At 52.5% G+C, this 536467-nt stretch overlaps 27 protein-coding genes and 5 long non-coding RNA genes across 70 annotated transcripts in view; 22 read left to right on the top strand and 10 right to left on the bottom strand.

Moving 5' to 3' along the window:
* Positions 1-5787: 5787 nt before the first annotated feature.
* Positions 5788-23941, top strand: SLC22A7 (solute carrier family 22 member 7). Of its 2 annotated transcripts, none has more exons than XM_083828571.1 (10): positions 5788-6287; positions 9053-9156; positions 14007-14161; positions 15792-15960; positions 17825-17942; positions 21237-21346; positions 21434-21648; positions 22154-22262; positions 23055-23261; positions 23449-23941. In XM_083828571.1, the coding sequence occupies exons 1-10, from the start codon at positions 5910-5912 to the stop codon at positions 23510-23512; spliced, it is 1629 nt and encodes a 542-aa protein (XP_083684697.1). In that variant the 5' UTR covers positions 5788-5909; the 3' UTR covers positions 23513-23941. The 2 variants fall into 2 exon arrangements, with proteins under 2 accessions (XP_083684697.1, XP_083684696.1); XM_083828570.1 differs by having other exon boundaries at positions 5808-6287; positions 14091-14161.
* Positions 23942-28222: 4281 nt separating this feature from the next.
* Positions 28223-45271, top strand: TTL (tubulin tyrosine ligase). The gene is made up of 7 exons (XM_083828572.1): positions 28223-28692; positions 32483-32561; positions 34306-34538; positions 37571-37706; positions 37804-38073; positions 39041-39184; positions 40832-45271. Exons 1-7 carry the CDS (start codon positions 28536-28538, stop codon positions 40947-40949), a joined length of 1137 nt encoding a protein of 378 aa, XP_083684698.1. The 5' UTR covers positions 28223-28535; the 3' UTR covers positions 40950-45271.
* A 737-nt stretch (positions 45272-46008) lies between these two features.
* On the top strand, positions 46009-64565 carry POLR1B (RNA polymerase I subunit B). The gene is made up of 15 exons (XM_083828567.1): positions 46009-46393; positions 46486-46653; positions 48486-48632; positions 49602-49734; positions 50770-50906; positions 52848-53071; positions 54638-54809; positions 55912-56083; positions 56869-57150; positions 57768-57901; positions 58333-58503; positions 59106-59262; positions 60512-60708; positions 61106-61359; positions 62972-64565. The coding sequence occupies exons 1-15, from the start codon at positions 46244-46246 to the stop codon at positions 63852-63854; spliced, it is 3381 nt and encodes a 1126-aa protein (XP_083684693.1). The 5' UTR covers positions 46009-46243; the 3' UTR covers positions 63855-64565.
* LOC310896380 lies at positions 62309-64451 on the bottom strand. Its single transcript, XR_014581443.1, has 2 exons — positions 64310-64451; positions 62309-64155 (listed from the first exon to the last, which is right to left on the bottom strand). It is a non-coding gene; the product is annotated as an uncharacterized lncRNA (long non-coding RNA).
* A 358-nt stretch (positions 64566-64923) lies between the features above and the next one.
* Positions 64924-66518, top strand: PTCRA (pre T cell antigen receptor alpha). 2 transcript variants are annotated; one of them, XM_083828577.1, is made up of 3 exons: positions 64924-65128; positions 65299-65604; positions 65787-66518. In XM_083828577.1, the coding sequence occupies exons 1-3, from the start codon at positions 65077-65079 to the stop codon at positions 66029-66031; spliced, it is 603 nt and encodes a 200-aa protein (XP_083684703.1). In that variant the 5' UTR covers positions 64924-65076; the 3' UTR covers positions 66032-66518. The 2 variants fall into 2 exon arrangements, with proteins under 2 accessions (XP_083684703.1, XP_083684702.1); XM_083828576.1 differs by having other exon boundaries at positions 65299-66518.
* Positions 66519-66853: 335 nt separating this feature from the next.
* CNPY3 (canopy FGF signaling regulator 3) lies at positions 66854-69547 on the top strand. Its single transcript, XM_083828574.1, has 6 exons — positions 66854-67015; positions 67712-67835; positions 68061-68157; positions 68559-68681; positions 68811-68928; positions 69041-69547. Exons 1-6 carry the CDS (start codon positions 66913-66915, stop codon positions 69250-69252), a joined length of 777 nt encoding a protein of 258 aa, XP_083684700.1. The 5' UTR covers positions 66854-66912; the 3' UTR covers positions 69253-69547.
* Positions 69548-72519: 2972 nt separating this feature from the next.
* On the top strand, positions 72520-74557 carry GNMT (glycine N-methyltransferase). The gene is made up of 6 exons (XM_083828573.1): positions 72520-72832; positions 72921-73048; positions 73147-73260; positions 73753-73895; positions 74057-74178; positions 74253-74557. The coding sequence occupies exons 1-6, from the start codon at positions 72627-72629 to the stop codon at positions 74422-74424; spliced, it is 885 nt and encodes a 294-aa protein (XP_083684699.1). The 5' UTR covers positions 72520-72626; the 3' UTR covers positions 74425-74557.
* A 1167-nt stretch (positions 74558-75724) lies between these two features.
* On the bottom strand, positions 75725-90847 carry PEX6 (peroxisomal biogenesis factor 6). Of its 2 annotated transcripts, none has more exons than XM_083828569.1 (17): positions 89860-90847; positions 89608-89771; positions 88799-88882; positions 88092-88194; positions 87774-87910; positions 87578-87689; positions 84078-84286; positions 83420-83612; positions 82927-83003; positions 82687-82819; positions 80331-80536; positions 80189-80250; positions 79774-79882; positions 78511-78627; positions 77815-77892; positions 76598-76765; positions 75725-76292 (listed from the first exon to the last, which is right to left on the bottom strand). In XM_083828569.1, the coding sequence occupies exons 1-17, from the start codon at positions 90781-90783 to the stop codon at positions 76208-76210; spliced, it is 2961 nt and encodes a 986-aa protein (XP_083684695.1). In that variant the 5' UTR covers positions 90784-90847; the 3' UTR covers positions 75725-76207. The 2 variants fall into 2 exon arrangements, with proteins under 2 accessions (XP_083684695.1, XP_083684694.1); XM_083828568.1 differs by having other exon boundaries at positions 76626-76765; positions 89860-90826.
* Positions 90848-96731: 5884 nt separating this feature from the next.
* On the bottom strand, positions 96732-100938 carry VSX1 (visual system homeobox 1). Of its 2 annotated transcripts, none has more exons than XM_083827885.1 (5): positions 100495-100938; positions 100214-100292; positions 99874-99997; positions 98821-98989; positions 96732-98272 (listed from the first exon to the last, which is right to left on the bottom strand). In XM_083827885.1, exons 1-5 carry the CDS (start codon positions 100901-100903, stop codon positions 98007-98009), a joined length of 1047 nt encoding a protein of 348 aa, XP_083684011.1. In that variant the 5' UTR covers positions 100904-100938; the 3' UTR covers positions 96732-98006. The 2 variants fall into 2 exon arrangements, with proteins under 2 accessions (XP_083684011.1, XP_083684010.1); XM_083827884.1 differs by having other exon boundaries at positions 98821-99001.
* A 25025-nt stretch (positions 100939-125963) lies between these two features.
* On the top strand, positions 125964-141936 carry ENTPD6 (ectonucleoside triphosphate diphosphohydrolase 6). Its single transcript, XM_083831027.1, has 14 exons — positions 125964-126168; positions 128349-128689; positions 130029-130105; positions 130893-131036; positions 131969-132044; positions 133656-133691; positions 134828-134916; positions 136273-136352; positions 136970-137034; positions 137382-137483; positions 137971-138111; positions 139008-139064; positions 140150-140262; positions 140502-141936. The coding sequence occupies exons 2-14, from the start codon at positions 128431-128433 to the stop codon at positions 140589-140591; spliced, it is 1329 nt and encodes a 442-aa protein (XP_083687153.1). The 5' UTR covers positions 125964-126168; positions 128349-128430; the 3' UTR covers positions 140592-141936.
* Positions 141937-142836: 900 nt separating this feature from the next.
* Positions 142837-159869, top strand: PYGB (glycogen phosphorylase B). Its single transcript, XM_083828578.1, has 20 exons — positions 142837-143231; positions 145255-145356; positions 147096-147174; positions 148152-148255; positions 149315-149446; positions 151813-151924; positions 152974-153056; positions 153947-154090; positions 154433-154525; positions 154652-154798; positions 154915-155078; positions 155455-155569; positions 156309-156410; positions 156532-156679; positions 157229-157287; positions 157614-157755; positions 158083-158290; positions 158409-158543; positions 158653-158719; positions 158860-159869. The coding sequence occupies exons 1-20, from the start codon at positions 142989-142991 to the stop codon at positions 159010-159012; spliced, it is 2532 nt and encodes an 843-aa protein (XP_083684704.1). The 5' UTR covers positions 142837-142988; the 3' UTR covers positions 159013-159869.
* Positions 159870-160365: 496 nt separating this feature from the next.
* ABHD12 (abhydrolase domain containing 12, lysophospholipase) lies at positions 160366-200744 on the bottom strand. Its single transcript, XM_083828579.1, has 13 exons — positions 200466-200744; positions 182101-182225; positions 179000-179105; positions 176747-176866; positions 174275-174305; positions 167926-167971; positions 166597-166726; positions 165020-165057; positions 164803-164882; positions 163937-164019; positions 163004-163082; positions 162535-162662; positions 160366-162182 (listed from the first exon to the last, which is right to left on the bottom strand). The coding sequence occupies exons 1-13, from the start codon at positions 200606-200608 to the stop codon at positions 162143-162145; spliced, it is 1149 nt and encodes a 382-aa protein (XP_083684705.1). The 5' UTR covers positions 200609-200744; the 3' UTR covers positions 160366-162142.
* A 6847-nt stretch (positions 200745-207591) lies between these two features.
* Positions 207592-239573, top strand: PPP2R5D (protein phosphatase 2 regulatory subunit B'delta). Of its 4 annotated transcripts, none has more exons than XM_083828604.1 (16): positions 207592-207749; positions 208148-208228; positions 214173-214380; positions 215517-215716; positions 216052-216162; positions 217751-217843; positions 218341-218471; positions 218889-218948; positions 219632-219740; positions 220613-220666; positions 223373-223543; positions 225621-225748; positions 227891-227992; positions 235511-235583; positions 235999-236115; positions 236485-239573. In XM_083828604.1, exons 1-16 carry the CDS (start codon positions 207723-207725, stop codon positions 236620-236622), a joined length of 1803 nt encoding a protein of 600 aa, XP_083684730.1. In that variant the 5' UTR covers positions 207592-207722; the 3' UTR covers positions 236623-239573. The 4 variants fall into 4 exon arrangements, with proteins under 4 accessions (XP_083684730.1, XP_083684731.1, XP_083684732.1 ...); XM_083828606.1 differs by lacking the exons at positions 207592-207749; positions 208148-208228 and adding exons at positions 209980-209997; positions 210215-211284; XM_083828605.1 differs by lacking the exons at positions 207592-207749; positions 208148-208228 and adding an exon at positions 209887-211284.
* On the bottom strand, positions 239452-240732 carry MEA1 (male-enhanced antigen 1). The gene is made up of 3 exons (XM_083828624.1): positions 240451-240732; positions 240254-240359; positions 239452-240091 (listed from the first exon to the last, which is right to left on the bottom strand). Exons 1-3 carry the CDS (start codon positions 240691-240693, stop codon positions 239928-239930), a joined length of 513 nt encoding a protein of 170 aa, XP_083684750.1. The 5' UTR covers positions 240694-240732; the 3' UTR covers positions 239452-239927.
* Positions 240733-240798: 66 nt separating this feature from the next.
* Positions 240799-258308, top strand: KLHDC3 (kelch domain containing 3). Of its 7 annotated transcripts, none has more exons than XM_083828611.1 (12): positions 240799-240941; positions 244884-245037; positions 245692-245944; positions 248329-248505; positions 250757-250872; positions 252211-252282; positions 252497-252710; positions 252978-253064; positions 254193-254301; positions 257310-257383; positions 257530-257608; positions 257724-258308. In XM_083828611.1, the coding sequence occupies exons 3-12, from the start codon at positions 245791-245793 to the stop codon at positions 257788-257790; spliced, it is 1149 nt and encodes a 382-aa protein (XP_083684737.1). In that variant the 5' UTR covers positions 240799-240941; positions 244884-245037; positions 245692-245790; the 3' UTR covers positions 257791-258308. The 7 variants fall into 7 exon arrangements, with proteins under 7 accessions (XP_083684737.1, XP_083684743.1, XP_083684741.1 ...); XM_083828617.1 differs by lacking the exon at positions 240799-240941 and adding an exon at positions 241093-241328; XM_083828615.1 differs by lacking the exon at positions 240799-240941 and adding an exon at positions 241363-241706.
* A 111-nt stretch (positions 258309-258419) lies between these two features.
* On the top strand, positions 258420-261802 carry LOC310896392 (neuronal PAS domain-containing protein 4-like; the record flags this gene model as incomplete). Of its 3 annotated transcripts, none has more annotated exons than XM_083828610.1 (7): positions 258420-259547; positions 259680-260082; positions 260222-260327; positions 260460-260703; positions 260825-260934; positions 261228-261357; positions 261466-261802. In XM_083828610.1, exons 1-7 carry the CDS (start codon positions 259447-259449, stop codon positions 261800-261802), a joined length of 1431 nt encoding a protein of 476 aa, XP_083684736.1. In that variant the 5' UTR covers positions 258420-259446. The 3 variants fall into 3 exon arrangements, with proteins under 3 accessions (XP_083684736.1, XP_083684735.1, XP_083684734.1); XM_083828609.1 differs by having other exon boundaries at positions 259680-259846; positions 259946-260082; positions 260222-260703; XM_083828608.1 differs by having other exon boundaries at positions 260222-260703.
* Positions 261803-261870: 68 nt separating this feature from the next.
* On the top strand, positions 261871-268348 carry RRP36 (ribosomal RNA processing 36). 2 transcript variants are annotated; one of them, XM_083828623.1, is made up of 8 exons: positions 261871-262082; positions 263963-264092; positions 266101-266167; positions 266604-266708; positions 266831-266905; positions 267012-267129; positions 267342-267512; positions 267882-268348. In XM_083828623.1, exons 1-7 carry the CDS (start codon positions 261905-261907, stop codon positions 267479-267481), a joined length of 813 nt encoding a protein of 270 aa, XP_083684749.1. In that variant the 5' UTR covers positions 261871-261904; the 3' UTR covers positions 267482-267512; positions 267882-268348. The 2 variants fall into 2 exon arrangements, with proteins under 2 accessions (XP_083684749.1, XP_083684748.1); XM_083828622.1 differs by having other exon boundaries at positions 267342-268348.
* Positions 268349-269233: 885 nt separating this feature from the next.
* LOC310896395 (transmembrane protein 121-like) lies at positions 269234-272847 on the bottom strand. The gene is made up of 2 exons (XM_083828618.1): positions 271944-272847; positions 269234-270534 (listed from the first exon to the last, which is right to left on the bottom strand). The coding sequence occupies exons 1-2, from the start codon at positions 272141-272143 to the stop codon at positions 269595-269597; spliced, it is 1140 nt and encodes a 379-aa protein (XP_083684744.1). The 5' UTR covers positions 272144-272847; the 3' UTR covers positions 269234-269594.
* Positions 272848-273227: 380 nt separating this feature from the next.
* On the top strand, positions 273228-325629 carry LOC310896387 (phosphofurin acidic cluster sorting protein 2-like). The gene is made up of 24 exons (XM_083828589.1): positions 273228-273496; positions 305828-305915; positions 310782-310871; positions 311240-311365; positions 311477-311639; positions 311798-311889; positions 314536-314616; positions 315404-315463; positions 315822-315973; positions 319765-319858; positions 320189-320260; positions 320507-320637; positions 320766-320898; positions 321023-321127; positions 322115-322221; positions 322434-322588; positions 322677-322787; positions 322875-322977; positions 323628-323670; positions 323758-323800; positions 323888-324029; positions 324149-324372; positions 324581-324694; positions 324779-325629. Exons 1-24 carry the CDS (start codon positions 273243-273245, stop codon positions 324892-324894), a joined length of 2799 nt encoding a protein of 932 aa, XP_083684715.1. The 5' UTR covers positions 273228-273242; the 3' UTR covers positions 324895-325629.
* Positions 273514-293764, top strand: LOC310896402. Its single transcript, XR_014581453.1, has 2 exons — positions 273514-278368; positions 278466-293764. It is a non-coding gene; the product is annotated as an uncharacterized lncRNA (long non-coding RNA).
* Positions 325630-325817: 188 nt separating the features above from the next.
* On the bottom strand, positions 325818-336149 carry LOC310896384 (cullin-9-like). 6 transcript variants are annotated; one of them, XM_083828585.1, is made up of 29 exons: positions 335369-336149; positions 334876-335030; positions 334303-334791; positions 334041-334176; positions 333515-333705; positions 333027-333381; positions 332712-332907; positions 332379-332586; positions 332078-332271; positions 331783-332000; positions 331475-331688; positions 331215-331320; positions 330730-330957; positions 330504-330594; positions 330255-330426; positions 329981-330086; positions 329756-329851; positions 329494-329669; positions 329158-329291; positions 328900-329076; positions 328595-328704; positions 328327-328509; positions 327946-328094; positions 327615-327837; positions 327368-327533; positions 327131-327276; positions 326892-327009; positions 326286-326482; positions 325818-326193 (listed from the first exon to the last, which is right to left on the bottom strand). In XM_083828585.1, exons 1-29 carry the CDS (start codon positions 336009-336011, stop codon positions 325909-325911), a joined length of 5862 nt encoding a protein of 1953 aa, XP_083684711.1. In that variant the 5' UTR covers positions 336012-336149; the 3' UTR covers positions 325818-325908. The 6 variants fall into 6 exon arrangements, 5 of the variants coding, with proteins under 5 accessions (XP_083684711.1, XP_083684710.1, XP_083684713.1 ...); XM_083828584.1 differs by having other exon boundaries at positions 326286-326488; XM_083828587.1 differs by having other exon boundaries at positions 327368-327837.
* A 61-nt stretch (positions 336150-336210) lies between these two features.
* MRPL2 (mitochondrial ribosomal protein L2) lies at positions 336211-338172 on the bottom strand. The gene is made up of 6 exons (XM_083828619.1): positions 337866-338172; positions 337240-337363; positions 337031-337146; positions 336837-336947; positions 336532-336605; positions 336211-336446 (listed from the first exon to the last, which is right to left on the bottom strand). The coding sequence occupies exons 1-6, from the start codon at positions 338110-338112 to the stop codon at positions 336228-336230; spliced, it is 891 nt and encodes a 296-aa protein (XP_083684745.1). The 5' UTR covers positions 338113-338172; the 3' UTR covers positions 336211-336227.
* Positions 338173-338399: 227 nt separating this feature from the next.
* KLC4 (kinesin light chain 4) lies at positions 338400-359595 on the top strand. Of its 11 annotated transcripts, none has more exons than XM_083828590.1 (17): positions 338419-338500; positions 339421-339571; positions 347670-347936; positions 348118-348348; positions 348683-348761; positions 348851-349076; positions 349393-349480; positions 349715-349816; positions 349930-350103; positions 350214-350313; positions 350857-350909; positions 351648-351715; positions 351797-351905; positions 352671-352820; positions 358627-358751; positions 358831-358888; positions 358968-359595. In XM_083828590.1, exons 3-17 carry the CDS (start codon positions 347688-347690, stop codon positions 359055-359057), a joined length of 1902 nt encoding a protein of 633 aa, XP_083684716.1. In that variant the 5' UTR covers positions 338419-338500; positions 339421-339571; positions 347670-347687; the 3' UTR covers positions 359058-359595. The 11 variants fall into 11 exon arrangements, with proteins under 11 accessions (XP_083684719.1, XP_083684722.1, XP_083684726.1 ...); XM_083828595.1 differs by having other exon boundaries at positions 338425-338500; positions 352671-352793; XM_083828593.1 differs by lacking the exon at positions 339421-339571 and having other exon boundaries at positions 338400-338500.
* Positions 359596-359745: 150 nt separating this feature from the next.
* Positions 359746-364093, top strand: LOC310896397 (heme-binding protein 1-like). 2 transcript variants are annotated; one of them, XM_083828620.1, is made up of 5 exons: positions 359746-359975; positions 360055-360140; positions 362584-362725; positions 362841-363024; positions 363168-364093. In XM_083828620.1, exons 1-5 carry the CDS (start codon positions 359792-359794, stop codon positions 363340-363342), a joined length of 771 nt encoding a protein of 256 aa, XP_083684746.1. In that variant the 5' UTR covers positions 359746-359791; the 3' UTR covers positions 363343-364093. The 2 variants fall into 2 exon arrangements, with proteins under 2 accessions (XP_083684746.1, XP_083684747.1); XM_083828621.1 differs by lacking the exons at positions 362841-363024; positions 363168-364093 and adding exons at positions 361275-361507; positions 362240-362398 and having other exon boundaries at positions 359767-359975; positions 362584-362718.
* Positions 364094-365542: 1449 nt separating this feature from the next.
* On the top strand, positions 365543-389425 carry PTK7 (protein tyrosine kinase 7 (inactive)). The gene is made up of 20 exons (XM_083828588.1): positions 365543-365695; positions 377326-377619; positions 378279-378381; positions 378847-379037; positions 379261-379408; positions 380109-380239; positions 380483-380749; positions 380922-381055; positions 381387-381522; positions 381648-381767; positions 381978-382127; positions 382390-382540; positions 382825-382952; positions 383111-383314; positions 386796-386951; positions 387119-387351; positions 387863-387943; positions 388024-388175; positions 388264-388442; positions 388591-389425. The coding sequence occupies exons 1-20, from the start codon at positions 365665-365667 to the stop codon at positions 388749-388751; spliced, it is 3150 nt and encodes a 1049-aa protein (XP_083684714.1). The 5' UTR covers positions 365543-365664; the 3' UTR covers positions 388752-389425.
* Positions 365825-371757, top strand: LOC310896400. The gene is made up of 2 exons (XR_014581451.1): positions 365825-370673; positions 370952-371757. It is a non-coding gene; the product is annotated as an uncharacterized lncRNA (long non-coding RNA).
* A 2537-nt stretch (positions 389426-391962) lies between the features above and the next one.
* Positions 391963-403752, top strand: SRF (serum response factor). 3 transcript variants are annotated; one of them, XM_083828602.1, is made up of 8 exons: positions 391963-392542; positions 393424-393690; positions 397075-397336; positions 397667-397846; positions 399256-399375; positions 400050-400241; positions 400664-400740; positions 402545-403752. In XM_083828602.1, exons 1-8 carry the CDS (start codon positions 392048-392050, stop codon positions 402548-402550), a joined length of 1599 nt encoding a protein of 532 aa, XP_083684728.1. In that variant the 5' UTR covers positions 391963-392047; the 3' UTR covers positions 402551-403752. The 3 variants fall into 3 exon arrangements, with proteins under 3 accessions (XP_083684728.1, XP_083684727.1, XP_083684729.1); XM_083828601.1 differs by having other exon boundaries at positions 391965-392542; positions 401030-403752; XM_083828603.1 differs by lacking the exon at positions 397667-397846 and having other exon boundaries at positions 391970-392542; positions 401030-403752.
* Positions 401953-406553, bottom strand: LOC310896403. Its single transcript, XR_014581454.1, has 2 exons — positions 404867-406553; positions 401953-404262 (listed from the first exon to the last, which is right to left on the bottom strand). It is a non-coding gene; the product is annotated as an uncharacterized lncRNA (long non-coding RNA).
* Positions 406554-406715: 162 nt separating this feature from the next.
* Positions 406716-434177, top strand: CUL9 (cullin 9). 3 transcript variants are annotated; one of them, XM_083828581.1, is made up of 41 exons: positions 406716-406878; positions 408025-408681; positions 409692-409846; positions 410015-410518; positions 414270-414408; positions 416071-416261; positions 416395-416749; positions 416899-417094; positions 417212-417419; positions 417527-417720; positions 417798-418015; positions 418110-418323; positions 418478-418583; positions 418838-419065; positions 419201-419291; positions 419369-419540; positions 419709-419814; positions 419946-420041; positions 420128-420303; positions 420513-420646; positions 420728-420904; positions 421100-421209; positions 421295-421477; positions 421709-421857; positions 421966-422188; positions 422270-422435; positions 422527-422672; positions 422794-422911; positions 423323-423519; positions 423612-423871; positions 423950-424313; positions 424625-424765; positions 427554-427718; positions 427803-427966; positions 428871-428964; positions 429188-429262; positions 429767-429877; positions 431161-431278; positions 431850-431983; positions 432181-432272; positions 433236-434177. In XM_083828581.1, exons 2-41 carry the CDS (start codon positions 408039-408041, stop codon positions 433435-433437), a joined length of 7515 nt encoding a protein of 2504 aa, XP_083684707.1. In that variant the 5' UTR covers positions 406716-406878; positions 408025-408038; the 3' UTR covers positions 433438-434177. The 3 variants fall into 3 exon arrangements, with proteins under 3 accessions (XP_083684707.1, XP_083684706.1, XP_083684708.1); XM_083828580.1 differs by having other exon boundaries at positions 406717-406878; positions 423317-423519; XM_083828582.1 differs by lacking the exon at positions 417212-417419 and having other exon boundaries at positions 406717-406878; positions 416899-417020; positions 423317-423519.
* A 6513-nt stretch (positions 434178-440690) lies between these two features.
* On the top strand, positions 440691-445859 carry MAL (mal, T cell differentiation protein (MAL blood group)). Its single transcript, XM_083830386.1, has 4 exons — positions 440691-440959; positions 444307-444474; positions 444665-444802; positions 445018-445859. Exons 1-4 carry the CDS (start codon positions 440873-440875, stop codon positions 445090-445092), a joined length of 468 nt encoding a protein of 155 aa, XP_083686512.1. The 5' UTR covers positions 440691-440872; the 3' UTR covers positions 445093-445859.
* Positions 445860-451087: 5228 nt separating this feature from the next.
* Positions 451088-498821, bottom strand: MRPS5 (mitochondrial ribosomal protein S5). The gene is made up of 11 exons (XM_083830385.1): positions 498692-498821; positions 493348-493485; positions 482459-482584; positions 481913-482146; positions 477157-477191; positions 463503-463593; positions 459867-459913; positions 459203-459260; positions 457792-457854; positions 453226-453362; positions 451088-451666 (listed from the first exon to the last, which is right to left on the bottom strand). Exons 1-11 carry the CDS (start codon positions 498759-498761, stop codon positions 451442-451444), a joined length of 1224 nt encoding a protein of 407 aa, XP_083686511.1. The 5' UTR covers positions 498762-498821; the 3' UTR covers positions 451088-451441.
* Positions 498822-535163: 36342 nt separating this feature from the next.
* The window catches only part of LOC310897886, a 5444-nt gene continuing 4140 nt past the window's right edge, over positions 535164-536467 (top strand). For 2 of the 3 annotated variants that reach the window (XR_014582661.1, XR_014582662.1), the window contains exon 1: positions 535164-535841. This is a non-coding gene — a long non-coding RNA (uncharacterized lncRNA). The other variant, XR_014582663.1, reaches the window with a different exon arrangement.

Consider the following 536467-nt stretch of genomic DNA (forward strand, 5'->3'; position numbering starts at 1 on the left):
CTAAGCCAAGGTGGGATAAAGCAGCCCTTCATAATCCAAATAAAGAACAACGAGGAGCAGCAGCAAGGTTAGTGTCCTTTGAACACACTGTGTTTTCTGACAGGAGAACACCTGCAGTTCTTCTCAGCTTTAAAGAACTGTGAAAAATTGGTTAGATCACAGAAAAGAAGAAAAAGTAAGTGCTGCCTCAGAAAGATGATCTTATGATAACAGGTTTTATTCTTTCTGCTACAGCCAAAAGAAAACACAGTTTGTTTGAGTAATGAATCTAAATCCATAGAAAGAAACATTGAGATCTACAAAGCTCCTTAAAGTCCTTTTCAGGAACAGGCATATGAAAATTAAAGTTGGGCAGGATCAACCAGGAAATTGAAGAATATTTTGGAATCTCTTGCATCAGCTGCCAGCAGGACAGGTTGAGGAAGGGTTTCAGGGGGCTAATGCAGCCACACGGAGATATTTCAAGATAAGAAAAGCCCCAGTGTAGATAAGGTGAGCTCACCCCAGGTTGAGGGGAAGCCTTCCCTGCAATGAAACTGAGGGAGCTGAGGTTGTTTAGGCTGGAGAAAAGTAGATTGAGGGAAGACCTCATCCCTCCCCACAACCACCCAAGTAGAGGCTGCAGTGAGGGGGGTGTCTGTCTCTTTTCTCAGGTGGCAAGTGATAGGACATGAGGAAAAGGCCTCAAGTTGTGCCAGAAGGTATTTAGATTGAATATCAGGAAGAATTTCTTCATGGTCTGGCTGGTCAATCATCGGAATGGGCTGCCCAGGGCAGTGGTGGAGTCTCCATCCTTGGAGGTATTCAAGAGATGCATGGACGTGGCACTAACAAACATGGTTTAGTGATGGGACTTGGTAGGTCAGGTTGATGGTTGGACTTGATGATCTTGAAGGTCTTTTCCAACCTAGATCATTCCATGATTCTATGAAATGCAGGTTCTGCCTGTTGTTCCTGGCCCTGCCCTCATCTACCCTCTGATTTCAAACAGTAGCTACAACAGGGAAGAGACTCTCAGGCTGGGCCTCTGGACTTGGCTGGACACCAGAACAGCTGACACAAGAAAGGGTCGTCTAGGCCAACAGCTTCAAGGAAATTGCTAAAATGTGTCTGGGTGGGATATTACAAGAAATCTCAGTGGCCCCTTGGAGGATGATGAAGAGCTGGGGATTATCATCTGTGTGGGTATGGCTGGTGGAGGAAGGGGTAGGCGGCAACATTTAAGATGTTAGGCAGGAGGTTAAAGATCAGCATCCCTACAGCCACATTCTCTGAAGTACTGTCAATGCTACAGGCAGGACAGATGAACTGGCAGACCAACGGGGGGTACAAAGTTTTAATGAAAGGCTCAGAAGATTGGGTGTGAAAAGAAATTAATTAGGAACTCAGATACTTGTGTTCAGGGGTGAACAGACGTAAAGACATGCACTGCATCTAAACCACAATACAACCTGTCTGCAGGCATGTAGAATTATTTAAAAATAAAATTGTGTTAGAATTTTAATGTAAAGCCTAGATGTAATTTGAAAACTAAACATCGAGCATCCCGTTTGGGATGACAGCATCCAATAAGAGCTGTCACAGAGCCTGAATCCTCAAACAAGGAATAGGCTGGAGGCAAGAAAATCATCTGCAAAGTACCACTTGATAATTGCCTTGTTCTTACAGTCTTTCCCAGACTTCTGCCTGCTGCTAGAGTATGGAGTGTGATTCTCATTGATTAAAGAAGTCAAAGCCTGGGTCAGAACGACTGTTGCTGTATTGATTAAATTTCAAAAGGAGAGGATCCCTACTCAAACACAGGGCAGAAAAATCAAAACTGAAGTCTCAGTCACCCCAGATAGGAGCTAGGGGATGCTTAAATTTAAATAAGACAGTTGGTAGGAAGGAAGATAATTGGTGGAACACTAATATCCATGCACAAAATATGCAGGAAATAGGAGTAGTTCCTATTGCTGGAGGTCTGGTGCTGTGTGGTAAAGGATGCTCCCCTGGACACTTTTTTTTTTTTTTTTTTTAGCTCCTTTGGGGGAATGGCCAGCTGGGAATGGTCTAGGACAAGAAGAGGGGGCTGATCAGAGCTGTGGAGTTACTGGGATGTGATGAGCAAACAGCCACATGGGCAAAGAAACACCAGCAGGTCAGGCGTTAGACCTAGCTTCACCCACTCCGTGATCACATACAAATCACTCTCAGCAGCCACTCACCCCAGCTCCTGCTTCAGTGGAAGAAAACGTATGACTACATATACTTTCACACCCACACCTTTACTGTCTGCACAGGATTTCCAAAAAAAGCTTTCCAGCCAGTGCTATATTCTGCTCCAAGATCCCCAGAGAGCATTACATGTCTTTTTGAGGTAAAACCCTGCCATTGGGACATGAGAGCACTAATGTGCCTTAATTGCACTGCACAGCTTCATCTGCCACCCACATCTCCTGTGCCCATGGGCCAGGAGCCCAGTTAAGCTCAGGCCTGCATCCCCATCCCCGTTTGAGCCTCATTAGATGCATCCCTGTCTCCAGCCCTGGCCCTTGGACCTGCCTTGTAGCCTTGTCTCCAGACCCTTGTGCTCCAGACTGGGCTCTCTGAATGGACGCAGGTTCCTGCTGGCTGTGCTGAGACCATAGGGGACTGGGCCCTGTTGGTGAGGATATGGCCAGTGCTGGGGTCCCCTCGGCTCCTGGCTCATCCCCTTCTTGTGCTGCTATCTGAACCAGTAGGTGTGTATCTTGAGCTCTGTCAATGTGTTACTTCACACAAGATTATCCTCTGCAAATGGCAATGGATTTCCCTTTCCTAATGTGTCTTTCCCTGTTTGAAGGAATAGTTCAGGTTCGTCCTTCTGTCCTTAAAACCCTGCCTAATAATTCAGTCTGCATTTCTGCCCTGCTACAGTTTCTCAACAGCACTGGTGAGATGGGAGCACAAAGAAAATAGTTCCACAAAATGGCTGTGGGAAGGGTCACAAAGCAGCGCTGCTGGGTCTGGCTGGGGAACAGGCAGGACGCAAGCTCTGGCTGTGGAATGGACCCAGATGGTCACACATGGCAGAAGATGAGGAAGTGGCTCATGTGGCTTCACATTAAAGCTTTTGAGCAAGAAAGGATTTCCCCCTTTGACAGAATTATATCCCATCAGGCACCAGCAGGCCTGGTGTTGTGTAGACCATCCCATGATCATAAATAAATAAATAAATAAATAATACCAAGTGATATCAGCCTTGCAACCAGGTATTGATAAGCTGGTTCCGTTTCTCCCAATATCATTCCATGCAACTGGAAGGATAGAGGTAAACACTACCTGTGTCTCTGATTCCTTAACCAAATGTGACACCAAATCAGAATGGCCAAAAGCCACTTTCTTCCAACAAAAAGCAAAGATTATCAGGAGGCCTCTGTTGGCCTAGCCTCAGCTTTCTCCAGCTGAGCTAGAAAATCTGGTGCACACACCTCCTGCCAAGAGCATCCAGATACACCACTGCTCTTTAGCCTGACAATGCCAGTGTCATGAGGAGAGTCCATCTCAGCTGACTTTGGCCAGCTCCACAGGATCTCACTGTCCAAAGAGCAAATCATAGAAAAAGTAGACTCCCAGCCTGCAATGAGCTGCAGTCAGATGGGGACACCTCTGCCCTCTGAGGCTGAGAGGAGTCTTGGTCATTGCCTCTGGTGGAAGCACTATCTTGCTATTGCAATCTTGCATGTATCATGTATTTTCAAGGCAGTGAGGCATAATTTTGGGGAGGCAGCACTTCAGAATCTTCAGGTTTCCCACAGGAGAAAAATGCCATTTAAATGCCAACCCACAACAACTGTTCAGACATCCAGTTATTATGCAGCAATTGACTTACCCATGGTGTGGCCCTAACTGCTAAAGGAGCAAACCAACTCCCTTGCTGCATTTCAAAAGTGCAACCGGAAAAAAAAAAAAAATAATAAGCCAACTCATTAATGACTGGGCTATTTAAAAATCTTCCCTCTCTACCAATAGTTGGCCTTCTAAAAAGGAGAATAAAGACTGCTGAAAAATATATATATAGAGAGAGAGAGAGATGTGAAGTAAAAAGCAAACTCTTCTTTCCAGTTTCTTATGTGAGCAGTCAGTCTGCTCTCACTGCTGCCAGGCAGGTCCAAGCCATTTGAGGCAGGTCCTGGGTCTAATCAACCAAGTGGTAGGGCATAGTCATGGCGTTTGTACACATGGTGATCATTAACTGTATCTGGTGACTGGTTAAATGAACGTGTTTGGGTTGCAGAAAAACAGCACTCAAATAATGTATGTTTTTAGCAATTGCACTATGAATAGGAGAGCCCCAGGAGTTGCAGCGCAACGAACTGTAACCTCATTTCTGACGAGGAGGCTAGACCTGCTTTGTAGTTTAAATATGCAAGAGCATATCGACGAGAGTTCCTGTTCCTTGCTCTTAGAAGACCAGTGGTGAAGAAAAACAATTTGCCCTTTAGTTCCTTCAGCTTAAACTGTAACTCTGGAGGGACGGTGTTGTTGGGTGCCCCGGCTCCGTTCCTGCTTGCTTCCCCCACGCTCATCCCAGGATAAGCACTGAAATGCTTTGTAGCAAAGACTGGGTCAGCATGTTAGTTAAACATGGATGGCCAGGAATGCTGCTGAGACAACCAAAGATCTCCTGAGGTCACAGCGTGGTGTCCTTTGCCTTGTAATCCTGGAGGGAAGGGTCCTGCAGGCTCCTCAAGAGAGAGTCAGGGTAAAGCCCCCTCTCCCACTGATCCCAGCTTAACCTGTCCTGATCTCACCCCTTTTCCAAAGCCTGCCCAGTTGTGGGGCAGGGAGCTGCATCTGTCTTGTCTTTAAGTGCCAGTGATCCTCCATCCAGGTCTCTGCTGGCCATGCAAGAGATTGTGCAGCTCCTTGCAATTTTGGCAGGCCTGGGCTACCTGGAGCTGCTGGATTTTTTTTGTTTCTGGCTCATGAATCATGTTGTTTGTGTGAAGCAAGCTGTGCCAGCTGTTACTGCATCTTCCCAGTTGCTGCATTTTCTAGGCATTGTTTCTATAACTCAAAACAAACAAAAAAAATCGTCTCTGGCTGAGTAAAGAGCCCCTGCTCCTGGTTAAGAACGTATGAGGAGTGGAAAATTCAAATTAAAGACCCATCTCTTCAAGAAACCTATTTCTGGTGGTGATGAAAGAAACATGGTGCAAGGCCTGTGTAGTGGTGGCAGCAGTACCTCTGGTCCTGTCAAGGGCTGTAGGTCCCTCACTCTTGGGCTGTTGTATTGGTTCCCATCCAATTGGTCTCTATCTGGAGACCAATCTTTCATCTCTTATCTCTTCTGGATATCCTCTCACCTCTCCATACTCCCTGCTCCCATGAGGTCATGACTTAAGACAAGCCATGCTAAAAACACACAGCTGATGCACGGCAAGCAGGCTTCGGTGCCCATGGACACAGTGAGTCACCCCTGATCTCCTGGGGACCTATTTCATGTCCAGCTGGGCCAGCTGGTGATCAGCTCACATGAGACAGAGCTTGTTGCAGTGCCTCAGAGGCAGGCAGTGTGTGGTACCCCCACACCATAAATCATGGTGCTTCCATGGGGCTATTCCCACAGCCTCCTTTCCTAATGTGGATCTCCCTCTCAAAAACCACAACGGGAAGAAAGGGCTCTAAAAAGAGAAGGTGCCTTGTGCTGGGTCCACTTGAAATGGATGTGCTGTGTGCACACGGGATGATTTCTTTGGCTCTACCCCAAATGGACAGTTTTACTGTGACTTTTGACAACTTTTCAGTGACGTCTCAAAGTCCAAGGGAGTGGCTGTATGAAAAGCCATGGGAAGCTGAGCTCCAGAGACAGAGACCGCTTCTCAAGCTCATGTTGCTGCTCCTTGGTACATAGCTGCTCTGAATGAGCAAACTCCATAGAAAAGATGAAATTTGAAGATCTCTTGCTGGAAATTGGTGGCTTTGGCAGATTCCAGATTTTGATTTTGTTTGTACTTTGCCTCGCAAGAATCAACCTTCCCATGCATTTTCTGCTGCACAGCTTTCTTGCTGCTACCCCCTCTCATCACTGTGCAATTCCACACCAAGAGGCGTTTGTGAACCTCACCATGGAGGAAATTCTGCTCATCAGCATCCCCCGGGAGCCTGATGGCACCTTCAGGTCCTGTGAAATGTTCTCACAGCCTCAGTTTCACCTACTGCTCAATTCTTCTCTGCAACCAGAAAACGACTCCGTCATCCAGAACTGCCAGCATGGATGGGTCTATGACCACTCACAGTTCACCTCCACCATCTCTACCCAGGTAACCCCTGGTCCATGATCTAGGTGAAAATGAAATCAGCTCAGTGCTTTGAGAAGCAGATGGAGAGATGTTAGGTGCACAGAATCAAAGGGGAATCTTTGCATTTTAACCTGTGGAAGTTGTTCAGTGAAGATGACCTGGGATGGGGAAGCTCTCTGAAGTTCAGTTAGTCATCAACATTTCTCATAACGAGCATCTTGATTTCTCTGGGCGATTGAGAAACTGGTGTTGTGGGGAGGAGAGATACATCAGATTTTCTCTGCTTGGGCCACGTGGAATTTGCACAAGATTACAACTATAAGGATTTCATTTTAGCCCGTGACTTACTTTCCTGATTCTCCTAACACTTCATTACTTCTCTTCCTCTGTCTGCCTCTCCTCCCTGATCTCCTGTTTCCCCCTCTTCTCCCAGAGATCATACTGCCTCTCTTACTGCCCCCCCTTGTTTTATCTCTGCCCCCTTGGCATAGCTTTGGTGTTTCACATTTGTTGAGCATGTAGCCTAGCTGGGAAGATGAGCAGGACAGAGGGAGAAATGAGGCAGAGGAGGGCATTCACTCCCCATGCCACCCAGCCACTGATTGGGAAGTGCTTGAGCTCACGGGGCACCCTGGGAATGGGGCAGCCAGCAGGCATGGGGTGGTAGGGATGGATGGGCCAAGTGAAAAGGGAGGAGGTGGTACAGAGCACAAAATGGTGGGACAGCAGCAGCAAGGAGGGTGGGCACAGATCATAGGATACAGGGAACAAAATTCAAAACTCTCCCAGATCAGAGCCCAAAAGAAGTAGGGTTTGTGGTGAGGCAAGGACGATGCTTCAGGAGCAAGGTGGTGATCAGCTCACAGCAAGCACTCAGCAGAGCAGGGACAAGGCCCCTGGAGACACTGAGGACATCACCCAGCTCAGTACCAGCTCCAACCTCATGCCAGCAGAGGGGTTCAGCAGCCATAGAGTGGAGACCCCATGGCAAGAGGCTGGATGAACCTGGCCTCGATGGGAAGGCAGGGAATCCTGGTAGCAGGAGCCCATCATCCCCAGCAGTGCCACTCAGGGAAACAGCAGAGCGAGGACTTGGCTGCATCACCCCCTCTGAAAAGCTGTAGACTCGCAGTGTACTCATCCCCCTGGAAAACATTTCACAGGTTTAGGAGTCCATCAGTCCAACTACCAGCAGTGCCTCTTGCCATCAGCCAAGAAATGTGCTCTCAAAGGGCCTCCTGCTGAGGTGCAGCATTCTGGCCAGACATAACCTTGAGCCTGCCCAAGGTCCCTGCCCATCAAACATTAACCACCAGCCTTCTGAAATGCTCTGCTAGGGCTGACAGTGATGCCTCTGGGTGTTAATACTTTACATGCAGGCTGTAGTTTTCTTTCCTTGAAAGGCAACCCAAAGCATGGTAGATCTGAGGGAAGGGGACAATTTGGTCAGACAGAAGGCTGATGGATCCTAACCTAGAGCCAATGCCTCCTCCCTACCACCCACCACCTCTAGTTCTGGCAGGCACTGAGGTGAGATGGGCACCAGATCTGCACCTGATTTCTACACTGTTTCAGGGAGAAAGGTGTAAAGCACCCTTGGAGGAAAGGCAGGAAAGGTGCTCTGCAGCAGAGGTGCTGGGCTCAGAGCCTCGTGACGCCACATTCAAAGTGCAGTGGCCTCGGGACATGTTCAAGGGGACACGGCCTCCTCTGGAGTCTTTTGTGCTTGCAGGCAGAAAGGTTGCTCAAGGTCTGGCCAGCCTTTTCAGAGAGACTGCAAGGCTGGGTTGATGATTAATTTTAGTTTTATCAAGTTACACTCATATGGAAAATTAACTCTGCAGCTTGGCCACAGCATTCTGTAATGATTAGCGACATTTGCACCTCCAAGAAAGTAAAATGATGCTCATTAACTGAGTTAAAAAGAATGCCTAGACCACTCTCTTTGTAAGAACTCAGTAAGTTAGCCTCAGGAGCTAGTGTTTAGTCTGACTCCTCTGCCTTCTTTCTACCCTGCACAGACAACTTTGAGGAAATTGGCCAGGGCAACAGTAACTGGATATCAGCACACATAGAATCATAGAATGATTTAGGTTGGAAAAGACCTTCAAGATCACCAAGTCCAACCATCAGCATGGCCTACCGCGTCCCATCACTAAACCATGTTTGTTAGTGCCATGTCCACACTTCTCTTAAAATACCTCCAGGCTATGGACTCCACCACTGCCCTGGGCAGCCTGTTATAATGCTTGAACACCCTCTCCATGAAGAAATTCTTAATGTCCAATCTAAACTTCCCCTGGTGCAACTTGAGACCATTTCCTTGCATCCCAACACACCCTGAGGTCACTGCAGTGCGGCACCCTGCAGATGCCCATCTGGTCAGGTCAGTCCCCAGAGCATCAGGATCTTGATGAGGAAGCTAGCAGAGAAGTGCACCAAGGCAGGTTGAGAACAGTTATCACAGGGGTCAGGAGAGGAAAAAGGGATCTCTTCATGATGGAGTGGTACCCAGGGAAGCTTTCTCCTGCTCAGCAAGTGTCCACAGAGAGGTTGTCACAGTGGGGCTTAACAGCTGGAAGCCTCTGAGCTTTGTAGGTTGCCATTTTACATTTTTCAGGACTCTGGCACTGTCCTGTCTGCAGCTCCATGCACAATTCTACATCTCAAACAGATTTGGCTAATATGAATTGGAACACGAGATAGCTGATCACTGGAAGGAAGGGGTGAGAATGGAGACAGAGTTTGAATTGGGCACTAAGTGTCATTTTGGACTTGTGTTTCAGTGGGACCTCGTGTGTGAGCAGCGTGGACTGAACCAGGCAACTGCCACCTTCTTCTTCATTGGCGTCACAATCGGGGCCGTGGTGTTTGGATACCTTTCAGACAGGTTTGACACCTTGATTTGGAGGCTGTTCCTCCAGGGCTTCAGTTTCAATGACAAGGCCTTCACAAACCTGTGACGTGCAAAAGGCAGTCAGAGGGGCAGAGAAAGGAGAAAACACAATCATAAAGGGAGAATTCAGCCTTTCACATGAAAATTGGATTAAAGTCATAACTGAGGAGCAATGCAGGGGCTAAATGCTGAGTGGTGGCCACCGACTGGTTCATGGGGCAGCCAGTTAGGAGCCCACCAGGGAAGCAGTTCTCTGGCCATGGTTAGGAGCAAGATGCACTGCAACAATAACACTGACCCACTGCATTGGGGTCAGCACTGCTGTAGGAACAGTAAAAACTAAAAATATCCGCTGTTTATGGGACCTATTTCAGGAAAGATAACCGTCTATAAAGGAGAAAGCTGGTTAAAACAAACAAACAAACAAAAAGTTAAATCCTTGCAAGTTATCTGGAAATTGGTTAAGGACACACAAGTGAGGGGTCAAAGCAAATGCATGCCATGTCTGAAACAGAGTTTCAAGAAAGAAAAGATTGACTCTGCTATTACTAGAGAAGCAGGGTAAAGGAGGTTGGTATAAGCAGGGAGGCTTTCCTTGAGGAAGAGCTAGGGCAATGCCTTGATGAGGAAAATAGGAACAAATCTGCTCTCCCTGGTTAAATGTTAGAATGTGATAATGTAAACTTGAAAAAAGTCTGAGTGACAACCCAGAAAGGTCATAAATTAAGAAATTAAGTATTTTTGCAAATAGCAGAAACAGGAAACCTACCAGAGAATACACAGAGCAAGCAAGCAAGCAGGATGTGCCATTCACTCTACACTATTCAATATTTAATGTCTGAGCTTCCTGTGCAGGAAACTATTTGATTCCTTCCCAACTTCCTTCCTCTGGGAGTAAACAAGCATTAGGGTAAAGTAGGCTACAAGATCACTGCATAGCATAGGGAAACCAGCTTCCCAGTACGATGCTCCCAGTTACTTCTGTATCTTTGATATCTTTGCTTATATCTGTATATTTCTGTGAGTCTCAAACAGTGTGTCTCAACTTTGTGTCTAAAAAGGTTTAATAGCACTTTTGTAGGGGGAAAAATGAGAATCAGGAAAAGGAGATAGACAAATTAAGGCAGAGAAAAGCTTTATGTTAGAGAAAAATGAAAAATAAACTGTTTTTTAAAGTGAATTGTAAGGGGAAAGAGCCCATAGATGATTAAGCAATAAAAGGAGCAACAATAGGGCTGTGGTGTGAGACATAACTGAGTTCATGCTCACAGCGAGGGAACATGTAGGGGCAGGTGCCGGAGCTGGAGCCTTCTCAAGAGAAGACCTGCCTTGAAATGAGCTGGTAGAAGAAGGCGTGGAGAAAATTCACAAAATGAATGATGATAAACTGCCAGGACCAGGGAGTGGTCATCCCACAGTCCTACAGGAACTTTAGGATGGAAAAAATGAAATATTGTTGGCATTGTGTGACCTCCACAGCAGAGGACTGGGAAGGTATGAGGTATCAAATCAGTTTTTACACCAGTTCCCAAGAAAGATCTTGGGAACTACCAGCCAGGCAGCCTGGCATCTAGCTATATTGGGCAAATTGGCTCAGAAACTATTCTGAACAATTGAGCCAGTGGCCACATGACTTTTTCCTCTTTTGCACAAGATTCATACTTTACAAGCAGTCTGTATTTCTTTGAAGATGTTAACAGATATGTGAACAAAGAAGATATCATCTACTTGGATTTCAATAAGTTTCCTTACAAAAAGCTTCTAAAGAAACTGAGCTGCCCTGCAGTAAGGAAGAAGGTCCCTGCTTGGCTAAATAATTGATCAAAAGCTGGGAAAGAGAAGAGAGGTGTAAGTGTTCAGTTGTTACAATGTAGGAACACCTCTGGGGACCTGATAATTGGATATGTGTGCTTTTCAGCATTTTTCTAAATGATCTGGAAAAGAAGTAAGCAGGGAGGTGAGGCTGAGTGACAAAGCTGGACAAGACAAACTCTGAGCGTGGAGAACTGCAGAAGGATCTTACAAAGCTCTGTGAGTGGATGGAAGCATTAGAAGACACAATGTCAGGGTAGATAAATATAAAATAAATAAAGAAACAATTAAAATTTCACATGTAAAATAGAGGCCTCTGAGCTGACCATAGCTGCTCAGGAGCAAGACTTCAGGGATATGATAGAAAGCTTCAGGCAAACATCCTCTCAGCAATGTGTAGTGGCTGGGGAAGCGAATTTAAAAGTAAGAATTATTAGGAAAGGAAAAGAAAGTTAAAGAGAACGTCACCATGCAGAAACATGCATATGTAGTGACCCCACATCTTGAATACCATGTGCAGTTTTGATTTCCTCCTCCCCGTCTCTAAAGGTTAGAGTAGAAGTGGAGAAAATTTGAAGAAGGCAACAAAAAAGACTAAGTTTTGGCTTGACTTCCAGTTAGAGAGACCGGACCCTTCAGTCTGCTAAAGTTACAGGTAAAGAGGGTTTGACGTACTCTTGTGAGCAGCCCGGAGCAGAGCTGACTGCACTGCCCTGCTGAGCTACGTGGGCACAGGCCCTGCAGGAGAGCAGGTCACATCAGGGGATGGTGCTGGGGATGGTGCTGGGAGCAGGGCATCCAGTAAATTTGCAGGAAATTTGGCAGATCCTTTTTCCTGATTCAAGTGGGAAGGGTCCTTACCTTGCTCAGCTTTTCTTCTGTTTGTCTCTTCACATGATCTTGATGTGGGATCGAGCCAAAACGCCTAAGCAAGCCCAGCATTTAAGCATATTTGTGCCCTGATTTGCCTCCCCTGAAGATGGTGTGCCAGGAGCTGCTGGTGGAAGGACAAGTGCAGTATTTGCTCCAAAAGCACTAGGAAAGGGGCCTGGGACTGACAGAGTGGGGATGGGAAAGAAGAGGTAAAGTTATGAAAGGGCAGGTCATGCCACATCCCTTAAAACACAGCAAATGTATTGAGCACTTTGTGTTGGTTCCCCACGACACTCCAGATACAGCAACCAGTCTCCAGTCGCTCAGACTATTTTTGGAAATCCAGCTGTTCTGAATCAGTCAGAACTTTCTTGTCATCCATTTGACCACCCCCAGTGAACTTCCACAGGTTATGAGTATTATCTTTACAAAAGCCATGCTGATTCTTGCACTGTTTACCTATCTGTGTGTCTAAGAATTCTTTTAACATTATTTTTATCCATTTTATCAGTATCGATGCTAGATCTGTTAAACCCCAGAAGTCATGCCCCACACCTTTGTAAGACACCAAAGCTGATGTCCCCTTAGCAAACTTCCTTCTCTCTAACAGAGAAGAGGTCTCACTTCCTTGTGCTAATCGTAATGCAGATATTTCATCTCTAGTGCTTTGGGGTGAAAACCATCTGGACCTGGCATTTTGCTACACTCATGGTTCACTTTGTTCTAAGATCCTACAGACACGCGTTTGAGAACACCTCTGCTGACAATTTTTACCCTGGTAAACCCTCCAAGCACCTTTACTGTGAACATATATATGCGAAAAAATAAATAAATCTGTTATTGCCTGCTCTTTTCCAAGCACCCCTTTTATGCCTTTTCCTTGTACCTCACTGGTTGTGCGATGCTTTGGCAGACCTCCAGACTGGGATATTTGTGAAAATGGCTTTTTTATTCTTTTTTATGCTTGCGCAGTTTGCTCCTTTTATTATATTTTCCACATTTAATCATTCAGAGGTTGGTCTTTTCCAAATCTTTCTCTCTGAAGACAGTTTTAACCGCATTATTTCTAGCAGCCTTCCTGTAGCCTGCAATTCAATCCTGCCAGCTTCCCTCTGGTTTCCTTAGCAGGTGGCATGCATTTGCTGAGAGAGTCTAGTAATGGATCCATAAATAGCTGCCTTGTGCCCTGCAGGGAATTTTATGTTTTGATATGCTTCTTGCTGTATTTTTGAGATATACCTTAATTTCAAAAATGTACCTTTTTTTCCTAAGCAGTTACACTTTTGGAAGCTGGATGCAGTTTAGGTGGTTTTCTGGATGTTTGCTGCTCTGATCCAGCTGCATTACAATGACTTTTGCAGACTGGGTCTGCTTAAATTTCAAAGCAGATCCAGCAAACTGCCTAGGCCAATGCCATGACTCATTTCTTCTACAGTAGATTCATTAACTAGCTGCTGCACGAAGTCACTTGTGATAACTCTTAAGAACGTTATTGTGGCATCGTGTCCCAGCACATAATTTGACCCCACCAGGGTAATGGTCTTTGCCATCATCCTTATCAGGTGGCCACTAGGAGAACGTCAGAATCAGGCCAGGGTTTCAGTCCCTATAGACCGAATGTTACCCATTGACAGAGTTAATTTAATTTAATTTTAAGTTTTTTAATTTTATTTTTTTTTAATTTTTTAAATTTTCACAGTGCTCTCTCCTCCTTCTCCTTTGGAGCAGGGGCAGCATCTGGTTCCAAGGGGACGATGGAAGGAGGAGGAGTGGGGACAGCTATTGGAAGGTGCAGGCTGTGCCAGCAACACAGATTTTCAAGCTGGCATCTCTCCTTTTCAAGGTGGTGTTGAATGGGGAGCCCATTATTATTATTATTATTATTATTATTATTATTATTATTTTGATAATTGCTGCTCTTTCCATTTGGGAGATTTGTGCCTGGTGCTCACGGGGCAGGCTGACCGTCTGTAGTGGATCACATCACTGCAGCACTGGCTATATCCAGAGCAGTTTCCCCCCTCTGAGGCATCATGTAGTCTTTGCAGAGTAGGCAATATTTTCACTGACCTCCTTGAGTCTCTCATTTCACCATTTGAAACCCTTCTCCTGGACCAGGCTTCCAGCCTGTAAGTAACCCACGACTGTGATTGTGGCAGGTTCGGTCGGAAATCCATGCTCCTGCTGTCGCTTGTGTTCTCTGTCGTATTCGGGATGCTGAGTGCCGCCTCCGTCTCCTACAGCATGCTGGCCATCACGCGGACCCTCACCGGGATGGCTCTGAGTGGTCTCTCCCTGATTGTGTTGCCTCTGGGTAAGTGTGAGGTGTTTGTGGGTGCCTGGCTGTGAGGGGGTGCTCCTGGCAGGCACTGGGTAAGCAGGGACTCGTGCAGCACGCAGGCGTGATTTCAGTATGGGCAGCCAAAAGAACAACCCTCTTGGGAAGATCCAAGCATTACAATTTAGTCCAGTTAATGCTTTAGCAGTCTCATCAAAATATAACAACCACTTATTAGTGCTTCTGTTCCAGCATTAACACTTATCATCCATGCTGCCCAATTCCTGTTAAGCATCATTAACCGTGCAGTAAAAGCCATAGACAAATTATTGTCCCTTTTCTTCTGATACAGGGTTCTCACTCTTCAACCACAATTACAAAAATTCATCAGCGTGTCATGTCCTCAGCAGGAGCAGGATGGTGTGTCATTTGCAGGGTGTTTCTTCCTCCCCAGTCTTGACTTTGCAGCAGTTGTTTTCATTATGTTCCTGACCCGTATTTTTAGAAAGGCCAGGAGAAAGAAACAAAAAATAAAATAAAATAAAATAAAATAAAATAAAATAAAATAAAATAAAATAAAATAAAATAAAATAAAATAAAATAAAATAAAATAATAAAATAAAATAAAATAAAATAATATAATATAAATTAATAAAATAAAATAAAATAAAATAAAATAAAATAAAATAAAATAAAATAATAAAATAAAATAAAATAAAATAAAATAAAATAAAATAAAATAAAATAAAATAAAATAAAATAAAATAAAATAAATTTTTTTAAATCACTCAAAGCTAGGCAAAACTCAAGCTGAAGACTTTAATTACTTAGATAATTAAAACAAGCTCCAAACTCCAAGCTACCCAGCAGAGCATAGGATGACTTTATAGATGCAGTTAGGACATACTAGGCAAGAGTCACTCTACTGTAGAGCAAGCTATAGGTGCAGCAAAAATTTCCAGAATTTTTGCAGATACAACCAAAATCAAGCTAAACACACTTCAGGAGTGGACAAGTCCTCACAAGACATTACACGTCCCAAGGCCTGCTATGGCTCATTCCTGTTATAAAGTCTGATGCCTACAAGACAAAGTAGAGCCTGGGAAGGACATTTATGATTGTTAGATGCTGTAGCAAGATGTCAGGATCTTTAGAGGAAAATTGACTTTTAGTTCACACACAGAAACAAGCAGACCACCGTTTGTTCTGGTTTTACATGTGCATTAGTATCTGTTCTCCATGAACACCTGTTCAGCTTAATATATTTCTTTAATGTGGAATAATGAGTGGGCAGAGAAATAGGAAACTATGCAGACAAGGTACAACTGGATAGTAAGAAAAAAAATGAGTTTAATGAAAAAGACCTCTTGAATGCTGCTGAACAGGGTAAAAATGTATCATCTAAGGGGTTTTAGCACCATTTTTTTATTACTGTATGTCCAGCATTTCTTCTTTTAAGGCTTTACTTTAATTGCTTACAGCTTTGCGGGAGGTTAAGCATTGTGGATGAACGTTTAAAATGTGCAAAATGTCAGCCAAACAGCAGAATTCTGCTGGAGGAAAAGACCAGGGATGTTGCCTCACTTTGCACTTCTTACAAAGTCCCGCAGACCCTTCCCTGGAGAAGTCCTGTGTGTCCCCGCTGAACGCTGCCTCCCTCTTGCAGGGATGGAGTGGGTGGACATAGAGCACCGCACCTTCTCTGGGGTCCTGACCAGCATCTTCTGGAGCATCGGGAACATGCTGCTGGCCCTGATAGCCTACCTGGTGAGGGAATGGCACTGGCTCTTAGTCGCCGTAACAGGACCTTGTCTTCTGAGCATTATCTACCTGTGGTGAGTGCTGCGCCCCGCAGCCTGCTGGCTGGTGGGGATGGCGGCGGGCTGTGATTTGCCTCCCCTGCCCTGTGAGCGTGGCAAATATCACAGTGCTGGTCCTGGGATGGCAGGCCTTGAAAACTGGAGGGGCCTGGGTTTCATCTCTCCTCACCTCTGCTGAGGTCGGGAGCCAAGGGTGCACCACGGCTTTGGGAACATGGAGGAGGCAGGAATGAGGCTGAGGCCAGGCACAGATCTTTGCATTTTCCATGGCCTTTCTCAGCTGTGTGAACATCCTAACTGGTCGAATACATCAGCTTTCTGTGGGCTATTTCCCACCTGTAACTTTATTTAAGGAATATCTAACATCTCTGAAACTTCACAATGGAGAGGTGGTCTATTTAATCAAAGAAATTATTTTTCCTTTTTTTTTCTTTAATATAGCAAGAGAGACTAAAATATAGGGTTGATTCACTGATACTGTCACTGTAGTGTGAAGTATGTTGGATTAGTTTATTCAAAGACACAAAACAGTTCTTTGCATGAGCAACTCCATTTCCTAGGTGGACAGATGTCCCTTGTTGTAATCAGCAGAGATATTCCCACAACTGCATAGATCTACCAACAAAATCTCAAATAATACTCATGAAAAAGGGGATAGAAACTGATGCTGTTGTTAAACAATGGCTCAAAAATAGATGTATCCTTTCCCCAGTGATTAATGCTTTCTGGCAAAGTGTATCATCTGATATTTTGCTGATCAAGTACAACACAAAAATATGTGTTCCGCTGGCTTTTTAATCTGAGGTTTTTTGCTTTTTTCCAAGGACAACTAGCTGTAAAAAATTGAATCATGGGAAATGTTGAAATTCATATAAATACATTTTGACCCATCCTTTGAAGGATAACTTTCCTTTTTTTCTCTCTCTCTTACATTAATGCCTTTTATGGAGATGAGTTCTCCAACAAATTATACTGTAGTCTGATCAAAATTCAGGCACCCAAGAAGTCCGTGATTGCTGGATAATTAAAAGTCCATGAAGTATGGGATCAAAATCAAATTTAGCACATTCCATGGATATTGTTGACATGGCACCACAACTCAGTTGAGACATTAGACAACCAAATGACATAATATACTCTGGAGATGGTGACAAGGTGTGCAAAATGTCATTTTTTTATTCTTTATGTTTTCCAAAGTATTAAAAGGTTATGGGAAGGAGTTGAAAACTTTCCAGAAGTCCAGTTCTGCAAATGTTTTTGCTCCATGCATCCTTTTTCATCTACTGATTGACTAGATTGAATAGTTTATTAGCTTTACTGTGGTCTGACTTGGGGCACGTAAATCACCAACAGCTTATAGGGAGCTGGTCTCAGATCACTCCTCTGGAAGACCCCATTGAGAGATTTTGACAAATATGTGATCTCAGTAGACCTCTTACCTACATATTCCTTCAAGCTTCTAAATTCTGTGTTTAGAGACACCCACCTGTCATTGCCCAGAAGCTGCAAAAGAGCAAGCAGAGGAGCAGTGGCAGATTAGGGAATGAGTATTGCTTTAATGCTCACCACCCCTCCTGATGGTGAAGCAGGAGAAGTTGGGTCTCTCTTCTGCAAGGAATACGTGGCCCGTATTACCAAAATCTCTATGACACACTGCCAGGAAAGGATAAGCGCTTAAATTATTTCTTTAAGGGCAGAACAGCATGCGTGTGTAAAGACAGTGTCCTATTAGTCTTATTATTTTCATGCACCACAGTTTCTATTTTTAGCTGAGGTTGAAGTCTCACAGAGAAGATCCCCTCTCTTTGGCCAGGGCCATGTATGTGGGGTGGAAAACACGGAGCGCCAACAGGAATGCTGTCTTCTCTCCTCGCACCAGGTGGGTCCCAGAGTCTGCCCGGTGGCTCATAGCCAACGGCAAAGTGAAACAAGCTCACAAGCATCTGCTTAGATGTGCAAGAATGAACGGGATGAAAGACTTCGCTCTCTCACCAGAGGTGAGAAACTGAAGATCCAGACACATATCCTTCCTCTTCCATTTCCTCTTTCTCTCTGTTTTAATTCTATTTTATACCTGAAGCAATGCTCACAGCCTGCAATGTGATCCACAGGGTGCCATAGTCCATTTTACTCTAGAAAGCACTTATACCCACTGCTAAAGAGAAAACATCAGCTCAGCTCACATAAAGACATATTAATAGCATGTACTTAGTGTATTCATTGCACTCAAGGTACTGTATGCAGTGATATCCCAAAATATGAAGGCTACTCCACCTTAGTCTGGAGAAATAATCTTGTATTTACTGTACATATGCAATGGAAGATTGTTGGCTGTGGTGAAGTCAGCACTCATGAAAATCCTTCACAGCCAGGCTTGGATGGCTGCACATCTGTCACCTCTGAATTATTAGATCCACATGATTTAAGTCCTGACCTCCTCAAGAGTGACAAAGCTCAGCAGTAAAATCCAGTGGGTACAGAAGTTTGTGGCTCATTAAACGCTGATATTTTCTTTAATGTCCTCTGCTTTATCTCTTACCAAAGGAGGAAGATGGGAAAACCCAGCACAAGCACACAAGCCTTGTGCTTTGCCACCACGGTCCAGATGTGCACACAGTGCTCCAGCATCCCCACCACTCTCTTATCCTGGCCACTATGCCATTTTTAAAAAGCAGTTCCTTAATATTTTTTAAGAGGTGGTTAGCCTCTTTGATTTACAATAGAAACGTGTTGTTTAATCATGTGAGGAATTATGAGTTTAGGTTGTGGCAGGCGGGAGCTAACTGTGACTCTTCCTTGCCTTTAATCAAGCCAGTAGCTCTGACTAAATGTGTAAAAATAACAGGTTAAAACCCCATTCATTCAGCTTTGGCTTATGACTCTGTATTTCAGAGTGCAGCATCACCAGAAAGGACATGGGATTGTACCATCAACCTACTCTTATGGTTAGGAAGTGTAGCTGGGGCTTCCCCACTTGTGTGGCCTTGCACCAGGTCACACTGGACCATAACCACTGGACCTTGATCAAGAAAGGTTTGCAGTTGTGACACCTTGCTGGATTTATGAGGTTTATAGAGACATGCCTGTTTTCTCATCTGTATCCAAACATGCAGCCAACAGATGACTGCCTGATTTAAGGTTGCTTGATTGATTTGACCATGCTTCAGTGTGTTTTGATGGCTTATTAAGATAACAACTGATTTTCCTTATTCAGAAGACTTTGATTCTGCGAGACATATAAATCTCCTGATAATTGCACATTACGTTACTGATGTGCTCTCAGATTTAATAGCACTGTCTTATAGAACTCATTAAGTAATTTCCCAGTGTGATTTTTTTTTCAGTACGAAAAGTTTTGTCACTCTTCCAAAAACTGCAAAGAATGAAAGTCTCATAGTATGCAATTAAACATAAAAATCTTAGCTCTTCCCTAGCTGAACATGCTGTTACTTACAACTATCCTCCTCCTTTTCCTAACATTATTTCATTTTGTACAGTTCTTTTAAACCAGAGAGCTCTCTGAGCTAGGATTTCTCTTTTATTAGATATTTCCAAGCCCCCAGCCTCCATAACCGTTCAGCACTGTGTTAACTGTAGGTAATGCTAAAAGCCTGCAGACTCCCTCACCCTCCTTCCTCCCCAGCTATCACTGAACCATGTGCTTTTAAAATTCTTTGGGGATTCTTGTTGTTCTGGCTCTCCCAGTTGTCCTTCCACATGCTAGGAAATCTGGCCAACAATATGTAGTAGATGTCTTCCATGTTAATGTCTTATATTACCCAGTTAAATAGCAAATCATGCAACTTAAAGAGAGGACTAACTGCCATCAGGGTTGCTTGAATCTCACATTGAAATTCTCAGCATTGCAGAAGTGGTCTACTATCAGTGCTATAATTCATCCTTCGTATCTGGATGAAAAGACTTATTATTTGCCTCTGAAAAAGGCAAAAATAGAGCAAAAAAGTAGAAAAAGGAAAGAAAGAAAATGGGTATACTGAAATAAAAGAAAAGCATGGGTTCAGCAAACCACTAGACAATGTGTGAAAGGATCATCCAACAGGCAGACAGCTCATCTGGTCCAGAGTCCCTGAACTGCTGGAGGTGGTGGCATTTTGGGTGGAATATCTCTGTGTGCTTGCCCTGCTCTCCGTGGGCTCCACTGCAGGATGCTGTTGGAGACAAGGCACTGGAAATGACCCTCAGACCCAAGACGCTGCAGCTCTTCTTCATACATCCAGCCAAGTTGCAGGCTCACAGCATAGCTCTGTGGTTGTGATTAAGTCTTTATGCAAAAACTTTGTTGTAGGCTTTGCTTTCTCTGAAGAGAATATTAATCTGAGAATACGTCACTAGTTAACCAGACTCTCTCCTCAAGGTTTCCTTAAAATTTTTCAGTTTTAACAGTCCTACCCCACATTTGCTGATGATTCTTGGGCATGGCGAAGCAAAGCCACGTTGACATCTCTCCCAAGGTTAGGTGTCCACATCATAGCTGTCTCCAGTCTCCTTTAGAGCCTTGCAATCTAATGAACAGAGTTGATGGAGTTTAGCATGCAGTTCTTCTGACCAAATGCAGCTATTTGCTCTGGGATGAAGTGACTCCATCACTCCCATTGGAGCTCCCCATTAACCACACAGTGAGACTATGCCAACTAGCTTAGGTACCTCTGCCTGCACTGCAGACCTGCAGTTGTATGAATCTCTCACATCTTAGCCAGTGAGCACAAATTGTGAACTCTCCTGGTACTTGTCCCTAAATCAATCACAAAAATAATTTGTCAATAAACAATCTATTCTTCCTTATTGGCAAGGCTCACTTCTCAGTGTTTAGCTTCTTTATATATTCAGGTGGACATATTTTAAATATATAGATGTATAAATAATCATACTTACATAAATGTGAGAATAAAGCATGCAGTTCACCGTTAGCTCCTGCCTGAGACCTGACTCCATGGCAGGCAACTACTTGGGGAAGAGGGTGGAAATGGCCAATGCTGACTTTGCTAACATCACAATCTGCTGCAAGCCTTGTTGCCACGTAGGGTATGCAGGTAAGAAGGGGTGAATAGATGAAAAAGGGGTCTAAAATGGCAGACAATCTATTAAATATTGTATGAAGACATGCCTCTGATAACGTATGTCCAGAGAATTGTTCTGCTATAGGAAAGTATGGAAAACCCAATGTGATGATGGAGCTGGGAAGGATGACAGGCCCCAACCTCTCTAGGGTTTCATGTCTGGATCTTGAACGTACAGCAGCTGAGCTATTTCCTTCTTTCCACCTCTCCCAGGCCCTCAGAATGATCACAACAGACAAAAAGCCAGGAGAGAGTTACTCCTACATCAGCTTGTTCAGGACACCAGTCCTACGGAAGATCTCTCTGTGTTCTGGGGCAGTGTGGTAAGCAGTGTCACTTTGCAGAGGGGATTTATCCTGCACTTGCCCAACTGTTTTTCCCTAATTACCATCTTCACACACTCCTTGCAGGTTTGGTGTTGCCTTCTCTTACTACGGCATGAGCATGAAACTAACTGGCTTTGGGCTCAACATGTATCTCTCCCAATTTGTCTTTGGCATCATTGAGATTCCAGCCAAGATGATCGTGTACGTGCTGGTGAATCGAATTGGACGACGGCAGAGTCAGGCATGGTCACTCATCCTGACTGGACTATGCATAGGAGCCAACATCATCATTCCCAAATGTGAGATGCTCTTCTGCTATATGCAGCACTTGCTAAAGGGGAGGTTTCCATTCCACGCAGTGCTAGAGAAGGAGAACCATAGATCTTGTCCACAGGCAACTGTGTACAGAGGTGTCTTTCATCTTCAAGGGTGACAGTGGGACAAGGCTGCTAATGTGGGCTAGCCCATATATCTGGTGGCAAAAGCTGGTCTCCAGTCACTGTGAAGTGGCTAGTGAGGGTCCAGTTATGACCAGGTTAAGCGTCTTTAGTACAGACAATGTCCAGTGGGAAACGTTGGGACCTATCCTTTCGTCAGTTCAGCTTCCACTCAGGATAACAGTCACCAAATTTTCAGACTTGGATTCAGACCTTGGATGCACTAGCTCTAGGGCTATTAGGCTTTCTCTTTATTTAATTATTTATTTTTGTAAGAGCATTGAACATTCGTTCCTTTTGCACAAGAAGCCTTTTCCTAGCTGTTGCTCTTCGACCATTGTCATAAATGTCTTTTCTTTCCTCCCAGCCTTCACTTCCTTACGCTCTGTAGTAGCCATTACGGGCAAAGGTCTCTCAGAAGCTGCATTCACCACTGTCTTCTTGTACACCTCTGAGCTCTACCCCACCGTACTGAGGTAAGAGATGCCACCGCCTGAGTGCACAACCAGACCCTCAGTGGGATGTCACCCCCTGGTCTTTGGCATCAACACAGCAAAAGATGCTGTTGGCTAGACTGCAGGACTGGTCCCTTGCCTCTAGAAGCAGCAGGTTCTAGGGATTATATATCGTACTCATGAGAAAGGGGCAGTGCGGGTGGGCTATGTGGATAGGGAAATCTATTGAAAGGTGAGGACTATTCTGTATGGGCACATTTTTGAACTCAAGGGATCTGTGCTCAATAAAGTCTTAGTACCCTGCGATAATCTGTTAGTAACTGCGAAAAGACCCAGGAAATAATCATTCGAAATATCAATTTTTATAAGGGACGCATATTACCACATGAGTTTGACAGCCTTCTGGACATCAGATGATACTAAAGCAGGGATTAACTAGCCTTTCAGGAGGAAAAAGCCAGTTTATATGAAATATCCAGGTACTGGAAACATAAAATTAGGTGCAGTACCAGCATGGTTTGGGCTATAGCAAAGACTGGTGGAGGAAATCTGTTTCTTGTGGAGTTTTTTGTTTGTTTTGTGAAAATCTGGAGGAAAACAAACAAAAAAATCAACTCATGGATTACTGCATGGATCATGGTTTACTTCACCTCTGTTTCTCCCTACCCAGAGTACCTACAGTCCTCTATCTTTCACCGGTCTGTTTTATGTGGGAATGGTGCATACTTAAACCAGAGTTTGCAAGGTCTGGTATGAAAGAAGTACCCATATCTTTCTTGTGGTCTACTCCACCATGGTCCCCTACCTTTCCAGGCAGAATGGGATGGGATACACCTCCTTCACGGCACGGATTGGTGGGGCTTTGGCTCCACTCGTCTTCCTGCTGGATGACGTGTGGAGGTCTCTGCCCGAGGTGACGTACTGTGGCGTGGCAGTGTGCTGCGGCTCGGTGGCCTTCTTGCTCCCAGAGACACTCAACGTGCGCCTGCCTGAAGGCATCGAGGACATCGAGAAGACACAGTGAGTCAGCTCCATCCTGCCCTGCATGTGGAGTCTGATGAGAAGGGCACAGAGACGTCCCACTCTGCTGCCTGTAATTCCCCATCCATGGGCGGCAGCAGATCAAGGGACAGCCCGGTAGGGATCAGGACTGTCAGATTTCTTGGTCTTCTGTCCATCAGCCTAAATATGCCTTCTTTTCTTCCAGGGTGAAAGAGCCATTACAAACCGGCGGTCCTGAGGGCATGCCGTTACAGTCTCTTCTGAAGTGAGCGACTCCGTGGGACAGGCACAGACACTGTGTAGGACTGCAAAACTGAGCCACCCTCTGACCTGCCAACAAAAGAGCCTTTACCATCCTCCTCGTCTCTCGCTGCAGGAAAGTGGGGCTGAGGGCATATAAGGAAGGGTGTGGATCATGAAACCAGCTGGAGGGAGCTAACCCCTCTCTGTAGTGTGGCCAGGAGCAAGAACACTCAGGTCTAATAGGGTCTGGAAATGCAAGGACCCTGTGCTTAGCTCTTCCAGTCTTTGGCCTTGATGGACTAGCAGCACCTTTCAGATTACTGCACAGCCTTCCAGAAACTACAGTCCATTGGTTTACAAACCACAAAAAAAAAAAACAGCAATAAAAAACAGAGTGTGAATTGTACAAAAAAACGTCTGAAATAAATCTAACTGGATGGTGGATAAACCATAAACTGTAGCTACAAATATTTCTTGAATTCGGAAGTGGTCTGGAGATTTTCCACACTGAGGGTCAAAGCTAGCAAAAAGTACATGCAGTAATTCCACTGAGAATGGGATATCTCCAAGCATTTGTCCCAAATACACAAAGAAGATGTATTTTTTTTTTCAGATTATTTAAATCTAGTTTATATGTGATATCCTTTAAGAAAAAAAAAAATCATTACAGGAACTTTTGAATGTAATATTGAGTAATTCAGTAATGGATTTCATTCTGCTTATTGATCTAACACATTGATCTTAAGTTTAGGAAATGCCTTTGCATCTTGTACTTACTTCTGCAAATAACGGAGACAAGGCACCAACTATAAATCTGGAACCCTGACAAAGAGCAGCTTTCTAAATTGGGAAGAGAGAATGACCTCAGCATCTGAGTCCCAGACACACCATGATTCCCGGGGCTTTGATGAATTTTAAGCTAAACCATGCACAGGTCTATTAGGATAACACAAACCAACAACGCATCCGAAAACAGATGAGGAGCCCCATCAAATTCTAGGTCGAAGAGCGCCTCCTAGTAGAAATGAGCTGCATGGCGAAATTTTGCCCGCATTTTTGCTTTAAGCAAACAAAAGGAAAGCAGATTCCTCATCCTGAGACTGAGACATATAATTTTGTGTATTATTTCTGTCTCAAAGATTGGGTCAAATAGCCATTCAAAATCCCTGAAAAAAAAAAAAAAAGACCAATTCCCTGTGTGCTACCTTGTGTTCACTGGAGGCAGATCATCGCTCTTATATCAGCAAGTTGCAACACGCTGAGATTAATAACAGACCATAGTATTATTTCAGAAGCGCCCTATGCAGAACACTTGATTGGGATCCTTTTCAGAGTATTGCCCTAGCTACAGCAAATACCTGAAGGAGACACCCCAGGGTGCTTTTGCAATGAAGGAGCATGCAACCTTTGATAAAAGAATGTGTTTATTAGTGGTAATTTATTATTTTGGACAAGCTTGACATCTCTCACTAGGTCACATTTTGCAGTTGTAGGTTTTCATATCTTTTCTATATACCTGTGAGTATAGTAAGTTATATCTGTAGTGCTGTCATCAGTTTTGGAACTGCATATATCCATCATGCATTTTATCCATCCTGGTAGCTGCCATCGAAGCTGGAAAGGAAGTTTCTCCTGTGTTACCAGATCAGCGTTAGCAAAATAATGTTGCAGCACTTTCTTCTGAGCCATCCAGGACCACGTGAAAAGAAAAGCTGCAAAACTCACTTTATCACAACCTGGAAAGTGTCAGTTCAGAAAAACTTTCAATAAAGAAGGTTAATTTTTTCTCCAGAGTGGGAGAAGGATGGGATTTAACGTCCTGATGTATTCCCCACCTCTACAGCCTTGTCAAAAGGAAGACAAGTGGGGTCCCAAATGACTGGGGTTGATGGTTCCCATTCTCACTCTGCCCATGCAGGAGCATACCCACAGGCCATTCCTCACATACAAGAGGTGTACATACACACACACACACAAAAAATTAAAATGTTTACTTCTAAATGGCACAGCTGAGATAATATTGCTTTAAAACCCTTTTATTTTTTCTTGGGGGGGGAGGGGAGGTAAATTAAGTTCTGATCCCATTTTATATTCAGGAAAAAAGAAGACCCTAGCAATTACAGGCCTGTCAGTCTCACGTCAGTGCCTGGTAAAATCATGGAGAAGATGGTTCTCGAACTTATTGAGGCTCACCTGGGGGACAAAGCAGTCATTGGTCCCAGCCAGCATGGGTTTGTGAAGGGCAGGTCCTGCCTAACTAACCTGATTTCCTTTTATGATAAGATCACCCGTATGATGGACCAAGGGAAACCAGCTGATGTGATTTTTTTGGACTTCAGCAAGGCTTTTGACACGGTTTCCCATAGGATCCTACTGGACAAAATGTCCACCATACAGCTAAATAAAAACATCATACGATGGGTGAGCAATTGGCTAACGGGCAGGGCCCAAAGGGTTATGGTAAATGGGGCTGCGTCAGGCTGGCGGGCGGTCACCAGTGGTGTCCCTCAAGGCTCCATTTTAGGGCCGGTACTTTTCAATATTTTTATAAACAATCTGGATGTAGGAATAGAAGGTATTTTGAGCAAGTTTGCTGATGACACCAAACTTGGAGGAGTTGTGGACTCGAATGAGGGTGGAAAGGCCTTGCAGAGGGATCTGGATAGGTTAGAGAGCTGGGCGATCACCAACCGCATGAAGTTCAATAAGAGCAAGTGCCGGGTCCTGCACTTGGGACGGGGAAACCCTGGCTGCACGTACAGACTGGGCGATGAGACGCTAGAGAGCAGCCTAGAAGAGAGGGATCTGGGGGTCGTGGTTGACAGCAAGTTGAATATGAGCCAGCAGTGTGCCCTGGCGGCCAGGAGGGCCAACCGTGTCCTGGGGTGCATCAAGCACGGCATCGCTAGTAGGTCAAGGGAGGTGATTGTCCAGCTCTACTCTGCGCTGGTGCGGCCTCACCTCGAGTACTGTGTGCAGTTCTGGGCACCACAGTATAAAAAGGACATGAAACTGTTGGAGAGTGTCCAGAGGAGGGCTACGAAGATGGTGAAAGGCCTGGAGGGGAAGACGTACGAGGAACGGCTGAGGTCACTGGGCCTGTTCAGCCTGGAGAAGAGGAGGCTGAGGGGAGACCTCATCACAGTCTACAACTTCCTCGTAAGGGGGTGTCGAGAGGCAGGAGACCTTTTCTCCATTAACACCAGTGACAGGACCCGTGGGAACGGGGTTAAGCTGAGGCAGGGGAAATTTAGGCTCGACATCAGGAGGGGGTTCTTCACAGAGAGGGTGGTTGCACACTGGAACAGGCTCCCCAGGGAAGTGGTCACTGCACCAAGCCTGTCTGAATTTAAGAAGAGATTGGACTGTGCACTTAGTCACATGGTCTGAACTTTTGGGTAGACCTGTGCGGTGTCAAGAGTTGGACTTGATGATCCTTAAGGGTCCCTTCCAACTCAGGATATTCTATGATTCTATGATTCTATGAAAAACCTTTTAGCTTCAAAAAGACTAGATTCAGTATCCCAAGATTCATGTCAGTAACAATTAGCATCACATTTAAACAACCTGCACGTCAGCATCCAGTCAAAGATGATAAAAAATAATCGGACAGTTCTTCTTCATTCGAATCTTGTTATCATCCATTTGGCCTACAGTTGGGTGTTTTCTATTTTCTTTAGATTATTAATAAAATTGGTCTTTTACCATAACAACTTGGAAACACTAATTGTTGTCACCGTCCATAAGGTGGAAAACATTTCATTAAGAACTTTTTGATCAATTTAGCAGAAGAAAATGAGGTAGGTAAGGAGCCATTTTTAAAATGAGATTTCCCTGTCCTTGAGCCACGTATCATCTCATGTTGTCAAAAAAGAAAAAGCATGCTGGTCATCACCAATCTACCACACATTTCAGTTCTCTTCAGGAAAATGCTCTTGATTTGTTGGAAATGCGTCGTGTTTTATAGCAACCAACACAAGCATGCAGTGCTGATGGCATTTCTCATACAGGGTCTGCAAGGAAACCAGGGCATTAACCAAATCAAGAACTCTGTTGCCATTACTGACAGGTTTGTTAAGAGATCTAAACTCTCCAGGTTGTGAATTTGTGAAACGAGATGGGTGCGGTTGGCTGCAGCCTCGTTTAAGAGGAAGACAGGAGCAACGGTTACAGGGAAAAGGCATTTTCAATGAACAGAAAAACCTAACTCGGTAACAATGCTTGAGAAGATAAGCACAGGAAAACCGAAAGATGTCAAGAAGAAAAACAGGATTTGGTGAGTGTGGTGGACCAAGGACAAGTGTCGGTGTACCAGCTCCCAGGCCTCGCTGTCTCTCAGCTTGGGGCCAGCATCACCCCCAGGGGCCGCCTGGCCCTTTCCTCGCCTGCCACCCTCATCTGCCATCTGTTTTTCACTCCATTTCACCAAGACCATCCTCGAACTACCCGCAGCATCCCGATGCGGGCCAAGGAGCGCTGAGCAGAGGGGACGACCCCTTCCCTCTCCCCCATAGCTGTACCCCACAGGGGCCCTTGCAATGTCGGGGCTCAGGGCAGAGCCACACGGGCAGACCTTTACGATCCCCCCATCCTTCTCCCATCCCCTTCTCCCACCCCCTGCTGTCACACAGGGCCGGGGCGCACCACCACCCCCCACGGCGCCATCTTCTACAATCGTGAAAACCCGCTCTGCTTCCGGGTCGCCGTGGGGAAGGCGGTGCAGGGGCAGGGCCAGCACCCCCCCCGTGTGCCCCCCTGTCCCTCCCTGTCCCCCCCCCGAGCCGGGGGTAGACCCGAGCCGGGGCCTCCCCGCCCCGCAGCCGCGGGGCCCGGCGCGGTCCCTCCCCGCGATGAGCTCAGCCCGGCGGCGCGCAGGGGCGGGCGGCCCCGGCCATGCGGAGCCAGGACGGGAGGAGGCGGCGGTGCCGGTGCCGGTGGCCGAGCAGGGCCCTGCCTAGGCTGCGGCGGGGCCCCATGGGCCTGGGGAGGCCGGCGGGCCCCCGGGGTAGGGTAGGGTAAGGGTCCGGGGGTGCTCCCCGCCCCGCCGCCATGTACACCTTCGTGGTGCGGGACGAGAACAGCAGCGTCTACGCCGAGGTCTCCCGGCTCCTCTTGGCCAGCGGGCAGTGGAGGCGGCTCAGGAAGGACAACCCCCGCTTCAACCTGATGCTGGGCGAGAGGAACCGGCTCCCCTTCGGCAGGCTGGGTAAGGGCTGGCTCGGCGCCGCCGTGCATGAGCAGGGCGCGGTGCTGTCGGGGTGTCCCCCCCCCCCCCCCCCCGGGCAGGGTGCGGCCACCGGGGTTCGGCAGCCCCCTGGCACCTCTGCGGGCAGGGTGTGCCCCATAGGGTCCCCCATAGCCTGGGAGGCATCGCCCGGCTGTCCCCTGGTGTCTCCTGGTCCCCTTGGCAGTGGCAGCAGCCCCTCGGTGAGAGCTGGCCCCCAGCCGTCTGTCTGCCGCCGGGCTCCTTGCCGCAGGGACCCCGTGGCCGCCCCAGCCCGCATCGCCAAGAACAAAGGGGCAGCACCGGGGGTCTCCCTGCGGCCGCTTCCATCCCTGGAACGGGCTCTGTCCCAAAACCTGAAAACAGGCAGTCCCTGCTGGGGGCTGCTGCCCCTCGCCAGGCCTCGAAGGATCGCCCTCCCCAAACTCCTGGAGGACAGCGTCTGCGATGCCCCCCAAAATACCCAGCCCAGCCTGGGGGCTGTGGGGTGGAGGAGTGGGATGCTGGCAGCCGGGACTCGCACCCCACAGTGGGACACTCCCTTTGTTTGGCTCCCCGCGTGTAGAGGACAGTGGTCTCAGGGTCCCCGCCATCCCCAGGGCTGTCTGGGGGGGTCACGTCACCCCTACTTCTGAGCCTGCGTGCAGAAAAAACACTTGAGGCTTTTTTTTTTTTGCTGTTCCTTGGGGGTTCTGTCTCTTGGTGCAGGATCATGGGGGACACAGCGGTGCCAGTGACATCCCTGTGCCTAGCACAGGGCAGGGAGGTTGCAGCGCTGAGCTCACGCGTTAGGGGAGTGTTTCTGGGGTTTGAGCTCCTGGGGAAACGTGTCACAGCCAGGTGCACTGAAACCATCATCCGAGGATGTGCCTCTGCAGGGTCTTGGCGAGGGTGACAGCACGACTGGTCCCTGCTTGGGGCAGGGGGAGAGTTATTGTGGAGGCCGTGTGCATGTAAGGCCAGGGCACCCCCTCTTCTTCTCCACTGCTGCTTGTCCCCTTCTGCCAGCATGCATGGCCGTGGGTGAGCAAGCTCTGGGAGCTTCCCTACGCGGGTTTGTCCCCTGCCAGCCCTGCTGCCTGTCCCCGGCCCTACCAGACAGGGAAGAGCCCAGCAGCAGGGAAGGAGAGGCTGCCCACGAGCAGGGAGAGCCACGCCAGGCGCTGGCAGCGTTGTGGGGTGCGGCGGGGAGCAGAGATGCACCGTCATTGCCCGTGGCTGGTGGCGAGCTGCGAGGCTGGTGGGTGTCTGTGCAGAGTGCCAGCTGCTGGGCTGGCCCCGTGCTGGTTCCTCTCCCCAGCGTGTCGGAGCAGGTTTGTGGTGAGGACGCCGCTAACCCCAACACCGCAGGGTGTCTCCCTTCTGCAGTCCCAGCAGCCTGGGGGCAGGACTGCTTTTGCAGCCCCTTTCATGCAGTTCAAGCCCAGCACCACTTGGTCACCCCTGCTCTGTCAGATCGGTAAGTCAGCAGCTCCAGCACCACTCTCCCTGTCTCCACAGGCGCTTGTGACTGGAAAGTCCCCGCCACATGGCAGTGCCATCTGGTCACCTCCCAGTGTCAGGGTGTTTGCAGGAGGCAGGGGAACCCTGGGAGAGGCTTGAGCAGTGAGGATGCTCACACGTGCTGCAGCCAGCCACCGCAAGCAAAGCTGGGCCCTAGTGTGGAGGTTTGCATGCAGGGCCTGGGAGCAGCAGGCTTCGTCACAGAACCGGTGCGGGCCTTTCATGTGACCAGAACAGCATGCCCAGCTCAGGTCAACCTCTTACTAACCTCTTCCACCCTAGAGAAGAGCCCTGGGATGATGGAAGGGCTTCAGCAGGTCCCTCGGTATGTCTTATGACAGGATACCTAAAAATGTTTTTCTTAGAGAGGGGCCAACCTTTGGCACTGACTTCTTTAACCCATCCTCTTATAGCAGGAGCTGGTTGCCTGAAATCGGTAGATTAAGACAAAAAAAAACAAACATGGTTATTTCGGTACATCTTCCAAAAATCTGTACCTTCTCTGGAATCTCTTCCTAAAGCTGTCCCTCTGAGCAGCTGTTGCACGCAGGCTGGCTGGGTTGGGTTCTCCTAAAGGCTCTGCTTGAAACAGACACTGCTTCAGGGAGTTGTAAGGCCCTGTCTTCCAAAGGGCTAAGCTTAGATCGTGTGTCACGGGGGAGTGGTGGGAGTGCCACTGCTGCTGGCTGGCCACAAGCACTTCTGCTGCACTCGCTGGTTTCCTACTCCTTGGGCTGATGGTGCCCTTACGCGGTGAGTGTCCGCATCTAAGCCTGTATCTTGCATAAAAACAGCTTGTGCTAAGGGGAGACAAAGGAGGAGCAGGCTGCAGAGGCCTGACAGAGCAGAAGATGCTGGGCTCTGCTGGCCGCTGGAGGATCGCCGGTTCACTCAGTGCCTTGACAGCTTTTTAGCCCTGTTAAACTCACTGAGCAGACCTCGGTGTGCACAAGAACCTGTTCCCTTTCCCTCCTTGCTGGCCACCACACTGCACGTCACAGGCCACTGCTCCAGAGATGCTCAGCAAACCAACAGGGGCACTACCTCAGGTGCCCTGGGAAGCAAGCAAAATCAGTAAGCTGGAAACAGGAAGAAATTTGAGAGTTTTTACTAATTGCTTTCTGTAAATTAGTGCGTGGCAGTGCTGACTGTACCTGGCTTTACAGATCTTTCAGCTGTTTTTCGTACTTAAAGATCTGTGATTAAAATAATGAGCCAGGTCGGGGCCATGGTTTTGGGGTTGAAATAGATATTCACTGTCTGTGATCTCGCAGCTGCCTGGTCTTTAGGTTAATGTTTGCTCTGGGCCGTTTTTTCCAGGCAATTACCGCAGAGGGTAACTAAAACTCTGAATGCTGTTTCAGGGTCTAAATAACTCCCACAAGCATTTGTTTGAAAAGAGAAGGCAAAGATGCAAGTAACTTGTCATGCTTGGGGGTCCCTCTGGTCCTAGGTCTCGCTTCAGACCAGAGTGGTTTTCTGTCATATTTTCCCTATGGATGTCAGTTGTCACCAGGGCGCCAGGTATTGCCTCTGGCATCGTTCACCTGTTGCACATCCGTGTTCTGGGGAAGGCTGTGCGCTGCTGCCCAGATCTGCATTACCCCTTGGGCCGTCAGTCTCTCGGAGTGACCATGGGAGGGACATTTGCAGTGGGATCTTCAACCTCAGAGCTGTTTGGACTTCGACTGGGCAGGAGGTTGGGGTGTGAGGCCTCCAGGGGTCCCTTCCCACTGCAGCTGTCCCAGGGGCATTCCTGCATGCTGCCAGAGGGAAGCGAGGCTTTAGATCGTCTTTTAACATTTCCCAGCCCTTTATCTGAGCCTAAAGGGAATCCTGCTGTAAATGACAAAAAAAAAAAAAAAGGTTTTTTCCTAAGCTGTGATCTTTGTGTCATGGTGTACTTCCCTGCATCTTCCTACTGCTCTTAAGAGTAACTGAAAGCCTGGCTCTTAAAAAGTGCCACCAGCAAATGGAGAACATTTTTGGATGGCTCTGCCCGTTCCCGGTGTGAATTAGGAAATGGTTACTTTCTTTCTTTTGGAAAATGGAAGCAGCATGTTCAAAACAGACTTGAATAAAAGCATGTTTTTTCTTCCCTGATAGGAGGAAAATGCTGGAGCTGGTACCAGCTGAGAGTCTGTTTCTTTGGTGGAGGGCAAGGAAACAGCTTCTTTTTCTTCTCTACTGCACAGATCCTTTGCACTAAGCAGGTGTTTTTCCTCCACTAATTGAGAAGTTTGCCTGACTTTTCTATTTTCTGTTGTAGGCCACGAACCCGGACTTGTGCAGCTGGTGAATTACTACAGGGGAGCAGACAAGCTGTGCCGCAAAGCATCCCTGGTGAAGTAAGGAATTCACTGAAATGTTTCACAGCGTTGGTAGAAAATTTTCTTCTAACTGTTGGCAACTGCTGAACCTGTTCTAAGGGTATTTCACAGAACAGCTGCATTGGGGCGTCCTCGCACGTGGTGTCTTCAGACTTCTGTGCTGGTCTAGGCAGATATCTGGGTGCACAATGACCTCTTTGTAACTTCAGGGGAAATGACATTTCCATTGAATTACATCTTCTTGAAACCATACAGTGTATTGAATCAGACAGACAGGAGCTACAGATTAGAGCCAAATCAAAGAAAAAAAACAACAAACCGTATCTGCTCTTTCTCCTTGTAGCTACTTAATTAAAACCTACTCCTCTCGTCCTCTGATTCATACAGCGATGAGGCACTAACATGTGTTTAGCTAATCAGATTTGTTGGTCAAGCAAATGTCTGGAGACATCTCAAGGAAGACCAGGCTCTGGGAGTTATTTCTGCATGACCAGCTGTGCCATGGTCTCCTGGGGAAATGGGGGTGAGGTTTCATTGTAGATAACCCCGCTCCCTGCGCAAACTCTGCAGTCGTCAGGGCATCTTCATGTCAGAGCTCTTGGCCTCCTCCAAGTGTCTGATTACAAGTTAGTGTCTGTCCTGCCTCTTGCTGATGCAGTCTGTGTGCTGATCTGAGGCCAATCCTTCTCCTGCAAAGAACCTGGTCCCAAATGCTTTCTCTACAGTAGTGATGCTGTTTGTCAGGACATTTTAAACAAGCATTCAGCGTGCTCCCCAGCTGGATTTCTCTGCAGCCCATGGTCTGGAGACAGTCTTGAAAGTGCTTGCAGTTGTTTTTCTCTCCTGAAGCTTGGCTGACTTGTTGTACTCTGGGGTCAACCGTGTATCAAGCCACTTATGAAACCAAGGGACCAGAAGTGACGTTCCTCTGACAGGGGAATCCCAGGGTGTCACTGACAGACTGCCATTTCAACAGAGGATGCACACAGAAAGTCAGCACATGGTTAGCTCTGCTTTTGGCTTTCAGCAAAACGCTGAATGAGCATTCAAAGAGGCAGGCACCTCCCTGGACTCTGAAAGAAAACAGGCCTCAGCTCCACTGACAGGAGTTTGCTGGCATCTCTAGGCGTAACTGGTGGTAGGAGGGAGTATCTGCCAGAGGGAACAGAGACTGAATAATGCAAAGGGGATCCCAGGCACCTCAGAACAGGAAAAGTGTAGCTGTGTTCTTGCCTTCAGCCTGTTCCCAATGGTCTCCATCCCCATCTGGGACGCCTGATCTGATCTCAGGGGGAATGGGGTCACGAGCTGAGCTGCAGCCCGAGAGCATTACTGCTCTGGCTTCGCCTTTGCCTGCTGTTATCACAGCTTCCTTCCTGCCCTGTTTCGCAGTAGCAATCACGCCTCCTCAGTGGCCTCGTGCAGAGATGGTGTAGGGAACTCACTACAAGCTCTAATTACATGGAAACTTCTCTACTGATTGCTTCGTGATATCTAAAGCACAAAATATTTAACAAAAGCTTGCAGGTCTGGTTCAAAGAGAAGTGCATTGTTGCAGCTTGGGATTGCCATGATCTCTTTAAAAAAGACCCTAATTTCGATGGTCTAAAGAGAATATAATTATTTAGTACAGGCTGTCTGTAAGATGCTATTCATCACCAGAGCCCAGTTAATTATGACTTGTACTCAGGAAATTATGTCCTCGCGGGTCACTCTGGAGATTAACAATGTGGAGATTAACAGCCTCTATCTCTTCACCCAGGCTAATCAAGACAAGCCCTGAGCTATCAGAGTCCTGCACGTGGTTCCCCGAGTCCTATGTGATTTACCCAACAAACCTGAAGACCCCCGTGGCCCCAGCACAGAATGGAATTCGCCATCTCATAAACAACACAAGGACAGATGAGAGAGAAGTCTTTTTGGCAGCTTACAACAGGCGGCAGGAAGGCAAAGAAGGCAACGTGTGGATCGCCAAGTCCTCAGCTGGTGCCAAAGGTTCGGTTTTCAGCAAAATGAGCCACCTTCTCATTATTCCTTACCCCTTACTTGATCAATAGAGTCCTGGGGCTTGGCTGAGCCCAGCTAAAATTTAGCCCATCTGTGAATGGCTTCGCCTACCTAATCCATGCCAGTCATGCCACCATAGGGCTCTCCTTTTTTGGTGGCATCAGGCTCCTGACAGGAATTAGGACATGGATGGCAGTGAAATAACTCCCCTTTTTTCTAGTCATGCACCTCAAAATACAAGAATGTTTGGTGCTGGGGGAAGGCAGCAGGGACCAGCAGGCCAGGGGAATGTGGACTGCAAGAGATGGGGAGCATAACAGGATGTGGGGAGGAGGGCAGTGGAGAGGAGAGCAGTCCTCCAGGACAGTGGCAAGCATTTCCATGCTGCAGCCAAGCCTGATTTCAGCTGATTTCAGACCATTGTTTGTCTTCCACCCAAACCTAAATACCTGGTGCCAATGTCCCTCCCATGGTCACACTGAGAGCTGTGAGCGCAGTGTATCCAAACTACATCCAAGCCTGGGCAGCCCCAAGCAGAGCAATGCAGTACCTGTATTTCTCTTTCATTTGAATAAGGCAATAGATACCTAGGTGATAACATGCCCTTCCTTTTTCCAGGGTCGTTGCACAGCTTGCTGTACAGAAATAATGAGCTATTAGGAAGATAGAGCTGGACACAGCTATGGATGTAATGCTTTGGTAATCATCCTATCTGCCAGTTACAGCAGTATCACTGGCATGCTATCAGAATTTCATTATGAAAACGCGCCTTGCTGTGTGCGCAGACCCCAAGTAGCAGAGCCCTGCCCATGGAAAGACCTGGTCTTTTCAAACAGAACAGGCCCTGAAATACTACTCATATTTGCAGAGTCACTTTTGAAGCAGTTTTACAAAAATCATCAGGAAACGTGAAAGCCAGAGGAGGCTGCAGGGAGGCTGGGTGATACAACTCATTCGTGCAGGCTTTCCTCGCTGCTCTGCTTTCATGGCTCCATTACTGAGAAGCATCAGAAGAGTACATGTATTTTCACCAGGGAGGAAGGGAGATGAGTACTTTCGTCATGCCACTGATGGGAAATGTGTCTGTGCAGTGTAACTGTCTGGCAAAGAATCAGTCTGGAAAACTGAAAAGGCCATGGCAGTTATTCACTGCAGCATGGGGAGGTTTAAACTCTCCGCATACTTTATTCAAGTGGGATCCTGTCTTCTTTTCTGCATTAAAGCAAAGTAACTTTTTGTATTCATCACTGTGCTGCAGAACTCAAGATGGGAATTAAAGTGAAAAGAGAGCCTCATGCTAATCTTCTAGAGAGAAGTTCAAATGTCTGGGGATTACTTCTGATGAAGCAGAAAGCTTGTCGGCATTAATTGCCGAGGCAGCTTCAGTTCAGAGACAGCCCCTGATTCAAGAGAGTTCTAGGAGAAGCTTGGTTGTCCATCATTAGAAGGAAAACTACAGGTTTAGGATGTCCTGACGTAAAAGTTAAGAAACGTTCATCTGTTGCCAGAGATTTTGGTGTCGTCTTTGAGAACAGAGACAGTGGCCCCACATAAGCTGCTTTGCTGGTTGCTGACTAGGTGCACAGTTGAGCTAACCACCCGCTCAGTTCACCGGCTGTCCAGCACAGAACTGATGCCTGCTGACTTTCCCACTGCAGCAGCTTTACTGGCTTAAAGAGATGTTGTTTCCTTCCTTTCCCGTGTGATGTACAGCACTGTGATACACCACAGGTACACCAACACAAGTGTCTGACTGGCTCTGCTGTGACCAGGGGACTAAAAATCTTGTTTCACTCTTCCCCCCCCCCCCCCGATAAAATGGGGGAGAAAAATATTTGATGAAAGCACTTCCATTTGGTTTGAGGACACTAAGAAGGGTAGGGCATTGGTGGGGCTGGGAAGCTGGTGATTCACAGGTGTGCTCTAAACCAGTGTTGTCCTACTGGTGCCCCACTGAAGAGAGTTTGTTTCTTTTCACTCAGTATTTCCTAAAAAAAATCAGCACAAAATTAAGAGTAAATTATCAGCTTTAGTCTAAAAGGTTAATTAAATGCTTAACAACAGGCCATAGTGCCAGAGAAATGTTAGATAATTTTACCTGAGCTGGTTTATCCTTCAGTGGCACTGTGCCATCCCTTTATCAAATCCCAGAAGGGATCTGTTCTCTCTTCGTTGTTCTGCAACAGTGATTTCATGTCTGGACTCTTGCAAGAAATGAACAGCGACAGCTTCAGCCAAAATGTGGCAGTATTTAAAAGACACATCTGAATTCTTTAATGAAGAGTTTCCAAAGAAGGGGAAAACACTGACTACATGGATGAGCATTTTGAAACAGTTCTTTTCCTAATTCAGCAGTGATTTCAATAGTAACTTAAATGGACTCAGTGAGCAGGGGAACACTGTTTGCATGTCTGCTTCTGGCAGACAGAAAAGCCAGGCGGGGGAAGAAAGTCTTAGTATAGAATGAAAACAAACCTCTCTCCCCAAAGAAACAAAATAAAGAAAAATCTCACAAACTGCCAAAGCCCCTTCTCTCCAAACTGCTGAAAAACAGGGAAAAGCAAAAGAAAATTTAAAAAGTGCTAAATGCCCCTCCCTGCCAAGCCCAGCTGGAAAAAAAACCTGCCAGAAAAGAAAATCTAATCCTCCAAACAAAGCAGCTGCCTCACTTCTTGCCAAGGTCCCTGATTGCTCTGCATCTACTCACACCTAAATAGCCATCCCCTGCAGACAGACCCCAGGCAGACCGTGCCATCTCAGTACCCTTGGTTTCCATTTGCGTTAGCTCCAGCTGGAGGGGAACCAAATGTCCTATGGCATGGAAAAGGGGAGATACCTCTGCCAATTTATTGCATGACACTGAGCTAACATGACATAGCTCAGGCACCAGGCAGCCCTGGGGCCATGGGTTCTCATGTGATGCTTGGTTTTCCATGGGAATGATCCACGGCCCACTTGGGCCCGGAAAGAGCTCCAGCAAAGATCCTCCACCTGATTTTTTCTTTATCTTTCTGTGTCAGGGGAAGGGATCATGATTTCTTCAGAGGCTGGAGAGCTCTTGGACTTTATCGATGAGCAGGGACAAGTGCACGTGATCCAGAAATACCTGGAGAAGCCTCTTCTTTTGGAGCCAGGGCATCGCAAGTTTGACATCAGGTAACCTTTTCTGCCTGGCTTTTGTAATACCGGTTTGCATTTCTGCGTAGTTTCTTTTTAAGCCACTGAGACTTGAGTTTGTTCTCTTGCCCCCTAGGAGCTGGGTTCTCGTGGATCATCAATATAATATCTACCTCTACAGAGAGGGTGTCCTGCGGACCTCTTCCGAACCATATAACAGTGCTAATTTCCAGGACAAAACCTGCCACTTGACCAATCACTGCATTCAGAAGGAATATTCCAAAAACTACGGGCGGTATGAGGAAGGGAATGAAATGTTCTTTGAGGAGTTCAACCAGTATCTGATGGATGCCCTAAACACAACGCTTGAGAATAGCATCTTACTGCAAATCAAACACATAATAAGGTAACCAGCTGCCAGTTGTACAGGGGTACCCAACCCTTCAGTGACAGGGAATCTGTATGAACACAACTGAGCAGACAGATGGACAAGAGAAGGGGTTGATTTGCGTGAATCGGGGGTTGTGACCCAGTGGTAAATTAAAGATAAATCCAGAAACACCCCAATGTCATTGCTTAGTGAAAAAGCAGATAAGGGACTCTATAGATGAGGTTCTTTGAAGGGTAGGTGTCAGTGTGTGTGCATTTTGCTGGCTGTTTTTAGAGGAGAATGGAGTGAGCTTTAGCCCAAGCAGAGCCAGCTAGCACTATCAGCTACTTCCTGGGCACTGAGGAAATTGCCTGGAGAGATCGTGGCACTGCAGAGAAACCAGGTCTTGAAGAAGTGATCCTCCATGGCAGAGTTTTCTTTGCAAATCCCCCATTGCTGTTACACCAAAATGACATGACACGATCTTTGAGGGTCTCAGTGGCAAATGAGCTCTGAGTGGCAGTTCCCTGGGGGCCCTGGGTGCAGCTCTTTGTGGCTCTGCCTTCTACTTCAAGCTCTAACTGCAGATTCTCTTTTTCCACTTGCCTAATCTAGTGGTGAGGGCGGATGCTGCTCTCCTGCTCTTTGGGTGTTAACTCAGCGCTGTCTTAGGAATTTTGGACTGTCCACGTATGTTTTGATGTTTGCAGGGACCTGGTTGCCATGACGTTTGTTGGATATAACTTGTAATTTAGGGGCTGGTAAAATGACACCCAGATACCAGGCACAAGGCAGGCCTGATGGGGCTGCAGGGGGGCACTGCCTGCTTGTTTGCTTGTCAGAGTCAGAAAGCGTTGCCCCATCCACTTGATGCCCGAAGCGGTCCCAAGGCAATGGGGGAGCCCTCCGCTTACCTGCACCATGCACGTGCCTTCAGAAGCTGCAGTGCAACCAGTGTGCCCGCAGGGCTTTTAATCTCATGTTTCTGTTTTTCCCATCGCAGAAGCTGCCTTATGTGTATAGAGCCTGCAATCAGCACAAAGCATCTTCACTACCAGAGCTTCCAGCTCTTTGGCTTTGACTTCATGGTGGATGAGGAGCTGAAAGTCTGGCTCATAGAAGTCAACGGGGCTCCAGCTTGTGCCCAGTGAGTAGTCAGTTTCTGTAACACATTTGTGGTGCCACCGTTCACATGGCTCACACAAAACTTGGATGTATCCCAACTCCAAGTGAAAAAGGTGGAAGAAAGTGAATGGAAGGGGGCTTTCGCATGCAAATCCATACCAGATACTCGATTTCTGGACAACTGGATTTGAATGTAACTTGGGATGTTTTTATTGACACTGTGGGGTACGTTGCGGAATTAATGCCTTGGGGCTCAGGTGATTTCTCAGCCTCTCTTGTGGAGCCAGTGGTGGATGGTCTTCACCTGAACACAGAATAAATGAGTAGCATTAAAGGCAGCAGCTGGAAGTGGGTGACTGAATTTGCAGGCAGTAGGACCCCAGCGCGCAGTGTAGATGCCACAGAAATTGGATCAAAGCTCCTGCCAGCCAAGGGGAAGCTGGGACAGCCAGGCAACCCTGGCCATGAACATCTCTGCATAGGCACAGTGGGAGGCGCTGTATTATGCGATTGAGACGACTGGAAGACTAGAAATCTTTGCTAAATAGGCATCTTTATTATATACAAACACAGCAGAACAGAAAAGGCTGTTCTACATTATCTGCATTACTGTAGCTATCATATTATTTTTACACGTACATATCAATGTGTTATATATTATAATAATATCTATATTATTATGTATGTTATAGTATGTCAACTAATCTGCATTAAATGTAGATTAGATTAGGTCATCACTAATACTAGAGAAGAAATACAGGGCCAACCTACCAGGCAGCCCAGTCATCACCCTTTTCAGGGCTATTCTAATTTATAGCACCCATATCACACAATTCAGATTTAAAAGTCAAAAATTGTCTGCTGAAAGCAGTAACATACTCAGGAGCTGAAAAAGCATCTTACTGTTAAGTAGCCCCAGCTGCAAGGGTGGCATTATTAATTCTAGCAAAGACAGCTTTGGTACTAGAAGTGTCCCATATGCCAGCACATTCAATGAGGTTACACGTGTATTTCCTTCAGCAGAAAACAAAGCTGTTGTTAACTCATTTCTCAAACACCTTGTCTCTCTTCTGCCTAATCCTGCTTTTTGTGAACCTTGCCATGATGAAACCCTTCCAGCCCTTCTGGGGGAGTCCTGTGAAATCTCTGTGCCTAGCTCACAAGTTAATATACACGCTTGCACCCCATTGCAACATTTCATCAAACCATGCATACATCAAAGAAATCCCTCTGGGGTGCATCCCCACTTGTACAGGGTCTGTTGTGATAATCACGACTCCCAGAGCTGGGAGACTGGTACAGGGGGTGCTTAGCTGTTGTCTGCCCCCATGCATCTTGCGGTGACTCAAGTCTGGGTCCTGAGGATGTGGAGACGCTGCTGAGGAACTTGATCTGACAGTAAACTGAGAGAAATGGGTCTTATGGTCCCATGCAGCAAAGAGCAATGTTGGGAATGGGAGCATCGTTGAGAAAGAAGACGGTTGCTGGGGTAGGAGGGGAGGATACCAGGACATGCCATCCTCACCTGATTTGCCTCCCTGGAGCTACCTGTAACAGCAGCAGGATCTTGTAGCTCCCACTGGGAAAACACATGCCTATGTATGAGGAGGTTGGGGGCCCACTGGTTTGGCCTGCTCGGGCGTCTTACTCTGTCTCTCTTGTCTCTTAGGAAGCTGTATGCAGAACTCTGCCAAGGAATTGTGGATGTAGCCATCTCTAGCGTTTTCCCGCTCGCTGACACTGGGCAGAAGATGAGCCAGCCACCATCAATCTTTATCAAGCTGTGATGACCACAGGAATGCGTCTGCTGTGCATAGGGAGAGACTGCACCCACTGGGTCAGCACTGTTCTATGGCTTATCTCAGTATCATGCCAAAAAGTGATAGGGACAGACTTCTTTTTTTGTTCTGGAAAATCATGGGGAAAAACAACAAAACAGGCACCCACACAGAGCAGCGATGAGCCAGAGCTGCTGAGACAACTCTGCCTGCATTCACCAAAATCCACTTTAGAAACAGCTCTTGTGACTTTGATATCTGAAACAAATCTCTCTGGGAGAACGGCAAAGTAACCTTAAGATGAAACCCCAACAGGGATACTATAATACTGTATTAGCTCCTCCTTTTCTATAGAGATAACATTGTGGGTTTTTTTTAAGGCGATTGAGTGAAGAGTACGATGGTCTTCTGGGACATCGTAGTTGGAAAGTTTTCCTCCTCCCGCTGTGTTTCTTCTTTCCTCACCCACTGCATAATTAGTGCCTTAGCTCAGTTCCAAATAGGTGACTCCTTTCCCTTGTTCCTGCTCTTTTCCATAGAAAGGAACAAGATCTCTTGCGTCACAGGATGCATAAAACCAGGAACACTGAGAATTCAGTTTCCTGAGGTCATTTCAAAGCTGGCTGGCTGAACACCCAGGCAACGACTGGCAAGGACGCTGTCAGAAAGGGTGCTGAACTGCAGGCGGTGAATTAACCCAAGCAGGGAAGGCAGTTTGTTTGTTTATAGTTATCCCTTTTCCTAATGAGATTTGAATCAGTTTCAATCCAAGTCTGATGCAGTTGGATTCTGTTTGAAACAGGTAGAGAGACTCCCCTTGGGACTCACCTGCAGGCTATAGGATTTCTAGCACCATTTCTGTGCTAGGAGTGTTTTGAATAGCTGAAACCCAATCTACTCAGCTTCTTCTGAGACAATGCAGTGAATTTAGGCTCTTCTCTCAGCTTTCACCTTACTGCCTTTGAGGCTTGAATCTGAAACCTTTCAACCCAAATGATTTTTATCCTGTTTGATCCAGCCAATTTGATTCTCCTCCATTTTACAAATATTGTAATTTTCTACCCTGAACACAGTCGACAGCTCAGTCGCAGCAAGGAGGAAGTTGGGTGAGATGTTCTAGACCAGGAGAGAGATTCCTTGTGTATAGGTTTGCCACACAGCTGGGGCAGGCTGATATTTTTGTGGGGAAGTTAAATTCCTTGAGGTCCCTGAATTTCAGAGCTAACATCTACTTTGAGTATAACCTAAATCCCTGGCATGCTACCCATCTTGTGAAGTTCATCTGAATTTTCAGCGTAAGCCAGCACACCCCTCCTAAAGTAAAGCTCTGCAGAGCACAGCAGCATTTCTAGCAGCAGCTGGCTTTGTGAGTGGTGTCTGGCCTGTGCCGTGTCCCAGATTTCTATACAGAGAAGCAAAGTTCAACCGTTAGATCTCTGTTCAAGAGGCTACTGTGGTGTCTGCAAAGAACTGAGTGCTGACAGAGTGCATGTTAAAGCTCATTTGTACAATGGTGGTACTGGGTTTGGGGATTCTTTCCATGTTGCACACGATGTGTGGATGTACCTTAGCTCTGAGGTTACGTGGTTCAAAATATGGTTCAGGGCAGATTGTGCCTGCATGAGCAGCACAGAACCAGTTCCTGGCAAGGAGGAAGGGAGATAGATTGCCTGATTGAGATCCTCACATACTGCATAGGAAACCGTCATGGAAAACTGCAGCTCTGGGGATTTGAATTGATTGCAGCAGGAGAGCAGACTGTGCAGCTGAGGTCAGAGCTCTGTTCTGCTGCCTCTGGCAGGGAGAGATGGTTGGCACAGAAATAAACTGGTTCCTGTTACCCAAAATAAACAAACAAGAAGAGATCATGGAGGTTACAAGTTTCTTGCTGCCTGTGCGTAAATGGGACGTGAGTCAAGCAGTGGGATTTCTCCCTCAAAAGATCCTGGAGTCGTGATGGACTCATCTCTGCTCATGACCGAGATTTGAAAGGTCTTCCTGCCAGCCTAGAGCTCTGTAAGGAGACGATCCTGCCACTTTTCTGGAGACAGAACTGAAGTGTCCAGGCCTCCCTAGAAGAAGATATTTTGAACATGGTGTAATGGGACGGATATTCTTTGCAACATGCTGTGAATCCACACGTGGCACTACTTCACACAAGGATGCTTGAATCCAAGAGGGAACAGAGTGCTTAGCAAAACCCAGCAGAAGCATTGCAGAGAGGAAGCATCCCAAAAAGCCACACAAACACCTCTGGAGCTGTAAACACGCTGAAGTGCTGCGTGGATCAGCATCTGCACAGCATGTGACAGGCACAAGGTGCACTGGTACACTCAGAAGTGACAAGGAGCAGGAACATTTTAATATGTGAAAACAGGACTTTTTTTTTTCTTCTGCTGCGTGCAGAAGAGGCCTGGACTGTGAGTGCTAGTGGGTGGGTTTGTTTCTAGAGAGATCCCAAATGCCAGGTCTGGTCTCTGACTTTGGACCTTGGGTGTATTCCGAAGAGGTGCTGTGAACTCTTCAGTTCATGAGTCAGGAGGCAGTGGGGAAGTAGTGAATCATAAGCTGCTAGAGAGAGGGGTATAGGAGGAGGACTGGTTGGGTTTTAGTAACCTTATGATGGCACATAGGTGTCAAAACTTCCATGCAGACCAGGCAAAGCATAGTGGTAGCACTCCAAAGTAAAAAAGTAGGCCCTGATGGCTGTTTAACTCAGCTTGCAAAGCTGACAGTTCAGCACGTCTCCATTGGCATTTCCAGGGTATCTTTAAATTAGCTTAACCTAACATGAGCTTAAAAATACTTCCCCCCACCCCCCAGCAAAGGCAAGATCAAATAGCAATCACCCTGGTCCAGGATGTACATGAGGTGACAGGACACACTGCACTCTCTCAAGCTCTAGAGCAGCCCAGAGCACAGCTGCTAAGTGCATGAAGTGAGAAAAAAAATTCCCCATCATAAAGAAATGAAAAACGCACCAGCCCTGGGGCACCAGACCCATCTTTCTTTTCCACTCAAAAGGGAAATTCAAAAATCAGATCGTTCCCTTTCTTAGTGTACAGCTCCGTGCTGAAGTAGTGGCAAGAGGCCAGGAAAGCAGCCTGGATGCAGGAGAAAGCAGCGGCCTTCACTGGAGCAGCTGATAAAGCCAGAAGTACTGACTCAGGAACCTCTGCCAAACTCCAAGGCCTTTTCTTCCCCCCCGTTGCATCTCGGGTTGCGTTGTGGTACGTCACCAACTGGGTATTAGTGCTGCTCAGCTAAAAGCAGGGCTTCGACTTGATGGTAGAGCCGTGACCACAGGTGATGCAGCTGTTTATAAACTGCCCTATCAACTGGGTTTCGGGGAGATAGCGATTCAGGGACACTAATCATCGGTAGGTTTGCTGAATTCTTAAAAGTAAGCTACAGCCTCAGGAGGAAAACAGCAGGTACTGTTTGTGACTACCACCTGCCCTCAAAGCATTCCTCGAGGTAGAGCACAGAGGTGAATGACAGAGGACAGACAGCATAGTGCCTAAGGTCTTGTCCAATATATTAGCCAAGCATATATTAGATGTGTGTACGGCTGAGGCCTGAGTGTTGCAGCCGTGGGTGCATCTTGCAAGTGATGCTCACAAACCCTCGTGAGACTTTCTTTTTTTAGAAAAATGCAAAAAAAAATGTTTTCTACCTTATTCCAGCTAAAAGGTCAATAGAAAAGGTCTTGCCCTCTTTCCTAAGCTTTTATAAAGGATGGTGCTGGGTTTCAAGAAGATACCTGCCATACTGCAGAATGTCTCTAGTCTTAGCTCTGTCCCTTCCTGTGGGCCACGAAGGATTTCAGACCCAGGTGCTCTGGTGGGTTTCCAGCAGGGTCTGGTCCAGCTGGGCCCTGGGTTTCAGTTAATTCCCCAATCACTTGTCTCATGCCAGGTTAGTTGTGACTACCATGCAACTGCTGTTGTGCTCCCATGAAATCCAGCGGCCAGCTGCAACCCACAAAAAAAACTCTGGAGAAGCATAAGAAGGAATCAGCAGCCATTTCACCCGGCTTCTGCACCCCGTTGTGATCGACGCCCTTCAGGACTGCTTGCATGTCCCTGGTCCCAGCATTTCATGTTCTCCACGTGCAGCTGTCCCCTCGGGGAGCCCCGCTGTGCCGTCCGTGGGTTAGTAACCATGTCTCATTACCCATGTCAGCTCCCACAGGCCACGGAGAGCGGCGGCGGTGCTGGCCGCTCCCACGTCAGCATGCGCGTGTGGGGCCGGCGGGGCTCCCTGTCCCACGCTTCTCCAGCAGCTGCGTCCACGTCTGTCCTCGGCCACCATTAAATGAGCTGATCTCATGGGCTGGCGTCTTTCCTTGGGGTGGCCTGCCCTCCATCATGGGTGGGCACGGGGAATCATAGAATCATATAATATCCTGATTTGGAAGGGGCCTACAAGGATTGTGAAGTCCAACTGGCTCCACACAGGCCTACCTAAAATTATCACACAGAGTCACAGAATGGTTGAGGTTGGAAGGGACCTCTGAAGATCACCTAGTCCAACCCCTCTGCTGAGCAAGATCACCTAGAGCACATTGCGCAGGATGGCATCTAGGCAGGTTTTGAATATCTCCAGAGAAGGAGACTCCACAGCCTCTCTGGGCAACCTGTTCCAGTGCTCTGTCACCCTCACAGTAAAGAAGTGCCCCCTCATATTGAGCCAGAACATCCTGTACTTCAGTTTGTGCCCATTGCCTCTCGTCCTGTCACTGGACACAACTGAAAAGAGGCCGACTCCATCCTCTCGCCGCCCTCCCCTCAGATATTTATACACATTGATGAGGTCTCAGGTAGTTTGGGTTGGAAGGGGCGTTAAAGACCACCCATTTCCAAGTGGGGCACCTCGCACTGCACCAACTCCCCCAAACGGGAAGCAACGCAGGGGGGCCAAACAGCGCTGAGGCAGCGGCGTGTGGGGCACGTGTGTGTGTCATGGTGGCCTGATGGCACCCGTGGCGTGGGCAGGGCGTGCCGCCCGCACGCCTGCACCTCACAGATAAGCACCTCACAACTCCTCCAGCACCCACACGCGGGGGGTGTCGGGGAGCCCAATTTTTTTGTGTGGTTGGAGGGGGGCATGGCTTGAGGCTTGAGGCTTGGGGGGGGGGGGGCAAGCGCGCGTGGGGCCAGCACGTGGCGGTGGCTGCCGCAGCGCCCCCTGCTGCTGCTGCTGCTGCTGCTGCTGCTGCTGCTGCTGCTACTACTGCTTCCAGTGCTGCCGCTGCCCGCCCCGCCCCGCGGCATCCCGGCAGGCGGCGCGGTGCGGGCGGCATGGAGGGCGGCCCGGTGCCGGTCGGCGGCCAGCAGCGCCGCTTGAAGCGGCGGCCGCGGCCCCGCGGCGGGGTGCAGCGCGACCTGCCCGCCGCCCACATCGACTCCTTCAACTACGCCATCAGCGAGGGGGTGTACCAAGCCCTGCAGGTCGGGGGGAGCCCGGGGGGGGGGGGGGGGCTCGGGGAGGGTGCGGGTGGCGGTGCGGGTCCCGCTGAGGCGTGCGTCCCCTTCCTCCGCAGGACATCTCCCCGCTGGAGTTCGCCCTGAGGGACAGCCGCGTGTCGCTGACCATCGCCGGCGCCGCCATCTCGCCGCCCATGGTGCCGAAGGGGGCCGTGTGCCGGGAGGTGAAGGTGTACCCCGCCGAGTGCCGGGGGCTGCGCAGCACCTACCGCGGCAAGATCACGGTGAGCACGCCGAGCCGCGGTATATTCCTGGTTTTGTTTCAGCTAAACGCCTTTTGCAAGGCTCACCGGCTTCTGGGGGTGTTCCTGAGAGTCGTGTCCCGTGTGCGGTGCCGGTGAGCTGGCAGCGAAAGGTTTTCTTTAAACTGAGCTCTGAAGAGACCCCATCTGCTCTGTCCTTCCCCCCCCCCTCCCCCCCAAGGACCTTAATCATGTTCCTCCCTCTGCTGTCGAGTTTGTGATGGAATCCGTCAGTTAAGAAAATCCTAGGAGGAGACACGTTTAAACTCACAATGTTGTAATTAAAATCATTTTTTTGCCTGGATCTAGGTTTCAAATAAGCCCAGAATTATAAATTCTTCTTCGTATCATCTGCTCGTTAGTTTTTTGGATTGCTCTGACATGTGACTGGAGAAGAAGCATCCCTAGCAAATACCTTGCTCTGCCCTGTGGATGGCCACTGTGTTTTCTCTCCCAGTTCTGTAACTGGGACCGTACTGCACATTTCCATGTGTCCACTGCAAGGGAATGCTTGCTTGCAGTTTCAGCTTTTTTTTTTTTTTTTTCCTTTTTCTGAAGCATTACAACAAGTAGGTAAAACCTTTTGCAATTGAAACATCCTGTATGAACATAAAAGTGGGGCATTCACACATTGTTCACAGCAGTTTTCCCAATGACTCCTGGATTTTGCTGAGCTAGAAATGCTTTCATTCTTCTAAACTATATTGTTTCCCTTCTTTTTTTTCCTATGCATATTTAATTGTTTTTTAATTGTTTTTTCAATCTGTGTAAATGTTGGAACAAAACATTTTTCTGTGCCTTGTGTGAGAAAGTCTGGCTTGTTCTTGTCCACTCCGCACTCTTGCGCAGGAAGAAGCAGTGTCTGATCATTCCCTGTCTTCACCGCACTGCTTTTAACTGCATGTAGCACTATCAAATTATTCTTAGTTCTCCACAGTAAGTGCCATAGTATGCTGAGCAGCTTGTCGCACAGAAGCCAGTTTATGCCCTTGGTCATCGTTTAAGCTGGAGCCCAGAACTGTGCAGAAGTTTCAATGTAAGGCTGCATCGCAGATTCAGAGGGGGGAGCATTAACAGTTTCAGCTCCATTTCCTAATAATGCCTAAGAAGTGTTGCCAGGTGTTGAACCAATGATTTTGTATTATAATGCCAATGTTTCCTTTCTGAGCGTCAGTAGATCTTTGAAAGCTCATTCGCTATTCTGCCTATAAAATCAGGATCATTTGCCTCCGCTGGGCGTTTTATCACTTTGTTTCTTATGGTCAAGGCATCATCCCTCTCCAAACCCATTGCCAGATCTTACTGTTGTAAATAAATTTTCTTTAGCAGGACACTTTTTTTTCCTCACTTTTCAACTCACTTATGAACACATTAAGTGGACAGAATTAAGGAAAGGCTTGTAATCTGGATGGCCTTTCATTGAACACTTTTTCTTCTACTTTTTCTTTTAACTGTGTGTTAACTTCTGAGGCCTCCTTTTATATCCTGTGGCTTTCATGTCCTTTTCTATTTTGGCTGCTTTTTTGAGAGGTCTGAAAGGCAAAGAAAACTCTAGTCAACTTCATACACCTTACTAGCAGCTTCTTTACTTAGTTCTATACTTGTATGATTTTCTTCTGGAAACTCCTGTTGACTGTTTACCAGAGTGTATTATCTATGTTTGTACTAGTTGTGCTTTTTATTATGATTACTACCATTTTACAGTGGCAAAAGTTGATGAAACAGATTGGTGATTATGTTAAATGTGCAGTTAATATGTGAGGAAAGTAAAAGGGCAGCTTACTTTGCTCACTGTTTTTGTTGTATCATTTTAGGTTGACATCAGCTGGTCAGTGAATGGCATTCCACAAGGGACTATTAAACATCCTGTGGGGTATATTCCAATTATGGTGAAGTCTAAATTGTGCAGCCTCTATAATCTTTCTCCCCAAGAGCTCATCCAGCACCACGAGGAGGAAGAGGTAATGAGGATTTTGCAGGTCAAGAAAATCTGCATTTTACATGAGCAGTACATTAGGCCAACAACTGACAGGACTTGAGCATTTGTATTTTAAGTTTGGCTTACATTCTCTGAATGTTTGCTCTTTACGACGGTTCTGTACAATGTCTTGAAAAATGTTAAGTCTCAGCTGTGTTTGAATACAGGGATCTGTTTGGTGCCACTGCCTGTGGTTGCGGTATGCGACTTCTCAACTGCTAACCAGCAATTGAGGCTATGTAGCTGAGTGGGCCGCTGTGGAGGCAGACTTGGAGAGCAGGCATTGAAAGAGTTTTTCTTATTTTTGGTTGTCTTCTACAACAGTTTCCTTACCTCCTCAGTAGCACGTCATCTATGGGTAGTTAAATACAGAAGAACTTACTGCTGATGTTTGCTTGCTGTTTTGTGAGCACAAAACAATGAAAGAAAATCTACAGTGGCGAGCTATTGCTGGCCCCTCTACTAAGCCACTTGTACCCTTACTCCTAGTATTAATTACTAGAACACTTTTTTTCTAATGACACACAAGTTGGGGAGCTATAAAATTTATTGGCGTTAAGCTTATATGTGACCACAGAGAGGTTTTCTGCACCAAAGTTTCTTTTTGTCTAAAAATTCAAATTTAGAACTTAAAAGTATTTATTAAAAAAAAATAACATCAACTCTTCAGAGCTGTTTACGTGGCCACATAGATTTGGTTTTTTTTCTTCCTTGAAATGAAGGAACCATGCATCCATTTCCTTGCACTGTATGCTAGAATTAGACTTAAAGGTCACTGACAAAGAGTGCAGCCTTTTCAAGTATAGTGCTGAAATGTGTGTCTTGCTGTTTCATAGCTGAAATATTAAATGTTTGCTTTCACAAAATAACGTGAGCATTTTTTTCTTTTACTTAAAATGTTATGTTATGAATTTTTAAGCACATTAAAAGCATTATTCTTTTTTTCTGGCAGGAAATGGGAGGCTACTTCATAATTAATGGCTTAGAAAAAGTTATTAGAATGCTGATTATGCCCAGGCGAAATTTCCCTCTTGCAATGACAAGACACAAGTGGAAAAACAGAGGCCCTGGCTTCACAGAGTATGGTAAGCTAAGGAGCTTCCTGCAGCATCCCTCCAGTAAATACACGTGAACAAACAGAAACGACCAACTATAGCTGATTTTTTTAAATTGCATAATGTTTATATTTTGAGACAAATTTTACTACAAAACCAAGGTGGTTGAGAACACCGTAATGATGAAAGTATGAAACAGGTACTTGCCTTGTGGGGTTGTCTGAGCTGCCCATGCTAAGCAAGGAGATTGTATTCCAGGCTGTGGAGTACATGAAGTACTTGTTATGTGGAAGGACTAACTGGAACCCTACGTTCTGTAGAAGTCAGTGTAAAATGTTGAAGTTGTTTCAGTAAATTTGGTTTTCTGTACTCCAAGATGCCATTTGTAATTTACATAAAACAGATTAACTAGATTCTTGGCTGTTCCATAGCTTTGTCATGTGTACTCAGGTAAACGAGTTGGCATTAAACCAGAGAAGTCAGGGTTTTGCACTCAAAGCATTACCATCTGCTGATTTGAGTGAACCATGGTGCTTCAGAACACACTGCAGTTCCCCGTGAATTTATTTTGAAGGAGGGCCGGTTTAGACAGTCGCATTTGTTCTATTTTAATTTCTCCTGCAGTGGACATCATAGAACAGGACCAGGAAACACTGCTTTGAAGATACTGCACTACTACAGAGATGTGAAAATTTGAACCACAGTGCAATTAGGAGGAGTACTTGTGTTGCTGTATCTTTTGACCTACAGTTCCAGATAGGAGAGATTAGTCTTGGGGCTTTCCATGTCTTAAAAGCTTTATGCATCTTGTGAACCTCTCAGCAAATGCAGTGGCTGCCTGGAGACGTTTGTCATTAAGAACTAAACTAAGCTAGTATCTTTATTTGAAATGGGATCCTGATGGCTGAAATCAGTGATCTGTCCGCCTTGTGTTCTCAGCCACGAAGTACCAAAACTTCGCTAAAGACCTAATGAATTGTCTCACCTCTTTGGACTTGTCACAGAAATGCAGTCAGTTGGTTTTGCACAGCTCACGTTGGTCTTTGCTTGTGTTAATTTTTGCAGGAGTAGTGATGCACTGTGTTAAGGAGGAGCACACTGCAATAAATATGAACCTTCACTACTTGGAAAACGGTTGCGTCATGTTGAACTTCATTTTTCAGAAAGAGTTGTTCTTCCTTCCCTTGGGATTTGCTCTTAAGGTAAATAGTTCTTGTGCTTTCTCTGTTGAATAAAGGCAAGTTTTGCTAAACATTTTTCATTTTTGAATAACAAGAATCAGCTAATTCCAGAAGAAATATTTTCAGTCGTACTTCCTATATTGGCTGAAGAACTGTAGACCAGACTGAGCCTGTACATGTAATGCAATGCACAGTTGCAGTAGAGGAAGTGCATGCAGGGTAAAGAGAGGAGGGAGGAGTTTTGAAAGGTTTTAGGGCTTCTTACCAATGAATGCTGTGGATGAATGGAGAGTGTAAGGGTTTGGCACCTAGTGTGAAAGGTCTTGGGAATCTTTTTAAAACAGAATGACCTTACAAGGAAAGGTTCAGTTCTCAGCTATATTAGTATTAACCATTAAAATCAAGTAGTCTCATGTAAAAGTAAACCAGTAAACTGGCTTGATTTTTGAGGAGAAAAATAAAATGCTGTTTCTGATTGGAACTGAAAACAGGTAAGAACTGGAAGACAAAAAACAGTAGTGTCTGAGCGCATTGGGTGGGTTAAACTGTTCTTCAGATAGCAGGCAAAAGTTTGACTTCAGTCAAGCTCTCCAAATTTCTCCTAAAGCATGCTTTCTCTGGTAACAGAGTCCAGGGCATGTCAGCTGTGTATTTTAGGTACAGCAGCAAAGTGTTGGAGCAAATCAGAGGCCTGTGTGAAGAGCTTGTCTTCCACTGCATAAATCAGTCTCAGGGAATTTGTGTGTACTTACAACCTGCTGTATTTGTGTTGCTGTTGCATGGTACATTTCACTTTTTCTCCAGTCCGCTGTCTCAACAAAAGTAGTTACCAAAAATGGGTAATTACTCTTAGTTTTAATAAGCAAGGGAATTATACTGACTTTGTTAGCTCATGAGATCTCAGGTTAAGCAGGCTGTGTTGTCTGAAGTTTGAGTTCTTCTTTCAAGAGTAGGCACTCCCTGGACTTTCATCCCCTCCAGCATCAGTTGAGCTTAGTTCTGCACTGGTTTTCTGTGGTCTGTCCAGGTCCTGCTGTGGCAGCCTGGTTCTTCTGTTCTGGCTGCAATTCCAGTTCCTCCTTGCTGCGTAACCACCTCACGTCCTGGCTGAGAGGCAGCGTGTGCTGTGGCTGGTTCTAGATTGTTCATATCACAAGGTTCTAGATTGTTCATATCACCACATACCAAGCGGCAGAATACGTAACTGCTGAGGTTGCATTGCCCCCTTTGAGAAAGAAATCTGCCTGGGTGTGTTTTTCGTGCAGCCTCCATTTCTAATGAGCTTCTTGAAGGCTTCTTAAGTGTTGTGGACAAACAGTTTGCTTAAAGATGAGGGAGGTTTGTTGGCAAATTGAGAGGTCATTGGCGGGCAATGTATTTGCTTAACCCTGACTTAAAGAAACAATTAGGCAACCGTTATAACACCTAGACCTAAGAACATTGGATTTAAGTATGAGCTTTAGAACATGAAATGCTGAAGCTAAAGTGAATTGTAATGGCCTTCTAAAGAGGCTTTAGAGACTAAATTGTCTTTTGATTTCTGTGGTGATAAGAAGTAGCTTGAGACAACAGTGAATTAAATTCATGTTTCTAAGTGAGCTTATTAAGTAAAGAAAAAAAGTGTATATATATATATATATATATGTGTGTTTGTATAATATATAAAAATACAAGTAAATCTAACCTAAACAAAAGAAGCCTGTTAATTTAGAAGGTGTCAGTCTGTTTGTTTGTTTTCCAAGGGTTTCATTAGATTGGGGCTACTTGTGATCATCAGTTTAATATCCTCAGTGCTACCCTTAATCCCACAGTATTTTTCAGTTTGCATGGTGGAAGGGTGTTTCCAGAGAACTGAAGAACCTAAATCATTGGGGTGCCCTGCTTCTTCAGTGTTTTATGGCCCAGCATTGTCATGGCTGTTTGTTTTTTTGTTTTCTGATCTGACACCCTTTTGTCTTTCAGGCATTAGTTAATTTCACGGACTACCAGATTTTTAAAGAGCTGGTCAAAGATAAGGAAAACGACACCTTTTATGTGAACTGTGTTACTGAGATGATAAGAGCAGTAGCAGATGCAGGCTGTTACACGCAGCAAAACGTCCTCGAATACCTTGGAAAGAGCTTCAGAGTAAAACTGAACCTCCCAGAGTGGTACAGCAATGAACAGGCTGCGGATTTCATTTTCAAGTATGTATTTATGCATTTAGGAGTGTGTGATTCAGCGTGATTGCACTGAAATTACAAGCAACTTTAAGAATACTCTGCCATCACACTGCCTTTGTTAAGATTTTCATGCACACATAAAATGATAGCCAGTGGCCAGTTCTTGGTGGGACTGGAGGATATTCTGTTAATCTGTAGTTGTGTTCTAAAATACCAATTTTACAGATTGACACAAACATCTACAAAATGGTTTCAGGAGAAGGGCATTCATTGTTATTTAGATGTAATTTTCTGATGTATTTGATGAAAAACTGGAATGTTCACCTAAAGAAAAGAAGGTTCCAGGTACGTATGTGGACTGCTCGAAGTTAATCTTGTTGGCCAGCAGTACTGGCAATTCCTCAGCTGTTTCACAAAGTAATGGGCAACTGTTTTGAGAATTGCATTTATCTATTAAAATGATAGGAATTACATGTTTAGAAGCCAGATTAGCTTCCAGATGTTTTAAAATTTAACTTCTTTCATGGAATAAGTTAGGTTTGAGATGTCAATGTGATGAGCATTGAACCAAATCATTTATTTTTCAAGTAAGTGTTAGTTCTATTAGAGGTATTTTAGCATTTGAAAAGGATCATTTGGGATGGCCATGCCCTTGAGTACTTGTAAATAGGGGGTGCTGGTTAGGTTGCTGGAAACATTAAGGCAGTCTTCAGGTGCCTCAGAGGGGCACTTATAGTGCTGGAAGTACAGCACTTTGTACTGAGAAACAGGTGGATAATTTCAAGAAAGTTATATATTCTCTTCGTTCTAAATACTCTTATGTGTTTTTTCCCCTCTGATATGTTCTATATACCTTGTCTGTCTAAGCTGGGGAGATAGAAGAGTGGGAATAGTGGAAAGCATTAATTGGGATGTACCTTGTATCATAACTTCTGCCTGGCCAGAACTTACCTCAGAATCGGCCTTTGGAGATTTGTCTTTACAGTGAAGTTGTAAAGGCTTCAGCGGGGGGCAATATAGAGCAGCAGCAGAAAGGGACAGGTCCTTGTGTGCTGACATGCTGAAAGATGATTGCACTTGTGTCTTGGAAGGCAAGTTATTTCATTTGTCTAATTGGAAAGCGGTTTGTCAGCTTAATTGGGAATTAGGAGTAACCTTCCTTTCTGCTTGCGCTAGAATGTTGTTCAGCCCACTTTTTTCCATGCAAGGGTTTGATAGCAATAGAGGTTCGGATTTTCTGTGGCCAGACAGAAATGTTTTGTGATCTGTTACTAGAATCCAGCTCAGATTCAGAGAGTGGTTTGGTTGCGTGTATGTGGATAAGCACAGGCATGTAGTTGGTGTCATACCTGCTGTGAAATAATGTGCAAAACTCATCTGTTGGGTGGTTCTTACTCAAATAGCTTAGAACATGAACTGAACATCTAACATGGGAGTTTTTAAAGTCAGTTTTTCCCAAGGTTCACCTTCATCTAATCAACCAGGTATATCTTTTTAGCTAAAAAAATGTTTTGAGATAATTTAGGAAGAATGTGAAGAGCAGCTAGCATGAAGAGATGGTGTTAGTTGTCCTTCTTTCTGTTCCTTCAGCAAGTGTATCTGCATACACCTAACAGACAGAACTGAAAAGTTCTACCTGCTTTGTATGATGACCCGAAAGCTGTATGCTTTTGCCAAAGGGGAGTGCATGGAGGATAATCCTGACAGTCTGATGAATCAAGAAGTGCTTACGCCAGGACAGCTTTACCTTATGTTCTTAAAGGTAAGATCATATCCGTTATCTCCCCCCATACCCCCTGCTCCTGCGTGGGCTCCTCTCCACGGGCTGCAGCTCCGGCCCGGGGCCTGCTCCTGCGGGGGCTCTCCATGGGCCGCAGCCTCCTCCAGGCCACATCCACCTGCTCCACCGGGGGCTCCTCCACGGGCTGCAGCGTGGAGATCTGCTCCGTGTGGGACCCATGGGCTGCAGGGGGACAGCCTGCTCCACCAGGGGCCTCTCCACAGGCCGCAGGGGAACTTTTCTCCCAGCAACTTGAGCACCTCCTGCCCTTGTTCTTCAGTGACCTTGGTGTCTGCGGGGCTGTTTTTGCTCATATTCTTTGATTCCTCTCTCCCAGCTGCTGTTAGACAGTGTTTATCCTTTTCGTAAATCTGCCTCTCCCAGAGGCCCAACCAGTGTCACTCACTGACTCAGCTCCGGCCAGCAGCAGACATGGGGCAGCTGCTGGGAGCTTCTTACAGAGGCCACCAAAGCAGCGCCCCCACTACCAAAACCTTGCCACGTAAGCTCAATACACTGTTTTGTTTTTTTTAATAAGAATTCAAAGTGGTCATGGGTATGTTGTTCTGTCTCCTTTTCCCTGTTTTTATGTAGTATCCAAGACTACATTATAAAAATCTAATCCCCTGTCTCACAATTTTGTGTGACCATGGCCTTCAAGTTTTGGTGCCTAAATTTGCTTCATGACATGGTTTTAATTCATCACTGTATTTAGTAGGCTAAACAACGGAGTTGGTCTTGTGGTCAGATTATACGTATGCTTTCAGCTTTGGGGCTCGTTTGCTTTTTATGAAATTCTGTTACAGGACTTTATTTACTAGAGTCACCACCAGTCTGGGTGGAAGTGATTGCTAAGATGTCGGATGGGCTATTTGTTGCGGGTCTGCACTGGCATGATAATGCAAGCACTTAGATAAAATAAAGTCAGTGTAGGAAATCCAGTCGGAAGGCTTTCACTTTGCTGAAAGTTGTCCATCCTGCTGATTTCAGAAGACTTCTGTAGTACGCATAACCAGTGAGGCACTCATAATTTGAGTCTCCATTTTCCAGTTTTCAATTTAAACCTCTCACTTTTAAACCATAGGAGAGGCTTGAGAACTGGCTGCAATCTGTTAGATTTGTTTTGGAGAAGAGAACAGAAAAGGCAGATATCAACATAAATGCTGACAGCTTGATGAAGGCATTCAGCCTGACAGCAGATGTTACCAAGGCATTTGAGTATCTTCTTGCAACTGGCAACCTGCGATCTAAAACTGGTAAGTCTTAAGGCTTAAAAAGCCTTTTTTCCTGTTACATAGTATGAGAAACAATATAAAACTGAGCTTTTAACTGAAAGCAACTTGAATGCAGAAATGATATACTGTGAGTTAATGAAGACTGGTTTGGAAAGGGATAGTTGAATAAAAGGGGGGATTTGTCTTCAAATATAGATTCTTCTTATGCATGGTATAAAACATGTTAGTTATTAAAGCAAAGCCTCTACACAGATAAATAGTAGAAACTGAGTTTAGCATTGTCCAAACGAGCAGCCATATTTTTGTTTTCCCAAAGACTATTTCTTAAAAGATACTACGTAAGACAGAGAAGGGGTGTTTGTTTATCAGGACTGCCCCATTAGTAACGTGAGTTTCAACAGAGAGAAACTGCTTCAGTTTAATAATGTATATTTCAAATTTTCTTTCTGTTTTTCTGGCATATGGAGTGTGCTGGTGTGGTTACTTAACGCTCGCTAGAAAATGAAGTGAGATTAGAAGGCCGCAGAATTTTGTTAAGAAGTACCAGGTGCAAATCCCCAAGTCACTTCACTAGGAACAATTTCCAGTTGTTTCTAAAAGAAGTTGTGTCTTAAGCCATGGCTTGGAATTTAAAGTCTCTAGGTCTTCTACAAGTCGCTTAAATGCCTGTGTACCTTCTGTTGTTGGGATCCTGTGTGAGCATCTTTAGGTCTTACCAGTGAGAAATAGGAAACAGCCTTGTAACATTATGCTTTATGCGTCAAAGCTGGGCGACGTCCTGGCATAAATCTCATTTTTGTTCCTAGGCCTGGGCATGTTACAGGACAGCGGTCTGTGTGTGGTGGGAGACAAGCTGAATTTCGTTCGCTACCTTTCCCACTTCCGCTGCATACACAGAGGCTCAGCGTTTGCCCAGATGAGAACCACAACTGTACGCAAGCTGCTGCCCGAATCCTGGGGGTTCCTGTGCCCGGTGGACACCCCTGATGGAGAGCCCTGCGGTCTGATGAACCACATGACAGCTGTGTGTGAAATAGTGACAGAGATGGTGCCTGTGAGAGACCTTCCACCTTTGTTATGTGCCCTAGGTACGTTTTACTGGCTTGAACATTTAATAAAGCAGTTCCTTTTTACTTCTTACTTCCTTTTTACTCTTCTGCCCTACAAACCCATATCTGGGAAATGTTCTCCAGATACCATTATTGTAAATTCTTAAACTTGAGAAGATGAAATCAAGCTAAACTTGTTCTTACTGTGCTTCTGCTTAATGGCAAGTAGCATGTTGCTTATATAGGCTTGTCAGCCTTCTGGAGAATAGAAAGTTCAAAATAAATGTCTTAGCCATGTACCGTCAAGTCAAGATGTTCACTTGAATGCAAGGAATTGCACAGTACGAGCTGTGTGAAGTTGAATGAAACTCTGCCTTCCTAACGCTGGCAGTGACTTTAATTAAACTGCAGCTCTTCCAGTGATCGCTGCAATAGCGGGAGTCCTGTGTCATTCCGAAAATTGTTGGGGAGTGGGTGGGGAATGGCATTCTCAGTTGTGCACATCTTACATTTTCCATCAAGTCATCGACAGCTTTGCACTCTACAGATGGTCTAAATTTTCTGATGTCTCATGAAGCTTTTCGGTGTGGATTTGAGGCTTCCTGCAGAAGTAACGTGTGCTTTGTGTGGTTTTTTTTGGCTGTTCCTTCTCACAGGTGTTGTCCCCATTGATGCGACTCCAAGCAGGCCTTACGCTGAGTGTTACAGAGTGGTATTGGATGGCGCTGTGGTGGGCTGGGTGGAGTGTGACCTGGCTCCTCAGGTTGCAGAAGCCCTCCGGCGTTTCAAGGTTGTCTTGTTTAAAATGTTACTTAGTTAAACGTCCTCAGTATGCAGTGGTCAAAAATAGGCATGTTTAGAACGTTTTTCATAACTTCCATTTATTTTTTTAAATATAACGTAGTAAGATATTTTGTCAGCATGTTAGTGCTGGAGTGGGTTCATCAGGTTTTTCTTGTTTACATTCATAAGTTTAGTCTGTTGGTTTATGAACTTGTCATTATTACAGATCTATTTATTTTTTTAAAAAAATAAGTATTCTGTCCTTTTCTTGGTGGAGAATTTTCTAGAAATATTTTTTAAATCTGTCTTCATCTTATATTACGAGCTGCATCTGTGGTTGGTATTTTTCATTGTGGGCATAACCTAATCTGTTGGATGCAACTTAACTAAAGCAGTCTTGGTTTGTATTTCTAAATTGTTATTTCATTGCACAAACAGATAACTCAAGAGAAAAGATTTCCTGCACGGGCAGAAGTGGTCCTTATCCCAATGACAGGAAAACCCAGTCTGTATCCTGGGTTGTTCATTTTTACTACCCCTTGCCGGATGGTGCGGCCTGTCAAAAACCTGCTGTATGGAAGGAAAGAATGGATTGGCACTCTGGAACAGGTGGGTTATGCATATTTCCTGTATAGTGCCAGAATAACAGAATAATAGTATTACAGAGGTATCCTGCATCAAAAGCGCTATTTTGTGAAGTATTTGTCGAAGGAGCTGAGAATGGGACATAGGGAGATAGTGCTGAAGAGCTAGAATAGGTGGCAAAAGGGTTTTATCACTTCTAGCTGGTAAGTTTCTGATACGTTTCTTACTGGTGGACTGTAGGGGTCTTTGAGATACTTAAGTCTGCTTTCAGTATTAACATAGTCAAGGTTTTTTTAGGTGAAGGATTGCTGTCTTGTGTGTACTGTCTCATCTTGGTTTATATCATGGCTGCCCAGGGCAGTCTGCAGAAACAGGTAGCGGCTTGCTTGGGAACTTGGTGATTTGGAACAAGGAAAGGAAAGGTGACGTCTTACTGCAGTTTTATATTTTCAGACTTGCTTTCCTTGCAGTTAGCTGTGATTGTAGTAGTAGCTTAGCAGTTGTCTGATGTTTTTCTTGCCTGCACTAAGGTGCAGACAACAACCACAGCTAAAACTGAAATGAAAAGTCATCAGAGGCAGCTTTATTTTGCTTTCTTCCTGACCTGTCTGATTTGATTCTTGCAGATCTTCATGAACGTGGCCACCGTGGAGTCAGAGGTGGTTCCTGGAGTGACCACTCACCTGGAGCTCTTCCCTCACGGCATTCTGAGTGTGGTGGCCAACCTCATCCCCTTCTCCGATCACAACCAAAGTCCACGAAACATGTACCAGTGCCAGATGGGTAAGTACTGTCGTACCTAATGCTGTGAGTCCCCAGGCAAGGGGAGGTGAAGGGTGGAGGAACCTCTTGTTTCTATTCCAGTGTGCATCCCTACACTCCCAAATAGCAGCTCTTCCCAGCAGTTGTTTCAAACTCGAGGTTTATTGCCGTGAAAGAAATGACTGTCGGAGAAGTCAGGTTTATCACGCTGGCAGCCTTCCAGTGGGCAGTTCTAAATAGCAGCACTCATATTGACTGTCTTAAGTCTTCAGTAAGTTGTTGGCATTTTCTTTCTGTTTTTTAATTAGAGGTTGTTGATCATAGAGACAAGCATGGGGCACTGCACCAGCTGCTTAGGGGAGTTAATATCTGACAACTGTGCTGCCATCCCCGCAGCTGCCAGGTTGACCTGCTTCTTTCTGACTGGTAACTAGAGCAGAGGCTGTGCAGTAGTGCAGGTTTCTTTGCCACCTGTTTTCAGTCACTGTGATGTCTCGACACTCAGTTTTCAGAGGACAGTTACTAGGCATCTGTTGTGGGATAGTAATATAGTGCTGTGGCAACAGGGTGTTTTTTTTCTCTGTCAACGATTTAAATTGATTTATTTGGTTGTCTGAAGGCAGTTGGGATAGGGTATGTACATGGGGTTTCAATCGTCTGATGTGCAAGTGACCTGCAAGAAGCTTATTTAAAACAAAAAAAAAAAAAAAAAGCAGGCTAAGAGAAGCATGTGGGCAGGAACTGAGAGCAGCTCTCATTACCTCCACAGCATATTACATTTCTGACAATATTATCAGAAAGATTTCCTTAAAATGCTACCAGGTTTTCATACTTTTCTGAAAGTACCCATGTAACTCTGTAAAAAAAAAAAAAAAAACAAAAAAAAAAAAAACTTCTTTTTCCTGCCAGTATATTTATCCTGGCAGTAGCAAATGCTTCATGACCTGGAAATATGTCAAGTATGCCTCACTATGGGAAACTTCAAAGGGGGGGAAAAAAAAAAAACACATTATCGGAGATTCTGAAATTGCAGAAAAGACAATAAATTACAAATATTTCTTATGTAGTGCTATGAAGGGAAATAAATATTGTGCGTGGCTCAGAGAAACTTTTATAACTGGACTTAAAGCAATTATTAAATTCTACAGTTTTTAAAATTGATAATTTCTCTAACTCATTTCCAGCCTTGTTCTTAGCAAGATACCTGGAGGATGAAACATGGCTTAACTTTGAATTGATCCTGAATAAATCCACCTTTCTTTCTTTATAGGAAAGCAAACCATGGGGTTTCCAGTTTATAACTACAGGGACCGCTCGGATAACAAGCTGTACCTCCTTCATACTCCCCAGAGCCCTCTGGTGAGGCCCAGAATGTATGACTACTACAGCATGGACAGCTACCCAGTCGGTACCAACTCAATTGTGGCTGTCATCTCCTACAGTGGCTATGACATGGAAGATGCAATGGTAAGCCACCGAAAGAAGGAATTACGCCGTCCTATAAAGGAATCTGGTGTGGGCAGTGGTGGAGAAGGGTGGTACGCAGCTGAGAAGAGCCCAATTTCTGCTTCTGCTAGTCCATAGACTCCATTAGGGCAGATACAGGAGCTCAGCTGTTAAGGATCTTCTGCAGATCGTGTTTGAGGTACTGAGAGTAAAGCAGAGCTCCCTTGCGAAAGGCAGCGGGCTTCCAGCACTGATGACAAAATGGGGGTGGAGGAAGCTTGGGCCTGTTGGGATGGTGACTTGCTGGGAGGTTTTGTTTAGGAGGGCAATGTTAAAAAGATGAGTATCGGATCAGAATGGAAATGCTTTCTTTGAAGTTACTAGCGAATCTCTAACAGGCCTTTTTTCTTCCTCTTAGATTGTGAACAAGTCTTCCTGGGAGAGAGGGTTTGCTTACGGAAGCGTTATCAAGATGGAGAGCATTGACCTTTCCCTTAAAGCCAACAGGGGAGACGATAATTTAGTATTTGGTGTCAGGCCTGGTGATCCGAATGTTGCAGAGAAGTTAGATGCTGATGGACTGCCTTTTATTGGCTCCATCCTACAGCCTGGGGACCCGTTCTACAGCTACATGAACCTCAGCACGGGGGAGGCCTTCACTGTGTACTATCAGTAAGTTCAGCTTGTCTCTCCTGGCCCCAAACATGCAGTTGTGAGCAGTCTGATAGCAGTGGCCCCTGATGAGCTCTATGATCTTCCCGGGGTTTCTTTTCCTCCTCACATGGCCACAAAACATGCACGTGTTGATGGAACATGAAATTCATGGTACAGGTGACTTAGGTGCATGTTTTGTGGCTTTTCTCTAAGCCAGTGTATGCTGAAGAGCTGCAAAGCCTGATTTACCCAGGAGACAAATCTGAGACTGGTGAAAAGATTGCTTCCAGAAATGTTTTGCTGTCTCCCTAGGACTGTTCCTCTGTCATTTTCTGCAGCATTTTGTTAATTGAATAGGAAATAGTGTTCTGTCCAAAAAAAACCACGAACACCACACCACCAACGCACAAAACAACAACAACAACAAAACACAATCCAACAACAACAAAATACAAGAAAGTGCTTGGTCACCAAAGACTGCACTCATATGTATGGAGTTATCCGTACAGCTTGAGGTCCTCTCTGTGTCTCTCTACAACATTTATAGTGTGAGGATTATGCTATTTATTATTCATGTTGAGAAGGCAAATCAGATCAGATCCAGATCAGATCATTTTTTTGGTTCCTATGGAGAGGTGTAGTTCCCTGCCCTCAGTGTTGGCTCCTGCCCCCAGTTTCCCCAGGGACCCTGCACCCTGAAGTTCTCCTTAGTGTCAGAAGTGTGCTGCATAAACTGCCAGGGCTTAAGCACAGCTAGGAAGAGATGAACAGAGGCTTTGACTTAAAACTTTGAACAAGCTTGCAGTTCTCTCTTTTTTTTTTTTTTCCCTTGCGATGGCCTGTACTTTGGTTGCATTCGGCACAGGAAAAGAACAGCTCTAAAACAGAAGTTAATCTTAGGTTTGTGCCTTCTGCAAGTAGTGTTCATTAGGATTTCAAAGGACAAAGGGGAAAAAAAATAACCCTGTTTGTAACATGGACAAAATGTATTTATTCTAAAGCTGTTGCCTCCAAAATACGTTGAGAGTTTGGGCTGTGTAACGCAAGTTAAGCCTGCAGCAGGCACCCACCATGTGAAACATCAGGCTGAGGGTACACGTGGAGAAGTAGCACACCCCTGAACTTGTTGGCAAAGGCCGTGTCAGCTCACACCGTGCCTTCACTCTCTGTTCCTGAGTCTTCCTCTCTGCTTTGCTCTAAACATATTTATTTATTTTACTATCCCACCAAGGCAGTGAGAATTTACTGGGGAGGCAGGGCTGCTGCTGCCTTAAAACAAAACAAATGTTTTCTCATATTGCGTGTGACATCGATGAACCTGGTTTAAATGATTTTTATTTGAAGTCGTGGATGGCACACTACCTGATGGCATGGCAGCTTGCAGCTGTGCTTCTAGCATTAGAAACAACAAATGGATGGCACTTGTGTGATGCTTTTGTATTGTTTTTTTTTTTTTGCTCTAATTCTTACACAGTCTGATTTCCCTGAACGGTGTTTCCCAAGAAATGCAGTGATCCCCAGCATTTTATTAGACTAAAAAAGTGGTTTGGTTTCCTTCCTCTGCTTCCCTTTCCTAAAAATCACGAGTACGTCTGACACCTTTGCTGTGAATGTTTGTCTACCCACACAGGAATAAGGAGGTGGGCATTGTAGACAACATCAAGTTATGCAGTAACGACCGTGGCACCGGGAAATTGAAGAAGGCTTGCATCACCGTGAGAGTTCCCCGAAATCCAACTGTCGGCGACAAATTCGCCAGCCGTCACGGGCAGAAAGGCATCCTGAGCCAGCTCTGGCCGGTTGAAGACATGCCGTTCACGGAGAACGGGATGGTTCCAGACATCCTCTTCAACCCCCACGGGTTCCCCTCCCGTATGACCATCGGGATGCTAATCGAGAGCATGGCGGGGAAGTCGGCAGCGCTGCACGGTGTCTGCTACGATGCCACTCCCTTCACCTTCTCGGAGGAGGACTCGGCTCTGAAATACTTCGGCGAGACTTTAGTGAGCGCGGGTTACAACTTCTTTGGGACGGAGAAGATGTACAGCGGGATCAGCGGCCTGGAGCTGGAGGCAGAGATCTTCGTGGGAGTCGTGTACTACCAGCGCCTGCGCCACATGGTCTCGGACAAGTTCCAGGTGAGGACAACGGGCCCTCGGGACTCTGTCACCAACCAGCCCATCAAGGGAAGGAACGTGGAAGGTGGGATTCGCTTCGGCGAGATGGAGCGTGACGCGCTGCTGGCCCACGGCACGTCCTTCTTGCTGCACGACCGCCTCTTCAGCTGCTCCGATGGCTCCGAAGCCTACGTCTGCACGAGCTGCGGCAGTATGCTCTCTCCTCTGCTGCAGCGGCCGCCACCTTCCTCTGTGGCGAGCAACAGGAGGTATTCCTGCTTGCTGTGCGGCAGGGTGGACACCATCCAGGTTATCCCGGTGCCCCACGTCTTCCGTTACTTTGTGGCAGAGCTGGCAGCCATGAACATCAAGCTAAGGCTGACGCTGGAGCAGTGAATTGTGCTGCGGGGAGGGAGGAAGCACGCGCTAGTCCTGCGTTTGCCCCCGGTGGGTTTCACGCTTTATGTCAGTTCTCAAGTTCTTGAAACGGTTGCAAGGTTAATTTGAGGTTTGTATTGAGATGGGGCTGTCTTAGCAACTCCTGAAGCTGCATCGAGAAGAAATGCAGCTCCGCCGACATTTGTTTACCCTTCATAAAGGATCACTAGCTGTCGAGATACGGTGTGTGGAAATCAAGCAATATCAGTGCTCCCACCAGGAAAGTGTGTGGGGGGGTTCCTCGTTCTCTGAGCGCTGGCTGCAGCCACAAAGACAAAGAGGTCACAGAACAGCATGAAGTGAATGCTGGGACTAGACAGTGCGTTGCACTGTTTTGTAATTCTTTATTTTTATTTTATTTTTTTGCATTTGGCTGAAGAACAAAGTAGATGGCTTTGCAGCCTGGCACCTACCTTGGCTCCAGCAGCTCTGCGGTGCCGGGGGAGCAGGCACAAGGCACAGGCTCCCCGTCTCGAGTCCCTGGAGGCAGCAGCAGCACAAGTTTGATGCCAGCCGTGTCTCCCTTGTGTTCGGGGAGAGCCGGGGTGGCGCGGGGACCTGCTCAGCCCCGCTGCTTGCGGTGAGGGCACAAAGGAGAATTTTTCACTTGTTAAGAGTTCTTTATATGTTTCTTAAAAAAAAAAATAAATAAACAATAATTCTTTCGGAGCTGGTGCCTGCTTTCTGGGAAGGGAAGGGAAGGGAAGGGAAGGGTTTCCCCCGCTTCCTGCGCTCAGGGCCGGCCGGGGCGGCTCTCCCAGGGCTTGCTCGGCCGCGGCAGGCTGGAGGCCGTGGGGGTGTCCCCCGTGGGCTCGGCCCGTGGGCTGCGCACCCCCGGCGGGCTCTGGCCGCTCCGCACCAGCCGCAGGAGCTCGGCGAACGAGGAGGGGGCGGCCGGGGCCGGCGGCTCCGCGTCCCCCCCCGCGGGCCGCGGGGAGGGCGCAGTGGTGCGGGCCGGCTCCATGGCGCTGCCCGGGGCCGTACCACGGCGGTGGGGCGGGGAGGGGGGGAGGCGGGAGGGCAGTACCACCGCGAAGGACGGGGAGGCTGTCCCGGCCTCGCAGCCTCCTCCCCCGGGGGCCTCCCGGGCTCCACGCCCGCCCCGGGGCTGGGAGATGCGCAGAGCAGGTGGAGGTGGTGAAGGGCTGAGCCCTGCCCTGCTGCTGCTGCTGCCGCTGCCATGGAGGTGCTCTGCGTGCTGCTGGCCTCCGCCCTGCTCCCGCTCCTGCCCCGTGAGTACCGGGGGGACGAGGCACAAGGGTGGTGGGTCCTCGACCCGTAGCACCGGGGCGGGACGGCGCCCATCCCGGCCAAGGTGCGAAGGTCGAGCGGATCCCAGCGCTCAGCCGGGGAGGTTGGGGCGCACAGCCTCCGTACGAGGTCCTAACCCGCGTCCTCGCAGCCTCCGGGGCCTCCGTGCCCACGCTGGCGCCGCCGTTGACCATGGTGGTGGACGGGCAACACCGGCAGCTGGTGGTGTGCGTGGTGAGCGACGTGCCGCCCGGCTCCGGCGACGCCGTGTGGATCTCCAGCGGGAACGGCAGCGCCCTGCAGTCCTTCACCTACGGGGCCTCGCCGGAGGACGGCGGCACCGTCTGCGCCGTCTCCATCCTCCCCGAAAGCCCCCCGGAGGGTGGGCTTCTGGCTTGCCACGTGGGGCCCAACAGCACCGCTCCGGCCCGCAGCTCCAGCCCCGTCCCCGTCGCAGGTATGGTGTCCCCTCTGCCCAGCTCAGTGGGAACGGGGCCGACGGAGGCTCCCATGATGGTGGGGAGCAGGTGTGAGGTCCCGCGGGCGAACGTTGCCCCTCGGTCGGGGTGCAGGAAGGGGTTTGTGGCTGGCCCCGATGTGCACCTGCCACCACCTCCCCAGCTGCTCTCCATCCTGCAGGCAGCGGCGAGGAGGCAGAGCTGTGCCCCAGCGCCACGATCGGTGAGTGCCCGGCCCCTGCGGCGGCCCGAAAACACACCGCCAGGGGGGAAACCCCGCTGGGAGGCTGGAGGCCGGGGTGGGGACGGACCATAGAGGGCGAGGGGGTGTTAAACTGTGTTCTGGTGGGGATGGTGAACATTTTGGGGGATGGAGGCTGGGGGTGGAAGCTGGAGATGAAGGCTGGGGGTGGAAGCTGGAGATGAAGGCTGGGAGTGGAGGCTGGGGTTGGAAGCTGGGGATGGAGGCCAGGAATAGAGGCTGGAGATGGAGGCCCAGGATAGAGACTTTGGTTGGAAACCAGGGCTTGGGATGGAGGCTGGGGTTGGAGGCTGGAGATGGAGGCTCAGGATAGAGGCTGGGGTTGGAGGCTGGAGAGGAAGGCTGGGGTTGGAGGATGGAGATGGAGGCTGGGGTTGAAAGCCGTGGATGGAGGCTGGAGATGGAGGCCAGGTCAGACCCCAAGGAGCCCACAGACTGGAGCCTCGAGGCCACCCGCCCAGCCTCGCCGCACTTTTGGAGGCCGTGTGGGGACGGTGAGGCCCCCCCGGCCTCGCATGGGAGCTACGTTGACGTCCCCTCTTCCAGGGCCTCATGCCTGCGCCTCCGCCATCCTGCTGGCGGCCGCCCGCGTGGTGCTGCTGAAGGTGGCGCTCCTCGACGCCCTCCTCACCTCCGCCCTCATGGCCCAGCGGTGAGTGCCTGGGGGGGGGAGGCAGCACCCCACTGGGCCTGGGGGCACCCCCAGGGGACGGGCAGCGAGGAGCCCCCCCGGTGCTGCAAGCACGGAGAGCCCCCTTCTAGGCTGGGGGGGGCGGGAGGGGAGCGGGGTCCCTGCTGCTGCGGGGGGGACCCCCAAAATCTGGGGATGGGGAGGGGAATGGCGGAGGCGGGCGGGGGGGGGAGGGAGGTAAGGGCACTGCCCACACTTGGGCCCCTCCATCCCGGGGGCAGGCGGTGGGCGGGGCTTCGTGAGGCGCGCGGGCTGGGATTGGCCGGGCGCGCCACGCAGCCCGCTCCGATTGGCCGTTGCCGTGGTTACCGGGGCGAGGCGCGGCCGGCTGCGTGGCCCCCCGGAAGCGGAGCCATGGCGGCGGTGGGCCCCGCCGTGCTGCTGCCGCTGCTGCTGCTGCTGGCGGCGGCGGGCGGCGACGACTCGGACTGGGTGCGGCTGCCCAGCAAGTGCGAGGGTGAGCGGGGACGGGGGGGGCCCGGGGGGCTCCGCGGGCCTGGGCGGGCCCCCCCCCTCCGGTGCGTGATGGGGGGGGGGAGCCGGGGCTGGCGCGGCGGTGCGGCGGTTGTTGCTGAGGAAATAAAGCGCTGCGGCCCTCTGATCGTGTCCTGAGAGACAGTGCGGCGGGCGGGGGGCGGTGCGGTGGGGTGAGGTAAAGCCGGGGTGCTGGCGGGCCCTGCCCTCACACGGCGCCCCCTGAGGTGCCCAGCACCAGGGAGCTGGGAGCTGTCACAGGGCGGGAGGCCTCGGTGCTGCGGGGAGGGGTCGGGATGTGCCGTGGGGCTGCTGGGGTGCACGAGGAGCCCTCCTCATCCTCATCCTCATCATCATCCTCCTCCTCCTCCTCAAAGATGAGCCTGTGGGTGGCTGCCAAGTGCAGCTCTGAAGGGACCCCGCAGGTGAAACTCTGCCTCCCGGCCTCCCTGTGCCAACACACTGACGTCGGAGCACTCATTTGGGTCTTCCCCCCGCTTCAGGGCGCCTCAGCAGAACCAGCTGAGACACTGCTGTTTAGTCCTTTGGACACCGATGTGGTGTCTGCTCTGCACACAACAGCTCCGTCCAGCCCGACTCCCGGCACTCATTTCCGAAGCAGTCCTGTTCCCCAGGAGCGGCAAAAGCCACTAACTCGCCTGTGCTTTCCGTCCCGCAGTGTGCAAGTACGTGGCGCTGGAGCTGAAGTCTGCTTTTGAGGAGACCGGCAAGACCAAGGAGGTGATCGACACGAAGTATGGCTTCCTGGACGGGAAGGGCTCTGCCGTCAAGTATACGCAGTCGTAAGTGAGAGCGGGACGGGGGCTCCTGCTGCATTTGGTGCCTGCGGAGCCGGGGCCTTGATGAGCCTGCAGGTGGGCTGCACAGGCCTAAAATGCACCAGTGCTTGGCAGCGTGGGCAGCGCAGCCCGGGGTACATGCCTCCTGCTCCAGAAGGGCTCGGCCCCACACCCTGGCTGTTCCTGGGGAGCAGCACCGAGCCTTTCCCCTCCCTCCTGTCTGCACAGGGACATCCGGCTCATCGAGGTGACGGAGAACATCTGCAAGAGGCTGCTGGATTACAACCTGCACAAGGAGAGGAGCGGCAGCAACAGATTTGCAAAGGTGGGGGTTGCCTTTCACTACCTCGCCTCCCTGCACGCTACTGGGGCACTGAACTGTGGTTTGTTCTTCCTGTCCCCTGGGTCCCTGGCCTGCCATCTGCATGCAAGGCCTTGGAAATTGGGTCCGGGGGGGCTGTCTTTAGGGAGAGGTGGTCATTGTGTGTGCAGGAGGGAGATATGTGCCCTCTTACGTGGCATGTGCCTTCCTGTCGTGTTGGGGATCGGGTGCTAGTTGCAGAGAGGGACTTGCCATCACTTATACTTTCCCCCAGTGTCACCGATGCGGTGTGGCCCCTGATTTCAGCTGTCTTGTGCCCGTCTGCATCCCCGGCAGCACTGTGGGGACAGAGCAGGGGCTGGGCAGGGAGCGTCACCTCACGAGGCAGCTCTCTTCTCCCACAGGGCATGTCGGAAACCTTTGAGACCCTGCACAACCTGGTGCACAAGGGCGTCAAGGTGGTGATGGACATCCCCTACGAGCTGTGGAACGAGACCTCCGCCGAGGTGGCCGACCTCAAAAAGCAGGTACCTGCCCGCCGGGGTCAGCCCGCAGCGGCTGTGCAGGCTGGGGGAGGATCTGCGGGTGCCGGCAGGACCCAGCACCCCGCTCCCACCCCCCGCGTGCTGGGAGCTAGGCTCTCCTCTCTCCGCTAGTGCGACGTGCTGGTGGAGGAGTATGAAGACGTGATCGAGGACTGGTACAGGCACCACCAGACAGAGGATCTCTCCCAGTTTCTCTGTGCTGACCACGTGCTAAAAGGGAAGGACGCGAGTAAGTCTTTGCTGCTCCCAGGGGCGACGGGCATGTGTGGGGTGGAGCGGGGCGGCCCGGTGAGGGTGCGGGGAACCCCGCTTCTCCCTCAGGGCTTTGCTTCTCTCCGCAGGCTGCCTGGCGGAGAAGTGGACCGGCAAGAAGGGCGACTTGGCGAGCATGGGGGAGAAGCCGAGCAAGAAAAAGAGCGGGAAGAAGAAGAAGAAAACCGTGAAGGAGCAGAGTGAGGGCATCGAGAGCCTCCCCGATGCAGGGGCCACCCTGGAGGAGCACGGTGTCCAGGAGGAGGCCCCGCTCCCCCACAGCCCTGCCGACGAGCTGTAGGCAGGGGCCGGGAGCCCCGAGGCACGGTGCTCACCCCAAAAGTACTGAAGGGGAAGGGGTTCGCTCCACGCTGCGGGGCCACAGACCCCGGCCAGCCCCGGCACGGACTCACCAGCCCCTGTAGGCTCCAGCGAGCCGGGGCAGGGGGAAGTTGTGGCAGGTTGAAAGGCACGGACTCCGATGTGCAGGATCGAAATGAAACTTTATTAGGCGAGTGTGCTTCTTTATATACCCTAGGTACAGAGGCCGGTAACTTTCCGGTACACGTATTAAAATACATGAGAAAATCAACAAACATACTGTGAGTAGCTTCAACAGGTGCATAACCCAGCTTCCCAACCCAAAACCACCAGGAAAATTGTTAAGCCATCCCCCCTCATCGTCCTGCCTGTGTTTACCGACCCTGTCCCTGAGTTTCTGGATGCTTTCATGAATGGACACGGAATGGTCCGAAAAGTTCACACAGCACATCCCGTCGAACTCTTCACATCCATGACTGTGGGCTAACAGTAAAAAAGTCTATTGCTGCGCGATTCTGCGACGTAGCCTGTCTAACAGAGTCCACATCCATCAGTAGATGAGGTAAGGCTAAAGACATGGTGTTGCCCTGTTTGGCAAGCCAACAACCTAGTTTATTCAGTGCGGCTGAAGCTTTTGATGCCACTACTCCTGGTGCAAATAGAGGCCAGAATTGTCTCTTTGCTGCTCCAAAATCCCACATCATCCCCGCGGTCCATCTGGAAAGCACGGGTCAATGGCTTAGTGCGCCGATGGTAATTCAGAATCGTTGACGTATTTGGTGTCAGCAAGGTAAGTCTTCCCAGGCCACAAGGTCTTCCCCTCATGTGTGAGGGCATTCCTCCCCACGTGTGATCTCCGCAGGTAAAGAAGATCCCCGAGGGGAGCGCTAAGGGCACGTCGGTGGAGCGGGAGATGTTCGGGCTGGCATAGTTGCACCAGGCTGTGCTATTTCTATATAACGATAGAGAGGAATTAACATTTTGTGCTACAGATTGTTTTTTACCAGTGTGATTAAAATACAAACAACTGTCCATTTTGATTGAACCTAAAAGTTCAAGCTCCTGCGGTTCACGTGGTAGCAGGGGCAAGTAAGCACCCCACCCATCCCAGTTATCAGCACAGTTTCTTACGGTGCTACACAAACCCTGTGCAGTAGGTGCAGGTCAGGTGTCTGCTGGATGCCAGGCACATAGAAAAAGGGTTCCTCAGGGTAGACAAGGCGAGGCACGTGGCATCTTGGCCAGTCTTATTTGCTAGTTACCCAAATGTTCTTGGGTTGTGGTGGGATCCACACTCCGTCCACAGGTACTGTCATCGTCAGGATGGCAATGGCTGACGTAATGATGACTGGACCCATCTCGCCGGGACCCATCTCGGCCCCGCATCTCATTTCGCTGAGCAGAACGTCGGAGTTTACGGCAGCAGGAAGGGCGCTGCGCAGAGACCTTTTGGGCCCACATAATTCGTGCAGGTCCTGTGGAGCCAAAACCGCCTTCTCCATGAGCTTTGGTCAAGCATCGTGGCACCTGGGCATCCGTCGCCCAGCGGTCCCCTGGCTCCCATTGGGATCAGGATAATGGCAGTATCAGAAAGTGCTACTGTGACTCTGTTCCAGCACTTCCACTGGTGCAGGCATACAAGCTGGGGCTGCCAGTGCCAGGGGTGGCTTGTGTCGGCATGTGTCCTCTTGTTGCGTTGGCTCGGCGTTTTTTTGGGGCATTTCCTTTCAAAGTGACCAGTTCCCCCCCAGTAAAAGCATTTGGAGGATCTGGCATGGAAAGCCGCAAAAGCCTACGTTAAAAGGTTAACCTGATGCTCTTGGGTGTCCACCTTCTGACACGCGTCTATCGTGTCCGTAAGTGCAGGATTTCGCGGGGTTTTTAAGATCCGTTGGCAATCCGCAGTAGCATTTTCAACCGCCAGCTGTTCCAACAAAACTTCCCGAGCTGCAGCAAGATCTACTTACCTGTAAAGGGCACCTATCAGCCGGTCCAGAAATTGCATAAAAGAATCCTGCGGCCCTTGCTTCATGGTGACAGAAGACTGTGTAGGCTTTCCAGCATCTCCACATAACAGATCACGGGCTGGTCAGCCTAGGTTTTCGACTGCTTGTTGGCCCGCTAGCCGGCGCCGTTGGCTAGACCGCACCATGAATCGAGTGGCTGTTGGCAGTGTTCATGCTGTAGTCTGACAGTTGTGTGGCGCCGGGACGTGCGTTTAAGACACCAACTGCAAGAAGCTCACGGTGTATGGAGATCATACGGTCACAGGAGCCCCTGCCTGTCCCCAGGTGTCTGGGTATGTTGTTTTAGGGTATCAGACATCGTTCGCCATGCTGTGAGCAGCCCACCACTGTTCTGTCACCTCACCTGGCTGAGTCCTGGAGTTTAACCCCGATTTGGTGTCAGGTCTCAGGCTTGTAGATTGAACTAGTCAATCCCCCACGCAAACAGCATTCTGAGATCTAGGACCGGTATAATTTTCCCATGCTTTTATCAAAATGTTTTGCATTAGAGTTAACACTGTTTTCTGTTCCTGGGATGTTTCGCTCCCCGTAGTCCTCGGCTGCTTACCTCCATCCCACAGAAGGCGATGAGTCATGCACGAACTCGCTCCCTTTCAGCAACCCAAGTTCGCCACCGGTGAGCGAAGTGCTCCGGGCGCCTTTTGGGGCAGGGGGAGAGGCACAGCCTCCAACGTGCCGGATCGAAATCAGACTTTACTAGGCCACGTGTGCTCTTTATGCACCCTAGGCGCAGAGGCCCGGAAACTTTCCACTTGTGCCCGCAGGAGATTTTTCACGGTGCTTTCCGCAGGACCTCGTGCGTGTCACGTACACCCTCAGCGGTGCTGTTTTCGCACCAGCACTCCCTCACCCCGTACTCCTCCTTCTCCCTTGCTCCTCCTGGCTCTCCCCACGGCTTCCGGCCCCTCGGTTCACCCACAGTTAGCCCCCCGCACGCTTCAGCCCCCCCCAGCCGCTGGCAGCCCGGGGACGGAGCCCCCGCCCCGCTTGGCTGCAACGAAGGCGCCGACCCCGACCCCCTCCGCCGCCGCCGGGCCGTGGCGCGCAGCCGGAGGGCGGGAAGAGGGCGGGCGGCGCCGATTGGCCGAGAGGGGCGGCGGGGGGCGTGGCGCGGGAAGGGGCGCGGCAGGGGATTGGCGGGCGGCGGGGGGAGTGCGGGGGGCGTGGCGAGGGAGTGGCGCGCCGGGAGGAGTGGCGCGCCCGGGGGAGTGGCGCGCCGGGAGCGGGGCCGAGGCCGGAGCGGGGCCGGGGCCAGAGCGGGGCCGGGTTCGGAGCCGGAGCCGGGGCCGGAGCCGGGGTCGGGGTCGGGGCCGGAGCGGGCGGCGGGATGGTGGACAGCGTGTACCGGACGCGGTCGCTGGGGGTGGCGGCGGAGGGGCTGCCGGACCAGTACGCGGACGGTCAGGCGGCCCGCGTGTGGCAGCTGTACATCGGGGACACGCGGAGCCGCACGGCCGAGTACCGCAGCTGGCTCCTGGCGCTGCTCCGCCAGCACCGCTGCCGCTCCGTGCTCGACGTGGCCTGCGGCACCGGGTGAGGCACCGCGCACCGGTGAGCTCCCTCCCTCCCCAGCCCCCTCCCCCCGAGCCCTCCTCAGCACCCCTGACAGCCGTGTCCCCAGGGTGGACTCCATCATGCTGCTGGAGGAGGGCTTCCAGGTGACCAGCGTGGACGCCAGCGACAAGATGCTCAAGTACGCGCTGAAGGAGCGCTGGGAGCGGCGCAAGGAGGAGCCCTTCGACCGATGGGGTGCGGGGCTTGCTGGGGCGAGGGGGGGGGAAGCTTGCGGGCAGGGGGTGTTGGGGGAGGGGGGGGGCGCTGCCCTCATGCCTTCCCCTGCGCTGCAGTCATCGAGGAGGCCAACTGGCTCACGCTGGAGAAGGACCTGGAGAAGCCAGGGGACGGGTTCGACGCCGTCATCTGCCTGGGCAACTCCTTCGCGCACCTGCCTGACTTCAAAGGTGAGGCCAGGGAGGGTTGGGAGGGCTCGGGGAGGGTGTCACATACCCACATATACCCCTACACAGAGCCTCCCAGGAGGCTGAGAACTTTCCCTAACTCATGCCACGAGTGGATTACCCGAGGTGGCATTGCTGCGTTGCAGCGTGTCGCCAGGGAACGTGCCCCAGTTCGTGGCACGAGCGGGGCCACCGGGCCCCGGGGGTGCTGGGGCTGCGTGCGTCTGTGTCGCGTCCCTGGCAAGGCTGAAGGCACACCCAGACTCGTGCCACAAGTGGGGCTGTGGGTTCCCTGCGCTGCCCCAGCGAGGCTGAGAACGTGCCTGAGCTCATACCGTGGGTGGGGCTGTGGGTTCCCTGAGCTAACAGCTGGGGGGGGGGGGGGGGGGGGTGCAGTGATTTGTATATGGGTGAAATTAGGGGGGTGGTGGTGGTGGTCCTGTGGATACGAGGGCACAGCCTCTGCCTGGGGACGCTGCGGTTCCCTCCCCGCAGGGGACCAGAGCGACCACAAGCTGGCCCTGAGGAACATCGCCAGCATGGTGCGGCCCGGGGGCGTCCTGGTCATCGACCACCGCAACTACGACCATATCCTGGCCACGGGCTGCGCGCCGCCTGGCAAGAACATCTACTACAAGGTGGGCGGCTGCCGGACCCTGCCCTACGCCAGTCCCCTCTGCCCCAACCCCATTCCCCAGCCCCTTCGCCAGGTCCCCGAGGGGCCCGGGGAGCTGGGCTGTGCCTGGTCTGGGGGCAGCCGAGTCCCCGCAGGACACAGCCGGCCTCCTGCGCTCCCCAGAGCGACTTGACCAAGGACATCACCACCTCGGTGCTGCTGGTGAACAACAAGGCCCACATGGTGACCCTGGACTACACCGTGCAGGTCCCCCCCACGGAGGCGGGGGCCTCCCCGGAGCTGAGGTGAGAGGGGGCCGCGAGGGCGGTTCCTGGGCGGCGCCGAGCCCCCCGGCCTCACCGCTGTTGCCTCCTTGCAGCAAGTTTCGGCTCTCGTACTACCCGCACCGGCTGGAGGCCTTCACGGCGCTGCTGAAGGGTGCCTTCCAGGGGAAGTGCCAGCACAGCGTCCTGGGTGACTTCCAGCCCTACACGCCGGGGCAGGCCCACATCCCCTGCTACTTCATCCATGTCGTGAAGAAGACGGCATGAGGGGGCTGCGGAGACGGGACTGTGGTGGTGGAGAGCTCCGAGCAGCTCTGGGGACAAGCAGGGGGCTGGGGACATCGCCGTGAGCTGCCTGGGAGCCCCCTCCTGTTAATTAAGAGCACCTGTGAGAGCTACCGGAGCCCGTGGTCCGTGTGTCCGTGTATGGGGCGAGTCACCTTCTGCTACGGGGGGACCTGGGTGCCCAAGGAAAGGAGTGCCAGACCTTGGGGGGAGTACAGGGGGGTCACGGGCACAGCCTCACCCCATCTCTCTGCTGCCAGTCGCCAGGAGGCCCGCGTGGGCTGGCTCCTGGGTGGCTGCGCATCCCCACCGCTGCACGCCTGCTGCAGCACCACTCGCGGGGGAGGCCAGCAGACACCCTTCTCCCTCGCACCTCCACCCCCCTTTTCCTGACGCTGCTCTCAGCCCTGGTCCCTTGGCACGGCTGCAGCCCCCTCCTTGCCCGCCCTGGGGAAGAGGTGGCGGCCACATCCAGCAGCACGTCGCGGTCACGGCCGGCTCTGCCTGAACACGCTCAGGAGCCGGAGCAGCAGCAGCGCTCGAGGCAGTCGGCTGGGCTGTCACGCACCAAGTGCCCGCGGCTGCGGGAGGACCAGCCTGTCAGGGAGGAGCGCGCTGGGGTCCTCACCAGGCGCAGGTGGTGCAGCGATGCAGTTGGAAGCAGTCCTGGGGCAGGCAGCACCAACCCCCTGCGGGGGCTCCCTGGTTTACCCTGGGACTGCCCCTGAGCTGCGGGAGCAGCTGCAGGGACCCGGCAGCTGACTGACACGCACAGCTCCAGTGGGGGATTTATTTGGCACCCTTGGCAAAGGCCAGGAAGCAGCGCACGTGCAGCAGCAGCGCCAGCTGCGGAGCGAGGCGAGACAGGGCCTCGGGGGTGGCTGGTCCAGCTCACGCTCAGCGCAGGTTGGCTTAGGTGGGGCAGCTCCGGGCTGCTCCAGCCAAGGGTTGGGTTGAGTATTTCCAAGGCTGTGACGAGCTTTTCCTGGTATCTAGTGCGAATCGCCCTTGCTGCCACTTGTCCCCAGTGCAGCTCACCCCGGCACCGAGCTCCTCCAGGAAGAACGGGGCTCCCTCTGCAGGCAGCAGCGAGATTTTCCTTCATCTTCTGGGTGCCAGATGCAAGCACCCACAAGGGTGGGTGGCCCCAGCCACATGCCTGCACTCCCCGCTGCTCCCTGCCAGACACGGGTTCCCCTCTGGAACACCCAGTCCTCCCAGGGGCTGGCAGGGCCTGTCCTGAGCACAGCGGACAAAGATCTGAGGCCAGGCAGTGCCGCAATGGAGCAGAAACCTCTATTTATTTACGGAGACCACGTCAAGGCCAGGCCTGCGGCAGCAGCATTGCCCCACGTCCCACAAGTGACTGCCCCCAGCCTGCTGCCAAACTGGGTCGAGTTTTGGCCTCGCTTTCCTGTCCTGAGACACCCCTGAGCTGCCCACAGCCACCAGACTCAGCTTCCCCCCTGCCTGGGGTCACCCTGGCATGTCCCTGGCAGCGCCGTGGTGCTCCTCTACAGCTGAGGGACTGCTACAGAACCCACCACCCAGGGCGGCTGAGCAGAACAGCGCCTGCACACGGAACTGCATGGCCACTTTTTCAGCCCAGCTCAAAAAAGGGGTCCACCAGCAGGGCGACTGTTTTTGCCCCAGTTCTCTCGCACCTTCAGCGCATCCTTCCCTTTGTTCCTTCGGGCCCACCTCCGCCGAGCGTTAGCAGGCAGCAAACTTCTGCTGGATGTGTCTGTACCTGAGCAGCTCCTGCTCAGAGACCGATGGCTGCAGCCTCGCGGCAGCCTGCAGGAAGTCCTCCATGGTCAGGATGAGAGCAGAGCTCTCTGTGTCCAGCCCTGCATGAGACAGAGAATGGGAAAAGACTGAGAGCAAGGCGCTAGGGCGGCTGGCGAGATCCAACACCCCTCTCTCCTGCCAAGGGAGGGGAATTGGCCTGGAAAGAAAACCCATGCTTCTCTTTCCCCCCTGGGGCCAAGCACTGGAGGTGGAGATGCTCACACACGTCGAAACTGCCTGCCAGTCACCCGCAGCCTAGCACGCAGAGACAGCCCCAGAGCCACCGAGGCTCTTCTCCCGAAGCCCAGTTACTGCCAGCAGCGGTAACCGCCCTCTCTGCCCCTGAGCGGGGCAGCCACAACACCTGGGATGGGCTGGGGTCGGGCTCCCACCTTCCTCGATCCATTCCACCTTGCGTTTGACAGCGCACATCATGGCGTCCGAGCACAGCGCGTAGATGTCTGCTCCTGTCAGTTGAGCCGGGCATTTTTCTAGGATGCTGCTGAGATTCACCGAAGGATCCAGTTTAAACCTGCCAAGAAATGAAGCCACAGTTGTAAGAGCCACAGGACAAAAATAAAAAGTCTGGTAGATATGCAGCAGCCAGAGTGACTGGGCAGGAGGAATCAGAGGCCACAGAGTCACACCCCATGTTTAGCAACTTTTGGACTATGCTCTGCACGCTCCAAAAAATCAAAGGGCTTTGTTTGTTTGTTTATGTTTGTTTGGTTATTTTGTTTTTTTAACCACAGTCATTTCGCTTTGAAACATCCCCACAGCAAGGTCCTCTCTCCTGCGAAGCAGGATCAAAGGCAACTTCGAGTTCTCACTCAGGGAAATTAAATGCTCTGCACACCTGGGAACAGCCTGCAGCCAGGGCTGAATAAGAACACGCTTAATTACAGACAGCACGAACCACTGGAACACCAAACCACCCCATCAGAGCCACACGGCAGACAGCAGCGAGCCTCCTACGGCACGAACGAGAGCACAGCACTGGAGGGCACGACTGCCAAGCTGCACGGCGTGAAATGATGCTCACAGCCCGCCCGCGCTCTCACGTCTCCTACCAGCTCGTCCTCGAAAGGAGCAGCGATGACAGCTACCCATTACACAAAGTCCCTGCAAAGGCAGATGCAGAGCAGATGCTCTGCTGCTCGCCCAGCTGTTGAGGTGTTAAGTCCACGCCCAAACTGCACAGCCTGCTCTTCTGCTTCCAGAGATGCTCTCGGGAGCCCAGAGAAGCTGGAGAAGCAGCCAAACCCTGCTGCTCGGTGACCCCACACAACCAGTGTTTTCTCTGGGAAGACGCACAGAGCACAGGCTGAACAGCACCCCTCAACATCCCAAGACAAGAGGCAGTACGACGAACAGAGCTGCCTTCACCCTCGGTTCTGGAAAGAGCAGCAGATGTGCTTATGGAAGTCTTGCAGAAAGCAAGTGGGAGCTTCCTGCCGTGTTGGTGCACTGCAGCCTCACCACACGGCCAGGATCCTCAGGCAAGGGGTGGCTTGCTCCTAGGAAGGCTGCCACCCGCTGCAAGGCGGTGGAAGGGTGCTGCAAGGGGACAGGGTCACTCACTTCCTGGTGACTGCGCTCAGCACCTGCAGGTGGGACTCCCGGTCTTCATTTATGCCCACATACACCAGCTTGTCAAACCTGTCAGCAGAGAAAAAGAGAAAAGGGACGGTCAAGAAGAGGCCCAGAAACACCTGGCACTGGTGCTCAGCCCCGTGCACCGAAAACTGAAAGGTGGCTCTGGGGCAGCTCCTTCTGCTGTCAAGTCCACGGACAACAGAAGACTCTGAGGGTGGCACAGATGCTGGAGGTCAAGGCTGCTCTTCAGAGGGACCTTGGCAGGCTGGGGAAATGGTCTGACAGGAACCACACGGGGTCCAGCAAGGGCAGATACAAAGCCCTGCCCCACGACAGGCAAACTGCAGGCACAAGGACAGGCTGGGAGGCAGATCTCCAGAAAAAACCCTGGGAGACCAAGTCCTACCGCCAGTTTGGTGCCACGGCAGGACTCCTACTGCCTTGCTCTGCTGCTGGGGCAATAACCAGAGTAGGGGGGAACATAACAAGCATGGTATCTTGTGCTGCTGCTCCAGCTATAGGCTCTGGCCTCGTGTCAGCTGCCTGTCTTCCCCAGAAGCCAGGGCGGGCTTTAGGAAGAGTCCCTGTGGGGGGAACGTGGCAGAGACCCAGCTCAGCTCATCACCAGCTGAGGTGCTCTACAGCCCTGCCCTGAAGCGAGGCAGGTAGGAGGCGACACACCTGCCCGGCCGGAGCAGCGCTGGGTCCAGGAGGTCAGGCCTGTTCGTGGCTCCAATGACAAACACCTCTCGGCTGGAATGAAGGCCGTCGAGCTCAGCCAGGAGCTGCGAGACAACTCTGCAGGGAGCAAGATGGGACATTCACAACTGGGCCCTGAAAGGAGGAACAGGCGAGGCCACTAAGGGTCCACATCCTGGGCTTCGGCTCCTACTTCCCTGGAACAGCCCGGACACAGCCGCCCAGACCTCTCTGGGCACAGCCAGCGATTGCGTGGGCTCATTGCCAAGTCAGCACAAACCCCTGGTACCACGACAGTCCTTCATACTTGTGCTTGGCTCTGAACCCTTCCAGGCTGGCTGCACGTGCTTACAACTTGCTATCAGACGCTGGCAACACGGACCAAACATAGGCAGGCACGCATGGCTAGGGATCAGATTCCCCACACAGACGTGCTGGTCAATCCCAACTCTCCCTGCTATGCGGTGCTGCCTAGCAAGTTCAGCTGCAAGACTGCCCCGTCAGTCAGTGCCGGGGACGCCCCGGTGGGCCTGCGATGCTGCCGGCCAGTCCTCAGGGCAGCCAACAGCACACGGTGCAGATCTAGTTCTGCAAACCACGGGGCTCGAGGACGTCTGGCAGCAGAGAACTTCAGCGCTGAACTTCTTCCCGGCATGAGGAAACCTCAACTGGTTTCTGGCGTTGCCTGAGCCAACCAACACAAACCATACCCAGCCCCTTCCAGAGCTGTTGGCCTGTGTATGTGAAGATGGGCGCTGTGGGCACATGGTGGCACTGCAAAACTCTGCACAACCCCTCACGGATGGAGAGAAGACTGGAGAGTGACTATCAGCTCAGGATAAGAGCCCTGGGGGAAGTCACCCTGTTTCTGCGTATCGCCAAGCTGTACGTGCTTTGCTTCTACCAGAGGCAGCTGAAAGGTTTCCCACCGCAAGGCAGGGGTGTGAAGGATGGCCTTGGAAGAGGCCAAAGGGAACAGTTGGCAGCCACAGAAGCAGTTGGAGGAGGCTCAGTTTTAACCAAATGTTTGCACAACAAGCTTGGGCAATCAGGAATCTGCTGCAATGCAAACAGCAGTACTACGAGCCTGAGAGGGGAGACAGGCCATGCAGAGGGTTTGAAGGGAGCAGGAAGGGAAAAGGGAGATAAAGAGCTGGGATGGACTCTGCCTCGCCGCGCCATCCCGTGCACCCCTAGCTGAGGCAGGCATGCCCGCTCTGCCAAGGACACGCTACGCTCACTCACCTGTCCATGACACCCCCCGAGTCTCCGCTCCGCCCACGATTTGGGGCCAGGGAATCCAGTTCGTCAAAGAAGATGATGCAGGGAGCAGCTGCCCGGGCTCTGGCAAACACTGGGAGGAGACAGAGAGCACACGAGATGAGGAAGCAGGAGGAGCAACCGACGGACCCCGAGTGGAGTCACCAGCAGAGAAGAGCTGAAGATGGAAGTGAGCTGCCTGCTGCCTCACCACCGCTCTCTACTCCAGCCAGAGGGGCTCAGAGAGAGCCAGACTGGCTGTAAGAGACTGCTGGATATATGCCCTTGCTGCCTGCTGTGGATGGGAGTTTGGAAAAGCGGTTTAAGCCCTCCCACCTTCCCCCCGGCACCACAGAGCAGCCCCTCTTGCCACACGCAGGCTCAGGACGCTTCCGCTCACCGTTGCGCACGTTCTCCTCGCTCTGCCCCACGTACATGTTGATGAGCTCTGGCCCCTTCACGCTGCAGGGGGAGAAGGGAGCTGGTTAGAGCACGGCCAGCCACCGCTAGGAGAAAGTCAGTCCTCCCGCAAGGTTCTTCACCTAAGGAAGGTCATGGTGCACGTGGTTGCCACGGCTTTTGCCAGCAAGGTCTTCCCTGTCCCAGGAGGCCCGTACAGCAGCAGACCAGAGCGGCACAGACCCAGCGACAGCAGTTCTGGGTGCTCCAGGGGCAACTGGATTGTGTCCAGGATCTCCTTCTTCACCTCATGGAGCCCACCAACATCCTGCCAGGACACGGAGGGGATCTGCACGAGAGGGAGAGTCCCTGTCAGCACTTCTTCCTGAGCCTGCCCGTTCAGCCCTTGCTCCAGTCGTCAGCCTCTCGTGCTGCGGGGCAGCAAGTCAGCCCCTCACCACACTGCCCAGCCACGTGAGATCCCCTAGGGACACATGGGGGAAGGCTGAAAAAAGGAAAAATGGACCTAGCAACTTGTGTTTAGGGCACTTTGTTCCCCACGGTGCTGAGACTGAGCAAGGGCTTCACAACAGAGTGACAAAACCTGGGCTACTGAGACCTCTGTCGTGTGAGGGAGGATGTGAAAGACAGACATCCTGGAGGACACCACAAAAAAACTAGCTGCTTTTGAAAAGGAAAATGCAGGAACAAAATCCATGGGTTTACAAGTAGGTAGGGATGGGGCCAGCTGCAAGCATGCAAGGGAGGATTGCTAAGCGAGGAAAGACAGCAAACTTGAGAGGGGGAAGCCTTGCCACTTGTATTATTTTATGGTAAAAGAACCTTGGAGGAGGAGGGTGCTCTGTGCAAAGCCTTCGAAATCGCAGGCACGCCAGAGCCTGGGTGACAGATCCCCCCGAGCCAGAGCAGCTCTCGTGGGAACACACAGAGAAAACAAAGCCCCAGCACACTTCCCCCAGCTGCTGGCTGGGTGGTGAACAGGTGCCAGTACAAACGGGGAGTTTAAAAATAGGCCAAAGCTAAATTCTTTCCCCCTCCTTCGGCTCCCTCCCCTCTTTCGACTCTCCTTCCTTTGCTACTCGAGATGATGTTATCACGCTTTTACTCCAGCTGTCCAGCAACTCCGCCGGAAAATCAGGTCTGACAAGATAAGGATTTCTAGAAAAAAACCTTCTAAAGCAAGAGATCGCAGGCACTCTTCCTTCACTGCTGATGAATAGAAGAGCTGCCTTCTCCCCCACACTCCTGCTTATGCTGCCTCTCCCTAGAAAAAGCTCTGCAGACATCAGCACAAGAGCTGGAACACTGCAAGGTTGTTTTCAAAGGAGAACATTGTAACTGCAGGACATGCCGTAGATGCTGCTAGCAACTGAAGTTTGAAATCGTTTTTTCCTCAGAGGCTCAAGCTGGCATCCCATTAACTGCAAGGAAAAATGTGTGACTAACCAGAAACAGTAAGCACGGAATTGAGAGTTACGTACGTTGAAAGTATCCATGCCTGCTAATGGGCTTTTTGAACCCTAGCCAGTAACTAAGAAATCGATAAAGGATTGCAAAATACAAGCAGAATTAGCTTCCATTCACACAGCTCGCTGCCGAGCATGCTCTGTGGTTAGTATTTGTCTTAGAGTGAACTTGGTAAATACACCTCAAAGCAGAGCTCGTTTGGTTAATTCACTAATTTATTCGATACCGAACAGCCCCAGAGCAGCTCCCAGCTGACAAGAGCAGCAAGGCGATACCTTGCTCAGGCAGGACTGCAAACGGGCAGCCGGGGAAGGTGCCGGAACAACTGCTCTGAGGACTGTTTCCAGCCCTGCGCTGAGCGCAGTCATTTGCAGGTGGGGGCGGGGAGAAGAGGCTCTGATCGTCGTGCTTGGCCCTGACACTGCGCTGCCCAGCAGAAGCGGTCACCCCAAATGCTGTTTCCCTGGTCACGAGCCACCAGAGGCAGGGCATGCCCCTCCCAAGAAGCTGACCCTGCTGGTTTTCTCTCACCCCCCACGGCCCTCTCCCTGAAGGATCCCCAACTTTTCAAACTGCCCCGCTCTCAGAAAAGCCTGTGCCAGCTCGAGCCATGATCAAGGCCATGGATCAAGTTTGAAGCTTCTCACACGAGAGGAAATTCCCTCTCCGGCTTGTGCCACAGGCTCTCTGTTCCTGTATGCCAGGCAGCTGGAGAGACCTGAGCGAGGCAGCAGCCTCTTGAGAGGCTGAGCGGTGCAGCCTGGCACCCCTACTGATGAAGCAGTCTCCAGTTAGAGCTGCAAGGGCTTCCCCGAGCAAATCCAAAGCCAACAGGGTCCAAAAAACACACCTGGACTGTTTTTCATGGCTTGGGGAGTATGTGGAATGAGACAGCAGGAAGCAACATGCTCGGGCACAGCACGGGTCTGGCAAAGTCTGTGAGAAGTATCTCGAGCCACAGAGAGAGAATCTTTAGGGAAACAATCCCCCTCCTCTGCCCCAGCATCCTACCTTTGGGGCTCCCACTGCCTGCGAATGGGCGTCGTGCAGCTGGTCCAGAGCAACACTGAAATCCTCCTCAAGCACTGGGAAGCCAGCAGTGCAAAAATCTCTCTCCACTTCCTCACTCAGTCCCCCCGGGAAACTGGCAAGGAAAGAGAAGGCAAGGGCTCAGGCACTGCCCCGCTCCCAGCACGGCCAGGCTCGCTGCACCCCCACCCTCCCCGCCTCCTGCCACATCGCCCGGGCTACCTCGAGGCCTGGATGCGGGTACAAGCAGCCCGGCTGCTGTGGGACAGCAAGGCACAGAAATCCCCCAGCACAAAACCCTGTGAATGCGGAAACAAACAGCATCAGTTCAGTCCCTGACCACAGCTCCAGCCAGGCCATACAAGGTGTATGGGGAAAGAGTCCTTGCAGAGTTGTACTCTGAGCTTCTGTGCTTTGATTAAAGGCTCTAGTTTGTCTTGTTGTTTTTTTTTTTTTTTCCTTTCCATTTTTCAAATTGCCTTCTTGCAGAGCAGAGCATCAACCAGCCCTCTGCAAAAAGCGTAGGGTCCTTAGGCACTAGAAATCCGCTCTTAAAACTGATGTCTGAGGACCAGGGTTAACCACTGAAGATACTGACTGGGCTACGGGAGTTGTCCCTTTCCTCCACGGCCAGACATGGGAGGCTGGCCCAGCGCCCCCGTCCTGCCATATCACGGGGCTGCCCCTTGCCGCGTGTCGCTGTGGTTTCACTCACTGCAGTCCTGCGGGCCAGCTTGGCTAGGTTCACTTCTTTGCCCAGAGGAAGACTGGCAGTCAGCACGCTCAGCATCGACCTCCTCTGCTCCTCGGAAAGGGCTTCGATTTTCACCTCATGAAGGAAAGCAGTCTGCACGTCTGCAGGAACATCCTGGGGTCTGCAGGTTGTGCCGATCACCAGGACAGGGTGGCTGTTGAGAAAGGGGGACAGGGAACGGCTGCAGTTTTGTGGAAACCTCCCTCTCCCCACTGCTAACACCTCCGCCCCTCAAGTGACATCTCATCTCTTCACCTGGTGTCTCCCTCCCTGTTCCCTGGTATTTGTCACCTGCCGCAGGATTCTCCCGGGGTCTAGCTCTGCAATCCCAGCGGAACAGCTCCGCAGACCCTGCGACCCTTGGCATACCTCACACCTATGCCAGCTTTGCTCATCTGAATAAACTCAGAAGCCAGCCCAAACTTGGACAATAAGGCCCCCTGATCTCCCCAGCCACTAAGAGCAAGGGCCCAGTGAGGTAAACAAAGTAAATCAGGGAGAATCTCCACTGGATTAACAACAAAACTGGGCACGCTAGCAACGAAAGCCTCGATGCGACAGCGGCTGCAGCCCTAGGCAGAAGCAAACAATCGTCCTGGGTGCCCAACAAGGTCCATACCTCAGTGCTGGGTCTCTATCCAGAAGCAGCTGGCGCAGAGTAGCGATGACCCTGGCGTCCTCTCCCAGCATGTCCCGGTCCCTGCCCAGCAGCTCTATGTCCTTCAGCAGAAGCACGCAGGGACGGTACTGCTGGGCCTGGGTGAAGGCCATCTGTATTTTCTCCTCTGCGGCTCCACTGGTGTCAAAGCACAAACTAACGCAATCGACCTGCAAGACAGGCCACACAACGCACGGACTGCAGGGGCTGCTACGTGGACAGCTCGGGGACTGGGAGCAATGCTCGCTTCCACGGAGCCTGCCGTGGGCAATCCGCAGCTGAAAGGGGTCTCAGGATTATCTGACATGCAGAAATGGCGGTTTCCTGCTTCTCCGCAGGAGGACAGGGGAGCAGGAGGGTCTTGTCTGAAAGGGCTGAGGACAAGGGACTGGAGAAGTCAGTGGAGGAGATGTCACGGCTCAGCCAACCTATGCTGGAAGGGATGGGAGAGCTGTGGAAGAGAACAAGACAGGGAGAACAAGGTGCCTCAAAGGAACAGAGCGAAGAGCAGAGGGAAAGGCTCGGGGCACTATTCAGCTCAGTGCCACACAGGCTCAGAGTGCAAGAGGGAGGTAGAAGGTAAGAGGAGGAAAAAAAAGTTATGGGTGGCTGGAAACCTAGACACTGTTTACTAAGCAAACACTGCATGAAGTCATCCAAAAAGGAGAGGCTGCTGGTGAGCCCTTGAACAGCAGCTTGAACACTGCTGGAAACACACACTGCTGCCTCCTGGTGCTGAGAGGTTTTACACAGAGAGAAGAGGAAATCCACTGGTTGTTCTGCGGGGTTGCCAGAAGTCTCCAGATACGGCTGCTACACACTGAGAAGCCGGAGGTTTAGCAGCAGATCCGTGACAAAGACTCCCTACAGGACATATTGCTTGGAACAAGAGATGGTGCTGGGCAACGGCCAGGGCTTTATCTGCCTCCCCCACTGACCCACTGTTACGGATTTACTCTCTTAACCGTTCTTCTCTATCCAAGCAGTGACACGATGTAACAGGACCCAACTTCTAAGCAAAAGAAGAAAACCCAAATATCCAAAATGCTTGGCTTGTTTTCTGTGAATTTAACAAGACCCACGCAAAAGGAGTAAGCTTATGTTTTCCTTCCACAAAAAGGAACCTTCGAGCTCTCTTCTACTCTAGCTTTCTTCTTCTTCCAAGTCCTTTTAGAGTTTGTGAAGCTCTTAGAAAAGTCAGCCTGCAACTTCCAAACTCCTTGCAAACATAAATCTATAGATTCAAGGAGATTAAAGAATTTGAGGAATACATCCAGACTCTCAGAGTGAACAAAAGGACCGCACAGAAGGAAAAACAGCATTTTTAACAAGCCACTGAAAACTCTGTTTGTGTTCAGAACCTCAAGTGCTGTTTAGAGACATGGGCTAGACCTCATTTTGGCCATAAAGCTTACCCAGTGTAGCTGCAGCTGTGAAAACGTAACAATGGCTGTACTGGCTCAGACCAAGAGTCCACTTAGCCCACTATCTTGTCGCCATGCATGGCCACAAGTGGCTGTTTAAGAAAGAATAAGATCAGCGTAAGCATTTACAGCCCTCTGCCCTCAGTCCTCTTCCGAGCAACTACCATTCTCTGGGGATTTTCCCAGTCAAACGTGATTTCACGATAAAAGTAAGACGCAGTAGATTTCTCCTCCAAATATTCTTACCTACCATAAGAAACCATCTCCTTCAGCTTGCCCATAACCTGCCTCCCACTGCTTTCACCTGTCGGCACCAAGCATCGTCCTGGCACCGAGAGAGAAATCAAACACTTTCCACTCTGTGCTGACCACTCAAGATCTTGCAACACTCTACCAAACTCTCCCTGAGTATTCTCTTCCAAGCTGAAGAGCCTGTTCAGCTGTTTGCTGCAAAGAAACTGTTCTAGACCCCTGATCTTCTTCACTGTCCTCCTCTGAATTTTTCTAGTTCGGCTTTATGCTTTTGATACGGGGAGACCAGAACTGTGGACGATATTAGAGCTGTGGCAAGACACGGATCTGTGCAGCAGCAGCAGCAGCACCAACTCTCCAGTTTATTTCCTGAAGTATGATCTGATTTTTGACGTGGAGAGCAAAGCTGAAGTTTTCATGAAGCCACTGACATAGAACAAAAGTATTGATCCTGACTGGTGACAGTCAGCTTGAAATCCAACACGTTTTGTGTAAAGTGTTGTTGTTTTCCAGTAAATTTTATCCGGCATTTTACTGCTCAGTCACTTCGTCTCATTAAACCTCTCCTCTAGTCCAAGGACAGTCTGTCCATCTGTCTCCTCGTACCTTTAATAGTTTTGTTATGAGGAACCATCAGATCTCAATTCATCCTCTTTCCCACATCATTTCGCAATATGCTGAACAGCACAGCTCCCAGTCCAGATACCTGCAGAGCTCCCCTGCTGACTGTGAAGACTCACCAGCTATCATCAGCTAAGCCCCATCAGACCATCATGTCCCAAACCTTTAACCAGCGTTATATCCAAGCCGGGATCTTCACTCGCATCTCACCACCACGCAGTTTCCCAAACAGCCTTTTCAAATCCCAAGCAGACCGTATCAGTCAAGTTCCCCTCACCACATGCTTGATGTAACACCTTCAAGTAACCTTCCAAAGGCTCCCTGGGCAGGACTTGGCTCTTCAGGAACTACAGGGATTCTTTCCCAGTAGCTCACACTCATCCTAGTCTTTGCTAATGCCATCCTTCACTCTAACCTCACAGTTCTGTGTCCTTTGAAGGATGTTTCTTGTTTCCGGTGAATGACCTTTCCCTGCTGTTCATCTGCTCTGGCTTCAAATTACTTTTCCCAAGCCCATCCCTATATGATCTATGCAGTCGCCCTGTGTTACAGCACGCTGCCCTTCATTTGCTTCCATAGCAGATGTAAGGACTCCCTTACCTCAGCCAACTCTCTTTTTCTAAACAAACCCCATTTTGAGGCCATTCCCCTTTCCAAAGCCAAGCACAGCTATGGAAGACGCGGGGGCTTTTTTGCTCTCGTGAATGGATTCTTGGTGAATGGAAGGAAGCACACTTACAGCGCAGCTCTTCTAAAGGCAGTGAGATTTTGAAGCAGATCAGGCACACGCATTGCTATCAAACCACCGGCCACCTTTCTTTTGTAGGACTCCTGCCCAGCTGGGGAAGATCTCAGTGTTATCTCTGCTTCACCCTGCAACACGCCTTTTGTCAGGGACAACCGAAAACACCCGGTGCCACTGCAGTTCCTGCCCTCATCACCTCCTCAGCTTCTCTCAGCGTGTTCAGCTGGTGCCGCCCTCTGGGGTACGGTTCCAGCTCAATCCCCTACCCGATGATGTGAAATCCCCTAAAACACTACTGTGTGCTGCGGTACCTGTAAAGTCAGTCAGACTCACCAAAATAACAGTTACTAAAGAAAGGTACAAAGGCAACCTCTGGGCCAAGAATCATAGAATCGTCAACCAGCCACAGGAGGAATTACCTTGAAGAGGTGGAGGTTGAGGCAGCTACACACAGCTCTGACAGCCATCACCTTCCCGCTGCCGCTTGGTCCTGAGAGGAGGACGCTGCCCACCCTGCTCAGCGTGGTTGCCCTGTAACACAGAGGCAGTTCTCCCAGTGACTGGGGAGCAGGGCCCCAGCTCTCCCGAGGTGTGACGGAAGGGAATTTAACTCACTGACTGTTCAGGTGAGGCCGAAGCGCATCGCAGAGGTCCTTCACAACATCAGAAAGTCCGGCAGGAGACAAACTGCTCCAGAACTCGTGACTGTTATAGGCTGGGGCAGACGGGACAGCACTGTTTGTTGAGCCCACCTGTGAGGAAAACAGCACTCTGTAGAACAGCAGCTGAGAAAAGACAGCTACCAAGTGACACTCTGTCCTGAAACGCCATTCTGCAAAAGCAGGGGAAGCACAAGCTTCCACAGGCACATTTGGCATCCATAGTGCACCCTCAGGCTCAGTACACCCTCCCTGCCCTCCTCTAACATCTTACCAGATACAAAGAGGTGTTCTGCGTGTCCGCCAGGTAACCCTCGGACTGCTCGCCTTCCACCATGCCTAAAATCTTCCTCACTTTGAAGTAAAGCTCTGGCCACCTAAAGGAAAAACAGGCAGTCTCAGTCATGGAGCCAAGATCTTGAAGACAGGAACATCCATCAGCTGGGAGCCAACTGAGAGGCAAGGGTAGGCAGAGAGACCCTTGCTCCCTGGCTGGCTGGCTAGGCAGACCAACAGGACTGTCAACAGCTACAGCTTCTCCTGGTGGCTTCAGCCCACGGGTGCTGCTGTACTAACTTCTAACTTCTCATTTTGCCTTCTTCTCAGAAAGAGCAGTCAGGCATTGGCAGTCGGGCACTGGGACGGGTTGCCCAGGGAAATAAGTGGTGGAGTCACCGTCCCTGGGGGTGTTCAAGGAAAGGCTGGACGTGGTGCTTGGGGACATGGTTTAGTGGGTGACAGTGGTGGTAGGTGAACGGTTGGACCAGATGGTCTTAGAGGTCTTTTCCAACCTTAAAAAAAATCAGTGATAATCCAAGAAAAACTTTTCCTTCCTCCCCTAAAATAAGAGGCAGAAAAACCGTCAGCTCCAGAGACAGATGAGAAGGGAATCTACTGTCTTGTTTCAAGAGAACCAGGAGTGGAGAAGTACCTTTTCTCTTTAGTATCTATGTGATAGCACCATAGTTTACTGCCACCTACCTAAGGAATTTGTCTGCATTTACATCTAAAAACTCAGCATGCCCAAATGTTGGAACACACAGGATGTCTCCCTCCTGGACAAGCCTACAGGAAACAACAAAACACAGCTTCAACACTGAAAAACAGTAAGGTCTTCTTGCATGCCCTCCCCATACCACATCTGTTTTTTACAGAAAAGAATGTAGCTACTTGCACCAATTCATTCCTTTCTTGTACTCTAAAACCGTAAATAACCACCTAAAGATTTAGCACGCATGGGATGAGAGTAGCTGCAACCAGGCTACTAAAGGGAAGATACAGAAGATGAACACTATCAAAGAGTGTCACTTCCCGACAAAGTCACCTTCTTGCGCCTGGCTAATTGCAACAGCAGAAAGCCTCATAACGAGGCTCCTGAAAAGGCTTGGGGGCAGGTTTCACAAGCGAAGACTGCAGTGCGTCCAGCTTCCCCGTCACTGATCTCCACTCAAAGCTGAAAACTGGGTTTATGGACACGCCCCAGAAGGGAGGTTTGCGGGCAGTACTTGGGAGCCTTCACCACTGGATGGTAAATTACAAGGAAGGAGATTTGAGGGTGACTTTTGAGGGACAGGACAAGAGATACTGCTTGGAATTGAACCTGTGTGAACTCATGGGGAGCACATGTTGCAAACAGACATTTAGGAAATACTCCGCGTAAGCATTCTGCTATTGGTTACGCGTGTAATCAACACGTATTGGATCAGGATGCCACAAACATGCAGCGAGGGTGCAGCTCGCAAACAAGGCCCCCCAGGAACAGAAACGTGTGGCTTTTCTGTGTGGCTCACCGGGGCGTTTCAAAGTGCTTGTAGAGAATACGGTCATAGACTCCTCTGGCACTGTAGGCTGGCGAGCAGACGATCTCTACGTACAGTTCCTTGGCAAAGGGCGGCACGGACAGCAAGGACCGGCTTCCTTTCCCCTCCGCAGCCCCCGCCTTTCCTTCGTACCTCTGTGGCGGGACGAGGTGCACCGTGAGCCACACCTGGCTCCCTCCTCTGCTGCCCCCCAGCCCACCACCCGCTCCCCGCGGCACTCACCTGCAGACAGAGGAGCTCACCGCCGGCAGGGTCGCAGCCCAGGTTGAAGGCGAGGGCTGGCGCCAGCAGCGCGGTGCCATCGGGGGGCTTTCTGCGGGCGGCCCGCGGGTACTCCCAGGCGGGTGGGCGAGCCAGCAGCGCCGCCAGGTGCTGCCGGGCCTCCCCCTCTGCTCGCACCCGCACCCACTCCCCGTGGAACAGCCCCAGGGCCAGCAGCCCGCGCCGGCTCACCCACACCTCCGCCCCGCCGCCGGCCCCGCCACCGGGGGGCACAGCCCTCAGCCGCGGCCCCTCGGCAGCCCGGGGGCCGGCGGCGAAGCGGGAGACGAGGGGCGGCGCTGCGGGGCGACGCCAGGAGGCGCCGCCGCCACCGGGAGGCGGCGGCGGGGGGGGGGCCGCGAGCGCTACGCGGGTGCCGCTGCCCAGCAGCCCCTGCAGCGCCGGCCGCGCCTCCAGCACCAGCGGGCCCGGCCCGGGGCCGGCTCCCGGCAAGGCCTCGCCCCTCCTCGCCAGCACCGCGCCCCCCGCCGGCCTCCCCCCTCCCCCGCCGCCGCCCCCCGCCGCCGCCGCCAGCAGCACCCAGGCGAGCGGCGGGGGGCGGCGCAGCGGCCACACGGCCACCCTGCGGCCCGCCGCCAGCCCCAGGCGGCGCAGCAGCGCCCCGCGGAGCCACAGCTCGGCCCCGCGGCGGCCCGCCGCCTCCAGCGCCACGGCGCTCAGCAGCACGGCCTGCGCCCCGCCGCGCCCCGCCGGCCGCACCGCCAGCACCAGCCCTCCCCCGCCGCCGCCGCCTCCGCCGCCGCTCCCCCCGCCGGCCCGGCCCCGCAGCGCCGCGCACAGCGGCTCCGGGGCCAGCAGCAGCGCCGTCACCGGCGCCAGCTCGGCCGGAGGGGCGTCCAGCGGCCGCAGCACCGCCACCGCCATGGGCGCCGCCACGACACCATAGAGACGGGAGGGTAGAGCGGGCGCGGCGCGCAGGCGCACGGGGGGTCCTGCCCGCCTCAGGGCGTAGAGGGGAGGGGCAGAGCGGCTCGCCCGCGCACCTCCCGGGTCATAGAGTGCCGGCCGGTACCATAGAGAGGGAGGCTCCTCTCAGCCCCCGCCGTGTAAAAGCTCAGAAATGCAGTAAAAGCTCGCAAATTCACTAAAATAAACTCATCGCCTTCCCTCGTCCCTTCTCCCACAGACTCATCTAGGTTGGAATGCCACCTCCAAGATCACCCAGTCCAAGCTCTGACCTAACGCTACCATGTCCTCCACTAAACCGTTATCACTCGTATTGAAGCCAGGGACAGAAGAATGGGGGCTTGCTTAATCGTATTAATGATTTCTAAATAAAACAATCGTAATTATTAAAGCCAGGAATGAAAGAATGGGAGCTTGCTTAATCGCTTTAAAACAGATATTGCTGAGTGTCTTTGCTTATTACTGTGCAAATTAACCGAAACAAGGAGTCTCGGGGCTCCTCACAGAAGATGTTTCCTGACAAAAACGAGGAACCTGTCACAGAAACCAGCTGAGACCGACCTTGTGGTTTGGACAAGAGCCAAGGAGCAGCTGAGTCTGTACAACGGCAGGGGGTCAACTAGTGGTGATGAAGAGGAGTTAATCGGACTTCATCCCCACGACCCCCCGACGACCGCCACCAGAAGGCACTGCAGAGGCGCAGATGGGAGGAGTTTATGGAAATGACTTCTGGGAGCTAATCTGAATACAAAGCGGGGATATGTTATGAATATGTATAGGCGTATTGGAAAACTTCCCGCATATGTAACTTTTTACTGCATATAACCAAAGCAAGTTGCCGTGTTAAGGTACACATGCCTTTGGGATCTATCCCGCATCTGCCCAGCACCGAAATAAACCATATAGAGTTCTTCTATGAATCAGTATCACTAAGCTCTACATCTAAACGTCTTTTTCTGACCAGCTCCTCACACCCGAGCCGTGCCCCAGCAGTCTCCTGGCTCTGCAAACACGGCTCCTGTGGCTGATGAGCCCACCTAGGCCCTCAGGAGGGCCCTGAGGTGGCTGCGGGGTCTCACGTGAGCTGCCCCACCACAGCCCAGAGACACGAGCGAGGTGCAGCTGTTGCCACACTTAAGGGCTCTTCAGTCCTGACTTCACAGGGTTGGGAGAGGTTTGGGTTGGAAGGGGCCTTAAAAATCATCTGTTTACAACCCCTTCCCATGGGCAAGGACACCTCCCACCAGACTAGGTTGCTCAAAGCCCCAACCAGCCCAGCCTTAAACACTTCCAGGGATGGGGCATCCACATGCAGGGGTCAGCTCATGCTGACACCCACTCCATGGGAGCTGAATGTTGGAGATCTCATTGTCCCCCCCCCATGGGCTTTTCTCAGGGCAGAGCTGTAGAGCAGAGCTCAGCTCTGGCTCCAAATGTACCCCATCCAAGTGGGTTGTGTTTGGCACATTCTTCCTAACCCTTCATCTCTCTCTCTTACCAGCTACACTCAGACAACGTGCTCATGTGCATTAAAGTTGTTGAAAGAATAACCTTCACATAGATGAGCTAGAAGAGGCTTCATATGTAAAGCTGGCAGCCCCAGCTTTATTAACTTCAATTAAGGTTTCTTCTTGCTCTTCTTGGGGCTGGTGAACATCATGAGGGAACAGACAATAGTGCTGATGTTTTGCAGGGTCTTTACTGGCCCTGCAGATGTGGTTTTGGCCATGCTAGTGTCCAGAAAGTCTCAGGCGGGTCTTTCGGACAAGTACTATGCCCCAGCTGTTGAGCCAGACAACTGGAGTTCAGTTTTCATCTCTTTTCATCTACCTGAGCCATTGCATATTCTGTAACGTCTCTTGTTTAATAACTGCATTCTCTTGGCAGTCAGTTTATCTCCCAATGAACGGGAGACAAGATCAGCAGCTCTAGCTTTGCAGAAGAAAGAGCCTCAAGCTCAGACATTTCCTTTTCCACAAGCTGTGCTGGTTTTGAACAACCTGTCGTGTGTACACAGTGTAGCCAAGTGTCACGCAGAGATACCAGTAGAGCCCCCTGAGCAGAGTTGGCATAGCAGCATGCTGGTGCCGCTGTTCTTAACTCTGGACACAACTACCCTGCTTCCAGTCCTACAGGGTAGTAGTCCTACAGCTGACTTAAAGTCGGCTCAAATGTTCCTGAATAATGTTGTACTTTTTGTTATGTGCCAAAACACCTCTTCGCTTTCAGCCCAAAACAACCAAGAAAAAAAGATTTGGTTAATGTAGAGTTAAATTTCTTTTACTGGTGATCACAAGAGGTAGCTACCATTTCATAGCACTAACTCCAGATATCACAAATGTTTAATACTTATTCTGTTGATTTCAGTGGAAGCAAATTTAGGCTCTTTATTACTATTATTATTATCATTATTAATATTACTAAATAGTAATATTAATGAATTGCTATTATTATTATTAATAATAGTAATAATAATTAAAGCCATTTATAAACAAATCAACTGCATGTAAAAAGTATGCAAATACTTGCTCTCCAGAAGTCTGACAATTACAGATTGTCAGGCTAGTGTTACCTCCTATAATAGCTTTCTTTTCTCTTTTTCTTTTAGGGAAGCAGACACCAGTCTTGTTTCACAAGCTTCTTCATCAGTGAACCAGATGTTAGGTTAGAGTGCACCCTCAGCAAGTTTGCAGATGACACAAAACTGGGAGAAATGGCTGACACACCAAAAGGCTCTGCTCCCGTTCAGAGGAGGCTGGAAAGCTAGAGAGTTGGGCTGAGAGGAACGTCATGAAGTTCAACACAGCCAAACGCAGGGTCCTGCACCTAGGGAGGAATGATCCCCTGCACCAGTACAGGTTGGGGGCTGAGCTACTGGAAAGCAGCTCTGCGCAGAAGGACCTGCGAGTCCTGGTGAACACCAGATAAACCATGAGCCAGCAATGTGACCAAGAATGTGACCATGCCTGCACAATGTGCTCTAGGTGACCGTGCTTGGCAGAGGGGTGGGAGCAGATGATCTCCAGAGGTCCCTTCCAACCTCAGCAGCCATTCTGTGATTCTGTGAGCAGACTCTTAAGAATCTCCTAGCAGAATGTGGCTGGCGGTGCCTCGTTTCACAGTTTCAGCACAGAACAGCTCCTGCAAGCTTTGGCCTTGACAGAGCATCGTGTTTTTTTATTTGCTTGGTTTGGTTAGGTTTCGTACTGACTCATTTGACCAAGAAGGCAACAGTCAGCATCCAGGCTCCACCTCCACATAATGGAAGCAGCCTCTTCATGAGGTTTCTGGTTTCCACTGCCTCTTCCAAACATGTCACGGCAGGGAGTTCCGTTGGTCTTCCTTTTGCAGTCTCCCAACCGGAGGGGAGAGCTCTTTCTCCGAACGAGGAAGCAAGAAGGCACAGAAGAGGTGAGAAGGTTTCTCCTTAACACTAGAGGTGAGAGCAAGGGGGGGCCTCAGAGTGACCCCTTCTCTTCCCCCCACCTCCAGGCCTCCTTCCACACGAGGGCCTCCTCTTTCAGGCCGCAGAAACCCACTCCCAACACGGCCATGTTTGGCCTCGGGCGTGGCACGCCATCACAGGGGCCGTCAGTGAGGCCCCATGATGTCACAGAGGCATCGGCCCTATAAAACCCCCTGCGCCTGGCCCACCACTCGCTGAGCTTCTTGGCCCTCTTGCGATTACCAGCCATGGCTGGAAATAAGAGGTCCTGGAGGAATTGCTGCCCACAACTGCGTGGGTCAGAGCGGTTCATTGAACCCAAGAAGAAGTGGTGGCGGAGGAGTGCCAGCGGAAGCGGAGGAACCGTGGCTGCTGAGGTGGAGCCCATGGAGGTGGATCCAGCTCCAACCCTTGTGGTTTGGCACAGCGTCACCGTGCCAGGGCTCCCACCTGCAAGACGTCACCATTGCAGGAGCGCCCGGAAAGCTCCGTATCCCCAGCACAGCCTCCGCCGCCACCATTAGCTGGGAGAGGCCATCCAGGAAACATCTAGCAGGCTTGCCTGCGGGATGGCCTCCTTCCACATCCCTCATGCCCCATCCCCACCTCTCGGGCAGAGGTGTCATCTCTTCTGCACAGAGTCCCAAGGAGTGGGCAAGAGTGGACTCGGCTTCCTTTGGGCTGCTGCACCGGGGTGGCAGGAGGCCCCCTCAGAAGCCGGCGCTGGGCCTTGGCTATCTCAGCCTGAGGACGAAAGGCTGCCGAACGAGGAGGTGCTTGAAGACGAAGCCGGGCCCTCCATGGCGGCGCACAGAGAACAGCAGCGGATCAGACAAAGCAGTGACGCAGACAGCTGTTCCTCTGGAGAAGCACAAGTCCTCAGGCGTGCCAGGAAGAAGCGCCGGAGTGCAGCGTTGAGTCCATTCAAGATGCGTCATCCCCAGTTCTTCCCCAGACTGGGACTCAAAGTGCAACAATAATAATAACAATGAAAAAAAAAATCAGTAAAACAACTTTGCTCTCTTATTTGGTGGCATTTTTGTAATGGCGTCTGAACTCCTGCATCCCCTCCTGGTCTCCCCAGTACAGGAAAGGTACTGATGTGTGTAGTGCGGGCCCAGCCCAGGGCATTTGTGGGGGTGAGGGACCAGGGCACACGGCACACAAGGGCAGGCTGAGGGGTCTCCTTTGGTCAGCATTAAGGAGAGAAGACTCCCAGGGTGGGCCTGACTGCTGACCATCAGCCCCCAGCAGAGCAATTTTCTCAGTGCAAGTCCTTATTTCTAAGTAGCTAAACCCCTGTGTGTGGCACCAGTCCGGTAACCCTCTCTCGATGCCCCATTCCTGGATGTTTTCAAGACCAGGTTGAATGAGGTTTTGAAGCTTTGGTCTAGCTGTAGGTGTCCCTTCCCCTGGCAGGGGGCTTGGAACATGGTGATCTTTAAGGTCCCTTCCAGCCTACGCCATCCTATCCCTCTGTGAACCATGCCTCAGGCCAGTAGTCCTCTCTGTGAAGCAGCACCCCTCGCAGCACAAAATGAGAGCTGGGAGTCCACCAGGCCCTGCCAGGAGAGCTGTGTGCCCCACATGGGGAGGGGACCATGGTGTTCCCCTTGTTGCAGTGACGATGTGGTCGCAGCTCACAGTGCTCAGCCCAGTTAGAGATGGAAAGCCAGGCCATCTGCACACGGGCAGGGCAGAAAAAAAAAATGATTGCAGGCACCCAGTGCCAGCATGGCACAGCCCAAATAAAGGGTTTGCAGATGCTGCTCAGGCAGGATTAGGCCTCCAATGTGCTAAGTCTCGGCTCTCACAGAGCCTAATTGCTGCTGCAGTAAGCCCTGGCTGGTCCTTTCCTGAACTGTGCTCCCCCCACTCCATCATATGGGTGTGGTTTTTTTTCCTGCAAAGCTTGTATGTGCCATGCATATGTTCCTCCCACCCCCCCCGCAGACCTGACTGAGCAGAGGGGGGGGTTGAAGGAGGAATATTTGCAGATGATGGCGCTGCTCTTCCCAGCCAACCGTCTCCCCACGTGCCCCCCAGACCCCTGCACAGCGCCAAGTCTGCGGAGAGCTGCCACCAGGCTCAGCGGCAGGGACAGGGACAGGTGATAGCATCATTACACAGCCATGCTCCCATTGAGCTGCATTAGGAAACTTTCCAAATTGGGATTACTCAGATTGTAATAAAACCTTCTGATAATTTTCAGTTGGATTTTGGCCAGCAGATAGAGCTGGAGGTGTTCCAGGATAGCCGTCACAGTGCACACACAGGCCAACTCAGCACGGCGGTGAGAGGAGGAGCCCAAATTTGAACAGCTGGATGGCCACAGCACCCTTGCACATGCCATCATGGCTGGGGATGCTCATGGGGCTGCCGGAGCTGTCCTGCTCCATGTACTTGCTAGGGAGGCTGAGGTACCCTACCGGTTCCTGCAGCGCTGGTTCACCTAGCCCAAAATGAGCTCCTTGTGTTTAATCATGAAACATGGGGACACGGGGCCCAGCTCTGTGCCCTCCGGGGCAGCAGATGTTTCTGGATCAGCTCAGATCTTTGGTGAAAATCGATCACCTTTGGGCATGTGGAGGCCACTGAACTGGACCTCAGCTCTGGAGAGACAAATGAGGGCTTCACTCTGCTCCCCTGTGTGACTACACAGCACTCAAGCCCCATTTAGGCATGGGTCTGCCCAGGATCTTCTCTAAGCTAGCAACTACCACAACACCTGCCGAAGTAAAATAAAAGAAATCAAAACGCAGAGCGTGAAAACCAAAGATACACCACAATTTTACTTACGGATGCGTAATAAATAAACGGACAAAACAGGAACAGCCACATTCAAAAATCCAGATCACTAAAGTGCTTTTAGACATAAATATAGGACAACCAAGAAACACCTCTCACATTACGCTATTTACAGATAATTACAAAATATTTTCTTATGTCAGTTCACAAAACTGTTTAATTGTTCCAGGGTACTATGGCTTGGTTTTCAAAAAGGTCTGTTCTAGTATGCATAGCATGGCAGGTAACATTCAAGAATGTACAAAATTGTTGCATAACAAAAACGTCTTTACCCCCTTCTCCCAAACGTGAGTTAAGGAAGCTACACAGTGTAAATCCAGTGGTAAGGCTGCATTGGCAGGCCAGATCCTCACGAGGTATAAACTGGCAGGCCTGTCAGGTTACACCAGCTTGAGGAGGGACCCTACCATGTTTAAAAACCCCGCTGCTGGTTGAGGTGGAAGAATTGTGTGCTTGAAGCAGAGGGACTTGCCACAGGGGTGCTGTGCAGGGGTGGCAGTGCTCAGAGAAGGCGTCTGTAAACTCCTGCACCATCTCTGCACCCATGTGTTTGGGAAGGAAGCGATTTCCATTGCATTGCTGCTCTTTGTGCTCCTGGATGGCCCAGGACACATTCACATCCCAGAGGAGAAGGGAGGCTCTTCCCGAGCAGCCGTCCATGCTGCCCGAAACACGGTCCCGTCTTCGCATTGCTCTTGGCCGTGTTGGGACACCTCTCCCACCCTCCACCCTGGCTGCATCTGTGCTCTGCTGAGAAGTGAACAGCTTAAAAGTGAAGGGACAGAGGCAGGGGGAAGGTGTCCAGTGTTAGAACGCCCTGAATTCAGATAAAAGTTCAATGACTTAAGAAAATATATATATGTGTTAATAAATATTCTTATCTCCCCAGGAAGCTGTGAGGTCTGGCCTCCTGCAGGGCAGCCCAAGCTCAGTGGTCCCTGTCCTTCTGCTCCGCAGCAGGGTCCCCATTGATGCACTGCCTCGCTATGCTCCTCTTCTCATGCTTGGCTGTCCTGGAGAGGTCAATGGCTGTGTCCTCAGGATTTTTTGCCAGGTTAAGTTTGTCGGAGCTCCTCTGGGAGCTGGCCTGCTTCCCTTGGAGTTCCTCCTCATCCGGCTCCACTCGCCAGCCATCTGCCAGCTTCTCTTGGCTCTCCGCCTTCCTGCTCACCTCCATCGACTTTTTGTGCATGCCTGGCAGAGGGGAGAGAGCAAAGCCAAGGGTGCCGGTTGCTTATTTCTGCCCAGAACTGCTCAGCATCATCTCCTCAGTCGAGGGGAGCGTGCTGCTCTGCCCTCCTGCTGCTTCCTTCAACTCTCACATCCGAAGAAAACTCATGTTTCCTACCCCATGCCCAGACCCCAGGTCTCCCTGGAGCCTCTCTTCTCCAGGCTGAACAACCCCAGCACCCTCAGCCTGTCTTCACAGTGCTCCAGCCCTCTGATCATCCTTGTGGTCCTCCTCTGGACCTGCTCCAAAGGTCCCTGCCCTTCCTGTGCTGGGGGCCCCAGGGTAGCTCTGACAGAGCATTAACATTGTCTTCAGCGAGGGGCGTGATGACTCCCCAGACCCCCAGCCACTCCCACAATGACTGCTAACACAATGAAGCAACACACAGCGAAGTGCAGATGCTCGTCTGACACAGCGGAAAAAGGCTTTCCCCTTCCTGGCTGTTCGGTACAAGGAGAGAGGGAAAAACCCCAGACCTGCAGCTCCTGCCCCATTCTGCCCTGATGCTTACCCAGCAGCCAGGGGGCGCAGGACCCCACCAGCCCGCTCTTGGCGGAGTTGATGATGGACTCGGGCAGAGGGATGGAGTGCCGCACCATGGCGCCGTAGAGGCCGTACTCGGCCATCACGCTGCTCCGGCCCCAGCACTTCTCCCGCTTCCGCCACTTGGCTCTTCGGTTCTGAAACCAAACCTTCAGGGGTAACAGCCAGGAGAGCACGGAGGGGGTGGGATGTGGGGAGGAGATGGCCCCACGGTTGGGCGTTCAGGCCAATCGTGCACGGGGGAGCGCATCCAGGGCAGAGGGGCAGCCGCGTGCGCGGGGTGCAGGTACACACAGGCACAGGGGAGGCAGCGGGAGGGTGGCCGGGGCAGAGCCACGGAGGAGGATTTGGGGAGGGCACACACGTGGGTGTCAGCGAGAGAGGAGAGGAAGGGGGGGAGAAGGAGCACACGTTACACGAGGCTGGCCCTGACCCAGGAAGATGCCCCCAGCCCAAGACACCAAGGGCGGCCCCTGCTCGCCGCCTGCCCGCAGAGCCTTGCACTGGCTCTGCACAAAGCCACCGACGTCTCCAGAAGGGGTCCACGTCGCACTTATGGGTGATGGCAGAGGGTGCTCAGGTCCCTCTCCCCACACCCTTCCTGTATTTAATGGCTAAAGCGGTGTAGGTACAACCCGACCACCATCCAAACTCCCAACCTGTCCTTAAGCCAATGAGCTGCTCCACAAGGGGGCAGGATCGGGCCCTAAAATATCACCTCAAAGGCTACGTGAGCAAGCTGGGGAGAGCTTTGACCCAGCACCTCTGCATCACTCCTGCCTGAGTTGTGTCCCTAGAGGAAAGAGCTGAAGAGCCAGTGATGAAGGGCAGCTGCCTGGGCCAGCACTGTGTCTCCCCATCCCTGCATTCCCACTTGGAGCCCAGGGAGCAGGAAGCCGAGGAGCCACCCCAGAGACTTCGGCGCTTCCTCCACCTCCACCCACTCGCCCTACAGCAGAGGACCGGCGGGTGCCAGCAGCCCCCCAGACTCCGTGGGGAGAGAGGAGCCGCGCAGCCCTACCTGTATCCTATCCTCCGGCAGCTCCGTCTTCACCGCCAGCATCTCCCTGGCGTAGACGTCGGGGTAGTGAGCTTCGTTGAAAGCCTTTTCCAGCTCCTCCAGCTGTTGGGCTGTGAACACCGTCCTGCGGAGAGGAGCCAGCACCCTGTGACAGGGTCCAGACCCTCCCGATAACATCACCCCCTCCCCGCTGGGGTTATGCCTTGAAAATCCTCCCCCCGCCGCTTCAGCTCCTGTAGATCCCCTTCTCCTTGCTGTCGTGGGGACACCCACCCACCCTAGGGGACCCGGGGGGACAGCAGCGGGGTGTCCGGGGCTCAGCCCAGCCCTCGGGCCCTACCTGTGCCGCCGTTTCTTCCTCTTGATCTGCGAGGCCGGCATCTTCAGGTCGCTGGCATCCCCGGACAGGCTGTCCTCATCTGGTGGCAGCACGGGGAAGGAGGGGACACGGTCACATCCAGACCCTTCCCATCCAGACCCTTCCCTGGCCCCACGATGAGCGGCTCCCCCCCAGTGCCACCCCATGGGTGCCCCTTCCCCTTCTCCCCGGTGCCCAGAGGCGGACAGCGGGGGACACGGCCATCCCGGACGGGTGGCCCGGCCGTGGGGCCAGCAGCTCACCGGACGCGCTCTCCTTGTGGCGACGGGGGGCCGGCGGCGGCCCGGGGGGACCCGCTCGGGGTCCGCGGGCCGGGAGCAGCGGCAGGGGGGCGGGCAGCAAGCAGGGGGCTCCGGGCCCGGCCAAGCCACACAGCAACCCCAGCCCCAAGCCCAGCGCCCCGCCGCCCTCGTAGCCTCCGGCGGGCCCGGGGGCGGCCCCGGGGGGCGGCTGCAGCTCGGCCTCCAGCCCCAGCAGGTCGGTGATGGCGAAGCCCTTGGCCCGCAGCCCCCCTTGGCCCGGCCGCGCCGCCCGCTCGGGGAGGGCGCTGCGCACCGCCGCCGGGCCCGGGGCCGCCGCTACGGGGACCGCAACGGGAACCGGCACCGCCGCCGCCGCCCGGCCCCCCGACGGCTCCCCCCGGCCCGGCATCGCCGCCGCCTCCCGGCCCGGCCCGCAGCGGGCACCGCCGCCCGCCGCCGCTTTTATGGGGCCGCCGCCGGGCCCGGCCCCGGGCACACCCCGGGGCGGCGGGGGGGGCGATCCCCAGCCACGGATTAGCGGCCACCGGGCCCCGCGCCCCTCCCTCGGGTCCCCCCCCGGTCCCTCCCCCCCGGGTCCCCCTCTCCGGACCCTCCCCTTGGTCCTCCCCATCCCTTCCATGCCGGTCCTCCCCATCCATCCCCTCCCGGTCCTCCCCATCCCTTCCCCACCGCTCCTCTCCATCCCAAATCCCTCCGCTCCCTCCCGTTTCCCCACCCCGACGCCCTTCGGGTCCCCTCGGTGCCGTCCCCACGTCCCCTCTCCTCGTCACTCCAGCCCCACATCCCGGACGGGGCGTCCCCGCCCGGCTGCTGTCCCCCCACCGTCCCCCCGGGTGGCAGGGGGCTGTGGGGCAGGACCCTCTCAGGCCGGGGCCGTTTCGAGGTGCCTGGCCTCCTGGCTCCTTTTGGCTCCCAGATTCTTGCACCTGAGCTGCAATTTCTTTCTTTGCTTTCCCCCCCTCCCCTCTCCTTCATCTGTTTATGGAAACGATTTACAACCGGCTTACACGGGCGGCCTGATCCAGGCCTTCCCGCTGGACGGTCAGATTAACCGAGGGTCCTTCTGATAAAGATAATTACAAGGGGACTCCGCATTAACTTTGCATTATTAAAGAAAGACCCAAATCTCCCCTCGCAAGCTGTTCCTGGGATTAGCAGAACAATAACTTTCATTTAGGATAATTGCCGTGGCCGGCGCTGGGGGCTGGCGAGGGGGGGGGGTTGCCTTCGGGTGATCGCGCTTCACACCACAAACGGGAGGTGGGAAGCGGGGGACATCGCGCCCCCAAAGCCACCAAGGTCCCCATGGGCTGGGTGTGCAGGGATATTTGGGGCATGCCCACCCAGGGCTGCCCCCCACCCGCCCGGGGACGGGTCACCCAACATCCCCTCGGGCACCTTCACTTCTCCGGAGTGTTTTTGCTGCAGGTTTGCTGGAAGCGGAGACTTTCACTGCTAGGCAGGGAGGATCTGCCACAGTAATTAGAAGCCCTAATCCGGCCACCACCCACAACAAATTTCCTGTCCCAGCAGATATTAGTGGATAAAACCCTAATTTTTGACGTTGCCCCAGAATCAGCTTGATTTCAGCAGTTTACGTTAAGGCCGAGCTGTTGGGAGAGATGATGAAGCCTTAAATATGCATATGGCCTAGTCATTTGGAAAGTTTGGGGATAAAGCACGTATAATTGCTCCTAATCAGTTTATGAAACATAAAAGCTCAAACCCAAGAGAAAGCCGATAGACGCAGAAATGGAAATAGCGATTAAATCTCCCCACGCCGGCGAGGTGGCCTGGATACGGCGGCGGTGCCGCGGGGTACCAGGGATGCGCCCGCTCCGGGCACACGGCTCCGGGACGGGGCAGGGGGGGACACGGGTGGTGCCAGGTCCCCAAGCCACGGTGGAGAGGGGCATCTCCGAGGGGCATCTCCACTGGTCCTTTGGACAATAAATCAGTTAAAGGATATCTTGATATACGCTCATCAGATAGGATTATCTGGGATTAGACTAATCAGTAAATGTTTCTCTGCTCATTATTTTCCAGGGAAGATTTTCAGCTGATTCTCCGACGCCGAAAGATTATTAATCGCTTAAAGAGCAGAACATCAAACATCGCTCTTGCTCTAATTTCCCTGCGGTTCTGCCCCCCCTGCAGGCAGGGCGCATGTGCCAACCAGACCGGGAGCCCGAGGGTGCCCCAGCACCTGGGACGCACACCCTGCAGCACCTTGGGATGGCACCGCAGGGGCACCGGTGGGATGGGTGCCCAGGGCTGGCCCTTCCAGACCCTGGAGTGAGCCTTGCCAAGTCCTTGCGGGATTACAGTATGCGCTGAGTCCCAAGCCAGCAGCCAGCGGGGTTTAGGGGCACCTGTCTTTGCAGGGATGTGAAGGGAAACCTCAGAAGGGTGCGCGCTCACCACAGATCCACCTTCTGTAGCGATGAGGAAGGGGAATCAAGGAGGAGGCATTGAAGGGACTGGTTTAGGGGATTAGTAATGGGATAAGGCAGCTTTCACCTCCCTGGTTTAGATATGAATCAGGTCAATAATAAAGGAGAGTCTGCACCATCTGACAGTTCGTGGCTGCTCGGGGTGGAAGAGCCTCCTGTGCTCCATGGACAGGGAGCGCACAGCCATCATCAGACCTGAGCTGGCAGCCTCGGCCAGGCGGTCCCTGCTGGCCCCATGCCATGCACCCCACATCCAGCTCCTGCCTGGGTAAACGGGATGGGAACACCAGCAATTTGGCAAGGGGGAGAGTCTGGGGAGAGGTTACTGCCTCAGCAAGCTCAGACAGAAGGAAAAGGGCTTTTCTTCCACCTCCTCCACGTCCTGCTGGGAAAGCGATGGCCAAATAGTCTCCATTTTGGGGTGATGGATCTGTGGGGGCAGGTGGCACGGCCAGGTTAAATAAATGGCGATATCTGTGGTCACAGCGCTGCTGTGCTGCAGGGAGCGGTTCCTTTCTGCCCCGCGCTGATGTTGGTGAAAGGCAGCATTTGCAGGATGCAGGCAGCCACATCTGGCCACGCACTCCGCCTGCTGTGCCAGAGTGCAGCAAGCTGGGCTTACGGCGAGCGCCTCAGCAGCCCTAATTTGGCACTGGAGGGGGTCCCTTTCCACGTCCCAGAGACATGCCCTACTAATTCCTCCTCACAGCTTTCTGTCTTAAGACATTTGCCTTTGATTAAAAACAGAAGAGCAGTCACGGTTTAAGTGGAGTTTAAGAGCAAACCACGTGCCGGGGAACAGGGCTCTCACATCTGGAGTGCCGCAGATTTAATCAAACTGCTGGGAAGTGCCACGCGCAGACAGCTGTCACAGCAGCCTGGAGCCGATCCTCTAATTAATTCCTGGCCAAACACAGGGCAAACAAATGACCATCCAGGTGGTACACCTACAACCGCGTGGTCGGCAAGCAGCAAGCAAGCGGAGTTGGGGATGCTCTCCCTTGGTGGTACCCATGCCCACTCCACTTGTTTCTGCAACCTTCGGAGCAGCGTCCTACAAAACGTGGGTTATGGCAAAACAGGGCAGGTCTGGGTGCTCCTCGGTGCTCCGTCACGGCTCATTAAAGCTAATTGAAATGGCTGCCGGAGCTGGGTCTGCGTGGGTGCTTGGGAGTCCTGGGCACACGGCAGAGCTGGACTGGGAATACCCGACTGTGAGGAGCCCCAAACTAGCCGATGGACTGTCCTCTCCAATTAGCCCCACAAAGGAGCTCTTATTCCTCCGCACTATGCTTGTCCGATTACTTTATCTTATTATTTCTTGATCATTCCTCCAAAATGTGCTAATTAAACAGAAATCATCAAGTCAATTAGAGAAACACTCATTAAAGCAGAAAATAAAAGAAAATATAAGCAGAAGAAAAGCGGCTGCAAGGCTCCCAAGCACGCACAATAGCTGCCACATTCATTACATCAGCATCTCCCCAAAGAGGGGTATACATTGTCAGACTCTGGTTCAGGCCCTGGAAATTAAACTTCCCAAGCAATGGAGTCAAACTTCTTTTTGTTTTAATGGAAAAAGCTGTGCATTACACCACCTTTTTAGGTTTCTTTTGTATTTGAGAGAGCAGAGAGATGTTTGGTCCCATGAAGGTCTCAGGTCAAGGACAATGAAAGCTGCTGGAAGAGCTTTACTGACCTTAGTGAGTTTGGAACTGAACCTAAGTTCTTAACACCCTTCTGGTCTGGAAGATTTTTCAGCCAGTTTCTTCATTCAGAAGGTTAGCTTTCGATGGGAAACCTGCTCTGTGCTCAACGTAAAACCATGCGGGAGGGACCTGCCTGTGGCCGTTCAGCAGGACAGTGGCAGAGCTGGTGGACAGATCCTGCTGGACCCTAGTGCAGGCATCGCATCCAGGTGCCACAGCTGTTACTGCTGCTCATCACGGGAATGGTTTTAAACTGAAATAGAGTAGGGTTAGGTTAAATATTAGGAGAAAATTCTTCACCATGAGGGTGGTGAGGCACTAGCACAGGTTGCCCAGAGAAGCTGTGGATGCCCCATCCCTGGAGGTGTTTAAGGCCAGGTTGGATGGGGCTTTGAGAAACCTGGTCTAGTGGAAGGCATCCCAGTCGGTGGCAGGGGGTTGGAACCAGATGGTCCTCGAGGTCCCTTCCAACCTAAACCATCCTTTGATTCTATGACCCTAGACTCCACGGCAGACACACCGGATGCTTCCATGGGAATCCTTGACTTGGCCTCAGGACTCCATTCTCCTGCCTTGGCTACCTCAAGCAACACACAGGGCAATAGGGCATGCCCACCCCCAGTGAGAGCCACAGTTACAGCTTGGAAAAGGTGGGTTGGTTTGGAGGCACTGGTCCCAGGACGTGGAGGAGTGATGGAGAAGTGCCCAGGGGCTGGCTGGAAGAGGTCCTGGTGAGAACCAGCTGCTCTGCTGGTGCCTTGAAGGTTGCTTTTCCCCTCCTCCACCTCCCAGCCTCCTTTCTCCCCCAGCCACCTCAATCCACCCGGTCACCAAGCCACCCTCTCTTTCCATGAATGCCATGGTGAAATCCAGTCAAACACGTGAAATGGCAATTCCACTGTTTCTAATGTCTCTTCTGGGGGCAGGGAAAGGCAGATTTCACTTTATTCTGCCACAATATGGTGGAGAGCCCAGCTCAGATCTGGGTGAAGGTGTCACCCAGTCCCTTGCTTTTCCAAACCAGTTCAGCCATGCCTAATTGTAGGCACTGCGCTATGAGACCTGACAGGGTTCCTTCTCCTTTAATTAAGCTCCAAGTTCGCTATCTGAGTGCCGTGCCATATGGTATTGATTTTTCGGCTCCGTGTGACAGCACTTGCCATGAAAGCAGCTAACCTAATTAAAGACAGGGACCCCGCGCACGCAGGCGGCTACTCTCACTCTTCCCTTTAGTGCCGCGTTCTGGAGTCGCTCTCCTGGGCGCAAACAGGTGCCAAAACGTGGGACCTGCCTGGGCTCCGAGGACAAAATCCTCCGGCCATCACCACCCAAAGTCCTGGCGCTTGAAGGCGAATCCAAAGGCTGAGAGGCATTACACAGGCAGCATGGCTTTTTACCAAAAAAAAAAAAAAAAAAGAAAAAAAAAGAAAAGAAAAGAAACCAGCTGGAGGACCTATAGGAATAACAGAAAAATAACATCAATTGTAATCCCAAATATGGATCCTCCTTCTCATATGAGTAGAGGCATATGGGCTTCTTCAGCTCCTTCATTGGAAGCACCCAGTTGTAAAATGTGCACCAAGCAAAGCACAGCCATTATTTTGTGTGTGCACTTCATTTTCCCTATAATAAAGGACATAGAGCATGAAGGACTTCCCAGCTTTCCTACCAAATTCTGCTTTTTGCTTTGATGCGATTTCTGCAACATCATCAAGGTGGACCTCAATGCCAAAGGGGACTGTATTGTCCAAAATGAACAGATTGAGTGCTGCTGACAATGAACCCAATCACCTCAAACAGGGACTTGTACTATGGGTATTGTCACGCTCCAGGAAAAAGGAGAAAAAGGATTAAGAGGAAGAAATAAGCATCCCCCTTGTGGGATCATTGTCTGCAAGTCTCTGAGTTTTTGCTGTATTTTGAAGGTGAAAAAAAAAAAAAGTATTTTCTTCCAATTTGAAAACGGCAGCAGGCACTCTCATTTCCTTCTGCTTCATGCCTCAGATGGCTCCAGTGACAATGCAGGAGGGACGCCTGGCCATCAGGTTTCTTCAGCACCCCTTCCTTTGCTGTTCCTGCAGTGCTTAGCCAGCCAAAGGTGAAGGAGCTGAGGAGGCTGCAGAAGACCTGGGAGATGCTTTTTCTCTGCAGGAGCAGTTCAAGGAGAAAGAAAAGCTGAGCCCTGGTGGTAATGACATTTTTCCACATGGGTAAATACATTGATCTGGGACAAAAAACACCCGGCTGTGCCTCTGCCCGTGTTGCAGAGGAGGAGGAGGGACGGGAGATGTACAAGATGCTGGAGGCAGAAGTTGTAAGCTGTGGTGTCTCTCCCAGGGCAATTCCTCTGGGGAAAGCTCAAAACTCAGCAGACCTGGATCTCTGCTGTGCCTGGAGCGGTTCCTCCCACCTCTGCCCTTCCGAAAACAGCTGGGTGGCCATACATAAATACCACAATATGGTATTTATTTATTGCACAGAAGTGATGGGATGCCCCCAGGAATGTCATACACCCATAAAACAACTTATAGGGGTGTGTTATTAGTGTCTTGCCACTGGGTGGACAAAGTGGTTTAGGAGAGCACAGGGCAAGGCACGCAGTCCTGCCCAAAGAGCTTAACTTCTAAGCTTTAATCAGAAGAATTAGGGCTTTACTTTGGCTCTAATTTAATCAGAAAGAATAGCGGAGGTGGTCGTGCCATTTCGTTGGCAGGGTGCTATCTGCTCGGGGTGTTTTCCCTCTCGCTTTGCCTTCCCCCAGCAGCACCCCCAGGTGGCCAAGGTCCTACCACTGGTGGCAGGCAGCATCCTGGTGGCCAGTGGTCACCTGGGGGAGCTGCCCGGGCTGGCTTCGCCCTCCTGCTGGAGGCTTTGCTCTCGGTGGGCTCCCACAAGGCTGTCAGAGGTCTCAGCTACCTGCAACCATGCGATGGATGTGATGGAAACATGCGACACATCTGATGGAGGCTCCACCAGGTCCCTACAACTCTGCTCGCTCAGCGCTCTCCTTTGGGCCATTTCGTTGCCAGCAGAACTGCAGCCTGGCGCTTCTTTAGCCCAACTTCTGTACCTGTGGAGTGCTGAGGCTGAACCCATTGCTTTTCTCCCCAGCCCCACACCCATCTTACCCGCCACAGCAACATCAGACTGCGCCCTGGACATGAGCCTCCTCCCAGCAGCTCTCGATCCTCCTTGCTGTACCCACAGAAGCACAGAAGTGGCTCTGATGGTACCGAGCAAAATCTAATCAGGCCTGTACATAAAACAGAGGGCGAAAGAAAAGCCCCGACTGTATTTTTAAATAATACCAAAAAGCTGTAAGTATTTGGTCGGCCTGCTTGTTCTTACTGCCTGGGATCAGCCCGATTATTCAGGGATTCATTTTTATTTCTGAGTTTTATTTTTTTTTCTCATTTAACAGCTGCACATTAATAAAAACTCCATTTATTGGGGGATTTGGCTGGGATTGCTATAATAAAATAGAAGGATTTGTGCCGGGCACTAAAAGAACTCTCTGCAAAAAGTAGTGTTTTTCCAGTGATTAGGAGCGCCAGAACATATTGTTTTGCCGTGTAGCCCCGTCACTGCCGGGGATGGTGACAGATGTCTTGTGTTAATGTTGAATGATTAAATGCCATTTCTGAAGCCACTCCCTAGCTGCGGAGCACGGTGCTGCTTCACCCACACAATCTGCCTTCAATCTGTTCCCCTTGCTGAGAGCATCCTGCCTTCGTGCTCGTCGAGAAACCCCAGGCCATCGTGGTGTCCCTCACACATACCACTAACGTGGTCACTTTGGTGGGACCACCCCAGGATTTTACTGCACCCAGCTCCTTCCACACGCCCAGCTGTGTTCCCCTGTCCCCAGCTGTTTCTTTCCCTCCCTTATCCCACCAAATCTCTGCAGCCCACGAGCCGCATCCTGCTCTGCCCCCAACCAGGTAAGTGACCCAGCTGGGGAGGAAAGCCCTCTGACCAGGAGGAGAACACGGGCAGGCCAGCAGCGAGGTGGAAGTGGTGGCTCACTGTTGTCCACCCAAAATTTCGCAAGCAGCAATGCTCCTCTTCTAAAAGCCAGCTCCAGCCTCCGAAAACACGCAGAGTGATACCCAGAGAGACGCGCGTAGATCCTTGATCAGAACATCTGTATCCTCTGCGAGTATATTGTCTTTGCAAAACTATTATCTGTTTGGCATCTGTTGCAATGACCTACTCCAACAGCACAGCGCTTGGGACCCCCGCTCGTGCGACATCTAAGGCCAAAGTCAGCGCGGAGGACAAATCAGGTTGTTTCTCCAAATAGAGCTGATGCGGTGGGGGGGAGGGAGGAGCAGGCTGGTGAAGATCTGGCGGTTCACGTGCATTTACACATGCCACCGCCAGGCCCGCCAGCCAAGGGGAGAGCTTGGGCAGGGGCTCTTGGGCCAGCCCAGAGGTGCAGAAAGATGCTGAGGAGGGGGAAGACCGCAGCCGTCCATACCATCCATACCATTTTCCGTGGTGGGTTGGCTCCATGCACCCTGTGGATTCAGGGGCAAGGTCCCCACGTGGTGCCGCTGAAGGCACCTGGTGCCACTGAAGGCACCTGCTCTGGGCTGCAGCGACCTGGCTGTGCAAAGCCGAGCAGCGAGGGGTCCAAATGGATGAATTTCCACCACCTCTGCTTTAAAAAAGCACAAAACCTGCCACCGCCCCCCTAATCCATCGGCCGACAGGTCAAGTAAAAGCAGGTTGCCCACTCGCTTTCACTTCTCCCCCAACTTAATCTGAGTGCTAAATTACAAGTTGATAATGGGTTCCCATTAATTATTGATTTTTCAGATAATACTTGTTAAAGTAGAATTAACGCTATTGTTTCTGAACAAATACTGCCCAAATACTGTGTTTAGCGGGCTTGTAATCAGCTTTACCCACTTCTCCTCTAATCTGATTGAAACAGATTTCCTACCAAATCTTTTTTATCATTTTGTTGATATTAAAAGGTCACATATTTGTGCCTGCCCAAAAGTTTAATTTAAGTTACTGCAATCGATTATCATTACATGTTCGCACACGAGCGGCAGAGTGCTGATGGAGGAAACTTTAATTTAGATTGGAAATAAAGAAGAGAGAAAACCAAAGATGTACATGTTTCATGGTGTTCATTGAGTGATGTTAGGCATTGTACATTTTAGCTTATTTTCCCAAGCTCTATATTATGATTCTGTTCATCATAATGCCTTTTGACCCGCTGCATTTACTCCATCATAATTATCCTTTAATACTCTTATAAATGAACTTTTAGCTTATCTTCTGTTAATTCTCAGAACAAGCAAAGCACTAACGTAACAAGCAAAGCCATCTAAATAAAGTGTTTAACCCTTCTGGTGTCTTCCCCTGTTTATTTGAAGGTGGGCCGTGATTTTAGGAGGTAGACGGCTTCATTACACCTCCTCTCGGGCAGTGCAGAGCCTGTGAAGGAATTTCAGCCCCTCTTCAAGCAAAGTCACATTGAACAAATCTGCAGAAAGGAAAACCAATGAATTAAAACCAAAGCAAAACTAGTTGGCAAGAGTATTGCGGATCAGTCTGGGATTTCCGCAGTGTTGGGCAGCCGCCCAAGCCGAATGGCACACAGGACCTCAGGTGAGCGAGTTAGCAAGGGAAGGTGGAGGCAAGTTGTCTCAAGCACTCAAGAGGCTTCGGTTCAACTTGCAGTCTGACCAAAAGCACTCAACAAGCCCTTGGGCGACTCAAATCTCTACAGGAGGTGGAGAGGACATCCCTGCTGGGTCTGTCCTGCACACCCACACCTCAGAGCTGAGACCATCTTCCACAGTGCAGCTGTAAAAAAGCTTACAAGCACCACGGTCCTAAAAACTATGCTATCTTCCACCTTGTTCCTCCTCCACAGCTGTGCTCAAGCCATGATGAGAAATGGGGACACACCAGCTTGTTCCACTTACGGTGTTTCAGAGTTTGGCACATAACCACATCTCAGCTATGAGCACAAGAAAGGCTTCTATAAATACAAATATTCCAGCAATACGATATCTCAGGAACACAAACACCAGGGTTTGCAGCTGTATATGGGTGCAGGCGAGACACCACAGGCCACACCGGAGACGCCATCTGCCAGAAGAGTCCTCCTTGTCCTTTGTAACCCAGGAGGGACGAGAGCCTCCGGTACCCCCAGCGCCTTGGATACCTGCCACCGACCCTGCGTGTCGGACTCTCTCAAACTCTTCTGCAGATGGCAAAGCTGCAGCCCATCTCTGCTGTGACCTGATTTCCCTGATCCACCTCGCGACAAAGTGTGAGGTAGCTGGCACTGGTCAGCGCCTGGGGGACAGGTGCCCAGGTACCCCAGGGCCCAGAGAACCCTGCTTCCCACAGATTCCTCAACGTTGCAGACGGGGACAAGACCATTATGGGATCTGTGGTGCAAAGAGGGGTCACGTCCTTGGCAGGAGAAGCCTGCTGCTGCTAGCGATGCAACTCCTCTTGCCACAGGCACTCCGGTCTCCTTGCTGTAGTTATTTATTATTGGCATGACAGGCAAAGCAAGAGAGGGCCCTTTTCCTGCAGAGTTTGCTAAACCTGGAGCATTATTTTCCCTGAGGGAGCTGAGACACAGAGGTTAAAGACCAGATCCAACACAGGCTTTAGGCTTGGTCTCAGACTTTAGGTGTCACCACCAGGCTGCTGTCACAAAATGGCTCCGTCTTCTCCTCCAGGCCAGCAACCTGAGATCTGCATCCAGCAGGGACTCAGCTCCTTCAGGATTTCCTTCTCCACACATATCCCTCATCTGCCTGTTTTAAAGGAGAACTGCTTCCTTTTTTCATCAGTTCATTGGAGAGTATCTCACATGCATAATTCCTGAAAAAAAAGAGGTTGCTAGAGGACAACTCATTTGAGACAATTCTTTTAACAACTGGGTAAACTTTGCAACTTGCTAGTGAATGTCAAACAGATTTTCATGGAAATTTGGTGATATTCAGTGAAAAGATATTAGCATGCATAATGAGAAAATACCTAATTCTCCCAAAGAAGGTTTTATGTCTATAAGTGCATTGACAATAACCTGGAAGGGTGAGATTATAGCTAGTAATGCCACGCAGACCTCCAAAGGAGATTAACTCAGGAGTTTTGTTATTAAAGGTGTACTGTAACTCCACTGCAGTGAGAGATACTATATAGTACTAAAAAAAAAGGTTAACAGCCTTGAGCAGCACTGGGAGACAACTTGCCTGCATTAGTGCATGTTCCAATAAAAAAGGTCTCAGTGAATGGCAAATGAAACAGCCTTCCTCTTTGGTCCCCAGCCCATCTTATTTTCTCTCTAATATTATTTGCCCTCACAAAATCCTGTTATAGTCTTTCCCCTGGTTTTGACAGCAAGATGATTCCTTCCAAGCCACAGGGCTGGATCTTCAGCTGCTGCGAGCTGACCCAGCTTTGCCAGCTAATGGGACTATGCTGACTTACATCAGCTGGGAATCTGGTTGCTCCCCTGCTTCACGTAGAACGGCCTCACAAAGATTATCACTGAGCTTTAAGACTATCATGTTTTTGTTGTAAAGAAATCACCCTAAAAGCATTTTTTCCTATTCGTTTTTTAAGAATCCAATCCTCTGTTGTAGCTTAAGGAGAAGCAATTTCCTGATTACCACCAGCAGAGCCAAGGGCAACTTGAGAAATTTGTGTTTATTTTCTGATAACATAATCCATATTCCACAGAATTTACCATGTGAAATATACTCCTGTGTAATACCAAAGTGTTAATGGCATGGAGTAAAACCACAAGCTGGTTTGAAATGCAGAGATTTTGAAGGAAAAGATATGAAATCACATAATGCAGCTCCATAATCGTTTGACAATAAATGATCCTTTTATCCGATTATTATTTTGGTTGCGTGTCTTTAATAAAATGCAGCAGTTACCCATTCCCCAAAGCATTTGGATCACAGCTGTGACCAAAGGACTGTGGCCTGTACCGAGAAAGGTGGGTCCTGGTTCTTCATTACCCCATGCACAACCTGAGCTCCTCAAATTTTAGGACCGTCAACGGTATGAAACATAGGATCACATGTTTAATTGCTTTAAACGAAATCATTGTACCAAGAGTTACAACCTGACAGGCAGGGAACGAAGAGTACTGACACAGGAGTATAAAGACAGCACTGAAAAAGACTGTGACCAACAGAGTCAAGGAAATTAAGAAGGAGGCATCCACATTTACCAAGAGCAAACATATCTCCTGTTCATTAGCTAGATATCCTACAGTAGGCTGACTGTTAAGTTCCCATTTATGGTTCAGAATATGTTTTTTTTTCAGTCAATATATGTTTGCAGTTTTAAACAAGGAAAGAAGCACTAGTCACATCTTTTGGTGATAAGTGCAGGAAACTACCAGCTCCTTAACTTTCCAAGGGGAAATCCTAGAATGCTCATATAAGACTTAATTTGTAAAGAATTCAGGAAATAGCACGAGGGAAGTATGTTTTTACTGTTTCAGAAAATATAAATGATCCTTTTTCATCAGATTAGGAGTTGGCTTAAAGAATGTAACCATATTGATAAAATAATGCTACAGCTTCTCGAAGGAATTTGATTTCATTCTTTTTTTTTTTTTTTTTTAAAAAAAGAGTGTTACACAACATTAGTTGTGTCCTTATTAACCAAATTTTAAACTTGGCAACTGTTAAATCCCTAAATCAATGCCAAATAATTCAGCTGCTCCAGCCTTATCTCAACCCAGCAGTGTTGGGTTAACCAACGGGCTGCAAAATAATATTAAATGTTACTAGATTTTTGTAACATTTGCAGAGTATTCAAAAATGAATTGAGCACTAAATAGCATGTGGTCAGATCAGATATGTGAGCAAAATTTAACCACCTGCAGAACTGCATTATCATTTTTAAGAAAGCTACACCCAAATGCAAATCTACATCTCCTTGGAAGAATATGGAGCCTGGAGATGGTCCTTTGGGATGTTGCTTGAAACAGCTTAAGAAATGGTTGAACCATGGTTGGAATGCATTCTCTCTCTAAATTAAGAAAGAAAGGAGATATTTTTCACCATGTATTTCCTAATGCTACCTACAGCCAAAATAATGGTCTGTTCTTGCTATACCAACTGGGAACTTGGTTGTTGATATATGGTGTCACATACATGTTGTATGGCAAAATAATTCACCCCACAGAAAGGATATTATGGGAAATCAGGGCACAAAGATATGAGGCAGAGAGAGATTTTTCTCTTTCTCTTCTCTTTCTCTTCTCTTTCTCTTTCTCGTTTGTTTGTTTGTTTTTTGGCCCCTGGGCACTGAGTGACAGAGATGTAGAGAGGGATTTGTCAAAGGCAACTCATCTAATCAGTGTGCAATATAATACGTGTGAAAATGTGGAGGAGAAGGTCAGGAAAGATGCACCTTCTTTTGCCTTCAAAAGAGTTCTGCAACTGAAGAGGAAGAGTCCATGCATTTTACCTTACAACTAGTATGACGAAGAAAAAAAAAGAAAGGGTCCTATGAAACTGCAAAAGCTTGGGAATCCTATTGCCTTGGTCATACCTTGCCAGCCTCATGCAGCAAGATGCTGGCTGTCCGGGGAGTGACACAGGATGCTTCACTGCTTACCTCAGACCAGTTACATGGGTATCTGACATGGGTCTGATTCTCATATCTGCCTTGCTCTACCCAATTCCTTCTGGAAGCTATGAATGCTGAAGGCTCACAGCACCCCAGAAAATCGGGCATGGTGTATCTGTCCGGCAACACTTGTGGGCTCTTTATATCTTTTTTTTTTTTTTCCTTGTAATAAATAGGCATAGCAATGCTGAGCACAGCAAAGGAAGATGTGCAGAAGCAAAATTATGTCAGAGAACAGGTCAGCAGAGCCAGGCATGAAGGGGACAAAGCAGATGACCTGCTAGTGCAAATGCACAGACCTTCACTTAAAGTCAGACACCATGACAACTATTTCAAGAGTAAATTGTTGTAATAAAAGTATTTTTAGAAACCTTTGCAGCTGTCAAATATACTTGCAGACCAGTAAGTTTTCTTTCTTTACTCATTCAACTACTTGAAGTTAAAATTACTCCTACAGAGCATCTACAATAGCAGCCTCTGAGATTTCCCAGATGAGATGCAGATGTCCATGTAGCCCATTCATATCTCCTGACCACAACTTGTTTTTCCGTAACTTAACACAAACCCAGCAGCATCCCTGGGACTTCCAAGGGTCTGGACTTCTGGCTGAAATCCTACGGTGCAGAAGGCCATGATATATATAGCAGGAGCTGAATAGTTACATTGGGGACTGCAAGGCTGCAAGACAGGCAGCTGAGCTAAAACCCAGCTCAGGAGGGCTTTTCTCCTTCCAAGTGCTGCGGTTGTGGGGAGAAACACCAGTAGGTTCAAAGACAGATAATCAAACCCTTAGACAACTGTGGAGATTATCAGTGGTGGCGAGAACACAAATTCTTTATTAAGTGTTTACAGATTCATTGAAACTTCTGACCAAAATCCAAAGTATGATGGACTGAGTCACATTTCATTTATATTTTTCTTCTACTGATTCAGTAGCAGTGATCTGCAGTTTGGGTTTGTGCATTGGAGAACTAATTGTGGCATGAAGACCGAGCAGGACAGTCCAGTCAGTCAGGTTGCTTTCGTTCTGACGTGACTCCACCAGCTCCAGCAAAAGCAGACCAGAATAAAACTGACCTCTTCAAATCAGGCTGGATATATTCTGCCTGGCACTTGGATGGCACAGATTGGTGTTTGGCACTTCTCTGGCTGTTGAAACCCCAACAGGATTTCTTCACGAATGAGGGAGCAGTTCGGTTGCAGGACCGGGGTTGCATCTCAAAGCACAAAGCGTGTGCACCAGCAATGGCAGTACAAGCTGACAGCTCTAATATATTTTCTCTCACTGGAAACAAAAATTTTAAAAAAAGCTATTAAACTGACAAAAAACTTTGCACAACACATGTTGCCAGTACTCTGGCATCAGCCTAGAGGCTTAGAAACACACAGGCCCTGGGAACTGCTCTTTTCCACCCAGGGATCCCACCCACGGCCTTTACTCTCCATGGAAGAGGCAGGAGCCGTATGTGTGCGGGGAGAAAGGCGTTTGGCCAAATTACCTTATTTATTCATGGGCCTTCCTTAATAATCATGATAATAATAATAAATCCTGTGGGAGCAACCCAACCAATTCATGCGCGGGTGTGCAAACGGGCAATTTGCAAACTAATTGCCCCCACACAATGCGCCGCGCAGACAGGTTGCCCGAGCGCCGGCTCTGCATGCTTTTTGTACGCGGCGGCTGCCCGACAAGAGGCGGTTGAAATGCTTTCTGGGCAGACAATGGGCTTGCTCAAGTGTGCAACTATTTCGGAGGGAAGCTATCCGCCCACCCCGGGTGGCGAAGGTTTGTTCTGCCCGTGTCCAGCTGCTGTGTCCTGCCAGGAAAATACAGGGGCCATGTGTGGGACACAACAGTTTTGCCTTATTGCCTCTCCCGGCTTGGGAGGACACAGAGAATATCGGCAGCATATGGGTCTCAGGGGATCTCAGTCATTTAACAAACATTATATGCTCCATAACAAAACAACAATATTTTGGTGCTTAGATCAACCAAACAACTAAATGAAATTCCCTAGAGGGTGAGGGCTGGTATGCTAATTGGCTTGCCTTGTGGATTTTTCTATGCGGCTCCCCAAGAAACAGATTGGCCCATTTTTCAGGCAACTGATTGTTAATTGGAGTAATGAATAGCGGGCTGGAGGGGCCGGCCACTTCACTTGGTAAATTCAAACCCCTGTTATTCATGAGGATGAGATGGAGGTGAAGTGGTTTCCACAGAAGACGAGCAGCCGGGCTGGTGCCAGGTCAACCCCAAAGCATTTTCCTTTCCCTTGTGTTGGGAACCTTCCATCCATCCTCTGTCCCTCTGGGATGCCGTGACCTTCGAACAGCTGAATCACTGGCGGGAAGGGCTCCCCGCGTTGACTGCAGGAGGCCAGCCAGTACCCTCACCGACAGACCTCCCTCCACCAGCCTCATTCTCTGGCTTTCTGGTCTCTAGCACAGACAATCTTTAACACCTCTGGGAAAGTCCTGGGTCTTGCTTCATTTCCAGGTAGCTCTGATGGGCTGCACAGAAGGTCTCAAGGAGTAGGGGAGTCTGCTGGCACAGCTCCCATGTCTTCCTCTTCATCTTCCCAGCTCCTGCATCCACTACGTGCCCACACAGCCTCTGCTCTCTCCCCTTCATCCGTTCACCAGCAGCGGTTCTGGTTCCCCTTCATCCCAGTTTGTCAGACTGGTTAGAGGAAAGCAACTGGGGTGTGGGGAAGGTGAAGATTGTGATCTTGTCTGCTCTTTGATCCAGAATTTCAGAAACACCCTGAGGTTATTTCCAGTACTTCTGCAAGAAGTACCAAAATAATTTCTCATTTCACAGAACTATCCAAAACTTTTCTAGCTTTGCATTAGTTTAGCAAACAAAATATTTAAACTTTTTAATAGGCCACATTTCCAGTCAATCACAATTCCAATTCTAATATTCTAAAATGTAGAAACTGCTCAGTTGCATATTTCCAAAAAAAAAAAGAAGAGTTTCAATTTCATGTTGAGCACTAAGGTGGTTCAAACCAGCACACAGGTGCCTCATGTCAAAAGTCACTTCTGAAAATCTCACAGCATAATTTTTATTCTTCATTATATCAAAGTAACCAAGCTCATCAGAAATTAAGATTATACTCCGCAAGAATAGACTTATTTTTATCTCGGGGTAATAAATGATGTTAGAAGACAGGTAAGTAACTCCATTTCCTGAGAATTAAATAAATAATAATAATAAAAAAGTGGCACAGAAGAGAAATAACTGTATTCAAATGCAATTAATGACGTTTGGGGCCTGCTTTTTTGGGTACCCAAGCTGGGTGCTCCAAAAGGCCTCAAAGGGCAGGGAGGCTGCTTTTGGACAAAGCTCTTCTTAAAGTGCCTCAGGTTGGGCAAGCAGAGATTCCCTGTGTTTGCTTCCCCTAACAGACCGTAAGTATTCACCCAGGTACTTCTGCATTCACCCAGGCACTTCTGCATTCACCTTGGAAATAAGCACTTTATAACCAACAGTGAACTCATCACCGGGACACTAGAAAGTACATTCATTTTGTAGGAACTAAAACAGTGAACATTAGTTTACTTTTTCAAGGAAGTTTAGAAATATTGGAGGCATAAGGGATGGAAGGCTAACAACATGCTGCCACTAACATTTATTCAGCAGTAGTTGGTCCAAGACATGAAACAAATAATTAAAAAGACTTCCTTTCTTCCAAGGACCACTCTGTGTGATTATTTCATATATAAGACTTTAGTACCTTCTAGCAAATGAGGGGTTCACAGTGTTTCAGAGAAGAAAAGTGACTCATAGAGGACTCTAAGCGTTCCTTGCTGGTGTACAGGGTCAGGCAACAGGGCATGGATAATTTAAAGAGTTGACCCCTTGGTTTATAAATTAGAGGGGAGTTCGCAACTAGTTTAATTTCCATGCTTTCTTTTCTATACACATCCAGCAACGGAATAGTACCGATATTGAGGAAAGACAGACACCTGCATTTTTTTGCTCTTCATAATTTTAAAGTACTTTATATAAATCACTGAAAATATCAAAAGACACAAAAAAATCATCATGAAATTAAATAGTTGGAAAAAAAGAAATCACACAAAAGTACAAATAACCACACAAAACCCACAACTACTATCTATAGTCAGTAGTCTAACTGGCAGCTGGTTACTGAGGGAATTTTTCAGGTGTTGATACTGCCCAGGTCTTCCTTAATGACCTGGAAGACAGGGTGCAGCGCTGTCTGGGCAAGTCTGCAATCTATGCCAAGCTGGAGAGTCACAGTCAATGTGCCGGAGGTCAGGAGCTTGGCAGACTGGAAAAATAGGCTGAGAGGAGCTTCATGAGGTCCAAGAAAGGCAAATGCTCAGTCCTGCCCCAGGACAGACAGATGCCATGCAAGGGGACAGGCTTGGGGCCTGCTCCACCAACAAGGCCCTGGGGCCCAAGCTGGCCAGCAATCAGCAGGATGCCCCTGTAGGGCAAAAAACCAGCCTTGTCCTAGGCTGTTGTAAGCAAAATGTTAGCCAGCAGGACTGGGAGGTGATCCTACCCCTCCACTCAGCACTGGTTTCTTCAACCGTCAGAAGTGAAGGCAAAGAGGAGACCTTATTGCTACCTAAAGAAACGAACATGGAGCTGGGCTCTTCCCAAAGATCTTCGGTGACAGCACAAGTCCCTGTTAGATATCAGGAAACAAACGTTAACCTACAGGTAGTTGAGTCTGGGACAGGGCTTGGAGAGTCTCTTGGAGATACTAGACGCCCATATGGACAAGGCTTTGATCAACCTGACTAAACTTCAGTTCTGATCCTAGTTTTAGAAGGGGAATTTCAAGATGTCAGTAAATCATTTTAGGATTCAAATATCATGCACAAAATGTTTTTTTTTTTAAACCAGGGCATTTTTACAAAAAAACTTCATTTCTGAACATTGTTGTCATACATCATGCCAAAATAGGTCCCGAAAGCTTTACAGAAGAGGCTGAGATCAATTTTCTGCAGGTGGAGCTGTCCCACAAGGTGAGCAAGGACTTTCCTCTAACTCAAAATATTCAAAACTGACTCCAAGATTATGACGAGTTCATAAAAATCTTTATTAACGAAAGCCTGGTCAAGGTGCAGGCTGTCTCTTCAGTTAGACAAACCTGTGCCACTAGACAACCAGTTGAGCTAATGAATAACATACCTTTTTGAACACATGCTTTGTCCACACACTCACAGGCAAAACATACATTTTCAACTGCCATCCTCCGCATAAGACACAGGCAACAATTCCCAAAAACATGAACAGTTAAAAATGGTAGCAGTTTGTTTTCACTTCTCCTCTCCACCCAACTCAATTGTTCTTTAAAATAAGCACGTAGAAGGAATTATAGATAATATGTAGCACAGTGCTATGTGACAGCCCACAGATGGATGCATTTCTAATGAATGTGAAGAAGTTAAAAATGCACTGATAACAGACATGAAAAAAATCTGGGGAATTTTCCTTAATTAGATTACACTCTGTGCACCCTGTCTGAATGAATGAGGACACAGCAGTGGAAACCGCCTGACAGCACTGTTAATATAACTGGTAGGGTTTGTAGTAGCGGACATCTGTTTAAAAGCTGTGATCCAAATATGCCCCTAGAGGCCAATCAGATGGGTTTTCTTCTAAAACATTAAAAGCTGAATTCATACTTGCTGGGAGCAGGTGCAATTCCATTGAACTCAAAGGTATTATCACTCACCGAATTGCAACGTCAGTCCAGACTTTAAACGACTCCTACCGGTCTGCAAGTGAGGCAGAAGTGCAAGAAAAAATAATCCCATTCATGACAAAATGTTCAAATAACAGCAGGGTGCAGCAATGCTGTTTGCCAGTCCTGGGCCCTAGTGGTGTGCCCTAAAAAAGTGACTGAAGTGCAAAACATGTTTTGCTCCTACTCACTGATCTCCAAGTCAAAGACTTGAAAATTTTGCTTTATTTCCTCCCTCATGTTTAGCTGCCTTGCTTACAGACATACATACGGATGTAGCTCCTTGCCTAGAAAAGCAATAAAAATAATAATATGGTTTTTATTGTTGTTTTCTTTGAGAACAGAATCAATTCCAGTTTTATTCCAATCATACAAGCACAGGTTATGTATAGAAGGGGTCCAGAAGGGGAAAATCTGGGCATGATCCCCACACACATCACTGCACAAAACAGACGCGCACCCCTGTATAAATAAATAACCACTAAGCCATTCCCATTCATGTTTCTAGCTAGCGCAAGCTATTTAACAAATAATATAGGTCAATTATGTAGGTCGTGATAAATTTGTGAAGAACTTCAGCCTGTAGGGCACCAAAAAGACCACGCTGAGGCAGCATTTTCAAAGTTACTGCTCGCTTCTGCATGTGGCTCGCAAAGAGCAGGGAGAAACAACAGAGACATGCTTGGATGTTCATATTTGCTGGTAGTGCAGCCACAGCTGAAAAAGTCATTGACGTCCCCTGGGAGACACCCTCTGTGATACAATTGCAGAATGGTGGAGCCCGTCCCGCATTTATTGCAGACAAATCCAGTGCACAGCCACAAATATAATCTGTTATACCGTACTACACCCAGCCTGCAGAGCCAGAGAAAAATATACCAATTTGGCCTGATACTAGAGGTCTTCAGAGTTTGAGTTTATTGCCACACGATTATGTACAGCTTGAAAAAAAAAAAAAAAGCCTGGAAGAAAAAATACATATTACTTCAAACCACAAAAAAACATCGGCACATCACTAGATAAACAAAGAGAGAGAGAGAAGTGCAAAACAGTCAGTGAAGGAATAACGTTAGCATGTCAAAGGCGCGCTTTAATCCTGAGCTCTAAGAATACGAGGCTTGTACACATGCTGCTCCTCCAAAACTTTTCAGCCAGGTACTAGTCCCAGCCACATTTGCCAGAAACGTAAGTGTTTCAGGGAGATTTAATTTTTATGAGTTTGTCAAAAATTGGCGCGTTCCCAGAGGAAAGAGAGAAAAATCTTACTTATGCTTTCTCTGTGGGAAAGGAAATGGCCACTCAGCATTTATCTAGTATGTCTGACAGCAGCCCTCTGACCAGGGATGGGCACAGCTCTGGAGAAGCCACAAGATAGGCTAAGCCCTGCCTTTTTAGAAATGTTGGGGAGGAATGATGGGGAATCATGGAGGCAGACATCAGAGGAATAGTGGGTGCCACCTGGGGTTTCAGGTAGGCGATTGGATGGCAGAGGTACCTGTAGGGTCAGTGGGAGCTCAGGGTAAAGGGGAGGATGTGGGGACTCTGCAGAGTGTCTCAGCAAATGCTACAGATATGTGTTTTGTAGTGGAGAGATACAGGGGCTGTGGGACTCAAATCCACAGGGAAATAAGCTTAGTTTTCACTGCTGAAGGAACACAGCATTTTTCTGCTGCAGGACAGCACTAATAAAATTTGTTCTTTGAGATAAAGGGGGAAAATTGATCTTGGATGGCAATCTGAGCTGTAGGTTTAGTTGCTGTTACCCGTTCTTAATATTTCAGGCAATCCCAGCTCCGTCTGCCACGGGACATGAGTTCTGACTTCTGCACTGCCGTTAGAGAGGATGTGTACCTGGTGTGCTTGCAGATGAACTCCAATATCTTTAAACAAAACATCTCAGGGAGTCATCTGAGTTACTCTATTGCACCTTAAATGTGCAACTGTTTTTGACATTCCCACACCTGCACTGCTGCAAAAGAGCCATTCCCCAGGCAGAGCGGGGAGGGGGGGGGGCAGCACTGAAGGAAACACCAGTGGATACAGGGGGTCTTCATTATTTAAATAACTCTTCAGGTCTCAGAGGGCAGATGTTCGAAGCCACACTTGTGCATCCAGGTCCACATCATGCAGCCTGAACTCATTTGTTGGCCACGAATCAACTGGTGGCAGAGATCCCTTCTCAAACAACTGGTCCCCAGTAACCTGCATTCTAGCTAAGGTATGGCGTATATAACACACAAAGTATGAATGCACATTTATGTAATATATGTAATATGTAGGCACCATACTGGAAAATCTGTTACAAACCTCATAGTATATGGCTTGAGTTAATTATGGGAATGACCACAGTACTATACGTAAGAAAACTTCAGAACAAATGCAGAACCTTTTAAACTATCCATACTTCCACCCAGGGCCCCAGATGAGGTGAGGGGGCGGTTTCCAAGAGCAGACCAAGAACTGTTCCCTGTGCACATAAATGATTCTTTCACAGGAGGAATAAATAAATAAACAAATAATAAAAAACAGCATTACAGTTTTACAGTTTTCTGGGTTCTCTGCAGCACAGCTAAAACATTACAAGCTGCATTTACAAATATATGTGCAGGATGTTTAACATACAAGAGACAAATACTATACTGTTTCCCCCTGTCCCTAGGGAAATGGTGTTGCTGATAAAATACTGCTCTCTGCTGGCCTGGCCTGCTTTTCCAAGAGGACCTCACTTTCCACAGTCTTCTCTTCCCCCTACTTAGCGAAAAGGGGAAAGTTCAACATGTTTTGCTGGATCTTTGATTGTATCTTGCAGCAATTGGTAACAGGAGCACTTTTCATTTAGGACTGAAAATAAAAATCATATTGCTAAGTAAAACAATCTTGATGTCACAGAAATCTTTAGTCTTGAAGAAAAACATAAGTAGTACTTGAGCTCTCCAGAAGCATTTCTGTTTTCTTACAACGTGAAAAAAGAAATAGGCTGCTCATGTAGCAGGCTACCCGATGCAATGAGCTCAGGTAGGGGTGTATTTTTAAAGGCAAGGGCCTGAAGTTCTGTTCTGGGTATTGGGAAACTTGGTCCTAGGTGGGAATTTTCACTGCAGCCCAAAATCCTAGAGACAACAACAGGATTTGACACAGCTCCTCGGTCCCCAGGTCCTTGAGAGGACAGCCCTAGGCCTGGGAAGCTCCTTGCCCAGAAACCTGTGGACTTGTAGTACTCACTATGCACATTTTTTGTTGTCTTACCAAAAAGCGATCAATCAAATTGAAAAACAGCTTATTTGCAAAGAATTTACCTTCCCACTGCACCACACTGCCTGCCACTAGGCATCTGTGTGCTACAGCTTATTAGCAAAAACTGTAAAACTTGACCTTTTTAACGTCAGCGTATCATCTTCAGGGGCAGAGTGCCTGTCCCAGGAATAAAGGGTATTTAACCAGCAGGTTGCTGAGTTTCTCCTGTTCACCTTTTTCCTTATGGACCTGCAGCACCAAAGTGCTACAGGGGCAATTTTGGGATTAGTACCTATAGGAATTACTAGAGCACACTCATCTGTTTTTCTCAAGCTACCTGCAGACTCAGAGAGGTTTCTATAAGGTTTCTTGTATTTTCAGGGTCTCTCTTGCAAACTAGGAGGGCTCGAAACTAAATAAAGTGTGAATTCTGTTGCAACCACACCACTGGGGAGCCTCAGATCTTAAAGACTTTAAGTCTTTGTGCCTTAATCTTTCTATGTACGATTTTCCCATTAAGAGCAAAACTCCTTTTAAATATAGTTAAGCAACATTAAAGCAAGTTAGAAAACAGTTGGAAAGTTCAGTTTTCCTTACATGAGCAAAACAGAGAGTTTCACGTGAACAGTAATGATCATTTGAAATTCCTCCATGCCTGCTATGCATAGGGCTTGGAAAAAAAATAATTTAATGCCCAAACAGTGCTACAAGGAAGCAATTTACTGGAATAAATAGTACCCAGCAAGACTCAGCGCTCTTTCCAACAGTGGGATCTTTCAGCACAGATGCCTGCACCTGCACAGCACTGTAGGAGAAACAGCAGAGCTCAGTGGAAGATAGGAGCCTCTCGCACACAGCAAACAGCATTGTGGCATGAATGGCTGCTCTGCATCTGATTTCCAAACATCAGTTTTCTCTTTTTTTCATGTCTGTGTTTCCTGCTGAACCTTCACGTATCCTTGCTCCAAAAACAATGCTCTTAATTCTTCCAGATTGGGTGGATTGGCAAGCTGCTGCAGAAGTAATTTTAGCTGGTGAAAGACAAAGTGACTTATGTGGAAGAAAGCCACTAAGAAACTTACTCAAGCAGAAAAAATTAAAACCTCTAGAGGAAAAAATAAAGCAATCTTCTGATGGAGTCATTTGCTTACTCTCTGCCTAGAACACAGCTGGATAAAACTTGCAAGCGACGAGTTCTCATCATGACAGGATCTAACAAGAAAAGCTGAGGGTTTGTAGCCATCCTATCAGTCATCTCTTTGATGACCTTATTCTGCGGGAACTGAGAGTCAACAGAGCTACTTGCTGGACTTGAATAGGTTGCAGTCCATAGTTACTTTCCATACATATTTTCCTTCCGTATAAGAATTCTTTCCCTACGCTTGTAGGGATTTCTGTGAATACATATACATTATGTGCACCAAAAACATGGGGATGGGAACTGGAGAGCTGTACCTGAGCTTCTGATCAGGAAGCAAAAAGGGCCCGGTGTTTACTGGGAATGACTCACCATTTGCAAACGTTGCTAAAGGACTTATTTGCAAAACCAACCATTGTGTCAGCTTGATCAACATATTGGCACATAGGACATGAAAACTGTCTGCAAATTATCTCAGAAGAACTTCCTCAAGTTAATCAGTCGCCTCCAGCTGCCCACTTGACACATAGGCCTGAATCCCTGTCATGGGCTGTCCTGGGCTGGCTGCCAGACACCCAGCCAGCGACTGCCTCGCTCTCCCTCCTCAACAGGACAGGGAGAGGAAATAAGAAAAAGCTTCTGGGTTGAGATAAAGATGGGGAGATCACTTACCAATTATCATCACAGACAAAACAGTCTTGACTCGTGGGAAATCAATTTATTGCCAATTACAATAGATGTGGATGGTAAGAAACAAAGATGACATTAAAACAAGATTTTCCCCTCACCCCTCTGCCCAAGGCTCAGCTTTACCCCTTCATTCCTGACTCCTCATCCTCCCTCCCACCTTGAGTGGGACGATGGAGAACAGGACATTGAGGTCAGTCCATAACAGCTCCTCTCTGCCCGTTCCTTCCTCCTCACATTTTTCCTCCACTTGAGAGTGGGTCTTCTCCATGGTCTGCAGTCCTTCAGGAAAAATCTGTCCCAGTGTGGGCTCTCCACTGGCTGCAGTCCCTTCAGAAAACAGTCAACTACTCCAGGATGGAGTCCTCCATGGTTACACAGTGGATACCAGCTCCACAGATCATGGGATGGCTGAGGTGGGAAGGGACCTCTGGGGCCATCTGGCCCAACCCCTGCTCAAGCAGGGCCACCCAGAGCTGCTTGCCCAGGACCACGTCCAGGTGGTTCTGAAGATCTCCAAGGAGGAGACCCCACAGCCTCTGTGGGCAGCCTGTGCCAGGGCTCTGTGACTTGCACAGCGAAGGGAGCGTTTCCTGATGGTCAGGGGGAACCTCCTGCGCTCCAGTTTGTGCCCACTGCCTCTTGTCCCGGCACTGGGCACCGCTGCACAGAGCCTGGCTCTGTCCTCCTTGCCTTCAGGGATTTATACACGCTGATGGATCCCCTTTGGCTCCCTCCACGCTGACCAGCCCCAGCTCGCTCAGCCTCCCCCACAGGCGAGGCGCTCCAGCACTGCAGGCGTGCTGAGCAGGGAAGGACCAGCCCCATCCCCCTGCCGGCAGCACGCTGCCTAACGCCCCCCAGGCCACCATTAGCCTTTTCAGTGGCCAGGGCGCGCCTCAGGCTCGTGTCCAGCCGGGTGCCCGCCACCCCCCCAGACGCCCTGTGCCCACCCAGCCGCCCCCTGGCAGCAGCCCCCCGCTGCCCTCAGCCGCCACCACAGCCAGCAGGGCGCGCAGGCGCAGTGGCGGCGGTGTCGCCATGGCGGAGCCGGCGGTGGCGGCGGTGTGAGTGCGGCCGGGCGGGCAGCGCGGGGCGGGGGGAGCAGCGGGCCGGGCCGGGGCGGAGGGGCCGCCGGTGCCACCGGGCCCTGCCGGGCCACCTGCGGGTGGTGGCGGCGGGTCGGGGCCCTCCGGCCTCTCGGGGCTCTGTAGGCAGCGGCGGGAGAAGGCTTTCCCCTGAGAGCGGGGTTAATGGTCCCCCTGCCCGTCAGGGAGACGCGAGGGGGCTGCTGCTTCCTCTCCGGTTACTGCCTCATCCTCCCTTCTCCTCACACAGACCGCGTTCTGCACAGCGGGCCGGGATCCTGCTGCTTTCCTTTCAGGACATGCTTGTAGCCCTCTGGCACTTAGAGCCAGCGGAGGCCTTTCTTGGACCGGGAGGGTTGGAATAATCGCCCGGATATGTGCAAGGGTTGTCACCCACATCTGCTAGTGCAAGCCAGAAAGAGCTTTCTCTTCTTTCTTTTCTTCCTTCCTTCCTTCCTTCCTTCCTTCCTTCCTTCCTTCCTTCCTTCCTTCCTTCCTTCCTTCCTTCCTTCCTTCCTTCCTTCCTTCCTTCCTTCCTTCCTTTTTCTCTTTCTTTTTCTTTCTTTCTTTCTTTCTTTCTTTCTTTCTTTCTTTCTTTCTTTCTTTCTTTCTTTCTTTCTTTCTTTCTTTTTCTTTCTTTCTTTCTTTCTTTCTTTCTTTCTTTCTTTCTTTCTTTCTTTCTTTCTTTCTTTCTTTCTTTCTTTCTCTTTCTTTCTCTCTTTCTCTATTTCTTTCTCTTTCTTTCTTTCTTTTTCTTTCCTTTCTTTCTTTTTCAACACCGTTTCCCCAGTTTCTCTTCTGCAGCACCCCACGGTTCCTCTTCCCCTCTACCTGCTCTTTACCCATATTTGTGCCTTTGGTCTTGCCTCCCTCCATTTTTATAAAATCCTCTCCTAGCTGTTTTTGACAATGTACCGTGATCACCTTGAATTTAATTCCTCCCTCTCACGCCCTCTGTATATCTCCTGAATTCCTGTCATCAGCAGATTACATCTGTCAAAACCATGTTTAAGTCAACTTCGTCAACTAGTTTGCTTTCTCTTCTTGATTACACTGTCAAAAAATTAATAATGGAATTTTCTCCCCATAAATCACTGATGACTTTGTTTTAATCATCTGATTGCCTACATGGGCACTTGTGTATTTGTTGCGTTGTGCTTTCCTGCTGGGTCTTTCCTGGTGTTGGAGCTGGGGGTCCAGGCTGATTCCCCGGATCTTCCTCCTTGCCTGTTAAACACCAAATTAAAATTGTCCTTGTCTGGTCTCGTGGGACCTCCTTCACCATCCAGGAACTAACAAAGATAACTGCAAACGATTCAGGTTGCCCACAGAGGCTGTGGGATCTCCATCCTTGGAGGTTTTCAAGATCCGATGGGATAAAGCCCTGAGCAACCGGTGGGTCCCCATAGCTGCCTGTGCTTTGAGCAGGAGGTTGGACACGAGACCTCTGGAGGTTCCTTCCCACCTCAGTTACTGTGTGTAGCTTCTCTGAACTCTCCTTCCTCTATTCTTTCTTAGGCCTCAGCAGCAATGGAAAAAATTATATATTTATGCTGTTTCGTGTCGTAAAATTAGCTGTAGATCTCAGCGACCTGCTGAAGGAGGATGGACATGTTCCTTCTGAACTATTAGGAAAGTGGTGTGTGATGTTGGCACCCAGCTGCCACGGAGGCATTCGATGGCTGGAACGGGCGACGTGAGAGAAGAGGGATTTTGCTGCTAGGTTCAGTTTTACAAGCGATTCGTAGGGTAATCCCAGCTCTTTGAATGCAGCATTCTGCATCGTCCTGCTGGGGTAATTTTGCACATCTAACTGCAAGTTGCCCTGGATTAATCAAGCTAGATTAGAGCACTGAAGACAGCAGCTGTCTCACGCTAGATGCTGAAGGAGCTGAAGGCATAAATCCTTTTATGTGCAAGCAGTAGTCTGTCACTCTGCATGTAAGGTTTTTCACCAGGCTCTTTGTTGCAGTGGATAATTGCTTGCTCTGACAGTCATTCCCAACTTTATCACTAACAGTTAAGTATTTAACTAACTCTCAAGTCAAGTTTATTCCTGTAAGTCCCTTATCAAATAACCATCATGCTCTTAGATCTTTTTATAATACCTTCTATAGCTTTAGAAAGTAAAACGCAGCTTTCTTTTCTGTTGGATGTAGGAGTGATGTGGAAACCACCTGTTCTGTGTGAGACAGAAGAAATAGAACATTTGGTAACAGGAAGAAACAAAAGACCTGATAAATGGAAGCCATGAAGATATCAAAGCGGTTCTTTGCTTTTGGGATTTTGGCATGCATCGCTATTTATGTCGCATACATGAAATGGCACTTGGATTCCAAACCGGTTGTGGGAGCAACAGAAGGAGTTGCTGAAAGCAGGAGAGAGAAACTGAGCCATCAAGCACTGACCACAGACCTCTCGGTCTTTTATGGAATCATGTTTGACGCAGGAAGCACAGGAACCCGCATCCATATTTTTAAATTTACACAGCAGCCTAAAGGTATGGCCTGCACACTGCACAATAGACAAATTCTTCTATAAATTATGGAGCAGCTTATTGATGATTCTGTTCGTGGGAGTACTTGAACAAATGCACTTCAGCTCTTTCCGGAGAGCCATCAGGAAGTGCATTATGATTTATGCATGTGGGTCTGGATGAAATTTATTGTGAAAATGTTCAACAAGGGGGAAAACGCAGTAATGTCAGAATGGTAACTAAATAGCTGCTGTACCTTTGGAACACATCTTAAAGAAAAGCAGTTTTTATCACGATATTTGTGGGCGAGAGGAGCAAGTTCAAAGTGCCTCATTCCCCCAGATTTTCAGCATGAGGTTGTTGGCTCTCTCTAGTTCCTAGCAGTGAGCTGCTTCTCTCTGCGTTGTCTGGCTTAGTGGCACTAAACTTTGTCTTGGCTTCAGTGGCACTTCCCTGTTGGATTAAAATCGCTGTGTATTGCATTTAGACAAAATTTTTGCTGAGAACCAAGACAGAAGTTGGCTGTAAAGCTCCAGTTTTCCTCTGGAGTTGTAAGCTTCATTTGTTTATGTGTTGTCAGCTCCTGTTTGTGAAACTTGTAAAGATGAAAGAAACAATGTGAACGCTTAAGTAGGTGATGTGGAGGATTTTTTTAACAGGTAGTAGTGTGGTATATGGTGTGTTTGGCCTTTGGGGAGCACCGTAGGTTTGCAGGATGGACTAGTGTAAGGCCTAGCCACCAAAGGTGTTAAACAACAGTCCACACATGGACTGTGTTTGTTCTTCTTTCAGTGTACTCCCAAACCTCTGCTTCTCTCTAAACAGAATTCCAGAATATATTGCAGGAAACTTCATGGAGTGTAGTTGGGTACGAGAGGGGGATGCTGTCAAGTTCATGGTGTTTTGCTTGCAGATTTCCAAAATACGTAGGGCTGGCTTCCTCTGCCGCCATTGAAAATGGTGGGAAAACTTCCACTGACTTCTGCTGGAGTCAAGTTTAGGCAGAACAGAGCATGCTGGAATGTGTGGCCTTTGTTACCCGTGTAGTTTGGAAAGCTGCACATGGCAGGGGTAAGGGCTTGAAGAGAACGTGTACCCATCTGATACATTTGTCTGATGTGCATAAAGAATATGTGCGTGGTGGGCACCAGCACGATCGTGGCTTTAACTAATGGTTTTGTGGAGAGCTAATTCCACAGCAGGGGCTGTGTTCAAAGGTCGGGCGGCCTTTGATCGTTCATTAGGCAGAGGCTTCAGTTGACTCTCGTTAGCACATAATGATGTAATTTGTAAAGTGGTTTTGGCTTTGTGCATGCAAAATGATTTGTACTAGTACTTATTTTGGAACACTGCTTTTGAACAGAGACTCCCAAATTAACCCATGAGACGTTTAAAGCGCTGAAGCCGGGCCTGTCTGCATATGCTGATGATGTCGAAAAGGTAATTTTGTTTCTATTACTGTAAAAGCACGTGCACCAAAGCGTGCTGCTCTTGATATGAACAGCAATTCACACCTTGCCGTGGTACAATATGCTGAACTGTCTCAGTTCAGTCTCCAAATGGTACAAACTCACAGCAGAAGTTGGTCGATGCTCAGAAGATCAAGGAGCAGAACACATCTAGTTCTGCTTGGTGATGTTAATTAAACACAGCAGATGTTTCTTACCGTCTTAAGATTTCCTGTGTGCTTAAGAATATGACAAAAGAGCCATGTTGGATTGGAGCGGAGCCTTCTCCAAAAGTGACCAGAAGTGGATTCTCAGGGAAAGAGTCAAAAAAACAGGCCGAGTATTAAGTGACTTCTCTCCTGTCTTCCTTACCTTCTGGCTCACAGGGATTTAAGGAATTCCTGAGCCAGACATGCACCCGGCTCATATTGTTTTGCTGGCTCCGAAGGGCTTTTTCCCCAGGGATTTGTCGCATTGCTTTTTAAACCTTCTGTAGCCCGAACATTCAATTTTGGTACTGCTTGGCACATGGCACAGTTTGAGAAAGTGACTTTTCCTGTTTGTCTTTGACCTGTTGCTGGATAATCCCAGTTATATCCGCCAGTTCTTACTCCGTGAGTCATCCGCTTTCTCCTGATCCCTTGTGATGTTTACTTGTCCCTGTTCCGCATTTACAGTGAATCATATCTCTGATCACCCTTTTGCCCTTCAGAGAAAGGCAAATCTTAAGGGTTTCTAAGATGGGCTTTGGTTGGGGGTTGTTCTTTCTCTGCTCACAGAGTGGCCAGGGAATAAAAGAGCTCCTGGAGGTGGCAAAGAAGGAAGTTCCTACGGAGCTGTGGAAGTTTACTCCACTGGTCCTGAAAGCGACAGCTGGCCTACGGCTGCTGCCGGGAGAAAAGGCTCAGAAATTGCTGGATAAGGTACTGTTTCTTATCTTTCGGTTTGCTTTCCAGAAATTTTATGACAAAAATTGGTCCCTTCAGTGTAAAGTATATACTCCTTTATCCTTATGTACATTAGTCACTCCTATCACTTTACTCTGAAAGCAGTATATAGTCACCTGATCTCGGATGAGTCCGGAGTGAGAAATGCTATGAGTACAAACACAGAGGAATGATGACAGCTCCAAATATGCATGGAGATGACATGAAACATAATAAGTGTAATGAGATACTTCTAACAGTCATCACAGGCTTGTTCTTAGTGCGTGGGTTTGTTGGTGGTTTTGACCAGAATCCTGCTTTTCTGAGAAGATCTTTCTCATTTTGCCATGTTATCTGCTGTGTTATCAGCCTGCTGCTGCAAGATTCCTCTGCTTTATGTTGATTAGAATAGTGTATATTGTATTTAAAGGCATATAAAATGTTTAGTATTTTAAAATATTATAAAAATAAACAAAATATTATGTCCTAGACCTTACAGCTGCTGGAGAAGTTATTGCTTGTACCCTAATTGTACTCTTTTTTCTAAGCAATGATTGGAGGGAAGAAATGTGGTGTGGTTGAAACCAATGTCTAGATTGTTCTCTGCTGCTTACAAGCTGCTCTGTTCTTTTTCCACACTGAATTTCATCTGGAACTGCTGCAATTGTTGCTTTAGAAGACCCCAGAAATGCAGGGCTTTGCTGCCTCATGTAGGGTGCAGTACAGAAAGCCTCTAACAGCCAACATGCTCGTGTTAAAAAAGCCATTCCCTGGTGTAGTCCCAAAGTTATTGTCCCTAGTAGTTGTTGGCTGTGATTTCTGGCCCAAGAAAAGGAACAGTTGTGTAAAGCCAGGTTTGTTTTTTTTTAAATTGCTTTTCAACTGAAAAAAAAAGCTTTCTCTGAGCATAACTTTTCTTTGAACTACAGGTGAAGGAGATTTTTCAGGCTTCCCCCTTCTTTGTGAGGGACAACTGTGTGTCGATAATGAACGGAACTGATGAAGGTAGGTTAACTTCTGAAGAACCTTTTTGCAATCCTGGAGATTCCTGCTGCGCTGTGGCAAGTCCCCACTGACCATACTAGGAACCCGTATGTAGGAGATTTGATACAATTTTTATACTGCCTCAGACAGTGCCTGCCAAAGAGATTTTGTGCTATATTTTCCAATGTGAAGTCCTTCACTGCATCCTGATTTTCAAAGCTCTGATTACCAGGCAATTCCTGTGGGAATTGCAGTAAGCACTTCTGGAAGGTTCTCTGTGTATCTGCTTGTTGAGGTGGTCTTCAACACCTCCTGTTTTTGTACGCCCTGCTTTTGACAATGCTCATCTGAGCTTTCTGGAAGTATTTGGTCTTAATGTTAATTAAAACTGATCTTATGAGTGTGATTGTGAATTGAACCTGAAAAAAAAACCACGTTACATAGAGAAAATATATATTGAAGTAAGTGGATGTTCATCAAAAAAGGCTGAGCACAGAACCCAGAATCAGTCTTGACTTAAAGTAATTCAAAGAAACATGTCTACATTCTGGGTAACTTAGTGTTGAAGTGTGTTTTTAATCTGCTTAGAAACCAGACTTTAAAGTAGTTGCTGCTCCAGAGCTGTTTATGAGTTTCTTTTTTACTGCTTAATGGAAGAAAGACATTGTAATTCTTTTCATTTTAAGTTCATTAATAGCTCTGACAGCCTTGGTTCAGCCAAGGGTTGAAGTGGACCTCGTTCCCTAGCGTGCCTTAGTTTTAACCAAATGGATAAATATTTTAATTTGTTAACATAAGGGCCATTAGTTCACCTAATTCATGGAGAAAAAGTTTAGAAAACAAGAAAAGGACAGCAACAGTGCAGTTCACGAAAATGCTTTGAGGGAATAGGAAAAAATAAAGCACTGAAAAGATAAAAATTCTTAGTATTCAAAAGGAAAATTGTATGCCTAACATCACACAAAAGCCTACTGGTGGGTATTTTCCTAGCAAATGAACAATGTGAGAGTTTGTCATTTCCTTATTTTTTAGCTAAGAACTGAAGCCACTCTAATAGAGCCTTTGGGACTTCTCACCTAAGTGTTTGGCCTGTGAAGTACAGAGTTCTCCAGACATTTCATATATGGGGCTTCTCTTCCTATTACCACATAAACTCTGGTATGGAAGGCCACTCTCCTTGCTCAAGGCTGTAATCTTGGTTTATGACAGCCATTGACAGTTGCGGAAACACTGGCTTTGGGGCGGGCTGGGTCAGGGTAGCCCAGCAGAGCCAGTCCTGTTTGCCTCTCTCGAAGGTCCTTCTTTCTAGGTGTCCTTTGGAGTCTTTGCATTAGAAATCCTCCTTTTGTCAAAGGGGGCAAGGGAGCTTGTGGTAGATGCTTCTCTGATGTCTCTTTCTATGGTTGCATGACAAGCTCTGGTTTGCTGATTATTTTGTTTAGACGGTGGAGTGAAACTGAGAAAACTTTAAAATACCTCCAAGTGAAACAGATACTAAAGCCGGAAGACCTAGTAATATGGCTCATCTTAATGGTTACTGTTGTCATATAAAATGAAGTTACATGCTGTAACAGTGCATCTTCTGATATTATGTGATCTAACCGTGCCTCTTCTGAATCTTTTCCTTGTTAGGTATTTCAGCCTGGATCACAATAAATTTTTTAACAGGTATGTTTTCATGAGTATGTGTCTAAAAATATGACTGATGCTGTGAAATTCATACTGTTTACTGCCCCTGTATAATATTTGCTCATTCGTTGGAAGGGTCTGGAAATAAGTCACCAGTTGTTTTTGGCCTGCCCCATTTAAGTAATTAAGATTTTGGCCATTTGCTTGATAGAATGAGGAATTTAATCCCTTTTCCTAGACGTTCATGTAGCCTTTCTTTTAATTCCCTGTAAGGTACCAGAGCATTTTATTCCTTTTTATAGTCTGCCACTAGCTCTGCATAAATTTTTGATGTGGATATTGTAGATCTGCCTGGCAGCTGCACAGTGTGAAAGTAAGTGCTGTTGGTGCTTCCTTACGTATTTATAACAGAAATACAGTTAAGTGTTTACACTGGTGAGATAGAAAAGGGTAGCTGAAGAAAAAAATTAAACTGAAGCCCTCTCTGACAATAAGCAAACCAGTCTGCCACCCAAGCACTCTGTTCAGCACAGTGTGCAGAGCATTATGACAAGTGCTGTAAATCTTTTTATGCTCAAAGGAAGTATCAGAAAGGTCAGAGATCTTCAAACATTAGCTCTCATGAGGTGTATACTGTGGTACTTGGCACAAACTGATCTTGTCAGGAAGGTGTATTTGAAGGATCTGAGAAGAACTGGATTTAAAAGGGAAGAAAGGTCTGGGACGGCAGCAGGAAGAATCCTGAGAGAGCTAGTCTATTAAGCCAGCTCTTTTCAGTCTGTTCTCCCCTTGGCCGTAGGAATCTGCAAAATACTGCTGTGGGATCGGGGAGAGATGGCCAGGAAAACCACATTCCTTTGTATTTCAAAGTGGTTACCAGAGTAAAGTTTGCAAAAAGGTGCTTGCATCCAGTGAAGAATGTTTAGGAATCCAATAACCAAAGCTGCTGGAATTAGGGCATGAGCAGCCACCAGAGAAATAATAGTCACTTGGAAGATTTTCAGGTCACCCTGATAAAGCACAATTAAGTGACGATGTTATAATCTAGTGCTGGCTGGAAGCTGACAGATGGAGTTGGATTGCCGTCTTTCTTTACAGCTGTACTTCTGGTTTTATTCCTTGCCAGTTTCTCACAGCGCCCACTGTGCCTTTCTCTGTTCTGTCACGCATTTTAGGTAGCTTAGATGACCCGCAGAGGAGAAGTGTAGGAATGCTGGATTTGGGTGGCGGATCAACACAGATCACCTTCCTCCCACACGCCGAGGTAATGGGAACGTGCAGCACGCTGTAGGGAAATGGTGGTGCACAAATCAGTAACTGCTCGGTTTTATTTCCCTTGGACACATGCCAAGGAGTTGTCAGTGTAACATAAAGCCATGCTTCTGACAGAAAAACCTGTATCGGTTGGTCACGTATGCCTTGTTACAGTCGGTGACAGAGACACGCGCAACTCTCTGTCAGTCCTCTTGCTCCAGCTCCGTGGGTCCGTGCATGTGGTGAATGCCAGGGCTGCTTTATATAGGAGAAAATGCAATGTCCTGAGCATCTTAATCCTTCACACTCAGTTTGTGCTGCTTATAGTGACCTCAAAGGCAATGCTGTTAGTGAATCCAAGTCCATTTGGCTTATATTGTGTTCTAAGAACAGAATTAGATGCATTAGATGTTTGTTTGTGGCTTTCCTGAGTTTACTCAGTTGCAAATGAATGCTTTATAAAGAGGAGCATGAATTATGCAGTTAGAAGCACATGCTGATGTTTTTCATCTCAGCTTCCTCTTACGGCATTAGTATAGGTGTTCTGTGAGCAGGAAGTCCTGTGGATATGGAATAGCAAGGTCCTGGCCCGATCAGAGATCCTGTTTGTAGTAAAGCTGCACAGAAGCAGAGGATAAGGCTGCTGTTTCTAGTGTGCCGGCCCGGGCTGATCAGGACATTGTGCTCTCACAGAAGAATGCCAGGGAATGTGAAGAGTCCTGGGTGTGGAAATTCTGGAGTTAGACATGGTGTTAAGATATGAGCAGCTAGGCATGAGCTGCCTGAGCTGTGTTCCCCATAAATGCACTGGTGGCGGTGGTGCACTTGGGGAACAGGCTGCACAGTGCTTTAGACAATCGTCCTTTCATTTCTTCAGACCACAGGCTGGTCCTCACTCTGTTCCTTGGCAAGAACAGTGATGTGCTTTTCCTCCGGCCTGTGGAAGTTCACAGCTGAATTCACTGGAGTAGGAAGTTAACGCGTGCCTGGTTTACTTATTATTTTGCACAGTTTCCCCTAGTAGTGATCCTGTGAAGAGGCAGTTTCTGTAGCATCTTGACAAAACCAGTTAAGAGCTGTAATAAGGACTCCTTATAATTAAAATAATTCTTTTACAGATGAGTTTGGTGTAGACACACCTAGAAATGTAACCAGTTTGGACTGTCACGTAAAGTCACTATTTTAGCTCCAGTTTTTTGGTTATCTCATGTATCAAAGGTCAAATGGAGATACATGCAAATTCTTCGTTTCTCTGTGAACCATGCTAGGATTGTTTCGTGTATTTCCTAAGGTTTTGGAAGATTGTCTTGTTGATGTCTGCTGTTGCTGGCTGAAACCTTGCTGTGACATCTTTTTTTCCCTCCAGGCAACTCTCCAGACATCACCAGCTGGCCATACAACTTCATTTCAGATGTTTAACAGCACCTACAAGCTGTATTCATACAGGTTAGTCGTGGTAAGAAGAGGTACTGTAAAAGTAGGAGCTTTCTTTGAAGCCAGCGAGATCTAGGTGTTTTGCTGAAGTGCACTTGAGTCCTGAGAAGTGGGTGAGCCTGAGCCAAGTCACTGTCCACACAAGCTGACTAGGGGGCGGTTATGCAGAACAACAGGCAGATAAGCAGTCTGATGGCTGAGAAAGTGATGGGCTCTAATTCTGCTCCTGGCTTTGAAGCTGCCTGTCCGCCCAAAGCTTTGGGCAGAGGGAAGCAGATTCTTCCCACCTACATTTGCTGTGGGATGTGTTGGGGCTTGGAAAGTGTCCATGCTGGAGGTTGTGTGGCCTTTGAGGAGTGCAGGAGAAAGGTTAGGGGAAGCATTCGCAGCCTTTAAAGAGACATTATAGTTGACAGCTATTCCCTGTGCTTTTTCAAGGAGAGGTTATCCCTCTGGGTAAGGATAATATCACAGTGGGTTGTCACACTGTTCCCCTTATGCATTAGCTGCTGACTTGAGCCTTTTTGCTGGGACCGCATAGAGGAGGCAGGCATGTCCCGGCCAAGTTGTCGGTGGAGTATCAGAGGAAGGGTGTTTGTTGTTCACAGAGGCTTTTTTTCCCTTTGCAGTTACCTGGGACTCGGGCTGATGTCAGCAAGGCTCGCCATTTTAGGAGGAGTTGAGGGAAAACCCTGTAAGTTCCGGGCACTCTTCAAGTCTTGGCTCTGAGCACAGCGTGCATTGCACTATTGTGGGGGAAAAGGGTTGTCTGTCCTCTTCCTACTGGGCTGAAGGTGCCCGAGTGCTATGTGCATTCCTGTCACAGTAGCTGAGTGTGTTTGAGACGAATGCAGGAGGTGATGCTGCTAGATCCCAGGAGACGTGGATGTTTGCCAGCCTTAAGGGGGCGTGGGACACTTGAGCCATGGCTGGGGCTTAGAGGTGCATTGCTGAGGATGTGGGACAGTATGAAGCAGGACTGGGGATCTAACATTAACTCCGTGCGTTTTTCTCTAACGTGGCTTTGTTTTACTTCTGCAGTAGGGGAAGGTGAGGAATTGATCAGCCCTTGTTTACCACCCGGTTTCAAATCTGAATGGCAACATGCTGAGATAGTGTACAAAATTAAAGGACAGAAGGCAGGTATAGTAATTTATTGCTCTCTCTTCCTATCTAGGCCAGCATGCTAGTAGAAGAGTATTTAAAATCGTATGCCCTCAGCTTCTTGGAAAGATACTAAATTCTCCGTCTCTGTCTGGCTTTCTCTTGACATGCTGTTAAAGAGATTCTGCAGCTCTTGCCTCTCGCGCTGTGGTATGTCTGCTCAGTCAGTAAATCTGTTAGTAGTACTGCAGATGGAGCTGAGCGCTCCCTGAATTCTTTTCAAAGTCCTTCTGCCTCAAATGGTGTTGTTCGTCTCTGATCTATCACATACTTGGTCCCGGCCTGAGGATGGTCAGTTACCGCTTGGAGAAAATGCAGGTGTGTCGTTTCAGTCCTCTGTGAAGAGCCTGTAAGAAATGAAGAAGCGCTGTTGTGCGAAAGGGAGCCTGTCTCCTTGCAGATCCTGAAGAAATTTTGCGTTTAAGTGTCTACCTGTGCTATGCTGGGTGTCTTTGCATTCTTTCAGGTGAGCCTCTGTATGAGTCTTGTTCTAACAAAGTGGCGAAGATGCTCTACAAGAAGGTGCATAAAGCTGAGGAAGTGAAGGACTTGGATTTTTATGCTTTCTCCTACTACTATGACCGTGCAGCAGAGGTTGGTCTCATAGGTATGTTTGCTCCTGTTTTCATTTCATTTTAAATGACAGATCTTGGAAGAAATGGTAGCACTGATACACATCACAACGCTGTGGTAAGCTCTCATGGCTACCACAGTGCATTGGTCTCGAGTGAATATTGAACGTTGTTGCATTTCTTTACAGAAGGGACTGGAGATGTGATATAGGACCTCCAACTTTTTGTAGTTTTTCAAATAAGCTGTCTGCATTTCAGAAATGATTGGTGTCTGATTACAGTCCAAAATAGAAAAAAGACTTCACGATGATATGAAAAAACTCGCTAGCTTTTTTCTTGGGCAGTAGAGGAGACCGGACTTGCTCTCTTGGGCTGACCTTTTTAGATGGAGTAAATATTTTCAGATAGTTCAACGTGTATTCAGAATGAATCCCATCTCTTTTCCAGTGGTACACTGGTGTGCACAAGGCTGTCACATTTAGTAGTAGAAAGCAGGCGGTGGGATCTCAAGCTAGTATGGACAAACTTACTCCCTCCTCAGCCACCTTGTTTTATGAATAATTTCACATTTAATATGTTGCAGAGCACCACTGCCCTGTCAGATCTGGTCAAAGCTGTTAGCTGGGTTCAGGCATTACAGGACAGGGCAGCATAGACATGGGGCAATGTGAGGAGGTCTTTAAACTCTGTTTTTATATGAAAATAGTTTTAGGAAAGAAAGTTCCACATAGAATTAGGTTTTCAAGCTATACTAAGAATCTTGAATAAATGTTTCTATACCTTTAAAGCAAATGCGAGTTTTGTCATTGATTTCAGTTGGCTCAAGGCTTACTTCCAAACAGTCTGTACAAATGTCTTTTACAACTTGAGTCTACTACTGCCTTTATACAAAAAAACATTAAACATACCATGATTTTTTTTTCTCTATTAGATAAAGAAAAAGGAGGAAGCTTAACTGTCAATGACTTTGAAATTGCAGCTAAGTATGGTGAGTAAATGATGCAATCAAACAAGACTGGTAATTGTGTGTAAATTCATACCCAGGTGGCAAATGCGTGACATGCTAAGAAGACTGATTTTTTGTTTCAAGTAAATATTCAGCACCTCTCTCCATAGCACCTCTGCTGATTTGTGTGTATTTCTGAAAATATCAACCTTTTTTTTTTGAGATTTAGTTTTCTTGTAATACATTTAAAAACCCTCTTGAGAATTACTAATAAACTTGTCAGTTAACAGTTATCCTGAAACCATGCTTGCAGAATAAATATGGCGGTTCTCGTCATGTTAGCATAATCCATTCTAATTTTGTTTATTTTTTCAATTTTTCTCATGATTTGTTCGTATATTTGATTGTTAATTGAAAAGGGGAGGAAAATGATTCATAGCCTTTTTTGCTTCACCAGCTGCAGAGAGAACTGCCTCCTCAGATTTGCAAATGTAATCATGTTTTTGTTTGTTTGTTTGTTTTTAATAGTACAGACTCGGGCCTTGATCAAACTGACTTGTGACTTTTCAGTAAACTTTCTGAGTGACTGAACAATTGTTGCAGTTCTTATTTCTGGACTATCTTCTGAGAAAGGAAGTGGTTTTTATTTTATTTATTTATTTATTTATTTATAAACAGTTGAATGCTTACGCTCAAGAAATTTTTTAGTAGGAGAAGCACAACTATCTGTTAAGCATTTAAGCTTTATTGAGATAGGGATGAAATTTTTCACAACGCTTGTTTTTCCAAGCTGCTGACATCTTTTTTTTTCAGTAAAAAGCGGATGTGATCACACTTGAGGTTGCTGATATTTAAGAGATTTAAAGTAGGTAGGATGAAAGTGGGAGGCCCTTTTTGTCCTTGCCCTGATAAGTACAAGAAACTCAAATGTCTTTGTGGAGACAGAATGCCTTGCTCTTCCTTCCTGTGTGCCAAAACTCTTGGGCTTCTGCAAACACGTGCATGCTATTTTAATGTCATTTTAATGGGTTCCATTACTGTGGAACACAAATTACAAGAGGTGTTTTTTAAGGATTTGTTTGAGGTTTTTCAAAGCTAGGTTGATACACTGCTTTCTTTGTCTTCAGTGTGTAAAACCATGGAAATCAGCCCTGGAAGCAGCCCTTTTCTCTGCATGGACCTGACATACATCACCTTCCTCCTGCAAGAACTGGGCTTCCCGAAGACCCAAGTCTTTAAGGTAATGCACAAAAACAGATTGCTGGGAAGAGTGGGCAGAAGATGCCAAGGCGTTAGTCATCATGCCAGTAGCTTGGTCCCTGGTTTCCCTTCTTGCTACAACGCATGCTCTGTGACTGAGGTGGGGCAACACTGCCCCCACAACTGTGATAACCAGTTGTGATAACCTTCAGCACTATATTCATCTTGCATACTTCTGTCAGAGAATTGTGTTTAAACAACTTTTTTTTTTTCCTTCAGCTTGCCCGGAAAATCAACAACGTTGAAACAAGCTGGGCATTGGGAGCCACTTTCCATTACATCGACTCACTCAATAGACTGCAGTACTAAAGCTCTTGAAGGCAATTTTGGGAACCTCAGGTTCTGGAAAACCAACACAGGAGGATCTGTAGAACGGGTCTGGTTTTGCCTTCCGGAGTCCTTTGGGACGTTACCATAAGCTAGGCCCCTTCCCTCCCACCCCCTGCGAGGTCCCCTCCATCACTTGCTCTTTTTTACAGTGCACAGTGCAGTATCTAAAGAAGCCTTGATTGTACAGCATCTGCAGTCAACTTGATGCAAAACTGCATCATCATTGAAGGAAAACCAGGACACCTGCAGGACATCTATGATCTCTATGAGAAAACCACACCTTTTTGGAATATGCCTGTACTATTTGCTTGTACTGTGCTGGTCAGTGTAGGAAATAGTCACTCCAGAGGGAACTCTTTACTGTCCTGATTTCAGGGTGTTTTTTTCCTGTTTGTCAGCAGTTTCCAGTGATAATTATTTTTATTTTACTACTTACATGTTTGAAAATGAACTCATCCGTATGTGTGAAGACAATGCATTTACATGGCTGTGCTGCTGACAGGCTGCAGCTGAGAAACGCTGTGTGGAAGTTTCAGCTCTGCTTTTCACTTGCTGGACTAGCAAAGCTCAGGAGTACTATTGAAGCTGCATACAAACAGGCACGAATCAGAGCCTGTATGCCCTGTAGGGTTAATGCCTACAGCCTCAAGTTGGTGTGTTGGCTGTTGGGAGATTGGTGGTGGAAGACAACACCAGATGTGCTGGATCAAGATGAGCACCGTCTGGAAGTTTGGTACGGGGCTGAGGATGGAATTGACAGTTTTGGAGTAGGTCAGCATAAGATCCATAAACAAGATGCAGCCACAAAAAAGAAACCCTGAGCACAGCTTATTGGACCTCACAGGCATTTGTGCCTTGGCAAGGCTTATGCAGGGCCCAGGATAAATGGTGTTTTGGGTGCCACTTCCTGCAGACGCATCTCACTTTGATAAATGAATGTATTGTCGTTGCACTGAGCTGTGGCAGGGTAGCTGCAATGCACCACTCCAGCAGTGTCCTGGACACAGGCTGGAAGTGATCTCAGAGGCAGCACGAGCTGGAGAGCACATGCTGCGCTGCTTGTAATCCGACCGTGGAATTGTGTTGTATTTGTATGGATGTTTAGGCAGACCTGAGTGGTCGTTAGGGGCTGTAAAAGAGCCCAGCCTGCAGGAGAGCCAGCAGCGTGTGCCCTGGTGCGTGGGCTCTCATGGACTTAGCCCTGTCCTTTTCCCGGGGCAGCGAGACACAATATAGGTGTGCATGGCTGCTGGCTCTGCAGCTGAGCCTGTGGGGGACATTTGAACCCCCCCCTACTGACAATAAACCTCCAATTAAAAATGAAGACCTGGTGCTGGTGGTGTGACTTTTAGTGCCAAAACCTGGCAGACCCCACAAGGTGGGGGGGTTGAAAAACACATGCCCTCACACCTTTCCATCCCCTGCGTGCCATTCCCATCCCCTTGGGGAATTCCAGTCCCCTCAGGCCATCCCTGCTGTCTCACACCATCCCCATTACCCTCACACCATCCCTGTCCCCTCACGCTATCCCTTCCTTCATGACACCCATGTCCCTTCATACCACCCCTGTCTCTCATGCCACCTCTGTCCCCCTCACACCACAGAATCACAGAATCATCTGGGTTGGAAGAGACGTCCAAGGTCACCGAGTCCAACCTCTGACCTAACACTAACAAGTCCTCCACTAAACCATATCACTAAGCTCTACATCTAAACGTCTTTTAAAGACCTCCAGGGATGGTGACTCAACCACCTCCCTGGGCAGCCCATTCCAGTGCCTAACAACCCTTTCAGTAAAGAAGTTCTTCCTAATATCCAACCTAAACCTCCCCTGGCGCAACTTTAGCCCATTCCCCCTCGTCCTGTCACCAGGCACGTGGGAGAACAGACCAACCCTCGCTACAGCCTCCTTTAAGGTACCTCCCAGTCCCCCTCACACCATCCCTGTCCTTCGTGCCATCCCCATCCCTTCATGTCACCCCTGTCCCCCTCAAGCCATACATGACCCCCCACACCATCCATGTCCTGTCATACCATCCCTGTCACCTCACTTCATCCCCATCCCCTCACACCGTCCCTTGTCCCCTCGCACCGTCCCCATCCCTTCACTCCATCCCCTCACACCGTCCCCTCGCACCGTCCCCGTCCCCTCAGCCCAACCGGGAGCCCGGGGCAGGGCCGGGGGCGGTGCGGCCGCTTCCCCTCACCGGGGGCCGGCCCGGTCGGGCCCCGCCTCGCCGCGGCGGGCGGAGGAGGCGCAGGCGCGGCGGCCCCGGCTGCGGCAGAGGCAGGGACGGGGACGGGAAGAGGGACGGGGACGGGGACGGGGACGGGGACGGGGGGGGGAAAGGGACGGATCCCGGCGGAGGTGCCGCGATGGCGGCGCCGCTGAGCGACGGGGAGAAGCGCAAGCAGATCAGCGTGCGGGGCATCGCGGGGCTGGGCGACGTGGCGGAGGTGCGCAAGAGCTTCAACCGGCACCTCCACTTCACCCTGGTCAAGGACCGCAACGTCGCCACCCCCCGCGACTACTTCTTCGCCCTGGCGCACACGGTGCGCGACCACCTGGTGGGGCGCTGGATCCGCACCCAGCAGCACTACTACGAGCGGGACCCCAAGGTGAGCCGCCATGCCCTGCCCTGCCCTGCCCTGCCCTGCCCTGCCCTGCGCGGCTCGCCTGCGGCAGGCGACCCCAGCCCCACCTTCACACCTCGCCCCGGCTGCGTCCCCAGTCCCCTTTCTGGCCTCAGATCCCCCCCTCGCGCTCCTGTGAGCGTGGTCCCACGAAGGCCGCCGTGGGCATCGCCGTGGGCACGGTCACGTCCACGCCTCGGCGGGCTCCTCGCTGGCTTCGCGCCTGCTCCCACGTCTCTGCCACGCGGGCTGGGGGCACTGGGGGCTGCAGGGCGTCCTTCAGCCCTGACCCTTCTGAATTAAGAAGCCCCAGCGCTGAACCGGGGAGCCCCGGGGGGCAGGTGTGTGCTGCAGGAGGCACGGCCCTTCCCAGCCTGCCGGCGGTGGCGGCACCGAGTCAGCTCTTTTCTCGGGGTTATGGATATTGCCTTGACGCACCGAGCTGCGCTCAACTAATGTGCTCGCATGCCAGCGTAGCCCTACGTGCTCTAGGAGTTACGCCTGGGTGTGGAGCCTTCCCTGTTATCCTTGCTCACCCAAACATACCATAGTCAATATTATTGCACCACCAAGGGGCTGTGTAAGTCCCATCAAGGGTAAGAGGAGCCCGGAGAGGGGTTGCTCTCTGTCCCAGGCACTTAGATTTTCGCTAGAACCACGTCCCTGTGGGAGGCTGAAGTGAGCAGAGTGTTTATGCCTCCGTGTGATGCTTTCACTCGTTCTGTTGAGTCCCGAGGAGAGGACGGGAAGAGCAGAAGGACCCTTTCATACTCCCAGAGCAGGTAATCCTGCCGCTTAGTGCTCCAAAACTGGCCTGGAAAGATCCCGGCTACCAAGGAAAGGGATTCAAGGGGAAGCATGATTCAAAGTCAGGCTATTGCTCTGTTAAAACTCCTGTTTACGTATAAAAATATCTGTGGGGATGGAAAAATCTGAGTAAGGGCAAAAGCGTGCGTAGCCTGCTTCCCCGCTGCGCATCCTAGAAACAGGCTTTCATTAGCATTCACCACACGGGCAGTAGTTCCTCCGAAACTTGGGAGGTCACCGCAGACCCGGCCTTCGTGTGCAGTTGTGCCAGGAGCTCTGCCACCCGTGGGACAGTTCATTCCTTCAGCAGAGTGAAACGTGCATGTCAGTGTGGGGAGGACACAAGGAAGGGAGAGCCCGTATTGTTTCAGCCCCCGACAGCCTCAGGTGGCTTTGAAGCATGTGTCTAAAGCTGTCAACACCTGGAACATCTGATTTGTCACCGTCTTGCTCAGAGATTGCCTAAAATCCAGCACGCCGGGCTGATCCTTTCTTGCAGAGCTCCCCAGCAGAGAGAGGGTGCCCCAGCCAGGACAGAAAAGCGATGGGAAACGCTCTCAGCGCCGAAAACAGGCTGGGGAAGGTTGAGCTTGCGCGCCCAAGTGCCCTCTCCCTTCCCTCCCGCTGTCCTGCCGCGGGTGACCTGGCTGGCTTATCTTTTCCCAGCTCAAAAAGCGCGAGAGGAGAGCTGGAAAATCACTGGCAGGAAGGGGGTTGGCCTGAAGCCGGGCCAAGTATGCGAGGGGCGGGGGGCTCCCTGCTTGCTGCAGGCTCTGGATCTGCTTCAGCGGAGCATGAGAAAACTTTTAAGAGCCCGGTGCAGGCATCACCTCGGGCGAGCTTGGCTGAGCGTAAAGATACAATTCAGCATCCTAGATAATTCCTGCCTGAAGTTAATTAGGGAAACACTCTTAACAGGCAACGGGATTTTTCTATAGAAGGCTGTTGGCAGGGAGATGTGCAGCAGGGAGTTGGCTAGCATCCCGTGCAAGGCTCCTTCTGACAAACAAACTGTGGTGCATGTTGTTCAGAAGCGGGCGCCAAGAGCCGCTTTGGGAGGCTGTCCCTTGCTCTGAAAAACAGTTGGGCCTGATCTTAATTTTAAGTGACTTCGGTGAAATCCTTTGGGTGCAGCAAGTGATGGGCAGGCCTCCCAAGGTGGGGTGAAACGTGCTGTAAGTGTCTTGCTTTGCCTCCCCAGCGTATTTATTACCTGTCCCTGGAGTTCTACATGGGCCGCACCCTGCAGAACACGATGGTGAACCTGGGCTTGCAGAACGCCTGCGATGAAGCCATTTACCAGGTGAAGTCCTGGGGTACGGGGGGGTCCCCTGAAGAACTGGCCAGACTTTTCCATGTGGATGGCTGGGTATCTTTATTTCTCAAGGCCTCCTCCTGAGGATGTTTTATTTTGACTAAATGAAGGCTTGGCCCTCTGCTCGTGTTCCGCCACCCCCAAAGAAGGCAGTGGTGGCACCTTGGGGTGCCTCGAGAGCTGGGCTTACAGATTCCTCAGACCACTCTTTTCCTGTAGTGGCCGGGCTCTGCATGCAGAAAGCAGCTCCAAGAGTCCCCAAAGACTAGGGAATCCCAAGGGGCAAACAACTTCCCACCACTGGGAGAGGTGACGGCTCATCACGGGTCATGTAGTCTGCTGAGGGAGGCTGGGCCAAAAAGGAAAGCGCAAAACCACCAAACCACAGTTCATACGTGCATGCACATACATAGAAAGCCCTACAGCAACACTGGCAGACGAAAGTAAATCGCCAGGAAGGATGGGGGTGGGGAAATGGCTTGATTTTTCAAATGTCACTGGATGGGTTTGAACTGGAAAAAATACAGCCACTGCTGAGTACCACCGAGTCGATCACAGATGCCAGGCCATATTTACTTAGGCTCACTGCCATCTGCAGCAGGACAGTGACCTTTTTGACAGAACAGGAGTTTGGGGGCTTCCTCACCCGAAAGCTTTATTTCCCTACCCCTCAGACTGTAACTCCACGTTACAGCTTCTAGCAGAAGTTGGGCTCTGTCACTCACTGTCCCTCCAAATGAGGTGCTAAGCTTGCTGACGAAATGCCCTGGCCAGCACCTTCCCTGCTGAGGGATGGGAAGGGATTCCCAGAGAGGCACCCAGCACTTTCTGTCTGAGCCTCAGAGCACAGGCTGGTTTTATTCAGGCAGGATCCTCGAGTCTCTTTGCGAGGCATTTTCCACGGGCTGATTCGGCCAGCTGTGCAGCCAAGGCTCCCCGTGCTGTAGCCTCCAGTTCCTGGAGCTCGTGATGGCCAGCTGGGACGGGAGGTCTCGTATCCAGCATGGCTTTGTCACAAAGAGAGACTGTATTAGTGCCCCCTGTCACGCCGTGGAGATAGCTGAAGCTCTGGGAGGGCGGTCTGGGGAGGAACTGTAGCATCTTCCTGGCTCCCCAAGTGTCCTTGCTGCTGGCAGGCTTCCCCTTGAACCAGGCACAACCCCTGGAGAGGCAGCCAGCCCTTGGGTTAGAGGAGAAAAAACCCTGCGAGCTGCAGAAGACGAGACAGCCACTTCCACCCGCGGGCCCCGGCCAAGCAGCTTGGCAGCGGGGTGCTCAGGATGTGGGACGGTGCAGAGCGTAACGGCGGAAACCGCGGCCACGGGCTGCAGAAATGGCCGTAACCTTCCTCGAGGCACCGGGCTGGGCTCCGCAGCCCTTTGCGCGCCGCCTGGCCGCCTGTTGGCCTCCTCCTCGGTGGGAGGGCCTTGCGGCCGGAGGGGCTGCCAGGAGGCCGGTGTTTTGTTGGGTGTCTCTAAGGAAACCTGCTTCGTGGGAAAGCGGTGCTTGATGAGGGATTGTTTTCCAGTTAATTAGGCTGCCCCCGGGGGCCAGAAGCCGGTGAGGTGCTTTGGGGGGTGAGGGAAGGGCTACGGGGAGAGCCCCACGCGGTTTGTGTGAGGTGTAATCATGTTGGTTTGGGATTTGTGTGTGCCCTCCTCAGAGAGCACCCTCAGAGCACGGGGTCTGGGTACTGACGTGTTCTCCTGTGGCTGTTTCCCCAACAGCTGGGTCTGGACTTGGAGGAACTGGAGGAAATCGAAGAGGATGCCGGGCTGGGAAACGGAGGCCTGGGCCGCCTGGCAGGTAACGCGGGGAGAGGGGAGCCCCGTCCTCGCTCCGAGGGTGGCCCGAGAGGAAGGGCACGGAGTTTACCTTCCTCGTGAGCACGTCACGTCTTCATCTCAGCCTCCCAAGGGCTCTCTGCTTTGTGTCACCTCCTGCACCTGGGGCTGCCTGCCACAGCAGGGCCTCAACCACACACGGCCAGCATCCAGGAGATGCCTTGGTGCCTGACCGGAGCACAGCAAGCTGGGCTGTGGCTGAAAGAGGCTGTCTGAAGCCTTTCTCCTCACCTCCCTGTAAAAGCTTTTGTTTTTTTTTCTGAGGCACACAAGCAGCCCTCACGTAGGCGAATTGTTGGCTGCTATTTTGATCTGCCCGTCACAAAGGACTGCTGGAGTCAAGAGCTGCCTGACAGAGGGAGTGCCAGGGCTGAGCTTTACCAGAGCTGCCCTGGACCGATGGTCAGAAAGCTTTGCTTTGACAGAGCTCGTAGTAAAGCAGCTGGTGAGTCAGGATCAGAAGCCCCGCAGGCAGGCGGGCTTCGAGCCAGGCGTGGGTTTCTCAGGCAGGTTCGGAAGAGCTCTCGCTGCAACAATGCTGCATTTAGGTGCATTTCACTCACACCTGGCTTGAGCTGCTGCTGCCCCCGATGACCACTGGTCTCTGCTCTGTGCACATCTGCTCACATGGGGAAGGTTGCTGCACCTGCACCTTCATCACGCGAGGCTGCAGGCGCTCCCGGTGTCGGCACCATTGCTCCCAAATCTCCCCTGGCATTGGCCTGATGCTAAGGGCCTCGCTCCTGGGGGAGTCCTGCCCTTCTCACTAACAACTTTGTGGGGCCCTGGTGCAGGCTGTCCCCTCCTGTCCCTTCTGCACGGGGATTCCTGAGCAATCAACGTTCCCAGCAGCACCGGTTGTGGCAGACCCTCAGCCCCGCACCCAGCGCGCCGCCGGGGCGAGGTTGGTGGCAGTGTGATCATGCTCTGCTCTTCCAGCTTGCTTCCTGGACTCCATGGCCACGCTGGGGCTGGCAGCGTACGGTTACGGCATCCGCTACGAGTTCGGGATCTTCAACCAGAAGATCGTCGACGGCTGGCAGGTACGTTGTTGGCACACGCGGGTCGCCCCATCCCCTTCTATTTCGTGCTGCGATGGCCGGCTCTGCCTGTGGGTGTGACCCGGCCACACAAACAGCACGTGGGGCCCTGGGCTGCCCAAAACCTCAGTATTTTAACCTGGGGTGCTGCTGCTCATGTGGGGTCCCTTGGAGACTGGCAGCAGGGCCTTAAACGGGGACTCTCCCCTGTAGCATTAATAATCATAATGGTTTGCAAGTGAAAGTAGACTAAAAAACTGCCCCAAGTGGTGGTTATTCCTCATGTATGTCTGGAAATGATTTCTCTTAGGAGACTTGTATTGCTTCTGTGCATAAAGGACCCTATTTTCCCCTTAAAACAGCTCTCCATAGGTCAGGTAGGGTAAGAGGTGTGAGGGTTGTTTTTTCTTCCTCCTCCACAAAGAAGCTGTGCTGCTAGGCCCTGTAAATGGTGGAAAAGAGGCCAAAAAAAAGAAGCAAAAAGCAACTGTAGTTGGTTCAATGTTACTTGAAAAAGAACAGGGGCAGTGGTGGCTCAGACCAAGCTCCCTCCTGGCAGAGAAGCGCCTGCAGACGCAGTGTCTGCAGGTGCCTCAGCCCCTCTTGTTCATGGTGCACATCAGCGTGGGTTGCTCTGCTGAATTCACTTCTCTCCTGTTGGTGCTGTCAGGAGCAGAGCAGAAAAATCCTCTCTGGCAGAGGGCAGAGCAGTTAGCAAGAGCTGGATTACAGGGGGTAGTTTGGACTCCTAGGGGACCACAAACTGCACCATCAAGCTGGATGCAAAGCCCTCAAGGCACTGGGCGCAGGAGTCTGTGTGGTTTGTATGGATGGTTTAAACCAGCACAGCTCAGCAAAGGCAATAGAGAGTGATTTATATCAGCTGGGTTTTAGTCATCCAAGTTTTGGAAAGCCCAGCTGTCTTCTAGAGACCTCTGTGTATCCATTTTTAAAGCCACCTTACCAAAGCTTTGCTTTTCAAACCGTCTCCCTTTGGAGAGCCGAGTTTAGCCTCCCCTTGGAGACACGAGCCCCGTCTTGAGCCACGTTTGCCCCTTGCAGGTGGAGGAGGCCGATGACTGGCTACGCTACGGCAATCCCTGGGAGAAAGCTCGCCCCGAGTACATGCTCCCCGTGCACTTCTACGGCCGCGTGGAGCACACCCCTGAGGGCGTGAAGTGGGTCGACACCCAGGTACGCGCTGGGCTTGGGGAGGGTGGCGTGGAGGGGGAGAGTCTGCCCCCGTGCTAACCGAGGTCAGGCTTTGCTTCTCTCCCGCCCTGGTAAAGCGCTTTCTGCTACGTTTGCAGTTTCATTTTTATCGGCTCCGAAGTTGGCAGGGAAAAGGGGGACGATGTTCAGTCGCAGCTGTAACTTCAGGAGGAGTTGGTGCCTGAATCTGTAGCAATTTCCAGGGTGAAACCTCTCATCCATTCTTGCAGGGATTTCTGTCAGGGGAGGATTGCAGCCCTGGCTCGTTCTGCGCTGCTCCCGGCCACGGCTTGCTCAAACCCAGTGATTTTGCAGGTGGTTCTGGCACCGCTGCTGTGGGTGGAGATCCATCTCTTGGGGCAGCCGCGCAGCAATCCAGCGGGTGTTCAACTCCTGTGGTCAGAGCAAGTGCCTCTTTCCCAGGCCAACCTGGTGGGTAGACGAGGTTTCAAGTCTCCAGTCTGCCCGGAGGCCTTGTTCTGCACCGCTGTGGAGAGCAAATGCTTCTCCAGCTCCCGCATTCCCCTGCCTCGGGTTGAGGCGAGGCAGTGTCGCAATTACAGGGGTAACGCTGTGCTTCGGGAGCACATGCCTGCCAGGGGCACGTGCAGCTGCAGCATAAATGTGTTCCAGTTTTACAGCTGAGGGAGGCAAACTCTGAAAAAGCGTGGATTTATTAAGGGGATTGAAGAAGTTTCAGCCTCTGCGCCCCAAGCCCTAAGGAGGAAAGGCCTGTGAATTTCTCGGGGATTTATGGACACGGCCTAGCCTTGTTCCCACTTTGGTCGAGGGTCTGTCTGAGGAGCGTACAGCCACAAAGCTGTTGAAGGCAGCGAGGTGCGGGCAGGTTGGCAGGGCTCAATAACCACACACCTGTGAACAGCACGGGGCACCGTGCCAGAGCTCCCCGGGGAAGCAGACACCCACCTGGGGACTGAATGCCTTTGCCTCTGCGTGCTTTCCTCTTCCAACCCCAGCGTTGCTCTGGGGTTTTCAGGGATCCCAAGCTGCGTGATGGGAAACACTGCTTCTGACAAGGAAGTGAGGTTTCAGCCAGTGCTATTGAAGGAACAGAGTGGAAAGGCTTAAAAAAAAAGTCAAAGATGCAGTTTCTAAATATAGCATCGTGCAGTTAATGGGATGCATGCCCCGGTCCCGTGGCTCGGACAGGGCAGGCTTTCTGCCTGCCTGCTTCCATGTTCGGAGCTGGTAATACCAGCTTGGAGAGCCCGAGCTCTTGCTGGTTTTCTCCAGAGGGGAGGTGTTGCTGACGCCAGCACAAAGAGGCTGTTTGGGGCCGATGTGCCGATCCGCCTGGCTTTTCCCTGCCCTGTGAGCACAGCTCCATCCATTCTCTGCTGCCCTTTGTGTCTGTGCTTGGGGAAAGCCTGTGGCTGCAGGGCTGTCGCAGCACTGCATGCTGATGTGTTTAGGAGGCTGTAAGCTCCTTCTGACAGAGGTGGCCAGGCCCCGTGCTGCAGGATCAGGGCTTTCCTCCGCAAGCACTGCTCAGCTCTGCTGGCGTAAGCCCTTAGGGGCTTTGTTCTGGGGCACGGTGCCTTGCCTCCCTGCTCAGCTGGTTTGGAGGCACGGAGACATTGGTACAGCAGTGAGCTGGAGCATGCAAGCTTGGAAGCACACCTGTGCCTTGCCTGGCTAGTGTAAGCTCAACTGGAAGCCCCGGTGGTGTTCTCTGTAGCACGAAGCCACCTGGGCAGCATCCCAGTGCTTAAGCACGGCTGAAAGGCTGCACAAGTTGCTCACGCGTGTTCAGTTCTGGTGCTGGAGATCTCGGTGTATTTACCCAGGTGGCTTCAACGTATGTTTAATGGAGTTTTTGGAGGAAGCGCTATGGCAGTGGTGCTTTGGTGGTCGGGTTTGGTCCTGGGAGGCTGCAGAGGGCTTCTGGGCAGGATTCAGGCTGTGCAGTTTATCCCAGATGGAAACACCCAGGTGCCCCAGCACTGTGCCAGCGCAGGCAGAAGAGCAGTGGCCAGCTGAGGATGCTTGCAGGGCTTTGGTGAATAGTTAATAGGCACTCCGGTTGGTATGGGAAGGTCAGCGGGTTGCTTGCAAGCCTGTTGTTTCATTAATGAGCATGAAACTCCTGTTTGCCAGTGAAGCTCCAAACAACTCTTCCTCTCCTATTAATGCTTTCCTAGCGGGTGCTGAAAGTGCCCGTGACAACAAGCAGGTTTGTGAACCTCAGCAGCTGTGTTTTAGTGCACGTGGGATCTTTACCACAGCCAGAAGTTGTCTGTGTCCTCTGGATTCTTTCTGGAGACGTTTTGAACCTTCTTCTGAGGATGTCATGCTGCTAAACAGAGGGAAATGCTGTCCTTTTGCAGGTTGTCCTCGCCATGCCGTATGACACACCAGTGCCAGGATACAAGAACAACACTGTGAACACCATGAGGCTGTGGTCTGCAAAAGCACCCAATGACTTCAACCTCCAGGAGTGTAAGTGCTATCCCTCCACTGCCTATCTTCTGGCCAGCGGGCTCTGGGGCTGGGACATCGTTATTCCTCTGTGTGTTGCACCTGGCACAGCACTCCACATCTGCCCTGCTTTATCCATACCTCCTGGCTGCCTCAAAAACACAGTGCTGAGTGCACACCCATGGTCTCCAACTGCTTCCAGAACCCTTGTGCACCCATCCTCGTTTCACCCCCCTCATGCTTGCCTCACTCTCAAAACCTGCCCTGTGCATTCCCCAAGTGATAAACCATGTGCCAGTGTGTTCTGCACATCACCAGGTGAGCTGCAAGCACCCAGGTGCCATGGAGAGCCATTTCCATGCAGCAGCATCCTCTAGTGCTGAAGGAAAATGGCAGCATTTTCCTTCCTTACTGCTGGTTTCCTCTGAGTCCACGTGTGACCCCTACTGTATTTTTCAGGCTCTAACTGTAGTGCTGAAGGACACGTACTGGGCAACTAACAGTTGCTAGGCTGTACAGAAGGGGAATGTTTTAGACAAGACTGATTGGATTCATTCTTCCGTACTTGGAAGGACCCAGACGTGCGTGTCCAAGCAGCCCCATCAGGGGAACTTATGTGGGACGCAGAGAACTGAGTTCTTGATCAGTTCTTGATCGGCAGCTGTGAGCTGGGTTTCAGGCGGGCCTTTTGTGCCCTGTAGGAGTTAGCTGTGGTTGTGGTCTTCGTGCTTCTTTGCCCTGCACCACTTCTCCTTAGTCCTGAAGCAAGATGGCTGCTTCACTCGCTTCCTTTTTTTTGCCTTCTCTGTCTGCTGTCCGTCTTCACTTTCTGTCTTCTGTCCTTTCCAGTCTGTGTGTCTTGAGAAACTGTGTGGGTATGTACCTTTCTCTCGTCTCCTCCTGTCTCTATGGGTGCATTCACACACGTCCATTCCCTTTCATATTTCATTAATACCAGCCGTCATGTTCCTGCTAGAAATCTCCACAAAAGAGGGAAAAGCACGGTGTTGGGGACCTGTCTGAATCTCTGCAGCTGTGGCAGTGCTGTGTGTATTTCTCTCTCACTGCAGTCAATGTGGGTGACTACATCGAGGCAGTGCTGGACAGAAACCTGGCAGAGAACATATCCAGAGTCCTGTACCCAAACGACAACGTGAGTGACTCTTGCTTCTCTTTCCTGCTGCTTGGGTTCATCCTTCCTGTAGTTTTATTGCCTTGTTTGCAGGCAGTGGAAGGTCACGGCCACCTGATGGTTATTGTTCTGGTTTGAGGATTTTTAATACAACGTGTTAGCTCTGTAATTCTCAATGAACAGATGCAGCTCTGCTGGCCCCAGAGCATCACTGCTGCCTGATGGCACCTGGGAGCCTGGCCCGTATCATATAGTTGCTGTCTGCCTTCATACTCAAGGCAGTTGCCAACTTACATGGTTTACTGTTTGCAAAAGTAAGTCCTTATTTTAGAGGTGTCTATGAGGGGGCACTCATTTCCAGCCCCAGTTCAAGGGGTTTCTCACGCAGGAATTGTCCCAGGCCATGCAGTCATTGTGCACCCAGTCACGGATTAGCATCTGTGCTGGAAAAGCTCATCTCCTGGGCTTTACCCCACCCACTCATTTCTCTTGGTGTTTTAAAACAGAACAGCGTGTTGTGTGGTGTGCACAGGAGGCAGCTGGTGTGTCCATAAATGACACTGGCTCCTGGCTATTGCAGGGAGTCCAAAATCCTTGCTCCAAAAACCCTGTAGAGGGCCTTGCAGCGAGGGAGGGAGCTGCACTTGGTTTGTGGGAGCAGCACCGATGTGTCAGGTTCTGTTGCCCTCTGGAGGCAGCTGAAACAGCAGCCTGTAGCATGGCTGGAGCTGTAACATGGCTGGCCTCCTGAGAGGCAGGATGAGTAACACCTAGGTTTGGCCTGACAAAGTGCAGAGCACGTAAGGGCTGTTGGGAAGCCCATCGGATTGGACAGGAGCATCTCCAGGGGCTGGGCTGCCAACTGGGGATGGCAGCTGCAGCACTGACACCTGCGTGTCCCCCACATGCAGTTCTTCGAAGGCAAGGAGCTGCGGCTGAAACAGGAGTACTTCGTGGTGGCCGCGACCCTCCAAGACATCATCCGCCGCTTTAAGTCCTCCAAATTTGGCTGTCGAGACCCTGTCAGGACAAGCTTTGAAACGTTCCCGGACAAGGTGAGTTTGTGGGCAGGGAGGGCCCGGGGGTGTTTCAGCCAGACCTGCCCACCGTGTGGGAGAGCAGGATGCTTTGCTGTATACAAAGACCCTGGCAGTTTGGGTTGGAACACAGAAGTGATCTCGGGGCCCATTCTCCAGGGGAAAAAATACATTTTGGAGCAAATCTGTTGAAGGTTGAACAGCTCCATGGGAGCTCTGTCTGTTTCTGGGATGTGTGGTTCTGTGAGCCATAAGAAGAGACCTGAGTCTTCCCCCAACCCTGACCCCACGGGGGCTGTGCTGGGACACAGACAGAGCCCTGTCACTGCCACATCTGAGCCCGGCGAGTCTGTGTTGCAGGTGGCTATTCAGCTAAATGACACCCACCCTGCCCTGTCCATCCCAGAGCTCATGCGGATCCTGGTGGACGTGGAGAAGGTGGACTGGGACAAGGTGAGCAGAGCTGGAAGGTGCATACCACACCTCACAGGGGCAAGAGCTGCTGTCCTCCCCTTAAATAAGGTTTTCTTCCCCCTCCTGGCCCCGGCATGTGTGTGTTAACCCGCTGTCTGCGTGCAGGCCTGGGAGATCACGAAACGGACCTGTGCGTACACCAACCACACCGTGCTGCCCGAGGCCCTGGAGCGCTGGCCAGTCTCCATGTTTGAAAAGCTGCTGCCCCGTCACCTGGAGATCATCTACGCCCTCAACCAAATGCATCTGGATGTAAGGGACTCGGCTGGTCACGGGCTGTGGGTTTCGCTCCAGCTGTCTTTTAGGATGGGAATGTTGCCAGGCCCTACAGCTGGGTTGCTAATGCCCCTCTTCCTGCCTGCCCGCAGCGCGTGGCAGCTCTCTACCCAGGGGACGTTGACCGTCTCCGGAGGATGTCGGTGATCGAAGAAGGGGACTGCAAGCGCATCAACATGGCACACCTCTGTGTGATCGGCTCCCATGCCGTCAACGGCGTGGCCCGCATCCACTCCGACATTGTGAAGAACTCAGTGTGAGTTGGGGGACACCCACAGTGTGCACAAACCTCCCCTCTCCTCTCTGCTCACTGAGCTTCGCCTGCAAACCTGGGGGGCTGGCTGGGGCAAACAGGTATCAAGGCCCGCTTCGGTTGTCCTGCTGGGCACAGCGGGCTGGAGAGACAGTCTTATTTGAGAGTGTACAGGGTCCAACTCATCTCCCTTCGGAGCTGGTGAAATCCTAGGCATTAGAGCCGAGGAAGGGGTTTGAGAGGCAGTGCAGAGAGTTCACGATGGTACAACGAGATCAGTAGAGGTTGTCCTGAGTCAGGAGCATGTCAGGAGCACCCAGCTGAAGCTCTGGGTGGTGGCAGAGTGGTTCAGTGTGGCCCCTACTCCCTGATGTTCCAGGTTCAAGGATTTCTACGAGCTGGAGCCGGAGAAATTTCAGAACAAGACAAACGGGATCACGCCAAGGCGCTGGCTTCTGCTGTGCAACCCAGGACTGGCCGATGTTATCGCCGAGGTGAGTCGCAAGCAGCTGGAGTGAGGGGCTGAGCTGCGATCCCTGCTGTTTGCTTCTGGGCACTTCACAAAGTCTCAACAGAGCCTGAGGGAAAGGTCTGGCAGGTGTGAGCGAGGACAGCCTGGTAGGAGCATGCCTGTTGCACGTGTAGGTGTGAGGTTGGCTGAGCTTTGAAGTCTCTGAGGAAGAGCTGGCCAAGGAGTTGCAGAAATTTGGATCTGGCTCCCTCCCCTCGCAGTGGTTGCAGATAACCTGTCAGGCAGCACCACGGTGTGTAGAAGTGGGGTGTCGGCAAAAGCATCCAAGCTTCATGGCCACAAAGGAGCTCCCTCAGAGCCCCAGCCCCAGTTTTGTCTCCTCTGTTTAGCAGGCCCTTGAGGTTTGTTTATTTTTGCTTCACACTGGGGTATGTAATAGCCGAAAACCTTTGTGCAGTTATTTTTTATGTCCTGCCCTTCAGTTTCTCCAGCTGCCAGGAGGCCCTGGTACACATGCACATACCCTTCCTCTCAAGCTCTTTGAGGGAAAAGGACTTGTTTGGATTTTTGCAAGTACCCATTTTCCCCTGTACCTTCGAGCTCCCTGAAAAATCAATTTGCCATAGGAAACTGTGCCCCTTTTCCTGTCCAGAGCATCTCTTCTTCCTCTTCCCAACAGGGCTGTGGTTGGGGAAGTGCACTTGTGGACGGGGTGAGATGTCCCACAGGTGAAACATCCCTATTTTGATTCCTTCCTTTAGAAAATCGGGGAAGGCTTTGTCACAGACCTGAGCCAGCTGAAGAAGCTCCTGGATTTCATCGATAATGAGATGTTTATCAGGGATGTGGCAAAAGTCAAGCAGGTAACGAGCGCTGGAGGTGAGGGGGGAAGAAGGGTAGAGGCAGCATGCTCCCAGGGAACATCCCAGCAGCCAGCCCTCACTTCTGGCACAAGGCCTGCTCCTCATCAGATTTTCTTGCCAGGAGAACAAGCTGAAGTTCTCAGCCTACTTGGAGGAGCAGTACAAGGTCAAGATCAACCCTTCATCCATGTTTGATGTTCAAGTCAAGCGAATCCACGAGTACAAGCGGCAGCTGCTGAACTGCCTGCATGCTATCACCCTCTACAACCGTAAGTCCTGCCTGGTAGGGGCTGGTAGTCCAGGGGCGCCCCCCAGCAGCCCCTTGCTGCCAGCGTTCCTATGAAAATGCACGCCAGCTGGTGGCCAAGGACTCCTGAGCCTGGCTGTGCCCTCCTGTCACGAGGGGCTTCTCCTCCAGGAGGAGGACAGAGTACCTGAAGGGTCCTGCAGAGCTCTGGAGAAAAGCTCACAGCCCAAATCTCCATCGCGGCGTGGTCCCAGGGCCCAAGTCACCCCCGCACCCGTACTGCTGGTGTTAGGACTGGCCTGGTGCAAGCTAAAACCCCGCTCCCAAGTGTCTGCCTCATCCCCCTGCCCCTTCCCAAGGGGAGGCAAGTCATTACAGCTCTGACTCGTGGCTGTCTGGAGTGGCTTTCCAAGTACTTTGCAGCCCGATTTTGCCCAGCACAGCTTTGGCAGATGTCTGGTTGGGCTTTGGGGTTCTGCAGGTGTGCTGGGCTCACAGCCCATCTCTGATGTGAACGATGAGCTCTGCCCGGTTTGTCTTTGCTTCAGTTGTTTATGCCCTGCTCTTTCAGGCATCAGAAGTGACCCATCCAAATCCTTTGTTCCTAGGACGATTATGATCGGAGGAAAGGTAAAGTGCTTCCCAGCCTCAGTGCACGCGCGGTATTGGGATGCGGGGAAGGTGCTGGTCCCTTCTGGGGGCTTTGCTGGGTTTGCTGTGGGTTAGCCAGCGTAGGTCTGTGCTGGTGGGCTCTTCAGGAAGCGCTGTCATGGACTAGTGGGGCCCCATCGCTCCCCTCCTGGGGCTCAGGGCTTCTCCCAGTAGGGTTTTGGCTGAGCCATGTGAAGAGCAGAGGTGAGGCCCAGGTTCTCCCCACAGCAAGGACCCCGCATTGGCACCTCTCATGCTCTGCCTTCCTTAAAAGCCTTCACTCTCTCTGGTCTGCTCTTCTTCAGGCAGCCCCCGGCTACCACATGGCCAAGATGATCATCAAACTCATCACATCCATCGGCGAGGTCGTCAACAACGATCCCTACGTGGGGGACAAGCTCAAGGTCATCTTCCTGGAGAACTACCGCGTGTCCCTGGCGGAGAAAGGTACGTCTGTGGCGCATGGAGGCACAGGGCAGGAGCTGGCCGTGTCCCAGCTGAGCCCAGAAGCTGGTTTGACAGAAGGCTGTCACAGCAGGCCACCTGGGCACCTTCAGGAAGGGCCTGAGGGCTGCAGGGCTCTACATGGGGCAGGAGCAGCAGCAGCTGCATGGGGTCCTGGCAGAGCTGGGCCTTTGTGCCTGGGTCCGGCCTCTGGGCTGAGCTGGAAGGGTCAGCAGGCCACTGCCCAGAGTCGTTCTGCTGTCCTGGGCCCAGGCCGGGGGGAGCTGCAGCAAGCCGAGGGCTAACTCCCACCTCTCTTGCACCCGGCAGTGATCCCAGCAGCGGATCTCTCCCAGCAGATCTCCACAGCTGGCACGGAGGCCTCGGGCACCGGCAACATGAAGTTCATGTTGAACGGGGCCCTCACCATCGGCACCATGGATGGAGCCAACGTGGAGATGGCCGAGGAGGCAGGCGAAGAAAACCTCTTCATCTTCGGCATGCGGGTGGAGGACGTGGAGGCCCTGGATCGCAAAGGGTTGGTGCTGGGGAGCGTGCTGCCCTCTCTGCCCGAGACACGTGCCAGCTCTCTGGGTGCTGGGCCCCGGGGGAGAGCGCCAGCCCCTACAGCCCGTCCGTGCCTCCTCCCTGCGCAGGTACAACGCGCTGGAGTATTACGAGCGCCTACCGGAGCTGCGGCAGGCCATTGACCAGATCAGCAGTGGGTTTTTCTCCCCGAGAGACCCCGGGTGCTTCAGGGACGTTGTCAACATGCTCATGCACCACGACAGGTGAGGCCTGGCACGCATCCCAGCCCCTTCGTGGGAAGATGACTGGGCTGCCCCGCCTGGGACCCTGCAGCAGGCAAACCCCGGCCTTACTCTGCGTTCTGGCTTTCAGGTTTAAGGTGTTTGCCGACTACGAAGCCTACATTAAATGCCAAGGCCAAGTGGACCAGCTGTTCATGGTAAGAGCTGCCCACAGCCTCAGCAGGGGCAGGGGGTCCTTGGCCATGGAAAAGGGGAAGCTGGGCTGTAGCGGTGCCCCAAGCCTGAGCCGTGCGGGGGTGGGATGAGTGACCGCTGCCCTTGCCTCCCCTCTTTCCAGGACCCCCGGGAGTGGACTAAGAAAGTCATCAGGAACATCGCCTGCTCGGGCAAGTTCTCCAGTGACAGGACCATCACCGAGTACGCCCAGGAGATCTGGGGGGTGGAGCCCTCCTCCACAAAAATCCCCCCACCCAACCTCCCCCGGGACTGACGCAAGCACAGAGGGAAGGAAGGAGGGATGGGTGCCCAGCCCCGGAGCCCTCACCCGCATTTCACCGCCAGCTGGCCGGGCTTGGCTCTGCAGGAGCGAGGCCTTTCCTTCGGGGGGGTAGAACGGTGCTCTGAGGAGGAGCCCTGACTGAGGAAGGGGAGCGGGGGGAGAGGCGAAAGGCCCCCGTGTTTGTACCCAGCCTGCACGTGCTGCGTATCGCTTTTAGTGAGACAGCCACGGATCAGTCTTCCGCAACCGCACTCCACGCTTAACAAGGGATCTCCAGCTAAATCCTTCCCTCCCTCTGCACGTGGCCTGGCCTCCCTGCCCCACAAACGGGTTTAGACCACACCGAGTGTCCGGTCCTCCTCCAGGGGCTGTGCCAGCCCAACAGCAAGGGGAAGGAGAGGCTGCTGCCTGCCCTCCCTGCCGCCCCCTTCCCCCAGCGATGCCTGGAGAAGGGGCTGGGTGTTAGATCAGCTGCCTCCAGTGCAGGTGCCACTTCCGTACACTGTGGTGCAGGAGGAGAGGGATCAGCAGCTGGGATCACAGAGCTTGCTGTAGCCTCCTCCCCACCTAGTAATTAAAAACCCAGTAGCCGAACCACTCCAGGGATATTTTTTTTTTGATTTTTTTTTTTTTTAAAGCATCTATAGCTGTGTGGAACAGGTTCTGCTTGCCCCTGCCAGCTGGGTGGTGACCCAGCCCGGTGCATGACAGCTCCTCTGTCCCTCCCCAGCTGGGCCCTGCTGCTCCGTGCATCCCTCGTGGGGCTGGGGTCAGTTTAACACCTGTAGCGCGATGTAGAGCACCAGTACTCCCGTGTGACACCCACTCATTAAAGCAACCCGAACATGCGTTGGTTTGACTTCGGTGTGACTGCCCGCTGCGTGGGGTTCCAGCCTGGTGCCACGACACTACAGATGCGGACACGGTGCCGGCACTGTCATGGGGACAGCATACCCATGCAGAACGGGCTCTTTGGCCAGCACCCAGGGTGGACAGGAAGGAGACGGGGCCAGAGGCTGCTCTGGGCCACTACCATGTCCGAGTACCCTGGCATGGTGGCTACATGCACTGGGATGGGGGTTACGGTCTTGGATTTAGCCTGGAAATGGCACAGGGGGGTGCTCTGCTTGAAATCCCACGGGCAGCTCCTGGTTTCCCTAGAGCCTCAGCCGGGCTCCAGGAGAGCTGCTCCCCCAGAGCTGGCAGCAGTACCACCCCCAAAGAATCGTCCAGTCCCAGTTGCAAGCCCTTTCTCCCATCCCCTAGCCCTACTGCAGCACTGCTGCACACCCAGCTGGCCTGCCCGAGCAGGGAAAAGGTCCCAAAAACAGGTGAAAGCTGAAGTGATCAGCAGTCAATGCCTTTATTAAAACTACACCACTTTTAGATAAACATTTCAGTTTAAGTTTCCAAGCATCTCACTGGCCTACTGCAGGGACCGGCAGCATTGGGGTCACCGCCAGCCGCCGTCCCCGTGCCGGACCCTCAGCTCTGCCCCCGGAGGAAGGCAGCCAGCCTCCGGCTCTTCCTCGCTCTGAGCCAGCTGCCGGCAGCAGCGTTAGCTGGAACGTGCAGGTCACTCTCTACAGAGCCACTTAAGTGTTCCTCTTCTGTCAGTGCAATAAATACAAGTGTATCGAACATAATTTAAGTGGCACAGTTAGCTTATGAGTATCATGGGTCAGAAACCTCAGGGATAACCACGCTAATGGCAGAAGAATCTCAGTACAAGAACAAGCTACTGTCTGCTTTGCAACTAGTATGGTCCTGCAGGTATAACTGGGATGCATGCCGAGCAGTTTATACTACGCTGTACACCCCTGAATGGACCCTTCAGGCAGCACGATTCACTTCTGAGCACTAGTGACTAAACCTACAGCACCACTCCTTTCTCCTGGACAGCGTGCTCCCAACACAGCAGTGAGATGGGCTGAGAAAGCTGCTGCTGGAAGTGCCTGTGGTGCCCAGAGCACAGCAGGGAGGCAGAGGGAGAAAGGTGGAAGAACCCCAGACTTGTTTTTGCATCAAGAACTGCGTTGTCACTGCCTGCTTGTAACTACAGAGGAACAGCGTAGCCACCAGGAACAGGAAATCAAAAGGAAGTAAAAAGTAGATGAGGGGAAATCAAAATACAAGAGTTCTTCCCACCCAAAGGAAGCACATAGCTGGCTGGCTGTGTACAGGGAAAATGGAAGACACCCATTCCCACATCCTGGGCCCATGCTGACCGCAGAAGGGGGAAGTCAGGCAAAACACGATCTTATGCTTTCCAGCTTAAACTCCCAACTCTGTAATTTATCTGTATAAGCCACTTCAGTCCTAGTAAGAAGTGCGTGTGAGGAAGGGGAGGAGCTCCACTGAGGGTAACAGGGATGGGAGCAGAAGTGATGTCCAGAAGGGAAACCGTATGGAACAGAAAAAAGGGTATTCATCTTTTCCCCTTAAATAGATGTTGGAAAAGGAAGAACAAAAAAAAAATCTCACTTTATTTCCAAATGTGTGCAATTAGCCCAACACTTGCAGCACATTGTGACTGAAGAGCTAAACAAAAATACCTCTCACCACCTGGATCTTCAGTGTATTTGTAATTACAGCCACTTAGCGGAAAAAAAGGGCAGGCAAAACGTGTATTTCCTAGAGAGGGAACACCTCAAACTCAAGCAAGACAACTGTGGTATGGAGACACGGCAAAAGCCATTCACCTACAAATGAGTCTGTACGTGATCCAAAAAATAGCAGCAGTGTTTGGAAGTGAAAGAAACACCCTTGGTCATGACATACGTGTCCTAGGAATGTCTGTCCTCGGTGGTACCGCGCTGGATTGGCCAGGCTCTGTTGTGCTTACTTTTTTCACCATTTGGTACAAGCTCCTGGGTTGTTGTCACCCCTCCGTCCACATCGAAAAAGAAGCCATCAACTTCTTTCTTCTACCATCACAGACGCTGATGCTGGGAGCTGGAGTTGCCAAGGGTACACATCAGGACTGGAGTGGGAATCCCTGACCTCCTTTCGTGCCAGGGATGGAAGAATGGCAGACTGACCCACGGGGAGGGAAGAGGAAAAGGAGAGAGAGAGGGGAAGGAAAGAAAGGGAAACCTCTGCGCTGCCAAGCAGCCAGTCTTCAGTGATGATGCTCATGTTCAGATACTCCCAGAAATTCCCTAGGAAAAGAAACAACACAGCAGTGACTCTCAGTTGTCCTACGCTCTGGTGGATGCCGTGGCTTCTGTTTCCCTGGCAAATACTGGGGCTCGAGCGCTTGCAGCTAGAGGGAGCAGCAGTGAGCTTTGCTTCACCCATCTAGAAGAGGTAAATGCCAGCAGCAGAAGCAGCTGCTCTGCAGGCAGCCCCTCCAGAGCATCCAGCTCACAGCAAAGATGAGACGGAGAGGGGGGGAGCGCTCCCAAGCTTTCTGTGGTTCCCTTTCTGTAGTTCCCCTTCTGTAGTGCTGGACCCAGAGCCCCAAGCACCGTCCCCCCCATGCTGTGAAGACCCTGCTGGCTGGGCTGTTACCGCAGTATTCGAGGTAGCTCTGGACTCCTGTAGATGTATTTGTGCCGGTAGCCGAGGTCTGTGTGGAACGGAACGAACTGCACCTTGTAGTCTCGGAAACTCCGCGATGTCGCCGCGATGTTGTAAAGCTGAGTCCGAGGGGAAGCAGGTGAGGGCCACGTGTCACTCCAAACCAGCTACCCCCCAGCTCAAACCCAGACATCCCACCCCAAATCAGCCCCCAGGCCCCCAAACCAGCTGCCTCTCTCAGGGGTGGTCCTGGCTTGACCAGCTTTGCGACCTCTCGCCCAGCCTCACTACTGATTCGCCACCTCCAGCACCACAGAACCTGTGGTCCCTTCAGGCTGCGCATTTCTGTGTACGTCCTGCTGTTGCTGTCTTTCTGCCTGGCTTTATCAACATCCCTGGGGCGTTATTCTGGCCACCCCAGTCCCTTCCTCCAGGTCAGTTCGCAGAGCCACACGCCTACCTTTTTTCCCAGATGAAACGGTACCACCGGGTCGTCCTCAGCGTGAAGGATGAGCAGGGAGCAGGAAATGTATTTCACACTGTAAGACAGACAACAGTGGCAATCAGGAGCACGTAGACTGGATTCATTTTCCTCCCTGCCCAAAACTACTTCTACCACAGAGAGCCCCTTACTGATGTCAGGCAAAGCCAGTTAAAAAACAGAGCAAGCAAACAACTGCAAGGCTTCAACACAGCACGCAGGGCTAGGAAATGTGGGCTGGCCCGCAGCAGCCTCACGGCACTAACACCAACACGCCTGGATTTGCGAGGAAGCTGCAGTGACTAACGTGTTCTGTGGGTCGTTAAGTGCAGTTCAGATCTTGAAAATGCTATTACACGGGCACCATTAATTCGATCTGCAGAAGATTTACTAGCAAAAGGCATCCTTGGAAAAGCTGTTTGCTGCTCAGACCCAAAGTGGCTCACATCACTGCAAGGCATCGTCCCCCAAGGTCTGGTTTGGTTTCGCAACTGGAAACCGAACTCCTAAGTGCTCAGCCTCTTGAATGAGGTGAAAGCAGACGTTATTATGCAAAAAAGGCAGCTTATGCAAACGCACACCAGAGAAATAATCCCAAACCTTTAAAGTCCTGATGCTACTGCTTAACGTGTAATGCACACTTGAAAGGCATAAATCACCAGGATCAAATTAGCATATCCCTGAGTAGTCTCTGTGCTCTCTTTTGCCTCTCTCCTCATTAAGACCAATTAAAAAAGAAAGAGCTCCATGGTGCAAAGCTGTGCTGCATTCAGGGCTGCAACAGTAACTGAAATCCCTTCAGCAAGTACAATGCTTCAACAGAAAACGAGCAGAGTGCAGTCTGCTCCTTGATGCTTGCCCTGGTTCACTGCAGCCACAGCTGAAACCCCAGCGAAGAGGGAAGACACTCACTTCTCATCGTTTGCAAATTTAATCCCACTCGTCGTGATGGGGTCAAGGAAGAACCAGTCAAACCCAGGGAAGTATCTGTATATCTGAAAGGAAAAACTGGTGTTAGTGGCAGGCACCAGCAGGACAGTTACACGCAGCAGGAACAGGGCAAGCCTCTGCCATCCCTGTAACATCCCTGAGCTGCTGGCTGCGCGCTCTGCAATGAGACAGACCACGTTTCCACCAGCACCTTTTTTCCTCTCCTGTGTCAAGCCCCTCTTATCAGCCCGCTCAGGAGCAGGCTCTCGGGGAACTTGCACGGTCAGAGTATCGAGGCATGATGCTGCCGCTGGGAACAGTTTTCTGGCAAGCGAGCTTTATCCCTGGGCACCTCACCAGGACAGGCACATCCAACATGGGTGTCTGCTCAGTTTAGAGCCAGCTTGTAGCTGAACGGAAGAGACAGCCACATCGGAGTGAACTCACCAGGGGATCTGGGCAAGCAAAGGGACCATACAGAGAGGGCTGTGACCAGGGGAAGCCCAGCTTTGCCATCACTTCGCTCACAGCCCACAAAATGGCCTCCCACAACAGGGAAGCTACAGCACAGAGCGGGCCGTCCACTGCTGAGAGCTGAGTTTACCTTACCCTCTCTGCATTTACTGCCCTTTCTGACCCCAATTTCTGTTTTATTTCACCAGACTCCGCACATGGGTCAGGTATTGCTTACTGCAGTGGTCTTCCCAGGACCTGCCTTACACGCTGGTCTTTATTTCCAACGCTTGTAAACGTGACTCATGGCAGTTAGCTCAGCTACATCGCTTCTGAAGGTTAATCTCTAGGCGTGCCGTTACACACCACTGCTGTGAGAACCGCTGTGTACTTGCCACAGAAAAGGGGTGACTCCGCGCCTCCTCCCGTATGTTGGTGAACGGAGATTCCAGTATCAGGGCATCCGGGGGTGTTTCTGAAAAGCCAAAGGCAACGTGCTGAAGTGCAGGGGTCAGCTGCCACCACGGCATGCCAAGGACAGCCTTGTCACAAAACCTGGGACATCGGCGGCACCTGGGCCAGGTGGGGCGAGCAGCAGCCCACCAGACTTACCTCTCTCACAAAGGCGCCTCACGAGATTTGTTGCGACCCTGGAAAGGAGAACAACGGGTGTTAATCCAGCACAGTCCCTCTGCAAAATACCAGGCTCTGGTGTTAGCAGGGGGCAGACGTACAACTACAATGCCCTAACACTGCGGTCTGGGCAGCCAGCCCACGGTGACTTGGGTTCCCACAGGTCTCCCAAACCCCACTGATGCCCACAAAGGGCATTAGGCACCTGCGTTTAGGGAAATGAACAAGGCCAGGAAAGCAGCACACCATGTAGTCACTTGAAAGGATCTCTTTGAGGTGGCTCTCAGGCTCCTGACACACCCACAGCGGTGCAACACAGCCTCCTGCCCCATGGGTACAAGGACTGAGGAGCAGAGAGAGGGAGGCAGGAGTATGGGCAGAGGGTTACTGAGCTCCAGGCAGCTGAGCATGGGGCTCCCAGGGTGACGCTGGTCACAGCTAGGTCAGAAAGCCAAAAGGTGTCCTCCATGCACCTCCCTAACGGGATGGACACATTTGCAGAAGTTGCTGAATCCTCCAAGCACAGCTAACTTCAAAAAGCTCAACCTCTGGGCTGGCTACAGTCACCAGCAAACTCTGCTGGGGACCACAGCCACAGGCCGTTCAGATGGCAGTGCACTGGGAAACGTCACCAGAATGCTCCAACCCAGAAAGGGATCCTGAACGCAGCAAAAATAAAGAGGAAGAGCCAAAGGGAAAAATAAAATCTTCCTAGTCTCAAACAAAGCACGCCGTTTAGTACCACGGTGATGAAGATGCACTATCCTGAAACACCTCCCTGCCCCAGCACCACGTTTCGTTGGACAGCAAGGCAAGCCACTGTAGGCTCAAACAGTCTCATCTGCACACTGTTTAACTTCAAAGCAATTCCTGCGTTTGCCCTCTGCTCATCCCCACATCAATGGGATAAGAGTACGTGTTTTCTGCTGAGCGTGATCAGCCTCCAGACAGCACAGGAAAGGGAGGAAGCATAAAAGGAAAGTTAAAAACCATTTAGGAAAAGGCACTTTGGACTGCAGATTTCTCACTGTTCCTACTTCCCTGTGCCAGGCATGACCCCGTAAACACTGTCGATGGCCAGCAGTGCAGCCATGCAGGCATCTACATGAATATTAATTACACACAATATGTTTGTCAGAAAAAGAACATTTTGTAAGGGAAAACTGCGCGCACATGTGGCCTGTCTGGGACGCTCTTCCAGAATATCAAAGCAGCACGATGTTCTGCTTTGAGAGACGAATGCAGACATAGGTTCGCCACAGGAAGAGATCAGCGCAGCCCCGCTTGCCTTCCACTCGATCAAATAGCATCATACTCTAAGTGCCTGTTTCCCAGCGGATCCCTCCGGGCAACGAAGGTTCGAGATCAATTCCTGCACAGTCATTCACTGTAGCCCTTCTCTCTGCAGAGCGCAAAAGGGGAGCTACTCTGCAGCAGTTATGCCACAGACTCCAAGCCAAGCCAGCCTGGGGGTTTTGGCAAACTGCGCCTTCACCCAAGGTCGGTGTTTGATGTTTGTCAGAAGGTGCTAAGTCCCACTGGGATTAGATGCTTACCCCGTGCCCAAGGAGTGTCCCCAGATGTAGACAGGGTTGTCTCCGCTTCTTGCTTTTATCCAGTCGAAGACGTGAAGGGCGTCATAGGTCATTCCCCTCTCAGACGGGCTGCCTATCGAATCTCCCCAGCCTGAAACACAGAAGGTCCCTCCGTGAGCTGCATGAAACGCTCTGCAAAGCCAGACGGCTCTTCCCATGCAGCACACCTGCAGAAGAGTCAGGCGCAGGCAGTTTCTGCTCATCTCACTGTGCACGTCTACAGCTTGGGGTTAAAGCCCTGATTGATCAGCAGTCATTGAAACAAGGTAACTGCTGGCTGCAGAGAAATTTTTGTGGGTTTGGTCAACAACAAAAACAACAGCTGGATCCCAAACACGGCCACACTGTGTTCTTGCACCTCCCTGACCGCAACAGCCCAGCTCCCAGACCTCAGCTGCTTTTGCATGCACGTAACCAATTCCTAAGTGCAGTCTCTAAAAGCATACAAAGTGGGTCCTTGGGATCAAAACCCAAGCACATTTCACAAAGCTGTTGCAACGTCAGCTTGTCCATGGTGTCCGATCAGGGCCCGCCAGCAATCTTCCACCCTCCTGATTTCTCTGGCTCTATCCCTATTACAGCGTGTCTACACACCTCACGCCGAGCAGGAAGCATCCCACATCCCTTCTGACACCTACAGAGCAGCCGGAGAAGCTGCTGCCAGCAGGACTGAAAAACAGGGCGAGCTCCTACAAATAAAACTCTGAGAAGAGCAGCAGATACTTGACTAGTGGTGGCACAGAGCTGCAAAATGGTCGCAGCTCCTGCCAAGGATGTTAGCAATGAGCTGCCATGTATCTTAGCTTCACAACAACTTCAGAGCAGCTCGCTGTCTCTGTGAGACCAGAAAGAACATGAATAAGTAGGACTTCTATCAAAGGTACCATTATCTGGGGAGCAGAAACAGTATTTTATGATAATCTTGTTTAATTCTTGTGCCTTTTGTTACACTTTGGAGTAATTTTATTATGGAAATTTGAGATTTCTGGAAATGCCTTACAGATCAGAAACATCTGCAGCATTTAATACAGCTTCTCTGAATTGTCAACAGGGCAGCACATAGTTACAGGTCACAAAATAACCATGTCTCGTTTGTACAATTTAAAGGCGAGAAAAGGAAGGATGAACTTAAAATTGAAAAAGAAACAGCAACCGCAACTGATTAGCTAACAGCAACCGTGTGCAAAACAACAGTTCCCCTGAGATTATCTTAAAAAGAAAAGCAATTATTTTGTTACTTAGAAAAGAAAGATAGCTAAAAGTGTTTCACAATAACAGAAGCCCACATACCTCGGTAATCAAACGTGACCACATGGTACCCGAGGGAGCTGAGAACCTGGAGGGGAGAGAAACACACAGAGCTCTCACACAGGCTGCCACCTCTGCCGTGCTCTTGCCTCAGGCCAAGGTGCAGGGACCTGATTTATAACATTATCAGCCCAACTCGGTAAAGGAGTAATTTAAGAGCTTTTCAGCGTGGCAGGCGCAGGGCTTTCGAGCAGCAGACATTTCAGTCTGCGGGCTTTACTCCATTTGTCTCCTGGGCCGAGATGTAGATCACCCCTTTAACAGCTTTACCCTTGGTATCTACAAATACCCAGTGACCGTTTCCCATACAACCAAACAAAGCCCACACAAAATCTTTCGGGTTTTCCAGTGAAACAGTACAACTGCTTCATTTATACTATCCAAACTTGCATAAAGGTGAGCTCAACATAGAGAGGCCTGTTTCAGGTTTCAGAAGGCTTAAACATATACACCTAAAACTTACAATTGCTCTATAGTGAAGATTTATGTTACAAACAGTGGTAATCCTAGTAAAATCCATTAAAAGCAAGTAAAAATAATATCCCCACTAGATCAACTTGCTTAGAAAAAGTACCTCGGTAAAAACAGTACTAGCATTCTGAGCTACCATTGCTTGGTATGACTCTAACATCTCTGCAGTGGATAAAAATCAGAGTCACAAAAAGATTAAACTGCTGTTGTGACCTCTGTAGGATGTGATAGAAAAGCCATCTTAGTATTACATTATACTCTAAATCTTTTAATGGACCAAAGGAAATTGCGTGTAAAACCAACACGTTGTTTTTAGTGTAAGTGAAATCTTAACAGTCTGAATGATTTCCGTTACAAGTTTAGGCCTCGTTAGTACTGGAAAAAAAAAAAAAGCACCATACAGAGAAGAGGGGTGTTGGCAACCCAAATCCTTTGCTGGGGGGACCATGATGATGACAGTATCTCCTTTTTTCCTTCTCAGGTCCACTTGGGATCAATCTTTGTACATTTCTGATGTGCACAACATGCTACTTTCTCTTCACCAGTCTGTGACTCTACATTACAACCCAAATTACCCCGCAGGATGTGTTTAAGACATATCGGACATGTTCTCTTCCTCACCTCTAAGCCCATTTCTGCATCTCTCTTGCAGACCGCAGGCGAGCTGCTCCCAGCCCTGTCCCCACGGCTGGGCTGTGCCCCCTCCCAGCCCCACTCGTACCTGCATGCCTCCGCAACACACCCTGCGTCCCCATCTCCAAGGTCTCTGCTGTCGCACGGGGCCTGCGCTCCTCTACGCTGCATCACTATGCTGGCTGCCATCGGCATCTCGTTTGACACAGAGTAACTATCTGCAGCTTGCACGTAAAAACGTGACAGATTTTCTCTCTAATACTGTCTGTGCGGGAGTTGTTACTATTTGCATTACGGTCACAGCCAAACCACGTCGTTATACAAAGCTCAGCAAAATAGAACAAGCTAGCCAGTAGTCACCTGGTCTTTAGACGATTGCTGTTAGGGCTAAACAAGCTGAAAACAGTGCTCCACGGGGCTCCAAAGCAAGCTCAGAAGCTTCACAAGCCTCAGCCGTGTTACCAGCAATAGCAGTGCTACATTCATGGGGCTACGAGGCTGCAATTTCCCTCTTCAACAGCTTACCAGCTGCAGACTATCTTTCATGAGCTCAGCAAGGATACTGCAAAACCTCTTACACTGCAAACCCTCTTGTGACCCGAGGCTTCTCTCCAGGAATGAGCAGTGGATTTCCTCGGAGGCAGCTACCCATTCAGCTGCCTCAGGGCAACCTGCGCAGGTCCACGGGCAGCAAACAGCTCTTCATTGTAACGCATTAATTGGTTGCTGAGTGTCTGATTTTATAGCCAGTGCAGCTTGCGCAACAAATAAGTGCATTATAGTGATTACGACGAGAGCTACAGGATGCCAGGCCAAGTTCAGAACTCCTTTAACTGCAGGACACCACCACCCTCAGGGGGACTGCAGGAAGGAGCAGTGATGCATCCTTCGGGCTGCCGTAGCAATCTGGGCATCTGCTGGGTGTACAACACTCGCTGCCTTCAGGGCTCCTTGCACCACCAGCTGGACTGCCAGGATTAGCTGTTGGGTGATTAGTATTTGTTAAAATCGTTTAAAAAAGAAAAATGGTACCGGCAGTGTCACAGCATACAGCTGAAGTGACATGCCTGTACACTGAGCATTACCTCTTGGAATAGTCCAGTTGCACTTCCTGTAAGAACAATTGTTCTCAAGTATAATTTTAACCTTAACAGGGGTTAAGGTTACATATAGCTGACATTACCAGGTAGAGCTATAAACAGACAATTTACAGTAACGTGGGGACACACAGTATGGATACAAATACTGTATCTTACACAGACGCCTGGATGCTGATTGGAAATGGAGAGAGCAATCCCACTGTCCCACTCGGCTCTAAATGGCTGTCTGCAGACAAAAAAAAAAGCTGCTATCTTCACATGTGCATCACAGAGTTTGCCCTGCTGCTTGCCAGCACCCCCTGGGGACTGTCTAACACATTATATCAGGCTCACCCTTGCTTTACTTAGTTGTGGTAACTCTTGGCACTACCACGGAGTTATATTACTCCACTCCCCCAGTTTTATTGCCATTTTCCCACTAGCACGTACCCAGAATTGATGTTATCATTCGCAACTGCACCAGCTTCAAAGTCACTCCTTCCCTCAAAGCCCCTTTGCTCTTTGCTAGTCAGGTCTCCTCAAGCAATTCCTGGCTCTTCCTTTGGCTCTAAATCCTTCCGAGGGGGTTCCCCAGACGTGTGCCCTGTACTGTGTGTGCTTACAGGGCAAAGGCCCTTTACACAACGGAGGGATTAAATACCCAGTTGTGAGCGCAGATTCCTGGGCAGAACAAGTTACTGTCGTTTCAGCATCCTGTTGCAGATGACCTTGCTAACATTGTAGGCAGGTGGGGTTATGTATTTATCAACACAACACCACAGTACAGAATACCTCTGCAAACTGTGTAACAATAACGCAATAACCAGGTAAAATATTAGTAAGTACATTAGGTGCTGCAAGACAGCTGATTCCACCAGAATTACTAAATATCACTTTTGATACGTCCACTTATGTATTGGACCCCCCGACCAGGCATGCAGAGCACCAAGTTCTTTCTTGCAAAGCCTGGTTTTCAGCTTTGCAATGGGATTTTAGTGCTAAGTCACCACACACAATCTAGCCTTTTCCAGACCATTAAAAATGATTTCCAGATCAGAAGACTGTATTAAATCGTTCCCTTTTCACATTTACTTATATGATAATAAAACAGAGCAGTGAAAGCAAAGTTATGCAACAGATACTTAGCTGGATCTGGAACAGACTACGTCATCTTCTGTGCTACCTGGGGAAGGGAAAGTGACGAAGAAGCCTCGAACATCTCCCTCTGCAGGACTTTCTGGTCATAGGAGAGGTCTCATCAGTAACATTTGTTTCCTTATTTTATCCAATTTATTATCTATTGTTCTTCAGTATCAACTGTTAATTAACCTGCTGACAGCTTAGCTATCTTTGATATGTTTGCTGTGTCGGCTGCACTGGCGGCATCTCTTCTGAGTAACAGAGATGAACTTTTATTTTAATTAGCAGCGTGATAAAAGATTTTTACGCTCCTCTATTTCTTCTTAAAAAAACCTGCTGAGTTTAACGCATCCATTGCCATCACACAGATAGGACTACTGTTTCATTTACAAAGTCAAGTCCATGCCAGTTCTTCTAGAGGCTTGCATTTTACATACCCTTGTTCAATAACCATTCCCTCAACTCCTCTCTGCTCCATTACTGATAAGGCTTTATTTACGTTCCCAATTTAAACCTTTTTTCTTTTGATCTCTGTCCTAGATTTCTTTTATGCTTACACTCACATACACTTCCCACCTGTGCTGTCAGGACTGGCACCCACCTCGCTGTGTGCAGCGGGATAGCATCGCTGTTCATCCCCGGTCACCATTCCCATGGCAGCTCCACTTTCCTCCACCTGGATTTCCAACTTTTCCCCCTCTGTGTGCCTTCTGCAAACAGCCCTTAGCTCTCCCCCTGCATCTACCTCCTCAGAGCATCGGTCTGACCCGCACCAGCCACCACCTTCACCATATACCTGGCCAAGACCACCATGGAGAAGCCTCCAGCTTTCCCTAACCCCAACCTGAGTCGGAGGCAGGGCCACGCCTGGGGGTTCAAAACCCCACCGCTGAGAATGGCCGTGCCTGGAAAGAGTGCCCTGAAGAGGGACAGCTAAATTCTCCTCTTGTTGCTGGGAGCCAGGTGCTGCAAGGTGACACAAAGCAAACGCGCGGAGTAGAGACCAGGAATGCAGCAAGAGGAATCTGCCTGGCACTTGCCCTGGCCAGCTGCTCCTGCCCAAAGCACCAGCCCTTGCGCAGCAGCCAGCAAACAGCGGGGCTGCCCTCGAGACAAGCCAGGCCCAGGCAGCAGCACCCCACACACCCACCCAAACCAAGTCCTGTGTCCTCACAGCCTGGCATGGCACAGCCCCTGCGCTTTCCCTGCTTTGTGGGAAAGCAAAAAAGTATGGCAGCGTCCCAATCCTATGCCCTGAGGCTATTAAGCCTCTTCTGGTTTAGGTGGTGTTGTCTTTCAAAAGCATATTTTCCTTTCTTGTTTCTCCCTCTAAAACTAGCTCAGAAAAAGTCTCAGATGAAACTAATAAGACTTCAGCTGCCTTTGCAGATAACACATTTCCTTTGGCCCTTAACAGGATGTTTAGTGTAGCAGTGACAAATGTTTTCTATGTAGCAATTACTTACATCCCTATAACAATATCCCATTGTTTCTTTTGTTGCTATAAAGTTGGGTAATCTCATGCAATTGGCAAAAAAACCTCTACATCAGCTCTCCAATCTCCCAGCACATCAACGCAGCAAGGACCAAAAGCTTCACCGCCAAATCCTCAACATACAAGTCTGAATCGCAGAGGAGCTCGCTGTAGCCTGTTCCTGACAAGGGTAGCTAGGAGAAGAGGACTCCTGTCTTGAATTTTAAAAGGTTTTGAGGACTCTTGTCTTGAGTTTTAAAACGTTTTGACTTGCAATATTCAAAGCATAAATAATTTGTATCAATACAGTGACCCTGAATATATTAGTACATACGGTATCTGGAAACCAGGCTCAAGCAAAGAATAACTGGCCACGTGTCCAGAGCAGAGGAAAGCACCCCTCAGAGTGAGCTTTTTTCTGGTTACTGCTCCAAACACACATCCACGCAGGCACCAAGGATTGGAGCAGTGACAGCCTCAATGTTCGGTGCTGCTGCTGAGAAAAGCTGCTCACACGGATCAGTCACTTGGGAAGAAGGAGCAGACCTCTCGAGTTATTTCCCTTCTGAGCCTCTTCTAGGGGGCTCTCCCCTGCTGCTTCCAGGGTCTGAGCACCAGAGGCTGAAGGGCCAGCAAGCCAACCTGGTTCATTCTGCTGGAATAAGCACATACCCAGAGTTTCTGGCGTGGTCCAGTACTAGTTCGGACAAAATCCAGAACTACTCCCTCTGCCTGTCCTGGCCAACACAAAATGCATTGCAGCAGACGTTGTTTTTCTGGGAGTCAGCCAACTGGCTTAGCATACATGACAGTCTCCCCAGCTGTCATGTGCCAACCTTCAGTAACTTAGCACATCCTTTTTTTCTTAGGAAAAAGCATCACCTGCTTCTTTGAAACTTCCAAATGGCATTTTCTAAGTGACCTGAATTAAAAAAAGGCTTTACTGCAGGGGATCTTGCATAAGTAGCTGCATTGCAATAAGTCTTTACGAATGCCAACACTGACACCAATTATAAGGAGAAAGAAATGAAAGCTAAATCCATAGGAAAAACACAGCCTCAACTCCCTCTGAAATGAACTAGCAAAAATAATTATGGCTCTTTGGGGACATTTGGGGATGCGTTGTGTCACAACAGTGACTATACAGAGACTGGTAACATATGAAACAATACTCTTAAATAGCACCTTAAGTCAGCATACCAGGATAATCAATCAAATCATGACTGTGATTAAATAAAGCTTTTATTTTTTTCCTCACGAACTGTTCTGAACATATTCCTGGCAAAGAACCTGGTTAGTTTGGTTGGAGCTGACAGGTAACAGCAAGTAAAAAAACCTTTCAAATATTTTTGAACGTGGTGAAGCGTGCTCACTGCTTACAGACTCCTCTAGATTCGGGGTGTGTATGGCAGAAGGGGGCCAAAAACCCTAGGTCATGTGCCTGGTGGCAGTGGGCTGTAACGAGCAGTCTTCAAGTCTGTGCAGGTCTGACTGCGTTAGTGCAAGCGCCTGGACAGCACGTGCAGCCACTTACCTTGTAAAGCTCCACGCGGTGATCCCCTCCTCTGGCAAAAGTGATTCACGAAGAGAATGAAAAACAAAAACAAAAGCCACATGTCAACATTTAAGCTTCCAGAGAGAGGCTCGGGATTCCAGCTAAACGCAAGCATGCAAGCCAAACATAAACACTTTAACTGCTTTGTTACGGGCTAGAAGGAGACACCACGGCACTGTTGAGCTATGCAGGATATAGTTTAAATGTCGACTTCTCCCTTTAAATTTCTTCTCATTGCAGGAAAAGACAATCTTTTCAACCCACCCTCCAACCTCCCTTTTCCAAAGCCTGCAACACATCCAAACCGGCCTGCCCTTGCTGGCTTTGCAGATCCTGAGCTGCTGCCACCAGTGCTGCCCCAGCTAGTAACCCCTGCTCCCAGCAGACCTCACCACATTAACCCAAGCGCCTGGCCCTTGGAACCTCTCACCTGGCTCCTAGCACAGGGACAGAAAAGACACGTGCAAAAGACTGAGCAGAGAAAACCAGAGTAGAACGCTAGAAATAAGTCCAGGGGAAGAATCCGCTTTAATGTTTTTTTCATAAATTGAAAACTAGAGGCTAAAAAAGGAAAGGAGAGGGAACGTGACATCACATGCATTAAAATACGTCCCTGTTGTGACAATGCTAATCCACAATGGAGCTTTAGTCTAGCATCGCTAAAAGTAGATTTTCGCCTGCACTCACATGAAAACCCTAAAACATTCCCGCTATGACTGGTTTGGTCAGTGCAGCCTCTGAACCAAACTGCCACTTTCCAGACCTCCCTCGAAGAACACACGCACTTGCCAGCCAAAAGCTGTCAGCTCCAACTGCGCTACAAAATACCTAACACAGCCAAAACCACTCAGGGCAAAATGTAAGGGGTTGCTTGGAAGTCAAGTTGAATCAAACAAGTCTGAGGAAGAAGATACACTTGCTTGAAAAGCCATCACGGATGTGCACACACTGGTGACTTCTCATGCATTCCTCAAAGTGCAATACGTGATTTTTTTTTTTTTTTTAAGGACATCAGGTAAGCATCATTTTTGCCTCAGCTCCAGACCACTCAGCTGAACCAGAAAGCAAAGGCAGTGCCTTTTACTTATGCTTTATTGATGCAGGCTGTGTTAACCAGGCCTTTCACAAGAGACTGAAGATGCGCTGTGGAAACATACAGCAACATACATTAAAGCAGAAACGGCAAAGCCAATATGACTCCGGCTTCCTCCAATGCACAGAGTAAAGCAAAACGTGAGATACGCAATCAATACATAGCTCAGCACTTTATCTCAGTAACACCTGGGGGAGCCAAGAAGTAAATCTAATCAATAACCGCACAACAGAGATACCGGTCCTAAATTACCACTGTTAAGCTGCAGAGCAGTTTCCATTAGTATCATTTGCTACACCCAATAAGGACAAGAAAACAAACTAAGCAGTATTTGAAAAATAAGGCAACAATTTGATTAAACCTTGTAACACATCAGCATGAGCAGACAACAGTTTCTGAAGTCCCATCTGCTCATGCATTTCCTAGCTCACAGCATGCAACTTCCACATTTTGCCCCTGTACAGAAAAAAGGAACGCTACTAAGGTAAGAATTTAGGTGAAAAAGGGCAAACCTCCTGCAATGTAAAGGCTAGGAAACCTTCGCTACCAGCACAGTTGAAACAGAATTGTATTACAGCAACGCTTCTGCTCTTGCAGAGTATCTATAAGCAGACATCAGCTGCAAAAGAACACGCACTCAGAAAGGAGCCAATACTCTTTGAAAGATGCATATTAGTAAAGAAAAAAACCCACATGTACTAATAACTCAAGTAAAGCTCTGCATCATGCAGAGATGTGGCAGGAAAACCATGATACTGCGAAACACCCAGAAAGTCCCATGCTGTACTAATGGGTTTTAGCACCCAGAAACTTTAGAGAACCTGACCACAGCTGCTAAGATTACAAGTTTTAGAAATGCTCCTGTTCCAGACAAACGTCCTGTACATGTGCAATAAGGAAACAGGCCAGCACATTACCTTCCTCTTTCCATCTGATTTTCCTTCCTCAAAATGTGTTAACTACTAAAATAAGCTCATGAAAGGAACTGGAAAGCTTATTTAATATACGTAAAAGCATACATACAGAAGAGGTAATACTATCCCATGTCTTGATTCAAAAACCGTTATACTGGAAAGAAGTATTCCTCCCTACTTGATTGAGTAGGCGTCACAGCCTCCTGGCACGCAGAGGACAGAAAGCATCTGCAGGATCAGATCTCTCTGATAATGCAATAAATGTATTCTCACATTCAATAAATGGAGAGCCATCATGCCTTAAAACATGCTTTCTTTTAAAAAGAAAGGAGAAGAACCAAAATGCTTTTAGATTTATTTTTTTTTTTAAATCAATGTGTTGAAGCTGTAGGAAGACAGAAAAAACACACCGCCTAACAGAGCCGTTGCTGTTTTGTGTCTCACCTTGTTCCAGCATTGCCGTGCAAATAAAGGATTACAGGATGGCTGGAACCCAAAGCATCTTCAAACCACAACTGGTCCTTCCCCCGGGCATTCTTCCATAAGGCTGCAGGGACTGTATGCCTGTATCCAGAAGGAAAAAAATATATATATGTTTATTCCCTTGTTGCTTTTTAGTGTCTGCAACTCAAATTTTGAGTTTTTCCTGATCAATTCATTCACTCAGAGTTAAACTCCTCACGCACTCTTGATAAAGCTGTCATTCTTAGCCAACAAGTGAGACATTTTAAAAAGCCAGTGAGTAGTGTTATTTCTACATTTTAATCTCCAATACTTTTGCCTTCAAAACCCAGGGCTATGCAAGGCACCAAACTTCCCAGACCAACCCAAAGCACAATTACTGAACTTCCGGCTGTTCTACAGGAAGAATCTCAGTCCCCAGGCTTTTATGGTGCTTGATTACTTCACTCAACAGACTTGTACATCATAAACAAGATTCACAGCTAGGTCATTAGATATTCAGAATAATGACCAAAGTCAGCTGATTTTGGAAAGAACATTTGATAAACAAGAGGTATAGCTGACTAAAGCGATTTGAGGAAAAACAGGTGCTCAAGGTCTGATGAGAAGATACTGTATTTTGTTTTCAAATACCAGATTCTTGAAGGTTTAACGTCTTAGCTAGAAAAACTATAACCTAGAAACCCAGGAATTTTTAACTCACAGCTGTTCTTCAATAGAAAACATAGCTGGGCAGCCTGTTAGAATGAATTCAACACTAGTGGGGAACGGAAAGAGATAAACAACAGACCAAAGAGAAGGCAGGCATTCAAACTGGGTAATTACTCCAGAAGACAAACACTGAAAGTGAGTACATGCCCACAATCATCTCAGATTGTTGACAAAGGGGCCAGCTTACAGCTATCAGAAGTACGAAGGTGCTCACATTCCTTTCTCCTACGAAGAAAGACAAATTCCATCTACCACACCTTCCCGCAGACATAAACATGGTCAGAGGACAAACCAGTACATAGGAAAACACGTTAGAAAAAAAAAAAAAAAACCTACTTGCTTGCATGCAGCAGCCAAACATTGAGTTTTTGATGAGGAAAAATGCCCAAATAGCTGTAGGACCCCCTGTTCTGCCTCAATAGTTCCGCAAGCTTATGAACAAAGCCGTCTGAGGAGTTTGTTTCAGGAGCATAGTGAACACAAAACCTTATGCTAACGTTAAAACAAGGCTCCAAACTTTAGTGAAGGTCCCATTCAAAAGGTCATACGCTCCCAAGCAAAGAGAAACTTTGCTGCCTTAGAGGACACATACAGGGTACACGCACACAGCTAAACCCTCCAAATCCCACAGTTTACAAATCTAACAGCACTGGCTGTATTAAGCAACGGCACCTTTCCCTTCACACCTGACACAGTGTCTAGGCTATTTTTTCAGGTGTTTGCTGTTCTTGTGGTATGCGTTCAAACTGCGGGCACTTCTTGCTGTTCAAAGCCAGCAGGGACTTTCTGTGGCTTTGAAACTCCTGGGTTTGAGACACAGTAGAAATTGGTCACGAGGAACAGATGCAGAAGCTGGTTTGAGCTGGCCTAATAATGCAGCAAGTGCTGAAAGCAGACCTTTTTCAAACAAAGAACCAGTCATTTGAGCCGGTCCCGGTTAACAAGGAGCTAAAATTAACTGTCCTTGCCTGGGACCAGAAAAATCTTCACGAGTAAAAGCGAGCACTGACACTGTCACTTGTTCTGCTAAGAGAGCAAACGGCGTGTTCCTTCCTCACCCACTCTCCAAACCTTACATATGTTTTGTACACAGAATATTCTTCCTCCTACTCTGAACACTTCGATCCTGTTTTCCCATCTTCCCCCACATATACTTTGCAAAACAAACTATGAACGGCAGTCAAATAACAGAACTTGTAACTCCTTGGGTCTGGTCTGATGTGGAGGCATGACCTTTGTAGCAATGCAGAGCCTTTCTGATTCCAAATTATGAAATTTCTCTGAATGCAAAGGTTGTCCAATTTTGTTTCACGCATTATCGATCCGAGTTCAGCCAAGCTCCAGCGATCTGCATGCTTTTCAACACGAACTCAGCCACTTGGCAGAGAAAAAACGCAAGCATCCACAAATCAGAGCAGGCAATGGCTGCCGCATGCACAGCAAAAATACTGGACACGCGATACTGAGAACAAAAGGAAAGACTACGGATGTACAGCACACACTGCACACGGCAGGTGTCCTTACCAGACTCCGATGGTTACATCCTCCTCTGGCTGAAGGTAATAATTACAGGTGTGGTTTAAACCTTGATCTTGTGGTCTTTTCAAGTCAATGAAATATGGGACCCTCACTGAAATACAAAAAAGAAGAAAAGAAGAATAATGAAACCTTTTAATTTTTACCTGTATTTTCTTACAAAACAGTGTTACCAAGGCACTGGAGAGTTGTACAAACCAGTCCACTGTGCTGAGAAGACCTTTTTCATTGTGTGAAAGGATGAAATCAACTACACTTGTGACTAAAATATGAACAACAAAGACAGCAAGGTAAGATGCAAGCAACCACCAACAAAAAAAATAGGCAGGAGCAGGCTAAAATAAAGAGGTGGGGGATCCAGACAAATCTTCCTGTGACATGTACCAGAGATGTGAACCATCTCTGCTCAGTTTGCTTTAAAAATCTCCCAGGCACATGACAGCCACTCCTGCTGCATCAGGGCGGTGGGTGAGTTGATTTGGCCTTTCATTGCTTGCAGTAAGGGCAGTTACCGATGGGACAAACTCACCTGGGACAAATGGCGCGTCCCAGAGTTAACGTCTGATGTGTTTCAGGATGGCATGTGGTTTCAGCCTCTATATTTAAAAAGTCTAAAGGAGATACTGTATCATAATAGCAGACACTGCATTGCTCTTGCCATAGAAGAGTAAGATAAACTGTGTCAAACGCTGGCCTTCTGAGCCTTTGAGGAGGATACGCAGTTTGGTAGCCAATTCTCCAATGACTAGAAAATAATTGCTTTATCTCCCAGACACCTCAGCATTTACGAGACCACATTAGGCTGGAAACTTCATCTCTTCAGATGAGCACCTCTGAAGCCCCAGGAAACAAAACAGTTCCACCTCAGTTCACTCCTCCAAACGCTTTACATTTCCCAGCCTGCAGAACACAGTTGGCTTTGCTTGCTATGGTCAATGATTCAAACGTGAACAACATCAGGAAAGTCAAACTTCCCCTCATCAAACATCCCCTCAGATTTTCAGCACTTTTTTCCTATTGCGCAGCGTCTATAAAACATTGCTTTTGAACCAAGCAATGTGCTAGGTGAGGCGACTGGCTTAGTCTAAACACTTGTTTTTCCACCACCAACGCTGTGCAGCCTCTCCAGGCAGCCTGTGAAACACACAACACCAAGAGGGATGCGAGAGCGCTCTCCCAGCAGGACGGAGCAGTTCTGAGGACTTTGTTCTCCCAGTAACTCAGGCTTTTCCCACCTGAGCTCCACTCCAGCAGAAGCAGGAAGTCTGTCTCCTGGACGTTTAGTGGCACAGTAATTAACTCACCAAAGCTTCTGTTGTATTAACACACAGAAGCACCGCTATTGGTGACAGCCACATCTCACTTCGCTTACCCCAAACACCATTCCCCAAGCGCACAAACCACAGCAGACAACGGCTGTGTTAACCTGACAAGTCCGGAGCCTTAGACTGCAAACCCGTGCCTGAGCGTGTTTGCTCTGACGCAGAGGCATTTATTTTGTTTAAAAGGGTATCTGTAGGTCACCTGGACCCCTGCAAACACAAACGTGAGAGTCCAAAAAACCAAAGCACAGGTGCCACCACAGACCCACTGGGTCACCGTGCTGTCACCACACAACTCACAGGGGTGGCAGGTCCTCCCCGAGGGGGAATTCTGTAGTCAAGGTCTGGACAGAAGCACGAGTCACTTCTACCAGTGTTCTGGGACAACTATTCAACTTCCCTCTGCCTCTACTTTCCCCATACGCAGTATCTGTTAATCGTCATTGCCAGAAAGTGCTTTCCTGAAGCTCTGTGCTCCTGTTTTAGATGCAGACCCCAAACTACACAAAAGGGGGAGGAAAAACATGGGGGAAGAGCACTGACTCGTGCTCAGGAGGTTAAAAAGCAACACGACCACTGCTCCGAAGGAGAAATGCCGCTCTCCAGCGGAGAACAATTACTCAGACTTCCTAGTGTGCTTCCAGTAAGGATTCTTTCTACAGAACTACGAAGGCAAGTAGTCGTCGTTGGGTACTGTGACAAGTAAATAGGTGACTGCCATTATATTAAAGCAGTGGGAACAATACCACAGAGATCTTAGCGCAAGGACTCCTGAGAGAGTGTTACAGGACAATTATTTTCATCACTTGGGAATAAAGAGAGGCAGGAATTTCACGGAGACCTAACAAAGCTCCGCAAGGGCAAATGAAAATCACCACGAATGAAAGCAAGGTGATGAAAATGGAAGCGACCTGCGTTACTCACTGTTACCCAGCTGTCGGTTCTGACAATCACAGCACGAGAGCTGGCCCCGTTCAGAAAGTACACGTGCACACTTCATAGCAACCACAAACCAAGGTGTTAGAGTACACAGAGAATGCAATCAAAATGACAAAAGTGATATAAAAGCAGCGCACGTGCACTTGGTCCTCTTAGCCAGGGTTTCTACAATTAAAGGGAAAGATTTTAAGACTTCATTAGAAAACCCAAGTCAGGTTTAAAAGACAAATTTAGATTGCGAAGAAGCATCCCTTATAGTGATGCTCCGTCATTTTCTACCCTGTGGATAACTCAGGCTTCCCTGGGAGCTAAGCCAGCCCGCCAGAGCCATCCCACAGCCCGTTTGACCAAACGCAGAGGCCAAACAGACACAAAGAAAGCATTCAATGTGACTGCGTGAATAGGTCCCTTCTGTTCTGCCCCAACCAAAATACCGCGCTGAAGTGCTTTCAGGTGAAGAGTCATGGCCTGGAAAACAATGCGCTGGATTTAATTTCACTTGCTTGCTGCCTATTCACGCAGCTTTGTTAATCCCTTTGGAAAAATGTATTTGACATATTGTACAGTTTTCCTGAAGGAAACCGTTTGGGCTGAAAGCTGGCTCCAGTTTGGTCGCTGTATTTATACTGCAACATACTACTGAGACCACCAGGGCCGCAGCCAACGCTCTCCAACACACAGCTTGGAGAACTTACAGCCTGTGAAAGTTCACATCCTTCACAAGCTGTAAACACGCGGGGAGGGGGGGGAAGTTACAGCAGGCAAACAAAATACAAAGACATTCCTCCCCTTCACCCTTCACCCACCCCAACAGAGCGGGTCACTTACCAAAGTTTAGGAAGACCAGCTTCGCCTGAATAGCGGGGCAAAGTTTGACTAGAAATGGAATGGCTATGTACACTCCCAGCAACCAGATTATTAGCCTCCGCAACCGGAACCATAATCCGTATCGCCTGTGTAAAGAAGGAAAAAAAAAATAAAGAAAGGCCTGAATACAGCAGGAATTTTATGAACCAGTTGTCACAACGATCTGCGTGCTTGGTGCATTGGAAAACGACTTCATTTATTCTTCAAACAAAACTAACTTGGAGCCCTTGACGCAGCCTCAGCTGTTTGAGAGAAGCAGAAGCCAAGCAAGCTGTCAGCTGATGATACACGCCTTCGAGAAAGGGAAGAGAAACTCCCCTCTGATCACATTCTAAACCACTCTGTAACAGCTTTTTTTTTTTTTCCTGATGATTTTACAGATTTCAAAATCTCTGGAGAAACATATGACACATTTGTCTCCAAAGAGAAGCACTTACCATTTTAAGCACTATCAGCAGGATTTTTTTTTCCAGTTACATTTTTGTATACTTTAAGGAACTGTGTGTAATGAGACAGCCTGATCTCAGACCAATAAAATTACACGCGATCGCACGTACAGACTGGAGCAGAGGTTCTGCCTTGTCCAGCTAAAAGGGGTCATACCTTCCAATGACCTGGAAAGGAAATCTTTCTAAGTTATAAAACATGATGAGATTTCCTACTGTGGCACCAATTCTCTGTGAGTCCAAACCTGAGATCCCCCAAGACTTTATTTCTACTTTCCCATAAGTACTCTGATTGGGAAGAGTAAGCTCCTTTAGAAAAAATATTTTAAGAAAAATCAAAGTATCACACAGCAGAAGTCAAGCAAGTTCTCTCAAAATATGCTTTACTGTCTCAGAATAATTACATACGTACGATTGTGCGCGTACACGAAGTTGTACTTCTCATGATTTACTTGCCTGACACGCTACGGACAGCATCACTGAGTGCCACTGCAGTCAGGAACTAAAATGCACACAAACCCTTCAGGCACCAGCACTTCTCTGCTCTCCAGCCGACAGCCCCGAGCAGGAACCACGTCGCAGGCCAGCGAACAACCAGTTTTCACTATCGGCAGTTCCTGCCAGCAGCTGAAGGCTGAGATCAACTTTTCCAAGAGGCCTGAAGTTAGTACTCTCTCGTTTGGCGGTTCTAGGAGGTGACACGCTGAACTTGCTCCATAGCAGTGCTAAAAGGGCTTGAACGCTGTCAGCTACTTGAAACAATCAAACAGAGGACCTCTTTTTTAAGTATTTCTCCAGGAGATGAGTGTACAGCTAAAACCAGTATTGAAATAATCTAATCACAGGCCAAAGCCCTTTGGATCTCAATAGGTTTTGCAACCCTAGGCTAAAACCAAGGTTCTCAACAACAGTCGTTCTACCCAGCGCAGAAAAAAAAGCTCCCCACAACTCTGCCTTTAGGCTTTTGGCATGATTGCTCGTGTATTTGCCTGGAATGGGCTATCCTCCTACATACCCCACACCCACCACACTACTGCCACCCCACAGGTACCTGTCCGTCTCCTCACGTCCTGAGTTACATACACATCTGCCCTCCAAATGGCTGCCCTTTTCTTAACAACCTGAACTGCCGTTTTCCAAAAGGGGAGGAAAAACATTATTAAAACATCAACAACCAAGCCTGGTTGCAGCAAGGGCGTGCTGAAAGGCTCAAAATATTATCATCCTTCCCATGGAAAACCTGACAGCGGGGACGTGAAGAAAGCCAGCAAGGCTTCCAGCGACATTTCCATACCTCGAGCCCATTTTCTCAAGGCAGTAGGGAAAACAGACGCAGCAAAGGACTGGCAGAGGAACAGGCTCAGCATCAGAAGAGCGTTGGTGGTACCGGAGCCTCAGTGACCCATCTCCACCCCAGGGAGAGCAGCAACTGGAGGAGGAGGGCGCAGAGGTCCCGAGGGCACAGGCACAGGACACAAAGCCTGCCCACAGCCGTGATCCTTCCGAGCAGCCCAGCTGGCATCCTCCAGAGCAAGGAGCTGAGAAATGCCATGAGGTGAGCTGAGCACACAAGGAAACCCCCTGCAACTTTGGCAAAAGCCACCCAGTATTTCTCTTGGGCAAATGGCAACCGCAGCGCTCTCTGCTCTCAAGCTAAAGCTTTCTTTCCACAACCACCCCCACATGAGCACACAGCACCTTTTTTTTTTTTTTTCTTTTTTTGTCACTCAGCAAGGTTCGTGGGAGAGAGATCGCCAAGGTTCAGTTGCTCAGCCTTCATCGTATTTTGCTTCTCTTCAAGGAGAAGAGCATCTCCCTGCTAAACCTTTGGGGTTTGGCTCTGAAGCCCTCCAGGCACAAGGAGAAGACATCAAACCACAGGGTCTCCAAACATCCCCCCCGCAGAAACGCTGAACGCGACCCAGGCACGAGCTGGAATCGGGAAGAGAAATTGCTGAAGACTACACTGAGAAATGCCATCAGAGCAAAGGAATGGTTTTAGCTTCCACTTTTTCTCTTTAGGAGACTGAACAGAAACATCGTTTCCTTGTCTCCGGTACCCCATGCCAAACGCTAAGAGGTAGTGTGACATCTACACCTCATCACCAGGGAGATGGCTACTTGAAATGCAACCAGGGCAAAGCCTCCGCCCATCAACAAGCGGCTTCCCCTCTGCTGATAAATCCAAGACAAGGTGCTGAAGTGTGCCCGCTCTAAGTTATCTGCTAAGTCCTTAGCAAGCAATTTCACCCAACTAAACGGCTCTCGCTCTGCAGAAAAGCTATCATAAGAAACAAATGCCCCGCACGGGGAACTTTGGGCGTGCTCAGGCAAAAGCAGCAGCAACACGCTTTTCACCCCCAGAAAACTCAACTGGTCTTAGGGTCTTAGTGAGAATATACAAGTGAGTTAGAAAATAAGCAGCTGCAAACTGAAGACATTGAAGAATATCATGAACAGATTTCCAGGAACAATGGAGGTAACGTCTTAAACAAAATAAAATAAACAGGAAAAAAAAAACTAATTTGCTGAAGGCCTCTGCCCAAAACATTGGTAAAATCTGAAGCAGTTCTGGCTTCACGTGGGTTTCTGAAGTGGGCACGAAAAACACACTCCCTCTCCAGACATACTTAAACCAAAGAAAAAAAGGTCTTTCCTCTGTGTGACACCAGAAATTGAAACATTTCCTAGGATTTCATACAGGGACAAAGGTCCTATATTTACTCAGCGCGATCACGGTCTGCACTTGGGCAGACAACAGAAGTACCTGACTGGAGAGGAGGACCTAGGGGTCCTCTGAGGAGAGCTTCCCTCGCCTGTGTTGTCCTTCATCTACCAGCGCCAGTGGAACTTCAGGCCCTAACATCCTTTGAGAAACTCCCCTCCAAGAAAACTCCAGGGTCTGGTGAGCAGCAAGTGCCCGATAACCTCACTTCCGAGGCATGCTCTGCATCCAGATCCAGATTAAAATCACCTCCCCTGGAGAGCACCTGAATCACTTCTCTGTCAGAAGCGCGCGAGATGAGTTTCCATCAGGATCTCCTTATCAGCTGCGTGACCAGGATGAAAGGACAGCCCTAGGGTGAAGTGGGACACTGACACCATGAGAGCTTCACTCTAGCAAGAACGGGACAAAATTCATCAGAAATACATGTGCACTGGGCTTGCAGTCCCAAAAGGACATATGGACAAGTATACGCATAGCCTACATGCCCTTTGTCATCTAGGGGAGACAATGGTAAAACAAAGCGCTCGTAGACATTGAGGACATCCATCTGCACTTGTTCCAGTGAATGCTGTTTCTCTGGTGTCCCTCAAACCATTGGCTGTTCAAATTGCAAACCAGCAGTCCTGTCCCAGCAGGAACTCAGAGCGTAGCACACGGACAGCCAAGGCCATTTTCATTTTTGGTCAAAGTACCTCCTGATTACCAGGTGGCAAAAGTGACTTTAAAAGAGGAAAGAATAAACAGCATGAATACTGGCATAAAGAGTACATGTTCCCCCACTTCTCTAACAGAAAATATTCAGGAAAAATAAAAACCAGTACATTCCTCCCCAGAGAGGAGGATCAAGAGCACTGGCAAGCCTTCCTTGCTGGTCTTGTTTTAAACAAGAAGTGTTTTCAAGCCCAGGTAAGATCTTCAGGAGCATCCATCTTCTCCCTATAGGTGTCTGGGTGGGTGGTATTGCACAGGGCTCCTCCTTCTTGCAGGGCCTGGAGGAGGAAAGGAGCACCAGGTCATTCTTCTCCCTCCACGCAGGCCATCCGATCCGCCCAAGCTGATTAGCCTTTTGTTGTATTTCACTTGTTCCCTGCCAACGAAAAGAAAAGCGAGCCTACCAGCCTTCCAACTGCGTGAAAGCGCATCCAGAAGGAGCCTCCCAGCTCCTGATCAGGAGCTCGCAGCCAGGCTGGGGGCTCATCTCCACTCCAAAACACTACAGCAGCTTCTGGCCAGCTGGTGCAGCAGAGCAGTTTTGCACCACAAGAATAATTTGGGTCTTTTTCTCCCCTGGTTTGCTGCAAAACCCGCTTTATGTGCGGGCAAATGCAAACTGAGGAGATGCTAACGTCAAAGGGTTTGTCCCCTCCTGGCTTCTGTGCGCTAGAACGAAGTCGCATAGGCAAACGGGCCCTCACGTGACTCTTTTGTTTCAGGCCCGGCTATACAAAATTCTTCTTAATGAAGTCTTTGGCCAAGCCTTAGTTCTGCTTCACTGGAGGCACTGTATCGAGAGCAGGAGGCTGAATTATAGAAAATCCACCCAGTCCTGAAAACTGATCTTCCCTTGAATTCACGAAAGCCAGCGGGAACACAAAAGTCTCAGATGTTACAAATCGCAGCAATCTCCCCCCTTGGCATTAGGATCCTTTTTAAACAGCATCAGTGCCCTGCAAAACATCTCAAAAATAAAAGTCAAAGGCCCCCAAACTCAGCTTGCTATACCAGAGATGAAGCAATCATCTAAATAAAATAATAATAAAAAAAACTATAAACAAAACCATAATCCTGGAAACAAGACGAATTTAAAATAGTATTCATGTTTTTTCCAAGTGTGTTCCCTAAAATAAAGCAATAAAAAAAAATCATGGACATAAACTGTCTTCGTATCCGCAGCTTCAACCAATTCCTAAAAATCTTTGCTCAAGGTGTGGAAAACAAAAAAGAAAATTGAATCTACCATATGCCTTTGCCACTTCTTAACAAAAGAAAAACAAACCACCTTCTTAATAATCTTGCACTTCGTCTCTCTCTGAAGAAACACTCTAACCTCTCTCAGGAACAAGCCTGTCGCACGGTATCACCACTTCAGTCCACCTCTCTACGGACACAAGGAGCCTGGAAGACTGCAACCTCCTGAAAACAGACCGAAGGCACTACATTGCGAAGAGCTGTGCCGAGCACATTTTTACAAGGGTAAAGCACTCGAGGATTTGTCAAGCACTCGAACGCCACTCCACTCCCATTCATTGTTTAACCATAGGCTCCCTTCCAGAGCAAGGCTACTGATACACAGCAAAAATATTTTTTTAATTATTTTATTTATTTATTTATTTTACAATCCACTGGCTAACATAGTGGTGTTTTCAACCAGAGAATAAATTGTTACTGACACATGCCATGCCTGCCAAGGACAGGACGGGATTTACTGACTGTTACCAACGTTGCAAAAGGCAACTTGAGATTTCAGCTATTAAAGTGAGCTAGGGAAGTTGGGTACCTATTTGTTCTCTGACAGCCACCATAATTCAGGTACGAAACCGTCCGTAAATAAAACCAATAAAGCCTCTCACCCAACAGCGAGCCTTCCTAGGAAAAGCTGAGCGTGCCTGGGTGCGTTAAAAGCTGAATAAAGCTTTACCTGGTAGGCAGAGATAGCAAAAACTGAACCTCTGAATCTGGCTGAACTGCTTCTATTTGCACCTATGAGCAAGTGTAAGACAGTGGCAAACAAAACGCTTTCTAAATATCGACCTTAGAAGGCTAGGATGGAACAAGGCATCTGAGCCTCTGCCCGCCAAGGCTCAGCCCAGGACCAGCCACCTGCGCGGGGTATCGTGAACTCTGCCCTGCTGTTCCTCTTTTAATTAGAGGCAGAGCAAGGGGAGCAATGGGAGTAATAAGGCAGTGGAAAGCCAACTCATTTAAACCCTAAAGGTTTTCATTAAAAGACAGAAGAGAAAGGCGAGCCATGCTTTCTGAGAACGGTTTCAAATATGCAAGCTCCACCTCTAGCGCCTCGGAATACGCGGCAGGGATTTGTTGAACACCCATCACCAGCAGCGATGGAAGGCGAAGGTGTCCTGGCAGAGGGAAAAGCTTGTCAGACCTGCATCGCCCAGGAGCTGGAAGCACACCCACAAAACCTTTTATAGTAGCAGGAAATTCGAGGGGTTCCAAGCAGAGAAAAATTACTGCCAGCCATTGAAGTTTATTCTTTTCTTTGTTGATATTATAGCAAAAAACAAAAATCTTTCTTCTCCCCGCCCCCTTTTTTTATTTTTTGCTATTTCTGTAGGGCAGCAAACAGCTGTCGTAAGCAGCAGCTTATTTCTCTGTTCGTGGCAGCATCACAGTGTGAAAGCTGCACACACAGCTCCAGAGAAATTGTGGTCGTGTTTGCTGACAAGCAGCATATTTTGGCTAGATGCTCACCAGCACTTCCAGCATCCCACCCCTTGTTTTACATTAACAACAGCAATCAAATGCCTAGAGACTTCGCGTTACCTTACTGAATTTCTATCATATTTTTAATAAGAACAAAACCACAACACAATTAAAGCAGAGAAGTCCATTTGACAGGCTCTGTGCTGTTTTTTTCCCCACTTCCCACAGCAAACTGTCTACTCCCAAGCTCTTCCTTGAGGCTTTCTTACCCATTTTAGCCCCAAAGCAAGCCGTTGCACACAGGTCATCTCCTTTGGGCTGGGCTAAGGGCTTCAGGCAGCGTTGCTCCAACTATCTGAGCACAGATGAGGTTTGAAACTTGAAGCTCGCAAATTCCTCCGGCCCACCGCCTCATTGCCTAGCTCCCCTCTCACAGCACAGGCTCTCAGTCTGCTTCTGCACCTCCTCCTGACCACGAGCAAGTGAGAAGGCACTAACTTAAAGCAACCATCCCCAAGAAGGGTATCATCTTGCCAGTCAACATCTGGCTCTCTAAATAAAGGAGAGCACCTCAATGAACGGGGTTTTTATTTGGAAGGGGGCAAGCTCCCGATATCAAGACCTTAAAAACCAGCTTCAATTTTCAGAATAGGGAATGACCTCGGAGAGGAACTGCAGGAATCAAGACCGTGCTGCAGCAAGAAGGGGAACTGAGGTGGCAGCATGGAAGGTAAGGCAAAGGGGAAGGCGCTGCCCATCAGCTGACAGTGATGAAACGCCACGGAGGGTCAGGCAGGGTCTCGGGGAGCAGCAGGGAGAAAAGGAAGCCCACAAAGGCAGGGAAAGGTACACGAGGGCATGGCGCAAATGCCCAGAAATAGCAGAGCTGCCCTCAGGCAACGTACGGGCCTTGGGCACTGAAACACTTCTACAAAGAGCTGAGCAAATGAAGCCAGGTGGGGAAAGGCTCCCCAGGCACTCCCACACCCCACGGGATGGGGGCACAGGAGCTACACCTCACTTTCCCCCCCCCTCGAGCACCCATGCCTTGCATTCTCCTCTCAGAGCAATGATTTATTTGAAGTGCACACTGACCCACTGAACAACAGCCATGCTGCTTTTCAATACTTAGCTGGAAGGGCATTAGGCATTCGTGTTAATTGTGCGTGACAGCACTCACCTGAAAGCTGTGTTTTAAGAGGAAAGGAGCAGAGGCTTCTGTTATTTTAAGCACGCAGCAAACAATGAGTAATTACACCCTAGGCAATTGAACAATCGAGCGTTGGGACAGAAAAGCTGGCCTGGGGACTGGGGTTTTGAGCTTGTTGACTTGCTCTCAACGCATCTTGTGCAACAGCAGCTTTGTTTGCACCACAGCCTTTCCAGGATAAATCTTTTCGTTTAATTTCCCCGAGCAGGCTTCCTCCAGAGCTCCCCAGCAGCGCTGCTGACACTTATCAAAGCTGAAGTCACCCACGCGAGATTTTAGCCGAGCTTGGCACTGAGAATACCGCTGTGGTGCAAGCACGCTCCCTCCGCAATGTTTACTGAATTCTTAAGTTCTCCACTCATTTCACGGCCGACAGCTGGTTTATATTAAAGGCACAACCCTCGGCTAGTCCGTGAGCTGGGGAACACAAGGCTGTCTGAAAATGGAAGGGGAAAAAAAAAAAAAAAAGATAATCGAGAAAAGGCTTAAACAGCACTGGAAGTGCAAAACAGGAGCCTGAGAGCAGCTGAGAGGGGTTCTTACTGAAGCAGTGCCGCTCATTTCCCTCTCACACTCTCCTATATTGGGGTGCAAAAGCAAAGGGTGGAGAGTAAAACCAATTTAGATCTGCAAAACTCCACCCCAGTTCCTAACTGCAGCTGAACGGAGAGCCATTTGCCTGTTAACAGAGGGCCATAACTGAAAAAGCCAGTTCCCCTGCTCCCACGTAAACCTGTTCACATCCTGTACATCTGCCAGACCACCGTGTGTGCAGCAACAACAGGAACCCACGGGTTCAGACGCAGTTCCTATGGATACACATGTAGGAACAGGTCCACGTTTCCAAGCTGCGCAGCCTTGTGAACATGAAATCTTTTCCCACAGCGGTTTTTGGGAGACGGCCACCAGCCAGCCAAGCCTGGGAATTACCACTCCTGGCATGCTCGGTGGCTCTGGCTCTCTTTTAAAGCATCCGGGCAGCACTCTCACTTGTCTACAATTTCCTTCTAAATGCACAAAGATGGTCACCTCACGTTTGTCCATCTAAGCAGCCCTGCCTTTGCTGGCAGAGATCAGAAACCAATTTTCCTTGGAAACCTGCAGGAAGAAAAAAAAAAAAGCTTTTGTATTAGCAGCGATACAGCCACCTTTTAGATGCAGAGCACATCACCAGTGAAACATTTTGATTACAATGAGCCAACAGTTCCCTGTTAGAGGCACACAAGCGAATGGGAACATTAAACAATGCCAAAACATTACATATGCTGGCCATCAGCTGATCGCTGTCACATTTAGCTGGCAGTCACAGCGCCCTCTGAAATTGTGACCTGCTTAAAAAGGGAGGCTCGGTGAACAGTGCACGGCCGTGAAGCGACAGCCGTGATTAAAGAACGGATGCAGGAACAGAGACAGAGCTGCTGCCAGGCGCCGACATACCTTGAGCAGCAGGTTATTTTGCATGCAGCCAGGGAGATGAATCCATTCCTGCTTTCATCTGCGCTTTGTTCAAGGGTTCCCGCTGTAGGTATCGGCTTGGGGAGGGAAAAACTCCGCAAGGACGAAGCTTGGAAACTGAAGCTGACAACGAGAACCACAGCCTTCACTAATACTACAGAGATCTGAAGAGCCAAGCCAGGAAACACACCCAAGGACGGTGAAAAGCAGGTGTTGGCATATTTCTACTTAAACCCAGTGCAAACTGAATGTTTTGCAGCACTTTAGCTCAATCCACCGCAAAGCTTAAAGTGTATGTGCTCCCTGCTCTGGTAGGAACGGGGAAAGAGTGCTTTATGACAGGGACAGCACAAAGCTATCAGAACCTGAAAGAAAAGCTTATTCATCATGTTTCTGCTGGGTTTGCAGAGGATAGAACAGGGTATTTCCAATGACCGTGGCCAATTCGCAGATTTTATACCCAGCAGCACAAAACTGACCTTGTCAGCTTTGCTCCTGCTTCCTAAAGCTGCTCTGAAACCAATCGCAAAGAGAGAGATAGGACTGCTGTAGGGGAGAAAACAGAGCCAGGCTTCCTTTCGTGAGGATGCCGAGGCAGTCTAGAAATGCACTCGAGCACCTCGAACACCTTGCACACGCTTTCCTCCCCAAGCAAGGATGCTGCGAGCTGGAAGCCCTGACTGAAACAAACTCCGGTTACATCACCCTCATCTGCAGAAGCTTCGCTGTCTTGGAGCAGTCACCCCAGGGGAAGCTTTACCGCAAGGGGAAGGCAAATCAGCCTCTAGACGGGGTAAATATATTTGCTGTTCTCTGCTCTCAGCTTGCTTAAACCCCACTGAGAAGAAGTTTTCTTCCAAGCAGGTTTTTTTCCCCAGTTATGCCACATGAAGTACTTTATCCTGCCCACTGCCAGCAAGGAGAGATGAGACTCCACACGACCTCATTTCGAGTATCATTCAACAGCAATCTCTTCTGCAAGAAGAATTAAGCTGTACTTTCAGCTGCTGCAGACCTGACTTTAATACTACCATCCAGATGCTGCAGGAAGGAATATCTTGGCTGCCCTTCTTACGTGTCGTGCGGGACAGACAGGCAACACACGACAAGCGAAAGGCAAAGCCCACATTTTGGCCGGCCAACCAGCGAAGGAACACCAGTTCTCGCTATTCACACACTGCTCCTAGTAAAAAAAAATAAATAAAATGAGGCAGAGGTACCCGAAGAACACAGTCACCTCTTACCCGTCGTGACATGAGGGAACACCTCTGGGCTTGCACGAGGCTAAAAGAGCAATACCTGCCCTGTTATCCGTGCCTAAAGCCATTCAGCACACGTCCAGCCACGGCAGTGACTTACCACAAGTAGGCACATCGGCCACTCTGTCGGCAGAAGCTTGTTTTGGTTTTCTGTTATTAAAATAAACTCCCCAGACATTGAACTACTTACGCTATGCAACCCCGCATGCCCTCCGTTGGAAGGTTTTGTTTAAGATATTTGCTAGATTCAGAAGAGAACTTTGATGTCTGTTTCCCCCCCCCCCCACGCTTTTCTTTTGATTTCGAGAATTCTCTTTCTGCAATTTGATAATTGCTTTGAGCAAGGAGAGGGCAGCTGCGGGACATCTCAAATATTTTCTAATGTTTATTTTTAAAAGTCAAATTTCTGGCCCAGCCATCTTTTTTATTGCTTTAGCACTCAGTAAGAGTTATAACGTTAAAATAAATCTGGGTTAAACAAACAGTTTGATTTGAAAAGTAAACACAGACATCCTTCCTGTTAGCTCTGTTCAATAATCATAGTTTAAATGATCACGGCACTTAACGCGGGCTAAAAATAGGAAGCTCTGCTCACAAGTTTAATTGCCTTCATTAAAGCAGCAGACTTCTGAAGCTGAGTGTTTGACCAACACTGCTGGGAGACAGCGAGAAGCAAGGTGGGCTGCAGCCTTCAGGGCTGGTGCCCACGGGCAGAGGTGACCACGCAGCGTGACTCCACGCCGTGCCCGGCACCCACCCCATGGCTGCGGGCTCGGTGCTCTCCCCTGCATCTCGCCTGGCTCCCGGTGAACTTTTGGCTATTTCACCAGCTGCCCCGGGCTGCTGACTTGCCCTGCTTGCTACCTCATCCTCCCGGTTTTACCGGCAGTAACCATCTCTGCTCTGCTACGGTTGATACACAAATTACACACCCTTCAGCCCGGGGATCAATCCCCAGCTGTCTCTCTGCCCGAGCTGCTTTCCAGTACAGCTAACGTGCTCTCCATTAGCAATGCAAGCCCTTTAAATAAAACAAATAAACTGCGGTACAAAGTCAAGCGCTTTGGAGAAACAATTCTACCAATTGTGCTTCCATCAGCTGGGCCATAATCTTGACAAACCTGTCGCAGTTTACACTTGCCTTCCAAAGGGCCAATCTACTTTCATCAGTATATGCATTTAGCTGCTAAATCTTCTTCCCCTGAATCACAAATTAACTCTTACCATTAAAATTGCACAGACTCCACGTCAGGCTAATGACTTTAAAGTCTCCTCGGTCTCCTGTTACCCTTTTAAAACACCAGAAGTACTCTCCCTTAATCTTCTTGCGGTACTGATTCAGTCACAGCCACATTAACATAGTGCTCTCACGTTACAGCCCTAGTGAGCCTTCCTTGCTTGCACTCCCTCGCCCTGGGTGTCAGAAGCCATCCACCACTGCAACACCAACAACGTGACGTTCCCAGCACAGCTTCTCACAGCATTTCCAAAACCCAGGGATTTCTAAGGGAATCGTGGTAGAAGCCTATTAATTAATTTCACATCCTGATACGGTTGCCAAAATAACATGACCCACCCTTCAGGCCTGCAAGGATAAGGTAAATTAGCTGTAGCCTCCTAAAGGAACATCACAGTAGCACGGTGCCTTTAGAAGGAAACTGGACTCAGCAGGCAGGACAGGACCCTCATTAGCAGCAGAAGTCTTGCTTGGGTGTACCAGGCCTCTTGCTTGTGCCACAGCAGCAGATCCTGCAGAGGAAATGGTGCCACCATCATTAACTTTCATTAAAACCCCACAACGTTGCTTTCAACAAAAAGGAATCCGTATTAGCACATCCTGGAGAAAACCTACAGACTCGCCATGATGACCTGGGACTGCATTTGCAGAGAACTACATTCCTGGCTAGGCAACTCCAAGCCATTTATAGCATGAAAGCAAGTCATCTTCCGAAATGAGCTGGTCGTAAGTAGGCCATTGATCCTCTGTGCAAGAACAGGCTGGATGTAGATGCGGGGATATCGGAGGCAAAAATGACTTCCAGAAGGAAAAGCACGTACTGGATGCCGAGGAGTTGTGCTGATGTTGAAGCTCAGTTTAGCTCGCGCAGCACAGCATCGCACCAACTGACAACACAGCCCCTGGTTATAGTCACTGGTATGACCTCACCGGTATAACCAGAGGAACCCAGAGCAGCCAGCTGAGAAGAAAGGACAGAAAACTTTGGGATAACGCTGAGAAGATCCTGATCTCCACAAAGACATCTTCACTCCGGGGGTGACTAGAAAGTCCTCTTGGTCCCAGGAGTTACCCAGAACTGCACCTATACTGGGAAATTTAGGTATACCGAAACAAGCAGAGCCCTACAATTTATACAGCTCCTAAGCAGAAGAGAGACTTATAAGAATTACAAAGCAGCAGCGATTAATAATAATGCAGTAATTAATAATTCAGACATAAGCTATCAAAGCAGAACAACTGAACCCAGGGGCCCAAGTGATGTCAGAAGGATGGCGTTGCACTGAAATTGAGTTCGAGGAGACCCACACAAAACTCGGATATAACCCGAGAGCAAACGGTCTGCAGAGTCTGAAGCAAGCGTGCTCAAGCAGGGTTCTCTGAGAGAAACGTGGGGAAAACACTCAGGGACTGTAGGATGACATAGCATGAAGCAAATGCAGCAGAAAAGTGCTGTGCTCTATTACAGAAAATCCAGAGACTCACAGGAAGATTGGATACGAGGAAAGAAATTTTAGATCATATAGAAAGATCTGCAGCAGAACGCTAGGAGTCCCAAGAGATGATTGAAAGAGTTTTGTGTTTTCTGTTTAACACAAAAAACAAATTCAGTGATGAACACGATGGAAACAGGCTTCAACGGTACACAGCGAAGCACAGAATTGTCAGGCACGTATCAACACGATGGCCTCACAAATCAGTAAGACAAGAAAAAAAAACAGAACACTAACAGAATGCACCTAATAACTCTTCCACATTGCAGGGAGTCTTGCTATTTCAGCTGTATGAATTACACATCTCTGAAGAAAAGAGGGAGATGAGCATAAGGAAAGAGAAATTTAAGAGGTGCAATCCCCAAAACCGGTTAACCTGCAAGCAGCTCAGAGGCACTCACAGTCATAAGCTGTCCACGTGGCCGACAACGACGCCTGGCTTTGGACCCAGCCGCTGAGTTGCCATCCATGGGACAGCCAGCCAGATGTGTGGCAGTAATTACACAATCCCAGTTTTGACAGATCCTAGCAAAACATTACTGTGTAACCTCCTCAAAGAGAAATTGTAGCAAAAACAGATAAATAAACAGAAAACCACAGAGCAAGTTGTTTGTACACCCAGATGAGGAACGGTGTCTCAACCTGTACTCACTGTGAAAGAAGGCACGGGCAAGAAACTGGAAACCATTTTATAGCTCCTTTGTGAACTTTGCCCAAGAACAACTGAAAAAGCAGAGACTACTCAGAAGGAAGGTGGAATTGGTGAAAAGGTTACGTGACCGCTGAGACTTCCCCATACAAGCAGCACCTCTTCTCCTTGAAGAACACTAGCAAGGTTTGACCTTAAGACAGCAACTGAAGGGAAAAGATGGCAAAAAACTTAATGGGAAAAAGATTCTTAAGGAACATACAGTAAAATTCAGCCGTATCAGAGGGAACGGCGCCAGACTGCAGCAGCAGCCTTCAGCCTCACAGTCTTCATCATTTTACTGTATTAAAAAAAAAACAAAACACAAAAAGTACTGTAAGATGACTTTCTCCCCTTCCAGAGAAAGGCTGAGAAAACTGTGCACAAGGCAAGCACAGGCGATTACAGTCAAACTGAAATTACACCAAATTGTCGTATGTTCAGACAAAAAGAGATCTAGATTGTGGGATCCATGGGTTGGACGGCCAGAGGAAGGCTGCCAAAAATACACCTTGCGGGGACTTGAGCCAGGAATAGGGGCCACTAAGGGTGAAGACAGCCGAGATAAGTGAAGAGACAGCCTGGAGGACAGCAGGCTTCTCCAGAGATGCAGCAGCAAGACAAAAATATCAAGGTACAGAGCTTACACATATGGGGTTTTCAGCTTATCACTGCTTCACAGCACGGAAAGAGACAGAACTAAGTTTTATCATTAGCAGCGTAGAAGACTACGGAATGACAATTAAATACTTCAGGTCTATAGTCTGACTATCGACTGGGACTAATGAGGTACAAATAAGGACTAAGGCATGGGAGAGAAGGGTAATATTCATGTGACCATTTGCCTCCAGGATCAGGGTTCAGCAGAAATGAGATAGGAGAATTTGCTTTGATACCAAAGCCATTATTAAAAGCTTGCCTGGCTTTCTTTATTCTCCTTGCTCTCGCACAAAGGGCTTTCTATACCTAAGGCTATTCAAACGCATTTCCTCAAAACATCACGGCCACTGATCACAAAAACGGGTTACAGCAGCAGCCTTGCAACCACCCTTCAAGCATGAACCCGCTGTGATTGCTATCCCCAAAACACTGCGCTACCTTAATAACCAGCCAGCGGGTACTTTAAACCGCCAGGTGGAAAACGCATCATAACACCAATATTACAGGAATGGCTACCCACACAAAACATACGTACCGGGGAATCCAGGTACCATATGCTGTTTCTTTAGCACCGCAATATTGCCTATAATAGCTTCAGACAAAATGTGTCAGTTTCTTTAAAAAACTAATTGTTCACTGACTGTTGAAGCAGCTACTGCTCTTAGATAGTCATTACATTGTATTTACCACTATGTTTGGAAGAATAACAGAAACACCTGTATTTGTTCCTTTCCGTTTGTAAACCACTTAAGAAAAGCCACATTAACTCCAGCATGCACTCACCTAAACCACATAAATCTTATTTATCAGATACCCATCTCCATTATATGCACACGCGCGCACACGCTCTTTGTAACAGTAGTTCAAATGCACGGCCACCTCTTCAGAATGAATTTCAGCTCTCGGATGAATGAGCACAGCGTGATGATATGTCTGAACCAAAACAGAGGGACAAATACGGTGCTAGTGAAAAATAAAAAATACTGTTGAAAGCATAAGTAGTGCTTACATTTGCTGTTACAGTGCTATTTAGCCTCTGCTGAGGCACTGGACACAAACAGAAAGCCCTGCTGGGGAAGTGCACATGCCCTGGTCACCACTGCAATTACAAACCCTGATCCTGCTGCCCCCGTAGCCCCCCACGCTCCACAGCCACAGGATCTGCCACGGACACCTCAGGCTACTGTGGGGTTGGTTTGCTTTTCTAAACAGTGGTTCGTGTCATTTTCAAAGACGAGATGAAAAGCCACATCCAGAGAGACCTACGTAACAGCTGTATGAAATGCAGGCAGCCCCAGTTCCCCCGAACACAGAACCCACAGCCACGAGAAGCGCTGATTTTAACTATCTCAACAACAAGGATGTTGCTAGGAATAGCTTGCTGCAGTACTAATCCCCAGCTCCTGATACCACATCACCTCCGCCAGCCCAGCAACCCCGCCTCAGCCAGTTTTCACCTCTTTCCAGCTTCCGTGAGCTGGGAAGTAAAACCGAAGAAGCACGCTGAAAAACAGCAACACAATCAAATATTCATTTTATATCCAGTGGTATAATGAACACTGCAATAACAGCGCAACTTTGCAAACTAAAACAGGAGGATCCAGGTGATCATACTGCAATTTGTTGGCTATATAACTGACGACTGCCAGAATACCCCCCCCAAGGGAGGTCTGTTGTATATGTACCCTCCTCTTGTGCTCTTCCTGAAACACCCACTGCTACCTGCTGCCAAAGGTGGGACAGGGGGCTAGGCAGCCGTCTGACCTGACTCAGGGTGGTTGTCCTGGACAACACCGTTAATCTCTGGGCATCATACCCTCTTCTACCTGGACCTCCTGTTCCTGCAGGCTAAGGTTCATACTTCAGCGGTGTATTTGCTGTCCTGCAGAAAACATAACCAGAGGGTATTAGCAGACCCAGACATCTCGCCTGCAAAACACCATCTGAAGGCTCACGGGATGAAGCAGTCAAAGGAGGTCCACTGAAAGTCAGTAAGAAGGACAAAATACCAGGAGAGCAGAAAAAAGTAACAGAAGTATATAAGCAAGTGATTGTTCCACTTTGCGCTTTTACTCGGTTGCAAACAAACACCATTTTTGCAACACTGCACAGCATGGTCACTGAGATTTTATTTATTTTTTTTATTTATTTAAACGTGGAAGAGGGAAAGTGTGCTCCAAACAGATAAGGCTTTCCTACAACATCAAGAGTTTGATAAACACTGCTGTATAAGGAATACAGGACTAAACACACAAACAAAAAAAGGTTCAAAACGCATACAGGACTTCAAGAATTTCTGAAACAGGCTTCAAAGGCTCAACACAGAGAAAAGTAAGGACAACTTGCCTGCTGACCATTTTTAAAAGCGCTGAAGGAGAAATAAATGCAAGAAAACTTTCCACAAGGAGCGTATTTTCCCTGCTTTTAGTTTGGCCTTCCCAATGCTACATTTCTAATGGCTGTGCCTGGTGACCGCTTCCACCAAGCACCTCCCTGCCAGGCCACACCAACAGCCTGCCCTGCACGCTCAGGACCTGGTCAGAGCCCGCCACTGACATAGCGCTTCTGCTTCAGTAAGAAGTACTTTGATGCTATTCGCGATGCTGACAAAGCGATCGAGCCATCACTTGATTACCATTAGTCCTAGAAGTTATCCACTTCAACAAACGGAATAAATATGCTGATTTTTTTAAGTTATTATAAAAGCAGAGCACTGACAGAGTCTGATCTATTGCATGGTCATTAAAACAGAGAGATCAACCCAGCGCCATTTTCAATTACCAAAAGCTCGTCATAACGCGAACAGAGCGCTCCCAAAGGTTTACCTCCAGGGCATAAAAACAAATAGCTATTACCCATCAAGATTAATAACAACTCTTTAAGGGCTCTGTCATTGAACACAACATTTTCCTGCTGATGACGTAGATTTTTGTCATCTTCAAATGTTAAATTTTGTCTAAGAGAACAGAAAGAGTGTCTGAAAATTTACCAGAGGAGCAGCCACGTGAGCTCATTTTCTAGAAATCTGTCGACTGCCTTTGGATGTTTATAGGCTGCTGTATTCCTGAAGCACAGCAATTTGGCATCAGCAACCCAAACCACACAGCCACCGTGATCATTAAATATTCTTCGCACTTAGGAAAAACGCAACCGAAGGAAAAGCACTGTGCTGGCGCCGAGGTGCCTCAAGGGTTGCGTCTTTTCCCTCTCTACCCTTCGAAAGCATCAGTGAGTCTTCACATCCCCCTGAAATGTTGCACGAAGGCGGCTCCAGCTTATAAGCATCTTCTCTCGTGACAGATTTTTGTTTGTACCGAGGGGCACAAGCGTTCTCCTAGCACAACTGCGTAAATACCTGCAAAATGTTCAAAACGCTAACGCAGCTAGACACTTTACTTGTGCAGCCGCGTAGATAAGCTTCCTCTACCCTCACCTAAATCCCACTCACTGTTTTTTTTTACAAAAAAAAAAAAAAAGCAAAGCCCACACACCTCCCTGCCTGACAGGACTCCGCGCCCAAGGGACTCTACGGGGCCGTGCGCAGGTACCAACCCCAGCCCCTCCCGGCTCTCGGCGGCCAGATCTCTAATTAATTCTCAAATTAACGACACCCCGAGACCCCCGAACACCACGCACCCCCCCGGGGCTCCCCTCAGGGCCGGCCCCATCCCGGGGCACCGCGGCAGGGCAGCGCCCGGCGCCCGGTCAGGGCACCCCCGGGGGAGGCGCGGCGCTCGGTGCCGGTGCCGCTCGCCCCGGTGCTCACCTGCCGAGCGGTCGCTTCATGCCCGTGTCGGCGGCGGCGGGCAGGCGGAGGCTGTGCCTCAGGCTGCAGCCTTTGTCGAGCGGCGCGGGCGCGGCGGCGGCGCGCTCATGCTCCACCGTGACCGACTCGTTGCGTTTCCTCATGCCGGGGAGGAGGGGGGCGGCGGCGATGGTGGTCCGGGACGGCGGAGACGGCAGCCACGGCTCCCCCCGAGCAGCCACCGCCGCTGCTCTCTCAGCGCCGTGCTCGCCCCAGCTCCGCCCCCGTTAATCTCCGCCTCCGGAGCCGGGCCGAGGACAAAGGCGCCGCTCGCCCGCACCGCGGATGGCCGCCGCCCCCTCTCCGCGCCGCCATCTTTACTGCGGGCACTGCGCGCCCGCCGCCATTTTGTTGGCGGCCTGAGGCGAGGCCCCGGGTGGGCTCGGTTCCAGGCGGCAGCATGGTGAAGTGTCCTCTGAAACATAAATCAGCCTTAGCAAAGTTTAGGATACAATTGCCCCCCTCATATGTTCCCTCTAGCCCTCTGGGAAGCTTACAGTAGCATATGAGGAAACATCTTTATGTGTTGATCTCTTCGTCTCCACAGACATGCAAAGGCGATGCTATGTTGCCACAGAGCTCCCCTACGCACATGGCAATTTTCCACTGCAATGATTAGCAGCAAAAAAAGGAACAAATAAAACATCCCTTCCGGTACCAGCAGTAGCTAGTGACTAAAATATCCGTATTCTAGTAATGCGCTGCAGAAAACTGACATGCTTACGTACCCCATTTCCTACTGCCGCTGCTGCGTACTGAATGCCAGGCTGGTCCATCGAGGTACCTTGTATGTTCTCGTAAAGTGAAAAAGTGGAAAAATTCCTAGAAAACAGACCTCTTCAGACCTCAGCTATCATACATCCATTTCTTCTGTATTGCTGCAAACTGATCCCATACCTGGAACATACCTGGAGATTCCAGGTAAATACAGCATTATAATCCCGGGAGCAAAATCAGGACCAAAAAGGAGGAAGCTGTTGATAAAATACAAGCCTCAGCTATCTTAGCAGTATGGATAGCTACCAGAAATTGCTCTCTAATCTGCTGATGTCTGCTTTGTTAAGTCCCTGGAAGTTTCTCCTACCATTTGTGACCTTTTAGGGATTTTCTCTCAGCCAAAGCATAATTTCTAAAACTTTCAGGCAGGCTTTTGGAAATATCAGCGATTCTTGTGCATGCTTTGAACAGCAGAGTGTCCTTTTTTTTCCCTCAGCTTTTGCCTTATTCCCTGCATCTCGTTGGGAAGGCTCACAGCTGCAATTGGGATTGTTAGCCATGTGTTCGGACATGTGGTGACAGCAAGTCGTGAGTGGCAATCATTCCTCAAGCCGGCACTTCAAAAGCTGTATTGGGCTCCTTAGGAGTGACAAGGCAGTCCTGCGAAGATAGAGCTGCAAGCTGCCTGACAGGCTTTGGTATGAGGAGGATGGTCTCAGGTGTCATAAATCCTCTGAAATGACTGAGAAAATTTATTACCAGGAAGGTCAAGTAAGGAAGATTACTTGAAAGTCTATATTTATGGCATGGGTCCTAATAACGACTGGCGTTCTCTCTGTGCTAGAAAGAAGGCAAGCAAATATTTTCTTGTAGTGACCTTAAGCCATTCTCAGCATTTCTGAAGGCTTCCTTAACTAGGTACAAGTATAAACAGGCATTTGTTTGGTCTCTCCCATCATATCAGATTGTTAAGATTTAGAAATCACCACGTCATCTTTTTTTTTTTTTTTTTTTAAGTTTAATGTCTGCTGTACTGCTAGTACATAATTTATAGAATATGAGAGAGGTTCTCCCATTTGGGATCAGTACTTATCCTTCTTGCCTATTGTAAGAGATGAATGTGGCATCATAAATTTGCCCACTCACAGAAATCAATGCACAGCATCCATTCTTAATCCCAACCTGTGGACTTGATGGGAGTGGTCAATGCAAGGGTCACCTACAAACCATACTACTGCTGCTGTTACAGGCAAGCTAGGGTGAAATTTTACTGTCTGCGGTCACCAAATACTTCATCTGAACAATGCAAAACAGCCTGGGGAATGTGCTGCCACAGGATTTCTTAGCAGCCAGTAACTCCATGTGGTTCTACAAAGAGAATATGTACAGGAAGAACAGGAAAATCCAGTCAGAGAAAAAGTTGAGAAAGAATTTGATATTTCTTAGCTCAGGGCACAAACGAAGATTATAGGAGAGCTCTAGTAGAAACTATCCCTATGGGCAAGGACACCTTCCGTGAGGTTTCTGTGTGTCTGGAATGATCTGGAAGAGGTGTGGATACAGGCCATAGGGCAAGGACACAGCCTGCTGGACTGCAGCTATGCCAGTCTCCTTCCTACCCTGTATTCTTCCCAGGCAGCTGCACCTGAAGATGGAAAGCAAAGGACAGCAACTGAGCACAGGTCATAAGTAATATTAGCAAGAGAAGGGATGATAGATGTGTTTGGCTGTGGATGAAGCTCTTAAAGGTCTCCACAAAGGACAAAACCCAGAGAAGAAGACACTGAAGGAACACAAAAAAAAGCCAGGAGAAAATTCTGGTGAGAAGACTACTGGGGGATAAGTCTCTGGAAAGCACAAGGCTATTCAAAGCAGCAGAGCAAACAGAAAAGGCAAGGACAAAGCCACGGCTGAGGATGAGGTGCTTGAAAGGGGGCAAAAGCCAATGAGAAGAGACTCAAAGCAGAGCACAAGGAGGCTACACTGCCAAGAAAGGCAGCAGTACCTCTCAAAATCTACAGAGACCTGCTAGGAGGACAGACACACACAGCTTTCTGTTCCCCAAGCTGCTCCTCTCTGGGAGGACAAGGAGGGAAACCTGATGCTACAAGTAAATTACGCTCTTTTCTTAAGCATCAATCAAGGCAGAAATGCTTTAGCTTAGGTTGCTTGTGCACGTTTGTGCTTGATGGGCAGTGTGAGGGCTTTGCAGCACCACAGCTGGCTCCCACTGCAGGTGCCTGGAAGCAACCCCACACATACTACCTCCATCACTGGAGCATTAGCGGCACTTCAGGAATTGCTGTACTGCCAGCAGGCATCAGGGAATTCTGTCCAGGCACATGCAAAGCTCAGCTGACCTCTGGAAAAATATTTTTCCCCAGGTATGGCTGAATAAATACCATTTGTACAGTTCAATGTCATCTCTGCTTACAGCCTCGCTGCCAGACTTGTAAGCGTGACTTTGCCGGGTGTTTTGTCTTTGTCATAATGGGGAAGGCATTGCTGTATATAATAGACTCAAGGAAATTTTCCCCATGCGTCTAGCTAGGTTTGTTTAACTGGTGAGTTTGAAAACATTGACCCCATGTTTAGCTCTCTTCAATAGAGAAGATTGATGGGAATCTTCTACCCAGATGTATTGTTATTTGTTCCAGACGCAGAAGGCATTCAGGGTACTCTGATAAAGCCATAGGCTGATCCTAGGTCACATTTAGCTCCTTCCTCTGCAGTGCAGTATGCATTTCCAAGGGCACGGGACAGTTCTGCAGAATCCAGATGACAGAGGAAAACACAAACGCATCTCAGTCCAGCTCTCGCAGGCAGTCTGCTGGCCAGGTGACAGAACTACAGCCTGGAACAGCCAAGCTCAGTCTCATCAGCTGGGTTCCTAGCGAAGCACAAGAGAACTCAGCATTTCCCTTGTCCCACTCCAAGCTAGGCCTGGGAAGTTGTAAGTTAAGAAGTAAACCATCTGGGAATCATTTCTACTTACCTGCCTGCTTGGGTAATATTTCAATCTGTGTGTTTGAAGATGTCCAAAAGGCTTCTCTCCAGAGTTTTCTCTTTGCTGACCACCTTGCCTGCCAGTGCCAGTGCTCCTGCTGAAGCACCTCTGGCACACCCCTGTGCCTCGTTTTACTCCCCACTGATGCATCACGTCCCATCTGAGAGTGTGCCCTGTGCCTGTGGCTGCTGCGCAGCGCAGAGCTTGCACAGCTGGAATTACACCGACAGCCTGTAAATATCCGTGCTTAAGTTCAAAGAGCTACTTCCCATCTCCCAGAAGTGCTGGCACTCCAGAACCCCTGTGTTCTGGAGTAAGTCTGTGGTTCCGAGAAATTCAGTGCCACAAAGTGGGACCTTCGAAGCAGACACCTGTCTGTCACCTAGTGAAGGGACATGCTCAGGGACATAGAGTAGGGCCAAGGACGCAGTACGGGTTTCCAAGTAACAAGCTCACGTACTCACACAAAGCAGGCTGCAGACAAAATGTTCATCTGCTTGAAGCCTGAGTTATCCATACCACAGGCTTAGCTAAAGTGAACTGGAGTTTTTTTACCTCTTGCACCAGCCAACAGTCAGCAAGCACCTCAAAACGCAACTTTGAAAAAAATCTCAACTTTGTTGACCCTACTCTCTTACTACAGCAAAAAATGTATCTTGCTCTGCAACAACATATCTGTCTGCTTCTGCAAATGTCGCACACGCTGCAATATGAATTTTGGAAGTGCCCAAATGTCGGTGGCTGTAAAAGTGGCTTGGCCACTTCGAAGACAGGACAGACGTCTCCTGGTGTTGCTGCAAGCCATCAGTCTCATTGCTTCAGTAATGGAGGATACGTGGCACTGAAACCACGCAGATCAAAATACACATCCTGCAAGAGGCTGCTGAGGACTAGCTAAGCTGTTTGTGGGCTCTACTGGAGCAAGTTATGATGTGCTGCTCTGCTGTGAGGGATTAGCTGACCGGTGGACCATCACAAGGTGCGGGTGTGTCATTCATACGCCTTGTTCCTCACCTCGGTTTTCAGTGAACCTCTTCCAGATGCTACAGATATGCCAAATTTATCTCCAGGAAGACGAGTGCACGTAGTGCTGAAGTCTGCCAGCCCTGCCACCTGGCTGCCTCCCCCAGCAAGTGAGGGTTGCTCTGTGTGGGGATGGGGAGAGACGAGGCCTGTCACCCATGGGTCGGGGAGCTTGTGGGCAATGCAGCATCATCCTGGAAACAAGCGGGCTGCTCTGTGCAGCAGTCGCCTGTAGATGGCTGTAGTCCCACGTGGCACTGAGGTAGGCTGCAAGGGAAGGCTTTGCACCAGGTCAGCAGCCACAAGGAAACTTTCTGACCTTTGCTGGCTTCAGGGATAGCAGGCCCCTGAGGCTGGAGGGAATGTCTGGAGTAAGGAAGAGTCATCGCTGGGAGAAGAGCATCAGGCCAAGGAACATTGAAACAAAGTGGACAGAGACAAGTCCACAGGACCTGGTGGCACACACACGTGAGTGCTGAGGGAGCTGGCTGATGCCCTTACAAAACCACTCTCAATGCTCTGTGTAAGGTCATGGTGATGAAGAGAAGCTCCTGAGGACTGGAAGAAAGCTCATCTCACTGCCCTCTTCAAGAAGGGAAAAAAGGAGGATCCAGGGAACTACCAACTGGTCAGCCTTTTCCTGATCCCTGGGAAGGTGATGGAGCAAGTAATGCTGGAAAGCATTTGAGATGCATGGAAGACAAGGTGATCAGGAGTAGTTGCCATGGATTTATGAGGGAGAAATAATGCTGAGGCAACCTGATGGCCTTCTACAATGAGATGACTGGTTTGGTGGGTGAGGGGAGAGCAATGAATGTTGCTTCTCTTGACCTGAGAAGGGCTTTCAACACTCCAGTGAGAGCATCACAGACAAACTAATGAAGTATGGGCTAGATGAGTAGACGGTGGGGTGGTCTGAAAAGTGGCTCAATGGCCAGGCTCAGAGGGTTGTGCTTAGGTGCACAAGGCCCACCTGGAGCCAGCTGATAGTGGTGTAGCTCCAGGGTTGATCTGAGGCCAATACTGTTTCCCCTCTTCATAAATGAACTGGATGATGGGTCAGAGTGCCACCTCAGCAGGTCAGCAGACGCTAGAAAACTGGGAGGAGAGGCTGATACACCAGGGGGTTGTGCTGCCATCCAGAGGCAACAGGACAGGCTTGTGACATGGGCAGAGAGAAGCCCCCTGAAGCTCACCAAATGGAAGTGCAAAGTCCTGCCCCTGGGGAGGAACAAGCACGTTCTCCATCAGCACGTGCTGAAGGCTGACCAAGCAGGGACACCTTCTAGTAGACCAGGTAGCCCTAAGTCCCATCCAACCTGACCTTGAACACTTCCAGGAATGGGGAACTCAACTTTTCTGGGCAACCTGTTCCAGTGCCTCACCACCCTCATAGTGAAGAATTTATTCCTAATATCTAAGTTTACCCTCTTTTAGTTTAAAGTTGTTCCCCATTGTCCTGTCACTACATTCCCCAGTAGACTTCCTCTCTAGCTTTTTTGTAGGACCCCTTTAGATACTAGAAGACCACTGTAAGGTCTCTCCAGAACCTTCTCTTCTTCAAGTTGGGCAACCTCAACTCCCTCAGCCTTTCTTCATAGGAGAGGTGCTCCAGCTCTCTGGTCATCCCCACGGCCCTCCTCTGGACATGCTCCAACAGGTCCTTGTCCTTCACAGAATCATTCAGGTTGGAAGAGACCTCCAAGATCACCGAGTCCAACCTCTGACCTACGCTAACAAGTCCTCCACTAAACTGTATCACTAAGCTCTAAATCCTTGTGTTGAGGGCCCCAGAGCTGAACGCAGTGCTCCAAGTGGGGTCTCACAAGCCTTGCCCCTGCCCTTGTTGTGCCCAAAGAAGATTGCACAGAGGAGAGGACAGCTAAAGCCCAGTCCACCCTCAGGCAACATTGGCTCAATCTGGTACGTTGATACACCAAAGGAAAACGGTTTTGACCAAAGAGCTGACGTCTAACTGAGCCCCTGTGATGCCCTGGGACAGCGTGCTGCTCTGAGGTGAAAAGCTGAGGAGGAAGCTGTGGCAGCCGGCCACCTCCTGAGGAGAGGAGGATGAAGCAGCAGCTCCCGTGCTTAAGCCAGAGATTTGGGTCTTCTGCGCCTTGAGGGGAGCGACGGGGCCGACCACAGGCAGCACACTGGGACCTGGGGGCGAGTACCGACAGCGGTGCCTCACGGCCCCGGGGCTCCCCTCAGGGGGCACCGCCTCAGCGCCCCGCTCCCCCCCTCCCAATCCCCTCAGCACCACCCCCCGTAGCCCCTCCCCCCCCTCCCCTCCGTCCCCTCGTCCACCAATCACAAAATCCCCGCGCGCTGCGGCGGCGCGGCGGCGGCGCAAGCAGTTGCTAGGCAGGCTCCCGCCGCTGGCCCAATGGGAACGGGGAGCCGCGGCCGGGCCCGGGCGCAGGCGGCGGCGGCGGCGGGAGCGGAGCGGCAGGGGCCCGGCGCTCACCATGCCCTACAAGCTCAAGAAGGAGAAGGTGCGGCCGGGACGGGCGGCGGGGGCTCCCCGCACCCCCTCCACTCCGCCCCAACCCCGCCCCCGCCGCCGGGGACCCTCCCGTTGCCCTCGGCCCCTTCCTTTCCCCCCCCCCGGTTCCCCGCCGCGGCCCTCTTTCCCCTCTCAGCGCGGCCGTTGGGCGGGGGCGCGCGCACGCGGGGCTGCGGCCGGCAGGGGGCGGGGGCGCGCGCGGCGGGCGGGGCGGCTGGTGCAGGAGGGCGGCGGGGGCGCGCGGGGCGGGGGCGAGCGTGGGGGGGGGATGTTGCTGCCCCCCCCCGCCTTTATCCAGCCCCCCCCAGCAGCTGGGGGGGTCCTGGGAGGGGGGCACAAGGTGAAATCTGACCCCCCCCCTCCATTTATTTCTTGTCGCCCCTCCAGGAGTCTCCGAAGTCAGCCAAAAGCGCCCCGAAGGCCGGCGGCGGCAGCGGGAAGGATGGCGGGGCAGAGAATTCGGAGGAGGTAAGGCTTCCGCCAGGCTTCCAGCGCTGCGCCCCTGCGCATCCTCGAGGGAGAGCGGCGTCTCTCGGTTGGGGGTGCCTCCAGCTGCCCTGCCAGCTAGCCCACCTCCCCGCCGCCTTACAAAACCAGATCAGGAGCCGCCAAAGCCTAAAGTTTAGGTGAAGTTAATTCCCTGTGAAATTCGGCCCAAAGGGAGTGACGGCAGCTGAGGAGGGGACGGGGCGAGTCTCGTGCCCCGCAGCCCTGCGAGAAGAGAGTTGGCACAAAGCTGATGGCGAGCGCCGCCGGCGGAGCGTGGTCAAGTTGGCTGCGGAGGGAGAGGAGCCACAGCTCCCAAGGAGGAGGAAGGCTGACAGACTGGAGCAGCTTCCTTGCTCCTGTCAGAGCGAAGCGCAATAAGCCCTGTTGTCACCTTGTGTCAGAGTGGGAGAGTAGTGAGGAGCTGTAGAAAAAGAACTTGTTCTTCTGAGGCATTTTCTGGGGGAGTGAGACTACGGAATAATTGCTAGGACACCTCAAAGAATAGGGGTGAAGTGCTAGAGATGAAATAATTCTCTTTCGGTATTACAGCCTCATTGCTGAACGCAGCATTACTCACAAAAAGGCGCAGTCTATTCCCAGCTATGCAGAGCCTCTTTCGCTCTCAGTTTGGATGTTGCCAGGCTAGCTGTGTTAGGATGGCCTCAGCAGGACGTGATAAGATGATAAGCGGGGCTAGAACTAGCAAAAACTTGGGTAAACTGCAGCTTTTCTGGTAGACCTGAGTCTGAGCAGCACTCAAACAGCGTGACTGCAGATTTTGAGACTTGGCTGGGAAGAGCATTGTACACATGTTCAGGGAAGGATGCGTGTGTGTATGTGGGTATTTTATTTATTTTAATACTGCAGTTCGGCGAACAAGTTGTGCCACTTCTCTGTCCGTAGAAGCCTGTGTGCTCAGGTCTTGTCTGGAGCACGTTGCACTTAGGATCTGGAGGATCTCAGGTAGGAGATGTAAGGCTAAGGAAGACTAGGAGGGAATCTGTAGTTCAGTGGGAACATCATGGTCAAAATACGGTTATTTTAGAGTCTCTTCCAAAGCACAGAGCTGTGTTGCAGACCTGTTACAGCCGCTCCACTTCAAGGTTCAAGCCCTGCTCGTGGCCAGCCTGCCGTGTAGCCAGCAGGGAATCAGCTGAGTTTGTTTGCCTTGGAGCAGGCGGCAGTTTTGTAGATCCTTTTTCTATATCCCATCCTCATCTTGGCCTTTGTGTTTTGTGCGTAGAGGTGCAAACAGCTGGCTGCTGACTTCTGAGGCAGTGATGGAGCTCCAGCTTCGGCGTTGCTTTCCTGGTAATGAGCGCTGCAGTCAGAAAGGGAGAATAGCTCAGGCTACGAGCTCCCTTCCGTGACCTGAAATGGCACGTAATGTCTGGTTGTTCCTAGGCGCAGGAGAAACTTAGAGGTGTTGTGTCTAACCTTCCCTCCCACAAAACATACCCAGCCACTTCCTCATACCCCAAACAAAATCCAGCCCTTCTTTAAGATGGAAAGCTGGGTCTCCTTTGATCATAGGAACAGAGAGCAGAAAGGAGACACCTCTGCAATGTGCCACTGCCACAGGTCTCGTCTCCATTTCCCTGTTGAGTTTGCAGTGAAGTCGTTCTCTCTCGGTGCTTTCCTGCCTCCAGACTGCCTTGCTGCAGAATGGAAGAGAGCTCTTTGCTTGACCAGAAGAAATGTATACCAGTTTGAATGCGATTTTCCTGCTCTTCAGGAGGCACAGAAAGGTATTTTTGACTTTCACGTTGGGGGACTGTAAGGAATTTGATCCGTGTGCTGGGATGGAGGCTCCTTCCTCCTGCTGGAAGCAGAAGGGGGTTTTTCCTCGTGAAACGCCCGGAGCGGTATCGCGTGGTGGGGTCGATGCCTCTGCTGCCGCTGTGGGACTCTTGTACCCTCTGAATTCTTCCGTGGAGTTATGGTTGTCTGGTTGCTTTTCTGAAGGTGAAAGCTGCGTGCACCAAAGGGAATTGTCATCTTTCCTCGGGTCTCAAGAGATGTCTGATGGGCTTGGAGCAGAACAGTATTTGGGCGGTCCTCTTCCAGTGTCTGCTTTCCTCCCTCACGCTGCGCTCCAAGGAGCGGGGAAGGGCTCTCAGCCCTAATTTATCCGGAAAGCTGTGACTTGTTTTGCAGGCAAGTTGTCCAGCTGGTGGAATGAGTAAAGCTCTGCGAGGAGCAGCTCTGGTTTCGCAGATCCGAGCAAGTGCAGCAGTCTAGGACCTCCTGGTGGGGGTCTTTGCGGAGGGGGACGAAGCGGGCAGGAAACCTGTAAGCAAACTGTTTTGTTCCCTGCAGCGAAGGAGTCTTCAGTGGAGCTGATCTGGAAGGGCAGATGTGCTCAAAAGCAGGCACAGAAGCGTCTGAGTTCCCTACGAGGGCAGCGCGGTGCTCTTTTAGGTGCCCTCCTCGGTGAAGCTCTCCAGGGTGAGGAGCCAGCGTAGCTTGGCCAGCCCCTGCCTTTGGAGGGGCCGTTTGCTCTGGCAGAGACGGGGGCTATGGAGGAAAACGCGGGAGCGGGAAATAAAAGGTTTGGGTGGTTCGTTCCCTCTGGAACGTGACGAAGGTATGAATGGAGAGGATTTCTCTGTGGCTATTTAGGGAGGAAAAAAAGAAATAATGTCAGAGACCAAGGCGGCATTGGGTGAGAGGATGAGAAAGAGTTACTCCTCCTGGCCAGAAAGACTGGGAGAGGCAGCTGGGTGGGGAGGAGAGTTAATGACCTGGAAGTGGGAGCAGGGATTAGCAGCAGCAGCAAAGAGGGAAGAGGAGTTGTTGTGCAGCCTCAAGGGCAGCTCGGAGCCTCGCGGGTGAGATCCGCAGCTCTGGGAGAGGGTGCTCGTCTTCACCGCGCTGCCGCGTTACGTGTTCTGCAGCTGTCTCCACGGGGCTCGCCGCTGCAGTGCCTGGAGTTCATTATTCAGAGACGGGCGTTACAGCGTGCTGATGTTGCTTCGGAGGCAGAGAGCTCGATTTTAATGGGGAAGCCGGGTAACGACAGACAAAGGGAGCAGGTACTGACTTGAGGGATGGGAAGGGAAGAGTCATCTGAGGAGGAGGAGCCGAGAGCAGATCTGGGCTGAGGAGCTTAGCGAGCGGGGGATGCTCCGGGGACCAGTGAGGCAGAAGGGCTTTCGGAGCGGCAGCGATGCGCCCAGCTGCAGTGGGAGTGCCTGCAGAGGTGAGGTCATGGATGGGCAGGAGAGCAGAGCGGGGCTGCCACTGGGCTCGGCGTGGCTGGGGAAGGAGCGGCTCCGGGAGCCCGGTGCGAGGAGAAACGGCACCGAGCAGGAGGCCCAGGGCCTGGGGCTCGTCGACTTGCACCGACAAGTTCCCGGCGAGGAGGAGGAGGAGGAGGAGAGGCGGTGGGAACCAGCAGGGAGGAAATGCCAAGGAGCCGGGGAGCCTGCGCCTGGGGGAGCTCAAACCCGGTTGCGACTGGGGCCGGCCCATCCTGTTGGCTCCTCCGCAGAGGGAAAGGTGGGGCTGCTGCACCACGCTCGGGCGGGCGGCTTTGTGCCGGTCGCTTCGGCAGGCGAGCAGCAGGGCTTGCCGTGGTGGTGCCCGGAGCGAGGCCGAGCCCGAGCAGGTGGAGGTGCGCCTGGGGCAGGGAGCTGGTGTCCACCTCAGGGGAACGGTTGGCGAGGCTGTTCAGGGGAAAAGCTTTCAGTCCTTGCAGTCTGCGGTGATCTCAAGGATGGAGGCTATGCTAGGGAACTTGAAACGAGCCTCTTCCCTCCTGATTCATGTGACCAAGCGGGGAGGTACTGAAGGCAGAAGGACGGCGGGCCTGCCACAGGAAGCCCAGGGAGAATCGATCCTTCCTAACCCCCCTGAGCACTGCAGCGTAGGCGCAGAGCGTATCCAACCTTCCCCATCATCAGATTCTCTCTGGGAAACTTGGTTAGGTGATTTCCGTGTCGGTGTGTCTGCTTCCTGAACGCCCAGCAGTTAAATCTGAAGCCGTGTTTCGCTTCTGGTGACGGCTGTCGAGGACCGTAGAAGCTAGTGGCGAGGACTCCTGCAGACCCCCCCCCGTGAAGGGAGCGCGGCTGTAACCTGTGAGCATGCGGTGCGTGTACCGTGCTGGGAACATTTGCCTGGGGCATTTCTGAGTGGGTGGGGAACGCGCAGGCATGTCCTGTCAGCCCCACATGGCTTCTAGGAGAGCCCATGTGCCCCGCTTCCCTCGGCGTTACCTGTCGGGCTGCTGACACACCTTTTGTTTCCCTCTGTATCGTCTTGCCCCCCGTGGTGGCTCGGCGTTCAGATTCTGCCCTGCTTCCCCGCGGAAGGAGAAGAGCGGTCCGGAGCGGAGGAATCGCCTCCCCTAAGCTGCCAGGACAGCGTCTGCGCGGCTCAGGCTGCCCTGCTACCCACACGGTCAGGGTGAGGGATGTGCTTCGCTCCCGGGAGGGTTCCAGCAAGGTTTCAGCCCGGCTTAGCTGCTGGTTTGGCTGCTGAGGGGAGACCGCTGGTCAGGATTAGCTGCCCCCAATTTGTAGTCCGGGCCTGCTTTCTCTGGCAGATGGAGCTGTGTTCATCACAAGGCTCGTCTTGCTCCCTCCTCTCTTCACCGGACAGCGCTGCTCCATGCAAGGAATCGGATCAAGTCTCAACTGCAGGGAGTTCAAATCCTGTTGTCTCCCCCCACCTTGGTTTGGGTTCGAGTTTGAAGCAGAACCGTTTGAGATTTCTTTTGAGCACAGCCAGACCAAAGCATTTCTTATTTCTGGTTCGAAGCAGTGGCTTGACAAAATACTTGGTGTTCCCTGTTTGCCCCTGCTCTTCCTGTGGACTCTTGGCACTTACGCAGAGCAGTGTCCCCTCGCAGCAACGTTCCCTGTTCCTCCCTTGCTGTCTACCCGCGTGCCGTGGGTGTGTTCACTTGTTCTTGCGCAGCGGTGCCATGCTGCGCCTCTTTGGAAAGCGTCAGGGCTCAGTTTGGGTAAGGGCTGTTCCTCTCTTGGGTAAGCTGCAGCTAGACTGCTCCTCGCAGGAAAATACTGGCTGTACCTTGTTTGGAGGAGAGCCTGGACAAGCTGCTGCGCTGCTGGTGCTTCTCCCCCAAAATCCTACCAGTTGGCGTCCCGGGGAGGTGTGTGTTTGTGCTGCTGTGCTGGGAGCTTGTGGGGGAAGAAGGGACTGACGTGCAAGGGTTTCGCCCACCTCTCCTCCCCATCCGTTGCACTATCCCTGCGGGGTCCTGACCCGCTTCACCCTGCAGCTCCTTGGCTTCGTGCGCCAGCTGGGAGGAGTTGGCTGAGCCGGGGGACGGGAGCCGTGCTGGGCCCATGCGGCAAGGCCGGAGCAGGCTGGGTGCTGTGTCGGGATGTCGCCCTTTTCCACGCGTTTCCCACGAGGTAGGTCAGTGTGGTGTTACAGGATCAGGTAGTAAGCCACTAGGGCCCAGGTGGGACTGGAACCAGCAGAGCTTCAGCCAGAACAGAGCTGAGCTGAGAAAACGCTGGCTTGAGTTTGTGGTGACCCACTGAAAACGAGAAAATGCCTCTGCAAGTGCTGTTCGACAAGCATGAAGCGGAGAGAACATCTGCTGGGGGAGAGTGCAGGCAAAGAGTTCATGTCAGTAACCCCTAGCAGCTCGTGGCAAGACGTGGCTTTGCTTTCCATATCTCTAGCACCACGTGTACCAGGAGGCTCTGATGCCTTCGTGCTACCTCGCAGAGGTGAGTAAAACTGATGCCCGCTTCGCAGGTGTGCTGCAAATGCAACCGAGCGGTCTGGAGCCTTGCAGAAGCAGGAGAGATGTGCTGAAATTCAAGTGCAACAGTGCAAAATGTTCCCGATTTCTTCAGGCCAAGAAAATGCTGATTACATCTGATTGCTTCTGAGGCTCGTAGGTAAAAGCTCATGAGTTGTTCTCCTCTTTTTTTCTCATCAGGCCCAGCAGCCGCAGCAGCAGCCGCAGCAGCAGCAGCAGCAGACAACTTCAAATAAGCGTCCCAGTAACAGTGCTCCCCCACCGACCCAGCTGAACAAGATCAAGTACTCGGGGGGACCCCAGATTGTGAAGAAGGAGCGTCGGCACAGCTCTTCTCGCTTCAATCTGAGCAAAAACCGGGAACTGCAAAAGCTCCCGGCCCTCAAAGGTACAGAAGCTGTGGGGCAAGGGTGACCTGCCTGATGAGCTGCGCTTCCTCCAGGCAGAACGCTGTGGTGTAAGGGCTCTTTCCAAAGGGCCCCTGGCAGTGTCCTGCTAGCCTCCTGCCAGCTGTGCTGCAGGGATGGCTCTGGGAAAGATGCTTGACGTGGCAGCAGGCTGGGAATTGATGGAGAGCCTAAAAGAAAAGGAGGATGCTCAGTGTGAGCGTAGTTACCTTCCCGTTTGAGCTGATTGAAGCCCTGGTGCTCAAGGTTACTTGAGGTTGCTTCAGATTCTTCTGCAGATTGTGCAGGAAGGTGGCAAAGTGCAGAGACCTTGGTGCAGGCTGCTCGTGGTCCCTACAGCCGTGTGCTCCTGGGAGAGGACCAGTTCTCCTCCTCCTCCTCCTTATGTTTCCATTGCAAACTCTGATAGCGCTATTGAACTTGTCTGCATTAGGGCAATTACACAGTATTAGCAGTTAGTCTCCATAATGGGGCAATTAAAGATGTCTTAAGTGCAAGGAGAAAGCGTTTTCAGCAGTCACTCAGCCGGGCCCGTTGCTGACGTTGTTCACAGAGACGGGTCGAGCCTTTTCAGCAAGGGCAGTGCCTTGCAGCTCAGCAGTCCTTCTGCAAGTGAGATGTACGTTTGCCTGGCTGGCCCTGGCGGCGCAGTTTCCAGTGGCAAAATACCAAAAGGAGAAGGCCATTAGTACGGGGCCTCTGCCATCTTGGCCCCCCTCCTTCGGGCTGCTCCCTGGGAAGACGACGAGCCTCCCGTGTGCTCTGCCCAGCTCCCTGTGTGACCGCGGGGTGCAGCGCGTGGGTGTTGTCTATGATGGGAGCCAGTTCGGTGAGTTTGTTCTCCAGTGTAGTTTGCACTGGGAAGGGATCGATGCTTATCAGATCAGAACCCCCTACCAGGTTTGAAATCACTTGATGGATCGGTGCTCCAGGGGCCTCCTTCCACCTCCCCCTGTCTCATCTCCGTAGCAGGGATAACCCCGCGCCTCCCTCTTGCCCCACCAGCTCAAGGGGGGCTGTGACTAGGGAAGGAACGCAGGGCAGGACTGAACCGTGCCGACACCAGGTAGATGCTCTGCCCGCCTCCAAGGACAGGCATCCTTGCTTTCTCTTCCAGATGCTCCTCCGCACGAACGCGAAGAGCTTTTCATCCAGAAGCTGCGGCAGTGCTGTGTGCTTTTCGACTTCATCTCTGACCCCCTCAGTGACTTGAAGTTCAAGGAGGTGAAGCGAGCGGGACTCAACGAGATGGTAGAATACATCACGCACAACCGTGACGTCGTCACCGAGGCCATCTACCCTGAAGCTGTTATCATGGTGGGGCATGAGGCCAGCATGTGCTCGTGCCCCAGAGGAATGGGGACTGCTCAGAAGCATGCGCTTTTGGGAGCGGGGAGGGAGAAACATGGGTTTGTCAGAGAGCAGCGTGACCCCAGTCTTACCCCTCCCTTGCAGAGAGAGCTGGAAGCTTTTGTCCCTGGCACAGACCACACTTGTGGAGTTCACGTGCAGTCTGTAACCCTGCAGCCTTTAGAAGGGGAGCTGTTTGTGGGCTCAGCTATGGCAAATCCCTCTGCACTTAGGGCTTCGCTGCTGGGAGGACCACCGTGAAGCGCAGGGCTGTCATTCATACGCCTTTTTGCTCCCCTCAGTTTTCAGTGAACCTCTTCCGGACACTCCCGCCATCATCCAATCCCACAGGCGCGGAGTTTGACCCCGAGGAAGATGAGCCTACGTTAGAGGCTGCCTGGCCGCACCTTCAGGTGAGGAGGAGCAGGATATAGGACTGGTCAACTTATCTCTGGGAACTCGAGAGTCCGTGCCACCTTGCTGCCTGCCCCAGCAAGCGAGGGTTGCTGTGTGCTGGGAGAGGGAAGGGCAAGGCCTGCCACGCGCGGGGCAGAGGCAGTGCAGGGCCATCCTGGAAACAGGCTGCTGGATCTGTGCAACGTCCACCCGCAGATGGTCGTCGTCCCGTGTGGCACTGAGGTGGGCTGGAAGTGAACGCTTCGCTGGGAGTAGAGGGAGTTGTGCTGTATTGCCTACGTAAGAAGCAAATCCCCGCAGCGTTAATTTCCCTCACAAAGGCTCAAGAGCCCTCGTCCTCTGGGCTTCAGCAGAATTAGGGGTAGCACCCTTGTCTGCTTTGGTGCTCTTCTCCTTGCCGTGCTCCCTAGGAGGCGTGTGGAGGAAGAAGAGTGCCTGTTGCCAAAGCAAAACCTGTGCTGGCACCTGCTAACACATCACCTGTGTGCTGGATGTCATCCAGTTGCATTAACTGGGAGCAGACGTGACCAGAAAAGGACAGGGAACTGGAGGGGACGAAGAGGGAAGGGGGGGCCAAGGGTCTTTTCAGTAAGCTGTGTGTCCTGGGAAACAGTCTTTAAGACAACATACTTGAAAAGGGATACGAAGGCAAGAGAAACCACGGTTTAACAGAGCTGAGAAGTGCAAGTCAGGAAGTGAGCTTATGAGGATCTCCCCGGGTGCCTGCATGGAGACACGCTGTCAAGGTGACAAAGGCAGAACAAGAGCCAGTCACTGCAGGATGAAGCGAAAAAATAGGCAGGAAATAAGGCGCAGTTCTGCAGCAGTGGTTAATCGCTTCTCACTGCTGCGGTTGATGTAGGGTTGGGAGTGTTGATGGGAACGGCTTTCCTTGGCACCGGTGCGTTATGATACAGTGCTCTAGTCTGGCGTAGAGGTTCCTCAGAAGCATTTTAGGCAGGGGCAGCCCTCAGATAGTCTTGCCCATCTAGGACAGAACTAGAAGTTATTGTTTCAGTGCTGGCGGCCTTCTCAAAGCAAGCTGGCCTTTTTCCCCCAAGGGGGACACAACGCGAATCTCACATCGTTTAGCAGGGTCAAGCCAACCTGGAGCCTGTCCCCATGAGTCAGAGGGCACGATGTGTTTTCCTGGGGTCATTTCATGTCTTTGCTTTTCTGTGCTTCCGTGGTGTCTCTCAAAAGCTTCCAAGGAAATCTAAGCCGTTGCCATCTCTTCTGGAGGTTTCTGGTCTCTGTACAGGCAGTGGCTGGAGGTAGGAAAAGGGTTTCCCGAGCGCAGTGTCTTCATCTGAGTAGGTGGCTGTTGTCTTTGGTGGGAGCTGTGGTGAGGAGATCTCATGCAGATTGGGACAGTTAACGTGCCACTGCCCATTGTAGTGAGGGCAGCTGAACTGGTGCCAATGGGTGGGGAAACACATATTCCTCTGTCTTCTGTGCCCCCGTTCGGGCCTCTCAGCTTTCCCCCAAATCCTTAAGGAGAATGAAAAGATTTAAAACATGAAGTAAACGCTGGTGAGGGGATGAGGGGGGATTTCTAAGTGCTCTCTCTTTCTCCTCCCCCAGCTGGTGTACGAGTTCTTCCTGCGGTTCCTGGAGTCACCTGACTTTCAACCAAATGTAGCGAAGAAATACATCGACCAGAAATTTGTACTGTCTGTAAGTAATCGTAGCCCCTGCCACTGTGCAGCACCTTTAGGAAGGACATGCAGCAGGCTTTGGCCAAGGGGTTACGCAAATAGTCCGTCTTTGTCAGGAGGTGCCAGATGATGTGGGTTTTCTTTCTTCCCATGTCTTATCTTGAAAGAGCAGCCCGAATTCTCTGAGCAGGGCAAGAAGGTGCGTGAGCTGTGGTCCCTGGAAGTCATCGTCATTGTACAGGAGGAGCGGGGCAGTGGGGGCCTTGCAGGGGAAGCCCAGGAACAACACGCAGCTTCGGAGAGTGTGGAGGCCATTGCCATGCTTTAAGAGATGGAAGAGGTGCTGCTGGTAACAGCTGGTGGATAGGAGGCTGCGTGTTTCAGGGCAGCAGCTGCTGTGATAAGGGTGCTGAAGGAAGAGCCACTTGGCGCTGAGCAGCAGCACTGCCCAGTGTTGTTTGTAGCGTTGTCCCAACAGGCGGTATGCAGACACTGACCGAATTTGTGTCCCCACAGCTGCTGGATCTCTTTGACAGCGAAGACCCCAGAGAACGAGACTTCCTAAAGACTATTCTGCACAGGATCTATGGGAAGTTCCTGGGGCTGCGAGCGTACGTGAGGCGGCAGATCAACAATATATTTTACAGGTGAGATGTTTCGTAGTGCCACTGGCTTGCTGAATGGGTGGTACAAGCCAGTGAGATAAATTCTGGACACTAGAATGGGACTCCCATCTGTGATCCAGACTTTGATTAGCCAGGTGGCTCAGTTATGTCATGCTGCTGAGGTGTGGATAGCATTCAGCTCTGCCGTGACGATTTGGTAGCCCTGCCTTCAGCATACGTAGCAAATGCTGGGAGTGGTGAGCATTGGCTTCTCTGAGGTCATGCTGATCTGGGAGCTGTGAATGGAATATTTGCCTCAAACTCTTCCGCCTTGCCCTGCTGTCTTGGAGTTCTGCTGTTTGCTAGGAAAATCCTCATCTCCGTTGTTTGTCCTTCCTTTTGCTAATCAGACTGGGTCCAGCACTCGGCAATGACCTGTCGTTCTTCTCTTCTCTTTAGGTTCATCTATGAAACAGAGCATCACAATGGGATTGCAGAGCTGCTGGAGATCCTGGGAAGGTAAGGGCATTTTTGGAAGTCCCAGAGGGCCCACTTTGGGTGAGATATCCTAGCCCACTGTGCTGCGTGAGCTGGTAGTGCCTTCTTCCAGTTGTTCTTGCAGGAGCCACTCTCTTTCAGAGGGTCTCAGTCTGGTGAAGCACACAATGAAATCACTCTCCAGCCTTCTGATAAACGTGGCGATAGCCTTCTCCTCCCCACATTTGTCTGCGTTTCTCTTGTGTTTGAGACCAGTCCCACTTTACTCTTACCGCCTGCTGAAGCCAAATAGCTTCTTGCAGCCTTGAGCAGCCTTCTCCGTAGCTTCAACAGCCCTTCAGCAGCAGCAGCCCTCTCTTTTGTTGCTGTTGGACTGTTGTGTGAAGTCAGGCCTTGAGGACTGGGCTGCCTCTGTGCTGGACTTCCACAGATGTTCTGTTAAACTGTGTGTGAAGACTCCTGGGCCCGGGCAGAGCAGAGCCCAGGCTCCTTCAGAGGCCTTTCCCCACCACGCCATCTGAGGAGACATGCTCTTACTGAGCGGGGTTTGCAGGGTTGGGCCCCAGCAACTGCACTTCTGCTGGTTGGTGCTTTCCCAAGTTACTAATGAGAGAGAGCTACGCCATCTCACGGATTCTTTTGAAGTGGGAGATAATGTATATCCACTGGGCGAAGACATTAAATAGACTTCTGTTTCTTCTCAGCATAATCAATGGGTTTGCTTTGCCGCTGAAGGAAGAGCACAAGATGTTCCTCATCAGGGTCTTGTTACCACTGCACAAGGTGAAGTCTCTCAGCGTCTACCACCCACAGGTGAGAAGTGCTTCAAGTTCCCAGGGCAGATTCTTGCAAAAGTGTTCATTCGGGCTTTCTTGTAGATATTCAGCAGGCTGCGTTACTATATCACACAGACTTCTTGGTGTAAGATGTATGGGGCTCTGCGCTAACCTTTAATTGTGGTGATTTGTCCCAGCCTTGTAGTGTCTGGGGCTGTGTGTGTGTGTGTGTGTGCTTTTTGCCACTGGCTGACGGGAGGATATCCTGTCATTACCTGCTGAGTGAATGCTCTGGCCTGCTTTGCCTTTCTGTGCTGGAAGTTCATGAAATACTGGTGCCCTGCTGAAACCAGAGAGGTAAAATTCTGAGCTTCAGTCATCTGTGGTGTGTCATCTCTTAGTCATTGCTGAGATATGCGGAGAAATCAGTGTGCTGGGCTGCTAGGCTGGTATAGAGATTAATTTCTTGTCATTTATAAGTAATAAGAGAAGAGAAAAGTGGAGAAGATTGGGACTCGGGCTAGAAAGTGAAAAATGGATACAGAACAGTGCTGTCTATTTTCACAGCCTCGTTTTTATGCGGGTAGGGCTTGCCGATAGTTGAGTTTGCTCCCTCCCATGTGTGTGGCTGTGCTTGCATTTGAGTGTATTAGCTGCAGATGGCTCTAGATGGCTCACGTTGTATCCTCTGCGCTGCACAAATGTCCTGAGCTCAGGTCCTGTCTGCTTGGTCTCCGTGAGCCCCCGATTGCCATCAGAAGAACTGGAGTCCTTTGGAGCTGCAGCTGTCTGCTTGTCACACGCGCGGTGGAGGGCCTAACGTGACTTCCAGTTGTGGGTGGCGGTGGCAGCGTTTTAATCTCCAGTACATTTGAGGATGCTCTAATCTTGCTGTGTTTCCTCCTGCAGTTGGCGTACTGTGTTGTACAGTTCTTGGAGAAAGACAGCAGCTTGACAGAGCCGGTGAGTAACCTTGCTTAACCTCTGCATGTCAGTCAAGTCCCAGAAAGTTTCACAGCTTCCTTACAATCCGGCAAGAGTGAAAAAGGGCTGAAGAGGGCTGAGAGGCATCTAGATTGTTTACTGTACTTGCCTGGCACCCTGTGGGCAGAAGGGGCAGTGCTGCTCATGTGCAAGCCTTTTGCATTCTTCCCTGAAAGCTTCAGGACGGTGGGCTGTAGTTTGCTTTTGTGCTTCAGGTCTTGGTGCAGCAGAAAGAAAATTATACAGTGTCCTTTCAGAGCAGGGCTTTCAGCTTGTGATGGATTCTGCAGAGACAAAGCACATTTCTGTCTTAAGTCTAATGGAACCAGCATGAGACCACAGGGGCCTTGAAATAGTACAAGTTCACTCCAGACTGCCAGAGCTGGCCAAGGAACCATGAGGATGAGGTCGTGAACCTGGGACCCAAAGATCTACCTAGGCAAGCCACTGTTTCTTGATGAAAATATTCTTCCTGCTCTAGCATCCGTATGCTAACTCCACGGTGTTAAGTCTCAGTGTAGAGACATATGCCTCCTGGACGGAGTGCTGTTGAAACATCAAGTTCTAAAATGTGGAGCCCTCCCATCTTCCAGTTACTGGCTACACGGGCCTGCAGCGTTAGCCAGGCTATATGCTGGCTTGGCAGCGGGTGCAAGCAGGAGACAAATGTTTCTCCACCTACTGGAGGCCAGGAAATGTCTTCGAGAGAGCTGAGCTTCACAACCTCAAAACAGCAGATGGCCAAAGAACGCGTGCTTGTGCCACTGTAGCAGGGAGCACCAGAAAGTGTGAGCATTTTAATGAGTAGCACTAGTTGAGGTCGTTCTGTTCTTTGGCTGAAAAGTGTGTGTTTGTGGTGAGCCTGATGGTACTCGGTGGAAGCTGGTCAGCTGTTGTCAGCTTTCTGGCTCTGCAGCTCTGACACCAGCAGTGCTGAAGCAGACCTCCTCGCTTTTCTCTTAAATGTAGGACCTCCATTTCCTGTGTTCCCGAAAGCCTCCTCTCAAACAAATTGTGTAAGGTGGCTTCCTGATCGTGCTGAGTACTTCCTGTGGCTGAAATCCAGCCCAGCAGCCTCCTGCCAAAGCTCTCGCTGTAGAGTGAGGGATAAAAGAGAAATAGAAAGTCTGTCAATATTTCCAGGATCTGTTCTGCAGCTTACACAAGTAGTAGAGCTCCATAGCTCATCGCTGCTTCCTGAGTTGGTGGTCCCTGGACTAGATGCCCAGGTCTGGTTGGGTGTTTGTGGAAAGCAGTGGAACGACCCGATTTCCTTACCTTCAGCGGGCTGCTGCGTTGGGTCCTGACCAGACAGACCAAGGCAGTATCACAGCCCTGTCGATGAAGCATCCTGCTTGTGAAGGTTTTGAATAGACTACTGGTATTACCGGGGGTTATTGAAGTTTTGGAAAATTAGAGGGGTTGTGCACCAGCGAGGCTCTGGCTGCACCAGGAGACGTTGCCACCAGTGCTGGAAGGAGGCCAGATCTTCCTAGGCCCACACTCGCTTAGAGTGTGCCTCCCAGAAGCTTGCTCAGCAAGGCTTGGCATGGGAGCTCCTGCATTACAGCAGCCTGACTGACTGCCAGGTGAGCAAGGCATCAGATGTGCTCAGGAGGAGTGCACGCAGACTCGACACACCTCGTACCACCTTAGCTGTAGGAGAAATTTGTCTGAGTCACTGGAGCTAACTCAAGCCTGCGTGGCAGACCTGAGTAATGGAAAACAGCGAGGATATCCAGCTGCTGGCTTCTTGAGCCTTGAGGTGGTGGAAACGGAATGCTCAAACCTTGCTGTTGCTTTGCCCACTGAAATTCCTCTCAGATGCTCAGAATCGGGTTGCTGAAGTACACGGTTTGAAAGAGTAGCTCTTACCAACAGTCGTCTGAATCTAGTGGCTGTAGAGTTAGAGCACGGAGTCAGCGTTTCTGTAAATGCCACACCAATGGCTCCCCCAGAGTGAAGGTCTGCAGGATCTTGGATCCTGTCTTTGACAGTGCCTAGAAGCAGATGGGTAGGGGAGGAAGCAGAATTAATAAATAAATCAAGTGGAATATAGCTCTTCTCCTAGTATTTCCTTCCACTGTCTTGTAAGCAACAGTTTCCTCCCCCAGAAGTTACATCTGCATTGTCATATTTAATCATCATCATTAGGTTTAGCCTCCGTGAACTTACCTATTCCCTTCTGGAGCATGATTGGACTCCACAAAGTCTTCCACGAATGAGCTCTGTAATCCAGTTACCTTTGTGTGTAATGGTACTTCCTGAACCTGACCATTGCATTATTTATTGGGTGCTTCCTAACGTTCAAGCTCTGCAACGTATTGGATAATGATTCCTTAATCGCCCTCTCCGCAGCATTTCTGACTCTACGAGTTGATCCTCCCTTGTTTCTCTGCACCATCTGGCAGCCCCAGCCCGCTCTGTCTTGAGCCTTCATTGTTAAACTGTGCTTGGGGAAAGAGTAGTACGTAATTTTAGCATCCTGGGCAATGCCCTGGGCAATGCGTGCAACTTGGCAGAGTTTGTACTTTGCCTTCTTCCCTGGTAACCCTCCTTGGCTCTCTGGGAAAGTCTTGTTATTTCTGTTATTTCCTCTCCTCTGCTGTTGTGACCAGACCTTTAAAATCTCATTTCGCATCTGATGTTAACTTCTGACGCTGTGTCCGTACCCTCCCCGCTCAGGTGATTGTGGGCTTGCTGAAGTTCTGGCCGAAAACGCACAGTCCCAAGGAGGTGATGTTTTTAAACGAGCTGGAAGAGATCCTGGACGTGATTGAGCCGTCTGAGTTTGTGAAAGTTATGGAGCCCTTGTTCAGGCAGTTGGCCAAGTGTGTCTCCAGCCCACACTTCCAGGTGGGTCCCGGCTCGGGGAGTGGGTAGGGCGCTGACTTGTAACCCACTTGGCACGCGAGGGTAGCGCCACAGCTCTTGAGCTCGTCTCTGGGTTAGTGGTGACGTAGGTGTCACCAGGGTGAGTACCGGGGTGCCGCGTGCTGGGAGGGGGTGAGAATCCTCGCCCCAGCCACAGAGCCATCTCGTCCAAAGTGAAAACTAAGCTGACTAGCGGACCCCCTCCTGCTGCACTGTGCTGTTCAGCACCATGTATTATTGCAGCAGCCTGGAGCTGGCTAGCAGGTGCAGTACAGGGGAGAGCCATCCAGTGTCACCCTGTCACAGCAGGACCAAGCTGACCGCAGGACTCGGGTGAGGCCAACAAAAAAGAAGCTGTGGAATGAAAGTAGCTTCGGAGAAGGTACTTTGTATTATTCTGGTGTAGCCGATGGTGTCCTGGAAGTGCTGGAGTCTTCCCACTGAAGGGAAGCTAACTGCAGTGCCAGGCTAAAGCGATCTCAGTGGACGATAGTCTTAGGGCTGAAAATCTCCAGGGTGGTAGGAGCTGCTAGTAGCTCCTAACAGCTCTTCTTCGCCAAGTGTTTTAGTTTGCCATAGTGTGCAGGAGGAAGATGCACGGCTTGCTGATGAAACACGTGACTCACCCGGCTCTGGGTGGGGTGTTGGATGGTGGCAGAGCCCTCCCCAGGGTGGGTGCGACTGCTCGGTGAGGCAGGCTGGCTTCAGCTTCAGTCCCTCTTCTTATACAGTGAGGTACAAAGGCAGGTGTGAGGTACAAAAATGAGGTCAGCCTAGGTTGTGTGTGCGTAGAAGATCACTGTTCCCTGAAAAGGATTGACTCTGGGAAGGGCTTGGGGAGCTTGGTGGAAGCCAGCTGGCTGTGGATTACACGTGTGGTGGATGGGAACCAAAGGACCAACAGGAGCTTTGTGCATGGAAGTTGCAGCAGTAAGGAAGGAGGGAGCTTGAAAGGAAAAGGGCAAAGGATGGAGGAGAGGCATCCTGTACGTCATAGCAGGCCTCTTCTGCTGTCAGCTCTTTGCAAAGTAAGACTGAAGAACCTGGACAAGGTGCAAACGCCTCACAGTCTAGGGGAATAAACCTCGGAGGTGTTCCATACAGTAAGACTAAGCAGTTTTGGTGTCTGTAGCTTGCCTGAGAACACAAATAGGAATTGACTTCTTGGTAGGTCTGCACACCATGGTGGGAGAGTTTTCTCCAAGTGGATTGTGTGTTAATCTAGCAGACAAAGGCCTAACAAGATCTAATAGGTAGAAGCCAAAGCTAGGTAAGTGACATGAGATGAGTTTCACTTTCTTTACTCAGGTAAAATGATAAGTTAAGGGGATGTAGCGAGTTCTCTGTCAGCTGAAATATCAAACAGACTGGATGCCTCTCTTCCTAGGTGTTTGTCATCCTCAAGCTAGCACTAAACGCAGAAATTTACCCCCCAGCCTGGGGACTGCATTGCTGAGATTTGTGGTTAAATATGAAGAATTGTGATTGAATCTATCGCTATATAGAAACTTGCTAGACTTGTTTGAATTGACAGAGCACGGTGGCTGCCCCAAGATTTTCCGTATTTTCACCCTTTTAGATCTGGGAATGAATTGTGGGCCTGGTATCTGAATCATGCTTGAAAATCCAGAGAGACTGTGTTGTGGAGAAGGCCAGGGAGGAATGGTAGAAATGGAGCCTTAGGGAGTGCAGTCTGAGGAAATGGAGGCTTGGAATTAACCTGTGCTAGGACCCGGAGAGGATGACATTGCTGTGCTCAAGTGTTGTGTAAAGGGTGATGGAGCCATCAGGATGATGTTAGGCTTGCTTAGTCATGAGGTTTTTCCCCAGGAAAGTGAGAAGTGTCTGGCAAAAGCTAAGGGTGATAACTCTAGGCAGAGGGAATAAATGGCCATGTAGAAGGTGGCCAAGGTCAGCCCTGCTGCCTGTGCTGTGGGGAAGCATTTGCTCCTCAGCTGAGCGGTGGCAAGCTCTGGTCACAGCACTGCACAGTTTCCACGTGCACCACAGGTGTAACTGGAAGGAGCCTCTCCAAGGATGGGTTTCTCTCCCACTGCAGGTGGCAGAGCGAGCGCTGTACTATTGGAACAACGAATATATCATGAGCCTGATCAGCGATAACGCAGCCAAAATTCTCCCGATCATGTTTCCAGCGCTCTACAAGAACTCCAAGAGTCACTGGAACAAGTAGGTCTTTCCGCATGCCCTGGCACTTGCTGTGCATGCAGGATTGCTTGACCTACTAGCGATCTTGGGGCATGCTGCTACAGTGCAATGATGCATGGCACTCGGTGACACCAGGTGCTGAGCCAGAGGGGGCGTTCCAAGTTTCAGCACGGGAAAGTGTCACAGCAGACCACAGTGGCCTGTGGGGTCAGGCATCTTGCAGTGATCGGCCTCGCGGCTGTCAGGTCTGCCCACGGATTGGTACCTGCATATCGCTAATGCTGCGGGTCTCTTGGAGGTGTGCTGTAGGTTTTCCAGCCGATTTCTGGCTGCCTGCTAACTGATGAGCACCCGTATGCTTTCTGTGACCAGAGACATTGGGTAATGCAGTGCCTGACTGCGTTTGAGTGCAGGAAGAATGGAGAAAGCAGAACTAAGCAGGCAGATGCCCTCTGTCAGATCGCCTCCCGCGTCTGCTTTCTCGGTACTGGTCTGTGTTGTGGTTCTCCCGTCAACTTCCTGCTGGCCTTTCTTCCAACTGCTTCTTCAGCTGATTCCTTTTCCATTTAACTCAAGTTGTAGAGCTCACTTCCTTTTAATGAATTAGCTAGAAATACTCAGTCCACAGCTGAGATCCTAAAGTCTTCCAGCAAAAAAGACAGTGAGATTAAAAAAAAAAAAAGTCTAATTCCAGAGGGCGGAAAAAGCAAAGTAATTAATTCTGGGGAGGCTGAGCGAAACCAGGAGTTAAGCATATACTGTGGTAGCAAAGACAGGGTTGTGATGCGGAACTTGTTTGCAAACAGCTCCCTACTGGTCTGCTGTTTGATTGCTTCCTTCTCTTCATTACAGCAGGAAGCACAAACTTGAGCTACCGGTCAAGGGTGCCCTAAAGACTAGGGTCAATGCGTTACCTCTCCAAACAGAGCTGCCTTGCTGTCTGTTCCATCTGATGCCATTCCGCGTACACATGCAGACACGAACATGCACAGACAGAGGCGTGCACGTGTGCACCAGAAGGCAGACACATGCATGTGCAGACAGGCACACGTGCTCACACAGATGCTTGTGCACATTTGCAGGTGTGCGTGCAGACGTGCACACAGGCACACTCTCGCTTAGTGTCGTTGCCCCTCCTGATCAGAGTTCAGAAAAGGACTTCATGTTCTTCTCTGAAACCCTTTACCAGTTGTTTCCTTCTTTCACCAGTCAACATTCGTGATTCTGCTGTTTCTGCCTTTCCTTCTTGGCTCCTTCCCAGTGCTATGGCAGATGAGGTCCTGAAGGTGTTTTCCTCGTATTTCTCCTTTTCTCTCTGTTTTAGCACAAGTCACGTTGTCTCAGCACAGGCTGAGTACCTCAGATTCTCCTCTTCCTTCCCATAGCTCCTCTACTGCCAGCGTTTTGTCAGCCTGTATAACAAGCCCAGGAAGGCTGTGGCTCTCTTCCTTATTCTACGTGTAGAGCTGGAGAGGCACAGGGCTCAGATCTACTGAATCTCTCATTTCCCCCACATCAGGCGTTTCAGAAACAGCTTCCATGCTTGTTTTTATTCCCTACGAGAGTCCTAGTCCCAGAGAGCTCAGGCACAGCGTAACCTGTACATAGGTTGCTGACATGAAGGCAGCTGTTCTTCTGGGGTACTCCTTGTGCTTGTTTCCATCTCTTGAGGGATGCTGAACGGCTGTCTTTTGGGCAGCTCGGTGACAAAACCCACGAGTAAACACTGGGCAGCCCAAAAACGTCATGTTGCGTATGACGAGGTGACTTGTGGGAGGCACTAGAGCTAGATTAGGTAAAGCCCTCTTCAGAACAGTCCTGAGCAGGTCCTTAGTGTCCTTTTTCTCCAGTTTCTGACTTAAGGAATTAATGGCTATTTTTGCACTCACGAGGAGCGCAGTCAGAGCAGGGCTATCCCAGCGGTCTTTTTCTGTCTTTCTCCTCCATCTCTTTCTCCATGTGATGGTCTCAGGTGCTGTGTTTGTGGAGAGGGTTTTCCCACACGAAGAGCCGGGACTGCGTGAAAATCTTTTGTAACGTTTCTGTAGCGTACAACGAGTTGCTGCAACTGTTGGCTCTTGTCTGTGCTGCTGGGGCTAACTCAGGGCTGAGGACCTGGCGGGTACCACCATGACTTGTTCTCCTTTCCTGATTTCTTTGCAGGACAATCCATGGGCTGATCTACAATGCACTGAAGCTGTTCATGGAGATGAATCAAAAGCTTTTTGATGACTGCACGCAGCAATACAAAGCAGAGAAGCAGAAGTGAGTAAGAGGTTCTTGCCCTGTGACTTGAGCTCATCCTGGAGTCTCTTTGGGTGCAGTAAGAGGTGACAGACGCCAGTACGCAGGGGGGAGATGCAAAGGTGGTACAAATCATTTGGTCAAAAAGTAGAGGACTCCTCAGCAATAATCACGTGTAGAGATGAGAAGAGTTAAATGCGTGATGAGTTAAAAATTCTTTTCAGTTCTGCTGAAGCAGGTAGCTTGGAAAAGAGTGACAGAGTTTGCTGGGTTATGAGGAAGTAAGTTGCAATGTAGAGGCTACTCAGCTTTTCAGAGAGGCTTGGAAATATGTAGCAGTTTTTATGTGTGTTAGTGAATGCCAGTGGAATCCTGCTGCTTTAGAAAGTCTTTTCTAAAGAACTTTGCTGCGGTGCAGAAGATGTTTTATGCCAACTGCAGGACACTTTCAATTTTTCAGTAATAAAGATGGAATAATACCTAGAACTTCAAAGAATAAATGGCGGGGATAAAATCTTAGCAAGTGTGATGCAGTAGCTGTGTCATGATGCAGTAAAGAGGGGATAAAAAGAAAAAACAACACTCTTCCTGCTTTCTTGTGTTGGTTTTGATGCTTGTAGGACTTACCTTGGTGAGTTGAATCAGTTCAGGAAGCTAGAAGGAAACTTTTTCTTTCTTGGGTCAGTTTTCTGCTGGCTTAGTGAAATAAAAAGTGCTTTTCATTCCTGGTAAGCCAGGGCTGCCAAAGGGGGAGGCAGTGAGGAGCTCTTAGACATGTGCAGCTATTTAGTGTAGGGGCATTTAATAGCAAAATTGAGATGCGAATCAGAGTTTGGGGATGGGTAACCTGCATATGGAGAAATTAAGGTTTTGTTGCATCTAAATTGTCAGCAAACAAGATTTTTTATTTTCCCATTGTAGGGCATCTGTGAAGTCCATATCAAGGTCCAAACATACGTTTTAAGTCACAGTCACGGCACTATTTACTATGAGGTCTACTTGGTGTTTCCCTCAGGAGCTTTTTCTACCTGTTCAAATTTATATCAGTGCCCCACATTCAAGTGTGGCTGATGTAGGATTGTTCTAGAAAAGGCCAATGAACTACCTCAGAACTGTCCAAGAAATGGATGGATAGAGCTGTACTGGTTTCTGCTCTTGTTATTTTTTTTTCCCTCTGGCGCCCCTCTGACTACTAGGGCTCAGAAGATATTTTGTTTTGTACCTTTTACTGTCCTACATAACCAAATTTGGTAAAATGTTGATTGAAAGCTTGGGCAGAGGGGGATGGAAAAAGCTTTTTAGCAGCTGAATCTGAGACAAGTTTACTGGCAGCAAGCATGGTACAATTTCTCAGCTAAGTGGGATTCCCCTACCACGGGGACCCAGCTAAAGAGCCCTTTCTGTGCAAAAAGCAAGAAGGCTCAGCTGCACTATTACTAGCACATCGTCACCAGCTCTTTTTGGTTTGAGCAGTGTGGAAAGGTCCCCTTCTGAAGGGCTGCTAGAGTTAGGAGGAAAAGTTTTGGAAGGTCTGTGGGGACAGGCTGGGAAACATCTAGGAAGGGAAATCTGTGGCAGGAAATGAGGTAAGACAGCAGGCTTCGGGAGAAGCAGCTTGTCTGGGCAAAGTGGTCGAGGTTTTGGGCTGAGACAGAGTGAAGAAGCAAGGGATGGGGGGGGCTGTTATCCTTAATGTCAAGGGATAGTAGGAAAGGGATTGGTAAAGGAAGCAGGTTAGAGGAAGATCTCGGTGAGGAGTTGGGTAAGGGACCTGGGAGTGGACAGGACATAGGGCAATGATGGGGGATAAAGAGCATGGACTTGAGAAGGTGGATTAAAAAAAATGGGCTTATTAGAGCAATATTCCTAAGTTATTTGCTTAAGTCTATTGTAAAAATGTCATCTTTTTCCTTCATATCTTTAAGACTTCCAAGAAACAAGCAAATCCATATGCACTTAGCACTTTGGCTACGTGTTCTGGACTGTAATGGAATAAGTCATTGCTGGAATGAAGGGGGTTAGGAAAAGCTTGTTTCTCTGGCAGGAGAAAATGATATTTAGTGGTGTCTCCCCTGTGGAAGGAGAGAGTTTTGTAGCTGAAGAGTCAGTCCTGGAGTTTGGAGTGCCATTCCTGCACTTCCCTACCTGCTCTTCTGTCAGCAGGGGGCTGCAGCCTGTTCCAGTGAACAGCAGGTCCCACCATCTCCCTTCTGGTGGAGAAGTCGTGCTGCTTCCACAGCTCCCTTCTGCTGTCTCACTGGCAGAGGTCACTGCAGGCCACGGCCTGCTGACGCGCAATCATGTGGTGTTGCAGTTAATTGCTGTTTTCTTTTCAAACGCAGAAACCTAAATGAAGTAGGACTTTTTTTCCCTAATAAAAAACCTTTTGAGGTCGTTGATGTTTATTGTTTCAGGAGTAAAGCAACGTTCCTAAGGCTGCCTGTGGGAAGTTGGCTGGATTGCTGTAATGCGGGATCGATATTTAACTGCATCACACCCTTGTTGTTTTTTTCACAGGACCTCTGCCTTATTCAGTGAGGCTGGCGAGTCTGAAAAGCTGAGGTTTCTTTTGTGTAGACAGAAAAAGGAGGAGGCATATGAAATGTTTCCTAAGGAGCCCCCTAGAGACCCTGTGCTATGAACTAGAAAATAGCGCGAGACAAAGACTGCACACGTGAACAAAGCCAGTGGATGTGAAACGGTGAAAAGGAAAGATCTTGTAGGCACGCAATTAGGCTGCAACCAGCTGATAAGAGGTCTGTTCAGAAAAGGCTTAGTCATGTTTCTAATTAGTTACTGTGCTTATGAGTGACATGCCGACGCAGGCCTGTCACCGCTGCACTCCTTGCTGTGCAGCTGCAGCCCCTGGAGCAAGGCAGGGCACGGAGAGACAGCCCATGTCCCCGGGGCGTATGGGGAGGCTGTTCAGCGCAGGTGATCTGACTGTGCCTTCTGAGCCTTACTAATCTGCCCGGACACTTTGAGGCTGTTTGAATTATCAGAACCCTTTGGAAAACAGCGGGGAGGTTTGGGCAGATAGATAGTGTCTTATCCTGAATGTGCTGACCACCTGAGTGGAGACTGCTGGGCCTTAACTCATCTGTGAGGGGGGAATAATCTCTGCCCATCTGTCAGGGATGCAAGGGCTTTGGATGCTGACTTTCAGAAAATGTGCTGTCAGCGTGCCCAGGGGCCTCCCTGACACCTCATGTGTTAGCAGCTACATTATCTCCTGTGTTGGCCACAGCAGCAGGAAAGAGAAGGTATCTCCCAGTGTAGCTCTTCTTTTCCAAATGAGGAGCACATCACCTAAAAAGCAGGGCTGTGGGGGTTCTTCTCCCATAGATGCAGCGCTAGCCTGCGAGGCATTGCTGCTTTGCGAGATAGGATTCTCCAAAGACTCATATCAACGAGTGACACTGAGGTAGACTGCAATGAAAGGTGTCCTAGTGCAGGAGGTAAAGCCAGTCTGAGTGATGAAGCTGGGAGAAGCTTCCCCTACAGAGGGATGTTGGACAGCCATAATACAGTTTGAGCCACTCAATGGGGCATCAAAATAAAGATGAAACTGTTGCATTCTTTGGAAATATTTGCTTTGCTGAAAAGGGATCACTGGTGTAAAGCTTTTAGACTTTTAGGAGCATGGCACTTAGTCTGGGTGTTCTCTTTGGAAGCTGGACTTTTACGGTGTCAGCTGAGCGCTTTACAGATTAACAGCGGCTCGCTGCTGGATGTTAAAGAATGAGGAATGGAGCTCTTCTGCAGTGCTGTTCAGCCCTGCTTTGGTGATCTGAAAGGAAAGAACCTGTGCCGGAGAGGCATGGAGCTAGATGACTGGGCACTCATGCCCTCAGCGTCCTGTGTAGTGGACCGGTAATGTGATGCAGTCCAGCCGAGTAAAATGAGTTTCATTATAGCCTTATAGCACAGCAGGAGACACGATCTGGGCAAGGTAGACGTTGCCTTGAGGAGCAATGACCATTGTCGAATCACGGAATCGTAGGATCACGAAGAGTCTTGAGATTGAAGGGGACCTCTGGAGGCCATGTGGTCCAACCCCTTGCTTAAGCAGGGACACCCAGAGCTACTTGTCCAAAATCATATCCAGATGGCTCCTGAGTATCTGCAGTGCGGAAGACTCCACAACCTCTTCGGGGAACCTGTGCCAGTGCTCGGTCACCCTTGCAATGAAGAAGCGTTTCCTGATGTTCACATTGCACCTCCTGTGTTCCAGTTTGTGCCCGTTGTCTCTTGTCCTGGCACTGCACACATCTGAAAAGAGCCTGGCTCTGTCCTCTTTGCACCTTCCCATCAGGTATTTATATGCATTCGTAAGATTCCCCCCGAACCTTCTCCAGCTCTCAGTCTCTGTGCCTATCATCATCGTGGCCATTTGCAGGACCCACTGCAGTATGTCCATGTCTGTCTTGTCCTGGGGAGCCCAGAAATGAACCCGGCACTCCAGGTGAGGCCTCACCAGTGCTGTGAGCAGCGGGGAAGGATCGGCTCCCTCAGCCTACTGGCAGTGCTTTGCCGAAGGAAGCCCAGGACACCAGTAGCCTTCTTGCTGCAAAGACACACTGCTGGCTCACCTTCAGCTCCGTGTCTGCCAGGACCCCCAGGTCTCTCTTTGCCCAGCTGCTCTCCATCTGGGTGCCCCCAACTTTTTGGGTTCCTCCCCATGTTCACAACCTTGCACTTTCCCCCTGTTGAACTTCATGAGGGTCTTGTCTGCCCAATTCTCCAGCCTGTCCGGGTCCCTCTAGATGCTCGTGCACCCCTCTGGCGTATCTGTCGCTCCTCCCAGTTTTGTTGTCTGCAAACTCACCGAGGGTACACTCTGCCCCCTCCTGTAGATCATTACTGAAGATGTTAAACAGGACTGGACCCAGTGTTGACCTGTGGGGTACACCACTATTACTGGTCTCTAGGCTTTGTGCCGCTGATCATCGCCCTCTGGGCCCAGCCATTTGGCCAAGTTTTTACCCACCTCACTATCTGTCCATCCAGCCCATACATCAACAGCTTGTCTCTGAGGATCTTACAAGGGAGTGTCAGAGGCTTTGCTGCAGCCCAGGTAGACAATCCACTTGTCTACCAGGCCAATCACTTCATCGTAGAGGCTTACCAAGTTGGCCAAACATGACTTCCCCTCAGTGAGTTCGTGCTGACTGCTCTTGGTGATTTTCTTCTCCGTGTCCTTCACGTGCTTGGAAATGGTTTCCAGAACGAGCTGCTCCATCACCTTCCCAGCGATCGAGGTGAGGCTGACTCATCTTCAAGCACTTCTTCCAAGCTGCCACGATTGATCAAGGATTATCAAAGGTGGCCTCACGTCTGCCAGCTCCCTTCCTTGCTGCAGCCTTCCTCCTGGTTTCTGGGACCTGGGATTCCCGAGGGCCACTCTCGCTGGTAAAGACTGAGGCAAGGAAGGCATTCAGAACTTCAGCCTTTTCCCTGCCCTGCGTAACCAGCTCTCCCACTTCATTCAGCGGTGGGCCCACGTTTTCCTCAGTCTTCTTTTGTCATTGATGTACTTACAGAAGCACTTCTTGTTACCTTGACATCCCTGACCAGATTCAATTCTGTTTGGGCTTCAGCCTTCCTGACTTCACTCTTGAATGCTCAGTGTCACTGTGTTCCTCCCAGATCACCCGTTCTTACTTCTACTCTCTGTACACTTCCTTCTTTGTGTTTGGGTTTGACCAGGAGCTTCTTGTTCATTCACGCCGGCCTTGTGGCATTTTTGCCTGACTTCCTCTTCATTGGGATGGACTGCCTTTGAGCGTGGAGGTAACCCTTGAATATTAACCAGCTTTCTTGGGCCGCTCTTCCCTCCAGGGCCTTATCCCATGGGACTCTTCCAAGCAGACCTTTGAAGAGGCCAGTCTGCTCTCCTGAAGTCCAGGGTTGTGAGCTTGCTTTTCACCTTCTTCCCTGCCCTCAGGACCTTGAACTCCACCATCTCATGGTCACTGCAGCCAAGGCTGCCTTTGACCTTCACGTTACCAACAAGCCCTTCATCGCTGGTGAGTATGAGGTCCAGCAGGGAACCTCTCCTTGTTGGCTCCTCTGCCACTTGGAGGAGGAAACTACTGTCAGTGTCGCTCCAGGAACCTCCTGGATTGCTGTGCTGTCCCTCCGACAGATATCCAGGTGGTTGAAGTTCCCCACGAGGACCAGGGCCTGCAAACCTGAGACTGCTCTTAGCTGTCTGTAGAGGGCCTCATCCACTTACTCTTGTCAGTCAGGCGGCCTGTAGCAGACCGTCACTATAATGTCACCTTTACTCATTCTCTCTTTAATCCAAACCCACAATCTCTCAGTTGGCTTTTCATTTATCGCCACACAAAGCGCTCTGCACTTCAGCTGGTCTCTCACAAAAAGGGCAAATCCCACCCCTGTCCTTTCTAAAGAGTCTTTATCCTTCCACTGCAACACTCCAGTCATGGGAGTTGTCCCATTACACCTCCGTGATCCCAAGATCATAATAGTCTGAGTGCCTAGTGGACAGACATCTTGGTCTACGTTTCCAGTGGCAAGAGTAATACAAGTATTTCTGTTTACCACACATTAAAAAGGGTGCTGGAGAAACTGGGGAGGAGACAACAGAAGAGAACTTGGGGAAGATGAGTGTAAACTCCTGGCCACAGTTCTCTGCAGAGACCTCCAGAGCTCTGTCAGAAAACGAGGTATAAGTTTCATTTTTGGTTTCTGACCCCCATGTTCTCTGATGGAGTAGCCTGCTGCTTGAATGCTTGGCAGCTTTATTATCATTTTTACCCTCCTTTCTTGGATATATTTCAAGAGTTTGAAGTAATCACAAAATATAAGAACTTCCTTGGCACGGACAGGCAGGGTGCTAGACAACCAGTAGCAGAGACGAAAGCCGGAGAAGTTAAAATCAGAAATAAAGCAGAGATTTTAGTGCAGATGTTTAAAACGTAGAAGAGAGTAACAGGGAGGAGTGGATGCTCACCTCTGTCTCCGGGGGAAAGTTCACTGCCCTGGGATTTGGAGGCGGCCAAGTTGAATGCTCACTTGAGGTCTGTGCCAAAATCTGTGCCAAGCTGAAGAGCCGTGCCCTGGCCTGTGGGCAGTCGTCTCTGGCGTGGCACGTTATGGCCAGAGAGAAAAGGGAAACGTGGGCAGCTGAGCCCCAGATCTGTTGGAAATAACAATTTGCCCCTCTGCGTGTGGGGCACCAAGGAGTTTCCAAACTGGTGTCACTGCTTTCCTCCAGAAACTGGGCTCTCGGCTCCGCTCCTGCAGCGCACAGCCAAGGAGCAGGCACCTGAGCAGCCTGCTGCTGCCACCCTGTGCTCCAAGGGGAGCGGGGAGTGTGCCTGGGGCAAGCTGCAGCACTCCCTTCTTGTCACATCTCACCTCGAGGTAAAAGAGGGGCTCTCTAAAGGGCTGAGCAGCTCTTTCTCTCACCTGTGCTCTTCTGCTGTCCCTGTTTTTTTTTTTTTCTTTCCGTTGGTGAAAGCTGTGCTGTCCCCAGGAGTTCACACCTGTGCTCTCTCTCTCTCTCTGCAGGGGAAGGTTCAGGATGAAGGAACGAGAAGAAATGTGGCAGAAAATAGAGGAGCTGGCCCGGCTGAACCCCCAGGTGGGTAACAGCAGGGCCCTAGGACAAATGAGACAAGAATATGCTGGTGGGGTCTTGGCCTGCTTCCTCAGCTCATGAGAGCAGCTCTAGCACGTGATCTCAGGCCCGTGCGCATAGCTGCAGCGGTGGGCTGTCCCTCTCAGGCCCTAACATCTCGGGGATGCTGGCAGTATTTTACCAGCCCGGACTCCTGCAGCACTGACCTCTGTGTAACGCCACATGTACGGTGTGCCTGCGGCCCAGGCAGGTGCCACAGGTAGGAACGGATGGGTGAAAATGCTCCTTTCCTGTCTGTGCGCTTGCTGTGACCTTTGCCAGCACCAAAGAGAAGAGCCCCGTGGTGTTAGGAGGCTGGGGGGAGCAGGTTTGGTGTTGGCTGGTGTCCTCACTCCCCAGCTGTCTGTCTTGTCTGCAGTATCCAATGTATTACGCACCTCCGCCATTGCCTCCAGTCTGCTGTATGGAAACGGAGACCCCAACTGCAGAGGATATACAGCTTCTGAAGAAAACGGTGGAGACGGAGGCTGTGCAGGTGCGTAGGTGACGAGGGACCTTCCCCAGTCCCTCTCGGAGTGCTCGGGACATCACCACAGTCAGTCCAGGGCCCGGCAGTCAGAACTGGCTCCTTCAAGCGTTTGGAGGGTAAAAGCCCCCCTACTCTAATCTGTGACCATTGGAGATCAGCCTGTAGTTTGGAGTTTACCTGACCTCCTCGCTCTGGAAGAAATGTAAGTGGGGCTTCTCTGTGCCCTTTTGGTTTGCGTCTGGCTCTCAGCCTGCTCTGCAGCACGCCACGGTGTCACCCAGCATATCCTAGAGCAGTCAGAGGAGGGGGAGGCTCAGGCTGTACGGGGCTGAAGGGCTTTGTTGCAGCTCTCTGACTCCTTTGGTTTGTCTGTAGATGCTGAAAGACATTAAGAAGGAGAAGGTTTTGCTGCGCCGGAAATCTGAGCTTCCTCAGGACGTCTACACTATAAAAGCCCTGGAGGCCCACAAGAGAGCAGAAGAGTTTCTCACCTCAAGCCAGGAGGCTCTCTGACGGGCTCAGGAGCTGGCCCGGGAAGCTCTGCCCCCATCCCTTTCCCCCAGGGGTCACAGAAATGCACTTGGTTCTCATGTATAAATAAGGAATGAACATGGTGAGCTGTGCCTGTCCTCCACTCCATCCACATCCCTCCAGGGTAGATCTGGTTTTACGTTGTAACTTGTACCTCGCCACTGCCGTGTCCTCCTGCTTTTCCACCTTCGCTGTGCGTGTATGAAGGGAGCCTGCCTGTCCTGCAAGCCCGGGCAGGAGTCGCTTCATTTCCACGCTGCCTGGTTCTTATTCCGCCCGGGAGCCAGAGCCTCGCTGCCCTGCAGGGAGGGGAGACGCTCCCCGTACCTGCAGCGGCAGGAGGCTGAAGGGAGCCGCGCTGGGCTCTGCAGTCAGCAGAAAGAACCAAAACCCCTGCACAGCTCACCTCCCGGGGGGGCAGAGCTAGGCAGCGGCACGGTGCGCTTGACCCCTCTGACTTCAGAAACAACCTGAGCTGCCCAGCTCAGCCTGACGGAGGCGGGTGGCACAAATCCTGCCCTCGCCGCCGCCTGCCCCCGCGCAGCCGAGGCCTGCGGCTGAGCTTGGGCTGGGAGCATCAGGCAGAGTTTGTGGGGGCTCTGCTCTCTCCCCGCCCTGCCTTGGGGTGCGGCTCTGCGGTCGGAGGGTCTCGCGTACAGCAGGAGGCGTTCACTTCCACCTTTCTTTTGCTTCAAGCCCCCTGTTCTGTTCCCTTGTCAGTGGAGTGGGGGTTCAGTGCTTTGCCACCCCCAGTAAAGCTGGGTGCAAGCACTACGTACTATTGCTTCCCTCCCTTTAGAGCATCCTTAGAAGCTCTCTTGTGGGAAAGTGAATTCCTTCAGCTCTTTGTATTGGTCCTTGCTAAGTCGTCTCCATCCCAGCGTCTTGGGTAATTGTGGGCCCAGAATTAACTTCTGGCTTTGTAGCAGGCGTCAGCCACTGACTTCTGCTTTCTTCCTCTACCTGCTCAATTAAAATACTCCCACAGCTCTCCCTTTGTTGCTCTATCCCATCCTTAGCTCTGCAGTGGCTGGGGTTTCTAGGAGGCTTGTGCTGCTAAAGTCATTTCTGCCAATTAGTGGAAGCAGTGGATCCACATTACGGGGCCAAGGCTGAGTTGTGAGTGTTCAGTTGTCTCCTCCTCATGATCGGTGGCTAGACGCTGCTGTCGAACTGCTTCTGTAGGTGCTCTGAGCAAAGTTAGCCTCGCCCTATTACTTCAGCACCTGCCGTGGCCTGAGGCCCTTGTTAGTTCCGTGGCGCATCAGGGACTTGCTGTGCTAATTTAGCATTTAGGGTGCACTTGATAGCCCAGGGGCCCGCGCAGCACTCGGGTGCTACTGTGATCCAGCTCTCGGAGCTTTTTCCCCTACCTTTTGTGGTGCAGATTCAGTCCCAGGCCCAGGCGCCCCCTCAGAGAGGCTGGTTGCGATGGATAAGGGAAGTCTTCCCTTCTTACCTGCTGCGCTTGCTTTCTCGACGCATCAGCTTGAGCGGGTTTGCGGTAGCGCAGGGAGCTTCTGGGGTCGGTGCCAGCGTGACGCAGCTTTGCAGCATCGCGGGTCGTCGCAGGAGGTCCTGGTGTGTCTGCTCCTCGTCCCCACCAGCAGACCGCTTCCTGGGTCAGAGGTTCACCCCCTCTAATCCTGCTGCTGGTGCGCAGCACCCTTCCTTCCCTCCAACCCGCGCTAGGCTGTTTTTCCCCCCGTGTCGCCCCCCCGCCCTGTTCAGCTCTCTTTCAGTTCGGCCCTCGTTCGGCATGCCACCATCTCTCGGGAGCAGCTGGCAAGCGTGCGCGTGCGAGAGATCACCCCGAATCACGCAGGACCCCGCCTCCCCTCTGCTTCGTGCGATGGGCCAGTTCATCAGGAGACTTACGAAACACCTCAGGGAGGTTATTGCTTATTTTGAACATTAGCCCGAGCTCATGGTCAGCTGCCAATCAATTACCTCACGTGAGCCTGGCACAGCATGTAGACATGCGCTGGGTAATGCCGGCTGAAGGCTTGCAGGAGCGGCAGGTGGCTCCGGGGCACAGCACAGACGAGGACTGCCAAGCGCCCCAACCTGCAGCAGGGTTTAGGTGGGTAGGGGAGGACGTTTCTTCCCCTCACGGTTATGGGCTTTCCACCTCGCCTGCTTAGCGTCGCGTTACAAGCTGCCGCCTCGTTTCTAGAGCGCTCCAGCATGTGCCCGCCCTCACTACCGCCCGCTCGCTGCTGGGAAGCGGCCGCGTTTCCCTGCTCTGGGCTGCGCTGCCTGCGGAAAGAGCTGAGACCTGTGGCACGCGGAGGCCGGGCTGCCCTGCGCACGGCCCCTCTCCGCCTGCAGCCCCCGGCCGCGTCCGGAGGAGTACTGCCGAGAGCGGGCCGCGCGCGGGGGCAGGACCGCGACGCACCACGGCTACGTGCTGTAGGGCTTGGATGTCCTCATAGCTTTGTGTGTCTTGTTCTGGGTCAGGGACCTCAACGCTTAGAACCTTTCCATCGCCATTAGTTTACTGCCTACTCATTCCAGTGTCTTGGACATCGAAGAAGGGGACCATGTGAGTCAGGGGGGAGCGCGTTATTGCCCTCCGCCACGCGTACCGCTCATGTGCAGACCTGCGTCTGCCACGCTACCGCTGCCCCTTGCTCCACACTTGGTTTCTAGCATTAGTGCTCATTTCTGCCTATGCCTTCTCCCCACATCAGCCAAATGGACAGAACTGGAGCTGCCTCTTCTACTTCACACAGCTCCCTCCTCCCGAGGGAGCGAGCAAAACTAACTACTGCATTCACCCCCTGGACACAAGTATTAAGCTGCTTACAGTTCATATGTACATATGGTGTACTTTATTTTCAGTAGAGCATTACATAGTATGAAAGTGTTGGATTTTGTACAGATGTCCCTGTATGTACAGTACTAAATAAAACTGATCTCTTGGAAAGACACACTGGGCTCGACCTCTGATACACCAACATGCAGCCGCGTGCCCTCGGAGGAGGCACCCCTGGGGGGAGAGGGACTTCTCCAGCGCTGGGACGAGGTGTTTGTCCCAAGCCAAGCTGGGTGAAGCCGCTCAAAACCCCTCCCTCCACACGTATGCAGGGTCAGGAATGTGGGCTGCCTCCTCCAGGGCAGAGCAAGTCAACACAAGGACATCACAGCAACTTACGTGGCAGCCAGAACCGGGAAAGAGGTAAGGAAGGGAAGGTGGACAACATCAACGGGAGAAACTGGAACAGCGACGCCGGCGAGCCCCGGCCCCAAACTGGGTGACCGAGGGGCGGGCGGGGGTCTGGGCGTCACTTCCACTCGGGCCTGGGGCCGCTCAGGCTCTGCCTGGCCTGCAGCGTGCGCCGCACCACGTCCTTCCACTGGTCCTCGGAGATCTCGCTGGCCCAGGGCGGGATGCCCAGGGTGGGGAGCTTCACGCCAGCCATCGTCCTCTTCACCAGCTCCACGTGCTCTGGGGACGGACGGGCAGCGCGTGAGGCCGGGGCCTTCCCCCCAGGAGCGGGGACGGCACTGATGTGGGAATGGCATTGACGTGGGGATGGCGGTGACATGGGGATGGTGACACGGGGATGGCGGTGACACGGGGAAGGTGACACGGGGAAGGTGCCCTTACCTGGGTCCATGGGGATGGAGCTGCGGCTGCTCTGAGCCGCCGCGCCTTCCTCCTCCTCCTCCTCCTCGCTGTCCGCGGGCGGCTCGGGCAGGTGCAGCCCCAGCATCTGCGGCACAAACGGAGGCGGGGAGGTGGGGATCGGGCCCGTTCCCCCCCCGGTCCCCCCCCCAGCCCCCCGGCCCGGCGCTCCCCGCTACCTGCAGCCGCTCCTGCAGCCCGGGGCCCGCCGCCTCGCCGGGGCCCTGCTCCGGTTCCTGGCTCAGCGGCTGGTACAGGTACCCGCCGCCTTCCTCCCCCTCCTCCCCCTCTTCCTCCTCTTCCTCCTCCTCCTCCTCTTCCTCCTCGTCGCCGCTCCAACCCGCAGCGCCCTCGGGGGCCTCCGGCGGCCCCGGCTCGCCGGGACAGACCCGTTCCGGCCCCATGCTCGGCGCCACCGCCATGCACCAGGCGCGGCCCCGCCGCCCCCTCTTCCTCCTCCTCCTCCTCCTCCTCCTCCTCCTCCTCCTCCTCCCCCTGCCCCCGGCCGCCCCGCCGCGGGGCACTGTGGGTGTTGTAGTCCCGCGGGGCCCTCCGCGTGCCACCCTGCCGGCGGCGGGGGGGGGGGCCGCGGACTACAAGTCCCAGGGCGCGGCGGGGGGGGGGGGGGGGGACCGGAGCGGGGCCGCCTGAGCCGCCTGCCCGCCGCCAGGTACCGGGCTGGGGGTGGCGGCCGAGCGGGGCCGGGGCCGGGGCCGGGGCGGGACGGGACGGGCGGGCACGGCTGCACCGGGGGGGGGCGAGGGGCGGCTGTGGTGGGGGCGGTGAGGCGTGGGGGGGGGGCAGCAGCCGGCCTCCGGGCCTCCACCGGGCGTTTGGGCCTCCGCCGAGCCCCCAGCGGGCACCTGGGCCTCCGCCGTGCTGGGCTGAGGCGGTGGGAGCGAGGCTGAGGCGCGTGGGGAGCGTGGCGGCGGCACGAGGCCGTGCGGTGGCGAGGGGCCGAGGGGGGCCCTTACAGCCCTCGTACCCGCTCCCCTGGGCTCGGGGCAGCCAGAGGCTGGGGCTGGATCTTGGCAGGAGGGAGGTGGAAGCCTGGGAGGTGAGGAGGGGAGCGGCCGGCTCGGGGATTTGGGCAGGAATCACCTGGCGGAGGTGGCACTGGGAGGAGGTGGCACTGGGAGGAGGTGGCAGTGGGAGGAGGTGGCTCTCCTCTCGCCAAGAGCAGCCGCCGTGGTGAATCCCAGCCCGAGCACCCGGTCTGCGCTCCCCGCCGCCCCACACGAAGCCTCCGGAGCTGCCGCTGCTGAGCCCCGTGGCTGCCCTGGCACGGGCGCGCTCCCCGCTGCCGAAATGACACGGCGAGCTGCTGAATGTGCAAGCTTGCAGTTTCGCCCTGCCTTAGCATAAATAGGCAAAGCACGGGATAAATGTCAAGCACGAGTGAAGAAAGCGGGCTGTTCTCGTGCTATCTGTAACAGTAAGTTGGAGGTACTTGAAATAGAACAGTCTATATGGACTGCCGCGAGCTGCCTGGGCTATTTTAAGGGTTACTAAACCTTGTGGCCGTCATCTTTTTGGGAGACGGGACCGAGGCAGCCACACGGTAGGGATTTGCTCTGCGGCACGGCTTTACGGGAACGGCAGGCTGCCCTGCTTGGGGTGGTGCCGTAATTCTGGGGTGACAAAGGCAGAGCCCTGGAAAACACAGGGTTTCTCCTCCTTGCTCTGGGAATCGACTGCAGCAAGGCTAATCCAAGCGGCTTTCAGAAATGGCTCTGGGTTTCTTTGTGTGCAGAGGAACGAGGCAGCCCGGTGATCTCTCTTAGCGCAGAGAAGCGGGTCTGAGGATGTGTATTTTTGTCCTGAGGTTGTGGTTTAGCTACGGTACTCAAAGATGGTTAGCAGCTTTCTATCTGGAGCAAAACGTTTTCATAGTTAATTGCAAGGCTTGAAAATAGCGAGACTAAAGCAAATAAAACATCTGAAAAATCCGAGTCTGAAAACCCAGGGTGTTGGTTTTTTGGTTTTTGTCCCCCTTTGCTCAAATCACCACAACAGTTTTGGAAGGTATACCAGCGGAAAATTATTGAATTGTTCCCTGGTGGTCCTGGACGGCTGTGTGCTGTGCTGGTAGACCCTTGTGAGGCATAAGCTGGGCTAGTTGGTTGGTTGGGGCTTGCTGTGCACCTTCAGACAGCAGCACAGCCGGAGATTTGGGAGCGCTCTGTGTAGGAGCTGCCTTCGAAGAACACCGAGCTGCCTTACGTGGGACGACAACCAGGCTGAAACGCCCCGGGTGAGGCGCCGCGCTCCCTCTGCCGGGTGCCAGCGCCGAGGAGGCGCGAGGGAGGTGTCGAAGGACGTCCGCAGCTCTTTCTCAAAGCAGACCCGTGATCGTGATCTGCCACTCGCGGTCGGGTGTCACGCCCGGCCGTGGCGTTGCTGGAGGCGGCCGTCGTCGCGCCGCGTCCTCGGGAGGCACCGCCGGACTCGTGAGGCTGCGCGGCAGGTGGAGGGCTCCAGGCGCTGCTGCAGGACCGTGGCAGGTTGTTCCTGAGACGCTTCTGGTTTTAACCTCCTCGTGCTTAGCGGCACGGGAGCGGCTCGCTGCGCTGCCTGCTTCGTTTCCAGCCCCCGTCAGGTACCTCAGGGGAAGGGCTTTGCGATAGCAGGTGAGGCGTAGCCTGCTTTTTAGAAACGTTCTTGTTCCTGGCAGCCGATGACGGGACCTGCCAGGGTTTCAGCCCAAATTTCTCTGCCTCCCATGCTTGAGCATAACTCTGGAGGGGCTCTGTCAGAGCAGGGGAGCGGGCAGTCCTGAAGGCTGTGTGCTGAGGGTGAAATGCGAAGAGCTGCTGGCTTTTGGGGGGTGCAGCGGGGAGCTGAGGCATCAAGTGGAAGAGCCTGGTGGCTTCAACAGAAGCCCTCCTACAACAGAGCCCCCGTGTGCCCGTCGTGGTGGGCACGCTCGTGCCTTGCCGACACTCTCCTGGCTATGCCTGGGGGTAAGGGGTGGCCGGGGCTCCCTGAGAGAGCGCGTGGTGAGTTAACAGCAGCTTCCTTGGGTTTGCTCAGTCCGGAAGAATCTCTTCTCTCGCCCTACAGGAAACCTGTGCTTATTTCGGTGGCGTTGGTTGGTCTCCCTACGGGTCCAGTGTGGGGTTCCTGCGGGCTCTGGGGCACGGGTTCAGCCGGGTCAGAGCTTCAGGCGGCTTCTGGTGCAAGGGCAGAGGGGCTGCGAAGGCTGTTTTGGGGAGATGCAGCCCCGGGCAGAGCGGGTTAGGGTTAGGGGAGAAGGCACCCACACTTAGCTCGCTGTCTGCGAGGATCTGTCGCAGCCCTCTGCCTCCCCCCAGCCCTTGGCATCGCTTCTGTGAGTGCAGAGATTCGGGGCGTGAGGCGGGTTAAGCCTCCTCGTGCCACGAAGGAACGCGCCCATGCAGGGCAAAGGGGATGTTTGTGAAGCCCGGCCGCGGATTTAGGTGCCGTCCTGCCGGCCGCCGCCCCTGGGCGCGTGTCAGCTGCTCTCGGGGATGATCTCTGGAAAAACTTTTCGCCTAAGCCGGGCCTTGAGCAATCGTAATGGTAGGAAGCGGCGCTGCAACGCCTGCCGCAGCGTCAACCTTGCGTCCCACGGTGTAGCCGGGGCCGTGGCGCTCAGCTGAGCAGATTAACTTCTTAGGATGCATCCCCTTCGTTTCCTGTCTTCCTGTGGCTAATCCGAGCGGTGGAACCGCGCGGGCAGGGCGGCCGGCTCCCGGCGGCCACGCGGCAAGCGGCAGGTCTGCTCCCAGAGGACCCGAGAGGTGACAAGGTGACACGTGTCCTCTCCTCCTTCCTGGGCCTTCTGGAGAGCGCTGGCAGTATTGACACGGCCGCTCAAGTCCCCTTGAGCTACTTCAGGAGCCTCCGACGGAGTCACTTAGCCCAGGGGTGGCTTTGAGGAGAACAACCGCTGGTCGGGTTCAGCGGTGACTCCCGGTTGAGGAGAATAAATAAAACAGATAGGGGAAGCCTGCGGGAGAGCCTAAAAGGTGACTTTGGTGGTCTCCATGGAAACTCTCTGTTCTGCAGCTTTGTGGAGGACTCGTACCAGAGCTGCTGGCTGGCTTGAAGGAGGCAAAAAATAGTAATTAAAAGGTGGGCGCTGTAAGGGAGAAGCGGCTCCGCGGGAGGGGCGCCTCGGCTCGTCTGTGCCGCGCAGGACTGCGGGGAGCTCTCTGCTCAGACTTGGCCCCTGTCCCCTCGCCACGACTTTATCTCTGACTCCTTCCCCAGCCCTGAGGAGCTGGAGATAAGGCCGGAGCGTGCTGCTGGGCCGTACGGGCGCCCGGGCGGAGAGCTGCGGCCCTGCTTGTCTGCGGGGCCGGGGGCCGCCTGGCTGCGCTCCACATGGCGCACCAGCTGCTCTTCAGCTCCTTCGGGAGGAGAGCTCTCCGTGTGAAAAGTTAGCGCTTTCCAAAAAAAGGGGCTGAGAAAATGTGTAGGAATTTTAGTCATCGTTCTGAGGCGTCCGCGCACCGCTTCACGTTCGGCAAATGCTAAAATTGGGCGTGGGGGGAGCGCGCTGAGGAGCGAGGAGCGAGCAATTAAAGAGGGAATTTTCTTTGGGCTGCCTGCAACGCTGACTTCTCCTCTAATGGCTGTTTTTCAGCTGGGGGAAAGCTGCTGACGAATTAGACGGACCTCCTTCTTCAGAAGTGCCAGGGCAGGACCGCGCTCCAGATCCTGAGATCCAAAGGGGAACCTCCGCAGAGCTCAGCGACGGTGACTTCTGTGCGAGCTGGTCTCGGCCATCTGTCTGAAGCGTGAGTTCATACACCGCAAGGCGTGCGTGGCTGTGCCTGAATTTACTGTGGGAGAGAAGGGACTTATCCTGATCCTGAGTGGGGAGTCAGATCAGAGAGCCTGAATGCAGATGTAGTGCACCCTCCTATCAGGGACTCTTGCTTTGGGGGGGAAGCTGTTCTTTTGGGGTTTTTTGTTTCTCTGCCTTTTTTCTTTGCCTTTTTTCTTCCTCTGGCATTCTCACAAGCGATCCAAAGAGCGCAGTCTCTTCCCTCTGGCTCTGTTCTTTTCACCTTCACAGTTGGCTCTCCCCGCATGTCTTCATTCATGCGGACAAATTGTTCTGGCACGTACATGATGTGTGCATGGCGAGGGCATGGCCGGGCGCACAGCACTCGGCTGCCTTCGCAAAAACTGCTGGGCTTGGGCAGCCTGTACTGCCGCCCTACGTTGTTTTTTTGGTGTGAGGACATCTCTGCTTGCTCTTCCTCGCCTCGCTCAGGTTACAGCACCCGCTCTGCCTCTCCTTCCCAAGCGGAGAGGGCAAAGCTGTCTTCAGCGGGAGGGCAGATGGGCGAGGACGCAGCAATGTGACCTTCATAGCTGGCCTTCAAGGAAGGCAGGAAAACCCGCGAGACGGATCGTGTTATTTTAGCATTGTGTCTTTGTTACAGAGCCAGGTGACGCCTGCGGGGCATGGCGGTGGCCCGGGAAGCATGAGGCCGTGGCGCTGGGGGCCCTGAGGACGGCCTGGCTGGCGGGGACGGGGAGGAATGTTACGGTGGGCCGTGCACCTGGAAGGCGGGCCGCGCAGGGTGAACCACGCGGCCGTGGCCGTCGGCCACAAGGTGTATTCCTTCGGCGGGTACTGCTCCGGAGAAGACTATGAGACTCTGCGGCAGATCGACGTCCACGTTTTTAATGCAGGTAAACGCGTCCCTCTGGCAGGGCAAAGGAGCGGCTTGCTCGGTTACTGGTTTCATTGCCTGCTGCTGCTCGGTGTTAAGTGCTCTGTTACGTTTAATTTCCAAATTTCTAATTTCCAAAAAAGCTGTCTGTGTAGATGGGAGCCTCTTCCGTCGTGCAGCTCTGTGTTTTCTGCTTCGGGGGCAGGCCACAGCGGGGCTGTAGTTCAGCAGGCTGCTAGGACAAGAGCTTACCAGAAGTAACCGTATAGCCATATAGTTCTGTCCTTCTTCTCTGTGAACGCTAACTCAGGAAAGCGCAAAGAGGCACCGGTTAGCTGGTGTCCCCCATCCAGCTTCCACTTTTCAGCCACCCCTGGCATGTACAGGGCAGGGTGGACTCGGCGCACAGGGCTGAGTCTCTGGGTTTAGGCTCCCGAGCCGGTTCCCTGTGGGACAGCTGAGTGCCACCACCAGCGCCGTGGAGTCAGCAGGGGTGTGTGGCTAGGGTGGAGGCATTCCCGTTTTGGCAGCAGCTAGCTGGTAGATATCCAGGCTCGCAGTGTGGCTTAGCAAAGCAACCGGAGCTGGAGTCATTCTTGTAGGGTAGCCAGTATGTGTCAGGAGGCTGAATCGGAGCCACGGCTGTGCTGGGAGAGGCTGCGTTTCTTCATTCGGTGCCCTTTGAACTGAACGGATTACTGAGCTGGTCCATAAAGCGCCTCCCTATAATTAGGCTGAAAAATTGCACTGATGCTTGGATGGGTTCGGCTGAGCAGAGGCATGAGGGGAACCAACGGCTCGTCCTTTGCAGAGGGGACAGCACGCTGAGCTCTCCTAAGGTGCAGGTGATGTGCGGCTCGAACCGCTTTGTCTGCGAGGCACAGCGAGTTCACTGCTCTGAATCTGACCTGGGAGAAGACAGCAGCGCACGGGGTGGTGGATGAAACGTGTGGCTACGTGGGGTCGTTGAGGTGGTCTGCTCACGGTGCAGAGGGCAGCTCAGGACCTCGTGAACGAGGGCATTCCTCTCTATTGGGAGACACTGGCCTCTCGTCGTGCAGTTGGACGCTGTAGCTTGTGAAACGTGCCGGCAGAGCGCTGCTCTTGTGGTGCGTAATTACCGTGCCCAGAGGAATGCTCCTGCCTCGTCCTCCCGTCTGACCACTCCCAGGTGTTAAAGGGTCAAGAAGCTACGGCTGCTGCTTGGGAGGTGCCACTGGCTTCCCAAGCCCTTGCGCTGTCAGGTTTCGGTGCTAAAGCTGAGGTTCTGGGTCCTGAATGATGTCTTGCAGTGATCTGAAGGGGAAGAACGCCAGCGTCCTGCCTAGCTGGACTTCTTAACATTGGCTGTGCCTCCTCAGTGCCCTTCCTGCCTCTGAGGTGGACGCTCACCTTTTAAGAAGCCTGATCCTTTCCCTTTTGCTGCCCTGGTATTTCAGGGGATGGCTCTCTTCCCCTCGCCGCAGTAAGACATCTAGCTGGTCTTTGCTATGTTACCTCCACGTGGCAAACAAAATTGGAGGGAGGGCGTCTGGACGCTGTTATGTAATGGCCATGCAATGCTCGCGGTGCCTCCTGCACTGTCATTAAGCCCTGTAATACACACTGACTGCTCTGACTACCAGGGAACGTGACGTGCAGGCTCCCAGGAAGGAGAACCTGTAATCACAAGGAGCTCCCATTTGTACCCCAAGGTTAGCAGAAGGAACTGGAGAATGGGTGGGGGTAAAAGAGACGCAGCTGTCGGGTCTAAAGTTCTTACTTATTATTTTTTTTTTTTTAAAGACAAACAAACCATTGTTCCTACAAAGCTGCCGTGTCGTTTTATTTAGAATGTGCTCCCACAAGTCCAAATGCTGTCTTCAGGTGTCTTGCCTTGCCTGTTGCTGCAGTGAATTATTCCTGTGCTGCCCGTTTCTTCAGCGTTTTGAGTCTCTTCTTCAAAAATGTCACTAGTCTGAAGTAGTGTCTGCATTCATTATCACCTCCCTCCTTTTCTTTCCCGTTTTGGTAGGGTGTGTGTGGTGGTTTTGTGTGGGGGTGGTGTTTGTACCTTCACTCGTGGTCTAGGATGAAGGAGAGTGGAAATATCTTGAGTGTGGCTGATGCAGAACCAAAGCTATTTCCGTCCAGAGTCCTCCAGTCCTCTGTGCTTCCTGTAGTTCTCTCCTGAACAGGGGCCCCGTGGAAAGCTGTGCTTCCATATTTCTTAGCTACCTACTATTCAGGGTCAGGCACAGCTCTGTCTTGCTTACCAGACTGCTTCTGCGCCGTGTTGTGGCGAGGGGAAGAGAAATATCGGGCTTTCTGCTTTCACAAATGCTCACTTGTCCAGGCTGGGTAGACTGGTGAGCACGCGTAGCGGGCTTAACATCTGACACAGGCTCAAACTTGTGCTTTCAGTGTCTCTGCGCTGGATCAAGCTGCCTCCAGTGTGGACAAACAGCCGAGACCAAGTGAGAGAGGTGCCCTACATGAGGTATGGGCACTCGGCGGTGCTCATAGACGACACCGTCTACATCTGGGGTGGTCGCAACGACACGGAAGGAGCCTGCAACGTGCTCTATGCCTTCGATGTCAGTAAGTTCCAGCTTCTTGCTCTTTCACGTCACAACTGCTCTCGATGAGACCTTTTCCCTGGCCCTCCACGTTGTTCCCCAGCTTGTTTCCCTGTCCCTTGGTCTCTCCACAAAGTGGTAGTCTTGGCCAGTTGGGCAGATGGGGAACTGGTGCTGCTGGATGGTTCAGCGGGTTTGGAAGGAGAAGGGGGTGCCCAGTGTGTCTGCGTACTTGACTCTCTGTAAAAGCCTTTGAATAGAGATTACTGAACTCTTCTAAAAATCGGATGGTTTTACATTTTTCTATCAGCTTTGCGTGCTCTCTGTGATTGTAACTACAACAGAAGCACCGTCTGTGTGCGGCTGAAGGTTGCAGCGAGAAGGGGATAGAGCTCTCAGGGACTGTGATGTCTCTCCAGGGTGGTCATTCTTTCTAAAAGCGTGAGGCAGAGTGAGGAATACAACGCACAAGTAGCCAAGGACAGGATGGAACAACAAGGGCAGGCATGAGCCAAGTTAGATAAGCCTGAAAGATAAACTCCTTGAGGCTTCCAGTCGGTTTCTTCCTCGTGCTGCTGGAACACCTGGGAAGAACAGGAGCCAGCAGGAAGTGGGTGGACGGGAATGCCAGGAAAAGAGCAGGGTACACCTGGATTCCGGGGGCAAGTCCACATAAATGCTGACCACTAACTGGCTTGCTGGCCTTGCTGTGAAACTGCTTCCTCTGGTGCTCGGTCATGAATTCCTTTCATTACCAGGAGATGTTCTGAAGCTTGAAGCTGCTCTCTGGGCGCAGGGTTTCTCCCTTCCCCTGACACATGTAGCTGAGAAGCCACCAGCAAATCGCTGTGTACACAGAAGCCTTGCAGTGGGAGCTGCCTGGCGTCCCCGCCAACTCCGGCACTTTAGCATTAAGTGAAAATTAACTGAGAAGGCCAGGCGTAAGGGAGCCCATCGCAGCTGTCTGTACACGCTGTGCCCGTCCCCTGCCAATCCTGGAAAGTGCGGCTGGCAGCCCTCCGGCTGTGGCGTCAGCCCCATTGTATCAGTCACGTCAGGCTGCACAAAGCCCTGGCCCAGTGCAGCTTTGTCCTCTGGGGCTGGAGGCACCGATCCGGTCGCGAGTTGAGGCCCTCTTCCCCTCTCTAATCTGACACGTTACGCTCGGGCAAGCTCTCGCTGCTGCCGTGTGACTGGGCTTGGAAGCAGCCCCGCCAAGGAAGGGAACTCGATAGCTGTCGCGGGTTTCTCACTAGCTGGCTGCCCAGGGATTTTGTTGACCTTGCAAGCCCCTTTGTGTGGTTCCAGCTGGAGCCTAGGTGGACGGCTGTGGCCGCGGGCCAGGCTCCGAGAAGTTATCCTCGCGAAGAATGTTGCTTTGGCTCCAATTTTACCGCTTCCTGAAATAAGCACTGCTGTTGGCAGCTCGGAGCAGTCGGGGAGGGCGGGGGGGGAACGTCTCCTGCTGCCTCGAGGCTTATCTGTGCCTCTCTGTGGGCTCGTGGGACAGGTGCCTGTTTATGCTTGGCAGGGAGCTGCTGGCTTAGTTCCATGCTGCCCTGCATGGAGAACAGCTCCGGCTGGATTTAAAGTCCTCTTCGAATTCAAGCCAATCCCTGGAGCGTGTGGGCTGCCTCTGGCTGGTGTAGACACATGGGGAGCAGTGCTGAAGGACCCACGGAGGGTGGAGGGCAGGGAAGGCTCCCCTTGGAGAGGGGGTGAGAAGATGACAAGTGGAGCGGATAAGATAGGGAGAGCTGCGCTGCGGAGGTGAGGATGTGCACAGTAGCTCTGTTGACACGGTGAGCCTGTGGTTCACTGGCTTCTGGCTGGGTTTTGGAGCACTGTTTTTCCTCGGTTAGATGGCATCTCCAAGCCGTGAGGTCACTAGGGCCACTTAGCATCGTTGCTTCACTGTAATTGAAACTGTAAATGCAGAGCTGATTAATGACTCACAAGTAGGCTTTGCAAGAGATTCAGTCCAAATAACATTGCTCAAGCAGCGCTGTACTAATCACGCGCAAAACTCGAGCTGTTTGTCAGGCCAGGCAGTGTCAGCAGCCGTGCCCGGGAGCCGAGGACCTCTGTCACCGTGCCCCTCTGGAGGCTCAGGCAGGCAGCCATGCCTGGAGAAGCCTGCGGTCTCCCTAGGGGAGGTGCTGTGTACGAAAGAGAGAAGGATTTCTGCCGCAGAAATGAGGAACGGTTGCAAAAGGCTATCCCATCCCCACGTCTTCTGTGTTTTCTTAGCGTTGTCCCCTGTTTTGTTTCAGACACGCACAAGTGGTTCACGCCAAAGGTGTCTGGAATGGTCCCAGGAGCCAGAGATGGGCACTCGGCTTGTGTCCTGGCAAAGAGCATGTTTATCTTCGGAGGCTACGAACAGCTGGTGAGTAGTCTCTGAAAGAGCTATTTGGCCACCCCTTGGGAAAGAGGGTATTCCTGCCCAGCAGAAGCAGGACACAGGGGCGTTTTGTATTCACAGTTGGTTTCATTTTATAACTCGGCAAAGTCACGGCATTAATTATCCAGGTTAGGCTCATAATGTTTCAGAGAAGACGGTTGGCAAAGTCAGTCTACAAAAACAGTGACTTTTAAATACTGTCTTTTCACAAAACATACCGAGTTAAAATTTCAATATGTTCTGGTGTATTTCTCCAACACTCCGATGGTATTAGATAAATGTATAATATTTATGATAAATACCATATATATTTATTTTAAATTAGCTGAAAAGTGCACCAGAAAAATCACTTTCAAACCTGCAGTGTTGCTGTGAGGCTTTGTCCCAAGCTGGTGCGTGTTCCCTGTGTTCTCTACCTCTTCTCGTACCTCGCTGAGCCCCTCCAGCGAACACTTGCTCGTCCTCTCGTGTAAGAATACCTTGAGACAAAGGTCATCCTGCACTAGCTGCCAGTGTGCTTAGCACCCCTTTAAGCAAATCCTTACGTGCTGATCTTAGGAGGGTAAGTATCACTTCAGACTATCACCAGACTCCAGAAAAGCTGTGCAAAGTCACAGCTCTTTATTTGGAAGAGAGCTGGGACTTTGTTAAGGCAGTCCCTTGGTTTTTTCCTCCCGTTTTCCAAGTACTGTAGCATGCTAAATGCATGGTCTTGGTTGCAGCAGCCGCGTTACAAATGTGACTTGCTTTTAACCAAGGCCAAACAAGCCCGTATCTGTCTCGCAGCTATCTCCCCTGCCTGGAGGAGCAGAAGTCTGTGCTGTTTGTGTGAATGTAGGCTCTCGCAGGCTGCGTGTGGTCTTGGTGGAATCCTCAGACCCCTGAGTGTATTTACTCTTGGATGTTCAGCTTCCTAAAAGTAATCTTAACTCCTGCCTTTCCTTGTGCGTCCGTAGCAGAGCCAGCTTCTCTTTCCTGTTAGAGCCACCACCTTTTGTTATGGTGTGAAGTAGAGGCAAGGTGCTGCTGTGCCCGTACCTACTGTGTGTGGGACAGTCGTGGTGGTAGGAACTGGGGACCGAATAAACGGGAAGGCTGCAGGGAGAGAAGGGGCAGCTTTAAGAAGAGGTGGGCTTTGCCTCCCTCTTGTTAAGTGGTTATGTATGCTGTTTACCCTGCCGTTTTGGAGCAAGCGCCACATCTCCTAGGAAGCGGTGACTCCAAAGGGATGCTCTGGTCTCTACGACAGCGTCCTTTCGCGGAGGGCCGGTGTGACCAGGCTTCTTAGCCCCTTTGTGACTGGGCTGCCCTGCTGTCTTCCAGGCCGACTGCTTTTCAAATGACATCCATAAATTGGACACCACGAACATGATGTGGACCTTAATCTCTGCCAAGGTCAGTCTCTGTTTTTCACTCTGCCTCGGGGACAAAGTCTCGTCTCCGCTATTCCCTGGGGTAGCTGCCTGCACGTGCCTCGCGGCTCCTGTCTGGTGTGGCAGGAGGGGAAGTTCTCCAGGAGAAGGCAGCCGCCCCAACTTCCCTGTCAAGATGTCGTCTCCCTGGGTAATCTGCATTGTTCCTCTTGCTCTGCTTTAACCTGTCCCTGCAGGGTACACCAGCTCGCTGGAGAGACTTCCATTCAGCCACCATCATTGGAACAAAGATGTACGTGTTTGGGGGCAGAGCGGATCGTTTTGGGCCATTTCACTCCAACAACGAGATCTACTGTAACCGCATTAAAGTGTTCGATACAGAAACAAACTCCTGGCTGGACTCCCCTCCAACCCCGGTGCTTCCCGAAGGCCGACGGAGCCATTCGGCATGTGAGTGTGGGTCTGCTGAGAGGGGAGGACAGTGGGGAGGAATTCCTGCCCCCAGCAGAAGGGGTCTCTGGTCCGCCGGGCAGAGATGTGGGATAGCAAGGGCTGCACGGAGCCTGGCTTCTGCGGAAAGCTGCCGCCAGCAGCAAAGCCTTGCGTGCAGCCCTGCACGTGAAGGTGGTATTAATCGGAGCAGACAACTAGCACCGCTTTGCTGTGCTTGATGTTGGGACAGGACGGCATGCTGATGTCTGTGCTTACTCCCCACAGTCAGCTACAATGGGGAGCTGTATGTCTTCGGTGGCTACAACGCACGCCTGAACAGACACTTCCACGATCTCTGGAAATTCAATCCAGGTATTTATGCTTTTAGCTCGTTGCAGTGATGGTGCTCAAGGCCCTCAGGTGTGTGAGTGCTCAGACGAATGTTTGCTCCGGGGTCTGGGAGCGTGTTTGGGGGAAATAGCTCTTCTGACAGTGCTGACAGAAACTTGCCGCTGTGCTTGGCACCCCTGTTCCTCCTCAGACCATCTCCAAATCTCAGTTAGAAAGAGGAAAAGGGAGAATTGCTGAAAGATGTGCCTGCTCAAAAGGGGGCTGGCAAAATTTTGTCTTGTTCTTTAGATATGCAGAACTCTTGGCAGAAAAGGAGGTGTGGGGTTAGAGAGGCTGTAGCTGGGGAAACCACTCACGCTGACCTGCAGCATCACCACGGCACACTCTTGGTACCAGGTCACCTTGGTGGTTCTTCACCTGGTACCCCAAGTATCAGTCAACCGTGAGCTGTTTTGGGGTCTTCCATTTGTTTTCTAATTGTTTTGCACATGAAAGCCTTATATAAAAATGTTACCTGCGAGCAGCCAACTTGCTGTTCCCCCAGCCAATTTAGGAGCTAGTGTGAGAGCCTGTGAAGGTTTTTAGGTGCCATGCATTAGTGAACAATCACCCCCAGCATCCTCGCCGTGGAGAGCGGCAGGGACAAAGGCTGCTGTCTCCTGGTTCGGTTCCTGTGCTCCTGCAGCCAGTTCGGTGAGGATGCTCTGCATTCTCAGTGGCTGCCAAGAGATGGAGCTGGTTCCTGGGTCTCCCTCCAGATCCGGCACGCACCGGGGTCCTTGGGAAGGGAGCCTGGCTGCTCCTGCCGCTCCCTGTGGCATCTGACCCGCTGCTTTTGGCAGCTCAGGGGCTTGGGCTTTGTAAGCGAAAGGCCTGGGCTTGCTGCAGTGGCTGAAGGGCAGAACCTGCAGCTCCCCTTCCAGCAGGCAGAGCTTCAGCAACCCTGTGCCCTAAGCAGCCTGATGGAAGTGCGTCATTCTGACTCCAGCAGAAAGAGGAGGTGGACAGGGAGGGCAGATGTGAGATGTGGTGTCTGTGGGGGCCTCTTTTTTGCTGTGGTCTGTTTAAACCCATAACCTGCTTATACCCGGGTCTCGGCCAGGCTTTTCTGACAAGCTGGTGCACTCTCACCCTCGTCCTTCCCCTTAGTTTCCCTTTCCTGGAGGAAGATCGAGCCCAAGGGGAAAGGCCCATGTCCTCGACGCCGGCAGTGCTGCTGCAGAGTGGGAGACAAGATCATTCTCTTTGGCGGCACCAGGTGAGCTCTGTGGGGTCCATGGGAGGGTTTTCCTTTCTCTTCAGTAGTTTCCCTCCGTGCTCTGCCCCATGCTGTAGTCAGATTCACTTCAGAGCCACGTGGCAGCTTCCCATGCAAGTGTGACAAATTACCTAGACCAGGGCTCCTCTGGAAAAGACAAGGGGGAGACTGAAGATGTCATGTTGGCCTGTAAAGCACCCGGTGACAAGCCCTGTTCGACACCCAAGACCAATAGCCTGGTCTGCTGCGCTGACGCAGACTTCAAACAGATTTATCCTCCGTTACATGCTGTCCTGCTTCTCCCACCACAATTTATTTCTTTCCTTGGCAAGAGGGGTGTCTGCCAGGCTGCAGAGGGATGTCAGCTCAGCTGGGAGCTGTCTGAGGAGCCCTCCACACAAGGCAGCGTTCGCTTCCGTGCCAGTGCTCCTTAGCAAAGTTTCCATTCACAAAGGGGACCCGGTGCTGAGGATTTAGCTGTCAAACACTGGAAGTGATGCTGTCAGGAGGCAGGGCAGCTTGGATGTGGCCGAGAGCCTTAACAGCTGCTAACAGAGAGGAAGTGGCCCATCACCAGGACATGCTCTGTGCTGCCTGGAATGACAGACGGCAGCTCTGGAACATGGGCCTGTTTGCCAGTATCCACCTTGCACGGGCACCTGAAATGCTTTCAGCCCTCCCAGTGCTTTGGAAAGCTTTCTCTGGGACCCTGGCAGCGGCATTTTGGGGATGCTTCTGAAGACAGGTTGGAGGCAGAGGACGAGGCAGAGTAGGTCCAGCTCGGAAGTGAAGGGCCTTCAGCTCCAGGAGAGCTTTTGGGGTGGGAGAAGGTTTAGCAGTAGGATGGATGTGAGGGAGCGTTCAGTGCATGGAGGTACACAGAGGGGCTGAGTTTATCCAGGCTCCTCAGCAGACACTGGAGCTGCTCGCTGCAGTGGAAGGCTTGCAGGGGCTCGGTGACAGGTCTGGATGCTCGCTGCCGCTGCAGCCTTTGGTCGGCGGCACGGATTTGTGTCAGGGCAGCAGCTGAACTGGTGTTAAACCCAGGCTCTCCTAACAAACGCTGGCAGACCCCAGTGAACGTGACACCAGCTTTTCAGAGCTCAGTCCGCCCCTGCCAGGCAGCACGGCAGAGCTCGTCTTTTCCACGGGGTGACTTCGCTGTTCGACTTGTTCTTCGAGCTGGGCTCGGTCCTGACGCAGGCTGGCTCACCGCGCTGTCCCGGGGCAGGAAGAGCTGCTGGTGGCAGGAATGCGGCCCGCCTGGACCTGGGGAGGGGGACAGGCTGCGGTGGGGGCTGTGCTGGCTTCCTGTAATGGTTATCAGGTGTGTCCTGGAGCCGCCTGGCGAGATAAGAAGTTTTCCAGGAAGTCGTTGTAAACGGAGAACTCCCTGCGGTCTGCCTCCTGACCTGCGCTCCCCTGCCGGGGCAGGGGAGGGGGAGAACACAACGCGGCGCAGGGACGGGGTGCGGGGGATTCGCCTTGCAGGATGAGCCGGCGTGCATGGCTTGCGGGCGGCAGCAGCGCCAGGGCACGGACGGGCAAAACCCCTTTGTGTCCTGCCTCTCCTGGGGGGATTCCTGTGCCCTGCAGCCTGCTCAAGAGGTGCTTCTGCAGGTGCCCCCGCTCCTGCAGCGTCCAAATGCTTCGCTTCTTTTTGCAGTTCTGCCGAGAGCTCAGTCTCTTTGCCCCCGTCTGTGGTCTCTCGCTGATCAGCAGCACTCCCGCTGTTAGCGTCTGGTTTAAGCGACCAGGCACGTCCCACCGACCGCAAGGGACAACGGAGGGGAGACGGAATGCTGTAAACCAGAGGTCAGCTGAACAGCTTCCGATCCAGGCTTGCCTTGGGGATGTGTTTTCCTGACAAGGCTTAGGAAGGCCTGGCTTCCTAAGGGAGGATGAGCAGTTCTGCTGGGCTCTGGCTGTCGCCTCGCAGCCCGCTGTCTGGGAGCTGCAGCTCTCCTGGTCTTGAACTCCAGGCTTTCCCCAGCTGCTTGCGGCTGGGCGATAAAACCGCAGCCACGCTGCCTGCTGGCTTCTCCTTTGGAAGATAAGGGATGCCCCAGGTTTTCCTGTGACGTGTGAGATTAGATCGCGGTGCGGCGAACATACGGGGTGGTATTAAGGGGGCTTTCGCCTGTATCCAGGCAGATGGGACCCGTCAGCAACAGGTCTTCTCTGCCAGCACTGAGCTGTGCCCCGGAGCTTGTGGGGGGAGATGAGGACTGGGCGAGCAGGTGCTGCCTCACCTCCCGGGGCGGTGCGAGGCTTAGCGGCTCGTAGGTGGGCAGCGAGTGGCAGGGGGGTGAGGAGTCACTGCACGAGGCTCCAGCCAAGCAGGGAGGATGTGCTAAACCCCCTTGTGGCAACCCAAAGCGGGACTTAAAACACCTTTCCTTTCTTTCAAGTTCTCCAAGCCACCGTCAGCCGTGGGAGCACCTTCCCACAGGCTGGCCCATGTGCTGGGGCACGCAGCGACCCGTCCTTCAAGTGGCTTTGGCAGCGAGGGCAAAGCAGTGCTGCCTGCAGCGTGGGGCTCCTGCCATTTCAGGGCCTCTCTGGTTGCAGGAGGTTTGGATGGCCACTAGCTACGACCGTCACCGTCTCTGGAGACAGGGCACAGGTCCTGTAGCCCCGCAGCACAGCTAGAGAGCCTCCCAAAAAGTCCTCTCGGGTCTCCAGCTTGATCTTGCCCACCCCGCCGGGGTGCCAGCACTGCTTTTGGACTTTGCACTGTGCCACTGAGCGGTGTCTGAATCCTCCTAGGTCGGATGGCTGGCCCTTGTGATGTTCTCCTGGTTTGATCTGTATGCGATTAGGTGACGCAGCGTCGCTGTGACCTGGTTTGCCGGGGCTGCTGGGTTGTTGGAAAGCGGTTTGGGAGGTACTGGGAGGAGGAGGATTGTGAAACCAGCCAGGAGCCGGTCAGGGTGCGGGGAGCACAAAGAACAACCGCCGCAGGGGCGTTTTGGCACCGACTGACGAGCTGTGCTTGGGTCCCGCAGCCCGTCTCCGGAGGAGGGCATGGGCGACGAATTCGACCTGATGGATCACTCGGACCTCTACATCCTCGACTTCAGTACGTGAGCGCTCCCCACCCGCACGGCTCGTGCCTCTCGCCACCGGGTGCCTCGCTGCCAAGCACCGCTCGCCGTGGCGTTTTGTGCCCGACGCCCCGGTCCCCGCATGCGAGGAGTGCTGTGGCTAACCGCCCTCTTTCCGCAGGCCCCAGCCTGAAGACGCTGTGTAAGTTGGCGGTGATTCAGTACAGCCTGGACCAGTCCTGCCTTCCCCATGACATCAGGTACCGCACGCCTTGCTGCCAGGCCACCCGTGGGTGCGCTCCCTGCCTCGGGGCGCTCCAGCCCTGGCCGCTGCGCTCGTGCTTCCCCTCAGTGTGCCCCGTTGGTGTGTTGCAGATGGGAGCTCTCGGCCATGACGACGAACAGCACCATCAGCCGCCCCATCGTCTCCTCGCAGGGCTGATGCCGGCTCACCCCTCCGTCGCCCTGCTCTCACTCCTCCACACGCCGACCTCTTGCTCCACTGCCTGCATGAATTTTTAGCCCTTTCAAGCAAGGAACGTATGTGAGCTCCGTTTGTCTCGCCCTAGCCAGGCCTCCCTCTGCCCTCGTCACGCTCAGGGCAGCGCGGGTGTGCGGGCAGGGCAGGCTGCCGGGGAAGGAATCTGCTCGCCCCAGCTGCGCGACTCTGAGCCCCCGTCCTCGCCTCTGGCTCGCCTGGAGAGCTGCAGCCACGCTGGCCTGGTCCCCTGCCAGCGAGGGCCCGAATCGACTCCTGCCACCAGCCCCAGGCCACGAACTGTGCCCCTGCTGCCTCACCAGCGCGGGGACCTCCACGCCTGCACCCGTCGGCGCCGCCCTGCCTCCGGCCTGCTGGGTCCCGTGCCTGCCGTGGGGGCCTGGCCCCAGCTGGCTCCTCTGCCTGGCTCCCATTGTGAAAAAAACAGCGCCCAGGGGCGGTTTTATAAACACTGAGGCAGAGGTGGCCTTCTGCTGCTCTGTGTGTCCGAGCTGGGGGCCGCCGTGCTGGGAGGGGAAGGCTGGGCCTCCACTGCAGCGGGCGTGGGATGGGATGGGGTGGGGTGGGGTGGGGTGGGAGCTGTGCGACGCCCGGGGTAAGAGGGCTGGAGGCTCCACGGGTGCCTCAGGAGCTGGTTCCTTGCCTTCTGGCACTGCCCCGCTGTAGGCTGTGGTGGGCGACGAGCAGCAAGGGTGAGGCTGGGGCCTGAAGGGAGCCGGGCTGTGCTGGCAGCGTGTCTGGCTCAGGGAGAGCAGTCCCTGGCACCAGGTTAGCCGCGGGGGCTGGCTGGGCATCTCCCCCAGGCTGGCAGGCAGCTCCAGCTCCCCCCGCTCACCCAGCAGCCTCTCCAAAGCCACGAGGTGCCGGAGCTTTGTGCCGCAGCCCTCCTCCCCCAGCACTGAAGCACCAAGCTCCCTCTCCCTGCGCCGTGCCAGGCGGCAGGGGACACCCACGGACCCCCCAACTCGGTGTCGGGCAGCGTGGCTGCACCCCGAGGTGCTCCTGGCTGTGGGATGGGGCTTCTGCAGGGACAATCACAAGCTCTGGGGCACTGGTGGAGACACCCGGTACCCCATGCCAGCTCCCTCTAGGAGAGCAAACCTTTGGTGGGGAGAAGGCGGTGGCCTTGCTGGGGAGGGGGTTGTGGGCACCCTGCTCCCTTCCAAGGGCTGAGGGACACCGTGGCCCCACGCAGCTCAGGTCCCCAGCCCACCACGGACGTTGTGCTGGGCTGTTGATGGTCGGCCGGTAGCTGGTGGACGCACACCCCGCGGTGGGATCCCTGCTGCCTTCGTCATCACCCCCTCCTGAGCTGCCAGGCTCGCTTTACAGACCCCAGCTTCCTTTTATTGCTTCCCCTCTCAGATTGCAGCCGGGCCGCCGGGGCTATTTTTAGCAGCCTGCCTTCTAAAAATAGCTGCGAGCTGTTGGCAGTTGCGTCAGGAGAGGTACCTCTCCTCCGCCCGCCGCCTTGGCCCCTGCGCCCCGGGAGGCTACAAAAGGAGGCCGGGAGCAGCGGGGGTCAGCGGGTTCAGAGGCAGCCGCAGGCGGAGGAGGCGAGAGGCGCTCCGCCAGCTCCGGGCGCGCCGTGCCGGCACCATGACCATCTTCTGCAGCCACTGCCACAGGCCGCTGCAGGCAGAGGCGAGCTGCCTGCCCGGGAGGGCCAGGTCGGCGCCCGGCGTCTCCAAGCCGTTCAGGTGAGCCGCCCCTCGCCCGCGGGGCTGCAGGCCGGGCAGCGTGCAATTCCCGCAGCCTGCCGTTGTGCCGGAGCAGGGGACGCCGTCCCCCCCCTCCCCAGGACAGGGCTCCCCAAAGAGCTGGCTTTGCAGGTCGACCAAGAGCGCCTCGAAGGCTCGCCGGGACCAGATCAACGCGGAGCTGCAGGCGCTGCGCTCCCTGCTGCCCATCTCGGTGCGGGAGAAGGAGCGCCTCTCCTACCTCCACACCATGGCCCTGGTGTGCCTCCGGCTCCGGGGCGCTCACCTCTTCCCTCCAGGTACCCGCGGGCACCGCCGTACCTGCCCGGTGCCTCGCCAGCACGGCTCTGCACGGGGCGCTGCTCCTGGAGGAGCCTCACGCTGTGCTCCCCCTGCAGACTCGGCTCCCCCGGCGGGACCGGTGCTGGGTGCGGAGCTGCTCTCCCTGCTGCCGGGGTTTCTGCTGGTGCTCTCAGCCGGCGGCAAGCTGGTCTACGTCTCCGAGAATGTCTCCCAGGTCCTGGGCCTCTCCATGGTAAGGCCTGGCCGCTGCGGGGTTGCAGTCGCTGTCCCCGCGAGGCTCTCCGGTGGCTTCAGCAGGCCGCGAGCTCGCGGTGTGCCAGCACCCGGCCCCGCGGGGCAGGCACGCTCCGTGACGACAGCTCCCCGACCAGGTGGAGCTTCTCGCCCAGGGGGACACAGTCTTCGACATCTTGGATGGGCAAGCGCGGGAGGACGTGTGCAAGAAGCTCCTCCTGGCGCAGGAGCAGCCAGGCAGGGGTAAGGCTGGGAGAACGGGAGGCTGCTGGGGTGGGGGTCTCACAGGTGCTGGGCTCTTTGTGGCCGCCTGGAAGGGGAGCGGGGCTGCCAGGGGAGCCCCTGACCCACCCCGGCAGGTTTGCTTCTCCGCAGAAGTCACGTTTGTCAGCGAGATGTGCACATCCAAGGCCTTCCGCCTGCAGCACGGGGGTAACCGGGCCGTGGCGGTGCGCGGGCGCTTCCTGGCCCCACGCTGGCCGGCCTCCCCCACTGCAGCCTTCCTGGCCCTCTGCACTCCGGTCCCACGGCTGGCTGCAGAGGGCGATGCTGGCTCTCAGGACGACCTGTTCCACAGCACTCATGCTCTGGACATGACGTTTACCGATGTCACGGAGAGGTGAGGGGTGCCCGCTCACACCGCAGCCCCAGCCGGCTGTCCAGGACAGCCAGGATGGCTTCACTTCGCTAAGCCCGGGTGCAGGACACAGGCTGGACCCCACTCCTCTTGTCCTCCCCAGTGTCATCTACCACCTCGGCTACCACAGGGAGGAGCTGATCGGTCAGTCGTGGTACAGCCTCCTGCACCCTGAGGACACTGACCTCGCAGCTGCCCAGCACAGGGCTGTGGGTGAGTGTCAGGCCTGGAACTGTCCGTGTCCTCCTCTACCCTGGTCTGACTACACCCAAGACCAGGATGGTTGGGACAAAGCAAGTTTAGTCCTGCTCACTGTAAGAAGGAGGAAGCAGAGGGTTAGTTACACGCCCACGTGGGTTTGCAAGCACACAGGTGGCTGCTGAGCTGGGGGCCACCAGCGCTCTGCCCTGGCACAGTGAGGGGACGCACACAGAGGGGGGACGATCCCCCTTGAGCCCCGTTTCTCCGAGCATCCCCGCCCCCCTAACGCCTCCCCTTGCCCGCAGCGTTGGGGCCGGGGCCGGCCGCGAGCCCCGCGGTGCTGCGCGTGCTCCGCAGGGACCGCACCTGGGCCTGGCTCCGCGTCTGGGCGCGAAGGGGCCGCGGCCTCATCGCCTGCTCCAGCCGCAGCCTCAGGTGAGCGCTGGGCCGGGCCTCGGGAGGCTCGGCGGGGGGACGGGGGGGGGGGTTAAGGGTGGGGCGCGGAGCCCCGGGGGCCGCCCCTCACCGCCGCGTCCGCCGCAGGGAGGAGGAGGCGGCCTACCTGCGGGCACGGCGCCGCGCCGCGCCGCCCCGCAGCCCGGCACCGCCTCCCGCCGCCGCCTCCCCGCCGGGCCCGGCGCTCGGCCGGCTGGCCGCACAGCTCCGCGCCTTGGCCGACAGCCTCTCGCCGCCCTCCGCCGCCGCCCCGCCCTGCCCCGGGACCGCGGCCTGCCCCGGGCCCTGCCCCGGGCCCTGCCCCGCGGCCTGCCCCGCGCCGCCCGACGCCGCCCTGGCGCTGGCCCGTCTCCTAGGCGACGCGCTGGAGGCCGCCGCGCCGGGCAGCGCGCATGCGCGCCGCGCGCAGCTCGCTCCTCAATAAAGGCCCCTCCCACCGAGTGAGTGAGTGACTGCCTGAGTGACTGACTGCGCATGCGCGCCTCCCGACCGCCGCTGGGCGCGTGGCTGAGGGGAGGGGGCGGCCATGAGGGGGGGCAGGGGGGCACGGGGCGAGGAGGAGGAGGTGGAGGTGGAGGTGGAGGAGGAAGAAGAAGAGGAAGAGGAGGAGGAGGAGGAGGAGGAAGAGGAAGAAGAGGAGGAGGAGGAGGAGGCGGCGGCGGCGGCGGCGGCGGCGGCAGCGGCAGCGGGCTCGGCGTCGGAAGGTGAGGCCCTGCGGCCGCTCCCGCCGTGCCTGAGGGGGCTCTGAGGGGGCCCTGAGGGGCCGGGCCGTAACCCGCTGTCCCCTCGGTCGGTTCCTGCCCCGGAGCGGCCCGAAGCTGCTGGGCCCGGGCACCGGGGCGAATGCCTGAGGTAGGGGTAAGGGAAACGGGTGCTCCCGAGGGGGTTGGTGACACCTCGGTGGCCCGCCGTGGGCGTCGGTGGGGCCGGAGGTCTGGCAGAGGGGGGGGGGTGGGTCTCTGGAGGTCCCCTCCCGCTGAGGTGTTCTGAGGGGAAAAGGGACAAAAAGCAGCCAGGAAGTTAAAGGATCGGGAGAGGGTGCGGGGGATGAGGGAAGCAGGCTGGGCCCGCGATGGAGAGCCCCTCAGGACGGCGAGTTTCCCGCAGGGGTGGGAGCAGCCCTTCTGGAGCAGGGCACTGCACTTCCCCAGCTGCTGCCCAGCTCTGTTTGCCCCCTGGGACCTCTGGCTTCTGCCCTACAACGGCTGGTGATTTGTCATTTTTTCTTCTGCTGCTCTCAGATGATGTTTGTAACAGTGTGAGTGGCTAGTTCTTGCCAGCCTCCTACAGACACACGGTAGGACACGTGTCCTGTGCTGACACTGCTGTGCGGAAGGTGCTTTCCCCGTCAGGTTTTAATGTGTTGCTTCTTGGTTTTGTTGCCAGCACGTGAGCCTTTGCTTACTTTCACGGTACTGTTTTGGAAATGTGGCCAACTGGAATTCTGCACTGCAAGTGACAGTGCCTTTGTCTTTACAAAACATTAGAGTCATTTCCACATCATTCTTCCTTTCTTTTAATGTTTTCTCTGCCCTTCTCACTGACCTTGCACAGAAACTTTCATTCATCCAGGGACACCCACGTATCCTCCTATATAGAGATTAACTGCTCTACGCCCCAGTAACTTGTGTAACGAATACAGATTCTTCCTGTAGTGCAGTTTAAAGATTTTTGCACTGAAGGCTACGAACTCCACTAAGATGATGGCTATGAATTGCCAAGCTGCTTGGCACTCGGTTTGTACCTGAGCGGTGAGCGCAGGTCTCTGCTCGGAAGGTGTCGCGTTGTGGCCGTGCAGGCACTGAGTGGCAGCACGAGGCTGACAAAGGGCAACGGTGATGGGGGGCAAGGGAGCCTGAGCCAGGGAGGAGATCAGCCGGCAGCATCATCAGCGGGAAGGGTGTTTTGGGGGAGCAGGGTGATCAAACAGCGCTGTGTTAACGTTTCCTTTCTCCCTTGCTCTGAAAACTCGAGTGTGCAAGCGAAAAGAAAGCATTTCTTAGGGCAGTACTTGGGGCAGGGTACGGCTGTTTTGGGGAGGCCATGTTTGGGTGTTTTGTGCCAGCCGCTTGGTACCCCAGCTGTGCCTCGCCGCCAGGACTGCGTGCCTGGCACTGTGAAGAGGTGCTGAGCAGGCAGACACCTCCCAGGTGTGAACCCAGAAAGAATTGGTTTGGTTGCAGTTAGGAGGAGGAGAACAGTACGCTGTTGGTGTAGTACTCGTCATTCGGGCTGCTAATGTTTTATATCTTGTAAGAACTGTTTAGTCTCCTTCAGTGACAGTGATCTTAAAGAAGCGTAGCAACAGAAGACTCCGGGAGAATATCTTGTGCATTCATCGGCACTTGGCGTAGAAGTGGTTTTGATGTTTCTTCTGTTGTGGTGGTCTTCTATTCGGCGGTCAGAGGCGAGAAGGAATAATTTGTAAAATATAAGATGTGAGCTGAGGGGTGCATGCAGCAGGAGAGGGGCGGCACCACTGGGCTCGTGCCAGTTGTAGCCAACTGAGCTGTCCCTCTTGGTGGAACTCAAGAAGTGCCTCAAGAAGCTGTTTGTTTCAGGCGTGTTCTGCTCTCTCTTCCAGATCCGTGTTTTATGTCTTTTGAGGAACGACTGCAGCTGCAGAGTGGTACGGGAACAAGAGTGAGCAAGCAGGTGGCCGGTGCGAAGAAAACTGCCAAACCCGCAGTGAAGCAGCAACGAAGCAAAAAGGGGTAAAGGTGTCCTCGTGCGTTCAGAATGAAGTTCCTGTGTGCCCTCTGCTCTCCAGAAGCTGTGCTGGGAACTCCTCACGGGTCGCTGTTGCCTTGGGGCTGCTGTAGATCTCCTTTAACGTGCTGTACAGTGGCGTCCTTCACCCCAGCGCTTTGTTTGGGAACGGGCTGATAGCGTTGGGGCTCTCGATATTCTGTCCTGCTCCCCAGCTGTCACCTGTTACTTGACAGTTAAATCAGCACTCAATTCCTGTACGCCCTCTGTACCGAGATGCTTTTAACCCAGAAGCACGGCTTGCTTCTCTTTTAAGGGAGAGTGTTCTACCTCTGTCCCCCTGCTGCTTTCTGATCCCCTTCCAGCTTATCGGGGTCTCCTGCCCGGCTCCCGGAGCTGCAGAGTTGACCAGTTTTTCTGGGATTTCATTCATCCTTCTGCTCTTCTCTCATCTGCGTTGATGTTCCTCCCTCCCTCCCCTCCGCCCAGTACTCTCCCGTTCTCCTTCTCCGTAGTCTTTATGCCTCCTGTTTGTATTCTCTGGAGACGCTATTGATGTGGCGACTGTGGAATGTAGTCAGTGCAACAAAGCCTATCAGATCTCTTTGCCGGCCTCTGCCATTAGCAGCTGCCATACCATTACCCTTTACTTGCGGTAGTTAACAGTTCTCAGTCCTCAGGGTCATATCCCAGCGATTTGAACAGGTCTCCTCTGTTGCACTGGTGCTCCCTCCCCTATTTCTGAACCTCTGCCGAGTCGGTTTTCCTTCTGAATGAAGCAGTTGACCAGAATGATGCGTCTACTTTGCCTCCTACCCGAGAGGCTGGGAGATCTTGTGTAGTGCAGCATCCTCAGACAGCGTCTCTATTTCTAATACCTGGTTTGCATAATTCTGTTTTTATTATTTAATTCCCCTAATCCTTTAAGCGCTGCATCACTGTAAACCCCAGATGCTGTTTCTCTCATGGTTTTTTATAATGGAAGTGAACTTCTTAAAAAGGGCTTCAGGGAAATCCCCGGCAACTCGGCTGCTTTCAGCGATGGGTTATAAAGCTGGTTTGAGCGTTGCACAGGGGTGCAGCTACATGAGCGGATGTGAAGATACGCTAAATGCTGCCTCGAGCATGAGTTGGAGATCTGCTTTATTGCCTCAGGGCTGTTTGTGCTCCTTGCCCCAGTGAAACTATTGCCAAGTGTGGCTGTAACGCCAGGACTCTCAGCTTCACACGTCTTTCCCCGTTTCTGGTAACGTAGGTGATGTACGGACAAATCATGGGATGCAGCATCTGAGTGGTATGGGGAGAGTAATACTCCCTTCTCCCGCGTTATCCTGCCTTCCTCTCACCCCTAAAGCACCAAGCTCCAAAGGCCTGGGCTACAAGAAGGACTTGGGTCCTGAGCCACTGCGAAGTATCTCTTGGAATACGTGCCATAAGCTGTATGGCCCACGTTCCTGGGGTCTGGCCTTTCCTGTACCCGAGTTACGGTGTGACACACATCAGTTATACTGCTCCTGGTCACAGGAGGGCGGACCTGTCTCTGTAACGACCACGTCACTGCAGAAACACCCAGCTTTGGTGTTGCCTTTCACACTGAGTACCGCTCAGTAGCGCGTGAGTTGGGCTAGGAACACAAGAGGGTTGTCACGTGGTGAACGAGAACGTGCGTGTGATGACTGAGTACGGTGCGTTTACCGACGCATCCTGTGCAGAGGTAGGTTTTCATTTGATACAGTGGGCTCTGAGGTTCTGGAACAAGACACGAAACACGCAGATGTTCTGTGGGGGATTACTTTAGCCACGCATCTATAGATCGGTTGGTTGCACTAGCCTTGTCTGGCTCTTGACCAGGCCACCTCTAAGGTATCGCCATGGGAGAAGCCTGGTGTTTTGGCACTGTGCATTAATATCCTCCAGAGGGTCTGCGTGACCTGCTGGCGCATTACTCTGAGCCTCTTTCTGCCCTCTGCTCCCTTCAAGTATGTGGTTGTTTTTTTTTTTTTCCTCTTTCAGGCCGGTGGAGATGTCTGCCAAGAAACCCGTGCCTTTTCTGCGACAAGTTGTCTCTGTCACAAAGAAGGTGGGTGCTCCTTCTCCCCAGCTCAGCTCAGCTCCCTTAGTGACGCCGAGGGGCACGGAGGTGGTGCTGGGGCTGCCGAAGGTGGCACAGGCTGTTAGTGGGAGACGGGGCTTTGACCAGCCCGCTGAGCGTGGGTACAGGTACTGCGCGTTTTGGGGAGAACAAGAGGTGGGGTGCAGCAGGTGCCGAGCTTAATTTGGCTTGTTGCTGTTGCCAGGTAAACTGGATGCAGACGTGATGACTTGGTGAGGGACCGCCACCTTTGTTGTTGGGCTCAGTCTTTGCTAACTGCAGATGTTTTCAGTGGTGGCTGTAAATATTGCTAGATAAAAAAAATAAAATAAAAACGTCAGGGTCTGATCCATGGGAAGAGAGAAAGCAGGACCTTAACGGTAAACCTGGCCCCGGCTCTCAGCTCTGCCTTTCCCGCTTCCAGATCCACAGAGACCCTCGATTTGATGACCTGTCTGGAGTGTATAACCCTGAAGTATTTATGAAGACGTACAGCTTCCTGGACGCCATCAAGAAGCAGGAGAAGGAGGTGATGCTTTATGCCTGTCCTTGGCCAGGAGAACCTTGCTTGGCAGGAGCAGCTTCCGCAAAGGCCTTTCGCAGCGGAGCTGGCAGGCAGGCAGTGACGCAGCTTTCTGCTCTCTTCTCCAGATGATTCAGAAGCAGCTGAAAAAATGCCGGGACGTGGAGCAGAAGGAGAAGCTGCAGCAGCTCCTGAACCGCATGGTAAGTTCGGTGCAGCAGCTCCTCTCCTGTGAGGCACGAAGAGAGGAGGTGTGTGACCTGAGGGTTCTCTAGACGCTTGCTGACACGGTCCATCCTTTCTGTGCAGACACAGCAAGAACTGGCACAGAAAAAACAGCAAAAACGGAGGGAGAGGGAGCTGTCTTTGAAGAGACGACAACGGGAATTGGCCAAGCAGGGGAAGAAACCCTTCTTCCTGAAGAAATGTAAGTACAGAGTGCGAACGTGCTGCTGACAGGGCTCCGAGCTCTGGAAGTGAGTGGTCGATAATTTCGCTTGGAGCTGCGGAGGGATGGGTCTGGTGCTGGCACCCGAGTCACAAGCCGGGCCTGGAGCCAGGCAGGGAGAGGCGAGAAGGGGCCAGTGTGCAGAGATGATTCAGGCTTGGGTTAAAGCCTCGCTCCTCTCTCCTTCGCAGCTGAGAAGCGGAAATTGGAGCTGGCAGAGAAGTACGCAGAGCTGAAGAGGAGTGGAAAGCTGGAGAGCTTCCTGAACAAGAAAAGGAAGAGGAACGCCATCAAAGACAAGCGCCGTCTGCCCTCGCAGAAGAACTTGTGACGGCTGGGCAGGCGTGCTGCTGCCTGGAGAGGTGGGGCTGCTGCTGGGGTTCCCTCCGCCCTGGCCAGGCCTGGGAGACGGCCCCCCATCTTCCTGCCATCACTGTACGGTGATGTTTTTAGGCTCCAGACCTTGCACCTGCCCATCTCTTCGTCTAGCTAGGAGAGCACAAGCTGTGCCCTGCGTCACTGGCTCTTCTCCGGGTCTCACAGGCACCAGCTGAGGTGGGAGGGCTCCGGTCCCGGCCCTGCTCAGAGCAGGGCCAGGGCTGCGTTCAGAACAGGCTGCTCAGGGCTTGCTTCGTGTGGGGCTGGAGATGTCCGAGGACAGATGCCACCACCTCTCTGGGCCCCTGCTCCACTGCTTCCAGGTCTCAAGGGGATTTCTTTTTTTCTTCCAGGAACGCTGCCTGGTGTTAGCCTGTGATCATTGTTCTCAGTGACGTGCCCGGCTCTGTCTTGTTAAAAACCTCGTTACAGGTCTGGGCATGAGCAGGAGGGCTTGCTTGTAGGCCTCTCCCTCTGAGGCTCAGTAAGCCAGCTTCCCTCAGCCTCCCAGCACGGTTCTCCAGCCCCTGCCGGTTTTCCCATCCTCAGCTGCAGTGAGCCCAGAGGGCCAACACCTTGCTGCTGGGGGCCCGACCTGGGTGTGGTATCCAGATGCAGCATGGCCAGCGCTGAGAAGAGGCGAGAGAACTGTGTCGGTGTCTGTCAAAGCAGCCGTGGCGTGGCAGGCCTCCCTCGCGGCCTGGCACGCAGCTGGCTGGTGGGGCACAGCTGCCCGGTATCTCCAGCAGGGCTGCCCCCTTCTCAGCTTGTTCTCTCAAGGGCTGGCTCCGCACAAAATAAATACTTCACTTTCCCTCTATTCCCGGTGTCGGTGCTGTTGCAATCCAAGCTGTAGTTTGAGCTGACAGGACGTGCCTCTCTCCGGCACTACCCACGACCGCCATCTCTGTTGTTTCTCCTCCCTCCTGCTGGCCCTCTCCTCACCGAGGTGACGTGGGTGCGGGCCCGGCGCTCCCTGTCAGACCCAGGTCGGCAGGGCAGGGCGCAGCCCCGCTGCCGCAGGCTGGCAGCTGCTGCGTGGGGCCCCGGGGAGAGGCCTCGCGGCGGGCAGGAAGCGAGGCGAGCGACGCCACCGTTGCCTGGCTGAGGGCGGTACTGGAGCATCTGCCTCCCCGCACATCCTGCTCTGCTGACGGGTTTTGGTGAGACTGGGGGAAGGCGGAAGAAGTGGGATGTGCCAGCTCGGTTAGGGACGATAAGGAGATCCTCAGCCGCCTTTAGCCCACGCGCGGCTTGCTTTGTGCGCTGCCCGGCCTCTTCCTCCTCTCCTGGCCTCACGATGCAGAGCCTGCCGCATCCTTACGCCTTTGGAGGGGGGGGGTTCCTTGGCAGCAGCGTGGTGGCACCGAAGCTCGAGGCTAGCACGGCCTCTTTGTGGCATCGGTTTGCTGTTCTGTGCTTTGTTTCTGTCCTGGAGCTGAACAAACCTCTCCTGGTAAGGGCGCAAGGAGAGAACTGAGGAAGGAGGCCAGAAGCCCTGGCTGAGAGGCCGTGCAGGAGCAGCCTTCCCAGGTCCCCGTGCCCCCATCCCTAGCTGCTGGGAGACCCGCCCAGCGGGCAGCACTCCTGCTGCAGCCCCAGACCTCTCCCCGGGTCTGGGTGGCCACCAGGAAGCTCCCCCTTTTCCCCCCCGCCGCCACGTGACACTTGGACCCGCTAGGGACAGGGGACGCAGACACGAGGAGGGCTCAGGTCTTTTATTGCAAAGAGGGAGATACGAAAAAGGTCCCGTGGCCGAGCCCCCGCCGAGCCTGCGGCTGTCCAAGAAGGAGGAGGAAGTCCTCGCCCCCCCCAGCGTGGGCACCCGGCTCTCGCAGCACGGGGAGCGGGGCCAAGAGGCCGCGGTGGGGCAGGCGGCGTCCCCGCGCAGCCCCGGGCCGAGCCAGGGGGCCGTGGCCCTGCGCTGCTCGGCTGCCCTTGGGGACCGGAGCGCTTTTGCCCAGGGAGGGAGGAGAGGCAGGATCAGTCCCCACCGTCCAGGGGCGCCGCGGCCCTCCTGGCGTTTCGCGGGGATGGCCGAGCGTGGCGGTGCCCGGGCTGGTGCATCACGTGTTGTCCTGGGCCAGCTCCTCGGGGCTAGCGGGCTGGTCCCGGGACTTGCCCGGCGCCGGGGAGGGCTGGGGCTGGCAGGTGCCCTGCAGGGTGGGGCCCGGCCCCGGCGGCGCGTGGTTCCGGTGCCGCTGGTACTGCACGAACATGCAGACCTTCAGGCCGATGGCCAGCATGTTCTTGCCCATGAAGATGCTGGAGACGCGGGCGTCCCTGAAGAAGACCATGTTGCTGCCGCGGATGAAGATGGTGGTGATGTTGACGGTGAGCATGCTCAGCATGGGGTACAGCATCATGCGGTGCGGCACGATGCCGATGCCTTGCATGCTGATCTCGCAGAGGGACACGCAAGGGAGGACCAGGAGCAAGATGTAGCAGTAGAAGAACATGATGCCCTCCGCCCAGAGCGGCAGGCCCTTCTTCTGGGGCTCCCACAGGTTGGCCTGGATGTCCAGCACGTCCAGCATGTCCACGATGACCCAGAAGAGGCGGTTGCGGAGATCTTCCTTCTTCTTGAACGTCCGGACGTACTCCATGCGTTCCGTGGCCACCAGCAGCACGTAGAGGGCCGGGATGCAGATGGAGAGCAGCAAGGTCAGCGCTTTGCGGGCCATGAGGTCCAGGCTCTTGCGGTCGGCTTTGTAGTTCTGGTAGACAAAGTAGACCTTGATCTCCAGAACGAAGACGTAGAGGAACCAGAGGATCATGGCGTAGCCCCGCTTGGCTGTCTTCACCTCCGCCCCGACCCAGATGGCCACGTAGCGCAGCACCAGCAGGAAGCACACGTCGCCCACTGCCACCATGACGCAGATGCCCAGCTTCCTGGAGCCCTGGCTCTGCTCCACCAGGTAGGCATCCATGAGGATGAGGCTGCTCATGATGAGCACCGTGGAGAGGCACACGTGGGGCTTGCTGATGGGCGGGGAGGGAACCATCCTGCGGGGAGGAACAGGCAGGACCATCAGGGAGCTGCCGGGCTTGCCCGTCCCCACCCTCTTGTCCCCCCCCCTCTCCCCACCCGCTGTGGATGACCAGAAGAAGGGGTGGGGATGGTGGATGGTCATCGATTCTTCTCCCAGCCTGTCTACCTGGATTGTTTCAAACCCCCAGAACGTGCCAGGCCACGTCTCCACAGGACATCCTGCTGGGGAACGGGCACAAGCCCCAGCTCAGACCCCAGGGGGGGAGACCACGGGGCAGGCTGGATGTCCCTCAAGCACTCGGGGTGCTACTGCCTCTTCCAGGAGCTCCTCGCACTGCTTAATCTCTGCCGCAGTGAAGGGCACGTGCCTTATTTTCCGTGGCCTTTCCCGGTCCACGGCCCTGGTTCTGCTCTTTCCTGGAAGGCAGGCACAGCCGTGGCTGTGCTTCCATCCCGAGCAGGCCCTTAACGGCTGAGAGCCAGAGCCCCTGTCTTCTTAGCCTCCTTCATTTTCATGCTCAGCATTAGGAGAAAGGACAGCCGGGCTAAAAATAAGCTGTAGGGTGGGAGGGAAGAAATCTGCCCAACATCTTCAGTTTCCTCCAGCCTCGCGCTCCTCAAGAGCCTTGCCTACAGCTGTCTGCCCGTGCCCGCTGCTCCCCGGCATGATGAGCAGGGAGCAAGGAGAGGCAGCACTGGGCCACGGCTCTGTGAGAGGCCCTCGATTTCAGCCCGATGCTCGGCTCCCCGGCACAGGGACAGAGCAAAGCCTGGACCCCACGAGCGTCCTACAAGCCCCGGGTGGCACGGGCGCTGTTGGGCTCCCTCCTCCTGGCCGACCACAGCTGCGGGCAGCTGCTGCCAGCGCCGGAGGGAGCAGGGAGCCGGGGGCCCTGCGTGGCACGGCTCGGCAGCTGCTCTGGAGGGGAGCCAGCCCCCGGGCTGAAATGGAGGACGAGGCTCGGCTGCTTGCCGCGCTGCCCGAGCACGCTTGGGCAGGGCAGGGGCCGCCGGCAGCGTGCGGGTGGCACTGAGCGGAGCGAGCGCGTGGGAGCGGGGCATGCGGGGCACCGCCATACCAGAGCTACTTTTTTGGCCAAGAACCTGCGCGCTCTGAGGGATGCAACCTGCCAGGCAGAGGTGCCAGAGGCTGGCGGGGATGAGGGAGATGATAGTCCCGATAGATGGGGCACGCCTGGAGCACCCCAAGGGCTCCTCCGTTTAACCCTGCGGGCTCCTCAAGCCTTTGGGGGAGCTGGGAACCTCCCGCCCCCCAGCTCTGTGCTCAGCATGCTGCCCCATCTCCCGAATGGCACCCGGCAGCCGCTCTGCCCCGCTTTCGGACCACAGCGGGGCCTGCCACGGGGCTGCCGCCCCCCCCCCAGCCCCTGCGCCGAGCGAGCCCCCCGCGCGCTGCCGTTACCTGGGGGTGCCCGGACAGGCGAAAGCCCTGAGTCCTGCATGTCCCGAGCCTTCGGCTGAGCGCGCGGACGGGCTGCAGCAGGAGAGCGGCGACGTGGAGGGGAGCTGCTCCGGGCCGGGGCGGGGAGCGGCACGGAGGGACGACGGCCGGGGCGAGGGAGCGGGGGTCCGCGGCCGGCTCTCGCTGTCCGCTCGCAGCATCGCTCGGGGACCCTCGGCGCGGCGGGGGCGGGAGGGGCTCGGCGAGGGGAGGGAAACGGGGACGCGGCTGGGGGCGGGGGGAGACCCTCACCCGGTCCCCGGGGCTCAGCCCGCACCGGCGGGGCTGCAGCCGCGGAAGGGGGCCCCGGAGCTCCCTGCCGGGGCCGCGCTTACCTCGGGCGGCTCCCCGGGGAACCGGGGCAGGGCGGGGACGGCGGCGGCGGCGGGGGGGGAGCCCCGGTGGCGGCCCCGTGCCCGGCGCGGCATCGCCCGGCGGCGGCTCTGCGGCGGCGTTTGGCCCCTCCCGGCCGGGCGGGGACTGCGGCGGCCCCCGCCTCGGCGGCACGGCCCGGAGCGGCCCGGCACGGGCTGGAGCGGGCCCGGGTCAGCCGGGGGGCTCCCCTCAGCCCGGTGGTCGCCGCTCTGCGGGGGCCCGGCCCTGCGGGGTGGGGGCCGCGGGGCGCTGCCCCCCGCCCGGGCGGCGGCTCGGGAGGTTGGGGGGGGGTTCCCGGGGGTGGCGGGAGGGGACACCGGGTGTGTGGGGGGCGGCTGTACCGGGGCACGCACAGACGAGTAACGGGAGCACGGGCAGCGCCCCGCCAGGCCCCGCCGGGCCGCGGCCCCCCGAGCAGGCCCCGTTGCCATGGCAACCCCGCCGGGCGCGCGCCCGGCCGCGCCCCTCGGCGCGCGCTCCCGCCGCCGGGCCGCGCGTTAAAGGACTCGCCGCCACGCCCCCCCGCCTCCCGCCGCCTCCCATTGGCCGCTCCCACCCCGGGCTCCTCGCCCTCCTCCTTCCCCGATTGGCTCCCGGCTTCCTCTAGCCACGCCCCTCGCCCCCCTCCATCCCGATTGGCCGCACCCTCCGGCCTCCCCTTTCCCCCGCGCGCCATTGGCCGGCTCCCCGCCGCAAAGCCGCGCCCCTCCCGCCGCCCTCCCATTGGCCGCGAGCCTCGCGGGGCCGCCCTCCCATTGGACGGCGGGCCTCCGTCTCCCGCCTCCTCCGCCGCCGCCGCGCGCGCTCGCGCGCGCGCGCCACCCATCGAACGGGCGGGCGGGCGCGCGCCCAGGCGGAGGCTCCGGGGCCGCCACCGGCGGCGGGATGGCGGCGGCGGGCGGCGCGCTGGGCTCGGGGCCCCCCGCGGGACCCCCGGCGGCGGCGGCGGCGGCGGCGGCCGGAGGGGGAGCGGCGGCGGCGGCGACCGCGGCCGCCACGGCGACCACCGTGATGATGATGACCGCCGCCACACCGGCGGCGGCGGCGGTGACGGCCGCCGGTCCCGGCCCGGTGCCGGTGCCCATGAACCTGTTCGCGACGTGGGAGATCGACCGCTCGGCGCCCAGCTGCGTGCCCAGGTCAGCCCCGCGGGGGGCACCGCGGGGTGGGTGGGTCCCGGGAGGTCGGTGCTGCCCGCCGAGACGTCCCCGGGGAGCTGCGGGGGGGGCCCCGGTACCGGGAGGTGCCGCCGGGCCTTGGGATGGGGCGTACCGGGAGGGGGGCACCGGCGCTGCGGTGGTCACGGAGAGGTTGGGCGTGGTGTGCGGGGATGGGGCGTGGTGGGCGTGGTGGGGGTACGGGGACGGATGGGCCCGGTGGTCCTGGGGGTCCTCTCCTACCTCCTCCGTGGGTCTGTTAGCGGTGATGACGGTGGTACAGGGATGGTTGGGCAGGTGGTCCTGGAGGCCTTCTCCAGCCTCCATGAGTCTGTGATGATTCGTGGTGATGGTGGTGGTACGGGGATGGCTGGACCAGGTGGTCGTGGAGGTCTTCTCCAACCTCCATGAGTCTGCGGTGATGGTAGTGGCCTTGGAGGCTTCCTTCTGCCTCAGCGAGTCTGTGATTATTTGTGGTGATGGTGGTGGTACGGGGATGGATGGACCAGGTGGTCTTTGAGGTCTTCTCCAACCTCAACAAGTCTATTAGTGTGTAATACTGGTGGTAGGGGGATAGTTGGACCAGATGGTCTTGGAGGCATTCTCCTACCTCAACAATTCCATGATTCTATTATTGGTAATATTAGTGGTACAGGGATGGTTGGACCAGGTGGTCTTGGAAGTCGTCTCCAACCCCAATGAGTCTATTAGTAGGTGATATTGGCAGTAGGGGGACAGTTGGACCAGGTGGTCTTGGAGGTCTTCTTCCAACCTCAATGGTTCAATGATTCCATTAGTGGTGATAGTGGTGGTAGGGAGACATTTGGACCAGATGGTCTTGGAGGTCTTCTCCAACCTCAATGAGGCTATCAATGTGTCATACTGGTGGTAGGGGATGGTTGGGACAGGTGGTCCTGGAGGTCTTCTCTAACCTTAGTGGTTCCGTGATTCTATTAGTGGTGATATGGGTGGTCCAGAGGTGGTTGGACCAGATGGTCTTGGAAGTCTTCTCCAACCTCAATGATTCCATGATTCTGTTAATGGTAATATTGGCAGTAGGGTGACAGTTGGACCAGGTGGTCTTCAAAGTCTTCTCCAACCTCCGTGAGCCTATTAGTGGGTGATATTGGCGGTAGGGGGACGGTTGGACCAGATGGCCTTGGAGGTCTTCTCCAACCCTAGTGAGTCTATGACCCGCGCGTTGCTGGGATGCCCACCAGGGATGTGCTCAAGCGCCGGGCCAAGAGGAGCCCAACGCATGGGGAAAAGAAATCACGGTAAGAACCAGCCCTTGGAAGGGGCACCAGGAGGCTGAGGAGTTGGGAGCGAGGAGCATGGGGGGCCAGCAGCCGGACAGCTGGGAGCAGAAATGTTTGGAAATTTGCCCAGCTGGTGTGGTGCCCATGGAGGTCCTGGGCTCCGCGGGCAGCAGCCTGGAAGGAGCACGCAACGCGTGCCTGAGGAGTGCGGGCAGGTTTGGGGGCAGGTTTGGGTGCTGCGTGTGGAGCAGGACGCGGCGGTACAGCTTCCGAGTGCCTCGAGGTGGTGTCTGGTTGTGGGTGTCGAGCGATGAGCCGGGCGATGGTGAAGCGCGTGTGGACGTAGCCCTCGCACGTGGAAGCTGGGAGTAGCAGATGGGAGGCGATTCTTCCTTCCCAGCCCCGAATCTCATCTGGGTTCCTGGGGGGTCTGTGCTTGTGTATCTCAGGAACCCCGCTACGCTGTCCCCGTGCCCGGCTGTGCTCCAGGAGTGGCAGCGGTGGCAAAACAACATCCAGTCAGGGGTAATGGGGCTTTTGTCCTCTGCACGTGCCTGGTCTTAATCCTCCCGGCCCTGAGCGTGTGTAGGGGCTGTCGAGGGGCTGTGCCCAGGCCGGGAGGATTTCGGGGAGGAATCCAGGGCACTGAACCAAGTCCCCGTTGAGTTTTGGGGGTTGCCTCGCTCTCGGACTGGAGGTATCGTCCTTCCTGGTGGGGTCTCTCTGGTTTTGGGGCCAGTCTGGGAGAGGTGTGTGCCGAAGCGTTGCTGAAGTAAAATGTCTGTCTGCATCGAAGCAGCGCCGTGCTGTGCTTGCATTGTTCCGCGCGCTTGGAAGAAACGCGTGGAAGGACTTTGTGCAAACACGCTCTGGGGCTCGGGCTTGCCAAGCAGTGTTATTTTTCAACCTCTGTTAATAGCTCTGCTCTTCTGCGTGCTCCCTTTAACATCCAAGAGGCCACGAGTGCGAGTTCTTAAAGAATTAGGAAACGAGATAAGATTGCCTGATTGGGTTCGTTCTTGCTCTTTTTCCATGACACGGCCGGCGTGTTGTGGATGTTGGTTCCACGATAAGTCGTGGCGTTTCGAACTGGAGGTGCGAGATACAGGCAGCGTTTCGGCTCGTGGATTGCTGTGGCTGAGCTCAGAGAGCAAAGGCAGGTTCTCCCTGCACAGCCCATGCCGCGAGGACACAGGTACACTTATTTACACAGCATCCCGCAGCCCTGGGGGCTCAGGGGGCTGCTCCGTCCCCGCGTGAGCGCAGCCTGTCTATTCTGCAGCCCCTACAAATTCCCCTCTCCGAGGCTGGCTCGGTGGTGAACACCCCCGTGCTCGGTGTTCCTTTAAGGAACCATCTCCTTCCAGCCGGAATAACAAGCATTTGTCTGCCTCTGGTGCTCTCCAGTGCTTCCCTGGGTAGATCAGGGGTTTTCACGGTCAGCTTCCAGCCTCAGCAGAAGCTGCTCGGGGAGCAGTAAATGGCTCCGGATTATTCCCCCAAAAGGCAGTAGGATGCCACGGGGGGACGGCGCAGCTCCAGGCAGGGAGCGCCTGGGAGAGGCCCCGGCTTCTAAGGAAGCAGTCTCGTAACCGGTGATATTTGCCGTGTCTGAATTATGATTTCCTCTTTGTCCTATAGAGAAAACAAAATGTTCCAAGCGGCCGTCTGATTGCTTATTAATATCGTGGGCTTGGCGACGCGCCTGCGAAGCGACATGTCTGGTATGCCGCCCGCTGCCCGGCCCTCCCTGCGCCTCGTCCGGCACAGGGGAGCGCGTTTGGGATTTCTCCGCACCGTGTTTCCCTTCTGAGCACATACTGCTGGCATATAACATATATATATGTATGTATATATTTCTGGGGAGCTGGCCCCGCCACGAGGCGCGGTGGCTTTGTTCAGGTGCCTCCATACGCCGGCAGCGGCGGGCCCGGAGGAGAGGCGCGGTGTTTCAGGTGCCTCAGCACATCGCCGCTGTGGTTACGGAGACCGCTCCCCGCTCTGCGGGGTGATTCATCCGCTGTGCTCACAGCCCAAAATTGCACGGGCATTTCCTTGCAGGCTTGTTGCAATGCGAGCACCGTTACAATTTACTGCCCGCTGTCATCTGGCGGGCGGTTTCTGTTGCTCCTGGCTCGTGCGGTCTAAGCCAGCGAGGGATTCTGCTCGGTAGACAAAATCTCCTGTTGTGTTCTCGTTTTTCTAGGTCCTCCTTATTTTCTTCCTCGTGCTGATTTTTTAGACCTTCACTGGAAATCCTTCTTGTTCTGCAGGGTGAGCGTGGCTTCAGTAACACGAGGTCCAGAGATAGGTGCATATGGGACAATCGCCTGGACAAAAAATGCCCAGGTTCCCTGCACAGCTGTGTACTTTACCTGGTTTTCTGTGCGTAGGATACCCAAATTCCTTTCATAGTACAGGCAGCTTAGGATGATGGTTGAACTCATGCCTTCAGTTCTGTTTTCCAGAAATGAAGACCACTAACAATCGGCTATTGTGCTGTTACACCGGTAAGAAAAGACCAGTCCCGTTCTAAAGGCTTCTGCTGCTCTTCTAATTGCTCTTTAACACTTTTTCTCTGCTAGGGAAGAAGATCATATTCATCCAAAATGTCTCGTGGGCAATTCTGTTGCCTGGTTTTCAGGTAGTGTCTCTGAATCCATATTATTTAGGTCAGAGTTTTTAGGCGTACGTTACTTATATATTTTAGAAGAGCTCCCTTTCATCTGTTCTGCATTTTTCCTGTGTTCCTTCAGTTATTTTCTAGTAGGCTGTTGATTTTCCCACCTTACTTATACATCCAATTTCTTCTCATTGCTCCTTTCCCTCAAAGGCCCTGCACACTCCTGCTGATAATCTTGGCACCGTTCTCATGTTTTTTCCTTGCTTCTCTATTTCCTTGCACACCTGTAACTCAGTAATCTTCAGTTATGAATCTTAATTTTTCTGTTTTCTAGTTAATTTTCTTTTATTCTCAGGATTTAGAGGCTATTACTTGCGAAGCTGCAGCGGCCACAACTCGTTATTTCATGGCTTTTGTTTTTCAGCTGGACAATGCTCGTGGGATGTGTTTTAATAGCTTTGAGGTTTTCTTTCTCTCTTAGTGAATAGCAGGCTTTTTCCTGTAGTTAGGCTTTTTGAATGTTCTTGGATGCACTTCCCTGAAATACAGTCCCGTCAATTGCCATTTATTTCGGTCCGCTCCTACCTCCTGCCTGAGGCTGCTGGCTCTGAGTATTCCTTTCTTTCTTGTGTGCTCCTTTGTCAGAAGCAGACCCAGGATGTCCATTTGAATTTCATGGCATACTGTGTATATGAATAATTTACTCATTTTTTTTCCCCTGGTGTTTATCGAGTCCCTTAACTGAAGCTTTTCCTCTGCCTGTTATGTTCCTTAATCTCCCATCAGAGCACAGGACAACGTTCCCGTTTCTCTGCATTTACGCCTTGCTCGTGTCACCTCGGACTGATGAGATGTTCACACTCACCTGGGGCTAACCTTGTCTGTTGCCCTACTCCTTCGGGGAGCATCACCCCTTATTTCAGGGACCTGAGCAAGTGGCTGAAAAGCCTAGATACACGTTTACCAGTTGTGGTGAGAATTGTTTTTGAGTGAAGGATCTTTACTGTGCAATTCTTTAGAATTAAACTTATTTTTTTTTTAAGGAAAATGTAAACATTTTTTATTCCAGTTGAAGAAGCTTCGAAATGGATGCCCAAGTCTTTTCCGCAGGGCTGCACTGCCACCCGTGTGCCACTTTGGTCTCCAATATGCTCTCTTCTGAAACGTGCCGTATCGTGGTATGTATCGGGAGACCTCTCATACCGTGGTGCCATATTTCTGAGCCTGCGGGGGGTTGGATACAAGGCGCTTGCCCGCTGTTGAAGACACCAGCAGAGGAAATGGATGGGGTGGTAGGTGGGCTTGCTGTCGTGGTGAAGAATCACAGAAGCAGGGAGCCGTAAGGAAAACTTTATGCTCACCATCAGTAGGTGAGTTGTCAGAGTTGGGTTTCAGAAGCTGCCGTGTGGCACGGGCTCCTTTCTGTGGACACTGTGGACGATGGAGAATCCCTTGTCTCTGAAGTCTCCGCGGCAGGCTTTGCCCGGCTGCTGCCTCTTCGCACCTGAACAACTGCCCGTAGCCGAGACCTGGAGGAAGTTGCTGTGGGTTTGCGGGCTGACCTTGACCTGGTTTCAGTGCTTTTCCTGGCTTGGCCGCACTGGCCCTTCTCCAGCGCACTTGGAGAGGCAGCGGTGCGGCCCGGCCGGCCCTGCCAGCTGGCGGGTGTCGGGCTGCGGCCTGCCCTGCAGCCCCGTTAGTGCCTTCAAACCTTGTTGAAAGGTGCTTGTCACCCTGTCTTAAGCACGTATGTATTTTTTTTTTCCTCTGGTAGACAAGGCTGCAAGTGGTGTTTTTGTAACCGCTTTGTGGTGGTTAATTCATTAGCACGTTTTATTTTAGCCCGCAGACACAGCGAACGAGCTGTTCTGCAACAGGCATCGCGGCCGGCTGCTCGTGCCGTGGCTCCGTGGAGGTGTGGTGTGTTTGTACCTTTCTCAGAGCAGTCTTGGACCTGGGGGCAGCCGGTGCAACAGTTCCGCTGCCCTGGTGGACAGAAAAGTCAAAAACCTGTTAGATTTGCCAAAAAAAGGTCTGTGACTTCAGCCACGCTAACGCCTGATTTCAGCACGGCCAAACTGAGTGGAGAACAATGCTTCTTCAAAACTTGCACTTTTGGGTTTTCCGTCTGCCCTGAGGTTGCTTTTGGGTTAGATCCTAAGTGAACAGTGGGAAGTTCAGATGCAGTGATCTGAAGTGAGCGATGCTAGCGAATGATGTGATGTTTCCCAAGTAACATACCCATCGTGTTGCCCGTAAAAAAAACACAATAAAAAAGTTTGCTGCCGGACGCAGCCTCGCCACCGACTGGCTGGCTGGTCGGCTCTTTTCTCACATTTCTCGGGAGGCCGTTATGCAGCAGGAATGAATCTCATCACGTGCTTTTTGTTAAACAAGTCGCTCGTTTGAAAGCGGAGCAGGAAGACGACCTTGTGGTTTGGACACGGAAGCGAGGCTTAGATGCGGATCCTGGATCTGGAGCTGCTTGCTCTGTGTCTCACTCCCGTTCCTGTGCCCCTCACTTTGTTCCCAGCCACTCATTTCCATGCCGTGGTGTTGCTGTTTCCTCACTTGTGCTGGGGTGACCGGAGCTGTGTGGTAAAGCAGAAGCGACCGCGACGTGCGGCGGCGTTGCTCTGAAAGCTAGCGTGCCAGCGCTTGCCAAGGGAGGGATTTGTCCTTCTTGGGGAAAATGGGGCCTTAGGAGACTGCTCATGCGCTCTGGAGAGAGAAAGCTGAAGCCAGAGGAGATGGCTGGGGGCTCTGCTCTGACTCCACAGCCTGAGGAGTGGAGATGGGGAAGCCTGAGGGTCTCAGAAGGGAGTAGCAGGAGAGGAGCCCTCTCAGAGCCCCATTGCCAGCAGCGCTTTCCTCGCTGCCTCATCCCGACCCTGCGGGCTGGGGGTCCTCTGACCCGTCTCGGGGGATCATGGAAGCTGGTGGAGTCTGGAGGAAGGTCTGAGGAGCACCGTGTGGAAATGGGGCTTTTGTGGACTTACCGCCGAGGTTTTAAGGTCTGTTTGTGCCGAGCAAAACCCTCGCTCCCGGCAGGGGCCATGGGTCTCCACGCAGCGTGCAGCGGAGTGTGAGAGAGGCCAATGGCCGTGTGAGCGGGGCGCTGGGCGTGCTGGGACAGGCTGTCCGGGCGGGTCCCAGCACCTCCTCAGGAGAGGCTTCTTGACAATGCATTTATTATCTGGAAACCAGCTGGGGTGACAGGAGGCTCTGGCAGAGTCCCGCGTCCCGTCGTGGTGGGTGCCGCCTGTTCTCCAGGGGCCGTGCTCCCTGGGTTGGATAGGCATGGGTGAGGGGGAAGCAGAGGTGAAGTGGTTCATCCAACAGCTAAGAAGTGGCAGAGACAGGGATTAAATTTCCCCTCTCTGCCTGGAACCAGATCTTAACTCCGAATTGCTTCCTTCTGTACAAGCAGCGAAGTCTGGCCGTAGCAGAGCCTGGGGGATGTGGTTATATCACTGCAGCTCTCTGTGCGCCTGGTGGGGCAACGCTTGGTTGGTTTAGGTTGCCCTCAACCAATTTTCCTTTTTTTTTTTTTCCCCCCCCAGTCCCCAAATGTTTGGGTGTTGCCAATAAACGAGTCAACTCCCCATCCAGTTGCCCAGTTCCATCCTGGCTCGTTAAGGGCATAGACCGCGAAGATCCACGTTTCACGGAAATCGGTGGCTAAAGGGAGGTTGGAGGTCCTGGCTCTCCTTTTCCAGCAGGGTGCCGGAGAAGACAGCCTGCAAAGAGTCGATGCAAGTGCGGGAGAGGGGGGTGGGAGAGGACGGTGTGTTTTCAGGCCAGGCTGTTTGATGACTAGCAGCAGTAGTTGAAGCACAATCCGAGCGGTGCCTTGTTTTCCAGTGAGGCATCCGTGTGGGTATTTAATGCGAAGGGATGCGGAGTGACAGGAGAGTGGTTTCAAGTGCTTCCATTCATCCTCTGCACAGCAAAGCACACTTGCTGCCTACGTACGGAGGTAAATGTGCCTGCAAGCCAGCGGGGTGAGGCATGTCAGCCCGCAGTGCTGCTTTGTGGCAGCTGGGGGAGGAAGGCTTTAACACCTCCCTCCTGCCCTAAACCTCTGCCTCTTCGGGGCCTGGCCGAGAGGAGGGAAAGGAAAGCTCTTAACCTTATTATTGGTTGTGAATACAACAAACAATCCAATTACTGCCATCCTTTAATCCGGGCGCCGTTGGACCACAATTAAGGCGGAGGAGTCTTGGTTCCCTACCCCTGCAGGCAGGGGTGTGGTGCCTGTGAAGGAGGAAGGCAAGGCAGTCAGTTACTGGCCCCCAGACCTTACCTTCTCTTCTGAAAAACGATGAGGCACTGGTGTCCGATCCTGTTGGCGGTGCCAGGCACTCCTGTTGACGTGAATACGAATAGGCTCGGGCTCCCAAGTGACAAAAGATTAATAACTCCGCTTAATTACAACCTACTTTTTTCCTAACACTGTGAACGTAAATGACTTTTCAAGGAGAGCTGGCTGTGAGATGCGCAGGCTGGTGGAACTCTTGGGGCAGAAGGCAACGCTAAGTAGATCAAGGTTTAAAATCCAGGGTAGCTCTGATCGAGCGGTCCGTGTTAGTAAGCGGTGCGAGAAGCTCCCTGGTCTCTGCCTTCAGAGTGGATATCGTGATCTCAAGCCAAAGCGGCTTTACTGTGGAGGTTACAAGTGTTCAGTTTCCTCCTCTGCTGGGGGGGTCTCATGTTGAGCCAGCTCTGCAGAGCATCTTCCTTGTCGTAGCCGGCAGCACAGCACCCTGAAAGAGGTTATGAAAGGGAAATGTGGAGCTACATTTGGTTTTGCCAGCAATAGTTGTATCTGATGATACAAATAAAGCACGTGAGGTTTTGGAGTTCAATTCTGGTTTAACCCGAAAATCAATTCAATTCAGCTCAGTGCGTAGCAAATGTTTGCTGCTGACAGCCCTCGAGAAGGAGCCCTGGGTCATCGATGATGCTGGTGAGTTGCCTTTGACATGGCTTCTTTGTCCAAGCAATAGGGCAGAGACCAAGATGAGGGACGTCCTCAGCAGCAGCAGGGAGAACAACAAATGTTGGGGAAAAATAATCTCCTTAATAAATAAATAAATACATTTTTAAAAACTAGGCTGTGTGAGGATTTCTGGAAGTACCTTTGGAGTGCCCTGGCTCTTGGTTCTTGACTGACTGTGTGAAATGAAGCCACTGAAAGGGAGATGACTTGCTCATTTCTGGGTTTGAGAGAAATTACCTCCTGCTGCCTGAAAGGAGGCTTTTGAACAACTTCTTCTTCCCTTATTTTGCAATCATGACTCTTTTCTTCCCTCAAGATGAGATGCGTGTTCTGCAGAGCATCTGTTCCTCTTTGGGTACGTAACCAAAATAGGTGTGCGCATGCACCTTAAAGACAAAAATGTGGACCTCTGTGGCAAGTAAGCACCTTTGGCAAGGACATTTGGAAATGTGTGCTCCAAGAGACCTCTGCACTTGAGCTGTGGTGACGCAGCTGTTAATCCTTCCTGCTTCTCCCTGCTCCTGTGGGCTCCCTGGGGAGTACCAGCTCAGCACCCTAGCCTCTGTACCTGCAGGATGTCCAGGGGCTTGCAAGCGCCAGTTGTTGCTTCTGAGTGATACCTTGGGATTGGATAAAATGAGTAACGAGGGATGGATGGAGTCTGTTTCATGCCTAGTGACCTTGTTCTTGTGCACGACAGCTTGCGGTGTCTGGGAGGAGAAGAAGCTGCCGAGCAGCCTGCTTGTGGAGTAGGTCTGCTATTGACAGATAGCGCGGCGAGGCAGCTGGTAGCCTGGAAGTAAAATGACCAGAGCAGTGAAACAAGGTAGTGGAGAGTTTTTCAGGCTTGGGAGTGTGGAAGGGGTTGGGTATGACTGATTAAAATACCTTTTCAAGAAGTCTTGCGTTGCACTTAAATCCACGTGTGTGCATTCATGGCCAATCTTAGGTCACCAGACGGTGGGTTTGAGATGCTTTCTTAAGATTTCCAGCCTGAAACACAAGGATTTTCTGCTTGTGCTGAGTTTCACCACATTAATAATAAATTTCCCATGTGGAGGACAAACATACAGCAAATCCACCAAAGCTGAATGCTTCCTTACCCGCTGTGCTTTGTGCTTGAGTGAAGCTCACGAGCTCTCTCGTGGTATATATGCAGGTCCACAGCAAGTGCCCCCTAAATATATCTGTCCAAGCATGATTCTGTTTTCTTCTTTCATGGAAGGACATTAGTGGCCTCTTCCACGTGGACACACCTGAGAACAAAAGTGCTTCGAGTTGCCCAGGGCTCACAGGGCTACTTTCTTTCTTGCCCATCTTGCTTCCCTCCCTCCCAGAGTTCGGTGTGTGCTTTCTGTCGCATCGACACCGGGAGGTTTCCTTTAAAGCGCTGTGATTCTTCGGGCAGGCTTAGGTTGCTTTTGCTCGGGCTGCTGAGGGATGCTTTGGGGCAATGTCATCCTCTGAACGCCAAGCCTTTCCTGTCCTTGAGGATAAAGGTCTGACTTTGAAGGCTCACGCAGCTTTTGCTCTGAGGGAAGGTGCCTAACGCAATCAGGGATTTTCCAGCAGGACGAGCTGTGTGTTTCCCAGGGGCCGCAGCTTTTAGATGAAATGGGTGAGATTGGCCCTAAAACAAGGCTTTCAGCACCAAACCTGCCTCTGTGCTGTGGGTGACTGGGCTTTATCCCAGCTGGATATAAAATCCTGCTCCCCACGGCAGGCAGCCCTGCGGTCACAGCTCTGGAGCGGAACAAACCTGGTGAGCGTTAGCTCCTTCCTCAGGCACCTGCTTCAAAGCAGATCGGAGAAAGCTGAGCTTTGAGGTGTGTGGCTGTTTCTTCTTTTTTTTGTTTTTCTCTTCCCCTGTCCTTTGGGATGCATTTCAAGCTGTTTCTCAATGGCTGTTGGCAGGCTTCCAGGCTTCGCTGGCTGCCTTGCTGAATCACCTGTAGTGCAAATAGTTTAGTAACACATGAGGATTGCAGCAAGCGCGAGGGGCTATGACTGCAGCGTGCAAAATGCCCTCTCGTGCCCAGGGGATGCGGATGGAAAAGCCTGCTTGAAAGTGGTGTTTGGGGCGACTTCTTAGCATGAGGTGATGTAAAACCCAGCTCTGGCTCTCAGCAGCCGGCACCCCTAGCAGGGAGCCTCGATAAGCCGGTAGGAGTTGCTTTCTCCCTTCCCAGCTGGTTTTCTCACCAGCCCAAAGGAGAAGTGGGGCATTGTGGCAGGGATGCTGCCCCTCTGGACAGAGAGGAGCACTGCCCGGTGGGACTGCAGAGCCTTCTGCTGCCTTCCGCAGCTCCGCTGGCAAGCAAAAAGACATTTGGATGGAAACCCACTTTGAAACGTGGCTGCCGGAAGGCTCCTGTGGTTTTTGATTCCTTCATCCACATTAGCTGACTTCCGTCTCTTCTTGTACGGACCTGGGTGAGATTAGTCAGCCTCGTTTTTGGTGCAGAGGGGGCAACATATGTGTCTGCTTTCCAGTCCTTTCTGAGGAGCTCCTCGCTTGGTGGGTGAGGGGAGAAATGCCAGTGCTGCAGGCTGCTGGGGACGGATGCCTCGCCTTTTACTCCTTCCTCCCGAGAAACCTCCGCTTCCCCTGCACCCAAACCTCCTCCCTTCCCCAAGAGAGGGGCAGGGGCACTCGAGCTGTCTGCAGCATCGGCCTCAGATATTGATCTCCCATCGGTGGCTCCGCTTTTAGACCAAGCGGGAAACTGGGTAATTGCAAATCCTATTTCTTAGAAAAGGAAAAAAAAAAAAAAATCAATCTTTTCTCAAGCCGAGTGCCGCCATTTCCTGTCAGCTGCTTGTCCCTGGGCATACAGAGAAGGAAAGCTGTCTGCAGCCCTTCTGGGAGCTGTCTGAAAGGCTGGCTGACCGCTGTGGGAAGCAAATCCCGTGGCTCGCTCTACCTTTGTGGAGTTCTGCTGTGCCAGGGTGGGAATCAGGCCTTCCGAAAGCCCTAGCTTTGCTTCTCAGTATAAAGGGTCAGGTGTTGTTTAATGCAGCAGTGACTTTAAAGCTGTTGAGCTTCCCTCTCTGGAGCTTTCAACTTGGCAAATGTTGAATTTGACTGCTGCCAATGAGTATTGAACACTGCACTGCCGGAATAGTGACCCCAGAAAGTGGGCCGCTGCGTTGTCCGCATCCCCTATCTGAAGGGGTGGCACCTTCTCAGCCTTGTAGCTTCTTATTCTCTTGACATACCTTACAGAAAGGACAATACATTTCAGAGATGGCTTGACGCCAACCGAGGTTATGTTGTTAGTGATAAACGATGGATCGTTTTTCTATAGGTTTTTGTTGTGTTGCCATTTTTGGTTTACCCGAGCAAGTCTGGTGCTTGTGTATGCTCTCCAGGAGGCCGGGCCAGACAGATTTCTAAAACTGATGTCCCACCTGATCCTCAAAAATATGGAAAAATATCCCAGTAGGAAGTCTCGCCTGCTGGGCTTTGACGTGATCCTGACACTGAGTGGTTTTCTATTAACTCTCTTCTCAAATATCAGTATTCTTTTTTTTTTCATTTTTTTTTTCAAAAAAATTTTTTTCAAAAACTAGATGTTGTTTGGCATCTTTCATCTCCTGTGAGGCAGATAGCTGGGACACCTGACCCAAAGCTGTCGTGTGAGCCCTCATCACAGCACAGCCAGTGCTGTCGCTTGAAATCGCACTAGCAGATTGCAGGACTAGGCACAGGACAAAACAGATGAAATAAAAGTGCTCAGATCAAGCCAACAGTGCCTTCACAATGGAGCTATGTTCACACTTTGGTGTGCTGAAGGAGAAGAAGGTGAGAGTCACCCCGAAGTGGCTAATTGCTGCTGTCTCGCCCTGAGGGGAAGCTGTGCCGGGGCGATGGGCACACCTGGCATTGGAAGCTCTTCCCCCAGATGACTCACGCCTTGGGCTGGTCAAAAGAAAGGGGGAGAGCTTTGTTCCTATCCCAGGCAGAATTCCAGACCCTACACCAGGTGGGACACCTTGGATGGCATCAGTTGGCAGTCCCAGCCCCACAGCTTGGGACTGGCAGCCCTCCTCTGCTGCTAGTTGCAGCGTGTGCGTGGCAAGCTGCCTCAGTGCTGGCCCGCAAGGAAACAAATCATTATTTTTTATTATTATTATTTATTTTAGGTTTGTTCTTTGCTGGATTAACAGGTTGAGTCAGTTCATCATGTGCTCAAACACACGGTAGTGGTGGGGAATCACGGGGAGCTGAGAACAAGGCACGGGGCCTGCTGGCTTGCCAGCGTCCTCCAAAAGGGATGTTGGTGTCCCCAGAGAACCAGGGCGATGCTCAGTCCCTGTGAACAGCTCTTGCAAGGGCCTGAAATGAGCCTGGAAAAGAACCATGAGATCTGTTTGGAGCCCCGGGGGCGTGGTGGGGAAAGCTGTGTGGGAGCAGCCGCGTTGTGAGCGGTGACTGGGGGCTGCCCGGCAGCTCTCCGACAGGCACGGCCTGCGGCGTGAGGTGCGCCAAATGGAGCCCTGCTGCGTTTTCTGTCAGGGGCGGCTGTGTCAGGAGAAGGTCTTCCTGGTTCAGCTCTCCTTCTTGTTTTGTCACTGGTGTCTGTTTCGATCATTGTGGCCTCGGTTAAGGTGATTTGTAGGATAATGGGGCAGAATAAAGTATTTCTCACCGAGCGCCAGTTCTGCCGGGTGTGTTACCAATTGCTGTCAACCCCTGGCACCTTCTTGAGGTGCCTCTGTGAACAAAATTCCCTGCAGAAATGGAAATATGTCTGCAACTGGAAGAGAGGCTCTTCTGAAAGGACCGAGGCACAGCGGAGCTGCAGCGAAGCACAGGGATTCCCAAGGGGATTGCAAGCTGTGTGTGTGTGTGTAAGAACTCGTCCTTTTTCATTATGTGTGAGGCTGGTACAGATTTTCCTGGGCACGGGGGTGTTTTAAGCCCAAGCGGCCGTGCTGTAGCTGGGCTGCGAGCTGACAGCATTCACCGAGTGAGCGGCAGCCATCTTCCCAGAGCTTCACAATCTTGAGCCAGACACAGCTCAAGCAGGAGCCAGAGGGGTGTGCTAGACAGGTTATCACCGGTGCTCAGATACCAGCCTAATCAGAAGCTGTGCAAAATCAAGGCTAGCTCCCAGAAAGAGCTAACAACCCCTAAAAATACACAGTTGGCCTTGTGTCTTGTGTCTGCTGTCCGTGAAACACGTGCACGTGTGGGATTTATGATTGTGCTGTGCGGGTGTTCGGTTGCGGAGCTTTCGCATCCCGCAGCATTACCGGAGGTGAGGTTGGGCTTGCTGTTGAGCTGTGATATTGCAGGGGGAGGCAGAAGCAGTGCTGACAGAAATGCAAATGGTGGATGAGTCTCACGTTTCAGGTTGTCTCTGGAATTGCTGGAATAATTTCTGCTTCCTACGTGGCAGTTGCGAGCAACCAGAGGGGCCGACAGGAGCATTTGCATTAAGCCTGCTGACTCTTGCTGATACCGCAAGCCGAAGGGATCGCGGTGTTGCATGGCTGAGGCTTAGCCAGGTGCTCAGCATCAGGTGCTTAAGTTCAAGCCCTGAGAGATGCTGCAAACAAGAGGGCGTGGGAAAGGCCCATTTTTTTCTGGGATTTTGGAAAACGCTGGAAGATTGCTGTGCCCTGACTAATTGTCAGCCCTTATAAGGTGGTTCGGAGCATTACTCACTGCACTTCGCTGAGCCTAGCGCTGTGTTTTTATTGCCTGTTATGCTGAAGCAGGCCAGGCTACTTCTCAACAGAGAGCAAGCTGCTGGAGTTGCACTCAACGACGCGCACGCCGCTCCGAAAGCGGTGCGTGCAGTCTTTGGAGATCTCAAACGTGTCGTTCTTTCAGATGGAAAAACATGGGGAATCTGTCGTGATGGTTGTTGAAAGACCTGCCCACGGTACCTTTGCAGCCCACGCGGGATGTCCAAGCTGCCCCCTTGCAGCCCCTGCTTGCTCCCTACCACAGTAGCGAAAGGGTTTCATTGCCTCCTGGCTCTGATGCATTTTGGTCAGTTTAAAATCAAGCTTTTTGGAAGTAATTTGCTGTTTTCATTTTAGATGAAAAGACATCAGTGACTTAAGCAGAAACACAGCTCTTAAAGCAGCTCTTGCTGCAGGGCAGCTTATTCCTCTGGAGTTTGTTTAAGTGGAGTGTAGTTCAAACAGGGCTGTGAGCTAAGCCCTCGAAGGCAGGATTTTTAAAGCTCCCAAGGTAACTTAGGACCTCAGTCCTAAGCCCTGCTGGCTCCACAGACTCACAAATTCTGTTCCGCAGCTCCAAAGCTTTCTTGTAAGGATGCTCACAGGGCCCTGGGCGCATATATCTCTTTGTGTGAGACAACGTGAATCACCGTGGGAGAAAATGAAACTTCCCCTTTCATGTGGATGCTTTCTAGCAGATAAGAAACTGATTAATTAAATGCTAGGCATGGCTGTAAAATAGGGAAATTAAGGGTTGGGGAGAGATAACAGTCTTTTTTTTGTTTCCTTTAGATTGAATTTTAAGCACATCCTTCTGGTTATGTGTTGTGGGGCATTTTATGCATATCTGGACTGACATTTTCTTGTCTTCAGGATCTTGACCATCCATCTCAGCACAATCGCCTTGTTTTCATTTTTCTTGTGAGGTGCCCAGCACTACTGTGTACTTCATGTTCAGGGCAAGCTGGGCTTTCTATGCAGTTGAATATACTTTTGGGTCATGATCATAACAGTTCAGAGTTGCTGGACTGTGGAGAGCAGAAAGTATCAGCTCCTCTCGGTGGCTCAGGGACTGACCGAGTGTTTGGACCTGACCCTTTGGTTCCCGTTGTGCTTCTCAGCCCTGTCTGTCAGGGGCTGGAAAGTGGGGAACTGGAGTGGCCGTGGCTGATCCGCCCAGCGTAACGCCTGCTTAGGCACGTGGAGTTATTTTATCACATGTACCAAGGCAGATGAATGTTTTCTTATAATATGTTTTCTTATATAATTTCTTATATATTCTTATAATATTATATGTTTTCTTGTAATATATAATATAATGATGTTTTCTTATAATATCCCTATTCTTCCAAGGCTAGATAGTTGCCAGATGGATGTGTGTGTCTGATCATTTTGTGGTTCCCCTTACACCGCCCAAGCCACACGGTTTGCTGAAGGCGACTTTTGACTCAGTGATACCACTGGCGTGTCCCTGGGGATGTTCTGGGTATTGGACGTGTATGATAAGAAAACAACAGAGAAGCAGATATGTAATCAGGGCTTGAATTCTTGCAGAGCTGTTCCTGATCTCAGAAACCACAGGAGTGTCATGTTACTGCAGTTCCCAGATGGAGATGCCGTGTAATGCCTGCATGAAATATCCCAGCACGCTAGGGACACGGAGCCTGGGTGCTGCAGAGGCCGTACGTGGACAGAGAAGGGCCATTTATTGAACGGTAGCACCGGTGCTGATCTTCAGTCTGGGCACGGGACTGCTGCGGAGTTAACTCTGTGCGAGGGGGTGTGCAGGGAGAGCTCCTGCCTGTGTGAGTTGGGTTTGCAGCCCAGCACGTGCCTCCCGGGTGTACCACGAGCACGCCTGAGCATCCGTTCCTGGACTCCTGTGGGGCTGACGGGGAGTCTAGCAGACCTAGGGGCGATGCTGGGGGCACAGAACTACCGTTAGTTGTTTCTACTTCTGCTATTCCAGAGAGTCGTCTTAAATATTTGTGTTGCATCTCATCGCGTTTTGCTGCTTACTTGCCAAGGCTGGTTGCCTTAGACACTGGGGCTCTGGTAACTAGGACAACAAGATTGAGCAGGCAAAGGTAGAAATAATGGTAATAACTTTCTCAACTCCTTCTGAAATAGGCTTGTATGAACCAATACCATGCACGTGGGCGACTTGTGCAAGGCAGAAAGGCAGAACAGACTGCTGACATCCTCAGATCCTGCTGGCAGCACTGCCCTAACGGAGCAGTTGCGTCCTCCTGCAACTGGAAACAAGCCGCCAGGCGCACGTGGACGTGGCTGACCTCTTCCTCCTCCTCTTCCTCCTCCCCAGGGCTGGGGCTGGAGCAGGGCCCAAGAGGTGCTGAAGGCAATCCCTCAGGGGCCAGCCCTTGTGCGCCTGCCGATTTGGCACAGCCTGAGTGGGAAGCTTTCTTCCAGAGACGTTGTCCTCTCCTGGAATAGTTGGTTGTTGGTTTGTTTGCCAGCTGGGAGGCTGAAGAGGGCCCGGGAGAAGTTCATGATTGGTGTCCTCTCTCGTTCCTCACGTGGCTGACTTTTGGATAATGTTTATGCAGTGGGCATGGCTCGAAGTCAGCTTTTGATGCAGTTCTGCTGCCCTTTGATAGCAGGCTGTTTCTGTCCTTCTAGGTACTCCCAAATCCAGACTTAAGACAGCAAAACAGTATTTCCTAGCCCACATTTGAAACATATTGCTCCTGGAAGCTCCTGTGGATCTGCGTCCTGCTGTCCCTGTGCCTTGTTACTGAACGTCTTTTCTGCAGTAACAAACCAACACTGTGTTCTCTCCTCTGGAAAGCCTCCAGCTCCATGAATTCGTGCTAGCAAGATACTTGTCTAGCATCTTTCGCTGCTCTGCCTGTTGGTGTCCTGTACTCAAACACCCTTGACCAAGACTCCCTTTTTCTGTGCCCCGGTGTAAGTTTAAGATCGTCCAGCAGTGCACAGAGGAGGGCTGGAGGAGCTGCCTCCTTGGGAGCAGTGGGCTTCGGGAAGGGCAGCACGTCCACCTCTTGTGCAGCCGCAAATAAAGAAAAGTACTTGTGGCTTCTTTGCTCGCCCGGTAAGGAGGAAAAGAAATTCCATCGCCAGCTGTGCTCTGTCAAAACCGTCTGCAAGAAACCTGCTTCTGATGTCTCGGTTGGCTGCATGTGTGGAGAGGGGGTCACAGCAGATGACGGGTCAGAAGTGTCAGCGATAAAATAACCGTGAGCTATTTCTGTACTGGTCATGGGATCCGGTGAGTGGCTGAACCCTGCCCTGGATATCCACGCAGCCTAATGAAAAGCTCAAGTTAAAGACCCAGGTCTTAAAAATAACTGTTGGATGGGATCCTGGGCATCCCTTTGACAATCAGCACCTAGACTAGGGCTGTGGAGCATGCTTCTGCTGTGGGTATGGCGTCCCGGTTTGAGCAGGTATTCCTGCTATTTTAAGATCAGTGCCTTCTGGTTTTGAGGTCTCAACTCCTACTTCTACTTACCACTGCTCACCCCTCGGGTGCAGACCCCAAAAGTCCTCTCCTACAGGCCCGTGAGCCGGCTGTTCTTCAGCTGCTGGCGGTGCCTGGGCTTGTGGTTGTCAAGTGCTTGTGTGAGCCCAGAAATTTCGTGACACTGAGATTTCCAGCTGGCTGCAGTGCTTCAAGAGAGCATTGGGAGTTCATTCCCCTCGGCTGAGCTCGGCTGGCTGGCCCTGCTCTGCCTCTCTGCCCTTTCTCCAAGTTCCCTTCCCTGGCTGTGCGTGGAGACCAGTGATTGACCGCACCGGTGAGGAGCCCACCAGTGGCCTACGGTAAGAGCTGTAAATGCTCACACACAGCAAAGACGTGGCTGGGCAATATCTCAAAGTAATACGTTGGGTTCTCTTATTATTGATCACAAATATTGTAGTAATCAGTGCTAAAGAGGTCTGGGAGTATCCTTCCCCAGGTTCTGGCTGTCTTCTCTTGTGGACCAGGGAGGGTGCAGTTGTGGTTGAGCAGCCCTGCTACTGACTGGTAGCCTTAGGTAAGCCACGGACACAACATCTGAGAAGGCTTTTGGAGCAAATTCTCGCTGGGACATCTTCTGCTGGTCATTGTCAGGTGTTGTCTGGTGGGTGCCTGCTTTATGAGGATTGCCTCCTGGGGTGAATCTGCAGGCTGCTCCTGCTCAGCTGCCTCCATAAGGACCTGTCTGCTGAACAGGCCGAGCGCTCGTCACTTGGCCAAGTGACAGCGGAAGCAGTGTGACACCATAAGGCGAAGCATCGTTTTCAGGAAGAGCGCTCTGTAGGGAGCACCTCGGCCTGCTGCGATTTGAAGGCAGTGCCCCTCGGTGACAGCTGTGGAGGCCAGCGTGGCGGCAGCGCGTCACTGTCTCCTCCTGTGGCCATCCAGCTGTCCTGTGAGAGGTGGCGTGCTGCGGGATGCCCTTCACACAGCCGCCCGTGGAGCTCGGGGAGCCTTGGAGGAGGAAGGAGGGGAGGCGAGGATGTCTGGTGTAGCTGCGCCGGTTCTGGGGAAGCGCTCCGCTGAAGAGTCTGTGTGGTAGCGTTGCTTCCTCCCACGTTTCTGGGAGCTGGATGGGTTCAGTAGCGTGTCTGACACGTCTCTGAGGCTGCCAAGCTCTGTTTGCTCTCTCTCTCTCTTAAGGCTAGAGAAATAGGAAGCTTGAGACAAAGTAACTTCAATTAATTTAACATCAGTGACTAGATGTGTTTGCCATTCCTCCTGGTGTGATGGGTTAGTTCATAGAAGGATTTCAACATCTGAGGATGGATAACCTTGAGAATCACTGTGATGAATCCAGGTTGGTTTGCCTTCTCAATCCTGGGTGAAAAGGCACGGCAGCTTTGCTATCTCTGCTCTGACGGACAAGGTGGTAATAACAGGTCAGCCTCACACAGAAGTGTTGGGCCTTGCCCAGGCAGTGTCCCATCACTGGGGTTGGGATGCCTGTCATTTACGAAGAAACTCTGCTCCAAGAATTCTTTTATATGGGATTCCTTTATGTAAATATCTTTGGTTTCGAACAAGAACATTAAAGGTACTTGTGTATCCTGGCTGTAGTTCCGTTGTTTTCTTAGCCTTGACATTTTGATTCAATGAACTTTATTTTAATGGAGTTTGAGACTGGGGAATCTTTAACAAAACTGGGGAGAAAAAAATTCAAATCAGTATCCAGCTACGCGACACTACCTTGATATCTTCAGCTAGGGTGGAGGTGAGAAGACGAATATGGCTGCAGTGGTTTGGTCTAGACCTGCCCTCTGGTCCAGATGGTGAGCAGCCTGGGTGCTTCCTTGGCTGGAGCCTTTCTCTGCAGTGGGCACATTGGAAAAGCTTTTTACAGCTTGAAGTGCTGGCAGAAGAACATATGCGGAAAAATGGAGAGGAGAAAAAAACAACACACACACACACAAAAAAAAGAACAAGTTGCCTGGGATGGGATTCACTGGAGCAGTGTGGAGAGATGCCAGCGTGTAGTAGCCAGACTACTGTGTATGTAGCTGCTTGCTTCAGACGGTGTCTTTCCTAGGGGACTGGGAGGTGAGAAGCCACCCTTCTGTAAGGGTTGTAAGGGAGTTCTGACAATCTGTAGGTTAGTAAGCATCTTTAGTGGAAGCTAAAGAGCAGGCAGTGGAGCACATGGACAGACATGACATTGGTGTGTGGTTCCTGTTGAAAGAAAGGACCATGAAAAGAAGACTTACCTCTCAGATGTCGTGGACTTGTTGGGGCATAAGAACTGTGAGATCTCGTTGGTAGACTGCTTGGATTCCCAAAAGGCCTTCAGTAAGGTTTCTCAGAGGAACTTCTTAAAATGCTGGGCTGCTACAGAACAAAGGGGAAAATCCTCACGCAGGTAGATACTTGTTTAAATAAATATCAGGAATACATAGTCAGTTGTTATGGTGAAAGCTCACCAGTGGAGATCCGGAGGGGTCTGTACGCTCAGATGCCTGCTCAGTATTATCCTAAATCAAAACAATCCTTCTTGGAGAAGATTAATACAGCCCTGAAGAGTGCTGAGGGAGTGTATGGTGTGGGATCGTGTTCGGTGCACACCAGCACATCGACGGGCTTACTCCACAGGGCTCTATTTCAGGGAGTATTTGTGATGCTGTGCTGAAGACTTGGATGCAGCTTAGATTTGCATTTCAGGAATGCAAGTTGGACTGTTCAGGCTCAACCTTATTTTTCTTTTCTGACTGAGAGCATTAAGAATCTGACATGGCTCTTCTTGGCAAAATAATGGCCTGAAGCCCTTGAAACTTTCCAGAGATCAGCACTTATATTTAAAGTAGGAATATTCCTTCCTCCGGTTTCTCTCCCTGAAGCGCTGGATGATATTAAACTTCTTTCTTTTCCTTAGAAAGAGGAACGTCGATGCTGAATTCCGGGGGAGCCGTCACGTGGGGCTTAAGGAGCGCGTTCCTGTCAGCCTCTGACAGGAGCCGCTGGGCGAGGTGCTCTGGCAGCTGGAACCGAGTGGTTTTGCTTACTGTGCCAGCAGCCTGCCCCAGCTGCAAGTTTCGATGAGCTCTGCATTTTCTTTTTATCCCTGTCGTGACTCAGTGGTACGGTAGCGAGCATTTTATTCTGCGCCTATGCTCCTGTGTCCCCGGTCCCGTGGCTGTTGAGGCGTGGTTTTGTGTAAGGCCTGCCAGCCAGACCGCCTGCTCTCCCCTCCGAGGAAGCTCTCGGCGCCGGTTCACAGTGGAAATAACTGGAAGCAGAAGACGTGCGTTGCTGCAGACACTGGGAAAATGGAGCAATCAGCATCCTGGGGTCGGGGGGGGATGAGAGCACCCCTGGAGACTGTAGGAGGGCTCTCAGAGGTGGGTGGGTGCATAGAATCACAGAATAATTGGGGTTGGAAAAGCCCGCCAAGATCATCTGGTCCAACCACCGCCCTGCCACCAGTGTCACCCACTAAACCATGTCCCTAAGCACCACGTCCAACCTTTCCTCGAACACCCCCAGGGACGGTGACTCCACCACCTCCCTGGGCAACCCGTCCCAGTGCCTGACTGCTCTTTCTGAGAAGAAATGTCTCCTCATCTCCAACCTGAACCTCTTCTGGCACAACTTGAGGCCATTCCCTCTAGTCCTGTCACTGGTTATCTGTGAGAAGAGGCTGACCCCCAGCTCCCCACACCTTTCTTTCAGGTACCTGTAGAGAGCAGTAAGACCTCCCCTGAGCCTCCTCTTCCCCAGACCAAACAACCCTAGTTCCCTCAGCCACCCCTCACAGGACTTGTGCTCCAGGCCCTTCACCAGCTTCGCAGCCCTGCTCTGGACGCTTTTCAGGGCCTTGATGTCTCTGCTGGGCCTCTCCTCTGAACTCTGTGTGTGGAGACAGGCGTGAACAGAATTTGCTTAAACTTTCCGTGAGGAAACGCGGGTGTCTGCTCACGTACGGAGCCCAGCTTGCATCATCTCTGGCCTGTGGCTTTGTGCCACAGCAGCCCAGGGTGGGCTTGCCCTGGTGGCAGGGCTGAGGGCTTCTGGCTGGCGTGCTCCAGCCGTTCCTCCTGGGAGGCGCTGCCTGCTCGCTCGCCCGCTCTCGAGGAGCTGCTTGCTGGCACGTGGGAGCTCATTGCAATTCAGGGGAAGTAGCTGAAACTTTTCTGGAAAAGTAGGTCAGGGAAATCTGCCTGTCAGGAAAGTCTGGGGGGAGAAAAGGGGATTTGATGAAGGCGATAACAGCCCAACGCAATCCACCTCCATCTGTTTCTATTGAAGGGATTTGTGGCTTGAATGTAAATCATAAAGGCGTCTATAAAAACGCAGCTCCTGCTGGAGTGGCATCTGGTGACCTCGCCTAGCAGTGGCACCTTGTAGCTCTCTCCTGTCTGAGCTGTGCTGCCTGGCAGGTAGGCTTTTGGGCAGCCGTCGGGGCTGGCAGGGTACGGACCGTCAAGTCTCAGAGGGCAGCAGTGTGTCCTGCTAGAATCTTCTTGTCAGCACGGCTCCTGTTTGACCGCAGTGCTTTCCTTTTAAGAAAACCGTGCTTGTAACAGGTAGATTGCGCCTGAGGCTGGACGGAGGAGAAGCCTCGTGAACAGCAGCATCCTCTTCTGATGCAGCAGGTAGGGCTGTCCTTGCATTGCTCAGACAGCGCTGCGATCGGTCTCACCCACCTCTTCCTCTTTGCGTATGTGCCTACCCAGTAGTGAAGAGGCTGCTGGGTTTTCTAGCAGCCTCTAACGTGGAAGAGATTTATTCAGTGCTGCTGCTTTCAATAGGTGCTGGTCTGCTGCCAAAATGGGGAGAGCCAGTTCGGTTTATGTTACTGAAGCAGCTCAGGTTTTCGGGAACATCGATGGCTTTACGCTGTTCTCCGTGTTACACACCGAGAATTGATTTTGGGTGGAGAGAGCAGGAGTTCTTCACGCTGCCAGTTCTTAGCCAAGAACCGGCCCAGTAACTAGCCTTTGGTTATGGGAATAATACGTGCCAAGAAGGCAGCCTCTGTCTCCTACTCTGCGGATGCTTTGGGACCAAGGTCCAAATATAAATCAAAAAGCACCAGATGTGGACTCAGATGGAAGCATAAATTTCAGGTTGGAAGTGCTTCAGTGGTTCATATTGTAAAGGCAAGTCCCAAGGAGAGAGGTTTGCTTCAGAAAACTCACCAGGACTTGTACCAAAAACAAAACCTGGGTGAATGAGGAGAATCTTGTCTAGACACAATGCGATTAATGCATCTTCACGCTAATACTTGAGGCGACGTTCACTCACCTGTGACTTCTGCCAGTGCAAATGCGATGGACCTCAAGCCACTTTCATAGAGTTCAAGACGTGGATGCTGGGAGTAGGAGTGGTAAGAGGCTCAGATGATAGTTGGATCCTTTGTCCCTTTCGGTGGTGAGAAGAGAAACACGCAGGGCTGCCAGAACACGTACACTTCTCTTCTCCAAAATGGGCTGGAGCTGGAGGACCAAATGCTAATGGTCATGCTGCCGGTACTGCTACTGTCACCAGGCTCCCTGGGGCTCTGCTGCAGCCTTGCTTCTGCTTTTCTCACATTCTGGAGCAGCTCAGCTATACAGAAAAAGTCTTATGCACCTTCTCACAGAGGCAGGTTGGAGTCAGTAATCTGTCTGTGGGAAGTCCATTACCACCTACCGAGCAGCTGGCGCACAGCAGCATGGGCTCAGGGTGATCAACAAGGTAAATTGTACCCGGTCCCGTGAACCCCTTGTGGCGTTTCCTCCCGGAACACTATAAAAATTATAGGGTTACGCAGTGTATTCATTTTTAGCTTCCTTTTTGAAAGCGAAAGGGTGACTCACTTTGTGTTTACTAGAGGGGAAGCTCACAAATAATTAATCTGCTTTTGTATGGAAATGAGAGCTCAGTTAAAATCTCCGAAGTCAGTCTATTAAGATTGGCTCGCTGAAGCTACTTTAGATGTGCTGGATTATAAGAACACTCATCTAAACATGTTTTCTGTAGAAAGCCCCGTTAACTGGATGGAGGATTATTATTCCTGAGCAGTCAGAAACCAACAGATTCCGGTCGGTGCCCTCCAAGAGGCTGGAGCTAGCAGATCTTATCGCGTATACCCTCCCTTCTCACGTGGAGGTTCAAAGAGGAGAATCACCTCTCTGCTTTTTCAGGCTCCCAGTTGGTTTCCTTAGCTCTGCAACTTGCCAGCGAACCGAAGTGTTTCATTTCTGGTTGCTCGTGGTGGTCTCCCTGTGCACCCAGGGCAGGGAGAGGCTAGCCCTTGGCAAAGTCTGCTTCCTGATGTCTGTCCGGTGAGCTCCCCGTGCTCGCTTCTTTGAATTCTTTAAAGCTATGAAGACTGTTACTGCAATTTCTTTTAAATTTGCAAATTTATTATTATTATTAGCTGTACAGTAGGGCGATAGTTAACATTTCCATGTACTTTTTATTTAAATGCATTTCTCTTTTTCTAAAGAATACAGTATCTCAACTTTTGTGTCCACTCTAAGGAGCGCTTGCTTGGCTCTTATCTGCCTGCATCTGGTCTGGAGGAAAGCCACCACAGAGGAGATGAAATGGAAGAGCTTTATGCAAACAAATATTCTTGCACTGAGGCTCAAGCGTAATGGCAGCTGAAGAGAGGCTCGGGATTGCTGAAGCCTGAGGTTCTTGGCCCAGATGAATAGTCACCATTGCGTGGGCCCCAGAAAGCACCCATGACAGAAGGCTTGGGGTCTGGGCAGAACTGTGTACATTATTAGCCTGGCCCAGATGTAAAATCCTGGCCCAGAGGACTGTGCCCTGCAAACTGTGGGTGATTTCTGGGGGCAGTGCTGTGTGACTGACAGCGCCTGACTTCTGATCGTTCTTGGCCTCCCCAGGAGTGAGATCACGGCTGGATGCTGCCTAGAAGCCCCTTTGCCACTGAACCTGGGCTACTTGGATTACGGGGGATAATAGGGGACAACTGGGTGCAGAGGAAACAAAACACGTTTCAGAGGAGGCTCACAAAAGCCCTGTGACAGACACATCTGACTTCTACATGCAGAGCGTTAACTAGGGGAAGAGCAGACCAGCTTGTGCTTTGTGACAGCGCAGGAAAATTAGCCTAGTTGTTGGTTTGGGGTGGGTTTTTTTTGCTTTTTGCTTTCCCCCCACAGGTAAGACGTGCCTTGGCCCAGTGCTGCCCGTGCTTTGGCTGTCACAACGTGAAGGACAGCGGGGCTGTGCGTGCCGCTGGTGAGGGCAGGGGCAACTGCAGTGGGGCCCAGCTCTAACTGGCCTTTACATGCCTCTCTAATTACACGTTGATTTTAAGCAGGGATTATTCTTGTAAAGCTGTATTTTAATTTGCCAAGGCAATTTCAGTGCATATTAAAAACTAAGCCAGTGCAGGCTTTGCATCTGCTAGTTCTGGCAAGATCGTGGTGGTTGGTTATGGAACCCGAGAAACCCAGGACCTCCAGACCTTCCTCCTCTTTTTGTGGTACGAGCCTATTTTAATTCCTCCTGCTGCTGCTCTGGCTGCAGGACTGCTTCTCCCTTGTACAAAGCAGGGCTGGCTGCGCTACAGGTCCGTAAAAAAGTGCAGTGGTGGTGCCCTGGTGCAGAATCTGTAGGGTTTGGGCAAGCCAAACTGCACTGTGGAGTCCCCGGAGGATGTATCCCTGCGACCTGCTTTTTGCAAGGAAGCAGAAGGAGCCCGGCAAGTTTCTTGAAAAGCCAGTGTCTTCAGCGAGGGAGGGTGAATATGAGATGCTACTAACAAGCTGACGAGTGCTTTGGGATCTTGGCTTCCCGGGGTTTGTGTTTTGTTCCAGTTCCTGCGTATTGCCGTGCATGCCGCTGGTAACTGTGCTTGGTTTGATGTTTTGTATGCTTGCTTCTTGGCCCTGGGAGCTGAAGACAGTGCGGTCTAACCGGGCCGCGGTGCTGCCCCTCCCTCCAGGCATCGGGGTGGTTTGTCTGATCCCCTTACAGCATTTCTTTTTAAGGACCTGCCAGATAGTTCTGAACTAGGTTTTTCGTTCCAGTACCTTCCTGGGATGCCCCGGTCCTGAGCCTTTAGTTCAGTTTGCTCCCTTGGTGTTGTTGTCCTTTGACTTTCGTCTTTCTCTTAAAAATCGTAACTGATTTCACAGTTACTTGCAGTCTTAATTATTGCCTGCCCTTCTTAACCACTTCCTCTGTGTTAGTTAAGAGTCAGAGGTGCCTTTCCTGGCTGTTTTCAAAACAGTATTATTTTGGGCTTGATCTAGCTTTTATTTCTTTCACGGTTTGGTCAGTGAACCAAAACAAGTCACGTTGTTGTCTCTTCTGCTTCAGCCGGCTGGTGCGGAGCCGCCTGTGGGCCAGTCCCAAGGTGCATGCACTGGCATCCATTTCTCGAGCAGGCCACGTCGAAGAGCTGGGGATGAATCCTTTCAGGAACATTTAAACGCCTCCCGTGTAAAATTCAGAGCACTTGGGAAGAAAACAAGGGCACTGCGTCCGAACGTGCAGGTTTGACTTGGCCAACACACGCCCAGACAGGTGGAAAGGAGCACCTCTGTCACACGAGGTGGTTGCAGGCAGCTCTGTGCTAAAAGGAAAGCTGCTCTGTGGCACCAGGTAAGCTGCAGCTCCTTGCTGTGTAGCGTGTGAGAGCTCTGCTAGGGCTGTGACAGATGGCTGGCTCTTTCTAGGCAGGTCGCAGCGTTTCTGTTCCCATCTTGCTTGTTGCACTGAATGCACAGAGTTTGCTCTCCCGTGATTTTACCACTTCTGTCCCCCCTTTTCAGACAAGGGTGCTTGTGTCACCTGTGGTCAGCACAGTGGCCTCACTGGTCTAGGCCAGTGTGGTGAGGGACCTGCGTATCAGAAGCTCTTTTTTTTTTTTTTAATAGCTGCTGGAAACCTCCATGCAGAAAACAAAACCTCATTTTTGGTCAACCTGGTCCCTTCTTGCTGCTGCTTGGGCAGTAGCCTGCAGAGACCGAGAGGGCTGGGGTGGTGGGTGAAAAGCAGTGCTCTCAGCAACGCTGCCGTGTGCAGCCACAGGTGGGTACCAAACTTCAAGCTGCCTCAAAGGAAAAGATTTAAAGCAAAACCTTGAACAGAGGCTGAATACATCTGGGAAGGAAGCACAGCAGGTTTATTAAAATAGCAGCACTCTGGCTGGTGCAGATCTTGGGGTGATAATACCAGCCCACGATGACTTGGTAGGGCATTTCTCCGTTGCTGACTTTTTCTAGCCCAGAGCAGCATGACCGGACTGTAAAATGGCACGCTGAGCCGCTGCCGGGTTTGTGTCTGACATGAATCAGGTTAAACGTTAGCAGGAGGAGTACTTTGTCGGGAAACATGCAGTTCCAATTAGCATATTCATCTTTCCACTTAAGTTGACCAACGGGTCAACTAATTCGCTAATTTAGCATTTATGGAAGAGTAGAAGGATGGTAGTTTAATAAAAAAAAAAAAAAACAGTCTGCAAGTGAGAAGTGGTTTGCATGGAGAGCTGTGCTTGCCCCATGGCGAGGCACGTCCAAGCCTCCAAGGGTGGCCCCGAGGAGAAGGAAATTACTGGAGCCGTCGGCAGTGGGAATCCTGGGCAGTGTGTTGCTGCTCTGTGCTTGGTGGGGATTCTGGAGAATGGGCAACGCTCCCCAAATTGGTGTGTGGCCTTGGCCAAGCACGTGTGCCCTGACCTGGGGGGCTGTGACCTGTGTGATGGCTCTGAGCCCGGCATCTTCATGCCCCTACCTCGCTGCCCCGCTGCTCGGAGCCATCCTTTCCTTAGGCACACGGCGTTACGAGCAGTTCACGTCTTACTCCAGGTGCACCGCCGGCACGCTGACTTGTTGGCAGCACGACGGCAGCTGAAAGCCTGAAGCAGAGGTGACTTTCTGGAGAGGGGAGCACAGAGCAAAGCACCCTGAGGGCAGTGTTGCTGCGGGTCTGCCTGCCTCTCCCCGTGGCGGGGCTGGCGCACACCATTTAGTGCACCGTGGCCGATCTCCTTTATCAATGATGGTTCGAAAGCATAACCTGCTAAAACCCTGCAAAGGAACCATTGCAGCTGGTCCAAGAGCAGTTTGGGCTCCAATACTCTCAGATACCGGCTTTGAGGAGGAGAATGATTTTGCACGTCGCGTTACCTATAGAGGAAGAGTTTTATATCCTCGATGACCCGCTCTGCCCTGGGTGGCTGTGCCGTCTCAGTGGCACCGCCACGCTGTGAAGCACGGATCTGGACCCAGAGGAGTGCTGAGAGCTCGCAGTGAGAGAGCAGGCTCTTCCCGGGAGGCCTCTGGGTGGCACTCCGAGCTCCTGGGCAGCCCCACGCGTGTCCCCGCAGCGGGAAAGCGGCTTCTGTGTGCGTGCGTAACCGACCAGCCGGCGGCAGCGAGCTCAAGGGCAAAGCACTGACCAAAGCAGAGCTGTTCGGAGATCATCTGCCCGGGGATTAAAGAGTTAGGCACCCTTCCAAGGGCTGGTGGGAGCAGGACGTGCCTGATAAGTGTACGTGTGCTGTGAGATGGTGACCTTTAATGCAATTAAAAAGGGACTGCCCAGGCGGATGACTGCAGGTGGGGCTGCTGGGGTGGGCTTTCTCTCCCGGAGGACAGGAAAGATGAAATGCTCCGGGTTAATGCAGTGGCACTGAGGGCCAGCTGAATGTGTTGTACATGGAAAAAAGGCTGGGTTCTGCCCTGAACGGCCATCCCACGGGGCATGGGCTGCCAGGCCATGGGAGGACTCTGGACAGCTGAGGGCAGCCAGCTGTGAAGATGAGGAAGGATGGGCATAACCGCTTTGCAGGGCGCTATGTTCTTCCCTTTGCCTCCCATTTGTCCTAACTGAAGACACCGTCTTGCTCTTTGGTAACGTACACCCTGCTGACACCGGCACTCTCGGCCATCCCCAGCACACCTCTGCCCTCCTCCTGTGTGGGGGCCCCTCTTTTTTTGGGGACCCCAGGAGGAGCTGGCATGGCCCTTGGCCCCCACTGTGCTCGTTTAAGCCACCTGAGTGCCGCTCGCTGTGGCCACGGCAGTGGGAGAGCAGAGAGGCAGGAGCGTGCTAGCAAGCCGTGTGCGCTCTGTCACGCTTTCCCCAGGGGAGGCTCTCGAAGCAGGCTGACGTCGGCCTTCATCCCAGGTCATCTTCACGCACGTCACTGGCCCACCTCCCTGAGCTGCGGCGCCTGACGAGGAACCCGCTGCTGTCCCAGTTCTTCGCGCCTGGTTGCTTGCAGCAGGGACGTGGCTTCTGAAACGGGAGTAGGTCTCCCTCTGCGCGCACCAGCGGCGCCTCATCCGCGTGTATCGTGGCACAGGATGCAGTGCCTTGACCTCAGAAGGTTGGGAGAGCACTGTGGGCAGCATCGCGCCACGCACACCCCGCTCCTGTGCCCTCCCTGCTGTTGGTGCCGCTCAGAGGTGAGCTGTGGGCCTCTGGGCAGAGCGCGTGAAGCTGGTTTTGTGGGCACCTGTGAGACTGGCGGGTCCCAGGCGAGCTCCAGGGCACCCCTGAGCCCTGGGGTGCCTGATCCTCCTGGCTAAGCCTCCAGCTGCTGCTGTTGGAGGCTTAGTCCCCGGCTGTGCCCATAACAGTGTTAGTATTGACCAGGATGCGTGGAGGGCCACTGCTAGGAAGGGCGGATGCACTCTGACGTTTGTAGATGGCATGGGAGCTTCAGACAAAATCCTGGCGGCTGCTGCTTGAAGTCGGTCAGGATGTTCAGGAAAATAATATTTAGTCTGAGCTGCCTTAGTCTCAGCTGTCTGAGCCGGTGGTCAGCAAGCCGAGTACTGAACAGCGCTGGATACTGGTGGAGAAAACGTATCGTATCCACTCACAGGGAGCGTGAGGCCTGCCCTTCAGGTTCCAGATCCCATTAGGGGCCAGATGTGCCTTTCGAAGAGCCCTCGGTGCTGCCTGGCTTCGTGTTCCAGCCTTCACCTTCAGCGTGTGACTCCAGCAGAAGTCCTACTTAGCACCTCTGGCTCCTTGCTGGCTCTCCTGTGCAAAAACAGATGTCGAAAGTTCCTTGGTTGCACAGAGCTCAGGCTGCTTCTCTGCCAGGCACCTTTTCCAGTCCGTGGATAAGCTATGCGTACTTATACAGCTCCGGTTTTGCAGGGTGCCTGTTCTTCCTGTACTGCTCACGCCTTGCGTTTTCATCCCGTTTTCCTCGCCCCTCTGCCAGCCTTAGGAGCTGTACCTCTGGTACAGAGGAGCTCAGTGCCTCATCCGGGATGCTCTGGAAAATTACACCTTTGAGGTTTGAATGCCATCAGATTCAGTGAGCTCCTGCGTTTGCTTTTTTTTTTTTTTTTCCCTTGGCAGGATGCGTGTTTGCGTGGATGTGGGTGTGCTCCTTTCCCTTACCGTCATCTCAGCTGAGGATGGGGGCAGTGACAGACGTGTGACCGTATGTGCGTGTGCTCCTCTTCCCTAACGTCTCCTCGGCCGGCAGTGGCGGTGCTGTGCAGCTGAATAAAGAGAGAGAGCTGCACAAGTCAAAGGAAGGAGCTGCTTTATTGTGCTGCGGGTTTAAAAAGCCGTGATCAGGGGAGGGGATTTTGCAGGTTGGAAGCAGCATTACACAGCTGTGACCACCGGAACCCAATACAGAGGATGTCCTTGCCGTAGTTCCACAGCCCAAGAGCACTTCCTACTTACCCTGTATGATCAGGTAGATCCAGATTTATAACTTACCTACCAGAAAGTTCAATGACTTGGGGGGATCACGGACATACTGTTCTGATCTTCGTGGATCAATCCTGTCCTACGGGGATCTGCAGGGATTAGCGAGGGACCCGCTGCTGTCCAGACCTGTGCCTGCACAGCAGTGACACAAATCTGGGCGATGCACGGACTGGTTAAGTAACGGATAAAAAGGGGGTCATCAGGGATAGGCAGGCTGCTGGGGAGCACCCTTCTGAAATAGGTGTGCTCTGTTGCTGCAAATACGTTTAGACTCCAGAACACGTGTGCTAATCTCAGTGGGAGGGGAGGTGGTGTTGCAGAAAGCACTGGTTTGAAAAGGGTTTGGGGTCGCAGGGTGCTGGGCAAGCGATATCTCTGGGGGCAAGGGCAGTGGGTGGAGGCAGGTGCCCAGCTTTCTGCACGTGGTGTGGCTCTCCTGCTGCGTGCAAGAAAGCTGGAGAGGGTAGAAAGAGAAGAAAGGAGCTTTAAAGTGCCTTATCAGACATAAAAGAGCTCAGCTGTTTTAGGCTGAGGAAATAGGCAGAGCTGATCAGCATGCACGTACTCTTCCCCGAGGAGAGCCACCAGGTACCGGTGGGATTCCTGAGTTCCTCAGAGAGGAGCATGAACAGTGAATGAATGAGCTAGTTTGGGTAGGGAGCACGTTTTGCAGCGAGAACAACTGCCAGGTAGAACTGCAATCTTTCAGTATCCTCAAATGAAGACTGGATGTCTTTATGGAAGGTTTAATCTTTTGGGGATGAATGTCCATGCGGGTAACTACAACAACTGGAAAATTTGAGTAGTCCTTGACTTACACATGCAAGCCGTGCACCTCCAGGATCTCCTCTAGGATCTAGGGAAAGCCAAAGTTAGCACTGTTTGGGGAGTGGTGGCAGCTAAGCTTGGCCGTCGTTCCTTGCGAATAACCTCCGTGGGAGCATCCCACAGGCCCCTAGGCAGGAGGTCGGGGTGGCTGGCAGTCTCACAGGCACCGACTAATCCTTCGAGCAGCCGAAGTAGCTCTTCTCGCTGAGCCTCGGTCTCCTTCATGGTTTTTCCCTGCCACTTCCCGTGCAGAGTCCCCGGGCTGCGAGGTGCTCAGGGTGGCTCCGCTGCAGGAGGCGTCCTGCGGGGCTGCTGCCTCCCGAGTCAGCTCCATGCAGCACTGCGCGAGAGAAGAGCCGAGTGGTGATGCCTGCATGGGAACATTTGCCTTAACTAAGTCCGAGATAAGAATGGATTTAGGTGCTTTGGTTTATAAATAAACAGCACTCGTGGCCAAGGTAGATTTAAGCAGAGCTGGCAACAGCCCTGCTTGGGAAGGGATCTCTTCACCACATGGCCTGCTGTAGGACTTCCTGTCGCACGTTAATCCCTTAAGCCTGCTTTAGCTCCGTTAATTTTCCTTCTTCCCTTTTTTCCCCAATGGGCTGTCTCGGTGGCGCGTGAACGCCGGCGTTCCTTGGCCAAGCCTGTGCCCGCGACGGGGCCGAGCATCCAGGCTGCCTTCCGAGCGCCGGGTACCATGTGGCAGGGCCCCAGGGATGGTGGTGCCTGAATGCGTCCCATTCTCTCTGTCTTACAGGCTCTGCAGTCTGCGCCTGAAGAAGCTCACGGTGCTGAAAGAGCTGGACAAAGAGCTGAGCTCGGTGCTCATCGCCGTGAAGATTCAGGTAGGCTCCTCTCCTTGCCCGGCGGCAGCAAGCCCATCCTCGTGCCCTCGCAGTGAAGTGCCGGTCAGCGTGTCCCTTGCTTTGTGCCATCCCCTTGTTCCTGCCTCCTATAGCACCCTTGGGGTGATTCTGGCTCCCAGGCAGGGGGGAATGATGTCCCAGCAAGCTGCCTGGTGCTGGCTGGCATCGGGGGTGAATTTGGCTAGGCCTCCGCACTAGAACAGTGCGTCCCGCTTCCCTGCCTCAGCCAAGGCTCTCCTTACAAGCTGCTGTTGAGGTTTGGCGTCCCCTACCCCACTGCCGACCCTTTAGGCGAGCTGTAGGTGCTGGGTGCTTTCTGGCAGTGCTTGCTGTTTGGATCCCCCTCCCTGGGGAGGGCAGGGGCTATGTGAGGGATGTGCGTGGCTTCCGCAGGCATCTGCACCCTGTGGGATCTCGCTGCTGCCTCTGCTGTCCCCTCCCTTTCTCCGTGTGCCCTGGCCTGCCCTGGTGCTTCTACTCTGAACCAGGCAGAGGGAAGAGGAAAGGATCTTTTATCACCAAGGGGAGAGGGAATTTGCCCCCATCCTCACATGTGTGTGATCCTGCCCTCTCCCTCTCTCTGTGGCTGGTGGTGGAGAGATGGCTCCTCGTGGGTTGTGGGCACAGGCTTTGCCAAGGGACAGCAAGGAAGCGCGATGCCTCTGGAGCGTGCTGTCCTTGCCACAGCTCCCCCGACCCAGCTGGGATGCCGGTGTCCTTCCTTCGTTCTTGTCAGCCGGCCGAAAAGCTGCTGATCCCATTGAAAGCATCGTGGGGCGGGCGCTCAGCAGCTTTGTCCTCTCCCTGAGCTCTTTGTGCCGCACACATTAGGATCTAAATCCTGGATTAGTGCTGGAAGCTGCTGCATTAGTGGAGCTCTGGGAGCCGGGATTTGCCTTCATGGCAGGGTGGGTTCCTTGCCCAGAAGGATCTGAAAGCGAAATGTGTGAAACGTGGGGCCTGGAGGGAGGAAAGGAGCCGGATGCCGTGTTCCATATGCTGTCAGTGTCTCGCATCACTTGTCTTTTCATCTCTGCGTGTACGTTACCGTTCAGGAGAGCCAAAAACACAGGGCTGTGTCCATTGATGCAGGCCCTAGCGAGGGAAGAAGCTGGGCAGGGAGGCAGAGAGGCTTCAGCAGTGACTCCTGGAGGCCACAGAGGCTTTTCTCTGCAGGGCTCTGAGGCTGCGGTCGGGGTCTGGATCACCTGCGGCTGCGTGCCGCTGTAGGCTCCCTGCGAAGCTGAAGGAAACTGGAGGAGAAGGCTCCTGCCCACGTTCCCCTGTAGCTCAGCGCACGTCACGGGAGCGGGGTGGGCTCGTGCGCCTACCTGGGCTGCTTCCACCGGCCTGAGCGGCCGCCTTGGCAGGGCTGGGGACTGCCGAGCCTTCCCGGGAGGCAGATGGAAGCTGTAGGCAGCTCCAGCACGGCCTGCCCACAGACGGGCCTCAGATGGATCCATCCCTCCTGCTCCTCTCCTAGGTAACAGATGAGTCACGGCAGCAAGTAGCTGTGTGAAGGCTGCCCGGCGAGCGTTGCCATCTTTTGGGTGGAAGCAGATGATACGTGTGGTTTGTGGAGGACCTTGCAAGTTCCCAGCTGGGGACTGGTGGAAAGGGGAGCTGTATTCCCTCACATTTCAGCGGTAGCTCCGCTGGGCTGGGGCAAATCCTGTCAGGGTGCTGCTGCTCCCAAGGGCACGTTACACAGAAAGGAAGCTCGGGGCCTGCCCGAGTGGGGCCCGCATCGGGACGACAAGTGCCAGGCCTGCTCCATGAAAATACGTGCCCCAGAGGATGGTGGAGGCCTCTCTGGGATGTCCCAGTGAGCACACTGATCTGGTCTTTAAAACGCAGCTTCCACATGTGGTGTTGCTCCCTCGTGTGGAAAGACCCCTGTCAAAGGGCCGAGGGAGCTTTCACGTCTGCAGAACACCCTCATTTCCCGGAGGGGACCTGAGTGTTCAGCGTCCTCAGTCAGGGACTTCCCGTGAGGTAAAAGTCCGAACTACTGAAGTCCAAACTACTAAACAGGGGACTTGCTCTCACCTCCCTTGGGTGGTTTTTAAAACGTTACCCCTCGCTACCTCAGGGGGGCTTCCTGTGAGGTAAAAGTCTGAACCACTGAAATCCAAACTACTAAAAAGGGGACTTGCTCTCGCCTCCCTTATGTGGTTTTTAAAACTTTACCTCTCACTATGTTTTTTAACAGCTTGGAGATGTCACGGAACATTTCCTACTGCGTATTGTTCAGCGTGGCATTAAGAGATTCAAATGTGCCTGGCGCGGCACCACAAAGGTGCAGTTATCTTGTCTTGGCTTCCTCGCTGTGATTATGGTGTGAAGGGAAGTGTGGTGCTCCCTCTTGGCAGAGGGAACTCCCAGTGCTGTAATTCAGGATCTCTCCGTCTTGAGCTGCGAACAGAGGAAGCAATCGAAGAAAGAGGAAAGCTGGTCCCCGTGCTGCCAGGGCAGGTGCTGGGGCAGGGCTGCAGATCCTCCTGCAGCCGCTCGCTGGATGTGGCTGGAGACTCAGGTTCAACCCTTGGTGCTGTTGTGGACGGGCGATGGTGCCAAACTCTGTGTTTTGAACACCCGTCAGAACAGATTTATACCTGAAGCTGGGGGCTGTACCTGGCAAACCAGGCCTGGGAGCTGTGTGCTTGTATAGAGCAGCGCAAGCTCCGGTACGGTTGCAGTCTGTTAGGTAGTGAAGATCTATGAGCAGAACCGCTCCCTGCTGCTTTTACTTCCTCAACAATCTTTGTTGTCCGTGGTCTGCACTGACGCAGTCTGATATTAAGTCTTCTTTTAGTACCGAGGGTGATACTTGACTGTTGTGCTGAGAGCTAGGCCTTGCCTGCCATTACCCAAACTGCAGAGCAGCTGAGCTACGTCAGGGGCTCAAAGCCACATCGGACAGAGGTTTGAATTTCTCTAGGGATGGAGATCCCGCAGCCTTCCTGTGTCCTGTCCCAAGTGTTGACTGCCCTTGGGAGGGAGGAGTCATTCCTAGCACACAATGGTCATTTCCCATTTTCCAGCTCATCCCCATTGCCTCTCACCCTCACCTTTGAGAGGAGTCCAGCTCTGTCTTCTCTGCGCGCTCCTGCTAAGTGTCTGTGGGTAGCAGTGAAGTCGCCCTTCACCTCTTCTTCCTGCTGATCAACCCCCAGCTCTCTCAGCCTCTCTTTCTACGTCCTGTGCTCCAGCCCCTGCTGATCCCAATGTCTTCTGCTGGACTTGCTCCAGTCTGTCGATGCCTTCCTTATACTGGGGAGCCCAAACTGGTTCCAGAGCCCAGGTGTGGTGTCACCACTGCTGAAGAGGGGAGCAATCCCTTTCCTTACCTGCTGCTGCTTGCACTTTTGCTGGGCTGAAGTTCCCATAGTGGTAAGGAGCACAGAGGCTGGTGATGTTTAAGAAACCTTCATTTTCACACAACCCAGACTATGCTCAGCTTTCCTTTGCTGTAGCGCCGTCCCCAGACTTAACGTCTTCATGAAGAATAACTGCACTGGTGCGTGCAGTTTGATGAAGGACTGAATCTTTGGTGGGAAGTCTGCAACAAACAGCAAATGGTAAATGTGCCTAAGTAAAAGGTTGTGGTGGTGACCAGCTATCGTCTCTTAATGAAGAGCAATGCAGGAAGGAAGAGTCGGTGCGTTCTTGGCCAGGAAGGCTCCCAGATGGTGAAGGGGATTAGCTCCACCTCCTCTCTTCCGTTTCAGGAAGCCTTTTCACAGGGAAAGCCTTGCTCCTGGCACAGTGGCTGGGAGCAGTGTTGCAGGCAGCTCAAAAAAGGCCTCTTGGGAACGAAGGACTGTTTCTGTAGAGCTTGTCTGTGCCTCAGTATCGGCAAGAACTGTAATGCTGCACCACTGCAAGATACGGAGGCCTTTCCTGCCTCCCCTCTATAGGGTTGTTTTTCTTTTTTTCCCCTTCCTTACTAGCCTGGGTAACACCAGCAATTGGGGTGCAAGAAAGGCCTTCAACCAGTGCCACCACTGTGGGACATCTTATCCTTGAAGCTGGTCCCATAGCCCTGTGGGGACGCAGCCATGGGGTATGGGCCTTTTGGGAAGGTCCGTGAGTTCTGCTGTCCTATGACCAAGAGAGCCTGGTGCATACAGAGGACATTTTTCATCCCCCGGATCATTCGGTCTCTCTGGGTCAGCAGCCACGCCGTAGTTGGAGGTAGTGAAGGTAGGAGAGAAGTAAAGGAAAGGGTACTAAGAGTGGGCTGTGTTGACAGAGATCCCCTTTTACTGCCCTCCTAGGGGGAAAAACAATTGTGTATGTGGAAAGGTAAGGACTGTTGCCAGAGGAAATGGCTAGGAAGAGTTTTTGGAGAGATGAGCTGGGCGAGGAGGGGACCCCTGTTGCCCTGGGGTGTCCTGCCTTGGTCCCAGCAGAGCCAGCTGCGCCTGGGTCTGTCTGCTGGGGGAGACGTGATCCAGGACTGTCCCGTTGTCCCTTTCCCGGCCAGGCAGCGTGCTCGGACCTTTTCCTTCCCCTGCTGGTGCTGTCTGCCTGGCTCCAGCAGTGTCCGCAACTGCAGCGTCTGGGTGCGAGGAGCCAGGTGAAGCAGAGCAGGCTGGGGAAAAGCAGGTCCCAGCAGGTGGGCAGGGAGAAGAGGCCTTTGGCAGCTCGGGAGAAACCCCAGGCTTTCGCAAAGTGTTTATTGGTGTTTGCAAGGTGACTCTGCGAGGCGGAACAGAACAGAGCCACAGCTCTGGCTCCTTCCTCACGGGCTACGAACACCAGACCTACGTGTGTGGTGCAGTGGAGCCTGTGGCCAAGACGCTCCAGCTGAGCTGTGCGTGCCTACCAACCTTCTTGCAGGGTTCGAAGCGAGTCCTGAGGTCAAATGAATATGTCCTCCCGCCTGGCGGCCTGATGGAGACCGAGCTGGAGCTGACCTTCTCACTGCAGGTACCTCGCCTGGCCCCCTGGGCATCCCGGTGCTCCCCTCGCCCGGCATTTCTCAGCAGGCGTGGTTTTGGGGCTCGCTGGGAAGGGGGCAGCCTCTGAGGAGGGGCTCTGGAGCCTGCCTACGCCCTGACGAGCACAGCACAGGTTCATGCTGCTGGCCTGCTGCTCCAGAGTTTCAGGGGGTGTTTCTCTGGGCAGTGGGGATTTGGGGGATGATGTGGAGCACAGGTGGCCTTTGAGGGGCACCTCAGAGGTGGGCAGGTCAGATCCTGCTGTATATCAGCACCGAGGAAGAGTTCCCTACCTCCCCGTGTGCCATCCCAAGCCCTGCCCTCACGCTGCCCTCTCCCTGTGCTGCCCTCCCCCAGTACCCGCACTTTCTCAAGAGAGACGGCAACAAGCTGCAGATCATGCTGCAGCGGAGGAAGAGGTACAAGAACCGCACCATCCTGGGCTACAAGACCCTCGCAGTGGGCATCATTAACATGGCCGAGGTACGGGGTGCTGGGCACGGAGCGGGAGCTTGGCACCACCAGTGCCAGCGCTGGGAAAGGAGCTCGGTGCCACGAGTGCTCTGTGTCACCCACATTTGTCTGTCTGCCTAGGTGATGCAGCACCCGACGGACGGAGGGCAGCTCCTGAGCCTCCACAGCAACATGAAGGACGTGAACATCCGAGTGGCTGAAATCAGCATCTACTCCTTGTCCAGTCAGCCCATCGACCACGAGGATGGGAGTGTCCCCTCGGGCCCTAAAATCAAAGCTTCAGGTGTGTTAGCGCTCACCCACAGACCTAAAGGCAAGCGTTTGGGGTAGGGCATGGGTAACAGGGCGCGTCCCCAAGCGTCTGCCAGCAATACTGAGCGTTTGACTGGAGCCTGGACAGATGTCTTGCTCAGCTGTGGCATCTGCAGTGTCTGCTTTCAGATCGCTCCCCAGACATTGATAACTACTCTGAAGAAGAGGATGACAGCTTCTCCTCGGAGCAGGAAGCCAGCGATGATGCTGTTCAGGGCCAGGTAAGGGAGAGATCTAGCAGGGTGGCTTATGTCACCTATTTTTTGATACTTACCTGGCAGGGGAGACACCATGATCAGGCAGGTGGTTTTCCCAGGGCGAGGCTCATCCCCTGCACTCCGGGTGTGCTGACCCCTGCGATTTCCCCAAATGCGGGAAACTCGACTGCATAATTTGTGGTAGTGGGGGACTGCGTTCGCACTCTCCCCTGTTTTTTTTATGGGTTTATGAAAGGCAGGTCCTGCTTGACGAACCTGATCTCCTTCTATGACCAAGTGATGTGCTTGGTGGATGAGGGGAAGGCTGTGGATGTGGTCTACCTTGACCTCAGTAAGGCTTTTGACACCGTTTCCCACAACATTCTCCTCAAGAAACTGGCTGCTCGGGGCTTGGACTGGCGTACGCTTCGTTGGGTTAAAAACTGGCTGGATGGCCGGGCCAAACTAGTTGTGGTGAATGGAGTCAAATCTGGTTGGAGGCTGGTCACTAGTGGTGTCCCCCAGGGCTCGGTACTGGGGCCGGTCCTCTTTAATATCTTTATCGATGACCTGGATGAGGGGATCGAGTGCACCCTCAGTAAGTTTGCAGATGACACCAAGTTAGGTGCGTGTGTCGATCTGCTCGAGGGCAGGAAGGCTCTGCAGGAGGATCTGGATAGGCTGGAGCGATGGGCTGAGGCCAACTGTATGAAGTTCAACAAGGCCAAGTGCCGGGTCCTGCACCTGGGGCGCAACAACCCCAAGCAGCGCTACAGGCTGGGAGATGAGTGGTTGGAAAGCTGCCTGGCGGAGAAGGACCTGGGAGTATTGGTTGATAGTCGGCTGAATATGAGCCAGCAGTGTGCTCAGGTGGCCAAGAAGGCCAACAGCATCCTGGCTTGTATAAGAAGCAGTGTGGCCAGCAGGTCTAGGGAGGTGATTGTCCCCCTGTACTCGGCTCTGGTGAGGCTGCGCCTCGAGTACTGTGTTCAGTTTTGGGCCCCTCGCTACAAGAAGGACATGGACGTGCTTGGGAGAGTCCAGAGAACGGCAACGAAGCTGGTGAGGGGTCTGGAGAACAAGGCTTACGAGGAGCGGCTGAGGGAGCTGGGCTTGTTCAGCCTGGAGAAGAGGAGGCTCAGGGGCGACCTTATCGCTCTCTACAGGTACCTTAAAGGAGGCTGTAGCGAGGTGGGGGTTGGTCTGTTTTCCCACGTGCCTGGTGACAGGATGAGGGGGAATGGGCTAAAGTTGTGCCAGGGGAGGTTTAGGTTGGATGTTACGAAGAACTTCTTTACTGAAAGGGTTGTTAGGCACTGGAATGGACTGCCCAGGGAGGTGGTTGTCACCATCCCTGGAGGTCTTTAAAAGACGTTTAGATGTAGCCCTTAGTGATATGGTTTAGTGGGGGACTTGTTAGTGTTAGGGCAGAGGTTGGACTAGATGATCTTGGAGGTCTCTTCCAACCTAGACGATTCTGTGATTCTGTGATTATGTCCTGGTCCCGTCTCTCAGGCAAGGATCAGACGTTGAGCATCTGCATCACCCCAAGCTCTCTCATCTCCCTCGCAAACATTTGTCATGGTTTCAGAGGGCAGAGAGCCACAGTACCTGACAGCAGGAAGGACTGTGGTGCATGAGGACTTTGGAGAGCTGCAATGTACTTGGATGAGCCATAGGTCTCACCCTTGTGTCCTGGGAGCTGTCTGGTCTGCAGCACAAAACGCCTGCTGAGCACCTTGCACCACAGATGCTATCCCTTCTCGCTGCGATAACAGGCCAGAGGCTGTCCTGAGCTGCCCTCTCTCTTGGGGAGAACAGAGCTTTTAGGAAGAAGTAGTTTGGGTCTTAAAATGGTCAGGAGGCAGACCCATCCCAGCGCTGTGATGAGCTGTGCCACTGCTGTTTGCAGTCCTGCTGTTGTGCTGCTTACACTCAAGGACTAAAAAAGCCTTGTGGTGGCACGCTGGTCAGGAGCAGCGACAGTCCTGAGCAGCTCGGGATCCACCACATCACCTGCCCCATCGTGCCAAGCTAATACATCAGTACTCCATGTGGAAGCCGCGTGTTTCTCCGAGGCTGATCCCTGGAAGAACACTTGCATGACCCGGGGAGGCCCTGGCTTGTGGCCTCGGCTTCCTCTCCAACCCCAAATATCCCGTCTCTGCCACTGCTGGGTGAAGAAGAGAGCTGCGGTCAGCGAGCTGTATACACAGGCTGTTTCTCCTTCCCCTGCTCTGCTTGCGTGGCTGTGGACAGGGGCTGGGGGCGAGGAGCAGGGCTCCCAGCTGCTCTCCCACGTGCAGTCAGGGTGCTGTGCTCTCTGAGCTAACGCTGGAGAGGGGACACCAGGAGAACAGCACGTGGGTCGTGGGGAGGCTGAGAAAAGAGGTTTAGGTTGCAGCAAGGACATTGCAGAAGGCTGCTGTGCCTCCCCTGCACCTTGCTGGCACGTTGTCCCCCTGGAGGGGCAACATCACTAATAAAGAAAGTCTGCTGGGGGAGAATGGCAAGGAGGGAGAGGAGCAGGAAAGTGAGAAGCAAGCCTCTGGGAGAGTGGGCCAAAGCTTTTCAAGGTGGGAGGTAAGCGTGGGGCGGGGAGGCTTCCAGGAGCTGCTGCTCCCTGCAGCACCCGAGTTGCTCTGACGTGCTGTGGCCTCTTGCCCGCAGGATCTGTTTGATGAAGAGGACGACTTGAGGAAAACCAAGAAGGCCAGGAGGAAAATGATCCGAACCACGTCAATGACCAGAGTAACATCTGCGTTTCCAATGTGGTCGAAGGGATGGAAGGGACTCAACTTCCTCCCCTCCCTGCAGAGCAGGGGCTGGATTTCAGGGCAGGGGGATGCTGGCACTGATGCAGAGCAGGCGATGGAGCCCTTGGCTCTGAGCAGAATGGGAAAACCTCCTGCCTTCGCTGGATTAGCTCACTGGCCAGAGCCATACCCCAGCTCGTGGCCTGAGCCATGCTTAGCCTGGCTTTGTGCACCTGATGATCTGTGGGCAATGGTTCTGACTTGCTGCTGTGACACAGTCTCTTCTCCTTCTCTCCCTGAGGAGGGGGAAGGCTGGCATGAGTAGGGCCGTTGGCAGCTCTTCTGCCACTCAGCAGAAGGGGGGAGCTGCCCTGGCAGCCCCCTGCTCCCCAAGCATCTCCTTATCCCTGTCAGGTCCCTGGGCACCTTCTCCTTGAGTTTGTTCCCCAGCTTTTATCGATTGAAGGCAGCATTCCTCAAACGGGTGTTCTGGGAGACGGGATTTAAATGGAGAGAAAGTGCTCCTGCAGCCTGTAGCAGAGTCATAGTCCCTGCACCATCCCTCATGCCCCAGTCAGCAGCGTCTCGCAGAGTCCACATTTAATCCAAATCCTACAGCAAATTTAAGGACCCAGGTAGATCCTAGCTGAGCGTGGGCCTGTGGACCCAGAAAAGAGCCAGTGGGCTGTTAAAGAGAGCAACTACGGGCTGTGCATTTGTCGTCTCGGAACCTGTTTGGATAGTTTTGCTGACCTTTTTTTTCTCCCCTTGTTTTATTTCAGCAACCAAACTTCAAGCAGAAATTTGTGGCTTTGCTGAAGAGGTTTAAAGTGACAGAGGAGGTAAGGAGCAGGAAGGCTGCCCCACCTGGCAGCGGCTCCTCGCAGATGTGTCGGTGTCAGAGTGCTGGTTCCCGCTAACTGGGAGCCTGAGCCTGAGCTGCAGGTGCTCAGGGCTGTTCCCAAAGGTGATGTGAGGCACGGCACAGGCTGGGGCTTGGCCTTTTCAAAGCCTTCTGCCTCAAAAAGGCAACTCCGAGCTTCGTGCTCAAATCAAAAACACCTTCCCAAAAGGCCTGTTGGGGGGATGTCATGCTCATGGCAACCTCCTCTGGCCCAGTGACAATGTCACCTGCACGCGCCTGGCCTGGGATGCCGATGACTCCCTAACTCTTCGTTGCCCTCTGGCTTTGTCCCACAGGTCCTGGACTCTGACCCCGTAGACCAGACCCAGGAGGTGGAGGAAGACCTGGGCTTGCTCTATGACAGCCTGGAAGAGTGCAACAACAGCGACAGCGGCCCAGAGATCGAGGACAACGAGAGCGTGCACAGTACGCCCAAGCCGACCCTGAGGTAAGGATTGCGGGAGGTCACAGGCCACCAGCACCGTCCGTGGGACCTGGAGGAATGCCCTCTGACACTTCTCTGTTGCTTGGCCTAATGTAGGCATTGTCCCTCTCCTTTCCCATTGTCATCTTCCGTTGGCGCAGCTGAGTTCCTCACTTGTGTATCCTGTTTAAAAAAAACCCTTAAAACTACCCGTAAAAATTGGGTTCCTTCATACTGACTCTCGTTTGATTTCCTCCCGGTCCAGCGTCTGACACTATTCCTGACCTGCTCTAAGAGTACCTCCTGGACCTAAGCCCCTGCTGCCGCTAGCTCTCACGCCTTTCCGCTGGCAGTCCCGGCCTTCTCAGGCTTTCCACCCCGAAGCATGCCTGCCTTTTGAGCACGTTGTCTCGGGGCTGCTAGGGCCAGTCCCTGTGTCCCCGCAGGATCTGCATGTTGTGTTCCCACCCCTTGCGGAGGTGTATGGCTGGCCACCCTCAGCGACACCGCTCGTCCCGGTGGCTTGGCTTGCTCCGCCGAGCACTGCTGACTTGGCACGGAGGTGCACTGAAACCAGGCTTTGCTCCCACGTGGCCCGTGTTCACCTGGCCTCCCTGCTCGTGGCTGTTCTGTTTCTGCGCTGTCCTTTCGTGAGGAAGCTGCCTCCTGTTGTCTTTCTGCTTGGCTGCCTCACGGTGCCCTGAGTCTCTTCTAGGAAAGCAGAGACCAAGCCGAGGTGACTTGTCATTATTGTCTCTAGAGTTAAGCATTTAAGTATAATTCGGGTTAGTTTGTATCCCTGGTGAGGGTGCTCAGCAGGGGCAGCAGACTTGGTCTGCCACAGGCAGAATGTTTGAAAGGAGAACTGCTGGATTCAGGAACCGCTTCAGGGCATGGGGAGGAGACAGGAGCAGGACTGAAGTCACATCTCGCACAGATCCACAAGTTGTTCGGGAGGAGACAGCAGGTGTGTGGGCACGGGGGAGCTGCTGAGGTGGTCTGCTCGGGTCTCCGAAAGGAGTTTCACGTGATCCCTCACCGCAGGCCTTAAAGAAACAGAGGCGCGGTGGGAGGAAAAGGATGGTGGTCCTGTGGTCAGATAACAGCTTACATGTGCAAAGCTATGGAAACTTTAAGAATTAAAGCCTGCTGAGTGCGTTTAAATATAAGGCCCTGCTCTGGCTCTGCAAATCCACCAAGGTCCGGTCCCTGGGAGAGCATCCTGCCGTAGGTGCTGGTGTGTGCTTGCGCCCGCCCTGACAGCCCGTCTTGGGCGTTGCTGTCTCTGGTAGGACAGCCTGGTGGGCCCCGGGCTGGTTTTCAGCCTGCTCCCGGCGTCCCTAGCTTGGTGTGCACTCTGTTCTCCGGTTCTGGCAGTGCTGAGCGCGTACCTCCTTGCATTCCCGTGGGCTGCGGGGTCCCAGTGCAGAGCATTCTCACCCTGGTTGCCTCAGGAAGCTGGTGGTGATCTTCCAACCCAGCCTGTAAATTCAAGAGGTGCTCCTCCTGTTGGGTTTGGTTTTTTGTCCTAGACAGCCTTGCTAGACACCACAAAGCTCGTGTGGAGCACGGGCGTTCAGGTAGTCCTTGAGAGTGAGCGGTGGCTGCTGCCCTGCCTGGGGGGCAGCTGGGGGCTGTAAGACCTCAGCAGTCAGAGCCTGGGTCTGAAGAACAGAGGGGAAGGAGCAAAATTCTCCTTGGGTGGCTGAGAATATGGACAGCGGGGAAGGAGGCTTTGCAGAAGGGCCTGGGATTTACCTAAATCCGAACCTGCTGAGACTCTGACTCAGTCACACCTGGAGGAGAGAGCCTTTAAATTGCAAAGCAGGGAGAGCTGAGAGCTGCGGGAGAGCTCTGTGCTCGGCGTGACACATCCTCTAGTGACGAAAGCTTCTGGGTTGCAAGTGAGAGAGGGCAGGCACAGACACAGCTTCCAGGTGGCGGGGGGGGAGGCAGCCCCGTTTAAAGGGGGCATTGAAAGCCAGACCAAACGCACACAATTTGGATGAATCCAATGTCTAAGGGCTGGGGACGCCTGCTTTTCGAGGTGCCAGCCAGGGGTGTGCCACGTCGGGTAGGACTACAGGGACAGTACAAAGGAGAGGTGCTGGCTGGGGGCTGTATTTTTAGAAAGCTTAGCATATTTCTCTGCTTTGACTCTTTAAGTTTTTAATACGGTCTGTCTGGATGGGTTGAAACTGTTGGCTGAGAAAAGGCAAGTGCAGAGTAACGACTGTGCAGGGTGGTGAGGGTGCCTGAGGTCCTGTCGTGGAGACTGGAGAGGTGGAGAGAGCAGAAATGTGCTAATAACAGGAGACATCAGCTACCTCTGTGTGACCTGGGGAAAATATCTCATGGGGGCACAATGCAGACTCCAAATCTGTGGCTTTTGTGAGTGAACGTGTCGTGAAGCAGCTGGCCGTGGAGCTAGCGAGGGGAAAATCGAGCCACGAGTTCTCCTGCCAGTCTGTAAGCACTGCTGCTGAAGGGCTGCTCTGTGGTGGGACCATCACTTACTGAGACGAAACGTCCCAGCAGGAGCAGTAAAAGCAGAGAACCCGGCCCTGTTGTGCCTGGCAGCACGGCGTGCTGTGTACAAACGAGGAAGTAAAGAGAAGGAAAGCGCAAGGGGCAGCCAGGACGTTCAGAAGCCCGTGGGTGTCCTGCAGAAAGCTGCAGATGAATCCAGATGAGGATAGAGGTGGAAAGGTGGAAACCTTGGCAGGGTCCTAACAGAAGAACGGCTCCGTGTCCTATCCTTGTGGTCATTCCTGCAACCCAGCAGGCCTGTCTGCACAGCAGCCAAACCAGGAGAAAGTTTTGCTGGGAGTGAGCACAGGCAGACAGACAGACAGACAGGCAGCTCAGGGGGAAGTTGCCTCACTTCTCTAAGGGGAAGCCGCACGTTGCGGGCGGGCTGCCCTGCTGCAAGGGTCCTGGGAGAGCTGCCTGTGAGGTCCAGTGGTGCAGCCTGCTGGTTTCCCAAAGGCTTCTGTGGTCCCTGAGCAGCCCACGGGCCGTGGAGGGGGCCTTGACAAATAAACGATGGGTGGAAAGTGGGGACGCGAAGGTGGAAGCGGGCAGCCCTCGCCGTGGTGGCAGAGACCCTCCTGCTCCCCAGCAGGGGTTCCCGTGTTGACCCCTGTGACTTGGTGTGGCACTGTGCGGCTCTACCAAAACATCAGCGCTGAGACCTTAAAAAAAAAAATATAAAAACGTAAATGTTAGGGAACAAAAACAGGACGTTGCAGTACTGCCGTGCTACCTGCGGTGCTGCTCTGTCCGCAACGCTGCGGCCTCAGAGCCCTGGGGAAGGGGAAAGCAGGAAGGGAAAGTGGAAGCTGCAGCTGGAGGTGTGCAGCAGCAGTGCTCGGAGAGAAGGAGCCCTCCCCGGAAAAGGGGGAGCAAAAGGGAAGGCAGCAGAAGTCTGTGGGAGCCCTGGTGGCATGGAGGGCAGCACGTTTGGGTTGCGGTGTTGGCAGAGACCCCGCACCGGTGAGGTAGACAGCTGCCTAGCTGGGGCTGCCTTTCTGCACCCTGCGGTGGCAGGGGATCACCGGAGGGGGAAATGGCTGCCGGCTAGGAGGCAGAGACCTGCCTCCAGTTCCCTGGGGTCACAGGTTTTAGCCTGCTGGGGCACGAGGGCACGTGGGCGTCCACCCCTGCGTCCCGCCGAGGACCTCTCCATGGTGCTCTGTGCTTGGGACAGGCCGGCGGGGGCGCGCTGGGGTCGTGGTGACTTTGTTCCTCTCTTATCCCTGCCTTTTTCTCTCCCGTCTGTCTGTCCGTCCGTCCGTCTGTCTGTTTCTCTGCAGGCGTTTCTTTGAGGGAGTCTCTCATTCTGGTTCCCAGACTGAGATCGGCAGTCTGCACAGCCAGAAAGGGCAGGATCAAGAGTCGGGCAGCCCTGTGAGTTACACCACCACCACCTCCTGTCCCCCTTCCCTCCCCGGCCAGCCCAGCACCCCCGCAGCGCCCGCAGCTCCCTCTGAGACCAAACCCGGGGCTGCTCCTTCCCTTCTTTCCTCTTCTTTTTCCCAGTGCCAGCGGACAGGTAGCGATAGCCTTCCTGGCAAGGCAGGGGGGCGTCCTCTGGGGCCGGTCCCAGGGGGATGCCGGGCTCCCCTGTGGGAGCATGTGCTGCGAGGCCAGGCCAGGTCCCACTGCAGGCATGGGTCACCGGCAGCCGCCCCGCGCGGGGCGCTCCGTCCTGCCCTGACCCCGCTCCCTGTCCCCCAGGGCGAGGCGGAAAAGAGGAAGCCGGGAGCGCCGCGAGCGCAGGAGGAGCCGGGAGCCGAGGTCCCCGCAGTGGTGAGTCCAGGCTACGGGGGGACGGAGCGGGACTGGAGCTCCCTCGGGCACCGCCTCGTTCCCTGGGATGGGCAGAGGGAGCTGGAGAACGGCAGGAGCAGAAGGAGGGTCAGGAGATGGGGCTGCAGGAGGTGCAGCTGAGCCCCGTCGAGGCCCTGCAGCCTCAGCTCTGCTGTGGGGCCAGCAGGGCATGGGGAGCAGGGTGGGGAGCACGGTGCGCACGACGTGACTGTGTGTGGCCCTCAGGAGCTGGCCGCAGAGGAGCCGAGTCCCCGGCTGGCCCCCGCAGAGGCTGCCACGAGGGAGGGCAGCGTGGACAGGCTGGCCCAGCTGGGCCCCGGGACCAAAGCCGAGCTCCCCAGTGCCGTGTCACCCAGGTAAGGCGGCGCCGGGCCCTGGGGCAGAGCTGAGGAGGCTCGGCGTTGGCTCGCTGGGGTGAGGGGGGGGCTGGAGGAGGTGGGGTTTCCCCCCACACAGCGTCACCTCTCCTGCTTCTCGGTCGCAGCAAGGCGGAGAGCAAGCAGCTGTGGCGTCCCCGCAGCACCTCCGTGAAGGACCGGCAGAGCTCCAAGGGCCAGGGCGGCCGCACCAGCAGCCTGGACAGCGAGAGCTCTCCTGACTCCTGGCACAGCACCCAGGTGAGGCCCTGGAAGCCTCCTCACCCGCAGGTCTTTCGCCCGAGAGCCCTGCTGGGCCCCCTGCTGTCAGCAGGTCGCCCGGGGCAGCCTGCCGAGCCTAACTCTGGCGGTGATGCCGTCCTAGGTGCCCCGAAAGTCTGTTTACGATCAGCTGAACCAGATCCTGGTCTCCGACGAGCACCTCCCAGAGAGCATCGTGCTGGTGAACGTCGCCGAGTGGCAGGGGCAGGTAGGTGCGAAGGGACCGGGGGGTTCTCCCGGCCGGGGCAGGGTGTCCTGGGGAACCCAGTGCCAGCTGGGCCCTCCTCTCCCCCCCGGCATGGCCCTTCTTGGGGGACACGGTGCATCTGCAGTGCAGAGCTGCGTGCACAGGTCTGTCCGTCCACCTCCTCCATCGCTGCTGGGTCCCCAAAGCACAGCACCCGGAGCAGTCCCAGCAGGGATGCCTAACAGGATGCCTGCCTCATGCCCTCGCTGCTTGGTACTGGTTAGAGCTTTGCTGGGTGCCGCAGCGGAGGTGCCGGACTCCCCCTGCTGGCACCAGGCCCCAGGGAGCCGAAGAGGCACTGCTCCCTGCTCGGAGATGGAAGGGCCTGCTGGAAAATCAGGGCAGGGCTTGTGGCAGGAGAAAAGCTCCTCGGGGAGAGGCGGGGGAGTCTTTCCCCAGGCTGCACATCCTTGGTGTGTTCCTGCTCTAGCTCTCATCCTGACAAGGGAAAAAGGAGTGGTATCTGCTCCCAGACCCTGACGTGGCCTCTTCTAAGCCCCCCGGTCTAGCACAGCAGCGCCGTTCAGCTGCATGCAAACACCTGAAGAGACACAGAAGCGTTTTGGAGTGCCGTGGGAGAGAGAGCCAGAAAAGGGAATGAACAAAGGAGGGACTGAGCACAGAGCTGGGCCCTGCTCTGGGGTGGCAGGGCTAAATCAGAGGGTCCCTTGATCAGCCCCATTATCTCAGGGAGCACAGCCCGGCTCCTGGGACAGCTGTGCCCTTGCCAGTACAGGCTGGTGACCGCTGTGCTCAGAGACGAGAGCAGGGGCTGGGAGGAGCGGGGACACTCGGGTAAGCAGCCAGGGATGTCCGGGTGGTGGCAGCCCTCCCGTGCAGCGTGCGGTGGGGACAGGGGCCCCGGCCCCATCCCAGTAGGGCCTGGGCAGGTGTGGCCCCGTGGGGCACCCGCGGCTTGGCTTCACCCAGGGCTCTCTACCTTGGCAGTACGTGAGCGAGCAGCTCCTGGCACACAAGCAGCTGGTCGTGTCCACCTGCTCGGTGGCGGACATCCAGGCAGCCTTCAACACCACCGTCTCCCGCATCCAGCGATAGTGAGTGCAGCTCGGGCTCAGTCCGGCGGCTCCCTGCCGCTGCGGGAAAGGGCCGGGGAGGGCACCGGTCCCCCCGGGGCTCACTGGGACGCTGTGGCAGCAGCAGGGTTCTGATGCTGGGCTTGGCTGGCCTGGCAGGGCATGTGCCCGTGCCCGTGCCACCCGCTGAGCCACCGAGGGTCCATCACGGTCTCCGTCTCTCCCTCTGGCAGCTGTAACTGTAACTCCCACATGCCTCCCCCGGTGAAGGTGGTCGTGGCAGGGGACCAGAGCTACCTGAGCGTGGTCCTCCGGTTCTTCGTGGAGCAGCTGGCCAGCAAGACGCCCGACTGGCTCAACTACCTTCGTTTCCTGCTTGTGCCACTGGGTGAGAGCCACCGCGAGCCTGGCTTGTCCTCCCCCACCGCCCCAGGCCCCCCCCTGCCTGGAGCCAGCGTCCCCCTTCTCGCCTGCAGGCTCCCACCCTCTCGCCAAGTACCTGGCCTCGGTGGATAACAAGTACAGCACCCTTTTCCTGGACACGGCGTGGCGGGAGCTGTTCAGCAGGGCTGAGCCGCCCGCCACAGGTGAGAAGCGGGGCCCGACGGGGCCGGCGGCGCCCCGAAGGGAATCCCAGCAGCACTCGGTGCCCTCACCGCTCCCTGTGCCCGCAGACACTGTGGACATCGCGGGCCGCGTCACCCAGTTCATCGCCGGAGCCAGCCTCTCCCACCAGCTCCCCATCTCCGAGGCCATGCTGACGTACAAGCAGAAGAGGTGAGCGTAGCCCGCGGTCGCCTTTCCTGCCTCAGGGGCACGCGGGAGACGGGGGACAAGCTGAGTGAGGCCACGCGCTGCCCCCCCCCTGCCACCCCCTGGCGTGCACGGCCCCCGCAGCGGCTGCGGGACGGCGGGGACGGACTGCCTGGGCTGGGCTGGGCCGGGCTGGGGGCTGCGAGCCAGCACCGTGCCGCCCCGGGGGGTTGACGCTCGTGTTCCAGCTGCGCTCTCACCTCTCCCTTCTCTTGGTTTCTGGCACCCAAGGAAGAGAAGTCTCTATTTTGATTTTTATATCAGGTATTGGCTTGTGCTTGCTGTGCCGCTGCCTGGCCCGCCCTCCCTCCCCACCCCATGTGCGTCCGTCCCCCTTGCCGTGCAGAGGAGCCGCGGCCCCAGAGCGGGGCAGGGCTGCCCTCCCGCATGCAAGCCCTCTCCCGGCACCGGAGGGGCCGACTCCTTGCCTCCTTGTGTAGCGTGCCCTGTGCTGCCATGTCGGGGACAGGGTGTCCCGGGGGAGGGAGGGCAGAGGAGAGGGGCCAGGAGCCGGCTTCGGCCCCTGCCAGCGCGAGGGTCCCCGAGCCACGAGGCCGGCCAGCGTGGCAGTCGGCGCCCCCAGCCCCTGTGACCAGCCTTTCTTCCTCGCGCAGCCCCGATGAGGACTCCTGCCAGAAGTTTGTACCCTTCGTGGGGGTGAGTGTGAGGAGGAACCGGGGGGCAACTGGGGCTGGGGGAGAGGGGTGGTGCTGGCGGGCTCGTCTCACTTGTCTCTCCTTGCAGGTCGTGAAGGTGGGCCTGGTGGAGCAGTCCTTCAGCGCCTCCGGTGAGTCCCTGCCCTCCCCTTCCGCACCACAGGGAGCTCCTCGGCGGTGTCCCCCAGCCCCCCCTGACTCCCCCTTTCCCTCCCCAGTGGACTCGGACGATGCCACAGCCTGCGCTCCCTCGCTGCTGAGCTCAACGCCAACCGCCAGTGGAGCAGCCCCCTACGGCAAGGAGACCGTGAGCACCCCGCCGCCCTCCCCGTCTGTCAGCAGCGGCCTCTCGGGGGCCGGGTAAGGAAGCGGGTGCTGGGGCACGAGGGTTTGGGGTGCTCCCAGGCCAGGCTGCCGCGTCCCAGGGCTGCCCCGGGGCAGGCTTCAGCTGGGTTACGGGGTGCTCCCCTCTCGGCCAGGTCTCTGAGCCCCGGCGTGGAGGTGATGGGCCTGCAGGTGGACTACTGGACGACCCAGGGGCTGGACAGGAAGAAGGAGGGCGAGAAGAGGGAGACGGGCATCAAGAACACGCTCAAGAGCAACTTCCGCTCGCTCCAGGTCAGCCGCATCCCCGGCATAGGGGAGCTGGTGCCGCCCAGCACCATGGCCATGACCGTGGTCACCAAGGAGAAGAACAAGAAAGGTAACTCCTAAACCTGCCCTGGGGGGCTCTCCAGTTTTGGGGGCACAGCCAGTTGTAAAAAGGGCAGGGGGGGAGCTTGTGGGAGGGCAGAGCTGGGACCTGGCGCAGCAGGAACAAGGCGGTGAAGGCAGCCCTGGGGCGAGGGGTCCCGCTCCGGGCCGGGTGGGGACATCCTGACATTGGTCTTGTCTGGCCACGGCCCCCCCAGTGATGTTCCTGAGCAAGAAGCCGAAAGAGAAGGACCTGGAGCCCAAAAGCCAAGTCATCGAAGGGATCACACGCCTCATCTGCACAGCCAAGCACCAGAACACCATGCTGCGAGGTGAGGGGAGGCGCCAGCCCCACGGGGCCACGGGCGCCAGAGCTGGGGGCTGGGGCTGCGCCTCACCGCCCCCTCTCCTCTCAGTCTCCATAGACGGGGTGGAGTGGAACGACGTGAAGTTTTTCCAGCTGGCGGCACAGTGGCCGACGCATGTCAAGTACCTCCCCGTGGGCATCTTCGGCTACTCGAAGAGCGTGTGAGACGCGGGGCAGCCCTGGGATGGAGCTGAGGAGGCGGTGGGCCAGATGTGCTCGCAGCCCCCCCGCTCCGCAGCCCAGCCCCTCCAGCTCTGCAGAGGGACCTCCACACCCGCCCCGCTCCCCGGGGGCCGAGCCCCGTGACGGTGAGGCCACTGAGACCGGCTCCACGCATCCTCCGACACCAGCCAGGGCACCACGCCATCTGCCTCCCCTCACCCCCAACAGCAGCCTGGGACAAGGGTTGGCACCGGCCAGCGGGGACCCGGGGGGGGTTCTCCGGGCCCCCCTTTTCCCCGCTGCGGCCGTCGGGGCCCCAGCTGGGCTGGGCCCGGGCAGCTTCCCAGCGCCGGAGCCACAACCGGGGCTGCTCAGCGTGGGGGGGGGGGCGGTGCTGAGCAGGGCCCCCTGCCCTCGACCAGCCCTTGCTGCTGTCCCCACGCTGCTGGGGCCTGGCCCTGCCCCACGGGGCTGAGCCTCAGCCACGCTCCTCGTCCCCCCGCAGCCCCGCTGCTGCGGCTGGCAAGGTGCTGCCGAGGCCGGCCCCAGGCTGCCGGGGGGGGGGGATCACCCCTCATGTCCACATCCCTCCCCGACCAGCCCTGCCCCAGGGTGCTGCCAGCTGGAGGTGCAGCATGGGGGCACCTGGGTTTTTTTTTACAAGATTCTATTTTTTTTAAATTTATTGTACGGTTACTTTTCGGGATTAATTTTAATAAATTAATGCTGGTACCATTACGGCGGCGGTGGTGTGGCTCCCTCCATGCCCAAGGGCACGGCTCAGCGAGAACAAAACAGCGTGAAGGCAGCAACCAGCACCTCTCGAGCAAGCAGGGCCACCCCAGGGAGGTGGAAGCCAAAGGCATAAGCCCACCACCTCCACCCCAGGGGCCAGCTGCGGCTCTCTGACAGATCAGCCACTGGGACTGGGTGCAGCTTGGCTCGTTTATTCAAAATGGAAGTCCTCACGAAGGGCTGGGCCCAGCCCCTGTCCTGCTGGCCCAGCCTGGTCCTTATCTACCTGAAGGTGGAGAAAGTCTGTCTCCTTTCAGCAGCGGCTGGGCTTGCACCTGTCTTGATCTCTACAGTCTGGAAGGCAACTTGGGGCTGGGCCTGGGAGGTGGGAGGCGGTGGGGACTCAGCAGGGACGTACTCCAGGACGTGGGGCCTCCCTTCCTGGCGCCGCAGGTAGCCCTGGTTCAGCAGGTGCAGGACGCAGGACAGCACGTCCACGCTGTGGCAGCAGAAGCTCAGGAACTGCAGCCCCGGCCCCAGCTCACCCTTCTGACAGGCATCGATCACCTACAACAGCGAGGGAGCGCTGCGCTGCAGGGCAGCACGCGGCACGGCACCCGGGCGGCCCCTCCGCGCCCCCCCACCTCCAGCCTCCATACCCTGAACACCAGGTTGTCAATGTGCAGCTGCTTCTCCGCCTTGAGGACGCGGGTGATGAGGCAGCAGAGGACGTTCCTCTTCCTCTCCAGGGCGCCGCTCTCAGCCCTCTCTGCCCGCAGGTACCTCTGCCGGGGCAGCAGCCTCAGGTGGCGGCCGGAGGCTTGGGCCAGGGCCGCCCGGTTCAGCCGCAGGGCACCTGGAGCTAGCACCCGGCCCACGGTCAGCCGGGCCCCGAGCCGGTCCCTGCAGGAGCCCCAGGGCGCCCGCGTGGCTGCTGCGCCCGGCCCGGGGCCTCCCACCGCTGCCGTCACCCCACGCCCCGGCCCCACACGCGGCCCCGAGCCCCAGCACCACGCAGACCAAAGCCAAGACCCAACCGCCCGCGCGGCCACGCGCCCCCGCGCCGCCCAGCCCCGATCCCCAGCCCCACACACGCCCCCACCCCAAAGCCCGGCCCCGCACCCAGGCCCCAGCCTCGTCCCCGGGGCTCAGCCCCAGCAGCCGGACTCGCCCCGGCCCGCCCGCATCCCCCCCAGCCCCTCCGCCCCCACCCAGCACCCAGGGGCGGCCCAGCACCACCCGAGGGTGCCCAGCCCCGCGCTCACCCCCCAGCGCGCAGCTCTGCACCAGGACGCCCTCGCCCTCGGTCAGCGGTGCCAGCGCCTGCTGCAGCAGCTCTGCGGGGAGCCCCGTGGCCCGCAGCAGGGACTCCACGGCCACCTCCTGCGGGAGGGGAACAACGGCCAGGCGAGAACCGCAGCGCCCGGAGACCCCCGGAAGGGGGGCACGGCCCCGCTCGGCCCCAGCACCGGCTGCACCCCGCCTCCGCGGCCCCAGCTCCTACCTCGGCGCCGTTGAAGCGCAGCAGGACGTACATCTGCAGCGTGGACACGTGCAGGACGCAGTCTCCGAACCGCAGCTCGGCACGGCCCAGCCACGTCCACTGCAGGCGCCGGGGCCTCGCGCACGCCCAGCCCCGCTGGCTCTGGCCTGCCGGGGGACACCAGCGCCAGGGCCGGGCAGCGCTGCCGGGCGTCCCCCGCACCCGGCGGCACCGCCGGGCGCCCCCCGCGACACTCACTCTGCCCGCAGAAGGCGGCGAAGTCGCCCAGCGGGGAGCTCAGCGCCGCCGAGAAAAACCTCCCGGGCTCGTCCATGTGGCACAGCGGGGACACGGGCCAGCAGCGCGGGGACAGGGCCAGCACCGTCACCTCCGGAGCCTCCGCCGCCGAGGCCTCCCCCGGCGCCTGGGCACGCGGGCGTGAGGGCAGCTCAGGACCCCACGAGGAACACGGCGGCCCCCGGCCCAGCCCCGCCGCCCCGCTCACCTCGTCCTCGGGGCTCTCCGGGCCTGCGCCCAGCCCCAGCAGCCGCTTGTCCCGCTCCTGCAGCTGGAAGAGGCGAAACTGCCGCCGGAGCTCCTCCGACTCGGCCAAGTCGCTCAGCATCTCCTGGGGGAAGCGGCGGGGGAAGCACAGCCCGATCTGCTCCAGGACGGCCCCTTCCAGCCACGAGGGGCCCTGCGCCAGGAGCCGCTCCCCCAGGTACAGCCTGCCACAGCCACGGCGCAGGTCAGGGCCGCCGCCGCCACCCAGCCCCGGCCTCACCCCCAGCCCGCGGGCCCTGCGCCGGGCCCTGCGGGGCCACGGCCGCCCTCACCGGTAGAAGTGCTCGAAGGTGTGCGCGAACTCCAGGCCGCTGAAGATGACGAAGGGCTCCAGGACCTGCTGCAGCAGCCCCGTGCTGCCCGCGGCCCCGTGGAGCTCCTGGATCTTCCCGTCCAGGTAGCGGGCAAACCGCTCGCTCACCTGCGGGGGACGGGGCTGGGTGTGCGGGGGCTCGCGGGGTGGGCACAGCACAGGGACGGGGCAGCCGCCCCGCAGGGAGCAGGGGGGGAGCCCCCAGGGCTCCCGGCAGGGGACGAGGGCCCCTGGCACAGCCCAGCGCAGAGCTCCGTGCCCGCGGCTGGGCACGGGCGCCCTCAAGGGCCCCGGGATGGCCGCTGGGGCCCGGTGCCGGCGCCGCGCTGCCTGGACTCACGTGCAGGGCGGCGAGGAAGGAGAGCCGCAGCAACGCCCCCGCGAAGCCCTGGCCCAGGGCCACCACGAAGGCAGCCCGCTGCCCGAAGAGCTCCTCCGTGGCGTCGCGCAGGTGCCGGTACAGCCCGCAGTACCGCTCCGCCACATCGGGCGCCTGCCCCGCCGCCTCCAGGAACCGCTGCACCTGCGGGGAACGGCACCGGAGGGGTGAGCACCCGCAGCCCCGTCCCGCTGACGCCTCCCGCTCCCCAGCCGGCCCCCAGCCCTACCTGCTGCTGCACCACGCCGCGCCAGCACCGCACGATGCCCCACAGGCCGCTCGGCTTCTGCGCCGCCGCCACCCTGGGTGGCGCCTCCTTGTTCCTGCCCTCCTGCCCGCCTGCCGGGGCACAGCCGGGGCTCAGCGCGGCCTCGCGGGCAGGCCCCGCACACGGAGCGCCGGCAGCACGGCCACGGGGGAGGCATGGCCACGAGCCCTCCCCGGGCCGCGGGGCCCTCTGCAGAGCCCCCCGTGGCTCCCCACGGCTGCGGCCCGGGACTCGTGGCCCCTTCCCGAGGGCAGCCCCTCGCTCACCCGCCGCCCTCGCCTCCTCCGGCTCCATGCCGCCAGGGTCCACGTGCACCAGGAGCTGGGTCAGGAGCCGCACGCAGGAGCCGAAGGCGGCGCCGCGGGCCGGGGGGCGCTGGGCCGGCTCCCCGCTCCCCAGGTACTCGCTCAGCAGCCAGGCCAGGGGGCTGACGCCGCTGGGGTCTGCGAGGCCACAGAGACTCAGGGCGGGCGCCTCAGGACGGGGCGGCGCGGGGAGGGGCCCGGCGCGGCCCGAGCAGGTACCTGGGCTGGTGATGCTCTGCACCAAGGGGCTCACCAGGGCCTCCCAGCACGCCCTGCCCAAGGCCCGGGCCGCCTCGTCGTCAGGAAGGAAGCGCTCGGCGAAGTCTTGCTCGTGCCGCAGCGCCTGGTTCAGCCTGCAACAGCCAGCGGGCAGCGCGCCGCGGCACCGGGCGCCGCCGGCGGGCACGGCCTCCCCCAGGAAAGGGCTCACGGGGCCGGCAGCCCAGCAGGACGCCCCCAGCCAGGGACCTCCCGGCCAGCGCGGGACACCCCCGCTGCTCCTGCGGCCCCTCTCGGGCTGCCAGCGGCGGGGGGCACAGCCGGCAGGGAACTCACTTGCCAAAGAGCTGCAGCAGCCGCCCCCGGTCCCGGCGGATCTCCTGGCACCAGGCGAGCGCCCGGGCGGTGCAGCAGAGGAACGTCCGCCGGCACAGCTGCTCCCTGAAGACGGGCCAGAAGGTGGGCTTGGGCCCCAGCACCTCGATGCCGCGCACACGCGTGTCGATGCCGCCCTGCGGGAGAGCTCGGCCCTCAGCTCCTCGCGCACGGCCCCGCTGCCCTGCGCCACCAGCCCCCGGGCTGGCCCCCGGCTCCCCACCTGCTGGCACCGCTTCACCCGGATCTGGATGACGGGCCAGAAGCGCGTCATGTTCCTCAGCAGCACCACCCTGCTGGCCGAGGGCAGCACGCTCACCTGCAGGCACACGGCGAGCCCTCAGCGTGCTGCGCAGCCAGCACCCGCTGCCCCCACGCTCCCCCGGCCGCCTTCATCGGGCGGCACCAGGAGCAGCCGTGTGGCCCGAGCAGCCCGGGCGAGACTCACGGTGTTGAGCACCGTCCCGACGGCGGCAGGGCTGTCTCCCCCCAGCACCACCACGCGGGCCGGCATGTAGCTCGAGTCCTCGCTGGCCACCAGCATGCTCATCTCCCTGCAATGCGGCAAACGTGGTGATGCCCAGCTGCCCCCCACCAGCCCCACACGCCTCTGCCCAGGTCCCACAACCCCCAGGATGGGGCCCGTGGGCAGGGCTCGCGCAGAGCCCCGAAGCCACCTCCTCCCCGCACGGCCCCTGCCCCCCCGGGGCCCCCAGCCCTACCTGACCACCACCCCGCACTGCATGTGCACAGTGATGAAGTGGGAGCCGGTGCTGCCGTTCGACTCCCAGTAGGTCTTGGGGTTCCTGTCCGTGAGCTTGCTGGCGCGGTGCGGGTTGGAGGAGACCTGCACCTTCTCCCAGCACTTGTCCTCCCTCACCTCCACGCTGGAGCCTGCGGGCAGAGCGCGCGGAGCCTCCAGCTGCCAGCCCACGCACAGCAGGCACGGGGGCCCCGCTCCCCACGCTCACCTCGGCACAGGTTGCGCAGAAAGACGTCGAAGAAGGGGATGCTGATGGGCCGCTGGCTCCGGCGGTGCTCTTCGATCTGCCCCAGCGCCAGCTGGGGGACGGGGGCGGGCGGTTACTGGGGGCCTGCCTCCTCCTCCCCTGCGCCCGCTGCAGCGGGCGGAGAGCCGGGGGCTGCCCCCAGACCCAGAGCCCCGCGCCGACGGGCTCCCCGGCTGCCCAGGCCCACCTGGATGCAGCCGGCCAAGATGCTGCCCGTCAGCGTCCGGTGGAGGCCGGTGAACTTCTCGCAGTCGCTCAGCAGCTCCAGCAGGGCCGGCGCCATCGGCACGGCCGAGCTGTGTTTCTCCAGGGCTTTGCCCAGGGCCTCGCGGGCGCCCGCGCGGCACATGGCCACCGCGCAGTCCTTGCTGGCAGCGGCCAGGCGGTGCAGGAAGCCGACGACCTCCTGCACCACCTGCGGAGGAGGCAGCCCTGAGCGGCCAGCCCGGCGCCGGCAGCCCGCGGGGCCCCACCGGCGCCGTGCCGCAGCGCTCCTGCCCCTCTCCGAAGGGCCCGGGCTGCCGCTGGGCACGCAGCCACCGGGACGCGGTTGTCACGGCCGCTCCCAGTGCGTGCCATGAGGCCGGGCTGCTGCGGGCAGGGGCCCCGACGCACCCCCGGCACAGCCAGCCAAGCCGTCCCCGCCCACCGGGAGTGCCGGGGCCCCCTCACCTCCCGGTCGCTGCCGTGGGTGCTCAGGGAGGACAAGCAGGGCTCCACGCACTCGTGCCAGGGCAGTGCGTCCTCCTGGTAGCCGTCCAGGAACTTGTTCAGGATCCTGAGCGGCAGACAGGGCCCGCTCAGGACTCGGCACGCAGACGGCCCCGCCAGGGGCAGCCCCGCTGCCCTGCTCCCCCTGCCAGGCCAGGGCCGAGCCCGCAGGGGCGCGTCCTGCAGGGCCCCCAGACCCCCTCGCAGCCCCTCGGCCCCACCTGAGGATCCGCAGGCCGACGGCCTTCTCGGCCCCCAGCAGCTCCAGGCTGCGCAGCAGCATCTGGAAGCACCGGCGCTCCTGCGACGCCTCGCCGGAGGGGACGGGGCCCCCGCCGCAGAGCTGCCGCTCCAGGGCCACCACCACGTCCTCGGACAAGGCGCCGTCCCCCGGGCCGCCCGCGGGCTCCCTCGCCTCCAGCAGGGCCTCCGCGCCTGCGGGACCGGGACCAAGGAGGTGGCGGGCCCAGCCCAGGCACCGTGCCCGCCGCGGGGCCTGGCACGGGGAGGGGGCGCGGCCGCAGGGTACCTGGGGTCTCGGGGCCCAGGGGCAGCCGGTGCTCCGCCAGGCAGTTGATCACGCCGAGGGCCAGCAGCGCCGTGGGGCCGCCGGCGCCCTGCCCGTCCCGCCAGCAGCTCTGCAGCACCGCGGGGAGCTCGCCGCTCACCAGCCGCTCCGCCAGGCCCCGGTGGCCGTCCACCAGCATCCTCAGCACCAGCAAGCCGTTCCGCACGCCCGAGGCGCCCCTGCGGGGACACGGCGACGTGGAGCCACCCTCAGCCCCCCCAGCCCCGCGGCCGCCCGCCCCGGGCCCCGTCCCTACCCCGGGACGCTCTGCATGGCGCGCACGGCGGCGGGGATGGCGCTCAGCAGGCCTGGCGAGCCCTCGCCGCAGGCGGAGCCGATGCTGGCGAAGACCTCCCGCAGCAGCTGCGCGTCGCCGTGGCTCAGGGGCGGGGGCTTCCCGACGGCTCCTCCGGGCTCGCCGGCCCCGGCTCCCACCAGCACCTTCAGGGCCTGCGGGGCCCGGGGCGGCTCAGCGGGCGGCGGGCGCCTCTGCCACCCGCGGGCCAGCCCCAGCCCGGCCCCGCCGCCCGCGGCGTCCCCTCGGCCGCGCCGCTCACCGCCAGGCCCGCCTGCTGCACCAGGGCGGAGGCGGCGTGCTGCCGCATGCAGGCCAGCACAGCCCGCACGCCGCCCTCCATGGCGAAGGGCACGCGCCAGTCGCGCCGCTCCATCAGCAGGGCCACCAGCCGCAGCGCCAGCACCACCAGGCGCTTCTCGGCCGCCTCGGCGCTCAGCAGCTCCACCGCCGCCTTCACCAGCTTCTCCCTGCTCGCGGAGGGCACCTCAGGAGGGGGCCCCGGCGCCCAGACCCTCCGGCCGCCTTCCCCCGCCCGCGTCGGGGTCACCCCGGCAGCCCCAGCGGGCAGCACCCGCGCGGCTCCCCCACACACCTGGTCCCCGGCCCGCCCCGGGCCTCGCCGCCCTCCTGCTGCTCCGGCTCCGGCTCCTCCTGCAGGACCCTCACCATGTGCTGCAGCCCCGCCACGCGCAGCTCCGCCTCGCAGCCGCTGCTCCGGATCGCCTCCGCCACCTGCGCCACCTCCTCCAGCGAGCCCCTGCCGCTCGCCCCCTCGCAGCCGCCGCACGCTGCCGGAGGGCGGCCGGGCCGTCAGGGCGGCAGCAGCGCCCGCAGCCCCAGCGCCCGCAGCCCCAGCGCCCGCAGCCCCAGCGCCCGCAGCGCCCTGCCCGTGCCCCGGGGGCTTCACCTCTGCTCTCCGACGCCTCCGGCAAGTGCAGCCCTTCCCTCTCCAGCAGCTCGCCGAACAGCTCGGAATCCGACTTGAGCACCGCACAGACGCCGTCCTCGGCCCTCGCTGCCTCGGCCGGCGTGGCTCCGGTGCCGGCGCTCCCGCAGCCAGCACCCTCCGAGGACGCCGCGGGGCTGCCCCCGCCGTCCCGCTCGGCCCCCCTGCCCGGCCAGTATTTGCCGTAGACACGGGAGCCGCGCAGGTGGCCCCGGGCGCTGCCCCGGCTCCGCTCCTCCAAGACCCGCAGCACCTTCTGGGCCAGCCCCGCGGGCACCGGCAGCCGGATCAGGGCCTCCTCGTCCAGCCCCGGCAGCTGCACAGACGGGGCCGCGTCAGCCCTCGCGGACGTGGACCCCGCGCCCCCTGCGAGGGCCAGGACCCAGCCGGACACCGAGGCCGCACCGCCACGGGGCCCCGCTCCCTTCCCTCGCCCCCTCGGCCCCCACCTGCTCTGCCTGCTCCCGCTGGACGAGGCCGGCGATCTCCTCCTGCTCCTGCGCTTCCAGCTGCCTTACGAAGAAGAGCAGCTCCCACCACTCGGCGCGGCTCAGCGTCTCCGCAGCCTTGCTCGGCTGCTCCCCCAGGTACGGCAGGGAGCACAGCCCCCCCAGGGGCCTGGAGAAGAACGGCTGCGCGACTGCAGGACAGCGGAGCGAGGAGAGGCAGCGTCAGCTCCGCCAGCTCCCCCTCTGCTGCAGGCCCCTCGCTCCCACAGAGAGCTCGCGTGCGGCCGGGGCACGAGGGGTCCCCGCGCCCCCCAGCCTGCCGCAGGACTGGGAGGCAACAGGAGGGAGGGAATGTGCCAGGAGCAGAAGCACGGAGCCGAAACGGGCACCTCTAGCTGAGGGCTCTGCCAAACTGCTCCCACAGCGCCTGGACCAGGGCAAGGCTCGGTCACCCAGCACCAGCAGCACCCACAGCGCCAGCAGGGCTGGTCAGAAGAGCTGAAGACCCAGCCAACGCGATGCTCACCCGCTGCCAGTTTGTGGCTGTTTGTCAGCGTCGTCCCCCTCTGCCGGCCCTCCTGCTCCTCCTGCCCCGAAGAGCCGATGATCTCCACCATGTGCCAGTGAACCCAGTAAGTGCAGCCCAGGGCTTGCCAGTACACCTGCGGAGGAGAGCACAACACAGAGGTGACCGAGGGAACAGAAGACAACCCGTGCTGCCCCCACGCAAGGCTCCACAGCAGTGCTGAGAGGCCTTTCGTTGGCCCCGTCCTCCCAGCGGCGGGTACCTGCACGGGCGGCGTGCCGTCGTTGCTCTGGCGAAACTCGCCCTCGTCCCCCGCGCTGACCTGCTCGTAGTCCTCCAGCAAGCGCACCCGCATGCCGCGCACCAGCTGCGCCCGCACGTACTCCACGTAGCTGCTGCGGCTCGGGAAGGCCGAGCGCGTCTTGAAGGCGCTGGGCTCTTTCGGTGGGGGAGCGGGGGCTGCCTGGGCAGCGGTGCAGGATGCGGCCCCGTGCTGGAAGATGGAGCGGGCGGTGCGAGGCTTCGCCTCCTGTCGGGCCGGCGGCTCTGGCTCGTGGCTGTGCTCCCAGCCCATGGCACGCAGCAGCTCCACGATGAGGCCGGCCATCGCCATGCTGAACTCAAACTCCTGCTTCACATGGCTGCTCTCCGGCTGCTCCTCGCCCTGCTCCTCACCGCTGCCGAGCTCGTCCAGGAGGGAAGTGACGCGCAGGTAGCGCTTCACCAGGGCGAACAGCTGCTTCCCGGGGATCTGCAACGGGCAGGGCCCTCAGGGGCTGCCTGGCTGAGCGCCTCCACCCTGGCTTGCTCCCCCAAACCCAGGATCTTCTACTACCTGTGGAAGGTGGATGTCCTCAAAGGACATGCAGTGCTCTTCCGACGATGTCGTCTCAGCAAACAGCTCCAGCAAGGTGTAGCGGCTGTCAAAGTCCATGCGCTGCTCGATGCCATCCTGCTGGCTCAGGGACAGCAGGACGTAAGCCCAGCTCCCTGTAAGAACAACAGAAACCCTTCAGGCCCCCTAAAGGCACCCCTCATGCCACCCTCAGACACATGAGAGATAAAACATCTCTCTTGCGCATATGCACGTGCCCTGCAAGGACTACACGCCAGCTACTGGGGAGAGCTGTGTACGTGGGGAGCAATCTGGCACCAGCAACTGGGGTGGCCAGGGGGGTCTCGGTGCCAGTGACAGGAGCACGGGGGGGGGGGGGGCTCTGAGCCACCAGCCACCACAGTGGGAACAGCGTGTGTCCCCAAAATCAGCTACCGGGGGCACTGCCATGAACGAGCCCCACGGCACGCTGCTTCCCTCCCAGCCCCCCCACCTGCGTCGTGCGAAGCCAGGGCCCTCAGCATCTTGCCGGCACTGCGGCAGATCTGCTTCTCCTTGTGGCACAGCATCTTCGCCAGCAGGTCGAGGGCTCCCGTCTCCCTGAAGGCGCCCGCCAGCGAGCCGATGCCGGCGTAGGCGCTCAGCACGTGCACGGTGTTGAGCACGGAGGCGGCCTCGGGGGCCCCGGTGCCGCCCAGCTGCCGGCCGGCTCGCCGCACCAGGCTCCCGACGTCGGCCTCCATCTCCCGCAGCGAGGCTTCGTCCAGCGCCGCGCCGCCCGCGGGGAACGGGCCGGCCGCCCTCTCCTCCTCGGCCCGCGGCCCCGCCGGCTTCCCCTCGCCCAGCAGCGCCGGGCAGCTGGCGCACGCCTCCTCCGCGGACATCCACAGCGACACGCTCCCGGCATCGGGCCCCGCGGAGGAGCCGCCGCCCGCCGCTCGCTCCTCCGAGCGGACGAGGCTCCACCGGACCAGGTACTGCGGCTGCCCGTCGTGGCCTCGCCGCTGCCGCAGCAGCTCCCGCGGGCAGGCCTGCAGCTCGGGGCCCAGCGGCACCAGCAGGCCGGTACCGGGGGTAACAGGGCTACCGGGGGGCCCAGGCCCAGCCCCCGGAAGCGGAGGCTGCAGCGTTTGCATGATGTCAGGGAGTACCGGGCAGCCGTGACGTCACGCAGCGAGCATCCCCGCCGCCACCGGGACCGGCTCACAGAGCGAGCGGCTCCGCGCTGCTTCCGGGTGTGCGGCACGGCGCGCATGCGCGAGGGGAGGGACAGCCGGGGGCTGGGCCCTGCGAGTCCCCTCCCCCCCGTTCATTAACAGCAATAACACACCGGCGGAGGCGCACACACCGCTTTATTGGCCCAGCGTGGATGCCACGCGGGGCAGGTGCACGTAGCTCTTGAGGGGCGGCAGCGGCCTGATCTTGCGGCCAGCCCAGCCGCCCTTGCGGTGCCACAGCCCCGTGTGCGGGCGCTTGCCCAGCCAGCGGTTGCGGCCCGCCTTGCCGATCACCCGCTTGTTGTGGTCGACGTTGGAGACGCGGCCCACCGTGGCCACGCAGGTCTCCAGCACCTGGGGGGGGCAGAGGAGAGCCGTGAGCCCCCCGCTGTGAGCTAGGGGCCAGGCGGCTGGGGAAGGGCCGGTGCGGCTCCGCTACCTGTATTTGCCTCTTGGAGGGCAGCTGCACAATGGCCGTCCCGTTCACCTTCCGCAGCAGCACCCCACAAGTCCCTGCAGCGGGCGAGAGGAGGAGGGAGCTGTGCTGAGCGGCAGGACTTCGTCCCAAACCACCACGGGGAGCACGTCCCCAAACACCCGTGCCCCTCATGCAGCACCTCCTCCGGAGGACAGACCCTCAGGGACACCCTCGGGACGCAGCGTCACGCAGCTGTCCCCACCCCTACAGGGCATGGCTTTGGGGAGAGGAGAGGACAGCCAGCGGGTGCCCCCGCGCAGACGCACCGGCCGCGCGGATGTACTGCGCTCCCTTGCCGGGGTGGCTCTCCAGGTTGCAGATCAGCGTGCCCACGGGCAGGGCCCCCAGCGGGTAGGCGTCCCCTTCGTTGGCCGACACTGCGGGGGACAAACCGGTGAGCGTGGCACGGAGCGGCCAGCGGGCCCCCAGCAGGGCGGGCACGCAGCCCCGGGGCGTGCACCTGCCATCCTGCTGATGCGGGACGAGTTCTTGATGATATCCCCCGGCTGCATGTTCTCCGTGGCGATGATCCAGCGCTTCCGGTTGCCGCCGGCCACCAGCGCGATGTCGGCCGACCTGCGGGGGGGGCGGGGGGGGGGAAGGCGCGGGCGGGCGGTCAGAGCGGGGCCGACCGCACTGCAGGACCCGCCCGCGGCGCCCGGCGCTCACCTGCACGGGTCGTATCGCACACCGATGACCTTCTCGGTGCCCTCCTCGTAGCGCAGCCGCTGGAAGTCGATCATGCGGTACCGCCGCTTGTGGCCCCCGCCGATGCCCCGCACACGGATGCGACCTGTGGGATGGGGGGGGGGGGTGGCTCCACACGGGTCGGGGTCCCCTCAGCCCCCCGGGTCCCCCCCAGCCCCAGTGCCCCCCGCAGGTCCCCTCAGCCTCCCAGTGCCACTCTCACCCTCCTGGTCCCCTCAGCCCCCCAGTGCCCACCCCAGCCCCGGTGCCCCCAGCCCTGGTGCCCCCCCGGTGCCCCCCTCAGCCCCTGGTGCCCCCTAAGCCCCCCGGGTCCCCTCAGCCCCCAAGGTCACCTCAGCCCCCCAGTGCCCACCCCCCGCCCCGGTGTCCCCCCCCCCAGATCCCCTCAGCCCCCCGGTTCCACCCCCAGCCCCCGGTGCCCACTCAGCCCCCGGGTCCCCTCAGCCCCCGGTGCCCCCCGGTGCCCTCAGCCCCCGGTGCCCCTCAGTCCCCGGTGCCCCCCGGGTCCCCCCCAGCCCCCCGTGCCCTCAGCCCCCGGTGCCCCCTCAGCCCCCCGGTGCCCCCCCGGTCCCCCCCCCGGTGCCCACCTGTGTGGTCGCGCCCCCCCGTCTTCCTCATGCCCACGGGCCGCACCGTGTACTTGACGCGGCACTTCCACGTGGGGTCGGTGGTGCAGCGCGCCGCCGAGGCGCTCAGGCAGCGGCAGGCGGCCGCCAGGGCCCCGCCGGGCGGCGATATCGCGACAGGCCGGGCGGCGGCGACAGCGGCGATAGCGGCGCGGGGAGCCGACAGCGCGAGCGCCCCCAGAGCCCGGCACAGCGCCGCGGCCGCCATCTTGCGCGCCGCCCCCCCCGCCCCGTCCCGGGCTACCACTGCGCGTGCGCGTCGCGGCCACGGGCGAGGGGGCGCGGTCGCGGGGAGGGGGCGTGGTCACGGGGAGGGGGCGTGGTCAAGCGGAGGGGGCGTGGCCAAGCGCCCGGTGGGGGCGTGGCTCCGCTCCCGGTGTTGGCGCGAGGGGGCGCGCGGGCGCCGGTGGCGGCTGGCGGCGGCCATGTTGCGTTTAAAGGGGCCGCGCCGCTGAGCGGGGGGGGGAGGGGAGGGGAGGGGAGGGGAGGAGCGGGGAGAGGGGGGGGCGGATTTGGGCCGGGCCCCGCCCCGTGCCGCCGCAGCCGCCGCCGCCGCCGCCGCCTCGCACCGTTCTCCGCCGCCCTGTGCCGAGCAGGTAGGAGCGGGACGGGGGGGGGGGTCCGGGGGGGTTTGGGGGGGATTTAGGGCCGGTGGGGCGGGTCTGCGGCACGGGGAGGCGCCAGGCCCGTAGGCCCCGGGACCGCCCTGTCAGCAGGCTGCGGTGGCTTTGCCCTCCGGGGTCAGGCAGGGCGGGCAGGGGGGTGTCCCCACAAAAACGGGGTGTCCCCAAAAAAATAGGGGTGTCCTCCCCAAAATAGGGGTGTCCTCCCCAAAATAGGGGTGTCCTCCCAAGAATAGGGGTGTCCTCCCAAGAATAGGGTGCCTCCCCAAAATAGGGGTGCCCTCCCCAGAATAGGGGTGCCCTCCCGAAGCCCCCTTCCCATGCCTCCCGCCCTGCGGCACCCCGACCCCGCTGTCCCCAGGGAGCCCCCCTGGGCAGGTGCGGGCCCCCCAGGCCAGCACGGCCCCGATACGTTTTGGGGTGCCCCGTGGTGCCCCGCCGCACCGCCGAGGCCCTGTGCGAAGCCCCGTTGGCCGCAGGGCCGTGGCGATCGTCCTCGCTCCCCGCCAGGCCTGGTGCCGTAGGGCTGCCGGGGAGCCTGTCCCCGGAGCCAGCCGGGGCATGGAAATAGGGCCTGGGCGGCTGCGGGGGGGAGCCCTGCGGCTCCATGAGCTGGGCTTCGGGGAGGTGTCGGCCGTGGGGCGATGCCGCCACGCAGGTAAGGGCGATAGCGAACAGGGATGCAAACCCCCCAGCCATAGGATCGATGTTTGGATGCCCTTCTGGGAGCCCGGAGGGAATGGCGTCAGCCCCCCCGAGCCCTCAGATGTGGGCAGCCCCCCAGCAGCAGCTCGGTGGCAGCCGTGGGGTCGGCGTGCGTGGCGCTGCCAGCGGAGCGGTGGGGCCGTGGCGTTCCTGGAGCCCGGCCGCATCTCCTCCCCTCCCCCCCGCAGTGTGGTTGGCGCTGCTGCTGCTGCTGCTGCTGGAAGCCGAGGGCAGCGCCGTGGGAGCCCCGCGTCGCCGCCGCCGCCGCCGTGCCCGCTGCTCCTCCGCGGCACCGCTGGGGCAGGCGGGAGCGCCGGACAAGCCGCTGCAGGCATCCAGGTACCGCTCCTCGGCGGAAGATTCCCTTCTGGTGACTGGGACGGGCAGGGCGCCCGGCCGTCCCGTAACAAAGGGCCACTTTGAACTGCAGTTTCGGGGAGAGCTGGCGGAAAGTTTTCCCCTGGGGGAGCTTGCAGGAAGGCAGGTAGGCGCGGAACCGCGCTGCGGCGACGCCGGGGAGGGATGGAGGGGTTTCGTCTCTGCTTTCCTCGTCCCAAGGATACGCAGCGGGCGTGCCTCCCGCTGCCAGACAAAGCCAGAGGAGCGATGACGGAGGCGGCTCCGAGCGCACAGCCATGGCTCGCAAACTTTGGGAGCCTTGTTTCCGCCCAAACGTTCCTTGTGCAAATAAAACGCTTCCCCGAGCAGAGGTACACCCTGCTGGAGGGGCTGGGGGGGGACGCAATTCCCTGTAAACCTCCGGGAGGGAGAAGGGATGTGGCTAGAAGGCCGTGTCTGGAGGAGGGCTGGGGGATGGTGTTGCCGCAGAGAGCTCTGGCCGGGCAGCCTGGAGATATTTGCACAATGGTGGGAGGCTGCGGCGCGCTTCCAGCCGGCACCGGCTTCCCCCGCACCTTGCCCAGCTCTCCTGCGGCGCTGCTCCCTGCTAGGGTCTCCTCTAGCGCCCTTGGGCTCTGCTCCCCGGGTCACTTTGTCCCGCTTGGGGAGCTGGAAAAAAGCACCTGCCCCCGCTGCGTGCGAGGAGGAGGAGGGCGGTGTGCAGCGAGCACGGGGTCAAAGATCTCGCCAGCCCAGACGCAGGGTAAATAAACACGGCTGCGCTCTGCTGTGACTGGCGGGAGGAGCAGGAAGCTCGCCTCCTCTCCTCGGCTCTTTGGGAGGAATGCCCAGGTAGGAACAACGGCGTTAATCCCAAAAAGGGTCTCGGGGGGGGGGGGGGGGCACAGGGGACGCGCTGCGAGGCTTTGACCTTGGCGGAGGTGCCGGGTAAAGGCTCGATTTGCTAGGGGAGCCGGAGGTGAAGCCGATCCTGTGCTTATTGTGCGGGTAAAGCTTTGTCTCGGGGAACTCGCCTGCCTTGTTGTGTTTTGAGGCCCGTTTGTTTCTGGAAATAGCCCGCCCGCAGTCAGCTGGTCCCTGCAGCCGCCCCAGATATGCAGCGGAGGGGGTGCGGGCGCTGCAGGGCCTCCCAGGGCATGCGGAGCAGCTCCGGGGCACTCGCTGGGCCCAGCGGCACCCCGACCGTCCCCGTGCTCCTGCGGCACATCCAGCCCTCGGATTAGGCAGACGCCTGCAGAGGCATCGGCTCCTGGGAATTATTCCGCCTGCTTTCATACCGCTGCGTGCTGTCAGGGCAAGGTAACGGCTCTCGCTCTGCGGCGAGGCTCCCTCCCTCCCTGCCTCCCTCTTTCCCCATCAGATCGGGAAGCCAGGGAGAGATGCTCGGCCTGGCTTCGCTCCAGCTGCTTAGCTCTTGTCTCCGCTAGCCCGGAAACAGGTTTTTAATGGTGCTCCGCTCTCGTCCCAGCCACAGCAGATGCAGAGTGGATTTGGCTGCTGCGGGCATGAGCAAGAGGTTTTTGTTTTCGTTTTTTTTTTGCTTTTTTATTTAAAAAAAAAACAAACAACAACACCTTATCAGCTGATCTGGAGACGCTAGCGCAAGGGTGGGGGGTGATGAAGACTGCCATTCCTCTGGTCCCAGTGAAAGGTGCGTGTTTTCCAGGCCAGCCGGTGTTGTAAACAGCACGAGGGGCCGTAAGGAGCAATCGGGCTTTCTGCTGTCACAGTCTCTTTCTGCTATCACACGTGTCTCTTCCTATTTCTTTACTTATTTTACCTGCGTTGCCTCCCGTGTCTGTGTTCTGCGATTGCCAAAGAACAAAAGGGGTAAGCCCTTTCTGGTCTTGAAAGGAGCGGCTGATCTGATATAAAGCCGACCACAGCAGCTCCTCTGTCTTCCCCAGAGCAGATGTGCTCTTGACATTGGCTCACGCTTTGGTAACCCAAGAATTGTTTGCTCTGGTCAACCAGAACAAACCCCAGTTTGCCATTTCCAGCCGTGGGCTGGAAAGCAGGAGGAGATGAGAAGCTCCCAGGTCATTTCTGAACCTGGATCACCGCGGCCACGTCCCTGGAAAGCCGGCTTACCACCACCTCGCCCTAGGCTTCAGGAAGGTTGTGTTGCAGCACGTTTTCTGTTAGAGACTGGGGTGGCGGGGAGCTGAAGCTTCTGGGACAGAGAGGAATGTTTCATGCTTGGGGGAAAGAGCATTCGTGGAGTTTTCCCTTCTTCTTGTGGGAGAACCCTTCCACGTGAGCTGCAAATCTGCTCCCTGAGCCCTAGTTAAACACCCTTGGGGCTCCCGCAGCCTGCGGGTTAGCGCAGGCTTTCCCAACACAGGCCTTCTGGCATCTAGAAGGGCTCCTGGAGTGTCACACTCAGCTAGAGCTGGCATGTGTCAGCTGCTGCTGAAAGAAGCAGTCCTGGCACTGATCCCCGTCCAGGGCGTAGGGCGGGCTGAGCTGTTTCCAGCAGCGCAGTCAACTTGCGCCGAGTTATAAATGACCGTCAAGCCCGGGGAAGCTGGGTGGGTGAAGCCTTTCTGGGCCTGGAGATTGGCTTTAAACCACGCGAGGGGATGCCTGGGTGCTGAGGAGAGTCCCGTGTTTCGGGCACGAGAGGACAAGGGCGTGAGAGCTTCCTGCCTCCATTCCCAGCTCTGCTGCTGGAGGTGGATTGCACTGGTGGATTCCCAGCTGTGTCCCTGGTGAAAGGACACGTGTGTGCTGCATTCCCTTCCTTCGGGCCCAGGATCAGTGCCTGATGCTGCAGCGCCCAGCCCCTTTGTCCTGAAGTGGTGCCCAGCGAAGGGAAACACGAGGAGGAGTTTATCAAATCGGAATTCAGGTTAGGATTTTATTTTCCTTTTCTTTTTTTTCTCCTGGATGGTCAGACCGGGTTAGGGGTCTGAAGAGCTTGTAGGATCTCTACCTCGGGAGATACTCAACCCTTGACTGGACGCAGCCTTCAAATACCTGATCAGAGGCAGGAGGATGGACCAGAGACCTTCCCAATGACACAAATACCCATCGCAGACCTTTAGTTAGGGAGGAAACTGCAACACAGCAGCCTGTGTAAGGTACACGAGGCCATCTGTGCATCAGTCAGTTTGACTCATGAGGCTCTGCAGTGCAGGAGGGGTCCGGGCTGGAGGCAGGGGCTGGGTGAGAACCAGGGCAGAAGACGGGGCCCGTAGGTGCCCCTTTTTTCCGCAGCAGGGTGGAGAAACTCGTAAGCCAGGGTTAAACAATGGCAGGGCCCCACGCGTATCAGAGTTGGGCGGCACCTTTTGTCTTTGGGGTTGCAGCTCAGAAACGTGCTGGGTAGGAGCTCCCCGGGTGCTGGCCCCGGCCTGGTGTCCTGTTTGTGTGCCCTCGGTGGCTCTGAGGGAGCAGGACGTGTCCCAGGCATTGCTGGCACGGCATCCCAGAGCACTGCTCCCGCTCCATGCCTCACACGAGCCTCAGCGGGTGTGTCCTGGCTGCCCGTAGGCTCCTGCAGTCCCTGTTTGTTTCCTGATGCTATGGTATCAAAACGAGGAGGAGGCTTGTGACACCAGCTCTGCGATGGCTGAACCTCAGCACGCTGTTTCACTGCCCTCGTTTTACTTTTTGGTGTCCGAGGCGTCAGGCTGAGGTTTCGTTGTGGTGTGGAGGCTCGGCTGTATGTCGGTGATCTCACTTTCAGCTTCGTGGAGGTCAACCAGACTTCCAAAAAACCCTTTATTTGGTGGTTTGACAGCAATGAGCTGGCAGAGGTCCAAAAAAAAAACCCAAAACCCTAACAAAGCAACCCCCAAACTCTTCCCTGCTTCCCTCAAGGAGGTCACCCTACCTGCTCTAGGTAACAAAAGCACAAGACTGGGATAACTGCTGTGAAAATAAGCCTCCAGCCCCGTGTTTCCATTTCTGAGATGCTCATCAATATCCGTCTCCCAAACTTACTCCCTCCTTCTCGCTATGAATCAGCCTCATTCTTCTCCCCAGGAAGCTTTTTTTTCCAGAACCCAGTTGTTTTTCCTGCAATTACCGTATCCTTAGATCGCGTTCTCCTACAGAAGAGCTTGCTGCTAAAAGATCTGCGCTCACTGCCGTGCAGGAAGCACTGGCAGGCCATCTGCAGTCTGAAGGAAGCCGCAGTCGCTGCCCTGACAGCACCACTCATGCGAGCTGTGCAGCACCCTGCATCTCACCTGTGCTTGGTCCAGGGACGCGCAGGGAGGCGGTGAAGTGAGCTGAATTTGTTCAGGCACGTGTAGAGGTAACAAAAGACCACCTGAAGTCTGCTTCTGTCGTAGCTGCCCCCTGATTTCCCTGGTGCCAGGTTTGTGGCTCCCTGGAGCCTCCTGGCATTAGGCAGCGTGACTTTGAGGTCCGCTTGGACCCACCATCGTCTGGCATCCTTGTCTCCGTTGTGGGCTTAAGATGCAAGCGCCGAAGCTTCCAGCTCTTTCCTCTTACAGCTCTTGTGTGTGGGAGCGGATTTCAGAGGCAGAAAAAGTGGGCTGACGAAAACTGCTGATGCTCGGTGGTTTCCCGGTGCCGCACCGGATCGCAGGAGGAAGGTTTGTGCCCGGCAGGACGTGGCAGCTGGTGGCTCCCCGGCTGGCTGCAAGTGCTGCAGAGCTCCGTGCAGGCTTCCTCCTGCCCTGCCTTCCCGCAGCGCTCCTCCAAACGGGAGCAGGGGAGGGGAGGAGGGTGTTGTCGGGAAGCCGGGCTGTTCCGGCGGCTCACCGTCAGCAGGGAGGCCGTGCCAAGTAGAGCAGAAACGCGCCGGTGGAGACCTGAGCCGCGGCACCCCCGGAGCTGTGGGGATGGCAGGTGGATAAACGAGGAGCTGGGTGCTCCAGCCTGAACCTCCTCTTTCTGCCCGGATAAAGGACGCTCCGTGCCCTTTGCTGAATGTGTGGGAGCAGGAAGAGTGCTTATGCAGCAGCCTCGGCCTGCCTGACCTTGGCATCGGTTGCCATACAGCACGTTGCCTCTCTGGAGGGCTGTGCACCGAGCACAGACCTGCCAGCCCTGGGGAGGGCTGGGAATAAGGCTCTGTAGGGAAGAATCCTCGCTTCGGAGGGACAATGAGCTGTCTTCTGCCAGCGTTCGTGGGTTTTCTTCCCTGCACTAAAGGGAGCAGCGTTTAAGCGACTCCTCTGCAGCCCTCTCTTTGTTTTCTTGGTGGTGTTTGGGAGTGAGCGGCCCGTGTGCTGCTCTTAGGTCTGGCACCCTGCAGCCAGCCCGGGCAATCTGCGCTCCCCCCTTGAATGGGAAGTTGGAGCTGAGCACTAAGGGAGTTGGTGCCTAGCAGAGCTGTGCTTGCCACAGAACCGCAGAAGGGTTTGGGTTGGAAGAGACCTTAAAGACCATTCAATTCCACCCCCCTGCCATGGGCAGGGACACCTCCCACCAGACCAGGTTGCCCAAAGCCCCATCCAGCCTGGCCTTGAGCACCTCCAGGGATGGGGCATCCACAACTTCTCTGGGCAGCCTGTGCCAGGGCCTCACCACCCTCTGAGAGAAGAATTTCCTCCTAACCTCTCATCTAAGTCTTCCTTCTTCAGTTTAAAGCCATTACCCCTTCTCCTGTCACTACGCCCCCTGACAAAGAGTCCCTCCCCAGCTTTCCTGCAGGCGCCCTTTAGGTTGTTGCAAGGCTGCTGTAAGGTCTCCCCAGAGTCTTCTCCAGGCTGAACAACCCCGGCTCCCTCAGCCTGTCTGTGCAAGAGGTGCTCCAGCCCCTTCATCATCCTCATGGCCCTCCTCTGGACTTGTCCTAATACTTCCATGGGGCCCCAGAGCTGAACGCAAGACTCCAGGTGGGGTCTCAGGAGAGCAGAGCAGAGGGGGACAATCCCCTCCCTCTCCCTGCTGGCCACGCTGCTTTTGATGCAGCCCAGGGTATAGTTGGCTTTCTGGGCTGCAAGTGCACATTGCTGGCTCGTGTTGAGCTTTTCATATCAACCTTCTTCAGCCCTGAGGTCCTTCTCCTCAGGGCTGCTCTCACCAAGATCATCTGGTCCGACCACCCCCCTACCACCAATGTCACCCACCAAACCACATCCCTAAGCGCCACGTCCAGCCTTTCCTTGAACCCCCCCCAGGGACGGTGACTTCCCTGCAGCTTCCACGGTATCATCCTAGCCGAGAAAGTCAGGGATTGTGCAGAAGTGTTTGTGCAGTCAGTGAGAGGAGAAGAATCACTATCAGTACGTCTGGAGGATCCGAGGGTCAGGAAATGTATGTCGTTCCAGGGTAGGATGAGCCCGATGTCTCCTGGGTCAGGTTGTTTTGTTTAATCTCCCTTCTCAGACAACCTGAAGCCTCTGCAGTTCTGAAAAACGAGTTGAATGTGAGGACTGTGAGATGCTGTAAGCTTTTTCTTCTGGAAGGGCAGAAGAAAGACAGGATGTTGCTGGAGCAGAGATCCTCGTGTTTTAACACGCAGCTCAGCAGTTTCTCAGCTGATGAGTAGCTCTGTGCACAGCGGAATTAATGAGGCTGATTTCCTATGGATCTGGGGCTTGTCAGACTGTTACCAAGCAAGGTGCGAGCTCTGGTGGCTTTTTATCCCGGCTCATAAGATGTTCCTCTCCTCAGTGCGTATGTATTGAGCATTACAAAGGTGGCAGCAGGAGCTCAGGCCGTCCCAGTGGGGATGTAAGTAATGCTTCTGTGAACACCGTCAGCATTTTCAGCTGGCCCAGCACACAGAGGGCCAGGTGAAGGGCTGCTCATGGGCCACCCCGCTGTGCGAGCCCTGGAGCAGAGCTCTAGGTGTGCTGTATGCCGGGTTCGAGGCTGCTTGTGGGCATCTCCTTGTGTCTCCAAGCGGTACCTGTGCTCCAGAGGACTCCCGCTCCCTGATTTCCCTATTACTGGGTATGGAGCTGGGTTTTCTTGTGAGCCAAAACTGGTGACGGGGCCATTTTACCCTTCAGCAGTTGTTACCTGGGCTTCTGTGGAAGCAGGTGTCTGCTGCACCTTGCTAGCAAGCTGTGTGCACCCATTTTGGGGCAGGCAGGTGGAGGTTTGCCTGGTGGAGCAGTGCTAGCATCCTTTGGGCTGCTGCCTGGGTCCCGCCACGGGCTTCCTCGGGAGCTGGGAATCCTTGCACATCTCTTCTTGGATCGTGCTTACCCGCAGAAGGCTGACTGTGGCAGGGTTTCCCTTGTTGCTTTAGCATTCAATCCCTCCCCCTGATGTTTTATCAAGGTGGGAAAGAGCACAGGGGAGTTACGGATCAGGTGGATTCCCTAGGAATGGGCAGCTAAGCAATTTGGCAAGCAGGCTCTGAGTGGCAGCCAGTTCTCAACAGACCTATCCTTTTCTTCCAAGCCATAGTCTGTGCCCTGTATCTTGATCTCGGTGACATTTTTCCTGCCGTTCTTACCATTTGGTCTTCCCAAAAGCAAACTGGAACTGTGTCAGTCAAGGTGAAACCTTTCAGTCTGAAGTGCCAAACGCAGAGGGTGACGGTATGTGGAGCGTGGCAGGCGCCCAGGAGGGGAGAGTGCAGTGGGTGCAGCACGAGGTGGTGTTGGCGCTGGGTGACGAAGCGGACGTGAAGTCAGCATCGTGACTCGGGGGCTAGGTGGGGAAGGACTCGATTCTTGCTCACAAGTAAGAACAGTCTTGAGGAACGTGAACCTTTGCCCTGCTGAGGCTCTCTGCTGCGCTGAGAGTTTGCTGCGCTTCCTGAAGGACGTGCATCACTGGAGCAGAAAGCTTGGAGCTGGCATCCCTCTGCTTTCCCTTCCCTCTCTTCCGCAGTCAGAAGAGGTGTTGGGCTCTGACAGCCTCCTCGCATCAGTGGTTTGCGGGTGGGAGGTGCACACGTTGCAACCACAGCTGCCAAGCACAAGTCTCGGCTCCTAAATGGAAGCTAAATCAGCTCCCCTCGCTGCTGGGAGTGTGGGGGTGCTGGAGGGCAGTGCTGACTTTGGAAGGTGAAGTGGAAGGGCTTAATGTGGGCAGCTGGTTGAACCCTGTCGCTGGCAGATGAAGGAGGCTGTGGCACTTGGGTCTGGCTGCTGAAACTGCACCAAGGCACTCAGATTTTGGTTTTCTCTCTCTGTAGGGCTGCAGGGCCAGGACTATGTCCACCATGGTGTACCCAAGGGAGGAGAAACTGGACAAGCTGAGCCAAGAGGAGATCATTTCCAACACCAAGCTGGTGATGCAGGGCCTGGAGGCGCTCAAGAACGAACACAACTCCATCCTGCACAGCTTGCTGGAGACCATCAAGTGCCTGAAGAAGGATGAAGAAGCCAACCTCGTGCACGAGAAATCCAACCTGCTCCGCAAGTCGGTGGAGATGATTGAACTGGGGCTTGGAGAAGCTCAGGTAAGAGCGGCAAGTGCCCTCTTGTGTGGTTGGTACCTGGGACTGATGGGGGAAGGCAGGCGCGTGGCCATCCCCCGTGAGCTGGAGAGGCAGTGTGGCCCTGGGGGTGGTCCCTGAGCACGTGTGTGAGGGAGATGTGAGGCTGGGGTCTCTCCTGACTCTCACTGTCACTCTTGACAAGGTGATGATGGCGCTGTCCAACCACCTGAACGCGGTGGAGTCGGAGAAGCAGAAGCTGCGCGCTCAGGTGCGGAGGCTGTGCCAGGAGAACCAGTGGCTGCGCGACGAGCTGGCCAACACCCAGCAGAAGCTGCAGCGCAGCGAGCAAACCGTGGCTCAGCTGGAGGAGGAGAAGAAGCACCTTGAGTTCATGAACCAGCTGAAGAAGTACGATGAGGATGTCTCACCTTCGGTATGCCCTCGTCCTGTCAAGCAGCAGCCTTTTGCCCTGGGGGGTTGGAGCAGCAGGATTGCCTGGGTGTAACAGCCTTGCCCTGGGTTTTGTCCCTTCCCAGCTACAATGCACAGCAGGGTCTCTGGCAGAGCATGGAGTAGGGTGCCAGGATTTGATGGGGAAATCTGGCTTTACTGGGTTTGTTGTGTGGGAGAAAGATGGCGGCAGAGACACCAGGGAAGTTGATGGTGGTTTTGGGCTGCAGCAGGGAGAAGAGATCCGCAGGTGGCTCAGCCCAGGCTGCTGTCATCTCTTCTGAGAACCGATAGCACTGTGATTCCTGTTTTCTCAGGAGGAGAAGGAGGGCGACTCCACCAAGGACTCCCTGGATGATCTGTTCCCAAATGAGGAGGAAGAACACGGTCCTGGATGTAAGTGCGTGCTTATGCTTGGTTGCTGACTGTATCCGTTCAAACCTGCTCTGCCAACCGTGCCCCTGTGTGTTGTTCTGTGCCTGCAGTGCCCCACCAGCACAGCAGCGCGGTGGCAGCTGCCCAGCAGGGAGGCTATGAGATTCCCGCACGCTTGCGCACCCTCCACAACCTCGTCATCCAGTACGCCTCACAGGGACGCTATGAGGTGGCTGTGCCTCTCTGCAAGCAGGCGCTGGAGGACCTGGAGAAGACATCAGGCCACGATCACCCCGATGTGGCCACCATGCTCAACATCCTGGCGCTAGTGTACAGGTGGGGATAGTGGGGAGGGCACAACTGGGCCAGGAGGGCTTTCTTCCTCCCTTTCACCAGGTCAGCACATTCTGGTGACAAGGAGTTCTCCCAGCTTCCAGGGATTTGCCCTTCAGAAAGGGTTTTTGGCACAGATAAGGGATTTGGACTGCTAAACTCCCTGATAAAACTAGAGACTGGCTAAAGTAGGGAGGAAAGGAGAAATGAATGGGCTGTGGGAGCTGGCCTGTGTGGAGGGGGGACTGCTGTTTGTGGTTCTGCTTGCCGTGGGCTGTGTTGTCCAAACCCTGAATAACTAGTTGGCTTTGCACTACAGGGATCAGAATAAATACAAAGAGGCAGCACACCTCCTGAACGATGCTCTCTCCATCCGTGAGAAGACCCTGGGCAAAGACCACCCAGCGGTGAGTGTCTCCCTCCTCTCTTGGTCACTTCTCTTGCCCAGGGACAGCAGGGACCCTGTGATGTGTGGGGTGCTGTTTGTATGGTGTGGGGCACCGTTTTGTCATGTCAGTATCTTTCTGCTTCTTGTTCAGTGTGGCCTGGCAGGATCCAGGAGAAGCCAGTTCCTGACATGTAGGCAAGGTTGGTCCCACTGAATTCATCTCTGTTTCACAGAGAAACTTATATCTCTGCAGGTGGCTGCAACTTTGAACAATCTGGCTGTTCTCTATGGCAAGAGAGGAAAGTACAAAGAAGCAGAGCCACTCTGCAAGCGAGCCCTGGAGATCCGTGAGAAGGTACTGGACTCCCGTGACCTCCTTCCGTCCAGCTCTCCCTTAAGGTTTTCTTTTCCGACCTTGCAATTTTTAAATGTTGTCTTTTTGTGGCTTCCCTTCTTCCGTGCACCCAGGTCCTAGGCAAAGACCATCCCGATGTGGCCAAGCAGCTGAACAATCTGGCCCTGCTGTGCCAGAACCAGGGCAAGTATGAGGAGGTGGAGTACTATTACTGCAGGGCCCTGGAGATCTACGAGAGCTGCCTGGGTCCTGACGACCCCAACGTGGCCAAGACCAAGAACAACCTGGTGAGACCCTGGGAGGAGGCCGTGTGGGGGTGGCTGGGAGATAGCTGGGAGAGGTGGGGAGGGTTAACCTGTGTCGTCCAGTGGGATTGGAGCTGTTCTCTTGTTCGCAGGCCTCCTGCTACTTGAAGCAAAGCAAATACAAAGATGCGGAGGTGCTGTATAAGGAGATCCTCACCCGTGCTCACGTGAAGGAGTTTGGCTCCGTGGATGGTTTGTACAGCAGGAATTACTGGGGCTGGGGAAGGCTGAGCAGTTTGGTCCCCTGGCTCTCAGCCGGGGCTTGGCTGATGCTGGTATCCCCTTGGCAGAGGGATGGGGATGCCTTGCAGGGCCCCTGCTTTGGGCACTCCTTGAGACACTGCCCTTCGAGTGTGTGGTGCTGTTGCACGTCCCTCAGAAGGAGACTTGGAGAGCTCTGGCTGTGAGTCTTTGCTAGGCTGGGAAGCAGTTGTGGCTAAAAGGGGAAATAGCAAGCGGCACAGTCATTCCCAGGCATGGCCTGAAGTTTCTCCTGTAAGCCTGACCCAGGTATTCCACCGTGGGAGGACTTGTTCCCTCCTTCCCATGCCCTGCCCTTGCAGTGTCACTTCACTGGGGCTCTGGGCAGTGCCTGGAAGCCCCGTCACCTCCCTCTGGTGAGCTGCTGGCTTTGGAGACAGCGCTGGGTTGTGCAGGAGGTGGAGCTGCAGTGGAAGTAACAGAGCAAGAGGACAAGGCGGTGAACGGAGCTGTCTTGTGTCCTTCTCCACACAGATGAACACAAGCCGATCTGGATGCACGCGGAGGAGAGAGAGGAGATGAGCAAGGTGAGTCTAAGCTGGGGGTGCAGCCTCTTGACAGCAGCAAGAGCTGAGAGAAAGATTCGTTTTCAAAGCTGCCGGCCAAAGCAGGTCCAACGGAGCCATGCTGGCCGTGTCCTCTTCTCTCCCAGGGCTGTGGAGCAGGCCGGGAAATCCAGCCTTGCAGGACAGATGTGCAGTTGGAGTGAGATTCACTTTGCAGCCTGGGCAAGGACTGAGCCTCTTCCTCCCCTGGGACAGTCGGGCCTGGGCACAGCTGCCCTGGGGGCAATGGCACAGCACGTTCAGCATGATCAGGCAGTGGTGACCACACACCTGGCTTGTTCTGCTGGGGCTGCTACACTCCGCTTTGTGCCATTTACACATCTCCTATTAAAAAAGTATAAAACTGTCTTTGTAAAGCTTCTCTTTTTTTTTTTTTTCTTTTTTCCCCTCGCCCCTCTTTCTCCCTGCTTTTAGTGGCAGCAGGGAGAAGCCAGCTTTCCTTACAGCGGCTCTGGCCTCGAGTCTAGGCTTTTTGTGCTCCCAGAGCATTTCACAGTGGTTTCAGCCACCCTTCTAGGGCTGCCTATATGCAGGCATCAGAGGCATTTTGAATACTGAGTGGTCTTATCCTTGGGGTTGTGCAGGTTCTGACCCAAGGACACCTAAATGTGCCTGGCCTGATCCTGGTGCCCAGCGGGAGAGCACAGGGCGGAGAAAGGCGGTAGGCACGGGGCTAACGGCTGTTTTCTCGCCCTACAGAGCAAGCACAGAGACAGCGCTCCCTACGCCGAGTATGGCGGCTGGTACAAGGCCTGCAAGGTTAGCAGGTAAGAGGGGTTCGTGGGCAGCTCGGGGGGTGGGCGAGGTGGCCCCCAGGGCTCCCGCTCACCCACCATCTGTTCCCGTAGCCCAACTGTGAACACCACCCTGAGGAACCTGGGCGCGCTGTACCGGCGCCAGGGCAAGCTAGAGGCAGCTGAGACCTTGGAGGAGTGTGCAGTTCGCTCTCGGCGGCAGGTAACCCCGGGGGGACCTTCCTCGGGTGGGGGGACTTTGGGGTTCTGGGGCTGGCAGGTCATGGCGTAGCCATGTGTGTGGTGGGGGCTGTCCCGTGCCTTGCAGCCTCCGATGTCCGTGGTTTACATCCCCACAACCCTGGAACAGCTCGGTGGTTGGCGTTGGGGTTGTGCAGGGGTACACACGTGTGTGTATACGTATGTGGGGCTGCACTTGCATGCACATGGATGAGTGGAGCATATGCTGGGGGGATCTGTGTTGTGAAGGAAGCATGGCTCTTGGAGTGCAGGAATCCTGCAGCTGCATTAGGGCAGCTTACTGGGCTTTGTCAGCTACCGAGGAGATCTGCACTCACTGGAATATTTTCCTCCTACTAATTATTTGTCCAGGAAATACAGTAGAGATTTCCTAGAGCGCCTCTCAGCCTAAACTCCTCTCAATTCTCACGCAAAGCGGGAGTTGTAAGCACCCAGCACAAAGGCTGTGGGAGAGCAGAAACTCTCACGCACCAAAATGTGAAGGACAAAAAGTTTTCAGCTTTGGGGCAGCGAGCCCTTGTCACTCGGGGTGGCTTGTGGCTCGAAAGGGGCTCCCTGAACCTGAAACCCAAACAGATTGCTAAATGTAGGATAGCATTTGGCTCTATCCTCGCGCGGGAGGATTTTGGCTGCGATGGGGCAACGGCTGAGAGGTGGGACGGGCCTGGGCAGAGCAGCACCACCGAAGGGCAAAACCTGGTGCTTCCTTATTCCTTTCTGCTTGCAGGGCATCGACCCAATCAACCAGACGAAGGTGGTGGAGATCCTGAAGGAGGGTGACGGCACAGAGAGACGTCGGAGCCTGGGTGGCGGCGTCAAGTACGAGAATGCCACAGACGGTAGCGAGGAAGTGAGTATGGGCGTGGAATGGAGCGGGGTAAGTACAAGACACCATCAAGAATGGCCTCAGCTGGCTGCTGGAGGGAAGGGACAGCCCGGCTCAGGGCTCTCCCCGTGTGGCCTGTCGTGGCATCCTCGTCTGCCTCCATTTGTCCCCCCGCACACTTCCTCCCCCTCTTTCTTGGCATGAGCCAGCCAGCCCACGAAGGTGCGTGTCTGGGCCTGGCTCCTGGCGTACAGGCCAGATAACCCCCACTGACGGCTCCTGCTCCCGGGGGGCCGCCGGGTCCTGGCAGTGCACAGCATGAGCTGGTCCCGGCCTGCCCTTAATCTCAGCCTTGGCAACCTTATTAACACCTCTCCCCGCTGCGCACCCTTCTCGAGGCCCTGGCTGAGCATCAGCCCCATCTCAGGCCCACGCAGCCTCCGCGAGCAACTTGCCTTTCCGTCCTGCAGCGCGCCACGGGCAACGCTGAGCCCAGGGAGGTGTGTGCGTGCCTGTGTGTGTGCCCGGTGGGTCTGTGGCTGCGTGTCTTCAGGGCAGGGGGATAGCCCGCAGGCAGCGCCTCTGCTGTCCTCTCCCGGCCTCGCGCCACCCGTGGGCTCTGGCTGAGCAGAGGTGGTTAAAGGCAGGTCTTTGCAGGGTGCCTGGCTGAGCTGGCCGGCGGTGGCGAAGGAGGCTGCTGTTAGCTGAGGCTCACGCAGGGTGAGCTGAGCCTGCCGGGCTCGCTCGGAGACTGAGGGGCACTTCGGTCACTAGCGCTGAGTTCGGAGGAAGGTAGGGGTCCAGGTGTGGGACAGGTGGCCTCTGCGAGAAGGCGGGAGAAGAGGCGGCAAGTGAGCATGTGTGAACATCGGGGGTGCTTGGCTCGAGGGCTGTTAACGCTTACTGATCTCCTGCAGGCTCTAGCTGAGAGCGTAGCTGGCACCTAGGGTCGGTTGCAACCTGGCACGACACTGAGCACAAATCCTCCGCTCCCCCCTCGCGTCTGCTCTCACTAACCCTTCCATCCTCACCCGCATGAGCTGCCTCCCTTCCTCCTTCCTCTCCCCTCTTGCCATGACAGCCCCTCAGCACCCAAGCCTGAAGCCCGCTGGCTCTCTTGATTGTGGATTGTACCCTGGAGGTGGCTGGAGGGGGCCTGGGGAGCAGAGCTTTGAGGGCTCCTCCAGACACAAGGCTGCCCTCAGCCTCAGCTCTCGGTGTCAGGACTGAGGAGGCTCCTAGCCCTGGCAAAACACCAAAGGGCCCTCGTGTTTGTTCCCCGTTAGCAGAGGGGGACAGTCCCCGTCCCCGTCATCCTTCCCCAGGGGGCCCAGCCAGCTGTAGAGAGAGGTTTTGGGAGCTGGGACGCGGCTGCTGCCGCGTGCTGCTCGGCGCCTTTCCCAGCCCGCAGCACGCACAGCCAGCTCCCTCTGCCCCGCCAGCAGCCCCGCGCTGCGCCCCAGCTGCCCCAAAAAGAAGGCTGAGGCAGCTCCCCCTGCTCCTGTCCGTCACGGGCAGCTGTTCCCTCTGCTGGCCTAGAGACCTCGGTCACGCCGCCCCAGGCGTCTCTGCTGCCACCCCTTGAGCTGCCACCTGCTGCAGGCAGGGCTCCGGGAGCCCCCGGGGTGGCGGCGACCTCTCTGCCCCGCTGCACAGAGCAGCTCGAGAAGCACCCCGAGCCCTGGACCAGCTCCCTGCTGCCCAGGTAAAGGCGTGAGCCCGCTGTTTCGGCCCCGCCAGCCTCTCTCCCCGTCCAGACGCGGCCCGTTGCCACCGCATGCAGCCCGGGCCCTGCCCCAGCAGCTCCCCGGGCTACCTCCAACCTCACGGCCTTGTGAATTGTGTCTCTCTCCTCTCTGTGCACTAGGCTTAAATGCCTCCCGAGACTCCCTCTTTCCCCTCCACCGCAATCACCTGGATGTTTGTGTTGTACCTTCCGACTTTTCCTCCACACCATCCCTCCTTCCTCGGCAAGAGCTCCGCGCCAGCCCCCCAACCCTCCCGGCGCGCGAGGGCACCGCAGCGCCTGCAGAGAGGAGTGCCCGGCTGCGCGGGGCCCCGCTCCAGCCCCGTGGCCAGCAAGAGCAGGAAGGATCTATCTGCGTGGAGCTGCCTGCTCCCCCCTGGCCAGGGCGACGGGCCGCCGTCCCCTTGCGTGCCCCCACCCCAAGCCCGCCCTTGCACACCCCTGGGGACCGCAGGGGACTGTCTTCGCTCCGGGCGTGCCGACTCCACCGTCCTTAGACAGCCTGAGCCCTCCTAGCTTGTTCCCTCCCCCCTCTGCAGAGGCCGGGATGGGGGGCACAAAGATGTAGGGGGGCTGTTTCGGGACACAGAGGCCTGGCCTTGGCAGGCCCGTTGTGTGCCCGCTTGCTTTCTCCCCCCGTAGGCTTAGCTGATGTTAGCGCCCCGTAGCAAACCTGCGCTGGCCGCCGGCGAGCTGGGCTCTCCCTGCAGCACAGGGCAGCCCCCGCCGTGCTCTCCTCCTCCCCGCCGTGCTCTGCAGCCCAGGGCCAGCACGGGGGGCTCTCGGCAGGGGCGTGGATGTCCCTGCTGTACATCCCAGGTACGGGGTGATGGCCAAGGGCCCTTTGGCTGCTGGCTCCTAACCCGATGCTGTAGCTGAGCTGGCGTGGTGGTGGCAGTAAGAGAAGGCGTCCTGTGGCTCCAGGGTCCCCGCATGTGGCTGCTGAGGGAGGGAGAGGTGAGGGAGAAGCTGTTCTCTGTTCCTTTGGAGGCAGAGGGATGGGTAGGAGGAGAGCAGAGCTGCTCTCCAAGCAGGTACAAGTGGCTGAGGTACAGAATGGGCTCACATGAAGCACAGCAGGGAGAAAGAGGAGGTGCAAGGAAGGGTGTGAGGGAAGGAGGAGCTGGGGCTTGGGGTGTTCCAAGCACGAGGGACCGGTGAGGTGGAGGGAGGCTTCCACAGGAGGAGAAGGCTTTCCTGGGGAGGAGGAAGAGTTCTGAAACGCGGGACCTGGCTTGCGAGGCACGGTCCTTGGGGCTGTGACTCGCTGTCCTTAGCCACGTGGACGGGAAGACCGTAAACGTCTTACTGCCGGGGAGGCAGTGCTGACCCTGGGCTGGTGTGGGGATGGCTCAGTGCCCCCGGTGCTGCTGGTCCCCGCTGGGAAAAGGCCCTTTTCCCAAGAGCAGCCCACCACTGCCGTGAGCCCCGGGCCCTTGGGTGCACGCCCCCATCCCACCTGCTGTGAGAGGCGAGCCTCCCTGCCCTCCTGCAGGGAGAGAGAGGAGCCTGGGGAGGCTGCAGGCAGCAGGGCAGAGCCTAGAGGCCAGCGCAGGAATCCCCCCCCCCGCCCCTTTATTTATTTAGCTAGGTAGTTTCATGCTAGTCACCTGGCAGGCTGCGATAATAAACCTGCTTGTGTCTGTCTGGGCCTGGCTTTCCCGTGGTGGCGGTGCGGAGGCCTCGGGGCACGTGCGTACCGCTCTCCCGGGAGCTTGTGCTTGCTGAAAGGGGGCTTGTCCTCGGGACCACGGGGGCTGGAGGCCAGGGCTGAGCGCCGTAGGGCCGCACCGTCCCTGCCTCTCCCTCCCACCGCTGCCCCGTGCTCCTCGGAGCGTGGGGAGCCCCCAGTTCAGGCCTCAGCACCACCTGGCTCTGCGTTCTGCCGTGTCCCGGACCTGGTGCTGTAACGACTGTACCTCTGATTAAAGGCAGACAGACCAGAACCGCTGCCCTGTGCTTCTTTCCATGCTCCGTAGGGCAGCGTCGCTCAGCCCCGGGGTGGGGGGGGCGAGACGCTGCTGGATCAGGCATGGGTGCTTGGTGTCTGTGTGCGTGCAGGGGGGGCGTGCTGCTGCATGGGAGGCAGGGGGCACCTCACTGAGGGACGCAACGCTGCTATTCACCTCCCCGGCCTCCAACCCTAGCCCGGCAGCCTCATGGTGGGGCTGCCGCGGAGCATTTGAGGTTGGGCTTTCCTCAACAGCTGTTTACGTTACCCAGAAAAACACCCCGCTGTGCCCTTCGGTGCTGAGCTTCACGTGCGGCCAAATCCTGCCCGGGTCCTCTGCCTCCATGCAGCAGAGGGACTCGGTGGTGGAGCTGCTGCTTGTTCTCAGCGCTCTCATCCTGGTGGGTGCAGTGAGGTGGGTGCTCTGCAGTAAACCAAGCCCCATCAGCGTTCTGGGTTAAAAATAACGCTGCAGAAGAGGGAGCGGGGAGAGAAAGGAGGCTATTTTTAACCCGGAGTGCAGCAGCACTCGGTTCTGGCATTGGTCTGCAGTCAGCCTGCACCGCTGCAGCTGGGGAAACGTGGCTCCATCCTCCAGCCCCGACCCCAGAGCTTACCTCCCAGTGGGATCCCGCTGCCCCTGCACCACGACCCTGCTCCCCTGCCCCGGCAATGCTCCCTGGCTCGTGTGCCCTGGCAAAAGGAACAGTGCTTGGCGTGGCAGAGCCCTGCCAGCAGCGTGGTGACCCGGTGCTAGCGGTGGCGGGGCTCTCTTGCTTCCTCCCCCCTCTCCCCTCCATCCCCATCTTTGCTAGTGCCGCATACCGATGGCCGGCTCTTCCCAAAGCTGCCTGGGATGCCCGGCGGAGGAGCTGGATTGCTTTGCCTTGCTAATCCTGACGGTGCTCTCTGCGTTCCTGGTGAGTGGGTGCCTGGCAGCAGCAGCGCGTGGTTCCCAGCTTGGAAGCCCCTCGTGGCGATGAGAAAGCGAAGAGGTTCTCAGTGCGCTTGGTTTACCCGAGAACAGATGGGATCGGTGCTGGGAGAAAGGTTTGCTGGTAGGAGACGTTCTGTTCAGCTGGAGGAGAGAGGCCCGGGGTGGATCAGCTTTGGGTAACCGCGGCAGGGAGGTGTTGGAAAAGCCCTTCCCCAGGGCTGCAGCAGTTCCTGAAAATTTGGGGGTGAGAACAAGGAGCCTTAAGGCAGACCCCGGACAGCCCTTGGGCTCTCGCTGCTGCCAGCCCAGGCCAGGGCACACTTTGTTCACGTGGAGGGGTTCGAAGGGGCTCCCACACGTACTCATGAGGGCTTCTGTGGTTGCCTCACCTCTGTTTTTTCTGCCTCGTTGTGCCAGGGAAAACAGCTCTTGGGGCCGTTGGGATCAGTAGCAAAGAAGACCACAGTTAACAGGTCGTGAGAGCAAAAGCAGCCCCACACCAGCAGCGATGCTGCAGCCTTGAGCAACGGGTGTGCCTGGCCGCGTGGGAGAGCTCGGTGACACAGTGGCACAAGGCGGTGGTGTGCTGGCAGCCGGCACGCGGCCACTGAACGCATCCACGTGGAGCTAAACCACGAGAGGGGCTAGAGTCCATCAAGGGCTGAGAGCGCCTGTCTCAGTAGCGGGGACATTTGGGGGCACGAGGGAGGCAACAGACTGGGGAACCAGGTTTAGGGCCAGGTTTGGTCTCTGGAGAAAGCAGGCAGTAAAGGAAGCCCCGTAAAGAGCCACCCCGGAGCAGCCAGACGAGCCCGTCCCAGGGGCGTTCGAGGTGGGCTGAGTCCGTGTGCGAGTGCCGAGTGGTTTTGTCTGACACGAGTGAACCAGGACCAGCGACCGGGAGCAGGACAAATGCTGGATGGGCAGGGGGACCACCACCAGCACAGCGAGGAAGGGGGAGAGGGGAGGCTCATTTCCAGCCGGCAGCAGGCGGGGAAGCGAATGCCCTAACAGCACGTCCTGGCCTGACCGAAGGTGTCCCCAGGCTCGGGGACCCCCGTCGGCGCTTGCTGCTTGCTGCCCCCGGGGACCTCCGCTGAGCTGTAGGAGACGGAGCGGGGCTGGGGGTGCCGGTGGCCCGGTGCAGGTCGGTTCTCAGCGTGCCAGAGCCCCCCCTCAGCACCGCTCAGCCCTGGCCCCTGGCTTGTGTCTCCGTCTCCAGGACGGCAGCGGCACCCTCCAGCGCAGCAGCTCCCTGGGGAAAATCCGCGACGTGATCCGGAGGAGCAGCGAGATGTTGGTCAAGAAGCTGCAGGGCAACGGTCCCCTGGAGCCCAGGAACACCAGGTATGGGCCCGGCGGGCCGCGGTGCCGCCGACGGGGATCGGGCACGAGCTGACCCCCGCTCTCCTCTGCTTCCTCGCAGCATGAAGCGAGCCGCCTCGCTAAACTACCTGCACAAGTCCAGCGACGCCTCCTTCGAGGTGAGGGACGGGGACGGGGCAGGAGAGGGTGCCGGGGGGGGCTGTGGGTGCTGATTCTCATATCTGTTGTATTTTTCAGGGCACCCAAGGGCTCCGTGCGGAGAGCAGAGGCCTCAGCGCCAGCAGCATGGATCTTTCCTCCCACAGCTCCCTGCTTGCTTCCAACTGACCCCCCCCGCGGGTCCCCCCCCTGCACTCAGCGCCTCGCCACGGCTTTGCGGGGCCGCAGCCGGCCCCCCTCCCCACCTCCACCGCTCCCTTCCCATCACAGTGTGCCCCCCTCGCTCCACCCCGGGGGTCCTGGTGGGCGGGGAGGGGGGCTGCAAGGAGCCCCTAGCTAGTTTGGGGTGGCGGGGGGCACTGGGGACAGCAGGAAGGTTAGGGTGCTGGTGGGGTGGGACGCCCCCCAGCAGGTGGGGTGCCCCCCAGCACCCGGAGCACTGGGATGTCCCCCATCCCCTAGAGCACTGGGGTGCCCCCCGCCACCCGGAGCCCCAGGCTGCCCCCATCCCCCGGGGCGCCCCCATTACCGGGATGCCCCCCGACGACCACCCGGAGCCCCCGGGGGCCCCCCCCCATCCCCGGGGCACCCCTATAAGCCCCCAGCTTGCAGGAGAGGGCTGGGGGCTTAAACTGGGGGCTGGGCGGGGGGCACGGCGCGGCTCCCGAGCTGTACTTTCCGAAATAAAGCCCCCCCCCCCTTCCTTCCGTGGCTGCCGGGGGTGTTTTAGGGGGGGTATTTGGGGAGGGGGCGCGCACCGGGGCGGAGGGCGAGGATGTCGGAGGGGATGACGACGGGGTGGTGACGTCATCATGACGTCAGAAAGGGGCAGTTCTTTTCCGGAGCAGGGTGGAGCTGGAAAGGGGTTGGGGAGGGCTTGGAGGCGGACGGGGGGGGGGAAGATGGCGCGGATCAGGCTGGAGGACCTGGACGGGCTGGGCGAGGAGGAGGAGGAGGAGGAGGAGGAGGAGGATGAAGGCGGGGGGGGGGAGGACGAGGAGGAGGAGGGGGACGAGGAGGAGCGGGGCCGGCTGTTCGCGCACTGGGAGGCCGTGGCCAGCACGCACCGGGTGAGCCTGCCCCCAGGTGAGCCCCGGGGGGGGGACGGCCGGGATTTGGGGGGGGGGACACACGCGGGGCACCCCCTGACCCCTTTGCCTTGCAGACATGGCCGGCCCCATCGCCCAGATGAACCGGCACAGCCAGGCGCGGGAGCCCGTGCCCCACGTCGCCCTGTCGCGACACGGCAAGGTGAGAGGACCCCCGACCCGCTTCTGATCCCCCCGATTCCCCCCCCCCCCCTCCTCCATGCAGCCCCCCAGCCTTGCACCCCGCTGCCTGCCACGCTCGGGCGCCTCGCTGCCTGGCACGACCCGTGCCAAGCAAGTGTGGGCGCTGCTTGGGGGCTGCACAGGGTCAGGGCGCTTCTGCGGGGGGCGGGGGGCTGCGGCCCGGCTGGCAGCACCGAGGGACCCCGCGTCCCGCCCGGGGGAAGGGGCTGTGCTGCTCTGTGCTGCCATGGCCTCGCTGCCAGCGCCGCGTGCGGCTTGGGGTGCCACGGCGCAACAGGGGCGTAAAGCTGTCAGAAGTGTCCGAAGTATAAAGGGTCTGGGGGGGAAGATGTAGAGGGGTGCCTGAGCCCCTTGGTGTGTTCAGGGCAGGGCAGGCTGAGGGGAGGCCTCATGGCGGCCTGCAGCTCCCTCACGAGGGGAGCAGAGGGGCAGGCACTGAGCTCTGCTCTCTGGGGACAGCGACAGGACCCGAGGGAACGGCATGGAGCTGGGACAGGGGAGGGTCAGGTGGGGTGTTAGGGAAAGGTTCTGCACCCAGAGGTGCTCGGGCACTGGGACAGGCTCCCCAGGGAAGTCATCACAGCACCAAGCCTGTCATAGCTCAAGAAGCGTTTGGACAACACCCTCAGACACAGATCGGTCTGATTTTGGGGTTGTCCCATGCAGAGCCAGGAGCTGGACTCGATGATCCACGCAGATCCCTTCCAGCTCGGGATATTCCATGGTTCTGGTTGTCAGACCCGAGCACATGTTATTGTTTGTCACAGCTGCTGATCCAAACCTGGCAGCTGCTGCTTGAAGACTCCCGTTCTTGCTAAGTTGCACACCTCCTCTAATCTCTTGCACAAAAAGGTGCTTTGAGAAATAACTGTGAAGAAGCGCTCGTCAGACTGGTTCTTGTGTCTCTGCAGGCTTGGTTAGGCTTGCTCCCAACCAGACGTCTGTCAGTTGTCCTCTATACGAGGAGGGCTTAACCAGTTTCTTCTGGGCTGAGGTCCAGTACAGCTGCCTGTGAGACACGTCTCAGCACGCGGGGGCACAGCCCTGAACCAGGGCTTCACCGCACTCCTTTCCCTGCTCTTCTGCATCCCAGTGGCTTAGTTTGGGCTCCTCTGTACCTGCACCGATCCCAAGCAGGAGCGGTCCCTGGGACTCCGTGGGACCTGAAGATCTTCTGTTGCTGTTGGTGCCTCCTTTGTGCCTGAGGAGGATTCTTGGAGTTCGACTCCGGGGCTGGGTGAAGAGATGGGAGCCGCCTCGTGGCATCAGTGCTGAGGGGACTCAGGAGCTTGGGCCCTTGTGGATGCGTTCCCCAGGCTCAGGCAGGTGGGTGGTGTGTGGTTGCTCCTCCTGAGCCTCGTGTCATCCTCTTGGAGGTGCATGAATTCCTGTACCACCTGCAGAGCCTTCCTGGCCTCAGTACTGAGACAAAATCCCCGACCCAGTGGATGTGAAGCATCGTCACTCTTTCTCTTGCCCAAGTCTCACCTTCTAGAGGGGTGCTTGGTCAACGTACGGGTCAGGCTGCAGGGCTCCAGACACCGTGCCTTGCTGAACTGAAAGGTTCGTTCTCACATGCTGTCAGAGATGAGAACTGCAAACAGTCTAGAGGGACTGTCTGGTGGGTTCCCTTGTCTGGTAAATGCTGTTGCTCTGCTGGGCTTGGTGGAACAGGCATGGCCCCATCTGAGGGTGACTCCTGTGCACCCTTTCTTTTTTGGGCTTGTCCAGAAGACCGAGTGTCTGTCGTGGAAATAGAGGTTCTGACCCTTACCACAAAGCTGTCCCCTTTGCACGACCCGTGCTCGTGTCTCTTCTTCCCAATTTCACTTCTTGGTTTGGGAGAAGGATCCAAGAGGAGTTTTGTCCAACCTTCGCAGCTCTTCTTTGTGCTAGAGCTCTGCCGCCAGGCCTTCCTTTCTCCTGCGCAGGAGGTTTTTTGCCTGTTACCCCACAATGTACATAGTGCTCAAGGGAATGGGCGCTGCCGCCCGAGGGTCCAGTCGAGCTTAGTGGAGGCCTTTGGGTGCCTGGAATCAGGACCATCCTTGTGTGTAGGCAGGACAGTGACCGGAGAGCAGCAGAAAGCCCTGTGCTCCCTGCTGAGGATGTGCTGCATTCCGTGTGCATGCCAGGAGCCTCCCCGCGCCCTGCCCCGTGTCTGTGCTGTTCCTTTCGCTGACTTCTGCCCAGCGGCGCTGCGTGTCCTTGCCTGAGGTGTGTGCACCATGCCAGCTCCCCTCGCCTTCTCCGTCCCCCCCTGCCAGTTGCTGGCATGCAGGGAGTCCCGTCTCGGCAGGATCCCTTCTCCCCGCTTCTCGCCTGCCGTCATGGCGTTGGCTTTGCCACCCAAGTGCCAGCGCCCTAAACTCTGACCGGCTTTGTCCTGTGGCCTGTTGCAGTGTGAGGAAGCGGCCTACGAGGAGCGGCACTACCCAGCTGGGAAGTGGGCGTGTGTCACCAAGGGGGAGCCCCTGTATGAGCAGAGCATCTCCCTGAGCTTCATGAAGCTCATGCGCTACATCTGCAAGGAGAACTCTGTAGGTGTGTGCAGGCAGGGGCTGTTGGGGGCTGGCAGGCTGCGCAGAGGGAGGGCCCTGCCTCATTTCGGCCCTCGCCTCTCACCGTGCCTGCTGGCTGCCTTCCTGCCTCCTTCCAGGTCGCTACTTGGGCATGACGGTCCCGGTGCTCAACGAAATCCACCTGAACAAGGAGGGGACCGAGCTGGAGCGCGAGGTCCTAACCGCCTATTACCTCCCGGGACAGTTCCAGCAAAACCCCCCCATCCCCATGGACCCCGAAATCCACATCACCGAGAGGGCGCCGCTCCGGGTTATAACCAGGTGACCCCAGCGCCAGCCGTGCTCCCTGGGCTCGCCGCGGGGCTGCTGCGACGCCCCGGTGGGCAGAGGGATGGGAGACCGTGGCCGGGGCGAAGTGCGGCAGCTGGCGGCTCTGTTTGCTGACGTTGTTCCCTTTCCTGTAGGGTTTTCTACGGGATAACCACCGAGGAGACGATTCTGCGGGAGATCGGTCTCTTCTGGGAGCTCTTGGGCTCCACAGACGCCGTGCTCCGGGAAACCTACATCGTGGCCGTTTACCAGAACCCCAGCGTCCCTCAGCGCCGCAATGAGATCTGGTTCATCCGACGGGCAGAGTGAACCCTGCAGCCGGCGTACGTGGTGGTCCTGACCCCAAGGAGACGAACGCACGTCTTCGCCCGCCGCCCACCCGCGGAATGACGGACCGGGAGACTGCGGGCTGGCTTTGCGCCCTTGCCAGGGGGAAGCCTGCCTGCTCTGTGCTTCCCCTGCCCCTGCCGGGCCCAGCTGAGGCCGGGGCTGGCACCGGGGAGAGCCTCTGCAGGAGGCCGCTGGTGGGAAGCATGCGGCGGTGCCCACGTAACCGTGAGGGCTCGTGCAGCGTGCTGGCGTGACCTGGGCTGCTCTCGGCCCTGAGCCGGGGCTGTAGAGCTGAACCAGGCGGGCCGGTTGGCAGTCACGAGCCGGGGGTGTCCAGAGGGCGAGTGTGTGTACAAGGAGCGAGGCCCTGGACTCCGGTCAGCCTCCTGCAGGAGCGGCTGCGCTGAACAGAGCCGCTGAAGTGCTGCTACGGGGACAGAGGGACTCGAAGGGGGGAAAGGGCTGGCTGCCAGCACGATGTGGATGCCAAACGTTTCCCACCGGGTGGCTTTGTAGCCTGCTGGGTGCCTCCCCGGCTGTCACCCGCCGTCCCTCAGCTGGGACCGGGGCACTGGCAGCCGCCAGCGGTGGGTGCTGGAGCCGAGACAGACGGGTCCCGCCTCGCGTCGCGCTCCCACCAGCAAGCTCCGCGCCCCCAAATACTGCCGTGCTCTCCCGGGGGGAGGCCGGCAGCGCCGAACAAACAGCAAATAAACCCAGCTCAAACGCTGCGGCTGCGGGTCACTGGTGGCGGGGACGTGGCGTGCCTGGGTGGCCTCCTGCCACCGCCTCCACCGGGCCGGCCGCTCTCATCGCCGGCCATGAGCGGGGCAGGTGGTGGAGAGAGGGAGGCTGCGGAGTCGCCCCCGGCTTCCCCTGAGGCCTGTGTGGTCCCGACCACAACCAGAGCCGCTCCCGGTGACAGGAAGCCGCGGTTCCGCTCTGAGGGCGGCTGGGCTGCAGGCAAAGCCCCGCGGCACGGCTCGGGCACGGGTCTCGGCCTCGTCCCCAGGGATGGTGCGGGGAGGCTGGTGGTGGGCCTCCGTGCGGGGCTCGGGGGGGCGGGCAGGAGGCAGGGAGCCCTGCACCAGGAGGCGGGGGGCTGCGGGGGGCGGTGGTGGGCACCGGCCCCTCAGGGGGACCCCTCGGTGAGCCCCGGGGTGGGAGGGGAGCTCTGCAGAATTCCTTCACTCTTTTAACGTCTAGTAGCTTTTTATTTTCTTTATTTAATTTTTCTATTATTTTATTTTATTTTATTCGTATTTTTTATGTTATTTTAAAAATCTATTTATTTTATGCAATTTTTAAATTTAAAATGTTGGGGTTTTGTATTTTTTTTTTTTTTACCTTTTTTGCATTTTTCATATTTTTGTAACGTAAATTTTTGGGTTTTGTAATTTTTGTACATTTTCATATTTTTTAATTCTTCTGTAGCTTGAAAAAGAATTTTACTTTTTTTGCATTTTTTGATTTTTTAAAAAATTATTTAAAATTTTGATATTTTTTAATGTGGTGGCCTTTGTGATTGTTTGCAGATTTTTAAACGTTTGTGATTGTTTTAAATTGCTGCGATTTTTTTTTATTTTTTGTAACTTTTATTTTTTGTCGTGTTTTCATTTGCTTTTTGTTTTTTGTGCTTTTGTTCTTTTGTACTTTACTGTTAAATTTTTGCACTTTTTATAATTTTTTCATTTGTCTTTGCTTTTTGTAGCTCTTTGGTTTTGCTTTTTTCATTGTGTTTTTTTAAATTTCTTTTTGTAGTTTGTTTTCTGTAGTTTTTTTCGATTTTTGCCTCGTAGTTTGTATTTGTAGCTTTGTTTTGTAGCTTTTTTTTTGTTTTCCTTTTGCAGTTTGTATTTTTGCTTTTGTTGTGTAGCTTGTTTGTTCTTTTGTTTTTTGTCTTTTGTCTTTTTCTCTGATTTTTTTTGTCTTTTTTTTTTGTCTGGTTTTGATTTTTTTTTGTCTTTTTTTGCCTGCTTTGTTTTTGTCTATTTTTTGTGTGCGTGTCTGTTTTTTGGTCTGCTTTTGTTTTTTTTTTTGTGCGTGTGTTTTTTTTATTTCCCCTTTTCAGTAACCACCGGAGCCCTTTCATTCCCTCCTCCTCCCCCTCGCCCCCCCTTTGACCACGCCCCCGGTTTAGCCCCGCCCCTCCCGGTTTAGCCCCGCCCCTCCCGGTTTGGCCCCGCCCACTTCCCTCCGCCGGCGCCGCCCCCGGAAGCCCCTCCCGGCGGGGCGGCATGGCCCGGGGCCGGGGCGCGCGCTGAGCGGCGCGGGGCGGTGCGGGACGGGACGGGGCGGAGGATGGCGGCGGTGCGGGCGCTGCTGGTGCTCGGTGAGTGCGGGGCCGGGCCGGGCCCCGCGGAGCCGCCACCGACCGGGGGGGGTGGGGGCTGCGGGAGGACGGGGGGAGGCTGGGGAGGGGAGAGGCTGGGAGGGAAGGGGGGAGGCTGGGGGAGAAGGAGCGAGGCTGGGAAGGAAGGGGGGAGGCTGGGAAGGAAGGGGGGAGGCTGGGAAGGAAGGAGGGAGGCTGGGGGAGAGGCTGGGAGGCAGGGAGAGAGGCTGGGAGCGAGGGAGGCTGGAGTGGAAGGAGGCTGGAATGGAGGGAGGGAGGCCGCCGACCTCCCCGTGCTCTCCCCGTGGATGCTCATCCCTCCCGCGCCACGTATGTACTCCGGGCCTCCCGGCCCCTTCGCCTCCTCCTCCTCCTCCTCCTCCTCCTCCTCCTCCTCCTCCTCCTCCTCCTCCTCCTGCTCGGGCTGCCCGGCCGAGCCCCCTCTCAACGGCGGCGACGCCAGATGCGCCCTCGGCCGGAGCGTGCGGGGAAATATTCGCTGAGTCAACTTTTCTGGCGAGCCCCGAAGCCCCAAATGTCTCTTTTCCTTCTGGACGTGCCTTCGCGTCCCGCGTCTCGGCGCGGCGGTGCCTTCCCCGCGCCCGCTTGCGAGCCTAAAGCGCAAAACCTCCGAAAACGGGAGCGGCCGGATGAGGTCTCGGAATTCCTCTCGGGTTTCAAGAGTCCGACACAAACCCCCAGCAGCGCGACGTGGGCGACCTCTGCTCCTCGCGCCCAAGCCGCCGTCTGCTTCCGAGCACGGCGGAGGCTGATCCGAGCGAGCATCCCTTCGGCGTCCGGAAAGCTGTGCTGCTCGGCACACTTCTGGGACGTTTTGGGGCCAAGCAGTGAGAAGCCGACGCTGCTCCCGTATCCAGAACCACCTGGTGTCCTTCGGGACCCGGAGGTGCCCTCGGTGGGGTGCAGCTCCTGACGCAGCGGGGCTCTGGAGGCATGGGGACCCCACGGCTGGGGGCACTCCTTTGTCCCCGCAGCGGGTCCATTGCCTCTTGGACTACCAAGAGTTGGCAGCAGAGGGAGGGATGTCACCTCCCGCATAGCTTCGGGACGTCCTCCGGCCCCCTAATCGATCCCAGACCGCCCTCCCATCTCCTAAAACGCGGTCTCGGGTCGATCGGAGGCAGGTGTTCCAGCCACCGTGAGCACCCGTGGTTCCACGGCGTGATGGGTGCTCTCACCGGCAGGACCGCGCGTCTTTGTGGCGCTCCTTCGGCCAGCCTCGAGGCCTGGCGGGCAGTGAGCGTGGCCCCGGAGGGCCAGCAGTGCCTCTTCCATGGCGCATAGGGTTTGGGAGGAAAGGCGAGGGGAGAGCGGGGCCGGGCGACAGGGCACTTGAAAGAGATCTGAAGGCCATGAGGCCCGGCTGCGGGTATTTGCTCGGGGAGCTTTACACTAATATTTTTCTTCCCTCCGTTGCAATTCATCTCCCGCTTGGGCCGCGAAGATCAAAGCTGTCCTCCAGCGAGTACACGTGGGCTTAAGTCAATAGCCGGCCCTACACCTCTCTCCGGTGAATAAACACTCTTTCCTCCCTGAACGGTTCCGAGCGCGGCTCTCCGACCTGGAATGCGAAGCATTCCGCGTTAGCAGTGGGTGTTTCCACAGCCCTCGATATTTGGGATCCGGGAACAACCGCGCATTTAGCAGCAGGCTCGGGCACAAACGTGCTCTTTGTCGAGGCGGTCGCCGCCGCCGTGGTGGTAGGAAAATTCCCCCGAGGTTGGGGGGGGACGTGCGATTGTCTGCCCGGACCCCGAGGAGACGGGGCCGGGGGCGGTGGCCTCGTGGGCTGGGTGGTTTTGGGGAGGCCTGGAGGGCGGCGAGGCACGGAGGCATCTCTCCTTTGTGAGGCGTTAGGTCCTGCGGGGTGGTGATGTTAAATTTGGGGGGGGGGTTGTGAAAACTGTGCGCGCCCCCCTGGAGAAGGCTGGTCGTGCTCGAGGTGGGAGAGGGACAGGGACAGAAGAAATCAACGAGTGCATTTTGGGGGAAAAAAATGGCGATTTGACAGCCGATACCGGGTGGTTCCTGGGCATCGGCGCGGCAGGGGTGCCCCTTGGGTGGTCTGGCTCCGCGTCCCGCTCCTTGCCTGGAGGATGTTTGGGGGGTGGCATCCAATTGCCGCTCGTAAATGCCTCGCATCTGTTGGGAGAGCAGATGTTATCTCACGCCGGTGGGGTTAAAGCGCTGCTGCAGCGCGCCTCGTGTGCCAGCATGCCTGCAAGAAGCGATCCCACCGCTGGGCACGGGAGGGTTTGCTCTCCGACGGAGACCCGGTGGGGAGCAGGTGAGGATGCTGCAGGTTCTGGGGCTTTTTGCGCGGCTCCGCGTGCGCTTTGCGACTCCCGCCCTGTGTCCTCGTGAGGTTTTGGCAGCAGTGAGGTGGGGATGCCGCCCGAGCTCAGAGCGAGGAGTCCTACCCAAAGGTTTGTCTCACCTTTCCTCCTCCTTTGGCACGCCGCAGCGGGAGGAGGATGGACCCGTGCCGCCCCACCGAGGCAGGGGCTCCGTTTGGGGTCGTTCCTTTGTTCGGGGGAAGTGCTCGGCACCAAGTGCCACCCCCTGGTCTTTACCTGTGTCTCCTCTCAGTCCGCGCAGCCCCCGCCGAGTAGCTGGGGAAGATCTTCGAGCCAAACACAAGTGGTCTTTGTTTCAAAGCATCAATTTGTGTTGGCAGCCAGGTCTGCAGTGCATGTGCTTCTCATTGACTGCTGCTCCAGCTCCGTTCCTCGCTCCGTGTGCCAGCATTTTTTTATTTTTTTTTGAAGATTTAATACAAAAATGTTTTTCCTGAGCTTAAAAGGCTGAGCCGTACAGTACTCTTAGTCTTAATTTAAGCCTTGCCTTTTTTCGGGGAAGCGCTCTCTGTCTGCTCGGAGAAGAGGCTGCCTTTGAGAGGTGACCCGTGCGTGCTGTGCCATCAGCAAAAGGAGAGGCGAGGGGCACCTCGGAGCAGCGTGCAGCTTCTGGAAGCCTGGGACACGGGGCTGGCCTTCTCCTGAGCCTGCTCGTCCCGGGGCGCTTTGGGACAGCTGCTGGGTAGGTGCTTTTGGTACTCCTTGTAGGCTCTTCGGTTTGCTCAACTCTCCAAAATCTCCCCTCTCCCATTTTGACCCCTCGGTGAAGGCGTCCCGCGAGGACCCATCTTGAGATCTCGTTTTAATCCCGTAAAGCATTAGGTGGTGTCCAGGCAAGGCCCGGCTCGCTGCTTAAAACCTCCCTGTCGGTGGGGAACAGAGGGGTGCTGAGGCATCGGGGTGCCCGAGAGAGGAGAAACCAAAACCAGACGGATCCAAGGGGACAGCGGTGGGCGCCCGCCGGCTCCTCTCCCCTCGCACAGCGGGGACACACGAGCTGTGTGTCTGGGGAGGAGGTTTCAACCGATGACCCCGCAGTCACGAGGTGTTGGGGTGCCGATGACCTCTCTCCTAGTGAGAACGGAGCAGGATTTTCCTGATTTTGGGGCGTTTGTCTTTTGCTTACGTAGGGCCCCAGAGCGCGTCCTGGGCGCCTCCGCCGAAGCCGCGGTTGCGGGGCGGCTGGGACCTCTGTGGGGCTGGGGGGGGTTACGTCAGCGGCGGGGCTCCGCAGGAAAACTGGTACGGGCAGGCTGCCGTCTGGAAAACGGGGTGGCACGTCAGCTTTCAGGTGCGCGAACCCTCCAGCTCTGGGCAATGAGACGCTGCAGGCGGGGAAGAAGTGACGGGGGTTGCTGCGTGCGTGGGGAGCTCCTGCGGGACGGGGCTGGGGTCAAAGTGACTTGTGTGTCGGCTCCTGGGTGACATAAATTCAGCTCGGGCCGCCCCAAAGAGTGGCGGCACAGTTCCCGGGGACTGTCACCGCGGTCCCACTCTCTCTGTCCTCCGTGCCCTGAAGCAGGAGCGATGGCATGGAGCGGCCGGGCCCCGTCCTCGCTGCCCAGGGGAGGGCTGAAGGCAACGTGGGCTTTCTGCCCGTGCTGTCAAACGCGCTGCTGGCGTGAGATGGGCGCCGCGTTGCTTAAGCCCTCGTATAAACAACTTTCCTCATTAGGGTTGCTCGCTGGCCTCCTCGGGAGCACAAAGAAAGCCTTTGATTCCAAAACACACAGCGACTCTCCAAATGGTTAAAGGCGGGACAAGCCGCGGCTTGCAGGTGCCTTTGTTGCTCTCCACGCAGCGTGCTCTGCTGCGTGTCCTCGCTCCCCCTGCTGCGGCGTGGCCTCGGCTCCGTGGAAGCCACCAAGCGGGTGCCCGCATCAGTGGGAGGAAAGGTGGTGGTTTTCTGGTCCTTTTCCCGGCAAAGGCGTGACGGGAGGCGATAAAACCCGGCAGCCTCGCAGGGCTGCGCACATCCAGCTTGCCCGAAGCGTCCCCGGGAGCGGAGAGGAGCTGGTGCTGCTGAGGAACGTCAGCCCGTTGCCTCTTGGAGGGGGGCCAACGCGCAAAGTCTCCTCCAGCAGCTGAAGATCATCGCGGACCAAAGCAAACAGAGCTTCCTGCGCGCTGCTCTTTGTTTGTCTTGGGTCCTCTCCCTCCTTCCTGCCTGCCGCGAGCGCTGGAAAACGGGGAGACATCCCGGGTGCCGTGAGACCTCCCCGTCCTCCAGCCAGCTCCAAGCAGATGGTATCCGCCGAGATCCGAGGGAAAAGTCTAGCTCTGGGGGCAACACGTGGCTTTTTCTCTGTTGGGTCAGCTCCTGAGGACTTTCCCCATGCCTCGCGTGTGCTTGTAGCCTTCGGCCGCATCAAGTCCTGCCTCTCTCCCGCTGCCCTGGCCCAGGCGCAGCTATTCCTTCTCCAGCTTTGCCTCCCGTCCCTCTCCCTGGTTGCTCTCCTGGCCCCACCACAGCACGCCGTGGGTCAGTGGCTGTCCGGGAAGAGTTACGTGTTCTCCGGGCGCCCTGGGGATCGGCCGTGCTGCTGCTGTGGACAGAAGCACTTGTTTCTCAAGGAGGTTCGATCACCGGATCAGTCTCGGTGAGTCAAGTTATACCTGGGCTTCGCTCTCATTTCTCGCTGGGGCTTTGCATTAGGCCTGCCAGCGGTGAGTGCTCTGCCGAGCTATCGATTTGTAAAAGTGCTCCCAAAAGTGCCCTGCTTGCACATTTTCCCCACTCAGCGACTTGTCTCCGTTTTTAGCAGAGAGGTAGTACAGCAGCGCTTCCCAGAGAAGCCACCTTTTAATTAATATTGCATGAGCACAGGAAATACTAGCTGCTCTGGCTGCTCTCCTATTTTTGTGGCTTTTAATATAGGTTCAGAAGTGGCTCTGATGAAAATAAACAAGGGTCTGTGCCTTTCTGTGCCCTCCCTGCTGCCGGCGGCCGTGAGCTGGGGCTGCCTGTCAGCTTTCCAGCGACGAAGAGACGGAGTGGGATGAAGTCTGCGGCCCCGCAGGGAACGGCTGGAGCAGGGGAGCTGTGGATGATGCTTTTTGCTGGAAGAACGGCGGTGTGACGAGGGGTGGCGGTGTGTGACACGCAGCAGCCCGTGCCGACTGCCCCTGAGAGGCTCGTGAGCCCATACAAGTGGGAGAGGCACCGACGCAGCCGGTGGAGCGGGCCCATTTCAGGTCTCTCCCCGATGGCCTTTTGGCAGCTGCGCTCGTCTGCAGCCCTGCTGGATGTGCGGGGCAATTTGGGGCGGCTGGGAGAAGCTGGCGCTTGCTGTCGGGAGTGCCTTTCCCAGGAGTGCTGCTCCCCTTCCGAGGGGAGGGGAGGGGAGCAAACAGGTCGAACCTGCGGGAACCCAAGTGGAGAAGCAGGATGCTCCGGAGGCTCGCTCACCTCCAGCCGGACCCACGGCCTCGCTCGTCGTCCCCGTCTCCACACAGCCTCCTCGAGGCTGGAGGGGTGGGCTCGGAGTCCCTGAGAACAGCGCAAGCCTCCAAGTTCTTGGCTGTGCCTCCTCCTCCTGGCCAGCCCCCGGCTGCTCTCCCCGCTCTGCTGCCCTTGGGGTGTTTGTGGAGCCCATGCTGAGCTGTGCCTGGTTTGGGGTCTCTCCCCCAGCCCTGAGCCAGCTCTGGCACCGGCAGGACCCGCCTGGCGCTGTGGTGCTGCCCGGGTGCTCCTCCACCACCAGGTGGGTTTTGCTTGGCAAGGACCTCGGCGTTCTCACATGCCTTTGCTTGAATTTTGGGGAGGCGTCGTGCTTCCAGGCTGCTCGCAGGGAGCACGGGGCTTGTCCTGGCTCTCCTTGGCGTCTGCCTGCTGTGTTCCCTTCTGTGGCAGAAACGCAAAACACCCTTGCTGTGTCTGCCAGAGAGCTCTGCCTCCGTCGGATGGGGGAATCGCAGAATTACCCTGCTGGGAAGAATCCTTCAGGAAGAATCCTTCAAGATCTCCAAGTCAGCCTGACCTACCAAGTCCCATCACTAAACCACGTCCACACGTCCCTTAGATACCTCCAGGGATTCAGCACTGCCCTGGGCCGCCCATCCAACGCTTGACCACCCTGTCCATGAAGAAGTTCTTCCTGATGTGCAACCTAAACCTCCCCTGGCACAACCTGAGGCCGTCGCCTCATGTCCTATCGCTTGTCACCTGAGAAAAGAGACTGACCCCCTCCTTTCAGGTGGTTGTGGGGAGGGATGAGGGCTCCCCTCGGCCTCCTCTTCTCCAGCCTAAGCAGCCCCGGTTCCCTCAGCTGCTCCTCATGTGTCTCGTTTCCCAGTCCCTTCACCAGCTTCGCTGATCTTCTCTAAACACGTTCCAGCATCTCAACATCTTCCGTGTAGTGAGGGGCCCAGAACTGAGCACAGTGATCACGGCACGGTCCCGCCAGTGCCACGTACAAGGGGACGGTCGCTTCCCTCGTCCTGCTGGCCACGCTATGCAGGCCAGGACACCGTTGTCCTTGGCCACCGGGGCTCACCGATGGCTCGCGTTCGGGCCCCGCCGATCAGAGCTGCGCCTCCGACCTGCCGCGCTGCCAGCAGCACGCGTCGGCCGTAAATCAGCCGTCCGGAGGGAGCCGGGGAACTGCTGGAGGGCCCCGAGCACGCCCGGGAGAGTCAGTTGGCAGGGCCGGCGGGCGCAGCCAGCGCCGTCACCGGCGCTGAGTCACCCCTGAAGCATTCGCGCTCCTCGCTGGGGCTTGGCAGCCCGGCCGGCGCGGTGTCTGCGCGGGAGCCTTCGGCTGGCGGGGCCTTGCGGAGGGTTTAATGGGGCCAGCGGGGTTCCCAGCTCCTGCTTGCGGCCTTCCCCCTACAGGAAAGCGGGGTCACGCTCTGGAGCCTTTTTCTCGGTGATCCTGGGGTTTTCTCCTGCCACGGATGTGCGAGCAGCTCCTGCCTGCTCCGGCACTCTTCCCGGGGACGGCTGCGCCCCGGTGTGGTGCGGCAAGCGCTGCCTCGCCAGGCGGCTGATTTACGGTCCCCAGCCCCCCGGTGGCTTTGTTCTGCTGTTTTAACCACTCTGAAATTTGGCTTTGCCATTCCCAAGTGCGGGCCGTGGCAGGGCAGGGAGGGTTCCCAACCACGGCGGGGGGAGAACCCCCTGCAGCTCTCCGAGCAGCGCCGGGGAGGCTAATGGGGATCGCGCTAAGTGGTTGTGGCTTTTCCTTATTTTTTGTTCTAAATACTTCTAAAGCTCGGTTCGAAGTGTGCAGTTGGCTTCTTGGTGGTTGCAGGGACTGGCGGGGAGAGGTGCTGGGGTCCCACAACGTTCCCAGACGAGGGCCTGTGGCTGCCGTGGGGCTCCTGCTGAGGTCTGTGATGCTCTGCAGTGGCCCCAGTCTGCTGCAGACGTGGTTGTGCGTTGTCACACGGGGGTGGAGGTGAGGAAAGAGCGATGCAGCCCTGCCGTTCCCATCTGGGACCCAGGCCAAGCGGCCGAGTTCTGTGGGATGAGCAGATGTCTGCAGCTGCTGCAGGATGGGGCTGTCTCCGTGCCTGCTTTGAACTTGGGTCGCTTCTCCTCTGGAGCAGTAAATCCCACTTGGAAGGTTTATGGAGCCAAAGCCTCTCTAGCAGAGCATCTCTTGGGAAGGCCAGTTTGCACCCCTCCAGCCCTGCTGGCGACTCCCGTAGGGGATGATTTTTTTCCTGGGCACGGGGCGAGTCGGTGCTTTTCCTTTAAGCAGAGTGGGACACGCTGTGGTTTTAAGAGGCTAACGTGATGGGCGCCCAAAGGCTTTCCAGATGTCGGGCTCGCTCGGAGCAGACCTGCCGTGCTCAGAGCTCCTCGCCCGCACCAAACCATTTCCATCTGGCCTGGCGGGGGAGAAGGGCTTTATTGCAACTCGACCCATTCGGGAGGCTCTCTCAAATGGAACCTCTCGCGGAGAGGAACGTGCTGGCTGGAAATCATTTGGAGATGCAAATCTCGCGGGGTGTTTGGCTCGGCTGCCGTTTCCGCAGGATCTGCGGGGCCGTGGGGTGGGCTGTGTGCGGGGCAGGCGTGCTCCGAGCGGCCGCTTGGTGTGGCTGCAGGGACCGACCCACCCGGCCAGGGGCTTGCTTGTGTTATTAAGCATTAAGGATTTTTTTTTTTTTGCCTGCTTCTGCAGCCTCAGCTGGTGGAAACAAGCGTGCTGGCCCTGTGCTTGCGACCAGGAGGGGACAAAAAGCTGCCCCGCGTGCCGTTCCCAGTCCTGGCATGCCAAAAATCTGTGTTTATAGGAGCGTGTTCGTAATGAGCTGTGCCAGGAAACACATGGCTTGCTTGGGCCATGAATGGGAGGCCTGTGCGGGGCCCTGCACGCACCCAGAGCCTCGCCAGGACACGGAGCAGGCGCTGGCCTGCGGTCCTTGCTCGGCGGGAGGCAGAGAAGGGCTGCAGGCGGCTTGGGGTTCTGGTTTTGCTTGGGGTTGGTTGTGCATGGTGAAGGTGTCTCCTAATCCGCTTATTCACTCTGAGGCTGAAAGGCTGCAGCCTGGAGATGGATTTGGGCTGCTCTCGCCACCCACCTTGGTCAGTGGTGAGAGCTGGGGCATCTCAGGCCATCGTCATCCTCTCCCCCAGCTGTGTCCCTGGCCTCTCCTCCAAGAAAGTGCCTCTCGTGGTCACTGCAAGGTGCCCAGGGCCTTCCCCAGCGATCAAGGTCCTCTGCCAGCCGGCCGTGTCCTCTACAAGATGAACTGCTTGGGGTGCTGGCCGTGATGATTTCTGCACCCGGCTCCTTCTGTGGCATCCTGGTACCTGTGGTTCAGGCTTTTTTTTCAGTCCCGAAAGCCAGCTGTCCCGCTGCCCTCCTGCCAGCGGGAGAAGAAGAATAGGAGGGCTCCCCCTGGGGGGAAGCAGCACAGGGTGGGCTTCCCCCGGGTTTTGCTGCCCTGGGTGCTCCAGATGAGCTGTAACCCCTCTGATCTGCCGTTCCAGATGCCGAGCACCAGAGGAGCTGGCTCGCACATCTGGCAGAGCCGAGCCGGGGCGAGCTTGGCCGGAGCAGCCCTGGCAGCAAGCGTAGCACTGCTGCGGCCTGGCTGGGGTGCGGGGCTGGCTTGCAAGCTGCAGAAGCCCCGTGGGCTTGCTTCCCAAACCAGGGAGCCTTGAAGCCCTTTCCCAATTCCTATTCCCGTGCCTTCAGCTCCTTGTTTGGTTGCGAGCAGCTCCGGGATTACTCACGTCCTTGCGTCAGCTGCGGTGTCTCAAGAGGTTGCTAACCTAAGCTCTTTGGGGTAAAAAAAAAAAAAAAGAAAAAAGAAAACGGATCCTTTCCTTTTCCCCTCGTGTCCTCAGCTGAGAGCTTTTAGCTCATCAAGGAGATGCCCGGGGATGGGTGGCCCATGGCGGGGAGGAGCAGGGGCGTCCCACAGGGCCCCGCCGCCTGCTCCCAGCTCTGCTTCCCCGGCGCGGCTGTAGGTGAGCTGCAGGCACGGCAGGGCTCGGGGCTGCGCAGCAGCTGAGGGCTTTGTGGTCGAGGCTGCATTCCCCAGCGATGTCGTGAGGCAAGGAGACAATGATCTTTCTGGATTGCTTCAAGATGCAGGCCCGTCAGGCGGGGCCAGGATGCGCTCGCCTGGCCGCCCCCGGCTCGAGCAGAGATGGGCTTGGGGGAGCTTTCGGAGGGGGCTGCAGTCCTGGGGGCAGCCCGAGAGGTGAAGCGAGGTGCCTCCTGGAAGAAACGAGATGAATTTTGAGCAGGGGGATGCCTCGGTGCGTGCAGGGTGCCGGATCCAGATCCCTGCCGCACGTACACTCTCAGAGCTGGGATGTGACCTGGTCTTTGTCTCCTCTCCTTCCTGCTGGTGCCTGTCCCCTCCCTGCGGATGATTTGCTCCATGGGGTGCGGGAACGCTGCCCTGGGGACCTGCAGGTACCAGCCCTGCTTCCCTGCACGCTTCCCCAGCCTTCCTCGGCCGCCTCGCCGGGAAGTTTTTGTGGTTCCATGAGATATCCTCTGGGTAAAACCCCACCAGGCGTTTCCGAGTGAGCTGAGCTTTGAGCCGTGTTTATCTAACTGGGCCGGAGCTTTCCTAAAAAGCTCTCTGCAGCCATGCTTTTAGGCCAGAAACATGTGTCGAGGGTTTCTTCTCCTGCGTGGGTATTCTCCTGCCGGGACACGGGGGATGCTGAGGCAGCAGGATGCAATCCTTTCTGAACCCTTTCTTTCCGACTCCTTGCAGTGCCGGGAGCGCGCCGCTTTGACCGCTTTCTCTCTGTCCCTCAAAGGAGAGTGCTTCCAAGGTGCTCAGCATCTGCCTGGCCTGGCCTCTTTCCCCGCAGAGCCTGGTGCTGGGAGCAGAAGCGCGGAGCGACCGGCGTGCTCTGAATTGCCCTTTGTCTGCTCGCCTCTCTGCGGCCAGCTGGTAACCGGAGCAGAGCGCCTGCACGGCTGCCTGCGGCCAGGCGGCTGCCGGATTTAGGAGTACGTCGTAGGGCAGCCACGTCGAGCAGGGCTGAGGAAGGAGCAGGGCTGAGGAACGCGCTGGCTGCCCTGTCCCCAGGTCCCCCAGGCACCGAGCTCGCGGGCAGGGCTTGTTGCCTGGAGGCAGGGTGCTTGGGCCTTTCCAGCGCCGCCCGGCAAACGCAGCACAGGGCAGCTCGCCTGTATCTTTGCTAAACGAGCTCAGGCTGCACAGCTGGCTATGGCTGGGGGAAAGTGGCTCTCTTCCTCCTGGCAGAGATGCTTCCAGCCCTGCAGAGCCACCCCACGGCCGCTCTCGGACCCTGGGGTCAGCCCCTGCGGTTTCTTGTTTCGGTTTCTCCTCGCAAGTGGGTTGAGCCCTGGGCACAGGGTGTTGGTGCTGTGCCCTCTGTGCTGTGCTCCCTCGCTCCCGGGGGCCTTGCTCCAGAGCAGTTTTTCTGGGTGATACCTGAGGATGTGCAGGTGAGGTGGAGACCTGGCCCCAAGGAGAGAGGCTTTGAGGAAATCCTGGAAACTGTCCCTGGGTGTTTTTCTCGGGTACGATCCTGCTGCATGGTTAGGGCTTGCACACATCCTAAAAAATCAGGACAAGAGGAGCCCGAAGAAACATCTGAGTTCCCTGAGGAACTGCCTGCGCTCCAACATTTGGGAGCAGGGGGCTCTCCTTGGCTCGTGGCAGCCCCGTCCCCATGTGGGGGGATGCCACATGAAAATGCCACAGTTCCAGCTCTCTGGAGGCTGCTGTGAGCACCTTGTGCTTCCCGACTCCTCTCTGCCCATCCACGCGCCCTAAACGCGCCCTCCTTTTTCTGTCCTGCAGCGGTGGGGACTCGGGCGATGATCCATTTCACCAAGGAGCCGTACTCGCAGGACGCCCTGCACGGCCGCAGCGCCATCCTCCGCTGCGAGGTGGAGGACCCAGCCCACGTGGAGTTCGAGTGGCTGCACAACGGGCTGCCCGTCCAGGACACGGAGCAGCGCTTCAAGGAAGGCAGCAACCTCCAGTTCGCCGCTGTCGACCGGCACCGGGATGCTGGGGACTTCCAGTGCGTGGCGAGGAACTCGCTGAGCGGGGAGGAGGCGCGCACTGCCAACGCGTCCTTCAACATCAAGTGTGAGTGCGGGGAGGGGTCTCTTGGGACGGCACGGGGCTGGGAATGCTTGGGTGTACGGGGGGCGACGGTCAGGCATTGAGGCAGCACAGGCTGGGCAAGCAGGACGCGAGGAAATGGCCTCGAGTTGTGCCGGAGGAGGTTTAGGTTGGATATCAGGAAGAATTTAATCGGGGAAAACAGGGTTAGGCATTGGAACGGGTGGTGGAGTCCCCACCCTGGAGGTGTTTAAGAGATGTGGCATTTAGGGACGTGATTTAGTGGTAGATGTGGTAGTGTCAGGTTGATGGTTGGACTCGACGGTCTTAAAGGTCTTTTCCAACCTAAATGGTTCCATGATTCCTCTCTGGCTACCACATCCTTCACGCCTTCAAGGCCCCCGCATCTTCTAATGCTCCCAAGGCTGTCAGAGATGCTGCCGTCCCCGTTTGTATGGATGTTACTGCACCAAGCGTGTCCTGAGCACCGCAGATCCTTGAGAGCCCACCTCATCCCTCTGGGAACAGCCACCCGGGGCAAAGCGGGACATTTGCAGGGCGGCGTCCCTTTGCTCCGCGCTGTCTCCGGGGGTTTACGTGTTTCTAAGCCGGTGCCCGGTTATTTATTACCGAGCTGGCACTTGCCAGAGCCAGCCAGGCTGACGTTCCCTTCAATCCCGCAGGGATCGAGACGGGCAGCGTGGTGCTGAAGCAGCCGGCCAGCGCAGCTGAGATCCAGCCTTCCTCCACCGTGGTGCTGCGGTGTCACGTCGACGGCCACCCGCGGTAAGGGTTGCCCCCCGAGGAGGAGACCCGGCCGGAGGTCCCCCCCGCGCCTTCGCCGCGCGCTCTTCCCCCTCTCTCTCTGTCTCTCTCTCCTCCTCTCTCCTGCGAGGACGCAGTAGAGCCTAGGGAAGGCGAAAGGCAGGATTGAGCCTGCGGCCGAGCACCGGGGGAGAAGGCAAACGGCTTCCTCGGAGCCGCGTAGCGAGGAGCACAGTAAGGACGGGCTGTGACAGCCCGGTCGCTGCGCTGCTTGGTGTGCTGCAGTCACTCTCCGTCGCTTCCCGATCATGTCCCGTCCACTCGGCTGCATGTCTCATAGCTTCGTGTGTGTGTCGTGGCCGGCGGTGGGAGCGCACAGCCAGGGAACGGGGGCCATCTCTGGGCTGTGCCCCCCGCACACGTGCTCGCCAGGGAGCCCTGCCGCCGACCCCGCGCCCCGCTCACCCTCTCGCCCCTGTCTCGCAGCCCCACGTGGCAGTGGTTTCGGGACGGCGCCCCGCTCCCCGACGGCCGCGGCACCTACGCCGTCAGCAGCAAGGAGCGGAGCCTCACCCTGCGGAGCGCCAGCCCCGACGACAACGGCGTCTACTACTGCTGCGCCCGCAGCGCCGTCGGCTCCGTCTGCAGCCAGGACAACTTCACGCTGAACATCATCGGTGAGCCGCGCGTTTGGCTCTTTTACCGGGTCCCTCCAGAAGCAGAAGGGGCTTTCCCTGAGCTCTGGCTTGGGAACTAGGGTTCTGCTGGCACGTCTGCCTCCTTCAGGGCCACAGTGTCCGTGCAGCGTGCTCCCGGCTCTTTTTTGGGTTTCCTCCGGTGTAAAGAGCAGCCCAGGGTACCCCTGCTTCCCTCACCCTCCTGTGGTCTCTGCTGTTGCAGACGAGAGCTTTCCCCAGGCGGTGATCGTCCCGCAGGACCTCATCGTGACCAAGAACGAAGAGGCAATGTTTGACTGCCAGTTCGCGGCCGTGCCCCCTCCCACGCAGGAGTGGCTCTTTGAGGACAACCCCGTCACCAACAGATCCAAGTAACAGGGACCCCGGTGATGTGGGCAGGGCTGGGAGGCACAGGGAGGGGGCACCGTGTTCCAGAAGCGAGCGGGAGGGGCCAAACCCTGGCCAGGCGTTCAGCATCAGCCACCGCGGTGGCTTCTCAGCTCGGCTGGCTTGGGTTCAGCGGAGCCCTGGTGCTTTTGTCTGGCCTTCCCCTGCGTAGGACTTAGGAAGTGGTTTGTCCCCGGAGGAGTCTGTGGGGCTGGGAGCCCTAGATGCCTGCGTACGATGATCCCCAGAGCCCGGGGCATCTCCCAGCCTGGCCGGGGTGCCCGTAGTGGTGATGCTGGGGCCGGGGATCGCGCAGCGGGATCGTGCGAGGCAAGCGGTGCCACCTGGGTGCCAGATGCCCGGTGGCCTGGCAGCTCCCGGGCGCCACCTTGTGCCCCCTTTTCCTTTTCCTGGCTGTGCCAGCTGGCCTGTTTGGGGGTGCCTCTTTCCACGAAAGCCAGCTCTGCTCCAAAGAAGAGACTTTTCTTAGCACGTCTCCTTGACGAAGCGCGCGTCCCACCTTCTTCTTCCTGCACCCTGCTTCCCCCGCGCTGGGAAGCCTTGGCTTGGCACAGAGGTCTCCCCGTTTGTTCCGTGGGCTCCTGTAGGACAGCTCGGGGCTGCGGCTGTGCCCCACGTCCTGCAGAGACGCCCGCTGAGGTCTGCCTCTCCCCGCGTGCCCAGGACCACCGTGTTCGCCAACGGCTCCCTGCTGATCACCCAGGTGAAGGCTCGCAGCACCGGTGTCTACAAGTGCGTCGGCCGTGGGCAGAGGGGGAAAGCTCTGGTGCTGAAGGCGACTCTGCAGCTGGCAGGTGAGGTCCTGGGGCCGGCGATGGGGCGGGCAGCGAGTCCCAGAGCTGCCCTGCCCCTCTGGAGATTTGGGACCACGTAGCAGCGGGCCAGTACACAAGGTGGTGTTTGGTTTATCTGTGAAACTGCTCGTCCTCACTCCCTGCGTGCTCTCTGCTGGTGCTGGTGGCTCCCGGGGGGGTGGTGATGCAGGTGGGACGGCCACGCTGCCCTGTTTGAGCCCTGCTGTCTGTCGCTCCTCTCAGAGATCGAAGAAATGGCCCCCTTCTCCCCGAAGGTGTTGACGGCGAACCAGGGGCACCGCGTGTCCTGCGCCGCCCCGCGGGGCGTGCCCACGCCGCAGGTCTGGTGGGAGAGAAACCAGGAGCGCATCCCCCCTGCCGGCAGGGTGTACCAAGAGGCAGAGCAGCTCGTTTTCACCAGCATCACCGAGGCGGACGCGGGGACCTACACGTGCCACGCTGCCAACAAGGCCGGGGAGAAGAAACAGGAGCTGAGCATCACTGTGGCTAGTAGGCGGCTTTCTGAGAAGGGCTGGGAGCATCGGGAAGGGCTGGGTGGGTGCTCGGGGTGAGCTGGGGAGGTGCTGGTTGTGCACATCTCGTGGCTGGTTGTGAACTGCCCACCCGGGCTGGATGTAGGGTGCTGAGCGGGCCCCGTGTAACCCCTCTCTTCCATGCCTAGCGGTACCCAAGTGGGTGGAGATGCCCAAGGACAGCCAGCTGGAGGAGAGCAAGCCAGGGTACCTGCACTGCCTCAGCAAGGCCTCCCTGAAACCCACGGTCACCTGGTACCGCAACGGCGTCTCCATCTCTGAGGTGAGGCGACAGGGCAAGTCCCCGCTGCTCCCGGGCGCTTCTGCTGGGCTCCATCCTCCCCTGCTGCTGCTCTTTGTCACCTTGATCCCACCCCTGGCATCCCTGGCGCTGCCCCTGGCACCCTCTCCGTCCCACTGGGGTGCGGGAGCACGACTGGCTGTGCCTTGTGCTTTTGGGGTGGTGACAGGGCAGTTCTCTGGGGGGGTCTCAGCGGGGCTGCCCCTATCTGGGAAACAAGGCTGTCACCAGCCCTGCGTGGGGACGCTGCCCGTGGCGCTCCTGCAGCTCCAGGGCTGGTGACAGTGTTGTTGACGCCCCCATCTCTGGTCAGGACTCACGCTTCGAGATCTCGGAGAACGGGACGCTGCGCATCAACAACGTGGAGGTGTACGACGGGACCATGTACAAGTGCGTGAGCAGCACGCCGGCGGGCAGCATCGAGGGCTACGCGCGGGTGCACGTGCTAGGTGGGTGTGCTGCCACGCGCTCCGCTCCCTCTCCTTGCAGGGAGCTCTCTCACCTGGCAGGAGGGTCTCCGGTGCCCCCCGCCCCGTGGCCAAGGCACCGAACGGGGCACCTCTGTCTCTTGCAGAGAAGCTGAAGTTCACCCCCCCGCCCCAGCCGCTGCAGTGCATGGAGTTCAACAAGGAGGTGACGGTGTCCTGCTCGGCCACCGGCCGGGAAAAACCCACCATCCAGTGGACTAAAACAGGTGAGGGGGGCTTGGCTGGGGCACATCTGTCCCCGACATGGACCCCAGGAGCTCCCACAGAGTGGCAGACATTGGCCACTGGCGCTGGGACCTCTGGAGGCCATCTGGTCCAAGCCCCCGCTCAAGCAGGGCCGCCTAGAGCAGGGAAGCCGCCCCGTGGCACAGCGCAGCACGTGTGGCCGCCACATCCCTGTCCTTGCCGTCCCGCAGATGGGAGCAGCCTGCCGTCCCACGTCAGCCACAACGCCGGCATCTTGTCCTTCCACAAGGTGAGCAGGAGCGACTCGGGGAACTACACGTGCATTGCCTCCAACAGCCCGCAGGGCGAGATCCGCGCCACCGTGCAGCTCGTGGTAGCAGGTGAGGGCTCCCCAGCAAGCCTCCCGGCTCTCTTGGGTCACCTGGGTGGCATGTCACTGCCTGGGTGGCATGTCCCTGCAGGGACAAACGTCTCTCCTGACCCTGAGCTCTTCCCCATGGTGCTCAAGCATCTGTTTTGCCAGTGCCTTGGGTACAGCCCTAGAGGATGTGCCACGCTGCTGGTGCTGGCCCCGCTCTCCTACGCGGGCTCGGTGTCACTCCCAGGAGCTGACAGCCTTCGTGTCATCCTCTCCACCTGCAGTTTTTGTCACGTTCAAGCTGGAGCCAGAGCCCACGACGGTGTACCAGGGGCACACGGCCATGTTCCAGTGCCAGGCAGAGGGGGACCCCGTGCCGCACATCCAGTGGAAAGGGAAGGACAAGATTTTGGATCCCAGCAAGCTGCTGCCCAGGTACGCGGCCTCCATTCGGAGCTGGAACGGGGTTCATTGTGTGCACCTGGTACCAACAGCATGGTCTCAGGTTGCCAGTCTGGGGGGTACGTGGTCAGTTGTCCCCACGTCCAAGGGCTCTCCTGGCCCCAGCTGAGCTGCAGCTGATTGTTCTTGGGCGCTGAGGTCTGGGACGATTACGGCAGGGATATGAGGCTGAGCTGTCCTGGGGAGACGAGGCTGCGGGTGCCCCACGCCTGCCTCTGCCCTCTCAATGTTTGCAAAGGGCTCTGTGTGGTTGGCAGGATCCAGATCATGCCCAACGGCTCCCTGGTCATTTACGACGTCACCACCGAGGACTCCGGAAAATACACCTGTATCGCTGGCAACAGCTGCAACATCAAGCACCGTGAGGCCTTCCTCTACGTCGTAGGTGAGGGAGGTGCCCAGCCTCGGGACGTGGCCTCCTGCCACCCTGGAGCAGCTCTGGGCCCTGCTGCTGGGGTTTTTCGCCTTCCCCTGCCACGTTCCCAAAGAGGGTTTGGGAAATCCCTCCGTGCTCTCACGGGTTCGCTGCTCTCTGCCCCACAGACAAGCCGGCAGCAGAGGAGGACGAGGGACCCAGCAACCACACGCCCTACAAGATGATCCAGACCATCGGGCTCTCGGTGGGGGCAGCCGTCGCCTACATTATTATCGTGCTGGGGCTGATGTTCTACTGTAAGAAGCGGAGGAAAGCCAAGAGGCTGAAGAAGCACCCGGAGGGCGAGGAGCCCGAAATGGAGTGTCTGAACGGTGAGGCCAGTACCCCCGGGGGTGGGGGCTTCCCTGCCTGCCCCATAGCCCTGGGCTGGGGGGGGCTGAGGGTGAGCAGGGAGCTCCCCAAGGTATCTTGCTCTTGGATTTGGCTGTGGCTGGGGGCAGAAACCTGCTGCCGGGTGAGAAATAGGCAGGGGAAGGGAGCCCAGCAAGTTGGTGCGAAGCCTGCGTCCCAGCTCCGTGTCGTGGCCGTTCCTGCCTGCTGCAACAGGAGTAGTGCTGCTGCTTCCAGCACCCCTCTGTGGGGTCACACACGCCCTTTGCCAAGGGAAAGGCGGTATCCCTATGAAGCAGTCGTGCTCTGCCAGCCTCTCCAAACCCCAGTTCAGCAGCTCCTGGTGCTGCAGGGGAGACTTTTCGCTGAACGCTCCCAAACTCTGCTGGGAGCTCACCCTGTTGTCTCCAAAACCCGTAACAGCTTTACGCACCTCCAGCATCCTCCAGCAAGGCACTTTGGAGCATAACGAGTTGCCTGAAGAACCTCCTTGCCACCTAGCACCTCTCCCCGCGCTGGCAGACACAGCAGGACGTGGGGGCTGCTTTCCCCAGGCACGGTTTTACAGCTCCGGCTGCACCTCGCGGTGCTCAGCATCGCTCTGCGGCTGCCCACAGCTGGCCTCGACCTTTGCTGCCAGCGGAGCTGGTGGCTTTGGCAAGCAGCTGCCAGCAGCGGCACCCCTTCCGTGTTGGCAATATGATGTACTGCGCTGGTTCCTACCACCTTGTGTCCATCAGAGGGTATTTTTTCCCATCCCGTGGCAGCTCAGCTGCTTTTTAACAGCTGTTCCCTAAGACCCTGCAAAACCCCTGCTGGGCCCCACTGTGCACAAGCTCGTGACTCCTGCAGTGAACCCTCGAGCTCTCCGCAGCATCGTTTTCATTTCCAGAAGCTGTTTTAGCTCTTTCTCTAATGTCAGGTTTGTCCTTGCATCGTTGATCCCAGTGAGGTCTTCTGAGGGATGGGCTGCAGGCGAGTTTTGCTCCCCGTGTAGTTCCCTGCACCTCCTCCTGCACCAGTTCTCCAGCACTCAGCCGCGTCCTCATCTTCTGGGGATAGCTGTGAGGTGTGGCAGAGCATCGCCACGGGGTTTGGCTGCTGTTTTCCCTCTTGTATCGATACTTTGAGCAGAGCCAAACCTCCAGAAGACAAGCCTGGCTGGGGGATGTCCTGGGAGCAGGGATGCAGGAACATCTCTGCAGTTTTGTGCCCTGCTAGTGTCACCTCTGCAAGCCTCTCCCATGGCCAACCTGCAGGCAGCCCGCTCTTGCCAGCAGACTCTGGCCAACATCCTCTTGGAAAGAATTTGTTTTAATCCTTTTTCAGGTTGCCTCAGTTTTTTTTATTTTATTTTGGCCTGTCCTTATTACATTCTTTTTATTCTGCCAGACTTTACCCCTTCTTATTCTCTTCACCTGGAACCAGTTTAGCTGTCAGAGAGATGCGTCCTGGCTTGCTTGTAGCCCTCACCCAGCTGCCCGGATGTCTCTGCTCCTTTTTGGCCCTTCCGTGGCCTCACTTGGAAAAGCGCTTTGTGTTTGCTCTCAGCTCCGGTGGAGTGACTCCCCACCGTCACTTCTGATGCGGTCCCTCTTTAGCTGGGCGACCTGAAGTGTCTCAGCACCTACCTGAGGATGAGTGCTCCCCGGCTGGCCGCCAGCTGACTTTCCCAGTGCCCCCAGGACCCGGCCAGATTTGACCTCCCTATGGATTTGCGGTGGTTCCTTGCAATGGATTTCCTACGGATCGATGCGCTCCTGACAAGTCAGTTGCCCTCTAAGGTCGTGTCCTTGGTGTGCCTCATCCTCTGCAACGCGAGTGCTTGCTCTCAGTGTCCCTCTGTCTGACCGTGCTGCTTTTTTGGGTGAACACGGAGGGAATTTGGGGAGGTCAGCAGCTGTGTGGACTGATGGGAGCGTTTGAATTTGTGTCAGCCTGTGCTAATTTCTGCAGGAGATGCTCACGTGGTGCGGGCAGGTGGGCAGAGCAGGCACTCCGCACTTGGTCCCCCCCTGCGCTGCCGGCCGTGTAAATGAAACTTCATCTCCCTGGTCCCTTTGTTACCGTCTGTCCGATCAAAGCTCCGTGAAAGATCGGCGATGTCTGTGCTCAGGAGCGCCTGCCGCGGCCGCCTGCTGGCGCTGTCTCTCAGCAGCACAGTACTCGCTCTGCAGCCTTCGGCATTTTCTTGGCACGGTCGCAGCGGTCTTGTATTATCCCCTTGGCTTCGGGCTTCCAGTCTTGAGACACCATCAGTCACTGCTGCAGACAGCGGAGGGTCAAACAGTTTCTAAGCGCTGGGCTGCTGACAATTAGCATAAAAACAGGGCGAGCGTAAGCAGCACCGAGCCTTGATTTATAGGGCAGATGGTGTTTTTCACTCTGCTCCTCTGTAAATATTACTCCAGCCTGTGGCAGAGGACAACTGTCGGTAGCCGTGGCTCTTAAGTTATAGCATCTCGGCGCCAAACCTACCTGTGGCAAAGCCGTGTCACCGTGGCCAGACGTGCTGGAGGGCAGGGACCTCTCTTGGGCGCACGCGGTGCGAGCGTGTGTGTACCCGTGCTGCCCTACGACACCCTTGGATGGGGATCGTGGGCAGCGTGGTTCCTGTCGGGGATACCTCCGGCTGGGTCAGGTCTTAATGCTCTGATTAAATTCTTTTGCACGGCCAGGTGTTTCCTGGATGCTGGGCTAGTTGAGATGGGGTGTGTGCAGTGACACAGGGTGATGCTGCACACGCATCACCGTAGCTGGGCGCTGTGCCCTGCGCCTTACAATCAGCCCGTGGAAAGTCTCGCTTCCTAGCGCCAGGTCTGATCCGAGCAGTACCCGCGCTAAAAGTCCAGGTTTGCTGTCTACACAGGCAGCTTGTAGGGGAAACGCAGGGCTCGCTGCTTTCTCAAGGCAATGTTTTCTCCTGCTCGCTGGCTTCTGTTCGTGCTGGGGAAATTCGTAGCGGGCTTCCTAATCAGAAAGTCTGCTGGGGTTAATTGTAAGGTGCTTCAGTCCAGGTGGTAAAAGAAACTCCAGGCTGATCTGGTGATTACCAAGGCGAGCATCGCGGGAGCGGGGGGGTCAGGCTGCAGCAGCTGGTGCCAGAGGGACCCATGGGTCTCTAGGGCATTAAAAGACCGTGAGCAGGGGCCTCTCCGCCCCACGCATCTGATCCACTGACTTCTCTCAGTGGGCAGTGGGGATGTGGCCACCCCTCGGGGATGTCAGCGTGGCGTGGGACGGACAAGGCCAGATGGGGCCAGTTGGCTCTGGGACCAACGCCATCGCTCAGCGTCTGATTTCAGGGGTGGCTGCAGGGTTGGCAGGGATGGGGCCGGACGTGAGCCCGCAGGGAGGGCAGCCTGAGGATGGGGTCCTCGGGGGTCTGGAGGGGGCTGGTCCCCAGTGTGACATTACCAGCACAGCCGGGCAGGATGCTGAGGCCACGCGTGTCCCCTGCAGGTGGTGCTTTGCTGCAGAACGGGCAGACGACGGCGGAGATCCAGGAGGAGGTGGCCTTGACCAACCTGGGCAGCAGCTCTGGGGCCAGCAAGCGGCACAGCGCCGCTGACAAGATGCACTTCCCCCGTGCCAACCTGCAGACAATCACTACCCTGGGTACGCCGGGCCACCCCATCCCAATTCTCAGCGGGAAACTCGGGGCTGAAACCTCCCAGCCAGAAAACTCAACGGGCTGGGGCTCGGAAGGTCCTGCAGCCCCTGGGCTTCCTAAATTTGCTGTCCTAACTCGCGCTGTCTTCCCCTGTGCGGCTCCGCACTTCCAGGCAAGGGGGAGTTTGGTGAAGTCTTCCTGGCCAAGGCGAAAGGAGCAGAGGACGGCGAGGGCGAAGCGCTGGTCCTGGTGAAGAGCCTGCAGACGCGGGACGAGCAGCTGCAGCTGGACTTCAGGCGTGAGGCGGAGATGTTTGGCAAGCTGAACCACGCCAACGTGGTGCGGCTGCTGGGGCTGTGCCGCGAGGCCGAGCCCCACTACATGGTCCTGGAGTACGTGGACTTGGTAAGGGCCCTGCCAGCAGTGCCAGCAAGCGAGAGTGGGGGGACAGCAGAGATGGAGCCCCGCGGGTGTGGCGTGGTCCAGTCTGGTGGCACAGGGACAGTGATTTTGGGGAGGCCATGCTGAGCTTATTGGTGTTCCCAAAATTCAGAGGAGTGGGGTTCTCCTGCAAGACCTGGGGGGGGGGGGGGGGGCTTTGTCCTTTCCCTCCTCCTCCTCCTCCTGAAGCTGTGGGACCCCCTGCTGCAGAAGGGCTGCAAATGCGGACTGCTCTTATGGGGAGCGTGGGCATGGGGGGAGAGGAAGGAAGCCTTTTGGGGCGTGAATGACCTCCTGGAAGCAACAGGCCTGCTTGCCCTGATCTTAGCCCGTAGGGAGGTACTAGCTTGCCCTACAGGGCGAGGACCAGAAGGACTGTGGCCCAGGAACAGAGGCTCCACGGTGCTCCCAGTGGGAGCGATGGGACTGATGAGCACGGGAAGGTGCTTCCTCTGAGCTGCTGTCTGTCTCCTAGGGGGACCTGAAGCAGTTCCTGAGGATCTCCAAGAGCAAGGACGAGTCCCTGAAGCCCCAGCCCCTCAGCACCAAGCACAAGGTGGGAGCGCGGCCTCCGAAGCACGGCGGGGCCGGGGGCTCTGGGGAGGGCAGGGGGTGCCAGCATCCCTCTGGGGCCAGGTGTCTCTGTGCACGCAGGTGGCGCTAGGCATGGAGCACCTCTCCAACGGCAGGTTCGTGCACCGGGACTTGGCGGCCAGGAACTGCCTGGTCAGCGCCCAGCGGCAGGTCAAGGTCTCGGCCCTGAGCCTCAGCAAGGACGTGTACAACAGGTCGGTCGGGGAGGGGGCTGGTGGGAGGGGACGGCACCGGGATGGGACGGCGCCCCCCTCACTCACCGCCCGCCTGTCCTGCCCGCAGCGAGTACTACCACTTCCGCCAGGCCTGGATCCCGCTGCGCTGGATGCCGCCCGAAGCCGTGCTGGAGGACGAGTTCTCCACCAAGTCGGACGTGTGGTCCTTCGGCGTGCTCATGTGGGAGGTCTTCACGCATGGGGAGATGCCGTACAGCCCGCTGGCGGACGATGAGGTCCTCGCAGGTACGCGGGGCGCCTCGCGCTGTCGCCGCCATCGTAGCCCCCTCCCTTTCCTCAGGGACAGCAGGGTGTCCCCCCTGGCAGCACAGTGCTGCCGCGGAGGGGATCACGCCTCTTCCCAACACCTTTCCATCCTGCCAACCCACACCAGGGCTGCAGTCGGGAAAGACGAAGCTCCCGCACCCCGAGGGCTGCCCTTCGCGGCTCGCCAAGCTGATGCAGCGCTGCTGGGCGCCCAGCCCCAAGGACCGACCCTCCTTCAGCGAGCTCGCCACCGCCCTCGGGGACAGCCCGGCCGACAGCAAAGCCTGAGCACCCTGCCCCTGGCTGGGGAAGGACGCGGCGGGGCGGGCGGGGGGCCTGCGGGTGCCCGGGGAGCCCCCGGCACTCCTGCGGCCCCTTGCCGAGCCCGACCCCGCTGCGCGGCACCAGCGGCTGCTGGACTCGAAGCACAAGCCAGTGTACTCCCCCCTTGCCCCTCTCCTCTCCGTGGCTCCGAAAAGCCCGCGGGCTGCCGGTGTGGATGGTGCGCGGCCCCCCCCTCACCCGGCGAGAGCCGGGCTCCAGCACCAGGCTCTCCCCTCCCCGCTCGCCACGTGCATATCTGTCCGTCCGTCCGTCTGTGCTAGGCATGCCTGTGGGCACAGGCCCGCCATCAGGAACACAAAGTGCCTGGCATATGAAGGAGACGCTCCACCACCTTTTCCCCATGACCCCGTGCCTTTTTTTTGTGTGTGTTTTTTTGTTGTTTTTCTTTTTGTACGAGTCCTGGGGGCAGCGCCCCCCCTCCCCTCCTCCCCCAGCGCGCTGCCTCCTCCCCACCATAGTATTTCTGTTACTGGAACGCAGCCTAGAGTGGGTTAGTTTGTTTGCTTGAGCGGAGGGTACCGCAGCCAAGAAGGGTTGGGTTTTGTTGGGTTTTTATGTGCTGCTCTCAATAAAGAAGGCTTTTTTTTTTTTCGTTTTTTTTTTTTTTTTTGTAAGACCCTGCTGTCAATGCGTGCCTGACTCTTTTCCTCCGCGTGGTTCCTGGGGGACAGACCTGGCCGGGGATGGCAGGGGAACTCGTGCCATCACATCTCGTGCATCTCCTGGAAAGGAGAAGCTCCTTGCCGGGGCATCCCCCCTGCGTGGTGGTGGTGGTGGTTTGGGTCAGCGCCAGAGGAGCTGCGAGCTCTCCAGCACCAGAGATACTCAACGCCGGACCCAATAAACTCCATCTAGTTGGCTCTGCTTTCATCGGCGATGGACAGGAAGCGTCCAGGATCCCCTTCCTACCTCTGCTACCCAGACAGGCTGTGGAGGTGCTGGAGGGTCAGGGGAAGGCTGCAGCGAGGCGCCTAAACGGGCAGGCACCAGAGCCAGGAGAAACTCCAGACCCCAAGGGTGCAGAAAGCCTGGGGGTTGGGGTTGTGTATTTTTGGGAGTGATGTCATGAAAAAGCTCTGTATCCTTGGGGAAAGGACAGATGTTGGCCAAGCTAATTGGAAACAGCGGGCTGAACATGTACAGCCCTGGCTGAACGTGGTGTAGGGGAGCGGGGTATCGGCATCCCACTCGGGCCCCTGCGGGAGAAGAGGAGGCCTTGGGCAGCTGACAGGCTTGGGATCCGTTTGTCTCAGCCCAAATTGAAGGAACATCTCAAAGAAAAGCCTTGGGGAGGGAAGACGACCTGTGATATCCATGGCTGGAGAGCAGCATGGCTGCACCAGCACAAGGGCCCGACCAGGGGACCACCATCTGGGGTCAAAAAATGGGCGTTTATGGAACAGTACGAGGTGACAGCAAGCGGGTATGAGTTGTCCCAGCTGCTGACGACCCAGGACAGGAGATATATAAATATATATATAAAATCTAAGGATCTCCAAGCCAGGTGTTTCCAGTAGCCCCTGACAGTTGCTTCGGCCCCGCGGTTTCCCAGCCCCCCTTACCCCAGCGTGCTTTGAGGACCACAGGACACCAGCTGGGCGCAGAGCAGCACGCAGGAGCACTTCCCTTGTGGCTTGACCCGCTTTCATCTCCTGCCCTGCAGGGAAGTAATGGGAGCAAATTGGTGTAAGCAGCCTCAGCTGGGTGCCCCTGCCCAGGGAGGTGGCCCGGGAGCTGCATTTAAGCTCAAGCCAGGGCTCTAAGGGATGTTTTGGGCTACCTCGTAGGTGCTCCCACCTCCTAGGTGCGCGCCGCAGCTTTGTTATCATCCCGTCCTGCTCTTTGGTCCCGTTTCTTGGCTGGTGAGCGGGTTCTTGACGGATTCTGGACCTGGCTCATCCTGGGGTCACCTGCGCCAGGTGTGGCCGGTGCTCGGCCCCCCCAGGGAGGGTGGCCAGGGGCATGTGATGGGAGGCATGTGAGTGCCAGCGCCCCGCCGGGAGCTATAAATGGCATGTGTGCTCACTGGAGGAGCACGGCGCTGGGGGGGACGCGAGGGGGGTGTTTGTTTCTGCTCCAGGAGGCCGGCCCTGCGGAGGGGCAGGCGGCTGCGAGGGCTGGTGGCGAGTGCGTGTCCCCCCAGCGATGAGGCCCATGGGGCGCTCAGGAGGCAGGAATGGCGCTGGTGGAGGTGGGCTTGGACGGGGTGCGTGGAGGGAAGAGGGCTCCCCGAGGGCTGTGGTGGCTCTCTCCTGGCAGGGCCACGTGCCTCCGCTCATCCTTCCCGCGTGGGCTCTGCCTCCCGTGGAGGCCCTGCTTCCCTCCTGGGGGGGACCCTACCGCCCCGAGGCCGGCCCCGTACGTCTCCTTGACCGCCCGCGGAGGCCGTCCCGCCTGGAGGCTGCCAGGCCTCCACTCTGTCCTCTGGGGGACATGAAGGTAGCGGTGGCCTCCTACCACACACGGAGACCCACGGCGGGGGCAACGCGTGTCCTGCTCACGCGGCCTCCCCAGCCTCCCTGGGCCTCCACCGCTCCTCCTGACCCTGAGCGGAGGCTGGGAGGCTGGCGAGGCTCACACCCAGCCCCTACAGCGGAGGACGGGAGGCTGGGGCAGCTCATGCCCGGCCTCTACAGCTGCTGGGGGGGGGTCTGGGTATGCTCTTGGGGGGCAGGCGGAGGCCGGGAGGGACGCCAGGAGAGCAGGGAGGCTGTCCTGGAGGCTGCCCTCCGGTAGGGTTGAGGCTGGGGTGGGCAGCTTGATGGATACGAGGGCAGGGAAGGCGGAGGGAGGCCTGGAAGGGCCCTGGGGTGGGGGTGTGGGGGGGTGTCCTTGGGGGGTCCTTTCCCCACGGCCTCCCCGGGCCTCGCCGCCTCCCGTCCGTCCGCGCCGCCCCGTCCACGCCGCGCGGCGCGGCCCCTTTAAGCAGCGCCCCGCGCCTTCCCCACCCGGCGGGTGACGCCGGCGCGCTATGCAAATCGCCCCCCCCCTCCTCCTCCTCGCCCAATCGGCCGGCGGCTCCTCGCCCCCGCCGCCCAATGAGGCGGCGGCCGGCGGCGGGGCGCCCGCTCTCCCCATATAAGGAGCGGCGTGCCCATATAAGGCAAGGTTGCCGCGCTTTATATGGGGGCGGCGCGGCGGGGCGGGGGCGGCGGCGGAGGAGCGGGTGGCGGCGGCGGGGCCATGGCGGGGCCGGCCTGAGCCCAGCCCAGCCGGCCCGACCCGCGCTGGCCGCCGCCATGTTACCGAGCCAGGCCGCGGCCGGCAACGGGGCCGCCGCTGCCCTGGCCCGCGGCTCGGCGCTGGGCCGCTCGGCGGTGCCCCGCGGGGCGAACGGCGGCGGCGGCGGCACCGGGGGAGGAGCGGCGGGGCCGCCGGGCGGGCGGCTGGAGCGGGAGGCGCTGTACAGCGGCAGCGAGGGCGACTCGGAGTCGGCGGAGGACGAGGAGCTGGGCGGCGGGGAGCGGCGCGGCATCAAGCGGGGCCTGGCGGAGGCGGCGGCGGCGGCGGGGCCCGCGGTGGGCCCGGGAGCGGCGGCGGGCTCCGGGTACGGAGCGGGAGGAGGAGGCGGCGGCGGAGGAGGAGGAGGAGGAGGAGGGGGCGGCGGGGCCGTGAGCGGAGCCAAGCCCGGCAAGAAGACGCGGGGCCGGGTGAAGATCAAGATGGAGTTCATCGACAACAAGCTGCGGCGCTACACCACCTTCAGCAAGAGGAAGACCGGCATCATGAAGAAGGTGGAGGCCGGCGGGGCACCGGGAGCGGAGGCGGGGGGGGAGGCCGGAAACAACGGCGGCGGGTTCCCCCCGCCCCGGGGCCGGATGCGCCCGGCCTTGGGGAAGAAGCGGGGGGAGGGAGCCCCCGGTGCCCGCCAGCCGGAGGGAGATGGGCCGCCCCGGGTCGTGGCGGGGCGGCCTCCGGGGTGGGGTGGGGGGGTGGGGGGAGGCTTCGAGTGGCCTCGCTGCGGCCTCACGGGGTGCGGGGGTCTGCAGGGAGACCGGCCGGAGGCTGGCCTCGACCTCCCGGGGGGTCTCCTGCGAGCTTGGCTAGAGGCTGGCCTCTGCCCCCCTAGGGGTCTTCCGTGAACCTGGCCAGAGGCTGGCCTCCACCCTCTGGGGGTCTTATTTAAGACCAGCCAGAGGCTTGCCTCCACCTCCTGGGGGTCTTCTGTGAGCCCAGCTGGAGGCTGGCTTCTACCCCCTGGGGGTCTTTATGAGACCGGCCAGAGGCTGGCCTCAACCCCCTGGGGGTCTCCTGTGAACCGGCCCGGAGGCTGACCTCTATCCTCTGGGGGTCTTCTATGAGACCGGCCAGAGGCTGGCCTCGACCCCCCCAGGGGTCTTCTATGAAATGGGCTGGAGGCTGGCCTCAACCCGCTGGGGGTCTTTATGAGACCAGCCGGAGGTTGGCCTCTACCCCCTAGAGGTCTCCTGCAAGTCTGGCCAGAGGCTGGCCTCAGCCCCGCTAGGGGGGCCCCAAGTTGGGTGCAGAGGACGCAGGTCCTCCTGTTTTTTTTTTGTTTTTTTTTTTGGGGGGGGGGGGGGGGGGAGGGGGAGGCCGGCAGCGAGGTGGCCCTACATGCATGTGTGCCTGACTCCCTGTCCTCCCCCTTGCGCAGGCCTACGAGCTGTCCACGCTGACGGGCACCCAGGTGCTGCTGCTGGTGGCCAGCGAGACGGGCCATGTGTACACCTTCGCCACGCGGAAGCTGCAGCCCATGATCACCAGCGAGACGGGCAAGGCGCTGATCCAGACGTGCCTCAACTCCCCCGACTCGCCCCCGCGCTCTGACCCCACCACCGACCAGCGCATGAGTGCCACGGGCTTCGAGGAGACCGACCTCACCTACCAGGTGTCCGAGTCGGACAGCAGCGGGGAGACCAAGGTAACGGCCCTGCGCCCGCCTGGGAACACGTCCCCTCTTGCTGCCCCTCCAGCAGCCCTCGGGGCTGCCTCCTCCTCGGGCCCGGCAGAGGCAGGCAGGCTGGCGGCAGGTGTCCTGGCCCCGGCCACAAGGCTCCCCACCGGCCCGGCTCGCCCCCCGGGCAGCTCTCGGCGCTGTTATCTCTCCCCGGGCGTCTCCATGCGCTTGCACTCATTGATAAAAATTTGATTCTGCCTCCATGGCCTTATAAGGCCTGGTTTCCCTCGCCAGAGTCCCTGGCAGGGCCCCTCACATTCCTTATAAGCTGCAGCTGTCTCTTGCTTTGGTGCTGTTTTGGAAGGGGGCAGGGAGGACATGGGGAATGGAAACATTTGGCTGGACCGACCGCTTCTGCTCCCTGCCCGGCGGCCCTGCAGGCGCCGGCCCCTGCCTGCCTCTGCTGGTCGTGGCCCCCGGCCCGGGGTGTCGCAGAGGGCACGGCGTCAGGCGGGTCCTGCTCGCAGGTCGCTGCCCCAGCACAGGGAAAAAGGTCCGTGGGATGGGGTGTCCCCTGCGTCCCCAGCTCCTTGGGGCTCTGGGTGTGAAAAGCTGGCCCCGTGTCCGTGGCGCTTGGATGCGCAGGTGGCTGGGGAGGGATGGGACGTGGAGCTGGGGGCTTTGCTGTGACTCCTGGGTCCGTGCGGGGTCTTGCGGGGTGCTGTGAGTTCCTGCAGCTCTGCTGGTGGGATGCGTAGCGGGCTTGTTGCGCCAGCACCCTGCCCCACGAACAAAGCCCCGCACCAGCAGCCTTCTCGCTGTCTGGACGCCCCTAAACACAAAGCAGAGAGACCCCAGAGAGGGCGCTAGGGACCCCTGTGCTGTTGGTGAGCCCCCAGAAGCAGGGTGCAGACGTGCCCAGCGCGCTGCTGGGTGCCACGGGGATGCTCGGGGTCATGGTGCTGCCACGTGCCCGCTTGCTGCGCGCCCTCTTCCCCGCGGTGAGCGCTGCTGCTCCAGGCAGGAGGGGCCTTGCTGCTGAGCCCCGCAGATATCAGGGAGGGGGATCGATACCTGCAGGCGGAGACCCCGGTTACCCCAGGTTGGCGTGACTTCCCTGGGTGCCCCTGACCCCCCCCGTGAGCTCTGCCAGCGGGCGAGGGAGGCCACCGGCGCTCCCTCCCTCGTGCAGCCTCTGTTGGGAAGGACTCGGGGCTTCTCCTTGGGGGGGAGAAGGCAAACAAATCCCGCGGGCATCTCGTGCCGAGGCGCGCTGTGCGTGCACGGAGCAGTTCGGAGGGGCAGGAAGGGCTGTGCGTGCCACCTGACCCGTGCCTGGCACGGGGCTCGTCCACGCAACATCCATTGAGATTTCCGCTGGAAACGGCGCCGGGTGGCCCCAGAGGAAGCGCGCTCTCGCCGTGTGGTTGCTCTGTAGAGGTCTCCTGCCTGCTTTCTGGTGCAAGCCCCGCTCAGCGCCCTGCGAGCTCCGTCCCAGCGCTCTCAAGAGGTGGTGCTTTGCGTGGGCTGCCTCGTGGCCACAGCCAGCGTTTGGTGCAGGGCTTGGAGGAGCCCTGCGTCTTCTGCTGGGTGTCCCGGGTGCGACCTCTGTGCGGACAAGAGCTGCTGGTAGTGGGCTGCAGCAGCAGAGCGGGGAGCGATGCAGCCCACTGGTGTTCCTTCATGCTGCAGCCAGCAGCAGCTCTGCGAGGTTCCTCCGCTGCGACAAGCCCAGCGGGGACAGGGGGATGCTCTGCTCCTGGCACTGCAGCCACGGCCTCACAGCTGCTGGCCTCTGGCATCCGTTGGGGTGAGAGCAGAGGGGTGGCACTTACGGGGCGATCCGTTTCGGAGTGGGGGGGGAAAAGTGGGGCTTCCTGCCCCAGCTGGAGCGGGGAGCGGGTGCTGGAGACCAGCACGGCATCTCCTGCATGCTGCCAAGGCCAGCTGTCCTTTGGTGTCCCCGTAACGATGCTGGTGGTGGGTCTGGGCCGTGCTGGTCAGCAGCGCCCCATGCACTGGGTTGCCTCGAGAGAGAGGAGGTTCCTTGCACCCTGCTGTGGTCCAGGCTGGGCACCAGGCGGCCTGGGCAATGCCCTGTGTCTCACTCACTTGTGGCACGTGCATCAAGCGTGCCCAGCGGCGTGGGGCTGTGCAGACGCCTCTGTCTCACTGTGCTGCGTGTTGGCTCCTCAGGCATTGCTCTGCAAAGCGGAGCTCGGGGTGGGAATGGACATGCAGCTGGGCCAGCACGGGGAGGACCTGCAGGGCTGCCCCTGGGCTCGTCCATAGTCCCTTGGGTGACCTGTGCTGAGGGTGGCCCGGGGCTTGGCTGCTGCTGAAGGCTGGCCCCATGCACGCAGGCTGGGCTTTGCAGGGTGCTGGGGTGAGCTGAGGTGCCCAGGGGCTTGTGAGCGTCCCAGATGGGCAGGGAGAAGGCAGTGGGCGTCCCAGTCCCAAGGTCTGCCCCAGCTCCCTCAATTCCTCCAGCCCAAGAGCGATGTAGCAGAGATCGGAGGGACCTGCAGCAGGGCAGAGATGGGGTGTGCGTGGTCAGAGCATGCTGGCCTGGCTCCTTCGCTCTTCTCGTCGTCCTGAGGTTTGCCCTCGTGCTTTCAAAGCAGTCCCAGGGACCCCACTGTGCATCTCCTGGGATGCCTCTCCCAGTCCCCAGGGGGATGCGAAGGGCTGGGCTGCCTGCGGGCTGTATCCTGGGGCTGTGCACCCGTGGGGACGGGGGGACCCTGCTTTTCCAGCTGGAGACGGGACCCTTCCTTGCGTGGCCCAGTGGGCTGCGGGGAGCTCTGCCCCCTCGCCCACATGGGGAGGGTGCCCGCAGCTCCCACGGCCCCATGCGGCGCGGCAGGAGTTTGTGGTTGAGCTCATGGAAAGTGGCTGTGCCGGGCGCCGCGCCGTTATCACGTGCCTCTGCTAATTTGGACGTGGGGGGGGGGGGACGGGGGACCGCGGTGCCAAGGCGGAGGGGCTTTGCTCTCCTCCCTCCCCGGGCCCTGGGGCAGGGCTGAGTGCCCGGGATTGGCTCCCCCCTTGTCTAAAATGGGCTGCCTTCCCTTTTTTAGCTGTTCGTGGAGCTGTGAATTCCTGGCTGCTGGCAGCCTGACAAGCTGGGAACAAGGCGCAGCACGTGGGAGAGCTGGGCCCACCGTGCAGCGGGAGGGCTGGGAGCGTGGCCGCCTTAACCCTTCCCGGGCGTGCCGCCAGCTCCCAGGTGGCACGGCCCTCCGGCGGGGTCCCCGAGGGGGTCTGCGGGGAGGAGGCACGCCGGGCGAGGTGTGACCGCCCCGGGGCAGCGGGGACCCCCCTCGCGAGGTCGCCGGCAGATCCAAGATCCTGCTTCGCGGCTGCCGAGGCCGGGGCGCTGACCCGTCTCCACCTCTCCTTCCGCAGGACGCGCTGAAGCCGGTTTTCACCGTCACCAACCTGCCGGGGACGACGTCCACCATCCAGACGGCCCCCACCACCTCGACCTCCATGCAGGCCAGCAGCAGCCCCTCGTTCCCCATCACGAATTACCTGGCGCCAGTGTCTGCCAGCATCAGCCCCAGTGCCGTCACCAGTGCCAACGGGACCGTGCTGAAGACTACTGGAGCCAGTGCTGTGACGTCCGGGGGCCTCATGCAGATACCCACCGGCTTCACCCTCATGTCAGGTCAGTGGCGTTCAGGGCTGAGGACCGCGTCTGTCTGTCTGTCCATCCATCCGTCTCCGTGCTTGGAGCGTGTCGCCGCCCTCGCCGGAGGGCAGGAGACCTAGAGGCAGGTGGAGGCAGCGGCTGCTGCTGTAGGGTGACCCCAGCTGGGATGCTTTGCTCGAGAAGGGTCTCGTGGTGACCGTTCCCTTAGGGCGCTGCTAGCTGGCCCTGCTGCTGGGAAGGGTGGCAGGGAGCCGAGCGGGGGCCCCTGGGGCAGCACCGAGGAGCCCGGAGGGAGTGAAAAGAGCTGGTGGTGACGGAGCCTTTCTTTCTCCCTCCTTTTGGCAGGTGCTTCCCTTTCTCCGGGGACCCCTACCATTCCTCTCACTCAGTTACAGCCGCACTCCCTGGCTCTTCCCAGCCAGCAGGGCCAGGTGGTCACGGGTACGGCTGGACAGCTGCAGCAGGCACAGCAGACAGTCTTCCGCTTCCCTGCCAGAGCTGGAGGGCAGATCGTGTCGCTGACAGGTCAGCACTCGCTTCTCCTCCGCTTGCTTCAGGTTGGGGGGGATGGAGGCTCCTGCAGGGGGTCCAGGTCCTGCTTAGAGAGCTGACCCCAGCTGAGGTGGGCGCGCGGAGGAGGCTGAGCGCAGGGCGATCCCGGCTGCGGCTCCGGGGACGGAGGGGAGGACAGGGCAGAGTGCTCGGCACGGGCAGGTGGAGAGCAGGGGAGGCAGCAGGTTGTCTGCCCCCTGCCCCGGAGTTTGTCCTGGGGCCAGGAGATGGGGTCCCTGGTGCAGCTGTGCTGGGAGGAGTGATGGAAGGAGACCGTGGGGGCTCAGGTGCGCGGTGGATGTGGTTTTGAGTGCTGGTTCCAGCTCTGAGCAGCTGCCCCTGCTTTCGTGCCTGGGTCTGCAGTCGGTCACCGAACCGCAGCGCAGAGGTGATGAAAGAGTCAGCGTGGAGGAGGTGGAGGTGTTGCTGTGCTGTCTGGTAGGCATCATCCTCGGCAGGAACTCCTCATGTTCCTGGGTGTTGTGCTAGGGCTGGGCATGCCCCTGGCAGGGGGTTCAGAGCAGCCATCACCTGGGGATGAGAGAGTATTTCTTGTGTCCTGCCTGGCTGTGTCCAAGTCGGTAAGCCTGACGGCCTGCGTGCTTTCTTGGACTTCTTATGGGTCTCTTGGTCCCGTGCGAGGAGCCTGGGTTTCCCTTGTGTTCTGGAGGAGCTGAGAGGACGACGGAGGTGTGTCTCCGGTGTGGTGTGCGGGGAGATGCCCAGCCCAGGCCAGGTGGCCTGTGGTTCCTGCTCTGGCGTCCTTTGCTCTTTCCTCTGGAGATAAGACCTGAGCCTGAGGGGAGCTTTCTGTGCCGAGCTCTGTGTTGGCACAGCCTCGCTGAGGAGCTGTGCAGCGAGTGCACCGGGCCCCTGCGGCTCTGGGGTACACAGGTTGTGGTCCTGGTGGCTGTGGTTGTTCCTGCGCAGGGCACCGTGGTGTCCTTGAGGTTGCTGGAGCTGGGTGAGGTGGCCGTGCCCTGAGTGCCTGCTGGAGAATGGTGCTGGGCTCCAGAGGGTGAAGGCCTGAGCGTTTTGGGCTCTCGCTGTTCTGCTCGGTGCTGCGAGCCCGTCTTCGCGGGGCTGGCTGAGTGTGGGCAGTGCTGGGGCCCTCTCCTCCCAGCATCTTCTGCGCTGTGTCCTGGTGGAGCCAGGAATGGAAATGAGGGCCTCAGGCATCCCTGAACTGGGCCTGGACGCTGGACAAAAGCTGCTCTGGCATTTCCTTTCCTCTCCAGAGCCCTGCAGGCCAGCTAATGCCTCCTTGGCCCCTGTGCGCCAGGGAGGAGCCCTCCCCAACGCGGTGCTGAGCCACGCTGAGGAGCCCTGTGTGGCCAGAGGGGGACAAATGCTCGGGCTGAAGGGCTCCCTTCTCTCCCCAGGTGGTACCATGGCTCAGCAGGTCCCTGTCCAAGCAATCCAGGTGCACCAGGCACCGCAGCAAACGTCTCCCTCCAGTGACAGCAGCACTGACCTTACCCAGACCTCTTCCAGCGGAACAGGTAATTGGGACCTTAGGCTAACCACACTCTCTCTCCTTAACCACTGCTGATAGCAGCCCACACCAACAGAGCTGCTTCCTGCCCGGGATCACTCAGTTCAACTCTACCCCACGCTTTCTGACAGTTTCCCAGGCGGATTTTTCCCCTGTTGCCAGCCCCAGTGCCATGCTACCTCTGGGTAGGTGCTGCTGTGCACAGCGCACCTCAGAGGGGATTTCAGAGCCTCTCCACATACGTTACCTGCTCTTTCCTGTACCAAGGAGCTGAGAACAAGTTCCCAGGCTCTTCCCAGTTCTCAGGGGATTTCTTGCTGAGCCAGCATTGCGCCCTGCAGAAGGCATTGGCTCATTTGTATTTGTCACTTTTTTATGTATGTGCAGAGGACACCTTTGTTGTCCAAAAATGAGAAACAAACTGATTTTGGGTGCCTGGATGCAGGCTGAACCCGGTTCAACAGCTTGCTCAGCTTCACCACGACACCTGCATCACGGGTCGGATTCAGTCCTGGGATATTTGGCCCCCAGGCTTCTGCCCTCTCACCCTCCCTGACATAAGCTACCCAGTTCCCCGGGGTTTCTCCTGAAGAGCTTGAGGGGAACAGGATGGGGATTCCCACGAGCCCGGGCGGTGCAGAGCAGTCACTCACACTCACCTCTCTCGTGTCCCGGTGCCAGTGACCCTCCCAGCGACCATCATGACATCGTCTGTGCCAACCACGGTGGGCGGCCACATGATGTACCCCAGTCCGCACGCGGTGATGTACGCGCCCACCTCCGGCCTGGCGGATGGCGGGCTCGCAGTCCTCAACGCTTTCTCGCAGGCGCCCTCAGCAATGCAGGTGTCCCACAGCCAGGTCCAGGATCAGGGTAAGGCAGCTCTCTGCGTCGGTGCTACCCTCTCTTGCATGTGTTTTTGCTGTCTGTTTGTTCCCGAGGGTTCTCTTCTGGGCAGTCCTAGTGCCTGTAGAAAGCCCTGGCAAGGATGATGCTCAGTGTATTCTTTTTTTTGATCCGTATCTATTCCTCTGTGCACAGGATTCCTTGAACAATTTGCTAGGGGAAAGGGTGAGGGTTGCTGGTGTGGGGAGCGTGGAAGTGTTTTCCAACCTTAATAATCCTATAAATGGGGCAGACAACAGGGGGAGCTAGGAGACGGGAGAGGATGCCCAGGTGCAGGAGGGGACAAAGCAGTGCGAAGCCACGCATGCAGGCTTGGGTTGGGGGTTTGTGCCCAACGCCCAGCGTTTGGAAAACGGCGTCATTTGTGTCATTCCCTCTGTCTGTGGCAGGTGGTGTCCCCCAGGTGTTCCTGACAGCCCCATCAGGCACCGTTCAGATCCCAGTCTCGGCTGTCCAGCTTCACCAGGTAGGTGCAGAGTGGTGCTTGGGGCTGTGGCGGGGGGGATGTCCTCGCTTCTCCTGTGGGGCAGCGCTGCCCCCAGTGTCGGTCCTCTGGGGACCTGGGCGCTTGGGTAGGGCAGGTCCTTGGGTCTCAGAGAGCTGGGGAAGCTGTCGGTGCCACCCACCCGTGGGTAGAGGAGGTCTTCGCTCTCCTTGGGCAGGTGCCTAGAAGGGACGCCGCCACCCTGGCTGCTGGCACGCCTGGTCTGAGGGCATGCTGTCCCCCAGTGCTTGCTCCTCCCTTTTCTCTCTAGATGGCTGTCATCGGGCAGCAGAGCAGCAGTGGCAGCAGCCTGACGGAGCTGCAGGTGGTCAACTTGGACACCTCGCACAGCGCCAAGAGTGACTGAGAGGCCTCTGCTGCTGGCCTTGTGCCGTCCCTGGCTTGCCGTGCCGGTGCTGGGGCTGGCAGCCATTCGTTCTCGTACAGACTGCACCAGTTATTTATTGTTGCCTTTTCACGTTTCCTTCATCCACACATGCACACACACACGCACCCACCCACACACACACACACACAGGCATGCGCGTGGGGCTGCAGGACCCACCTGGGGAGGAGCTGTGCCGGGGCCACGCAGGGCTTGGGGGCGTCGGGGTGCTGCGATAGCTGTGCTTGTCTCTCGCCAGCCAAAGAAACTTGTCTCTCGAGGGGAGGGTGCGCTCCATGCTGTAAATAAATACTGGGGGGGGCCGATCCCAGCTGGAGGCCCTGGATCCTTCTAGGTGCTCCGGGTCGCCTTGGCTGTGGGTGTTTGCTCTGCGTGGGGCCCGGAGCTGCCCCCCGGGAGCCGGAGCGGAGCCGTGCCGGCCTCAGCAATGTGCCTTTGTGGGGGTGACGGGTCCTGGCCGCGGCAGCTCCCCGCCCCGGGCTCCGCAGGGGAGCGAGTGGCCAGCTTGGACGTGCATCTCTGGTTGGGCCGGGCACGTGGCCCCATCCTCCTTGTATGCACTACAGCAAGCCCTCTGCCCTCAGTGCCTCCTCATCGGGCTGCCCGGCGGCTCTGCAGCCTGCCCGGCTCTGCCCCCGGCAGCCGAAACGCTCGGCGGGTGCCCGGGAGCTCAACGATGCCCCGCAGAGCTCCCGGGGGGGCTCCGCGGCCAGCCCGGCCCCACGCTCCTGTCTCGGCCCTTGCACTGCTTGCGGACTCCATACGCCCGAGGGGGACGTGGCCGGATCTTTCCCACGTCCCTCTGCAGCTCCAGCCGCTGCTTTCTAAATTTCTGTGTCTGATGCAAGGCGGAGAAGCAACTCGAGTGTCAAAAGGGAAGAGCCCGCGGGGCGCTGAGCTGCTGGGCGGGCGGCAGGCTCTTCCCGGAGCACCAGGGTGACCTGCGGGGCCATCCGGGGCTGTGGAGGAGCCTCAGCAGGGCCGGGGAAAAAAGGGCTGGAGCATGCTTGGTCCTGCATGGGAGTTGCTGTGAATGGCTCTGCTACCTAGCCCTGTCCCTGGAGGGAGAGTGAACAAGTAAGAAGAAGCTGCTGAACCCTTAGGGGAAGGAGCAGCTACTGTAATTTTTTTTAAGTTAAAGACGAAGCCTTGGGGAAAAAAAAAAGAAAAAAAAAAAAGAAAAAAAAAAAGAAAATGACTTTATTTTTCTAAGTGTTAAACTCAGTATTTATGTAATTCTTTAAGGAATAAAAGTTTGGCTCCTGTACAGTTTTCATGGGGTTTGTACCAGGGGGATGGGAGAGGGGTGGGTGGGCATGGAGGCAGGAAGGGGGCCTTGCTTTTTGAGTTTGTATTGTAACCTTGGACATGTTCCCTCAGCATTAGCGTTTAAGCTGCGCTCTCTGCCCACCAGCACGTGCCAGGGACTGAGCTGACCCGAGCCAGACGATTGTTTCCTACTTCCCTGCACTGAGGACTCTGTACCCGTAACTTCGGGTTTAAGGGGCAGGAGGCAAGTGAAGCAGTGGCTGGCCTCTAGGAGGGGGCGCAGGGGCTTGCGGTGTGCCTGGCGGCCAGAGGTGGGCTGGGTTTTCTGGTGGCCGCTTCCACCTCTGGTCCTGGGCCGCTGGCTGTTCTGTGACCGCTGTCGGTGTGGAGCAGCAAAGGGACATCCCCGGTCCTCTCTGGGGGGTGAGTGACCAGCAGTGGCCGCTCTCCCTGCTCGTGGCGCAGGTGGCACCTCTTGAACTCCTAGCTGATGACCTGGGCTCTACTTTCCCTCCCTGCAGCCTCAGCTTGCGCTGCGCCTTAGTGCGCAGATGCGGACAGGTTCCTTCCACGTCCCCCTGTGCAGACAGCTCCCTGGGTAGCCAGCCCTGGTTCTGCCGTGCAGCCTGTGGCAGGCTCGTAGTGGCCCATCTGGTGACCGTGATGTTGCACGCTGCCTCCCCTTAGCATCCTCGCTCTGAGCCGCGTGTCCCCCGCAGCTCAGAGCGTGCGGGAGCGTTGCACCAGAAGCTCTACGAAAGCCGCTCGGTGCTGCTTCCGAAAGAGAAGGCCGAGTAGCTAGGAGTTCACCCAGGGAGACAAAGGTGGGCTTGGGGCTCGCGTTACCCTTGTCCCAAGCACATCGCCGGGGCCATGCTTCGCTCCGCTTTGCTTGTGCTGGCACTGTGGAGCAGGGCTGCGGGGCCGGGGTGGCAGGAGTGCCGTTGCGGGGCGTCTTGCTGCATCCCCTCCCTCGTTACCCAAAGGCAACTGCTGGTTAAACGCTAATGGTGTATTTTATTTAAGTGCAGACTTGTAAGAACACTTGTGTATCAGGGACGAAACGGCATTTATTGTGTGGTGACATTTTTAGTTCATTTTACTGGTTTGAGGGTTGCGTGTGTGCGCGTGTGTGTGTGTGCATGTGTGCGCGCGTGTGTGTGCATAAGTGTGTGTGGGATTTTTTTTTTCCCCTCCAGTTTCCAGGGTTGTGTTTCTGGAAGGATGTGGAAGTAATCACAGTACTATGTACAGAGCTTTCTTTTGTATTAAAAAAAAAAAAGAAATTACTCTTTCAATAAATGTTATCATTTTGTGCACAGATCTGGGGTCTTGGCCATGCTTTGCAGGAGGGGTCTTCTTAGGGAAAACTCATCGTCAATGAATGGGGATCAGAGGCAGCTTCCTGCACCAATATGTGTACCCCGGAGGGTGGGGGATGTCTGGGCGTGATGTGGCAGAGAAAAGGAAACCTTCTGATGTCTCTCTCCATCGCCATCACCTCTTGTGAAATGAGGCCTGCCCAGCTTCCACCCTGAGGGTCCCAGAGCCGGGGGGTGGGCCAGAGTGGGTGGACAGCAGGGCCGCGAGGGCTGACCCTTTGGGCTGCTTGGGAAGGGGGTGGTGAGCAGGGCACGGTGTGGGGGCAGAGAAGTACCTGCTGCTGAGGGGCTGTTCGATGAAGCACTCACCTGATACGGGATGCCACAGATGCGAGGTGCTGGCCAAGGCCTTGTTGCTGTGGGGGACGTCGTGCAGCCGGTCTTGCAGTCCTGGAGCACCCAGATGGTGGTGGTTGGGGTGTGCAGCTCCATCCCCAGGCCTTGGGGCTAGGAGAAAGAAGAAACTGCTTTTAAATGAAGTAGTTGAAAGGCTGCAAGCAGAATAGCATCTCCTGACAGTGGCAGGCTTCTGGTCCCGTTCTTGACCAAAAATGAGGTGGTTTCCCTGACCCTCTTCCAGATCCATTACTTTCAGACTCCTGGTGGCTTTGGGGATGGAGCTTAGTCATTACAAGGCCCAGCACCAAGGCTGTTAAATTCCCTGCAGCAAACAGCTGTGAGGAGATACAGCAATACTCAAAGCCCAAACTGGACCATCCTTGCCCCCAGGCAGGTGCCAGTAGGTCTCTAGGAGCTAGGTCAGGGCACACAAGTTATCGTTAAGTGGATAAAGGTGGGACAGAAAGCAAAGAGAGAAGGGCTTGTTGCAATCATCAGTGCTGTTGGGTCAACAGCATCCCAGCTGACAACACAACCGCCAGCCCCTATATAGCAGGTACCATTTTTTTAGAATAATATTAGGAAAGTTTAGCACCGTGGTAGAGGGACCGCCCTGTGACTGTACTAGTGCTCACAGTGCAGTTTGGAGAAAACAGATCCCAGCAGAGCAGGACAGAAGGTAATAACGAAGGTGGTTAGGAGCAAAACACACCTGAAATGGCTCTTTTGCTACCGAGAGGAGAGGTGCTTCACTTGTACAGGTCACACCGCAGCCAGCCCGTTGTTGAGCACTCCTACACAGACTCCTGGCTTGGCACTATAAAACCCACGTCAGCACAAGCAACCCCATGCTACTTGGCCACAGGGGACTGTGCACGGTGCGTGAAATTCCTAAGGCGAAGCAAGATACCACAGACATCATCTCCATTTGAAGGATGAAAGCCTAAGCATGGTATCGAGACCGTCAGAGCAAAGACATGAACAGTGCATAAAAAGGTTTCGGCCTCACAAATCAGACGCCTGTGCCCTGTCTGGCCACTGCCACTTGTCGCTGGTGACGGGTTTGGCCATGGGATGTCGCCAGCTGGGTGCCAGGTTGCGTTCCCCACAGCAGAGCGTTAGCACCACCTCATGCTTGCGACATTAAACGCGGCCCTGCTGCAGGTGCAGTACACGCATGAAATGACGGCTGCCGAGACTGGAGGAAAATAGCGACAGTCGTGCGCCTGCTGTCAGCTTTCCTGTCGTCGTGTGGCGGTTAGGAACTCAGTTTCCCCTTCATTAGCGCCAATATTCTGTGTTTCTCTCTACAGGAGACGAAGGGACTTGTAAAGGTAAAGCATGATCTAACTAAATACCAGTTTGATACCCTAAATTTTAACAACGCCTTGGGAGTTAATGGGGAACACAGAAAGATTTTGGGAGAACCCACGTGCTTCCGGAAAGAGAGGATAAACAGAGGTTACGTGTAATAATGGAGAAATCAAGAGGCAGGCAGGGAAAGGCAAATATTTACAGTTCTCCATTGGTGCCACAGCTTTAGGGGCTGGCCCCCACAGGCTGATGCAGCACCGCGCTGATTTCTCCAGCCCATTGCTAACTGCAGTTCTACGGCTGGTATTAATTGCTGGTTGTTGTGGTAAAACACGGAAATTGCCTCATCAGTTTCATTAGTACCAAGGGTAGAAATGGTTGGCCAGGTACCTGTATTTGCTCCAGGATCAAATAAGAAAGCAAACTCTCATCCATTTAGCCTTTAATTTTAATGGTTATTTATAATTAAGACAAATGTTAACAGAGGAGGTAGATAGAAACCTGTACCTACCGCATTCAGGCCTTTGGGAATCCTGGGTCCCAGAGACCAGGAGGAAAGGCCGGAGCAAAGATGTACTCTTGGTGGAAGAGGACAGGGTCAGGAAATACTGAAGTAAACTGGAAGTAACGAAAAACTGAACGTTTTTGACTGAAAGTTAAGGAAGTCCACGGGCCCTGAAGGGATGCACCGTCTTTGACCATTCGTGGTGACTGTGAGAAGTGCCTGAAGACCGTCACTCCTGTCTTCAAGGAGGACGACCCGGGGAACTACAGGCCGGTTGGACTACAGGCCCAGTGTAGGGCCACCAAGTGATGAAGGGGCTGGGGCACCTCTTCCATGAGGGGAGTCTGAGCGAGCTGGGGCTGTTCAGCCTGGAGAAGAGGGGGCACGGGGGGGGGATTCATTAGTCTGTATAAATCCCTGAAGGCAAGGTGCAAAGAGGACAGAGCCAGGCACTTTTCAGCAGCGCTCAGTGCCAGGACAAGAGGCAGTGGGCACAAGCTGGAACACGGGAGGTCCCATCTAAACACCAGGAGCACTTCTGCGCTGTGCGGGCGTTCGAGCCCCGGCACAGGCCTCCCCCGGCCCCACCACCGCAGCGGGGACGGGGCAGACCCCGGGACGAGCCCCACCGAGCCCCGGCGGCCGCCGGGTGCCGCTGGCTCCCCGTGCCACCGCCCCGCCCCGGCGGCGGAGCGCAGGCGCCTTCCCCGGGCACGCCGCGGCCCGGCCCCGCTGCGGGAGGCGGAAGCGGGCGGGCGGCGCTCGGCGGCTCGGCCCCGGAGCTCTGCCCCTCGCCCAGCTGCAGGGCCAAGCCCGGGAGGAGTGCCATTTGTCCCCCAGCCGGGCCCAGCCGGGCCCAGCCGGGGCTGGGGGAACCCCGTCCCCCGTGCTGGCGGCGGGCGGAGGTGAGCGGGGGCCCGGCGGTTGAGCGGGCGTTGCTGGGGGGTTTTGGGGTGGTTTGGGAGAAATCCCGGGTTTTCCGCGGCGGGCAGGGGCGAGGAGAGCCGGGCTTGGGTGCACTGCGTGGATGGGGTGCGGGCAGGTGTCCTGTCCTGGGGCTGCGGTGGTACGGGATGGGATGGGAGGGAATGGGATGGGATATGGGAATGGGACGGAATGGGATGGGACGCCTGGCTGCACACGGGGTTTGCCAGGCTGCACTCCCGAAGCGGCTTTCGAGGTGCTGGCGTTGCAGCTGGCGTGCGCATTTGCCCCAGCTCTGAAATTTGCAGTAGCGCACATGTCTAAGCACTCTGACGGCTGATCTGCGGGTTGTCAAAGAGCAGTCAGGGACTGGGACGGGTTGCCCAGGGAGGTGGTGGAGTCACCGTCCCTGGGGGTGTTCAAGGAATGGCTGGACGTGGTGCTTAGGGACATGGTTTAGTGGGTGATGGTGGTGGTAGGGGGGTTGTCGGACCAGATGATCTTGAAGGTCTTTTCCAACCTTAATGCTTCTATGATAGGTTCTAGTCTACCTCATCCGTCCTGCGTGTTACAGCTACTTCTTCAGGTGCCCTAAATCCAAATTCGTCTCCGCTTAGCTGTAAATCCTTCTGGGCCCTTTCTGATAGCTCTGCCCTAAAGAGTTTTTTTTTACGCTATATGCCGACATGTGGAGACTGGGTGAAGTTATCAAAGAAAATAATGCTGCATAGAGAATTGTTTTACTCTGGTTTTTATATCATGTGAACCTCTTGGGGTAGGGAATGCCTTTGTACGCTGTACAAACACAGCTAGGGAAAACATTTTTTTGGCTTACGGTGCAGCGTCTAAACACTGTCACAAAGCAGAGGAGAGTAACTTGGTCCTTTTATTACAAAAAGATCCCAGCTGTGCTCTAGATTCTAGCTGAACGGGCCTCTTTTTCCTCTGGGATTTTGTGAGGAGAGCCTCTTTCTGTGTGCCCCAGTAATGCTAGTCTGTGAAACGGGCTCATTTTCTTAGAGCAGGGATTCTGGGTTCCCTTCAGAGCTTTATCCTGGTTGCAGGATCGGAACGAGTGCCTCAGGCTGGTGAGGAACTGAGGTGCCTGCTCGCTCCTTCCCTGGCAGGTGTGTCAGAGGTGATGATCTGCTCCCGCTTCCCCTGTGTCTCTGCAGACTCGTCCCCCGCCATGGTGAACGAGAGGCGTGATGGCGGCCTGCTGGTGCCGCTGGGCCCCGAGCTGCAGGCCTGCCCGTGGGAGCTGCTGCGGCAGCGGCGAGGCCACGACGGGCAGCCGCAGTACCTGGTCCGGTGGAGCTTCGTCCGCTCGGAGGAGCGAGCGGCGGGCGGCGGCTCCTCCGCGGGGCCCGATGCCGGGAGCGTGTCGCTGTGGATGTCCGCGGAGGAGGCGTGCGCCAGCTGCCCGGCGCTGCTGGGCGAGGGGAAGCCGGCGGGGCCGCGGGCCGAGGAGGAGAGGGCGGCCGGCCCGTTCCCCGCGGGCGGCGCGGCGCCGGACGAAGCCTCGCTGCGGGAGATGGAGGCCGACGTCGGGAGCCTGGTGCGGCGAGCCGGCCGGCAGCTGGGCGGCACTGGGGCCCCCGAGGCCGCCTCTGTGCTCAACACCGTGCACGTGCTGAGCGCCTACGCCGGCATCGGCTCGCTGGCGGGCGCCTTCAGGGAGACGGGAGCCCTCGACCTGCTGGCGAAGATGCTGTGCCACAAGGAGAAGCAGATCTGCCGCAGCGCCGGCGAGATGCTGAGGGTCCTGGCTTCACACGATGCAGGTGGGGGGGCTGGGAGGGAAGCAGGGTGCCGTGGGGCTCGTTGGATGGACTGGGGGGGGTCAGACTGCAGCTTCCCAAGCAGCTCCTCGGTTGCATTTAGGATGCTCTAAGAGCTAGGAGCTCCGTTTTTCCTGACAGGTTCCCCAGCTGCGATGCGGATTAACTGTTAGGAGGACTTGTGCCAAGGGGCTTGGCAGAGCATCAGGGCCTCTCTGATGCCAACTGGAGAGGCTCTGGCCTCTTCTCAGCAGGGAGCCTCTCCCCAGGCCCTGGTGGGTGGAGGCCTGGTGCTTGCCCGCTCCTTTCGTTTGAGGGGAGCTGCCATGGCTCAGAAGTGCCTGGCGTGGTGTGGGGGCACCTGGAAGTGGTGGCCTATCCGTCTGGTGCGTGGTGTCTCACAAGAGCCATCGGGGGGTGGGGGGGGGGAACACCAAATCCCACATTAGCAGACATTAGTATTTTGATGGGTATGATTTTTAATATGTTAATGACCCTTAATGTGCAAAAAGTTACTATAGGTCAGCCTGGAGCTGTTTTTCTCCTTCTTGTTTTTTGCCTTTTATCCCTTATCTTCCTTGCTTCTGCTAGTTCAAGGCTACCTGTCTCTTCCTTGCAGCTAAAAGACTACACAAGCTACAGGCCTCTCTATTTTCTTCAAGGTTTCCTTGTTTTTTTTTCCCAGCTTTGGGTCTACACCAGTGCCTGAGTTCATGCTTGTGTGGGGTTGATGGGGAACCGGTTCATGGTAAAAGTTGACTTTTTCTTATTTGGAACCCTGTTCTGGAGTCAGTTGTTTGGGGTTGCCGTTTTGGGGGAATCCCACAGCTCTCGGCGTGCAGGAATACAAGGTTATTCAGCAGAGCAAAACACTGCCAGTCCAGGTCAAAGGAGAGAACGGGGTTCTAGGTTATACTGGGGAAGAAAGCTATTGCTTGCCTGCCAAAATCTGGTGCAGGGAGGGTGGTGTGAGGGATGCCTCTAGAGGGCCTGAAGGGTTTCTGTTGTTGCAGGAAGCCGGTCTTACATTCTGCTGTCCCTGAGCCAGCAGGACGGCGCTGAGCAGCGCATGGACTTTGACAGCCGCTACACCTTGCTGGAGCTGTTTGCTGAGATGATGTCCTCTGAAAAGCACTGCATGTCCTTTGAGGGCATCCACCTTCCCCAGGTAGTGCCAGTAGGCAGCCGAGCAGGGCTGCGCATCGCGAGGGCTGACAGGGGATCTGGGCCTGGCCCAGGCCTGGGCTCTGGGGCTGTGGAAGATCCTGGGTTTGCGGGAGCGAGCCGGGGTGGAGGCGCTCAGCCAGGCAGCTCCTGAGGGCCCTGCCCGTTGCAGATCCCCGGGAAGCAGCTGTTCGCCCTGGTGAAGCGCTACCTGCGCGTCACTTCCCTCCTGGACGAGCTCGGCAGCGGCGAGGAGCAGGGCGGGGAGCAGCTGGAGAGCAGCCGCGTGAAGCAGGAGTTTGAGTTCAGCATGGCGATGGCCGGCCTCATCGTGGAGCTGCTGCGTGCCATGGGCTGGGAGCACAGCCACGAGCCAGAGCCGCCGGCCCGACAGGAGGCGAAGCCTCGCACCGCCCGCTCCATCTTCCAGCCCAAAACCCCGGCCTGCTTTGCTGCCCCTGTGCCTGTGCTGTCTCCAAACCATGGTGCCCAGAAAAAGCAGGGTGGTGCCTTCCTGACCCCGTCAGACTTCGCCGACCGCAGCAGCTACGTGGAATACGTGCAGGCGCAGCTGGTGCGCGGCATGCGGGTGCGCTTGCTGGAGGACTGCGGTGAGGTTCGAGCTGGGGAGGAAGGCGAGTTTCTTCACAGCACTAACAGGATGCACGCAGCGCAGGTAGGTCGCTGGTGGAAGTAGTCGGGCTGGGGTGGCAGAGGGGACTGACGGGTGGCTGGTGACTTCCTAATGGTGTGTTCATGTTATATCATACTTTGGGACTTTGGCTACAGCTGTCCTAGCAAAGAAGTCACTTCTCAGAGCTGGGTTCCTAAGATAAGCTAGTCTTGTTTGGTGTGATCTGTCCTGTAAGATTTCTCAGCTGTCCCTCTCCCTGGTTTGATCTTGGGGGCAGTTTGGGAACAGGCTGGCTGGCGCAGGTAACACAGCAAGAGGTGCTGGGAGGTCTTACGCCTTGGTGTGTGAGCAGTAGTACTTGGGATGTGACACTTGTTCTCACTGGGTTGGGCACACCCTGCATAGCTGTTTCTTTTATCTGTGAGTATGTGTCAGGGTCAGCTTCCCCTTAGAAATGCTCTTTGGGTGAGTAGACCTTAGGTAAGAACTTGTGGCGACAAGAGAGCTGTTAGGGCTGCGTGTTTGCAGTTTACCAGAAGTCAGGGAAAAGGCCTCAATATATGATGAGGCTTGGCCCTCTCAAATGCTTGGGAGAGCATTTGAATGCTGTTCCAGCCTTTCTGTGGGCACAGGAAGGTGTTTGCTCCAGCTTAGGCCTTTTTCTTGTGACTTCTCAGTCCTGAAGGCTGGGCATGTTCAGCGAGGGCTGAGATTTTGTTGTGACTATGGAGTGAGGAGCTGGTGGGCTCTGTGTGCCACTCCAGTGTGGTTATTTCTGCAGCATGTCAGCTGTTCTTGCATTTTGGCCATGTCTTTGAGCTTGTGAGAGAAATCTCAAATAATTTTCTTCAGACAGGATCTTCTGTGAAGCTATTTTATTCGCGGTTGCAATGGTGGGGGTCCTGCCAATTAGGAGCGCAATTTAGTAAACAAATCATCACCTTTTATTCCCTATTACCCGACACCTGATCACCTCCCCTGTTTCCTCATTGGCTGAGTACTACAGGTTCACAAGCTACTCGATGCTCCTCTATAGCATATATGTACAATTTTTCTTTTTTTTAACCCTTTAATTTCTCCCTTTTCCTTTTTTTTCCCCTTTCTTATGTTTTGAGAACCTGTGATCTTTGTTTTACTGTTCCCACACTGCTCATCCTGTTTTTCTCAAGCTTCCACCTTATTTTGGAACAGTGAGGCCTTCTACTGTCCACTTACCTACTTAGCATTTCTCCTTGTTACGACTACACAGCTACCTTTGAATACAGAAAATTAGTTCTCTACTGCAAAAGCACAACTTAGTTTCTCACAAGCTTCCCAAACCCTGCAGCTAATTGCAATTACTGCTGCCTTAAAAATCCAGCTTTAGCTGACTGTCATCCACAGTGGGCTGTCTCTGCTTCTGTCCTCTGCTCAGTCCCGCATAGTGTGGGCTGCACAGAGTGCTAGTAGTCAGTTCATGACATCTCGAGTGAACTGAGATAGGAACCGCTGCACACACGTTAGTGTGAGCAATTGTGTTTGCTTTTTTTCCCCCAAGTAATTTGCAAAAATGTATATTTTGGTTGTGCAGTTAAAGAGTCTGAGGCCACTCCAGTTGGTCACAGCTGTGCTTAAAGTGCCTCTTCAGCCTGTGCTCAGAGGCTTCCTTACTTCAAGTTGATTTCTGCAGATAGAGGTGGTCTGTGAAGAGACTGATTGCCACACTAGGGCACAAAGCTGTGTGTTGCTGATGCTCAAAAATCAATTTAAAAGCCTCGTTCTGGTATCTGTAGAAAGGAACAACTTCCTAATGCTCTTTCCAAATCTCTCTTGCAGTAACTAAAGTTTATTACTAACCTTTCCAGAGAGAAGGTAGAGAATTTGAGGTTACCTTCTGCATATTTGAAGGCCATCTCCTTTTGTTAAATTCAAGATTCTCTGGCCTTCGTGGACTCAAGTCCATGGCCTGTTTTATTTTGTGTAATGCAATTGTTGTTATTTACAGCTAAATAAAAATTAGCTAACAAAAACCCCTGAGCACTGGCTTTCTCGTATCGCCTCTCTGCTTTCTTGTGCAATTTTTTTTTTACCCCTCAGCCAGTTGCAGACTGCTTGTTCCTACTGATATTCTTCTGCTTAATCCCTGAGAACTGATCAGAATTAACTTTTCCAGTCACCTTTTGGTAACTTCAGCTTACTCTGATGGGTCCAGGCCCATCAACTGCCACCTAGCTTTGGAGAACTTCTTGCAGCTGAAATTTAAACAAGCGGTTTAAAATGCTTGGAAATGTGCGAGAGCAAAAAAGATGTTTTCAGCCTTACCTGCTTGTGTGGTGCAGATTATTACAAGCACGTGCTTGTATGGGGACAGTGTAACTGTTAGGGCAGCATGTGCTGGGCAAATATGGCTTGACAGTATTCTTTGCGCTGTCTTCCAGTCCCATTCTTTCCCCTCCATAATCCTTTCTCATAAGAAACGAAGCTTGAAGCAGGTATATCTGTTACTTCAAATTTGTTGTTTATCTTGAACACCTTTTGTTGTTCTTTCCACTAAAATATGCTTTCAAGTTCTATGTACTGCTGAAGTCAAAATAGTGGAGCTGTCCCAGTGATTTTTTTTTTCACCATTTTTCCCTCTCAAATAGTAGGCACTGGCTTTAGTGTTCATTGATCACTTGAAAACATCACTGAATAACCTAAATCCTTCCCGCTTTCCAGCTGTGTCTTCTGGCAGATTATTTGGCATGTCTTTCATCTCTCTCCTCCAAACTGAATTGTTTCTTCTCTCTCAGTTGTGGCAACTTCCAAATTTGTTCCCCTCTTCTCACTATCAGTTTGATTTACTTTCTCTTGTGTTTATATAAGATTCAAGCAAAACACTCTCCTGGTTGCTTGCTGTCAGTCTTTTCTGTGCAAAATGCAAACTTGTATGCGTTTTTAATTGGGGCCAGTCTGTCAAGTGTTGTGTCTTGTAACTCCTCTCAATTGGTTTAACTCAATTTCTTTCCATCTGATGCTTTCTTGAAGTTTCTCGGCATCTTAACTCTGACTTTCCGGCACAGTGGGGTCCTGGTAGCACCGGTGTAACTCTGAAAGAGCTCAGTGAATCGGGCAACCTCTGTGTTTTTCTGTCATCAATTTAAGTTATTGACACGTTGTACTTGCTGTCGCTGGGTCCTCCTTCTGCTCGCTAAGTTGAATGTAAAATAATGGTACAGGAAGCCGGGAGGGATTCTGAGAGGCAATTGAACAAAGCACAGGAAACAATTGTCCTCTTTGAGACCTGCTCGTCAAGACCCCAAAACCTTTCTGAGAGGGCTGGTGAATGACGAGGGTATAAAAGGATAACTGATAGAAGATAAAGTCAGAGCAGGAAAAACAGTTTTCTTTACGTTCGTGTTCGCCAAGTGGTTTGTGCCACAAGACCCTTTAAGTGTGGCTCACCTGCCTCCAGGTAGTGTTAGTTAACTTTTTCCTTTACCAGGGTTGGGTACTTTTGGAGGGGAATGCTTAACCAGATGCACTTCTGTCCTAACTTACTGCTCCTGTGCTAGATGAGGTTTGTAGACGAGTGGTTTTAGTCAAAGTTGACAGCTTTTCATTTTTTAAATAAAGAACCAGGTGTAATCACGGGAACAAGTTAAGAAAGCTGGTATGCTTAAAAATATGTGTGTTAAAGCCCAATATGAATTAGGTGCTGTTCTGCTTGAACAGCGCTTGCTATTTCCATGCATTTGGGAAAGGGGACAACGAATGTAGCATGGGGGTTGAATGAGTGAGCAAGTCTCATCACCAGGTTCTCTTTCACTCACAGGTTTTGTGGCAGTCAACAGGTCGGACCTACTGGATGCATTGGCACATGTTGGAGATTATTGGCTTTGGAGACCAGCGGGATGACCCTGCTGGTCAGGAAAAAGAATACAATCTGATAGAGAGCTTCAATCTAGACAAAGGTGAGGTGCTGCATGTGTGAATGTATCATCTCTTTGCTTCTGCCAAGGTGTATTTTTCAGTGGTGAACTTTATGTGGCTAGGCATATTTTGCATTAGCAGGCTGGATTTAGCAAGCATTGTCATCATTTAGTTTGTATGATTGTGCAGAGCTGGTTAAGTAATCACATGCCTTGTGAGTACATGAAGTATTTTTGAATCCTAGACTTCTGTCATGATACAACGTAGAGCATAAAGCAGGATTTAAACTGTGACTGTCAAAAAATGTATGTTATAATTAGCTAAACAAACTGCCAAAATAAGAATGTAGAATCTCCAAGATGAAGCTGCCTTAGGGACCCACAGATTCACTTCTTTAAAAGCATTAACATGCCAACAATTTGCTTAACTTCATGCCACTCAGCTTTGGAAAAGGTTTGGAAATACTATTTTCATAAGGTATCTGCAGAATCTCCTAGAAGTGGCATCCTTTGATTTTGCCCTTGCAGTGGGTGAAGATAAAAGGGAAAAATCCAGACTTCAGGTACCCCTTCTTTGCTCAGCGTCTGACGTGACTCTGGCTGGGGAACTTGATGAAGTAACTCTTTCATCAAGCCCTTGATCTTGTAGGACATCCTTTGAGCAGGCAAGTGGTTTGGATTTAACCGCTGCAAAAAGCAGAGTATGCATCAGATCAGGAGCTAATTATCCACTTTCAAAATGTTCTTATAGCCAGTTGAAAAGATGGCTTTTTTATAGACTTCTGTCTCTCGTAAGTAAAGACTTAACTGCATGTCAGTTCAAACTGGCTAAGTTAAAATGAACTTGGTTAGTTTGCCTTTTTTTCCTCAATCGCTCTGACTTTGATGGAAGTATGAGGTCAATTTCGCATCTGTGTAAAAATCTTTGCAGTCATCTTATCCCACACAGATGTGGAATTGAAAAAGTAGGTGCTTTCAGCTTTGGGTCTTGGCACTCAGATAAATTAGCTTATGTTGGCTGACTGTCGGTAATCAGCCACGTTTGTAGTTGTTCTTAGCCTTTTGGAGCGAGTTTGAGCCTCTTCTGTTGGGTCTTGAAGCAGTGAATGTCTCCTAGCTTGCACTTGCAAGCTGTTGCTTGGCAGATAACAGCAAGTTGATTCAGGTTTTCTAAACTGTGAAGCGAAAGTCTAGCCTAATAACGAACTTTATATCCCGGACTTCGTTTTGGTTGCATTAGTTAAAAGAAGCTTGATGAATATGTAGTCTCCTTTTGCTTTTGCCTATGAGTACTTGCCCAGTTTGCCAGCAAGGGGCATTGGGAAAAGAGAGAAGCTCCAGGCAGAATCCACTTCCAACCTCTTGACCCCTTGAGCAGCTCAGGCCAGCTCTGTTTGCCCTGCTGCAGCTGCCTGCTGGCGCTGTGGGTGCTGCTGGTGCTGGGTGACCGAGCCTTGCCCTGGTCCAGGCGCTGTGGGAGCAGTTTGGCAGAGCCCTCAGCTAGAGGTGCCCGTTTCGGCTCCGTGCTTCTGCTCCTGGCACATTCCCTCCCTCCTGTCGCCTCCCAGTTCCGCGGCAGGCTGGGGGGCGCGGGGACCCCTCGTGCCCCGGCCGCACGCGAGCTCTCTGTGGGAGCGAGGGGCCTGCAGCAGAGGGGGAGCTGGCGGAGCTGACGCTGCCTCTCCTCGCTCCGCTGTCCTGCAGTCGCGCAGCCGTTCTTCTCCAGGCCCCTGGGGGGGCTGTACTCCCTGCCGTACCTGGGGGAGCGGCCGAGCAAGGCTGCGGAGACGCTGAGCCGCGCCGAGTGGTGGGAGCTGCTCTTCTTCGTGAGGCAGCTGGAAGCGCAGGAGCAGGAGGAGATCGCCGGCCTCGTCCAGCGGGAGCAGGCAGAGCAGGTGGGGGCCGAGGGGGCGAGGGAAGGGAGCGGGGCCCCGTGGCGGTGCGGCCTCGGTGTCCGGCTGGGTCCTGGCCCTCGCAGGGGGCGCGGGGTCCACGTCCGCGAGGGCTGACGCGGCCCCGTCTGTGCAGCTGCCGGGGCTGGACGAGGAGGCCCTGATCCGGCTGCCGGTGCCCGCGGGGCTGGCCCAGAAGGTGCTGCGGGTCTTGGAGGAGCGGAGCCGGGGCAGCGCCCGGGGCCACCTGCACGGCTCCCGCGTCTACGGCAAATACTGGCCGGGCAGGGGGGCCGAGCGGGACAGCGGGGGCAGCACCGCGGCGTCCTCGGAGGGTGCTGGCTGCGGGAGCGCCGGCACCGGAGCCGCGCCGGCCGAGGCAGCGAGGGCCGAGGACAGCGTCTGTGCGGTGCTCAAGTCGGATTCCGAGCTGTTCGGCGAGCTGCTGGAGAGGGAAGGGCTGCGCTTGCCGGAGGCGTCGGAGAGCAGAGGTGAAGCCCCCGGGGCACGGGCAGGGCGCTGCGGGCGCTGGGGCTGCGGGCGCTGGGGCTGCGGGCGCTGGGGCTGCGGGCGCTGGGGCTGCGGGCGCTGGGGCTGCGGGCGCTGCTGCCGCCCTGACGGCCCGGCCGCCCTCCGGCAGCGTGCGGCGGCTGCGAGGGGGCGAGCGGCAGGGGCTCGCTGGAGGAGGTGGCACAGGTGGCGGAGGCGATCCGGAGCAGCGGCTGCGAGGCGGAGCTGCGCGTGGCGGGGCTGCAGCACATGGTGAGGGTCCTGCAGGAGGAGCCGGAGCCGGAGCAGCAGGAGGGCGGCGAGGCCCGGGGCGGGCCGGGGACCAGGTGCGTGGGGGAGCCGCGCGGGTGCTGCCCGCTGGGGCGCTCCCCGACGCGGGCGGGGGAAGGCGGCCGGAGGGTCTGGGCGCCGGGGCCCCCTCCTGAGGCGCCCTCCGCGCGCAGGGAGAAGCTGGTGAAGGCGGCGGTGGAGCTGCTGAGCGCCGAGGCGGCCGAGAAGCGCCTGGTGGTGCTGGCGCTGCGGCTGGTGGCCCTGCTGATGGAGCGGCGCGACTGGCGCGTGCCCTTCGCCATGGAGGGTGGTGTGCGGGCCGTGCTGGCCTGCATGCGGGAGCACGCCGCCTCCGCCCTGGTGCAGCAGGCGGGCCTGGCGGTGAGCGGCGTGGCCGAGGGGACGCCGCGGGCGGCGGGGCCGGGCTGGGGCTGGCCCGCGGGTGGCGGAGGCGCCCGCCGCCCGCTGAGCCGCCCCGGGCCCCGCAGGCCCTGAAGGTGCTGGTGGGAGCCGGGGCCGGCGAGCCCGGAGGAGCCGTCGGGAAGCCCCCGCCCCTGAGCCACGGCGACGCGCAGCTGCTGCGGGAGGTCTTCGCCAGCATCGGCTCCGCCTGCGGCGAGGGCTCGCCAGGCCTGCTGAGCGCCATCCCCGCCGCCGTGCGCGCCATGCAGAGCGTCCCGGGGTAGGGACGGGGCCCGGGGCGGGCGGCCGCGGGGCCGGGGGAGCTGAGGGTGGCTCCACGTCGCCGTGTCCCCGCAGGGGCGCCTCGGGCGTGCGGAACGGCTTGCTGGTGCTGAGGATGCTGGTGGACGGCCACCGGGGCCTGGCGGAGCGGCTGGTGAGCGGCGAGCTCCCCGCGGTGCTGCAGAGCTGCTGGCGGGACGGGCAGGGCGCCGGCGGCCCCACGGCGCTGCTGGCCCTCGGCGTGATCAACTGCCTGGCGGAGCACCGGCTGCCCCTGGGCCCCGAGACCCCAGGTACCCTGCGGCCGCGCCCCCTCCCCGTGCCAGGCCCCGCGGCGGGCACGGTGCCTGGGCTGGGCCCGCCACCTCCTTGGTCCCGGTCCCGCAGGCGCGGAGGCCCTGCTGGAGGCGAGGGAGCCCGCGGGCGGCCCGGGGGACGGCGCCTTGTCTGAGGACGTGGTGGTGGCCCTGGAGCGGCAGCTCTGCGGCGGGGGCCCCGTCCCCTCCGGCGAGGCGTCGCAGGAGCGCCGGTGCTTCCAGATGCTGCTGCGCAGCCTGGAGCTGCTGGGGGCCGAGAAGGCCGTCGGCCTGCGGATCCTCAGGTGGGGCTGAGGGGCTGCGAGGGGGTCTGGGGGCCCTGCAGGACGCGCCCCTGCGGGCTCGGCCCCGGCCTGGCAGGGGGAGCAGGGCAGCGGGGCTGCCCCTGGCGGGGCCATCTGCGTGCCGAGTCCTGAGCGGGCCCTGTCCGCCGCTCAGGATCCTGAACAAGTTCCTGGACGGCTACCAGGAGGACGCGCTGCCCTGGCACGAGTGCGTGGAGCCCTGCTTGTCCTCCCTGAGCACCCACGGCAGCGACCGGGAGGTGAGGGGGCCCCGGCACTCCCGGTGGGCGGGGACGGCTTGGCTGGCTGTGCCGGGGGTGCGTCGGGGCCCCTGCCCGCAGCAGCCCGGCCTCGTGGCACGCACTGGGAGCGGCCGTGACAACCGCGTCCCGGTGGCTGCGTGCCCAGCGGCGGCCCGGGCCCTTTGGAGAGGGGCAGGAGCGCTGCGGCCCGGCGCCGGTGGGGCCCGGGCTGCCGGTGCCGGGCTGGCCGCTCAGGGCTGCCTCCTCCGCAGGTGGTGCAGGAGGTCGTCGGCTTCCTGCACCGCCTGGCCACCGCCAGCAAGGACTGCGCGGTGGCCATGTGCCGCGCGGGCGCCCGCGAGGCCCTGGGCAAAGCCCTGGAGAAACACAGCTCGGCCGTGCCGATGGCGCCGGCCCTGCTGGAGCTGCTGAGCGACTGCGAGAAGTTCACCGGCCTCCACCGGACGCTGACGGGCAGCATCTTGGCCGGCTGCATCCAGGTGGGCCTGGGCAGCCGGGGAGCCCGTCGGCGCGGGGCTCTGGGTCTGGGGGCAGCCCCCGGCTCTCCGCCCGCTGCAGCGGGCGAGGGGGAGGAGGAGGCAGGCCCCCAGTAACCGCCCGCCCCCGTCCCCCAGCTGGCGCTGGGGCAGATCGAAGAGCACCGCCGGAGCCAGCGGCCCATCAGCATCCCCTTCTTCGACGTCTTTCTGCGCAACCTGTGCCGAGGTGAGCGTGGGGAGCGGGGCCCCCGCGCCTGCTGTGCGTGGGCTGGCAGCTGGAGGCTCCGCGCGCTCTGCCCGCAGGCTCCAGCGTGGAGGTGAGGGAGGACAAGTGCTGGGAGAAGGTGCAGGTCTCCTCCAACCCGCACCGCGCCAGCAAGCTCACGGACAGGAACCCCAAGACCTACTGGGAGTCGAACGGCAGCACCGGCTCCCACTTCATCACTGTGCACATGCAGTGCGGGGTGGTGGTCAGGTAGGGCTGGGGGCCCCGGGGGGGCAGGGGCCGTGCGGGGAGGAGGTGGCCTCGGGGCTCTGCGCGAGCCCTGCCCACGGGCCCCATCCTGGGGGTTGTGGGACCTGGGCAGAGGCGTGTGGGGCTGGTGGGGGGCAGCTGGGCATCACCACGTTTGCCGCATTGCAGGGAGATGAGCATGCTGGTGGCCAGCGAGGACTCGAGCTACATGCCAGCCCGCGTGGTGGTGCTGGGGGGAGACAGCCCTGCTGCTGTCGGGACGGTGCTCAACACCGTGAGTCTCGCCCGGGCTGCTCGGGCCACGTGGCTGCTCCTGCTGCTGCCCCACGAGGGTCTGGCACGGGGAGCGTGGGGGCGGCGGGTGCTGGCTGCGCAGCGCGCTGAGGGCTCGCCTTGTGCCTGCAGGTGAGCGTGCTGCCCTCGGCCAGCAGGGTGGTGCTGCTGAGGAACATGACGCGCTTCTGGCCCGTCATCCAGATCCGGGTGAAGCGGTGCCAGCAGGTGGGGAGCCGGGGGCCAGCCCGGGGGCTGGCGGCGCAGGGCAGCGGGGCCGTGTGCGAGGAGCTGAGGGCCGAGCTCTCCCGCAGGGCGGCATCGACACGCGTGTGCGCGGCATCGAGGTGCTGGGGCCCAAGCCCACCTTCTGGCCCGTCTTCAGGGAGCAGCTGTGCCGGCGGACGTTCCTCTGCTGCACCGCCCGGGCGCTCGCCTGGTGCCAGGAGATCCGCCGGGACCGGGGGCGGCTGCTGCAGCTCTTTGGCAAGTGAGTTCCCTGCCGGCCGTGCCCCCCGCCGCTGGCAGCCCGAGAGGGGCCGCAGGAGCAGCGGGGGTGTCCCGCGCTGGCCGGGAGGTCCCTGGCTGGGGGCGTCCTGCCGGGCTGCCGGCCCCGTGAGCCCTTTCCTGGGGGAGGCCGTGCCTGTTGGTGGCCAGCGGCGCCCGGTGCCGCGGCGCGCTGCCCGCTTCCTGTTGCAGGCTGAACCGGGCGCTGCGGCACGAGCAAGACTTCGCCGAGCGCTTCCTTCCTGACGACGAGGCGGCCCGGGCCTTGGGCAGGGCGTGCTGGGAGGCCCTGGTGAGCCCCTTGGTGCAGAGCATCACCAGCCCAGGTACCTGCTCGGGCTGCGCCGGGCCCCTCCCCGCGCCGCCCCGTCCTTAGGCGCCCGCCCTGAGTCTCTGTGGCCTCGCAGACCCCAGCGGCGTCAGCCCCCTGGCCTGGCTGCTGAGCGAGTACCTGGGGAGCGGGGAGCCGGCCCAACGCCCCCCGGCCCGCGGCGCCGTCTTCGGCTCCTGCGTGCGGCTCCTGACCCAGCTCCTGGTGCACGTGGACCCTGGCGGCGTGGAGCCGGAGGAGGCGAGGGCGGCGGGTGAGCGAGGGGCTGCCCTCGGGAAGGGGCCACGAGTCCCGGGCCGCAGCCGTGGGGAGCCACGGGGGGCTCTGCAGAGGGCCCCGGGGCCCGGGGAGGGCTCGTGGCCGTGCCTCCCCCGTGGCCGTGCTGCCGGCGCTCCGTGTGCGGGGCCTGCCCGCGAGGCCGCGCTGAGCCCCGGCTGTGCCCCGGCAGGCGGGCAGGAGGGCAGGAACAAGGAGGCGCCGCCCAGGGTGGCGGCGGCGCAGAAGCCGAGCGGCCTGTGGGGCATCGTGCGGTGCTGGCGCGGCGTGGTGCAGCAGCAGGTAGGGCTGGGGGCCGGCCGGGGGGCGGGAGGCGTCAGCGGGACGGGGCTGCAGGTGCTCACCCCTCCGGTGCCGTTCCCCGCAGGTGCAGCGGTTCCTGGAGGCGGCGGGGCAGGCGCCCGATGTGGCGGAGCGGTACTGCGGGCTGTACCGGCACCTGCGCGGCGCCACGGAGGAGCTCTTCGGGCAGCGGGCTGCCTTCGTGGTGGCCCTGGGCCAGGGCTTCGCGGGGGCGTTGCTGCGGCTCTCCTTCCTCGCCGCCCTGCACGTGAGTCCAGGCAGCGCGGCGCCGGCACCGGGCCCCAGCGGCCATCCCGGGGCCCTTGAGGGCGCCCGTGCCCAGCCGCGGGCACGGAGCTCTGCGCTGGGCTGTGCCAGGGGCCCTCGTCCCCTGCCGGGAGCCCTGCGGCTCCCCCCCTGCTCCCTGCGGGGCGGCTGCCCCGTCCCTGTGCTGTGCCCACCCCGCGAGCCCCCGCACACCCAGCCCCGTCCCCCGCAGGTGAGCGAGCGGTTTGCCCGCTACCTGGACGGGAAGATCCAGGAGCTCCACGGGGCCGCGGGCAGCACGGGGCTGCTGCAGCAGGTCCTGGAGCCCTTCGTCGTCTTCAGCGGCCTGGAGTTCGCGCACACCTTCGAGCACTTCTACCGGTGAGGGCGGCCGTGGCCCCGCAGGGCCCGGCGCAGGGCCCGCGGGCTGGGGGCGAGGCCGGGGCTGGGTGGCGGCGGCGGCCCTGACCTGCGCCGTGGCTGTGGCAGGCTGTACCTGGGGGAGCGGCTCCTGGCGCAGGGCCCCTCGTGGCTGGAAGGGGCCGTCCTGGAGCAGATCGGGCTGTGCTTCCCCCGCCGCTTCCCCCAGGAGATGCTGAGCGACTTGGCCGAGTCGGAGGAGCTCCGGCGGCAGTTTCGCCTCTTCCAGCTGCAGGAGCGGGACAAGCGGCTGCTGGGGCTGGGCGCAGGCCCGGAGAGCCCCGAGGACGAGGTGAGCGGGGCGGTGGGGCTGGGCCGGGGACCGCCGTGTTCCTCGTGGGGTCCTGAGCTGCCCTTGCGCCCGCGTGCCCAGGCGCCGGGGGAGGCCTCGGCGGCGGAGGCTCCGGAGGTGACGGTGCTGGCCCTGTCCCCGCGCTGCTGGCCCGTGTCCCCGCTGTGCCACATGGACGAGCCCGGGAGGTTTTTCTCGGCGGCGCTGAGCTCCCCGCTGGGCGACTTCGCCGCCTTCTGCGGGCAGAGTGAGTGTCGCGGGGGGCGCCCGGCGGTGCCGCCGGGTGCGGGGGACGCCCGGCAGCGCTGCCCGGCCCTGGCGCTGGTGTCCCCCGGCAGGCCAGAGCCAGCGGGGCTGGGCGTGCGCGAGGCCCCGGCGCCTGCAGTGGACGTGGCTGGGCCGTGCCGAGCTGCGGTTCGGAGACTGCGTCCTGCACGTGTCCACGCTGCAGATGTACGTCCTGCTGCGCTTCAACGGCGCCGAGGTAGGAGCTGGGGCCGCGGAGGCGGGGTGCAGCCGGTGCTGGGGCCGAGCGGGGCCATGCCCCCCTTCCGGGGGTCTCCGGGCGCTGCGGTTCTCGCCTGGCCGTTGTTCCCCTCCCGCAGGAGGTGGCCGTGGAGTCCCTGCTGCGGGCCACGGGGCTCCCCGCAGAGCTGCTGCAGCAGGCGCTGGCACCGCTGACCGAGGGCGAGGGCGTCCTGGTGCAGAGCTGCGCGCTGGGGGGTGAGCGCGGGGCTGGGCACCCTCGGGTGGTGCTGGGCCGCCCCTGGGTGTTGGGTGGGGGCGGAGGGGCTGGGGGGGATGCGGGCGGGCCGGGGCGAGTCCGGCTGCTGGGGCTGAGCCCCGGGGACGAGGCTGGGGCCTGGGTGCGGGGCCGGGCTTTGGGGTGGGGGGCGTGTGTGGGGCTGGGGATCGGGGCTGGGCGGCGCGGGGGGCGCGTGGCCGCGCGGGCGGTTGGGTCTTGGCTTTGGTCTGCGTGGTGCTGGGGCTCGGGGCCGCGTGTGGGGCCGGGGCGTGGGGTGACGGCAGCGGTGGGAGGCCCCGGGCCGGGCGCAGCAGCCACGCGGGCGCCCTGGGGCTCCTGCAGGGACCGGCTCGGGGCCCGGCTGACCGTGGGCCGGGTGCTAGCTCCAGGTGCCCTGCGGCTGAACCGGGTGGCCCTGGCCCAAGCCTCCGGCCGCCACCTGAGGCTGCTGCCCCGGCAGAGGTACCTGCGGGCAGAGAGGGCTGAGAGCGGCGCCCTGGAGAGGAAGAGGAACGTCCTCTGCTGCCTCATCACCCGCGTCCTCAAGGCGGAGAAGCAGCTGCACATCGACAACCTGGTGTTCAGGGTATGGAGGCTGGAGGTGGGGGGGCGCGGAGGGGCCGCCCGGGTGCCGTGCCGCGTGCTGCCCTGCAGCGCAGCGCTCCCTCGCTGTTGTAGGTGATCGATGCCTGTCAGAAGGGTGAGCTGGGGCCGGGGCTGCAGTTCCTGAGCTTCTGCTGCCACAGCGTGGACGTGCTGTCCTGCGTCCTGCACCTGCTGAACCAGGGCTACCTGCGGCGCCAGGAAGGGAGGCCCCACGTCCTGGAGTACGTCCCTGCTGAGCCCAGAACACCCCTTGGGGGCCAGGCACAGATGGTTTTCCAGAGGCAGCTACCGGCCACATATCCGGATGAGGACAGCAAGGACTGCCTGTATCAGTACGGTTGCATGTCACCAGGGGTCGGAGGGTTGTGCATCTCCACCCTGTGCAAATGTGACACATTTCTCCATGTCAGGTCGAATTCCGGCACAGACAGATCGGAGGAGTTTCTCCTGGCAATGCTGCAGGTGCCGATGGGGCACACACTTAGTCTGGAGGAGGCAAAGCTGCTCATGAATCAGACGGTGCAGCGGGTCCAGGATACTCTGAGCATCCCAGAGGATGTTGCTCGGCACCTCCTCATGCACTGTAGGTGGAATGTGGATTTCCTGATCCACTGTTACGTGGAGGACCGTCGGTCACTGCTCATCGCCTCGGGGCTTGAAGTGGAAGATGCCCAGCGCCCTCCAAGCCCGGGAACCCACTGCCCAGTCTGTGTGAACCAGTTGTGTCCCACCGAGAAGCCACCATCCCTCTGCTGCATGCATTACTGCTGCAAGGTGAAGGTCCTGGGGTCTTTGGCTCCTGTAACTTGGCAGGGGATTGCTGCTGCCTAGTTGAAGCAGCTGTTCTTTCTCTGAAGCTGTTATCAGGTGATTTTCACAGAGCTCATACATTCTGTTATCTTCATTTCTTTGCTTGCTGCGATAGTTCGGCTCCTGATTAGTCTGTTTCCGATCTTGTGCTTTTGCGTACTTAGAGATGGTTCTGTGCCCCATCTGCTGGGTGGGGTGGGCTCCTGAGGCTGGGATTTCTTCATGTGACCCAACTGGTATAGCTCATTTAACTCTCATCTCTTCTGCTTACACAGCCCTGCTGGAATGAATATCTCACAACTCGCATTGAACAGAACATGGTCCTCAGCTGCACCTGTCCCATTTCTGAGTGCCGCGCACAGCCTACTGCAGCGTTCATCTATTCCATTGTTTCCTCCAAGGAGATTATAGCCAAGGTGAAGTAGAAAAGGTGGCTACTGGGTGTCTAAGCCATGTTGCCTTTTGGTCAGCACTAGCAGATAATCTTGCTGCTGCTTTTCCCCTTCCCATAGTTAAGACTAGTTTACACAGTCAGCGGAGGCAGCAGGAGCTGCTTGTTCTGAGGCAGGTGTTATTTTTTTCCCCCGTTCTTCCAATTTTTAGCTAGCACTTAGAGCTGAACCCCCTTCCCACCTAGTGGCAGGGCTGTGGCTGTTGGGTGACTGGTATTAGCATCCTGTGTGAACAGTTACATAGGAGAAATGAACAGCAGTCATAAAGACTGCTCTCTTTTTATTTTCCTTCAAGTCTGCAAGCTGGCAACAAAAACGGGCAAGGCTACAGGAAACCATTTCCTTCAATGTATCCTTTATATCTTCTTTTCTGTAAGAAGTGCTTGGGGAGTTAGTACATGTATATGGGCACTTAATTCTTACTGGCTTTGCAAATCCTGTGGTCCCGCTTGTCTCAGAGCAGGATTTAATACCTTGTTGCTATGACTATTTTATCAAAAAAATTTGCAGTTCAACATAAATTGCAGCCAATTTTAAAAAGTTGATCTGATGCTCTCATTGAAATGTTATCTGTCTCCTTTTCTGCTCAAGAAGTGGGATGACTGGAGCTTGAGTGCCTCAACACAAAGTCACATGTACAAAGTCATAGAATAATTTAGGTTGCAATAATCTGGTCCAACCCTGTGCTCAAAATAGCCAGCTTCTTGTGTGAAGTTCTAACACTGAAGTTAAAACACACTGCTCCAGGCTCAGTCTTCTCTGCATCTTCTATTTAGGTGGCTCTAGGCAGTGGTAAGTGGGCCCTCTGCTGCCTTCTCTCCAGGCTGAAGAAACTCAGCTCCCTCAGCCTCCCTTAGTATATTCTGTGCTCTAGCCTCTGACCGTCCTGATGGCCTACCTCAAGTCCATCATATGGACTATGTCTTCTCTAGTCTGTTAATGTCTGTCTTGTGCTTGGAAGCCCAAATGCTCTTGTATCTAGTTGTGTCACCAATGCCAATAGCTGTGAGAAATCCCTTCCCGTGCCTGCTGCCTGCACTCTTGCTAATACAAGAGTATTCAAGTTTAAGCTTTTCACGCTGTTCTACAAAACATAAACCCGGACAGTTATGTTTCTGAAAGATTGTTTTCTCTCAAACGTGTTTACCTCAAGTTCCTTGAGAATCTGTTCTTCAGATGTCATCTCCCATTCTGGTCCCAGGGATTCCTTGCTGGGAATCATCCCTTAGGCTCACACCTGGATGAACTTCAGCATGTGCAAAGGTTCCTCTGTGATCTCTTGGTTGGTGTCACTGCGGTGCTTAGTAACTTCTTGGTTGTACCTGCTCAGTTTTCCTCCAGACCTTTGTTGGACACTTGTTCCCTCTCCCTTTAGGCTGCCTGAGAGCAACTCTTTCTCTTAAGGTTCTAACAGGAACCTTAGATCTGCTGCAGCAGTTGCACCTCTCTCTCTTTCATCTCACCAAGAAAATAGGGCAGAACTAAACTGCAGGTCAGGTGTGAAATTCTGCATCTGTAAAAGCTGTGATTTGGTCCTGTCTGCCAAAGCAAAAGACTCATTTGTCTCTCTGGATGCTGTTTTCTGGGCAGAAACGATCATGTCTCCTGTCAACAGGATGACAACAGACACTGATATTGATTCTTTCAGAAGAGTAATGTGGCTTTGTTGAGACTGCCTCCACCACACATGACACAGGCTGACGTCCTTGCTGCCAGTCAGAAAACACTGTAGTTTAGGCTGACTGAGAGAGAGAACGGACAAGAGAGAATAAATGAAAGAAATATGAATAAGAGCAAGTGCTCTTCAGTGCTCAGGGCTTGCACATTTTCTCTGTGATGTTTGTTACGACCTATATTGTCCTTTCTGTGCACGGTGGCTTTAGGGCAGTTTTCCCACGTATGCAGAAATCTCCATAGGAGGGCCGTGAAAATGACAAAGTTGCTTTTGAATTTCCACCAGCTTTGTACGTGTTTGCACAGTCCTTACACAAGAGTAACTGAGTGCAGAACACAGTTACTTTGTGCAGTATAGCTGCATTCCTGGGGTCCCTATCTGAGCGATCTCGTATTGCTGACCAGTTTGCCTTGTCCTCTGTAGTAATATCTGTCTAAAGGCTTTGGACAAAGCAAGTCTCCTTCCTCTTTGCACGTCCTGTAACTAAGCAAAACGCTACTGAGGAATTCAGAAAAAAATGAAAAAAACTCCTGATAGCCTTCTATGGTGACATGACAGACTTGGTGGATGAAGGGAGAGCAACAGGTGAGGCTTTCTCCATTGTCATCCACAACGTCCTCACAGAACTAATGAAGTATGAGCTGGATAAGTGGATGGTGAGATTGATTGAAAACTGGCTAAACTGCTGAGCTCAAGGGGTTATTATCAGTGTCAGAAAGCTCACCTGGAAACCAGTCACTATCGGTGTAACCCAGAGGCTGATACTGAGGCCAATATTGTTTAATGTCTTTATTGATGACCTGGATGATGGGACCAAGTGCACAAAAGGCCACAAAAATATAGTTTTTATCTCCAGAAGTGCTTTCCAATCTCAGGTGTTCTGCGCTTCTATGAAACAGCCTTCAGATATAAGATAAGGGGTGGGGAAAAGACACAAAGGGAATGGAAGAGCAAACTAGCTCAGTGCTGTTTTGTCATGAGCATTGGATGTAGAGCCCAGAGGTACCAGACCCCAGTTTTAAGGTCTTACCAAACGGATTCTCTGCCTTAAACCTCCTCTCTGTCTTCTCATTACAGTATGAAAAAGCCCTCCTCAGAGGCTATGTTGAATGTTGCTCCAACCTGACGTGGTGCACCAATCCTCAGGGCTGTGATCAGATCCTCCTTAAAGATGGGCTTGGTTATGAGGCAGCCTGTTCCAAGTGCTCCTGGATATCCTGTTTCAACTGCAACTTCCCAGAGGTGAGGGCTGAGCTGAGCCACAGGCAGTACCGCCTTGGTGTTGGCACACGCCATTCTGCTTTTGTGTGGTTGACTGTCTTTCAGGCCCATTATCCTGCTAGCTGCAGCCACATGTCTCAGTGGGTGGATGACGATGGGTACTACGAGGGAATGACAAGTGAAGCACAAAGCAAGCACCTGGCTAAACTCATTTCGAAGCATTGTCCAAGCTGCCAGGCTCAGATAGAGAAAAATGAGGGGTGTCTGCAGTGAGTATCCATTTTTGTTGGGTGCTTGGGACAGGAAGGGGCACAGACATAGTTAGCTCCATTGTGCTTTCTTTTGGCTGAAGAGCAAGCATCACAGCAGGTCTGTTTTATAGTTTTAGAGGAATGAATGATTGTATTTAATTTCTAGGAGAAGCAAAGTACTTCCTAGCACTCAGAGTTAAATCCATTGGTAGCTGTATAATAGAAACAAAACTAATTTTGCAGTACCTTTTTAGCAACCACTTGTCTGCTCTCAGAATCCACAATAGACATACAGAGATACAGCCAGGGGAATGGATATCTCAGCACCATTTAAAAAAAAAAATTAAAAAAATAATTTTGTGATGCTCACCTAATTGTGCAACTCTAAGCAGTTTGTTTTAACTGCCTGTTTTGAATTGGCTTGGATCTGTGGCAGCTTTTTACATCCTCCAGCTTCAAAACCAGGGCTTTGAAGTTGCCATTTGCTCCTTTCTTGCACTGGCACAGCCCTTGGTGCCCAGCTGTGATTTGTTCCCATGTGTTGCATATGGCCCTAAGGCTGTACAGCACCTTTCTGCACTGGAGTGATGCGTTACTGAAGGAAGAAGTGAGGTTTCATGTAGATGTTGCTCTGAATTGTGGAGTGCTTAGTTCACCCTTCCAGTTCTTGGTAGGGTGGTACCGTGAGACTGTGCTGCTGGTTTTCCTGGTTCATTTTTGGAGACATGATGGCTCTTAAGCATCATTGTCTTCCAGCAGGGCTTTAAAAAATACATGCAGGGAAGTGCATAGTACTGAGTGAATGGGAATGGGAACTAGGCTACGCACTCCAGCCCTGTGGTGTAGGGAAGCACTGGTATGAACTGTTTGCATGCAGCTGTTAGGACTGAATGATTTTCATCGCTCTTCTCCTACCATGCAGTATGACATGTGCCAAGTGTAATCATGGCTTCTGCTGGCGTTGCCTCAAGCCCTGGAGGCCAACTCATAAGGATTATTACAACTGCTCTGCTATGGTGAGTGGTTTGCTGTATCCTAGTGGTTCGTGCTTGTGTTCAGATGCACCTGGCCTCTCAGAGGGATAAGATCTCTGCTTGTGCCCTTTGCTGTGGCCTTTACTTCGTGCACTTGCCAGTGATCTTGATAGTATTGTCAAAGTCTCTGTGTGTGGTAGCCATTTCGAGGCGATTCTGGCACCCGAGACAAGTTGTTACAGGTTGCTTCTGTCTTTCCTTTCAGGTGAGTAAAGCAGCTTGGCAGGAGAAGCGTTTTCAGGATTACAACGAGAGGTGCACCTTTCATCATCGTGCGAGGGTAAGGCCTCCTTTTATTTATTTTTTTTTCCAGATACTGACACTGTTGCCTTAGCCCTGATGAGCAGGACAGTTTGTTACGTCTCAATGCATTTCACTTGAAGCTGGGAAACAGGTTTCAGATCCAGGCAGGGTTGCCTGGTCATGTCACCCTTACTGTGGCATGAGGGATACTTCTCGGCCTGCTTTCTTCTGCCAAGTCTGTTGTGGAGACTGAACACCTAACTTGCGGTGTTCCCTTGCTCAGACTGATACAGTAGTTGGAAGCGATGGCAAAGAGATCTGCAGGCTGAGCTCTGCCTAGAGCTAAGTTACAGTGAAAAGTTGACATGTCACAGTAGAGATGTTGTAGCCGGGTGCAGTAATTGCTCTCCTGCTGCCTGCATCTGCATGCTGGGGTTGTGCTTTAGAATGCTCAGCAGTTATCTGTGTGGAAGATGACGTTTTTTGGATCTTGTGGAGCTTGAAGCTGACTTTTTTTTTTCCCCTCTTGTGGTTGTTGCAGGAATTTGCCACGAGTCTGAGGAACAGGGTTTCTTCCATCAGTGAGATGCCAAAAATTAGGACTTTGACCTTTGTCCTTCATGCCTGCAAAGTGCTGGAACAGGCACGGAAGGTAAAACTGGATAACAGGTTTACTGAGATTTAGGCTTAATTCAGTTGGTGTGTTATGCCTTTCTTAAAGTGATAAGATGCCACTAGGAAGAGCTTGCTGTACTCCAACAAGGGGGAGACAGAAAACCTTGAGGGGAGTAGTAGCATCAGAACAGGGGAGGAGTTTGTATGCCTTTCTGCATTCTTCCTTTGAGCTAGGCTCCTTCTGCTGTGATCCTCACAGTTGGGTCGTAAGGATTGGAGCAGTGGTCAAATTTACACCATGGAATCAGCACAAGTGTTTTCTTATAGTTGCTTTAGTCCGTTCCAGCTTGAAATGCCCCAGTAGTGGCACTTACCTTTGGAAAACTCTCCTGATGCTGTACTGCAGTTAGGAAGTTGCTCTTGATGCTCATGATTTTCCTTTCTTAACTTCATTTCATGAGTGCTTTGGGAGCAATGAGTTACTTAGTGCATGCCCTGCTGGCCACAGTGTGAAGGATTTACAGTACAGCTCCTGGATGTGTGCAGTAAACCTGTAGTAGGACAGGTCTGCAATGTTTTCTTTCCGCAGAAACATAAGGAGGAGGTGGGAATTGCCTTTACAATACATGCCTTGTTTGTGCAGGCAGTCTTGATTTTGAGAGGCATGTGGAATGAGGGTTTCTGACCCTGTTTTGTCTGCTCAGTGTGGCAATCCCTGTGTTAGCCAGGGTACACATTACTGTTGCTTGCTGCTGCTGGCTTTTCTGGCCTTATTTATGTAAATGGAAACAGTGGTCTTGTTCCTGCTGGGTACCTAGATGGCTTTGGGAGTCATTCATCCGTAACAGGAGTTTGTCAGTCATTGAAATTACTTTGTCCAGGGCTCTTGGTGCTACAAAGCACCACTTCTGCTTTCCCTTGGGTTCATTTCTCTCGGTTCTCTGCCACTCAGTTTGAACTTGGGCTGCCTGGCAACGTGTGGGTTCCATGTGCTGGTTGTTTTGACACCCTGCCTGCTGCTCAGTTGCATTTGTTATACGTCTGCAATCTGTGTTCTTGTGATGGTTTGCGACTGGGAACAACCAGTTATTTCAGACTTAACTACAAAATAATTGCACATTCATTTCCAATTCTACGAGTGGTGTCCTGGCACTGCTTTCACTTGACATAATGGTTCACTCGGCTGTCACCTCAGACCAGAAATGTGCCAGACTGATACTTACCAAAGTCTTGAAGGGTTTGGTGCTACTCTCTTCTTCTTTACTTGCCCACTCTGAAGCTGAAGGGGGATGCCTAACAGCATATTCTGAACTGTTCCAGGTACTGGCCTACTCCTGTGTGTACAGCTATTATAACCAGGACACTGAGAGCATAGATATTGTTGAACAGCAGACTGAGAGCCTAGAGCTGCACACAAATGCTCTGCAGATCCTTCTGGGTAAGTCCAGCAGTCTCTCCAAAGTAAATAGTAGCAGTCCCTGACGTGTGGTTCAAAGGATGGCAGATCTGTAGTAGGGCAATAGCATACACCCCAGCACCCACCAGGTATCTCTCACATCTCCCAGCCTATTTCGGTATTCTCAATGTCATTTCTGGGAAGTCCACTGGAGCAATTCAGCTGCAATATTAATTGCTCAGCGTGACGTCAGATGGTATGGAATACCCCTTTGGCCAGTTTGGGTCAGCTGTCCTGGGTCTGTCCCCTCCCAGTTCCTGCTGCACCCTCAGCCTGCTCGCTGGCAGGACAGAGCGAGAAGCCGAAAAGTCCTTGGCTTAGTGTAAGCACTGCTCTGCAACAATTAAAACATCAGTGTGTTATCAACATTATTCTCATACCAAATCCAGAACACGGCACCATACCAACTACTAGGAGGAAGATTAACTCTCTCCTAGCCTAAACCAGGACGGGGACCTAAGTAGCTTGACTGGCTTGATAATCAGAGCTCAGGGACTTGGTTTCTGCTTAAGAGTGTGGGGAGGAGTCTGATTTTGTTGGTCTTGAATTGCAGAGGAAGCCCTGCTGCAGTACCAGGACCTGACTTCCTCTCTTCAGCTCCTGAAAGCAGAGCATTTCAATACTGGTTTGGAGTTGGTGCACCGGATCAAGGAGCGTCTCTTTGCAATTCTCTGGCACTCCACACAGGTGAGGTCCACGTGCTTGGTGGCGGCTTGTCTTGATCTGGTCTAGTTTGATCTTGGCAAACCAAGAAAGGGGCTTCATTAGCTGAGGGTACAGACTGAGGTGCTGTATGTGTGGATGTAGGGAGGGGGTTTGCAGCGCAAAGTACGCTTCAGATCACTTACTATCTCTTTCGTTTGCCTATTCTTCCACACCGGCAGGATTTCCGTGTTGGGCTTGAGACTTCAGCAGATCCTGGTCAGAATAAGGTGAAACTCTCCAACGTGCCTTCTTCAGCCCCTGCCTGTGTAGGGTGAGTTTTCTTAGTGGGGTAGTAAGGAAAGATGGTGAGTGCAGAAGAAAAGCAGGTGACCAGAGTTTTCCCCTGTGCTCACTGAAATACAAAAGAATTAATAAGATATTAATTTCTTGCATCCTGTGTTGTGGTTTGAGATAACAATGTAAGTAATGTAGCTGTGTAGGGAGCCCAGTGAAACCTGCACTTAATGTGAGGCTACGGGCAAGAAAGCTCCATTGCTGGCAGACCCGGTTATGGTTTTTCTCCACCTGGACTGTCTTGGGTTCCTGCAGAGTGACCCGCTCTTTCTTCAGAGGTGTACTGAAGATCTAGGAGGTGCCTGAATAAGAGCAGCAAGACGAACATAAATGGAGAGAGATAGAAGGGCCTGACACTTATTTTAGGAAGGCAATGAAGAAGTTACAGAGCTGTGAAATAGTGTATTGAGAGGTGAAATGGATGGTTTGTTGTGACCATGTGTTAAAGTACTGAGCTGGCAGGTGTTAAGTGTGATTGAAAGGTGATGAATTTAAAACAAAGTCCATTCCTGCATGACACACTGCTTAAACCAAGGAACACAACTGGCACCTGCTGTCCCAGTATGACCAACACAGGAGCTGAACAGGGTGCTGAAGGCTGCAAGAAGGAATGACGACTGGGCCAAGAGAGATTCGGTTTCAGGGCAGGGTTTCCAGTCTCTTCCAAGGAGGCTGAGACACCAGAGCTGCTGACCACAGCTTGTTGGCCAGTTGGTAGGTGGCTTGCTGGCACATCCCTGTGCTGCATGCCTGGATAAGCCCATTGAATCACCTCCTAGGTGTACCTGCGTGGCTGCTGTGCCTCTGAAGCATGGCTTTGGCAGGGATTGCTGAGGTGATGGTGATGTGGAGGGTGAGAGTGGTGTGGGGCTGGGTCATGGTTACTGCTTGCAGCCTGGGAATGGGAAGGGCTTTGCTCTGATGCTCTCCTGTTCAATAGGCCAAGACCTACCATCTTCTGTGAGTCCCCCAACACAGACGAAGATGGAAAACAAAATGAAGATGAGGAATACGACCCGCAGTGGCAGGAAGACTATGATGATGATGATGACGACCTTGATGAAGACAACTTTCTGTTCGATGATGAGTCAGATAACCTTGACTGTGACTCCTACTTTGACGATGATGATGCCTATGACTAGAGGTGGGCTGTCACCCAGCCTGCCAGCCTGGATCTCTGCCTCCAGGCTGTCTTGACCAGTTTGTCTTAGTGTCTTTCCTCAAAGATAGTATGGAGCTCTCAGGCAGAATGAAGAGATGTTTTCCTTTGGGGGCTGCTTTCTTAGTGCTTAATATGCAGAACCATTGCTCTGGGCAGATGGGCTGTGTTACTGTGGTCATCTCTCTCAGAAAGACATCTCCTTCCCTTTCTCGTCTCCACTTCTGCCCTAGATACAATCATCTAATTGAGTTTGGAGCTGAACTGTGATTTTTCTAAGTTGAGGACTGCTTGCTATCTGTTAAAAGACTGTTCAGTCCTTTGGACTGCCCTCCCCAAGTGCTGTGTCATGTGTCCTAGCATGACGCTGTCTAATCCAGCCAGTGTCTAGAAATACCATAAAAGCAATGTGTTAACACTCAAGCCAAAGCTTCCCATCTGGAGCTGGTGGGGTCCCCTCCAGAGTGACAGATGTGGCTCAGTGCGTTATTTTTTCTGTTTGTTGTTGGAGTTGTCTTCTCTGCTATAAAGCAGGATGGGCTGCTATGAGTGGCCCAAGTTTGCAGGGCTGTGTTTAAGTGTATAAATGTATGCGTGCATGCACACACATATATATATACACGCAGAGTTTGTTTGGATTACACTTTATCTTTGCAAAAAAATAAAACCCTGAGGAACAAGGGTTGAAAAAAATTCCGTTTATAAAAGAAAGTTTTTTTCCTATCACAAGTCTCCTTGTGGTCTCTTGCGGACACGATATGGGTGCAAAGGGCAAGCAAGACATTTTGATGTGAGGAGGGTGTGACTTAGATGAGCTTGTCTCAGCAGTTATTTGTGAAATTGGTGAGGGTTTGGGGTCTCACCCAGGAACAGAATGACTGTTCCTCTCTGGGCGGTTCAGGGAACAGCAAGAGTTACGAGAAATAATGGGAAAGAGGGCAGGGTGCCAGACCACACAGAGTGATAGGGCTCTTGTTTCTGGGAGGGATGCACGGCAGGATGCTGTGCATGTGCTTGCATGTTGGTGGAGGTAACATCTGGTACCCAGCAGAAGGCAGATCTGTCGGGGCTTGGCAGGGGACAGTTTGGAGCTTTGTGGGACTGGAGATGCAGGGTTTTTCTCAGGGCATGGGAGGAGTGGGAAGGGTGTTAAGGGTGCTAGGAGTTGCTTGGAGATGGGGGTATTTGGGCATTTGTAGATCTGTTTTGGTGCCTCTGGAGGCCCTTTGGGGCAGGGGACGTGTGCCGGGGGCAGATAATGGAAAGAGAACTGATTTCTTCTCCCGCTGCTCCAAGTCCTGCACTGGGTTCAGCCTCATGAGTCTGTCATGGTGGAAATCTCAGCCCTGCTCCACCTATGCAGCAAATGGGGTCCCTGCCCTAGAACAAGAGTGAAGCCTGTCTGTGCCCTCTCCTCAGGGCCACTGGGAAAGAGATGTGGTGGGGCTGTCCAGGCAATCTCATTTTCCCATTAGAGCCCGTCCTTGCAGGCAAACAAATGATTGGGTTCCCGAGGCTGCTGGGGGGCAGAGCAGGGCCCACATCTGACACTTGGGTTTCCTGGGGTAGGTGGGACAGAGCAGAGCATCCTGGATGCCTGAAGTTCCGCGTGGAACCTCATGCTTGGAGTTCCTCATTCAGGATCTCCTGTTTGCATGTGTTTACTACTGTGTGCTGGGCACTAGGGGCTGAGCAAGGCCTGCCAGACATGTTGGTTTGAAATGGGAATGGTGAGGACAAGATCTTCTCTAAGTACCAGGGAAAATGTGGGCCCACTGCTGAATGAAATGGGAAACCTGGTGGCTCAGGACAGGGAAAAGGCTGAGGGGTTGAGGTACTGAATGCCTTCTTTGCCTCAGTCTTTACCAGCCAGGACAAGAAGCAATGGGCACAAACTGGAACATGGGAGGTTCCCCTTACCGTCAGGAAACATTCCTTCACTGTGCAGGTGATGGGGCACTAGCACAGGTTGCCCACAGAGGCTGTGGGGTCTCCTCCTTGGGGATTTTCTAAAGCTGCCTGGGTGGGGTCCTGGGTGGCCCTGCGGGGGGGATGAACAGGACAAGATGCCCCCTCAGAGCTCACTTTCCACCTCAGCCATTCTGTGATTCAGTGCAGGGTTCTATTTAGGCTGAGGGTTAGTTTTGGGTTTACCGTTAGGGTTTGTGGTTTGTTCTAGACAGAATTAATGTATGGTGTAGGATTAGGCATAAGGATAGGTTTGAGTTAGGGTTAGGGCTACAGTTAGGATGTGGTTTATGCTTAGCACTACTGTCATCATTAACCTGGGGGGATTACAGGGGCATTGCTCAAACATTCAGGGATGAAATACGGAAAGCTAAAGGCCAAATAGAATTGAATTTGTCCAGGAACATCAAGGAAAACAAGAGTGTCTTAAGTAGATTGCTGACAAAAGGAAGAACCCTACTTTTAAACCGAAGCCCTAAAACCTGACCCAAACCTGGGCAGCATCCTCCAAGCACACAGACGAAGGCATACCCGTCCCAGGAGGTGTTCAAGGCCAGGCTGGATGGGGCTTTGTGCAACCTGGTGAGGTGGGAGGTGTCCCTGCCCATGGCAGGGGGGTTGGAACCAGATGCCCTGTAAGGGCCCCTCCAACCCAAACCATTCCACACTTCTCCGATTCCCTTTAATCTCACGGCACGTCCGCAGCCCCGCTGTAGCTGGGGTTGTACAGACAGGCAGACATAAGCCTCTCCTCCTCTTGCTCATCTTCCACCTTTCTCTTCCTTTTTGTACTCCACTCTGGCCTCCTCCCGTGCAGCCTCTGCCCGCTCTCCTGCCAGTGGAGGTGGCGGAGGCGCCGCAGGTAGCTCCTCATCAAGGCCGTGCTGTCCGCCAGGCGGCGGAGGGCCTCGTGGCTGCAGCACGTGCACTCCTGGCAGTCGGTCCCCACAGAAACCAAGGCTGTCCGGACCTTCTCCTGGAAATGACAGAGCAGGGGCTACAATGAAATGGTTGGGGCCTTGGGGGACTGAGCCCTGTCGGGATGGTCTTGGCATCTTCTCCAGAAACTCCAGCCTCGCTGGCCTGCCCCAGGCAGCAGGCTGTGCTAAGAAAACCTCAGGTGGCCCCCCCCCCCGTATTTTCTTGCTGGCGGGTTCAACCCCTGCAGGGCAGCATGTCCTCGTTTCCCCCTGCAAGGCCGAGACCAACCTCTGCCTCCTGGGGAGGTAGGAAAAGACCTGCAGAAGATGTGGAGCACCCTTTGCGTTCTGCTGAGGCTTTTTTGGTTTTTAATTCCTTGGTTTAAGGGTCTTTGTCCCAAAGGCTTGGCAGTTCCCCGTTCCCAGTGGCCCAGCACCACCCTGCCTGTGACCACGCTCACTTACACGTCTCCGCCGTCTCCTGACTTTGTGCCACAGCCAGGACGCAAGCAAAACCCCGCAGAAGGGCCACAGGGCTCGGCTGCAGGTGTAAAACAGCTCCAGGGACTCCGGTGTTAGCTGCAGCCGAGCAAAGGCAGGACAAAACCAGTGCAGAGGGCAGAGCAAGTGGGAGGGCTGCAGCGCCGTGCCCCCAGGCTCCGGGTCCTGGGGGAGATCATCCCAGCTGAGCCTGCTCCAGGGGGGGCGGTCTCCGAAGCCGAAGTTGGCAGAGAGCAGAGGGGCCATGGAAAGCAGGAGGACGGCGGCGAAGGCCGGTCTGAGCATGGCTCTGCTGTCTTCCGAGGACAAGTCTCCGGGCCAGGCCTGGCTGCCACCCTGCACCCAGGCATGTCCCCGGGGGGGGGGGGGGGGGGGGGGGGTGTCTGCGTGGAAGGAGCTTGATGGCATCATTGGCCTGATGACGTCATTGGCTCAGCGGTGACGTCACGAAAAGCTCTGTGCTGTCACGGGGCCTTTCCCCGGGTCCGAGCAGCAGCATAAGGATGAGTGGCGCGAGTCCTGGCAGCTGGAGAAATGAGCTTCTAACCCTGCTGCTCCCGCCGCTGTCTCCTCTGGGGGCCTGTCACCCACCGGGAGAGAGGCCCAGGATCTCTGTAATGTCCCCAGGGCTCTGTGTGAGGGCGGCAATGCCTTGCTTGGTACCTGATGGTGACTCTGGTCATTAGAGGTCTTGGCGAGAGGCTGAATATCAGGCTGTACCACCTGGTGATGGCGTCTGAATTATTTAATTCCGTGCTGCTGCAAGGAAGCAGCACAAGCCCCCCTTGAGGAGGCTTTGGGGACCGGAGCACCCCATTACCAGTGGGGCCGTTTTGCCTAGCCCATACCAGGGTAGGAGGGCCTGGAGAGGACACCTCACTGCCCGCTGGCAGCACAGGGATCCCGGGAATATCTGCAAGGAGCCGTCGCAGGGGCGATGGGTGCAGAGGGAGCTGTTTCCAGAGCCGTGCGGTGGGTGCTGCGCTGCAGAGGCAGCAGCTGGAGGGTGCTGTCGCCACAGGAAAGGCGTGTTGTGCCCTGTGCTTGCACAGCTGATGGGGCTTCGTTTAGTAACAGGTGAAAAACCAGTTGCAAAAGCGAAACCCGTTGCAAGTTTTGGGGTGTTTCTAGTACATTGGAAGCAGGGACAGCCCGTGAGACTCGTGCAGCGGAGGGCTGGCAGAGCTTCTTTTGGGGCTGCCCTCAGCCAGGACCATGCCCTTGTTGTCATGCTGCTCTCACTGCTAAGACCAGCTCAGCTGCAAGAAGGGCTCCACACACCCTCGGGCCCAGGGCAGCTCTCCCTCTGTCACAGCAGCCCCGCACTGGGTCCCTGGGACAGATCCTGCTCCTTCTCTCCCTGGGCCCTTCCTCCTCCCCGGGAGCCTCAGGCCAAAGGAGCAGCTGACACCCATCCGCACCAGCCCTCAGCCACCGCCTCTGTGCAAAGCCCCGGGTCCCTCCCTGCTAAGGCTCTGCTGGTTGCAAACAAAGGTTTCTCAGGATGTTGCTGTTGTCATGTCAGCTCCTTCCTGTTCCCTCGGGCATCCTCGGGGGAAATGCAGCTCCTTTCCGTCGTCCAAGGTTCATACTTTGTTCAGTGTTGTTCATCGGACTGGGCCAGCTCTCGCCAGCTTGTTGCCCTGGGTTCAGGTTGTGTTGTGAGGGCAGGGCTCCAGTTTCACCCCGGGTCATGAGCTGGGGCCAGTGTTACACATTTTTATATATGTCTATAAATTCCTGAAGGGAGGATGCAAGTGAAGACCGAGCCAGGCTCTTTTCAGCAGCGCTCAGTGCCAGGACAAGAGGCAGTGGGCACAAACAGGAACACAGGAGGTTCCCCCTGGCCATCAGGAAACACGCCTTCACTGTGCAGGTGACGGAGCCCTGGCACAGGCTGCCCACAGAAGCTGTGAGGGTCTCCTCCTCGGAGGTCTTCAGAACCAGCTGGATGTGGCTGTGCTCCTGGGAGCATGCTGATCTCCATGCAGAAGCCTTTTCCTTTGGCATCATGCTTGCCAAAGCTGATGGTCCTTCTCCCCCATAACTTCTCTGGTGGGACTGTTGAGTAGCAGGAACTCACTGGTGGCCTGCCTGTTGCTGGCAGTGATGCTGGTGCTGTTCTGTCCTGCTGTTTGTTGCCCAGTAGTCTGCAAGTCAACCTTATGTGGGTCAGGCCCCTTTGGGCACCTCTGGAGCCTGTCTGGCATGCTCTGCCAAGGTCACAGATGCTCATAAACCATGCAGTGCTTCTAGAACATCCTAGAGATGGCTGTTCAAACAGGTCGGCTACTCCAACTGGGCTCAGGCACATGCCAGAGGATCCCTTCTCCTTCAGGTCATGTTCTCGTGAGTATTATGTAACATAAAGTGGAGAGGGCATGAGATCACCCCTGTGACTCTCACCTAAGGTGTGCACCATCTCCCTCACTTAATTTGCTTGTGGAAAGGGCCATCCGCCCCACTCCTTCCTCCCTTTCCCACTGCCTTCCTCTCTTGCACTCACTGCCCCAAACCTCTGTGTCCTGTGGCTCAGGACAGGCGTTTATTTCCTTCATCCCTGCAGAGCTCTCACCTTTCCCACCTGCCTGCCAACCTGCTCCAAAAGAAGCCAGAGTATTGAGTTGCTTGACCATGTTGCAGAGAAGGTCAAAAAAGCTGGAGAAGGGACTAGGAAACGAGACACATGAGGAGCAGCTGAGGGAACCGGGGCTGCTTAGGCTGGAGAAGAGGAAGCTGAGGAGAGCCCTCATCCCTCCCCACAACCACCTGAAAGGAGGGTGTCAGTCTCTTTTCTCAGGTGACAAGCGATAGGACATGGGGTGACGGCCTCAGGTTGTGCCAGGGGAGGTTTAGGTTGCACGTTAGGAAGAATTTCTTCCTGGAGACAGTGGTCAAACATGGAATGGGTTGCCCAGGGCAATGATGAAGTCCCTGACCCTGGAGGTTTTTAACAGTTGGACTTGGCACTAAGGGACATGGTTTTTAATGGGACTCAGTAGGCCAGGTTGATAATTGGACCTGATGATCTTGAAGTCTCTTCCAACCTAGATCATTCTATGATTTTGTGGTGTTAAGGCTCTGCAATCAACCCCCTCCTGCTCCAGACCCCGCATCAAAACCCTGTGCCTGGGAGCAGCTGCCGAAGGCCAAGCAGCATGGACAGGCTGAAATGGGCATTTCTTCTACGGGTCACTGCTGCACAGCAGTGGATAGGCCACGCCGGCCACATTGCTCAATTTCTTGATGTTTTATGTCTTTGGCCCTGGCCTTCATAGCTGAGATTTTGCTGAGTATCTGTGTGAGCGTGTTAATAAGAAGTAAACACCCCACATAATGGGAAGGGGAAATGACTCACTCACATGAACTCCAGGTTAAAAAAGCAAAAAAGAGGAAGACAAATAGCTTGGAAAATCTCATTATTTTAGGCCACTTTTGTTACCTTGGCCTCTCTAGTCTCCTTCTGGGATGATGGAGGTGGTGGCCCTGCAATGTGGCTGCCCATGACTGTCCGGGAATACGTCTCCCTCCGTGGGACATCTCCCAGCCCTAACAATTGCAGGTAGCTGGCACGTCGCATCTTGCTCTGCCACCTGCCATTGTGCTTTCTGCTGTGGCCAGCTCATGCGGGTGGGGGACAAGCCGACTTACTTTACTGTGTAAACAAAGGGGATGAGAGATGCTGCCCAGCAGGATGGGCACAGAGCACCCTTGTTGCCCTTGGATGTAAACCAGTGCCACCCACCACCGCCCAAGGACTTGCCCTGAATGGTGTGTCCCTGCTTGTGCTCAAAACGCCCCAGGGCTGCCCACATCTCCTGAAAAACCTCCCGTGTGGCCCCCACCAGGCGCAGAGCAATATGTGGGCACGCCTGTGACATTCACAGCTGTCTTCACCTGCCAGTGTGAAGGAGGGAGGGAAGAGCAGGAAGGAGGGGAGGGAAGGAGGAAGAGAGAGAGGGAGGGAAGGAGGCTGCATTTGGCAGCTGCCTCCAGAGTGGCCGACCGTCACTGCAGGAGAGGGTCACGATGTCCTCGGCAACTTCCACCAGCTCTTTGCCCAGTGGCCTGGCCGTCCTGACGACTTTCCCAGATGTGCTCTTCATTCCTGAATTGGTGAGTGCCAGCTTCTCCTCCAGGCAGGGCAGAAGCTGCTCGTGGGGCACCCAGCACGCTGGGTGCTGCAGGTGTCCCAGGGACGGGTCTTATCAGAAAACACATGGTCTGGGAGCCAAACCAGGTCCCTCAGCCATAAGCTTCTGGGGGCAGCCTAAAAGAAAGCCACGAGCCTTAAATTGGGGCTCTAAATTTCCCCTTCAGTCTGCAGGGGATTTCTGTGGCACCTCTGAAAACCTGTACTTTGCTGCCTAACAGATTTGCCGGGGTGGTTTGTGGGTTTAAGCCAGATAGCCAAATTGAGCAAATTAATTGTTAGGTGGTTTTGAGCAATGGATGCATGCAGAGGATAAAATGCTTACCCCCCTGCTTTAGGGGTAAAAGCTAGGTAGGGTAACTGCAGCCGCAAAAAGCCTCGCTGCTGAAGCTGAGATGTTTCTGGGCTGCAAGTGCAGTGCTGGAGCCGGGCATAGGGGTGAGGGAAAGGTGGATGAGCACATGCCACTTTTTCCCACATTGTAATCTCATTGACTAGGACATGATTAGTATCTTACAGGATTTGGCACAGGTAATTAAAGCTGTTGCTGTGAGCACTGAGTGAAAGATGGAAAGTTTCAAGGAGAAACTTTTTCCTGTGTCCTCTGCTGGTCTTCTCATGACAGTTTGAGAGGCTTTTTCCTATGCCTGAGTACTTTAAGCCAGCACTGAGTGGTTTGGCCGTGCAGTGTAGGACGGAGTTCAGGTTATTTCATGCCAAAAACTTCAACTGTGCCATTTGGGAACAAAGCCTTCCCTGTCCCGCAACCCAGTCCATGTCCCTGGGATTTACAGCATTTACTTTATTCTCTGTGATAACAGACAAGCAAAGAGGAAAGAGCAGGCATTACTGATATGTGGAGAAAGTTTTCCCTCAGCTCACCCAGATATGTTTTGAAGACTTGGTCCCCCATGCCCAGGCTCTGATAACAAAGTCCAGGTTTCCTGCAACTGCGTGGAGGAGGATGCCACATCCCTGGGGGCTTTCTGGCTGGGCAGACACTGGCTAGGCAGTCCTGGTGTTGAGCATGATGTCCACCCAGGCATGCTTATGGAACTGGCTGTGCCTTGAGCTGTTTGCTTGCAATTCCTGTCTGCAGGGAACTTGGTGAGGCAGCTTGCTTAATGAGCCAAAAAGAAATACCCTATCCTGTGGTTTGAGGAAGGTCTGGAAATGTGCATCCTAAAGGCTCGGGCACCACCCAGCAAGGAGGAATGCAGCAGAACAGGGTTTCTCCATCGCTGGGGTGTATGACTCCAAGTCCTGCAGGTGTATTCTCTCTACTGTGTACAAAGGAGGTGGCTCCCTTGAATCACAGCATTCAGGAAAAGGAGAAAGAGCTTCTCAATCCTCAGTGGAATTTGAGGTTATCTGCAGTGGGTTGATATGGTAACTACACAGCAAAAAAATAAATCATTTCAAATTCTTAGACAGTTGCTATAATGCCAAAAGGTCCTGCCTACAGCTCAGATGATTGCTACATCTGGCTGTTGATGAAGAACTATCATTTGTATTCCATGAGGCTGGGTTTAATTCTTGTCATCTATTTTATTTGAAGAGCTTTCTGCGTATCTGGACAAAATTTAGCAGTTGAGCCTATGTGGAGAAGCTGAAACAATTTGAAAACAGCTTTGTTTGTATTGTAAAAGGCTGTTTAAAAGTTAAGCTTTTATCAGATTGTGGTCTCCAATGTGCTGTGGATTGTCGCTGAAAGCCTCTGATTTTTATGAGTTCACTGAACGAACAGCAGTGCCATAAAACCAAAATCAGCAGTCAAACACGTCAAACACGTTTGCTTGAGTGAGAAATCATATCCTACAGAAAGGAGACATGGCAAATGAGAAGCCTCTTGTCTCACCCTGACTATGTTGAATTTTAAGGGAACAACTGCAAGTTTTTCTCCAGGATCTTTAGCTGCAATGCACTCACGTTGTCAGCCATACAGGGCCTGGGCTGGTGTTTAGGTGCCAGTTGGTCTTTGGTCATTACAAGGTGTGTCAAAATAGCAGAACCATTTTCACCCAGATACTTGTAAAGTTACAGTCACATCCTTGATCTACTGTATTGATTTGCTTAATGAAATCAGGGAAGTCTCCTCTATAAACCTGGGGTGACGTGAATGATGTGTCATTGTCTGAGTGCAATAACTCTGGTGCTTCCTTTTGACCTGCAAAAATGCTTCCAAGGAAACAGAAATACCATGATTGGGATAAGTTGGTGTTGGATGCTGGCAAAGGCTGACCATCATATACGCTGGTCATCGTATACTGGTCACCAGAATGGTATTTCCTCTAGAGATTAACCAACAAAATCAAGAGCAACTGGTGATGAGGCATGACTCCCTGTGGCAGCAGTGCTCCCACAGAATCAGAATAATTTAGATTGGAAAAGACCCTTAAGATCATCAAGTCCAACCACCAACCTAACACTACCCAGTCCACCACTAAACCACGTCCCTAAATGCCACGTTCATGTCCCCTCACAGTATGGGTTCAGCTGAGAGGCACTGCACAGACTAAACTTCTGCACATATTCAAGAAATATGCAGGCTGATCAGTTGCAGAGAAAACCTACTGCATGCATTTTTAGTGCAGAGCCGCTGCTTACAGCTCAGTCACTCCATGGCATTAGATATAACGCTGCCATCCTCTTGTGCAGGAGCCTGCTGGTGGAGAAGAGATGGAGTCAGGATATAGCTGTCCTTGTGTTCCCCAACACGAGAGTACCTTGCACAGCCCTGGTGTAGAACGACCCAAGTAGCTGGAGCAACAAAGCAAACCCTGCTTCCCAGACAGTGCTCTCAGGAGTGCTTTCACAGAGCTGGGAGCCTCAGCCCTGTTTCCCCTACCACAGAGAGTAAAACTGGCTTCATTTACCGCTCCTCAACCTGTTTGTTCTCCTCTCAGGATAAAGCTTGCACAAGGCCTTCATTAAGGCCGTGGCCTTCACCACACCGCGACTGCGCTGCTTGTGTCGGTGGGCTGGGTTTGGCACAACACCTCTCAGGGAGCCACCATGCTAGGTGTGAGGCGAATGTGTCCAAGCTCCCTTCTTACCAAAACCAGCCTTCAGAAACGGCCAGAACCAGCCTGCTCAGCACACTGAGGCGGTGAATGGCAGTGACTCCTGGAGGCAGGGGTGCGGTGAGGCTCTTTGGGGCCCAGACCGGAGGCAGATGCTCCCAGATCTGAGCAGAGGCTGGGAAGAACTCGAAGGCCTCGCTATTGCCGTGTGCAGTGTCTGGCTTTTGGCCCCGTTCTGGATAAGGCAGTCATCCCACACTCACCCTTTCTCCCACTTGTGCTTGCAGATCTTTGGGGGCCTTGTCTGGATCCTCGTTGCCGCCTCAAAGGTCTCAGACTCCATGCTGCAGGGCTGGGTGATGTTTGTCTCTGTGTTCTGCTTTGTCATGACCGCCACCCTCCTGTTCCTCTACATGTGTGGGGCGCACGGGGGCAGCAGCTCCTGGGTCACTTTGGTAAGTGGACGCAGCAAACCTCAGGGCTGATCCCTTCCTTGCTATCCCTGGTAGACAATTGTCCCCCTTTTGTCCCCCTACTGCACTCCGAATTGCAGCCTGGGGCTTGCTTGTTGTGGGTGCCTCTTGTTTTTCCCTTCCCAGCATGCTCCCTCCCTGGGAATGACTGTGTGTGATCTCTGTTTCTTAGGATGTCATCTGCCAGGGGACAGCAGCACTGTTCTACCTCAGTGCTGCTGTGTTGGAAGCCTACTACACCTATATAATAAAGAGTTTGTTTGCCATCCCTCAGTGGAGGTCCATCTACCAGGAGAACGTTGCTGCTGTGGTGAGTGTCTGGCAAGTGGAAGACTGTGGGGTGGCCCCAAGGGCAAATCTGGATTAGCACCAACCTTTGGGGGGGGAGGAGGAAACCAGTCCCATGAATGTCTCCAAATGTGCAAAAGTCAATAAAAATATAATGCCTTACAGTGTATTTGCTCAGATCAGGAACTCATGCCATATAATAAAAAATTAACTGGCTGATGTATTTTCCCATTGTAGGTATTTGCATTCGTAGCTACCCTGTTGTATGTGATCCATAAGATATACTCTCTCCGCCGATGGAAATCATCCTAAGTGGCTTTCCTTGCACGTTGTGTCTTGTGGTCATCCCATGAACACAAAAGTTGTCCAACAACTGCAGTTTCCAGGCTGGGTTTGGGGTTTGTTTTTTAATATATATACTATAAACAAGCAGCTTTCTGTGGGACTGTGGCAAGGAAGACCAAGAGCCTGCCAGAGAAACCTGTATCCTGGTGCAATCTATTTTCTTCATTCTCTTCCAGGTTGGGTACAGCTTGATGCTGGTAATTGGGGCCCAAGTAGAAAACATCCAGCTCAAAGCAGCTTCCCCTCAACTACACCCTTATGCCTCCAGGGTTGTTATTGCTATTGGGGGAAGCCTGAACGTCCGGCACTAAGCAGTATGAGTATGAAACCTGGCCATTTTCACTGACATCCACCTGTGTAAGCCTATTTCCCTCCCTGTCGCTGCTGTGCCAAAAGAATTTTCTGTGCCATTTCTGGAAATGCCACCTCTGACTTGTGATGTGGAATGAGTGCAACTTGTCTCAGAGGCAATATGAATTCTTGCAACCCCCGAAGGGTACTGTCAAATTATGAGGCACAGCAGTAACCTGAGAAACTACCCCTGTCATGAATCTCCCTGTGAAACACAACTTAGAAAATGTGCTGTACAGACTGCAGCAGAATTATATGGATAATTAGAAGAATGTCTCAGATAAGCAGAGGCAATCAGCTCTTGTCTTTAGTGCATGACTGTTCTCACATACACTGGCACTGTGTCGCTAATAAAGATGGGTTTCCTGTGATTTTGCAACTAGACAAAGGTCATTGCCGCTAATTTCCCCCTGCAGCTGACGCATACGCAGCCCTGTACACCCTCAGGAGCACTGCACCACAGCAGGGCAGTGCCCAAGGAGCAGGCACAGACCTCGACACGAATGAAGGGGCTCCTCTGGCAAAGGGAGCCTGTGGGGACATGGACTAAATTGACTCAAGTTCATAGAATCATGGAATGGTTTGGGCCAGAACAGACTTTAAGAATCATCTGGTTCCATCCCCCTGCCATGGGCAGGGACACCTCCCACCAGACCAGGATGCTCAAAGCCCCATCCAGCCTGGCCTTGAATACTTCCAGGGTTGGGGCATCCACTGCTTTTTGGGCAACCTGCTCGTGAGTCTCACCACCCTGAGTAAATATTTTCTTCCTTATATCTAGCCTAAACCTACTCTCTGTCAGTTGAAACCTATTATCCCTTGTCCTAGCAACACAGGCACAAGTTAATCTCAGTGATGATGTTCACCTGAGCATGTAAATTAGAGTGTTAAGTCAAGTGAGTTAATTTAAATCCAGGCCCAAGAAGGGGTGTTCTCACATGTTACAGAGAGGTGCCTAATATGCAGTGGTACCAAATTATCCCTCCCAGCTTGTGGGGGGAAATAAAAGCTTCTATTTTGAGTCTGAAGTTCCTGGGTAATAACGAGGATTGGAGAACTGACAGGAAGCAGAAGTGGACAGAGACACCTCTGTTGTTTCAGGTCCTAGGCGGACTTTTGAGGGTTGAAGCTTTTTAATTGCAATATGAGGGAAACATTGGATTCTTTATAGTTTATCCTTGCTGAAAACCAGCCTGACCTGTTTTGTTTGCTTTAGTGACAAAAGCAAGCTGATTACAACAGAGGTGGAAAAAGAAACCCCTTTTCATAGCAGGGAGGGAACTCACTGCTGCTGCAGACAATTGCGCTTGGTTCTGGAGGTTTATCTGCACCTGCTGAAACTTGCTTCAACGTCACGTCATCACAGGGGGTGGTGGAGCCCAGATTTGCACTGCTCTGCATGTAGTCACATCAAAACACAAAGATGCCTTTCTGTTTGGGGCGTATTTACAAAAGCAGGCGTTCAAGGTCATGCCCTGCAGCCTGAGATGTGGCGCCCATGTCCACCTTCTCCACCCACACGTGGTCACCATGGCTGCTCCAAACACTGCCTTCTGCTCCCCTCACTTCCCAGTCCCTTTGCCCTGTAGCCATCCCATTTACAGCCCATGTCTTGGCACCTGGCCCTGTCCCCTCCCCAGCTCATTCTGCTATCCTGCTCTCTCTGCCGCGCACCAGTTCACACCAGTCTGCACCCTGTCACCTGCCTGCCCCATTCCTTCTGGCCCCAGCTGGGCTGCTGAGCCACCTCCCTCCGAGCAGGAGCAAAACCTTCCTGTAAGCCTGGGCTGGAAAAAAACAGCTGGGTGGTGCTGCCATGGGAGCTCCCACCAGCCCCAGTACCCAGTGGCTGGGCCGAGGGTGCAGGCCTGGGACTGGGAGGGAGAAACCTGGGCCAAGGCTTTGCCTAGGGAGGGCTGGGCAGGGAGAAAGGCCACCACGGGGTCACGAGCATCCAAAGGAACTGATTACGAAGCAGCGCTGTGGCTTTGAAACCCTCCCAGTGCAGCCCTGGCGTTAATCCCCTGCAGCCAAATAGCTTACACATGGGACAGCACCAGAGGGTGACACGGTGAGGTGTGGCTTTGCTGCACCAGGTTGCTGAATTGCACCTCCCAGGTGAGTTACAACAACATACACGTTCCCCGCAAGGAGGAAAGGAGAAAATTAAAATGATAAAAGCCCTCTGAGATCTCTGTTGCCCTTCATGCCCTGCCCTCCAGTCCTCTCAATAAACCCATGAAGTCCCCGTGTGCCTGGAAGCTGGGCAGCCCAAGGTCACCGGCACACCTCCATGCTTCTGAAGTGAAAGATGCTGCCCACAGATCAGCGAATCTCCCAGGGCCTACAAACACCCTTCTGCCATGTTTGTCCCAGTTCTTATCCCAAAACAGAGCCCTGAGGACAGCACTGACCTGAGAACCTGCTGTGACCCCACTGGAAACATTGGTCGTGACAAACGTGGCAGGCTCAGACCTTGTCCAGGGCTTGTCAGGGAAATTGCTGTTCACTTCAAATCTGAGAGCAGTGAACTTGCCTTCCTGGGTCCTGCAATTGTTGTGCACCAAGAAAGGATGCATAGAGGCTTCACCCCACCCTTGCATTCCCTTTTTTGCCTTCTTGCTGCTGAGCAGGGTCTCCAAACCTGATAGGAAGCCCAGCGGGACCTGGGAGGAGGATGGTGTTATGCTGTTTGTCCTGTGGAGGCGGGAACCCTGGGGACATTTGCTGTGAGCATTTGCTTCACCCAAAAGCTCCGCCAGGCTGCTCTAGACCACATCCAGTTGGGATTTAGAAGTCTGCATGGATGAAGATAAACTCCTATGAAACAAGTCAGGCATTTCTGGATCCCTCCGGGCTAGCACCTGATCTCCAGCATCCTCCCCCTAATGCCATATTTCGTTTATCCTCCCATCCCTCCCCTTCAAGGATTCTCTTGAAGACACAGAGCCCACTTGAAATGCCATGAACCAGGCCTTTTTCCAAGCATTTAAAGTTCCATCACACTTAAAACCACCAGGCTTGTTGCAGCCCTGCAGCCAACACTAACTTTCAGCCAGGAGCGTAACTGGAGTTTCCACCTCTGCTCTTCTCTTCCAGCTTCCTCAGCAAAACAAGGTCTGCAGGCATCTACTTTAGAGATCAGGCAACAACACTCCAGTTAAAGACAAACCAGCCTACCTGGAAGGCAGGTAAAACCTCAGCTCCTCTGATGCAAACAAGATTACGGACATATAATTCATTAACTATGTCCAGATCGTTATCTTGGTTGTTCTTGCTTAATTGAAGACTACCTTCTTAACCATAATGTTAGCTGTTACCCAAATACCTGCATACAGGCACCTACATTACCTTGCCTCTAGGGATGCAATGAGTTAGGAGCACTTCCACATCTTCTGAATTGCAGAATTTGCTTTGTCTGAAGCAAAGATTTAATAAATAATTATGACTAAATGCATGGAAAAGTTCAGGAGTGCCTGATGTTTCTTGTTTTATAGTCAGCTCTTATCTGTGAGCGATGAGTGAACTGTGTGCTGGGTACAACATCTGTACAACCAGCTATATTATCGTGAACAAACTTGGAAAATGGGAAAGCCACAAAAGATAACGCCTGTGGAGGGATCAAAGCTCCATGTGGGTCTGTGGCAGAACCTGATCGGTGCCTTCCCCTCTCCTGAGACAACTATAGGCTGTTACCCACCTCTGATCTTCACACCGATGGCACGGCCCCATCCTGCTCCATGGTCCCCCTCATACTAACAGAATCAAGCATCAAAACCCCATTAATTCTGAGGACAGCAATGGAAATGCCCCTTTTTTCAGATTCATGGCAGAGCTCAGCCATGAGTTACTGCCCTGTGGGTTTGAGAAAGGCCCTACACTTCCTCCAAAGCGAAGGGAAGGCCGCCAACAGGGTTGTCGGGGAATAGTTAATGCAACCCAGGCATATGCGAATCAGTAGGCCCTGATGGGATGTACCAAGGAGTGCTGAGGGAGCTGGCAGCTGTCACTGTGAGGACATTCTTGATGATCTTTGATCAGTAATAGCAACTGGGAGAAGTGCCCAAAGACCAGAGGAAAACAAGCTGTTAATGTAGGGGCTAGAAGGGCAGTGAGGTGGACTGAAAACTGGCTGAATGGCTGAGCCCCAAGGGTCAATAACGGGTCCAGTCCTGTTCAGTATCTCCATTAATTATCTTTATGATGGGACAGTGTACCCTCAGCGAGTTTGCAGACAACACAACTGGGAGTGGTGGATACACCAGATGGTTGTGCTGCCATCCAGAAAGACCAGACAGAGAAATGCCATGGCAAGCATCTTAGAGCGGAAGGCACAGAAGCCGACTTCTGAACTGCTTTGTAGCTTGGATCACTCTTAATACTTTATCATAAAACATATTTTGGGTTCAGTTCCACTGAATTCTTCTACTATGCCCAAGACAAAAACATGAAGTTGCCAGATTAAGCACCATGACCTTCTATGTAGATGCAGTCTGTTTGTCTTCTGGTGGGATTTGGGTGATGGGTCTCCCAATCAGTGAGCTGATCTAGCTTCTAGCACCTACCTCTGTGTGCTTTAACTGGAGATCTGCTGCACGAAGGGGCTTACTCCATCTCTGATCAGAGGCTGGTATACATCATGGACTTTCTTTTTCTTTTAATCCCCTGGTATCTGTAGCACTTTCTGAGTTCTGGATAGGGCCCAAGACTCTACTGTGCCCAGTACCAAATCAGCAGAGAACAAAGCCAAGACCTATCCCAGCACACATGCAGAGGAGAGTACCATAAAAAAGGCTGGATTACAGGTTTTGGACTGCAGTTCCAATGCCAGCCAAAACAGGAGATTGTGGGGTTGTGTGAGAAACTAAGTTGTGTTTTTGCAGTACAGAACTAATTTTCTGTATTCAAAGGTAGCTGTGTAGTCATAACAAGGAGAAATGCTAAGTAGAAAGGTGGACAGTAGAAGGCCTCACTGTTCCAAAATAAGGTGGAAGCTTGAGTAAAACAGGATGAGCAGTATGAGAACAGTAAAACAAAGATCACAGGTTCTCAAAACATAAGAAAGGGGAAAAAAAGAGAAACGGGAGAAATTAAAGGGTTGAAAAAAAAATTGTACATATATGCTATAGAGGAGTGTCGAGGAGCTTGTGAACCTGTAGTACTCAGCCAATGAGGAAACAGGGGAGGTGATCAGGTGTCTGGTAATAGGGAGTAAAAGGTTATGATTTGTTTACTAAAATGCGCTCCTAATTTGCAGGACCCCCACCATTGCAACTGTGAATAAAATAAATTCACAGGAGATCCTGTCTGAAGAAAATTATTTGAGATTTTTCTCAGTTGCTTGTCCTCAGATATTTAGGCTCTGCTTCAACTGGGGAACTCCCCCACTTGCATGACCAGTATTCGCACAGATCCTGTTGTTGCTCACCATCACCTTGCCCCCCTCCTCTAAGCCACATACCTTCTACCTTCTGATTTCAGTTGCCCCACCACTCCGAACAAGCCTATGGAGAGAGATGGAGTGCACACTGACTCTCACTACTGCTGCTTGCTTCAAGGTCTCCCAGACATCAGCATTTTGCAAATAAGACACTAACCCACACCAAACTCATTCTGAGGATTCTTTATTGCTTCCACAATCTTATATTTTCAGTAGCTTCCCAAGGGTTTGTGAAGGAAAGCCCAGGATCTATTCATGACGCATCATCTTCAGGAATCAAGTAAACGCATGCTTGAAGTCATGTCTACTGGCTGTTTCCTCCTGAATGTCCTTAGCTGGACTGTGGTGGGAAGAGTTGTGGGAAAGCAAATCGTGTTACTGAATGGTAGCAATGGGAGCAGCAACACCAATGGTATGAGACCTACCGGTGCCCTCCTCTGAAATGTAAGCTTAGACAACCCACTCATTTGGGCTGGACTTTCATAGCTGCATCTCTGAGCAGCAGGGAAAGATGTATTGTATCTTTCACCATACTCTCTGCCTGACATTTGTCCAGGGTGATTTCTTCATTCCCTGAGCTACTTTCACCTCGCTCCACTCCAACTTAGTGTCTGGAACATCATATTCGGGCTCGGGATCCGTTCGGACGGTCCCCTCAGGCAGTGCCACAACGATGGGCAGCGGGCCCTGCTCCTCCCGGAACTCCACAACGTAGAGGTTCTTCTGGTTTGCTAACTGTTGGTGAGTTTCCTGGGGGCAGATGAGGAGCAGGAAAGAAAAAAGATGATTAAAAGAAGTCTCAGGCTAATAAACATTAGAGGAAAGGCTGTTTTGTTTCCTGCTTCTGACTGATCCTAGTTTAAATCATCTCTAAGACAACTTCAGGAGCAATGATGCACAATACTGGTTTACTTGAGGTCAACCTCTGTATGGTATATGGGGTAGGAAAAAACCGGCATTTATTAATAAACATTTTCAGCAGTGCATTAATTAAAGGACTCATTACGCACATCCTTATGGTTTTCAAATGAGATAATAATAAGCAGCAGGGATTCTGGATTTGATTCTGGGATTCTAGATTGCTGATACACCAGCATTACAATGTCATCCTAGAGGAACTTGCTTCTGGAAAGGAGCTGATCAGAAGAAGTGCATCCTGCTAATAAGGATGCGCATTGGCATGTTCGTAATGTGCATTACCTGTTTTATATCTTTATATAGATATAAATTTTGCAAATTTTGCTTTGACAACAGTGAAGTGCTTGTTACTGCCCTGACAGGTAGTTTCAGCTAATAAAACCACATGAATTCACCGTCATTTTCAATACTACCCTTTCCTTGCATACAAGTTTTGTTAAAACTCGGATTTTATAGAATAAAAATTTACTGGGAACAGAAAATTTTTCACACTCATGGCAGCTGAGAAATTATTATCAACTGCACATCTTCCAGATCAATGATCTATACAGCACGTTCTTCTTCTGTCTCTTTTGTGGAAGACTTCTCAGAGACAAAGCATTGAAAACGTATGATAGAAATCCTCAAGTCTGGGTATCCTCTCACACTGATAAGCATCTGTAACCATCTCAGTAGGCAAAGACGATCAACTGCTTTTTAGTTTAGCCCTTCTGAGGCTAAACTAAAAAGCTGGCTAGAACAGGGTGACAAACTTGACAACTATAGCTCTGCAGTGGGATACTGGGACTGTAAGCAGCTAAATCCTCACTGCTACATAGACTCTACAACCAAAGAGATAACCAGGAATTTGCAAAGGACCAACTCATCCTAAAGCTGGTGTTCAGAGGAAGTCAGATGAAATGCTGCATGCTGGATCTCTCCATCAGCTACAGACAGGGCTCAGACAGCAACATCTCCCTTGTGATCGTTGAGTTTCAGGAAATGACACCACCTCCCTGATTTACTTCAGATATCTTAATTATACCAGAGACTGAAGCAGCTGTGACATTCAACCCTTTGGCAATGGAAACTTAGTATGCAGACAAACAAGCATCAGCAACCAAAGCAAAGCCACAATTTCCTCTGCCCATGCTTATTCCAATGCCACCAAAAATACCACAAATGAAGCCCAGAAATTCAGATGTGTCCTGGAGGCACTTGGCTGTGGAACACTCCTGACTGGATAACTTCATACAACTGCAGAAAAATTACTTACATGCCGATTTTGTTTGCTCTTGGGAAAAGTACTTTGTTTTAAGCCTAGAATATAACATGTTTGACCACAAGCTATTACAATATCAATCCCATTCTGTCCTCTGACCTAATTAATATAACAACTGAGTGTAATCTACCTGTTCTGTCAGCCCTTTGAAGAGAGCTCTGGTAATGTTAATCAAGTTTTTGGATCCAGTAACCTTAGCATACATGTCTTTAATGCCAATTAGTTTGCAGATGGTCATAATAGCTCGGTGGCAATGAAGACCATAACCTGGAGGAAAAAATAAAATAAAATTAACGTGATTATCTGTAAGCATGTGACTGAGCTTAGGAAAAACAGAGAGCTAGGACCTTGTCTTAGTTATATTTGTTACCTATTATATTAGGACACATAAATATACCTCAAAAATGGTAAAACCATTCTGGAAAGACCATTCTTCCCAATCTTTGCAGCCACACTAAAATAAAGATCATGTTCTTTTTATACTAAATATATTCCACTTAACATATTGCAAAACTGAACAAAAATGTCACCACCTATACACTCAAAACATAAAAAATACATCCTCAAGAACTGTTTAATACCACAGGTTTGGTTATTATTTTTTAGAAGTGCCGCTGGCAGTTTTAGAAGAGTCTTCTACAGACAACTTTCCCACCACCCCCATGAACATTCACCAAACAAAGGTAATTTCTTTCTCCCACTCACTTTAGTACTTCCCAAAACCGAGAAAAAAAAATCTGCAGAGAAGCAAGGCAAGAAGGTTACTTAAAAGCATATTAAACCAAATCCATTACAAGGGTTGAGGATCTAAACGAATTCCCACCAAGACTGTCTCTTCCAAGAAGCAATACCTGCAATAGCTTCAGAACTGCTTCCTTTGCAATTCCAACTGGACAAGTGCTGGGTGACAGCTTTGATAACTCCTAATGCTGGTAAACCTGACTTTAAAGTCCTGGTTCACAACTACAATATGTAAATTTAAACTGGTTTCCTATCGTGAAGTCACAGCTCAAAACAACCAGTATGCTTCAAGTACAAATTACAAAACCCAGTAACAGCGACAACCTGGATGTGTAGATGAGTGGGAGGGAGGCAAACATATCTCAAATCCACAAACGCAACAGAGCTTTGCATCTCATTAGCATCTATCTCCAGTTGAGAGTGTTATATTAGCTCAAATGTATAATTATAGTGCATTAGCATTAACTGCAAATGGTTTCTTACACTTGCCAGACTTTAATGAAGGGGTTATTTATTGAGGCATCCAATTCTGGTCTCTTGTTCCCCAAGAGACTTGTTTCATGTGGCCTAGCTCTATTAATCTTCATAAATCGCTTTATGATAGTTCTAATGTATTTTACTTAGAAGCTGAAAAGCCAGGTTATTGATTAATCCACTCTGCAGAACAGTTTTGCTGCGGAGTAAATGAGGAAAAAAATCTATTCCAGTGCTGCATGTTTTACTGCACCAATATTGCCTTTTTTTCTTTTAACCTGTAATCGGAAAAGAAATTATAACCATCCAAAGCCATTTGTTCTGCCTTTTGAGAAAACACCATTTTCCATGCTACAATGCAAAGTCAAGTTTTCGACACAATTACATGTGAATGATCTCTGAAAGGCTGTTTGTCAAAGTTTCATTTTCAGTGACTTAAAGCATTTTCCTTCTGGTGTTTTGCATCGTTGCTTTTCTCCCACCTCAATTCAATCAGGTTTCTGCAGATTGTTAATGAATGAAACTCAGAAGGCAGTGAATTACTCCATCAGTCACCGAACAAAATTTATTCTAAACACAAAAGCAAAAGATTCCAACTGAAAACTCCAACTGTGGAAACAAAAAGTTGTGCTCTGACATTTTTTAACTTGCCTCTGGCACTCCAACTGTGTTACTGTGGTTTAATTCAGTGAGGCCTGTGTAAGAGAATAAGGCCATTTAGACACAACAAATTTTCTCACACTGATTTTTGATACAAAGGTGATCAAGAAAAGCATTTAAAATGTAGTGCTACTGACTAATACAAGCTGTTATAGACAATCAAGCTTTTCTTGGTAGCCATTAACATGAGTTAGTGAGAAAGAGAATACCCACTTTAAATCCACACTAAGGGACTACTCCAAGTTAAGCTCACATTCAGATGTTCATATTACAGAACTCTTTTAACTTGGATTTTCACTTGTCTAACGTCATCTTCACCATAAGATGAGGCATTTCTCCATTTAGCAGGAATTAGGAATAAAGTAAGGGATATTAAGTATAACAGTGACTTTATCTTTTCTCTGAAAACATTGGGCTTTGTAGTTATCATTTGTTGAGATTGCTGCCTGTGTCTTAAATACAGGAACAGGGAATAAACTGAATATAACAACTTGCCAGCTGAAGTTGCACAAAGCAAGAGGTTCAGCATACATAACTATACAGTTGTACTGTCATCAGCAAGTAGAAGGAATCTTACAAAAGGTGGTCTATTGTGAAAACTATGAATAACTGTAATTTTTTCATACATATTAATTACAGCTACGGGGTATCAGTGCTGGGTTGTTCAGCCTGGAGAAGAGAAGGCTCCAGGGAGATGTTATAGCAGCCTTCCAGTACCTAAAGGGGGCCTGCAAGAAAGCTGGGGAGGGACTCTTCATCAGGACATGCAGTGATGGGACAAGTGGTAATGGCTGTAAACTAAAAGATGGTAGATTTAGATTAGACATTGGGAAGAAATTCTTTACCATCAGGACAGTGAGGCACTGGCACAGGTTGCCCAGAGAAGCTGTGGATGCCCCATCCCTGGAGGTGTGCAAGGCCAGGCTGGGTGGGGCTTCGAGCAACCTGGTCTAGTGGAAGATGTCCCTGCCCAGCCAGGGCAGGGGGTTGGAATTAAATAATCTTTAAGGTTGCTTCCAACCCAAACCATTCTAATTCTACAATTCTATGAAATTACTTAATTTACAACCTTGAGAGCTCCTTAAATGCAAAAAGAAATGCAGAAATGCAAATAAGACAGTCTGACTCTCTACCTGTTGGACTTGTAAAGATTTTCTGAAGCTCGTGCTATCACATTACTGTCACACTGATTAAAAAACCCTCATCCCAGAACTAAAATAATGTCATCTAATAAAAATTGTTGAAGGTTCATAGCACTTTTTGATGCTTTCAAAATACGTAACTCTGAACATTAATATTATCTTCTCATATTACTAATGTGACAGTGCAGAACAATAATACCAGATATGCAAAAATCAAAGGGTATGTCCAAAGTGTCAGTGCTTCAGCTTGCTCAAAAGGCTACAGAATTGATAAATTAAGTAGGTGAACAAAATGACAGTGTTCTGACTGGAAAATTATCCTGGTTCTGACTTATTATGAGTTAATGATTAAATGATCTTGCAATTTAGGTCTCATCATAATGGATCTGAAGTGATTTACAAACAACTAGCTATGTAGTTGAATTTGTTTCCTGTTGTATATTAAAATTAGAAGACCAATTAAGGGCACTCAGCAGCAAGCTACATCTGTTTTCTATAAAATAGCTGCTTTATCCATCCTGAAAGCAAAGGTAGGCTAAGCAAGTCAGATGAAACCTTTGTACATGAAGATTTAACTCAAATATTCCTGTAAAGAAATGACCTTGTACCGCCATTACAGGTCTTCAAAACAGAAAGAACCTAGAAGGTAAAGTGGGTCACGCTGAAAACTGCAGTCCATTAGAAATAGGCTAACCTTTAGCTCCCCAAACTATTTCATATACGACTTTCTGTATTGCAATCCTGAAGAACACAACACCAGCTTACAAGGTTGCTCTGGATGTATCCCCATCATTGTCAATGGCTGGCAAGGCATACATTGCAACAGCACTGAATGTGAGGAAAGGGATAGTAGAAAGAAAGCAACGTCTCTTCAAAAGGTCAGCATTAACGAAGCTATCAGACACAGCACACACCATTGAGACTATGTATGGCGAGCTGTGCATCTCTTTTGACTAAAGCTTTGAGGGGGATGCAGCCATGGCCCTCACTCAATTTCCTGTCTGATAATACAGCAGAACTTCCCCAGATAAAATCTGTACTGTTGAAGTCAGGGTTCATTTTTTAGGAGGATGAGCAATAGCAAGGACAGAAACCTGTCTGTGGGCAAGTACACTTTCCTCATCTCTACATATTACAAATCGTATTAGTTTTATCATCTAGGATGGAATGAAACACCACCTATTATCATTTACCAGGAGACAGTCCTGGGAGAAAAACAAATATCTGAGCACTTGCTGTGCCTTGCTTGCATGTCTAATCAGTACATTGCTTAAGGAAGCCTTGATGGAGGTGCCCATCTTCTCTGTGCAGAACTGTTGACACCAGACACGCTGAGTTGCCATGCTTCACAACTATTGACAGTGATATCCTACCACTGTGGACTGAAAGTATTTCTTAACTTCAAGGGTAGGCAGGAAGGGTGAAAGAAAGCCATGATCAGAGCTCACACCAGTACTGGTATGAGGGACAAACCCTGATGCAAAAAAACAAAGCCATGTAGTCAACAGCAGGTATTTTTGATGAAAAACCACTGGTCATCTTCACCATTTAAGACATGGTAGAGTAGCACCAAATGACACATCTCTGAAGTAAATGAACACTGCACTGATTTAACTTCATGAAATAAATACCTGTCAGTAATTAACAGAACTTCAGAATTTCCAAATAGTTTTAATTACCTTTGTTTTGCTTCTTCATGCGGATGGTTGTTCTTTTAAATTTCACAGTAATGTCATGGTAAACTGCAGGGGGAAGAAAAGAAAGGCATTACAGCTAAATTCTTCCCTCTAGAATAGCTTTAACTCAACAAACATAAGGAGTACCCTTCTTTTTTAGAACTGTGAAGAGGTAAGTAGTTTTCCTCTCCTCTGAGTTCTTTGAAAAGGAGAGTTTATCTAGGTAAAGTTCTGTAGTAGCTTAGGAATGTTTACACATCTGTGAGTACTACTTCATTATTGCATACAAAAACAAGCTACACTGGAAAAATATGAAGGGTTCACATGTCTCCAATGATCCACATTCCACTAGCAATGTAATTTAACCCTTTTCCTCATATCTAGATTTTTCTAATAATTCAGCTTTTAATCTAAGATTTCCCCCTCAGACTTTGGTTTTCTTAAGATTTTCTGTAAAGAAATTTGCCATTCTAGTCTTGCTTCTTCTCTCTGCTTCAAAAGGAACCCAGAAGTCATTTCCTATGGTGGTTGTTGTATACATCTGATTCAATGAGTTGGTCTCTGCACACTGATTTCTTGCAGTACAGTCAGGGCAACTCAGAGAAGATCTCTATGTTGAGCAGAACGGAAAGCATGAAGGAAACACTACCAGTCTCTAATCAACCCCCCAACCTACTAGTGTGAAATATTAATGGTCATGGAATAGACTCATAACGATAACTACAGTTTTTATTTGTAAGATGAAGTTCGATTATACTGAAATTTTATTTACGCAGCACCTTGGTTAAATATGTGTCATTGTCTTTCATAATTTTTCCAAAAGATAACTATTTGGTATACTGGTACCACATATGACATCAGACAGACTTGCATGATATTAAATTGGACTAACAAAAAGCTACCATGGAACACACCATGGACACCTCGAGCCCACATCCTCCTCCTGGGCTTGCTACTACTGCTACACATTTTTAAAAAGCCTGAAATACTATACATTAAGTAACCAAATTTTAAATGTGGTGGAGGCAGAAGAATAGAAGAGAGATAAATCTCTCAACTTAGTATTTTCATCTTAACAACACATTTCATCATGTACCTTCCTACAATTGTTGATACAAACCTGAGTGAAAGAAAAGAGCAAACTGTGTATTCACTGCAGGTAACTATCATTTATTTTACACAGGGATTGGCAGACTGTGTACTGCTGTCTAGTTAAAACAATCTGGGGCTAAGATTTCATACAGCATGCTAAAGAAACAAAATAATGCACAAAGAATAATAATACAATGCATCAAACCAGAAATGTTTTAGTTAATATCTTTTTACACTTTTCAACTAGTTGCAACCAGTTCTTATTAGTGTATTCAGTGCTTGTTGAAAGTTAAAGAGTCAAAAAAATAATCATACTACTTACTTGTGTGGTTCTGATACTGCTCTATATAATGTAAGCTGCGTATTGCTTTGTTCTTTGCCTAGCAAATAAAATAAGAGAACAGTTTTTCCTTGAACCTTTCTGCAAAGTACTTGAAATGCATTAGTGTTCAGTTAACTAGATAGAAACAAAAAGCAAGGAAGAAAACCTAGGAAGCAGGTTTGTCTCATTTAATCCATTTACTTTACAGAAATGAAAATGTTCTATTTAAAGAACTGTTTTCTCCTAGTAGATTGAACATTTCAAAAGATTACTCACTATAGTAATGACTTCAACTGCGTATTTTAGCATTGCTATTTTGGTAGCTTAGTTGAGCATTAAAACAAACTAGATTAATGTAAATGGATAAATAATATTTTCAAGTCTAAAGGAACCTTAATAAGGTCATAATGCATGTGGAAGAGAAAAATTTCTACACACTAGCTGTGTAAGCAGATTGCATGCTGTGTAGGTAATGGAAACAAACAAGCAAAGAGGGATAGAAAAGGGAGTAGGAAGAAAATAAAGTGTGTATTAACAGAATGTCAGTGCAGGGCGACCTCATTATACATTTCAAGATGGATAAATCACATATGTGGTCTTATTTAAGATTACTTAAAACAAACGTCAGTATAAGTTATTTTGTACTTGCTTTTAATCAACATACTTTTCGTAAAGCATTCATCCTGTCACCTGCTTTCCCCAATGCAAAACCTGAAAGACAGAAAAAAGTCATTTTATTACTGAGAAGTACACTATGCAGCACCCTGAGAAAGCAGAGGGGGAAAAAACAAGACAAATAAGGCTTAAGTTAACTCTTTTTTGTATTTGTTCTATGCTTTTTCCAAACAACACAGAGGTGACTGCTTCATCTAACAGGGTCTTCTGTTTAAAAGGTAAGAAGGGAAGAAAAAAAGGGAAACCGACAGACATAGCAAGTACATCTGTACAAATGGCAGCTCCAAGACCCTAGAAGCAAAGAAGGAGACTGGGTTTATATTAGAAAAACAGAGAATATAAAACTCAGGTTTTACAAACAGAATAGCACATTTGCAAAAAGCTCATGCCTAAAGAACAAAGGAAAAAAAAGACCGTCAGTTTCCATACTGCTACCTGATCTTCTCTGGACGCTCAGACCTACTCGTATTTACTAGCTGAACTGTGGTACTGGTGGTGATGAAGACCTTTCACAGCAGTCTCTGACTATTTGCAGTCAGCTCAGAATGGGGCATCAACTGACTGTATGGAACAAGTAAGAGGATGTGACAGCCTTTTTTTTTTTTTTTTTAAACACTGTGGTCCAATAGTGTTAGGACAGATCGAGTTCAAATCATTTTACTTCAACAAAATAAGGCTCCGTATACTGAGTTCTCAATCACTTTCTAACTCCTGCACAAGAAAATGCAAGGAAACTGATATTCTTTTATGCATACACACACAGAGCTCATCGGTAATGTATTAACATTCTAAAATCGCACAATAGATTAGAAAATTTAAAAAAATGAGACCACCTGGGCAACTTCAGTTCAAACATTTGGCACATATGGTAAGCCTTTAATGACGTGTTAATGCTCATGAAAAAAACTTTTCAAAGAAAAGGTAGGCAGAACTTTTCAGAGCAACATGTTCTGCTCGAGAGCCACACCTTCCTCTATGTACACATTTCTTTTTTCCCCTCCAAACAGTGGTTAAAGTTCTGCCACAGGAGCACATCCGGACTTCAGTCTTTCAAACAGATGAAGTTGTACACAACTACCCAACTGGAAATACGGTAGTCTTAATAGAGGTCTCACATCCCATCATCAGAGATATCTAGTGAGCTAATAATAAAAGCAGACTATTACATCCAAGAGGTAGATGCTCTAAATATGTATTGAAAACAGTTTTCTTTACTTCATTTAACAATGCAAATGCAATTTCCTATACTCTGTCACCAATACTATGTATCCCATACTCCTGCCTCTTGATTATCTGCTAGCCTTTAGAAATTTCAGAAAAGTGACAAGTTTAAATAGCAGTACGTTACAGAATGTCTCCTCTTGCTTTAACAATATGTAATATTGCTAAGCGTTATATATTCAGTAATATGCCACATATAAAGGCCTAGCTGTGCGATTTCATTGAAGTACTAATATGTACTTGTCAGCCTCGCCTGGCCTTGTGTAACTGAACTCATGAAAAAAACGTACGTACTGTATACAACATGAGTCATAAAAAACGGCAGAAACAAGAACGCAGGAGGTTAGCACTGTTAATGTGCAGTCATATCACTAGCACAAAGAACGTATATATTACAAACATTAATGTAACAACTTCTCAGGCTTCAGAGATGATGTACAATAAATGATTTTATAAGAAATAAAAGGCCAATTCTCCCTACACCTTGGATTTAATCCATTTGTACTACACAATATCCAAACACGTTGACCCTGCCCATCATATTAGCCCATCATCATTAGACATATGCCAGACATATTAGAAGGACCTCAAAGGCACACAAATGTTTATGCAAATTTCATTTTTTTCTTTCAGTTGCCTTTTTTTTTTTAATAAAAAACTGTAAAGTTTATAAAGTTTGTAACCATAACACACAAGCTACTTCAGCCTTCTCTATATTGTGTTTCCCCATAAACAGTGGTAACTGACTCAGCTAAACCAATGGGGATTTTTTCTTGCAACACTTTATTTTTACAGCACCCATTAAGAAGCTGCAGTAGAGTGGAATTCTTGTTCTCCTCATTTTGTAAAGACCAATTCTGACCAACTCAAAGGCTCTTCTGGCCAAGATTGTTAAGCACTTCACTTGAAGAAAGAATTGCAATTACTTAGAGCATTTTCCAAACTTCTGGGGAGAGGAACATGGCACAACATGCTGGTTCTTAGCCATCTATGTCTTTGTTGTTTGTCTTACTAACATATGAAGCACTACCATGGTATCAGATGGGATCCTCTTGGAAGGGCTAATTGATCCAATTTCTATGCTGCACTGAGATGGTTTGATTGCTTCTAGAGATAGCTCGGTTACAGCTACTGTGCAGCAGAACCGTGCTTAAATAGCGCTGTCACGAGGAGAACAAAACTAAACTGAATCCCTCTGACCAGTATTCTTTCTACAGCCTGTGCTGAGAAAGAAAAGAAAAAGGTTCTCTGTTCACAGCTTGTATTATTAGGTCTTTCATAATATCACATTTCTTTTGATTTTCCCAATTCCTTTATGCAGCAGACAGCATTTCTATGCTTAGACTTCAATTGCTTGCTGAACAGACCTTTATAAAGAATCATAATGGAAAAGCCTACAAGCAGGTCAAGCTGCATGTCACTGAAGTTACTATGAGAATGGATCCAAAGGACTCTGAGTATTCTATTTCCTTAGAAGTATAAATATATTTTTTTCTAGGAAGCCCTTAATATATTTTTTTGGGGGGTGGGGGCTGGAGGGGGGTTAGGGATTAACTTCAATAAAGTAAGAAAGCTTCCTGAGGAGGCTGAGTAAGAATGAAACTTCTGATTTAACAGCTTAATTACAAGTTTCTGAATCAAGATAGTCCATGCTAGCTGAGACTACCAGTAAACAAGCCCTTACTTTGTAACTAAAAGAAGTAATACTTGCAAGGAATTATCCTGAGGTCTAAGGAGGAAAAAAAAAATCAGCTATTTGAATATTAATACTAGTTAGAAAATGTACAACCAGGAAAATGCACAATCAGTCATGGTCACTGCAAAGTGGTCACTGTTACAGCAAATGAAAATAAAACCCCAAGAACCCCAACAACATGAAAGTGATTTTGCAAAACTCTTCCCTGTGATTTGAGAGTAAAGAACTACACTCTGCAGCTACGTGGAATTAATGCATGGATGAACACTTTGATATATTTTTTTTTTTAAAGTATAAATAGTACCTACAGTAAAAAGAAATAGCATAGCATTTCTTTTTTTTACTGTAGCATAGACAATCCCTTCTGGTAAGACCTACCTGTGGTTAGCTCTATCACTCTAAAGGTAAATAAAAACTGTTTTTACCATTGGATAATATATACACCAATACTAATCACATATTTTTCCCCAATTACTTTTTTTTTTAAATACAAAAAAAGTGTTCCAGTGAACGTATAATTTAGTTATAAAGCTTACTTTTATAGATGAGGCTTTCATAATTCTTAAAGGTATTTCAATACTGCCTTATAGAAAGAAGTTTTTTTTTTTTCTTAAGTGTAAGAAGTCCCTGCATACCACCACACCTCCCAGTCTTCTATTATAAGCAATGATTACTTTGGCATCTTTCACATATAGCAAAGGCACGTACCTGCAGCCCCTTTACCATTTCCAATAGCCACTAAGGCACGTATTGATTTTTTTCTGCCTTCCTTTGCCTTCATACAGAACACATTTTTCACCTGAAGAAAGAAACACAAAGCATCATGTTATGACAAAATGCAATTTTATTTATTTTTTTAAAGAGAGTGAGTTTACTAAAAAGGAATTAGATGAGATGTTCCAATATATACTGCCTTCGCCAGTGAGTACCACCTGCAGTGGGACACTGGCTTCAAGACATTCAATAAAGGCTGCTAAAAATCTATACTCAGACACACGAGAAGTTATTTCAGTACAGTTTCACTTAAATATTCCCTATGCTGTCTTCAGTTGTACAACACTCCAATGCCACCAGCTTCATGTGTGATTTCAATCATGATGAAAAAGCAAGAAAAAAAACAAGTGACATTAATATCATCCTCCCTCCCATTTTGACATATTTTAGAAGCACTCTCACGAATTGCTTAAGGCATATCGTTGCTTTACATGGGTTAAAGCCTAGGACTTAAATCTGCTTGCAGACTGCAGAAGAGATTTATTTGTAGCTCTACTCATTACTGAGATGACAGCTGCTAAAGAGATGACTTCATTTAAGAGAGGGGAAGAAAATGGTATCTCATTCCTGTAACTATGTTAACAGAAACTCTACAGTAATTTCAAGCAGAGACGCAAGAAGCTACTTAGTTTGGAGTAGGGGGACAACAATAAATGGGGAGCCAGGTGACCTTATGGTTTGTATTCTGGAAATGGAAATTTGCTTCTGGCTCTGATACAGGCTCTCCTGTGTGATGGTGTGCAAGCCGCTGTTTTATAGTCTCCCACATTAAAAATGGTCTAATACCATCTGAAATACTTTGTCCATTTAGTGCCTGTTCTGGTTTCCTTGGTTTTGGTATACACGTATGTATTTTTGTTGTTTGCTTTATTTGTATTCATATATACCCATACACTTGTTTATATATATATATATAAAAAATATCTTTGGGTCTACTTTCTTAAAGCCCTGATATCATTTCCATACATTATACTAATGGTTAATTTAAATGTGCATTGTTAGCATTGGAATTACGTAACACTCGCCCCTTTTCCTTGTATGTAATTTTTCATTAAACTACTCCGGTTGTAGCATTATACATCTGAAAGTAAATTATTACAAGATACATGGCCATAGCTTAAACATTCTTACTGACATTTACAATAAAAAGAATCCACTAACAACAATGGGCACGGATTAGGAATGAGTACTTCTGAAAAAATCCACTCTTGCTTTTATTAAAATAAAGATGCTGTTAAATTCAGGGTGCACATATATTTTAGAGAGCGCTTCAAAGAATTACCAGCTTTATTAGCTGCTTATTCCAAGCTATTATTCTTTCCACAATCTTACCACTTAGAAAGACAAGCTAAAATACAAGCCTTCTATGATGAAAGTACCAGTGGGAATAGGTTATTTACAGAAAATGCAAAATAATTATGGAAAAAAGGGATCGAAGCAGGGTCATCCTGTCTCCAGGAGCATAGATAGCACACTGTTTTTGCTCTTCATACTTTTATCTTCCATTGCCAATCTAAATACAGACTTTACAAATAAGAAGTTGACATATATATTGTCAAAAAAAAAAAAAAGGACATGGTGTTGGTTATCTACTCAAAATTATTCTTCTCCCTATCCAGAAGGTGGCAGGAAAAACCCATGCAATAAGCTTCTCCAGTCGCCTTCCTAAAACTGAACTTGTCAGCTGTTTCTGAGCAGCTTTGAAGGAAAATGCATTCAGTCACCCATCACAATCAGTGCTATTGCATCTCTCTTGAAACGCTGTAAAGGCTTTCCAAGCTTGATAATGTGCCCAGGCAGCCATGGCTGCTGGAACAACTGTGTCCTCAGATTCTCCCTGCCGCACCCTCGTGCCTCCTTCCATCAAAGTGAGCGATGCTCTCTCTGCTGGAGTGTGTTCAGAAGTGCTCTCCTTCCGTTCTGCAGTTAAAGCAATGCAGCTGAAAGCATATCATTAAGCAGCACTGGAATTAATTAATACACAGTGAACAGCTTGCCACTTTTAAAACAGCATGACCTCCGAAAAGTGACTGAAACTAAGACACAATTACCCTTATTTACTAGATTGCAATTTGAGCCAGATTTAAAGCTAATTCTTTAAATTCGAAAACAGATGCATGCTCAACCTTAATCACAGTGTATCTCAAATTGACTGTCCCCGTTATTCTGTGCTGATAATGCAGATTCAGCTCGCTTTCTAGAACTGAGAGAAGAACAGTGGCTCTGAAGTACAGATTGAAAGCACCTCAAATGTTCACTAAGTGGAGGAATGGCAAGCAACAGTTTCAAAGGTGGAGTTAAAAGCGTGGAAGGAGGCTACAGCCAAAGAGGCTGCTACGGGTAACCATGATTTCAAGCACGTGGCAGCTCGCGCTGTGCTAGAAGTAGGTAAAAACCCAAGGCTTTTCCGTCCGTGTTTTGTTCTTGTGAAAACAAAGAATGAGTGACAGGTCAAATTGACCACCCTCAGAAAGCTCTCCTTTCTGCAAAGCCACACTCCTCACACTATGACTTTCTTGCTGCTGTAATGCAGAGGAGAGTACCTGCACAGGTTGATCCCCTCACTGCGTAAGGTCCTCTGGTCCAATACTAAGGCTCAAGGTGAGACAAAATTAAACGAGGGCAGGGTACTGAAAGAAAAACATTTCCATGCAGGTGATCGTAGAGATGCTCAGGGACAGAGCTAAAAGGCCTGAGAAGCCACTTCACCAAAAGAATTAAAAAAATGAAGTAATGAAGCTGTATATCTTATAAACAAAAATCAAGTCTGTGTTAGTTAGATCATGTCCGTATCATTCTCTTCTCTGTGAAAAGCACTAAGGGCAAAGCAGATACCTAACACAGTGACAGAACTTGTCACAGTTGTAACTACAGTACCAAAAAAAAACCCAACAGAAAATGCATAAGCTATCTGGAGGGCAGAACTAGTATCACTGACAAGTGATGAGGGTGTGAAACATTTTCCCTAGAAGTGTGCATATGGTGGGCAATGGCAAGGGATGTGCTTCAGAAGGCAAATTAGTCTGTCTTCTGCTAGGATTACTAACGTGTGACCTCCTCAAGGAACTGTTTGTGAATTTATCAGTCTGTACTGATGTTTTATATAAGTGTTTGGGAGAGATGAATCCCACAGCCCAACAGAGGTGAGGCTGCCATAGTCCCAGGACCAACAAGCAGCACAGTGTTAGGGATGCCAGAAGCGGCCACCACCACTCTGGGCACACCTTCTGAAACCCTGCCTAGCCAGGGACATGGGCTTCCCATACGAGAGACGGGGCTACTGCTTTCCCATTTGCAGGTTCAACCAGTAGTAAAGCAGTATGTACCCCAGCAATGCAGACACACCACACTGACACTGGTACACAGAATGTCACAGACTAGGGTCTGCCTTAAACAGCTACATACAGAACTCGAAAATACTTAAGTATAGACAGCCAAGTCCTTTTCCTCCTCTTCAGTTGGTAGAGAATGAAGTTCAATAGTGAAGGGTTATAGGAAATGGGGTTACATCAGGCTGGCAGTCAGTCACTAGTGGGGTTCCCCATGGCTCCATCTGGGGCCAGATCTCTTTAATGTTTTCATAAATGGCTTGGATGCAGGACTCAAAGGTATACTAAGTAAATTTGCAGATGCTAAATTAGGAGGAATTGTTAGCTCCCTCGAGGGCAGACAGTCCTCGCACACAGATCATGACAAATCAGAGGGCTGTGCAGTCACCAACCACATGAAGCTCAACAAGAGCAAGTGCCAGATTCTAGACCTACAAAGGGGCAACCCTGGCTGTACGTACAGCCTGGGGGATGAGAGGCTGGAAAGCAGCCCTGTGGAAAGGGATATGGGGGCTCTGGTTGATGACAAATTGACTCTGAGTCTGTGTGCTCCGACAGCCAAAAGGGCTGAGCACATTCTGGGGCACCATCAGGCATGGCATTGCTAGCAGGTCGAGGGCAGGGATTGTCCTGCTCTGTGCTGGTGGGGCCTCACCTCAAGTACTGTGTACGACTTTGGGTGCCGCAGTATAAGAAGGACATAAGTCTGTCAGAGAGAGTCCAAAGTACAGAGATGGTGAAGGGTCTGAAGGGCAAGATGTGTGAATAGTGGCTGAGGACCCTTGGTTTGTTCAGAGCAGAGCAGGCTGAAGGGAGGCCTCATGGCAGTCTGCAGCTCCCTCATGAGGGGAGCGGAGGGGCAGGCGCTGAGCTCTGCTCTCTGGGGACAGCGACAGGACCCGAGGGAACGGCATGGGGCTGGGACAGGGGAGGGTCAGGTGGGGTGTTAGGGAAAGGTTCTGCACCCAGAGGGTGGTCGGGCTCTGGGACAGGCTCCCCAGGGCGGTGAACATGGTTCTCAGCCTGCCGGAGCTCAAGAAGCACTTGGACAATGCATACAGCTTGATTTTTGTGTGGTCCTGTGTGGAGCCAGGAGTTGGACTCGACGATCTTTGTGGGCTCCCTTCATACTCGGGATATTCTATGATTCTGTTCTATGATTCTAATGGCACGGCCCCCTCTATCCAGTGTTCACAAGCACTCCACACTTGTGAGTCCCCTCAAATATCAGCAACTTGCAAATATCAGCCCACCAATTAGTGGGACTGAGGAGGTTTGTTTCTTGTCAATGAACATTCCCACATACCCTCAGCAACTAGTGTATCTGACAAGGTTTGGTGCTCATTACAAACCTCACAGACAAATTATAGGGCAGGCAGTGTCTCTGTGTTCTTATTTATGGCTTCTCCTTCACTATCCTACTATCCGCATTGGAAAGATCCTCAACCACACACCCTTAGAGGATGATACTTCCATTCATGCACCCTTACAGAAAGCTGGGAACACACTCCCAGAGAACACAAACATATACACCTACAGAACTCATACACCTATATACATGGCAAGCCACACAGACCAACACAATCAGCAAATACAAACAGCAGTGGTAGCCCCATGCTGTTCCTCTCTGGCTGATCAAGATGAATGAAGGGCCATTAGAGGGAAATAAACATCGCAGGTCTCCCTAGCAGCTGGGACCTGAACATACAAGCCCCTGGGGCCTGCAGCACCACTCCAACAGCTGGTACAGGCTGCCTTGCTCATAGACACACATCACACTCCAGCAGTTGGCTGAGCCTCCCCTGATTCCTCCAGAAGCCAGCCACCATGTGCTCTCAGCCCTGGGGAAGAACAGGGGCAAACAAAGACGCAGGACCAGGGCTCCCTGATCCGGTAGCCAAACCCTGGGATCTCCCTCTTTGAGGAAAGTTCTGTTCCAGGTGCTGGTACGTAAGCGTCCTCACTCTAGTCACTCTGAGGCTACCCCAAGACAGCACCAAGGGGAGCTGGTGAGGGCATCCTTTCTTCTGAGTCTGTAATTTCGGTTCCCCTTCCTGCCTCCGTGCAGATTGTTTCTCCTGTGATGGCCCTGGATCCTGCTACCTGCTATTGTCTCTCTGCCCTTCTTTGTGGGTGGACAGACAGGCCTTTTACCACATAACCTAACAGTCAGTACTCTCTCCATCGTGGCCATTAGCAGAACAAATAAAGTACTTCTCTCTCTGAATCAAGACTGATTCAGTAGCTATAGACTCTGAGAGACAGGAAGATTAGAGCCATCCATCCTGCTCACTGGGTATACCTGCTCCAAGCACACAGGAACCACAACACAGAAATAATCTGGACTCCTGTACCCCTCACTTAGTAAAGCAGATGAAAGTTTTTGTCCAGATATTTGAACAGTTTTTCACACAAGCTGACTCACCACAGCTCTGGAATAAACCCCAGGCACAGTTCTCATCCAAATTAGCAATGAGCCCAATTTATAGAGAAACTACAGACAAAACCAGGTTTGAGCTGATAGTGTTCCCCTGTCAGATGCATAAAACTCTGTCTTTTCTAACTCACTTGGAAAACAACATAACTCAAATGCCCTACTGTCACAGTGTGCGTCTAAACGTGGCTTCGTTCTACAGCTCACATCTGAGTACGGATCCTTTGGATTAAACCCACAATAATGCATGCTCACAGCCACGCTACACCTGAAATGGCTTTGCTTCCTTTTCAGAGGATGATTCATAATAATGGTGAATTATAACTCACTCAAAAGCTTCTGAATGTTCCAAATGCTAATGATTTCATCCATCCAGGCTGACAGGTAAGAGAAAGATTTAATTGTTTAATCAACAAAACCACTTGAAAATGCCATCCCAAAATGTTACTTTAAAGACAGGCCAAAACTCAGAAACCCAGGAACATCAGTAACAAATTCTAGACTCTCCCCTCTGACCTCTCATTCTTTCCTCTAACAGCTTGCTTCAGGTGCTATCTTAGAAATTGTCTGGAAATTTTCATTATCAGTCAAAAGACACTTGGTATCATCCAGGGAGCAGGAAACTTGCCTGCAGCTCTAAAAGCAAAATCTAGAGCTCTAATACCCCAAAAGTATATTTCAGCCAACACCTCATTTCAAGTAAATTATTACTCAGAGTATCACGTATACCATATAATTTTTCAGTCAAGGATGTCAAACAACAGATCTTAGACACTGTAATTTCATGCAGCATTTCCTTTCATAAGCCTTTTTTATTATGCCCTTTGCAAAAACAATAGCTAGAAAACAATTTCCAATGACTTATAAAAAGAAACAAAGGCTTTTGACTGTGCCTTAAGGAATGTTCTCTTTGTCACAAGCGGTAAGACTACCGAGAATAATTCCGTGCTCCTAAAGCAAACACGTATGAAAGGGTTTCTTGCTACTTCATGGAAAACTGAAACTGGTCTTACATTCTGCTTACGATCCCCTGCTGCAGCTAGACAATTCATTTTATTTAGTGGATACAGAATGCATGACTATAGAGCAATCAGTTAACAAGTTAGAAGTTTTCCATGCCTTCACATTCCCTACAGATACCTCTCTACAGTTCCGTGTACCTTTTTAACAAGCCATTTAGAAATACTGAAGACAAGGTCCTTGACATCATTTTGGCTCAACAAACCTTTGTTTTTCTGACTTTACCCCTGCTTTCGTCATTCCAAAATAAAGCTACTGTTCCTAAAGCACGACAATCCTGTGGTTTGGTACAGAAAGCCTAGTGGTTTCCAGTGTCCCCATTCCTGTACAGTCCCAAAACAGTCATTCTCCACACAACCAACCTCCACTCACTGCCCCCATCAATATTTGCAAACAGTTGGATTCAGAATGGCTAAGTTCAGGTACATTTAACTGCAAGAACACGAACCTCCAGCCATTCAGCTGCTGCTAATCTTTTCCAGTTAGGCACACCTATCCCTACGTTGCACGCGGGAAGGACAACCCACATCAGATGCAAGCTGTGCAGACCCTGCTCAGAAAACAGATCTTTTCTGACTGTTCTCTTCAGTTCTGCTTCTCCAAAGTGCTACGCAATAGTTGAGGTAAATGCTGCATCCAAACAGGTCTTGGGCAATCAGAAGCATGCCTGAATGCAGCTAGAGATAAGAGGGAAGGAACAAGCAAACAACCTAACTCACTTGACAGAAAATGCCAGCTTTATGAAATTACAGATTTTGCATGAATTCTTGCCCCATCAGGGCTCACTTACAAACTACCAATATTATGATACAAACTTTGTGAAGCATACCCAATCTCAAGTCAATCCAACTAAGAATAAAGTCTATGAAGCTGGAGACAATATGGAAGAAAAAAAAGACAAGATTCAGGCAATAGCCTAGAATATGGCTTCACTTACTGCATGCTATATTGGTTGTATTTAGTTATTGATTATAAGACAAATTATTGATTATAAGACAAAAACTACTCCTTGTCAAAGGCTTCTGTAGAGTTCATCACTAACTTGGTTCCTGGGAAAATATCATCCACACGCTTCTGAGAATATCCATTTAATTATTGACTCAAAGCAATTTATTTTGATTGATTCTATGTCAGGAAGAACTAGTTATTTTTATTATGCCATTGTTAAAAGGATCTCTTTTGTGTTATCTTCTTCCACCCTTTCCACACTCTCTGAAAGCATAAAAAAACCCCAAAAACCACCACTCCAAAAACACCCCCACCCAGGGCAAATAATTAAAAAACTATCAAAACCCACAAACAAATACCCAAAGGAAAGAAATCCATATACAGTTTAACCTACAATGTAAGAGATAGAGAACCCTGAATTAAAATAGAATCATAAAATGATTTTGGATTTCAAGGACTAGGATAATACCAACATCATACCAAGCTCTAACCAAAGTACCAGTGTACTTTTATCTGCAGAAAACAGCTTTTGCTTTAAGGATAGCATCAGCCTATTTATGTTGTGGCCTTCTGCACCATTTCCCTATGAAAAATGCATGTATTGCCTGACCTGAACTTTTTTTAATCAAGTCTATGCCTTTCAGTAATTAAACATTTAAACACTAATGAGTGTTTCTTTTGTGTAAATAGGACAGTACAATACCCCAACCATCTGGCTGAAAAAGGGAATTATTCCACCACTGGCAAAGCTACACTGACCCAGGTACAATGGGGCCATGCTTTCACAAAATAATCCAAGTAAATTGATCTTTATTAGAAACAGGTAACAAAAAGAAAAAAAGGCGAAAACAATAACAAGTGATCAGAAGGCAGAGTTTTTGCAGCTGGCAAGTTCAGTGTCGGGTAGAAAAACAAACACATCCATCTTTTGCAAAGGACATTGTTTATTATCATATCTCCTCCTTTAGAAGGTTCCCATTTGTGAAAGATTCAAAGGGACGCTAACCTCATATTATATGCTTGCAGACCTTATTGATTACCAGGTTTCATTTTCTAATTTTCATCACACTGCAACACAAACACTGCCATATAACACAAGCCTTCATGTCGGCATTTTTTTTTTTTTTTTTTTAATATTAGCGTTACCATTCTGCTTTTGGAGAAAGATGACAGAAATCACTTGACAATGGATGATTCCTGAAATGATGCTTTGCCATTACAGTAAAAATGGCTTGCATAATTTGTCAAATGGAACTGTAAATTTTAATGACTACTGTTATTACATTATGTTAAACAATAGTAAATATTACCAGTAGTTTTATTAACAGGACTTCTGTGTGGGGTGTTCAATACTGGGCCCTTCAATACAGAGGTAGAGGTGCCTTCCCACCATAGCCATCCTGTGATTTTGTGAAAGAGGTAGCCCAAGTCACCTGCTCCAAGAAGCAAGAAAGTCAACAGGAAATCCAGTAACAAAACCAATATCCGGTCCCTCGTACTGTCTCTCCATACCCAAAATACCTTTTTCTCTGTAATGTCCTTAGCTCTGGTTTAAATGAAAATCAGAGCTCGTCTGTACCCTATTCTTCAAGCAGGAAAAAACAAAAAAAAAAAACAAAAAACAATCAAGTTAGCATTTCTGTTTCAAGAAAGCACTTTCAAAATAATTTCTCTTTTTTTTTTTTTTTTTAAAAGGGAGTACAGCCTTTTGGGCTAACAAGACAGCACAGCCTTTTTGGTAGCATAATCACAAAGGGAATTGGGCTTTTGCATTTTTGTTTATAGGACATTCCTTCAAAAATGGAATAGAAGTCCTGAGAACTGCTGAAAATCAAGACACAGAAGAAGAACAAATAGGCTTTCAGCTTCTTTCTGCAAAGTACAAAATTTCCAAGCAAATATTTTAACCTCCTGTATTGTCATGAAGACAAAGATAATGGAAAAGACACACAAAAATAGCATCACATATGCCATCTATTTAAAGTAAGAATGCTAACGGGACCTGTTTATTTCAAAACTCATACTTGTTACCAGAAAATTATAGGACTCAATTTTCTTGGGCTCATTGCTGGATATAGAAATTTTTGCTGCTGCTTTTATTTTTCCTGCAAAAAACACTCCTACTTTCTCACACTGCAACAGTACAGCCCCAGCCTGCCTCTGAAATGCTTTTTTGTTATTCAGATATAACAAAGCAGTGAAACAGATTTCTAAAGCACATGGAAACATCGCATAGCAACCCGTTTGGTTGTTTAATCTAATGTATTTTAACTGTAAATAATTATGCAGACACAAAATGGCCAACTTGAGTAAATACCTCATATAGCATCCAAACTGGCAGGCAATTGGGACATGTCACAGTAACAAAGGAACAGCCACTTTTCTCCTATGTGCCCTTTCAATTAACTGAAAGCACTGAGACCTGCAGGGCTTATTAGGGTTGTAACACTTAGCTGTAACAACTGCAGCAGAAGTACAATCTAACTAAAGCCAAAAGCCAATTTTATTCCACGTTAACTTAAGTATTAAAAAATAAACGTCAAAATCAGTGAGCTATATGTCAGGTCCCAGACAACAAAACTCTTCATCCAATTTCAGAGCCCCTGACAAGAGGGACACTTGGGAACTGGATAGCCTTGGGAGAAGTGAAACCTATTTTTTTACTACACTCAGGGAGCAGGGATAGAGTTTACACTTCCCCCCTTCCTTAGCAGTATGGGGAAGGGGAATTGTGTTCCAATGTGGAAAAAGGAGGAAAAGATTCATTGTTGTACTCCCTTCAGTCCTCAAACAACTGGCAGACATGAGCAAGGACCTAGTGGGGCTAAACCCATCATTTTGCGAGGACAGAAGTTCCTTACTGAGGAATTTTGCATGTGAAAATAAGAACCCATAAAATGTGTATGGTGCAATTCAGGACCTCTCACTGATGCTTGCTTAAATATTCATTTTTCTTGCATTTAAGATTTTCAGTGTAATCTCAAATATATTATTAAATGAGAACTTGATACGTAAATGGAGCAGATGATCCATCAGATTATCAAAATAAACTGGTACTTGTCTGAACCATTTGATTTTCCATCTGACTTTCAGTAGTACCATCTTTTAAAAGCAGTTTTGGGGAATACCAATGTATGCACACCAGCATATACTGTAAGGTATAGAGGCACACAACGTATTTTTTATTGTGACAAACCACCTGTGACATTAAGTGCAAGTTTGCTACTCGTTCTATTTTGTCATCTCTTTTCTAGGCACCAATGACAAATTTGGTAAGAATATATCAGAGATATTTGAGAAAAAAGAACCTTGATTTCAAACTTGTAGATAGATGAGCACAACAAAAACAGGACACAGAATTAAAAATGAACTGTGTGTTCTCTTAAGATTTAAACTAAGCTCAGTAATGGAAAAATATTGCTTATTAAATTAACTTTCAAATGTTTTTAATTTCATCTTGTTCTTGTGCATACCAGTACCACTTCACTTATTCTGTTGGTGACTTTAACAAGTCAAAGCTAATCTGAAATAGCAAGTTAGTTCTTAAAATAGAGACCAGTATGTGACAGTACATGGTAGCGTGCAGAGAAAGTACGGTTCCTTCCACAAAGGGCATCACTAGTCAACTTCAGTAGTAGAATACAAGATGATGTGCTGTAAGTGAAACTAAACAGAAGTTCACAGATACAGTGGAATAAACGCCATGTCTGGACACACGTACGACAGAATACCAGCTAAAAATACAGGCAATATTTCACAGAACTTTTTTTTATAAGTGAAGCTGTAATAATGACAAGAGTAAAGTGATGAACGGTCATCTCTACCCACTTAAAATCATGTAACAAACAACTTATTATACGGTCACTATTTTACAGTGATGAAAGTATGTCAACATTCATATTAAGCAAAGACACTCACTATGCATCTATCATAGGATGTGTATAGATCCAGGTTAATACTTTGGCTCTCAGATAACGGTTAGAAATTAAAGGAGTCCCTTTTCAATACAGCAGTTAGACGTGAATATTTTTTCCAATAATAAAGTAGATAAATACTAATTGCAAATAAGATTCTGATGATAACCCTGAAAGGGACACAAATCTAATAACCAATTTCATCTGTAGGTATGTAAGCAATATGAGAACGTTCTGAAGTGACAAGTTTATGCAATTACATTAAACACAAAGCCACTGGGTTGATTTATGCCCAGAGCATTCATGTAACAAGGTTTAATTCAATATATCAAAAGCACAATCCAAATTTTGACAAAATGTGCTTTGGTATTCATCTCACTTCATGGTGCTGCTCTTGCCACCTTGCTTAATGGCTCCCAGCCCCTTCTCCTTCACCAAAAATGTCAATACTTAACAAGAAAGTCTTGGCTGAATCTTACCAATTTGATGTCCCCCAACTGGAAGTGCTAAGTTTGCTACACCTTGCTGGGTTTTGCTTTCTAATAGCTTGGTCATTTTAGCAAAGTGTCAAGTCCTTTTAACACATTAGATATTTAAAGAAAACAAAACAAAACCCAATGACAAGAAAAACAGGTTTTGAGATTCAGCTGCATAAAACACTGACAGAAACAGAAATTACTTGGCCACAGCTACAAGTCTCACTAAAATTAGGACATAAGTAGAAGAGAAGGGAATGTGCAAGGACAGAGGGCAAATACTGTTCTCACTTCCAGAGCTACTACCTTTTCTGGATGCTGTGCATCATTTGATTCTGGACTGGCAGCAAATGAATCACAAGAAATCAGCTTATTTCTGAAGTCATGATTCCCCCTTCTAGCTTCTGCTAGTTCTGTGGTTTCCACAGCAACTAATGCATTCAAAATGAGAAAGAAACTAGTAAGGTAAGTGATAGGCATAAAATACCTTGTGACAGCATAAGCATGCATAGTACTAATTGTTACTGGTCTGCTTTGGAATGAGTTGCATCCTCCAATGGCTTTACCACTGAGAAATAACAAAGGTCCACATATCGGCATTACCAATGCTTTACATTTCACCATTATAAACTGTTATTAATGGATTATCTTGTGTTCTAAACAAAAATCCACCTATAATAATTTTTAATAAGCACTTTGACTACATTCTGAGTGATGTTTCTGTTGAAATCATTATTAAGAATTTGGGTCTTCAGAAGAGCTTTTTTTGGGGGGGGGGGGGGGGGGCAATGTTAAGGACCTTAACCTTTAGCCTGAAGTTTTGCTGTTAGGTATTTTTAAGTGAGGTGATGCAATATGATCCATCTAGAAACGAGGATGGAAGCAAGATTTGCATTAATCCAGTCAAAACCATCATCCCTAAACCGTCAGTAAGCACAATAATGCAGTAGATATACAACCATGAATAGGAAATTTTGTTGGAATATTTTTCACAGAAGACAGAAATATCATAGGTTAAGACATCTAGGACAGATGAGTATTGTATTAACCAAGACACGTAAAATAGGATCTTCATCCCACCTGCTCTCAATCTTGTCTTCCCAGTCCTCCCCGCTTTGTTTCATTTATTTATCTTGAAAAGCAGAACTACATAATTTGCTACATATAATTGTTTGAGAACTAATGCTAACACTTTACTAGGTTCCCAATTATGGTTGCATGTGAACTGTTAAAGCTTTATCTGCGGGCATTTGCCACTTCAGAGTCACTCAAAACAATCTTTGTATTAGCTCAACAGAGAAGTCCCCAATGAAAAGAATAATAGATTACATCACGCAATTGAAACAAAACACTAGACTAACTCCTATTGCTATAAGATTGACTTAGCAAAGACAATTAAATAAGTGCAAGCCCCATATAAAATAGCTGTAACTATTTAAAGTCCTTGAAGAATTTTGTAATGCTTACCTCAATGACTCTTGTTTCAAAATCTTCGTAAGTTTCTGTTGGGAGAAAAATAGTGTCTTACATTTCCTTGTATTAATTCCTTATCAGCAAAGCTCCCTGCAGATTGTATAATTTAAAAAGGACACGATTTTTATGTAGCTGTTTGTTTATCTCAGCAGTGAGCAGAAAAGGTAAGAATAATTTGAACACATATCTAAAGTGAGCATTATTAGTTGCTTCCTTTTAAAAAGAGCTCGAATATATTTTGTAGCTTGACTCCATTCATTTTCTCTTTTAGAATAAACTCGGAGAGAAAATAAAGTATAACTCATTTATAAAGCGTGCTTTTTTCATTTCTTGAGTAAAAATCAATATCAGTACAAAAATCTAGCTTAAATAATATCCAGTTCAAATGAGAACTTCCAGAAGGTGTAACACCACTCTTGTTATAACTACAGTACAGCTTCTGTTATAATTAAGGGGTGAAGAACTGTTAAATACATTCACTGTGCTTTGTTAGGGACCCCAGTCTCCAACTGCGATCAATATTTTATCTTTTTAAGTATTGTGGCTGCAGGGGAAGTAAGATGTAAATAGTCTCCAAAGACTGCCCAACCTAAATAACCAGCATGGCACACAGGAAGAAAAATAATCCCCTTTTAAATGGTAAAGCAAGACATACCAACTTAACTGCTTTGTCTGAACATCCCACAGAAAGCAGTAACAAAGATGATGGAAGAGCTGAGATGAGCTCAGAATCTGTCCAATACTTTGACCACAAGCTAAGCTACCCAACCTCTCCCAATTAAACCTGAAACTTTCTTGAAAATCACTACCAGCCAGCACTTACACTGAAGAATTTTTATTAAATTATATCTGTTATTGTTCCTAATTCTCTCCAGCTGTAGAAATGCTATTAAAAAATAACTGTCCACAGCATGTTATATAAAAAATAAAAATAGTTTGGGCTTTTGCTAGCTGGCAATGCAAATTGTCTTCTTCCCAAAATACTGCTCTAAAAGTGTTAAAAAGACAACACACACAAATACCCTCGTTTCATGTACAATGAGCAATGGCTGTACTTGGTTAAAAGCTAAAAAGTTGAATCACCAAATAGGCAAACAGGTCACTTCCATCATGGCAATACTATTCCCCAATATTATTCTGACTATTCTGAACTTGTATTAGACAATCACACTTATAATTTCTTTGATTCCCTTTTTCTCGACACATATTTTTGTGAAATTCCAGAGAAGAGAAAAAAAACAAAACAAAACACAATCACTTCAAATAATCAACAACCACGCAGCCAGACTTTTTTTTTCTCACCTCTTTCAATTTGAAATGCTACCTGAAAAAAAGTCTTTGCAATCAAAGACAATTACAGCCTCATTCATTTTGTCCAGTTATAGTTAAGGTGTTTTCTATTGTTTCCCTGTCACATCTGCCTTCAAGTCTTTTCATCACAGCGGTAATAATAAGAGCTGTGTTCAGGTGTATGTTACATATTCGGCTGTACTTGGTGAACACATCCTTTTCACTGCACGAAAATTTCAAGTTTTTGCTCTGTCATTAGAAGGGACTTCAAAGGAATGACATTTTCAAAATGTCTTAGGAAATTGTGGGGTAGGAAAGAGCAAGAACAGCGCGGAGCTCTGGGCGTGACAAACCATCAGTATGTACTGCCACCGAGGATGGCAAGTAAAGGGAGAGGGCACAAAACTACACAAACCAGAAGCCCCCTCAGGTCTCATCCAAGGGTCTTCACCCTGACACACACTGTGAGTAAAGCTTGGTTTTAGAAAAAAAAGAAGAAAAAAATTGAAGACAATGAAGTAAAATGCAATGTCTCAATATAAGCAGCAGAACAAATAGGAGACCCTCCCGACCTCCTGCTTTTCCAATTTACTTTATTAACTAGAGCTTTCAGCATTTACAGCTTTAGAAGCCAGTGCTAACTAAAGCACTTAATATTTGTTGTATTTGGTATAGTCACAGCAAGAGTCTGGAGAAAGGCTTGGGAGCCTAAAGCAGCATGGTGGTGAAGAGAATCAGAAGCTTCACCAGATGTTGCTTGATCATTTACACAATCTCCGTGACTATTACAAACATGATCATCTCAGCACAATTTAGAGAACTGCTGGTCTACAAGAAGTTCAGAGAAGAGCATGCAAATGCCAACGCTCAGGCACCCTGTTCCTTCTCTGAAGCCTCATCAGCTGCAAAGCAACACTGTCAACTTGGCTGAAAAATAATCTTATTTCTAACTGGAAAAAAAAAGTTCCTTCTCTACTCACAACTAACACAATAAGTAGTGGTGAAATTGTAAAAGATCCTCCTGCAAGAACAAAGCACAAAGAATCAGTCTGTCCTCGAATATATGGAAATATATTTTTCCCCAAAACAAAGCAGTCGGTTTCAACCAAATTTGTCATATGTCAAAGGCTCACAACAGTGAGGTTCTACAGATTTCTCCTGTACCTGTTTTTGTTAGAAAATATGAATGCTGCTGAAGAGAAGCTGCATTACATGCTAAAACTGTTTGTTACCGGAGGATCTAGCAGCAGAATACCAGGAAGGGCTGAACTGCAGGATCTCAAATTGAGGGAGTCCCGCCATGCCCCAGTCTCAGGACAAACAGATTCATTGGGTTTGACGGTTTCAGGTCTATTCCTTCTACCACTTTGGCTATGTGCAAAGCACTGTCAATGTCCCCGTTCCCCTGAAAATCATTTAATTCCTCTGAATAAAGATGCTGACAGAATTTTGGGAAACTGAAAATCCCCACAATTTTTAAACAGATTAAAAGGAAACTGGTGTATGCTAATCAGAAACTGCTTTTCTCAAGCACATTTATAATACAGGCTGACGGTTTCATTTTCCTGTTTTTATTGTAGTGCCCTTTCCTCCTCTTGGCAGAACTTGACCTGACTACTGCCGCACCCACGGAACCAACTTTAATGCAAGTAACCAGCCTCAGTAATATCAGCCACACCGAAAGCAAGGAAAGCACTGGGGAGTAGAATTCATGCATACATAAATGTTGTTTGCAACAGCTGCCACTTCTTTTAACAGAATGAACTACTTGAAAATACATTTGAATTTAAAAGCAACGTAGCCTTGCATTTAAAGCACAGAACCAGAACCGTGAAATCTTCTTGACTTTCCTCTATATTCCACCAACGATTTATGGGGAATTCATTAACTTCTCAAATCTTTATTTTTCACTTGTAAGATTCAGGTGACAGGCTGCCTCATCCATTGTCATGTCACCACCTCCCATGGAACATTTGCTTTCAAGGTAATAAAATGAAATGCTGGTAAGTGAACACAGGAAATCTTATTTATATACAGCAGTATTATGCTGATATTAAAATGGAATCAGTTATTCTTAAAATCAAGGATAAACAAGAAAACCCTGAAGAGAGTGGAAAGCAAGATCTCTATAAATTCACAAGGTATGTTGTTTTCCTGACTTAGACACCATAGCAACATAAGCCACAAAATTAGCTATACCAGCTACAGGACTTGAAAACCTGGGAAGGGAGTGGAGAAGTAGAAAACAGCAACAACAGGATGAATTTACAAGAGGAAAAGCTACAAAATGCCAGCATGACTTCAGTCCATGTGGACAATGGTATTAGATCATCCTGGAAAGACCATGCTCTTGCTGCCTTATGGCTTGGTGCAAAGCACATCTCGATTTTGTATTAACATCTAGAAGAAGTCACCAGAAAATACAGACAGAAAGAAATTCACAAACAAAGCACCAGGCAGAATGAGCAGCAACTGTGACTGCAAAAAGATCTGATAAAAATATAATTACAATCCATAGATGTAATTCCCTATTTATGGGGAAACTCCCATTTATGGGACATATGTTCCAAGATCACAGCTTTCACCAGGAGAACATATTCCTGGACAGAGAGAACTCTGAAAACATGAACCAAGCTTAGCTTTTAGAATGACCGGAGTCTGCAACAAGCTTGAAAGAAGTGCTAGAAAACATCAACTGTCATATTTACCTCATCTGACTATAAAAGTCTGAAGAAAAATTGCAATAAATATAGAAGCATCACGAAGTGCTTCACAAGGGAAACTCAGCTGAATATGAGTAGCAGCTTATTTTTATATTTTATTAGTTGAAGGAGGTTAGGTTTTTCATTGTTAAAGCTAACAAAATTTTTTTAGTGGTCTAATGAACAGCACTGTAAAAAAAAGTTCACCTGTCCACTTTACATATATGACCTCTAGTTTCACTATGATATTTAACTAGACAACACACAAGAACTTCCATTAGCTACATTCAAACCACAACATCTTAAACCATATTTCACTATTTGAGTAGGAAAAAAAGGTTGATTTACCTCACAGGATCCTTTAAGAAACTATACAAAAGCACAGCTGCATTTTGTACTTAAGAAAATCGACGTTGAACAGAAAACATATTTCCATTCTTTAAGACTCCTATAACAGTCTATAACATAATGCAGTACTCTATATCACAGTATAACTTTAGGTAGTCCATAACATAAAATAATAATCTAACAGCTATATTAAATTAAGCAGTGATTTAAAACATTTCACTTGTGTAAGTACTTGTTCTTTGACTGAGCTGCCTTAATTCATGCATTGGCATATGTGCAGACAAAAAGGCACATAAGAGAAGTTATAAAATGGATTTTCAATCACAGGAAAATTCTGGATCTGGCTTTTTCCCAGCCCTTTATCACAAAGGCTACGTAAGAACTAAGAAAGATATTCAGTCTTTTCTTACCTCCGTTAGGACCTGGGTCAGGAGGATCCAGAATGACACCTCCCCAACACTTTCCACTCCATCCTCCCTCTCTCTTAACTTTTATTTTTCTTCTCTTCTCCCATGTATCTCTCTGCTGAAGAATTTCAGACTGAATTCTCTCTCGTTCTTCTTTTTTTCGTTGGGAAACTGTCTGTACCATCCCACTTTGTATTATAGGAGCATTAAGACCAGGCCAGAGAAAACCAGAACGTCCTTGAAAATAACAGGGAAAAAAAAAGTTTTATGCCAAACTAGTACTGAAATAATGAACACTGTAAAAATGCAATAAAATGGAAGGTTCTTGCTTATTTGAAGTGTTTTCTGTGACACAGAATTTATATTTAAAAACAAAAAATAGCATTAAACAACCATATCAGGATTTTTTTTTTTTTTTTTTAGAAAAAACTATATCAAGCTGTTCTGATGCCACAGAAGTTAACAGCAATTTACTGATTTGTTAAATCAAAAAAACATTACACATGAAGAGGTCAAGACATTTCTTCAGCCCTTCATTTGTGAATCTACCTTCTCCGATCTCCTGGCCTCTATTGAGATTCTTTTTTAGCTTCTTCTTCCTTCTCTTCCCTCTTCCTTTCTTTACTCCCACACCAGTCTCTGCCAAAGCTCCTTTCCAGAGCTCATCAGCTGTCACTGAAATGAGAAAGCTTTCATAAGTAATATACAAGTACATCTTATATTGGAAATTGAAGCTGAACAAAAAAAAACTACCTCGAAATGTTAACCCTACTTTGATTTTTGCTGGGATTTAAACTGTGGGATTACTGCCTTGCTAAGAAAAGAATTTCCTACTACATGCACATATATCTGCTGCAGAGACGTGCCTCTACCCCTGATGACTGCAATCAGATATGCTCAGAGCTAGGTGAATCGGTTTTAAAAGGATTTTCAGAATCAATTTAAGGGCAAACATTTTTAACCACTAAGGTATTAATTCCCAAGTCAATAAAAGACAACCATTCATTACTAACTCAGATCAGCAATACCTACAAGCACTTAACCAAAGACAAATATTGATGAGAGTCAACCTCAGTCACTTTTAAAAAATACCTAAACCTGCTTTAAAAAGCCACAAAAGACAAGAAATTAATCAGCAGCATAGACCTGCCGATGTTCTCATAAAACACAAGGTCTTGATGGCTGATATAAGAGCTGGGTGGACAAAGGAATGCAAGGCACTCTGCGCATCCTCATCGCAGAGCTCTTCAGCTTTGGTTGGCCTCCTCATTCCGTGACCTTGCAAGACACCCACTGCCTTCAGATGTTTGGGCCAGCCAGCCTCCAGATGTCCCATCCAATCTCAGCCATTCTCTGATGTTTCACCCAACGTACAAGAACATGGCTAAGGAATCATGCGTTTGATAATTAACTGGGGAAGCTCTGCCATATTGACACCAAGGTGAGGGACAGCAGCTAGCCAGGCTTTCGAGAGCTACTGCTAAGTACCCAGCTTTATTTTTGTATTAAGCTTCTGTATGGTGTCAGGGCGGCTCTCTCAAAGGCACGATGCTCACCGTTCCAGCCAGAAGTCCTTATCCGGCTGGGATGCATAACTGATTCTTTCTTGAGAAGCACAATCCTGAACAAAGCAGTCGGAGCTCAGTACAGCAGAAAGCAGGGAAATACAGGGAAAAACAAAACACTACAAGTCAAAGAAGCTACCAAATACTATGCTCTCAACGTGGGAAAGAACAGAACGGCCTAAAAAGTCACGACATACCCCAGCCAAATATCGTAGGAGTAGCACAAGAGGCTTCACAGCCAAAGTAAGCACTGCAGACTTCACGCCGGGCTAGAGAAGTGAAAATGCCCCGTGACTGCACCTAACAGCAACATTCATCATCACATATATATACTGCGAGGCAAAAATTGTATTTGCTCTTGGGTAGGCTCTAGTCCCTCTGAAAAAGAAATCTCTCGAAAACTACACTTTCTTTTCTAGACATTCAAGTGAACCCCAAGGTTGTGGTAAAAAAAATATAGTAACATTTAGTTTGACTGCTGAGCAGGACCAAAACACCACCTTAAGAAACCTTCAGCTGCACAGCACTCAGCAAACGTCACTTACTAAAAGACAAGCTGTGACAGATACTAGACTCTCTACAACTAGCAAATACTACCCTAAAAATACACTGAATTAGAGTTCAATATAGACAAAGGCTGGTGGTAAGGAGGTGATGTATGACGTGGCTTTTCAAGTTCTTAAAGCAGACTATAAGACTGTGGCACGAGCTGGAAGGTTGATGACGGATCATGTTAAGCTTCTTAGTTTATTCAGGAAACATCGCATAACTAGCAAATTCATTTTTTTTAAAAAATAATAATCCTGCTAGCCTGGAAACACGGAATTAAAATGAAGGCTTTCATGTGTTTCTCTGCTGGGTTATTTTTAAACTGGAGCAGCTCCCCAGTCTTCAGTTTGTGTGGCTTCACAGAGGGTCACAACAGATTCCGAGGAGGCTGCACGGGGGCAGGAACCAGCAGCTGAGAGACAAGAACAAGGGGCTCCTGAGCTGGTAAGGCACTCAAAAAAAGAAAAAAAAAGAAAAAAAACAAACAGCTTTTGAACTGTACTCTAAGTAACACTGCTTAATCCCCACACAGAGAAAGCAGCAAAAGTCACAGGGTAAGGAGACTGCACTGTACCAAAGGAGAGCAGTCTATGCCAACAGATCCGGCACGATGAGGTCGAACAGAGCCTAGTTTTGGCCTCAAGCACCGCACATAATCTGATAACATCAGAACGAGAGGAAAACATCACACTTGGTACCAAAGTGCAGTTCATTTAATCGACCTATAACAGTATCATCATGTGTTTGGAAAGCAGCTGTATTTAATGAAATGCGTGGGAAGCCTGCAGGCTCCAGAGCTGAGAGCTCTTTATAAGATGGCAGATATCAGAATGACTTTAAGACAAAGCGAAGAGAATGGAATACGGAAGGGATAAGCAATGTCCCCACCACTGTAATCTTACGGACTTTCGCCTATGACAGACAACACAGCAACGAAGAAAACTGTAATGTGACTTGGCACCGAGATGACTGGAGAGCACATACAAAGATAAGACAGGAAAAAGCTCTTGCAGTGGAGAAAATAACCCCTGACAGAAATGAGGATCGCTGTAGTGCTTTTTACATTTGCAGAGAAACTCTGAGATGAAGACAGCACAGTAGGTATGCTGTCTGTAAATGATCTGAGGTCTTACCTTTATTTTGTTTCTGCAGCAGCTCGGTAAAACAGGAAGCTGCAGGTGCTCCTCCACCACTAAAGTAGCCTCAGTCATGAAACCCACCACACATTTCTAGCCAGTTACTGAAAAACACATAGCTACTAGCCAAAATAAAATCTCACACATCACACACTTACATTTTATGGCCAGGAAAAAGATCCACTACTGAATTTTGCTGCAAGCACGCTTTATGCAAGCTGATCGCCAACAACCACCGATAGTAAGCTTTAAAGATGCCACTCTATTTTACTTAATCTACATAAAAGGTGTAATATTTTGAAAAGGATTTTGTTCTGTGCCTTTTTATACTATACCCCAATTTCAGAAACCAGATAGCCTACTTCTTACTTCAGAGGAAGATGTATATTAGATCACACCTCAGTAACTCACACGTATTGCCAAAACAGCTTGCTGGAAACCATATTAAAAAAATAACAAAATCCATGACCCTGATAAACTGAGATTAAAAGTAGATTTCTTTGCCTCCTGGAAGATGAGAGCTCCCAGCTTGCTTAAAATATAAGCTACAAAAATGGAATGACAAATAGCAGTAAATCGGAAAATAGAAGGGAATAAAATTGGAAGAAAGGATTAACTTAGTGAAACGGCTAAATAGGCTCACTTCTTCCACTTATACAAGCAACTTTGGCTTAATTTTTTTCCATGACAAATAGTCTTGCGGCAGAACACCACCACAGATCCAAAGACATTAATATTAATGATGTAGTAAAAAAAGAAAAAGGATGTTATAATAAACTTGCTTGCTTCACTGCACTGCTTCCTGCTAATGCCATTACATCTACGTATCTGCACTACCTTAAGGAACTTTATAAGGTCTTTCCAATCACTAATGTTCACTTCCAGACTTAAGCTTGGAATAAAAAACTTTTGGTAGCAGATGAATTCCAAAATGGTATGGTATCTCGAACATTTCCCTTTTCCAGTCACAAAACAAAAACAGAATTTGGAAGAAAAATACTCCACACAGATGAAATATGAAAAAGCATCTCCAAGGGGAATGTTTACATATTCTATTACAAGTTGCAAGATAAATTACATAGTCTAGACTCAGCTGCTTAATGACCGCAAGTAGACAGTTTTTCTTGGAGGAAGGTCAAAGGCTTATCAACTCCTCTAGGAACCAAGGCATCACAAAACCTCACTGTACCGAAGTGCAGAGAACATTTCCTTGACCTTGTCTTCTCTAATGAACACATGCTTCTCCATCTCCCCAAGAGAGAACGCGCTATTGTTGGATCATTTACAAGCGGCAAAAGCAGCTGAACAAACTCACAGAAGAAAAAGCCACCTAGAGCTATAAACACAACAAATTCCACGCCATAAATCATTGAAAGTTGTGAGGGTTTTCTGAAGAGTCATCCCTGCATGCTCATTCATTTCTTCCTTTCTTTCCTCCTTGAGCTCCTAAAAAAAACCCCACATATTTCTATCATCTCACCGCAACTTGAAACTCTGAGGGCTGATTAAGAATAGACCAAGCATTGCAGAGGTATGAAAAGTGAGTGAAAGGCGCGCCCTCAAGCTGGTCTTTAGGTATTATCTGACATGGGATGAGAATGGAGAAAACAGACTGTCACTTAATCATACAATTTAGCACCTTGGAAAAATCAATCACTACGACAGTGTCCTTGTAAGTTATGTACATTTCCATTATGGTAAAAAACTAAAATTTAGAATTAAAAATATTTTAGGAGTCAGTTTTTAAGTCATGCCAGACTACAAAACGTCCCAGTAAGAGGTCACTGTATGGTTTGGTAGATTGGATTCTGTGCCTCAGCTTTCATGCTAATTTTTTTTTTTTTTTTGTAATAATTTCATGGCTACTACACAATCATGAGATGCTCAGAATCAATTACTGAAGAGCAAGACAAACATGCCAATTCAGGAAAAAAACAGTTACTTAAATAAATTAGAGAACACAGACAAACACTCTGCACAGCTTGTTTCCACAGTGGCCAGGGAAAGTCCTCAAAAAAAAAAAAGCAACCCTTGTGTCTTTCTGATGGGTAACATTTTCATGGGCATTGTATCAACTGTGCACCTCTTGCAAATATTCCGTAGCTCAACATGAAGTCGCTCACAGCACTGAACAATCTTTTCAATAGCTAAAGCAGCATTGGGCTGTAAGTTGATTCCACAAGCGCACCATCCAGGACATGGAAGGATCACCCACCACAGCCCTTAAGATGACTTAAGGGAGCGTAGGTCCCCGTGCTGCAGCACCTGAACAAGAAGGATGCTCTCTTGCAGCGCACTGCCAGGTGAGAAGTTCCTCACCAGGAATTCTCAAGTATTTTTTCTGCTGCTACACACAGTAACCTTGAGAATAGTTGGTGCCTCTGATCTTAATTTTTAACTAGATACAAAGCCTGAGAAATCCAAGATGATTTTCAGTCTCAAACATATGTGGTTTGATGTATCTTCCATTAGTTTTCTTCTCTCCTTGTGTAACAAGTATAGGTTCCTGGTGCTTCAATTTTGTCCGCATAATTAGCCAAAAACTTCAGAATATTTCTGGTTATAGGTGGTTTTATTAGGAAAAAAAGCAGCATATGGGCAGCAGAAAACAAAAAAGACCAAGGCACTGAAACAATATTTACAATTATTCAAAGAATTACCTAAGAACAACAACAACAAAAAATTAAACATAGCTCCCAAAACACTTGTCCCACTCTCCCTCTCCCCACTGGAGAAAGAAAGGAAAGAGAAGAGGCTGGCACACAGCAGGCTACATGAACTGCTCTAACCATTTAGAATTTGGTAATGAACTGCAATCTAAATCACTGAGGTCAGGAAAAGGAATGCTCAACTATATATTTAAATCTGGGCCTTACAATGTCTTACCTTCTCTCTCCACAGGCTTATAAAGAGTGCTTAATAACAATAAACAAAGCTACAAAACAGTTGATACAGAAGTGCTGCGCAAAAACATACGTAGACCACCTGTCATAAGAACAAAACCTACAACTCATTTCAGTGGCTGAACATGATGCAAACAACTTAGATGTCACTTCTGATTGCATTAACTTTTACTTCCAAGCACAACACTTATTCATAGCTGCAGATAGTCTCAGAATTACATGAAACACTTAACTCTGGAACAACAGAGGTGAAGCATCTCAAACAAAGATGGAGTATGATTTTATATCCCTTCATAATCTTAAATTGAACTCAACTACTATTCAAAAACTGTCAACCGAGTCCATACCACCATTTAGTCCTGGCAAACTAGGTTTCCAATATAGCATTTTCCTGTTTTAGATATAGAAATCTTATCAGCCTGTTTAAAGATACTTACAGGAACAATTCAACTCCTTTACTAATTCAGAAAAGAATATTGTACAGACAATACAAATAGATTTATGAGAGAAAAATGGAATAATTGCATACTAATATTGGATGACTTATTTATAAAACATGAGATTCTAAAGCCGTTTCTGAAATGTGCGTTCATCCCAGATGAGATCTGCCCTTGCTCCAAACTGCAACTGCCTGCCAACACGTGACACCTCAACTTCTTCACTGCCTGTCTGATCCCATCCTGCAAGCAGAAAAGCTGGGGTAACTTCCCAGTAACTGGAAATATTGCATACTGCATTATGGTGGTGCAAAGAAACCTCTGGAGGTTTCACAAAAGTTACACTTTTCAGTAACAAACCAAAAACAGTTAAAATGCACCCCCATCAGTACACTTAGCTGTAAGGCATTTAATATTCACCCCCCCCTTTTTTTTTTTTTTAAATTAAAAAAGTTAACCAACTGTTCTTCAACATACACACACACAAACGTATCCGCCTCATAAATAAAAAAAAACGGTGACAAGTGGTAACTCAGTTGTTTATCTGGAGTAGTCGTATTTAAAGAAAAAAAATCTTTAGGAATTGAAAAGATCTTTTTCTCCACTTTAATGTCAATCGGGCAAGGCAGAAAAATGAACAACTCAATCCAAAGACAACTCACATAGGACTGGGAAAATTTAATATCAAATGTAATTAAAAAAAAAAAACAGGCTTTCAAGAACTGATGTTTGCAATAAGGAACACCAAGATTTATACTGAGTGCAATTGCTTGCAGTAAGCAGAGCACCTAGAGACAAGGCATGTTAGTCTATGATTGTATACTGTTGGTCTAAATGACTCCCCCTTCGTTATTACCGTCTAGTTCTATGAGCTCCAAAGGATTGTCATGTTCCTTACTCTGTATTCTAATGTATGAGGAAATATCACCTAGCAACAGAGAAATTAAGCACTTCTTTTCATTTGTTCCCAATGGTAACTAATGGAATTAATACTGTGAGTGGGAAAGCATAATTCTGATATAATCACCGTTTCAAACAAAAGTTCTTTAGTCTCATATACACTCGGATACACAATGGATGTTGAGGAAATTTTGCTTGCTGTTAGAGCCAAAAAGGTTTGTACGATTAGGGTCAAACAGTTTCAGTATTCATGACACACCTGTGTGCCTGTGCTGCCTTCAGGAATGATGGCCTATGTATTTCAACCCAATTCTGCGGCTCTTAAATTTAAAAGGTATTTATCCCACATTTTCTGGAGACGGATACATACTTCTTCCACGAAACATACAGCATCGGTGTTTGTTTCTCAAGAGCTACAAGCTTGAGCATCTGCCCAGAAAGTCTGGACTGGTGGAATTTAACAGGCTCAAGCTGTGCCAGGGGAGGTTTAGATGGGGCATTAGGGAGAATGTCTTCATGGAAGGGGTGGTCGAGGACTGCGCTGGGCTGCCCAGTGCACTGGTGGAGTCCCCATCCCTGGAGGTATTCAAGAGACGTGTGGATGTGGCACTAAAGAACATGGCTTAGTGATGGGACAGGATCACAGACTGCCTAGGATAACTGCAATTCCTCCCATTTGAATGAGTTAAACTATTTTTAAAGATCAAGTGGAAGGTACAGGTGACCCTGCTAACAAGAACATGTTAATACCTTAAGAATATGATGGAAGAGAAATAAACCTTCGCCAATGAGACAAAAAAGTACTGTCAGTTTCCTCAGTCATAGGACTGTCATTTGACATTTCACTTGAAAATTATGTTTCACATAAAACGATCGTACCTGCATTTTTAATGTTACCACACTTCTGAAACAACTGCACTGCTAAAGGATATGAGTGCCATAATGTGATTTATACTGTTAATATTGTACTTCATTTGAATTTTGAAGATTTTATTGTGTTTAACTATTCAGCTCCAACTATTAAGCTATTTACTTCTTATGGAAAAAAGGAAGGGAAGACAGCTTGGCAAGAAGAGCTATTCCGAAACCAGCAGCCTTCCTCCAAAAATTACCAGCCAGGAAAAACAAAACCAACCTTTTCAGTCAAAGGGCAGCTTTTCAAAGGACTCTGTACCCGACAAGGAAAAGTCATTTTCCTTTTACTGTCTCATCACTTGCACCACCAAGATGAAACTAGTCTGCCCAAAACTTCCTATAAACAAGACAAACTGAGCCCCCGTTCTAGTCAGCCCCTCGGTTCAGCAAAGTCCCAGAGCTTCCCACCCCCTCGACACACTCAGCGTTGAGTCAGAGCTTTGCAACAATCACAGCTGGCCCCAGCATCATGGGATGGCTGAGCTTGGAAGGGACCTCTGGAGCTCATCCAGTCCCAGCTCCCTGCCCAGGAAGGGCTGCCTAGATCCAGTTGCCCAGGGCCATGTCCTGACAGCTTCTGAAGATCTCCAGGGACGGGAGATCCACCGTTTCTCAGGGCAGTCCATGCAGCCACCCCATGGGTCTCCATCCCAATAAAGCAGCATTTTTAACGGAGCCCAAGACACCATTAGCCTTTTTAGTGGTCAGGGCACACCACTGGCTCATGTTCAGCTCAGTGTCCACCAAGACCCCCAGGCACGTCTCTGCCCAGCTGCTCTCCAGCTGGGTGCCCACAGCACGTATTGGTGCCTGGGGTTGTTCCTTACCAGGTACAGGACCTTGCACTTCCCTCTGTTGATCTCATAATCCACATAAGACTCCTCCTCTTCTCTCAAGGATACTCCACAGAAGTCAGCTGTTGGGAGTTTCTGTTCTCCCCAGACATGAGGCCATCCTGTTCTCCACTCTCACAAATCCAGCTTCTGTTTGATTCCCTCAGCACTGAGGTATTTTCCTTCCAGATGTTTACAAAGCCCAATTCTCTGTGCCCCATACATCTGCTCCCTGACACCAATCTTTCAAATTCCAACAATCAAGTGATCCCAAATATGTTTCAGGAAACATACAGAATTAAACAGGCTGGTGGCATGTCCTAAGCCCAGTATAGATCGAGGTACAACACAACAGGCCTTACTACTTGCATCTGCATTCAGAAATAGAACAAATGAATTGCACAAAACTTTGCTGCTATTTTAACTCAGTGGCTTATCTTTTCAGTGCGTTCATCTGAGCGGAAAAAGAACAGTGAAAGTTTGAGAGAAATAAGTGAAAGATTAGCAGTGCACACTCCATCTATCATTACCATATTAGTAGGGGACTCTGCAGATTTGGCTCATACTTGGGATCAATAGTATAAAATTTTACATTTCCAAGTGAACCGCATGATGAATTGGACAAGAAAAAGCAATTACTCTAATCTCCAGGTTCCTATGGGATCTCTTATTTATCCAGCCTTCTTGATTACTTTGAGAAAGCATAAAACTGTTCTTAACTACTTTATGTTCAACCCACTTTGGTAACCTGCCTTTTTAACAAAACAGCCTACAAAGTAAGGTAGCACACAACTTCAAAATGATAACATAATATTATTTTTTCCAGAGTTTGGTCCTTGAAAACAAACAAAAAACTCGGACTGACTTCTGTCTCTGCTGAATACATATAAGAAGTACACTTAAGTTCTTCCAAGTTCTTACATCTTATTAAATAAGCCAGCAGTTTTATGTAGCTTGCTCAGATATAACTTGTTTACAGTTTCATTGAGTCAAACAATAGGGATGTCATTACACAAATACTAAGTCATCTAAAAAGACAGCTGGCAAAATTCTCGTTAAAACAGAGCTCACCTAGATGTTATGAATATGAACATAAGCATAAATTAAGGCAATATCTAAGCTACAAAGAGTAATCACAGTGAAATGATTGCAATGTTATATTTTAAATTTAAGATAAAAAAAAAAACAACAACGCTTATCTTCTTACATAGTCTTGGTCTTGTGACCGGCACCTAAGGAAAAGTTCTAAATTAATTTTTCCTGAAGTTGGCATCCTTAGGAAGCCTTCCCCATGCAGTTCATGCTGCAGCCCTTCGCAGGCCTCTTGAGCCCTCTCTACTGTCATTTGCTTGAAATCAGACAACAGTCAAAATTAACCGGATAAGAGGAACAGACAGCACGATTACTTAAACCCCCCTTTATATACAAAATACAAAGAAAAGTTAACTTTACCTCAATAACGTTGAAAAGAATAGAAAAAGACCATCAGTTCTGAAAGCCTGACTTTTTTTAAACAGATCTTTTGTAGTCTATAGATTATAAAAAGTCTAAGAACTGTGACTGTCAAACTGCTCCAGTTATCTGCTCCAGAGATTATGTGCTTACTATTCCTTCTTTTCCTCCATGGGAAAACGCCATAGATAAGGAACCACAAAACAGGTGGGATGATGCCTCCGCTATCTCAGTTTGCGGTCCCGAGCACGAACTTAAACAGCCATCATTTCTCAATTATGTTAAGCATGTGTGTAATTCCTTTCAGGACTGAGGGATAATACTGCAGCTGGTCTGACAATTAGCAGGACGTTATCAACAGTTTTTGTTTAGCATTTTATTGCATTTTAATTATTTCATTTTTGAGACAGCACAGCTTGAATAGTGTATCTTGCCTATGGCTCAAAAAACATTTGGAAAATAAACACACAATTTATATTGTCAATAAAGAACTAGGAAACAGAGGGGAAGGTGTTTCCCCCTCCCATCCAATAAAGTATTTTAGATGGATTCACTTCTACACAAATCAAATCGTTGCTTCCCATTAAAACACACTGCCCTTGTGCACACAATTCTATCAACAACTGTTGTTACATATCTCATAAGACGGTAGTTGTAGCTAGAAAAAAGTTACCAAAAATAGAAGCAAGCTTTCCCTTCCTTCTTTTATTTACCACAGATTATAATTTTAAACTAACTCAAGACTTACACATATTGAAGAAACTGCTTTGTCTGCACTGCTGTAGTGTGACATTCCGGGGGGCAGAGATGGAACACTGCACCTGGAGAGCCCATGCCAGGCTAGAATAAGAACAGCAACTCCCTTTCACTGGCGCAGAAGCAAACCCTGAGGATGGAGACAGAAAGGTGGTTAGATATATGACATTTTCATCTTGAAATCGCTAGGTCCTTCAAGTATACACATCACAAAAAAACACCCTAAAACAAGCTAAAAAAAAAAAACAACAAACCAACAACAAAACAACAAACCCAAGCCAACCCAAAAACAAAGCCCAAAAAAAGGAATCTAATAACATTTACTCATAGCATTTTCTAAAGGGCATCAGACATGAACCTACTGTCTTGAAGCACAAAGCAAGCTGCAGACAGAGGTGGGGGGAATGTTGCAATAGGAAATGCCACAAAGAGAAGAAAGCTAGGTTTCTAACAAATTACTGACAGAGTGAGAATGCACCTTCTTCTGTGCAAAGAAAACAGAGCCAGGCTCTTCTCAGCAGTGCTCAGTAACAAGACAAGAGGCAATGGGAGTAAGTTTAAACCTCCAAATTCTACCTGAACATAAGGAAGCACTTTTTTATTCTGAACTGAAAATGACCCTGGACAATCTGCACTGAGCAGGGGGTTGGGCTAGATGATTTTCAGAGGCTTCCAACCTCATCTATTCCGTTATTACACCAACCTGACTTACTCTGGGGTCCCAAAAGGAAAATATACCTCCAGAAGTACCTTTCCCAACAACCTCTGGATTTGGGTACTGCAAAGCTAGCCTATTATACAAGCTCTTTTCATCTCCAGAAGACATTTCTTCAGTGCAACATACATCGTAATGCAGCTTTACGTCACACGTACCACCTTCCACTTTCCAGGTACCACAGCAGTTTCAAAGGTGGGGTTACACACCTTACCAGCATTCATTTTTTTGTCCTTGAGGTCTCCTAGAATTCTTTTGCGAATAGTTTCTGGTTCTGCTAATGATCACCCTGTGGATTTGCCCCAAAACCTCTTCCACAGTTATTTTAATTTCAGAAAAATCCTAACTCTCATCAACATGCCAAGGGATGCCATATGGAAAATTTCTGCATCTTTTACCAATGCATAATGATGCAACGCTCCTTTTACACCATTCATCAAACTGGCTTGATGGACATTCACTCAGGGTTCTCTGTTGGAGTTTAACAAGATCAGCAACTGGTCACTATTCAGAATATCATCAGAAACAGTTCTCCAGTATGGAATCATATTTTAAAGCCTAAGAAACAACTCATTCATTCAGAAAATAAAACGTAAGAGTACTTGACAGTTTATGTCATTATCAAAAGTATTTGTAATGCAATTTGGGGGAGTGGTTTTTGGTCTTCCTTTTTACTCCTACATTCATTAGCAAAGTTCCACATACCCAATACCATCTCCTTCCAAAATTAAGATGGCAATGTGAAAAAGTCTATACAGAAGCAATAGAATCAACACAAAATGAATCGCTAGGCAGTGAGATCAGATGAAGTGCTGCAGAAACAGAATTCTGTCAGAACAACTGGGGCACAAAAGAAAAGTTAAATGCCAAAAAATGAAGCCAAATAAACACTAGTTTTATAGAAAAACGGTCACCAAGTGATCTCAACAAGTCTGGTGATTCAAAGTGGCTTTAAGATGTACAATTTGTAACAAGTTGTTAAAGCACAGGGTGAGACCTTGTTTGTCTGAGACCAATGACAAATCTCCTATTAAAAGAGATTAAATCCTTAAAGAAAACGTTAAAGTGACATAAGTTTTAAATTTATACTTTTGAGGCTGGCACTAAGAGAATATCAGTTCTGAGCTGAAAATTAAATTCTTATGTTTAACAAATCCCAGGGGCTTTATTGACAATATTCCAGACACACGACTGCTTTGGTCTCCGAAATGCAGCAGGACAAAAGGAAGATAGAAAAAAAAACACACACACACACCCCCTAAAAAAAAAAAGAAAAGAAAAAAAAACCACCCAATAACCATGAAAAGCCTGAAACCCCAAGTGCCTGTATTTACTAAAGTATACCCCCCCAACTTTTCTCTGTGTATACTGCTACCAAGGGAATAGACACTTTGAAAGCCGAGCAAATAAAAGTATTTATGCAAGGTAAACAGTTGGAAATGTCACATCTCAATCAAACTGGCCTGTGCTACATAAGCATGCACAGTTAATGCATCGTATCCTCTCTACAGATCCTCCAAACACATGTGATGGGATTTTTCTTTAAAAATCTAAAATGTGTCTTACCATAAGCTATTCAAAACTGAACCGTCTGTAAAAGCAAGACAGGTCACAAATGCAGGGCTGATGTCTTGCCACCAGCAAAAGACAAATCAACACAGCAGGAAAAAAAATGCCTGCTTACTATATTTAAGTCCTGCTCTGCACTAATGGAAAATTAACCCCTCACTGCATACTTATTTCCCTGATATAAACATTACACTTACAACCCTGGCCTGACTTAGATGTTATCTTTCACTGGCTAAACATAGAATTTTATACGATATATAACTTCTGTATACATGTGTGTGCATTTTTGGCACTTGAAATTTACCTCATAAAAGCAGAGTAAAGCTACTTCATTTTTCTCACAAGATGTAACAGGAGAACTCATCTCAGGACAGGTGGAAATGGAAACCTAACAGTTTAACAGTTATTCCTACAATCTTTTAGTCCCTAACTGTTTTTCTTTTCTTCCTTTTTTTTTTTTTTAAACACTCACTCACACACACGTCCACTATTTTAATGTGCCTATTTCATCATAACTTTCCTAACCTTCACATACTGGTTAACACACCACCTTTAGGAGATTTATGTGCAGAATGCAGCACCTCTCCCGACAGAGTGCCCCAAATTCATACACATTGCCATTTTTTCCCCAATATCTTGGAAGACGTCAAGCTGTCTGAACATCCACGCATTTGCTTAACTAGTGAATGCACTGTTCAGCAAGAATGACCACACCTTTTTTTTTTCTTTTAAAAAAAAAAAGAAAATTGGCAACGATTTAATAATCCCCTCTACTTCTGTAATTATTTTCCAGGGGAATCAAATATGGAAAACCGTTCTTAGTTCTGTACTTCAGAGAAAGAAACACTGCAGGAAGCTGGTCTCAGCAGCGAAAAGTGCACTGTAAAAAAAAAGAACCACAACAAAACTTAGGAAAGAGCCATCAGGATGCTTATTGTGCAGCTATAATTAGAACTCTTTGCAAAAATTGCCTGAGTATAGTTCCAGGCATACACACAGGAGGCTCTAGACCAAAATAACCGAGACATTCTTAAAAAGTTTAAGTACAAGAAAACAGAGGTGTGTTCTGATTAAATTCCAAATTGCAGTTTTGAAGATATCAAGCGCTATGCGCTTATTCTCTAATGGGCAATGAACTTTTTTCTTGCCTAGGGTTTTTCCATTTCACATTTTGCTTACTGCTTTTTACTCAAATGAAACTTATGTACAGAAACAATGCACTCATACCAATATTCGCAGCAGGGAAGACACTTCAGAGTTGTTACTATTTCTTTCCTGGCGTCTTGCGAGTGCTCAAGTGCCATGCAGTAATGAAATCTTTGCACTAATACAAATTGCTTTTTAAAAACTCCTCCTGCTATCTTGGAAAAATTTGGATGTGAAGAACAATCTCTCAAGCTGAAAGCCAGGCATTTAAAAATCACAGCACATGGAGAACGTCACTATCGGCCTGGGCTAAGCACGGAATAACAAAGGTAATGATACCACAAAGCCTTAGAGGGTAACACCTAAAATGACCCTTATTACTTTAACAAATGATTTAAGAGCAGTTGCAGCTTTTTAGTTTCCTGGTCCACTTGCAAGACATAATTAAAGAGATACTCTGTGGTTAGGCAGCAAAAGCGTTTCCCTCCACCAAGGAAACACCACTGGCCTGCTTTCAAACCTCCCCGAATGCTCAGCCTTTAATTGCTGCTTGGCTACAGAATAGGCATCACTTCATTATACACAGCCCCGAAGAAGAAAAAAGAAATTCATTAACTGCTTAGCTGGTTTTTAGCACTCAAGGAAGGGAAGGCGGTGAAGCTTCTAGAGGCCAAAGAAATGCTAGAGAACTTTATCTTGGCTTTGAAGCCAGGGGAGAAAGAAGGGAGGTATTCTGCCAAAAGCAAAACCCAACCAGCCTCCAGGTGTTCCAACACCAAGCTTAAAGTATTTTTACCAACGTGATCTGTCATTTCTTCCCACCTCAGTCTCCAGCAAGATTTATTATTTAGCAGCCTTTCCCCAGACGACACACAGGCATTAACGGGTGTAATTAATTAACTTAGTTATGACTTCCACCTAGGACTTAAGGCTACTTAGGTTATATAAAGGGTTCTGAGACAGTTCATGAATACTTATTAGCAGGGTCCACAACTGATGGCATACATTGACTGTTAGGACGGAAGTCACTTTGGAAGAAAAGTGAGAACAGAAGGAGACAGAAATATAAGATGGGTCTCAAGGCAGACTCCAATGCAAGAGATGATTCCTCCCCTAAGAACTTCCCATAGTACGTACATACTTTTCATCAGGACTCTTCCAAACCTGCCCACACGGTGCTGGCTGTTAAGTTGCACGGAGTCCTGTCATTACACCCCCTAACAAACCCAAACCCCACCACCCAGAGGTCAGCAAGTGAAAGAGGCTAAGATTCACCTGCTCGTACCAGCTGCTACCCAGGAGAACCCACCAAACACTATCAGGGTTCACAAACGCAAAGCCTTAAGGATGACAATATTAGAAGAAAAGAAACAAAACCGGCCCAGGGGCTCTGCGACAGGGCAGGGCAGTGCGGGTGAAGGGGAGAGCTGCCAAAGAGAGGGCAGCAGAGAGGAAAACAAAGGGCCGAGGTTGCCGGGGCACTGCGCAGTCACTACAGGCACACTGCCTCAAAACCTCAGTAGGGCTTACTGCTTAACAACGCTTTTAATGAAGAGATTTTAATTCTCTATGGAAACATGCCTTCCGCAGGTCAAACTGCAGCATAAAACCTGTGTTAGAATGAATTACGTATCGCAGAAGCGCCGCCCGCCAGAAGGTTTCAGTTACACGGTACTTTTTCCTCGCGCATCAGAAGAGTTTTCCCATTTTTTTTTTAAGCACAACTTTTTGAAGGAGAGCCCCAAAGTCAGCCCGACTCTGACTGGAAAACACAGGCACGCTCCTCCTAAGGGCACTTTAACGGGAAAATAACACAGCTGGGCTTTGAGAAGCGACTGCAGAGCACTACAAAACACAACAGACTGGTGAAGGAGTAGGACAAGGAGCCCCCCGCCCCCCCCGGCACCTCGCCACGCCGCCCGCACGGCGCCGCTAGCACAGGCCCGCCCGGCCGCCGCCACCACCGCCGCCGCCATGTTGCCTCCCTGCCCCCGGCCGCCGTACTGAGGCGTCCTCGGCGCTGCCTGCTGGGACAGCGAGGGAAGTGCTGGTGAGAGGGGGAGCTAGGGGAGAGCGGTGAAAATCTGTAGGCGGCTCTAGCGTGGTGGCACGCTGAAACGCTCCTCCTGCCACTTTCCTGAGCAATTTCGCTGCAAACGGTTTGACAGGCGTGCGATGGAGAGCCCCGGGCTAGGAGCTCACCGAAGGACCCCACCGCTCGCCGCCCGACCTTTTGCGTTGGGCTGCCTCCCGCGCGGGGAGGTCACGTGGGCGGGGGCGTGGCCATCGGGACCAGGGGCGTGGCCATCGGGCAGGGGGCGTGGCCATCGGGGCGGGGAGGGGGCCGCCGCCATGTTGTTGGCCGACGGGCTGGGGTTGCGCCCCGCTCGCGCCCCTGGCCGGGCGCCATTTTGAGGCGGGGAGTGCCCAAGTGAAGGGGCTGCCCGTCCTCCCTCCAAAGAGTTAATTGCGTTTATTTCAACTCCCCTCTGTCTAAAGCTGGCCTGCATTTTAATAAAAGGCTTTCCAAAAGGTTAAATCATTTTGTGTCCCACCACACTCCCCTGAAACACACGCTTTGCCCTCAGCCACGTGCTGTTACCAGATATTTCCTTGCTATCTCGGGGTAGGGTAAAGCCCCGTCGCATCGGACGACCCGCCAGAACTGAAAGTAATTGCACTAAGTCTGGGCGTGCTGTCATCCACAACCTTCCTTGGTCCCAATGTTTTCCACAAATGACAGCCGAACGCCTTAGCAGCAGAACAGATTTAAACCAGTGTTAGTTGCTGATGTGTGAGCAGTGCTGCCACTGGGAGGGACAGCGAGGCTGGCGGATAACGGGCTGTTCAAGGGCAGCCTGGCTGCTCCGCTGAAGGATGAATACTATGCTCTAATGCGAGCAGACGGAAATTTCAGAGGAGATGTGGTTTCAATTAGGGTTTTCCTATTTTTGAATAATAGCAAAGTCTCAATCTAGCTCATTTGTTTCGGCAAGACTAGTAATTTTTAACAACTGATAACACAAACACTGTTTTTTTTTTTGCCTGGCCTGTTGCCTGTAAATCTCCATTGTTTAAAGTGATTCCCCAATGTATGCTTTCCCATTACAACAGCAATGCCAACATTCCCATTACAACAGCAATGCCAACTAAATGTGTGCCACAGCTTTGTCTCCTCCTGGCTAGGAGGAACTTAAAATGTGCAAAAAGAAATCTCTCTAAACCCGATGGAGAGTGGAGACCTGGTGGAGTCAGAAGAACCTCACTCACTTTGGGTCAGCCTCAGCAGTAGAGAGGCTGCTGTCTTGCTAACAGTTGCAAACTGTTTATCAGAAACTGCTAACCGTTTCTGATAAACAAGTTTCCAAAAGAGCAGAACCTGCAGAAGCAGAGCTGGCTGTTGATAGCACAGGCACTCCCCTGTCCTAGGGAAAATCATCCCAACCTTGTTGCCAGGGCTGAAGGTGAGGTGAGACAGCAGAAGCAGGTTGTGGGAGTCCTCACAATGCGGAGGAAGTTTTCAGCCTCTGAAATATTTAGCTGTCCAGCAGCTAATGCTAAGCAATACATTTTTTAAAGGGAGTAGGAGAATCCTTCAGGTCTGGTGGAAGGAGCTGCTTGCCTGGGAGCAGTGACCCAACCCCAGGTAGAGGAGTTACCAGCTTCTGTGCCTTCTCACCTGCCTGGGCCACTGCACAGCAAGGAACCAGGCAGCTGTCAGCCCAGAGGAGCACCTCGACCCCAGGCCTTGGGTGCACATGGAAGGTGCCCTGTTCCCAGCTTCCTTGCTAATAGGGGCCAAAGCCAGCCCCGCTCTACACACACAGCCACCAGTTCCCAGTGTTGCCTAGGGAAGGGTTGCCAGGAGGAAGCATAATATATTCTCCATGGAAACCTGCACTTTCACGATTTGTTTTTATGCGTCTCGGGGGCTGATGGACACCAACAAGGATCCCATTTCAGGAAGGTGTCATTAAAGAAGCTGGAGCAAGGCCATCAGCAGTATCCACGAGGGTGTACCTGCCAGACTGCTGATGCCTTTTAGTACAAGAGTGTTTTTAGGGTTTCTGCCAAAACCTCATGTTTCTCCGCAGCCAAGCGTGAATGACTGTGGCACACCATTCCCCAGTGGTCACTCCTTTGCTCTCTGCTGGGGAAATCAGCTATTCCCTTCACAAATGCTGCTCTTCTGCACCTGCCTGCAGTCTGCATGGTGTTTCATTTCCTCCTCTGCTGTGCATGGAGACCCCCATGGTTCTTGGGAAAAAACAAACAAACAAACAAACAAAAAAAAACAAACAGAATGATAGAATCAGATAATCATTTAGGTTGGAAAAAACCTTCAAGATCACCAAGTCCAACCATCAACCTGACCTACTGAGTCCCATCACTAAACCAGGCCCCTTAGTGCCACATCCACAACATCTCTTAGATACCTCCAAGGATGGAGACTTTAGCACTGCCCTTGATGTTGCTGCAGAAGTCACTGCATCTCTGGGACCAAAGATCAGCTGCCAAGGACAGTGGCAAAGACAGTACAGATTTGCTAATCTAGCTATGGGTGTTTAATGCACCTGCTTGCTTAACTGTAGTTAGAAACATTCCTGGCCTTGTCAGCTCTCTTCTGCTCTCTCTCAGACAACTTTTCCAGCCCGTGGGTCTGACACTTGACTGATCACTTGTTTTCTTCAGCAGTTCTGGGTGCTTGGCTTTTCTACATAGTTGGGCATAAGCATCAGACTCACGGAGGAGGTGACCCGTGAATATCCATGTGAGGAGGTGACCCAGGTGTCCACGTTATCAGGGATATGCACAACCGAGTTACAGCAGTTGTGGTGATGCTGCATCTAACAATGTCGTGTGATGTGGCACCAGGCAAAACCTTTGCTTCTTCCCAGTACAAAATTACACCAACACACTTATCTAGAGCAATTGCTGTTTGTTCTGCTTGGTTACTCTGCCACTTTTGGTACACAGGCAGTCAGCATGGGCCTTGAAACTACTGGTTGTGCTCAGGGTCAAGCAGGGAAAGGAGCAGGTGCACTGGCCATCCATAATAGTTAACGTGCAACTGCACAGCGGTATTGCTAATGAAGCCAAAAGAAAGGTCGTAAACAGACATGAAATTTGGAAGGTGCCTGCACATTTCTGCTTTCCCTATGTATTGCTGTAACGAGTCTTTCAGCAATGACATTCTTCGGCATTTAATTGTTTGGAGATGCCATCTGTGAGTCCCAAAAGCCACTGCCAGCCTCTTAACAGAGCAACATGAAACCAGTGTGCAGCTGATTATGCCAGTGTGGAAAGGATGTGTGACTACTGCCATCATTTCTCTAGCGTTGCTGCGGTACAGTGTTACAACCTGCACATCAATAATCTGCGAAAGTGAACGCTGGAAATAGATTGAGGCTTTCCTGTGGCCAGCTCCATTAAGGCACACTGAATGGCAGGCAGGACAGAAGATCGTTTTCATGGCTCTTGAAATACGTGGCTACTGCCAGGCACCTGGTTTGAAGGCTGTGCAATCAGAACAGGAGTCTATCAGTTATGCAGAACAATAAACCTAGATGTACAACAGGGTCTGCAGGCCTAGAGGACCGCTCGAATACCCCTCTCAGCCAGGATGGTGCTCACCTGATAGCACTGCTCCATCTTTGAAAGAAAAATGCATTTCCACTGAGATCTACACATTAACACCACCCAGCATCAAATGCGTCACGGTTGATTTCTGTTTGGCAGCAGCCAGAGGTCCAGGAGTAGTAAACAAAGCAACCGTTCAACCCTTCGCGTTATTTATGCGTTCTGCTTCCCACCGCTGGCAGTAACAAACCACGCTCCACCTGTCTGACATGGATCATTTGCTAACCAGAAGGCTGCTAGCTCCAAACCCCACCTGCCAGCACTCAGGCCCCGAGGTGCTGCTGCTGGGCTCCCTGCTAGCAGCACGGCCAGGGGAGATGGACGCTTGCCCTGGCAGGATTCAGGATTAGCTGCCGTGACCGCACGGGTGACCCATCCAGTACCCCATCTACAGGGGCTAAATTGGAACTGCTCCCTTGACTGTTTGGGGTCTTTGTTTTCTTTCTTTAGAAACATTGTACTTGCAGAAATAAAAGCAAATAATGTGATGTTTATTCCTGAGTCACTCTGTGTACTTCTTTTATTGATAAGGTTTAATGATGCATGCCAGACCCTCAGATTATTTATTTACCTGCAGCGTTTCATTTTTCACAATAACTCCAGGACCCTCAGGACAGCTTGCTTAGGCTGTAAAAAAAAAGCTCCAGCAGTCAGTGCTGGGAATACAGGTAACGGTGCCAGCAGGTAAATGCAGTTAGGGTTCTCACCAGCCCGCGCTTAGTCACTAGGTTTTACCACTTTCCTGTGCTATAGGATGCATCACGAGCTGGGGAACCTTCTGACACAGAGGGCATCATCTCTGGGGCTGCTGTCCAGGGCTGCCCTGCCATCTGGCAGCCGAGCATCACACGTTTAGTTCCTCGCTCTCCGCATGACTCAGCTGAGCAACACCCGGCTCATTTTATGCTCCAAAGGCTCATTCATGAGATAGTAAGCGTAGCAAAGAGCCAAGCAAAATGTCAACTCCTGTGTCTGCTGCAGCCACTAATAGCACAAAAGGAAAGAGGTGGTACTGCTGGGGTCTGGTACTGGGGGGCTGCTTTCCCACAGCAGCGATGGGAGCCAGGCTCCCTCGTCCTGGGGACTGCCCCAGGTGTCCTCCCGGGAGCCCCTCGAAGTCTGTAGAAACCATCCCTTCTAAGTGACATGTTACCAAGGAGCGGGACATCTCTAGGGAATGTCAAGAAGCTGAAAGACAGCTTATGAATAACAGAGTCTAGAAGTTATGGCTCAGAAAATGGATGCTTTCAGGCACAAAATAAATATTCATTTTGGTTGAGAGAACTTTTAAAAAATTAAAACATACTGTCATCTCTTTAATCTACATTTCCAGAGAAAAGAGTTGATGAGATGTTCTTTCTTCCGTCCCTGACATGTTGTAGTATAAGGAACTTTAAAATTAAGGCAACACTCATCAATTTGATAAAAAATACTGCAGGTCCTGTGAGCTGGTGGAGATGGTCTGGGCCAGGGCAGCTGAGCTGCCTCTTGCCAGGGTCTGAAATACAGAGCAAACCTGGACAGAATGCCTCTGAGACTGGTCTCTGCTCTCTGCCTCAGACATCCCAGCATCTGGAGGGGGATCTCCAGTCCTTCTCTCTTGGACACAGTGAGCAAGCATGTTCACGCTGTAGGAGAGGGTGTGAAAAGCTGCCAGTGCCCACTTCAGCACCTCCAATTCTGTGCAGGGCAGGCAAAGGCCCTTCGTATCCCCTGCTCCTGGGAGCACCCAGGGAAAGCATGTCTGAGTGCTGAGCTGCCTCTGGGATTCAGCCACCCCATCACTCAGGTGCTGCTCACCCTGAGGGACTTACTGGGGCCATGCATCAGAGCTGGATGCAGCCTAGGACATGTGGCTAAGAAATACTTCAAAAAAAATTCCAACACAGCCTGCTTTCATATTGCTCCTTCTCGTTGCTCTCCACTTGTATGTGTTTTCCATTTTTTATCTCCAGTGCTGGTTTACCCAAAAGACGAGGTAGCGCTCCTGGAGGGACTCGGGCTGATGCTGCGATCTGTTTTCCCAGGCTGGGACTGCTAGGCATTAGAGACTGACTGGAAATCAGTGCAACAACTTCACAGCCCCATCCTGTCAAGATTTCATCTGAGTACAAAAATTGAAAACTAGTATCTTCACATATGCGATACATATTTTGATTTTCTGCTTGCTTGGCAGCCTTCAAAAGAAGCGGTTGGAATATTCCATTTACAGATGAAGATTGCAGCAGCAGCCTGTGAAAGCACGCTTAAGGAGAAGAAAGCAAAGCACGTGAGATTAGATTTTCCTGAAGTCAAGTCCTTTCCTTCTTCCCCAGCATTTCATGTGACAGATGCCAACCTACGAGCAGCCCAACCCACTGACAAAGGACTGAGGGCTGAGGGCATGGCTCACCTCGCTGTGGACGATGATGTCCAGGCAGATGAAGTAACACCAGCAGTACTGACTGAGGGCACAGCTGAAAGTATGCTCACAAAAAGGCACCATGGTGGAGGCCAAGGCTGCCTTTCCAAAAAGAGCCAAAGATGGAAAGCACCCAAAGGTTTTGGAGTCTGCGGCAATGCCTGGTTCCAGCACAGCTTCACCTAGAAAAACACCGGCTGTAGTTCAGCACACTTCTCTGTCAGCGTCAATAAGAGGGTTTGCTCTCAAGCTCTCATGTGAGTGGTTTCAGGTGCCACAGCAATGATGGTTGCAGCATCTGCTCACGTTCACGTTGCACAAACCTCCCTGTAGCTTTAACATAGATAAAAACCAGACAGCAGTGTCCCTAGGGGACCCCCTACCTGACCAGCTCTCTTACGAAGTGCAGGGTTTGGTGCTCATGGGACACAAAACATGGTTCAGTGTTCACAGGACATGAAACATGCTCCTGAAACCTCCCAGAGAGCAACCAAACATCATAGCAAGTATTGGTTGTGCAGCAGCCATGGATGTGCATCCCTGCAAGAGAAGTGCAAACCTGAGCCAGGCCATGGGTGACGCCAGGAGAGTGAAATCAGCAGCACCCAAGTTGGAGCTGGGAGTAGGAGGAGTAACATGTAAATTAATACTTTCTTCCAGGCAGCTGGACTTCCACTTGGCTAGAAAAGCTGACCGAGAGCTGGCTGAGAAGAAGAGCTACCCTTAAAAATCTGTTGGAGTTGATGGTTGAACATACAAGACTCGCTGACTTCAAGGCTGGGGCAGCAGCCAAGGATATCGACGAAGATTAGTTTCCAAGGTTTTGGAATGAGGGTGTGAAATCCACTTCTGCAATCATTTGTCTGCCTTTGCAAACCGTGTTGTGAAGCTTGACTGGAACTCCAACTGGAACTCCAGAGAGGCATTAATTGCCCATGGAGTCTCGTGGCAGGGAACAAAACATAATTCAAGGCCATTAACTGGAGCTGATGTTTTGGGAGCTGCAGAGGTCCCTTCCAACCTCAGCCATTCCGTGATTCTGTGGTTGTGTGGTCATGCTCGAGAAGTTAACGCAGAGTTGTTCCCATTTCCAGGTAAAACTCAGCTGAGCCACTCAGCTCAGTGTAATTTTGGTCTTTTTTTTTTTTTTGGAGGACCATTGAGAAAATGTTGATATCATATACACCCTTGCAAGGGTATGAAGCTGAGCACTTGACTTGAGATACTAGCAGTGCTGTGCCAAGGGAGATAACTGAGGGCCTTTTCCTCTTAGGAAGTTGGAGCTTTTTATTTTAATTTAATTTAATTTAATTTAATTTTATTTTATTTTAATTATTTCATTTCATTTCATTTCATTTTTTATTTGTCTGATATGTTGCCTTCAGTGTGTGAAAGGAAGGCTCATGGAAGAATACCCACTCTCTGCCAGGGTAGGAGAGGATAAACCCTCAGACCAAGTCTTTTCATGACAAACATTACCAGGAGATGGAGATCAGGATTGATTATGGAGATCTCAAAGGCCTTAGGAGGAACAAGATGCCCCAACCCTATTACCCATCAGTGAAAACTGTATCAGAAATTGTTTTGAGAATCTTCCTCTGCCTCCTGTGAATGAGACAGTCCCAGACATCCACTGTAGTACAGAAAATTACGAACACAAAAATATGCTTACGCTGGAGACTTAGAACAAAACCTGAAAGACTCAAAGGGTTGCCTAAATATATGAGAAGCTTCAAACCCAATTAATAACCAGTGTACCTTCTGCTATATCACCAGAAGTTAATGACATCAAACAATAATAATAATAAAAAAGGCTGCTGAGAAGTTAAGCCGTTTCTCTGTTTAAATTTATCCTGCACAGAATGCATTTTTAAGACAGGTTTAATCATCAGACCAGCCAGGAGAAATTAAGTAGTTGAAAAATGAGTTCTCCAAGCTGCTAGTAAAAACCTGCTCCAGACATTGTGAGAGGGGCAGGTGTTGATCTATAACAGGCACACGAGGAGATTTTAATTTATAGGCCTCCCATACAGGACTGGCAAAGTGTTTTTAATGCTGGTGAAAACCCAGAAAAACAGAGGGAAAATCATGACCTGGAAGGAACAGTGAAAGCATCGTAAGGAAAAAAAAAAAAGACTCTCATTACAAAGCAACATATAGGGAAGCTGCTAAATGCAGCATTCGTGTTACCATACTCAGCTCTGTCTTGGGATGTGGTGGGGTCCATTTTATATTTATTGAATATCCCAAATATCCTTAGGAATGTTGGACATTGCGGTGTAATAAAGTACTTCATTTTTTCAGTGGATGCCCTATGTCATGTTGCTTGCTAGGAGAACCAAAACCCTAACACCATTTGTGAACGGCAGCACTGAAACTGTGAGTTTGATGCATGGCGACTGCTCTGCAGATAATGCTGAATCCTTTTTTTTTTTTTTTTTTAATATCAAGGGCAAGGATGCAAACTCTGCCGCTCCCTGAATCTGTTGCAGATTTTGGCCTCTGCTGAGCAAAGGGACCACCTGAGACTCAAACAACCCCAAAACAACCCTTGAGGGAAGGGAGTTTGGAAGCAGTGGGACTGAGCCAGGAAGGGGAAGGCTGGCAAGTCCAGTGTGGAGGTGGACAGTTGCTTTGGAGGAGGACCTGACACTTCGGAGCAAAGCCTGGCAGGGCTGTGCAGTGGCCCCCAGCCTGGGTGGCAGCGCATCCTCCCTGCCACGCCACCCGCGAGAGCCACTGTCAAATGAGATGAATGGGAACCACTTGTATAAGAAAAGCAACATTAGTTAAAAAGTCTTAATATACATTTAGTTAATTACTAAGTGAATGACTCTGATGCTGTACAAAATATGCAGCTGTGTTTAATGAGCTGCTAAAGCGCTCTCTGTGCAAACTTTAATAACGTCGCTGTTCTCACGGAGGAAAACTCCTGCAGGGGAAAATGCATCTGTTCATACCTAAAATGTTGTGAGTGACAGCTCGACCACTATTATCTTTAGGGCACACAGTCGTCGTTTTCATTAGTATGATATGTTAAAATATTTAATGCTTATCACTAGTGCGCAGCCTTCAGGGCAGACTGTAAGCCCAGCTGTGCTGGTGACAGAGCAGGCAGCTCCAAGATAGGTTAAATAAACCTGGAGAGCAAAGTCAACCCCTGCTTCTTTTGGCTTTCCAGCCTTTTCCTGGCCTCAGCCCTGGAAACCTCCTTGTGCTTTCCATGGACTGTCTCCAGCAGGCCTACATCCCCCGCTCAGACACAGCTCTGCAGCCCCCCGCGGAGACCAGCCGACTGCACCATGCAAGCAGGATGACTGCCCGTGAAACAGCCCAGTATGAGACTTACCTTCCCCATGGCAGCACCGTTGCCTCCTGTCTGGCTTGTGATTGTGGCTGAGGTGCCTCCAGGAGCCCTCCAAGCCAAGGTCAGGCTTGCACTGACTCCTGCCCTTCACTGCCCCATGCCGAGCTGCATCTCTAGTCTGTCAAGAGTCAGCTCCTGGAGCTGCTGCCTTGTGCCACTCTCACAAGTTGAGGAAAAGGCATTAGTCATAAATTAATGCTATGAAAAAGAAAAGCTTACGTACTTCAGAATAAAAGCCATATTGCTTTTTCAGAAGTCCTACCACAAGGCAGCACCCACCAGGCTGAATGTTAAACCAGCCCGGTATACCCAACAACTCTGCTTTGTAGTGTAGAAGGCCGTACCAACGTCACAGCTTGTCCAGACCAGGACACGTGCTGATCATCTCACCCTAACTGCAATGACAATTCGTAACCAAGCTGCACCTTCTGTATGGTCTCAGGGAATGGGAAGCGAGCAGTGCAGAGGCAGGCTGTTAGTCTCAAAGTGCCCACAGGAGAGATTGCTGGTGCTTCCTCCAAAGCAGCAGCTGCTGGCCGTGGGCACCCCAGTGCCCTGGTCCTTTTGGGACATGTTCCTCTGGTGTGGCAAGAAGGGATTTGCTCTTACTGGGAACATTCCCACTTCCCAAGCGCTCCTTCTCCCCACCATTGCCTTCCCAGATGATGTGATGGAGATGGACCCTCACCCCATTTCAGATTCAGTGCCCCCAGTGTGGCACGGGCACACCTGCGATGCGCCTACGCAGTTGGTCAGACGGTCCTGCACTCACCAGAGCATGGGCTGGGTGATTTAAGCTTTGAAGATGATCTCCAGTCTCAGTCCCGCACCTCTCTGCAGCTGAGACGTTTCTCGATTTATGGGCCCAGCTGCCTGGCGGAGAGGGGCAGCACACCGCCAGTATTTCTCTGAAAACTCGCCCCAAGGGTCTGCTGCTGCCACAAAGTCACTTTCAGCAACCTGATGGATTGAGACAACCTGAAACGCGTGGAGATCTGAGAACACCTTGAGAAGCATTTGTTTATCTGTTCTCAGAAGAAACCCAGCCACTTGGGAAGACAAGTTTCAGAGATGTTTTAAACATCTATAAACAAAGCCAAATATTTTGACTGCGGAGATGTAGCGACTGCCACGCATTACAAACACAGTCAGAAGCACATTCTGCTGAGCACATGAGCAGGCTGATGGATACTCGGTCTGCCTGCTATTTGCTGCCTCGTTCAGAATAAAGCACCGATGCTCTGAATATAAATCACGAATACATTATTATATTTTCTGCACAGAAAATGTTTTAGTCTTCCCTGATTTTCAGAAGACTCGAGAAGGACCGAGTGTAAATATTCTTGCCTGGATCATTTCTGGAGGAAAGCAACCATTAGCTGCGGCAAGAGCTACATCTTAACTATGCAATTACACTTCTGTCCTGTCATCAGCCACTAATGCCTAGGGGAGAGAGCGTTTATTGCAGAATTATGCTGAAAAAGAAATAAAGCACCTGCGTGCCCGGGAAATCCTGACTTGGCTTGCTTCGCAGTAGTGGCCAGGCCTATTAGCTCCATCTCCTGATAAATGTTATGAGCTGGTTGTGGTTTATGGCTCTCTGCTCAGGTTTCTATAGCTCACCTGTGAGTAACAGCTACGAACGTCTTGCAGCTTCGTGGATTGCTTCGGTGGGTGCCTCTTCCTCTGCCCTGCAAGAACCCTGGTCCCAGAGCTGCAGACTGCTCAGCACCAGCTCTCTCATCTGAGAAGCAGAGCGTAGAGTGAATTCAACAGTTTCCATCCAGGCCAGGAGTGTCCCCACCTTGTCTTTTATATCATTCGCTCTCTGCATTAAAATTTCATGCTGAGCCTCCATAAAGAGTACAAGCATATTTTGGAAATATACACGGGGCCATAAAAATCCCACTTCATACTCTGCTCTTTTCAGTTCACAGCTTTAAAGGAGGCTCACAAGATGTTTTATTGGCTGAGTTACTGGATGGGAAACGGCTTGTGGATGGAGCTAAGAGCTTCCTGAGATTTTTTCCAAAGCAGGCAAGCCTCCTCTGAGCCTCTTTGATCTTCAGTAACAAGACCTCCCAGGAGACTTACAGCTCTTCCTGGTTACTGCCAGGCTAAAGAGAACAGTATTTTTTTCTCCTTTTTTTTCCCTGCTGTTGAAGCATTTTGCCTTCTGGGCACAGCTTCCCTCTATAACAGCATGATTTTACTTGTCTTTAAAGAAAGGGAGAGGCAGGCTGGAGAGGGAGGACAGCAAAAACAGAGGCCAGCCAAACCAAAAGAACTAACCTGGAAGAAGATTAAGGATGAGAGCCTGTCTCTAATGAGCCCCGTGCAGGGAAGAAGAGGCAGGGACAGGCAGAGTGGCTGTGCAACCCTCCAGGTAGCGCGAGCCAGCAGCTAAGTGACCAGCACTGGGTTCCTGTCCCCAAAACAGGCACCTCGATCGTGCCACAGTATTAAAGGCATTGCAAAACGCACTGTGATACCAGCTGGGTTCCTGCAAGCTGCTTCTTTGTTTGGACCGACCTCCCAGGCCCATGCAACCAGCACAGCCAGAGCAGATCAAGTGCAACCACTAGAGCTGGAAGAAGCTGAAGCAGAACTATAGAAAAAAAAAGTAGTAGTATCGAGGCAAGAAAACACTCAAGCAAGGGAATAAGGCACCTGGCTGACTCAGAAAAGAACATTTTCAGGCACTATACACCTTATAAAAAGATCTTGACACCAGGTAAGGGGATTTTTGTTATGGGATCATCAAAACTTTGAGCACAACAGAATAGCTTTCTGTTAACAAAACATTTCATCAGCGGAGTGATACAACTCAACACACCCATGAGTTTTCTTCCACAAGAGAAAGCAGAAAGGCTGCAGTAACCCTGCTCTGAGTGCATTATCGTTGCAGAGGCACCTGCAGCATCCTTTGCAGTGATGCTGGGGCTGAATTGAGCTCTACATCTCACTTTTCTGCTTCCTTGCAGTGCTGTTACTACAGCAGACAACATCCCCTTGCAGTGAGCACAGAGAAAAAAACAAGAGAAGCATGGACTGCTTCCCCACCCTGCCAACCTTAATTCCTCCCTCCACTACAAGCCCAGGGCTTGGATTTCCATGACACTCAAGCTAAAAGCACATAGCTCCGTGAAGCAACAAGTTGTTCTCATGCTCAATGTGGAGGTGTGTTTCCTCTGATCTGCTCACAGAGGTTTTCCTCTGGGCATGCAGCACACACCAAGTCCTAGACAGAGCAGAGGGGAGCTGGCTGCTGACCCTATATAGAGTCACTGTTTTGTTTGTTCCCCCAGGTCAGCTGGGCCGATGTGCTAAGTTTTGTGTCTCTGACTCTTTATTGAAGAGGAGAGCTGTCTTTTTCAGTGACAGCAAGTAAAGCCTTCCAGCTCTGCAGAGATTTGCAAAGGAAACATGACAGCGGTGGGTAAGAGAGCCCAGATGTGGGAGCACCAGAAGAAAGAGCAGAGCAGGAAGCAGGAGGCGGGTGGTGGATATGCAGCAAGTCAAGAGGCTGTGAGCAGCTGTGAAATCCAGGAAAGACTGCAGATAACGCCAGGGAACTGGCAGCTGGCAGGCATCGGGAGGAGAGCTGGGTGAATGCTGGTGCTGGAGAACCAGTGGTGTAATTTCTCTCTCTTCCTGAAAAAGGCTCAGGGTTGGGTTGAGTTGTACAAGTAACAGCCCTGCAGCATCAGGAGGCTGAACTCGGGAGCTGTCCTACTCCCCCCCGTCACCACAAGGAACCCTGGCCAGATTGTTTGGGCAGGTGTGTCTAGGTGCTTGCAAGTGTCCGAGAATGGGTGAGCAACTGCAATCCGTCTTGCTTAAAATTAGCTTTTTCTTCTCCTTCTGCAGTTTCACTGTGAGTTTTGCCACAACTCTGCTCTCTCTCCACCACCTCTGAGGCACTGGGGAGATTGGCCTCCGCAGGGCCATTCTAGCTAGCATTCAAGGAGTCCGAGATGACTCTACACCTGCTCAAAACTATCCCCCAGATAATGTTCGGAGTGTGTAAATTACATGGATAATGTAGGATAGCTGCTGCACTACCTTATTTCTGAAGACAGGTGGGACTTCTGTTTGTTTCTTGCCACCCAAACGTTTCCAGGAGGTGACCTGCAGCCTCCTTGGTTACCAGCTGCATTAGCAGCTGAATTTGACAGCTGTGAGCGCTTTCTCTCCAGGGGCTTGTGTCTAACAAATGCTGAAAGCAGTTCAAGACCAACTCCGTCTGAATAGATTGCTAATTTTTCACGTACTAGAAAAAAATGATAGCTACAAAGGCCAACAATGCAGATGAAAACAGCAAGCGATGTGTTCCTTTTTATCACTGGTAGGACAAGTTCACGTGAGCAAAAGATATGCATCATATTTACACTACACTTGTACCCAGAGCCCTCCCAGTCTTCACAACACCCACTTATATCTTGTGCAGGAAAATATCACTTGCATTTGCTCTCATTTGGTACCAGTGTGGATTTTGCAATGCCATACAGTCACATTGCATATATGCCATACAGCCACGTCCAGCCTCCTAAAAAATCCCTTTTCAAAAAAAAAAAAAAAATATATATATATATTTCCAGCTATAGATTTTACCCCTCAGCCCAAATTTAAGGGGTAATTTGAGGTTGGGAATGGCTGAGCAGCACCTCAGGGAGCTCTTGTTTTGCAAGGACCTGCCTCCTCACCACTGCGTGGTGTTCCTGCCAAGAAATGTCCTGTGTTCCCTCATGCACAAAGGGAGCCAAAAATGCCACAGGACACATAGTCCAAGCAGAGGTTTTCAGCCTGGGATGAGAATGTTGTTCAAGTTGAACGTGAACTCAACTTGAACTCCCTCTGTTCAAGCCCTCTGGGTCCGATAGCCATTGACGTGGTTGTTACCCATATAGAGGAGCGCAGGTATCATTTTGTTCTTCCAAGCCAGAGCAACAGACCACCGGGAGGCAGAGCTGAGCAGCAGAAGAATGCCCTCAAAAGAAACTTCCAAAAGGTAGTCTCAGACCCATGGCAAAACCTGTGGTTAAGCCAGCTCTTCCATCGGTAAAGCAGGCATCTGTACCCAGAAACCCAAGTGCTGGGAATGTGCAGTAGATGCTCTGTGAAAACCACTTAGAAAGGGACAGCTATTCTTGCAGATAAGTCTATATATGTATATATATGTATCTCTCTCCTCCTTCTCCTTCTCCTTCTCCTTCTCCTTCTCCTTCTCCTTCTCCTTCTCCTTCTCCTTCTCCTTCTCCTTCTCCTTCTCCTTCTCCTTCTCCTTCTCCTTCTCCTTCTCCTTCTCCTTCTCCTTCTCCTTCTCCTTCTCCTTCTCCTTCTCCTTCTCCTTCTCCTTCTCCTTCTCCTTCTTCTTTCTCCTCCTCCTTTTCCTTCTCCTTCTCATTTTTTTTTGATGAAATGGAATGAAAAGGCTTAAGACTGTGAAATGAATGCCCCTTTCTGGCTCCAGACCAGGAGGCAGAACAAAAGAACACTCTGGCCATTTGAATATTTAAATGTGGTCCAAAGCCAGTATTTCTGAGACTCTCCATTTTATAGGGAAATGGATTTTTCACAATGCACACTGAAGCAGGGATCAGAGTGGCTGTAGGACCTCCAACCTGCAAAACTCAGCTGAATATGGCCTTGAGCAATCCCATATAATCAGGCCTGCTCAGAGCAGGGAGTTGGACTCAAGATTTTTGGAGGCAACCACCATTATTCTGCGATTCTGCGATTTAAGGGGTGGGAAGGGACTTGCTAGAGCACAGGGGAATGCAAGCCTAAGAAAGCAATCTCTTCTATCTCCCTCTCTTCTCCACACAAAAGCATAATGCGCAAAACATGAAATTTTAAAATCCTAAAAATATTCCGTGGCACAGTCTCACATGGCACAAGGGTGGGTGGGGTCATTCGGTCTTCTTTTTAACTAATTTTTCTTTCTTTTTTTTTTTTTTTCTTCCAATTGAACATCAAACAGCTCCAGTCTGAAGCAAGGCCTGAAGGATTTGCCCTCCCCGGGCCTGGCCTACTCTTGCAGCGGCGCGAGGATGCGATCCGTGCTGAGATGTCGCGGTGGAAGGCACGCAGTGGGGACCAACAGCCCCATCGCCTTTCCTGCCTCTGGTTTTCCCAGCTGCTTTCACCACAGACCCGAGGCAGGATTCTTCGCCTTTGCAGTGAGATTATCACATGTTCTTATTCTTTCATGTCAAAGGCATTGCTCCATATCCAAGTGCTTCCACTCAGCCCTCAGAGCCATTTGTGAATTTGGGACCCCTAATGCCACCCATTGACTGCAGGTCTAGTAACCTCCAAATAGCTTCTGCTTCTTCTTTACTCATTTTTTTTTTTTTTTCTGGAAAAGCAGTCACTTCTCAGATTCTACTAATTCTCATTGATAACTAACAAGATACACATAAATGCACAGGTAATATAAATATTATAGAATAATTTTATTGTGCATGTCTGCAATTTAGTATGTGTCATACACACGTGCATGCACATCCTGGATAACATAATGTATCCAACAGGCATGCAGAAACTACCTGGCTTCCAACCAGCAAATCCTGTGATGAACAGCAGTTCCTCAGCGGGTGGGGAACTGAATCATTAAGGTTGGAAAAGACCTCCAAGATCATCTGGTCCAACAGCTGAAATCTGCTGCTTCAGCAAAGCAAAATTCACCTGGGCCCGCTCCTCTTGCCCATGGGTGAGTCTGGTCCATGGATTGTGTGAAACTTCCCCAGTTTCACTAGTACCAGTCACGGTCATGTTCAAGAAGAGCTTCCTGATGGTCAGGGGAACCTCCCGTGTTCCAGTTTGTGCCCACTGCCTCTTGTTCTGGCACTGGGCACCGCTGCACAGAGCCTGGCTCTGTCCTCTGCACCCTGCATCATTTCTGCATCATTTGTTCACAAATTCTTCGTCATTTGTTCACTCATTCTTATTATTCTAGTATAATGCAGAGACTGATGAAATATCAAGATGCAGTGCCATGTTTTTGTCCTTTGCAGACTTATTTCTTGAAAACCATCATCTCAGTAAGCCCTGGTCTATAACTAGCCCTGTCTCTCGTCATAATACCGGGTATACTGTGTGCCATATATTGCAAATCCTGCTTACCCTTTACTGCTGCGTCCAAAGAAAATTGAACAGCACAGAGACCTTTGCAGACTGAGTGTCACAGACGTTACACAGCTGCTTTTGAGTTCTCAGCATTTGTCATCCAGGCTGCTTGGCAGGAATTCACGTTAACGATAGATTACAGTTTAATATTATGCAATTAAAAAAAAATCGAATTTCTTCCATGAGAGAGACTTTAGCATTGTAGAAAAAAGAGTACACAACATTGCAATTAAAAACTCTTATTTGGGGGGAAGACAGTGGAATAAAGTTTGCACAGGCAACATGAAATCTGTTACCTGCTAAATCCTGAGTACTCAGTTTTACAGTGGCAATCACTTTTCCTTTAATGTTGTTTTTTGTTATATATTTTATTAAGCCAGAATTTATTCCAGGCCAGAATCCCTCTGGATCCTTTCTCCTTTGGTTATTTCCCCTACAACATATTGGAAATGGCTGGAAAGCGCTCCAGTTTGAACTAACATTTCAAACTTTTAACTGCACCAGTGTAAAAAATGGATAGGCAGGTTTATACATCAGTATGGCCACCTGGCTTTCTTCAGAGAATTACAAATGCTGAAGAGCCAAATGTTGGACCTCAGTCCTGCAGGGGCACCAGTGATGTCCTCGAGAAGCCCACTGACTCTTCAGCCCCGGTCTTACCTGTACAAAAGTCCTTACTGCACCTCTCATTTGTCAAGGTCAAGCAACAGCTTTCTGCTGCAGACCTCTGCCACTAATCTGCTTAGTTAATTAAACAAATCCCCAGATGCAATTACCACTGCTAGTCAAGACTTCTGCAGATGACAAAGCCAATGTCCTGTTGACTTTAATGGGCGCCTGACAACAGGCACTCATGTAGGAACGGGTGTATCTGTTCCCTTGGTTCGCTCATTTGCTTGACCCTGGTAGTTTTGTACCCAATTAAGATGTAGCAAAGCCATCAGGAGAGCAGGCAGCCCAGGAAACAGCTGCCATCACAGGGCTTCTCAATGGAAGTCACCCAATTTCCACATGCCCTTGCCTTCCTACCTCTGTTTAAAAGCATCGTAGTGACTTTCCACAGAGAAAAGGGGCAGCTCAGTGAGTGAGTGAGAGAGATCAAGGAAACCAGCCTAATGATACTTGCTGCTCTTTACTTCTTCAACAATCATGGAGCCTTTTTTTTTTTCCCTTCCACTTGACCCTGCTGCAAAACTATTTCAGCCTTTTAATGTGGCTTTTAGTGCTTCCCTTTCTGCTTTCCTTTCAATAGCTGCCCAAACACAGCACTCACACAGTAGCCTCCGTGCACGACCACAGAAGCTTCTTCTTTGGTCCCCAAGAAATGTGACCACTAACCCCTGTTCCACCTTCAACCCATCCAGTGCAGGGAAACTCTTAAAATTCCTCTCTTTTAGTAATCTAGCAGCACAAGTAATCCAGGCTTGACAATTGCAGAGTCTTTTTGCTGCCACGTTCACAGCATTCTTGGCTCCAAAACCTATTTTGCATTTCCAAAGCTGCATGAACCAGACCCTTCCTGGCAATTGATTTTATTCCTAAATCCGATCAGAGCTTGGGGATGCTCTGGTTGGTTCCAGCCACCCTGACCTCCTCCTTATTTTAGCTCTCTCCACCACATCCTATTTCCACGTGAATTTCCTTGTTGGGCACTTCTAACGCCTGTAAAACAAAGCAATCCCTTTGGGAACCTTCATTTTCCTAAGGCTGCCGGGTGCAGTCACATCACAGCCATGGTCTCAGCTATTTCTTGAATGAGCCCTCTACTGAAAGCACAAAATGATGGGTGTTTATTAACAGTAGTTCTAAGTGATGTTTTACAGAGGATTTGTCCCACAGAGCAATGTGCAGAGATGTGAAATAAATCTGATCCGTGCTGTTTACAGCTGTTTGTGCAGCTGAGTCACCACTGTGGTTTATTCTAAGGGTCACCGTAACTGTTGCTGTTTCAGAAAAAAAGAAAGTAAGTCTAGAAAAATTATTCTTAAAGCCCCTATCTCAGCAGGTTCTTTTGTGTTTTTCTCCTTTATTACTTTTTTCTTTTCTAAGGAGGAGGAAGTGGAAGATGTTATCGTTTCACTTGTGCGAAATTTGAGTGTCTGCTTAGGTAGATGCTAATGCAAACATTGTCTTGAGTTTGAATAATTAAACTGAATTATTTTAAGATCAGCATCTACCTTAAAAGCACTAAAATCTTATTTCTGAATAAATGTCGCCCATAAATACTGGAAATGCCTGGCATATATTTTCCTTAGGAATAGACAGTATTTGCCTCTGAGCACTTACAATAAACATTAAATTCCAAATGCTTTCCACTCAGCTGCAGGACTCATTCTCCCTTTTTTGTCCTGTTGCTTCCATTCAAAGCTGTGCAACCAATTGTTTTTTCATTTACTTAGCAGTTAAAGAAGAAATTTCCAATACCATTTTTGTTTCTAACTGAGGCCCCTAAAAGTTAAAAATACATTGCACGTCAGCAAATGAATTTTAGCTGGAACACAACTTAAAAAACATAAGTTGACAAGAATATAAATTTGCATAAAAAGCCCAATGCAGTGCCTTGAAAACAGGCAAGATCAACATTTTCTGAGTTGCTGTGAGCAATCTGGTGAAATGGTAACTGCAGGAGATTTGTAGTGTCAGCTGAATGTGATTTGTTACTTTCCCGTGTTTATGAACCAGTTTGCTCACTCCACGGATTGTGGACTGCTGCTCCAGCCACAGACCCCACGCTGTGCTGAGCAGAAGTCATATTCTCAGTGTCTTGTCCTGAAGAGATTTATTAAATGCGCTGAGCAAAGACCTTGTAACTAAGGATCAGGTTAGGAAAGAAGATCGGTATTGGTGTAGCTCTGCCCTCAGCAAAATCCTACTAACTGCAACAACGCATTTGGAAAATCCTTTTCGGTGCTGATGTCTATAATCTTGATATTTCACTGCTTTGAGGGATGCGCAGTCCTACTCAAAACTCACATTTGAATTCTGCTTGCGTTGGTCTGGGGCGTTGCTTTGTTCCTCAGACACATCCTGGATGAGATCTCATAGGATTTTCATGGATTTTGCTACATGCAGACATATGCAGGCTGGATAGACATAGGTTCCTATTAAAATCATCAGCAACCAGACCCTTACGGTACGTTAGGGCTGGCAGGATCTAGGCTTTACATCCCAAAAGGGTTTTATAACATGAAGTTAATTGCATCTGATGTTTCAACTCCTCTGTTCCATCGAGCTCATAATGAGACTCTGGCAAACAATTTCTTCTGAATAATTTGTTGCATGAATTCAACCTCTTTCCCAGCTGACAAAAGCCATGAATAGACTGCATTTCCTCCATCACATTCGCTGCTGCCTGAATGAATGGAAATATGTTTTTCCCTGGCTTGCCTTTCTTGGAGGGCAGGCTGGCTATAAAGACAAGGCTGCCAGTTCCCATCTACTCTTATCTTTGTTCGGTGGGGAGAGTCAGCCAGTCCTAGCTGCCCTCTATCCTACAAAGCAACCTGCTCATGGCTGTGGGGTGACTGGACCCCACATTTTTTGGGAAAGGCACAAGGCTGGCAGCTGCCACACGGCTGTCACCACGCTGCGTTTCCTCAGGAGGCTGGGATGAGCGGCATGCAGCACGCAGCGCCTAGGGACAGGACGTCGCCTGTCACGGCTTATCGAGAGAGGCAGAGGCACATTCTGCAAGCGTGGAGCTCAGAGCTGTTCCCCATGCTGGGAGCAGCTTGAAGTGCCGATAGCCCCGCTTTGAATTCGGGGGCTGATAAGCTTCCACACTGGTTTCACTCCCAGATAGAGAAATGCTTGTTTGACACGTTCCCTCAAGTACGTCAGGAGCTTTTCTGCCTCATTGGCCCAGCGCCGGGCACCACAATAATACAAATCAAAAAAAAAAAAAACACCACACATTCTGCACAGACCAGTGGTCCCTCCATTCCCGTGGAAAGATGAGAGGGGGACGGGGTGGCTGTGCCTAGCAGGAGCACGTTACTAGTGCTGGTAGAGCAATCAGCATGCTGAAACCACAGCCTTGCCCCAAACACCCCAGACTTCATGTGCTTTTCCAGCACAAGCAATCCAGGTGACAGTCCGTGGCCGGGTAGCAGCCAGAGGTCCCAGCTGACACCCAGAGGGACACTGCCCTGTTGCCCCCAGGCCAAAGGACCAGGATTTCCTCCGGGCAGCTGTCTCCTACCTGTGCTTGTGGCAATGCGGAGCACAAGCAACAAGGAGCAGTCTCAGTTTCTGGGGAGTAAGGCTCCTGACAGCCAGCATGTTCCAGCACGGCTGGCTGTGCTGAGCAGACACAGTGCCCTCAGGTCCAGGTACAACCACACACTCCTAAAATCGGTCTGCTCACAACCTCAGATCTCATGTCATCCGATTCAGCATCTAGCATTACTTTGCTCTTGGGTGGAAAGAGACCTGGAATTTAGCCTGAAGCTGGCTGCAAGTAAAACTTGCCAGAACTGCGAAGTCAACCCTACCTGATGACAGAATTTTTTTTTTTTTTCTTTCCAGACTGTGACAGCCAATATCCAAAATATCTCAATGACAAGTCTGCTGGACAAAACAGGTGAGTGTTTTTCCCTCTCTGAGTGCACTTATATAAGGTCAGGCTTAGGCTGTAGGTAAGAACTGGATAGCTATGCTTTCCCTGAGGATTTTTAATTCAGCCCTGGGACATCCCATCAGAGAGTCAGGGAACCCCATCCCTGGAGGTTTACAGAATCTGTCCAATCCTAGTGCTGGTGACAACAGGGGGTTGGGCTGGAGATCCTCGGGGTTACTTCCCACCACCATTCTGGGGGGCTACAGCTGAACAGAAAGGCACCTCTCCTTCCCAGTGAAGACACAGCTCTACCCTAACGTGGCTGGTTTCAGGCTATCAGTGCAAAGGGCACAGCCCATTCCTGTTCCCCTCGCAGAGAACAGCCCAGGACAGTGTTCCCTCCCCAGTCTCCATCCTGGCTTTGCCCACGGTGAACAGGACAAACACCTGGAGAAATGGGAGATCATTTCAGCTCACAGCAAGAAGAACGAGGCAATTACCTGGCCTGCAGACGTAGAAAATGTCTCTCAGCCAAAAAACTAGCTGCTTCTTCCAATTTGACCTGCTGGGAGTCACAGGGCAGCCTGTGCAGAGGGCAAGCTGGGGAGCACATCCTGCACCTCACGCCCTGAATGGCACAGCTCAGGGCACAGAGCCTCAGACACATCTCTCTGTCAGGCTCCGTGCTTCTTACGGTGCCTGTCCCACTGAAGGCAGTGAGACCCCTGCTCCCCCCAGGGCAGCTCGTCCTCCACATCCTTGCCTGGTGAACATAGCCCCATCGCAAGCAACGGGGTGGCTCTCAACCATCTCAGTTCTTGCCTCTGGTTGCTGCAGTTTATCACTGAAGGAAATGCCAAATTTATAGTTAGGGGACGTGTCCTGATCCAGCCATTGATCTTGGCATGACCAAGGCTCTATGATTTTCTTTCCTGATCTACCTCTGTCTTATTTCAGTGGACACCAGTTTCATTGCAAGCATGCAAAAGTTCTAATATTGATAATAACTCAGTGAGACACAGTATTATTTTTCTTCTTTCTGGCCATGTGTTTTTTTATTCAGAAAGACTATGACTTTCACATATTACTGCAATAAAGAACACAGCAATGCCATGCCATGACAGCTGAGTTTTCCACATACAGCACAGACCTTTCTCACCTATTAAAAAAAACGAAGAGGACAAACATGCACAATACCTTCCCTGCTCATACTCTTCTGGACAACTATTTTCAGCCTAGGGGTGTCCTGAAACTGTAGTTTATTTTTTTAATAGATCTAGCAGATGCTGTCCTGCACCCATAGTGTCTCTCGGAAAGGAGTTCCGCAAGTTTACACCTGAAGCATGATGAATTGCCTCACTTAATTTATTCTGGATTTGATCTCAAGCAGCATCATTTTATGACCCCTGGTTCTTCTACATTCGGACACTATTTATTTCTTTCAGACCCCTTGAGATTTGGTAGAGTACTATCACATGCCCTCCCAAGGCTTTGCTTTTCTAAGCTGAAGAGTCCCAGCCTAAGTGATTTATCATTGCTCATAGGGAAGCTGTTACAGATCTCTGATCATTTGTCATCCTTCATTGAGCCTTCTCCCATTCTGCTCTTTCCTTTAGTAGAGATAGGGGATTAGAACTGAATGCTGTATGCAGCCTGATGGCAGTCCATGGATTGTTTTGAGAAGCACAGCAATACCCTTTAGTTTGTCTCTGTTCCCTTCCGTTTAATTACAAATTCTTGATTTGCTCTTTCAGCTACTGTACACAGAGCTGGCACTTTCATGACTTGTTTGTGTCGCATCCACCAGGTCTCTCCCTCTCAAGTGGTAACAGCCAGCTCACAACCCATCACTTTATATATAAATATAGGATTTTTCCTTCCCTGTTGTATCACTCTGCAGTTGCTTTCATCTGCTCCTGAAATTCCACCAGTTTTCCTTGCACTAGTAATAAATTATATATTTTTGAAAGTAATTTCAAAACAACATTCTTTTTCACGATTTTTGATTAAAAATTTGGAAGTCTTTTCTTTCCCTTCTCTCTCTCTCTTTTTTTTTTTTTTTTTTTAAACTGACCCGCGTTTCAAATAAAAGAACATTGGAGAGCAGGGAACAGATGTGACTTTGAGAAACATTTGGTAAGAGAAGATTGACAGAAGTGGTTTCTGACCCCATCAAACTTCTCCATTTTCTTTATGATTATGACTTCAAAATCTTAGCTTCAGAGCACGTAAAAAAACCCTTCACAAGCAGGCACTAAGATAAGGCACAAACCATGCTATCTGCAAAGACTCGTTAGATAAGGGAAGGGCTCTTGTGGAAAGCAACAAAATTCATGCCAACTTGACAAAGAGGGCCAAGAGAAACTAGCTGTTTAAAAGAGGTGATATTTTGGCAGAAGAGAAAATGCTGCTAATGGAAGCAATCGCTTAATAAAGGTAGCTCCTTGTATAACAGCCTGCTCCTGTGTCTTGTTTGAGCAATTACATGGTGTTGCACTACGCAAGCACCGCTATCTAAACAGCTCAGTGTCATGTTCTGATGCCTTCCAAACCATTGCACAGAGACATTATAATTAACCTTAGTGATCCACCATTATCCAAACAGCAGTATTTTTATTTTTTTTTCTAGAGGCTCTGTTTTGCCCTATGGCCATGTGGTTAAGAGTGAAGGCTAGGAAATTATGCCCAGTTTGTTTTGACAGGAAGAGAGGCTGCATTGTCTCAGGGCAAATGGCACATTAAGGCTCCTTATACGTTGGTGGAAACTGGAATTTCCACCTACCACAGGTGGTTTCTGAAGCGAAGATAGAAAAAGATCAAGATGATTTTTCATCTGCTGCCCCCAGGAATCATAATTCATCTTGTCATTGTTACTTGGAGAGGAGAACAAAAAACATTAAGTCTTTCCATCTGACTGAACTTTACAAAATGTGCCCATTGGAGGTGTGAGTGTGCCTGAAAGCATGCAGTGCCGTTTGCTGTGCAGTATTCATGGCTGGTTATTTTATGTCTTCTCTCTGCATTGAGTTCATTACAACTAGTACATGAATTTCTTAGCAACATTCGTCTTACTGCTCACCCAAACTCCCTACTACACAAAACTGATAATCTGATTAAAAAAAAAAAAATCCCCAATGATACTTTGAAACTACTAAGAGGGGTGAGTCATCTCTTTAATTTAGGCCATGGTACTATCTGAAGCAATAATTTCTTTAGCTTAGAGAGAAAACAGGGCTGCCTATGCCCTCTTCCTCCTCTTCTGCATTTCAAACTGCATGCAGAACCTCACCCCACATGGCTCCCACACTTCTCTGGTCTGCCCACTTCAGACGTGACCACGTTGCAACCGTTTCTCATCTCAATTATTTAATGTTCCCTTTTTCTTTGTGAGCGATCACATTAACCCAGTCTCCTCATGTAAGAAAAATTATCTTCCTTACAGATCTGTGAGGTGCTAATTAGCAGCCGTGGCTGGGTGTTTGCAGCAGACATGCTTCTCCTGTCTGCAAAGCCTTGTCACCGTAGATGAGAATACAACACTGCATTAGGAAGCTGGAAATTTGCCCTGCTGGGCTCTCCATCTGCTCTCTGTCTAGAAAGACCAAAAACAAGTGTTTCCAATCAAAGCAGAAAAAGGAGCTCCAACAAGCTCCATTTCACTGCTCTGTCCCACAACTTCTTGTCTGTACCGTTTCATGAATGCAATATGCGCAGGAAAGGTTCTGGGACTGTTCTGGTGAAGGAGAGGGAAACCTGCACTTAACAGCATCTGCTGGTCTAGCTCTTCTCTTGCAGAGCTGTGTACTCTGTGCGTGTGTGTGTAATAACACCAGCCAACAGTACAAGCCAGCAGTGTGCCCTTGTGGTGTACCATATGTGGTGCGTGTGCCCACATATTGGGCTGCATTAGCTAAAAGGCCAAGCAAACTTATTTTTCCACTCTATTTGATACTACTGAGGCTGCACTTGGAGAACTGTGAATAGCCTGCGGTTCCCCATGACAACAGTCATCCAGCAAGGGACCAGTAAGGTGACCAAAGGGCTGGAACACATCACGGGTTGCTTTTGTCTAGGGAAGAGAAATCTTATTGCTGTCATCAGCTGCCTTAAGGGGGATATCTCAGAAATACGAATTGGAAGAAGAGGAGGCAAAGTCAGTAAATTGCAACAAGGGAAGTCACAACTGGAAACGAGAAAAAAATTCTTCCCTGTGAGAGCAGTTCAGACCTGGAACTTCAATATGAGAAGAAGGCCTGCAGAGAAGTCCCTGAGAGATTTTTTCCCCATCACAGCCTTCCTGCACAATTACTAGCCGTGGTAAAGAAGGCTGCAAACACTATTTCATTGAGATAAAGGCCCATCAGCTTCTTTCCTTTGGTGGAAGAGAGATGCCCACTGCACAGATTGCAGGGCCCCCTCCCCAGCATCAACTCTGGAAGCAGCCCCTGCTTTCTGGTTGAAAGTGGAGCAGATCTCCACGCTGCAGCCCCCCCGTGGAGGAGCCCCCGGTGGAGCAGGTGGATGTGGCCTGGAGGAGGCTGCGGCCCATGGAGAGCCCCCGCAGGAGCAGGCCCCGGGCCGGAGCTGCAGCCCGTGGAGAGGAGCCCACGCAGGAGCAGGGGGTCTGGGGGGAGCTGCCGCCCGTGTGGGACCCGTGCTGGAGCAGTTTGCTCCTGGGGGATGGACCCCATGGTGCGGAGCCATGTGGGAGCATTTCTTGAGGAGTGGCTGTCTGTGGGCAGCCCCCACAGGCTCCGTTTGGGAAGGACGGCATCCCGTGGGAGGGACCCCACATGGAGCAGGGGCAGAGAGGGACCGTGAGGGAGTGGTGGAGACGAAGCGTCAGGGACAAGACCCCATTCCCAGTTCCCCTGAGCCACACAGAGGAGGAGGTAGAAGAGGGTGGATGCGGGGGAAGATGTTTTTAGTGTGCTTTTAGTTCTCACTGCTCTAGTCTGTTAGCAGTTGGTAATAAATTACATTAATCTCCCTTACGCTGAGACTGTTTTGCCCATGATGGTAATTGGTGAGTGTTTTCCCTGTCCTTATCTCAACTCGGGAGCCTTTTCTCATTGTAATTTCTCCCCCCTGTTTTTCTGTGGAAAAGAAGTGAGAGAACATTGTGGAGGAGCTTAGCTGCCCATTGCTGTGGTGCACCAGTCTGTGTGAGCACAAGCAGTGGAGGAGAAGAAAACCACCAGGTCTGTACGTAAGGATTTCTTGCCTGGGTCCTTCAGCCCCAGAATATAATGAGTGCCCTCCAAAAACCCTTGAGCATTTTGTTATCTCAGGAGAGCTACATGAACATGTTAAACTTGAGCAACATCCTGCTACAGAAATTCCTAAAATGAGCCCAGTCCCTTTGAGGCAAGGCCCATCTCCCTGCCTTGTCTACATAGCACCAAGAACACAGTAGCTTCTGCCCCAGCTATGCACCCTTGGCACAATTGTACTAATTTTCAAGGAAGGTACATTCAGGGGAAGAAGCAACATCTGTGTTGGTATCCAGGGACTTCTCTCCAGTCTTTCCAAATTAGCAGGCATTGCTGAGAGCCAGTTAGCTGCATCCATGGACCTGACTGATCCAGGAATAAATGTAAAACAGCCCAGGTTACTGGGGCTTGCAATCTAAAGCTCATTTCCACCTCCCTGCTCATGGCTGGGCAGAAGGTGAAGAGCTTTTCTGGGCAAGACTTCATTAAGGTTGAAGAATTGTGGCCGTAGACAGTTATTTTCTGTAGCAGAGCTCTGTGATGACTGATGCTTCATATTAAACCTGATTAGTATTCACAGCAGAACAGATATGGAGGTTTAGAGCAAGACTCTGATGTGAACAATAAAATGGAAAAACCCATAACATTGAAATGCTGCTGGTTGATTTTTTCCCCTCCAGTGTTAGCTCCACTTTTGATTACAATCCCAAATGCTGCCCAGGAGGAGCGCAAACAAACAAAAAATCTGGGAGTTAAATCACTTCTCCCAGGCAGTGCAGCTGAACGCAGCAACCACAGCTCTGGCCTTTGCTGCGGTGCCAACAGGATCTGGGGGTTCTGTGGGTGAGCTGGGTGGGGGAGAGGGGCAGGAGGGACTGAGGGACGGGGAAGGCATGGCATGCCTCATGCTGCCAGGCAGCTATGGGGAACTGGTATTTTCTCATGCTAGCCCTGGTGTTGGCCTTTTGTGGGTGCTGCGCATCTCTTCCTCCTGCCCAAGGGAGGCCAAAAAACCAGGCTGAGATGTTGGACTGTGGGATGGCCAAGCAGAGGAGAAGGAATGAGGATGAAACACTGTGCTGACTTTTAGGGAGGCTGCCAAGGAAGAGCTGAAATTTAAGCCTCGTGTAAGTGTTCTTCCCAAGAATGCTCCACCTCCTGACCCTCACCATATTAAATGCTACTATGTTCCTCGGAGCTTGGCAGGTTAATTTCTGGGAAAAAAAATATGAAGCGAGAGTAAAACATTTCTTGAAGTGTCACCAACCACTATGGCATTGCAGGACACTGCAGAACTCAAAGGCTTTGCACTCAGCCATGTTGGTGAAGAAAGATGGAGGTGCCCATGACTTGGCAAACAAAACACACATTAATTTTTTTTGTTATTCAGGCGGGTTTTCTGATCTGTAATATTTTCCTCCTCTCTCAACATTGCACTTTCTTCTCTCTAGATGAAGCGCATTTACCAGGAAAAGCTTGGTTCCCACATCCCTTGGCCTTTTGCAGCCAGCCTCCACTCCAACCTCCAGCAGCTGCTGGAAGTTTCCAGAAGCCATTGGAAGTTTCTGGAAGCTTCTGGAAGCCACTTGGCCACTGCCCAGCAGACCCAAAGAACCTGCATCCTGAAATTCAATAGGGTGGGGTGCCTGAAGGATGTGCTGAGTGGCAGAGGGTTGAGGACAAAGCACAGAGACCATGCCAGGAGGGTTACGACCTGCCTACATGACAGGTATAACTCAGCGCTGGTTAGTGTCGGTATCAATGCTGATAACGCTTTCAGATGAACAGGAGACTACCAGGAACTACGTATAATTAGACACAGGTATAACAGCGAACATAATAAAGATGATTGCCCATTTATTAAACTTACACAGTAAATGTATCCCATTCAAAGAAGCACATTTTAGTTAGGGCTGGTCAGACGGATTTCCACCATGCAGAAAATGCTAATGCTTCAATACCTAATGGAAATACCTAGTGGAAGGAAAAGACAATGCTTCAACATTGCTTCTGGAAGATGAATTCCCCCTCCCACCTAAATTCTTTCAACTGTCCTGAAAGCGAGGATCTGTGACAGTCTTGTTGTGGTTATACTGCCTAAACAGTGTAATGGAGTATGGATTGTGGAGTATGCTAGTTCTAATACAGAATATAATCTACTGCTATATTCATATCAAACTTGGATTATCAAAGGATCACACGCAAATTTATTTACATAGAAGGAGAATGGTGGAGGAATTGCGGGAAGGGGAGCTGCTTCTTGCTTAAACGTTCACATAGAAATGCCCTGTTCGGTTTTCTCTGTTTCTGCTCCTATTCTGCTCAGCTTTGACTCACAGGCATTTTCTGAAGGAAAAAAAAAAAAGTCTGGCCAAAATCCCAGTGGTGTTATCACACACAAATGCATGGTCCCCCTGCTAGTGAGGGACACAGGACAGGGAGAGGTGAGAAGGCTTTAGCAGGATGCTGTGGCCAGGAGGGACACTGCAGCCTCTGGCTGTGGCAGCGTGTGAGCCACGCCAGGGAGCCTGGTGCTGAGCAGCTTCTGTGCCCGGATCAGATCTGTGCTCCTTTGAAGGCTGCTGGAAAGCTGGAGAGAATCCAGAAAAGGACAATAGAACTCGGCCAGCGGCTGGAGATGATACTTCACAAAGAAAGAGAGCTTTTTCTGCTCCAGTTATCGAGAAAAGGAGTGTGAGGTGACTGGGTATAGTGCATGCAACCTTCGGGGGATACAAATGTTGAGAGGCTTTTTTAACTGAATGGAGGAAGAAAAGGCTAATGTTTCTGTTAGCATCTTAGGACTGGGGCTGAGGGGTTTGCTTTACACAATAGCAAATTCTTGAGGCTAGTGCAGAGGAAATGAGTGACACGGATGCATTTGGCTGGCCAAGTGCTGTGGGAAAGGTGAGTGCCCCATGCCCTCTCCCTGCCCCAGCCACAGAGAAGGAGCAGAAATTGTGTTGCCACAAGAATACATCCCAGTTCACGTCTGTCCCTTCCTGGCACTGCTCAGTCAGGGCCAACCTGCCCTCCTGATTCAGACACTTGAGAGGGGACCACCTGGCACTCAGTGCTGCAAGCAAACCTTCTGGCTTTGGCAAAGGAAAAGCAACATCTGTCTCTGAATGACTTAAAAGTGGCCCCTTAATTTTTTAATGCCATTGCTAAATTTCTGTGCATATCCCTCTCTCCCCCATCCCATCTCAGCCTTTAAAACCTAATTAGGTTGAAACGACTGCCCCAGGCCCCTGCTCTTGTTTTAAACCCATTGTGTCATGCTTAAATACCATGATGACAAGCGCATTAAAAATTTGGATGAATACACTAAGACCACATTCCTGCTGTGTGCAAAACTTGTGTTCTTCAGCCTTTTTCTGTGAACAAGACTGCTTCTCCTTTTGCAGCACAGCAATGGTTTGCTGCCTGGAAGCAGCAGACAACTCCAACAGATGTCCAAAGAAGAGAAATCCCATTCCAGGAAGCTTAAATGTGCATGCACTGAAAAATGTCCAGGGGTCCACAGATTGAGAAAGCTGCATGTCAGCAACTGTGAATATATCAGGAAGGAGTATCTCTTGTCTTTGTGAAGGTGTTCAATATCTTAAGTTAAATGTCCATCAATTAACCCAAGGTAGAAAGGTTGGAGAACATTTCCCTGAAGCAACTATAAATGTAATTTCCTGTAATTATGAAGCCCTTTCCATTGCCACAGCAGCTTTAAATGGCTTCACTCTACCTGAAAATCAGGTTAATAGATTTGGCTTTAGCTCATGTATCTGTTTTCAAAAAGCTGATAGATTATTAATAGATATTTATTCAGGTTACCCAAAGATGGATGAGGACCACACCATTCTTGGTGCTATATGAACACAGAAGTGCCCCAAGGCAGTCCTGTTCTAGTACTTTCATGCTATCACCATCTTCCCTCTATTTAAGCAAAACCCAGCAAACTCATCATGATTTGCATATCCAGCACTAACTGCACTCAGTGACACTTTACCTTCTATACCAGAGAGCCCGCACTGATGGGACACCCAGTGGACTTTGCTGTCCTGAAGGTTTGCAGTCAGAAACTGATGCTCAGTAGGACAGTAGGAACATATTAAAAAAAACTCTTGGAAGCATTGCCCCTTCAGGGTTAAGGAGCAGCTGACAGGATAGTGTTGCAGTCTGAAATTTCAGATGCTCAGTGCTGAACACAGGTCACACAGAAGCTCTTACAGCTATTCAACAGATATTTGATCTTACAGCTCGGGTACCTGGGGGCTCCTGCGGTAATTTTCTGTTCAGCTTTTCAAGAACTCCTTTTGGTTGCTATGCAATGTGCGTCTTTCCCCTGACTACAGATGCTAGTTTACATCATTCATCACAATTTGACTGATCTCCAGTGTGACCTATCACAAGAGTGAAGAATACAGTGAATAAGCATGGCTTATAAATGTCATATGAACATGCTTTACTTTTTTTTTTTTTCGACTACACTGTAGTTCTAATCCTTAAGCGCAGCAAAATACCAGCTCTTTGTATTAAAAAAAAAAAAAAAAGGGAAAGTAGGTTTTGTTATAATTTGTATAAATCAGTTTGTCCTCCTATGTCCTCCTGTGAAATTAATCCCTCTTCCCTTGAAGTGTGCCTGGGGTGGGCAAGGAAGGTAGCAAGGCATAAACGCTTTTATTAAGAATACAAGGAAAGTGCGCATAGCCAATGGACACAGTGTTGTGTAATGATGAGCCAGATGACATCTTGTGGGTTAAGCTATTGTTGCTGCACTGTTTTAATAGGACACAATCTGTTTAGCTGGAACATTTGGCTTCTAGGTATATGAGCTCGGGAAATATCTGAATGTTAACTTTCACGTTCCTGTCTGCTTTCTGAACTTGTCTGAATGCTCAAATACATGCTTGAAGTTGCCTGTTCTTATTCCAGATGGCATCTCATTGGAAACAGTCATGCCCAATGTGTGCAAATAGGCTGTGATGTGCAGAAATGTTTACTGGGCAACCATAGGTCATTCGGCTCCTCCGGCTGCTGCCGAGGGTCCAGCACTGCTTCTCCTAACCAAAGGGATCATATTCAGCTCCAGTAAGGCTCTGGACAGCCACAGCCACACTCAGTGATGCAAACTGATAGCAGTGGCTCGTGGTACTGGTGCACAGCCTGATATAGATCGCTGCATTTCACGTGGGACTTGCTGCACCTTGAGACTCCTGTGTCACCACTGCCTGCTCCAGCCCAGGTGGGGAGAAATCAGGTGGGGATGCTACACAAGCCAGGGATCCTGCCTAAGGCCTATGGATGGGGCTCAATGCCACAGTATTGTGTCAGAAGTAGGGCACACAGGCTTGAAGGTTGGGATGGACCCAAAGAAGTCATGCTGCTCTTTGTGCTCCCTCCAGTGGCAGTCCCTTACCTTAGGTGCTCAAGGCAAAATGATGTGGTTTGGTGCTGACACCCTGCCCAGCGTGCATATTCCCCTCTCTCCAGCCTCCGCGCTGTGGTAAGGCATCAAGCAGCCCTAGAGCCCTGTGGAGAGCATCCCTGTCCTTCTGCTGGAGTCCCACGTTCTGCTTTCACCCCCCAGTCCTGTTAGCAAGCCCCATAACCACAGCAGTGACTCCTGACAACACTTTGCCCAGACAATGTAACTTAGTCTGTGGAAACATCTGAGCCAGCCTCCAGCTCTGCCTCTCTCCTTTTCCTCAAGGTTAGTTCCTTGTCAGCACTCTGCTCTTCACAACATGGCTCACGTGAAGGATCTAGAGCTCTAGCTCGTTCAAACTCAGTTAAACCAGTAATGTGCTAGCAAATAGCATTCGTGAAGTGAGGCACAAGCCACCAGTCCTCAGGATGCATGGAGAACCAGCCTACCTGTGAAGTTTTAGGAGAAGGCAGAGAAGCATTTCTCCTGCAATGCCTTGACCTGGTATTACAAGCCCAACATTACTACCAAAGGACGAGGCGTTTGCTCTTGGCCTGTCCAGCACAGCCATCAGCATCAGCACGGGAGGTATGGGAGGACAGCAGGAAGAAGACCATGCAAATGTCAGTAAGTCTGGGTGAGCTCAAACTCGCAGCACTTTCTTATGTACCATAGGGACGGGCAGGTATTTGCTGCATGGGCAACACATCTGAAATCTCAGTAGTTTTTCCTCTGCCAGGGTTCATTTTATACGTGCTGAGGAGCAAGTCATATTGAGGCAGGTGAGCACATGCAAGACCACTTTATGCTGGACACCGTAAGGACTCTGCCACTTGCATGGGACCAAGATGCCTGACAGACTGAAGCAACCTTGCTTGGAGAGAATGAGTTTAAAGTTCAATATTACTGAAGTTTAGGGTTGCTCCAGGGGGAGCAAAGGATTTAGGAACCGAGTTTAATTGACTTTCTGTAGAGTACGTGTTCCCAGTGGTTCCAGAAGCATTTGAACAATTCCTGCTCTGAAAGCCTCTGAGCTCCGGGCATAACCTACCCTGAGCATGGATGAGTAGCTACCTGTGTATCCTCATTACTCTTTCACCAAGAGTAATATATCAGGCCATTTAAGAAGGCAGCTAGAGATTCCCCTGGATATCAGCACACTTTGAAATTAAGTATCAGGTAACTCAGGGTTACGCATTTTTTCCATTCTTAACGAGAATTACAGGAGAGGTGTAGCAAGAGTGATTTGCCCCAGGTATTTGAACTCTTTTATTTTTATAATACACGATATTTCCGTATCTTACCCAGGGTCAAATTTGGTCAGGCTGTTATGGCTTGACCTTGGCACATTCCAAGGCTTTTCCCCCATTATTATTATTTCCTTCTCTGCTCTTTAAAGGAATTCTCCGTTCACTTTAATGAACCTCTCCACTAGTTAGAAAAGCTGGACATTTTTTAAGAGCTATGTGGCCAGGAGGGTTTTTCCAAAGTGCTCAGGTATCTGCTAGAAGTGTTCCAGCAATATAGCTGTCAACATGGAAAAATGCTAACAGCAAAACACTGAGATGAAAATTTAAGATATACAGAGGTGAAGATATTCATTTTCTGATTCACTGGCTGAGGTCCTTGCTTGGTTTCTCTCGCTCTCTTGAAAATGCTATTGAGTGAAAAGCATTACCCGCTGAGAGAAAACCATGTGTGATTTTCTCCTTTTCTTGAACTTGCAAAGACTGCGGAAAATAACGGGAAAATAGTGTAATGGGCCCCGCTGTGGATCCCTGAAGCAGGATCTGACCATCTTCCTTACGAGGTTCCCACTGTGGAGCCCACCAGCTCATGGCTGCTCAGGACTATAGGATGGGGGAAGCTCCTCCAAGCCCCCAGCTCCACTTGTCCACGAGAAAGCCCAGCTTTTTGGGCAGAGGGAAGCTGCACGCCTTTGCTAGCAGGAGATAAATCTGCTGCAATAACATGGCATGCCTGCAACCAGCCAGTGCAGAGGTAGAATCACCTCTCAGCTCATCTCGTCTTGGGTCTTGCTGCCTCTCCTCCCCTTGCTCCCTGACATTTTCTCTCTTTTCTGCATGCTCACCATCTGTTGGAGCTATTTTTCTGCATATGGGGATGGAGATGCTGATTTTTAAGTTCTCCCAGTGGATGATCCCAAGGAAGGGCAAGGGCCTGAAACTGTAATTTAACTGAATTGCATCTCTGAGCTGGAAACTCAGACAGCCTTTATTGCTACATCCATTCTCCATTATGTTTTAATCCTGGATATTACAATGGTAAATACAATTCCCAGTTCCTTTCCTGTTGGCCTAGAAAATATCCTACCAGTAACAAGTTAATGTTATCACTTAGATCTTGATATTATTATTATTTTTAATAATAACACACATATAAAATTATAACAGTAATTACTAATTTTGGCTGTTGCAGGCCAAGCAAAACCTAACAGCATAAAATCCTTCAGGGCCAGACAAAGAAACAGCTGCTCTCCTGAAACCCCAGAAGTGCAATTGAGCTCCGATTCACTCTCAGCATCCAGCCTGTAATTTTATTCCTGGTAAGTGCTTGCCTCACAGGGCACCTAGGAGTTAGGGAACCTGTTTGGGCAGCCTGGCTGCTCCGTGTGTTTTTGCTGAGCTGCAAACCCTGACTGCAATGTACACAGCTGCGGCAAATTGGGTGTGCTGTTTTAAAATTGGAAGTGCTAGTGCAGGAGAGGCTTGCCCACCCATCAGAGCCAGAAGAATCTGTTTTACTCCTATTGTAGGCACAGTCTGTAATTCATCTCTTGCTCTAAGCCACTGGCTTTGCTCTGACTTTCCTGGGAGCTGATTGAGCCGAGGGAAATTGCTGTTGCAAATCACACCGAAATTTTGTATGCATTTCCCAGTTGCATGTTTGACATAGTGCAAAACTCACATGCAGTGGTATGATCCAACAAGGACCCTCCAGGCCCCACATCGCTGCACACAGGGGCAGCACCAGCCTCTGCTAATGCTCCAGGTGCAGCAGGGCCAGAGCCTGCTGCTTTCTGCTCTAAGTTTGCTGGGGTCAAACAAGTGTGCAGGCCTGCAAGGCCACCTGCAAGTGTGTAACACGTATTCATCAGTGGCTGATGCGGGGTCTTTTCCCCAACAATGCCACTCAAGCTAATAAAAGATATTAGCTGACCCCAGAAAGCCTCCCTCTGCTTGCATGATCAAGCAGTTGCAGCTACAACCACGCTGCCGTGCCACTTCTCTTTTTGCTTCCAGGTGTAGTAGAGCCTGGATGCTGACCACAGATGGGTGTTTCCTGGGACTGAGCACGTTCTTTAAGGTCACTGATTGACCCGAACTGTGGTGTGGACAGGTTGGGTTTTCCTGGGAAGAGTCAAAGAGAGCAGCACAACTCCCTACCCTCTTCTTCTTCTCCAGGAATCATTTTACAGCCTCTGCTGGTGACAGACGTGGATGGGTTTGCTGCAAGGCAGTTGCTCACCTGTTCCTGAGCTGTGGGACCTGGGGACTGCAGTTCTGTGCTGCTTTGGTCTCTCAGGTGTAGCTACTGAAGAGCTGGGGCAGGACACCCTTGTGCGTCCTTCAAGGTGGCAACAGCAAATGGAAGCCCTGCCTTTGGGAGGCTGAGACACCATAATTAAAGTGAATCAATTACAGCAATGATTCTGATTTCAAACCCACTTCATACTTAATTCTCATTGATTTTAGTTTTACCAGTCGATCACAGAGAGGCAGTGAGGTAGAAGCATTGGTGGTGAGATGAAATCAGTAACCATCAAATGGGTACAGCCATGATAAATTACCAATTAACATCAGCGGGCTAAAAATGGTGGTGATTAACCAGGGAGAGTGCAGCTAGGAGCTGTGAAATTGGAGTGGCAATAGCAGGGCAGCTAGTTATTAAAAAGATGTGACAGCAATCAGAATGGCCTTATTGTATTAAAATACTCCCCCTCACATGGATTGTGTTAGCTGACTTGTCAATGGCATATTAAAAAAAAAAAGAAAAAAAGAAAAAAAGAGAAACAAGCTTCAGCGTAGAGACTGAGGATTATAAGAGACAAGGTACAAACACAATTGCTGCAGATATGACCCCAGTTAAAGCTGCTTTTGTGACATTTAAGCCTGACTATATCAGGCCATGGAGGGAATTGGCAGGCTTGATTGTCGCTGGAGCCATCATGTCCTTATAAACTCTCATATTTCAGTATCCCAATGAATTTATTTTCTATGGAAAACTGTGTTTAACCTATTTCCTGGCTTGTTTTGGTTGGACAGGACCTTGCTCATTTTAACTACCATGAATGCCACTTCTCTGTGAAGCTGCACTGAGGAAGGTGACAAATGTGACTCCAGGCAGCTCTGTCAGAGAGCTTTCCCCGACAGGAGACGCCAGTCCCTCCTCTCTGGTGTTCCCATCCTGAAAGAGCCACAGATGGATAATCCTTGCACATTGCCCACACATGTTGCCATCCAGAAGCTCCTCCAGTGCAAACCCATGGGACAAAGCACCAACAAGGAATGGCCCCCAGGAATCCTTTTTTCAGCTGCAGTCAGAAACATCCACCTTGCCAGACACAGAGAGGCAGGGAGTCCAACACGGACAACTTCCAGCCTTTTAACACAAGGTATTTAACTTTCTCGATTGTTTTAAGACTTTTACAGACAAAGGAAGGTCCACCCTGTTTAGGAGCAGCCAACAGTGGCTGCTAATTAGCACTGTGAGGAAGAATATTCTTCTCTTATGCCAGGATTGGGATAATGTCTATTACAAGCAAAAAGGGCACATTAAATAATTGAGCTGAGAAATGACTATAGAATAGGAAGGTCTTACACAAGCAGAGCAAGAGTTGAGCCAAGACCAGATCTGACTCCCGGAAAACCCTTTAAGCAATAAATATCAGCAAAGTAGTCTCCGTTTTTTTTTTTTTTTTAATAGCAGATAATGGACTGAATGCCTTACAGTCATACAGAGCATTCAAGAGCTGTTGCAATAAAGTGACAGAGAGGAGGCCCTTGTTGTTATGTTATTAGAGATGTTTTTAATCTCACCTACCATGGGATTACTGGGGTTTGCATCTCCCATCAGTCTTGCTTAGGCTGACAGGCAAGCACAGCAAGCCCAGCTCCCACCAGCAGCTGTGCCTGTTAGCTGCCAGCCCCCACGGAGACAGCTCTCTGAGCTGCGTTTTTAAGCAAGGAGAAACCACGGTGCTCAGTGGGAAGAAGGGCTGTGGAGAAGACTTGCAGAAGGAAGCAGCAGGTAGAGGAGCAGATTGGGGCCAACATCTTTGTGACAGGCTGATTTGCAGAGAGGTAAGGGGAGAAAAATGTTGGGAGAGAAAAAACAGGTAAGGACGGGGACAGCGGAATAACAGACCCAGTGGGCTTCTCCTGACTTTCACCTTGCCATAGCAGCTGGCAACAGTAAGCAGGCCATGGACATTCAGGAAAACGAGGGTCGGAAAATGGTTCTGGATGTAGTACTTTGGATGTGCTGTGTGCTGCAGGAGACAACCAGGCCAGGGATGCCATCCAAGGCACAAGGGCGCATGATATTCCTGTGGGAAGACGGGGCACTGTACCAAGACTTGGCCCATCGGGAAACGTGAGTCCAGTCACCTCACCATGTACCTGCCTCCAGAGCAAGTAGAAAATCTCCCTGTACAGTGACTACGCAGAGAGCAAGAACACTGCTTCGTCCACTTGCAGGTGGAAAGGAGCATTGCCACCTCTCCTTTGTCCCCTCCCTTCCAAGCCAGTGCAGGTGCTATTGTAGGAAAAAGCAAGGAATGAATAGCTCAAATCATAACCCAGAGCTCAACATCCTGTAGGCCAGCATGGACGTTAGAGATGCTTTCAGATGAATGTGGCCCTGCACAAAGAAACAGTCTGACTCAGAATTAATTTAGGAACTAGGAGAGAAAAGAAACAACAATAAA

Source organism: Anser anser, assembly GCF_964211835.1.
Source record: "Anser anser genome assembly, chromosome: 3".
NCBI lineage: Eukaryota > Metazoa > Chordata > Aves > Anseriformes > Anatidae > Anser > Anser anser.

Coding starts and splice junctions, on each gene's coding strand:
- SLC22A7 (XM_083828571.1), top strand. CDS start 5,910: ATGAAATTTGAAGATCTCTTGCTGGAAATTGGTGGCTTTGGCAGATTC. Junction 17,943..21,236: donor ACTTCGCTCTCTCACCAGAG/GTGAGAAACTGA, acceptor CACCTCTCCCAG/GCCCTCAGAATGATCACAAC. Junction 23,262..23,448: donor GAGGACATCGAGAAGACACA/GTGAGTCAGCTC, acceptor CTTTTCTTCCAG/GGTGAAAGAGCCATTACAAA.
- TTL (XM_083828572.1), top strand. CDS start 28,536: ATGTACACCTTCGTGGTGCGGGACGAGAACAGCAGCGTCTACGCCGAG. Junction 37,707..37,803: donor CATCGCAAGTTTGACATCAG/GTAACCTTTTCT, acceptor CTTGCCCCCTAG/GAGCTGGGTTCTCGTGGATC. Junction 39,185..40,831: donor GGGGCTCCAGCTTGTGCCCA/GTGAGTAGTCAG, acceptor CTTGTCTCTTAG/GAAGCTGTATGCAGAACTCT.
- POLR1B (XM_083828567.1), top strand. CDS start 46,244: ATGGAGGGCGGCCCGGTGCCGGTCGGCGGCCAGCAGCGCCGCTTGAAG. Junction 48,633..49,601: donor AGCACCACGAGGAGGAAGAG/GTAATGAGGATT, acceptor TTTTTCTGGCAG/GAAATGGGAGGCTACTTCAT. Junction 49,735..50,769: donor CCCTGGCTTCACAGAGTATG/GTAAGCTAAGGA, acceptor TAATTTTTGCAG/GAGTAGTGATGCACTGTGTT.
- PTCRA (XM_083828576.1), top strand. CDS start 65,077: ATGGAGGTGCTCTGCGTGCTGCTGGCCTCCGCCCTGCTCCCGCTCCTG. Junction 65,129..65,298: donor CCTGCTCCCGCTCCTGCCCC/GTGAGTACCGGG, acceptor GCGTCCTCGCAG/CCTCCGGGGCCTCCGTGCCC.
- CNPY3 (XM_083828574.1), top strand. CDS start 66,913: ATGGCGGCGGTGGGCCCCGCCGTGCTGCTGCCGCTGCTGCTGCTGCTG. Junction 67,016..67,711: donor GCTGCCCAGCAAGTGCGAGG/GTGAGCGGGGAC, acceptor TCCGTCCCGCAG/TGTGCAAGTACGTGGCGCTG. Junction 67,836..68,060: donor GCCGTCAAGTATACGCAGTC/GTAAGTGAGAGC, acceptor CTGTCTGCACAG/GGACATCCGGCTCATCGAGG.
- GNMT (XM_083828573.1), top strand. CDS start 72,627: ATGGTGGACAGCGTGTACCGGACGCGGTCGCTGGGGGTGGCGGCGGAG. Junction 73,049..73,146: donor GGAGCCCTTCGACCGATGGG/GTGCGGGGCTTG, acceptor CCTGCGCTGCAG/TCATCGAGGAGGCCAACTGG. Junction 73,261..73,752: donor GCACCTGCCTGACTTCAAAG/GTGAGGCCAGGG, acceptor CCCTCCCCGCAG/GGGACCAGAGCGACCACAAG.
- PEX6 (XM_083828568.1), bottom strand. CDS start 90,783: ATGGCGGTGGCGGTGCTGCGGCCGCTGGACGCCCCTCCGGCCGAGCTG. Junction 80,251..80,330: donor TGCACCATGACCTTCCTTAG/GTGAAGAACCTT, acceptor CTCCCCCTGCAG/CGTGAAGGGGCCAGAGCTCA. Junction 77,893..78,510: donor GCGCTGCTCCGGCCGGGCAG/GTGTGTCGCCTC, acceptor CTCTGCTGACAG/GTTTGACAAGCTGGTGTATG.
- VSX1 (XM_083827884.1), bottom strand. CDS start 100,903: ATGCCGGGCCGGGGGGAGCCGTCGGGGGGCCGGGCGGCGGCGGCGGTG. Junction 99,998..100,213: donor AGGAAGAAACGGCGGCACAG/GTAGGGCCCGAG, acceptor TCCTCTCCGCAG/GACGGTGTTCACAGCCCAAC. Junction 98,273..98,820: donor CTGCGCCCCCTGGCTGCTGG/GTAAGCATCAGG, acceptor CCCCTCTGCCAG/GCATGCACAAAAAGTCGATG.
- ENTPD6 (XM_083831027.1), top strand. CDS start 128,431: ATGGAAGCCATGAAGATATCAAAGCGGTTCTTTGCTTTTGGGATTTTG. Junction 131,037..131,968: donor CTCAGAAATTGCTGGATAAG/GTACTGTTTCTT, acceptor TTTGAACTACAG/GTGAAGGAGATTTTTCAGGC. Junction 136,353..136,969: donor TACAAGCTGTATTCATACAG/GTTAGTCGTGGT, acceptor TTCCCTTTGCAG/TTACCTGGGACTCGGGCTGA.
- PYGB (XM_083828578.1), top strand. CDS start 142,989: ATGGCGGCGCCGCTGAGCGACGGGGAGAAGCGCAAGCAGATCAGCGTG. Junction 157,288..157,613: donor CGATTATGATCGGAGGAAAG/GTAAAGTGCTTC, acceptor GCTCTTCTTCAG/GCAGCCCCCGGCTACCACAT. Junction 158,291..158,408: donor GAGGCCCTGGATCGCAAAGG/GTTGGTGCTGGG, acceptor CTCCCTGCGCAG/GTACAACGCGCTGGAGTATT.
- ABHD12 (XM_083828579.1), bottom strand. CDS start 200,608: ATGAGGAAACGCAACGAGTCGGTCACGGTGGAGCATGAGCGCGCCGCC. Junction 167,972..174,274: donor ACCGCGTGGAGCTTTACAAG/GTAAGTGGCTGC, acceptor TCTCCCCTCCAG/GTTCTCAGCTCCCTCGGGTA. Junction 162,663..163,003: donor CGTTTCATCTGGGAAAAAAG/GTAGGCGTGTGG, acceptor CCTCGGACTCAG/CTTTACAACATCGCGGCGAC.
- PPP2R5D (XM_083828604.1), top strand. CDS start 207,723: ATGCCCTACAAGCTCAAGAAGGAGAAG. Junction 216,163..217,750: donor CTGCCTGGCCGCACCTTCAG/GTGAGGAGGAGC, acceptor CTCCTCCCCCAG/CTGGTGTACGAGTTCTTCCT. Junction 217,844..218,340: donor ACCAGAAATTTGTACTGTCT/GTAAGTAATCGT, acceptor GTGTCCCCACAG/CTGCTGGATCTCTTTGACAG.
- MEA1 (XM_083828624.1), bottom strand. CDS start 240,693: ATGGCGGTGGCGCCGAGCATGGGGCCGGAACGGGTCTGTCCCGGCGAG. Junction 240,360..240,450: donor GGCTGCAGGAGCGGCTGCAG/GTAGCGGGGAGC, acceptor TTTGTGCCGCAG/ATGCTGGGGCTGCACCTGCC. Junction 240,092..240,253: donor CTCCATCCCCATGGACCCAG/GTAAGGGCACCT, acceptor GTCCGTCCCCAG/AGCACGTGGAGCTGGTGAAG.
- KLHDC3 (XM_083828611.1), top strand. CDS start 245,791: ATGTTACGGTGGGCCGTGCACCTGGAAGGCGGGCCGCGCAGGGTGAAC. Junction 248,506..250,756: donor GCTCTATGCCTTCGATGTCA/GTAAGTTCCAGC, acceptor GTTTTGTTTCAG/ACACGCACAAGTGGTTCACG. Junction 253,065..254,192: donor TCTCTGGAAATTCAATCCAG/GTATTTATGCTT, acceptor CCTTCCCCTTAG/TTTCCCTTTCCTGGAGGAAG.
- RRP36 (XM_083828622.1), top strand. CDS start 261,905: ATGAGGGGGGGCAGGGGGGCACGGGGCGAGGAGGAGGAGGTGGAGGTG. Junction 266,906..267,011: donor AGCAGCTCCTGAACCGCATG/GTAAGTTCGGTG, acceptor CTTTCTGTGCAG/ACACAGCAAGAACTGGCACA. Junction 267,130..267,341: donor ACCCTTCTTCCTGAAGAAAT/GTAAGTACAGAG, acceptor TCTCCTTCGCAG/CTGAGAAGCGGAAATTGGAG.
- LOC310896395 (XM_083828618.1), bottom strand. CDS start 272,143: ATGCTGCGAGCGGACAGCGAGAGCCGGCCGCGGACCCCCGCTCCCTCG. Junction 270,535..271,943: donor GCCTGTCCGGGCACCCCCAG/GTAACGGCAGCG, acceptor TCCTCCCCGCAG/GATGGTTCCCTCCCCGCCCA.
- LOC310896387 (XM_083828589.1), top strand. CDS start 273,243: ATGGCGGCGGCGGGCGGCGCGCTGGGCTCGGGGCCCCCCGCGGGACCC. Junction 310,872..311,239: donor AGCTGACCTTCTCACTGCAG/GTACCTCGCCTG, acceptor GCCCTCCCCCAG/TACCCGCACTTTCTCAAGAG. Junction 320,899..321,022: donor ACTCCTGGCACAGCACCCAG/GTGAGGCCCTGG, acceptor ATGCCGTCCTAG/GTGCCCCGAAAGTCTGTTTA.
- LOC310896384 (XM_083828583.1), bottom strand. CDS start 336,011: ATGCAAACGCTGCAGCCTCCGCTTCCGGGGGCTGGGCCTGGGCCCCCC. Junction 330,427..330,503: donor TCTGCGCAACCTGTGCCGAG/GTGAGCGTGGGG, acceptor CTCTGCCCGCAG/GCTCCAGCGTGGAGGTGAGG. Junction 329,670..329,755: donor GGGTGAAGCGGTGCCAGCAG/GTGGGGAGCCGG, acceptor GCTCTCCCGCAG/GGCGGCATCGACACGCGTGT.
- MRPL2 (XM_083828619.1), bottom strand. CDS start 338,112: ATGGCGGCCGCGGCGCTGTGCCGGGCTCTGGGGGCGCTCGCGCTGTCG. Junction 336,606..336,836: donor GCAGTACATCCGCGCGGCCG/GTGCGTCTGCGC, acceptor CGCCCGCTGCAG/GGACTTGTGGGGTGCTGCTG. Junction 336,447..336,531: donor CCTCCAAGAGGCAAATACAG/GTAGCGGAGCCG, acceptor TGCCCCCCCCAG/GTGCTGGAGACCTGCGTGGC.
- KLC4 (XM_083828593.1), top strand. CDS start 347,688: ATGTCCACCATGGTGTACCCAAGGGAGGAGAAACTGGACAAGCTGAGC. Junction 347,937..348,117: donor TGGGGCTTGGAGAAGCTCAG/GTAAGAGCGGCA, acceptor ACTCTTGACAAG/GTGATGATGGCGCTGTCCAA. Junction 349,481..349,714: donor TGGGCAAAGACCACCCAGCG/GTGAGTGTCTCC, acceptor ATATCTCTGCAG/GTGGCTGCAACTTTGAACAA.
- LOC310896397 (XM_083828620.1), top strand. CDS start 359,792: ATGGCGCGGATCAGGCTGGAGGACCTGGACGGGCTGGGCGAGGAGGAG. Junction 360,141..362,583: donor CCCTGTCGCGACACGGCAAG/GTGAGAGGACCC, acceptor GGCCTGTTGCAG/TGTGAGGAAGCGGCCTACGA. Junction 363,025..363,167: donor CCGCTCCGGGTTATAACCAG/GTGACCCCAGCG, acceptor CCTTTCCTGTAG/GGTTTTCTACGGGATAACCA.
- PTK7 (XM_083828588.1), top strand. CDS start 365,665: ATGGCGGCGGTGCGGGCGCTGCTGGTGCTCG. Junction 379,038..379,260: donor CTTCACGCTGAACATCATCG/GTGAGCCGCGCG, acceptor CTGCTGTTGCAG/ACGAGAGCTTTCCCCAGGCG. Junction 383,315..386,795: donor CGAAATGGAGTGTCTGAACG/GTGAGGCCAGTA, acceptor TGTCCCCTGCAG/GTGGTGCTTTGCTGCAGAAC.
- SRF (XM_083828601.1), top strand. CDS start 392,048: ATGTTACCGAGCCAGGCCGCGGCCGGCAACGGGGCCGCCGCTGCCCTG. Junction 392,543..393,423: donor AGACCGGCATCATGAAGAAG/GTGGAGGCCGGC, acceptor CCCCTTGCGCAG/GCCTACGAGCTGTCCACGCT. Junction 393,691..397,074: donor ACAGCAGCGGGGAGACCAAG/GTAACGGCCCTG, acceptor CTCCTTCCGCAG/GACGCGCTGAAGCCGGTTTT.
- CUL9 (XM_083828580.1), top strand. CDS start 408,039: ATGATCTGCTCCCGCTTCCCCTGTGTCTCTGCAGACTCGTCCCCCGCC. Junction 418,324..418,477: donor GTCGGCCTGCGGATCCTCAG/GTGGGGCTGAGG, acceptor TCCGCCGCTCAG/GATCCTGAACAAGTTCCTGG. Junction 420,647..420,727: donor GCAGAGCATCACCAGCCCAG/GTACCTGCTCGG, acceptor GTGGCCTCGCAG/ACCCCAGCGGCGTCAGCCCC.
- MAL (XM_083830386.1), top strand. CDS start 440,873: ATGTCCTCGGCAACTTCCACCAGCTCTTTGCCCAGTGGCCTGGCCGTC. Junction 440,960..444,306: donor TGCTCTTCATTCCTGAATTG/GTGAGTGCCAGC, acceptor TTGTGCTTGCAG/ATCTTTGGGGGCCTTGTCTG. Junction 444,803..445,017: donor AGGAGAACGTTGCTGCTGTG/GTGAGTGTCTGG, acceptor TTCCCATTGTAG/GTATTTGCATTCGTAGCTAC.
- MRPS5 (XM_083830385.1), bottom strand. CDS start 498,761: ATGGCGGCGGCGGTGGTGGCGGCGGCCGGGCGGGCCTGTGCTAGCGGC. Junction 482,585..493,347: donor AAGCAGTTTCTTCAATATGT/GTAAGTCTTGAG, acceptor TTCTCATTTCAG/TGACAGCTGATGAGCTCTGG. Junction 459,914..463,502: donor AAATGGTAAAGGGGCTGCAG/GTACGTGCCTTT, acceptor TCTGTCTTTCAG/GTTTTGCATTGGGGAAAGCA.